The sequence below is a fragment of the Homalodisca vitripennis genome, chromosome 4 (genome assembly GCF_021130785.1).
Source record: "Homalodisca vitripennis isolate AUS2020 chromosome 4, UT_GWSS_2.1, whole genome shotgun sequence".
In the NCBI taxonomy this organism is placed as follows: Eukaryota; Metazoa; Arthropoda; class Insecta; order Hemiptera; family Cicadellidae; genus Homalodisca; species Homalodisca vitripennis.
The window spans coordinates 185507458-186060000 of NC_060210.1; the positions used below are offsets into that span (position 1 = coordinate 185507458).

General features: G+C 36.6%; 2 protein-coding genes across 2 annotated transcripts in view; one reads left to right on the forward strand and one right to left on the reverse strand.

The window, feature by feature from the left end:
- Positions 1–51213: 51213 nt before the first annotated feature.
- On the forward strand, positions 51214–487270 carry LOC124360751 (5'-AMP-activated protein kinase subunit gamma-2). The gene is made up of 14 exons (XM_046814625.1): positions 51214–51904; positions 132419–132500; positions 196004–196272; positions 202251–202469; positions 253394–253427; positions 434297–434433; positions 457843–457891; positions 478368–478505; positions 479589–479741; positions 481527–481705; positions 482472–482675; positions 483777–483923; positions 485521–485614; positions 486108–487270. The coding sequence occupies exons 1-14, from the start codon at positions 51224–51226 to the stop codon at positions 486341–486343; spliced, it is 2622 nt and encodes an 873-aa protein (XP_046670581.1). The 5' UTR covers positions 51214–51223; the 3' UTR covers positions 486344–487270.
- A 7536-nt stretch (positions 487271–494806) lies between these two features.
- The window catches only part of LOC124360750 (E3 ubiquitin-protein ligase UBR4-like), a 124107-nt gene continuing 66370 nt past the window's right edge, over positions 494807–552543 (reverse strand). Inside the window, 51 exon segments of the mRNA XM_046814624.1 lie at positions 494807–495036; positions 495807–495966; positions 496802–497126; positions 497892–498050; positions 498952–499113; positions 500140–500378; positions 501622–501858; positions 502281–502415; positions 503439–503552; positions 504067–504354; positions 504442–504657; positions 505375–505566; positions 505680–505856; positions 506392–506582; positions 507499–507696; positions 508827–509046; positions 509311–509511; positions 510796–510957; positions 511067–511202; positions 511335–511543; positions 512277–512585; positions 513247–513423; positions 513952–514171; positions 514694–514722; positions 514725–514930; positions 515352–515526; positions 515791–515988; positions 516118–516262; positions 517132–517343; positions 518551–518640; positions 519490–519684; positions 520726–520875; positions 521947–522166; positions 523029–523179; positions 525429–525603; positions 526428–526583; positions 529008–529166; positions 530922–531092; positions 531776–531987; positions 535039–535161; positions 536037–536273; positions 536993–537112; positions 541966–542137; positions 543101–543311; positions 546182–546334; positions 547332–547489; positions 547728–547861; positions 548526–548651; positions 549216–549311; positions 549815–550012; positions 552082–552358. Of these exon segments, the coding sequence (XP_046670580.1) occupies positions 494969–495036; positions 495807–495966; positions 496802–497126; positions 497892–498050; positions 498952–499113; positions 500140–500378; positions 501622–501858; positions 502281–502415; positions 503439–503552; positions 504067–504354; positions 504442–504657; positions 505375–505566; positions 505680–505856; positions 506392–506582; positions 507499–507696; positions 508827–509046; positions 509311–509511; positions 510796–510957; positions 511067–511202; positions 511335–511543; positions 512277–512585; positions 513247–513423; positions 513952–514171; positions 514694–514722; positions 514725–514930; positions 515352–515526; positions 515791–515988; positions 516118–516262; positions 517132–517343; positions 518551–518640; positions 519490–519684; positions 520726–520875; positions 521947–522166; positions 523029–523179; positions 525429–525603; positions 526428–526583; positions 529008–529166; positions 530922–531092; positions 531776–531987; positions 535039–535161; positions 536037–536273; positions 536993–537112; positions 541966–542137; positions 543101–543311; positions 546182–546334; positions 547332–547489; positions 547728–547861; positions 548526–548651; positions 549216–549311; positions 549815–550012; positions 552082–552358 (9144 nt within the window). The 3' untranslated portion in view covers positions 494807–494968.

Below are 552543 nucleotides of genomic sequence, written 5' to 3' on the forward strand. Positions count from 1 at the left end.
ATCAAATCGCATCGACTGATGTTTATCACATTGCATTGTCTGGTGTTTATCAAATCGCATCGACTGGTGTTTATCAAATAGCATCGATGGGTGTTTATTAAATCGGATCGACTGATGCTCAGTCGATTTTATAGTGTAGGCTTACAGTTAATTAAAGTGCCAATGGAATGAAGGAGAGTTGCTATATACGGTACATAGATGTAATTTATTTTTTGTAGTGACAACCTACTATCATGTCGCTATTAAAATATTAATAATGCAGTTATTATGTAAAGCGATGTTGCCGTTGTCATTGTTTACGTTGATACATCGTTGTTGTGTTACTTTTTTTAAATTTACTCTTCTAAATAAGCCTTTTTTGTGTTATTTACTTATTGTGTTCGTTCAATAATATTATATTATGTTCATACAAGTTATATTTGTGGTTCATAATACTAAAAACTAGCGTTAAAATTAAACGTTAGCGCCCAGATTTATTAACACAATATTGATTATTTTTCTTACTGTGAGAAAATGTTTTCATAAATAGTAATAAAACTATTCGAGTCTATATATGTTTTAATATTATTGACTACCAATAAAATAATTTAGGAAAGCCATCTGAAATGAAATCAGTTTGAATTTTAATACTGCACAGTTTTAGTAGTTTTTCATAAACGGATTCAACAGGAATTATTTAGAATATCTCAGTTCTAGTTATATTCGGTTTTTATTGTTTTAAACCATACCAAACGTGAGGTAATGGAGATAACGCGGTAAACGTTATCAAAATATGCCAAGGCACGGCAGAGATAAGAGAACCAGTTGTCAAAAGTACATCGCACTATCTGGTAGAAGTAGGCCTACTGCGAGAGGTTAACTAGAAGGTCAAGTTCCCTTGTGGTGAGAGTCGTGTGCTAATAGATTGTCCATCTCCACAGCCCAGCTTCTGCCCGCAGTGAACCGCCTAAATAAAGCAGGGCCACTGCGACCGGCCCTGCCCGGACCAGCCTTTTTGTAAAGTCGAAACACATGCAATCTAATGGTGGCGTCCCACTGCGACCGGCCCAGTCCGGACATTTTAGGATGTCAAAATATATGCAATCAAATGAACTCCCGCCCACTGCGACCGGCCCTGCCCGGACCAGCTGTAAGATATGCGGGTCGTCACTGTACACTATATGGGTCGGGATAAATAATAAGACGTTACATTTTAGAGTACCATTGGTCTAAGACCGCTCATAAAGGAACGGACGGGACACGGAGGTTTACATGACGGTGTCTGGTGGTGGACTCCTCGCTAGCTAGCTTGGATAGTTGGTTGTAGGGTAATGGCGTGATGTGACGTCACAGGAGAGCAGCCTATGAGCATTCTTTATTCGTACGGATTAAATCAGACTACATCGTATGATACATCGCCTGACAATACATACTGCCAACATAACTGGTGCAGACATTAAATATTGCTATGGGTACATTACCAACTTAGTATTTATCACACTAAATACACTACACCAGCCTTTTTGTAAAGTCGAAACGCATGCAATCAAATGGACACCTGCCCACTGCGACCGGCCCTGCCCGGACCAGCCTTTTTGTAAAGTCCAAACGCATGCAATCAAATAGACATCCGCCCACTGCGACCGGCCCGGACCAGCCTTTTTGTAAAGTCGACACATATGCAATCAAATGGACACCCGCCCACTGCGACCGGCCGGATAGACCGGAACGGGCCGGTCGCAATGGATGGGTGTCTATTTGATTGCATGTATGTGTTTTGGCATCTCCAGAAAGGCAAGGAGGATAACGATGATTGGGGGACAAGTACGAAATGTATATTTTTGTATATTCCGATGAAAAATACATTTAGAACATAAGTTAAACACAATTTTCACATCTAGTCAAAGACATCGGATTTAATCATGGCTCCGCAATGAATGGAAGTGACTATTTCAATTTCATGTCTTTTAGTACAAAACATACTTTGCTAAATGCTTAAATGTGAACGTTAATATTAAAAGTTTCGGACTGTTTTATTATTATTTACAACATTTCTTGAGTTTTGTACGGTTATTTTGGTAGTACCTAAAACGATTATTTTATACTAATAAATTACATTATAAATAGATTAGACTGTAGAGATCTGCCCCAGCCAATAAAAATGGGACTTTTATTGTTTTGTTTAAATCACCTACTTACAAAACACGCCTGTTACCCAGACACGTATTCGACTATCAGTATCAGCTGATTGATTACAGCATATTTACTAACCAACTTCGTATCAGCTGATTGATTACAGCATTTACTAACCAACTTGTCACCTTTTTCCTTTATGATAGTTGAGTGTAAAAGTAAAAGTTGTTGAAAATCATAGCACGAAAATGCTATCTTAATACGCCGAAGACAAATATTTGGAATTTCGCGCACAGACAACACATGTGTAAACTTGCTCTGATATAAACCTATAACCACCGTTATAGAATAGCGCGCATAAGACTGTGCCTTTAATGCGACTGTTGTATTTAGCCCCAGTTAATCTTCTTCTTACGCGCAGCATCTGAATTCACCTAGATTGCACTACTTTTTGTAGTCTGGAGGTTCCTGATGTTGAAACGATTCTAGGAGGGGGATGGGTTCGTTTTGAGCTTCTTTCTTCGTCACCGACTATCTTTGGATCCCTTCAGACATAACATGACTCCAGATTTCAGGAGTCAAGTCTGCAACAGCATCAGATTTCAGATGCTGCACGTAAGATGAAGGTGAACTGTAGCTAAACTCAACATTCAAATTGAATCAGCCCTTCCCACCATAGCTGCGTTATATGTACTATGCCTCAGTCTACTATGTTGTTACGAATAACGTAAAAATTGAATGATGAAGTAATCAACCTTATAGGAGCGTGATCCTCTGTGGAAATTACAATCGAAGCGGATTCTCGTTGTAATAAAAATTTTCATACTAGAAAGTATGCAATTAGTGAATCAAAATTTAAAGTAACGTCTGATTCTTACGTATAACAGTATAAGTAAATTTTCTGTATTGATTGAACAAAATATGCGTTGTATACAGAGCGTGATTCAGCACGACATAGCGTGCCACTCACTCCCCTTATCAGTTCTAAAGATAATACACATTTACCGCCACACTCATTGACATGAGCCTCATACACATACATGGGCTGCCCACTCTCTGATTTTAACCCTTTTCTCATTTGAAGCAAAGCATTCTATGGTAACAATAGAATAGAACCCAACAAACTCCTATATTTGTGTACTAACATTTTTATCGTAAACAGATATGGGATCTTATCAAATAGGTGAAATAAAAACTTCGCTGATTTTGCTTAAGAAAATCCATCATTCAGTGCTTGATCACATCCACCGCTGAACCGATCGCAGTTATGTCGGCAGTTTTTAGAATCTCTCAGGATTTGCTTGAAATAGCAATATAAATCTGTCACTATATTTATTATTTTTCTTTTTCTTTGAATTTGGATACTGGAGTAAAGTATCCGTATATCACAGGAATTTCATTATTCATCTCAAACAAATTTGATGAGAGGGGAGACGCCCCCTTAGGCCACTCCCAAGAGTACGACGGCACTGGTCCACCGAACACGGATCGCGCCACTAGGAAGAAGGCAGCAGCGCGAGCGCGATCAGGTGGCGGTGTTAAGCCACTAATTACTGTACTGTTTGAGAACAGAAATAGCGGCTGGGGTAAACACTCCCATGAGTACGGCACCGGTCCACCGAACACGGATCGCGCCACTAGGAAGAAGGCAGCAGCGCGAGCGCGATCAGGTGGCGGTGTTAAGCCACTAATTACTGTACTGTTTGAGAACCGAAATAGCGGCTGGGGTAAACACTCCCATGAGTACGGCACCGGTCCACCGAACACGGATCGCGCCACTAGGAAGAAGGCAGCAGCGCGAGCGCGATCAGGTGGCGGTGTTAAGCCACTAATTACTGTACTGTTTGAGAACCGAAATAGCGGCTGGGTAAACACTCCCATGAGTACGGCACCGGTCCACCGAACACGGATCGCGCCACTAGGAAGAAGGCAGCAGCGCGAGCGCGATCAGGTGGCGGTGTTAAGCCACTAATTACTGTACTGTTTGAGAACCGAAATAGCGGCTGGGGTAAACACTCCCATGAGTACGGCACCGGTCCACCGAACACGGATCGCGCCACTAGGAAGAAGGCAGCAGCGCGAGCGCGATCAGGTGGCGGTGTTAAGCCACTAATTACTGTACTGTTTGAGAACCGAAATAGCGGCTGGGGTAAACACTCCCAAGAGTACGGCACTGGTCCACCGAACACGGATCGCGCCACTAGGAAGAAAGGCAGCAGCGCGAGCGCGATCAGGTGGCGGTGTTAAGCCACTAATTACTGTACTGTTTGAGAACAGAATTATCGGCTGGGGTAAACACTCCCATGAGTACGGCACCGGTCCAACGAACACGGATCGCGCCACTAGGAAGAAGGCAGCAGCGCGAGCGCGATCAGGTGGCGGTGTTAAGCCACTAATTACTGTACTGTTTGAGAACCGAAATAGCGGCTGGGGTAAACACTCCCTTGAGTACGGCACCGGTCCACCGAACACGGATCGCGCCACTAGGAAGAAGGCAGCAGCGCGAGCGCGATCAGGTGGCGGTGTTAAGCCACTAATTACTGTACTGTTTGAGAACCGAAATAGCGGCTGGGGTAAACACTCCCATGAGTACGGCACCGGTCCACCGAACACGGATCGCGCCACTAGGAAGAAGGCAGCAGCGCGAGCGCGATCAGGTGGCGGTGTTAAGCCACTAATTACTGTACTGTTTGAGAACCGAAATAGCGGCTGGGGTAAACACTCCCATGAGTACGGCACCGGTCCACCGAACACGGATCGCGCCACTAGGAAGAAGGCAGCAGCGCGAGCGCGATCAGGTGGCGGTGTTAAGCCACTAATTACTGTACTGTTTGAGAACCGAAATAGCGGCTGGGGTAAACACTCCGAGTAAACAGTAAGCAATAAACCGGCGCGGGCGTCACTTGGCTGTACCGTGTCTGATAGCGCTGAGTTTTTGCTGCATTTCGCTTGAAAATGTGCTTCTGTAGGCGTAAATCGCGACCTTGTGATAAATCTGGATACTTGCTTCAGGCATTATCGAGTAGTAGTTTGGGACTATGGATTTAATCTGTCTGTGTTACCCTTCTGCAGCAATGTATTAAAATATTTTTTATTAAACTTACAATTTATTATGCAAAAGTCACAAAGTTTGGTATATATATTTTAATTGTGTATAATTATACTATATCATAAAATTTTTAATTTTAGCCGTCTTTGAGAAGAAATTTGCATAGTTTTTTTTATATTTTTATCATCATCATATCCCCTTTAAGGAAACAAGATAACAATTAATTAGCACAAACGAAACATGCCTAGTGCTCCCTATTTATGAAAACAAATGTCAACCCCCTCAGTTTATTGGCCGATTAGCGAAGTTATCCATTCATAACTCAAGGATAATTCGTCAGAGGTTTGGTAAGGTAGTGATCATTGTGGTGACTTCATTTCACGTCGGTAACATTTTTATTCAAGATAGTAATGAAATTTAGGGAAAACTGTCAAACGACGCTTGAAAGGTTTTATTGGCATCCCGGGGAATCGAGTCCCTGACATCTCAGCTTGGAAGCAGCTGCTTTACCATTGGGCTACAGTCAAAATCGACAGTTACTAGTCATGGGAAGGTCTTAACAGAACACGAAATAAGAAATTTGAAATATTAATATGTAATAATACGAGTATCGCTATACAGTAATTTAATTTTTTATATTCTCTCGTGCTATTGTTCAAATAGTTGTAATATTATCTTCTTAAAAAATCCATAGTAAACATTTAAAGATTGTGTTCCGTTTTATTCCGTATTTTGTTTATGGTACATTAAAACAAGATATTGCTCAGTGCATAAAAATTAACACATCATTAAACCACAAAGATGCCTGAACTTTGTTAGTATTAATGAGTACATATTAAAAATAAGTACGAGTATAATTGGTTTTTTTACACAAATAGATTGCAAAATGGGAAAACCGAATATGCTAATGATAATCACACGAACTCACATATTACTCATAAGATAACAGAAGCAAATTTCCCCCACATACTCTTGAGGAATTAGTGTACATGTGGCTACACTATTTTCGGCTACCGACTGTTGGAGTTCTCACTGGGTTATTAGCGCTTCAGCGATAACTGGTCAGCAGACCGATTCCTTGGTGTCACCTTATCTGTACAGGGCTTTCACTTGCATATGTACTATATGAGGCCAACGAGATCCCTCTCTGCACCATTTAGTAGACCGTTTCCTCGGTGTCACCTTATCTGTGCTGGGCTTTCACTTGCATATGTACTATATGAGGCCAACGAGATCCCTCTCTGCACCATTTAGTAGACCGTTTCCTCGGTGTCACCTTATCTGTGCTGGGCTTTCACTTGCATATGTACTATATGAGGCCAACGAGATCCCTCTCTGCACCATTTAGTCGACCGATTCCTCGGTGTCACCTTATCTGTGCTGGGCTTTCACTTGCATATGTACTATATGAGGCCAACGAGATCCCTCTCTGCACCATTTAGTCGACCGATTCCTCGGTGTCACCTTATCTGTGCAGGGCTTTCACTTGCATATGTACTATATGAGGCCAACGAGATCCCTCTCTGCACACCATTTAGTCCGTTACCTTTCCTCGTCACCTTATCTGTGCAAGGGGGCTTTCACTTGCACTTGCATATGATACGGGGGAAAAAAATGGGAGTGAGTAAAAAAACCAAAAAACGAGATCCTCTCTGCACCATTTAGTAGACCGTTTCCTCGGTGTCACCTTATCTGTGCTGGGCTTTCACTTGCATATGTACTATATGAGGCCAACGAGATCCCTCTCTGCACCATTTAGTCGACCGATTCCTCGGTGTCACCTTATCTGTGCAGGGCTTTCACTTGCATATGTACTATATGAGGCCAACGAGATCTCTCTCTCTGCACCATTTAGTAGACCGATTCCTCGGTGTCACCTTATCTGTGCAGTGCTTTCACTTGCATATGTACTATATGAGGCCAACGAGATCCCTCTCTGCACCATTTAGTCGACCGATTCCTCGGTGTCACTTCATTTTTACTGGCCTTTCACTAGCATTTTTGCTTTATAAAGTCTATGAGATTACTCTCTGCATGACTTTATAGACCGTTTCCTCGTTGTCATATCATCTGTCCTAGGCTTGTACTAGCATATGTGACATAATTTATGTGATAATTTAGGCTTCACCTCATCACTGCTGGACTGCATTAATTACCAGTAGCTGTGCTAGGTGAGGTCGTTCCAGTGTACTGTAGCACAAAGGGGTGGTAGACTGTAAAGCCAAATCGTCGTGCATTACTTTATGATGTAATTCTGTTAAATTATAGCAAATTCATATAAAGCTCTGATATGTCTAGCACTAAATTTGTTATCCTGAATTCTTTGATATCTTTGGCTGGTTGCTGAAGAGTGGGTGGTCTAATTTGATTATCCTGATCTTTTTTTAAGAACTTTATTAACTAAAAGGGAAGTGAGTAGTTTTTACTGGTTGAGTCGACAATATGCAAACGATTTAGTGAGTAGTCTGTAACTAATGAAACGAACACAAAACTTTTAATTACGGACTAGTGTGCTAAATTTTGTTGATAATTTACTTGTTTGAAATGTTTGGTTCGCTTAGACACAAGTAAGAAGTTTGGGATTGTATCGCTTTGAAATATGCATCGTGTAGCGCGCCATGCTTTTTACGGGTCTTTGAAACGCCGTAGTTAAGTTACAGAGGAATTGCTAGTCCATTGTCAGCCTAAACACGTGACGACTCGGGTGCAGCGTATTCATGACTGTTTAGTTCGACGTGTTTGTGTTGGAAAATGCCGGCGAGGGGAGAATAAATTTAGACCTTGTGTGATATTTATATTTGTGAACTTCAGTTCCTCTCTGATCACATCCGCTGTTGTAAATATCGACTCCTGGAAAACCAAACAGATTCGATTTCTTCTCGTATTGGTTTGTTTTATTCAGACCTTTTTTCAACTTTTCGTCGTAAAATTTACAGAAAGAGCTCGTATTTGTTTTGCGATTTGGTTCGGATAGTTTAAAAATTGCTTCCTCTTTTCGAGGTGGCCAATCAACCCAATAAATGCACTAGAGAGTTCATGCTAGGTAATGTTTCTGGGTACTTATAATATGTACAGTGTAGCCCAATTAAGCCAGAGCAATATTTTAGAGAAAATATTAGACCTAAATCTTTATCCACAGAAAGCTTTGTACAAAATTAAATTTCTAGTTGCTTTGGAGGTTTTTATGGGTCGTAGAGGAATAGCTGGGTTCCATAATCGTTTCTGGGCACATCTAAACTCCTCCCTTCCTTAGAACTATTTATAGACGTCATAATTGCTCGTTAAAGGTTTTCGAAAAGACCTAAAGTTTTTTGTAAATTTTATCCTAGGGTTGTCAAGAAAAGTAAATAAAATAGCACCTACACTGTTTCTTCAAATCTCCAGTAGTACAAAACTCATTTTTGTAAAATTTGTAAAAAAAGTTATTCTTGAAATGGACAATAATTAGTGTTGCCTCTTGAATTTAGGTCCAAGTATAACATGTTTTATGCCGTCAGGTTGTGAATTGAAATACACCTCTTTACTGAGATGAGCTTGAAGGTACAGAGTAGCTTTTTTTATTTCATAGTGAGCTTTTTTTTTGTAACAGCCACAAAATTATTAACTTCCTCTTGAGATAACGTAGTGACTACCTACTGTAAGGTAAAGATAGAAGCCAGTTTTGCAGACAGAAATTCGGAAGACATATTTCATGGAACAACAATGGCTTCAATGGCATCAGGAATACATTCTAGACGTTTTTATGTTTGTTCAGATACATCCCATATTACGTTGTTATTATAGTGATACCCATTATACTTTCATCCAGTGTTTAAAACGCCTATTAAACTCGACGGAATTCCTTGTTATCAAATAATCATATCGAGTTTCCTTAATTGCTGCTGAAAAACATAGTACCAGATACCAGAATCTGGTTTGGTACCTGATACGATGAAGATTTACCACGGCGCCGTAACCGCATGTTCTCGCGGTTGGTGTGAACAGACCACTCGAGGTGTACCTGGATACGACCTCGTGAATTAGTATATTATTTTGGATACCTGTAGTTCCTCTCAATATCACTCCGGATACTCTGCATCCTGGATACGAGAGGTCTCGGAAGGGGGAGAGGGACATTTCCCCATGTTTACAACTAGTTGTCTTTGTCAGGCCAATTTTAAATGTTTGTTGTTATATGCCATGTGTATCTGCTACTTGGTCAGTGTTACCACATTTTACGCAGGGATATATCAAAAAGCTGACTACATGTTGTAAAGAAGCCATATTGATCGTTTCAGCCAAGCACGATGCATAATGCATATCCGCTTTCTTCCATTCGACTGTATAAGCGTATGTTCGTTACAGGCTGTACCAGTTTTGGTTGAAAATTTGATAACTGAAGATGGCTCTTCACACGCCCAACATTTTAGTTGTTTCAGTAATGTTTCGACGTAGTGTGGAACAGGGATACTTTGATAATTGTTACAGTTATAAAATTATCCTTCTTGATAAAGTGTGAAATAAAAATACCATATTTAAGCCCTTAAAGCGCTAGTCTATATTGTGAACAGACCCTAAAGTTGTAAAAAAAACTTTTATTCTATCAATTTGTATTTTAATTTTAGAATTATTAGATATATTACTACAAGAAAATAAGTTAAAATCATTTTTTAAATTCTTATGGTAAAGTTATTAACAACTTAATAATTATGTAAATGTATGCAATGTAGACATAAATACGCAAAAGACAAATTGGTGCTATCTTGTTTAATAACAAAATAATACAATATTACTGTATAACAATTGGGTTATTACATTAGTTTGCCGACAAAATATTACATGTGGGTTTTATGGGAAACCATTGATCATTTTACACAAAAAAATCTACTTTGGAGTGATAAACCTGAAAACATTCATCTGGGTGGAGGATGGGTTTTATCTGGTTTGGTTTGGCTAAATGCGCTATTATTTACAACACACAGAGTAAAACACCAATAATTATAAAATTTAGACTAAAAATTGTCAAATCACAGAAAGTAACTTAAACAGTCAGTTAGTAAACTTACTGGCGTAAATAACCGTATCTGGGTCAGGGGACAACTGAAAATGAACAGCTGTTGCTTTGCATCTTTCTATGGATCAGTAATCATCATAAACAGCAGTGAAGACAGCTTTGTTTAGTCCAAACTGTAGAAATAAACGTCGTAACTGCTCTCTATAGGATATTTTTAATCGCCAAAAATTTCGCTTTTTACCGAGAAAGCGCTATCGCGTTTTAGCGAACAACTTAGCCTCGTTGAAAGGGTTTCCTTCATTTTGCCTAACGATAATAGTAAGGTAAGGTATACGGAGTCGTTGGCCAATGATAATGTCGAGTTACACATCTGGAGTTGACAAAACAGTAACTTTCACCTGACATAACAAATCGTTACACACATGCGACACAGCGTGTTTTGCCGTGGCGTAGTGTCAACTTATCAGCATCGCTTGTCCTAGTATAAACAGCTGATCGTACATTTTCCCTAACGATAATACTAAAAGTAGAGTATACGGAGTAGTTGGCCAGTGACAATGTCGAGTTACACATCTGGAGTTGACAAAACAGTAACTTTCACCTGACATAACAAATAGTTGCACACATGCGACACAGCGTGTTGTGCCGTGGCGTAGTGTCAACTTATCCGCATCGGTAGTGCTAGTAGAAACAGCTGCTCACATAGTCTCCATCAGTGCCAGCTGTGTCTCACATATCTCAAGGGCAGAGATAGCGTCTTCAATCAGAACTGAAGCGTCTTCCGCTTTTAGGTTATGTTCAATGTTCTTTGTTTTTTATCTAAAACCGCTAAGTTACCAAGTTCAGAAAATGTTTTAGCGGTTCAAATGCTAACTTTAATATTATATTTTGGGTTCCTTTTTCAGTTATTAGTGAGGTAAGTGCACAAATATTCCAAAAACGATTGTATTTGTGTCATACGCAAAATTGGAAAATTACTTTAAAACGTCATAACCTTTCTGGTTGTAACAATTATTAATACAATTAGAATATTAAGTTCATTAATACTATAAAAGTGTCCGATTTTCCAACGTCTCATGCAGCACGGATTTTACAAAAATACTGTCAACAATTTACAATTACAATTACAATTTTGTGGTCGCCGTTCTTTGCAATTGAAGACGGGACCGCGGAAATGGCTCAGGTAGTATCTGACGCTGACCTAATTCGATTAGTCGCGATAACAGTCTTGTACAAAGTTAGTTTATTTGTTTACCAGCATCTTTTGGACACAATTTCATCCAAACTGATCGGTAGACAATTTTGTTGGGAGAAGGTTGGCTAAAACCACTTTTTAAAAATACACTTTTTTATTTTTTTACAAAAATAAATTCCTTGTTTCTTTACGAAAACCATGATTTATAACACAATACATAAATATTATCGATTGATTATTAATTAATTTCTTTTTAAAGGCAGTTTGAAGGTAGCCAATAGACTACCGTTGCATCGTGTTTATGTATAGTGTAGAGTAACAGTACTAATATATATTCACACAAACGTTCATCGCCAAAAGCATTAATGCTCCACACAAAATAAATATTCTGAGACCTCTAAAAGAAACTAGTATAACAAAAATGTCTTCATGAATTGACACAAAATGAAAGTATAAATCATGTAGTTTCCAATATTATGAAATGGACGCATTAGACGTAGTATTAACATGGTGCAATAGCCGAGTTAGAAGTTTTTGAGAGAATGGGTGTAGAAGAAGGAAAAAGTACATTGGATTGCGTAAAATTGGCGATAAAGCCTCACAAGAAACTGACAAAGAAGCTAGAGTGAAGGAAAGACAAAGTAAAATGAAGAAAGAAGTACTTTTAATTGTACTTTTCGAAGTGCTCTCTTCTTTCCGAGAGGTTATCAGAAACTTTTTATTTTGAGTTTTAGGTACCTGTATTTCAGCTTTTGAATTTTGTGTGTTACGTATGTTTATAGGTACCAATGTACTAAATAATAGTTAATCTCTATAGTAAATAACTGTCACAAAAATATACTATTAAAACTTCAAATTTATGTCCAAAAATAAATTTTATTTGAATGAAAGTAATTATATATTTACCTCAAAGTATCCTCGAGATGAAGAAAGAATAATCATCTTAACAAGCCTAGTAGTAGGTTTTGCTCTGCAGATAACATGAAATGTGTATTGTTCCCCATTTAAACGCATGTAAAACCGTGTAGAGGCATGCTCCCCTTAAAAGGTTGTGATAAGCAAGCGTACTATTTTTTCATATTGTTTTGTTGTTTTTGGACATCCTTCTGTAATGTAGACTTGTAGAGACCCTTACCGTATGATGCAGCGTAGATTCCGTGTACCAAGTCAGCTCGATGTTGATTGTCGACAACCAGAGGTACTGTGATTCCTTTCCGAGTCTGAAGATCAGTTTTACAACTATTAGAGAAAAAATTACAACTTTGTAAATTACGTTAGTGAGAGGTTTAAATCTTTTCCTCGAAAAAGGTAATCTTTATAATGCAAGAGAGGCCCGTAAGTCAGAATGCTAATACGAGTGTTGGTTTCTGTTAGGTATTTCTTCTAACTTCCTAAAGCTCTTAAATCGTTAGTCAAAATCTGTCGAGTAAAGTGAAGCCTCAATGAGCAATTATTGTATACTTACTCTACGGTAGTTACGACTGAAATATTGAGTCTTACTACTATTTACTTCTGTATTAACATTTTGTGAAGTAAATGAGTTCAACTCAACATTTAAGTGATTTCGAATCAAGTTAGACTCAAGCTAGTTAAAAGTCCACGTCGTTGTATTTGGAATATTCGCGACCTGGCAATGTTGTTGTACGGTACCCACACGGATTATCGGGTCGGATGTCTGCTTGTCGCAAAAATAGCGAACAAACCGTGTTTTGATGGGCGCGTTGCCAGACAGCATGACATTATCTATTTCCATAAATCATGAAAGTGCTCGATAAATAAAAATGCAAACTTATCACGTTTGCGTTTTGCTATCTAAATTAGATAGCATTCAACCGGTGATGACCTGAATTCTCAAAGTTCACACTTGGGTGTCTCGTTTTATTGATGATAGCAATTATTTAAAACCCCAGCCACTCTACCAAAAGAGAGCCCTCACTCAAGGTGTCTCGTACTGTGGATGATAGCAATTTAAGACCCCAGCCACTCTACTGGAAGGCAGCACTCACTCAAGGTGTCTCATGCTGTGGATGATAGCAATTTAAGACCCCAGCCACTCTACTGGAAGGCAGCACTCACTCAAGGTGTCTCGTGCGGTGTATGATAGCAATTTAAGACCCCAGCCACTCTACTGGAAGGCAGCACTCACTCAAGGTGTCTCATGCTGTGGATGATAGCAATTTAAGACCCCAGCCACTCTACTGGAAGGCAGCACTCACTCAAGGTGTCTCATGCTGTGGATGATAGCAATTTAAGACCCCAGCCACTCTACTGGAAGGCAGCACTCACTCAAGGTGCCTCATGCTGTGGATGATAGCAATTTAAGACCCCAGCCACTCTACTGGAAGGCAGCACTCACTCAAGGTGTCTCATGCTGTGGATGATAGCAATTTAAGACCCCAGCCACTCTACCGGAAGAAAGCCCTCACTCAAGGTGTCTCATGCTGTGGATGATAGCAATTTAAGACCCCAGCCACTCTACCGGAAGGCAGCCCTCACTCAAGGTGTCTCATGCTGTGGATGATAGCAATTTAAGACCCCAGCCACTCTACTGGAAGGCAGCACTCACTCAAGGTGTCTCATGCTGTGGATGATAGCAATTTAAGACCCCAGCCACTCTACCGGAAGGCGAGCCCTCACTCAAGTTGTCTCGTGCGGTGGATGATAGCAGTTTAAGACCCCAGCCACTCTACCGGAAAAAAACCCTCACTCAAGGTGTCTCATGCGGTGGATGATAGCAGTTTAAGACCCCAGCCACTCTACCGGAAGACAGACCATACTCAAGGTGTCTTATGCGGTGGATGATTACAGTTTAAGACCCCAGCCACTCTACCGGAAGACAGGCCCTCACAGAAGCCGTTGGCTCTGATTTGATCGTCCGTGCACTTGGAAGCCTTCCCTTGTCGCGGTGCCTATTGGATTAGAAAGGGCTGGTAGAGTGTAATAAGGTGAAGCAGGCAGCACGTGGGCTGAATGTAATCATTTGATAACACAGACACGTTAGGAAATGGACACTTCAGGAAGTCTGGCTGGAAAATATTAAAAACCGAGTGTAGTAAAATGACCTAAACGTTTTCCTCACTAAAACAATGTTAAACATCATGCACTTTACGCCCTTATATTTTTCGTAGCGTTAAGGGATTCGACTCATTTTTTAATATATATTTAATACGCATCCCAAAGCTTTTTTGTTCTTTTTTATGAGATGTATGCTTTTGAATATTTAAACGATTAAATACACACAGCTTGAGATATTTGTTCTGAATAACCTGTAAAAATGTTGAAAAACATCGTTTAGAACGGTTTGATGGTTTGTTGAGTTAGCTTTTAGTAAGCTGGAATTTGCATGTGGAAGGGTACGGTTTTAAGTTCATTTACCTTAATTAATATTTCGATGAAAGTTTATACTTGAGTTTTTAGCAATTATCGTTTAGGAATCAAATATTTGTTCTGAATAACCTGTACCGTTATTATAGTACATATATTAAATTTTATATGGAGCTAATACTTCGTAAATCAAAACAACGTTTCGGAAATACTTGATTTATTCCGAGATTAAAGTTCACTCAAAATTTGACAAAGTTTACAAACTTTAGATTCGATTTTCTTGAAAACTTCACACAATCGAACAAATCTAATTAAGAGTCTGATCAAAAATGAATTAAAATTAAAATGAAACTAAAAATGTATACTTCTCCAAAAATGGTTTAAATTAACAAAATAAAATAAAAAGTTCTCTTTTCAAAATATTCAAAAAATCAATATAACACAAAACTTGATACTAATTTTACAACCAAAATTTAATTCACAATACTTCAAAAAGTGAATTAATTCTCAGACTCTATAAGATGGGAAACTTTAGAAATTTTAATTACAACAGTATAAAAATAAAAGATATTAACTAAACGCTGGTACGGGACTTACTACTTTGAAGATTACGGAGGCTGATAGGGATTTAATACGCACTGAAGAAAAATTAAATACTTGAATTAAAATTTACACGCGATAAAAGAATTACTCTAAATCCCAAACTATAGGGTTAGAGGAAGAGCTGCCGCTTCTCAACAGGACGTCTGCACCTTCTCGTGGAAACTCCAAGACTGGACCCCCTCTCCGGGAACCGGCTCGGAACGTATCACCGTAGATATCTCGATCAGCTGATGTACCGGTCTAACTAAACAAACAATGTCCACTGCACCGCGTCTAGTTAACCAAGAGCCTACTTCCTACCGCGATTCAGCATAAATAATTACAACTATTGTACAAACCTGTAAAAATGTTGAAAAACATCGTTTAGAAGGGTTTGCTGGTTTGTTGAGTTAGCTTTTAGTAAGTTGGAATTTGCATGTGGGAGGGTATGGTTTTAAGTTCATTTACCTTAATTAATATTTCGATGAAAGTTTATACTTGAGTTTTTAGCAATTATCGTTTAGGAAATAAATCTATATCCTTCAAAACGCATTAAGTACTCCAAGTTTCTTCACTTAGTTGATGATATTTAAAACACCACGATTCTAAATTAGATGTTCAATTTTCACTGCCGTATGGAAGACTAATAATGATGGTTGTTTAAAAAAGATGAACAATGCAGCATGATGATACTTCATTCGCTATCTGAGAACCAAGACAAAATAATGGTTGGAATACATGTGTATCCAACAGATGATTTTCCATCCTTTGGCGGTTATCCTCAACCATAAAATATTAAATACGTAAAATCGGTTGTCATGCAGATCAGGAAGCCCAACCGCGGTTGCTGGTTCAGGTAACGCAGTCGCCTGAACGATACTTATGTTTAGACATCGACATTATTATGACAATGTTGAGTTGAGATCAAGGTCGCCTTCCTCTAGTGCAGCGTCTGAAATCTGACGCTGTCACAGACTCGACTGTTGGAAAATAGATGGAGCCATTTGATGAGGTCCAAAAATGTTAGCGGGGAAGAAGCTCAAAATGGACTATTTACATCGTTTCCCAGAGATTCCCAGACTACAGATTATAGTCTAATACAGGTGAAGAGGTATTATTCTCATTGTCTGATCAGGTGCACAGTTGAGTGCACTACGATGTTTTAGATACGACCTTCTAAGCACATTAGAGCAATAGTTTTCTGCACATAAGAGGCAGGCAAGTGAACTGGAGCTTAACTCAACATTCACATTGAATCAACCCTCCACAACATAGCTACGTAAACATTGTAATTGTAATTGTCTTCGTCAATTTTCTTATTAGAAACTCACTTACTATTGGTAAATCCTTTGAAATTTAGGCGTTAGAGATCTTATTTATATGTCCCACAAAATAAATAAATGAGTGTCAAAATTATTCATGTGCATTTTGAACTAATGTATTTTTTATAAAGAAATATATTATATACATGAATTTATGTTCTTTTTAAGGCTTATAAATGTCCAAAACAGACCCCATACAACATTAATAATATATATATATATATATATATAAATATTATAAATAATAATATAATATATGTCATATTGTTTTGCGTTGATAATATTATTGTATAATAGTTAAAAATACGCTTTACGTTGCTGACTGGCCAAACTCTTCTTCCAGACTTATTGAAGACAGAACACATAACACTGTCAGGCCTGGTTAATTTATAGCCGCTTTTATGTCTGGATTAACGTTCCCGCAGCAAGTACACCTATAGATCCATCTATTGATCGGTTTATTGGTTTTAAACCACGCTTAATTTAACCAAACAAATAAATTAGTAAAATATTGAATTTATTCATGCTTATGTAGAGAGACCCCCAAACCCACAAAATCTCTTTGCACATATTTGTTTAAATTAATTTATCTCTACATCTGATTCAACTTTTAAAATGATCTAACAAAGCTTATGGGTGTATACAGATAAGAGAATGGTTTCTAGAATTACTTTAAATAATTGTTTATTGAACCTAGTGATGGGAGAATCGAATAGTATTCGAATACAGCCAGAGTATTCACATATTCGAATACATCAAAATGAATTCGAATACTTTTGAAATGAATACAATTTCTCTGGAAGAATTGAATTCAAACCTGGAGTATTCGTTTATTCTGACAAATAGTATTCAAATAAAATATCCAAGAGCTGTATTCGTATTCATATGAGGTTTAAAATGAATACATATATGGAGACTTTGAAAAGAATAATTTAGGGGAGATTCATAATTTGAATAAATAATTACAAATTTTAATACTTGAAAAAATGTATAATTAATTGTATAATTATTAAATATAAAAATACATATTATTTAAGAGTTACAGTTCTAAGCAATAAAGACAAATATGAATATTTATTTTATATTGTTGTGTAAAAACAAAATATTATTGAGGTTTTCTAGCTTCAGTCTATTTCTACGGTAATTAGTGACAAGACCTGCTGTGGAAAATAGTCTTTCAGATGGAACTGAAGTAGCAGGTAAACAAAGATATTTCTTCTGAAGTTCGTATATCATGGGTATGACTTGTTTATACGAGGCACCAAAAGCCAAAGTATTCGAATACATATTCGAATACAGTGGTGAATTCGTGACAAACAAATGAAATAACCCAGGAACAATAGATTGCGGGAAAGAAGTAAGACAGGTCTAGACCTGTCTGTTAGAAACGCTCAGCTGAGCAAAAGTATTCGAATACAAGGATTCGAATACATATTCGAATACAGGGGTGAATTCGAATTCACTGTATTCGATTCTTTAAAGTATTCGATTCTCCCATCACAACCACAGTTTGCATTCAAGAAAATAGTAATATTCGAAATATTTATATTTTATCTCTAATTACTTACAGGACCATTTGTCTTGTAAATGTGTTCTCAAAAATGTGTGTTTTTTAATAAAATAAATTAGACTAAATTAAAGTTAACTTAAGTTTTTATACCGACCCCTTCGCTAAACAAATCTACCAACTCGCCTACGCCCTTGTTTGGCCTCCGACTCTCCAATCACAAGGTCAAAGAATTTAATTGTCAACTTTTCTACCCCTAATGTAACCCAGTTATAGTAGTCGACTTCCAGTACCAATCATACCTTTCTTGAGAAATTACATTTTTAATTTTGCTTATGTTTTGACATATCTTCTTATTTTCTAAAATATTTTCGCATGTAATCATTTATTAATTAAACTTTAATTTATCTATGTAGCAAAATAATGCTACACTTTTATTGATACCACCTACAAAAGCATTTTTTGAAATGTCTTTATTCAACGCATATAGTCAGTGTATTTCCAAGAGTACATACATATAGAAACCAGGAATTGTATGGTATTATCTTTAAAGATATCATGAAAGCTACCAATTTCAATAATTGTTCAAAATCATTACCTGAAATATCATTGGGAGTATGTTAGATGAGTGCATCATCATATCAAAATGTCCATTGTCTATAAAGGAATCGTGCAAGTTCCATGTTTGCTCTTTCAGTGCATTTCAAAATCTTGACAATGATGGAAAAGTAATTCTTGACGGTAATTGAATTGTAATTCTTGGACCTGATGCAATTGTTATTTCTGCCGACAATTCAATTGTATTTTCTGGTGGTGATGCAATTGTGATTCATGGCGGTGCTGTGACTGTAATTCTTGTGTGTGATTATGTTCCAAATTTCATTAGAAACTATTTTCATTTGTAAGTTAAATGTTTACGTGTCCTAGGAACACATTAAACTTATCTACCGTGTTCAAAAGACAACTGGACTTGGACAACTAAATGAGATAAGTGGTAATAATGAAAATACTACGCGTTACAAAACAATTACTTTTTTAATTACACACAGGTTAAGGTACATTTTGAAACAACCTATGACGATTTTCTGTATTGTTAGGAAGTTCGATTACGATTGCGATTGTGTTGTCGAGTTACACTTCTGACTTTGACAAAAACGTAACCGTAACCTGGCGTAGCCAATTGTACGTGCGTGGCGTAACGCAGCGTAGTGCGCGATCTGTGCGCACCGTTACTTTTAGTAGAAACAGCTGATCAGATAGTCCAGCGTCAGTGCCAGCTGTTTGTCTGATCTTTCAAGGTCAGATATGGGCGTCGTCAATGAATAGCCTACAACTGCTGCCGGTAAGATTTTAGATTTAATAACTCTTGTTCTTGTATGTTTTGTTTTTTGGGCGCTTTGATTAATTAATCAACTGTAGCAGAACAAAGAATTATTCTGTTTTATTAGATGTTGTGTTTATACGTTAATGAATATAGTAGTTAATTGTTTTGGCTAATTTAAAATATGTCGTTAATTTACAAGTGGTCTGGTAATAATTTGGAGATTTATAAGAAATGCTAAATATCCTAAATCTGTGGTCCTTACATTTATTGTCTATACATTACGTAGGCGGTTACCTAACTGGAGCTAAATTAAATAAAGACACTTTTTTATTAAATCGTCTATAAAATGAGTTCTTCTCTAGCTATTACAGTTCATTCATTCCTTTTAATCCTATTTCCTTCACATAATATTACAAATCCATGTCTTCAGCACATTTTTCTTGTGCCTAGATACAAAAAGACGTAAATTAGTACTTTGAAATGCATTTGATTCCTCGTAGACCACTTTGCAATGTGTGTAATTCCTCGTAGACCACTCTGCAATGTGTGTAATTCATCGTAGACCACTCTGCAGTGTGTGTAATTCATAATAAACTACTTGCAATGCGTGTAATTTCTCGTAGATCACTTTGCAATTCGTGTAATTTCTCGTAGATCACTTTGCAATGTGTGTAATATCGCGTAGGTCACTTTGCAATGCGTGTAATTTCGCGTAGATCACTTTGCAATGCGTGTAATTCCTCGTAGATCCATCGATTTTGTTATGTTCCTCCATACTTAATAAATCTGTTTTGAAGGAACTGTGACTAAATACATTTTTTAATCTTTTTTTAAGTTGACCCACCGTAGACTAAACATCATAAAAACGTAGACAATGATTACTTAGATAGTGGAAACATTTTTCTACGTTGTAAAAACTCTAAAATGGTAACGAAAACCCTTTTTTTAATATTCTGAATTTTAATTGTAACAAAGTACACTTTTGTACATAAATGCGAGTCCGAAAGCCGCTAAGAAATAAACAACTGTTGGTATTTTAATGGCGTAAAAGTTAATTTATTCCCGGACACAGTAGTATAACACTAGAAGCCCGAGCATCGCGGTTCCCATACCTTATGCGGTCTTGTACCTCCTGCTTTGCGGTCAGGTGAAAGATATCCTACCGCCACTGGTGTTGGCACCTGCCGTGTGGTTACTGGCGGTATCGTTGAAGTAGGGTATCATTCATTAATATGGTTACAACAAGGTATAACACAACGTTTCGAGGATTTGAATCTATCCTCTTCGTCAGGTAGGGGAGGTATTAGTACATAAAAATAAAGAATACAAAGAAGAAAAGAAGGGAACGGAAAGGGTTCAAACATACCCAAGAGATGCTTGGAGTCTAGTCCAGGCGTTGTCACTGCAGAGAATGCAAGTCCCGACCACAAGTCACGAGTACGAGAAACACAATCACACATCACACCATCACGAATGAATGAAAGTGGGATACTGACTTGTGCTCGGGACTTGCATTCTCTGCAATGACAACGCCTCTACTGGACTCCACGCAGCTTTTGGGTTTGTTTAAACACTTTTCTTCCCCTGTTTTCTTTCTATTCTTTATTTTTGTATGTACTAATACCTCCCCCACCTGACAAAGATGGTAGATTACAACCCTCGAAACGTTGTGTTTTTTATCTTTTGTAACCATAACGATAGCAAATGTCCGAAATCATGTTATCCTGTCAACCTTCCATCGTCAACGGCAAACTTTAAACAAAGAAGTATCGTTGGTATTATTTACTGAGTGTTACCGAACCATATATCTCGAGGGGCGGAAAATTCCGTACCATACCTCGAGAACTAACTGATCTTCCTTAACGGACTTAATGGACCCTCACAGGTAAAAATGCTGTATCTATAAAAAAGACATGTAGAGTTATACAATACATACGACTTAATTCAGAAAAAATGCCTCTTACTAATAGACGTAACTAGAATACAGTATCTGTTCTGTTATTGAAGTTCTTTTTTTGTTTTGAAAATACAGTATACTCGTACATGAAACAAGGGTTAAGTAGAGAAAAACACAGTATAATCAGTTTACCAAATAAAAATTCACTACCTTGTCATCATGTACTGTATTTTTCGTTATTTATAAGCAAATAGAGCATTTTACCTAAGAAATGTGGTAAAACAGCTGATCTGTTTAGTTTGCAGTAGCTAATAATAGTGTAGCAAGCCTTTCTTACTGGTTATGTGAAATGTGTTTATTGTTACGTATTTGAGTACATTCTGTTTTACATTTTCGAAATTTCAACCTTTTGTGGTAAATTTACTTAAATCGGCAGAATCTGTGCACTTTTTCTAAATATGATTATATAGATATGTGAGGGACGCTTTTCAGTAATGCAAAAAATGCTTTATCTTGTTATAAATATAAAAAATTATGATTATTTATTTTTAGATGGTATTAAATACCATCTAAATAGTCCATAAAAAAATAAATTAACATAATATTCTGAGAGTCACAAGAAAGACAGCTCTTCAAAGTTGACCTCATGTTTCTTTTTTGAGGTTGGGTTTTTTTAGATATTGTGATTTTCCTTCTGAGAGCAATTGTCTTGAAAGTTTAGTGCGAAGCTTAATTTCTACATAGCCAATATCAAGTTCGATATTCAATCCTGGATTTGTCTGAACGTTATTCTCATGAACTATTTACATTGGTCTCATGGGGTAACCGTGATGACAACGAAACAATCGTAGAGTATATGAGTTTGTAAACAAACTGAGCACAGTCATTTGATGGTTTAATATGTCACACAGTTACAAATGACTAACCGCAAGATATCTTGAGAAAGTTTTCATGTGTAGACATTAAATTTTGCACGAAACTTAGTTTGAACAAGGATGAGTAATGTTGTATGATGGTGCTCGACCATCCGTGTGATTTGGCTAAGAGTCGTTGAAGTCTATCATGAAGTGGCTGGCACAGTTTCACTGTAGTCTGGTTGGGTACTGCACAAATTTATTTTCTGTATGATTATCTGTCCGCCTGACATCTCAATAATGAAAGGAACTATAGATTAGAAATTTAGTATGCAACTTCAGCTAAACCTTGTTACGGAACATGTGGTCTTTTTAGTTAGAGTTTCAGAGACGGATTATCTTGAAAGTGCACCCTTAATTGCACTAAACATAACACAATCAACATTAACTGACGTATGTTTCGACACTCTCTTTCCAGATATTGTTGGAATGAGTCAATTTCACGTGCTATTTTGGTACTTCAGTGTTGTTGCCGTTCATTCAGAAAATTTTTCAAACTTTGCTTCAATTTTAAGATATATTCGCTTATAATCGAGGACATAGCCAGAAGGGGTTTGGACTCCCCTCACAATTTTTTATTTTTTCGGTTACTTTTTGTAATATTTAATAATTTAAATAATTCAGTATTACTGACATGTACTGCTGAAAGATCGCTCTCAACAAATAACCGGATTAAGAACTTTTTATGGATCAAGATGGTTGACTCTCTGTCCACTGCGGGAAAATATCAGTTGTCTGGACCCCCCCCCCAACACCTTTTTCTGGCTAGGTTCTTGCCCATAATTAATCAAAAAAATTGTTTGATTTTCTGTCACTGTTGTTATGGAGTAAATTCAAAAACTTTCGACCACAGGCGTCTCTTAAGGTACAATCAATCGATGATGATGATGATGATGATGATGATGACATCGATAATGTCTGATACGTGACACCTTTATAGTCGCAATCTTGATCGTTTAAGTATCGCGAAATGACGCAATGCGTTAAACTGCATCACTTAAGTTCGTAAGAAGGAAGAACTAGTGTTGCAATCAATAGAAGACGTAAGGTATATTTTAAGGAATTCTGTAACGCAGTGATAAAAATGTTTATCTGAAGTCATTAAAGTAAAACAAGCTTCGAGTGTCATTCATATTGGATATTCTTATCTGTACTTGATCGACTCCTCCCCTCTTCTACCCCTCCCACCCTCCTGTTCATCCCTCTCTTCACCTGTAGTCCTCTTTTTCCTTATTAACTAAGTGTTAGTGATTGGACGCGTTATTTACTTTAATTGACAGAATACGTAATGGATATTTCTGTCGAAATGTGCAAAAAGTGTAAATAATTATCACTAAAATGTGACGGTATAAATGACGGCATTCGCAATTAGTTAGAAATATAAAATGGTCTTTAGTTTAAGTATAAAAATAGTTAGTTGCGCCTAATAAATTACTTCGAGTAAATAACACCATAGTAACAGGTCAAGTTTTTTACTATCCAATTAATTATTCATAGATGGTGAGTTATTTCAGATAACAGTGTGATGAAATAATTAAGTACTAACTTATTTTGAACTATACATAATATATTTTTCAAAATTTCCTTAATGAGGAAAAACTACTTCAGATGTTTTAATAACCTCAAACAATCTATCTGGTCTTTATCTGATCTTTAAATAAAAACGTTGCTGATTAATGTAATAATCGCATTAGAATTACGTAATGAAGTTTTTTTCTTTAAGTTTAAAGAGAGTGTTGTGGTTATCTCACGTACATTGTATAGATTTTCCTTATTATTTTATCAGCCCCTTTTTATCTAAAGATAACATGTATAAATATGGCTATTTTAGTATGACCACGATAATTGATTTGCGGCTCTTATCTTATCTATAAGATAACGTCCATTTGAACAAAAAAAAAAATGTCGGTAGATTCTATTGCTTACAAAATAAACAAGCACTTTGAGTGGAATCTATTAAAAGTGTTTTTAACGTATGTACAAGTACTTAACAGTTTGATTTAATTATTAATGTCGAAAAAGTTTAGCATACACTACAAAGCCAAACGGTATAAAAACATTTTTTTTAAGTTCGCTTGTGGAAAGGTTAAAGTTTTTAAATAATGATTACAAAGGAATTTACATATACATTTTATAACATATAATTTGGTCTAAATAAGTGGTACAAACTTGTATGCGTATTGTGAAAATAACATTCTTATGTTCAGCAGTTTTTTCTTGGAGCTAATTACAAAATGCCTTTTAATACTGTTACTTGATTACTATAAATCCTCGTGGAATTTTTAATTAAAAGAACAAATTTAAAACATAGTACCTTTTCTTTGTTCAGTAAATTGTCTTAAAAGGGAATAATTCTGAAACAGCGTAGCTATGGCAGGAAGGGTTGATTTAATTTGAATGTTAAATTTAGCTATAGTTCACCTTCCTTTTATTGCATCGTCTGGTATCTAACGCTGTCTCAGACTTGACTCCTACAATCTGGAGTCATGTTTGTCTAAAGAGATCCAATGAAAGTTGGCGACGAAGAAGCTCAAAACGAACCTTTACATCATTTCGACATCAGAGACACCTATAAATAGATGATGTCGCAGTCTCATTGTCTCATCAGGTACACAATTGATTTCAACATTCAATTCAGAAATTTTAAAAATAACCTGGCGAAAAACCGGAACTATCTTAAGTGCTCCTAGAGATTTGGTGCAACTAAACGTAGAAACCCAAGATCTATAACACATAAAATCTGTCATTATAAACATCGATTACATATTGACGTAATTTAATGTCTTCCACACGTATACATAAGTAGGTTGTTATCATCACAGACTGTGGGTCGGGCAACGTAGAACGTCACGCTTCAGCCGATAACTGATAACGTGGTAGAGGTCGCGCCAATTAGAGAGGTGTGTTTGAGTTGATTGTTCAGAGAGACTGACTGGGAGTTTGCCTCTTACTCCATCTCCACTTCCGCGCTGTACTGCTGCAACAGGATTTTTACGACTCAGTCTCTACTGCCGTTTATCAAATATTTAAATTTTATGATGACGGTCGGTAACAATAACTAACTCAGAGTAATAACAGTTATATTACTAACCTGTCAATAATAAGTTATTCAACCTTAAACAACCGCAAACACGACACTACAAATTAATAAATATATGGCTATTTTTCATACCGTTATCAATGAGACTTGAAATTCTCCAGTACTGAATAAATCTAAATCGTTTCGAGCTTAGTGATTTATGATTGATCATCAGTACCGCTTTATTAAAATCTCTCTTTTTCATAAATTTGTGTTGTCCGTCCGTCTGTGCGATAACGCTTGATAGATTAAAAGGTTCTAGAGGTTTGAAACTTGGTAAATGAATTCTTTTTGGTACAAGGAAAAAACTGTGTAGATATGGTTATCACAAGCTAAAATGGCAGTCCGTCTGTCCGATAACGCTTGATAGATTAAAAGGTTTTAGAGATTTGAAACTTGTTAAATTAATTCTTTTTGGTACAAGGAAAAACTGTGTAGATATGGTTATCACAAGCTCAAATGGCAGTCCGTCTGTTTGTCTGTCCGTCTGTCCGATAACGCTTGATAGATTAAAAGGTTCTAGAGATTTGAAACTTGGTAAATAGATTCCTCTTGGTCCAAGAAAGAAATCTACGATTTTAGGGGTTTAAAGTAGAGTATCAGTCCGTCCGTGTGCTTGTTCGTTAGTGCTACTATTTTTCCGTTACTTTCTGTCGGTTATTCGAGACCATCAGACCGGTTTGATATTTTCTTACTTTTTTATGTTTCGAAAATGATATCGAATTGTAATATTATCTTTAAAATGTATGATTCGGTTTAACGGTTCAGTCATACGAGTATATAAGGCTTTTCTAACGTCGACAGAATTTTTGCGCTGAGAGTAATGGCAGGTAACGTATACTGGACTTCCATACATCTGATCTAGAGACAGCTGTCGCTACTCCCAGGCAGCGCAGCGTTGAGAGCTGGCTCGCAGCACATTATGTTACATGAGCGGTAATGTGGAGTCCTGGCATTCTGCAGAATACTTTGGCACTGCAGGCGTTATCTATTAATGTTTGGCAAAGTATGACACGGAGTCATTTATTTACATCTACCCAACGCCTTCGACGCCATTATTTTTTAGTTAAAATCTCCAAGGTGTACTATATCCTAAATTGAAATTGTTGCATAAAATCACTATTAGTTGCAAAAAGTAATTATTTTATAAAATTAAAGTTAATGAAATGGATGTTAGGACACAACTGCCTAAACCATTGACAAGATAAATAAATAAATAAAATATTTTTAATTACTATTTGTTTTAGAAAATGTAAAACCTTATCAACTCACTAAAGTTGTTTTCTGACATGCACACAATTCTGTTCAAAAAAAATCACCTCACCGCACTCATCACCTCACCTATGTAAGTAACTAAGAAGGTTAATTGAAATGAAAACACATTACAAAGTATATCTTTGAAAATTTAATTGTGTTAAAATGTTTCGACGTGGTATCAACTAATTTGTAATACTCATATTTCAAACAACACTAATATAAGCAACAAGAATGTTGCTATTCCTAGTTTATCTTTAAGTATTACATAATAAATTCAAGAAAGAATCATTAACTCTGAATGTCTGAAGAAAGCAATAGACATTATTGAGTATATTCGACTGAAAGATTACAAGAATGCTTCTGTTCGTTGTTTATCTGTACAATTACATTATAAATTTATTAATGAGAGATTAACTCTGAATGTCTGAAGAAAGCAATGAACATTTGAGTATATTCGACTGAAAGATTACAAGAATGCTTCTGTTCGTTGTTTATCTGTACAATTACATTATGAATTCAATAATGAGAGATTAACTCTGAATGTCTGAAGAAAGCAATGAACATTTGAGTATATTCGACTGAAAGATTACAAGAATGCTTCTGTTCGTTGTTTATCTGTACAATTACATTATGAATTTATTAATGAGAGATTAACTCTGAATGTCTGAAGAAAGCAATGAACATTTGAGTATATTCGACTGAAAGATTACAAGAATGCTTCTGTTCGTTGTTTATCTGTACAATTACATTATAAATTTATTAATGAGAGATTAACTCTGAATGTCTGAAGAAAGCAATGAACATTTGAGTATATTCGGCTGAAAGATTACAAGAATGCTTCTGTTCGTTGTTTATCTGTACAATTACATTATAAATTTATTAATGAGAGATTAACTCTGAATGTCTGAAGAAAGCAATGAACATTTGAGTATATTCGACTGAAAGATTACAAGAATGCTTCTGTTCGTTGTTTATCTGTACAATTACATTATAAATTTATTAATGAGAGATTAACTCTGAATGTCTGAAGAAAGCAATGAACATTTGAGTATATTCGACTGAAAGATTACAAGAATGCTTCTGTTCGTTGTTTATCTGTACAATTACATTATAAATTTATTAATGAGAGATTAACTCTGAATGTCTGAAGAAAGCAATGAACATTTGAGTATATTCGACTGAAAGATTACAAGAATGCTTCTGTTCGTTGTTTATCTGTACAATTACATTATAAATTTATTAATGTGAGATTAACTCTGAATGTCTGAAGAAAGCAATGAACATTTGAGTATATTCGACTGAAAGATTACAAGAATGCTTCTGTTCGTTGTTTATCTGTACAATTACATTATAAATTTATTAATGTGAGATTAACTCTGAATGTCTGAAGAAAGCAATGAACATTTGAGTATGTTAGGCTGAAAGATTATAAAATGTTTCTTCCCTCGTTTTTATGTACAAATTACATTATGAGTTTAAGAGTGAATGATTAACACTGATTAAATTAAGAAGGCAGTGAACATTTGATTAGATTAAAAAGAATTCAGAGATTACAAGAATGTATCTGTTCCTCGTTTATCTTTACCAATTATTCTATGAATTCAAGAGTAAGGGATTACCTCTAGATGGCTTAAGAAAGCAGTGAACATTTGAGTCTAGTAGGCTCAAAGATTACGAAATGTTTCTGTTCCTAGTTTATCTTTAAATATTACATAGTGAATTCAAGAATGAATGTCTTAAGAAACCAATGAACATTTAAGTATATTAGGTTGAACTATTACAAGAATGCTTCTGTTTCTTCTTTCCCTTTACAAATTACCTTATGGATTAAAGAATGAATGATTTAAACTGAATGAATGAAGAACATTTGATTAGATTACAAAGAATTCAGAGATCACAAGAATTTATCTATTCCTCGTTTTTACCGATTAATCTATGAATTCAAGAGTGAGTGATTACCTCTAGATGGCTTAAGAAAGCAGTGAACATTTGAGTCTAGTAGGCTCAAAGATTACGAAATGTTTCTGTTCCTAGTTTATCTTTAAATATTACATAGTGAATTCAAGAATGAATGTCTTAAGAAACCAATGAACATTTAAGTATATTAGGTTGAACTATTACAAGAATGCTTCTGTTTCTTCTTTCCCTTTACAAATTACCTTATGGATTAAAGAATGATGAATGATTTAAACGGAATGAATGAAGAACATTTGATTAGATTACAAAGAATTCAGAGATCAAAAGAATTTATCTATTCCTCGTTTTTACCGATTAATCTATGAATTCAAGAGTGAGTGATTACCTTTAAATGTCCCAAGAAAGCAATGAACATTTGGGTATATCAGGCTGAAAGATTACAAGTATGTACTATTCTTATACATTCTTGTAAGTTACCCGACATCTAACAATCTATAAAATAGATTTAAACCATTTTCACCAAATAATTTCTTCACCGTTTGTACAATAAAATGAAAAAGTAAAGATTAAAATGAAAAGTGTGTCGCAAGTTTAGTGTGTAGTTTATTGTTTGGGTTTAGATACTCAATTTAGAGCAATTTTAATTACTTGTGCTTTTTTTCTGTTCAATAGTGAACTCATCAATTTTTCAATATATTCAAGCACGTGTAACGTCAAGATAACCGGCTGTCTATTGCACGCCGCGTAGATTAGGGCTTGTTCACATGAGCGCGACGTGTCGCGCGACTTGTGCCGCGCGACACGTCGCGCGACTAAAACACAACATATAACTATGGCAGCATACACATGGCGCCGCGCCGCTGAACCTGCCGCTAGTTGTGTCGCGCGACTCGTAGTATACGCGTCAACCGCGCGACTTTAGCGCGGCTTCAGCTGCTTGTTTTGTATTGTAGCGTACACACGCCGAGTCCAGTAGTGATATTGGTGAGTGAATATGGAGATGGAGCAAGACCCATTTGACACCGAACGTTTTATTGATGAAATTGAAAAGAGAAGAGCATTGTGGGATCTTGAAAGTCCAGATTACAAGAACAGGGTTTTAAAGAGATCTGCGTGGGAGGAAGTTATAGATATATTTTCTAAAACTGAAAGCACAGTTGAAGAGAAAAAGCAGTTGGGTAAGTGCTAGTTTTATATTTAGAGCAACACAGCAGTACAAAAATATAGAGACATGTTGCCTCTTCACTTCCATACCGGCAGTGCACTAGTTGTCGGCCGCCCGTTCTGCCGCTCATTCGGCCGCCGAATGTGTACGGAGCCATTTTTCTGTCGCGCGGCGTGTCGCGCGACACGTCGCGCTCATGTGAACAAGCCCTTAGATTAGCTGAGCATGGCTGCAGACAAATAGTAGTCTAAAAACAGTTTATAAGTCTTGTTGTCTGCTTGACTTAAGCTGGTTTATACTTTTCAGTTGAACCTTACTGTGTACCATTTTCGTATCAAAAAGTGTAGGTACTCGAATTTGAACGGTAACCACAATCTAAGTAATGGAGCTACAAGGACAGGGAGTTATAGTAAAATTTTGCTCTTTTATGTGTTTAGACATATTGAGACAGTTATTTACAAACAACTTCCAGCTTTTATGTAAGAAATAACGAACAAAGGTACAGGTTTTTGATCCTGGTGATTTTGAACCAAACTGCATTCTTGAAAATCATAACTCAGAAACTTATGAACCAATTAAGGAAAATTGTAGTACAAGATATGTACAAGTGTGATACCTTCGAATATGTAATTTTGGAATTATGTGACAAAGTTGTTAATCTTAACTTTTATTCTTTAAAGGGTGCTTTAAGGGGTTCTTAAAAATTCGGCATTGGTCACTTTATGGTAGTCTTAAAGTCATATTGGGGATGTAGTTTTGTAAAACACTTTTTAAACGTTTAATTTGTAACACAGATGTAATTCTGCAGGATTTGTTTATTTAGCGCGGCCGGCACCTGCTTGTTTGAACAGGGAAACCGGCAAGACTCCCGAAGCAACACCTGTTGGGTGGGAGTAGTGTACTGCAGGAGGGAACCTTTTTTGTCTGGAAAGCCGCTATTTTCAGTCAATTTATCTTATTGGCTAACATTTTATTTGTTCTTAACTTTAATTGTAGAACATTTATATTTTTCTGTATCTAACCATTTCTCCGCCATACATTTCTACTCACACGATACATATTATTACGACTAGATTTTGATTTATGTCCTCTGTGGGGAAAAATTATTAACAGAAATCTCATTGTTGTGAAACGTAATTGTATTAGTCTAATATTGTTTTTGTTTGGCAATCGACATTATACTCGTATGTCGATCAGACACGCATGTGTTTTGACAGTTCATAAATTAAATAAATCAACACTACCACAATTATTATACCATTTCAAACAGAAAGAACTGTTTATTTCAATGGTGATTTTTTTTACTATTTTGGCAACAGTGATGTCATATTGAAGTCATAAAACTTGCCAGAAAGATCGTCTTCATCTTTCCCGTTTAAAAAATTAAAGCTCGTCTTCATCTAAAGCCATTTTGAAAATTAGGATTAGCCTATATCGTGGGTATGGTTTATTATGTTAGTTTATAGCTTTGTTTCAGGCTATATGATGCTAAAGTTTGGTATATTTTGGAAGTATTTAGTATAAAAATGATATATTTTTGTCAATTTTTAAAATTAATCGTATTCATAGTAAAACATTTAGGTATGCCCACCATTAAAAAAAAGAAATTGGTAATTAATTTGTTTATTGTTTTGTTGTGCATATACGTAAGTCACTAAGTGTTGGTATATTTTTAAAACATTCAGTGTAAGAACTAAATTTTGTGAAATTTTTTTACATAATTGTAACCATAGTAACAAATTTTTCATGTACTATTTAAGGTTTTTACAACATATACAATTTTTCTTCAAGAGAATCTGAAGAATCTTATATATTTTCTGAAACTTTATAAAATGAAGAATAAATTAGCCATCTCAGATTCTAATATTTATAATATTATCACACTTTACAAGGGGTAGTCCAGCCATGGTTTTATGGTTTATGCATGATGTTTTTTACTATAATTATCTCCACATTTACCTTGGAAAATAATGTATTACATATACAGGTTTATAGTAAAAATTGTATTTGTTGTAAGATGTTTCAAGTACGGATACAATAACTCCAAAATGGCCTGCCACCTGTGGAAAAAATTACTGCCAGTTCGATGGTTAAACATTTGCTAAATAAGAAAATAAAATACTTGGGCTATGTTTTGAAAAATCTAACGAGTTTCAGCTAAAAGGGAGCTGTATATTGTATACACACAGTTCGCAACAACACATTATTCATTCGAATTTCAAGCAACGCTAAATAAAGCCTATACAACAGCGGGTTTGTAGACCCGACAGAAACGTAATGAATGTCTGCCGAATTAACTTGTTCCCGGATTAGAGGCCTTTGTAACTTTACTGACCTTTGACCTTTCACCCCCAAATCAATAGAGTTCTTCCATGGACGTAGAGGAATCTATGTAGCAAGTTTCAAGTCTCTAAGACTTTTCTATCATGAGTTACCGCTAGACAGACAACGACAGACACGGTGGTAGACAGTCCTATGGTATTCTAAAGTGGAGAAAGTGCTTGGCTTGAACAGAGCGAGATCGCGAAGACTGATCGATCATCGAATGAGTAGTAATTTGTGTAATGCTATCGATGTAGTGAATTAAATCCTTAATTTTCAATTTAATATTTTTAATATGAATTTTATTCCTGTCAAGTAGGCAAATTGCAACAAATTTAAAAAAGTGAAAAAAATAAATAAAAAATAGCAGGTGACCAGAACCAGGTAAACATCAAAAGTAGAACGACAGGACAGAACATGTAAATCCTTGTGTGCTCTTAAGTTTTGATTCAAACTTGTTCCTGAACCGGTAGGTTCATGCTCGAACCCACTCTGTTTGAACAGTTGTATTTAAGAGCCAGTTAGTTCTGATGGCCACAAAACAATTTTAAAATTCATGCACTACTAAGGGTTTATTTGTGCTCGTAACTGAAAGATGTCTCATTTTAAAGTGAAAATTATGCATCCAAGCGATATTTTTAAGACATTTAAATTTTTTGTGGAGTTTACCAAATTAAAATTTTCAATGTTATTGTGATTTACCGTTTAAATACTGAAATAGTTAGTATACACATAACGTTGCTATGTTGGGAAGGGTTGATTTATCTAGGGAAAACTCTGTTGCTCCACCGTGCTTTGGAATCTTGTCAGAAACATCGTAGTGCACTCAATGAGAATGCCTTATCACATAGATTACTCTATTTCGTAGTCTATGTGTCTTTAATGGCGTATCGCTGCAAAGAGTTCGTTTGAAGCTTCTTCGACGCCGACTTGTTTGGATCTCAAATGAACATGACTCCAGATTCCAGGAGTCGAGTCTGTAATAGCGTCAGATTACAGACACTGCACTAAGAGAATGATGGACTGGAGCTAAAGTCAACATTTTAAAGTTATAATTTATTGCGCGTCCAAGCAATATTTTAAGACATTTAGACATCTTTATTGAGTTTTCCATGACAAATTGAGCTTGATCAATTGAATTGGAGCTGAACTCAACATTCACAGTCGGTATTATATTTAACATGAAAAACAAAGGCATTTAATACGTGCATCTATAAAGATGAGATATCTTCCATATTCCTCCGATCAGAAATAAGGGAGTAAAAGTGTATGAGGTTTAAGATCGTTTTTGTGGGGGAAATTCACGATGGTTTTGCTAAAGCCAGCTCTTGAAACATTAATTCATGGTTGATGTGGATACTCACCTGAAAGGACCAATGGCGCACCAAAAAGCAGTTATACATTACAATGCTCATGTTGAAGTTGGTGTTGTCCTCTCTGAGCCATGATGTTTTATTAGAGCCAGAACCAGAAGATAGGAAGAGGTCTTGCGAAAACGTGTGTGACGTGTGAGCAGAGTTTGTAGTATCTCAGTAGATAACCCTTGGCACGCTGCGAGATTACGACGGCAGTAATACCGTTGTCTAGATATCGTCATCATAACATCATACACGGCTCCTATCAGCAGCCTTCTTAATTTCTCGGGTGTACGAACATGTTTTCCAACTTAGCGTCTTATTAGTACAGATGTGTTCAAAATTAATTAAAAAAAGCAAGTAAGTGTTGTGACAATTTTTAATAGCCGTTTTGAAAACATATTATGCATGACATTAACATAAATGGTTCAGAGCTAATATACCCTTCTTTTTATATAACGTGGTAATAAAATATTCAGTAAAATACATTTCTGTAATTAATTTTAATTTGTAATTTACATAATTTAATAGCTTTAAAATTCAAATTACCTTATTTTTTACTTTAAAAATGGTAAGTAGCATATTATTCTGAACGTAATGGGAACAGAAGTAAAAAATAACATAAATACGAATGTAAAAGCTAATTTAGTTATTTTAACACAAATCGCACAAAAAGTAATTATGATGGGTGTTTTTAAACGTCTGGTAATACTTTTGATGTATTACGACATTTCTGTCGCTGCTTCTTTCAGGATATTTGATAATAAAATACATTATTTATTATTTTGTTCAAATACGAATTAGTTCGTTATAAATAGTTCAGGCGCGGAAAGCCAACTTGCTCTGAAAGTCGAATGAAAAGGTAAAAATTATAAAATGGTAATGTTTAAAAATATTGTATTCCTCCTAGCTTGATACAGCTATCGAAAAAAGTAATAGTTATGTCATCGTCAGACAAATGGATAAAGAGACAGAAAATTTCCACCTTAAGGTTCTTTATATTGTTAGCTACAGTGATTAAACATTTATTTACGCGTGGCGGTTAGTTTGAATTGCTTCACGCTAAGAAAGTATGATTTAAGAAGATATTATTATGTCATATCTTTTACCCTTCCCAATGTGACCTCCACCAAAACTAAAGCGGCTGACGAAAATGGGAGATTTCTTTACTAATATCAAGAAAATCCAGGTTTTCAAAATCTTATACAAATTGGCTCTCCTTTCCTCAATTGTAAGAGTCGATTTTTTGGGTGCTATTATTTAATTGAAAGTTGTAGAAAACGTTGATTAAACATTCACAGCTAGGAGTTTTAAAATTTAGCAGTTGTGAAAATGTCTACCTAATATGGGAACAAGTTCTTGTATATTATAATAATTTTATTTTATTAGGTAGTCTAATTTGAGCGAAAAAATAAACAAAATATAGTTTTCTAGATGTCATGACCTTGGCTTCAGATAAGGTGGTGTACTTGCACTTATAGTACACAGGAAGGCACCTCTATTGCCGTTCTTTCACAAAACAAAAAAAGATCTAGTAACGTACACCCTTTAGAAAGCAACGCAGTTAATTTAATAAAAGAGCAAGTTGTGAGCCATGCCAGCTTCCTTAATCCACGTTTAACAATACACCATTAGCAGTAAAATTGTGGGGCAACGAATTTAATCCTGTTATCTTATCGAATCGCGATAAGATAACATTTTGGAATATTTTCTAATCTTGTTCAAACAATCATAAATTGCTTTTCTCTATTTGCATTTCTATTTCAGTACGTAAAGTAACTGAGAAGAAGTTTAATAATTTTTGGACGGAGAAAGAAATTTCCTTGAGTTTCTTTACCCAGTGAGTTGAATACCAAACTAAAGAAAAGAATAAGACCATTAAATTCCAAATTTTAATGGAAATAATACGTTCTACATCATCTGTTCCACAATGTATTGTCGTGTATCAATAAATTAGTCTGTTAGAGTAATCTTTTAAAGCAGTTTAGTTTATAAAGCGTACTGTTATTGATTTATAAATGGTGATCAATAAAATCACATTTATAATTTTTAGAATCACATTAAGAATTTGGAATGAAAAAATCTTAGGATCAAACAATGTTGCATGATATGAAATTGACTTTACGTTATGTAATATACATGTAAAATGAACTATTTAAAATAGGCAAGAGTTTTGAGTGGTGTTTAATATTAAAATTAAATCCTAAAATGTGCTCTATTACTTTTTAGAGTAGATCTGAAGTATTAAAATCCATTAGGAACGTCATCTCCTTAAAACGGTGAAATAAAAAAAAAATCCCGTGAAAATTTGTACCTCCTACCGATGAGCCTGGGATTGTGTAAACATTATTAGCTCAAAGGCATTTGGTACTAGTAGCGTATGAAAAAGAATTGGATCAAAATCGTGTGAATATTTTTGCTATAACTTGCCTTATTGTTAAAAACATGTTTTACTGGTTTATAATTACCAGAGGCTTAAGAGTCTTTTTAGTAAAACTGAACCAATCACAAGTCTGTTGGCATGCAAATACGGATTTGAAATAGAACATATACATGTAAGCGCAATAAGTGAAAAAGTATAAAACGTTTGAGAAGTGTTATTTTGTAATGTAACATGCAGTTTAGTATTAGTTGAAATTTTATTTATCGACAATGTGGAAAAAGTCTAGAACTATATAAAAATTACAATAATAATTTAAAGAATTTAAAAGTTGTAATGTGACTTTTTTACTTGTACCTCATAGAAACACTTTTACGCCCATTCTTTTTATTTTTTTAATGATATTAGATGTATCATTTTTATTGAATACGTACCAAAACTATTTTTAGTTTTCTAAGCAACTTTTTCAATTCCTAAACGATGAAGTACAGAAATGTTTGGGGGTTTTACAAATTAATCAATAGAAATATTGAAAAAAATACAAGCTCTAGGATATGTTAATCATATTTTTAAATGAGACAACTCCCATAATTGTATAAATTAAATAAATTGTAATTTGTATAAATAGTGCCGTAAGTCTTTTTAAGTTTAACATTTATGTTATAGGAGCTCTTAGGAAATAATAACAAAAAAATAATAAGTGAATAGGAATAAATATGATAGGATATGATTAGCACAATGCTACGCGTTTCCATAATATGCTAATCTCTTGTTGTGTACATTCGATCTACACGTGGGAGAGGTGGAAGGAGTACCGAACCCCGCACAATCATACAGGATATGATTAGCACAATGCTACGCGTTTCGATAATATGCTAATCTCTTGTTGTGTACATCCGATCTACACGTGGGAGAGGTGGAAGGAGTACCGAACCCCGCACAATCATACAGGATATGATTAGCACAATGCTACGCGTTTCGATAATATGCTAATCTCTTGTTGTGTACATCCGATCTACACGTGGGAGAGGTGGAAGGAGTACCGAACCCCGCACAATCATACAGGATATGATTAGCACAATGCTACGCGTTTCGATAATATGCTAATCTCTTGTTGTGTACATTCGATCTACACGTGGGAGAGGTGGAAGGAGTACCGAACCCCGCACAATCATACAGGATATGATTAGCACAATGCTACGCGTTTCCATAATATGCTAATCTCTTGTTGTGTACATTCGATCTACACGTGGGAGAGGTGGAAGGAGTACCGAACCCCGCACAATCATACAGGATATGATTAACACAATGCTACGCGTTTCGATAATATGCTAATCTCTTGTTGTGTACATCCGATCTACAAAGTGGGAGAGGTGGAAGGAGAGAGTACCGAAACCCCGCACAATCATACAGGATATGATTAGCACAATGCTACGCGTTTCCATAATATGCTAATCTCTTGTTGTGTACATCGATCTACACGTGGGAGAGGTGGGAAGGAGTACCGAACCCCGCACCACAATCATACAGGATATGATTAACACAATGCTACGCGGTTTCGATTAATATGCTAATCTCTTGTTGGTGTACATCCGATCTAACACAGTGGCGAGAGGGTGGAAGGAGTAACCGAACCCCGCACAATCATACAGGATATGATTAGCACAATGCTACGCGTTTCGATAATATGCTAATCTCTTGTTGTGTACATTCGATCTACACGTGGGAGAGGTGGAAGGTAGAGTACCCGAAACCCCGCACAATCATACAGGATATGATTAGCACAATGCTACGCGTTTCGATAATATGCTAATCTCTTGTTGTGTACATTCCGATCTACCGTGGGATGGGAGAGGTAGGAAGGACAGTACCGAACCCCGCACAATCATTACAGATATGATTAACCACAATGCTACGCGTTTTCCATAATATGCTAATCTCTTGTTGTGTACATTCGATCTACACGTGGGAGAGGTGGAAGGAGTACCGAACCCCGCACAATCATACAGGATATGATTAGCACAATGCTACGCGTTTCGATAATATGCTAATCTCTTGTTGTGTACATCCGATCTACACAGTGGGAGAGGTTTGGAAGGAGGTACACCGAACCCGCACAATCATACAGGATATGATTAACACAATGCTACGCGTTTCCATTAATATGCTAATCTCTTTGTTGTGTACATCCGATCTACACGTGGGAGAGGTGGAAGGAGTTACGAACCCCGCACAATCATACAGGATATGATTAGCTACAATGCTACGCGTTTCCATAATATGCTAATCTCTTGTTGTGTACATTCGATTCTACACGTTGGGAGAGGAGGAATGGAAGGAGTACCGAACCCCGCACAATCATACAGGATATGATTAGCACAATGCTACGCGTTTCGATTAATATGCTAATTACTCTTGTTGTGTACATTCGATCTACACGTGGGAGTGGTGGAAGGAGTACCGAACCCCGCACAATCATACAGGTTTATGATTCACACAATGCTACGCGTGTTCGATAATATGCTAATCTCTTGTGTGTATCCGATCTACACGTGGGAGAGGTGGACGGGAGAGTACCGAAACCCAGCACAATTGCATGTATGTGTACGCGTTTCATCTCTTGATTGTGTAACATCCGATCTACACTTGGAGGAGGTGGGAGATGAGAGGGGACAGAGTAACCCCGCACATTCATCATGATATGATTAACACAATGAGCTACGCGTTTCGACGGTGTACGACGTGGGTGGGAGAGGTTGGGAAGGAGTACGAACCCCGCACATCATAAAAGGATATGATTAACACAATGCTACGCGTTTCGTTAATATGCTAATCTCTTGTTGTGTACATCCGATCTACACGTGGGAGGTGGAAGGAGTTAGCACAGGATTGATTTGATTAAGCACAATGCTACGCGTTTCGATAATATGCTTATTCTTGTGTTGTGGTACATCCGATGCTGGGAGCGAGGTGGAAGGAGTACCGAACCCCGCACAATCATTACAGGATATGATTTCAATGTGTTTCGATAAGTATGCTAATCTCTTGTTGTGTACATCCGATCTACACGTGGGAGAGGTGGAAGGAGTACCGAACCCCGCACAATCATGACGCTTGTCATCGATCAGAAAAAAACCTCAATAACTGGTTGTCTCAGTACCACCTTCGCGGCGTTGAAAACCACTCAACACCACACTCCAGTCTTTCTTGTCACAGTCATGACAATCCGATTAGCTTTGGACTAAGTTACATCCACATCGAGCCAACGTCGTTACCGCGCGTTTGTTTTGACCACCGTTATCTCGTTGGCAGCTCTTTGGCAGCATCTGAAAGGTACTTTTCAAATATCTTATCTCTATTAACGGAGTATTGAGTCCCAGGTATTTCGCGATGCATTTGGAACGTGGGAGTTGAAACCCTTCTGCCTTTCTACACAGATGTGTGCTTTTGCTAATTACTTTAGGAGTGACAATTGTATTGGTTCCTTCTGCCTATTCCAAGATTGGGATGATACCTTACACAGGTCAGTTTCGATAGGGAGCGGCATTTGAAAGTAAATTCAGAGTATTTGAGTAATTATACTCTTAGATCCACTTATTACGTTATACACAATTTTCTTCTTATCATAAATATATACGAATTGTGTACAAAACTCGTATAAAATTATTCGTTAATTTAAATCTTGCATTGGTTTATATTACTGTTGGAATCTAATTTGTAGCCTATTTCCCATAGAAGAACTTCATTTCTTTATGGACAAGCGTGAGTTCGGTGATTTGGCTGAGCGTTATTGAAGCCTCTTTTTCTGCCTGACCGTCCGTCTTTCCGCAGGACATTGCGAGAATGAAGTTAGCTGTAGACTCGAAATTTCCTTGTAACTTCAGCTAAACCTAATAACGGGTCACGTGGTCAGGCGTGCTCCTACCTTCTCTTTAATAACGAAAAAGTCGAATCAATTATCTCCCAACTATCAATACTACGAATATTAAGTGTTTGGTCTCCTTTCCAGATCCAATCCTGGATATGCTGGTGGTGGGAGTGAGCGTTGTCTTGTCAGCTGTGATTTTCCCGCCAAGAGGGAGCATATGTTTCAGTTCCACCATTCCATCAGGCAGAATCACTTGTGGAAGAACGGTTTTGTGGTTTCATGTTACAAGGGGTGTAAAAACCGCTACTGAACTCTCGCTGTAAAAAGTTACAACGTTTTAACTTAATCACTACATTTAGAACACACAAACGAATACTTAAAACTATTATTTTTGTTAGGCCTTTCGATATCAGGGCTATCTTCGTCGGACTCATGACAAAAGTACTGTAAATACAAAAAGTAAATTTGTTTTTAATAATAGTTAGACATGTGATTTTGTTATTGATTTGTCCTGTGTGGCGTAGTGTGTGAAATTACATTTTTACTGGAATTATATATATATATATATATATATATATATATATATATATATATATATATATATATATATATTGAATGTTATTTTTGTAATCTTCGTGAAATAATATTGAATTTTGTATTGGCCCATCTTCTTGGTTTAATAAATCCTCAGTATTTGCTTGATTTATGTAATGGGATTCCCAAGCATTTAAATATATGGTTGTATTTATGTGTTAATAGTTCAAGGTTTTCTTTTGATATAGTGTGTCCAGTATTAATACAGTGGTGTGCGACGGCCGATTTTATTATACTCTGTTGAATTTAATGTGGCAGCGATGTTCTTTATATCTTGTATGAATTTTTCTTTTTGTCTGTCCAATGTATGTCTTTAAGTTAAAACATGTTTACACACCCTTTCGTATCAATGCGCAGTGAGTACTGCACAATAAATTGCCCCATAATGTAAAAAATTTTAAACAATATTATTTCGCTTTTTCCACATCACTTAAGCTACACTTTATCATAGTCCAGGCACAATATCGATTCTAGAAAGTTGAAAAATAAATATAGTTTCAATAAGTATTAAAAGTTTCAGTTTTTGCCATTATGATCTCTATTACTTAAGCACTGTCTCGTAATATTCAATTACCGTGCGTAAGCATAGTTTATACTTACTTAAACTCGTGTTGTAAGTGATTTTTTTACCCACTATAACGGTTGCTCTTACTATTTTTATAGAGTTTGTCTCGGATATACCATAGTCTGTGTGACCTTTCTTCACTACTTTCGAATCATAGTAACATAACGTTGAGTTCTGAATTGCGGATATCCCCTTATTAGAGTTAACACCAACTTGTTTAATTCATGCAAGTATATACTTATCTTAATAAATTGTAAATTTGTATTTAGGTCAAAATTTCTTATTGCGCTTCCATTCTCAGGGTTTTTATATCCCGAAATCTTAATCGAACAAGGTCAAACTTTACCCCCACCGTGAGCATAAATTCTATTTTATTTTGTCTTCCTCCTTAACAAATCTCTCCTGCTGTATTCTGTCGTAACCTTTTTCTATGTTAAAAGTAAAGTAAATATATCCTATTTTACCAAGCGAACTTAGGGCTAAGAAGCCCTCTCTAACACTTAACCAGGAGACCAACGGCTTAAAGGTGACTTCCGAACCACCATCAACGGTCTGGCAGGCGGGCTGCTTGCAAGGACAGGATCGCTCAGCGGTCACCCATCCGAGCAGCAGCCTCGCTCGATGTTTGCTATGGTGGTCGGATACTATTCTACGGCAATGCAAATTAGAGAACCATTTGTTACATCTTGTTTCTCAAAAAAGCGTTTCAAGTAATAAAAAATGTAAAATGATAATTTTAATCATTATATTGCATAAAATAATGTTGTTTTTGGAAATTAAAACTGAAATTTGTCACCTTTGTAGTTGGTTTGTTTTATTGGAATCTATAAAAGTAAATTAAATTATAAGACTTATTGTTAATTATGGATTGAATTTCACCGTTAATAACCACGATTGTCTTGACGTCAACCCGTATAAGCGCACGAAGTTTTATCTTACCGCTCAAGTTGGAACTTCTCGTGTGGAAAAGTTGTGCTCAACTAATTAACTTGAATTCCCGAGGTAAATATTGATGTATTCAACCCATTCAATTTTAGTTCTCCTGAATTAATCAATATAAAACATTAACAAGTTTGCTTTAAAGTGTTGGGTCGCAGAGCTACCATTTGTACAATTAAAATACTTGTTTTTTAATTACACCAAAGAAACGTGGGTATCCATGTTTTATGTTTATGCAATATTTAATCAATCCATCATTGTTACCGCATGCATAGCTTGGAAGTCCCTTCCAGATAGCATTACAGAACTGGAAATCCGGGCACGGTTGAATTCAGCTTTGAAAAAACTCTTGGATCGGATGACCGCGACTGCCGATACCGATGGCCTGGACGTCGTAGGCAATAGAGGCCGAAATGAATGACTGAATGAGTTTTAGTTTTGTTTTATTTTTTTAATGATTAGAATCCGTAGCTTCATTTAAGTTGATTAATTTTTTGACTACGGTAATGTATTTAGTAGTTGGTTTCTTTTTTGAGGTTAACTGTAAGAAAGAGCCATAATATGGCCCTAATTTCGCGTCTATACTTATGTGCAATAATTACTAATAACTTTTATCGTTGTTCTAAAGTTTCACCATTGGCGTTTTACACTCTTGTGGTGGTCTTTATGCTGAAAGAGATTCCTTTTGATTCGAAAGAGCTCATGTAATTAGTATCACATCACTTAAGACCAGAACCGTCTAACTGAATGAAAATAAAACATGGTGACATCAATGGTCAATCTTAAAGATGTGGAGGAGTACAAATAAATGTAATACAATTTAATGCTTGCTAATCAATGTTTTATCCTCCGGCAGGATTCACTTCTGGCTGGTTTATACCTTCTAGTTGAACATACACTGGGTACAGCAAAAACAGATGTGTCACTTAAATGTGGGCAACCTTGTGGATGTCCGGGAGCGGCACATCACTAACCGCAAATGTCGATATTCTGGGGTGCAAAGGTAAATCGATAAATCTAGTCTACTGTGGGAGGTGACTGATGGAGTTGGTGGTGCTCCCTAAGTGTTAAGGGCTGTTGCTAGCCTAGACATAAAGGCGTGCTACCTCCTGTGTGCTTTGGCTGGAGAGGCTGGCACATAGCTGGCTTCCCCTTCTTCTAAGAAGACACGAATGAGATTAATGCCAAAAATCCTTCTTTGTGGATCTTGCCACTAAGCTTACCTACCCATAACGCCCTGAAATGTGAAGATATCTAAAAATCCTCGTAATCGGGAAGCAGTGAAAAGGTCCTTTTGGACTTCGTGCATTTTCTCAGCTTCTTGTCCTAAGAGAACAAAAAAATCAATCATCTACCAGTATATGAAAATTTGTTTGACAGCGTTTTAAATGGAATTCGTTGAACTGTTCTATGGTGAAACATCGTGTTGATGGAATTACACTAAACATCTCTACCATCGTGTTCTTGGGATTACACTAAATATGTCTACCATCGTGTTCTTGGGATTACACTAAATATGTCTACCATCCTGTTCTTGGGATTACACTAAACATCTTTAACATCGTGTTGATGGGATTACACTAAACATGTCTAGTTTATATTTTTTAGATGCAGGTATGAACTTACTGCAAGTTCAATTCAACGTCAACTCATTCTCACAGTAAAGAAATCCTGCAACAACTAATTTACGTTGTGGAGAGAATTATAAAAGTCTCCCATTTGGTAACAACTAATGTTTCAATTGTAATGTCGGAGTCGTCGAGTGTGACTGTAGTAGCACTTAAAAATCAATTTGTGTCCAAGAGCCGACGCCTAGCGTTATGCAATGGCCGCAGCATACTGCTGAGTGTAATTTGCGTTATGATCAGTACAGGCTCCGTTAGCTTTTCAGTAGTATCCAAGTTGCAGAATAGTGGAAATACTATAATGTGCAATACGTATACCAACGTTTATGTAAATAAAATAATTGAAATGTACTTACGAAAAATGTTGTCTACCGTAAATTGAGACTCTGGAAATACTTTAAAATCGGTATTAATTTTACCGATGGGAAAACATTTTCTAAGGTAACTGTACTCAGTTACTAGTAGTCATAAAACTTGTTTTACGGATAGTCTAGTTTAAAATTATGCTTTTAATATTACATTTTATGTCCATGTACATGGACAGTATGTGCCTCTTTGAATATATTATTGTAAATGTATAATTTTTAAATAAGTTAATTCCTGAAAATATAATAAGTAAAATACACTTGATTTTGCGTGGCGTGTATTTAAAAATAAATTTAAAATATGTAACTGAAATGCTTTAAATATTCGAAATTTGATTTCAAACTATGTACAAAATTTGTATTAATTCCATCGTTGTCTCTGTGTAAACTATAGTCAAATAAAAAGTCATGCACTGACTGGTGTTTAAAAATAACATCTCGGTTTTTATTTGGTTTGAAAATGTTTTAGTTATTTATTTGTAATACATATTCAAATGTAGTTTTTGAAAATGGATTTTCTTCTGGGATTTCTCATAGTTGAATTGGAATCTTTTAATCATCCCCGTTTTTAATACGGTAATGTTTTGTACTTGGCTAACTTGACAGTATTGTATTCTATAATTTTAGTCGCACAACAGCATACGGACCACCGGACGCATAGACCTGTTGTTACGTTTAGTTTTTACATTTTTAATAAGGAATGATAGCCCGAAAACAATACCAAGTTTGTAAGGTGGGTTCAGAAACCCTGTTCATTATCACATAAATATATAATTTTAATACATCTAAAATATTACACATTGCAATTCGACTGTTTACTCATCCTTCAAAATAATACTTAACACAGAATAAGACAATCACTTCAAAATCGAACTTTACCGCTTACTAAAATGTGCGCATTGTATTCACATTGCTTTTCATCCTATTCATATCAGAGACTATATAACACTAAACTACAAAAAAGTGTGTTTAGTAATTAATTTCATGAAATAAAAATGTTATCAATGTATAAACGTATACATGTATTTTTGTAAAACAGATACTTCTTACCCTTCAGTTGCACCATCTTATCAAGTTGAGCAATCGACATTCGCTTTTGTGTATTTATTTTATTGTTTCGTTGGAGTATCTTGTAATGAGGTCCATAGAGAACCGCCAAAGATTTAATTCGAAATGTGTTCTTTATAACTGAAAGGATAACGTGTTTTTTTTATTTTAAAACTATTAGTCTTATATTTAAAATAAAATAATTTTTATTTAAAAATGAAATTACGTTACATATAAAAAATATTAAATTTTTACAAAAAATGTGTTTTTGTCTTAATCCGTTTTTCGTTGGCCCTAATTTACAAGTTGCTCACAATTTATTCTTCAAGTATAAACGAGTTTTAATATTTCTTCTGTCTTCACGCTAGCTGCCGTAAAAGGAAATTAAAGAAAACCCAAACCTACTAAAACCGATTCTACCACGTTAGTGGGCAATAGAAAACAATAAGCAAATATTTGTCTTATTCCGAAAGAGTAATAATAATAATAATCTCTTTGTTGCATTCTTTTAAAACAATTTTTACATCGTATCGCAATCGTCAACAGTTTTTATAAGTCCATTTACACGAGATCATCACACATTCACACAACCTCACACTCACAATTCTTGCAATCATTCAGGTCACAATCGCATTGACCTCAGATTCCAGCAATCTTAAATATCCCAGCGGCTTGACATGAATTCATCAACAGAGTAGAAAGCCTTGGACTCAAAAGGAGCTTGAGACGCGTTTTAAATTGATTTTGATTATTGGAAATTTTGATTTCTTCAGGGAGCCTGTTGATTAATCTGACACCAACTTCTTGCGGTAGATTTTGCGCTAATGTCAATCTGTGTTGATGCGTGCGAAAGTTGTCCCTGCCTCTAGTTTTCATATTGATGAACGTCCCCGCCACGAATCAAAGTGCACCTTGATCTGCAGTACACGATCACCTCAAAAATATAGAGGCAAGGCAAAGTCAGCAATCTCAACTCCCCGAAAGATTCCCTACACGACTCTCTATAATTTAAATTTTTAATGATTCTGACAGCTTTTTTCTGGAGTCTAAGACGCGCTCCATTTTGTTTTTTGCACAACTTCCCCAAAGTCTTCTCCCATACGCAAAATGAGCATGGATTAGGCCATAGTAGGCCATTTTTAAAACTTCTGGGGAACAAAATTTTGCTAGATTGCGCAGAGCATATATACCTGAGGTAGCTCTAGCACAGACCCTGTCAACATGATCGCTCCAGGTCAGTCCTTTGTCTAGAATCATTCCCAAAAAGTTTGTGGAGTTATTTTCTTCGAGAAGGTCGTCATCTATAAATACGGCCGGACGCTACCACTCGATCATGCTGACGAAGGCCGAAATTTACTACGATTGTTTTTGACTGATTTGTATTCAGATTCATTTCAGTGAAATACTGAATGCAAGTGTTCAGTTCCATGAATGAGGTGATTTCTAGTTCTTCTATTGATTTACTTTTAAAAACAAAGAGTCGTGTCATCGGCATATTGAACCAGTTTTCCATGCTGGATAACTGAATTCAATCGCCGACATAAAATTAAAAACAGGAGAGGCCCAAGGATAGAACCCTGAGGAACACCGTGGGCTATTTTAATTTTGTTTGAAATGACGCTCGAAATCTCCACGCACTGATGTCGATCCTTAAGGTAAGAACCGATCATAAGTGCGGGACACCCCGAATGCCACATTTCTCCAACTGGTGCAACAGTGTCTCGTGGTCCAACCATCGACAACATTGTCCAAAAGGTTGTTCACAGCGTCAATTGTGGATTTGTTTTTTCTAAATCCAAATTGTTCTGGATTCAGAATTCGAATTCTTCCAGAAAGCTTTCAAGCCTTTCGTAGAAAAGTTTTTCAAAAACTTTACTGAAAAACTGGAAGAATTGATATTGGACGATTAATTGCTTTGTAAGACAAGGATCGTCCTTTTTGAAAATTGGGGTGATCTTGGCCGTCTTTAAAGAGATGGAAAACTTCCAGTCTCCCATGAAAAATTGATCAAATTTTGTTAGAGGACTCAAAATATGCTTGAAGCATCGTTTGAGTAGCCATACTGACATCCCGTTGGCGTCACCGGTCTTTTTTGATTTCAGTCTCTGTATGACACGTGCTACTCCTCTTCACACACAGGAGCCAAAGCCATGGACGCAACTGATCCCCCAGGTCTCTTCTCCGTGAGACTGAGCATTCTTAAATGACGGAATTCGTAAAAGCAACGGTTGAAAAGTATTTGTTTGAAACTCGTTTGCCACTTTTAATTTATCTTCAACAATTTCATTATTAATTTGGATTGCAATAGATTTGGAAACACTTCTTGGAACCTCCATCTCGAGAAAAGTTATTAATTATTTTCCAAGCCGTTTTGGAAAAATTTTCACAGGTACCCAAGGCTCTATTGATTTCATAGGCTTTTGCAGCTCTTATGACCTTCTTATAGATTCTCCCGATACCTTCTAAAAAACATTTTGAAATCATAATTTTGAGTATTGGTGAAGATTTTATAGAAGAATTGGAGCCTTTCTCGAGATATAAGAATTCCTTTAGTTATCCATGAATTTTGCAGCTTTTTACTGTTTTTTTTTTTTCCTGAACGGGCATGCAACATCCAGATAGTGACTGAAGGTGTCACTAAATGACTGATACATGTCATCGACATTTCCACACCCACTTAAAGACTCCCAAGACTCGGTTTTTAAACATCTATTCAGGTGGCAAATGTTTTGGGAAGTAATTGCCCTAGTAATTTTAAATTTTTGGATTTTGATTTTCCAGTTTGCATCCATGAATCACGACTTCCTGCGCAAAGTGATCAGAGATCGCAGAACTTAATACAGAGACTGTTGTGTTAGGAATATTGGTGATAACATTGTCGATGGCAGTACGCGTCGTGGCTGTCACTCGTGTTGGCAAATTCACGGACCAATTTAGATTGAAAGAATTTAGAAGATCGCGAAGCCGTGGGTAAGGGGGGTCGGTGGTGTGATCCAAAACATTAATGTTAAAAATCGCCAATTATTACAAACCTTGTTGATTTAAAGGAGAGACCACTCAGAAGGGTGTTCCAAGCTTTCGAAAAAAAGAATCTCTAGAGCCATTGGGGGGATCTATAAAGCCCAATGATAGTTATTCTTGTGGAAGAGTGGACAAGATTGTGATGCCTTCAGCTTCAAAATTCATGTCCGAACTGTTTTTAATTTTGAAATCTTCAAATTTAGAGGAAATGTTTCATAAAAAATCGCCACACCGCCCCCTTTACAGCTGGTTCGACAAAAATATTTAGCCAATTCAAAATTTTGAATCTTAAAAAGATGTATTGAATCGGATTTGAAACCGTGTTCTGAGACTATAAACACATCAGGTTTAAGCTCTTTCACACATGATCTCTAGCTCTTCAACCTTGTTGGTTGCAATTTGGGCGTTTTGGTGAATCAATTTTATTGTTTCAGTTGCCAATTAAAATTTTTGATGATTTTTAAATGTTGATTTTGAATTTTGTTGCGTTTTGGAGCTGGATCTGAAGTCATCCCTAGGTCGGCTTCACACATGTCTGACCAGAAACAGTTTTTTTGACATAGGAGAGCCTTCTTTTCGAGAGTCTCTGTCCGGTGTAGTTGACGCCCTAGCTGCCTCCGCATATGAGACAAGCTGGAGCCTTGGAGACCGTTGAGAGACAGCAGCCGGCTCCCAGGGGGGGGTTGCAGCAGGTGGCGGCACGACGGCTGGAGGGACGGCGGTCACTAGGAGTGGCTTCTCGGGTTCCGGAGGGGACACGGTCTCAGCAGAGCGAGGCTCTCTCCAACATCATTCCAGCCAGTATCCGCTTTCCCCGCATTGATAGGTGCATACCGTGTCTTGTGAAATGCCTGCGACCGATCCTATTGAAGTTTAGGACCTTCAAAGAATTTTACACTATGTGAAATGTTTGAAATGAAAAACAGATCCATACATTTCGAATAAAGGCTTGTTAAGGGCCACATCAAATCAGTCGATTCCCAGTGAGTGGCTGTTTTATTATAATCGCCCGTTGAAATAAGTCGATTCTCGGTGGCTTGGAGCAATGCGCGAGTCTATCGGTCTTGGAGAAGCCGCTAGCCGCACAAGCTATCGCTGGGAGCTATCAGATCATTACTTTTATTATAATCGCCCGTTGAAATAAGTCGATTCTCGGTGGCTTGGAGCAATGCGCGAGTCTATCGGTCTTGGAGAAGCCGCTAGCCGCACAAGCTATCGCTGGGAGCTATCAGATCATTACTTTTATTATAATCGCCCGTTGAAATAAGTCGATTCTCGGTGGCTTGGAGCAATGCGCGAGTCTATCGGTCTTGGAGAAGCCGCTAGCCGCACAAGCTATCGCTGGGAGCTATCAGATCATTACTTTTATTATAATCGCCCGTTGAAATAAGTCGATTCTCGGTGGCTTGGAGCAATGCGCGAGTCTATCGGTCTTGGAGAAGCCGCTAGCCGCACAAGCTATCGCTGGGAGCTATCAGATCATTACTTTTATTATAATCGCCTGTTGAAATAAGTCGATTCTCGGTGGCTTGGAGCAATGCGCGAGTCTATCGGTCTTGGAGAAGCCGCTAGCCGCACAAGCTATCGCTGGGAGCTATCAGATCATTACTTTTATTATAATCGCCTGTTGAAATAAGTCGATTCTCGGTGGCTTGGAGCAATGCGCGAGTCTATCGGTCTTGGAGAAGCCGCTAGCCGCACAAGCTATCGCTGGGAGCTATCAGATCATTACTTTTATTATAATCGCCCGTTGAAATAAGTCGATTCTCGGTGGCTTGGAGCAATGCGCGAGTCTATCGGTCTTGGAGAAGCCGCTAGCCGCACAATCTATCGCTGGGAGCTATCAGATCATTACTTTTATTATAATCGCCCGTTGAAATAAGTCGATTCTCGGTGGCTTGGAGCAATGCGCGAGTCTATCGGTCTTGGAGAAGCCGCTAGCCGCACAAGCTATCGCTGGGAGCTATCAGATCATTACTTTTATTATAATCGCCCGTTGAAATAAGTCGATTCTCGGTGGCTTGGAGCAATGCGCGAGTCTATCGGTCTTGGAGAAGCCGCTAGCCGCACAAGCTATCGCTGGGAGCTATCAGATCATTACTTTTATTATAATCGCCTGTTGGAATAAGTCGATTCTCGGTGGCTTGGAGCAATGCGCGAGTCTATCGGTCTTGGAGAAGCCGCTAGCCGCACAAGCTATCGCTGGGAGCTATCAGATCATTACTTTTGTATTTGTCATAAAAATTCGTCAATAAATTTCCAGATTCAATTAAAAACACTCCAACGCTCAAGGTGTTAAAAACTCGTTTGAAACGCTTTTTAGTGTCACACAAATTTTATAATGTTGACGAGTTTTTAGCATGTGATTGGGAGACTACCAATTAAAAAGACCTACTGAATTCGTAGCTGGAAGTGGGAATAATTGGTGAATTAATGGATGTAGGTAAGTTTGCAAATTGTATGTTTGAATGAGATTTCTTGTGGTGTGTATGACAAACGTTTTAGTAAGTAAAAATTAAAATTTTGACTTTTGCCATGCGTTGTATAATGTTCCGGCAATAAAAATCTGATTTGATTTGATAATTGCCTGTCGAGATCAGTCGATGCTTAGTGGGTGGGACCGGCGCGCGAACTTGTCGGTCTTGATGAAGCCGCACACGCTATCGCTGGGAGTTATCAGATTGCTGCCTTCTATATAATCGCCTTGCGAAATCAGTTGATTCTCAGCGGCCCGAAGCTGATAAGGCCGCAAGCCTCTCACGCTATCGCTGGGAGTTATCAGGTCATTGCTTTCATTAAAATCGCCTGGGAAGATAAGATGTACTTGCCTGGTGACAGTTATTGCTGAATTGATTAGTGGGGACTTTGTTTGTGCGCTTGCTTCAAGGAAAACCGACACTTCGTTTACAGAAATTGATAATTATAATCGCACGTGGCCGCCAGCAGGTGTTTATCAGCCCTGCATTTCTAAGTAGACGCTACTCACTTGAAAGGTTTAAAAAGTCGTTGTGGTGAAGGTGTATTGGAAGTGCTGACTTGACTTTTTGCCTGCATGACTTGCAAGTTGAATTACAGTAATCCCTGGGTATAGTTCTCTCTGTTATGTAATTTTTGTGGAATCACGTTTCCACTAATTATTGAAATCGTTGTGACTTGCGCATTTTCCACGATCACTTAGAAATTAAATAACAGCGTTATAGGGTTTTATAAACAACTACGTGACCCTTAGTATTAGAGTGATAAATTTGAAGACGGTTGCGAATCGATGATGATTTGATGCTTTCATACCCTGAATATTTTAAATGTAAGTTTATGTATAAATTAGTCTAAAAGATTATTTAAAATTTATTCAGGGATTTGGTGACTTGTTAGAAGGTGTAAGAGGAAAGATGTTTTTTTTTTTTTTTTTTTGCTAACCTCCTCTTTATGGTTGATACAATGACCCCAGCCTTTGATAATTTATGGCAAAAGACTGAGAAGGGCATGTCATGTTGCAGGTGCAGCGATGTCCGGTGACGGTGAGGGGGAGAAGACGCCGCCGCCGGCGGACGAGGACGAGGAGGACGATGACTTCGATGATCTCAGGGATCAGATCAACTATAACACCATCACATCGCTCGCGGCGCTGAAGGAAATTCTGGGTCACGACTCGCGGACCAGTAGCGATGACGTGTCGTGGTTCCAGCACTACTTCCTTCATCACGTGAACAGGTTACCGTCCAGGAGCCAGTATCCGGGACGAAGGCTCAGCGAGTGTCCCGAGGAGGACGAATCGGCGGCGGCTGCGGAGTCCGCGACCTCCGCTACGGAGACGGCTGCGACTGCCGCCGAAGACGATTCCTCCTCTTCGGAAACCTCCAGTTCCTCTTCGACGTCCAGCGACGATGAAGAAGAGGAAGAGGAGGAGGAGTCGAAGGCCGAGTCGAAAGAGTCTAAGGCCGAATCCTCCCCGACATCTTCCGCGCCCCCGACGCCGAAGAGGAACCCCTCTCTGACCCCAGACACCCCGCCACTCTCTCCCCGCACCCTGAGCCGCGGCACCTCCCCGCATTTCGATAAACGCTTTTTCGACTCCAGCATAATCGAGATGAAGAGTCAGGCCAGCTCTACATCCACGCTGGACAACGACTCCACCGAGGAGATCTGGGTGAGGAGGATCGACGCTGACACTGCCAGGCGGAAAAGGGTAAGTGTGTAAAGTTTACTAAGTGTGCTAGAAAATACTAGAAAATATTCGGGGTTGCTTTTGTAAAACGGATATGAATAAGTTTATTTTTTCATTCCAATACCATTATGACAACAGTGGTAAGGCACACTTTTAGTTACGATACTTATGTAATGTTATGTTGAAGTCTCGTTGTTAACGGAACTGAATGTAACAGCTGTGCTGGAAACTGGGGCGGGTCGAAACATGAGATGGTAGCGTGACAGTTTATTGGACAGGCGCTGGCGATACGCGTATGGTATCTCTCCTTTTACTGCAAGACCTTATTTTATTTCCTTTGGGCTAGCATATCTTAAAAAAAGATTTGTTCGGTATTGCAGTGTTCTGTAGGTATTTACAAAATGAATGTTTGTTTGTATGTCCTTTATAGACACAGAAACTGCTTGACCGATCATTATAACAATTTTTACGTATATGTATTACGTATATGTATTTTTTCACGTAGAAGGTTTATATGCCCATGTATGTAACTTATTACCAGGCGGCGCTGGTAATAATCAATATCATAGGTATTCTCAATGAATTGTGTCATGCTTCGCGCTGAGGCTGGATATGCCATCAATATTCTAACATGTTCCATTATGAGCTCCCCTGCTTCAGTTTTATATAAACTTCCATTTCAAACTTATCTAAACTTACACTTCAGTTTTATCTAAAATTTTACTTCATTTTTATCAAAACTTGCATCATATTTGCTTCCAGAAAATAAACATGATGGAATGAAATGGGTCTATACATCGTAGCAATGGTGGGAAGTTGGTCACACTATTATTTTGCAGTGTAGGCGAATCTGACGTCGAAACGATGCAGAATTCGTTTTAAGCTTCTTCGTAGCCTAATTTTGTTGCATCTATTTAGACGAACATGACTCCAGATTCCAGTCTCTAGGTGTCTGTGACAACGTCATATTCCAGGCGTTGAGATCTGATATCCCTAAAATAACGATATGTCACAAAGGTGAATAAAAATACTCATAATTAAATATTACAATACAAGGCAATGGTGAATGGAATTGTTATAGTTCTAAATTACATAATAACATTGCTTGGTAAAGTTATTTTTTTAATTGTAATTTTTATTGTATTTTAATTTCTCTCCTATTTTGAGTATATCATAACGGAGTCAAAGTTCTGATAGTTTGCTACAGGCAAAGCTAGCGATCAGCCTTTGATCTATGGTGGGAAACGTACAGGCCGAGAGATTCCATGTGGTCCTCGAGACGATGCGCAGTAGCCTACTGGTCATGTGGAGTGGAGGGGGAAGTCACGAGCTCAGTCTGTGAGCCGGACTCCCCTCCACCGCCGCTCCCCCTCCTTGCTACCCGCGGTTCCCCTCTCGCGCATCTAGGAGACCACATGGAATCTCTCGACCTGTACTGACGCTTAATAAACAGCCTACACGCATAATTTTATCGGCTTTAGTGATCTGCTCGGAACAGGTTAACTACTTAATCTACTTAACAATCTGACCACTGCATGCCGCTGATTGGTACACACATGGTCCCTAACGCGTAAGACGCTATAGAAGTGTTTGGACGTACTCTTGTTGGTTTTAATAATTTAAAATATACCTAATGATAGCCCAACAGTGTAGTTATATGTAAATCAGAAAATATGTTTCTATTATGTACATTAGAACCCAACTGTTCTTACACCACATGTCAAAGACCACGTTACGTGTAGGTATATATTGTGCCAGTAATACGTTTGCCAGCTAGATACTAGTACAATACAATGTTTTCGTGTTTCGTAAATAACATTGTGTTTCGACATGAAGAGTCAGTCTATAAGTAAGGAAACCTTTGCCCCCCTCCCCCCTCCTCCCTTGCGACAAGTGCTGCAAGGTTGCAAAGTAATACAGTCTTGAACAATTATGAGTTAGCCCTAAAGAAATTGTAGATGTAAATGCTTGGAAGAGTAAAAAATGCGCAAGTAAGGGAGATATGTAAATGCGTGATGGGAAGTCTGCAATGATTAAGGTACATGTCCCATATAATTATGATACGTACAATTCTCTTTTGTATTTTAAGACTACAAAGACTGTTGGATTCAGAAGAACTGCTCCCAAAACCAACAATATATCAAAGTCTACTGTACAAATAAGCATAGAAAAAGTTCGGAATAACGTCTTTGCGGACGATGGGAACCTATGCTCTATAGTATTAACAAATAGGGATTGTGGTTAGGTCAGGGTAGATTCACACCCACACACGCGCAGACCCCACTCACAGAGTGTAAGGGATTGGAACCTGATTAAATATCCGTCTTTAGTCGCCTAGTGCACTTCCCCAATTAAACCAGGATTATTTACGTATTTAATATTATCCTAAAGTGATTAGTATTATGTAGATAGTAAACATTATAATAGAGAAAAATGATACCAGACAACGTATAATTCGTCACAGAGTATTCGTTACTGAATAACACGGGACAGAAAACGGCAAGTGCCGGGCTGGCCCCAACCCTCTGCGCTCGTGAGTGTGTGAGTGCGTGCGACTACCTGGCTCCTCAACCGCAATCCTTATTTGGTCATACTATACAATATATGTTGCCAATGTGGTATGACAAATTCAGCATTTCATCAATAAGGACTAGTACAGAACCCAAGGACGTAGCCAGCGAGGGGGTCCAAGAGGTCCGGACCCCTTCAAATTTTTAATATTTTGAATGAGTTTTTTGTAAACTATTATTATTACTTTAAAAAATCAGTATACTGACATGTAGTGCTTAAAGATCGTTCTCAACAAAGAAACGGTTCAAGAACTTTTTAAGAAACAAAATGGGGCTTTACTCTCTGTCCCCTACGAAAAAATACCAGCTGTCTGGACCCCCCTATATGTTTTCTTTGATAATTGTGGGCAGAACCTTAAAAGAGCTACAACCACCATGGAGTCTAACAAAATGTGGGATATATAAAAAAAAACTAAATTGTAGTTGTCAAATTTAAATGTTAAATTAAGTTTTTATATTTATCTGTAACAGTGATGGTTATGTTTCATTAAGTAAAATATAAGTAAATAAAATATTTCTCCATATTAAGTTTTCCTTTAATAGATTTTTTAAATAATCTCAGAATAATTTTCGACTTCATCTTAGAGTTTAATTAATATTATGAACTAAATTCCTTTAGACGGTTCATTTAACATCTCTTCTTGTGTGATCAGAATTCAATTTATTATTCATTGCCAACAACTACTGTTGTTAAACAGGGTTGGATTATTGGATTTCAGTGTTAACCAATTTTGTGAAAAAAAAGGAATTTTAAATTGGGAAAGGACGATTCAGAGCTGTTCTTTGTTCTCCTGTATTATTCTCTACACCGTTGAATTCAATAGTCAACCAATTAACTGTCACGGCAATGCGCCCTGCCGGCTACCGCCCCTAGCGGAGGGTCAGTCAACTAACGGCCGTCGTAGTTCCGGAGCCCTCCGCCGAGCGCTAGTGTCGCATCGCTGTACACTCACATCGGTCAGTAAGTGTGCCATCGATTCGGTCAATTATTTAAAATCGCCTTACGTTGCGTGAGATCGCGGTCAGGTGAGGAAAGGCCGCGATGACCCGCCAGAGGGTGTTGACATTAGAGCCCAGCCCTCTGACCAGAACGGACTGTACCCGGCCGGGGGTTGGTTGCGGACGTGAGTGTACCGCAGGAACACATGGGGGCTGGGAGCTTGTTCCCGCTGCCCGTCCGTTCCCGCTGTTCCTTGCTTTGTTGTGTTACCAAAGGGAACAGGAACAGAGTGTCCGCCGAGGTTTGTGGAGAGAAACAGGCCTGGGTGAGCGACTCACTTTCACTTTGTATCTAATTTTTTAAGTAATCACATTTTCTTGTTTATAAATATACTATACAATATATTATAATATACAATCTATTGTATTTCACAACCAGTGTTTAATTAATGTTTGAACAGAAAAAAAAACGGAATTGTTACTGTCATAAACAATAACAAGAATGTTTAATACAGTATACTATAATATATGCAATTTTTATCCCATTAAACTTCATATACTCTACAATTTTATCATTGTGTACTGTAATGGATATGAACGAATTACTTTTTCTGTAATTATATGTACCTTTAAAATTTTATGTAGTATTAGCAGTACTTTTATAGGGATACTATATAGTAGTTCTCTACCGTTTTGTAAATACGACAAACGAGATCGTTGTCTTTAGATTATTGGTAAAACGCTAAACCTTGATTTTGTTCAAGTCTAATGTAGTATATAAACAAAACATTGGCTGTAAGAACATAAACTAAGCCCCTCAGTTGCGAAGAAGCCGTGAGTGGGGTTGTGATATAGGTGAGTACTAAAGGTAAAAGAAGTCAATGAAAGCGTAGTAAAAGGGCGAGTAAACCTAACGTAGAGGGGGACGTGTGGGGGGGTGGTTGGGGGTAGGGGTCAGTTGTGGTGATGGTAGCGAAGTGGGGGGGGGGTTATTTTATCATTCTTAGAGAGCTTGTCCGCCATATACCCCTAATGAGATCTGATAATGTTGGTGTTGGTTTATTACACATTTTACATAGACGCCAGCTGTACGATTACCCAGTAAACTAGCGTTTTAGCTTATAAAGGTGGTTTCCACATTTACAACAACTTCTCTATGATTCGACATTGAAAATTTGCTTATGCGTTTAGAATCTAAGGTTATTTTTTATTAATTGTTTCTTATTTCTCTCAGAGTGAGGTATTTATACAAACTCATTTAAGAACTAATCAATTTTATTGGCATGTTCTCGATTAGATAAAGATAGTGGTAATATTATGAGAACTTCGCTTCATCTGAGACGATCCTGAATAAAGTTGTTGCTATGTACAGTAATGATTTTTTTTTTTTTTTTTAGATTAATGGAATTTCACTTGTGTATGTTCTAAACTGAATTATATATTATAGTGATGAACAATTCCAGGTAATTTAAAATTGAGGAAATATTCCAAAAGAATTTTGTCGGCGACATTCCCAAAATTCATCAATTCCCGGGAATTTATATGGTAAAAATAAACCAATTATAATTATAATTAAACGGTAAAATAAATACCGTAAAAAGTAATTACATGGTTAAATTAAACTCAAAAAATTATATACATTATAAAATAAAACTGTAATTATATTTAAAAGCTCCTGGGAATTTATAATTTTTAAAGCGAAATCGCTCATATATTAATAAGCCAATGTGTTAACTGTGCGTTAAAATAAAACATGAACACAAGTATATGTATGAAAACTATTATGAGCCTATGATTGAATGAAAACATCCTTGTTAGAAATAAATAAATTTTTTGTATTCATTGTTAATTCTCCCATTGTTTATAAAAAATAATGTACTAAACGGTATGACAAAATTGGCAATTATTGGCCTAAAAATTACATAAAACATAAAGAAACTGTGAATTTATAAAAATACTTAGGCTAGTTTCTGAATATTTTAGACCTAGAATGTTCGAACATGAATTGCAATGAAACATTACTCGTTCAAAATTCTTGTTTGTTTATGCTTGAGTTTCTAATAATGGTTTAGGAATCGAAATCCATTTTGTTTTACAAATTCCCAGCATATTGGTTATTAAGGAAATATATGCATGGAACGATAATTCTTGGATAAAATATACAAATTTATTTAGTTAATCTAGTTTTAAGATTTTTTAACTGTCAGTGAGTTTATTGTACTATCACTAGTATAAACGAATACATTTTCCAATATAATTTTTATTTTGTGCAAGGCCTTTCTGAATCAAAGATTCCATCATCAAGCACTTCACAAATTATCAAATGTATACATTTTTTAAATAATAATTAATTTTATAATAATATGGTAAACAATTTGGAAGTAGGTTAGCCAGTATAAAATATTTAATCAGAATTACGTTTTAATAAATTGAGATGAGAGTAAAACTGAATTTTGAATTGGTCCGTCTTCATTATTAATAAGTTTTTCTTGATTTGTGTTAATGTAAAATGTTTCCCAAGCATTTAAGTGTATTGTGTTAGTAACTTCTTTTAATAATCGTAAATTTTTATTAGAGATTGTGTGTCCAGATTCAATACAGTGATTCGCCATAGCAGATTTTTCATTTCTTCCATGTTTTATATGTGCAAAGTGTTATTTGAATCGTGTCTTAATGTTCCTTTTAGTTTGGCCAATGTACAATTTATCACAGTCGTTGCATTTAATTTCATAAATTCCTAATATTTGTGATAATTTGTTGTTTGTTTTATAAGTGATAGATTTTGTTGTATGCTTTTTTAAAAATTTTCTGCAATTGATTTGAAATGTTACTGTATGTTGTACAGATGAATTCTTGTTTATTATCTTGAAGTGGTAGTAATGTTGTTCTGGATTTTCTTAATTTTCTTTTGATTGATTTGTGAAGTATGTTGTCAATAAGTTGTGTAACCGTTAAAAATAGTAATATATTTTATGTAGTTTAACTCTTTGTTGTAGCCTAGTTATCGATAGATAGTGGTGTGTATTCAAAAGTGTCAGTAAGTGTTTAAAACATTCAGAATCTAAAAATTTTCACAAATTACAATAGTTTTGGCCCATATTGCTATATATTAAATGAATATTAAACGTAGAATTTCCGTGATTCTTCAAAACCGACTAACAGATCACCAACTGTTAAAATCAATACAAACACGAAGTAATTACATATACCATATTTGTTCAGTGTACGCAGTGTCACGACTTTTAATATAACTAACGTGCGAAAATTGTCATAATGTTTGTCGAGATGACCTCTAGAAGTCTGGAATGACCACTATCTAATTCTGCTAGGTCAGACATACCTGTCACCCGTCCCTCCACTTGGGTGAATGAAAAGACGTCAATAATCTGGGCACCACACCCTTCCATATCATTGTCCACAGCAGATAGCCAATTTGTTTAATTGTGCGTGTGCTTTTTTTTAGTTTGAATTATCAAGGAATCAAATGGGTTAATAACACCCCAAATGTTTAACTTTTTGTAGATGATACTGTTTAGTTTTTATAGACTATAAATATATCTGAACTCCTAAAAAAACTCCTAAACTGCGCCTAAAAATCTATAACTGTGCCAGCAAACGAGGTACGGAGACTAGAAGTCTTAATTTTTTTGCCAAATAAATATTTTTTTTTATTTTATTGGATAACCTAATTTAGATAACCTTGCAAAGTGTTTTGTTTGGATTATTTAGTTTAGTGTTGAAAGTATGTTGCCTTTTATGTTCACTTCCCTTAAGACACCCCCCCCCAAAAGAAAAAAAAACAAATAGTCATTTCCTCGAAAAATTAAGTGTTTAAAAGATGGGAACCAGGCAGTTTTTGTAACAAGTGCAATAAAAAAATGAAAATTTAAAAATGTGGATTTTTTGTACTAATACACATTAATTACTTCTACCGCAAAGATTAGCATGTTTTTTGTATTATTTATGACCTAAGAAAATAAACATTTTATTAAAATATAATTTAGCTCTATATCATATTTTTTTTAGTTAATTATTCTTAAGGAAAGTATACTTTTATAAATTTAAAAACTGCCATTTGCTCCAGCCATCCTTCATATAACTTGTATATCGTTATGTCCAGACGGTTTTCTTCGGTCCTAATCATAAGATTCTCATAAATATTGGTTGAAATAATTACAGCTCTGTTGAATGGTCAAAAAATCCTCTGTTTCAGAAAAGATATCCTAATGAGCTAAGATTTCATTTTATTTAAAAAATTCCATCCAAAAACGGGTTACACTACCGTCATTTTTATTTTTATTTCTAAGAGTAGATAAAAATGGCTCTCGCAATACTTTACGTACAGTATTTTTTAACCATTTTGATACTTCTCGTTCCTTTTTGAAAATATCGGAGTGTAGGAGTGTAACATCCAATGTAATCTGGATGGTGGAATCAGAAAGGTCTGCAAAATTGTTAAAACACAGATCCCGTGAGGGTTCAGTCAGCTGTTTCGCACCTGGACAAATGGAATATATGTGATGAGAAATGTGGGACTTCAGTAGGCTGTCACATCGAACCATACTAAGTATGACTTTGCAACTTCCACAGCAATAATTGGACTTTGAATGGACTACCCAACCAAATATTATAGAAGCTTAGTGGTATTTCAAAACCGACCTGATGGTATCAGCGGAAGTTACCAAAGACCTTTCTTCTACGTCACTACACATTCAATCCATGTAGGGGTACTTTGGTAATATCCGGAGGCCGCTCTGTCCCTATCTACTACTTGTTATTACGCGATATAACTCGGTTTAGATTGGGTTATCATAAATATGCTAGTAGTAGTGCCAAAGTTAGAGTTAACCTTTATGAGCGCTCAAGTGATCTGAGCTTGAATTTAGGTACTTTCTCAAGGGATGTTTTTCTTTTTTCACCAGAACTGCAGGTGCCCCCGACCCCGCACTGTTGGCCAGGAGAATTTTCGAGCGACACTTTTCCGACCTCAGATCACGTGCCAGATCGTTGGACGTTGGACGTCTGGGATGTTATCTTAGGTCTGTAAAGTACCGATTGGGAATTCCCCTGGCTAACGTTGTAGATTCAGTGGCGCCTTTGGCGCAACCCCCCGCTTCTAGCAGAAAAAGAAAATTATCCTCGAGATTGTATCTAAATTCAAGCTCAAATCACCTAAGCGCTCGTAAATTTGTAATTTAATTTTTTATATTTATAATGCGTGCGCATGTAATTTACCTACTTATGTAGCCTAATAACAAATATTAGATAGGGACAGAGTGGCCTCCGGATATTAACAAAGTACCCCTTCCTTCAACGTCACTACAGATTCAGTTAAAGTAGGCTTAGCAGTAATACTAAAAAGGAATAATGCCCTCCTAAGTCATGGACTATGTCTGCCCAAGTCCAACCCAGTAGGCCATTAGAGAGTTCCAACCTTGAGTATATTTTGTATCTCTGCTCATCCAAGTCTTCTATAGAACGTAGTTCGTGTCCCATAGTCAGCTTTAATCGACAGCATATACGAGTCGTATAAACATCAATATTTTGGAGAAAATCGTGTCTATTCTTTGTATATTCGAAAATTCCCACCAACAACTGCAACATTTCCGTTCTTAATTTTTTGAAAAGGAGCGTTACACGCGGAATTATGGCAGAAACCGTATGTATGTCTCAGAAAGGATACCAATACACATCTGTTTTATGTGACTGTAGGTGTGACGTACAGGGGAGGGGGGTTGGATCAATGAATTTGAATCTCTATCTCAAGTGCTTTCTTCAGTAGTAAGCATTGATAGTTATACAGGGTGTTTAGTAAAAGTGTTCCAATACATTGGGATTTTGTTCTACACATAAAAACGAACAAAAGAGTTCATATGAACGTATGTCCTAAAACCTTTAGTTTTCCGTCTATCTGTCTGTATGTATTTTTTTATTTAAAAAAATATATCTTTTGAACCAGTTATGAAGTTATGAATCGTGAGAACTTTATTAACCTTTGGTAGATCCTTTTTAAAATAAAATATTAACAAAATGTTTTTACCCGTTTCTAAATGGCAAGCGTTTAAATTATTCCATCAAAATAACCACTCAAACCCGACTAACGTCCTCCATTTTGAAAGCAATTCTCAAGTTTCATAACTTTATCTTAACTGGTTCAAAAGATATATTTTTGTAAATAAAAAAACACATACAGACAGATAGACGGAAAACTGAAGGTTTAGAACATACCTTTACATGGACTACTTTTTTGCTTATTTTTATGTGTTGAATAAAATCCTAAAATATTGAAACTCTTTTACTGAACACCCTGTAAAACTGTTTTGCGGATGGATAATAGTAAATTTGTTTCAATGTTTTAAACTTTAGGTTCTTAGAAAAGCAATTTAAAACAAATCTTTAATAAACTAAAAATTAGCCCATATACTTTAAAGTAAAGTAAATATGTCTATTTTAAAGATAATGGATAAAAAAATAAAATGTTTACGCTTAAATAAAAAATGGTCTGACCTTTTGATAGCAAAGCGAAAGTTGTTTATTTTGTGTATTGTATGTAAAGTTGATTGTGTGTAGAGTTCGTTGTACATACACATTGTTATTGGATTGATGTGTGCGAAATATGAGAAAGAATAACAAGCGAACGTGTGTACACGCGATGACGCACGCAGAAGACAAATTGGTAGGGTAGGGTTGCACGGCGAGGCGAGGTAGAGCTATTATCTAATTGTTAACCCGCCTACGTGCCGAGTTGCAGAACTACGTACCAGAGCAACTCAATTGTTATAGTCGCCTATCAATGGACAGGTATTTCTAGGTATTGCGCAACAGCTATGAACAAATCTCTTTAATAAACGTTTCTGTAGACAGCTATTCCTAGATATTGCGTCACAGCAATCAACAAATTTCCTATACAAGGTTTCAATGGATAGGTATTCTTAGGAATTGCGTCACAGCGAAGAACGAATTTCCAATACAAGGTTTCAATGGACAGGTATTCCTAGATAGTGCGTCACAGTAATCAACAAATTTCCTATACAAGGTTTCAATGGATATGTATTGTTAGGTATTGCGTCGCAGCGAAGAACGAATTTCCTATACAAGGTTTTAATGGACAGCTATTTCTAGATTTTGCGTCACAATAATTAACAAATTTCCTTTACAAGATTTTATTGGACAGAGCTATTCCTAGATAGTGCGGCACAAAAATTAACAAATTTCCTATACAAGGTTTTAATGGACAGCTATTTCTAGATTTTGCGTCACAACAATTAACAAATTTCAAATTTCCTATACAAGGTTTTAATGGACAGCTATTCCTAGATTTTGGGTCGCAACAATTAACAAATTTCCTTTACAAGGTTTTAATGGACAGCTATTTCTAGATTTTGCATCACAATAATTAACAAATTTTCTTATACAAGGTTTTTTAATGGACAGCTATTCCTAGATTTTGCGTCACAACAATTAACAAATTTCCTATACAAGGTTTTAATGGACAGCTATTTCTAGATTTTGCGTCACAACAATTAACAAATTTCCTATACAAGGTTTTAATGGACAGCTATTCCTAGATTTTGCGTCACAACAATTAACAAATTTCCTATACAAGGTTTTAATGGACAGCTATTTCCTAGATTTTGCGTCACAACAATTAACAAATTTCCTATACAAGGTTTTAATGGACAGCTATTCCTAGATTTTGCGTCACAACAATTAACAAATTTCCTATACAAGGTTTTAATGGACAGCTATTCCTAGATATTGCGTCACAGCAATCAACAATTTTCCTATACAAGGTTTCAATGGACAGGTATTCTTAGGTATTGCGTCACAGGGAAGAACGAATTTCCTATACAAGGTTTTATTGGACAGCTATTCCTAGGGCAATGTGTCACAGCAATGATCAAATTTCATATATAAGGTTTTATTGGATAGCTATCCCTAGGTAATGTGTCACAGCGAAGAACATCGGAAATTATTTACCGCTGCGAAAGGAAGATGTGGCAGCAGTTGAAAGTTATTGTTCTTCACTTTCAAAAATGCTATTTTGTATAAAAATTATTGATCCAAAACGTAAATTTCTCGAAATAATTTTATTTCATTTTGCATTTTTTCAGTTCACTAATTAAATAAGTACGAGTAATTAAGTGTGAGTAATGAAAAATATTAAATAAGTTAATCAAAATCCGTTAGTAGTAATGTCCCACAGTTCTTTCGGTATTAATTGTTACGCAGTGAGTTAAAAAAGTAACAATTAGTGTGAAATTAAAAAGTGTTGCGAGTCAGCTCGAGGCAGTTGGTCATTGTTTACAGCTGCTCGGGCAGGGGCGAGAGGGTTACAAGTGTGGAGGTGTCGCCTCAGGGGTCGATACCTCGCGGCCGGGTGGCCCACTTTACCTCTAACAAAGAAGAACTTTATTAGAGTTCCAATCTATATCCCCTTTCGCTTTTCAGCGTCGACAAAGTTCGTATACGATAGTTTTACATGTCTGGGTACTTTGGTATTGTCCGTAGCCACTCTGACCCTATATACTGTTTGTTATTTGTCTATACAGCGTGTAACATGGTTTGACTTAACAGCTGTACTGTCAAATTATGGGCCGTTTATTTTGCATGTGTAATACAAAACCTTCCATAAAATAGTTTTTTCCTTTACAGATTTAAAAAAATGAGGTATCGTTAGAAAGAAAAAGTTATGTTAACACTTTTTTGTCTCTTGCAACAATTTGATAAAAACAGTGGCTTTGTAGATATCCATGTAAGAAAAATTTAATGGCTAACTAATATTTTTTCAGATATAATACCTTTTGACACGGTGTGTGTCAAGTAAAAATGCAACAAAATACTAAACAGGTGAAAATCGTAACTGATTGATCGCTGTATAGCACAACTTCCCCCACTAATAAAGGCCATTTTGTAACATGTTTCGCAAACATTTGTTATTGTAAGTTAGAAAAAAGGTGTCAGGAACCAGAGGTTCAGGGGTCGCACGGCTATTAGAAATAAGTAGTTCATAATACAAATTCTCTCATACTTTCTATTCTCGATCAACCCATGTTCTATCGCTGTACTAACTATTAAGCCTATTTTCTTTTCGGTAGTAAACCTTGTTTTTTCCCAAATTAATACCTGTAAAGGACAAATTCGACTTCCTTCAAAAGGAGGTCAGCCCTTTGACTGTAGCCTGTAATAGTCGAACCGTGGTGGGAAGGGTGGTCTAGGAAAAGCGGGGAGAGGGGTAAGTGGGTTAAAAGTAGACACGGAGTCGATATTTTCCCTCTCCGTCTTACCTTTATTCCAAAGCACGTTCGCCTCCTCTGTTCCAATTACATTACAATAATTCCTTTTATTCGAACTTTGCTGTTCCCCTGTAATTTACAAGACGAAAAGTCTATCAAAGTTAGAGACGTGGAAAGTTATGAAAGTTCTCAGTTCTGATGTTCAATAACTTTCTGCTTTCATTTCTTTCCCATCTCCGTTTTAAGTGGTCCGCAATGGGGTTTCCTACTTTGGGCCCTAACGGAGAATTTTTTTTAATTTTTAAACGTTTTTTTTCTTCGATTGGAAGAATGTAAATTAACTTTCCAAAACTTGACTTTAATAATTGTATTCAGAAGAAGACTCTGTGTAGTATTAAGGTTATCTAGTTCCCCAACCCTTAGAAATCGATTCAACAGAGTATCAAACATTTCAGAACGTAACGTCTTACAAGTGCATTGGTTCATTGCCAATGGCGCAGTGTAGTGGGTACGGTGGTTATCGCGAGATGACCGAATCAAGCAACGTCGAGCGTGGCTGCTGCTTGGATGGGTGGCCGCTGAGCGATCCTGTCCTTGCAAGCAGTCCACTTGCCCGGCCATTGGTGATGGTTTGGATGTCACCATTAAGTCGTTGGACCCCAGGTGAAGTGTTACTGGAGGGCTTCTTAGCCCTAACTTTGTCTGGTAAAACAACACATTTAAAATGGGGAAATTACTTTACTTTCATTACCCATGTTGTTGACTTACTGAAAATTGTTATATGGTTGTACTCAGTTTGTTTACAAATTTGTTTATTCTGCGATATTCTCGTTACTGTCATGGTTGCCCATTTTAACAATGGGAAATTGTTAGATTTTAATTATTATTACTTTACATTCATCCCAAAATCATTGAATTATTCCTTGGACCTGTGTATCAAGTTTCAAGTCTCTTGAAGCTTTCCTTCAACAGTTATACAGCTGGTCAGACAGACGACTATATGACTTTGAGATGCATTTATCGAGTCTTTATTACTATTATTATGCGTGATAAAATTACGGCTACATAACCCTAACCTTAGTGTTGAATTTGCATTTAGTTTATAATATTTGAAAAATATTAGTAATAGTAGGATCTATCGTATTACATAAAATATAACATTATGCGTTTTGGCTCCATCTAAATCAAATGTTAAATGCGTCACGGGCCTCTAATTCATTTGTTCTCTCCCTTCTAAGTACCCAACTATCAAAGTAAGTAGAAACGTCGCCACGAGCATCCAAATTTTAATTAGTAAATATTAAATATTTGTTTTTTCCTAGATATTGTCTAGGAACTAAATGCCGATTTGGATACAACCTGCACGTAACGTAGCTGTGGTGGGAAGAGTTGATTCTATGTTAATGTTGAGTTTAGCTCCAGTTCACCTTCCTCTTAGCGCTTTTGATGACTCAATGAGAATTACCTAGATTACACTAAATTTTGTAATGTCTCTGAAGTCGAAACGATTCAATTTCAGCTTCTTCGTAGACAACCTTTTTTGGATCTCTTCAAAAGGACATGGCTCCAGATTCCAAGAATGAAGTCAGTGGCAGCGTCCAATTCCAGACCCTGCACTAAGAGGAAGGTGAACTGGAGTTGAACTCAATATTCACATACAGACTGGTTTTTCTTGAAATCGATAAAGGAATGTCTACTAAGAACGAAATCGATCATTAGCCACGCTATTTATGGTGGAGGGCTAAATGGGAAAAGTATCAAAAGGGTTAAAATTTAAAAAGATAATTCTTTTAGAAAAATCGTACATTATTGTTAGTTTGGCACGCTTGATCCAACCGTCAAACGCATACATAAATGTGTCTATGACACATACATACACCAGCGACTATGTGGCGACGTGCAGTCTCCTTATCTAGTTACCTGACTGTGGTATAACTGTTATTTATGTGTCTGACGTCTGTCTTAAGTGTGTCAAGTTGAGAAAAATGTGACATGACGAAAGATTATAGTTGAATATTAAACCCTTTACATAACTCTTTCTTTGCGACCTTCACCAAAACTAGCGTTGTTAACAATAGAATTTATCCCTTCTCTTCAAATTCCTCTAGCAATAAAAAAAAAAAAAAAAAAGTGTATCCTTATACAACTACAACGCAATAGGCGCCGCACATACACGTTCGGAGGTTGCTTACTTATCTTAAAGGCTACAATGTTTTCGTGCGAATTCACTTAAATGAGCTTTGCCATTGAATCAATACAATGCTCAATGGGATTGATATAAAAATTTATTACTTAATTATGGTAGTATGGTACTATACGGAGGCCACTAGGTTCCTATCTCGATATAAGTAAGTTTACTTTGGGTTATCATAAATATGTTGCTAATAGTACCTAAGTTAAAGTTAACCTTTACAAGCGCTCACGTGATCTGAGCTTGGATTTAGGTTTCAATTGTTTTCTTTTCAATATTGTATACTACACAGTAAACCTCATAATTAAGGTTTTAATTATCAAATTTTAGGTTAGATACTCCTATCATTAGGTAAATTTGTTAGAAGAATAAGAAGCTAAATGAAGAGTGAACTTTGGTATTATGGAGACCATTCTTTTTATACTTACTACTTACTCGTTATTACGCAATATAAGTAGGTTTTAGACGGGTTTCTCATGTGTTACTAGTAAAGCCAAAGTTAAAGTAAGCTAAATGAAGAGTGAACTTTGGTATTATGGAGACCATTCTTTTTATACTTATACTTACTCGTTATTACGCAATATAAGTAGGTTTAGACGGGTTTCTCATGTGTTACTAGTAAAGCCAAAGTTAAAGTAAGCTAAATGAAGAGTGAACTTTGGTATTATGGAGACCATTCTTTTTATACTTTACTCGTTTTTACGCAATATAAGTAGGTTTAGACGGGTTTCTCATGTGTTACTGGTAAAGCCAAAGATAAAGTAAGCTAAATGAAGAGTGAACTTTGGTATTATGGAGACCATTCTTTTTATACTTACTACTTACTCGTTATTACGCAATATAAGTAGGTTTAGACGGGTTTCTCATGTGTTACTAGTAAAGCCAAAGTTAAAGTAAGCTAAATGAAGAGTGAACTTTGGTATTATGGAGACCATTCTTTTTATACTTATTACTTACTCGTTATTACGCAATATAAGTAGGTTTAGACGGGTTTCTCATGTGTTACTAGTAAAGCCAAAGTTAAAGTAAGCTAAATGAAGAGTGAACTTTGGTATTATGGAGACCATTCTTTTTATACTTATTACTTACTCGTTATTACGCAATATAAGTAGGTTTAGACGGGTTTCTCATGTGTTACTAGTAAAGCCAAAGTTAAAGTAAGCTAAATATGAAGAGTGAACTTTGGTATTATGGAGACCATTCATTTATATACTTACTCGTTATTACGCAATATAAGTAGGTTTAGACGGGTTTCTCATGTGTTACTAGTAAAGCCAAAGTTAAAGTAAGGTAAATGAAGAGTGAACTTTGGTATTATGGAGACCATTCTTTTTATACTTATTACTAACTCGTTATTACGCAATATAAGTAGGTTTAGACGGGTTTCTCATGTGTTACTAGTAAAGCCAAAGTTAAAGTAACCTTCAGATCTGAGCTTCAATTTAGGTACTATCTCGAGGGATGCTTTTTTCGCCAGAAGTACGGGGTGGCGCCAAAGGCCAGCTTCGCTTTGAACGATCTGGCACGTGATCTGACACGGGAAAGTACCGATCGGAAATGTCCCTGGTCATCAGGCATGTTTTCCGCACGTCTGACGAAAAAAGATAAAACGTCTCTTGAAATTGAAGACTCTTGGAGCAATTGGAAAATGTTTAAATATAACTAAATGTTAATTAAAACAATACTTTTCCAAATTGTTTATTTTTTGGACGAGGTCTTTCTTCTCAATTTATTCAAAAATTAAACTGTAGTCATATTTAATTTTTCATACTGGTTGGAATATTTCCAAACTTTTTGTATTTGCATACTCACACCATATTTTTATTTAATATTGATTGTAACAAACAAATTATGTAAATATTTATATTGTGGAGTCGCTTGATTATGAAACCTTTGGTTTCGAAAGGCCTCGTCCAAAAAATAAACAACTTGGAAAAGTATTGTTTTTATTAACATTCTCTTGAGACAGTACCAAAATTGAAGTTCAGATCACGTGATCGCTTGTAAAGGTTTACTTTAACTTTGGTACTACTAGTGATAAATGATAACTCAATCTAAACCTACTTAGCCTATATCGAATAACAAGTAGATAAGAACGGAATGGTCTCCAAATACCAAAGTACCCATTATTTTTAACTTTTAGCCCTCTTGCAGGTTTACCTAATGATGTGAATAGCTTAAGTCGAGTTTGGCTCTCGATTCGTACACTATTAAGACACCGATTTGCTGTGTTGTTTGTTATACCGTGAACAATGTAAGCACGGGTCCACCGTGTACAGGCCGCTTTCATTGTGCAGGTCACCAACAGTTTCCATTCCTGCGATGAGGTGAGCGGAGTTTCTCGCCGGACAAAAACACACACGGCACAACAAAAAGTGACACGTGACGTGGTCACTCGTTCACAGGCACCCGAGCATATGTCACTTTGCGTTGAGGAAGAGTGATTGTAGTCTTTTGATAGGAAGTGGACGTTACCGAGTACGTTACGTCACGACTGGGCGCCGTTTTCGCAACTGTCATTTCTGAAACGCTGATGCGTTTTTTTCGTGTTTCGAGTTTATGTGTACTGTGTATGAAATATACCTTTTCGCGTATTGTTGGGATGTTTGTGGTTTTGGTATATCCGAGAGAAAAATTACCTTGATGATTATTGTTCATACAGGGTGAGGCAGACCACCGTCATGAAAGGTGACAACCGAGAAACCTTTTTTTTAACGAAAACCCCCATACTTCGATACGAAAGAATTCGGGAATATGATTTGTAATACCCATAAAACCCCCATAATGGCACGTTGGGGGAGGAGGTAGCCGGTATTTTTTTAAAATATTCAAATGTACAGGTATTCCAAGCCGTAGCCCATTTTAAGGGTTCCAATGATCGTTTGAAAAAAAGTCTTAATTTATTTAGCTTGTTGTGTACGTGGTGGTCCAAAATGTCGGAACAAACCTATCGATAGCTCTCTTCTAGGTATTCCAGGAAAAGGTGACAGTCAATTCGGCAAATACTTTCAATCCCATCGGAAACTTTTCACTTGGTACCGTTCGGATATTTCTATCTTTTCCGCACTAATTAACCGGTTTGTTGTGATTTTATGTCATTGGACGTGGACTGCAAGGGTATCGAAATTCGGTATAACCTCGTACGCATTGCAATAAGGTTTAGTCGCAGTTATGAAGTTTAATTGTAACCCGATTAACGATGAAATTTTTACCATTTTAGAGGGATGGTAAATACAAGATAGTTTTGTTTCAAACAAATTTTCGAGGTAATTTAATCGAAAATTCGGTTACTTGTGGAATAATATACGTAATCGTGTACTGTAATTATAGTGATAGCGTGTGTTGAGCATGGGTGCACCACCGAATCCATAATACCACATGGAAATGCAATTCACTTTGTTGTAATGCGTTGCATTTTATCGTACGGTCATTATTGATTTATAATAAGTCTCTGTGAAACAAGTTGTTTTCTACACATAACGTTGCTATGGTGGGAAGGGTTGGGTAGTGGTAGGTTTAGCTCCAATCCACCTATGTGTTCGCGTTATGTGTAGATAACTCGATTGCTCCGCAATAGGATATTACAATATGGGCCACAAATTCCCTCAACAAAAAATATATAGATACCGAGAAATTTTATTTAGTTTTATAAACAAGTAAGTTAATTTTCCTTATTTTGGATTAAGAATTCAGAATCATATAAATAAATAAAAATCCGTCCTTAATAATAATTTTCGTATAACATTTTAGGATGAGACAACGCAATCTCTCCTCGGGGTATGAATTATAAATAAAGTCACCAAGGGTATAATTTCTCTTATTACAAAAACTTCCTTATTATATGTATTTCATGTACCATATAGTAAATTTAATTTAAAATATTACTAATGGAAATTAATAAATGTGTTCAAAAAGACGGGAACTTGAGTGAAGCGGAATAAAGTGAACTAACGATAAGCAATTCAACTATTTCGTCTACAGAAAACTGCAGTTGGTAGCAGAGCAGTAGGTGCCTGCGATTATCAGACAGGCAATAGCCGCCACACATGCACGTTCGGACATTGCTTCCTTTTGATGAAGGCTACAATGTTTTTGTTTGAATTCAGTTAAATGTTCTTGGCAAATGAATGTTTGTTTTCTCTTAGGACAAGAAGTTTATAAATTGCATTTAGTCCTATAAGGACCTTATAGCGCTGCCTTCGGAGTGACAGGATATTCAGGATGGGTAAGGTTGGAGGGTTAGGGCAACGTCCTATAGAGATCCACGAGGAAAATTAGGGCACTAATATTAAAGTCATGTCTCCCCGGAAGAAGGGGAGGCCAGCTCTGAACCAGGCTCTCCAGTCAAAGCAGACAGGGGTTGCACACCCTTATGTTGAGGCTAGCAAAAACCTCTGATACTTATGGAACGAACCCCACCAACTTTATCAGTCATCTCCTGCAGTTGGCTAGACCTATCGAATTACCCTTGCACCACAGAATCTCGACATTTGCGGTTAGTGATGTACCACTTCTGGATATCGATAAGGTTGTCCATATTTGTCCAATTGACACATCGGTTTTTGCTTTGCCCAGTGGTAGGTTCAACTGAAAAGTATAAACCAGCCAGAAGTGATTCCTGCTGGGTAAAATTCATATGTTATAATACTGAATATGAACGATATAAATCTTTATTGTTTTATTATGGTACTTTAGTATTATTAGAAAAAAGCTCTGTTCCTATCTACTACTGCGATATAAGTAGGTAAATAAATACGTACATATTATAAATAGAAAAAGTTTAACCCAACCATTACGAGCGATTATGTAATCTGAGCTTCAATTTAGATGCTAAAAGAGATATTTTCCTTCTTTGGCCAGAAGTGCGGTGTGGCCCCGAAGGCCGGCCTCAGGCGGGCGACATGGCACGTGACTTGAGATAGGACACATTCGACCGGAAATGCCCCTGGCCTTCCATCAGGCGGGATTGGGTGGCGCCTTCGGCGAAAGAAGAAAAGAATCCCTCGAAATAGTACCTAAATTGAAGCTTAGATCTGAAAGGCAGGTCGTTTAGTCAAAGATTATAAGAGCATTGCCCGAAACCTAAATTACATAAACAGACCTCCTCATTTGCTCAACACTTAAGGGACGAGGACCACATAGTAAGCGGAATTAATGAAAATATGGAAGTGTTACATCAGTGTCGCAGAGGCAGCAAAATTAAACACGCTTGAAGAGTATTGAAATTTATAAACATTCTAAAAGGAATTTATTAGGTTACATGAACTCATGTTAAATGAGAAGCTAAAATTCAGTTCCCAGTGTTTGTTTAACACAATACTCCATCGCAACAGCGTCTCGCCAACCGACCGATCAGCTGATAACGTCGATGCACCGGGACGCCAACCGACCGTTCAGCTGATAACGTCGATGCACCGGGACGCCAACCGACCGTTCAGCTGATAACGTCGATGCACCGGGACGCCAACCGACCGTTCAGCTGATAACGTCGATGCACCGGGACGCCAACCGACCGTTCAGCTGATAACGTCGATGCACCGGGACGCCAACCGACCGTTCAGCTGATAACGTCGATGCACCGGGACGCCAACCGACCGTTCAGCTGATAACGTCGATGCACCGGGACGCCAACCGACCGTTCAGCTGATAACGTCGATGCACGACGTCGATGCACGTGACCGACGATACGTTCAGCCGTCGATGACCGACCGCGTCTGCACCGGGACGCCAACCGACCGTTCAGCTGATAACGTCGATGCACCGGGACGCCAACCGACCGTTCAGCTGATAACGTCGATGCACCGGGACGCCAACCGACCGTTCAGCTGATAACGTCGATGCACCGGGACGCCAACCGAGCGATCAGCTGATAACGTCGATGCACCGGGACGCCAACCGACCGATCAGCTGATAACGTCGATGCACCGGGACGCCAACCGACCGATCAGCTGATAACGTCGATGCACCGGGAACTGGAATCACCTAGTGTCAGTTGTCCTGTCTTCTGTTGGCCGTGATGTTATATCATGTTAATATTCGCATGTGATAGGCCTATCAAATGTTGTGTTTCTTGTACTATTTTTTATTTGTTGTGTTTGTACTGTGTTCGTGAATTTTAAACTATGACGAATCCAGATGGATAATCCTCGCTTTTAATATTTATTGACACCTACACCAGAAGATGGCTATTAAAAGTCGACTATTAACTGTAGTAATGTATGACTACAGTTGGAACTGTTTCACGAAGGTACGTAATTTAGCTGATGATAGGAATGTCTGAAATCAAATTTTGCTACTGAACCCTTAATTACGAGATTTACTGTTAAGTACATTATTGAAAACAAATTAATGACCGAATTAGTTAGTTGTATTTCCGCTCCGGCGCAGGTGGTCCACCGGTGGACCACACGGTATTGTTATTCTCAGTAGACAGTGCGCCAGATCGGGCTAATATGATTCATATTGTTTACCGCAGAGTATGTGGGTCAATGCTCCCCCATGTGGCTTTGCCGCTCATACCCCGCTATTGTTGATTGTGACAGGGGAGTATCTGCTCGTTTCTCTTTTGGTCCGATAAGAGAAAATATGTAACGTCAGCTGTCCGGCTACAGATTGTAAAGAAATGAAGCGTATTATTTTAACAGCTCCTTTCATTTTGAAGATTTCATTTCATTTCGTTTCATTTTAACAACTACATGCATTGAAACATTAAAATTTTACTTTAGTGAAACCGGAGAACACAACAAATGACACAAATTTATACTATCACGGTCAGCTGATAGTCTTTCGGCTAAACCTTATATAATTCCAGTAAAGTATGGATTGTTAAAATGCAGCGATGTAGGAATAGGCCACCACGTGTCCCGTACCAGGCTTCGCTAACGTTGCATTCAAAATTTCAAGTCTATAGCTCATTTCATTACACTACATGTTTTGCCAAGTCACATGTTAAAATTTCATTTGGTTGTATTCAGTTTGTTTCTCAATGTTTTATTGTGCGATTTTCTTGTTAACATTGCAGTTAGCCTACCCACAAGACCATTGTAAGAATGTTCGCTAATGGTTAACCAATAAATAGTACATGGAATAACAAAAAACAGATCAAAGACTCCATACTTATCATTATGGGTGGGGGAGGGGGAGGGTGTACACGCAGATAATGTTTGGATCGTGGCCTAGTAGAATTTAAATACCGTTGAGATGGTGTCAGTTTGATATTCTAGTTTATGTGTGACCTCGTAAGAAGTAAGAAAATGAGGAGAATAAACAAAACTTTACAAAAGTTTACAGGTACAATGTTACATATAATACAAGATATTTTTAAACTTACACATTTATCACCAAAAATGGAGTAAATGGTTGCAGCAAATTTCTTATTTAATATCTTTTGCACGTTTAAAAAAAAATAAAGATGCGATTTTTAAAAGGTACCTTAAGTTAATATTTAATATAAATTTTGCTTTTCACCCAAAAGGTTCTTTTTTAGCTCCTGTTATATTTATTCGTTAAATATATTGTTTTTCAATTTGATTTTTTTTATATTCTTATATATGTACTTTTATGTGAATAAAGATGCAATTTTTAAAAGCATCCTGTGTAAGTGTTGTTATTTAAACAGACAGGCATAGAATACACTGAAGACTATAAAACACTATTGACGCACATGGCAGGATTAAGAGCAAGTTATAATATTAACTGTGAGCTACTCTGTTACGCGAATTAAAAATGGCTGCCCGCCAGCGCAGAGAGGGAAGTCCAGATGAACAGTTTAATAATTCCCTTGATCATACCAGATGAGTTGCTGGACGGGCTGCAGCTGCAATGCTCCAGTTCTCCCTGCATTTTAGGGCCTGGCGGAATGTTAAGCAAACAAAATATCAGATGAACCATAATTCTACAAACGTTAATAGTAGAATTTGTTGAACTGTTCACATTTGTTTGTGAGTCATTGTAATTAAATATTTTATTTTAAACTAATTTTTATTGTTTTGAAGCAGGACCTTTGCACTGCTTCCGAAATGAAAAGATATTCTGGATGGGTAAGGTTGGGGGTAGGGACCGCAACCTATCGAGATCCAAGAGGAAAGAAGATTTTGGGCGTTAATCTCAAGTCGTGTTTCCCCGGAAGAAGGGGAAGCCAGCTCTCTAGATCAGCCTTTCCAACCAAAGCAGGTGAAGGAGTGCAAGCCCCTGTACCATTATGTGTAGGCTAGGAACAGCCCTTACCACTTTAGGACCCCAGCCACCTTCAACAGTCATCTCTCACAGTAGATTAGACTTATCGATCTACCCTTACACACCAGAATCACAACATTTGCGGTTAGTGATGTGCTGCTCCTGGATATACATGTGGATGCCTAAATTTATGTGATACATCTGTTTTTGCTGTACCCAGTGTGGGTTTATCTAGAAGATATTAAATACACCTTTAAACCTATTTACTCACTATCTCTTAATATTAATAGTTTACAAAATTGTGGGAATTGAAAAATAAATAACAATGTAAATGTTGAGTTTAGTTCCCAATTCTAAAGCAAATATTGTACAATAAATTTCCAGTAACGTGTAGGAAATTTAACTTTAATTACCTACTCAGTAACTAACTTATGTCTTAAGCCGTCTTTAACACAGTGATTTAACTTAATTTAGTATGGAAATTTAGTTATGGAAAGGGTTCGATTTAAAGCGAATATTGAGTTTAGCTCCTGTTCACCTTCCTCTTAGAGGAGCGTCTGGAATCTGACGCTGTCACTGACTTGACTCCTGAAATCTGGAGTCTTGTTCGTCTGAAGGGATAAAAAAAAGAAGTCGGCAACGAGGAACCTCAAACTAAACTGTAAATTGTTTCTACATCAGAGACACACAGACTATAAAACACAGTGTATGATGTAAAAATGAGAAAATTCCTCTTCGCCTAGATTACACCATAGGTACGTTAAATGGCCAACACCGCTTAAAAGTTAGTAAGTACGCAATCAAAACTAAATTTAGAATTGTTAAATACTCAATGAACTGTGAGTATATGCACCTTAATTCCCCCCCTTGATTTGAGGCACGTAAAATGTGTACATATGACATGAAATGAAAGGTACGATAACATCAATACAGGGTGAGGTAGATCACCTGTCCGTGATGTACGAGTATATAGGCTGAACCGTGAAACCTACCTTCTTCGTGGTAACCCCATATTGCGACCCCAAAGAATTCGGGAAAAAATTATTAACACCAAAAATACCCCAAAATACAACTTGGGAGGGGGAATTTAAAAATATTTTCAAATGTAAAGGTAGGTCAAGCCGCACCTCATTTTAAAGGTCTGTATCCACTGATCATTTTGAAAAGATTTTTAATGTACTTCGCGTCTTGTATGTACAGGGTGGTCCAATATGTCAGTTTTACGGTTTCACAGTTTTTGTTTTGCTGATTTTATCTACGCTTACTACTAAGAAGTACTCTTTCTAAATAAAATTGAAGTTGTGACTTTCCAGCATATATTTATAATTTCTTTTTAAAGTTCAAAGGATATTCTAAACTCGTAAAACGTAAAATAATATTAAACAGCAAGGTATGACTACGATTACACCTATCAATAGCTCTCTTAAAAACTAAATTTGTTTGTATTTAAATTTTGTTTTTATATTGGACGCCAAAAATACTAATTTACAAGGCGCTGTTCCTCGCGGATTGGTGGTTTACTACCCCCTGTTTATAGCTTATGTGCGAACTGGACATCTGCGTTGTTATTCTATGTTTTATACTGAACATGTTATATAGCTTTACTTTGATGTTTTAAAGTGAATTGTACATATAGTTAAAGTCGTACATATAAATCGAGTAGTCTCAGAACTGGTTGTATCAAAGTGGTGAGTTGATCATTCTGAGTTTCAACTATCGAGTCCTTAGGGAAATCACGATTAGGACTCTCAGAGGCAGTGGAATAAACTGCAGGATGAGTCTCTTTATGCGGGAAAGCGGCTCGTCCACATATCCCTGGGAATCGGATGAATACAAACGAGTCAGTATCGTATGTACAAGCGACCTTCCTATCCTTTCTATTTACATAATTTCCATCAGACTCCCACATCGTTTTATTCAGTGTTTCGGTTCTGTTGTACGCAAAACTCTGCTGGGGTTATACCGTATCGATACAGTTTTATTTTTTAATGTTCTAAACTGATACAATGGAGTATCGAAGGATACGACAGAACGTAACTAAAGTACCGAACTGACTGTGGAGTATTGCGAAGACCCGACAGAACGTAACAAAAGTACATAACTAACAGTGGAGTATCGGAGGACCCGTCATAACGTAACAAAAGTACCGAACTGACTGTGGGGTATCGAGGGACCCGACAGAACGTAACAAAAGTACCGAACTGACTGGAGTATCGGAGGACCCGACAGAACATAATAAAGTACCGAAACTGACTGGAGTATCGGAGGACCCGACATAACATAATAAAGTACAGAACTGACTGGGGTATCGGAGGACCCTACAGAACGTAATAAAGTACCGAACTGACTGGAGTATCGGAGGACCTGACAGAACATAATAAAGTACCGAACTGACTGGAGTATCTGAGGACCTGACAGAACATAATAAAGTACCGAACTGACTGGAGTATCTATCGGAGGACCTGACAGAACATAATAAAGTACCGAACTGACTGGAGTATCTATCGGAGGACCTGACAGAAACATAATAAAGTACCGAACTGACTGGAGTATCGGAGGACCTGACAGAACATAACAAAAGTACCGAACTGACTGGAGTATTGCGAGGACCTGACAGAACATAATAAAAGTACCGAACTTAGCGTGGAGTATTGCTTGGACCAAGCAGAACGTAATAAAGTACCTAACTGACTTTGGAGTATCGCGAGGACCCGACAAAACGTAACAAAAGTAACGAACAACTGACTGTAACCCTTTCCTGAATATTATGAGCGCCTTCCGTACGGTACCCGCAACACCACTTACCTGCTGTACTGCGTGAATTGCATACCAACTAGGCGAATAACATTTTCTTTCTTAATGAAAATTTTGATAATCTTTCAACCCCAAAATTCATTAGATTTCATCCTTGGACGAATATAAACCCATGTACCAAGTTTTAAGTTTATAGCACCTCTCTATCAAGACTTATTGCACAGACAGTTAAACAGACAATGACACGATTTTTAGACCTATTTGTTGTATATTTAATACTCATGGATGATGGATTCACCGATTGATATATATTATAAACCCATGTACCAACTTTAAGTTTCTAGGCACCTCTCATCAAGACTTATTGCACAAACAGTTAAACAGACAATGACACGATTTTTAGACTATTTGTTGTATATTTAATACTCATGGATGATGGATTCAACCGATTGATATACATTATAAACCCATGTACCAAGTTTTAAGTTTATAGCACCTCTATATCAAGACTTATTGCACAGACAGTTAAACAGACAATGACACGATTTTTAGACCTATTTGTTGTATATTTAATACTCATGGATGATGGAATTCAACGATTGATATACATTATAAACCCATGTACCAAGTTTTAAGTTTATAGGACCTCTCTATCAAGACTTATTGCACAGACAGTTAAACAGACAATGACACGATTTTTAGACCTATTTGTTGTATATTTAATACTCATGGATGATGGATCCACCGATTAAAATACATTAGAAATCCACAGCAACACGTGTATTATGTCATATAGTTTTGTGTTTATCTGTTATATCGTTTAAGTATTGCATGGCACTTTTTTGAACGCCGCAAAATCAATGTGGCGGACCAATCGGCCATACGTGAACTAAAAAATGATGAAATCTCGTTTTAATTATAGGACTTATGTAGAAAATCAGCTCAGTCTTTTTTTTAATTAAATTAATACTTAATACATTAATTGTTTTTAGAATTTATCACTACTGGGACAATTTTACCACACTTTTACAGTTCTTTTTCAAAAAAACTTTTTGGCTAAAATAAGGGGTTTTAACGTTAAAACTGTTAAAAAAAAATTAAAATGTTTTTAAAATTATTCTCAGATTTAAAATGTTTGCTGACTTTATTGTCAAAAATTGTGCGTGCTATGCCACTTTTTCCAATTGGAATTTATGTTTTTAACAAATTAAAGTTCAATCTTTTATATTTTTTAAACCAATGTTGAGAAAATTTGGGGTTTAAACTTTTATTTTAACATAATTGTCAATATAAAGCGAACATTTATTTGATCACAATAAAAAAAATTGTTTTCAAAATTTTGCTATTATAGTTGTGTCATTTTATAAATTGTAAAAACATTTTTAGAGGTATCAAGCAGCCCGACTACACATTATTTCAAATTTGAGAAAAATCCGTTCGCGGGTGTACGTCCAACCAAGTTTTTTTCCCCACGCATGCAAACAAAACCTGTGTCCTCATATTCTGCGTATAAGGAAACGGTGAGTAGTTAGGGAACGTTTAACCCGGGTGGTGGAAGCCACCGGGGCACCGGATTGAGTTCGCAAATCACAAACCGGTTGAGGATGCGGTGCCGGCGCGGCGGCCTAGGGGAGCCCGGAGGAGGGCGGGAGGGCAGCCACACAAGGAAACATCGATTGACCGAGGCAGGACGTTGCGCAAGCCACGAGTCCGTTCTGGGAGGCGCTCCCTCGGCGCGGTCGCTTTCTTGCAAAAAATGTCGTCGCTAATAGCCGAGTAGTGGACAGCGTGAGGGGAATTGTTATAGCGCGGGAACTCGCCACCGGCATACCCGAGTACGTAGTAGGTCACTTGTAGGTGCCGGAGTCTATAACGATAGAGCCATGTCGGGGAACGTGGATCAACTGTAAACTACCTCGATTATCGATACGTTTCGTCTATTCTCGAACGCGTCATCTACGAAAATGTTCAACCGCGTAATACAAGAAGTGCATACATAGGTATTAGGTTAATCATGAATAACCAATGTATTCATTTGTGGGTGATACTATATCTTAAGCCCACAAGTTGGTTTCCTCGTTCTATGTAGCTAATTTAATAGGCAAATATATAAGTGTCGACCTATCGATGTATCGATGATTTAGTAAAATTGATGTTTTCCAAATTTATGCAGTAAAACAGAACTCCCGATATGAGGAGGATATGAAACTTACAAGACGTCTATGTTTAGGTCGATCCTTAGAGTACGATCTGTAAATACCAATAAAATCACTTAAGCCCATCAGTTGGTTGCCTCGTCCTCTTTAGCTAATTTAATGAGCAAATACATAAGTATCGAAGTATCGATGATTTAGTTACATCGATGTTTTCCAAATTTATGCAGTAAATCAGAACTCCCGATATGAGGAGGATATGGAACTTACAAGACGTCTATGTTTAGGTCGATCCTTTGAGTACGATCTGTAAATGCCAATAGTATCACTTAAGCCCATCAGTCGGTTGCCTCGTTCTCTTTAGCTAATTTAATGGGCATATATATAAGTATCGAAGTATCGATGATTTAGTTACATCGATGTTTTCCAAATTTAATAACTCCCTATATAAGGAGGATCTGAAACTTTCTAAACATTTATGTTTCGGTTGTCCTCAGAGTGATCCTTATTTTTATAAGGGTACTTTGGTATAATCCGGAGGCCACTATTTGTTAATAGCCTGTATGACGCACGTATTATAAATAGAAAAAGATTACGTTATCGTTTAAGAGCGCTCACGTGATCTGAGCTTGAATTGGGTACTATTTCAAGGGATGTTTTTCTTTTTTTCGCCTGAAGTGCGGAGCATTTCCGAGAGGTACTTTCCCGAACTCAGATCACGTTAGACGATCTGACACCTGATATGAGGTCGGGAAATCACCAATAGGAAATGCCCCTGGCCATCAGTGTGGGGTCAGTGGCGCCACCACGAACTTCTGGTAAAAAAAAAGAAAACCCCTTTGGTACTAGTAGTAAAATATTTATGATAACCTAATAACAAGTAGTAGATAGGGACATAGTGGCCTCCAAATAATATCAAAGTACCTGTTTAAGAAATTTTTATTTACATTTTCATTCTTGAAAAGTTTAAATATGTAGACATCCTCTCAGGCAGTTCCCCACTGAGGGAGGAGTAAGGGACCTCCTCACAGAATCGATACTGGATAGTCCTCGACTGAAGTAGCGTAGTCCCCTTGTCCATTGTTTCTGGCTTCAGGTATTAGTGTGACTCTTCTCATTCTTCTTCTTCCCATTGTCATTTCGCCAGTAGCGTCAAACAAAACGGAAAGAGTATGGATGACTCGTTACACCCTTGTTGTCAAATGAATGTTTCGTAATTCTCGCAGACTCTGCTTAAAGACTTGTTTTGATTTTAGACCAGATGAGATCAGTAGTAACGTAACATTGTCTAAGAGGTCAACATTCTCGGATAAATGATATTGATTCTCGGAAATACAGTATATCTGGAGTACAGCGGCGAGATAATCTGAGTGACCTACATTTTCAGGCCAGGATATTGATAGCTTGAAATGTATCTAAGTATTCAGATTTATGTAAAGTTTTAATTTGTATCATTGTATACATGGATAAAGAGCTATTTTAAGTTGGTTGTATTAAACTGTTCTCTTTCAGCTGTAGATTAACTGTTCAAAGTAAAGTTCTCGTTGTAAATCCTCTATTTATTCGTTGGAAATATATTAAATTTTTCACTGGAGTGATTCCATTCATTTCATCACTTACATAAATTATGTACGTGAAATCACTGCAGTGTAAAATGACTGTTTGGACGAGTCCTGGAGCCAGTTTGGAAAGATATCTGGAGCCAGAAAAATGTTTCTGGGTCTAACTTAGAATAAAATTGTTAATTCACAAAGTCAGGAAATGATTTTGGATTCGTCAAGTCGATGATGATTTTCTGGATGCGTTGGACTCAGTAGCAGATTTATAATCTAACAAATCATGAAATACCTGTAGTTGCTGGATCTATTAAGTCAAAAATTGTATTCTGTAGCCGCCGAAACTGTAGAAGGTTTTTTTTGGGTTCATTAAACCATGAGCTGGTTTCTGGAAGGGAAAAGCTTTTAAATTATTAAATATGTACAACATTTTCTGGATATAGTATGCATTAAAAAGGCCTGAAATGTTGTGCTTCGGCCATCAACTAGTGAAATAAGTTTACAGAAAACCATTGTGTACTTTGGTAGACACCGGTATTTGAAAGGTTCAAAAACAGGTATATGTAGTCTACGGTATAATTAACATCGCTTCTAGTAGTCAATAATCCAAGTGATACCTTCAGGCAGTGACTGCGGAAGTTGTGTACTTTGGTAGACACCGGTATTTGAAAGGTTCAAAAACAGGTATATGTAGTCTACGGTAAAATTAACATCGCTTCTAGAAGTCAATAATCCAAGTGATACCTTCAGGCAGTGACTGCGGAAGTTGTGTACTTTGGTAGACACCGGTATTTGAAAGGTTCAAAAACAGGTATATGTAGTCTACGGTATAATTAACATCACTTCTAGTAGTCAATAATCCAAGTGATACCTTCAGGCAGTGACTGCGGAAGTTGTGTACTTTGGTAGACACCGGTATTTGAAAGGTTCAAAAACAGGTATATGTAGTCTACGGTATAATTAACATCGCTTCTAGTAGTCAATAATCCAAGTGATACCTTCAGGCAGTGACTGCGGATAGTTGTGTACTTTGGTAGACACCGGTATTTGAAAGGTTCAAAAACAGGTATATGTAGTCAACGGTATAAATAACATCGCTTCTAGTAGTCAATAATCCAAGTGATACCTTCAGGCAGTGACTGCGGAAGTTGTGTACTTTAGTAGACATCGGTATTTGAAAGGTTCAAAAACAGGTATATGTAGTCTACGGTATAATTAACATCGTTTCTAGTAGTCAATAATCCAAGTGATACCTTCAGGCAGTGACTGCGATAGTTGTGTACTTTGGTAGACACCGGTATTTGAAAGGTTCAAAAACAGGTATATGTAGTCTACGGTATAATTAACATCACTTCTAGGAGTCAATAATCCAAGTGATACCTTCAGGCAGTGACTGCGGAAGTTGTGTACTTTAGTAGACATCGGTATTTGAAAGGTTCAAAAACAGGTATATGTAGTCTGCGGTATAAATTAACATCGCTTCTAGTAGTCAATAATCCAAGTGATACCTTCAGGCAGTGACTGCGGAAGTTGTGTACTTTGGTAGACATCGGTATTTGAAAGGTTCAAAAACAGGTATATGTAGTCTACGGTATAAATTAACATCACTTCTAGTAGTCAATAATCCAAGTGATACCTTCAGGCAGTGACTGCGGATAGTTGTGTACTTTAGTAGACATCGGTATTTGAAAGGTTCAAAAACAGGTATATGTAGTCTACGGTATAATTAACATCGCTTCTAGTAGTCAATAATCCAAGTGATACCTTCAAACAGTGACTGCGGATAGTTGTGTACTTTGGTAGACACCGGTATTTGAAAGGTTCAAAAACAGGTATATGTAGTCTACGGTATAATTAACATCACTTCTAGGAGTCAATAATCCAAGTGATACCTTTCAGGCAGTGACTGCGGAAGTTGTGTACTTTGGTAGACACCGGTATTTGAAAGGTTCAAAAACAGGTATATGTAGTCTGCGGTATAATTAAACATCGCTTCTAGTAGTCAATAATCCAAGTGATACCTTCAGACAGTGACTGCGGAAGTTGTGTACTTTGGTAGACACCGGTATTTGAAAGGTTCAAAAACAGGTATATGTAGTCTACGGTATAATTAACATCGCTTCTAGTAGTCAATAATCCAAGTGATACCTTTAAACAGTGACTGCGGAAGTTGTGTACTTTGGTAGACACCGGTATTTGAAAGGTTCAGGTATATGTAGTCTGCGGTATAATTAACATCGCTTCTAGTAGTCAATAATCCAAGTGATACCTTCAGACAGTGACTGCGGAAGTTGTGTACTTGGTAGACACGGTATTTGAAAGGTTCAAAAACAGGTATATGTAGTCTGCGGTATAATTAACATCGCTTCTAGTAGTCAATAATCCAAGTGATACCTTCAGACAGTGACTGCGGAAGTTGTGATTGTGATGTCGTATACAAGTTCTGATAGCCGAGCTGTAATACTTACTACTTCATAGGGGCTGCAGGCGCCTTGATATGGGCATGTATGTGGTTATCCGGCGTAGATAAGTAATATGTTAGGCGCCTTAAAATCTATTTGAATCGTCCAACACGAAGTTTTCAGATTTACTGGAAAGGAAAGGAATTCCTTTTGGTTGCGTAAGTCGACTTCGCTTAAGTTTAAAGATTGTACAAAGATTGTTTTTCTTTGTTTTTGACGATGCAGGGATTGTGACGGAAACAAGATTTTCCGGACATTTCCCATCGTTCAGTGATACAAGAAAATCAATCGCACTACATTTCGAGATCTGCAATATGAACTCTTCTTCAGGTAAATAAATAACCAAACACATAATTACAAACTAGGTTAAAATAACCTGAAGAAGAGATCAGATTTCAGATCTCGAAACGTCGTGTTATAGATTTTTTGTATCACTGAACAATGGAAAATGTCCGGCAAAACAATTTTGTAGAACTTTTGTTTGACCGCATAAGTCATAATTGACACTTTCCTGCTATTTGTAAAGTATTTTTTTGAAGATAGAAGGTTTGAAAAGATGATGGGATTTCGGAGATTTGTCATCGTTTGGTGTTACAAATTTATAGCACAACGTTTTGAGGATTGAAGTGTATCCTCTTCATCAGGTGGGATTGCAAGAACGTAGTCAGGAAAAAAATTGGGGGACCCAGACAACTGATATTTTCCCGTAGTGGACAGAAAGTAAGGCCCCATTTTGTTCCCTAAAAATTTCTTGACCTGTTTTTTTGTTGAGAACGTTTCAGCAATACATGTCAGTAATACTGAATTATTTAAATAATAATAATATTTTACTAAAAAAGTAATTACTCGTAAAATTTTTGGGTGGGGTCCGGCCCCCTTAAGCTCCCTCGCTGGCTATCCCTCGCTTAGGTGTGAGAGATATTAATATATAACAAAAAAAAAAAAAAAAAAAAAAAAATAGAAAGAAGAAGTTTGATCCCTTTTTTTCATTGATGTATAAATTTCCCTGCCATCTGATGAAGAGGATGGATTTCAATCCTCGAAACGTTGTGTTATACATTTTGTAACATGTAACGGTGTAAGGATCTCACTAGATTCATAACTTGATTAAGAAGAAAATGAGGAAGGATTCTTTTAATTGAGAAGGAAGGTGAACTTTACGTTATAACTGAAAGTATGAGTGAGTATGAACGCCAGTTTAGCCGCGTATATCCCATCCTACCTGGCTGTGATGTAACACCACCACTACTGCCTAGAGGTTGTCAGTGACTTACCAACTGTCCGTTGTCATGAGACTGTGCTATCCACCGCCGCCATGTGGGATCTGTTTTCCGTAAGTTCCATCCACTCCGATTACAAGTTTTAGCAACGGTCTATATTTCTCCTCGATTGATAATTGTCAAAGTCGCTATGGCGAGTTTTTTAATACCTGTATCACTATTTGATGTTAACATACCAATAGTTTGCAAACTGTTAACGACTTATTTGTAAGATCTCGTGCTATAGTAAATTTCTTGTGTGTCAGTATGTTTTATAAGTGTCAAAATCTCTGTGTAGAATATTTGGAGATATTGTATATCTGTTTTGTGTCATGCCAGTAATTTGCAAACTCTGTGTGGCGAGTTTGTAAAATATCGCATTAACATGCTTAAAAATCGCAAAGTATCAATGGCAAGTTTGTAAAATGTCTTCTGGTGCAATATTTGTTATATGTCAATATGCTTTTAAATACGACAATCTTTGTGGAGAATATGTTACATCCTATATATCTGTTTTGTATCATGCCAATAATTTCTAAACTCTGATTGGCGAGTTTGTAAAATGTCGTATTAACATCCTTATAAATCGCAAAGTCTCAATGGCGAGTTTGTAAAATGTCTTTGGGTGTAATATTTGTTGTGTGTCAGTATGTTGTTAAGTAACACAATATCTTTGGAGGCTATGAAAAATTTTGTATATCTGTTTTGTGTTATGCCAATAATACGCAAACTCCGCAAAGCGAGTTTGTAAAATCTCTTCTCGTTCAATATTTGCTGTGTCCATATGCTGTTGACAATCTGGACAATGTGGAAAATATGTCGGATCTTATTTGTTTGCTTTGTGTTATGCCAATAATTCGCAAACTCTGTAAGGGGAGTTTGTAAAATCTCTTCTCGTTCAATATTTGCTGTGTCAATATGCTATTGACAATCTGGACAATGTGGAAAATATGTCAGATCTTATTTATTTATTTTGTGTTATGCCAATAATTTCTAAACTACGTGTGGCGAGTTTTTAAAATTTCGTATAACATGCTTTAAATCGTAAAGTCTCAATTACAAGTTTGTAAAATCCCTTTCTGGTGCAATGTTTGTTGTGTTGGAATATGTCGATAAGTAACACAATATCTTTGAAGACTATGTAAGGATTTTGTACATCTGTTTTGTATCATGCCGATAATTTCCAAACTCTGTTTGGCGAGTTTGTAAAAACTCATATTAACGTGCTTATAAGTCGCAAAGTTTTAATGGCAAGTTTGTAAAATGTCTTCTGATGCGGTATTTTGTGTGTGTAAATATGTCGTTAAGTAACATAATATCTTTGGAGACTATATAAGATTTTGTATATCTGTTTTGTGTCACGCCGATAATTTCCAAACTCTGTTTGGCGAGTTTGTAAAAACTCATATTAACGTACTTATAAGTCGCAAAATTTTAATGGCAAGTTTGTAAAATGTCTTCTGATGCGGTATTTTGTGTGTGTAAATATGTCGTTAAGTAACATAATATCTTTGGAGACTATATAAGATTTTGTATATCTGTTTTGTGTCACGCCAATAATTTCCAAACTCTGTTTGGCGAGTTTGTAAAATCTCATATTAACGTGCTTATAAGTCGCATAGTTTTAATGGCAAGTTTGTAAAATGTCTTCTGATGCGGTATTTTGTGTGTGTAAATATGTCGTTAAGTAACATAATATCTTTGGAGACTATATAAGATTTTGTACATCTGTTTTGTGTCACGCCAATTATTTCCAAACTCTGTTTGGCGAGTTTGTAAAATCTCATATTAACGTGCTTATAAGTCGCAAAGTTTTAATGGCAAGTTTGTAAAATTTCTTTTGATGCAGTATTTTGTGTGTGTAAATATGTCGTGTTTGCTTCGTATCATGAGGAAGCGCCGGCTCAGGTAGAGCTAGCGAACAAGAGTATTTTGCAGGTTTAGCACTAAACGAATTCCCTCTCGTTGAATACGGAAGATCCTAAGGTTATTGAACATTTCTCTATTTTAGTAAACGTCTATAGTTATTTACAAAAATGCCTAAAATATTATAATCACGTTACTGGGATACAATTGATAAAGTTCGACGTTGTTGGTCATACAGCAGGGTCTGATCAATAACCATTGACAAATTTTAAACAGAAAACCTTAATATGACAGACAACAACGAATCATCAAAGTGACACATTCAGCAAGTTCTAACCAAGCAGATGCCAGTATGTGAGTAGGTAAATAACTCATGTCTCTTAAGGCTGGTATTCTTTACAATATGACAAGATCCCTATGCGTGCGTGACAAGATCCTTGTAAATCAAAGATGTAGAATGCCTGACGAACGCTTGAATGCGTTCTCTCTCTGACTCTCCTTTTACTTTGTCTCTCTCTAAGTAATGAATGTTCCAATTTTACGATGTAATTCCCGATCGTTAGATGCTACATTCTCAAAAATTATATTTAGAGTACTGTGATACAGCGTTTATAACGTAGTAGATTCATTGCTAATTAGAAGAGAATAATTATGTATTTGTCTCATAGGTATATCCAACATTACAAAACTAGTGTTTTTATTTAAATCTCTGGGTGGTTTTAACTACCCCTCAGCCTTTTTTTACATTTTTATTTTTTTATTATTATTAAACATTCTTTTCACCCCATGGTCTGTGCTAGGCCAGCGTAAATGGCCACGGTTCTATAAATCAGACCGCGTGCCTTATTACTTTATTAGTTTACGCTTCCGACCATCTAAATGTTATTTATTTTTTGATATACTAAGGATTCCTAGAAAACTGTTTTTGGTTTGTGGCTGAGCCCACTTTGCTTCATTGTTGTCCTGTAGCGAACCTTGGTTAAAATCTATTATACAACATCTTTCCAAAATTAATGTTGTCCCACATTCCAGCACTTAAAGGCGTATAATATATTCATGCTTAACATTTTGTGACAATTTAAGCTCTGCATTCTTGACTCGGACGGCACCACAATGTTATACAATTATTGCCTGTACCAAATTTGAGTGACATTTATGGATTCCTTGGATCCTCAGTTTCTAATAAGAAACTGTTGTGGGAATCTGGTCCCTTAGATTTTAAAAGTGCTCACCAACTGGGTAATCAGGGCTGCATAGATCGATTTTGGGTCAAATCAGGTTGAACTGTTTACTCCTGTCAGCGTAATGAGGTTGAGTTGTCTGCTCCTGTCAGCGCTAGGAGGTTGAGCTGTCTGCTCCTGTCAGCTCCATGAGTTTGAGCTGTGTACTCCTGTCAGCGCTAGGAGGTTGAGCTGTCTGCTCCTGTCAGCTCCATGAGTTTGAGCTGTCTACTCCTGTCAGCGCTAGGAGGTTGAGCTGTCTGCTCCTGTCAGCTCCATGAGTTTGAGCTGTCTACTCCTGTCAGCGCTAGGAGGTTGAGCTGTCTGCTCCTGTCAGCTCCATGAGTTTGAGCTGTCTACTCCTGTCAGCGCTAGGAGGTTGAGCTGTCTGCTCCTGTCAGCTCCATGAGTTTGAGCTGTCTACTCCTGTCAGCGCTAGGAGGTTGGGCTGTCTGCTCCTGTCAGCGCCATGAGGTTGAGCTAACGTTTCTTTATCTTTACGCTTTGCGTTCTGAAAAAACATTATTCAAGCAAGATGATGTTGGATTTGTAACACCTATGCTTTCGCAACTACGAGGAAGCATTACTCCATTTCTTTACGACGTCAATGACTGTCATAGTCACGGCTTAATTTCTGCGTGGAACTGGTTTTTAATTGTGCAAAACAAAACAAAAGACCGGTTTTCCTGATTAACTACCTGCATCCAATCTGGTTTTACATGTATGTACATTTACTGTGTTGTAAAGAAAAACAGCCATTGCGCTGTTATCGAGTGTGGCTACAGAAAACGGTATCATGTATGATCAGTTTGTAAAATCAAGGATTAGCCAAAACCCTGCAAGCTGTGGACGATTGACAGTTTTAAAACATTTAATTTATGCTTACAATTTAAATTTTCATACGATAATTTGGTATTATCATGTTGTAATAGACCGATATAAAATTACTAGGTTCAGCAAAGTTTCAAAACTACATAATTTACCCTTTCCTTGTTTGCCTTTATCAATACTTTTATTGTTTAAACTGTACAATATTCTTTTGTATTTTCGTTTTAAACTCATTCTTTTGCGCATGTGAAAGATTTTCGGTTCCGTTTTAGGTCGTGCAATCGATTTAGAATTTAAAGAATATTTCTTTATTTCGAATTCATAGTTCTTTAAGGTTACTTCCTTAAATACTAACAAATAAGAGAAACTTTTTGATCCTGCCATGTGACAATACAGGCTTTAAAAAGAACGAATTCTGGTAATTTTTTAATTCGGCGCAAATGAAAACGGGTGAAGATTAAAAATATGAAGTTTTTGAGTACGGTATTTATAAATAATTTTTTTCTGTTTTCAGAAATGGTATCTTAATAAAATTATTTCAACCAAAAAACGACATCCAACCATAGTGTATTGATTACATTCAACTCTGGCTTCAAAAATAAAATAAGAAGTAAATTAAGTTAGGGGAATTTAATAAAGTGAGACAAAATGGCGTTTTATAGCTATTTATTAAATTACATGCACTGTATTTTTAAAATTAAAGTCTCAAAGTGTAGAATTCTTTTAATAAAGTCTGGCGGCCTATATATTACATGTCTCAGATAAATGTAATACATTATATATTTCACCATATGACCGCTATTGTAAGCGTCCAAGTCCATTGTTAGCATGTTCCCTTATGGGCACTGCATCACAGCAAGTTGTTTCGCGCTTTGACAGATTAAGACGTATACAAATAATCTGTTATCGTCCTTACATCGTTCTTAATACGTAAATAATTCAACTGTGAAGTCGACATTAGTTAGGGCATCGTAGGAACTATTCCAGAAACCCTTGACCGAGCCGGAGGGTCCCGGGTTCGATCTCTTACTTGGACATTGTGTCCAGTCAGCCAACACTGTCACGGTATCCTCAAGTGTACAAGATTACAGGAAGTGCTGGCCGGTGTGACGCAGCAGAGATCTGTTCCCACAGAATTGCTGAGCCGCAGGTGCTGATACGATCATTGCTGAGTGCTGAGGCAGCTCTGTGTGCCTTGCTGCGCACTAGAAGTGGGACTCAGCATCCTTAGTTTCCTCAGTAACAACGTACTGCTGAGGAAATTTTAACTGCTTCGTCAAGATAATGTGTGAGTTTCCTCACAGTTATGTGTGCGTTTAATCAAGCAAAAATCAAATCAAACATCCCTTTATTACCCGAGCGTTTCTCTGTACAAGCAGCTTCTCAAAACAAATCCAGTCTTCTAAAACTAATGGCAATTAATTAATTTAGACTAACACTACATAAAAATACGAAAACTAGCCTAATTGGCAAAGGCACCTTGACTTTGAAGGCAGCCTCCTTCAGTGAGTTTAGATCACAAGGGGAGGGGCGGTTGTACAACTTGGAGGCAAAGTAAAAAAACCTTCTCCATCATATCGTCCTGTCGGATTCTGCGATCAGCAACATCGCTACGGTACAGGAGTCTCTCTACCAAGTACCGCGGTTCCTGAAGACAGGACGCGGTGGATTAGCAGCCTGCGTACGGTTTCCGTGGGTAACTCTCCTGCTGTCCCTCGATGGGCAGTTCAGTAGTCGTATTTACGTAAATTGTAAATAAAGTAGTAAAAATTGTAAAAGAATTCACGATAACAATCATATTTTGCTGTAAGAAAGAAACTTTGATACATTTATTTGAAAGATGACATCGAATAAAACATATATTGTCACACAGAATCAAAACGAAGTGTGATTTGATATTATAATTACCGCAACGATGACAATTGCTCTTTTACGTTGTAACTAAGTGTACGTTTTTGTTATAATATTGACGAAATCCTCTTCTAATTTAATGCTACCATATTTGAGTTCGAGTTATCGAAGAGTTAACATGTTTTCAGGACGGTTGCTAGCTCGAGGGACAAATACGGGACAACTGGTGCAATAATCCCTTCGTTCCGATTACAGTCAGATTTGTAGTCACTGGGTGGGAATATCCAGTTTATCTCCGCACAGACGCTGCATGGAATAATAATAGATTGAACAGTTGTCAATGAAGGTCGTGCAATCATTTTGGATTTTGTCAATATTTTGTATGTTAAATTTTCAGTTCATTGAGATAACTTCCGTAGTTAAAGAAGAAGTTGAAAGCATTTTTGATCACTTCACGTGAAATTGCAGACATTTAAAGTTGGATATTTAGGTGTTTTTATTCAGACCCAAATATCAACGGCTGAAGATAAAAATGTGAAATGTTTACAGTTCGTAGATCGTTAGCAAAAAAATACTAAAACATATACCATTTTAAACACTATTTTTTTAATAAAGAAGTAATAAATGAATAAAAACGTTTTACTCACTGAGTGTATATACAGGGTGATTCATGAAGTTCTCCCCCCACTTCTACAGCACATTGTACTAGTAAAATAATGAAAAAAAATGTTATATTAACATAGGTCCGAAAACGCTTCGTTAGCGAGTTACAGCTAGCGAAAGATTTCGCCTGAATTCCTGGGTAAAGAGTAAAATAAAGCCATACTGAACTTTTGGAAAGGTTAATTAAGTAAGAAATATCGTGGATTCTTATGTATTTTTACTTGATAAAGCTAATAAAAATAGGTTTCAGAACTGTACCTGTAGTAGTTTTTGAGGGATTCAGGGTTAAATGCAAAAAAATTGGGGCACGAAACAATGTTTTTTTAAGTTTGATGTACAATAACTTTGTTAAATTGGTAATAAATACATAAAATCAACAAACATTAATTGTAGAGAATTTAATTCTGAGAAAATTGATATAATCAAAGTCTAAAATAAAACAAAAATAAGTACCAAAAAATCGATTTTATTCAGTATAATACATTACTAGCTGTAAAGAAATACCGTACGGTATTTAGTTAAAATAAAACAAAAACAAAATGTTTGTTCCTTAATGATGAGATAAATTGAGAAAACAAGATTAACTGTTAAATAAATTTGTTTGTAAATAAAAATATCATGTTATATTACGTTGTATTTTTTTTAAATAAAAATTTACATCAAATGTTCGAAAAATAAATGAAGCAAACATTTTCCCATTATTTGTTTACTAATCATCGAAATGCAGTTTTTTGTTTTATTAATTTCTAAGTTGGTAACGCACGAATAATAGCTGATCAACAATGGTATTCTGTACTGTTACGTTAGAAAACTGTGTATTAGTGGTGTTTTTGCAAGCTACAGCAGGAGATCGGGTTCTGTGAATCGTGTTATTAAATGCAATTTTTCTGTGAGTTATAATTCGATTGTTTATTCAGCGAAAAAATGCCTTACTTATTTACATCAGAGGAATACGCTGATATGGTTTTTATTTTGGGTTACTGTAATGGTAATGCTAGAGCTGCTGTAGAAGAATATGAACTTACGTTACTCTAATAGGAGGATTCCAGATACCAAAAACAATTTCAGGAACTTTTCGTACTCTTCGGGAAACAGGATCACTACCAAGTACTAGAACCAATTATGAACGAGCTGTCCAACTTGATGATGATATTGTTATTAATGCTGTTCTTCGCAGTCCAGGTGTAAGTACACGACGTATTTCTAGGCGGATAGTAGTTTCGCAGTCAACGGTGTGGAGGTCACTTAATCGAAACAAATTATATCCGTTTCATAAAACAAAAGGTTCAACATCTAGAGCTAGGGGATGGTCCGCTTCGCTTGGAGTTTTGCAACTTTTTGAATATTAATAATCAACTCTACAAGCGTATTTTGTTTACGGATGAGGCACAATTCACTCGGGATGGTGTCAATAACTTGCACAATGAACACTCATGGGCAGAAGAAAATCCACATGAGGTAGTGGAACAGAACTTTCAACACCGATTTAGCGTCAATGTCTGGTGTGGCCTGTTGCACAATCGGCTGATTGGACCTTTCATATTACCTGGACGCCTAAATGCTGAGTTCTATTTGCATTTTCCTTCAAGAAGAGTTGCCGCAGCTGTTAGAGAATGTTCCTTTACATCTCAGACAAAATTTGTACTTCCAGCATGACGGAGCACCTCCCCACTTTTCACGTGCCGTTTCTGCTTACTTAAATCATCAATTTCCTGGATACTGGATTGGTCGTGGAGGGCCTCACCCTTGGCCACCAAGATCACCAGATCTATCTCCATTGGATTATTGCATCTGGGGATGGATGAAAAGACATTGTATACAAGACAAAAGTGAATTCTCGTGATGAATTAATTGCCCGTATTATGGATTCGGCTGTGCAGATACAGGGAAGTCCTGAAAAATTAAGAAACACAACAAAAGCAATACACAAACGTGCTGCAAAATGTATTGATAATGATGGCCTCATTTTCGAACATCTATTATAAAAAGGTGCGTACGGTTGGCCCAACCTGATTAATTTTGCTTAAAACTAGTAATGTATTATACTGAATAAAATCGATTTTTTGTTACTTATTTCTGTTTTATTTTAGACTTTGATTATATCAATTTTCTCAGAATTTAAATTCTCTACAATTAATGTTTGTTGATTTTATGTATTTATTACCAATTTAACAAAGTTATTGGTACATCAAACTTAAAAAAACATTGTTTCGTGCCCCAATTTTTTGCATTTAACCCTGAATCCCTCAAAAACTACTACAGGTACAGTTTCTGAAACCTATTTTATTAGCTTTATCAGGTAAAAATACATAAGAATCCACGATATTTCTTACTTAATTAACCTTTCCAAAAGTTCAGTATGGCTTTATTTTACTCTTTACCCAGGAATTCAGGCGAAATCTTTTCGCTAGCTGTAACTCGCTAACGAAGCGTTTTCGGACCTATGTTTATATAACATTTTTTCATTATTTTTTTACTAGTACAATGTGCTGTAGAAGTGGGGGGAGAACTTCATGAATCACCCTGTATATATATATATATATATATATATATATATATATATATATATATATATATATATATATATATAACCAATATAAGTGCAGTAGCGAGAAAAAACAATTAATTTTTTTTATTAAAAATATGAAGATAAGTCATAAATGAATAAAAACGTGTCACTCTCTGAGGGTATATATAATAATGTACGTGCAGTAGCAAAACAAATAAAAAAAAAAAAACATTTTTGCTTAAAAATATAATTTTCTTGTCATAAATGAATAAAATCGTGTCTTTCCCTGAGGGTATATATATATATATATAATCATGTACGTACAGTAGCAAAAAATTATTTTTGCTTATTATCTTGAGTCATAAATGAATAAAAACGCGTCACTCTCTGAGGGTATACATAATCATGTACGTGCTGTAAAAATGTCGCGTTTTTATCTTAAATCGACTATATTTAATTGTCTGATATTTCAAGTGGAGTGATTGTTACAAGTTTCTACTTTGTCTGTTTTTAAGGGAGTTATCTTAAAGGAATATAAACAATATATTCGTAACCGAAAACATATTTCACCATCTTGATTTTATTCGTAATTACATGCTTTCTAATTCTCACACGTATGTTTCGCACTTCGGCGGTTCAAAGTAGAGAGATCTACTCATCAATAGTAAAATGACAGACATAAAACGTGCAGGATTCAAATTGAGGTTTACCGGTATACGTGGTCCTTCGTCAATAAATGAATTTGTATTTATTTTTCTAATCTTTTCAATTTGACCTCCTGATAGACTTAGGTTATTGGTGGTTGGTGGGATACCAAGCACATGCACCATGATGTGGAGTAGGGGACACAGCTGCTTTGTTGTGTGCTGGATGTGGGTCCGTAGGCCCCGGGCACGGCCAGGTGTGTCGCCTACCACCTGGTTCCTGCCGCCGCTGTGACCTTGACTTGGTGACAACAGAGTCTCACGATGGATCATTTGAGACGCCATTACACGATCGGTAATGTTTTGACAGGAAATGTTAGGTGTAGCGAATGTACGCAGTGAGGAATAAGTATCACGTGGACACAACGGGCAGGATGTAGTAAATTAGTATTTTGGCGCCATTTGTCAACAAAAAGTGCATGTTTTAAGAGTTAGTGAAGTTCACATACAACATGGTGGTTGTGATTCCTGAATTACGCGTGTCACAACGCTCTGATATAATTTGTTTATTTTAACCTAGTTTGTAATTTTATGTGTTATGTTAGTTATTTACCTGAAGAAGAGATCAGATCCCAGATCTTGAAACTTAGTGAAAGTGTTACTGCTTTTTTTGTATCACTGATCGATTATGGCAAATGTCCGGAAAAATCCTGATTCCTTCACAATCGTTCCAACGTCAAAATCAAACTTCAAACAAAGAGCTAATGGAGGTTATATCTTGTTATTTTATTTTTGTTTATGTGTTACTTTTATAAACATAATCTTAAATTAAACTATTCAAACAAGTTGGAAATGTGCTGAAAAGTGACGATTGTAACACATTTTTAGAAAGAGTACTTCTTTGGTAACCTAGGACAAAAATTTGGATTTGGTTAAATTTATAACGGAGTAACAGTACACAAAAACAACTGTGAAACCATACTACTTTGACGTTTTGGACCACCCTGTATACAAAAAGTTTTTACATTCTATTTTTTTTTTTTTTTTTTTTTTTTCAAAAATTATCGCCTCGTGGTACCTTGACATTGGAAGATCTTAAAAAAATTCCCCTTACCCCTAACCTCCCAATGTACTATTTTTTGTGTTATTTTCCCAGAATTCTTGGAGTCGAAATATGGGGAGGGGGGTTTCGTTAAAACAAAGAATGTAGAATTCTCGGTTCACCTGGTCTACCTAACCCTGTGCCTATACATATATATGAATTATACAGCCTCATTGTGATTTTTTTCTGCTAACTAATCGTTTGAGATAATACCGTTGCTTCCTTGTGAAGAGTTTTAAAAGTTATTGTAACATATTTTTCGGAATAGATGAAAGATTTGCTTAAATCGGTGTACTATAAAACTATTCTGTCATTATTTACAATGTAAGAATACGTCACACCACAAGTTTATAGCTCATTTCATTCTGATAGTTAAGCTACACCTGTTACTATATCACATGTTGAACTGTCATATCATTTTCATTTTCTTTTTACAAATTTGTTCATTCTGCGATTTTCTCACTGCTATCATGGTTCCCCATAAGACCAATGTAAAAATGTTCCATAACGCTCAGTCACATACAGTGAAGTGACATGCTCCATTATCGAACTCGATTTTCGTTCAAGTCTTGAGATCAATAGATCACTTAGTTCTCGAGATACCGCGCGGACAGATATACATAAATGGAATTTTCCCCCCCCCTCGAGTGATAAGCTTCGTTTACGCTCAGCCAGCAACAAGTCAATGTTATAAAGGTACTATTCGCGCCCGGGTACAAATTTGCGATCCGACAATGTTATTAACAATGGAAGGTTGTCCTCCTCCGTAGACTAATGGTTATAGTCTCGGCTATCTAACCGAGAGATCACGGGTTCAAATCCCGAGGTGGTCTGATCATGTGCAATAAAAAAACAGTGCACTTCGAAGCCGGCATAGCTGACGCTGAGGCTTAAATGGGATTTGCCATTTATGGTTACGTAAGTTATAATAGTACGTTTCGAGGATTTTAATCTACCCTCTTCGTCAGTTGGGGGAGGTAATAGTGCATGCAATAGAGAACAATAAGAAGAAAAGAAGGGAAGGAATAGGGTACAAACAAATCCAAATTGCTGCTTGGAGTTTAGTCAAGGCGTTGTCACTGCAAAGAATGCAAGTCACGATCATAAGTCACGTAATACTGATCCCAGTGCTTCTCGCTCTCTTAACTTGTATGCTATTTTTGTATACGCGTAATACCCTCCCCCCACCTGACGAAGAGGTTAGATTCTAATCCTCGAAACGTAGTGTTGTACCTTCTGTAACCATAACGATGGCAAATGTCCGAAATCCTGTTATCCTGTCGAGCATGTTAGTTGCACGTCACAGGTTCATGTGAAAAGTTTGGCAGTATGGGCGGTATTATGGTAGCGTGCTCATAAAGTAAGTTCGTTAGACGTTCGCGTTCATCTCAGTTTCGTTTCTGGTCACCAAAGGAATGTTCGCGAACATGTTACAAATGAAAAGGTTCGCCGATTTCCCGCGAACATCGCTCGCCGCGAACACGACACGAAGCTATGTTGCGATGTTCGGTTAACCAGTTCGCGCCAGTCTTTAATCTCGTGACGCAACCGAGAACAAACGAAAGCACAGATAATGTACCTCGACTGTCAGTGTTTACGTCAAAACTGGCGTGTGAGCCCTAAAATAAACCGGGTCGGAATATTTCTGTACCGCCCGCCGCCCGCGTATCCCGCGTTTAGTTTCAATTGGTAAATTGCCGCCGTACCCGCAGACGCTGGTAGTGTTTGTATTCTGCGCTGAACAGGCGCCAGATTGGCTTCAATTGGGCTGTATATCATCACACCTCTTCCTCTCACAACTCGTTACTACGCTGTAGTATCTTATCTCGCTGCTTTCGATTTGTAACAACAAGGTGAGAGTAGGCTACACGGCGGGGCGCGCAACAGACCTCCCTGAGGTAACGTGCTAATTTTTCAAACCTATCGCTCGTTTCATTAGACTTACTATGTCGTATGTTAATATTTTGATTGTGCGAAGTTTATTTACTTAATCACACATTTTCTCGTTGCCATCATGGTTACCCATATTGTCGCGTCTGCCACTTTTCTCTTTATTGGCCGGTGTTCGGACAGTAGCTGTGTCGTACCTTTTTTCTATTCTCCGCCACAGCTGGGCTTGTCTTCTGCTAGGTCGCTAATCTCTTTAGTAGTTGCAGCTGTTTTGTTTACTGGCTTTTACGTGTCGCTTTGCAAAGTCGATTCAGATAGAGGCTTAGCGGTCTCTTGTAACCAGCGCCGAAAGAAGACGTCCTGAATTTTCGAGTGACAGAGTTTTCAGAATAGTCTTGGTTCTTCAAAGCTGGCTGCCTCGTTCTCTCTATAGGTCCCGGCAGTGTCAAGTCATTGCCTTAAGGTCCACGTACCTCGCAATTTTATGTTAGGGCCTTGCAAATTTCAGTGAACCAACATAAATCCAATTTAAAATTGTTCACTAACGCTTTGGCCAAATCCTATAGAGTAACATGTACCATCAACAATCTCGTTGTTGTTTATTTCTATGGTTGTCAACCTTTTTGCACCTGCGATCACATTTTTGTGTCCCCGATAATACGCAACGTGAAATGGAAATCACACTCTATTCTTGATCTCTTTGTACAGCCTGCACACGATTGCAACCAGCCTGTGGTACTGCTACATGTGGTAGATGAAATAACGTAGGGATTTGATGAACTACCATGACTGGGTATTATCTCTTTCTGATTTAATTTGTGAGTTTTTACTCTTCACGTTGTAATTTCGCTGTTTTTAGTTTGTAAACATTGTAATGGATAAATGTTCGAAAAAGGTGCTTCCGTGAGTAACGTAGCACAACATACTAAAAAAAAAACAAAAATGCGGTAATACAACAAGTCTTATTTGAAGTTTGGGTTCACGTCCTTGGAAATAAGTGCAGTATGTCATTTGTAGTGAAGTGCTGTGCGCTAAATCATTGAAACCATCGAAAATGTTATGTCATCTGGAAATCAAACATCATGGACACACAAGACTAATCCGGTAAGTTTTCTTAAACAAAAACGTACCTTCTTTTTCTTCCGTGACCCCTATGTGGTTTTTCGCAACTCCCAGGTTGAGAACCTCTGGTTTCGTGTAGTAATGAAGATTCATGCAGAATTTGAAACACAAATAAAATGTTCCAACCTCGCGACGGTAATAGGAAATAATGTAAAATAAGGCTAAGCCAATAAGATTGTGGGATAGATAATGTTTGGATTGATTCCATGTAATTTCTAAGTAAGGTTATGTACGCCCGCGTCAGATATCCAGCGGCCGCTTGGATAATTTAGGCCTAAATCTAGCACCTCTCATCAATAATGGTTGCAGCAATTGCCCGTTCCTGACTACGTAACTATGCTGCCAAATACCGAAGTTGCACATTGTTTACAGTAAGCAACTTTCATTGAAATACAGACTCGGTGTGCAAAGTAATAAACTCCCGGAAAAAGTTATGCAATTATAGTGAGTGCTCACAAGTGTAACCGTTGTAAAGAGGAGGAACTCTTTACCTGGAAATTAAAAGTGTTAGGGATCCAACAAACATCAAAGGAGATTGTATATAGTGATTAAAAGTAGTTTTTAGGTTATAATACATCGTACATTGTTACTTAATACACGTATACCTCTTTGTCCCTATCTACTACGTGTTATTACGCAATATAAGTAGGTAAATACATACGTACGTATTGTAAATGGAAAAAGTACCGTAGTTAAAGTTAACCTTTACGAGCGCTCACGTGATCCGGAGCTTGAATTTAAGTACAATCTCCGGAGATGTTTTTCTTCTTTCACCACTGAAGCCCGCGCTGATTTTTGATCGGTACGTTTACGTCAGGTCCCTGTTGATTTTAGCTCGGAAAAGTACCGATCGGAAATTCCCCAAGGCCATCAGTGCGGGCTTCGGAACTTCTGGCTAGAAAAGAAAAATATCCCTCGAGATAGTACCTAACTTCAAGTTCAAAATTCAGGCCACTCATTTTGTCCCTATCAACTATTATCTCTTATTAGGCTATAAAAATAGATAAATACATACATATTATAAGTAGAGAAAGTTAACATTAATAAACGATCATGTGATCTGTACTTAAGTTCAGGTACTATCTTGACCGTGCCTGAACTTAATATTATTCTTCTTTGGCCAGAAGTGCGAGATCGTCGGGCGACCTGGTACGTGGAGGTCGGGAAAGTTCCGACCGGAAATACCCCTGGGCATCCATCAGGCGGGATTGGGTGCCGCCCTTGGCGCCATTCCGCACTCTGGCGAAAGAAAAAAAAACATCCCTCGAGACAGTACCTAAATTGAAGCTTAGATGAGAAGGTTACCTTTAAAGTTGGTTTTACTAGTTTAACACATGAGACCCCAATCTTAACCTACTTATATCGCGTAATAACAAGTAAGTAGTAGATAGGAAAAGAATGGTCTACCAAAGTACACTCTATATTTAGCTTCTAATCTCTATTACAAATTTACCTAATGATAGGAATATCTGAAGTCAAATTTAGCTACTAAAACTCTTAATTACGAGATTTACTGTTTAGTAAATTATTGAAAACAAATTAATAACCGAATTAGTTAGTTGTATTTCAGCTCCGGCGTGGGTGGTCCACAGGTGGACCACACGGTATTGTTATTCTCAGTAGACAGTGCGCCAGATCGAGGGATGTTTTTCTTTTCCCGCCAGAAGTGCGGGGTACTTCGAATCAGTACTTTCCGACCTCAGATCACGTTGGGCGATCTGGCACCTGATTTGTGGTTGGGAAATTACCCATCGGAAACGCCCCTGGCCATCAGTGTGGGCTTTAGTGGCGCCTTCGGCGCCACCCCGTACTTCTAACAAAGAAAAGGAAAATATCCCTCAAGGTTATACCCATATCCAAGCTCAGACCACGTGAGCGCTCGTAAATGTTATTTTTTTCTTTGGTACTACTAGTAAAAGTATTTATGGTAACCTAATCTAAACCTACTTATATCGCGTAAAGTAAGTATAGTAGTAGATAGAAACATAGTATAGTATTAGCCTTCGGTATAATACCAAAGTACCAAATATATCAACCGACGTTAAATTTGAGTTTAATGCACTAAATAACTTCTATGTGGGACAATATTATCATGGTTTGGCTCGTTGACGGTTAGCATACAGCAGTTAAGTTAATTGCTATAATGCAAACTATTATAGACAATCAAACAAATATTGAATTCAATGTCATAGTAATAAATTATTTTGATAAATCGCTTGTAAATAAAATTTATTTATTACATATTAGCTTACATTTTCAAGACTATACGGGGATTATTTCAAAGGCTTTATTACGAATGTATTACGAATGTTTATAATCTAAAACTCCCCTAACTAAAGAAACGTTATAACAGAAGTATAGGAACAATATCAAAGATCGCTGTTATTGCGTTACCATCAATCATTACGGCAGTCAGAGCTCTGCACAAACATCCCTGTTAAACCCATATACTCGACTGCCTCACCATCAATGGTCGAGAGCTTTTGACATTTGATTTACATAAAGCTTTGAGTCACTAAAACAGCATTCAGGAAGACTGCGATGGAAGCGCTGACTCTAAACGTTTTGCTATTGACATTTGGTTGGTTTCAATTCATTCATATGGACATTGTTTTCTTTTTATATAGTTAGTTCATTTATAATATAAATTTCTCTCTGATCCAGGGCCCTTACGGATGAGTCGATACTGTACATATCTTCACATGACAATCTGTAGCAAAGGCTTATGTTTTGGGTCCGCTGGTTCTGTACGGTATGGACCTGCCGAAGACTGTAGGCCTATCTTGATATCAGTGAGCTTGCAAAGTGTGTATAATATAAAACAGTTGTTCTGAACTTCGATGCATGATCCGAGAAAAACTTAACCCCTTCGACACTTTTTTGGGTGATTTTTCCCATAAATAATAGCTCACTACACACCAGTACCTGTAAAAATACTAAGTAATAATAAAAATATTTGAAATATAAGATCTTGAGCTTTTTAGCAAACAATAAGATTTGCCTTTTAATTGGATATTCAATATGGATATCCATTTCTAACTTTATATACATAGGCACTAGGAGTTCTAACAAAAACTCAGACGTTCTACATGTAGGAAGCCGGTTAAATGGGGAAAACTGACAACGAAAATACTTTATTATAAATTACCATTAAATACTCGTATATTCGGTGAAAATAGATCAAATAAGTCCTCCTCCCTTCAACACATTCGCTATTGTTTAATGAAACCGACATTGTTGAAGTTGAAGCGTCAACCTTATAATGAATAACTACAGGATTACGTTGTCACATGTCGAGAGACCAAACTAATCGTCTGCCTTCACTATATTTTATGGTACTTAGCTGTCAAGGGAGATTGGGGCAGTAAACAACGCCGGTCCATCCACCGTTGTTGTAATTACCGACTAGAAGAAGTGGTATTTGTCACACAGTATCTGTTATACACCTGAATGATTGTGACAATGACAATGTTGGAAGGGGGTAGTGGAAAGTGAATAGTTGGAATTGTGTTACGAATGTTTACCTGTCGCCTAGCAACAACACAACTGTACCCTCTCCTCCCCCTCACGGTATGTTACGGTACTCAGTAGAAAAGGGAGAGTGGGGCAGTAAACAACGCCGGTCCATCCACCGTTGTTGTAATTACCGACTAGAAGAAGTGGTATTTGTCACACAGGTTCTATTGTACAACTGAATGATTGTGACAATGACAAATTTTGGAAGGGGGTAGTGGAAAGTGAATAGTTGGAATTGTGTTACGAATGTTTACCTGTCGCCTAGCAACAAGACAAGTCTGTTCCTCCCCTCTCCAACATGATATGTTACGGTACTCTGCTGACAAGGGAGAGTGGGGCAGTAAACAACGCCGACCCATCCACCGTTGTGGTAATTACCGACTAGAGAAGTGGTATTTGTCACACAGTATCTATTATACACCTGAATAATTGTGACAATGTCCATAGTGGTAGGGGGTAGTATAAAGTGTAAAGTTAGAATTATTGTGTTACGAATGTTTACCTGTCGCCTAGCAACAAGACAAGTCTTCCCTCCCCTCCACCACACTCACCACTTTGTTTATTATGGTGGTTTGTTATTCCTTTTGAGGTCGAGCGTTTTGTATGACTTTGTACACAGTTTAACAAACGTAATTGGCGCACCTCACGTGCTCATTATTCTGGGGAAATTGTGTGAGCAAAACAAATCAGTTGCCAATGTCACCTCTCTATCTAAATTAATAAATGCTGATACTATTTTTAATAACAATAACAGTTTATCGATATTAAATTTTAAACTTATAGAGATATCAAAGTATATACATTTGTACTGCATGCGTGGGTTAAATAATTGAACATTTTAATAATAATTAGTTTTAATAATAATTAGAACAATGTTACTTATAAAGTTTCTGTGAGAGAATAAATTATTTTGTTTGAATACATTAGTACAAACTAACAGCGCGACTTATCTATTGTACAATTAAACTATTTTAGTCCTTCTTTAAATTCTGCCTTTTGACAGAATCGCGTATTAATTAAAGGCTAGCTATTGGTAATACCTGTTTGCCATTCTTATCTAAGCACGTAACATCTACAGTTCCTAGTTGGAAACGGATGGTAATTACGTCAGTCCTATTTATGTAGTCTTTAAGCTTCATGATAGTAAGCAATTAAGTCAGATTCAGAAGACTGAGCAGAAGTGACAGGTGGCCCAAGGCAACCTTTTATTAGTAAACAAGTTATCATCCCGTATGAGAGAAACAATAATGTGGGTGTTCCGTCTCAAGGCTTCGACACCCTACACAAACCGCTGATCTTTCTTCTTTGATCACTCTTACCTCATTCCCTTCATTTTCTTGTAGCTTCTATGGAAACTTATGCATCTGAAGTTCCTAACAAGATCGAGTTCGATGTTCATCGGAGAAGATCATCCGGTTGAAGCGTATCCAGAGATTTTTGCTAAGGAAGATCATAATCTGGATTTCCGAGCATTTGTGTTTGGCAGTAAGTGAGCGTGCAATCGCTCCAGGTGTTCAGTGATTTCTTAAACAGGATCTTGCCGAGATCGTGTCTGGGCGTATCCTTGATGGCCTCAAGAATGTTCGGTGTACTGCGGAGGAGCACAACGATAAGGTTTCTTCACTCAAAACAGGGAAATTCCCTCTGGAAGTGTTATGGTGGTGCTTTTAGTTTCATTTGCTAATTCACACGTCCGGGCAGCAACCCCAGGAAATTCCTTCTGGAAGTGTGCTGGGTGGTGCTTTGAGCTTCATTTGCTAATTCACTCCTTCGGACAGCAACCCCAGGAAATTCCTTCTGGAAGTGTGATGGTGGTGCTTTGAGCTTCATTTTCTGATTCACACGTCCGGGCAGCAACCCCAGGAAACTTCTTTAGGGAGTGTGATGGTGGTGCTTTGACCTTCATTTTCTAATGCACTCGTCCGGGCAGCAACCCCAGGAAATTCATTTAGGAAGTGTGATGATGGTGCTTTGAGCTTCATTTGCTAATTCACTCGTTCGGCAGCAACCCCAGGAAATTCCTTCTGGCAGTGTGATGGTGGTGCTTTGAGCTTCATTTTTATCTTAAAATAGCATCTTAAAACTTCCTATGAAATCCAATGAGTTGAAGGATGTTCCGGCCACCAAGATGTCTCGTCTGTACTTGAACTTGATAGCGCAACGAGGTTCATATTTTGCTTTAGCACCTCTATTCAGGCTAGGTTTCTAAGAGCTTAGTTGTCATGGAACTTCCTACCGGACAAATCTTAAAAATCGTTTGTTTAGTTGGAAAAAAACTAAACCTTGACTATCAGTATTATATTAATGTTTGTCAGGCATCATCGTGGGTCTTCTTTCTCGAGAGGCGAACGTAATCGACTTATGGGAACGTTTTTGTGACAACGGCTTTGCTCAGAAGTAACAGTTTTAAGTAAATCTTGTTGTAAGCTTGAAATTGGATCGGCTTCATGTTGACTCGTATGTCACTAATGCCCCACTAGGACTTTAGGTCCATGCCTAATTATGGCGAGAGTGGCTGACGTCACGTTTCTGTAGGGTAGGACAGACCAAGACACCCGTAGACTACCGATCCTACTTTACAAAACTGACCAGACCGTGCATTAGTTTTTCTACCTGAACTCATTCTAGTGATGATGCCACTACATTTGCACAGCGTGCTGCTAAGTTAGTATATACTCGTATTAACAACAGTTTACTGAAAGCAAAACTAATGTCATCACATATGAAGTGAATTACTTTATTGTGAATATTAAAAAAAATCCTAAACAGCATTATATTACTATTTAAGTAATACGGCAATACACAAATGAATCATATTCATCTACAGTAAATTCGTGTTGATTACTCCCCCGCCTTATCCATCCTTAGTGTAATGCTGTATACGCGAGTAGAGAATGGAAACAACCATTTAGTTCACATCACATTTATATATTTGTACTGAATTACCTTAAATAGTGGCGCTTGGCCTACAAACTAAAACTTCACGAAACTGATCTATCTACAGAGAAATACTCAGCTTGTATAATATGAGTATGAGTATTAAAATATCTCTCAAGGAGTCACATTATATTACAAATTCTGTTTGTAATAGAAATATAATATAATTAGAGAAATTTTATAATTATATTTACTAACAACTATTCCTATGTTTATTGAAATTAAGAACCTACGCTATAAACAATTGTTCAAAGATATATGAACACCAATAATTATCTCATATGAGAAATTCTTATATTTGAATTACAAATGCATGATTAATTATAATTTATTCATTAAAATTGAACTGTATAGTTACACTACATTAACTTAAAATTAAAGTCAACATTCTACTTAAATGTTTGTAAAATTCGGAAGAGAATACACTTTTCCATCAGATATTTTTATTTAACGAAATTGAAGCTTATAAAACTTTGATGAATGTGTATAATTTTGAATTATCACTAATGGTCAAGATAGACCAAGAAAATTAAGGAAACAAAATCACTTAAATATTTATATCCCAACAATTACGCATTTATATTACACCATTTTATATAATAAAATATATAATTTGGTGCTATATTATACTAATATTATAATTTAGTACTGGGGATTTATACGATAGCGCTGCAGTAAATTTCATATTCATATTCAAAGTTGACTGTAATTTAAAATCTTAGAAACCTAGGACATTAGAAAATTGTACAAACACTTTTTGTGACTTGCTATGCACTTTTGATATCCGCGATTTTGCTGTGACAAGTTTAATCCTGTTCTACTGTAAGTGCGAATGTTGAGTTCAGCTCCTTTTCAACTCTCGCCCTATACTAAGGGTCTGAAATCTTGTTTTTGGAGTCTATGTGTCTCAGATGTCAAAACGATGCAAAGATTCCAGGATCTCTTCAGACGGACGTGGACTCCAGATACCAGGAGTCAAGCCTGTGAAAGCGTCATATTTCCGAGGCTGCATAAGAGAAGGTGAAATGGAACTGAACTGAACATTCCTATTGAATCAACCCTTCCCACAATAGCTACGCTAATCGAAGTATTAAACCTTATCAAGTAATAAAAGTTCACGTAAATAAATTATTATAGAAAATGGATTATATGTTTTTTTTATTTATGGTTTAAAATATGTATTATAAGCATGGCCTATTTTACAAACTTGATTACTGGTACTGACGAAATTATTATCAATATATTTTCCGGGTGTACAAGCAGTACAGTTCTAGTTATAATAGTGTAGTCTACCGAACAATTTTTAATTGAAACTTTGATTTATGACAAAGAGGGTTTTATGTATGAAATGTCCAATATTCTTGTACAGTAATAAATACATGCCATTAATATACAGTGTAAATAACATTAAAAAGATAAGTTTGAAGTTAATAACAATTTCACTCACACCTCTAGATTTACAAACACCCGTTCAAGTACTGCAGTATGAGCACGATTCCTTGTGAACCCCTCGTCAAAAGATGTCCGTGGGTCGGACAGTAGGTCACAGGTCGGGACAGTGGACCCAATGTCCGCCCCTTTCCGTTAACCGCGTTTGGCAGTGTAAGCCAATTTGCCCATGGTGGAATTCGAAGTGTCATATGGGGTTTTATGTGAAAAGCATGTAAGTGGGGAGTTCGACGATGTTTGAAGTGACAGGCTAGAAGTCACGGATGTAATTTGTGGCCCTTGGCGTAAGGGAGTGTGAACCATTGTACTCGAAATATTGTATTGTAATCGAATTAGTTCTCCTTGTGGATGTTGTTTTGGGGGTCTGGCACTCATCTTGAGATTGGCTTCATGTGACGTAATTTTATATATATATATATATATATATATATATATATATATATATATATATATATATATATATATATATATGAATATTCGTAAAAATCAAGGCTAATACAAAAATTCGCAGTATCTGGTCAGAATTTTGCCAATTGTTTAGAAAATCTGTCTCCAGAATTATGTCAAGCTCACTCACATAGTCGGTTTGGTACAATATAAAATGATTTATTGTAGAGATACTCCACATAGTATATTCGCGATAATATTCAAATACTTGTAGAATTGTGGGTCATCCCACTTAGCTGAGACCAAGTTTACCCCCACAGCACAAATATTCTAGTGCGACTAATATAAGGTAGGGCAGTCGTGGAGGGGACGGAGGTTCATGACCAAGTCGCTATGTGCTTACCGCCCAGGCAGGCTATGCGTAGTATTACTGCGTAGTGCGTACACTATGATGCGCAATAAAACAATGACTCCGAGGCCTGTGTATAAAAATAAATGTCGTAATCAATTCACAGTACATTCCACTTTCATCTAAAGCCGTCCGGAACTGGAAAACAATCGGTAATAAAACTATAGAAGCGCGATACCACAAATAGAGTAGGAGATTATTCAGACGGCTGACCCAGTTTGCGCCGACGAAACAAAGAAACCGTGGGGATTTTAACTCTGGGCGGTTGGCAGCAGTTGGTGGGGCGATCCCTGCAGTGCATCCCTTGCGCCTGCGCGGGGTCGTAGTCCGTGTCAATTGTTCCCTCTGTCCATTCACGACCCACCGTGCCAGTGCCGTACATAACCTCAATTCGGTAGCGGCCCGTCCTGGTGGTAGCGCGGGTGTCAATGTGTGTGAATTGATTTTGGTGTTCTTTTGTGCTGTGAAATTGTGACACCGTCTTAATAAAAAAAATTATCAATAATTAATGTTTGATGTGTTGCCAATTGTTTAGGAGAGTTTAAATTAGGGATAATACATTGTTTGGCTATTAAAACATGTAAATTTTACGGTGCATATAATCTTATATGGTTATGCAAGAAACGTATATGTTTTAAAGAAATTAATACTTCGTCGAGCGTCAATTCGTGGGGATATGTAGACTGAGGCTTGAAAGCCCCATTTACAGAGAGAATCACCATGTTGTCTAGGGCCAGAGGATTCTTCACGTCAAATACTAAGGTTTGTCTTTTGAACAGAGATATATACATACATATATAGTGTTTACACAGAAGCCTGTGTAACATATATTGAGGGAGAGGATGTTTGGTTTGACACTAGATCGCACACTACACAATACACTGACTGTCAGTGTTGTGAATGACATTATAACTGACAAATCGGCTTCGTAAATCACGCATTATTATCACAAGTTATCTGTCAGTAATAGTTAGCTAATGAGAGTAACTCATGTGGTTTGCACTGTAATGGTCTTAAAGGATCCAACAATTGATCTACGTGACAACATACGATCAGTCTTGTGTCAGTCTACACATAAAATGTGTGTCTAAAACATAAAAAATAGTTGTTCACTTCAATTATTCCATAAACCAGTCTGTATTATTGTCATTGTTTTTAAATAATTACGTGTGACCATGATTGTATTTTACATGAAACTAAATCAAAATCTGTATCTCTTTAGTTTCCCGCAATAAGTGTAAAGAACGTGTTTTAAAGTGATTACATTTTCAGTGTGACATTCATTATTGTTTTTACCAGTATCAAAACATATATTGCTTTCTTTGTTGGTATTTTGACTTATTTTTTTCAATTTAATAAAAAATTATAAGTTGTTATACTTATTACAACCACAGAGGTATACAATATGCATGTAAAATAGGCATAGGTATGAGTTAATGAATATCAGGTCTAATTATGTAAAAAATAGTAGAGCGGGGCAATCAATGTTCGGTTAGAATATCTTTTTAAAGGTTTAGTCACAACTCTAGGACGTTTTCTGAAAAATTTAAAATCTACCAATATGAAACTATAAAAACGGTTTCATTGTTCCATTAGTAGTGATACGCGTTAGAATCAAAATTTGGGGGATATCATATTAGCTGTGTTTGTAAATGGCATTGTTACTTTATATACGTACCTACAAATATTTTTGTCAAATTCCCGGTTTACGCATTTCCAATTACCCAACATAAGGAGAAACGATATCATGAGGTTCATATTATTTAAGTTAAGTGTAGGTATTTTTTACAATGTTCACATGAAAAATGGTTGGAAGGAATTAAAAAGATTTAAATTTATAAAAACCCTTTTCTTCGGAAATAATCCATAATAAAATAAATCAATTGATTTATTTATATTTTAAAAAGTACAATAACCTTTTAAGTCATAAATATTTAAAATACATATCACTGGAAGCTGATTCATGGCAACAGATAGTTATGCCTCTAATTCCTCATGAAGTGACGAAAAACGTTATATATTTTTCGTTTATATTTTTATACTTATAAAATATAAAATACAAACCATAAACCGATTGCACCACCTTACGTTTGTTTCGGTAAGGCGGAAATGGCGAAATTGAGAAACCTCGGTTATCCGACAATGAATTGGACATTATGACGGATAACCGAGGTTCACTCTATCACTTTGTGTCGCCAATCTTGACTTTATGCAGTAACAATAATTAGTGTTAATTTGGCAGTTTCAACTATAAAAATAGCAAATAGTGTTGACCTATACTGAAATCTTTAGATTAGTGTCACAAGGTTTAAAAGCATCTTCGAAACTAATATTCATTAAAAGCTTTCATCAAGAACGAGCAAAACGATAAACGTCACTGATGACCGTTAAACGAGTGTTCTTCTTCAGCCGAACACTTAGTGTCTGTGACATCCAGCGCCGGGCCATTAAACGGTTAACGAAGCGTAATACTCTATGGATAGTTAATATCTCTTTTTGTGTGGAGAGTAACGCTTATAAAGCAGTTCTTGATATGTAGTGGTATTACTGTATGCACATTTGTGTCGGATATGAGTTTATTTGAAAGTATTTGTAATACACATAAACTTTGATGACTGTAATAATTGTAATGTTCAGCATTCATCTATTTCAGTTCATTAATGCATTTTTGTAAAAATGTAAATAAAAACGTCAATGTCGTCGTCCGGATAGACTGTACAGAGCAGAATCTGCACCAGCTTAACCAATTTGGCATTTCATATTTTTATTTGTACACGTTTGTAATATAGCTTTGGCCGCATATACTGACATTTTTAATTTGAATTCCCTTTTTTCCACTCTATAATCGATATACAGGGTATTCAATAACAGTGTTCCAATAATTTGGGCTTTTGTTCTACACGCAAAAATGAGTAAAAACGTTCATATGAAGGAAGGTATATCATAAAAGCTTTAGTTTTCTGCCTATCTGTCCATTCGTGTTTTTTTTTAAGTTATATCTTTTGAACCAGTTAAGATAATGTTACCCATTTTTAAATGGTGGACGTTTAAATTATTCCATAAAAATAACTCAAAATCTACCAACGTTCCCTATTTTGAAACGGGTAAAAAGATTTTGTTACTATGTTATTTTCAAAAAGGTCTACCAAAGGTTAGTACAATTCTCAAGTTAAATAAATTTATCTTAACTGTTATAACTGATATAATTTTTAAATAAAAAAACACATACGGACAGATCGACGGAAACTAAAGGTTTTAGGACATACCTTTATGTGAACTGTTTTACTCATTTTTATGTGTAGAACAAAATCCCAAAGTATTGGAACACTGTTACTGAACACCCTGTATGTGTTAGGACTTAATTGATGGTTTGTTTTAAATATGAAATCACTCAGTAGGCAGACACAGTTTCATGTTTGCCGTTGTCGGAGAGATGTAAAACATTTGTCCTCATAATGATTGCCTATATATCTGTTCGCAGGACATCTAAAACATTGAAATTGCCACATATAGACCTGAAATTGTGCACGTAACCATATCGAAGCCTGTTACGCGATACATGGCGTGGCGTACTACTTTACATAAGCCATCGATATATTGTTTTTATCTATGGTATAAGGAAACAACGTAGTTTTTCGTGAAATCGATTAGGGAAGTTGTCCTTTGAAAGAAATGGACTATCAGCCACGCTAGTCTTTTGCGTAGGCAGCTTTTTCATATTGTATTTGTTATTTCGAAAACTTACATCCGATTATATATTAATTTAAACAAACTCTCCAATAATATAAAGTTTTTATTTTTGTGAGGTCTTTCGTACTCGATGAGAACATCTTCGGACCCACACAACTGAATAAAAGTAATAATAACAATAGTGACATAAACAATTTTGTACTAAATCAAAACATTTATGTCATATGTCTATGCATGTTATTAAAAATGCTAACATTCTATGACAGCACAGTATGTTATATGTATATATAAAAGATAAAGTTGATATTTAGTTAGATCAAATAAAGTAACGGTGAATTTTGAAAAGGCCCAGGTTCGTTGTTTACCAGATTATTTTGGTTCTTTTTTATAAAAATTGTTTCATATGAATATTGTCTCTTTGTATTTTTAATGACATATGTTTTTATTTAGTACAAAATTGTTTATGTTATTATTACTTTTATTCAGTTGTGTGGGTCCGAAGATGTTCTCATTCAGTACGAAAGGCCTCACAAAAATAAAAACTTTATATTATTTGAGAGTTTGTTTAAATTAATATATAATTTCCAATAAGAAAAGAGCTTCAAGAATGTTTTCATCCGATTGTTAGTCGTGTAAATAAAAGTTAAATTGACGTGAGCCAATCTATTTGGCTGTAAGTGGCGACTTTCAGTATCTCTGTTCTTTGGCTAACGGTGAAGATGCGAGAGAGGATCTGTTAGTGCTCATACAGCAATCGCATTTGCAAGCAGAAATTCAAGATTTGTCAGCGGTTTGGAGGGGGAGGGGGAACCAATAACTTGGCAAGTTCAAAGGTAAGCCTGCCAATATCTATTGGCCTTGCGGGATTATGGGTAATTATCGTCTAGTGTGTTGCCAAACAGGAAAACTGCTTTCATTAGCTTCAAACGATCCGTCGTTACCGTCGTTAGTTGATTGGCTTTAAATGTAATGACATCATCTGACAGGTACTCTGTGGTAATACCTTTGGTGGCAGTAATATTAGATACTTGTCCAACTGTTTATTGTACTTACATTTTAGCAGAGATCAGTTCTGCTCATTTATGATGTGACAAATTTTCATTTTTTGGTACTGTAGTATTTTTCTAAGTCGGGTTCTAGATAATAAGTAAATGAAATTGTCGTGTTACCTGGATATTGACAATGCAATTCACCGAGTAGAATATTTATTGATTAGCTGAATAACACAAACTGGCTGAAATGGCATCGTTCTTTGAAACTAAGAACAATAACACAACGTTTCGTGATTTGCGATCTGATCTCTTCCTCAGGTGGATGAATAGTGTGACACAAGAACTAAAAACTAGGTACATGTTGACACATATTTTTGTGACTCGTGAATTCTGGCTGTCATAACGTAAATGTAGGATTCCTTCACTATGGTGTTTTGCAATTCAATTGTCCCTGAAGAAGAGATCAGATTGTGGATTACAAGAGGTAGAGTAATTGAATAATACAAGAGTACATGCTCTGTCTTTAGAAATTATCTTAAAGAGATCTGACCTGGTTTTTCCTTGTAAAAAATAGAACAAAATCATATTGTACTGCAATGTAATACCTTGGCAAGGCCAATAATTCATAAGTTGGGTTTCTTAGAAATTTCAGTCTTACTTGTAAATGGTAAGTATACAAAGGTGCATCGTTTGCAGTTTATTACTAAGCTGGTTTCTTCACTAATCTTTACCCTCCTAATTCACCGGAAACCCATGGCAAAGTCCACAATGATAGGAAGTGATTTCCAAAAAGTCCATGCAATTTACAATGTATTAGTTCTTCATTTTAATATACTTTAATAAGTAAATAAACAACAAAACCTTATCAAACCCAGTGTATTTATTTTCTCTTAGAGGTTATTAAAAAAAATAGGTCTAAGCTATGATTTATTTTGATGATTCAGAGTTAATCTTCCATATTGACTTCTAAAAATGCTTTAACGTGTTTTAATATTACATGTAAAAATGTCCATAACTGCTTCACGAATGGGCTATTATTTAGTAAATTATAAATGAGAAACAATACAAGAAATGAGAAATAAACGGTTATATGAATTATTGAATGTTTATGTACAACTATTATATTTTTGTCCATACAGGTAAGACCCCTTTCTGATGTATTAGTCTGCCAGCGCGTGTGTAGAAAGAGGGGTCTCAATTTGTTAATTGCTTTCCAAAACTAAAAGCTGCTTATACCAGGGGAGTATCCAGAATTTCATTTCGCTGTTTAATAAGAATGATTACATGTGTCAAAATTATTTCTTCTTAGTATTAGTATTGTTTTTATGTTACAATCCAGGTAAATTACAAGCTTTAAAATTGTAATTAAAAGTAAATACTTATCCAAGGACAAAAAATATTATTTATAGTACTAATTTTTCAGCCCTTACATTCCTCCTTGGACACGTCCCTGAATTGTGCTCACCGTAACCTTGACATTGAATGCAGTAATGCCAATCTTACATAGTTTCAATGTCCTGTATTTATTTCATCACGAAATTCGGTTCGATTTTACGAAACTTTATTAAAATCACGTGTATAAGATGTGCTTTATTGAAATAAAATTAATTGAGTGTGTCGCTGTTTAGGCTGGTGTTTTATAAGCAAGGGGAAAACCGGGAATCCTCCACAACAGTTGCAATAGTTCCAGTTGTAGCCAGACAACGGTTACAAAGAACAGTTGCGCCGCAACCACTACAAAAAGCGACGTATCGCAACTGTGGGAAAGGAGCAGTTCTCTGCAGCGGTAAATTTGCATAGTCTCTCAACGTTCCATGATTTATTCAGTTGCAGGAATCGTCTACAAGGAATAGTTTTGTTTTGAAACTGCTCCACAAAAAGTTTCAATAAGTTCCACTGAGCGTTCTGTGTAGTAGTACTCAAAAGTTCCAAAGGCCGGTTACAGTGGTGGGCAAATTAGTTGCTAGTTCCAGTCCAACAAAGTAAGCGTAAAGAAACAAATTACTATAAAATGGCAAATTAATTAGTTTGATATTTTAACTTATTATTATAAAGTTTGTTTTGTAGGCTGATATAGTTTAAATAATAACGCATCGCTGCTTATTTCATTGGTTTTTATGTACTTCGTGTTAGATATAACGATAAATAATGTAAAAAAAGGAATGTATGTAGACAAAAAATTCAAATGATTTATAATGTGTTTTGTGTAATGGGTTGTAATTATTTGGGATTTTTTAAGTAACGCACTCGCAGAATACATAGTCTTAACTAATGTAACTGCCAGTTCAATGTTTTGGCTTGCTTGCCATTGCAATAATATCAGACAACGGTTGCGAGCCGAAAACGTTGTCTGAGCGCAACCGTTCCGAGACAACTTTTCTACGGTATTTTATCAAAGTTACGTGGCGCAGCTCTAGCGTCAGACCTCAGAACTAACTGGAATCATACCTCCCCCCCCCCGGGACTCAGCACACCACGTCCATTTGAATGACATTTCCTTGTGTAACTTACTTTAATAAGTATGGAATTTACTAACAATGGCAAAAGTACAGGGAAAAGTGAAAAAGTGTCTTTACGAATAATGCGTTTAAAATTAGACATCTCGTAAAGTTTAATAAACGTTTTTGCATGACGAAATCCAAAATGGCGGACATTATAAATGACACTTTTAGATCGCTCCAATGTTATTTTAAACTAAATCTCAGAGGCTTTGAGTAATGTTACATAAGCTGGCGGTGTGGTCGTGGCTTCAACTTAATTGAACTTGTGTTGGGTCACGTGCGCCATGTGCCAAGTTGGCGAGTCGTTGGCCCGACCCACATCCAGTGGTAGCGCCGCACGTGGTGGCCATTGACTAATGACTGTTTTTGTCGACCCATTTCCAATATTATGTTTGCCAGTCTTGGTTTCCTTCTAGTTCTCCTGTTCCCGCGTCTAAGAGTGACGGTTCTGTCGCTTCTCCAATGTAACCAGCGTAATGTGCGTTTAACCGTATTGCGTAGATTTTGTGTACATATTCCGCCTACTGTAATTGTCCTTTTAGTTTTATTGACACCTTCAATACTGGTCTCCCCGTTTTATGTATGGTTCTTTGAAGGGAATCTTTATTATATTATTCGAATTTTTGGTAGACCTGACTGATATTTCACTGCACATATCAACATAGATTATTTTATAAGATCATAAAATATATGATACAGTTTGAAACTAACACGCTATTTTGCTAATCAGTCACAGAAATGGCAGTAAGTCATGTTTAGTCCGAGCTTGTCATATAGTTTCTACAGAAATGGCAGTAGGTCATGTTTAGTCCGAGCTTGTCATATAGTTTCTACAGAAATGGCAGTAGGTCATGTTTAGTCCGAGCTTGTCATATAGTTTCTACAGAAATGGCAGTAGGTCATGTTTAGTCCGAGCTTGTCATATAGTTTCTACAGAAATGGCAGTAGCAGTAGGTCATGTTTAGTCCGAGCTTGTCATATAGTTTCTACAGAAATGGCAGTAGGTCATGTTTAGTCCGAGCTTGTCATATAGTTTCTACAGAAATGGCAGGTAGGTCATGTTTAGTCCGAGCTTGTCATATAGTTTCTACAGAAATGGCAGTAGGTCATGTTTAGTCCGAGCTTGTCATATAGTTTCTACGTTAACCTAAACAGCTGATTCTAACAGTATGTGTATCGAAATATCAGTCAGGTTTACCAACCATTCGAATAGTATAATAAAAATTTCCTTCAAAGAAACATACAAAAACGGGCGTTCAAGAAATATTTGAGGAAAACCACAAGACAAGTATAACAAATATGGTATTTTTGAAATAAGTAAAAACTGTACTTTCTTTTTATTAAGGAAATAGGGAGTCGTTGCATTAAAGTTTACTTCTATTCCACAGTTCATTCTTGCTGGTCGTAAAAATGTTTCTTTATAATATTTAATATTCAATTCTACGTGGTTGGTCGGTGAGTGCAGACCTATTCTGACCTGTATTCTGTAGTTCAGTTTTTATAATTAGTGTTTAGTTTTTATTAAGTTCATGTTTTAGAGTCACAACGCTCTGGTATGTTTGTTTACTTTTACCTAGTTTTTAGTCATGCATTAGTTTAGTCATTTACCTGAAGAAGAGATGGGATTGCAGATCTCGAAACGTAGTGTTACTGAATGTATCTGATACGCATTGAAATGTGAGAAATGTCCGTAAAATCTTGTTTCATTCACAATCCTTCCATCGTAAAAAACAAACTTCAAACTAAATGTAGCACAGTATTCCAGTATTATTATGACGAACTTTTCCTACTTATATTAGTATGGAAACTGGCGCAAAACTTTATCTTATAAATATCTCAGGTACGTTCGTTGGTCAGTTTGGTACTCCCATCTCGTACCGTTATGACGATCATTCGAACTTCAAAGTTCACAACTTTGTTATTTATGAAGCTAGAGAAAAAAATAAAAGTTTTCTGGGATGCTTCCGGCATGTTCATTTATAGTTTTTATTTTGTATCTTGAACCATTGTAAATCTCATGAGAATAAATTGACAATATTTCAGTTGCAACAATGTTTTTCGACTGAGTACGCTTACCTATATCCTAGTATTCGTACATGGGTTTATAAGGAACAACTCAAATGACAAATGTTAAATGATAGTGCCATAGTCCTGTACCGTGTACGCCGGTCGCGTTATCACAATAAATTGTACAGTTTGGGTTGCCAAGATGACTAACGGCATGTCACATGCTAGGGAATGGGGACAAAAGAACGGCTCCTTGCCAAGAGTACATCCCAGTTCGTCCCTTGTTTTGTACCTCAGGCCTCTCCTAAAAACTGGCCGAATTACATTTGAAACATTTTCTAACGGAGCCGGTCGTTTGAAGTACGTAATTCTCTTAACAAAAGGGATCTCAGATGGATTTCGTTCTTATTAAGAATCCGATAGATCCTTCTAAAATTCGTGTCGTTGTCTTTCTGTATGATTGTGTGATAACTCTCGATAAAAAGAACCTAGATACTTGAAACTTGGTACTTAGATTTCTGTTAGTACCTTAATTCTTAGATGTACCTTACCTTCGTACTTGGATTTCTGTTGGCACCTTCGTACTTGGTACTTAGATTTCTGTTGGTACCTTATTACTTAGACGTACCTTACCTTCGTACTTGGTACTTAGATTTCTGTTGGTACTTTAGTTCCTAGATGCACCTTACCTTCGTACCTGGATTTCTGTTGGTACCTTCGTACTTGGTACTTAGATTTCTGTTGGTACTTTAGTTCATAGACGCACCTCACCTTCGTACTTGGTACTTAGATTTCTGTTGGTACTTTAGTTCCTAGATATACCTTACCTTCGTACTTGGTACTTAGATTTCTGTTGGTACTTTAGTTCCTAGATGCACCTTAACTTCGTACCTGGATTTCTGTTGGTACCTTCGTACTTGGTACTTAGATTTCTGTTGGTACCTTAGTTCCTAGATGCACCTTACCTTCGTACTTGGTACTTAGATTTCTGTTAGTACCTTATTACTTAGACGTACCTTACCTTCGTACTTGGTACTTAGATTTCTGTTGGTACCTTAGTACTTAGATGTACCTTACCTTCGTACTTGGTACTTAGATTTCCTTGGTACCAAGGAACTATTTTGGGTCCAAAGGTAGGAAAAAGACGTTCAGTAGGGATCTTCTTTACTCCGTTGTCTCGTTTTATTCAGTAAAGCATTCAACGATCGTATGTCAGAAAATGTTTACAAAACGTTTTTTTTAAGATTCCAACAGATTCTTTGTAACACGCACTCACCATAGTAATTTGCTTGCATAACTTGTGCATTGTCATGTCGAACAAAATTAATGTACCTACGGCTTCCTTAAAGCTTCCAAATGAAGTTGTTAGTTGTTATGAATGAGGTAAACTACGTACATATTTATAATCAGTTTAACTGAGTCTGTAGTTTTATGAACTTAACATCTGCACTGTTCTTGGCAGGGAGAAGTGGGTTATTAGATACTGAGATTGGATTGGTTCCCAGATGATATAAGTCATCCACTGATGGACCAGTTACTTCTCTCTCGAATCATGCGAGAGTGACCTAAATATTTGTATTAAGTTTTTAGAGTAATAGGAACTAGTGGACGAAAAATCCTCCCCTCACTTGCACCCATTTTTGACCAGGGAAACCAATATGTATCAGCTCATCGATTGGCATCTTTCTCCTCCTGGAGTTGGTAAAGTTGTATATCCACTCTAGATATTGTAATTTGTTTTCGAGCTTGTTTACGTTCGAATTTAATCGTATTAAGGTGGTGCAATCGATATTTTGTTGAGATAGTCTTTAGAAAGTTTAAACTCATAGATAGACCTTTAAAATAACTTTCCTGAACCCCAAAAAATAGACATGCACTTTTTTTATCATTCCACGAAGAATAATTCGCATTTATGAAAGAAAATTAAGCAGTTTTGTAAAACGGCCAAAAAAATCAAAATAACGGCTAAGATAAAAATGTGAATTTTTGCAGTAATTACATGTTATAATACTTCAGGGAGTGACATTTTTTCTTTCGAATTACGGAAATCATATATTTTATAACAGAATAAGATGTAAGAAAACTACAGGGTTTTTTTAAAATAACGTCTGAAAAAATGTTTGGTGAATAAAAATAGTTTAATTTTCTCTAATCATCATTCTTGTACATACTGTAAACAAATTATATCCTCATCCAAAAATCGTAATTCTCTGGGCGTGCCTATTTATAAGATGGTCCTGAATTCTTCTTCAAATGCTTACCACTCGCTCATGGAGTGATCAAAATTTGTTTATTTTCTGCATTCATTAAAGGCATCTTAAACAGCCTAACGAACAAAGTTTTGTTAAATAATGTATTTAAATCGGCAACCGAATGGAACTTAGTCTTCCAAAGGAACTTACATAAGTTTAGGTTTAACCATCTCTTTCCGATTTACCCTAAAAGATAAAATTGCTCGTTCCAATCATTTGCATTCCACGTACATATCACGTTTGAAGGACCTCGGAATGCAATAACACTTATCAAGAATGGTGTTTATCAACACTCAAACATTTTCCCAATAACCCGTCGCAAATTAACAATTTCCAGCTGTATCCAGAAGCGGAATACCGAGTAGCAGAGTCGAGTCAATCCGGTTTGGTCTGGAAAATTTGTGGGGGTTTTCCTGGAGATACCTGTAAATTATTGATGACGGAGGTTAAGCCGCTTCCATTCCACCATTGTTATCGAGTGTTTTCCACTCGGAACAAATGTCCTGCGGAGGTGACCTCATTTGTGAGTATCTGTTATTGACGTTTATTACCCCCAATGGTGATTTGACGCGGTAAATGCAATAACTTACACCTCGCTTTGTCACTCTTTGCATTTCAAGTAAGAGAAATTATTTCAATTTGAAAATTTGAAAGGTTTTACAGGTTATTGATTTTTTTTTTGTTAAACTATTTGTTCCCAGTTATTCACTTGTTAAAATTTAAGCGTATCCTTTAGTAAAATTTCTTCAAATTATGTAGATTATTGTAATCTTAATGTACTAGAATAAGTAAAACTGCTAAACATATCTTATGTGGCTGTTTTCATAGTGTGGATATTTATTTATAGAATGGTTCTATTATTTTAAATATTACAAATTAGCTTTCACGTGATGTAAAAAAAACCTAATACTATGGCATTTTTCAACTGGCCGATGACGGTTAATGATAAGAATATTGGATAAAAAAGTAAAATTAGATGTTTCATAATTGTGAAAATATTTAAAATCTGATTAGGGAGTACACAAAGCTTATATGTTGTAATTTTGTTTTTTTTTTTATAAACAATAACTCTATATTTTACTGCCAAATAGATATATCTAGTTTTATGTCAAAGCCTTTTTTTGGTGCAGCATAACAAAAGATTGGTCCAGGTTCCAAGTATGTAATTTTGTTACGATAAATTATGAAATAAAAAATCTGTATAATTGTTCACCATGTAAGACAAAATACAGGGAATTTTTGTAATAATTTCCCCGTCAGAATCGCCATTAAAATAATTGAAACCCTTAAGATGCCCGTTATAACACATTATCATTGTCTTGTCAATTCACGAATGCAACAGAATTGATTTTTATAGTATTATTCTTTTAAGTCACATATTTAATTTTGATGTCTAAAATTGTAGGCCTACTCGACGGTTTGTTCAGTATGGAAATAATATTCATTGTAGGGTATTCCATACTACCGCACTTATTCACACTTCTAGTTTCATCTGTGCTGAAGTGCTTGACTTATTGTTTAAAAAAAAGGTTAAAGTTTTCTAAAATGAGGTTTAACGTTGTAGAGAACTCGTTAGAAAAAATGCTAGTAACTGTATTTCTATTTGAATTTTCAACGAATTTCTATTGGATGAAATAATGTCAGATTGTGTTTAGTCAGACTTTTGACGGGAAGTCGCTGCCTCGCGTCAGCAGTGCTTTACGGACTGCTTTAATAAACAACATCCTAACACCGTGCCATTCAAATACGGGCTTCTGTACAGATCTGACATTGTGTAGGTGACCGATCAGGCGGTGTCTAATTGTGGGATTTATTGGCGTGATTGGGCAGTTTAATAGCCTCATCTGTGCTCAGGTAAGTGGTTGGTAAAGATTATTTACAATTTATGAAATGTTCACGAATAACAGAAATAATTAATTTTTGTATTGTTCAGACTTTTTTGTTCTTGTTCTAAGAGGCTTTAACCTTATGACGTTACTGGCGGCAAGTGTACTGTGAAAGCAGTGTAACGTTCTGCGGCAACTTTCAGTTTACATTCCCTTTCATGAAGCGCAGTTGCCGCTGAAGATCGAAGTCCTTCAACGTAAGTGCACTCGGTTCCGCTTTGATAAATTAAGGCGACTGTTAATTAGGAAGTCGGCGTTTGAAGCCCTCTTGTTTTACGCTAGTACTGCAATGCGAGCCTGGTGTAGCGAAGCGACCTTGAATATCGCCTTACAAAAACAGTGCTGAACTTCAAATATCCTTACTTTTCGTCGTAGAATTGTGGAAGATGTGCATTAAATATTAATATCGAAAAATGAAAAAAGAGCCTTTGGATGCGTGTAAATTAAATCTTTGTAGGAGGCGTCTCCCATAGTTTTACGACTAAAAATAAGGGCGTAAACTTTTTAGAAGTTTACAACGGTTCTTATTGGACCAAAATCAAGATGGGCAATAATTATTGGGTAGTGGAGCTAAGGTTTTGTATTGTGGAGCTTCAGTTGAATACGAGCTGAAATTGAATAATTGTGTACGTTCTAAACAATTCTACAGTTAACCTAGCTATGGTAGGAGGGGATGAATTTTGAGTTTAGCTTTAGTTCACCTTCCTTTTATTGCAGCGTCTGGTGTCTGATGATTTGTATATCTGATGAGACAAGGAGGCTACCACTTCACCTATTTATGGGTATCTCTGGTGTCGAAACAATGTAAATGTTTCATTTTGAGCTTCTTCGTCGTTGACTTTCTTTGGATATCTTCAGAAGAACATAACTCCAGGAGCCAAGTCTGAGAAGCGTCAGAAACCAGACGCTGCAATAAAAGGAAGGTGAACTAGAGCTAAACTCAAAATTCAATTGAGTTAACCCCTCCTACCTTAAGCTACGTTAACTGTAGAATTTTTCAGAACGTACACAATTATTCAACTAGAGCTCATATTCAACTGCAAATTAGCTAAAGACGTTGCAGTCAGCAACATGAATTGCTCTACTTGGATTGAATTGCTTCTATTCTCTATTCACTTTTTCGCTTCTTGACCTACTTAGCCTTTTTGACGACTAAAGAATTTGCTCCCATTAACACTGCACTAAAAGTATTTGCACTATATATTCAACTGTACTGTGTATATTTCTTATTATTAATTTGTTGGAGACTTGTTTACTGAAGCTCTCAATAAGTCGAAATGAAAGGATGTTCAAAGTAGGTGCTAGTTGTGTAAAAGCTATGGTGCCAACATTTATTGGAGTGTTGCAGTTCTCTTTAGATTTAGTTCTGATTTAATAATAAACCTTCGATTTTGTTCAGCGTTTCTCAGTATTATTAATACTCTCAGCCCTACGTGAAGATTCTCGCTATTGATATTACTGTATACATGCTGTAACACTTGGGCTGACAATGTTTTGACAGGCCCTTCTTGAAATTGTGTCTTAGTTTGTCCGTCCGGGCAATAAATTTTTCATAGAAAAAGGTCGAAGAATGTCTTATTTAACCAGGAAATGTTAGGGCTGAGAAGCCCTTTCTAACACTTATCCTGAAGACCAACGACTTAATGGTGACTTCCGAACCACCACCACTGGTCAGGCAGGTGGGCTGCTTGCAAGGACAGGATCGCTCAGCGGTCACCCATCCAAGCAGCAGCCACGCTCGACGTTACTTGATTCGGTTATCTTCCGATAACCGTCGTACCCGCTACAACGCGCGATTGGACAGTTAAAAAGAAATATCCTAGAGATTCCTCTTTCTCCAAGGACGAACTCAATTGATTTTGGGTCAAGAGGTATAAATAAATAAAATAAATAAATAAAAATATAAATAAAAGTAAAAATGGAATTCTAACTATTTTATTTTAGTCTCGCCGGCAATCGTGATGGCATCTGTTAACAAACTGAGCACAATCATACTGGCATTTTATCACGTGACATGTGATGAAATTACTTTGTTGGGTCTGAACTTACTCTATTGTATCGGATTTTTTTAAACTTTAAATTAATCTAGTTTTGTAGTACAAATTGACTCCCCTTTCTGTAATTAATGTAATTTTATAGTGGTGTTCCTTCTTTAAACGGGAATTTTAATTGAAATGGAACACAAAATATTAATTCACATACAAAATACATATTTTGTTAGTTTTTAATGATATTTATCTAATAGTTAAACTTATTTTACTAAATACAATAAATCCCTCTCTATGTTAGGGTACTATATAAAACCTCTTATCTGTTGGGGTTCGAAGAATATTTTTAGATTAGTTAGTTACAAAATAGACGGAACCAAGAGAGAATTAGAAACTTTACAATTAGCTTGCAGTGTCCTTCAGGAAAGTGAAGAGTTGTCGAGTCGACCATTCACCCGGATACACAGTCGGGAGTAAGAATGAGGGGGAGTTTGAGGGGGAGGGTGGAGAACCCTTATAGTTCAACCCGGAATTAGAAGAAACCCATAGAAAATCCATGTCGATACATGCAGTTAAGTTTTCAGCGGTTTTACCCTCCTTGTTAATTGCATTATGCAACTAGAATAGCTGTTCATACAGTACATTGGTTGTATAACGCTTTTCCACGTCGATACATACAGTTAAATTTTCAGTGGTTTTGCCTTTATTGTTCATTGCATTATGCAACTAGAATAGCTGTTCATACAGTACATTGGTTGTATAACGCTTTTCCACGTCGATACATACAGTTAAATTTTCAGTGGTTTTTCCTTTATTGTTCATTGCATTAGGCAACTAGAATAGCTGTTCATACAGTACATTGGTTGTATAAAGCTTTTCCACGTCGATACATACAGTTAAATTTTCAGTGGTTTTGCCTTTATTGTTCATTGCATTTATGCAAAATAGCTGTTCATACAGTACATTGGTTGTATAAGCTTTCCACGTCGATACATACAGTTAAATTTTCAGTGGTTTTGTGTTCATTGCATTTCAGTTGCATTATGCAACTAAGCATTATGCAACTAGAATAGCAGTGTACAGGTTGTTGTATAAAGCCCACGTCGATACATACAGTTAAATTTTCAGTGGTTTTGCCTTTATTGTTCATTGCATTATGCAACTAGAATAGCTGTTCATACAGTACATTGGTTGTATAACGCATGTTCCACGTCGATACATACAGTTAAATTTTCAGTGGTTTTGCCTTTATTGTTCATTGCATTATGCAACTAGAATAGCTGTTCATACAGTACATTGGTTGTATAACGCATTTCCATGTCGATACATGCAGTTAAATTTTCAGCGGTTTTGCCTTTATTGTTAATTGCATTATGCAACTAGAATAGCTGTTCATACAGTACATTGGTTGTATAACGCTTTTCCATGTCGATACATGCAGTTAAATTTTCCAGCGGTTTTACCTTTCTTGTTAATTGCATTAGGCAACTAGAATAGCTGTTCATACAGTACATTGGTTGTATAATAACGCTTTTCCATGTCGATACATACAGTTAAAATTTCCAGCGGTTTTACCTTTCTTGTTAATTGCATTATGCAACTAGAATAGCTGTTCATACAGTACATTGGTTGTATAACGCATTTCCATGTCGATACATGCAGTTAAATTTTTCAGCGGTTTTGCCTTTCTTGTTAATTGCATTATGCAACTAGAATAGCTGTTCATACAGTACATTGGTTGTATAAACGCATTTCCACGTCGATACATGCAGTTAAATTTTCAGCGGTTTTACCTTTATTGTTCATTGCATTATGCAACTAGAATAGCTGTTCATTCAGTACATTGGTTGTATAATACGCATTCCATGTTGACATTAGCGTTTTAGTGTTATTGCATTATGCAACTATAATAGCTGTTCGTACAGTACATTGGTTGTATAATGCTTTTCCATGTCGATACATACAGTTCAATTTCCACCGGTTTTGCCTTTCTTGTTCATTGCATTATGTAACGATAATAGCTGTTTATGCATTGCATATTCATCGCATGAATTGAAATCAACCTAGATAATTGTCAACTATAACTTTGTGTATTGTACACAATCGTAGTTTGTAACAATTTACATGTACTCAAGGGATACACACTCAGAGGAGGGGGCGTCATGGCATTTATTATGTAAAACATTTATACAACATAAACATAAATATGGAAATACACACTCGATCAATTAATTATTATTTTTTTATTATATTATTTTTCGATTATATTCGTTTATATGATGGATTTTCCTATGATATATGTGAGGCATTGAGTCTACTAATTGTAATAGTATATCGAATTTTTATACGAGATGGATGTAATTTTTTAAATGTAAGATTAATATCTTTTCTCTCAAGATTGGGACAGTTATTTTTAATACGGCTGTGCTGTAACAAGAGTTTACGTATTTGTACACAGATAACAGGATACAGATAAAATTAAGAAAGAATACCTCTTGGTAACTGACAGAAAATTCATTAATTCCTTAATTCGTTTTCGCCTAACTACCCCCATCATGTCTGTCTTTCAATTTCGCGATTGGCTGTAAAGTAACCTGAATCAAACTGATCTTCTGTAATGCATGTGTTAATATCACACTGTAATATTTGTGTTAATATGATACTGTAATACTTTTTTTGTATGATACTGTAATACTTGTCTCGGTATGATACTGTAAAACTTGTACAAAACATTGTAGTAATAAAGGGTGTTAATATGATATTTTAAAACCCTTGTCGATATGATACTGTAACACTTGTGTTAATATGATACTTTAAAACTTGTGTTGATATGCTACTGTAAACACTTGCGTTGTTATTATACTGTAACACTTTTTTTTATATGATACTGTAATACTCATGTCTCGGATACGATACTGTATGTAACACTCGTGTTGATATGCTACGGTAACACTTGCGTTGTTATTATACTGTAACACTTGTGTTAATAAACCCTTGTTGATATGATACTGTAACACTCGTGTTGATACGATACTGTATGTAACACTCGTGTTGATATGCTACGGTAACACTTGCGTTGTTATTATACTGTAACACTTGTGTTGATATGATACTGTAACACTTGTGTTGATACGATACTGTAACACTCGTGTTGATATGATACCGTAACACGTCTTTGGTTGATATGGTACTGTACCACTCGTGTTGATATGATACCGTAACGCTTTGGTTGATAACGTACTGTACCACTTGGTGTTGATATGATACTGTAATACCTGTGTTGATATGATACTGTAATACCTGTGTTGATATGGTACTGTAACACCTGTGCGGATATGATATTGTAATACATGCCGTGAAAGGTTTTACTACGACAAAGACTGTGCTACAGTTGCCGGCACCAGAATTGGAACACAAACCTGCCCGTCTGTCTGTCTGTCTGCACAGTTTGTGACGTCATATCTGCCTCGTCTTCCCAGCCATCTCCTGGCTCCTGTCAAAAGTTATTTCCGCCGTTGTGGATAGCGTTTCTTCGCCTCTGCGAAACGTTCGGTCTGGAAACATTGATAAAGGAAATAGAATCGTTCTCATCTACAATATATTGGAGATTTTCTTTAAGCCAAGTAAAGCAAACTCTGTTGAATATATTTTCTGATACGTTTCTGTTTATCCTTTGGAGTTTTGAATTTTATTTGTTTAAAGTACAAACATTATTTGCGCCAATAATTTGTAATTTTGTACTATTTATAACTATCGTACTACTTTTTGTGTTTAATGAAATTATAAAAACTTTCTTGGTTGTTAATAAAAACAATATTACGGGACATTTTATAAAACCCATGTTACAGTAAAAAAATTGTTTAAGGTCGCAATATACGAACGTCCAGAAGTGGCGAGTACAAATCGCAGAAAAGTAATGTGAACGAAGAAACATGGGTGGGATAACGATAAGTTTTATTATTTATTCAAGGTAAAGTTAAACATTTAGGTATGCACACCATAATTTTGTGCAAACACTTTTAATACTTTGGACATACTTTCCAAAAGTGTGTCGGAAATGTAATTTCACAACTATGGCGTTATTCATTAATTGGCAAAGATGCATGAATGTTGAATAGTATATTTCAGTGTGATCCTGATATGGGGAGAATAATTTTAGCCCTGAACTTTAATACAGACGTTTGCTATACATGCAAATCATGTCTATGAAATAAAGATTGATTGATTGATTGATTAATGTTTCGGTTAACTCTTATTCGGTTGCTATGTCTCCATTCCTCAATCGCCTTTTTTCAACCGTCAAAAATTCTAGATGGGTTCATATTGAAGTTGTTTCCTGGCAAAGGAAAATATTATTATATATTTGCTTAAAAACGCTGTTATTGTCTTTTCAGGTCTTGGCATGGAGCTATATGGTGCATGAACAATAGGAAACCATTCTTTTGCAAAACTTTTAAACACTGCTCTTGTCTCAGTGCTTTTGAACAACCAATAATCTAACCTACCGGTGATCTAGTCCAGGCATTGAGTTGTAAGCCATGACCTTACTAGCATGTTGTACTATTTGTGTCACAAAAAACTCTTAAGCACAAGTTATCTATCTTAAAATTAAAAGATATTCGTGGCTATCACTAGTGTACTATGTTGCACGCTCCTTTAAATATAAATCGCCACATATATTTTGTCAAACCGTTTTCAACGTGAACGAAGTACAAGGAGGGTTACGTCCTTATATCTATTCCAAATTGAACAACTACTTTTATTAAATTATTTACAATTTCTGCCTATCGGTTTTGGAATGCTCTTCCAGTAAACATCAGAGCCATCGAGAAGTGCGCTCGCTTCGAGGCGGAGCGTAGAGCCTTGATTGCTGGGGGCCAGGTGGCATAGCGGTTGGGGAGTGGTACTTGAGGCATCGTAATGCAAGTTCAGTGAAAGCGAGTGATCTATCTTGTAATAATAGTGGAATATGTGTAAAGTGAAATTAATTATTGTTGAATATATGAAATAAACATATGTTTCCAGTTCTTGGACACAATTGTAATAAGACACAAAGAAAATCTTGTAGTTAACAGATATGGACTGTTGTTAACTCAGGAATCCATTTTGGACTTAAGTGGTGTAATTCCATACTAAACAGTTTAACCAATCATTTAAAATAGCTTAAAAAAGCCACTTTGGTCGAGAGAGCTTTCTATACCCTTCGGGAGGCCCTTGATGAGCTGACGGCCTGAGTCGGCGGGTCTGAAGCCCTTTTAGTACATATGGGCTTTACTAGATATTTTATATAATACTAGATAATTTTTTTCTTTTTTTCCCCACTGTTAGAAATATTATACTTAGTTGTTATTGAACAATCCTGTTTAAGACTGTTCAGAGTTATATTGAGTTAGTAAAATTTTTTAAAGTTTGACGTTTGTTTTAAAACTGATTCATTTCACACGTATTTTGTGTTTCGACAGATGGATTTGTGTTCATTTATCAATGTAAATATGTTAAGTTTAATTTTTCATGATGTTAAGTTGTAGAGAGTCCTAACTTCTCTTCTAATAAAGACATTTTCCATTTTCTTTCACGTGTTGGTAAGTTGTATCAGACAATTTTGAATCATCGGAGAAAGTGAACTGGAAAATACAATCAGTTAAAACTGTGTTATTTGTATATATGATCTCTCTGAAGTTATAGTTATTATATTTTGAACTTGTCTGCAAGGGAGAAGTTGCAGATTTGCGAACGCCTTCATTATCAGATCCGCAATATGGGTACAAGTCCGCGTGACGTATACGTTCAGTCGGACACCAGCTGATACAGCTTGTTGGTCCACAATTAATTTCTGTTTCGACATCCAAAAGTTATATATATACGAATTTGTATATTTTTACCTTGTTTTATCAAGAGAAGACAATTATGTCTTTCCATCCTACAGAATCGTTGCCCTGGGAACCTAGGTGTTACCAACCTATTAGGCCTAGGAGCATAGGTTCATTATATGTCTGAACCTACTTAGCAGGTGTTACACGTAAATATAAATTTAAGACGTTCATATTTCCTGTACATATAAGTGAAATATTATAAATATTTTTCCCCATGGAGGAGTGTATACAATAAATAAAAAGCTATATATGTTTTTATCCAATACATTAAATACAATTCACCATCGGTTGGAGAAACTGGGAGATTTTAATGAAATTAAACAATAGGTCAAACAAGTAATTGAGATTTAATTTAGAATTACATTTATTAGCAAGTCAGTATTGTTGTGAACTTAATAAAAAAACAAGCAAGTCACTAGGAAGTGTTTGGAACGTAGGAATAAATATTCATGCCGTTAATTATATTCACAAGGCAGCAATGGTCGGTATTATTATGTCTTAAGTTTTATGGGTGCTGAAGAAAAAGTTTAACCAAGCCTTGCCATATTCGTGACTTATAAACCAACATATTTTTCACAAGCCTTCGGAAAATCATGATCTCTAAGAGGAACTTGTTTTTTATTTGCGCCTAGTATATCGAAATGCACAGTTTTAATACATAGAATACTAGATTAGATTATGAAATTCGCCAGTGAAACTAAACGTATAATGGCAATTAAATCAATAATCTACCACAAGCCTGCTTTTGTTTTGACCTCACATTCAGGTAGAATCTGTGAAAACCCCTATAATATTGTTGTATCGCTATATCTAATTTTTCAAGAAACCTGTTGAGGAATTTCCTGTAAGGGTATAAAAAGACTATTACTGTACATAATTGTTAACTCGACACAACAACGTTTGAAAACTTACATAATACATATAAATCAACGAGATAAACGTGTTGGAAATGGCCACTTTGTATCGTTATGTCATGGCTGACTTTTATGTCCTCTGTTATTTACGTATTTGACAGTTGGCTTTAGAGGCCAGCTGTATGGTCGGCCATCTTGATTTTATCACTGTAAGAATGTTTAACCTCCAACTCTTTTACGGTCTCAATTTTAGTCGTAGAGGTATATATATGAGATTTTCTATTTTGTTAAGTAACCATTATGGTTTCAGACAAGAAAAGTCAACAAGAGGTGCAGTATTGTTGAGATGATTGTATAAGCCACTGGGAATCAGTTCTAGGTCTCTCCTTGACCTCGCAAAAAAAACGGTTTATTCCGTGTGAATGGTCGCCAATTTGACGCATGAAATTGCGTGCTCTGGAATCAAAGGGTTGCTTTAAACATCGGCCAGGTCTTGCCTTCATGGCAATACGTAGGTTATTCAAATTTTAAATGGTTCGTCATTACGTCTAAAACTGAGATACGGTATTCCTCAGGGATCAGTCGTCAGACCTTTGTTCTTTTATATACAAAAAAAGCACTGATGAGGAAATTAAGTTGCACGGGAAACTCACTCATAACACATATGGCACTTATCTATACTTTAAAACAACCCCAACAGTATATTTTGAAGTCCAAACATTCAAGGAACTTATTACTACATCCAACATTGCAATCAAGTAAAAAAAAACCAAAACTCAAAACGAAGTGTAAGATAAGTAATAGGAATCAAATCAAATCAAATATCCTTTATTTCCATCAGACATATAACATGCATTGGATTGCGTCATAAATATTACAAAAATACAAGTAGGCCTACAGTTTACATCTATACATACAGACTATTTATTTCCAATAAATTCACTGAGGATGTAGAAACATTTTTCTATTAAAAAAGCCTTCAGTGTTCTCTTAAAGACCATTACATTATTTACATTCTTTAGGTCCGCAGGAAGAGAATTATAAAAAATTACGGCATTATAAAAACAGTGATGTTTGAAAAAAGAGGTTGCATGGGGGGGGATATTTAATTTGTTGCTATTTCTGAGATAAGTGTCCGGACTGTGGAATTAGTGACTCGAAAATGCCCTGGTTTTGCTTAAAAAAGACCAATGTGTGGTAATTATTGTGTATTGCAACGTTTAAAGAATAAAAAAGCTCTTGGTGATTTTATTCCAAAAAAACTTTTTTTTATTTAGGTAAGGAATAAACTCTTTTTACCTCTTAAACAAGATATACAACAATGTATGACACATATTGCATCTAACAAAGAATATTAACAATTTATGGTTAACAGAACACTATTTTATATTAAAAGACACAAACAAAGTAGGATTCTTCTAAGGCAAGCGTGATCGGAGTATCTAAAAGAAAATGTTTATCTGAAGTCTCAACGATTTTGGTTTTACCATCATATTTGACACTAGCTTTGGGAAACCAATTCATTCAAGTTCCTTCAATTATGATTTGTTCGAGATTTGAATTTAAATCATAATCATATTTCTCAGGCATCCTTGTCCTGTGAATACTCCACAGATCAGAAACCTTTGTGACGTATTTTGAACACATCATCCCCATCTCGCCTGCGGGAATTGAAGGAATGGTTACGCAGACGCTAACTTTATGTGTTACAAAGCTGATATAATAATTACAAATCTGCAGTTGCCCAATTCAGCTTTCAACAAGTTAGAGGTGTAAAGTCTTCTCTCTGAACTGTAAATTGTTCAGTACAAACAAGCGTAGTTCCACTCTTGGCCGAGGGAAACAAACACACCTGCTATACGTTACAAGAGGCAGAGCCGATCGAAACGGGCAACACCGTTTTGTGCTCACAAGAAGGTACGTTTTTTGTTGAAAAACCTTCCCTTTTGTGATATAAAAAGAGCTCAGCCCTAGGCTCTCGAGGCTCATTTAAAATGTCAATTAGTTTCGACGGCTTTTTTCTCCGAGAGGGGGAGGGGTGGAGAGATTCCTGACCCACAACAACTGGAAGGGCGAGTGAACTTCTTGGTCAGGCACGGGAGGAACTGGTCTAACTTTATGAATGGGTGAGTGATTATAGGATGTGTAAGTCTGAATGATAAATGGGTGGTACGTGCTTTAAATCGATATAACGTATTGTTGTTGGCATATTTTATGCAACGTGTAACAACTAAAAAGTACTATTCACATTTCAAAAAATGTTAGTGAGGGGAGGGGTTTTCGATTTTTGTTAGTTGTTTAGGGAAAAATTCAAAAGTTAAACCGTTTACAAGAAAAATAAAGGTTTAGAATGCGTATTAACACCATAACCGCGACTTAACACGGAGTGCGACTTAGTATTATCGCACTGCCGCTACGCCGTAAACATCTTAATGACTTAAGGGCTACATAGAGGTGTAAAATTGTGTAAAGCTGTGGTAATAATCTAGGTATTGTTACTACAGCCCAGTTTTAAAACATGTAGCCTCTTTAAATATATATTTCTGCAATTTTGACCCTTTTCGCTACCTATTCATTTTGACCCCTTTCACTCCCCTCCCCTCCCGACAAAACGTTGTGGCTGACGGTAGAGTGAAGGACTCAAAGAGAATATGTCCCTAAAGATTCCACGAAATAGTAGGATGTTCTGTTATGGAACGTGTAGTGGTTATCACATTTCTGACTATAATGATAGACCGATTGAGTAACTTATTTAGTTGGTGTGATAAGTTAATGACTCCCTTGACAATGTGTTTTGTCCGCAGGAGCTCGGGTCCCAGCCGCTGCCCACGATCGTTACCGAGGATCACGCTATGGCCGGCTCGGAGCCTCCTAGACAGCGCGCTGGTGAGTACTGAGTATTATCTATACACTATCTAGATAGTGACGCTCAAATGGTTGCCGACAATCACACCATGGCAGGCCCGGATCCTCCTAGACAGCGCGCTGGTGAGTACTGAGTATTATCTATACACTATCTAGATAGTGATGCTCAAGATGATTGCTGAGTATCACAACATAGCCGGCTAGGAGTCTCCTAGACAGCGCCCTTGTGAGTACTGACTACTGAGTACTGAGTATTATCTATACACTATCTAGATAGAGATGCTCAAGATGATTGCTGAGTATCACACCATAGCCGCCTCGGAGCCCCCTAGACATCGCCCTTGTGAATACTTAGTACTGACTGAGTATTATCTATACACTATCTACATAGTTACGCTATCTACTCGACAATTGCCGAACTAAGTATCTTGAAGTTTCCTTATTGTCATTATGCATATCTGAAAGGACTGCAATTACTACTTAATTAGTTCTTTTGCGTGTTAATTAGTAGAAATTGTAGCAAAGATTTGTACCCAGATTGTTTTTACATCTGTAATACTAAAATAGTCAATCAGAAAGATAATAATGTAGTGCTAGAGATAGCGTGTGACATTGAGTGTTATTGAGATATTAAAATGTGTCAGAGTGATTCCTCGGTTTTAAAAAGGGTCGTCCACCACAGAGTAAAAAAGATGATAGAGTGCCATGTCAATGTTGCAGTCGTTGCAAAGATTTATTTCAACACACTCTCGCGTTGTAGTCGAAACCTTAACTTACCTTAGTTTTCGATAGTTTACTCGTGGCGCCAATTTCAAATCTATTTACCACATTGACACTACAAAAATTAGTTATAATTCAGTTGACTACAATTATAAAAGTTTCGCTTACATTGTTTTAGATTGCAATAATCATAAACATATAACATGAAAGGCGTTAAAGTTAAACGAACTAAATAAACTGAGCCTGTGAATATCATAAACAAAGTTTCCAACCAATTCAATCATGAATAACAATGGCAATGTCGATAAATCATTCTAACAGTTTTAACTCAACTACACGAACTTTGGAGAACATAATAATGAATATATTTTTATAGTTTGTATTTTGTTGGTAATGCTGCAGTGTTATATAATCTCTCAGCCAATGACAAGCGAGGTAGCTAACGCTCCTTGCGGAGGAGTACACGACTCTAGTGACTCTAGCAGAAGATGGAAATGGCTTAGCATGGTCCTTATTGAAATCCCCTGAGATTTAAGTTCTGAGAGGAGTTCCCCTTCCTACGAGCAATTTGAAAGACTATTTTGAACTATGACGTCATTATTTTCTGGAAGTCAGTGATTTGGCTTCAACCCATTCTCCTAACAGTTAATTGGTAGTGTAGGCCCACAAAAATATTGTATATAATGTTTTGGGGAAGAGCATATTGGTAAAATGATTCAATTTTTTAACACCAGTAGCAACAAGTTGAGGATTCACAAAACTTTGTAGAATCGGCTGACACAAACTGGGGATTGGCGAAAAAAATGTGCTCCTTGTTGAATACCCTCCGCATCTACCTGGTATGAACCCTAAAAGATTTAGCTTGTTGTTCAAACGACGCAGGATTAATATTGACTTAAAAGATCGTTGTTTTGAAAATTATTCTATTCATCAGTTGTATACCTTATTTGGAACACTTATTTGTCAATGGGATTACATCATAGTACAATACGTTATGTAAACACAATTATATACGGCATCGAGTAATAAGATAAAATTATTCTCGTCGAGCACATCTTCACCTTTATTGTTTTGATAGATCCCATTACATAACTGATTACGTGTGTATTACAACCTAAGACTTGTGTGGAAAGTTATCAAAATTTTCTAAATGTCAATTAAACATAATTGTCATTAATGACTTCAAAAATTTAACGTTTGGCATCAAAGCAATAAAATTCTCCATAGGAGATACCTTTCGTAGAAATCAACCTTCAGGAACAACATACATTGAAATTATTAAAAACTACCGTTACTGAAAATGGGAACGCTTCATTGTGATTGATTATTATTTAATCTCAAAACACTTGCTGGGACAATTCAATATGAACTACGAGTATGCTCTTCTTGGTAGTTCATATTTGTCTGAAATATACTAAGTGGTATTAAATTTGCAATGTTGTTATTTCAATTTGGTACAAACATAGCTATGGTAGGGAGGATTCATTCAATGCAAATGTTAACCTTCCGCTTACCGGCCTGCACGTGGATTGCAGGAGTCAAGTCTGCGACAGCGTCAGATTTCAAGCGCTGCACTAAACGTAAAGTGAAATGGAACATTCATTGTATTATAACATTCTAGTTGATAGTATCTTACGGTTATTTTGTTCGTAATTACACAGATTTCTTCAGAGTCGATGTTTAAAGTGAGGTTCAGATACCAAGGCGCAGTAATGTTCTTTACATACTACGTTTCTAATTGCAGGTTATAACACTGTTTCAGTAAATGTAGATGTACGTACGTACCTTTTACATCAATCATCCCTTGTTTGTTGTTTCGTTTTGGTAACAATGATACATTAAACAATTAATATGAATCCAGTACGGCATTGTGAGGCGAGTAACGGGAAAAGGTTGTTATGAACCTTGGATTGGAATGATTCATGCGAATTTTTACACCAATTATTCCTTGTTTGTTGTTTCGTTTTGGTAACAATGATACATTAAACAATTAATATGGATCCGGTACGGCGTTGTGAGGCGAGTAACGGGAAAAGGGTGTTATGAACCTTGGATTGGAGTGATTCATGCGAATATTTGAAGTGAATGTCTTCAGCGTGGCTTCAGTGCCCTTGCGCCCCAGACCTTGGAATAGACCAGTTCACGTTCGTATCGCCCGAGCCCACACTTTTAGATTAATCTTTTCTCTTCTAGTTAACATTTTAGTATCTGATTTTGCAATTATTCTAACTAAATTGGTTATATCTCATGGACGTAATGTTTTTATGAGCCTTCAGATGACGATTTAAACAGAAAATATAAATCTTTCCCGACAGGTCGGATTGTTGTTTTGATATTGTTTGAGATTGCCTTTAATTGTGTTGTAGTAGGATTCTTGGCAAGCGATCAGGAATAGTAACCGAGGACGTTGTGTTGTTAGCTGTGGAGTTGACTTTATCTTAGAAATATTATAATCTTAGAAATATAATAATATAAATTCAGTCTTCAACCGCAATCCCTATTTGGTAGTACTTTAGGTATCACTCACTGTCACTAATCACTAATCCAATATGTAATATTGAAATGCCTATATTATCACTAATCATTATACATTTTCTCGTATTTATAGTTTAATTGTAAAGTGATTAGTACATATAGGTGGTCAACTCTATAGCAAGAAAAATTAGACAAAACTATGTATAATACACTCAGAGAATCGCTTAGTCATGAGTCTATAGATGTTACTGAAGAACCCGACGTGTTACAAGTAAGACTGGGTAACTGATTGGACGGAAAACGGCAGGTCCCTGGAACCCTACCTTCAACTCTCTGCGCTCGTGTGTGTGGATGCGTGCATACAAGGCGGCTACCTGGCCCTTCAACCGCATTCCCTATTTGTTAAGACTATAGGCATTACTCACTATCGTCTTTGGTTGTTCTCGTGAGTCTTTTGAGGTTCATGTGGGTCTTTGGTGGTTCACACGGGTCTCTGGTGGTTCACGTAGGTCCTTAGTGGTTCACACGGGTCTTTGGTGGTTCACATGGGTCTTTGGTGGTTCATATGGAATTTTTCCTTTCCCTAGCCCATACTTTTCTCTAACACACTTGTATAGAACTTTTTCAATTTACATCTTAAGTCTAAATTCGTTCAAGGTTAGATTAGGTTAGTTTTACCGTATTTTATTTGTAATGTTAATTCAAATCATTCTATTATAAGAGTCTTATACTGTAAAAGTGCAGTGAAATTAGGAGTCCAATCCTTTTCAACGAAGGATCTGAAGATGGAATTTGATTATAACATTGTCGCCGTTTTGGTAGAGTAGGTAAGGAATTTGACGTTGATATGAGTACTCAAATAATATATCCAAGACGCCATATCTAAAAATTATGGTAGAACTATATGATTTCTTTGGTCGGAATTGATGACTGGAATATTGAAGGATACTAGTTGAAACTGCTAGTTTCTGCTAGTATCAAACCCATATGTGACACTTTCACCACTCAAAATTCGCTTTAGAGCTCGTACATACTTGGCATTTCGACGGCTATTGAACTTCACCTGATGACTCCTGATTCATTTCTAAAGGAAACAGTTGATGGCTGGTAAAGAAGCGTAAATGTGAATTTGAGAGGGATCAGATTCGGTTATCCTTTCTTATGGCTTTCCACATAACGGAATGGTGTATTCGGTTTGTAAACGCACATGGGAGCAGACACAACACACTGCGGTGACTCAGGATTCCTGAACCCTGATGCTGACGCGACGTGCTGACGTCATGTTTGTCGCTGATCGTGACAATGACCGCGGCAGCTGCTGTCAGCCTTGGATTGGTCACGGTGATGTAGAACATGCCATCCTGCATTACTGTGAGGTTGTGATGGTCACAAGATACCGTCCGTCACAGTTACTGCAGGCCACTGGAGTCTAGAAGGAAATCGATAGATGTACAATTATGAGCACATAGGTACTGTTGAGATCTTTTAGAGATTCGTGGAAATATGGGGAGGTTTGCAAGTCATGTACGGGCAATCACTTGTTTGGAAAATTTGTAACTGGTTGTTTTTGCAGAATCGGAATAAAACAATTTGTTGTACACAATTATGTTAGATGAAAAGATTTCAGTTTATAAACTTTTAAAAATTGTTTCTTGCTGTACACGGTCTGAAATTTGTAAAAACTAAGATTTGCAAGTGGTTGATGTATTCCTCCCAACAATACAACGCATAAATTTGCAAATGTTGGCTCTGACTTCAAAAGTACAAGAATGGAGGAAAGTAGTAGACGCTTGGGCTTGGCAACAGTGTCAGTCCATTGTTGCCATATAGTGCAGAACGACACGCGATTCTCGACCTTAGCCCGCTTTGCTTGGGCCATATTTGACAACACTGCGTTCACTGTCACCCGCGAAAATTGATGCACGGTGCTGTACTTCGATTATTCCAAGTCCGTAGCCTGTTTTTTGTCTAGCAATAGCTAAAAACGTCTCAATTTGTTCATATGGATTCAGCCATTCATTCTGACAACATATTTGCGACCTAGTATGGGTTTCTAACAAGCGTCAAAACGTTCTGCAAATTCGTCGCATTAGTTTATCAACGTCTCAAAAACTTGTCATCTTCCATCTGAAAAAGATTATGGAACATCGATTCTCGCCTTTGTTTACCTCGTGAGCCTCATTTTTATATTAAAACCCTTTTTGTATATGGACTGCCTGCAGTTTTAACTTGTTTCAATCAGTTCTTGTTTCATTGAAATTTAAAATATTATCATCACACTTCGGGTGAAGTAAGTTGTGAAACGATTGTGGGCCTTGTGTTTATAACCTTGTGAACTGATTCATTGTGAGGAAAAGCGAGTACAACTTAGTGATACCAACATTATAACGATATATGTGGATGAAATAACATCACAGGGTGGATGGGGGGACAGCACAGTGAGGTTGGCTTCTCCCTCCCTCGCAGTAATGCTGGAATATGGTGGTCAAGGAAGTGGAGAAAATCCTAAGGGTGAAAAAGGTTACTCTAGATCGTGAACAACTAATCTAGGCAAAAGGGAAACCAGATGAATAAGGCTCAAACAAAAGGCCTAGCCCGAAGTATTGGGAACGCCATTACCGGCCTGGCCCAAGAAAGGGAGGAGGTGTTTTAGTGGGTATGCATTCAGTAATACACATACAGGAGAGCCCACGCTTGTTCGCTTGACTACGATAAGGCCAAGCGGTCATGTACTTTGTATACCTCCCCCGCCTCTCTGCAAAAAATTGATGGAATAAAAATCGCACTTGATGTTTACGCGGTTTCTTGATGTATATACGAGTATAGGAGTAGATATGTAATTTAACTCAAAACTTGCGTGATTGAATCAGGTAAGGTCATAGACGAGATTACATTTTTACTGATCTCCCATCCACTCGCTTATTCTCCCATATTGAGTTTCTGGAATGAACCAAACGACCATTCCGTAATTACAACAAAGTAATTAATATTAAAATAAATAAAATTATTCGTTTACTTTTCTCCAAACCAAGAGCTTGATTAATTACTTCTCTTTAAAATTTATTAATTTTAAGGAAGTCAAAACTTTATTCGATTTTGTTCAATCTTAACATTTACTCTATTTATAAAATTTTATAAAATGCAGGTTTTAATGATACCTAACTTACCAAAACATTATTCGCTTCTTACATTGCACTTTTAGACTTGTTTTAGACCATTCTAATTTTCATTGTTAAAAATATGACATGGAACATTAACTAATATTATTTTCACACAAAATATTTACAAGAATATTATATTTAAATTCAAACATGAAAAGTTACCTAATAAACAGTACCCGATGGGTCACCGCTGCCTTAATTATGCAAATCTACTTCTGATAACATGTTTTAGAATTAAACTGAATACCATATAGTTTCTTCTTTCATGAAATATATTATTATCATCATCGTCAACATTAATAAATTAAGCGTTCCTTGTAAAAAATGTAAATGATAAAGCCATTTACAAAACAGGAATTAAATCCTGGTTTACAAGTTGTGTGTGTCAATCTTGGTTTGTTACAACACCTTTTCTAAACATGTAGTCCGTTCCACGTGAAACAGTATCAGCAGTTCTCTTGAGTATTAAATTGAAATTTTTCGGCAATAGTTCTAAGGTGCTTCGCTTGGCCCTCAACTAGAATCGACATAAAGAGGATAACAACGGAGAAGAATTCATGAAACTCTGATCCACTAGCGTTAATAAATGTGTGTTGTAATACATCAGAGGAAAATAGGTCGATACAGGACGTTTTGCCAGATATAATTAGTTTAATGGCCAGCCATTTATATTTTTAGTACTGCTGTGGTTTAGTACGAGATGGCCGTATACCGCAGCTTCTTCCGCTCCGACTCTGCCTCTGAATGAAACCATCTTTAAACCATCTTTTATCCTGACACTGGATTAAATTAAATGTCCACAGAACGACGATACAATGATTAATTTCAACACTTGCGTTTTCTTTGGTATAATAGCAACCATAACCTTAGGCCGGAAAATGTTAAAGTTTGTTTATCCAAAGATAAAAAATCATTATGTAATTGAGTAATTACATTAGTACTTTAATTTGGTCGTGGTATTACGTTGCCTTTTAACTACTTTTAGCGTGTAAGCTCATTAGAAACCGAATGGTGATGTAATTACACTGCCGTTAAAATGTCACAAAAAGGAAACTTTTGTCAGTTCTTTTTGTTTGAAGTGTACATGTCTCTTGAGTTTTACTCAAAGACCTAATTATGTGTACTCTTAGTTGTGTGGGCCGGGAATATTCCCAGTGGCAGGGAACTTAAGAAATGGAAATATCGATGAGAATACTTCTTTAGTCCGGCAAGATTCCCGAAAATTGGGAATTTATGAAAATATTTATATACTTACTAGCAGTTGCATAACAACACTCAACACTTGGTTAAGAAAGTAAATTCAAACAATTAGTTCAAGAATTATCATTCCATGCATTAATTTCTTGTATAAACAATATCCTGGGATGTGTACATCCTGGGAATGAATTGCAAAAAAACTATGACTGACAATTAGTGTACACTTCCGAACAAATACTATTAAATTTTGAACAAAGCTATTCTAAAAGAAAAATGTATTACCAACCATTACATTACAATTTTACTTACCAGGTAACTACAATTATTTTATAAAGATACTCAATCATACTGGCTGTTTCAAATAATAACGGAAGGTCCATGACAACAAACTGATGACCTACAATACACAACAATGAATTAGTTTCATAACATTATAACATTAATTAATATCTAATACATTATTAGTCCTGAGTTAAATTTCAGAAAGAAATTAAGATTTTGGAATATTTTAATTATTAATAAATACTTGTGTGGTAAGTAGCTTATCAAAATGCTTAACATATTATTGCTGCTTCAAGGTTTAGAAAATGGAGTTTATTACTATTTACTTTTTTATAGTTTTGTTCTCTTTGCTTTCACTATAATTTTATGATAATTTTAAGAGACCAATAAGTACAAAGTATCAATAAATATTTGACTAGCAAAAGTTGCCTGATGATGAAATCTTTGATTCTGAAAGGCCTTGTAAAAATAAAATAAATATTGGGAAATGTATGAATGATAAATTAAAATCTTTCCAATGCTCCAAGAAATGTCATTTATGTCAATAAATAGTTTCTTTGTAATAGATTAAAAGTTAATTTACATTGTTTTTCTTAATTTTCATGTACAGAATTTTTTAAATTTCTGTGTTAAATTCGTTGTTTAAAGTTTGTTATTAATGATGGAAGGTTTTAAATGGATAATAGAATTTTGGACATTTGCCATTATTACATGTTACTAAATAGTTATTTTTTGTAACATATAATAATTACAAACATGTAGAAAAGTTAATTCAAAACAGCGAACATAAGATTGTTCCAATGAACAATATTGTTGCATTTGTAGCCAGCTGAATGTGACAATATCTGCTGATACCACTACAATTATCCTGTATATAACGATTGCAAGTGTACAAAAACTTAATTCAAAACAGCGAACATAAGATTGTTCCAATGAACAATATTGTTGCATTTGTAGCCAGCTGAATGTGACAATATCTGCTGATACCACTACAATTATCACTGTATATAACGATTGCAAGTGTACAAAAGTTAATTCAAAACAGCAAACATAAGATTGTTCCAATGAACAATATTGTTGCATTTGTAGCCAGCTGAATGTGACAATATCTGCTGATACCCACCTACAATTATCCTGTATATAACGATTGCAAGTGTACAAAAGTTAATTCAAAACAGCAAACATAAGATTGTTCCAATGAACAATATTGTTGCATTTGTTGCCAGCTGAATGTGACAATATCTGCTGATACCACTACAATTATCCTGTATATAACGATTGCAAGTGTACAAAAGTTTAATTCAAAACAGCAAACATAAGATTGTTCCAATGAACAATTATTGTTGCATTTGTAGCCAGCTGAATGTGACAATATCTGCTGATTACCACTACAATTATCCTGTATATAACGATTGCAAGTGTACAAAACTTAATTCAAAACAGCAAACATAAGATTGTTCCAATGAACAATATTGTTGCATTTGTAGCCAGCTGAATGTGACAATATCTGCTGATACCACTACAATTATCCTGTATATAACGATTGCAAGTGTACAAAAGTTAATTCAAAACAGCAAACATAAGATTGTTCCAATGAACAATATTGTTGCGATTGTAGCCAGCTGAATGTGACAATATCTGCTGATACCACTACAATTATCCTGTATATAACGATTGCAAGTGTACAAAGTTAATTCAAAACAGCAAACATAAGATTGTTCCCAATGAACAATATTGTTGCATTTGTAGCCAGCTGAATGTGACAATATCTGCTGATACCACTACAATTATCCTGTATATAACGATTGCAAGTGTACAAAAGTTAATTCCAAAAACAGCAAACATAAGATTGTTCCAATGTACAGATTGTAAATGTATCTGCTGATACATAACTGTTACCCAGTACTTAAAAATCGGTTATATAGTCATGGCAAGTATGCAGGAACTCTTCCTGACGTTTTGGTATCTGTTTAATGCTTGGTATTTATAACTCCTTTTTCAGAATTAGTCTCACATGTCTTTTCTCTGTAGGTAATCACTTCTTCTGGAGACCCATTGTCTCTTTGATTCACAGAGGCCACCATTTCCCTGATAATAATTTAATTCTTCTTCAATATTAAGAACTGGTGTGTATGCAGATGCAATATGCTGAATAGATACAGTGACTCAATGACATCAGGAAGCGTAGCTAAAATTCGCTTGAATCAGGTCCCAATTTTTCAACCAAATGGTCATATTTTTATTTCTGGTTGAACTTCTTTTAAGACGACTGGTGCAGGCTTTGTGAACCAAGTGGTCATAGCATTTCAATTGAATTATTTATGAGGATGAGGGAATATGAGTTTATAAGATGTAGCATTTGCTACAGTACAGATACAAGATTGTATAGAATGTAGGGTAATGTCTAGATCACATTCCCGTTGATTTGAGTCCATATTGTTTGATTTCAGTGCTAGCACTACAGTATTCCATATGATTTTAAATAACCTTTTGCATTGACTCTTTTCTCAATATTTTCTAAGTTCCTGTGGGTGGTTCCAACTGTACCAACACATTTTATGAGAGAAAAAAAATTTGGTTCAAAAGTAAAAAAGATGCATCTTGAGATGTACCAAGAAGGTAGATGTACCAAAGAGTGCAAAGATTCTTGAGATGTCTCTGACTACAGTTTGCGTTGAAGTGTTGGTAAGGGAAAGGTGAAAGCAAAGCAAGAATGCTAATCTACAACAGTGAGAATGTATTTACTTCAGATTTTTATAGGAAGAGGTCTCTTGAAGTGTAAGTTCAACTTGTCAAAAGTGAATGTAGCCTTAACTAAGTAAGTTATCCCTGATGCTTAATAAATCTTGGTTTAAATTCTGAACCCAGAGAACACGTATTGATGATTTGTTGCACTTATTCCTTGTCCAGTAAGTTCTTGGCATGAATTCAATGCATCATGGCAGCTAAACCATTGTTAAAAACTGAACTATTTAAAAACCTAATTTTTAACGAGTAATTTCTCCTTAGAACAAACCTTGTTCAAACTTCCTCAGTCTAAAATATTCAAAAACTCCCCTACTTTTATAAATTTTGTTTATGTTTATTCAGCTTTACAATTTGTAATTGTTTGGCCAGTAATTAGTAATAATTTCATACTATTTAGTATATTAATGTTTTAATGAACAACAGGGGAATTAAATACATTAATTACATAATTCTTGGTTCTTTAAAACGTTGAAAACAATAAACACGTGTATATTTCTAACAAGGAGGTTAATTCCCGATCTAAAAACCTTAACATATACCCAAATGTTTTATTTATAATTTTTTAAAAGGAAATAAGAATTTATAAATTAAATTAGGAATGCTCAAATAAGAAAAGTATATTAAAATAAAAAAATGAACAACAAAGTTGATCATAAACCTTGGTGTAACTCTTAAGGGTAATTTAATTACAATGAACATTAATCGGAAAATATTTTATTGCGAACAAAAGAGGGAGATTTTCTGATCTTTTTATTCAATCAATAATAATATGTTTTAAACATATAAGAGTGTTTCTATTTTATTGTATCGCGCAATTACCACATCCACCTACCAACTTGAGTGATTTCACTTTTAAAATTATAAATTCTCAGGAATTTTATATAATTCTAGTTTTATTTTAAACTATATTTAAGTTTTTTTTTAGTTTGATTTACTCACAGCTTTTACCTATTAATGTAAAGTTTTTTTAATTATCTTGCTAGTTAATCATAAATTTCCGGGAATTTATCAATTTTGGGAATATTGTCCGAAATATTCCCCGGGATCCTGTTCTGATACGTTGTGAACTCCAACACCTTGTATAATTCGCATGGGGTCTTGAAAGACTTTCACAAAAGGATGCACAATGGACGGGAAAAGCCCAAATGTTGTAACTTCACAACTATTGCCATCACCTTGTTCACACTTTCGCGTATTATCTGATGTAAAATTGTAAGACGGCGTCCTACAGGGATCATTCTTGTAAAAATATAAATATATTAAATTAAATAGAATTGAAACAAGTGGAACAGTACTATTTTATTATTGTAGCTTGTTGTAGGCTGCAAGGAAATCTTCGTACGCTGTTTTAATATGTAAAAGTTAGGTTAATGAACAGAAAAGAACATAAATTCGTTCAAATTTAGAGTTGTAATCTATATTTTTTGGATGAACGAGAAGGTTGCAAACAATCTTAGAAGTGTCAAAATCTTCAGTGTACTCAATACTTTTTATCTCCTGATAAGAATATTTATGCTCTCTGAACAATGGTATAGTAGAAGATAACGATGAACATCAAAATTATTGTTTTGCAGCAATTGCGCAGTTAGCGAAGATTGGATGAACATAACCTCAATTCCTGGGCTATCTATACGGTTGCAGCGCGCGTGACGGACCGGCGATTGTTGCTCGGCGTCAGTTCTGCCAACTGTCGCACATGCGCGGGTGTTTTCTGTGTTGCCTTCAGGTTGGTCTCCTGCGCACCACTCCATGTGCTTGGCTGTTTTGCTTGCCTTTTCATAACTTTCCGCGAGCGCGCCAGTCAGTGTTATTTTCGTCTCGGTAACATTACTCAAGTGGTTGTTTACCGCCGTTTTTGTGGACTTATTTTTATTGAGTTTTGCATCTCAGAGGAGTAAAGCGTTGTTCTGTGAGTACGATTGTTTCAATGTAGCTTACGTACCTAATTGTACATTAGAAATAAGACTCTTGGTGAAAATTGTTATATTTTATTTAACTACATATACATTTTTTAAAGGAAAATTGGTCAAGAACGAAAAACGGACGGATTATTTTATTATAGAGAGATTAAAAAACATATTTTCAGTTAGATAAAATAAAATGGTGTCTTTAGTTATAAAAATGTATGAATGATACAATAATGTCTTAATTGTTAGGAAATTTACTTTTTTCCTAATAGAACAATTTTATTAAATTGAAATGTTAGAAATGAATTCTAGTGATCTAATATGTTTTACCATAGACTTTTTTATCGCCATGTCATGATGGAAATTGAAAGTGGAGAAATCTTTTACACAAGGCATGTAAAGAAATTGGATCTTTAGTAACTATTTACAAATTTAACGTGAAAGCAAAGACGCCAACTTTAAATTTTTTCAACAATATCAATTATTAAATATTACTAAATGATAATGAAAACAATAATTTTCCAAATTGTTAATTTTTTGGACGAGGCCTTCCGAAACCAAAAATTTTTGTGGAGTCAGTCGCCTGATGATGAAACCTTTGGTTTCGAAAGGTCTCGTCAAAAAATAAACAATTTGGAAAAGTATTGTTTTGATTAACATTTAGTAATATTGAATTACTTTCTAATAAATTGCTCCAAGAGAGTTATTTTAGGCCTTACAAATGACATGATATCAGTCTAATATTAAATATGCACATAGGAGATTAAATGGATGTTTTTTGCTAAGTTAATTTCTTTGATTAAAAAGTATAATTTCGGAAATAGTTTTTAATATGTAACCCATTTTTATGTACAATTGCAATATATTTTGCCTTATTATGTCATTTAATGTTAAAAACACGAATACAAAATTGTTCTATGTTTTTTTTCTTTTTTATTTTCTTCTAAAAATAAATTTATTTTTTACTCTTGTCAAGTTGGTACTGGATTTGTTTGTGTCTCATTAAAACATTGGCTCGCTCTTGCTGTACTCTTCTACCGCGCGTTGAAGTAACACCTGGATCACATTAAATTAAAGTTCCTACAATATGTTTGTTTACAACGGACGGTAAGGTCAAGGCCTGTGACGTATGTCAGGAACGCTCTGCTCTGTTGCCGCGGCGCGGCGATACTCGACTAGAATAACCAATACTCTCTTGTCTCCTGCGATAAGATCTAATCCTCTTCCTTCTCCTTCGGCCGTCGACGTTATCGCATTTAGAGTTATCGAAATGTCAAATCTCCCTCCACGACAAGTAAACAAATCAATTCACTGCTACTCGTAAATCACTATTGCTTAATCGACTGTGCATTAAACATGTTAGAATGTTCTACCGAATCCAGATAGCCTTCATTGAAATCTTGCACGGTTGAAAAGGTTACACATCAATTTAAAGTACCCAGGATACTCGTGTACTTTGCGGCATCTATTGAACAATAGTTTAGGTATCGGTAAATTTATATATCATTAAATCATTTTAAAAATATATATTGAGCAATTGTTAACAAACTTATAGTTTTTTGTTTTGTATCTTATTCAGTTGTAAAATGATTTTCACAGTGAAATTGAAATTGAACAGTTTGATGTTGTCATTAGTATTTTAATTCATGTTAACACTAATTGTTCGTTTTCTTAGTGTAAAATTACAAATCCTCATTTTGGATCTTTCCATAAGTCGTAAATGATTCCAGAACGCGCACACTAATCAGTAGAACTAAGAGGAGGCTCCTCTACACAGACTCTTGAGGTAATCATTCATGATTTCTCCTTCCCTTATTATTTAAACTAATTTGGTTCTTGTCCAATTTTCTGATTTTTGGTTTTTATAGTAGCAATTATATTTAATCTGATACCGTATATCAACTGTCTGTGCATAATAAAAATCATTGTTATTATAAAAATATCAAAAACTATTTACTGATTGTTTATATATCGTCTATTCCTTGTTTCGTAATTTTACAAGAAGCGTAGGATTGTTTTTAAGAGTAATTTAGAACAGTTGAAGAGCAAATTCAGCATTTGTCGAGCGTCATCAATATTCCACGTCCCTGTTTTCGACTCCAGAATTGAACAGCCGGATTGGGTTTAAGTTTGAAATGCAAATAGTAAGAGAATAAGTTAAAACCCTTAAAGATTCTAGGTAATTCAAGTTTTCAGTTTATACATTTTATTGCTACGTACGTTTATTAAACAAACAGTTGAATTTATATAAATTTACATTATTTAAGAAACTCCAATTGCCTCGCAAATACTTTTTCATCATTCGTAGAAGACAAATTGTATAAATGTAAGTTTTGAAAATATTGAAAAAAATCTAAAATACATTATTTAAACTGTATAACAGAATTCTCGCGTATTTAAATTATGGTCTGTTCGTACTAGTAGCCTACGTTCGTTTACTTAACTCTATAAGATACGACATTGTAACTTTGCAAAGTTGTCTTACATGAACCTAATTTTGTATCTATAACAAAAATAAAAAATTCCAAATTCGTTATTGTTTTAACAATCTACGGTTTGTTGCTAATCAGATGAATAGCGTCATAATACGCAAAATATGGTTAAAAACAAGTAACAAGCAATGCTTTTGGTTCTGTGTTAGTAAGATTGACAAAACAAATGAGGATATATATATATATATATATATATATATATATATATATCTTATCTGAGTATACATAAATTGTATGTAAATTCAGCAACGTCTTCGGCTTTTAGTAGTAAAAGGCGTCGATGCAGTGATGTGTAAAATCGTTCCTGCAATTTTACCATCAACTCTTTGTACCGGCATATTACTACCAGACTTGAATACATTATAGTAAATGAATTTCAGTAACATTATAGTATGTTGGTTGACATTGGTGATTATTTCGGGAAAATAAGGATTTAGCCTCATGATTTTTTTATATCTCGTTTATTGTAAAATTGTGTAAGTTATGCGGCTGCAGTATTGTAAGCGGCCACCGGCACAATCGAATCAGGGTACCAAATTATCGGTTATGAATATCTAAAACTATCGAATACAAAAACATCCCAAGTACAGTTATTTACAATTAATTATTGCCAGCTCTTTTAAATGTATAGAATAACACTATTGTTTCAAATTCATTCGAACACATTAAAAGATAACTATGGTATTTCAGTAATTGTCACAAGTACAATGGCGATAACATGTGTTGCTAACGTCACAAGCTGTCAAACACGTTTATTCTTCAAAATAGTCAAGAGAAACAAAATGTTCACTGTTTTCTGTCTTACACATAACATTAATACGCATACTATAGATGTTGTTCTATTCGTCATTAAATTATTACTTTTTTAAATATAAAAAAACAATTGTAATTTGAAATGCATATAACATCATTTGGATCAACATTTTAGTTTGGATAATGTGAATGTCGGTGATTCGCTTATGGTGGTGGTGGACGCTTATTATACTGCATCCAGTTGGGCTATTTTTTTATTTATTTTTTTTTATTTTTTTTTTACGGAATTATTGCGATTATGCTCGGTGAGGACAATACAGAGTTCAGGACTATCCAAAGGAACGCGCTCGGCTGCAGTTTGTCACAAATTCGCGCAGCGAGTGGAAAAGTACGGATTTTCAACATTTTCTATATTGGCGATACTTCGAGGTTCAATGGGCCATCAATCAAGTCGTCAGCGACACAAACATCTCCATTGACGGGCGAGATAAGGCGGCGATAGGTCACCGATAACGGATGACTTTAATCCCAGACGTCAAGGAAGAAGGTCGAGCGAGATATAACTTGCGGAGGCGGAGCTTGTGCCAGTAGAAGTCACAACACATCAATAAGTAACCTCCAAGCTTCACGCTTGGTGATTTGTGTCACACGAATGTAAACAAATAACTTGTGTTGAGCTTTCTGTTGAAACCCGATTGAAACTTTATGACTTTCAATATATACTGATTGTGAAGTGTGCAATACTTTGAAGTAAAAAGTAAAATAGATATTTTTGTACTACTGTATGCCATCGATCAAATATAAAATAAAGCTTCATCTAGCACTTTACGTTGTAATCTTGTTACATCACTGGTCGTGTAATGAGAAAAACCGAGTTTGGAACGCCAACTTTTTATTCTTCAGTTAAAGATTAATGGCCAAGATCAGTGGCTATTTCAATGTCTTAGATAATCTTATCAGGTGCCAAGTTTAAAACATGTTATAATCTTCTAAGAATCTCAACTTTTGATACTGACTTTGATTTAACTAATTTAATCTAATCGTTTGATGGAAGCGCTAAGTAATAATGTAACGTATTAGTTCGTTACAGCACTAGTGAGGTAATGGTTTCATTACGTGACTTATCGAATATTATTATGTTACACGCATAATCTAGTGAAACAAAAAGTCGGAACGAATTTCGTTACAAAATATATGTTGATAATAGTAAGTAAAAAAAATATTGCTAACAAAAATGTAAAAGAAAAAAAGTAAAGAATGTCTTATTTTACCAGGCGAAGTTAGGGCTAAGAAGCCCTCTCTAACACTTAACCTGGGGACCAACGGCTTAAAGGTGACTTCCGAACCACCACCAATGGCCGGGCAGGCGGCCGCTGTATGATAGTATGAAGATTGTTATTGTGTATCTGTATAAAACAAATGTATCAATAACTTAAATAATTTAGTAGAGACTTGGGGACATAACATAAAATAGTTTTACAAACAATAATTGAACCTTGTTAACATACATAAGTTGACACTTGAGGGAGGAAACTAATGGCGTGTAATAACAGTTATTACAATTTATTGCCAAGTGTTTTCCCTGTCGTATTACTCTACCATAGCTTTTAATACTACAATACATGAAAATGAGAAGAAATTAACTTCAGCAAAGACGTTTTTAACCCCACAATCTCACTGAGTGCAGTAAATAGAACCAATCCACAAAATTCGTTAGTGTCCCTCCAGTAATAGTTTCTACATATGGCGCCATACTCCGCTGTGTGATCACTATTCCATTCACACTTTTTATCCTGTCTTAGTGTGTGCTCTTAATCCACCCAACAACCTCGCTGTATTGTGATTTTTTAATTAGACATTTATGGTGTTTGTTTATTTATTCATTATTGAAACAATTCTTATAATACTGTCTCTAACCACGGTTAACTACAACTGGAAGCACCATACGAAAATATTTTAGAGCGGCCATTACAGACACTGGAAGAATTGAGTGACAAACTAGAGAGGCGAAACGTCATCATCCTTCCGGGCATGCGCAATAGCGGGTTCTTACACGCATCACTTGGGAAACGACCTTGAGTTTTCTCCCATAAGAACAATGTTAAACATTATGGACTTTACGCTCTTAATTTCAAGACTTTACGAATCATATTGAGGGGTATCTCAATTAGAAGATAGAGGTTTTCTTGTAAAACGTATAATGTTTAGTATTTATATATTGAAGTGCAAAAAAGATTTGTGGTTTTTCTGGATAAACACTAAAAGTATCGAAAACGCTAAAAAGCCTTCAGGTGCGTATTCGTTTTATCTCCAAAATGAGATATCTCCTATAATTGTACGACTACAAATAAGGTCGTAAACGTGCATCAGGTTTAACATCTTTCTTATGGGACTAACATCAAAATGGCCGCCACCATATCCGACTATTAAGTTTCTTTACTTACCTCACAAGCGATACTGCCATATTCTGCCGCCAATATACAAAAGTAATGTAATGGAACATTTAGTTCTCCTTACTTGCAAGAATTTTGGATTTAGCTCGAGTTCACCTTCCTCTTAAGTGGAGAATCTGAAATGGGATTCTATTGCAATCTTGACTCCTGAAGAGGCATTCTCATTGTCTCAATTGAGCACCTTTTGAGGCAGTGTCATGGTGTAAACTGATGAAGTGCCTCTTTAGTCTTTACCTAGATTGCGCATGATTTTGCAGTCTAAGTGTCTCTGATGTAGAAACGTTGCAAACAGTTCCTTGAGCTTCTTCTTTGCCGACTATTTTTGGATCCCTTCAGACGAACGTGACTCCAGATTTCAGGAGTCAGACCTGCAACAGAATCTGATTTCAGATAGTGCACTTAAGAGGAAGGTGAACTGGAGCTAAACTCAGCATTCGCTTAGGCGGCATAGTTTTATGCGCGCTATTCCATGGCGGTAGTTATAGGATTGTGTCAGAGCCAGTGTTTACTGAACAAAGCATCAGTTTGCATATGTTGTCTGTGCGCGAAGTTCCAAATTTAGGTCTTGGACGTATTAAGATACCGTTTTCGTGATATGATCTTCAACAAACTTTTACTTTTACACTCAACCATCATAAAGAAATAAGGTGATAAGTTGGTTAATAAATGCTCTAACCAATTTAGCTGATATTAAGTTGATTAAGGAAATAAGAATACGTGACTGAGCAACAGGCGTGTTTCGTAAGTAGGTGATTTAAACGAAACAATAACAATCTATTTTTGATTGACTGGGGCAGATCCGTTCGTAAATGTCATACGAGACATAGGAAACACTTGGCCACAGAACGCATTGATGTTATCTCATACCATTTATAACGACAGGGTGCTTGGCCACAGAACGCATTGATGTTATATCTCATACCATTTATAACGACAGGTTGTTAACGAACTCATCTGTAGGATTCCTCAATAGTAAAAGGTGTTTACACTAAAAGTAAATTCAATACAAATTTCAATCAGTGGTTGTTGTGAGTTCGTCTCGAACTGTACGATGCTTATACTACCCTGCTTAAGGACTATCAGTTCTCCCTAGAAATGACTAGAAATAAAATTAGCATAAAAAGGCCAGCAACCCCCCGTTTCTGGAGTTATCCTCACGTTGAAAGGAATTGTTCAACTATTTCGGTTAATGCGGCTGGAAAGAATTTCAAATAATCTTATACACACGTGAAAGACGTTAATTTCCAGGTGAGAATCCTCTCCAAGATCCAATTGCTTCATGGGAAGAACAAACTAAAATTTCCGAACAACTTGACAGCAACTATACCTTCTGGGTTTCGCTAAAGTTATTCACAGTTAGAGGCAGTTGTTTCTACACCAATAGCATTCTTCTATTGGTAATATCTAAATGTTTTCAGAGGAAAGAGTTAAAATGTATTTTTGGTTTCACATCTAAGATTTTGGATGCTTCCCATAACTTTGTACCTTAGTCGGAAATTGAAATCTGTTGTTTATCCCAAAGCAATGTTAGTACGACTACTTCTCTCATTACAATATGTAATGGAACTTTTGTTTAGTGGATCAGTGTCACATATTACATGGAATACCTATAAATTCGTATGAAATTGAAGATTAGTTGATTTAATTATCTTGAAGATGTATGCCCTGAAAGTTTCTGTGATGCCAACTTGGGGCTACGCAGATTTTGACAGACATGAAGGAAGAGTTCCGAATGCGATGTGGTGTCTGGGTGCCCAAGGTTATACTGGAGACGTTATGGTTTATTTGACCTTGTAAGTTGCTCTACAAAACATTGCCGAAGCAGGCCGCCATCTGTGAACCATCCTGCGGGATTCTGCGCTGCGGTACATTCGCCAGACATCTGTTCAGTTAGGAGCTAAGTGCTCTTTAAATTGAAAAGTTTTTATATTTTAGCCGTACTGAGATTGTTTCTTCAGATGTTGAACTAGTTCTTACTTCAGTATAGCTACTTCTACATCTGAATGGAGACTTAAAGCAGGGAACGTTCTCGGAGGGGGGGGGGGGGCGTTTGAAATTCTCAAGACCTGTATTGATCAACCTGATTTCTTGTCTAGAGACTCACTCATTCTACGAAGATGAAATAGTACATCGTGGACATAAGCTAATAGGATTTCGGACGTTTACTATCTTTATATGTTATAAAAACGTATAACCCTACGTTTCAAGTTTTGAAATCTACCCTCTTCTTCGGGTGAAACTCCCTAAGGAATTAAAACGCTACAGAATCCCTTAAGATGTCTTTCACCTGATGAAGACGGTAAATTTCAATCCTGGAAACGTTGTGTTATCGTTTTTTGGTAACATATAACGATAATACATATCCGAAATCCTGTTATCCATTCAAGACTTTCACCGTCAATAATATATTTTAAACAAAGAATATGCGAATAGCTAATAGTGGTATGAGTTTCAAACCTTTATTTTCCACCAGAACTTGCCCTAACTGCAAGTCCTTTTAGCACTCTGCCGCCAGACCGTAACTCAGATCTTGATAGGCTTATTACCCAAGGCCTTGGCTGGGGCACGGATACTACAGTAGGCTTATACAGTATTGTGATATCCGTGGCCTGAGATACGTCGCTGTGTCCCCACGGTATTCTATGCAGTTTTACTCGTGTAGGCGTACTTAATCAGTTGTAAAACAGTAATGTCGATGAAATTGTTACAGATTTCAGAAATCAGTAGTGGTTAAGCTTTTACTTTCCTTTCACATATTATACGTTCTGCTAGCTATACATGCGACCACATGTGAACACGCGAACCACAACTAACCGCAGTAGGAAACAAAGGGTTATATCACGCACTCACTGCTTCGGATCCCGAACTAGCATACGTTATACAGACAATACCATACGTATGGCACATAAACATCTTGCAACCTTTTCTTCACCCCAGTAGTTTCTCGAGTTATTAAGGACTGTTGGTGGGTAAAACTTTGAGTCACAGGGTAAACTTTGGCTAATATAGGTAATATTCGAAAATATTTGCCCAGCTATTGATCATCGTACAGCAAAAGTTATTGTTTTGTATCTTTCATGTAAAGAGATACAACTTCTACTAGAAAATTATATTGAATTATCTTCCTATTTTACTCGTATCTATCTTTTACTAATCAAAGATTTTTCCGAGGGAAACAGAAAATTCTTCCAGAGGTATCGAATTATCGGTAGTCGATTACATCAAACTCTTTAATCTTTACTTGACGACACAGAATCCGATTATCACAAACAGCCTTTTAGGTTTGAACTAATAAAAAAGGTAGTTTTACGGCAATATCAAACCGCTTAAATCTTTACTTGCCACAGAATCCTATTATCACAAACAGCATTTTTTGTTTAAACTCAGTAAAAAAGATAGTTTTACGGCAGTATCAAACCGCTTAAATCTTTACTTGAAACAGAATCCTATTATCACAAACAGCATTTTTGGTTTGAACTCAATAAAAAAGGTAGTTTTACGGCAGTATCAAACAGCATTTTTGGTTTGAACATAATAGAAAGGTAGTTAGTTTTATAGCAGTATCAAACGCTTAAATCTATACTTGACACAGAATCCTATTATCACAAACTGCATTTTTGGTTTAAACTCAGTAAAAAAGTAGTTTTACGGCAGTATCATACCGCTTAAATCTTTACTTGCCACAGAATCCTATTATCACAAACAGCATTTTTTTTTTTTTTTTTACCTTAATAAAAAAGGTAGTTTTACGGCAGTATCAAACCGTTTAAATCTTTACTTGACACAGAATCCTATTATTACAAACAGCATTTTTGGTTTGAACTCAATAAAAAAGGTAGTTTTACGGCAGTATCATACCGCTTAAATCTTTACTTGCCACAGAATCCTATTATTACAAACAGCATTTTTGGTTTTAACTCAATAAAAAAGTAGTTTTACGGCAGTATCAAACCGTTTAAATCTTTACTTGACACAGAATCCTATTATCACAAACAGCATTTTTGGTTTTAAACTCAATAAAAAAGTAGTTTTACGGCAGTATCATACCGCTTAAATCTTTACTTGCCACAGAATCCTATTATCACAAACAGCATTTTTTTTTTTTACCTTAATAAAAAAGGTAGTTTTACGGCAGTATCAAACCGTTTAAATCTTTACTTGACACAGAATCCTATTATTACAAACAGCATTTTTGGTTTGAACTCAATAAAAAAGGTAGTTTTTACGGCAGTATCAAACGCGTTTAAATCTTTACTTGACACAGAATCCTATTATCACAAACAGCATTTTTGGTTTGAACTTAATAGAAAGGTAGTTAGTTTTATAGCAGTATCAAACGCTTAAATCTTTACTTGACACAGAATCCTATTATCACAACCGGCATTTTTGGTTTGAACTTTTAATAACAAGATTAGTTATATGGCAGTAATATTCCAAAACAACGGTATGAACTGTAGTAGATGAAATAACACCAAAAGAGCTGTACGTGCTGTGTGGAGAATCCACAACTGTGTATCCATTAGGTGTGATGGAGTAGGGTCTTATATATAACCTTACTTCAATTATATTCATCCTTACCTCTCATATGTGTAAAAGATTTTCTTATTTTCGGTTTTCGAATTTATGTTTAGAAATATAAAGGGAGAAATTCGTACTTTTCACCCGTACAAATTATCGATTCTTCTTAATGCGTCCGTATTTACCTAATTCAAGAAATTCGTAATCACGTATTTAGTAAGAAAACAAAAGTCTGGTACAGCGAGCAAAAACTTTCTACCGTAACTAATATAGATGGGTTTAAGTTTCATCCATAAACGGACTGCTTTCTTTCAGTGAAGGGTCGTCAAACTTTGCTGCAAAGGAGCAACAACAACAATTCAAATTGAACAGTTGAAATTAAGTTCACCAGCTCGACGTAAACAGATAAACAAAGTTTTCAAAAACAGTAAACTTTGTCCTTTCATTGCATCTGGGGATATTGTTACCATCAAGTCAATTGAAAACTTTACGTTTAGTTGAGTCTTCCCGGCAGATCTGTTGTGGTTAATTCAAGTAAATCTTTCTAGCCCACTTAAGTTAAGTGGTAGAGTCTTAGGTTTATTGAAACCTTGGCGACATGTGCACGCTAACACAAAATTCGTGTTTTGTGAATTTGAAGCTGTGATCAAACTTCATGAGTTAATTAATGGTATTGTTGTTTGTTGTACCAATTATTTATTGAAACATGTGGGGAATGAAATTACCCCTTATTTTTCTGACCATTAGCCCTTGATAATGCTAATGGGGGGAAATACGACGTTACTGTGGTAATTGGACCATTACCGCAGTCATAGTCTGAACCAAGTCTATGTTTATCAGAGATAGCAAAACACAGCTGTAAACATATCGTCTTGATGTTGCAATGCGCATTAAGTATTATATTTGTTACGTGGAGTAAACAAAACCATGTTCAGTTACTAGCGAGTAAATAATATTAAATGAAGCATGTTGTATAGTCTACTAGCTACCAGTTTTCCCAGTGGGATCATGCCTGTTTTTGTACTTGTTCAGATGAATATAAGGTATGATAAAAAAAACTGCAATTGTCTTTGTAGCTATTCTATGTTAGCAACATCCATAATCACTGTCGATTCCCCTCTAAACCCTCTTGGACGGTTTTCCATTTTCTGTCTATGTTTCTGTATTATATTCGTTGAATGAATGTAGTAGGTTAGCTCGTGACTTCAACGGAAGGATGGGTCGCTAAAACTGGTAGAGCAGCTTTTTTCCAGCATGGCATGATTTGGGAAGCATATAGCTATTGAAAGCCTTCAGCCTTCAAAGGTTGTCCTTTAACCAGCCCAGCTGGATGTGGCAAGTATCAAAGTATTAACTCCTAATTTTTTGTCGGATGAGTTTTTTGAAGCACGATAGGTGAAGCGGAAACTTTTCGTTGATATTATTTATCTAAATCTTCGCCAATTCCATCTTTTTTATCACCAAACGACAGCAAAGTTTTGGATTTTGGAGGCATGGCGAAAAAAACTAGGCAGATCCCAACTTTTTATGCTTTGTATGCTTGATGGAAGTCACCAGGTTTTAATATAAAAGAAATTGTTTAAATAATAAATTAAATTATCGAAGAAATAATATTAAAATATTCTAGTAGATATGAATATGGGATTCCTAGCTCACTTTTGGAGGCAACGCGAATTTACATGCAAAATAACGTTAAATAGAACATAAAACACAAAATTCACCTTCATATTACGTTGTTTCATGTTCTATTTAACGTGATTTTACATGTCAATTCGCGTTGCCTCTAAAGGTGAGCTAGTAACCTCATATTTATATCTACTTATACTATTATATTTTATTATAATTATATTAAAAGATTCTAACTTGACAACAGAACAAGTTGTTCGTTAAAAAATACACAGACTATAAGTCTGGAATGAAACCAAATAATTTAACTGTACAGAACCGAGAGCACTATATACATTTGTCGCACGCACCGGGAAAGATGAGAGACTGGGGAGAGAATCAATATCGGCACTTCCTGCGGTATCGCGGCACGTCATTTGAAAAGGCGACAGAAAAGCAGTAGAGAAGGTTTAACCACCATCGGCGGCAGACGCCTCCGGTTTTACATTTTTGTTTTGAATCAGATGGCCATTGTGTGTGTTTGAATTTTATTGGCTGAGGTTTGTTGTTTGTGTTTTTTATATAGAGAAATAGCCATCTCACATGCCTTATGTGGTAAAAAACAGTTTGTTTACGAGATGGAGAATGAATTTCCTATCCGATGGTTGTGTAAGTCCTACAAAGTAGGCTACGTATCAAGGTATGTTGAGCCTCTCCTAGTGCTCCTTTTGTCCTACCAGTTTTAAAAAATAGTAAAAGTAACGTACGTCTAATATTTTACTCGTAAAACTTTCAAATTATTTAGATTGCATCCTGTCAAAGATCAAAAATACTTTATAGGATTATGGATATTTATGGGTTTGTAAGAAAGACGCTCTAGATAGTACAAACTAGAGGAAGAGACGTAATACCTTTCTGTTTAAACTGCTAATGGATCTCACCAGAGGTTGTCGGTAAACAGCGAGATTGTTTAATATTGTAGTAGAGTAAACCGATCCCTTTAACCTAAATAAAAAGTGTTTCCAGATAAAAGATGCCCAGCGAGACATTTCTTCTCTTCGGAGTTACTTTCCTTATTTGCAACGAAATCTAAGAAAATCTGTTCGTGAATGTTTTCTGAGATACCATTTTTATTCAAATTACTGGTCACGAGATGGTGTCTGTTTTATCAATAAGCTTTCTGTAGGAATAATACATTAGTAATTTCAGGCTAGTCAAGAAAACTTCGATGAAACACCTGAGCAGAATAAAATTATATAAGAAATATACTTCCTTTAACTGAAAGCACGGTTTGATGCGATTTTAAACTAGCTGTAAATATTAATTTTGTTATTCTTTCAATACCACGTGGACTTCAATGGCACATAGTTAATCCAGAAAACGGCCGTGACTGATGTTGTAGAATTTAGTGAAAATTATCTCATTTTCAATAGTTCAAAACCTGGATTTCTATTCAGCTCTATCAAAAACTGTATTTACTATATTGCGATGAAATTTTGTCGTTTTTCAACATTGAACTATTATAATAGCCTTACGATATTTTCTTGTCTTTAATAAATTCGTTGTTTAATTTTCATTTTTGCCCCTTTTAATGCTTTTTTTTGTTTTTATTGCTACTTTTTCAGAGGACAGTTGTTTCTGAAATAATTATTACATTTTCTCTGTTAATTTTTATGTTAAACTAGTTTAATAAGAGCGTTGTATATCTGCAATATAGGTGGTATATTTTAATGATTTGAAGAAATTGCGCTGAAGATAAGATGTGTTGTCAACAATCCAGATGGTACTCGATATGTATTAAGGCATTATCCTTGCTCTTCACAATTTGACTAGTTGATAGAAAGGAATAAAAAAATGTCTATTCGTTTTGTATTTCCCCCCTAAACCGTTGAGGCATTGTAAAAAGCATGCGTATACATGTATATCACACGCAAAACATGTAACGCGTAAACTGGAAAAGCAAACTTTTATTCCTCGTTTAGTTCTGTAATACATGCCAGTTGTTATGTAGATTTAAAGAAACTTGTGGTAAATAAACTGCAAGTACATGTTGTGCTGAAATGTATATTATTGCATACAACTGTGGAGGCGAGTCTTTAATAAATACTACACTAGTGACGTAAACATGTGACTGATTTCCTGTTGTTGTCAGCCTTCAACTCTTCTGTGTAATATTTTTGCAATAATTGTACTGAATCTGACTCAGTCAGTGACGTAGAGGACTGGCAGATCAGTAAGTCCCCAAGTCTCGGAGGCCGGATGTTTACAGCTCCGACTTAGCTGGAATGTGTTTTGCAGATTCACTCTTCTTCGTCGTCCTCCCACGCAGATGTGATAAAAAAGGTGTCATGGTATCTGAAAGTTCATTTTTTAATAATTTCCATTACTCCGAACTCTTTGCTAAGTAAATTACCCACACTGTACCTGAGTGGGAAAATTGTTGATGGCAGTGCCAATTCAATGAATCAATAAATCAAATTACTTTATTTGTATCATATACATAATGTAAAAAGGGCCAATTTAGGGTCATAAGGCCCTGTTTTACAATTAACCCTAATACAATAATACTAATAGCCAAATAAAATTACTATATTTAAAATAAAACGAAATTATATTATGAAATGAAATGAAAAATACCTTTATTAAATGGGCAGAGTTAGGGCTATTAAGCCCTCTCTACCACGCAACTTCATATTGTATACAGAAAATTTACAATAGTTTAATACAATTGTGGTAAATTAATAATTTATTCTTCAAATATAAAAAACAAAAATGCTTAACCTATACAAAATTAAACTATCTTAAAGTAAAAATCTATTTATTTAAACGAATACTTAAAATACAAAAAAAAACAAATAAAAAAATATAAAGATCTATACAAAATTAAAAAAAACAAAAACAAATTTTAAAAATAAATAAAATAAATAACTAATTAATTCATTTTTATTAATAAATTTTAATTTATTTTTTAATATATAAAAATATAAAGGTTATTTATAGTGTGGTATAAGGTAAATACATTCGGTTATAATAAATGTCTCTTTAAGAATTTAATACGAATTCGAAGAACACATACATTCTTACAGTACATTCACACACACATTCATTAGCACCCCATCCGTCCTCCAAGACCTACCCCAACTGAACCATGGCTGACATCGTTTCTAGCAATCGATCTTTCAGTAAGGCTGGAAACCGGTTTCGACTCCCTACTGACAGTATGGTTAGGAAGGGAATTCCATGCTGGGCAAGCAGTAACGACAAATGATTTATTGTAAGTTGAGGTTCGGTGGCGAGGAATAAGAAGCATTGGTGAGGCCATTCTTGTCTCTCTTGCGCTTGTTTCAGAGATCAATTTGAATGTAATAACTACGGTATTGTTTTAGCGAAGGATAAAACACCAAACTAATAACGACTTTTCTAACATTTACGTAGGCTACGTATTTATTGCTAATTCACTTCAAACCTTAGAATATTTTGTTAGACCTTGACCGTAACTTAGGGTAAGATTACGGCTCTCTTATCGAGGGGTCAGGGGTTCGATTCCTGGGAAGGTCGATAGTTATTTGCAACTGTGAAATAGGTTTGGGCCGTTTCCCGCAATAGCCATCTGTGGTGAAAAATGGTGAAAAAACGTGCACTTTTTTCATTTTGATTTTTATAGTTTCGTTTTGGGGATGCATCTTTGTAAAGATGATAATTAACACGCATGCACATGCTCTTGGTATAAAATGGATGCTTTTTATACCAAAAACCTGAAACTGTTGACATTTCCTTGCCTCTACATATTGGAAACCTGCATTTTTTTCAAGTCCAAATGCGAGACCATAAGAGGTAGTGACATACACCCTTATGCAACGAGAGGCAGGGACGACTACCGATCTGTGAGACATACATAGAACGGTAGCTCATGAACGACTGCCTTCTCAGGCAGGAGTTCGATTGGTCAACAAATTGCCAAGCTCGATTAAAAGTGCCCCAATGCTGAAGGCATTTAAGACTCGTCTAAAAACAACACTGACCACTTACGCATTTTACAGTACGGACGAGTTCATGGCACACAACTGGGAGACATAACAATTGGCTTACTGACTGGGGAAAGGGTGGAACAATTCGAATGACTGGGAGAGAGTGAATGTCAAAACTGTATGTTAGAAAGGGATTTTGATGCAAGTATGAGTGAAAAATTTTAGCTTAATTCAGTTATCTGACGATTGCATAACATGTAATATGTTCACGCAATAAAACATTATTATTATTATTATTTAATACGTATTTAAATGGTAAAGTAATAAAGTTAGTTTTTCAGAATAACCTTTAAAAATAGCGATAAACTAAAAAGTGTCTAGCTGCGTGTTAATTATTTTTTTTAAATGAGACATCTCTATAATCTTACGACAAAAGATAAGGTCGTTAAAGTGGATGAAGTCAAACAGCCGGCTTTTAACTGATTAAAATGTCACCGGCGTTTTTAACTTAGCCAACACAGTTTCTACATTAAAAAATACTATTGCACTGTAAAGAAATGAATGTGTACGTTTTGTTCGCAAAAACACATTTGAAATTTAGTCTCAAACATAACAATAAAACACAAAGTAACAATCGATCGTTAAAGGGTAATGGATGACTAGCGATACATCATATGTCGTAAATTCAGATTTATTCTCAGTCCCGTGTTGTTTATTCTTACAGCGACCTTGCCTGAGAAAATGTCACCGCGCGTTTAACATAGCCAACACAGTTTCTACACTAAAAAATACTATTGTACTGTAAGAAGTGAATGTGTACGTTTTGTTCGCAAAAACACTTTTTAAATTTAGTCACAAACATAACAATAAACACAAGTAACAATCGATCGTTTAAAGGGTAATGGATGACTAGCGATACATCATATGTCGTAAATTTCAGATTTATTCTCAGTCCGTGTTGTTTATTCTTACACCGACCTTGCCTGAGAAAATGTCACCGGCGTTTAACATAGCCAACACAGTTTCTACACTAAAAAAATACTATTGTACTGTAAAGAAGTGAATGTGTACGTTTTGTTCGCAAAAAACACATTTGAAATTTAGTCTCAAACATAACAATAAACACAAGTAACAATCGATCGTTAAAGGGTAATGGATGACTAGCGATACATCATATGTCGTAAATTCAGATTTATTCTCAGTCCGTGTTGTTTTATCTTACAGCGACCTTGCCTGAGAAAATGTCACCGGCGTTTAACATAGCCAACACAGTTTCTACACTAAAAAATACTATTGTACTGTAAAGAAGTGAATGTGTACGTTTTGTTCGCAAAAACACTTTTTAAATTTAGTCTCAAACATAACAATAAACACAAAGTAACAATCGATCGTTAAAGGGTAATGGATGACTAGCGATACATCATATGTCGTAAATTCAGATTATTCTCAGTCCGTGTTGTTTATTCTTACACCGACCTTGCCTGAGAAAATGTCACCGGCGTTTAAACATAGCCAACACAGTTTCTACACTAAAAAAAATACTATTGTACTGTAAAGAAGTGAATGTGTACGTTTTTGTTCGCAAAAAACACTTTTTAAATTTAGTCTCAAACATAAACAATAAAACACAAGTAACAATCGATCGTTTAAAGGGTAATGGATGACTAGCGATACATCATATGTCGTAAATTCAGATTTATTCTCAGTCCGTGTTGTTTATTCTTACACCGACCTTGCCTGAGAAAATGTCACCGGGCGTTTAAACATAGCCAACACAGTTTCTACACTAAAAAATACTATTGTACTGTAAAGAAGTGAATGTGTACGTTTTGTTCGCAAAAAACACTTTTTAAATTTAGTCTCAAACATAACAATAAACACAAGTAACAATCGATCGTTAAAGGGTAATGGATGACTAGCGATACATCATATGTCGTAAATTCAGATTTATTCTCAGTCCGTGTTGTTTATTCTTACACCGACCTTGCCTGAGAAAAATGTCACCGGCGTTTAACATAGCCAACACAGTTTCTACACTAAAAAAATACTATTGTACTGTAAAGAAGTGAATGTGTGTACGTTTTGTTCGCAAAAACACTTTTTAAATTTAGTCTCAAACATAACAAATAAACACAAGTAACAATCGATCGTTTAAAGGGTAAAGGATGACTAGCGATACATCATATGTCGTAAATTCAGATTTATTCTCAGTCCGTGTTGTTTATTCTTACACCGACCTTGCCTGAGAAAATGTCACCGGCGTTTAACATAGCCAACACAGTTTCTACACTAAAAAATACTATTGTACTGTAAAGAAGTGAATGTGTACGTTTTGTTCGCAAAAAACACTTTTTAAATTTAGTCTCAAACATAACAATAAACACAAGTAACAATCGATCGTTAAAGGGTAATGGATGACTAGCGATACATCATATGTCGTAAATTCAGATTTATTCTCAGTCCGTGTTGTTTATTCTTACACCGACCTTGCCTGAGAAAATGTCACCGGCGTTTAACATAGCCAACACAGTTTCTACACTAAAAAATACTATTGTACTGTAAAGAAGTGAATGTGTACGTTTTGTTCGCAAAAACACTTTTTAAAATTTAGTCTCAAACATAACAATAAACACAAGTAACAATCGATCGTTAAAGGGTAATGGATGACTAGCGATACATCATATGTCGTAAATTCAGATTTATTCTCAGTCCGTGTTGTTTATTCTTACACCGACCTTGCCTGAGAAAATGTCACCGGCGTTTAACATAGCCAACACAGTTTCTACACTAAAAAATACTATTGTACTGTAAAGAAGTGAATGTGTACGTTTTGTTCGCAAAAAACACTTTTTAAATTTAGTCTCAAACATAACAATAAACACAAGTAACAATCGATCGTTAAAGGGTAATGGATGACTAGCGATACATCATATGTCGTAAATTCAGATTTATTCTCAGTCCGTGTTGTTTATTCTTACACCGACCTTGCCTGAGAAAATGTCACCGGGCGTTTAACATAGCCAACACAGTTTCTACACTAAAAAATACTATTGTACTGTAAAGAAGTGAATGTGTACGTTTTGTTCGCAAAAACACTTTTTAAAATTTAGTCTCAAACATAACAATAAACACAAGTAACAATCGATCGTTAAAGGGTAATGGATGACTAGCGATACATCATATGTCGTAAATTCAGATTTATTCTCAGTCCGTGTTGTTTATTCTTACACCGACCTTGCCTGAGAAAATGTCACCGGCGTTTAACATAGCCAACACAGTTTCTACACTAAAAAAATACTATTGTACTGTAAAGAAGTGAATGTGTACGTTTTGTTTCGCAAAAACACTTTTTAAATTTAGTCTCAAACATAACAATAAACACAAGTAACAATCGATCGTTAAAGGGTAATGGATGACTAGCGATACATCACATATCGTAAATTCAGATTTATTCTCAGTCCGTGTTGTTTATTCTTACAGCGACCTTGCCTGAGAAAATGAAGTCCGGTGTTTTCCTACATTGGGACGATGGAGCAGATCTTTTATTGATATCGACTCGCCGGGCCGGGCCTAGCCAGAGAGCCGAGACGTTATAAATCAACTTCCGCTCCTTCAGCGTGTCCTTCCTTCGCCGTTTGGATCGAAACGATTGATTTTAAGGAGTGTCAACATTGACCATGTTGCTCGTATAAGAAGTTGGCAAGACCATATCATTTCGTTACCGAATTTTATTTCAATAATAAAAACCAACACCGATTCCTAATATGCTGTGTTACTAGCATAACATTTCTTATTTTTCGTGAGATACGAAAAGTATTTTGCAATTATGAGACATACTGTATAGCGTTACTGTGGTAATCATATATAGTTTTGTTACTGAGACTAAAAAGCCAATCAAGCGTTTAGAATGTGCCTTTTGTCTTGCAATTATGAGACATATTGTGTAAATTGACTGTGGTTGTCATATACAGTATTGTTAGTCACGATGTAAAGCCAATCAAGCCTTTAGAATGCGCCTTCTATTTGCAATTATGAGACGAATTGCGTAACATGACTGTGGTTGTTCTATGTAGTGTTGTTATTCACAATATAAAGCCAATAAAGCCTTTAGAATGCGCCCTCTATTTGCAATTATGAGACGAATTGCGTAACATGACTGTGGTTGTTCTATGTAGTGTTGTTATTCACAATATAAAGCCAATAAAGCCTTTAGAATGCGCCCTCTATTTGCATTTCTGAGACGGATTGCGTAAAAAGACCATTTTGATGTCATCACAAGTAACTAGGTAATCTTGATAAAAACAATTTGTATGGCTTTTATGTATGATAAAAAAATGGTAGTTAGAATTATGTCCTTGTGTAGTTGACCGATTTTGGTTGTGGATTTTTAGATTTAACGTTCCTTTAAAATACCTGAAGATATCCTTATTATTATTCAATATTAAAGATATGAATACCTAAAAACAATTTTTTTTTCTAAGATGCCATGCGCCAAGAATTTGTATCATTATCAACCTCAAGTTGTATTTAATTACATTGAACAACATGATACTATAGAGATTTTATAATTTGAATTTGTTCCCACCGGAAATAACTAGATACTTAAATATTCAAATCCATTATTTCCTATTGTCGATTTTCGTCAAATTACTGAATGTTATAGATAAAGAAGATACACCGGTGTCGATAGCCTAGCTGTGATACTCGCTTATAATACACGGTCAGCTGCAGAGATGCTGTGGGCAGGGTGCCAGAGCTCGCCTCTGCCAACTCTGTGTATTCCACGTTTGTAGCCGCTTTGTTGATTGTTGTCTACTAGATTTCTGCCGTGAGCTCATCCTGAGACGCAGTTAGGTGCGTGTAATATACACACCGGTGTTGATAGCCTAGCTGTGATACTCGCTTGTAATACACGGTCAGCTGCAGAGATGCTGTGGGCAGGGTGCCAGAGCTCGCCTCTGCCAACTCTGTGTATTCCACGTTTGTAGCCGCTTTGTTGATTGTTGTCTACTAGATTTCTGCCGTGAGCTCATCCTGAGACGCAGTAAGGTGCGTGTAATATACACACCGGTGTTGATAGCCTAGCTGTGATACTCGCTTGTAATACACGGTCAGCTGCAGAGATGCTGTGGACAGGGTGCCAGAGCTCGCCTCTGCCAACTCTGTGTATTCCACGTTTGTAGCCGCTTTGTTGATTGTTGTCTACTAGATTTCTGCCGTGAGCTCATCCTGAGACGCAGTAAGGTGCGTGTAATATACACACCGGTGTTGATAGCCTAGCTGTGATACTCGCTTATAATACACGGTCAGCTGCAGAGATGCTGTGGGCAGGGTGCCAGAGCTCGCCTCTGCCAACTCTGTGTATTCCACGTTTGTAGCCGCTTTGTTGATTGTTGTCTACTAGATTTCTGCCGTGAGCTCATCCTGAGACGCAGTAAGGTGCGTGTAATATACACACCGGTGTTGATAGCCTAGCTGTGATACTCGCTTATAATACACGGTCAGCTGCAGAGATGCTGTGGGCAGGGTGCCAGAGCTCGTCCGCAGTTAGTCTGCGTGTAATATACACACCGGTGTTGATAGCCATAGCTGTGATACTCAGTTTTGTAATACACGGTCAGCAAGCAGAGAATGCTGTGGGCAGGGTGCCAGAGCTCGCCGTAGTTGCTAAGCTGCGTGTAATATACACACCGGTGGTTGATAGCCTAGCTGTGATACTCGGTTTGTAATACACGGTCCAGCTGCAGAGATGCTGCTGTGGCATGGGGCCAGAGCTCGCCGCAGTTAGCTGCGTGTAATATACACACCCGTTGTTGATAGCCTAGCTGTGATACGTCGGTTTTGTAATACACCGGTCAGCGGCCTCATCAGAGATGCTGTGGGCAGGGTGCCCAGAAACCTCGCCCGCAGTTCACCTACACTGCCGTGTAATATACAACACCGGTGTTGTTGATAAGCCCTAGCTGTGGATACTCCGGTTTGTAATACACGGTCAAGCTGCAGAGATGCTGGTGGGCAGGGTGCCAGAGCTCAGCCTGCAGTTTAGCTGCGTGTAATATACACACACGGTTGTTGCGATTAGCCTAGCTGTGATACTCGGTTTGTAATAGATACACGGTCAGCTGCAGAGATGCTGTGGTGCAGGTGTGCCAGAACTCGCCGGCAGTATGATCGCCTGCGTGTAATATACACACCGGTGATGATAGCCTAGCTGTGATACTCGGTTTGTAATATACACGGTCAGCAAGCAGAGATGCTGTGGGCAGGGTGCCAGAGCTCGCCGCAGTTAGCTGCGTGTAATATTACACACCAGGTGTTGATAGACCTATCTGTTGATACACGGTTTGTAATACAACGGTCAGCTGCAGAGATGGCTGTGGGCAGGGTGCCAGAGCATCCGCTCGCAGTTAGCTGCGTGTAATATACACACCGCGGTGTTGATAGCCTAGCTGTGATACTCGGTTTGTAATACACGGTCAGCTGTAACAGAGATGCTGTTGGGGCAGGGTGCCAGAGCCGCCGCAGTTAGCTGCGTGTAAATATACACAACCCGTGTTGGATAGCCCTACGCTGTGATACCTCGTTTGTAAATACAGCGGTCAGCTGCAGAGATGCTGTGGGCAGGGTGCCAGAGCTCGCCGCAGTTAGCTGCGTGGTAATAGACACACAGCGACCGGTGTTTGATAGCCTAGCATTGTTGATACTCGGTTTGTAATACACGGTCAGCTGCAGTAGATGGCTGTGTGCAGTGGCCAGAGCTCGACCGCAGTTAGCTGCGTGTAATATACACACCGGTGTTTGATAGCCTAGCTGTGAGTACTCGGTTTGTAATACATCACGTCAGCTTGCAGAGATGCTCGTGGGCAAGGTGCCAGAGCTCGCCTCCTGCCAACTCTGTGTATTCCAACGTTTGTAGCAGCTTTGTTGATTGTTGTCTACTAGATTTCCTGCCGTGAGGCTCATCCCTGAGACGCAGTTTAGGTGCTGTAATATACATCCGGTGTTGATATCCTACTGTGATACTTCGCTTGTAATAACACCGGTCAGCTGCTGAGATGCTGTGGCAGGGTGCCAGAGCTTCCGCCTCTGCCAACTCTGTGTAGTTCCCACGTTTGTAAAAAAAAAAAAAAAAAAGCCGCTTTGTTGATTGTTGTTCTACTAAGAATTTCTGGCCGTGAGCTCATCCTGAGACGCAGTAAGGTGCGTGTAATATACACACCGGTTGTTGATAGCCTAGCTGTCATACTCGCTTATAATACACGGTCCAGCTGCAGAGTATGCTAGGTTGACAGGGTGCCGAGAGCTCGCCTCTTCTGCCAACTCTGTGTATTCCACGTATTGTAGCCGCTGTTGTTGATTGATGTCTACTAGATTTCGTGCTGTGAGCTCATCCTGAGGACGCAGTAATGTGCGTGTAAATATACACATACCGGGTGTTGATAGCCTAAGCTGTGATGACTCGCTTATAATACACGGTCAGCATCAGAGATGCTGAGGGCAGGGTGCCAGAGCTCGCCTTCTGCCAACTCTGTGTATTCCACCACGGTTTGTAGCCGCTTTGTTTGATTGTTGTCTACTAGATTTCTGCCGTGAGCTCATCCTGAGGACGCAGTAAGGTGCCGTGTAATATACACACTGGTGTTTTGATAGCCTAGCTGTGATACTTCGGTTTGTAATTACACGGTCAGCAGCAAGAGAATGCTGTGGGCAGGGTGCCAGAGCTTCGCCGGCAAGTTAGCTGCGTGGTATATACACACCGGTGTTTGATGAGCCTAGCTGTTGATACTCGGTTTGTAATACAACGGTCAGCTTGCAGAGATGCTGTGGGCAGGGTGCCAGAGCTCGCCGCAGTTAGCTGCGTGTAAAAATATACACACCGTGTGTTGATAGCCTAGCTGTGATACTCGGTTTGTAATACACGGTCAGCTGCAGAGGATGCTGTTGGGCAGGGTGCCAGAACTCGCCGCAGTTTAGCTGCGTGTAATATACACACCGGTGTTGATAGCCTAGCTGTGATACTTCGGTTTGGTAATACACCGTTCCCAGCTGCAGAGATGCTGTGGGCAGGGTGCCAGAGCTCCGCCGCAGTTTAGGCTGCGTGTAATATACACACCGGTGTTGATTAGCCTAGCTGTGATACTCGTTTTGTAATACACGGTTCAGCTGCAGAGATGCTGTGGGCAGGGTGCCAGAACTCGCCGCAGTTTAGCTTGCGTGTAATATACACACCGTTGTTGATAGCCCTAGCTGTGAATACTCGGTTTGTAATGACAACGGTCCAGCAGCAGAGATGCCTGTGGGCAGGGTGCCAGAGCTCGCGCGCAGTTAGCTGCGTGTAAATATACCAACACCGGTGGTTGATAGCCTAGCTGTGAATACTTGGTTTGTAATACACGTCAGGCTGCAGAGATGCTGTGGGCAGGGTGCCAGAGCTCGCCGCAGTTTAGCTGCGTGTAATATACACACCGGTGTATGATAGCCTAGCTGTGATACTCGGTTTTGTAATACAACGTGTCAGCTGCAGAGATGCTGTATGGCAGGGTGCCTCAGAGCTCTCGCGCAGTTAGCTGCGTGGTAATATACACACCGGTGTTGATGAGCCTAGCTGTGATACTCGGTTTGTAATACACGGTCAGCTGCAGAGATTGCTGTGGGCGAGGGTGCCACAGAAGCTCGCCCGCAGTTTAGCTGCGTGTAATATACACGACCCGGTGAGTTTGAAAGCCTAGCTGTGATACTCGGTTTTGTAATACAACTGTTCAGGCTGGCAGAGATGCTGTGATGGTCAAGGGTGCCAGAGCTCCGGCCTTCTGCCAACTCTGTGTATTTTCCCAATTTTTGTAGCATGCTTTGTTGATTGTTTGTCTACTAGATTTCTGCCGTGAGCTCATCATAGACGCAGTTAGGTGCGTGTAATATACACACCGGTGTTGATAGCCTAGCTGTGATACTCGCTTGTAATACACGGATCAGCTGCTGAGCATGCTGGTGGGCAGGGTGCCAGAGCTCGCCTCTGCCAACTCAGTGTATTCCACGTTGAAGTCCGCTTTGTTGTTTGTTGTCTACTAAGATTTCTGCCGGTGAGCTCATTACCTGAGACGCCAGTAAAGGTGCGTGTAATATAACACACCGTGTCGATAGCCTGGCGTGATACTCGCTATAATACACGTCACAGCAGAGATGCTGTGGACAGGGTGCCCAGAGCTCGCCTCTGCCAACTCTGTGTATTCCACGTTTTGTAGCCGCTTTGTTGATTGTTGTCTACTAGATTTCTGCCGTGAGCTCATCCTGAGACGCAGTAAGGTGCGTGTAATATACACACCGGTGTTGATAGCCTAGCTGTGATACTCGCTTATAATACACGGTCAGCTGCAGAGATGCTGTGGGCAGGGTGCCAGAGCTCGCCTCTGCCAACTCTGTGTATTCCACGTTTGTAGCCGCTTTGTTGATTGTTGTCTACTAGATTTCTGCCGTGAGCTCATCCTGAGACGCAGTAAGGTGCGTGTAATATACACACCGGTGTTGATAGCCTAGCTGTGATACTCGCTTATAATACACGGTCAGCTGCAGAGATGCTGTGGGCAGGGTGCCAGAGCTCGCCTCTGCCAACTCTGTGTATTCCACGTTTGTAGCCGCTTTGTTGATTGTTGTCTACTAGATTTCTGCCGTGAGCTCATCCTGAGACGCAGTAAGGTGCGTGTAATATACACACCGGTGTTGATAGCCTAGCTGTGATACTCGCTTATAATACACGGTCAGCTGCAGAGATGCTGTGGGCAGGGTGCCAGAGCTCGCCTCTGCCAACTCTGTGTATTCCACGTTTGTAGCCGCTTTGTTGATTGTTGTCTACTAGATTTCTGCCGTGAGCTCATCCTGAGACGCAGTAAGGTGCGTGTAATATACACACTGGTGTTGATAGCCTAGCTGTGATACTCGGTTTGTAATACACGGTCAGCAGCAGAGATTGCTGTGGGCAGGGTGCCAGAGCTCGCCGCAGTTAGCTGCGTGTAATATACACACCGGTGTTGATAGCCTAGCTGTGATACTCGCTTGTAATACACGGTCAGGTGCAGAGATGCTGTGGGCAGGGTGCCAGAACTCGCCTCTGCCAACTCTGTGTATTCCACGTTTGTAGCCGCTTTGTTGATTGTTGTCTACTAGATTTCTGCCGTGAGCTCATCCTGAGACGCAGTAAGGTGCGTGTAATATACACACCGGTGTTGATAGCCTAGCTGTGATACTCGGTTTGTAATACACGGTCAGCAGCAGAGATGCTGTGGGCAGGGTGCCAGAGCTCGCCTCGCCGCAGTTAGCTGCGTGTAATATACACACCGGTGTTGATAGCCGCTTTGTGATACTCGGTTTGTAATACACGGTCAGCAGCAGAGATGCTGTGGGCAGGGTGCCAGAGCTCGCCGCAGTTAGCTGCGTGTAATATACACACCGGTGTTGATAGCCTAGCTGTGATACTCGCTTTGTAATACACGGTCAGCTGCAGAGATGCTGTGGGCAGGGTGCCAGAGCTCGCCGCAGTAAGGTGCGTGTATATACACACCGGTGTTGATAGCCTAGCTTTGTGATACTCGGTTTGTAATACACGGTCAGCAGCAGAGATGCTGTGGGCAGGGTGCCAGAGCTCGCCGCAGTTAGCTGCGTGTAATATACACACCGGTGTTGATAGCCTAGCTGTGATACTCGGTTTGTAATACACGGTCAGCAGCAGAGATGCTGTGGGCAGGGTGCCAGAGCTCGCCGCAGTTAGCTGCGTGTAATATACACACCGGTGTTGATAGCCTAGCTGTGATACTCGGTTTGTAATACACGGTCAGCTGCAGAGATGCTGTGGGCAGGGTGCCAGAGCTCGCCGCAGTTAGCTGCGTGTAATATACACACCGGTGTTGATAGCCTAGCTGTGATACTCGGTTTGTAATACACGGTCAGCTGCAGAGATGCTGTGGGCAGGGTGCCAGAACTCGCCGCAGTTAGCTGCGTGTAATATACACACCGGTGTTGATAGCCTAGCTGTGATACTCGGTTTGTAATACACGGTCAGCTGCTGAGATGCTGTGGGCAGGGTGCCAGAGCTCGCCTCTGCCAACTCTGTGTATTCCACGTTTGTAGCCGCTTTGTTGATTGTTGTCTACTAGATTTCTGCCGTGAGCTCATCCTGAGACGCAGTAAGGTGCGTGTAATATACACACCGGTGTTGATAGCCTAGCTGTGATACTCGCTTATAATACACGGTCAGCTGCAGAGATGCTGTGGGCAGGGTGCCAGAGCTCGCCTCTGCCAACTCTGTGTATTCCACGTTTGTAGCCGCTTTGTTGATTGTTGTCTACTAGATTTCTGCCGTGAGCTCATCCTGAGACGCAGTAAGGTGCGTGTAATATACACACCGGTGTTGATAGCCTAGCTGTGATACTCGCTTATAATACACGGTCAGCTGCAGAGATGCTGTGGGCAGGGTGCCAGAGCTCGCCTCTGCCAACTCTGTGTATTCCACGTTTGTAGCCGCTTTGTTGATTGTTGTCTACTAGATTTCTGCCGTGAGCTCATCCTGAGACGCAGTAAGGTGCGTGTAATATACACACCGGTGTTGATAGCCTAGCTGTGATACTCGCTTGTAATACACGTTGGATTCGGTCATTTGTAACGTTCGGTATATGTTACAAAATGTATAACACCTATGTTACAACATTATAATGTTATAAAGTGGTGACATATAAGTTATATGTCACCACTTATATAACGATAGCAATGTCCGAACCTCTATTGTCCTTTCAAACCTTCCATCGTCATTAACAAACTGTAAACAAAGAATTGATTCTCGTTACGGACTCAGAACCAGTAAACAAATCAGTGAACTTGATATCTTACACCTCAAGTCAACTAAGCATTCCAACCATCTGACCTTTATACATAAATTTTGGATCGAACATGTCTAATGTTTAAAGGTTTCTCTATAAAAGCACCATTTAACAGCAATAAAGCCAGCACAGTTATTTCTTTTTTTGGTCTGAATCCCAAAAGAATTACTTATCACCACATAGAAATTACCATCAAACTAGTATTGAATCTAAAAACAAAAACATCACAAATTTATTTGGCAACGAATTCAGTAACGTCCTTTAAGAGGTGTTGTACATTTTGTAACCTATAACGATGGCAAATGTCCGAACTCATATTATCCTTTATAACCTTTCATCAAATTTTAAACAAGAATTCAGATTCAAACGAAGTTCTCCAAAATAACCACTTTTTGTCAATGTAAATATTCGGTCCAATTGATATTTATTACTAATATTTCAGTTTGATAGTTAACTTAAAAAAATACCTGAGGTTTTTGAAAATATCTGTAGACTGCCACAAGCAGAGAAATGACTGTCTCGTTGTCAGGGAGGTGAAAGTACGAGATTTGAATGGACTTTGAAGTCTTGTATGAGTGTAATGAGGAAAATTCCTTTTGCCGTCGATCTTCACAACAACCTCTATTCTGGTCGAGAGGCTTACATTTCTGTTACTGACAAATTTGGACTTGGACGGATACAGTCTGTCGCCAGTCGCCCACGACAAATTGACTTTGTCGACTTTTTATTCTACTTCAAAGGTATCAAGGTCTGCTACCGACAAGGTTGGGCCGTTTATAAGAAACGACCTGCACGTCGCGTCGGTTGCCTCAATATATTTACCTCTTTATCGAGTGGAGAGGAATCAAGGACACTCGTTGTTGTTGTATTTTTAGAATGCAGCTCTGTCTCTCCCGCCTAACATGTATTTGTTACCTCCCCCCCTCCCACACACCGATTTAATGGCCCAGCTGTCAAAGTGTCAATTACGTCATAGATGATATATTTGACTTTGGATAATTTTGGGTCTCGTATTATCTATACATATTACATTGACATAGATTTGTGTGAAGTAGGGCTATGTTCGGCGTTGGATAATGTTGGAGCCTCGTTAGTTCTGTATTTTAATACAAAAGCCGTGTTTTATTCTTCCACATTTAATTGATTTCAAAAGCGCTTTCGCCAGTTAACGCATCATCAGTTAGATCATTAGATGATGCCTTACCGGCAATAGCGCTTTCGTAATAAATTAAATGTGGAAGAATAAAAAGTGTCTTTTATACTAAACCTGCTCACTTCCATCAAGACTACAAAGCAGAAAAAGTTCTGTATTTTTCATACACTTTACATTGACATAGATTTGTGTGAAGTATGGCTATGTTCGGCTATGGATTATTTTGGGCTTCATTAGTACCGTATTACCCATACACTTTAAATGGACATAGACTTGTGTGAAGTAGGACTATGATCGGCTTTTGATTACTTTGGGTTACATTAGTCCCGTATTATCCATACACTTTAAATGGACGATTGTAGGACTGTAGGTCCACGCCTAGTTTGACGAGGGTGGCTGACGTCACTTTTCTGCAGGGTAGGACAGTTAGTCCACGCCGATACCTGTGAACTAACTGTCCTACTTTTCAAAACTGACCTGGCCGTGCATTAGTTTTTCTACCTGCACTTATTCTTTATTTTGGTCAGTGATGCTTCCACTACATTCGCACAGCGTACTGCTAAAGCAGCAAATATTAACAACAGTTTATTCAAGCTATCACATATGAAGTGGATTACTAATAGCGATTATATCCTAACGAATTCCATACAGCATTATATTACGATCTGATTAATTTGGTTGGCATTGTCCTAATGAATCATAAACATCTACAGTAAGTTTGTATTAGTCATTTCTTATATTGGACCATCGTTTATATAATACTGTATATACCAGTAGACACTATAATCGTTACAGACATTCGAAATGGCGTAACTAACCTGACTTTATTTTATGTATAAAATTTCGTTTCATTCTTTTTGCAGCTGTCTTATGTAGTGTACTGAAAATTATTTAGCATATATAGAGTTTAGATCTCGAAACATCCATTCAAGTGCTACAGTGTGAGTACGACGATCCCTTTATCAACCCCTCGTCAAAAGAAACCCGTGAGTCGGACAGTGGGTCAGAGGCCGGGACCGTGGACCTACTGTCCACCCCTTAAGAAGTAGGTAAGAAATGCTTCCGGCAGTTTTATGACGTGGACCTACAGTCCGTTTACCTAAATGGACATATACTTGTATGAAGTAAGGCTATGTTCGGCCTTGGATAATTTTGGGCCTCATTAGTTCCGTATTATCCATACACTTTAAATGGACATAGACTTGTGTGAAGTAGGGCTATGTTCGGCTTTGGATAATTTTGGGCCTTATTAGTCCTGTATTATCCATACACTTTAAATGGACATAGACTTGTGTGAAGTAGGGCTATGTTCGGCTTTGGATAATTTTGGACCTCATTAGTTCCGTATTATCCATACACTTTAAATGGACATAGACTTGTGTGAAGTAGGGCTATGTTCGGCTTTGGATAATTTTGGACCTCATTAGTTCCGTATTATCCATCCATACACTTTAAATGGACATAGACTTGTGTGAAGTAGGGCTATGTTCGTCTTTGGATAATTTTGGGCCTTATTAGTCCTGTATTATCCATACACTTTAAATTGACAGAGATTTGTGTGAAGTCCGGGGACTCCTTTAAGAATTATTTTATTTTAGCGAACAGAAAAAGAGTTCGCTAAGAAGCTCACATAAACAGCTGTTGAAAGTGCTATTAAAAGGACAGGCCTAATACTACATTATAGAGAACCGTACGCAACGCTTTTAAGTATGAATATGTTGATATAAGAAGATATAACCATAAAAGGATGGAATTTCGTACATAAAACATAGCAAAGTACAACGAATTAATAAAGCTTTCATTTAGCCTTTCAACAATATTTTCCTTGCTGACATCAATAAGACTACAAGTTAAAGTTTCCAGAAGTTGTAAAAAGAAAAGATGGTTTTGCCGTAATGGATTTGCTTTTACGACTTCCACATGACGACTAAATATGAATAGCTCGTTTCAGTTTTGATCCGACCATTATCTGATTGTGATTGATAGACAACAATGAATTGGCGCATGATTGCTCAATAAAGACCGATACAATAGCTGATTAGTGCAAACAGTCTTATTAATACCCTATTATAGCATTTATAACTCTATTTTGGGCGGCGTTTAAACCTTCTACAGCTCTCTGTTTCCGCATTACTATTTTAACTGCCTATATTCATTGTGTATTACGCAAAGAATGTTCTGTCTTTAGTGTAAACAACAGAAAATTATTTCAAATAAATACTATAAACAGTTAAGGTTTTTAAATAATTATAAAGTACGCGTTTAAATGTCTTGGGAACTTCTTGCAAACTGTAAAATGTTTTTCTCAACATGCTACTTTTGTCCGAAGTAACTCTTAATTCTGCCATATAAGTTTATATTACGCTTATATAAAAAAGCACAGAGTGAAATTAAGAGTACATTATCAATTAAAATTGTTAGCTGAATATGATTGGCATATTTATGACGCTACGTGAGCAGAAATATTAATGCCACCTTTTTGGATTTTGAGACCCAAGACAATCCACAAGACCCTATACTGCAGATGAAAATCCTGAAGATTACATATATCCTACAAATGTATGCCGTATCCAACTCGAAGCTTATAATACCGTTGTAAACCGCTCTGTGTATCCTGCAAGACAAAATGAGAGAGAGGCCTCACAGTTTATAGTGAAGGTGGCAGAGGCGACTGAAGTAGGAATGTTACCGAGATATACAAAACAACAGATTGTGCGGAACGAGAGTGTTGTAAACATGAGAAACCACTCTGGTGGCTCTCATGTAACCTGTAAGACACTCACACACTCTATGTACCCTAATCTGTAAACATAACGAGACTGGACTGGGGACATTATTCTTCTTATACATAATAAACAGATTGTGCTGAGACGAGAGTGTTGTAAACATGAGAAACCACTCTGGTGGCTCTCATGTAACCTGTAAGACACTCACACACTCTATGTACCCTAATCTGTAAACATAACGAGACTGGACTGGGGACATTATTCTTCTTATACATAATAAACAGATTTTGCTGAGACGAGAGTGTTGTAAACAGAAGAAACCACTCCGGTGACCCTCATGTAACCTGTAAGTCACTCATACACTCTTATGTTCCCTAATCTGTAAACATAACGAGACTGGAGTGGGGACATTATCCTAGAGATACATAACCAACAGATTGTGCGGAGACGAGAGTGTTGTAAACAGAAGAAACCACTCTGGTGACTCTCATGTAACCTGTAAGACACTCACACACTCTATGTACCCTAATCTGTAAACACAACGAGACTGGAGTGGGAACATTATTCTTCTTATACATAACCAACAGATTGTGCGGAGACGAGAGTGTTGTAAACAGAAGAAACCACTCTGGTGACTCTCATGTAACCTGTAAGACACTCACACACTCTATGTACCCTAATCTGTAAACATAACGAGACTGGAGTGGGGACATTAACCTAGAGGTACATAACCAACAGATTGTGCGGAGACGAGAGTGTTGTAAACAGAAGAAACCACTCTGGTGACTCTCATGTAACCTGTAAGACACTCACACACTCTATGTACCCTAATCTGTAAACACAACGAGACTGGAGTGGGAACATTAACCTAGAGATACATAACCAACAGATTGTGCGGAGACGAGAGTGTTGTAAACATGAGAAACCACTCTGGTGGCTCTCATGTAACCTGTAAGACACTCACACACTCTATGTACCCTAATCTGTAAACATAACGAGACTGGACTGGGGACATTATTCTTCTTATACATAATAAACAGATTGTGCTGAGACGAGAGTGTTGTAAACAGAAGAAACCACTCTGGTGACTCTCATGTAACCTGTAAGACACTCACACACTCTATGTACCCTAATCTGTAAACACAACGAGACTGGAGTGGGAACATTAACCTAGAGATACATAACCAACAGATTGTGCTGAGACGAGAGTGTTGTAAACAGAAGAAACCACTCCGGTGGCTCTCATGTAACCTGTAAGACACTCACACACTCTATGTACTCTAATCTGTAAACACAACGAGACTGGAGTGGGAACATTAACCTAGAGATACATAACCAACAGATTGTGCGGAGACGAGAGTGTTGTAAAGAAGAAACCACTCTGGTGACTCTCATGTAACCTGTAAGACACTCACACACTCTATGTACCCTAATCTGTAAACACAACGAGACTGGAGTGGGAACATTAACCTAGAGATACATAACCAACAGATTGTGCGGAGACGAGAGTGTTGTAAACATGAGAAACCACTCTGGTGGCTCTCATGTAACCTGTAAGACACTCACACACTCTATGTACCCTAATCTGTAAACATAACGAGACTGGACTGGGGACATTATTCTTCTTATACATAATAAACAGATTGTGCTGAGACGAGAGTGTTGTAAACAGAAGAAACCACTCCGGTGGCTCTCATGTAACCTGTAAGACACTCACACACTCTATGTACCCTAATCTGTAAACACAACGAGACTGGAGTGGGAACATTAACCTAGAGATACATAACCAACAGATTGTGCGGAGACGAGAGTGTTGTAAACAGAAGAAACCACTCCAATGGCTCTCATGTAACCTGTAAGACACTCACACACTCTATGTACCCTAATCTGTAAACACAACGAGACTGGAGTGGGAACATTAACCTAGAGATACATAACCAACAGATTGTGCGGAGACAAGAGTGTTGTAAACAGAAGAAACCACTCCGGTGGCTCTCATGTAACCGGTAAGACACTCGCACACTCTGTTTCCTAATCTGTAAACAATGCACTCAACTGTTTAGAGGGAAGGTCACTTCGACATCTGACTCAAGCCTTTCTGCCATTTGCGCGTCTTTGAATAGTGTATTCTGTTTTAATTAATAAGTACGAAATACGGGATTATTGTATACAATGTTAGTTTTTTATATTTGGTTGACAACATTTATATTAAATTTATGTCAAGGGGGTTAGTTGGTCTTCTCTCACCGTTCTACCAAGCTTTTTTTATTGATTTGTAGAGTAAACATGATACTTATTTTGTAATAACTTTCATAATAAATCAAGGTTTTCATACAATGAGTCACATATTTACGTACATGTAAATGCTTATAAGCACTAAACATTAAACAAACAAAACAAGTCTGTAAATGGCTGCAAAAATTGATATTTTTTCTCGTAGATTTATATAACTTTATCCATAATCGGAAATAATGCAATTATCGTATTACAATTACGATTCTCAACAATGTATCATCAATGATCAGAGTCTGTATTTCGTTAATATTAAAGGGTTATTGTTACATAATTTCTTCCAAACCCAGTGATGGGTTTTAATAATATCATAAATAAAGATATGGGTAATATGTCGTGCAGAAGACAAAATCATCATTTTGAAAACACGCCTGAAAAGGTAATCATGTTGTATTAATAAAATGAAATATTGCCTAGTGTTGGATTTTGTTAAGTTTACATTCGTTTTTATAATGGGTCACAATTTCGGGTTTACCAATATTCCTATTCTCACAGATCCTAGAGGAAGTAATTGAATGTGAGATACGTATTCAGAGAACAGTTTTAAAAGATTAAAAAAAATAAATTTATAAAAGTTGAAATAATGTTTTTTTAGTCTCATTGTTTACACTTCATGCGGAGAGTGTGACTACGTTATTGATATGAACAACAATGAGAATTTGTATTGCAGTGTTCCCAGTGGTAGCCGTTGAACTGTTGAACACTCCCAGGAGTGTAGACAGGGCAAAGGGCAAGGCCAAGTCTGGCTCTATCTGCAACGGTCGTAAATCCTAATAGAGTTGTCATACCTCAGGGAGTGGGTTTATTTGGTCTGAGTGAAACCGGCATTCAATTAATTGCGGTTTACTCAGTCCGTGTGGACTGAGCTGTATTGTTCTTAGGTGTTTCTCGCAAAATGTTTTGATTTTGGAAATAAAGTATGCAGGATTGTATGTAACAAGTCAATGAGTATAGTAACTGTTCACTGTCCACTGTTTCTTGGAATCAAAAGCCAAATTTTCAATCAGCTCGTAATCCGGTTTTCGTTAAATCGATGAACTGTTTGTTCATTTCGATCATCAGCCGCTATAGTATTGATGATGCTAAAATATGGGACGTATAAAAAGGGCTAAAACTAGTGAACTATTACATTTTTGCAGGTCATATGTGTTAGCATTATAAAACCAAGTAAAAGCTAAATCGGCGTCAACCGATGTCATGAAGACACGGCCAAATTGGCAAACTTTGAGTCTCTTGGCAATTTTTGTTCACTCACTGTCAGTCCATAATTATTTTGTAGGAATGTCAGTTTGAGTGATTGATTGTGTAACTCGAAAGTGCGATTCAGCCTCCCCTTAGTTTTCACCACTGTACGTTTTTACGCGTGTCGGTTCCTGATTTAATATAAAAACAGTGTACGAGTATACGATTTAAAAAGTTAGTTCTGGAAGTTCCAATGGACGAGGTTTTGGTCTGTGTTAGAGATAGTTGTAGTTCTTCAAATTCTGCCTGTGACAGTAGCTCTTTTAATTCAGTGTCATTGACCTTACGCTGTTAACACCACAATTAAAGAAATGTCTCTGAATTCGTATTCAGGTTATTAATATGTGAAACTTAACAATCTGTTTAGTCCATCACAAGGTGTTATTGAAATTATCAAGTCAAATATATCTTCCGTTATTTTGATTGGAGGTAACGAAATATCTGTAAGTTTGTGGTGGACATTGTCGATTGACGAAATCGCAGTTCTTAAATTATATAAAGTAAAGTAAAATGTAATGTCTTATTTTACCACTAGGGCTAAGAAGCCCTTCTGTAACACTTAACCTGGGGACCAACGGCAGGTGACTTCCGACCACCACCAATGGCCGGGCAGGCGGTCTGCTTGCAAGGAGAGGATCTGTATTGTTCAGTTTTATTATAATTGTTAAAGAACGTCCCAAATTTAAATAAAACATTAATTGTTCATTACCAAAAATGCTAGTTACTAAAGGGTAATTTTCGTTCCAACGACATGAATCAATAAGGAAGCAATCTTCAGACGAGCAGAAACTGTGATTAGTGCGCTTTTATCTATGATTGCTCGTTAATAAACGAGCTCATTCCAGTCTATGAACATTGTAAGAATTAAAAGATTTTAATTTAACTTCAAATGCTAATTTAATCAACTGCTACTAACTGTTTCTGCTTGTCTGAAATGTTCGAGAATTAATTTGCTTAAATTGCCCCAACGTGGAAAGTTATGTAGTTTTGCGAAAGTTAAATTTAGTGGAACTATAATCGCAACATTACTTGTTCATCTTACAGTATAGTTATTATAAAAAATTCGATCAACATTCAAGTACATACAATATATTTAATAATGTTATATTATATGTGGACAACCCTGTTGAATCTGAACAGTCACTGACTAACTACCTTATAAATTTATTTCTTAGGTCCAACATGTTTATATACAACATGTTTAACTTTCCAAATTTGAACCAGGAAAAAATATTAAGCAGTCTAAAAAAAGAACGTACGTTGTAACGTTTTTGCAACTGAAAAACCAGCGTCGTTATTAAGGGGTGAACCTTTTAAGGTCGGATTTGAGCCGTTGTGTTTTTAATTTGATATACTGTTTGGCCTATGCTCTCTTTTAAGATTTTTTCTGACCCCTTCCCCCTTGATATGACAGAAAACTTAAAGTGAATTCAAAAAGTAAATGTCCAGCTGGGTACAGTAATGATGTACGAAGTGTTATTACTTTATCTGTAATACTCGTAGTTCAGAAATTATTAAGCTTTGATGGACGTATGAACACCATGTATATTGAATTAGTGTTGATTATTTCAACTTTTTTAATTTGTACACTATTTTGGTGCATATTAGATAGTGTGTTAAAGACGAAATGTCTTAATTTTTATTTAAAAATTGGTTAGATCGACGCAAGTTTTTAAGTCTCTAATTTTTGGAGATTACGAACAGATATATTTGTACAATTGTAATTTAGTTGATTTTTACTTTCTCCCGTTTAATGACAGCTTTTTTATCTCAAAGTCCGGTTTCCTTGCCTGTGTATAGACATCGCCTCCATAAATCCCAAACGTATTTACTACAGCGTGGGTTAAGTAGGTTAACTCTTTTGCGTTATCACAAAGCCGTCAGCCAGACCTTGACTTGACGGCAGGCTGTCGCACTGTGTAGCCGCAGAGAGATAAACCGTCGTGTAAGTAGTGCGGAGTCACGATTATCCGGTGCTCGATAATTCGGACTGATAAACAAAACCTCTCCCTTGTGTTCTCACCAAGGGGGATAAGCCGTCAGCTAGACCTTGACTTGACGGCAGGCTGTCGCACTGTGTAGCCGCAGAGAGATAAACCGTCGTGTAAGTAGTGCGGAGTCACGATTATCCGGTGCTCGATAATTCGGACTGATAAACAAAACCTCTCCCTTATGTTCTCACCAAGGGGGATAAGCCGTCAGCTAGACCTTGACTTGACGGCAGGCTGTCGCACTGTGTGACGTGCGGAGTCACGATTATCCAGTACCCGATAATTCGGACTGCACTGTGTAAGCCGTCAGCTAGACCTTGACTTGATGTTAGGCTGTCGCACTGTGTAGCCGCAGAGAGACCGTCAGTAGTAAAAGTGTGAGTAGTGTCAGCTAGAGTATATGTGCTCGGAGCTCGATAATTCGGACTGATAAACAAAACCTCTCCCTTCTGTTCTCACCAAGGGGGATAAGCCGTCAGCTAGACCTTGACTTGACGGCAGGCTGTCGCACTGTGTAGCCGCAGAGAGATAAACCGTCGTGTAAGTAGTGCGGAGTCACGATTATCCGGTACCCGATAATTCGGACTGATAAACAAACTCTCTCTTGTGTTACCAAGGGAGATAAGCCGTCAGCTAGACCTTGACTTGACGTTAGGCTGTTGCATTGTGTAGCCGCAGAGAGATAAACTGCCGTATAAGTAGTGACGATTATCCGGTGCTCGATAATTCGGACTGATAAACAAAGCCTCTCTCTTGTGTTATTATCGTGTAAGTAGTGCGGAGTTACGATATCCGAGACTCGATAATTCGGACTGATAAACAAAGCCTCTCTCTTGTGTTATCGTGTAACTAGTGCGGAGTTACGATATCCGAGACTCGATAATTCAGACTGATAAACAAAACCGAGTAATCAAAGCCGGCGCGACGTGTCGTGGGGGTGTAGACAGATTTAGATCGTCCCAGGTAACTATTGATTACATCAGAGTCAGTGTCCTGACCCTCTGTGGATTGAATTTCATACGATATAAAATACCGTACGTTTTTAAACGGAATTATTGGATTTTGTAATAAAATAAAGTGTGGATAAGATTGCCTTTGTAATGTTTTCTATTTATTTTTATTCGTGTTGGGATCTCGATTATCCGGACCTTGATTATTTGTATTGTCCTATGGGATTCCACACCCCCTTCAATCATATGACAGAAGATAGCATCAATAGTTATACTTAAGTACAAGTAAATGTTTTAAATAATACAGGAAAATTTTAAAATTCAAATTTTTAAAACCTAAATAAAATTTTTGACAATTATAATAATTCATTGAAGGTGGAGCTCTCCTTATGGAAAAAAACAATTTTCTATAAAAAAACTCACAAGTGTCAAATAATTTAAATTTTTTCACGCGAGGCCTTTCGACATCTAAGATCGGTTAACACACAAACGCGATTATATTTGTATATAATAGTATATATACTTGATATAGTATAAGATTCGTGTGACCACTTTTGAAACCAAGGTGGACACTATGTACAGAGATTGAAATAAACATTACAGTGGATGTCGTTATGTGAGGTTTTGCAAAGGATTAGCTGTAATTCTGTCTATACAATAATAGACTGTAATAATACAGTCCCTCTTTATCTGTACAATAATAAGTTCAACACTTGTTTTCCAGAAAGCAGAAGAAGCCAATGTTATGACATGTCTTTGTGGTAGCCTGGTGACATAGTTCTGTAGTCCAGCTACTCAGGTGCCATAAAAGGCTGGTTTGAAGCTAGGGAGTATTGGATTTGTTCTTCCTGTCACTTGACGTCTATGCTAACAGATGCGATACCCAAAGTCTTCTATGAGTGACAAAGCCATTTTAAAAACAACAAGGCGTAACGAAGCGGAGTCCTGAACCTTCGTGTTCGTTCTTTGTAAAACTGTAGAGCCTCTTTGGTTGGAATTGGTTATTGGGTTATTTATTATTGGTCAGTCTAACAAGTGAAGGTTTGGATTTAGTCAGGTTCAGTGCTACACGGGGAAAAAGTTCTTCTCCAATTGTATAATATATTAGAAATAAGGTGAATAATATTGATACATTGGAAGAAACAAAAATGCCGTACTTTTCAGTGTTGATGGTACACTGAAGAGAATCGAGAAGGCAGCAATAATGGTGCCGGGATACATGTCAGTAGTCACATTCATATTTGTCTCCATCAGTCGTCCTATTGTTCACAAATGATGTGTCATTCAGCGGATTTGTAACGCGCAGTTGTGCTTGTCTACACCGAGTCGTCTTGTCTTGAATGATGAGTACACCATACAGTAGTGTAGCTATTTCACAGGGCTACGTCCCTCCCCCCTCACTTGCTAAGTGTTTCAAGCCTATGTGCAACACCTACGTACTCAAGCAGGCCTGTGCATTTTGAGAGAAATTAGATTTGTTTTACTTTTAGCAAATACCATTCATTAGTGTAATAGTATCTCAATAAAGAAGTGGCAAATACGGTACTATTATAGTTTTACTTAATACCCGAACCATTGGTATTCCAGACTCGGAAATAATAGTAGGCCATTAATATCCAGTTACCAATGTTGACTTCTATCCCCACACCAATCCGAAGGTAGGCTGAACGATTTCACAACCAGTGATACACCAGACGAGAGGAAAACGCAGTTTGGGGATTTCATATTGCCCCAGTGGAAATTCAGCATACATTGTTTTCTGTTGCCACAAGGAACTAAAAAAAATGAACCGAGAGAAAATTAAATGACCCTTCTGATTGTTCTGTCAGTGAGATGATAACACATGAGTGTTTCATCCGGAAAAAGTAGTCTGCAGTTAAGAGACTGCAAACTTCTCTAGCGTCCGACATTGAAGCCTGGAGAGTGAATACTCCGTATACAGAAGAGACATAGTTTAAAAAGGCGTGTGACTCAGTTTCATTCCAACCGAGTGGGTTCGTCTCTTTGAATATAGATCGCGCTGGTGTCGGCAAGTGCTGTGACTTGAAGCCGCTAGAGCTCAGCAGTAGTCAATTTCAGACACAGCGGATGGCATTGCGCCGCATACAAATTTCGCATTTTCGCTAATTTTGTGGTGCCTCTCAACCATTTCCACAGGTCAGACATTTAATCTTGAGAACGAAGCCTGGAGAGTACATACTCCGTATATACACAAGCCATCGTTTAGGGAGGCATGTGTCCTCAGTTCCATTCCAACCAAAAGGGTTCGTCTCTTTGAACCTAGATCGCGCTGGTGTCGGCCAGTGCTGTGACTCGATGCCGCTAGAGTTCAGCAGTAGTCAATTTCCGACACGGCAGATAGCATTGCGCCGCATACAAATTTCGCATTTTCGCAAATTTGATGGTGTCTCCAACCATATCCACAGGTCAGACATTTAATCTTGAGAACGACTCAGAAGGATTGCAACCTTTCAAGAGTTGTTCCCCATAAAACCGATGTTAAACCTCGTGCACTTTTTACGTCCTTGTTCTTGATCATAGCGTTAGGGAAGATGTCTCATTTTGAATATTTTATTTATACGCAAGGATATATGCTACAGACTTGAAATTTGGCATAATTCTACCATAGCGCATGTAACCCCTAGAAAACACCCAATAGTAGAAAATTCTACATTGAAATTACTCTAAGAAATCGTAAGAGCTGATGGGTGCAGTCTTTTCTCCCTAGCACTGTATCGCCTAAACCATAGGACGTAGCTTAAATCTGACAGCAGAATCATCCTTCAATATTAAATTTCCGTCAAGAAAGGTCCAGTCACGTGTTATCTTATCTCTAACGGTTCAGCCACAAAACGCCCTTGTAGTCAAAACTTTGGTTAAATCCGGAACATTCAATAAGAGACTTCTACTTTTAACACCCAGTTCCTAATCTAATTTCCGGACCTAACCTGTTACCAAATTGCGCTTATCCCCGGATTTAGAAATAACCCCATTTAGTAGCGCCTGGGGTTACCCCATTTAGCGCCCCAGCGAGCCGAATTCGAGTTAAATTATATATTTACTGAAGGGTATTAGATTTTTTCGGAATAACTAATATAAATATTGTAAAAACTTAAATACGTATTAATTATATCTTTAAAATGAGATATCTTCTATAGTTTTAAGAGTACGTACAAATAAGAGCGTAAAAGAGCAAATGGTTTACGGTACGAAAATCAAAATTGCCGGCACTACAACCTGCTCTTATGCTCTTCACTTTTTCAAACACTCGTCTTTTCCTAAAGACCCTACAAAAGTCAATGCTATGAGTTAAATTTTGTTAACTTTTGTTTGAATGGAAATAGAATATTCATGATAGTTTACTCATTGGCAAAACGCAAAATACTGTCGTCGATAAATCTCACTTGACAGTCACTCAGATAAACATGACACTATCTTTCGATTTCCAAGTCAAGTGGTGTGTTTTCCCTTTGGTTTTTTTTTTTTTCAGAAATAAAGATTGTATGTTTTAGTTCAACATTACGTAATACCATCGTAGCGAACTTGCTGCCGCTTGTTATAAGAATTACACTTCCGTTGTGCGATTCATCGGAAGCGGTGCTTCGTGCACATTACATTCGAAATGTTCCCGTTTTACGCTCTTTGCGGTTATGTAGTTGTGTAACATCAATTTAAATCTATTTTGGGTTGCTGGGGGTCTAGGGAATAAAGTCGGTAGTCCGAAATACTATTTCCGAATCTCATGTAACGTGCAACAGAAAAGGGAAAAAGGAAAAGTATCAAAGCCACTTACCCCATTCAAATTTTCCGTTACTGACTGTCTTAAAAATATTGGCTATTTATTTTTTCATCAGTGCTACTACTAATTTTTTGTTTAAATTTTGTTTTTTATGATGAAATGATTGTGCATTAAACAGACATTTTCCGCATATTTGCCATTGTTCAGTGATACAAAAAAATCCGTAACACTACGTTTCAAGATCTGCTATTTAATCTCTTCTTCAGGTAACCTGACTAACAGGTAAAACGACAAAATAATTATTAAAACGAACTACGGAATACAGGTCAACACTCGCCGGCCAACCAAATAGAACTGAACCAATCATTTCTGGTATGTTTTGTTTACTTTAGTTTAGTTTAGTAATTTACCTGAAGAAGAGATCAGATTGCAGATCTCGAAACGTAGTGTTAATGATTCTTTTGTATCAATGAACGACGGAAAATGTTTGGACAATTCCTGTTTCGTTCGATTCCATTAAAGTTGTTACACAAAAGTTCGGAACATTTCTTCAAGATCGGTTGTAGGGATTTTTACATAAATTGAGCAATGATGAGAATACACGCAATACTATTCATATATCGTTGTTGTTACTCCCAATCCTCGAAAAATTAAAATAGAAATACACATATAATGAAAAGATTCTAAATTATATTTGCGATTACACACAAATATTATTGGACTCTGGCCTGTTAGACTATACATACAGTAGTAATAACGTAACTTATATTTTTATATTTCTATTTATCCTCATAAGGTAATTCTTGAATAAGGATTGTTCTTACCATGTGAATAGATAATTTAGAGTCCGGTATGAGACATAGAGTTTTTATAAGTGAAACTCCAATGCTGAAAGTAAATAAAAAGAATTTTGTTTTAAAGAAAAAGAGGGCTGTAAAATAATCCCCTCTTCAACTTTACCTCAGTATTTAGTTCTCTGTAAGAACTCTCGTGCCCTCCCCCTCCCCCCCCCCTGTAGTCACGCTACTATCCCATGTGACAGGACGACCACAAAACACTGTTACCAAGGGAAATCACTGTCTGTGACATAAACATCTGGTCGTGCCCCCCCCCCCCCCCAAGATTCGCTACTGTCAGACAGTCCCGTGTGGCAGGTCGACCACAACACACTTTTAGCAAGTGAAATCACTCAGTCTGCGACACAAACATCCTGTCGTGCCCCTCAAGGTCGGGGACTCTATGGTTTATGTAGGCGGCCATTTCTGTAAGAACCCTCGTGCGCCCCTCTAGTCACGTCACTGTCAGACAGTCCCGTGTGGCAGGTCAACCACAACACACTTTTAGCAAGTGAAATCACTCAGTCTGCGACACAAACATCCTGTCGTGCCCCTCAAGGTCGGGGACTCTATGGTTTATGTAGGCGGCCATTTCTGTAAGAACCCTCGTGCGCCCCTCTAGTTACGTCACTGGCAGACAGTCCCGTGTGGCAGGTCGACCACAACACACTTTTTAGCAAGTGAAATCACTCAGTCTGCGACACAAACATCCTGTCGTGCCCCTCAAGGTCGGGGACTCTATGGTTTATGTAGGCAGCCATTTCTTAGTCAGCGAACCTTCAGTTAATCAGTGCGCCGATCGTTTGTTTTATTCACATCGTAAAATCTGAAAATCTTTCGACTCTCCCAAACGCGATCTCAACCAATGGCGTAGCCAGATGTCTTATGACGCAATGCCGATATAAACCAATGCTGGCAGTGAGCTTGCAAATCTTTGAAATGTTAGTGATGGCTGTCCTACGGTATAAGTTATGTTAAATTTATTTGTAAATTTAGAATTCCTAGTAATGTATTTTTAGAAATTGTATTTAGTCTTCAAAAACTCCCATTTTCTTAAGCACATGCCTTTGTTCTAAGCTACTGATTTTCAAAAGATATTTCTAAAAAGTAAGAAACAGTGTTAAAATGTGAAGAATAAGCCAATGTTTTGAACGCTACCTCATGTTAGTCAGTTCAGCCACCGATCATTAATCTTGCCCACGTCTGTTTTCACCTCCAGCTTTGTATTGTTAGCGACTCCTGTACCCCAAGTACTGCTTGGGTCATTTATAAGTCTTTTTATTCAGGTAGAAATATTGATTTTTGTAAAATACAGCAGCTGTTGGGAGTACCACAAGGGTACGATCTCGGCCTTGTCTTATTCATTTTGCCTAATTGATCCAATTGGATGCACCAGCAATGTTTAGCAATTTTAGAGTTTTCTACTAACCCTTTTCTCGTATTGTCTTTATCTTCACATCCAGCTTTGTATTGAGAACGACTCCCTAAGTACTGCTTGGGACATTTATATGTCTTTATATTCAGGTAGAAATTTTGATTTTGTAGAATACAGCAGCTGTTGGGAGTGTCACAAGGGTACGATCTCGGCCTTGTCTTATTTCTTTTGTCTAATGTTGCAATTTTAGAGTTTTCTATTAACCCTTTTCTCGATTTTTCTTTATCTTTGACTCACTTTTAGTGGTCTTTATCACAAGACCATTTTATACTCTTTTTGAGTCCTACCTGCCATTTTTGGATTCATGGATTGGAGCCTTTGGCTGTGTTTTGGGTTTAAAAGCAGTTGTAATATTGTATTTTCTACCTACCCTTCTATATTTTTAATAATACCGTCATCAACGTACATTTTTGTGTGTGTTCGTTTTGGACTGGGATATTTTCTAATATTTCTTTTTCACTTATTTAACTCGACAGAGGGTATCCATTTTCTTATGTGTTATTATAAGATGGAAGTTGGTGCTTTCGTGTTTCTCTTTTCTCTCGGCTGTACAAGCTGTATCAATACTAAAGTAAATCAATACAAAGTGTATTAATACTAAAGTAAATTTATAAAGAATTACAGGTCATGCTAATTTGTATTTTTAAGATTTCAGAAAACCATTTTACTTACGTACTGCACAGTAATAATCATTCCTAAGACTGTTAACGCCAAGAAAAGAATTCAGGACGCCTCTTTGTTCATTACCAGCGAAACAACAGTTCTTTGTCTCAAGATTTTAGCACTGTTTTATCTGTTTGAATGAAGTCCTTTGTGTTACTTCTGACCTTACTGGTTACGAGGTACCGTCCTTAAAACTCGGCGTTAAAGCGGATTTTGCATCACATTCTGATGCCACTGTTGCATCCGTTTTTCTTGAACCTCCTCCTCAAATATTCTACGACTTCTTGACCTCCAATATAAATTTACATTCAACATTAATAGAGTTGGATATAATCCTCTCTGTAGCAGATGTTCACTCAATATACTGTATTGTCGTTTCTCTACAAAATTAAATTCCCAATTACAAGTTTTTTTTTTTTTTTTTAAAATAAAAACTTACTTTAATTTTTTTATATCGGTATATTTGTCCACAGAGCACAAATATATAGTGTAAATATATCCAAGAGTAAAACCCAATTTGTCTTCTATCTAGATCATTTTGAACCTCTCAGAAGGAGGAGGGTTTAAAACACCTCTCGTTTAGGGTGACCAGAAGCCCTCCTTTGTAATGTTTGTCCTCCTTGCTTTTGAAAATTATGTAAAATGTCTGGCTTTTTTGAGAACTCTTAAATGTTCGAAAATTTCAACATCACATTAAAAAATTCTTTAGATTTCCGAAGACCCGAAGATAGACCATGAAAGGTTTTTGCAGTGCACCATTATGCCATGGCATGTGAACTGCTGTTAGATTCAATTGTATGTTGAGTGTTGTCTTTAGTGTCTCTGACTCACTGTTGTTTCTATCCGCTCAGCTGCACTGACGCTACTACCCCTCGATTTTCTATTTAATTTATGTATTATGAATGATAGGTTAATTTTGTTATAACAAATTATATATTTTTCTGTTATAGTGATACTGTCTGATATATGTCTGTTAGTACAGCTTGCTAATAATGCAATGAATTAATTTCAAATCATTAAAAAAACCTTCGTAAGTATAATTCTAAAAATTTGGGTTAAAATCAGTTCTAATGTGTAAAGATAAAATTATAAATATTTCATTCAATCTTACGCGACATACAAATTACGTAACAGTCTCATAAGATAAGACTTATCCATCAATATATTCTTTAATATTAAATGTTTCGATTTTTGTACCAAAATAAATTCAATTTGAGTTTTTTTTTGCATTTTAATATGCTTAAATGCATACAGTTTTTTAATAACGCATAAATGTTTTTTTCGCAAAGTTTATAAGATTATTTAATACTGTCCTCCTTTTTGCTTTAATGCCCTCCTTTTTCACCTCCAAAAGTCCTCCTTTTAGGAATTTCCGTGTTCACCCTGCACACGTCCCCCCATTGTATATAGCTGTTTGTATTGGTTCAAAGAGATGACCAAGTACAAACTCGTGTGCGGTAGTCAAGCACTGTTTGTAGTCTATTGCGTTTTCTGCATAGTTTGGCAGAGTTATCCATGTAGGCTCCTGTCTCACAATGAAAGTGTGGGGCTGGCCAGATGGCAGAAGACAGGGAAGACCGGTGTGGCCGGTGACCGTGACCTTGGGGGCGGGGGCTCGCCGCTTACACAACCGGTCACCGTGGCCTTGACAGACACACCCACTCAGGCGTTTGTAAACATTACCACTCGCCACACCACGCCGCTCAAGCCGATTGTCGGTCAGAAACTGGGGTATTGAAACTAGTTCCACACACACACTGTTTCCCCACCATTAATGAAGGCAACAAAATAACCATATGCCGTCCATGGTTGTAGAACGAAAACCCTATAGCCTACAAGGTGAGGCAGGCCGTCCGAGATGTATCATATCTTCTTCCTTTTAACAACCCCTATATTTCAACCTCAAAAAATTTGGGAAAATAATTTTTAACACCCAAACAACATGCAAGAAATTGATAGATTTAATGAAAGTCATACCTTGCTATTTTAAATTTGTCAAGTTTTACGAGTTCGAATATTTAAAAAATTATAAATGTGCTGAAAAGTGGCAACTGTAACATATTTTAAAAAAAGAGGGTGTCTTTGGTAACCTCGGATAAAATTTAGGATTTTCTAAAAATGTTAACAAGGTAACAGTAAAAAAAGCTGTAAAAGTGTACAACTTTGACCTTTTTGGCCACCCTGTATACAAGATAATTCGTAATACGAAATAATTTTTTTTCTAAACGATTATTGAATACTCTTGTTCTATATTTATTCTCGTATTTGAAAATCTTTCAAAAATGCTCCCTAACCACTAAAAGTGCAATTTTTGGGGTATGATTGAGTGTTAAAAATTATTTTCTTGAATTCTTTGTGGTCGAAGTATGGGGGTTTTCGTGGTTCAGCCGTTGTATCTCACCCTGTAAAAGACTACAGAGGCTTGGAGTGAGAGAAAAAAACGTTAGCACATATTTTAAACTGTAGTGAGAGTGCTCTTGGCGCACTACAAAAATAGCACTCGTAATAATGGCATCAAATTCTATAAAGGCAACAGTCACATAACATTGTCAAAACATTTTGTTAAATAACCGATGCCTTGTCATTGTGCTCAGAAATATCGATGACAATTAGAAATGGAAAATGTGAGCGCCTTCAATTAGTTTGATACCACTTACTCGACGCGACTCTGTGAGTGGAGTAGTACTGTAATGTCGAAGCTAATAGGAGTACTCTATCACTGCATCAACAGCAATCTGCGACACAACATCCTGACCGCCTTCAATTAGTCTGATACCACTTGCTCGACGTGATGCTGTGACAGTACTATTGTCGAAGCTAATAGGGGTGCTCTATCACTGCTGAACAGCCTTCTGCGACACAACATCCTGACCGCCTTCAATTAGTTTGATACCACTTGCTCGACGTGATGCTGTGACAGTACTATTGTCGAAGCTAATAGGGGTGCTCTATCACTGCTGAACAGCCTTCTGCGACACAACATCCTGACCGCCTTCAATTAGTTTGATACCACTTGCTCTACGCGTCGCTGTGAGAGTAGTATTGTCGAAGCTAATAGGGGTGCTCTATCACTGCTGAACAGCCTTCTGCGACACAACATCCTGACCGCCTTCAATTAGTTTGATACCACTTGCTCTACGCGTCGCTGTGAGAGTAGTATTGTCGAAGCTAATAGGGGTGCTCTATCACTGCTGAACAGCCTTCTGCGACACAACATCCTGACCGCCTTCAATTAGTTTGATACAACTTGCTCTACGCGTCGCTGTGAGAGTAGTATTGTCGAAGCTAATAGGGGTGCTCTATCACTGCTGAACAGCCTTCTGCGACACAACATCCTGACCGCCTTCAATTAGTTTGATACCACTTGCTCTACGCGTCGCTGTGACAGTACTATTGTCGAAGCTAATAGGGGTGCTCTATCACTGCTGAACAGCCTTCTGCGACACAACATCCTGACCGCCTTCAATTAGTTTGATACCACTTGCTCTACGCGTCGCTGTGAGAGTAGTATTGTCGAAGCTAATAGGGGTGCTCTATCACTGCTGAACAGCCTTCTGCGACACAACATCCGTACAAGAGCCAATGAAGTAAGAGAGTAGCAGGACCTTGAGGATTTCATAACATGCTGTGGTGCAATTTATAGTCTATTAAATTTGTTTACTTACACTTCTGCATATTCACGTTTCTTAGTAAGGATTTTTTTTAAACAGTAACTGTTCCTATGTTATCGGCAATTTTTGTAACTTATCCTTTTTGCAACACCTCGTTTTCCAACATCTTCTGGTTTTAGGTAGATTTTGTATGCAAAATCAGTCTGTTGCATTCCATCTTCTTGGTAAAGCTTAAGGAATCTGTCTGTATAAAATTACCGAACATAAACCCCTACAGCCTAAAACCACCTCTTGTTCCAAAGTGTGTTATAATGTGGTGTGTAAAAAAACCAAAAGCCAAAACTAGTACAAAACTTTATCTTCTAATATCTCGCCTAAGTTCGTTGCCAATATAACTTAAAGGAAATTCACAACTCCATTTATTTATGGACCTTGGGTAAAAAAGTGGCCTGGAATACTTACAACATTTCTTAAACTGTTTGTGTCTTGAATAGTGCTTGAGATATCGACTACATGTAATCCCATAAGAAATAAATTATTAATACTTAGGCTGTCACAAACTTTACATGCTGCTTCTTACTAAGCCCTGACTATTTTTTATATTTCCAGTTTTTAACTTTAGTGGTCAGGTACTTTATAGTTGAGACTATTTTAATTTTTTTCAGTTTTCAACTTTATTGGTCAGGTACTTTATAGTTGGGACTATTTTTTATGTTTTTAGTTTTAAACTTTAGTGGTCAGCTACTTTATAGTTGGGACTATTTTGATGTTTCCAGTTTTTAACTTTAGTGGTCAGCTACTTTATAGTTGGGACTATTTTGATGTTTCCAGTTTTCAACTTTAGTGGTCAGCTACTTTATAGTTGGGACTATTTTTGATGTTTCCAGTTTTCAACTTTAGTGGTCAGCTACTTTATAGTTGGGACCATTTTGATGTTTCCAGTTTTCAACTTTAGTGGTCAGCTACTTTATAGTTGGGACTATTTTGATGTTTCCAGTTTTCAACTTTAGTGGTCACCTACTTTATAGCTGGGACTATGTTTTACCTGTATGTTTTCAGTTTTCAACTGTAGTGGTCACCTACTTTATAGTTGGGACTATTTTTTATGTATCCAGTTTTCAACTTTAGTGGTCAGAAACCTTTATAGTTCTGAAGTAACCCAATAATAGTGAATTCACAAACGCACAGCTCTTCCTCATAAAATGCAATATTTAATATTTTTCTAATATGGACCTACGTCCAGGTTATTTATTATGCAAATAAGGCATCAAACATAACATAATGAGCATACACATTTGAAATATTGTACTTTATTAAAGACAACATTTAGTTTAATTTTAAAACTTATATTTAATATTTATAAGTACACATACATAAGTATCTTTGAGTTTTGTTTTTCTCCTAAATTGTATTGTCACAGTAATAACATGGAGACAAGCTCTTGTATTCAAGTCAATGATTCATTGTTATAAAGGACAATGGAGACAATTGGTAGTGGCACATAATAATTTACGCTTTGATGGGATATTCTATTTGAATTGTTTTGATTTCTTAAGAATAGGACAGTGGCAGAATATTAATAACGTTATAAATTATTGTATAAGTCTGATTAAAATTATAGTACATAAGCTATGCTACAGACATTACATTGGGGTATTCATGCTAACATGTTAGTAAAATTAATTTTTTGGTGTCTTGTACAATGAGTGTTGTAGCTGGGGTACAAAAATGTAATTTATTACAATGAACCCAACTGAAAAGCATTACACTATCTTATTAACTGATTTTTATTTCTTTTTCCTTGAAGGGTTTCATTAATTAATTCAAATTATTGCTAAATGATCAACTTTAGATTATTGTGAATGTCAATCGGAATGAACTTGTACCATGAATATTGATCTCCTTGTATTTGATGCTAATGAAACTTGAAAACCATAATGTCTACCACTAGCAACCATTTAGTCACAGGTTAAGATTCGAGTACATGTAGAATAAATGTATAATAGAAATATTGTATAAAACAGTTCTAACACAATCAAAATTATGACATACTTCAGCTTCAATGTAAATTGCCATTTTCAGTCAAGAGACGTTAAACTGAAATTAACACGTTAAACGTTAATGAATGTGTAAGCTTGTGTATGAATGTGAATGTTCATGTTATTTAGGGCAAGAAATTAGTTGTCTCCCTGTGGACTTAAATATCTTTTGTGGTGCTGATAGTTCAGTGACATAATGCTCAAGGTGGTATGAGGAAGGTGGCTATTCTTGGTCAAGTTTCTGTAGAACAGACCTTGTTAGTGTTGTGTATCATACTTAATCATTGCCTCCTCCAAAGAAGGAAAATCTAGTACTGCTCCAGCCACTAACTGTCAAAGACAACATATGAACTGTGAAGGAAAGAGGACTTTTCCGGACGTTTGCCATTGCTCAGTGATATGAAAAATCACTGAACGATGGCAAATGCCTTCACAATCCGTCCTTCCTCATAAACAAACTTCGATGAACTTTAATGAACTTTGATTCCTTTAGGTCTAGATGTACTAAAAGTCTTTACTGTAGGAGCCCAATCCTCTAGAATTATCAAACTTTTTCAAGAAATAACAATAGAATTTTGTGTTTAATATTAGATCTCTGATTAGACGTGTTAGAGAACTATGCCAAGAATAATTTAATGTAAGCATTGAGAATTATGATGTTCCAATGTGAGTAAGTGACTTAGACATTACCGTGTGTGCAGGAACGTGGAGTATCTCCCAGACCAGACATTTGCACTTCTCTTCTACTACAAGCAGTGCGAGTGCGGGCAGTACCAACAGCAGCGGCAAGGACCCCACGGAGAGACGGAAGTCCGGGGACGATATCCTCAACCAGGCTCATAGTGTACAGTCTCCGCGCAAGTCTACACCTACCACCATCTTCGATGCGTTCAGACCCCGCTCAAAGTCTGACGCGTCCCGTGCCAAGAAACCCACCACGCTCATAGCTCAGATGAAAAATGTCGTGCAGGTTTGTCTATGGATTTGAAATTAAGAACGGTGAACTTTTTGTCTGTCGTTTAAAATTTTTTGTTGAAATTGCTGCACATATTTTGCAAAGTTTGATGGGGTTCTGTACTTGGATTTTTATACGTAATTTAGCTACGCAGGGAAGTGTTTATTCAATTTAAATTTTGAATTTAGCTCTATTACATCTTCCACTTAGTGCAGCGTCTGATCGTGCTTTTTAGATTATGTCTAAAATATTGTAGTCGGGTATATACTGAACTGTGGATCTGATGAGACAATCAGAACATCTCTTCAGCTAGATTACACTAGATGGCTATTGAGTAAATCAGACAGATCTTTTTTGTAGCCTAGGAGTCTCTAATGTTGAAACGATCCTGCACGAAAACAACCAAGAACTCATTGTGTTACTGAGAGTACGCTTTGAAGTGTTCATCACCAACTGGTTAAGTGGGTGGTCAATCATTGGTTTGTCTCCTATCTTGGTACCCTGGTTGATGCAGGAGTGCTCAAGAACACTTCAATCATGGTAAGAACTAAGTTTCAGTCTTGCTGGATATCTTCAGGTGGACATGAACACTGTCAGATCTTAGACGCTGTACTAAACGGAAGATGAAATAGAGCTAAACTCAACATTCACTTTATCTTTTATCTTCTGGTTTGTTTGTTGTCAAATTATTGTTTGTTGAGACATTGTGTCCTTATTGTGGTTACTAATTCAAAGAATTTGTATACCATGTAAATTTATTTTTTAAGGTCATTCAATAGTAGGTATAAACTGAGAGAGATTGTGCAACAATTAAATCATAATTTCCAGACGAAACAATAATAACGTTTCTCTTATAATAATAGTATGAGTAATATGAAATAAATAAGGTCTTTATTTATGTGACGATTCAATATTACATTACTGTCCATGTTAGTGGTGGGGTGATTGAGTTTTAAAAGTGCTTCTATTCGATTAGATTATTTTAAGAATTGAGTAAAATAATCAAAAAGAGTTGACCCACATCCTCCGTTTTCTGGATTAAAATGAACTGCAACATTCTTTAGAATCGATTTGGTTTTACCAGACATCAAATTAAAAAATAAACAGAAATTTCTGTACCTTGAGTTTGTATATATATATATGTAATATATAGAATAAAAAAGAATTAATTTTATTTGATGTTAAATAGAAAAAAAATCTATTTAAAATAAAAAAATAATTGTATTTTTGGAATTTTTACGAAACCGTTATTTGTATTATCACAAAAGAATGTACAGAATCAGTGATGATGAAATGCAGGTGATTTTTTACAAATTTATTAATATTTGATTAAGAGTTGATGAATTGTGAATCGATTCAAGCTGAAGAATCAATTCTTTTGAACTTGATTCTCCCATCACTAATACATCCCTACATTCTTGAACAAAGAAGATCTAACCGTTAGAAAATTGATGCTTCAGTTGTCTGTAAGGACCAGGAGCCAAATTGAGTTTGTACTATAACTACGTTATTGAAACCAAAACCAAATTTCTCCTTTATGATTCATCACGAAGTTTTGTTGCATGATTTCTTGTTTTAAGGTTTTAACACTACAGTATTGCATTCAAAATTATGTAGTTTTCTCAATACTCATCATTAGTTCTGCCTTGTTATTGCTATTGAAAGTACTGTCTATGTATTTGATTCAGGAAAACACATGTGGTCTCAAAAATTGAAATACGTCTGTAAAGTGTTTAGTAGTGTAGAAGAATGTTTTAAATAATTTTAGAATCATTACATCTAAACGAAAATGCAAAAAATTGTAAACGATATATTTTGTAAAATTCTTGCAATAATGATGTGAGCTGTATGCTGCGGTATTGTTCATAAGCTGTTTAATTTAATTTTTGGTATTAAGTTTTTCCACATGTGCGAACTTCACATTTAAGCGATTATTTTGACGTCTGATAAGCCTTACAAACAGCAAAACAACAGTATAACAGTGGTTACCACGTTGGATTCAATGTGTTTATCGCCAACAATAAACCGGTTGCTTCTAGTCGAGATCAGAAATATCTCAACAACTTTGACCTGACCTATTTCCCCAGATACTGAGTTGTGTATACAATCAAATTATGATTTGTCTTTGCCACCAAACCGTATTGATCTCAGTCTTTAATCTAACTCGTTCAGTTATAGTTGGCAATGGTCTGCAAGGACCTGGTGTATGCATGATTGCAAGTCGTAAAACAACACCTCCATTCATAAACGGTTGTTTGTTGTGGGATTCATCCTCCGGTTGAGAATAGACTTGGTTGGAGTGTACCCAATAGTAACGTTTTGACTTTCGGTAGTGATGCCTGTATTGTTCAGAAGTCTTCTATTCCATGACTCGAAAGTAAGTTTCACTGCAAATTATGTTACATACATGTAGTTTAGGAATGTAGAAAATGCAATCTTTACTGAATGAGCGTTTTATTATGCAATTCAAAATGTCAGCTAGTATAACGTAACTTAGTAGAACTGTGAGGAAAAATATCCTATGGCCGTGTTTAAAAAAAATAATAAAATGGTTTAAATTTGTATGTAATGCATGATGGGTAACATTGGAATAAATGGGTGGCTTTTTATAAATGGGGCATCATTGTTATCTTGGAAACTAGAAGCCTGGCAGCAAACTTTAATTAGAGAGCCTTTTCATGTTTTTAGAGACATTTTTTACATCAAACTTTTAAAAACTGCTGACATTTTCAATGTGGCGGTCAACTTGGTTTCTTCTTATGGAACCCCTGTATTTTATTATTTGTTTCTATTTGAAAAGTAGTTTTAGATTTTTTTATTTATAACACTTTTTTATATTTTTCTTAATAATGTAGTTATGAGAGCTCAAAATCTTGAGATTCCATATGGAATTTGATATTGAGGAAATTTCTTTTTAATCATGCGTTCATTTCAATGCTATAAAGTCTGTAAGTATAACATCTTTAATGGCGATGCACACTTTGAGAAGTACCGCTGTAAACTCATGAAGGAGACAAGGATTTAAAAAATTATTCACTTTTTATTCCACCAGATTAAAAATAATCATTGTTTTGAGGCTTAAGCTTTCTAGTCCACACTACATCAAGACTTTGCTCACACAATTAAATTCTTGAAATATATCACCCTTGCTGTGTAGAAGACCATTTTCATGTAATGTTAACATTTTGTTAACATCACTGTTGACTGAAGATAGCTATCCACAGTGAGGTTGAAATAATTAAAAAAATTTAATTTTGTAATCAATCTTTTGAAGCGGTGTGAACTGAAAAGTTTTACCAGATCTGTCGTGTTTACGATTATCGTATGAAAATACATCCAAAGTGTGATTTGAATAAGAACATTTTAATTTATTAGCTCAAATTTCTACACTGTTAGTCTTTGAGTATTTAAAAGAACTCTGGCAATATGCTACACATTTAACTGTGTCACAACCATAAAACTGTAGTGTTAGCAAGTTACAAGAAACAATAAAGGGTGTCTGAATACTTTTTTATTATAATAAAGTCGTGTATAAAATGTTATTTTGTAGTGTCATAAATATGTGTAAAGTGCTATGTTAATTTATGGTACCAACATATTGTTAATTGTTATTCACTGAACAGATTAAGATGATCAACAGATTTTATTAATTTTATTAAAAAGCATACAAACAAATCTATCACTTATAAAACAAACAACAAATTATCACAAATATTAGGAAATCCCAAGGACAAAACCACATTTGAAAACAAATCAGGAATTTATGAAATTAAATGCAACGACTGTGATAAATTGTACATTGGCCAAACTAAAAGGAACATTAAGACACGATTCAAAGAACACTTTGCACATATAAAATATGGAAGAAATGAAAAATCTGCTGTGGCGAATCACTGTATTGAATCTGGACACACAATCTCTAATAAAAATTTACGATTATTAAAAGAAGTTACAAACACAATACACTTAAATGCTTGGGAAACATTTTACATTAACATAAATCAAGAAAAACTTATCAATAATGAAGACGGACCAATTCAAAATTCAGTTTTACTCTCATCTCAATTTATAAAAAAATTAAAATTAAATTCTGATTAAATATTTTATACTGGCTAACCGTACATCCAAATTGTTTACCATATGTTATTATAAAATTAATTATTATTACAAAAATGTAAACATTTGATAATTTGTGAAGTGCCTGATGATGGAATCTTTGATTCAGAAAGGCCTTGCACAAAATAAAAAAAAATTATATATTGGAAAATAAATGTTGTATTCCTTTATCTAGTGATACTACAATAAACCGTTTTTCCAATGCTCCAAGATTCTACATTCTACAGATTTTATTAACACAATCTAAGACCGTAAAATTCCTAGTTGTGTTTGTTTGGGTGGCTCCAATAGTAGAGCACGTGGCACAGTTGCTTGCTTGCGGTGCATGAACTGTTGTGGCCAATGTGAGACGATTGTTGTTTCTGGCATTTTGTCAAATGTTGCCATCAACCGAGGAAATGACTACTGTGAGCCAAAACCAATACTTAACCTAAATTTTGCTCAGGGATTCCATTCAAAATCAGGGAATTCTCAGTTTAATAAACATAACTGCACAAATGTTACCAACTAACAGATTACGTTTACGTGTGTAATTTACTATTACATTACTTTCACACGTTCGTAAGTTTTTCGTGAAAATATTATATACCACTGATAATTCAACCAGTATGACAAACGCTTTTTTTGCGTTACCCAAAAATTTACTGCCACCTTAAGCCATTTGTAAAATTTCTATAAAACTGGTCTGTACCACTAAAAATTCAAGTTCGATCCAGAGAAAAAAAATATTACTATTTATTAAGGTTTATAATTAATTTTACCACTATTTTCAGTTTGTTTACATTTATAGTCATGAAAATATAGAGTATGTTTGATAGTAACAACACTTCTTATTTCACCCCTTTTTAACAACTACTATTGAACACAAAGTAAGGAAAGTATCCAGCTATAAAAATTAAAAGTTTCAGTAAAAATATACTTTCAACCGTATGTTTTAGCAAAGACCGGTCAGTTCTCTAATACAGATATGAAAGACATTATCTAACTTTTAAGATAAATTTAAGACAGTTATAAAACCGATCTAAGTTGCCTTTTGACAAAAGTAGGCTTCTCAGACCTGTGTATGTATATATATTTTCTTGATTACGAAACAAGGTAAAATCAACTGTGGCACAATGAAAACTAAGACCGGAGTAAATTATAATGATCATAAATATAAATTTTTTTATATATTTTCTTGATTGTGGCAATAAGGCAAACTCAGCATTGGCGGCAGAAATTCAATTCATTCGAACCAGAAGTGCTCACACACACGCAAGCTGCTGTAACTGCAAGTGAATTATAATAATTTATATTTTTGGTTTATCTTGTAGATGTTAACATAGCCCCATTGAAATAAAAATATCTTTTAACACGTTCACGACAACATGTACGCCATCGGGTACACAGTATTTTTCACAACTGCTGCTGTGTAAAGTGTGTTGTGCGCCCAATGGGGTACACGTTGCTATGCGTTTTATTATTGGGTGATTTTTTGGTTGTTTACCTTTCTTGGTATGTTAAATTTGATTTCGCACTTAAATAAATACCTCAGACTATTGTGTTCTCCGTCGGGGGCACGATTGCTTAATTTTTAATGTTAATAGGTTTTTAGGTACCTCTTGGAGTACACGAAGAAAAGTTGAAAAATCATAATACGGTTTTTTGCCATTATTAAAAATTTAAATCGCAAATAAGAAAGTCCAAAAAAACACTAATGTTGTGAATGTATGTGTAAAAATATATCAAATAGTTTGATATTTGTGGTAGATTTCCATTTGATAATCATAGTTGTCATGTATTACGGTAATTCCTATGGTTAGCATTGTAATTATTTTAAGGAATATGTAAATATTTTATTTCCAAGATTTTTCAAAGTGTTCTGTTTTGTGTTCTAGAACTCGCTGATGTCGCCGGGGTCGGGTTCGCGTAGCAGTGCGAGTAACAGTGGCTCGACATCGAGCACGGATGCGGATTCAGGACAAGGCGCGCGACCTCGTGCGGGTAGTGACAGCTCCACACATAGCAGTGCGTCTCGCAATCCCGTCTCTAAGATGATGGACTTGTTCCGGCATCGATCCCACTCCGCAGTGTCCGCCGATGAGAAGAGAAAAGCCGTAAGTTTCTACTTCTTATTTTCTTTTTCTCAGTGCCAGGAATTTTGTAACAGTTTCTGGAGGAAAGGAAACATTCCTGTATATGCTATAAATAGAATAAGTATGATCAGTGTACCCTTGATTAAATCCAAAAATGAGAGAACCCCAGTAATGGGAATTAATCCATGTGTGTAACTAAGAAAACTGTAGATACACAGTTGGTACTCTAATTAGTATCATAATCTTAAACTCGTACAGTTAGAAATTTAAATTTATTTTACTTGTACACAATTTATAAAAATCTGCTCTAACTATGAGTGTTCAAATTTACGCAATAATCAGATACAAAGGAGATGTACTGCCAATCCCATCAGCTCCTCTTATGATAAAACAAAAGGTGAATTTAATTTATTTTTAATATTATTTTATTCAGTCTTTAGAAACAATTTTTTTTCCAAAGATGTGAATAATTTTGGCACATTTTAAATTGAAATAAGTATAAAATATAGTTTGTTTTCTCTTGCCTATATGATGTACAAAATAAAGTGATTTTCAACACTTTTAAACATAATCAGCAATGTTTAAAAGTGTTGAGGAAAAAGCAATCAGGGTTTTATACGTCAACTTGTCCTATGCTTGATTGTTATCAACTTTTGTCAGCTTTTTCATGATTTTGTTTAAAATCGATCAATGTTTGGATTCACTTTACTCCTCGGAAATAATATTTTTAGCAGAAATAAAGTAAACAAAAGCTAAACTTAGAACTAACAATAATAAGATTTTATGAGAAGTAAACAGTACGTGTTTCTACAGCATTGTAGTAGGGCAAACATTAATGCGAGCAGAAAACTGTTTAGTCTGACAGGTATTTACAGAGAAATCAAAGAGAGTGAACATTTCAATTTCTAAGATTTATTTAGCAATGGAACAAGATGAAAGTTATTCAGAAACTATGTAGATGTAAAAGCACATGTTAAAGTAACTTTACCATAACGTTAGGGTAAGGATGCGGCTCTTTAACCCTTTAAAGGAGTATGGACGTCATATGACGTCTTCTTTTGATAGGCTAAAATGAGTAATGGATGAAATCAAAAAAATTAACAAAACGAGTAAAAAATTAAAACTTTTGAAATCTTTTAAAAAATGTTTATTTACATTTGGAAGCTCAATAAAAATAGGACTACGTGTTCTACAAGTCAATTTTTCAGTACTTTTTCAAAATCAAATGTCTTATTTCCTCACTACGGCAGACTCAATTAATGTTGTCTGCCCTTTGGACAACAGTAACAAACTAGATGGTTGCTTAACAAATATGTCACTCTCACAAGATAAATACGGCCACAGTATGCAGTATACAAGGAATGGCCGAATAATGTGGCAGCATACTCTAACAGCAAAGCGATGCGTGTGCGATGTGACCTTGAGTCGTTACTTCTCCCAGGTGGCTACTGCGATCTGGTGGTAAAATCAGATCACAAGTGAATGCGAGCACAAACATGGAAGTTAAGTATGCTGCCGATAGGTGGAACCACTTTACATTCAAATATTCTCTAAGGCAATCAGTAATAGCAATGCATTTACGATAATACAAAAATACAGAGGCTAAACGTCATACAACGTCCGTACTCCTTTGGGCCAGTATAAGAATATACGTCATATGACGTTCTTACTCATTATGTAGAGTTTTCAACACTCCTTAAATGGTTAAATAAGAGGTTACAGGTTTAATTCCTGGGGAGGCTATTAAAACATATGAAAATGGCTTGAATCGTTTCCCCTTAAAAACATTTGTTTTAACTTATTTAGCGAGATCACCAACGCTAATGGTCATCAAAGGTTTATGTCTGTTCATTACACAATCTTAAGTTCATTACAAGGAGGAGACCAGTAGCAACACATCATGCTTGTGCTTCTTGTATGTGTTTCCCATCCTAGCAAAACGAGTTATAAGCAGAAATCTCATAGTGGTTAGTTCGTTATAAAGTAGGTATATAATGTTTACAGACATATAATTATGAAAAGTTAAAATCTTCGACGTCGTCGGTACTACAATTTATGAAAGGAATTTATCACAACAAAAAGAGGTGCCAAAAATTTGCAGATAGTGATGAATATGTTAGTAAAATCTGTAATAAATGTGCAATAACTGGTCTAACAATAAATAAAGAATTTCATTTTTAAATATTGGGTGATTACATAGTTTGAACAGTATGGACACAACAGTACACACGATTAAATGATTAAATAAAATGGATGGGAGAGGAGTGTGGTAAAAATAGAAGAGAGTTTGAAAACAAACTATAGTGGGCGCTGCCTTATGTCTCCATCTGCCATAAGAAGACATAAGGCACTAGGTTCTCATGCAAGTCTGGACAGTTTATTTGGCACTTGATGATAAACATAGTTCTCAAGTAACTTGTATTATATGAAATCACTGTATGCAATGAAAACATGGTTGATTTTGTGCCACCAGAAAACTCAATGGTGAAGATGTTAGGGTTCGTAAGATTGTCATTAGTAAAATTCTTTGTTTGAAGTTTGATGGAAGGATTGTGCACGATTCTGTATCTTAAGTTTCTTGTAAATGTTATTACAATACTCATTGGAAGTAATACTTGAATACTTATTGCCAGAGGCTTATCACTCTAGGTGAATATCAGCTCATACGATCCAGATGTATTAGTCAATTTGGATGGTTAGGACTGATTGCTTTTAAGACTAGCAGAAGAAAACAGGATTTTCCAGAGATTTTCCATTGTTCAGTGAACCATGGCAAATTAATAAAATGTCCATTAACAAACCAATCTGAGAATAGGATAGGAATATCTCTGTTGTAATTCCTGTTTTGATTAGGGATAGGATGTCCAATCAGCATCAGAATACCATAGTTGAACATCATCAGTTCAAATTTTAAAAATACCTGACCTCTGATGGATGACGTTGGACAATCAGATCAATTGAGTGAGGATTTGAAACATTCAGTCAGCTGGTCGACCTGGAGTGGTATAATTGTCACCGAATTAGAGTTATGTCTGTTAAGAAATCTTAAGTTGACAATATTAGTAGAAGAGATCTGTCTAATCAACGCAGCGTTTCGTTACAAATCTCAAAATGTTTTGTTGCATCATTGCAGTTCGAACGTACTTGGAATTTGCAGCATATTTGTCACTCACAATGTTGAGATTGTTTCAGTTGTCCACTTGCTCCACTGCACAGAGTGGGAAACCCTGCTCCACTGCATGTTCCATCAGTTCGAAGTCAAAGATTCCTGGAAATCCCACATATGGTTTTGGGTTTGTGAATAACGATGGTGGCACTTTGATTTGGCAATTCACTGAAGCTTTATTACTTTCAATACTCACATGTTCAGGTACCCAGTAAAGAAATAATTATATTTTAGTAACCTAGCCTTACAGGCAACTATGGAATGTTGAAAATTCTGCCTACATTTGAAACTGTAGGACCATGTCAGTTTCTTTTGCTTAAGGGAGCATTATTAATTGATTAAATAATGATATGTTGGAAACAGTAAATCTTAGCAATGAACGTACTATTTCCATGACACTCATAACACAATTTATGCTTGTTTAAATAAGTATTTAGTATTTCTGTATCTTAAGTAGCTAATATTTGCTATTACAATACTCATTCGAAGTAATATTTAAATACTTATTGCCAGAGGCTTATAACTCTAGGTGAATATCAGCTGATACGATCCACATGTATAAGTCAATTTGGATGATTAGGACTGATATGCTTTTAAGACTAGAATGAAGGATAGATTGCATTATGAGGCTGTTCCTAGATAATTAATTTTTTAAAGAACACAACAGTTTCTTTCTGAGTTTGGGAACTATGAGCTCCACTTTTTTGGTTAAGAAAGCTGTTGCAGTTCATTCACCTTGGTTGTTATATAGACTAATTCGGCTCGTAGGGAACTAAATGATCGTTGTAGACGTAAATCATTTAAATAATAAACTATTTCCACACTCAGAGGGAAGGAAGGATGATTGTTACAAACAATAAGCTAGAAATATGATACTAAGAAGTTTATATATGGCAATTAACTAGTGCAAATATTAAACAAAGAGTGCTGGGTAGGAGGTTACAAAGGGGTAAAATATAGTTATCAAAGACCTATGTCATCAACTTTGCTCTTCGGACTGTAGACTCTCAGTGTGGTCAAAAGCGGCACAGTCATTTTATAATGTCAACGAGTTTTTGGGATAAAAGTGGGAGACTAGCCATTAACTCGCTATTACCACCAGGTAGGCGGCTTTTAATCGTCATGTTATGATTAAGGAATTTTTGGTAGGGTAGAAAGGGGACTCATGTGATCTGAGCTCGAATTTAGGTACTATCTCGAGGATGTTTTTTTTCTTTTTTTGCCAGCACTGCGGGGTGGAGGTGCCGCCGTAGCCTGTACTGCTGGCCAGTGGTCTTTCCTTTATAATTTCTGTTATTATTTAGGCTTTTTTCCCTTTTGATATCTATTGTACTAACATCCTATACATTTATTTTCCAATTTGAAGTTGAAATTTTGACAAATAGTGTAAAGTGGCTAAAGTAAATAATTATGCCTCTCTGCAATCTCATAACAAGTCAGCCCCTCATGACCCAACCACTCATTAGGATAATTCTATTGCAGGTAGACAGTTCTTAGTAATAGAAACAAATCCTTTTTCAATTTCGATTTTGAAGGTACAGCTGCTAAGAGGATTCGGAACTGCTCAACCGTATTTTTTTATTTTTGAAACTTTTCTGTCTTCTATAGAATATAATCCAAACACAAATTTAGAGTGAAAACACATTCACCTGAAAGATGATTGGTTAGGATTCCAGATATCCAATGAGATCAAAGTTTGGACATCTACGCCTTGGTTCGTACACCAGCCTTTTTGTACACATAATGCAGTGCTTCTTGTCAAAACATGGTGCTCAGCTATGACCAGCTAAAACACATCGTGAGACATCTTTGTATACTGTAAATGTCAGATGGCATATATCTGGAATGATTGAATGACCATGATTGAACTGCGTATCTCCGCCTGTAAAGATTCCACCTGTATAGATTAACATGGGGACTAGCATACCATCAGTTGTATACAATTTTTAATTTTGCAATTTTTTAGCCGCTGTGTATATTTTTGAAGATTTATAATTTTAAAGAAATCATTTGGTTCCATGTTTTTATGAAAAATGTCACATTCAACAGTAGTAGCGTACGTTCCCAAGAGATTTTACGTTGGTTAAAAATTTCTCGCCTGTATTGTTAACAAAACAACTCCAAGTGACTTAAACTGTGTTATTGTTGCCTCCAATCTAATCTGTTATGCCTTACGTCATGTACACAATCCAGACTAGTTGCTTCATACTGACGTAATCCAGGTGATAACGTATTTTGTTCAGAGTTATTTGATCCAATGATTGATAAAGGAAACAATTAATCCAACCTGTTAAATTTAGAGTGTAAGTTGTAAAATAAATTCTTTGAATTTTTTTTACAACTGTTATTGCTTAAATTTGCTCACAGAAAATAAAACTAAAAGGTAATAAACTTTTATGTTTAATTGTTTTCCTCAGGAATTAAATCAAAGCTTTGGTTATGGTGGGAAAAGTTACAATGATAGTAAGATAACAGCAAGTTGTATCTTTCAACGCAATATCTGCGTTTCTTTCCAAGTTGTAAGTAGTTTTTTCTATTATAAACGTAACTGAAAGAAGTTACTACATGAACCTGGTAAAATCTAGATCATTAAAGAATGAGTCCTTATGATCTAATAAAAGGGGGCATGATTAGAAATAGATTTTAAAACCTGTTTATACAAGACATATTCTGGAATTAAAAATACAAGATTTGGTAAAAAATTTGGAATTGCAAAAAAACATATAAGGCTTCTACTAAACAGAGTCGATATGCTGTCAAGTTGAGTTATTCACTTTTTTAGCTCCAGCTGAGCAGATCAAGATAGCACCATTGTTGATCATTAGATTATATTTAGAACTACTAATAGGTCACAGTAACTCTAACAAGAAATCAGTAACAGTACACTTTGAGATCTGCAATCCGATCTCTTCCTCAAGGGATAAACGTGTGTCAACTCCACACTCTCTATGTCTAAAACCATGTAATTGATAAAACAAAACAATAATTATTAAAACTGAACTAAAGAGTACAGGTCATAATAGGTCTAAACGGATTGACGAACCACTGACAACTAACCAGAGACCAATAGTAAGTGACAATCGTCATGGCAGAAACAAGATGGCAGCAAATAAGGGAATGGGTGTGGGCCTTTTCTATTGGTTCATTCTAGATTAACTTCTGTCTGTGACTCTGAAGAAATAGCGTACATAATACATCAGGAATGTAATCAAATAAACCTAAAAAACAAACTTTTAATTCATTAGCTGCAACATAAGTCCTCCTCCATTATGTACCCCGATGCCATATATATATGGCAAAATTTAAATGAATTATTTTCATTTGCTTGGCTTTATTTGGTTCATTATGCTATAAAATCATCATATCAGATGGTAAATTTTTACATGCAAGTAATCAACGGGTTTGTCTGGACAATGATTCTGTACATAGCGTATAACCGCGTAACAGCGTAGCACAGCACTGCACTGTGGTGTGTTTATAATACACAAAAAAGCACAAAGACAATTATTCAAACAATACAATATGACAAATAAAATATATTCATTTACAAAGAACATTGTAAGGGTCCATATGTGTATGTGTTTCACTAGCACTGTCCTTACAGTAGTCCTGCATTTGCAGGGCGAACTTAGGTAATACATAGTAGGTATACTTCATATAGAACAAGTTTGAAAAGTTTCAGAGGTCTGTGGCAAGGTTGCAGCACCTGGTAGGTGAAGTAACAGACCACTGCAGCATCGGTAGCGCAATTTTCCAGACAGTAGTCCCCAGTGAAAGTTTTAAACAAAGAAGTAATATACTTCGCGTAAAGCTTTCATGATAATTGATTGCCACGAATAATTGATTTTGATGATTGTTCAAATCCATTAAATGAATATTCACAGTGTCAACTGACGTGTCAGACCTAATTTTCTATGTTATCCGCTATGTCAAAAAACTCACTAGCCTTTTTTTCAGAAGTCTAGCGCATCTAAATTTTTAGGATTTGAGAGCGGTTCAGCTGTTTTAAGAATTTCTGGAATAATAAGTCAACCTAGGATACTTTGGTAGTTCAACATCACAGGACATTGCAGTAGGCATTACAACATAAATAGGCTATAACATAATGTTGTCAGGATAGAGCTAAGATAGGCAGTAATAGGGAGACTTGTCAATATTTTTAACGTAGCTAGTTAGCCATCTTGATATATCTGTGTTATAATATCTTTCCTGCATTTTTTCCCCATGAGAGATAGAATTATCTTCTTAGGTGGTCTTACCCTTTACTGGTCTTACCCTTTACTGGGCATTTTCCTCTTAAGTCCAATCACTTCCGATCGCCACCAATTGTTTTATCATTGCTCTCCATTTTGTGATGCCATCATATACTTTATGGATTATGACAGTATTTACATCCTTGTTCATTGAATGTTTTTATGTCAGAGGATGCTATCTATGAGAAATGTATTAATTGTTTTATCGATCTCTTCATTGACAGTGATAAAGTAATTTTTCATCACAGTTCCTTCCAACCTGTGCTGCTATCTTACAAAAATTATTGGATCTATGTTATAATTTTTACTGACATATTTTTATTCTGTTTTCAAAGTTATGTGTTAGTGTTGGTTAGTAGAGTTCTCCCGTGGCAGAGCAGCCAAATCAGTTCAACCCGGAAGTGCCAGAAGTGCTAATCCGACTGGAAGAGGATTAACAGATATACTTGATACAAGTAATCCAGTGATAATGGTTCTAATAATATAATACACTATATTCATATATAAGAACTCTTAATTACTTATTGATAAGATAGTGACGTTGAGAAGTCTCTCACATCTTTTCTTCGCTTCATTGACACCTTATTGATTTCAAACTTTAAGTTTACTTCCTGGGTTGCATCATGTGTTAAGTACAGGTGGAAAGGCAAGCCAGAAATTGAATGCACTTTGACATTTCTCTGTTGATTAGACTTGGTTTTGATATCAATTGAGCAGTCCAAGTCTCAATGCGTAGATCTACCTATATTTCACCAGTTTTCTAATATTTTTGTTGGTTTTTTGTTCTATTAGGACAAGAAGCTGAAAAATGTCATTTAGTCCTAAAAGGGCCTAAAAGTTGTACTTGCTTTCTGAGTGACAGGATATTCAGTATGGGTAAAGTTGTGTCCATAGGGATTGCCTCAAGGTTGAAATTTGTGAGAATAGATAGCGGGCTATATATCTGTCTTGTCGCATTGGAAAAAGGGGAGGTCAGCTCTGTACCAAGCTCACCAACCAAAGTGGTTATGTTCAGAATAGCAACTGCCTTAACTCTTAGGGAGCCCCACAAACTCCAACAGTAATCCCCGGCAGTAGATTAGACCTATCAATCTACCCTTGCACCCCAATATACATTTACAGTTAGTGATGTGCCACTTCTGGACATCCATAGGGCTTTGCTGTACCCATGTAGGTTAAACTGGAAGGTATAAACCAGAAATGAACTCCCCTGGAGCATGATCTAACACGCAAACCACTCAATGAAAGGGACTCTACTTACTATTTGAGTGACAACGAAAAAGGTTGTCTCTTCTACAGACCATACCCAAGTATGTAGCGCCCTTCAGTATTGGAACAGTTGCTTAAGTGACCATTGGATAGAATCACAGCCACCATGTTGCAAACAGCATCACGATGCAACTACTATGAGTGTGGTGTCAACTCTGCATCATATATGCGGAAGTTTCTGAGATATAGCAACGGGCTCTGTATTATGCATTCATAAGTTCCTTTCTTTTTCTCGTGTATATTTATGTTGAAAATCAATTTAATTCAATCAGGAACAACAAATTTTCAGGATTTCAGACATTTGGATTCTTCCAAGTTCAAAACCATCCATCAAACTGTGAAGTTCTGTAGCCCAATTACTATGGACATACTCTAGGTACTGTAACTATAGCTCAACTTTCAAGAATAAGGAAGGGCATTTGGCCCGGATCCCCCCAAATTTTAAATTAGTTTTTAGTAAACGATTATTAAAATTTAAATAATTCAGTATACTGACATGTAACTACTGAACGATCATCCTCAACAACAAAAAAACGGGTCAAGAACATTTTAAGGAACAAAATGGTGTCTTACTCTTTGTCCACTATGGGAAAATACCAGCTGTCTGGCCCCCCGAACATTTTTTTTCTGGCTATGTTCTTGCAAATCACTGGAAATTAAATCCTCTGGAAATGCCCACCTTAACAACCCAGGATGATGAGTTAGTTTTGCAACCTTCCAAATATCAGAGCAGGTATAATTAATGCTAGACCACCCACCATCACTAGGGCATGGTAACATATCCTTTGGCATTCACATATGAATTGAATCTCATACAGAGCTATACCACGATCTTAACTTTCACAATGTTACTTTACACTGGTCAAAACAGCAATAAAGAATAGGAATATGAAATGAACACACCATTTTAAAGGTTTTTTTATTCATTTGCTATACAAGGAACCTTGCTAGACATTCAAGGTACAAATAAATTTCTCCACCTACCTTATCAGTTCTGATTCAACCTCGAAGTTCACGTTGAGTTAATGCCATTTTCCAAAACCATACACCTGGAGAATTAACACACCTTCTTCTAAGGTAAACATAGCTGTAACTACCTTATTCTTCTTATCTTTATCAGCAGGGACAATAGACAAACATCACGCTTGGTTGAATTGAAGATAAGTCCTATGATGATTCCGTCTGCTTCACCCTATCCATAATGGCCCGAAGACCGTACTTTAACTCAGTAAACAAGAGAAGATCAAAGCGAGCAAATTAATATGCATGATCTCAAATCCAAAATCTCAGGAAAAACAACACCCATTAACTTAAGCCACGTACCCAGCAGGGATCACTTCTGGCTGGTTTATACCTACCAGTTGAACCCACCACTGGGCACAGCAAAAACCGATGTGCCACTTCAATCTGGGCAATCTTATGGATGTCTAGTAGCGGCACATCACTAACCGCAAATGTTGAGATTCTGGGGTTCATGGGCAATTCGATAGGTCTAGTCTACTGTGGAAGATGACTGTTGGAGTTGGTGGGATTTGTTCCCTTACCTCAGAGGTGCTTGTTAACCTCAACAAGGGTGTGCCACCCCCTGCCTACTTTGACTGGAGAGGCTGGTTCAGAGCTGGCCTCCCCTTCTTCCGGGATGACTGAGATGTAGTGCCCTAATTCTTCCTCATGGATCTCGATAGGAGGCGGCCCCTACTCCCTAACCTTACCCATCCTGAATATCCTATCACTCCGGAAGTAGCACAAAGGTTCTTACAGGACTAAGTGTAATTTATAAGCTTCTTGTCCTAAGAGAACAAAAAACAAAAACAAAAACTTAAGCCACGGCTTTTTCACCTGCCCTCTGCAACTTTGTACTCTGTATAGATCTTATCGATGGTCATTGAAACACTTATGGCAGTCTTAACTCTGGCAAAGCATTGTGGCAAACAGTGGCAAAGTAGCATAAAATTCTGAATATTTTTAACTAGCTGTTGTCCACAACTTCACGTACATTCCGCCCCTAAGTACTATTTCGTATTAACATGTGGAAATAAGTACTAAATTGAATGGTGCGTGGTCTGCTAATTCCTATTTCAAACTCAAATACTACTTTTTTAAGCATATCAAGCATGTTACTTTCTTCTTAAGATCAACTTATTCTTTGAAATAGTCTTTATTTTAAAGACCGTAGAATTAGGAACGTTAAAATTAGTGAAATTTGTTCACTCAAATGAACATGTGCATTTATTACGTCATCGGTTATTACGGTATCTAATATCTTGCTTGCACTGAGTTAACTGTTGATTGGCACAATTGAGTACTTGCTGATGGATTACAAACACTTGGTTATTCAATTCGCAAGCCATCGTTGATCCATTTTTGTAACTGTACGTTTTACTACCAGAAAATTCTCAGTCCAAAGTTTACGGCTTTAGTTCATTCATTTGCAATTTAAAAGGCTACAATTGGAATACACTTGCTCTAGTTGGAAATACATGAAACCAATTCTGGGGTTGTCACACTAGCTATGAAATTTACTTTGACCCTACATAACATTGGGGGTGTACCAAAACTAGTTAAACATTACTTTTTTACGTCTTTAATTATCAAAATATATTTAAATTTGACATTTTATGGTTATATTTATTGAAATTACTGTTAACACAGCATTTGTTGTAGTTTAGTTACAAATCTAATATTGAAATGAATGTCCTAAAAATAATCTCCATGGTGCAGATGTGTATGACACTTCAAAATATAAATCTTTTTTTGTCCAGAGGGAAAAGGACGGTTTGTCCCTGTGCTTAGTCGTAAAAGAACCTTTGCACCTCCCTTACTTAAATTTGCGTTCTCAAAGTTCAAGGATTTTGTAGAACCCTATCAGATTTGAGGGCTCCTGTTCTATGATATCCTTGGGGCTGAGGAGATATGTTCCCAGGAATCTTATCCGAATTTTTAAGTTGGCAGGAAAATCTAACCAAATGTGCTTTACTGATTCCTCATCTTCACCACAGAGTCTACATTTGTCAATCTGGCTGAGGCTTACCCCCTCATAAGATGTTTCCTTATGGGACCATGTCCTGTCAACATCCCTAGTATCAGGCTAATATCCTCCTTACTCTGATCCAAGAGAGCTGCCCACCCTTTAGCGTTAGGAGAGCTGCCCACCCTTACTCTCTTGCTTACACCCTTATTACGTTTGATAAAATCCTTGCACAAGCCATTGGCCCATAAAGATGGCCAGAATAAGGCTTAATGAGGATCGGTCTCTACTTAAAAGAATTAAACTTTACAATGAAAATATCAAAACAAGTATGAATTTGTTGGGAAGCAAGCAAGCAAGCATAATGAGCCAATGTTATCGCCTAATTAAAATTTATTTGGTAAAAGTACTTCTAACAGTGAATTATGGTATTGAAATATACTAGATACATCCCTAAAGTATTTCTGTTTATGTTTTTGTGTTGTAACGTTGTGTGTCTGGTCATTAATCTTGACTTATTGTGAAAGAGTTGACGTTGTTTTGACGCTCTTTTATTGTTTTCAAATCGTAGTGCTTATTTGTTATGGGTATGATAAATACTAATCCTGCCATATGTGTGATTAAATCTGTAACTAATTTTCTCAAAGCAAGAATTTTGAACTAGTAGAAATTTATTAATGGAGCTGTGAGATGTAAAAACTAAATTTGTGGAGTGAGCCAATGGTAACAAGATGAGTAAGCCGTTCAATGATAGATATGAAAGTGTTTATAATGACTTACTTAGAATAGTGGTAAATCTTTTTAATGATAAATGAAGACAAAAGCACATGACAAGAATGAACCAATAGAAAAGCTTAGTACCCATTCCCTTATTTGCTGCCATCTTGTTTCTGCCATGTCGACTGTCATTTTCTATTGGCCTCAGGTTAGTTGTCAGTGGTTGGTTATTCAGTTTATACCTATTGTGTCCTGTATTCTTTAGTTCAGTTTTAATAATTATTGTTTTGTTTTATCAAGCCTATACTTTTAGATATAAGAGTGCATGGAGTTGACACATGTTTTTCCCTTGAGGAAGAGTTCGGATTACAGATCTCGAAGCATACTGTTACTGATTTCTTGTTAGAGTTACTGGTGACCTATTAGTAGTTAGTTCTAAATCTAATCTATTGACCAACACTGTTGCGATCATGATCTGCTCAAGTGGAGCTAAAAAAGTGAATCACACTTAACTTAACAGCATGATGACCTTGTATAGTCTCTAACCTTGTATGTTTTTTTTTAATTTTTAATTTTTTTACCAAATCTTGTAGTTTTACTTCCAGAATATGTTTAGTATAAACAGGTTTTAAAACCTATTTCAAATCATACTCCTTTTTATTAGATCACATTCTGCATTAGGACTCTTTCTTTTATGATGTAGATTTTACCAGGTTTATGTAGTAACTTCCTTCAGTTACGTTTAAAATTTTTCTGAAACCACTTACAACTTACAAAGAAACTGAAATTGAGTCGAAAGATACAGCTTGCAGTTATCTGTACTATTATTGTAACTTTCCCCAGAATAGTTAGCATACCCAAATTTTCAGCTTAGCTTTAATTCCTTAGGAAACCAATCTATATATATATATATAAAAAGAAAGTCGTGTTAGTTACACTATTTATAAGTCAAGAACGCCTGATCCGATTTGGCTGAAAATTGGTAGGGAGGTAGCTAAGAACTGGGATAAGAACATAGGATACTTTTTATCCCGTTCCCGATTCAGGATTCCGCCCCACTGGTCTCTAAAAGTTACAGAAATACCCGTAAGAAATGCATTGCAGCAAACATATGTTATTAAGTGAAAGAGCCTTTTCAAATTTAATCAGCTGTTCTTTGTATACATGTATAAATGTGACAAAAGAAACATATGTTTATATCATTTAATTACTATTTTACATTTCTTACACTTATAGTTTGAAAGCATAGAGTAAGCTTAAGAGAAACAGCAAATTTTGTTTCAACTGTTTCTGCAATCACTGTTAAACATAGACTTTACTATCCAGATAATACAATTCAAATTTTAATTTTTTCCAATTGAAAGCAATTATCTCTGCATCTCCAAGTCAGATTACATTATTTTGCTATCATCATTTCGACATGCTTTCCATCGAACCCATCTAACCTATGGCACAAATACAAGGAAAATATGGCAGAAGATATTTTACATCAAATTCGTGTCAATTCAAGAAATCCCAATCTTGAAATGAATTAGGAGATACATAATAGGGCCTTGCTTTTGATTGAAGACATGTGCTATCTCATATGCGGTTAGTTTATTAGTCAGGTTAGGAATGCCAGTGCCAAAATTGTGAAATGAATGACGCATTTAATCGAGAATTGGAACGGAAACGTAAATTGTATGATCACCAGGAATTAGATTTAGAAGTTCAAACGAATGTACCCCTGATGAATCCCCAACAAATGGAAGTTTATGATACATTAATGAAGGCAACTGATGATGGAAATGGTGGTTTCTATTTCCTGGATGCCCCCTGGTGGAACTGGTAAAGACATTCCTCATGTCAGTAGTTTTAGCCATGTTCGTGCAAGATCCAACACTGCGGTTGCAGTTGCTTCTTCTGGAATAACAGCCACATTACTAAAAGGATGTCGTACGACACATTCTGCATTAAAATTGCCGTTTAAATCTGGAATATTTTGAAAAACCAACATGCAATATTGGCACTCCGCTATGGCCAAAGTTTTATCAGAATCGAAGATCATCATCTGGGACGAATGCACAATCGCGCATAAACGTGCATTGGAAGCACTCTACCGAACATTGCAAGATCTACGTAATGACTCGAGATGTTTTGGAGGCTCAATGATTTTACTGCCTGGCGATTTCCGCCAAACATTGCCAGTAATTCCCAGATCGACTGCTGCCGACGAGATAAACGCTGCCTCAAATCATCGAATCTATGTTAAGAAACTTCAGCTGACAACAACAAACATGAGAGTTGCATTGTTGAACGATACATCTGCTGAAGATTTCTCTGAGCAATTGCTGACTATCGGTAATCGTCGAGTACCTGTCGACGAATCGAGCGGATTGATTTCATTTCCTCCGAATTTTTTTAACTTTGTCTCATCGAAAGACGAACTCATTAACAAAGTATTCCCAAACATCATTACTAACCTCAAAATAATGAATGGTTGAGTGAGCGAGCAATTTTGGTAGCTAAGAATAAAGATGTAGATGACTTAAACTACATAATTCAGAATGAGATCATTGGTACACTGCATTCTATCAAATCTATTGACTGTGTAGCAAATGAAGGTGATGCCACCAAACTATCCAATTGAATTTTTAAACTCCTTGGATGTACCTGGCTTACCACAGCACAATTTACAACTAAAGTTTGGTTGTTGTAATCATGCTTAAAAACTTAAACCAGCCAAAACTGTTGCAACGGAACAAATTTGGTGGTAAGTAAATTGATGAACAATTTTATTTACGCCACAATACTCAAAGTAAAATTCAAAGGTGAGGAAGTTGTCATTCCGAGTATCCCGATGATCCCAACCGACATGCCCATTTCAATTTAAACGACTTCAATTTCTGATCCGTCTTGCATTCGCCATGACTGTAAATAAGTCACAAGGCCAATCGTTAAAAGTTTGTGGTCTTAATCTTGAACATCCATGTTTTTCCCATGGTCCATTATATGTGGCATGTTCACAGGTCGGAAGACCTTCCGCGTTATTTTTTTCGCGCCTAATAAAAAAAAACAAAAAATGGTTTATCACAAGGTGCTACAATAAATGGCAAATAAAGAATCATTGAATAATTATATTTTTTTATTTACAATTATCCTAATTTTAAAAAGTACAAAATGTGATCATGTGATATTGCCTTTAAGGCGGAACAAAGTTTGCTGGGTCAGCTAGTTAAACATAAAAGTTTATTACCTCATTTTCTGTGAGCAAATTTAAGCAATAAAAGTTGTGTGTGTTAACAAAATTTAAAGTCCTTACAAACTATTGAAATGTATTAAAACATGGATTATCAAAAATTAAAGTGTTGTTCTCAATTAATTTTTTTTTCTTTCATCAGTGAAATAGGTCTTTCTTTGTAGACTACATACATTTCCTGTGTCAATCTATCAAAGAAATTGATGGAGGTAAAAATCTACCTCTTATCGGACAATCAAGTTACTCTGAGATTTCTCAGCAAATGTATCTTTGTTTTTTAGTTAGTTTAGGACTGTTAATTATTACTTAGAGCCCTGTTTATCCACAACAGTCATTCTGGTGTAGGTGCCAGAGCATGATGGGGTTGTATTCGGGGAATGAGCCAGTAGATATGTTGGTGATTGCTGGAATTATGCCATATCTCATAGGTCTGAAACTGTTTTGTGTCTTAGTTAAATATCAGGTTAAAAGCGCTGTGGCATAATGGATAGCTGTAGAAACTTACCTTTACTGGAAAAGCCTTCCAGGTCTGAGACAAGTAAAATCCGTTTAGATCCCTAAGTGACTAACACTGAAGTAATTTATAGACCTGGAGGGATAGATAACAGATTATTCTCTAATCTGTTGATTTCACATTGGCCACTTAACTATCAACTTTATAAGACTGGTATCTCCCAGTCCAAAATATGTGCATCTGTAGGGAGTTCAAGGAGACTGTCATGAAAACCTTCACAGGACATATCTTAAACCTCAGCATGTGGAGCAGAGGCTGTGTTCCTGTTCTTGCTCCAGTACCAGTACCTCCAGAATTTGTTCCAACAGCAGGCATTTGCGTTGTCCTGACAATCCCAGTTGGACCTTTTACTTTATTGTTTTATCGTTTCATAACTGTTCCAGTTATGGACCGTTTCGATGAGGCAGTACTACTTTCAACCACCCATTTCTAGGAATTTGGCGTTGGAAATATTATTTCATTAGAATACGGTACTATAGTTAAGGGAAAATTCAGTGTGGCTACGATAATCTATTAGTTGCTCTTAATTATAGGTTATTAGTTAATTTCAACTGTCATTAGTTGCTATGAACATGATCTTAGTTAGTAACAATGCTACACTGACCTACATAGTAGATGACTGCATACAAGTACCTACTTCAGTCCTCAATTGACTGAAGTACCAAATTTGTAATTGGTAAGTAATAAAACAAAAGATTAGTATTGTCATACTAATCTTCTGTGCCTGTCATGACGTGTTTTCTGCAATCTCTCTTGCTTGTGTTGGAACTGTACAGTTGGTCTGGTGAGTGTTCCATTGGGCTTGATACTAGAAATTTAACAATAATTCCCAGTACAGTCGCCAGTTAAGGCGCAATTTTGAATTACACGATAGATCATTAGAACTTAGGGGAAAACCAGCATCGTGGTATAGAGGTTACATTTGTCCACATAACAGATAAAATACACTGGAACAGATCATAGTGTAATTGATGGGATAAAATAGTATTACTATGCACAAGATATTGGGCAGCACTGACGAAACCTGATGGCTAGTCCTAGTTTTACTATGCTCAGTAAAACGTAATAGTTTTGGATTGTCTTTCATTGTGTCCATGCTGAGCCTACACATTTATGCATAGGTACACACTTCATGTATTACAATCCAGTGTTTCTAAATGATCCTCGTAATAAACTTCGTAAGCATTACTTTTTGATAAATATAAATTAAGATAATTTGAATTTGGGAATTTCTTAGTGGACTGGTTTTTGAATTTCGGAATTGGTTTGACCAAGCATAAATAACCCAAAGATTTCGAGATATCCAAGAAAATTACAGAGTTTTGTTACTTAAGTGCCTACCATCATCTACTTGAAGCCAATTTAGGTAATGATGGAACATGTCTTGATTGATCTGTTTGGGAATTCTGTCTATTAAATTGTTTGTTTGCTGGGTATCCAAACACAGAAGTCAAATGAGGTGGGGTTTGAGTTGGGTAGTCATTAGCTCTTTAGAATATTCTATGTTTTTTTTCTTACAAAAGATTTCTAATAATTCAGCTTGATTAAGTCTAATTTTGTAGTTTTCTTCTTGTTCACGTTTACTGGAAATTTTATAGAGGATTCTTGATTTTCTAGGATCTTATGAATGTTTTTAACAAATTAATACTTACTTATCAGTTCAAAATCTTGTAAATATCTTAAATTTGTGATTTTCACCCATGGATCTATCATAATTGATTTCTTGTAGGATTTGTAGGACTTTTAATAAGTTCTTAATTTTGAATGAATAAATCTTAACACTAAAAACTTGTGGTTTTTTTCTGAAACGAGATACTCGTATGAGTTCTTTTATATGGATGCAGTTACAGTTTGTGTCACTTTGTTAATCAGGTAATCGGTAAAGATATCATTATAGTAGCTTTTTAGAGTTTTGTTATCTTATTCTATACAAAATTATGTTTTTTGTAATAGGTAATCTAAGCAAAATGAAATTAATTTGGCAAGGGAATGTAATATATTTTATAGAAAATTTAATAACCTTACTGGCATTGAATTACCCCATTCCTTCATCTGTCATCAATGAAGACGTTTAAGGATGATATGAACTACGTGTACATAATTGAAGTAGTGAAAAGGTATCGACCTTCCAGTTCATTCAGAATGGAATAAATTCAAATCTAATTAAGAAATTCATTAAAAATTCAGTCTGGTTCTTTGTGATGCTTACACACTTAACACGAACAGGGAGTACACAAATGTGTACAAAAAGACTTTAACACATTGGTGGATACTTTTGTGAGAACCTCATTCTAGACTGGTATTTTAATGCTTATTTCCTCTGAAAATCAAAACTAATTTTTTCCCCTTACTATACTTTTGCATGTGCTAAATATGGGGGATAAAGTCCTAACCACAGCTCCATGGGTGGAAAGGGTGATATATCAAGTCCTAACTACAGCTTGATGGGTGGAAAGGGTGATATATTAACTCCTTCTAATTACAGCTCCATGAGTGGAAAGAGTGAAATATGAACTCCTAACTACTGCTCCATGGGTGGAAATGGTGATAAATCAACTCCTAACTACTGCTCCATGGGTGGAAGGGGTGATAATATATCAACTCCTTCTAACTACGCTCCATGAGTGGAAAGGGTGATTTATAAAGTCCTAACTACTGCTCCTTGGGTGGAAAGGATGATAAGGGTGAAATGTCAACTCCTTTTAACATGTTTAAATGAATTGAATGAGTCACAGTGGGGTTACAATGACTTATGTGCACTTCAAGAGGGATGACTCCATGTGGCAGTAACAAATTCATTTTATCTACCACATTTCATCTTAACAGTTAATTCTGTATACAAGCAACAGTCCTCCATTCAAATATGTTTTTTGTTACATTCATTATAGACATTAATTAATGGCTAATACAAATAGGCAGATATAATTACCACACATTATCATGTTTTTACAAAACCACTTCTCGAATATTTAACCAACTCTCATATTGTAGCACACTAAACTTTTACTTGTAGTCCAGCAGGTAATGCCAATGCTTTGTATAAGTTGTATAATTTAGTTTAGTTTCATGAAATCGATAAAGGAATTTCCCTTTAGAAAGAAATAGATTCACATTTGCCAGAATTTTTTCGAAATTGTAGTCGTCTTCCTGCAGATTACGTACACTTTCAGGCAAAGTATAGTATTGTTTATCAGGTAACAGTGTTTACAGAGCATTTTCCTTGTAAGGTGTTTAACACATATATGGGATGTAAATCATTATAATTAGTTTTTCACTACAGCTCTGCTATCATCCTTGTCATCATAAGGCAACTCACTTTCCTCCCGTATAATTAATGGTAATGGATGTTGACTCAGGTAAATTCATACTGCGACTTTAATGTGTGTAGCGGAGTAATGTAAACGTGAACTGGCACACATTTTCAGTCGAACATATGAGTCAACAGCAGCGCTACATATTTATCAGCTTCAAGTAACTACACCAGTTTGGTGACCTTGAGCGTTCCTAGATACTATCTGGCAGATCATTTCAAATGCAAAGCCAAGGTGAATCATCATCATGACAATTTGCCTAAATAATCTACGCATCAAACCTGGCTTTGTTAGGATGACAACTTCTGCTAACACATGTATGGTACTGTTATATGGAAAAGTAAATCTTCAGTGTTAGTGATAATTTAATTCTTTTGATACCCAGACACTTTTTTGTTGTCACCTAAACCTTTGGTTGCTGGTAAAAATAACTGGTATATGTAAAAAATACGGTATAAAATAGGAACATTTGCAAATATTCTTTTCAAAGGAGCATGCTGAATAAAGTACTAGTACTAGGGGGGGTAGTAGTTGTTATATGCAGTTTATGGACTTTTTTTAGCAGACTAAGGACTTTTGATTGGAAATTATATGGACAGCAAAAACAAAAAAACCTAATGTAATTGCAAAAAAACATAACATTACACATGTAGGAGAGAAGCTTTCAAAAATATTATAAATCATTATAGGACGATAGTATTTTTTACATAATAGCTAACGTAAGAATTAAGTGTTATAAGGGTTAAAGTGATTTTTTGCTCAAGTGAATTTATCACCTGTTCTAATTTAATTTTAATTACTTTCAAATCCTGTGGTCTTTTGTTTATCTCTTTTTTTTATATACAAAACATAGAGAACATCTAAATGAATAGTGGCCGTTAAATAATAATAAACACCTTCTTTTACCATCAAGGACGGAAGTAAGAAGGAGACTTTTGTAGGCTGACTTTACGTGTATGTAGATCCAGAAAAGTTAGTGTTACTCCTATATGTGTGGGTTACCAGTTGGTGGCAGATTTTGGGGAGTGGACTACTTCAATTGAAAAATAGGTTAGTAAGTGTGGCACACTTGAAGAAAGAAAAACATTGTTTGCTAAACTGGCATTTCAGACTTTTCCGATCAGAGAGACCCTCAAGGCTGGTTACAGTGCCTCGCTCAAATTAGGAGGAAGTCATTAAGAGGATTGGTGTCAAGGTACTGGGTACTGTGATTGATGGTGGGAAAAGATTTGAGGCACACCTTCACTTAAGATGGAGATCCTGCATTTGGTGTATTTACACTTCTTTTTGCTGTCTCATTCCTTGTTTTCCATATACTGAAGAGTAATGCAATGTGGTAGTTCTTAATTCAAATTTTGATTGATGGTGAACATATCCATTTTAAACCCTCCAAGTGACAGACTCAATGATGTTTGATCCAAGTAGTGATGATGTACTTGTTGCTTACTCAGGTCAATTTTAAGAAGTTTTTTCTGAAGTCTGTCTCTTGCAATCGTTCTCAAGACATAGTTTCTGGAAAGTCTTTTGCATTTTCACTAATTGTGTATCCAAACAAAATCTACATTTTAGAAACATTTGATCGAACTGCTTAAATCTTGTAAGGTTCAAAGGTGATGGGGTTTCCTAATTCTTACCAAATTTGGCATACCAACCATTAGAGTCACTATACAATCAGTGGAAATTAACCTTTAAAACTAATACCCCTTCTTTGGTTTGGTATTTCAGGATGACGACATTCATAAAAACTACCTTTCTCCTGTCTGTGCCAGAAGAGATATTTTAAATAAAAACTTTTAGGTTTGTTAAAGATAAAACCATAGTTTTTAATTAATATTTTCAATATAAACACTGATTATCAAATTAAAATTGCATAGTAAATTAACACAAATAGTGTGCCTCTAAAAATATGTAGCTTCTAAAAATGTTCATTCACAAGTAGTGAAAGGTAAAATTTTAATTATGGCTAATGTAAATCATGTCAAAGGCCAAATGGTCAGAGTTTGATAAAATTTGGTACATTGGTACATATTTTTATCATCCTTTTAGTATTTAAGTATTCTTTTCTCTAGATGATTTGTAGATTGACTATATTTTCACTATTTATAGTGTATTAAATAATAAAAATAGAATAAACCTCAGCTGGATAAAAGTTTCGAACATTGACTTAAAGTTAAAAATAGATTGTAATAAGACCATGAAACATGAGATGAAATATGTTTCCCTTTAATTAAACTTTATGTTTATTTAATGTATTTCAAGATATCTTTAATATACAAGTTCAATAAATTTATATTAGTAATAATTTTGCATTTATAAGTCGCAGAAATATTTTGTACAGCAATTGAGCCGATAAGAAACATGGTTGTAGCCAGAATCAAGAGAAATATATCACATTACAGTGATCATAACACCACATTGCCTCATCACATGGCCTGTTTTGTAGAAAATTCATAATATTGTATGTGCAAACTCGATTTAGGGGACAAGTAAATATTTTTATTTATTACACTGCTAGGTAAGATTAGGAAATATTTAATTATTAATTGAAAAAGTCTGGATGGCAAGTATTTACGTGGTATGAGAAAATTTTTTTAGTAAGTTGTTGAAATGGTAGGGTACCAAAAGAGATAAAATAGCATTGTCAAATATGTAAATTTAATATACAGGGTAATTTTACAGGGTGTAAAAAAAATTCCACACTGGCTTTTTAATTCCCGAATGATTACAAGTAAAGCAATAAAACTTGGTACATCATTACTGCACCTATAAATGTACTTTTTGAAGTAACTACGGTATTTTTGTTATATCAGGGTATGGTTCACAAAGAGTCAGAAGGAAATATTAAATGAGAGCATAGGTCGAGTAGTACATCAAATTAAAGGTCTTTATTAGTTATCTGTATTAGTAGAGTACAATGCTGCTAATCCGACCTCAAAGGGTTCACTCTTTAAAAAATTATGCTGGTTTGAAGTTTGAAACATTTAAAATGGAGGTCCTATTCTAGATGGATACATTCTTTTCTTAGTTGTGAAAGTTAAACTTAGTAAATAAATACTGGACTGTAAGATGTACTTCAAGTGAAGTCCAAACCCCAACCTAAAAATAAGAATTTTCTATTATAATAACTGATACCAGGTTTTTCGCTTTAGCAGTTATCTCTGCTAAACAACCCCTTTATAATGATGTACAATCTTAAGCTAAGCTAAGCTTATGGTAAAAACTCCTTGTAGACCATTCTTCATTGGATGTCTACTATTTGTCCAGTATTCATTCCTAAGTTTAACTTCACAACTTGAGCCAAGACAAGAATATTAAACCATTTAGAACAGAACTTGTATTGTAAATGTTTCAAAATTTAAACCTGCGTAATTTTTTATAGAGTGAACCCTTTGAGGTCAGATTTGCAGCATTGTACTCTACTAATACAGATCTTAAATTTGATGTAAGCAACTACTCGACCTATGCTCTCATTTAAGATTTTCTTCTAACTCCTTGTGGGCCAACCCCTTGACATGACAAAAAATTGGTAGTTATTTCAAAAAGTAGATTTATAGGTGCAATAATGATATAATAATAAAAGATTTCTATTTCAGTTATGTGGGTCTGATGATGTGTTTCTTGAACACGAAAGGCCTCACAAAAATAAAAATTTAATAATTATTGGAGTGTTTGTTTGTAAATTACGTATTATATTCCAATAAGAAGAAGCTGGTACAATATAGTACATAAGATGTTTTAAAGAATGTAGTCATATACCTACTTAGATTGTTTATTTTATTTATGGGGTTCCAATTTGGCAAAGTTAGTCTATGAATGTAAAATTTTCATATAATTTAATTATGAAGTAATCAGAAAATCTTTCAAAAATTAATATGAAGGATTGCGATATACTGAAAGTTTTATTGGACTGAATACGGGTTACAAAATTGTTCAAGGCGTTCAAAATACGACCCTTGCTAAATCTATAAATTCACTCATAATGGTCCTATGCTAGTGTATGTTTCATAAAATCTTATTCAGGTGCTGTAGAGAGATCCGAAAAACCCACAAAATCTCCTTACATAATTTTTGATTAGTTTATCTGTGCATTTGTTTTCAGTATTATGTATTCCAGGAGAAAACTTTCTCCAATTACCTACTTTCAAATATGTTTATTAATCAACAGTTCATTAAAACTTCAAAATTAAAATTGGCATTTAATAAAATCATATTTGTATAGTTGTGAATATTTATCTTTAATTACCAATTACTTACAGGACCACTTGTCATGTAAATGTGTGTTTTTTTTTTGTTTTTTTTTTAAGAAAAGGGTTTTCTTGTTCTAAATAAAATAAATTAAACTAAAGTTAACTTCTTGACTCAAATTTAAAATCAAACTAAAAATTAAACTTTCTCATTAATTTCTTTGTACTACGTACACGTGTCTTCTTGTTATTGTTGGCCCAGATTCAAGGTAAAAACTGTCATTAAACCACATTCCTTAAAAAATGATTTATTACAAACTTATATTCTTAACGTATTACATTTATTGTGACAGTTGAATATTAATTTTTTACTGCAAATAACCTTTAACTAATATAAAGTGGAACATTTTCTTTGATCAAATCTTGCTACAACTGATATTCTCTTACAATGTTGCGTTAATAATTTGGTGTTATCCTATTCTTCCTAATTCCTAATCCTCTGTATGAAAATAAGACGGTATACTGCAGAATCCCTTTCAGAATTAGGCATGGAAATAAGAGTAGCCAGGTGCACCACTAATATAATCCGTTGAACACTGGAAAAAACTTCTGAGATTCGCAAGTCACAATATTTATACCGACCTCTTCCCTAACCAAAACTACCTCATCAACGACGACTAGCCTTCGTGTATCCAATCACAAGGCTAGAGAAACTAATTGTCAACTTTATTACCCCTACTGTAAGCAGTGTAGCATAGGAGACACAGGACAGTACAGTATCAGGACAGTGGGCCAGAGTATAGCATAGGAAGAGACTATGCCTAATCAGTGGAGGTGGGAGGAGGAGTAGTGAAGGTCGTGACAGACAGTCAGTCAGTGTGTTAGTGAAGAGACCAAGAGACACAGGACAGTACAGTAACAGAACAGTGGACCAGGGTGTAGCATAGGAGGAGACTATGCCTAATCAGTGGAGGTGGGAGGAGGAGTAGTGAAGGTCGTGACAGACAGTCAGTCAGTGTGTTGGTGAAGAGACCAGGAGACACAGGACAGTACAGTAACACAACAGTGGACCAGGGTATGCCATAGGAGGAGACTATGCCTAATCAGTGGAGGTGGGAGGAGGAGTAGTGAAAGTCGTGACAGACAGTCAGTCAGTGTGTTAGTGAAGAGACCAAGAGACACAGGACAGTACAGTAACAGAACAGTGGACCAGGGTATAGCATAGGAGGAGACTATGCCTAATCAGTGGAGGTGGGAGGAGGAGTAGTGATGGTCGTGACAGACAGTCAGTCAGTGTGTTAGTGAAGAGACCAAGAGACACAGGACAGTACAGTAACAGAACAGTGGACCAGGGTATAGCATAGGAGGAGACTATGCCTAATCAGTGGAGGTGGGAGGAGGAGTAGTGATGGTCGTGACAGACAGTCAGTCAGTGTGTTAGTGAAGAGACCAAGAGACACAGGACAGTACAGTAACAGAACAGTGGACCAGGGTATAGCATAGGAGGAGACTATGCCTAATCAGTGGAGGTGGGAGGAGGAGTAGTGATGGTCGTGACAGACAGTCAGTCAGTGTGTTAGTGAAGAGACCAAGAGACACAGGACAGTACAGTAACAGAACAGTGGACCAGGGTATAGCATAGGAGGAGACTATGCCTAATCAGTGGAGGTGGGAGGAGGAGTAGTGATGGTCGTGACAGACAGTCAGTCAGTGTGTTAGTGAAGAGACCAAGAGACACAGGACAGTACAGTAACAGAACAGTGGACCAGGGTATAGCATAGGAGGAGACTATGCCTAATCAGTGGAGGTGGGAGGTGGAGTAGTGAAGGTCGTGACAGACAGTCAGTCAGTGTGTTAGTGAAGAGACCAAGAGACACAGGACAGTACAGTAACAGAACAGTGGACCAGGGTATAGCATAGGAGGAGACTATGCCTAATCAGTGGAGGTGGGAGGAGGAGTAGTGGAGGTCGTGACAGACAGTCAGTCAGTGTGTTATTGAAGAGACCAAGAGACACAGGACAGTACAGTAACAGAACAGTGGACCAGGGTATAGCATAGGAGGAGACTATGCCTAATCAGTGGAGGTGGGAGGAGGAGTAGTGGAGGTCGTGACAGACAGTCAGTCAGTGTGTTAGTGAAGAGACCAAGAGACACAGGACAGTACAGTAACAGAACAGTGGACCAGGGTATAGCATAGGAGGAGACTATGCCTAATCAGTGGAGGTGGGAGGAGGAGTAGTGAAGGTCGTGACAGACAGTCAGTCAGTGTGTTAGTGCCGGTTGTGTGCTGGTGGTGAAGTGCTCTTCATTTCTTGTTTTTGTTACATTGTTTGTCATCCTTTCCCGAATATAATTGCTGTGTCTTGGTGATTTTATAATTAGTAATAAATATATACAGCTTTTGTTATTATAATTAGGAGACCATCTATTTAGTGACATGATTGTTAGTTTTGACATAATAATTTTAAAATAGTAATGCATTTAAAATGATAGCGATCAGAAATGAATATGCTGGCTAGAGATTTGTTATTATTGTTAGTCAATATTGTATATCAACTATTGTACTGGTTTGGATCCCAAATTAAATTGTAGGTCTTTTAAGGTGATGAAAATCTTTTCAGTTGAAATCATAAAAAAAACAAAATTTGGTTCACAGCCCTTTGAGATTCCTTTTTCTGAAGACAGGTAAAATTTAAAAACATTATGATCATTATACGAGAAGTGGAAGGCATTTAAAACAGAACTTGGAAGCGTACTGTATATGAATGTATGTTTTACAGTGTATACATAAAAGATGACTGGAAGGAATTAGATGTTTTTAATTTATAAAACCATTAATTTTGTTAAGAAATATTTGACTAAAATCATATAATTTTCTTTAATTATATTCTATTAAAACATATAACATTTCCTTGAGTCATAAATCAGTTAAAAGATATGCCACTTTATGAAACTATAACCCATGTACATACTAAAAAAAATATATTTTTATTTTTGGCTAAGTATAAAATTGTATACATTTCCTAGTATACATTCTTTGGAGTGATAAAAACGTTCTCCTTCTTCTGTATTCAGAATAGTTCTCTCGGGGTTATGATTTAAAAAATATCACAACCAAAAATCAATTACACCACCTTAAGCTATATCAAAGATATGCTAATCAGGCAATTAATAATAGTGACTAATTGAGTAAGTGGTGAGTCTGTGGGTCATTTGAAAATTGTCTAGTAATAAACTATAACTAGTCATGTTATTTATAATTAGGACGTGATAGACCCATAATCACATTTGTTAGCGTTAATACTACTGCTTATGTGACTGGTGTCATGGCCTTCTAATTTCACATTGCGTAAAAAAATTGTTGGCACATTTAAAATTTAAAATCCATAACATGATATTTCATTTGTTTTAGTATTGTTTTGGCACATTTTTGGCAATGAATGTGTGCTATAATATTATTACCATAATGGCATTAAATTATATATATATATATATATATATATATATATATATATTTCAATTGTTATTGGTTTTAAATTATTCTTATTACTTAGATTTTGGCACATTATTGCAATGCTAAGTTCAATATTTGATTACAGAATCCAATTTATTTTAATGTAACAACAATTTTTATATAATTTTTTGAAACTTTTCTAGAGAAGATATGGACTCACCTCATTAAATAGAATTTCTTGTAAAATTTCAGTAGAGAAACACTATTTAAACACTTGGTATTGATAAAATATTTAAAATCGATAAATCAATTTCTAAATATTTACTAATTAACTTGTTACAAAGATTTGGATTAGATTTTCGTTCCCTTACAGGTAATAGTATGTTTGATAAACCCTTTAAGTGCAGTAACTAATATTCTGAAAATATAAAATTAATATTTTGTACAGAATATGTAAGTCTTACTCATTGCGTTGTTATATATTTAAATTGTATTTAGCTAACTACAAATCAATTTTATAAACAAAAAAACTATAAAAATTGGTTATTTCCATTCTAATAAAGAACCATATATTAAAATATTGGTAGCATGTACGTACATCTCTTTTGGAATACCATTTTAAATTTTACGATTTTTAGCCTCTTTTTTGAACCAAATTCGGCTTAGTTGCTATTCTATGCAAGGTCAAAGGGAAGATAAGGTGTCAAGGTGTACTGATAAGAATGTGAGAAAAAGTTTCAGAATGCTGTACAATTGAATGTATGAGAAATGCAACAAAAACCCCTATTGAGCTCTGAGAATAAGTAACTATACTTGGTTACATAGGAACTTTCTAATATAATACATACTAAATTGCTGTATTAAAACTTCAGTGTAAATATATTCCTGATAAATGTTATTATTAATCTGCTTAGGTATGAGAGAGTAGAGGTAGTCTAGGTTTAAATAAAGTTAACCATTAAAAATCCCAGTAAAGCCAGAAAACTACGATTTAGGGCTAATCTTAAATAGGGCTATATCTTAAATTAAACAAATTTCATGTTAAAATAAAGCCCTTCATTGCAACAGGGTTGTAGGTATAAAAACATAATTTCAGGTATGAAAATAGAGCTAGTTCAGTTTTAATGGCGATGCTTACTAACTGTGGTTGTACCTTGAGGTGTGGTGATAGCGTTATTAAGCCACTTTGGTTATGTAGCAATTTAGTCCAAAAACAAGCAGTAATTGTGGCTGGTATTGCGTCACATGCTGTAGTTATGAACGCAGAAGTGAGCTAGTTCAGTATTAATGGAAAAGCTTACTGTGGTGATTAGACCACTTTGGTTACGTAGCTTAGTACACAAACAAGCAATAACTGTATCTCTCATTGCGTCACATGCTGTAGTTATGAACGCAGAAGTGAGCTAGTTCAGTATTAATGGAAAAGCTTACTGTGGTGATTAGACCACTTTGGTTACGTAGCTTAGTACACAAACAAGCAATAACTGTATCTCTCATTGCGTCAGGTGCTGTAGTTATGAACGCAGAAGTGAGCTAGTTCAGTTTTTATGGAAAAGCTTACTGTGGTGATTAGACCACTTTGGTTATGTAGCTTAGTACACAAACAAGCAATAACTGTATCTCTCATTGCGTCAGGTGCTGTAGTTATGTACGCAGAAGTGAGCTAGTTCAGTTTAATGGAAAAGCTTACTGTGGTTGATTAGACCACTTTGGTTATGTAGCTTAGTACACAAACAAGCAATAACTGTATCTCTCATTGCGTCAGGTGCTATAGTTATGTACGCAGAAGTGAGCTAGTTCTGTTTTTAATGGAAAAGCTTACTGTGATGATTAGACCACTTTGGTTATGTAGCTTAGTACACAAACAAGCAATAACTGTATCTCTCATTGCGTCGCAGGTGCTGTAGTTATGTACGCAGAAGTGAGCTAGTTTCAGTTTTCAATGGAAAAGCTTACTGTGGTTATTAGACCACTTTGGTTATGTAGCTTAGTACACAAACAAGCAATAACTGTATCTCTCATTGCGTCGCATGCTGAAGTTATGTACGCAGAAGTGAGCTAGTTCTGTTTCAATGGAAAAGCTTACTGTGGTTGATTAGATCACTTTGGTTATGTAGCTTAGTACACAAACAAGCAATAACTGTATCTCTCATTGCGTCAGGTGCTGTAGTTATGTACGCAGAAGTGAGCTAGTTCAGTTTTAATGGAAAAGCTTACTGTGATGATTAGACCACTTTGGTTATGTAGCTTAGTACACAAACAAGCAATAACTGTATCTCTCATTGCGTCAGGTGCTATAGTTATGTACGCAGAAGTGAGCTAGTTCAGTTTCAATGGAAAAGCTTACTGTGGTTATTAGATCACTTTGGTTATGTAGCTTAGTACACAAACAAGCAATAACTGTATCTCTCATTGCGTCAGGTTGCTATAGTTATGTACGCAGAAGTGAGCTAGTTCAGTTTTAATGGAAAAGCTTACTGTGGTTATTAGATCACTTTGGTTATGTAGCTTAGTACACAAACAAGCAATAACTGTATCTCTCATTGCGTCAGGTGCTGTAGTTATGTACGCAGAAGTGAGCTAGTTCAGTTTTAATGGAAAAGCTTACTGTGGTGATTAGATCACTTTGGTTATGTAGCTTAGTACACAAACAAGCAATAACTGTATCTCTCATTGCGTCAGGTGCTATAGTTATGTACGCACGGAAGTGAGCTAGTTCTGTTTTAATTGAAAAGCTTACTGTGGTGATTAGATCACTTTGGTTATGTAGCTTAGTACACAAACAAGCAATAACTGTATCTCTCATTGCGTCAGGTGCTATAGTTATATACGCAGAAGTGAGCTAGTTCAGTTTTAATGGAAAAGCTTACTGTGGTTATTAGATCACTTTGGTTATGTAGCTTAGTACACAAACAAGCAATAACTGTATCTCTCATTGCGTCAGGTGCTATAGTTATATACACGGAAGTGAGCTAGTTCTGTTTTAATGGAAAAGCTTACTGTGGTTATTAGATCACTTTGGTTATGTAGCTTAGTACACAAACAAGCAATAACTGTATCTCTCATTGCGTCAGGTGCTATAGTTATGAACACGGAAGTGAGCTAGTTCTGTTTTTATGGAAAAGCTTACTGTGGTCATTAGACCACTTTGGTTATGTAGCTTAGTACACAAACAAGCAATAACTCTATCTCTCATTGCGTCAGGTGCTGTAGTTATGTACGCAGAAGTGAGCTAGTTCAGTTTCAATGGAAAAGCTTACTGTGGTTATTAGATCACTTTGGTTATGTAGCTTAGTACACAAACAAGCAATAACTGTATCTCTCATTGCGTCAGGTTCTATAGTTATGAACACGGAAGTGAGCTAGTTCTGTTTTTAATTGAAAAGCTTACTGTGGTTATTAGATCACTTTGGTTATGTAGCTTAGTACACAAACAAGCAATAACTGTATCTCTCATTGCGTCAGGTGCTATAGTTATGAACGCAGAAGTGAGCTAGTTCTGTTTTAATGAAAAGCTTACTGTGGTTATTAGATCACTTTGGTTATGTAGCTTAGTACACAAACAAGCAATAACTGTATCTCTCATTGCGTCAGGTGCTATAGTTATGAACACGGAAGTGAGCTAGTTCTGTTTTAATTGAAAAGCTTACTGTGGTTATTAGATCACTTTGGTTATGTAGCTTAGTACACAAACAAGCAATAACTGTATCTCTCATTGCGTCAGGTGCTATAGTTATGTACGCAGAAGTGAGCTAGTTCAGTTTCAATGGAAAAGCTTACTGTGGTTATTAGATCACTTTGGTTATGTAGCTTAGTACACAAACAAGCAATAACTGTATCTCTCATTGCGTCAGGTGCCTATAGTTATGAACACGGAAGTGAGCTAGTTCTGTTTTAATGGAAAAGCTTACTGTGGTTATTAGATCACTTTGGTTATGTAGCTTAGTACACAAACAGGCAATAACTGTATCTCTCATTGCGTCAGGTGCTGTAGTTATGTACGCAGAAGTGAGCTAGTTCTGTTTCAATGGAAATGTTTGCTATGGTTATACATTTTCGTGTCGTGATATGGTTATTAAACCACTTTGGTTATGTAGCAGTTTAGTCCATAAACAAACAATAACTGTAGCTCTCATTGCGTAAGAGTCTCTCGTCGCTAGCTAGGAGAAAATATGTATAATATAAACACATTATGGATAACAACATGTAGATAACACAATATGGATATAATTTTTAAATCCTCCGAGAGTTGTTAAAGTTTATCACACTGAATCCCAACTGGTATGATCCGGATTGTTTTTATTGCAAGATAAGGAATTAAAATTTGAATGTGGCGTAATCGTGAAGGACCCATTCATAGTCTTGGTGTGGGAGTCGTTTGGTATTTTATGAACAGTTTAACGTTTTAAAACTTTTAATCCTGCTTTCAAGAACTATTACTTTTTATTACCAACACCATTTATGAACAGTTATGAACATTTTTTTATAAACTAATTTATTCTGTTGTCGTTTTAGATAAAAAAATAATTTTTAGAAGCGAATGCTTAACCACAATAATTTACAAGTAAGACCAGTAAAATAAAGGCTTAAATTTACTAGCTAGTTATAATAGGCAAAAATCAATAAGTGTACTAGCACTACTTTCATTAGAAAAATTCCTGATATGTCCAACGTGTTCAAAACAAATTTGGTAATAAATGAGTGCCGTTATACAGAATGTAACGAACTTTGTATTCAAAATTTCAAACAAAAAAATTTCATAAACATATGTCGTGCATAACATAGGTCGAGAAAATGCCTTGTTTAGACGCTAGCTGCCATTTTGTATAAACATATTATTATCTCTAAAACTAGTTAAGCTAAAGAACCCAAATTCCGCACATAAGTTTGAATAGATTAGAGGAAAATAAAAAATGTGTTATTTTCTTTAGTATTAACAAATATGGCGTTTGTTGAAATTTTATTTTAAATCAAACAACAAAAAACCAATATAGCCTTTAAATATTTACTACGTACCAACTATTTAAACATGTTTGTTACAATTCTAACGTTACTTATTTCAACGGAATCCGTCAGTGCATAGGCGAGCACGACCACTCTAAAGATACGCTTGCACTGCACAAACCAGGAGCACACAAACATTTTGTCTTTTGACAGGCACTAACTGTATTACATCAGTCATAACATTTTTACAAGATACTAACTATTTTGCAATTTTTATAACAATTCCAACAGTACTTTTCCCAACTTCAATGCACAAGTGAGCACGACCACTTTAAAGGTAGGCTTGCACAAGCCAGGAGCAACAAACAATTAAATGATACATCTCAACTGTGACATGTTTGGTGCTTTGTTTGGTTTTTTTAGCTTACATTGTTTTAGAGATAATAATTTTTTTATAAAAAATACAAAATGGAGGCTAACGACTAAACGAGACATTTCTCGACCTATGTTTATATGGCATATTTTGTTTAATTTAATGAGTACTATCAGCCACAGAATTTTGTGACACGCTTTTGTGAACACCCTGTATATTTGTACAGTGAAGTCCTGGTTTATTTCTTCGTAAGATTAAAATCAATTATCATGCCTTCATTGTATTTAGCAATTGTCTTCACATGTAGTCTATCTATGGTGGCGTATATCTTCAAATGTATCTTCAAATTCACATGTATTTGAAGAAGTTTTATCTTAACCTTCTGAGATGATTTCATACCTGGTTGTTTTTCTCTTCGTCAGGTATATATCCCCGAATTGCGTATTCCATTTATACAATAACTTTTCACTTGGCATGAATAACGAGTGTTGTGGCAAACTGTACTGCCAAACTACCCGATGGATATTTATCGATAAAAGTACAGGCTAGATAAAAACAATCACATTATATTTCACTGTATTTGTCACCAGGTTTTACATTAAGTGCATTAGAGCCTTACATGGATATCACGTGATTCAGCACTTACGGTTGTCATTGAGTCAAAAGAACTGCTAATCTATGATGCAGGTCATTGGTTCCAACCTTTAGCCTGAAAGATAAATTGTTTAATTTCTCTTACATTGTTGTCTAAACAGTTGTTTTCTTTGCAAAGTGTGCAGATTTCGACTTCTTGTACTACTCGTTACAATAAAGGGTTTTGTTAAATTAGATAACAAAGATTTCTTTTGCGGGTTTTTGAGGACGAGGAACTTTAAAATGCGTTAATCTTAAATGCGTATTTTTATTATAAATTCCAAAGACTGGTGTTTTCCATTATATGAATAGTTTAGATAAACGTTGTACATGTCAAAATGCCCAGTAGTAAATGGCGACTCTAAAATTATAACTTAAAAGGAAATATGTTCGCCTTCGCATCAAATATGAATTAGTAGGCAGTGAGAGTTCTGTTGGTATCAAAAGGTCACAGATTTTAAAGGAAATGTGGAATACAAAAGCGCAATCAAGTAAAGGTTTAAGAGCATTCCCAGTGCAGACATTTGCTTGTAAATATGCAAAACATTTAAATGTACTCTCTCTCTCTCTCTCTCTCTCTCTCTCTCTCTCAGCCAATTTGTGTTTATTTATCTGCAAAAGAGACCCCGACACGCTGGGCACACACATTAGCTAATGTAAACCGTTACCACTTAAGTAAAGTAATGGTTTCGTGTGCAGTTTTATTTTTGCCCTTTCATGTTACCTCAGAGCGTACTGCGGTGTTACCTCAGAGACCTAGTGTTTTTGCTACAATTAACAATGGCACATGTCCGAAAAAATCTTATTACTTTCACATACTGGCTTTCGATTTTCTCATTTTATTAATTGTTGTGGGGGGGGAGAGGGACATAATGTTTTAGTGATGTACTTAGCAATTTCATGAGACTACATGGCATAATTAATTAATATCCAGGAAGATATAGTTAAAAAGGGTATTATTGGGATATACATGGAAACGTCCATAGACACTGTATACTGCACTTTTATAATTTAAAAAATATTAACGTTTATTATCCTAAAAAGAAATTGAACTGCTACTAAAGGTTTTATAGTTTTATCACTAGATGAGGAATTACATAAATTTAAATTAGGAAATGTATGCAGTTTTGTAATCATGTATAAATAAAAACGTAAAATTGTTTTACATGTGTGTAAAAATGTATAGTGTGTACAAAAAATAGTCATAGTTTCAGTAAGTGGCATGTTTTTTTAATGAAAAGTAATCTTATTTTGTAATGAAATTATTTTTTTATGAATAAAAATACGTCACTTACCCACAGTCGTCTTTTCTACAAGTACTGTACAAAGTTTATATGGATATCCTCAACCGTCTTTCTTTGGGCTTGAGAACAAGATCTTCAAAAATTCTGTTTTTAATTCCTACAACCGTTTGTGTAATATTTTTGTTTGTTTTTTCCTCTCTTCAGGAAAATTTGTCGAAAAACATTCTTTAAAAATTATTCCAACCGAAACACGATTGCACTACCTTAAGTCTATAAGATTAGTTAGCTGCAAACTACGTACTTAATCGCCAATATTTAAACAGTATTATCGAATATGTTTAAACTTGGTTACAATGATTAGCAATTACGCTTAATTTATAAAAAGCGGTAAAGAGTTAACAAAAGCAAACATAAAACAAAATGTTTCTTAGAAGGAAAAGGGATAAAAATTTAAAATTGTTTTGTTATCTTGCTAAGTAGGGTTATTACTGGATTCTGTGAATGACTGCAACAGTAAAGTTGGTTCGAGTAAAGAACGACCTAGGCATGTCATTCACCTCCTCTCGTGATAAGAGGACAACCTTGGTGAACATCCTGGCTGCCCTTGAGGTACCGTCCTGACACACTTAGACGTGGATAAGACACATCAGGAAACCACCGCAGTTACGTGGCCGGTGTCACTCACCTCCTCTCGTGATAAGAGAAGGACGGCCTTGGTGAACATCCTGGCTGCCCTTGAGGTACCGTCCTGACACACTTAGACGTGGATAAGACACATCAGGAAACCACCGCAGTTACGTGGCCGGTGTCACTCACCTCCTCTCGTGATAAGAGAAGGACGGCCTTGGTGAACATCCTGGCTGCCCTTGAGGTACCGTCCTGACACACTTAGACGTGGATAAGACACATCAGGAAACCACCGCAGTTACGTGGCCGGTGTCACTCACCTCCTCTCGTGATAAGAGAAGGACGGCCTTGGTGAACATCCTGGCTGCCCTTGAGGTACCGTCCTGACACACTTAGACGTGGATAAGACACATCAGGAAACCACCGCAGTTACGTGGCCGGTGTCACTCACCTCCTCTCGTGATAAGAGAAGGACGGCCTTGGTGAACATCCTGGCTGCCCTTGAGGTACCGTCCTGACACACTTAGACGTGGATAAGACACATCAGGAAACCACCGCAGTTACGTGGCCGGTGTCACTCACCTCCTCTCGTGATAAGAGAAGGACGGCCTTGGTGAACATCCTGGCTGCCCTTGAGGTACCGTCCTGACACACTTAGACGTGGATAAGACACATCAGGAAACCACCGCAGTTACGTGGCCGGTGTCACTCACCTCCTCTCGTGATAAGAGAAGGACGGCCTTGGTGAACATCCTGGCTGCCCTTGAGGTACCGTCCTGACACACTTAGACGTGGATAAGACACATCAGGAAACCACCGCAGTTACGTGGCCGGTGTCACTCACCTCCTCTCGTGATAAGAGAAGGACGGCCTTGGTGAACATCCTGGCTGCCCTTGAGGTACCGTCCTGACACACTTAGACGTGGATAAGACACATCAGGAAACCACCGCAGTTACGTGGCCGGTGTCACTCACCTCCTCTCGTGATAAGAGAAGGACGGCCTTGGTGAACATCCTGGCTGCCCTTGAGGTACCGTCCTGACACACTTAGACGTAGATAAGACACATCAGGAAACCACCGCAGTTACGTGGCCGGTGTCACTCACCTCCTCTCGTGATAAGAGAAGGACGGCCTTGGTGAACATCCTGGCTGCCCTTGAGGTACCGTCCTGACACACTTAGACGTAGATAAGACACATCAGGAAACCACCGCAGTTACGTGGCCGGTGTCACTCACCTCCTCTCGTGATAAGAGAAGGACGGCCTTGGTGAACATCCTGGCTGCCCTTGAGGTACCGTCCTGACACACTTAGACGTGGATAAGACACATCAGGAAACCACCGCAGTTACGTGGCCGGTGTCACTCACCTCCTCTCGTGATAAGAGAAGGACGGCCTTGGTGAACATCCTGGCTGCCCTTGAGGTACCGTCCTGACACACTTAGACGTGGATAAGACACATCAGGAAACCACCGCAGTTACGTGGCCGGTGTCACTCACCTCCTCTCGTGATAAGAGAAGGACGGCCTTGGTGAACATCCTGGCTGCCCTTGAGGTACCGTCCTGACACACTTAGACGTGGATAAGACACATCAGGAAACCACCGCAGTTACGTGGCCGGTGTCACTCACCTCCTCTCGTGATAAGAGAAGGACGGCCTTGGTGAACATCCTGGCTGCCCTTGAGGTACCGTCCTGACACACTTAGACGTGGATAAGACACATCAGGAAACCACCGCAGTTACGTGGCCGGTGTCACTCACCTCCTCTCGTGATAAGAGAAGGACGGCCTTGGTGAACATCCTGGCTGCCCTTGAGGTACCGTCCTGACACACTTAGACGTGGATAAGACACATCAGGAAACCACCGCAGTTACGTGGCCGGTGTCACTCACCTCCTCTCGTGATAAGAGAAGGACGGCCTTGGTGAACATCCTGGCTGCCCTTGAGGTACCGTCCTGACACACTTAGACGTAGATAAGACACATCAGGAAACCACCGCAGTTACGTGGCCGGTGTCACTCACCTCCTCTCGTGATAAGAGAAGGACGGCCTTGGTGAACATCCTGGCTGCCCTTGAGGTACCGTCCTGACACACTTAGACGTGGATAAGACACATCAGGAAACCACCGCAGTTACGTGGCCGGTGTCACTCACCTCCTCTCGTGATAAGAGAAGGACGGCCTTGGTGAACATCCTGGCTGCCCTTGAGGTACCGTCCTGACACACTTAGACGTGGATAAGACACATCAGGAAACCACCGCAGTTACGTGGCCGGTGTCACTCACCTCCTCTCGTGATAAGAGAAGGACGGCCTTGGTGAACATCCTGGCTGCCCTTGAGGTACCGTCCTGACACACTTAGACGTGGATAAGACACATCAGGAAACCACCGCAGTTACGTGGCCGGTGTCACTCACCTCCTCTCGTGATAAGAGAAGGACGGCCTTGGTGAACATCCTGGCTGCCCTTGAGGTACCGTCCTGACACACTTAGACGTGGATAAGACACATCAGGAAACCACCGCAGTTACGTGGCCGGTGTCACTCACCTCCTCTCGTGATAAGAGAAGGACGGCCTTGGTGAACATCCTGGCTGCCCTTGAGGTACCGTCCTGACACACTTAGACGTGGATAAGACACATCAGGAAACCACCGCAGTTACGTGGCCGGTGTCACTCACCTCCTCTCGTGATAAGAGAAGGACGTCCTTGGTGAACATCCTGGCTGCCCTTGAGGTACCGTCCTGACACACTTAGACGTGGATAAGTCACATCAGGAAACCACCGCAGTTACGTGGCCGGTGTCACTCACCTCCTCTCGTGATAAGAGAAGGACGGCCTTGGTGAACATCCTGGCTGCCCTTGAGGTACCGTCCTGCCACACTTAGACGTGGATAAGTCACATCAGGAAACCACCGCAGTTACGTGGCCGGTGTCACTCACCTCCTCTCGTGATAAGAGAAGGACGGCCTTGGTGAACATCCTGGCTGCCCTTGAGGTACCGTCCTGCCACACTTAGACGTGGATAAGTCACATCAGGAAACCACCGCAGTTACGTGGCCGGTGTCACTCACCTCCTCTCGTGATAAGAGAAGGACGGCCTTGGTGAACATCCTGGCTGCCCTTGAGGTACCGTCCTGACACACTTAGGAGTAGACGTGGATAAGACACATCAGGAAACCACCGCAGTTACGTGGCCGGTGTCACTCACCTCCTCTCGTGATAAGAGAAGGACGGCCTTGGTGAACATCCTGGCTGCCCTTGAGGTACCGTCCTGACACACTTAGGAGTAGACGTGGATAAGACACATCAGGAAACCACCGCAGTTACGTGGCCGGTGTCACTCACCTCCTCTCGTGATAAGAGAAGGACGTCCTTGGTGAACATCCTGGCTGCCCTTGAGGTGCCGTCCTGACACACTTAGACGTGGATAAGACACATCAGGAAACCACCGCAGTTACATGGCCGGTGTCACTCACCTCCTCTCGTGATAAGAGAAGGACGTCCTTGGTGAACATCCTGGCTGCCCTTGAGGTGCCGTCCTGCCACACTTAGACGTGGATAAGTCACATCAGGAAACCACCGCAGTTACGTGGCCGGTGTCACTCACCTCCTCTCGTGATAAGAGAAGGACGGCCTTGGTGAACATCCTGGCTGCCCTTGAGGTACATTCCTGACACACTTACGAGTAGACGTGGATAAGACACATCAGGAAACCACCGCAGTTACGTGGCCGGTGTCACTCACCTCCTCTCGTGATAAGAGAAGGACGTCCTTGGTGAACATCCTGGCTGCCCTTGAGGTACCGTCCTGCCACATTTAGACGTGGATAAGTCACATCAGGAAACCACCGCAGTTACGTGGCCGGTGTCACTCACCTCCTCTCGTGATAAGAGAAGGACGGCCTTGGTGAACATCCTGGCTGCCCTTGTGGATAAGACACTTCAGGAAACCACCGCAGTTACGTGGCCGGTGTCACTCACATTCTCTCGTGATAAGAGAAGGACAACCTTGGTGACCATCCTGGCTGCCTAGTAAAATCACTTTGAAAGGTCTTATAAATTCTTAGGTACAATTTTTAGTTTACTTTAGCATAAGCCTTGCTTCGGAATAATCTCTTAAATACTTTCTAGTCTGAGTGACTCTAGTGCCGCAGTCCTACTATTCCAGGCCAAGCACGTGCCGTGGCCCACACAAAGATAGAGGGGTGAGTGACAGCGGACTAGGCGGCCCTAGCAACAATGAAGGACTCAGTAATCACTATTAACCGGCTCTAATTGATGACCTGGTATTTGCCTGTCGGTTCCACTGTTTCTCTTGTCTCTCCGGTCCTGTTCCTTCGTTCCGCTGTCAATTATGTCTACAAACGTAACTTCAACGTTTCCTGACGCTGCAGTGCATTTTCAATTGTAATATCTACAGAATAAAATAGTAGCAGTTTACAGTACTTACTATTTTTACAAATTCAATTAGCCGATACGATGGGAGTATCGAAGGATCTGACAGAGGTAGCGCGCATACGGACAGACCGACGGACAGGTTTCCCTTTTACTTTTTTTTTATCTAAAATCAATAGGATTCTTCTATGGAACAAGAGGAAGCTATAGCTCAGTTTTTTCTTGAGATACTCTGCGAACAGGTAGACCTCAGCAAACGCTTAGCTATATCCATTATTTGAAGTTTGTTTTTGACGATGAGAGGATTGTGAAGGAAACACAATTTTTCTGGACATTTGCCTTTGTTCACTGATACAAAAAATCAGTATCACTACGTTTTCGAGATCTGAAATCTGATCTCTTCCTCAGGTAAATAACTAACCTAAGACGTAATTGCAAACTAGGTTAAAATAAACAAACCATACCAGAGCGATGTGACACGCTTAAGTCAGGAATCACAACCACCATGTTTTGTGTCAACTTCACTAACTCTAAAACATGCACTTAATAAAAAAACTAAACACAACACTAATTATAATGATTAGGGTGTTTAGTTAATTTAAGATGCAAGCTCTCAAGGTGTTTGATTTGTTTATTGGTTATTGGTACCGAGAATCAATTCTTTGTTTGAAGTTTGTTTTTGACGATGGAAGGATTGTGATGGAAACAGGATTTTTCCGGACATATCCGGACATCTTGTCTATGTAAAACTGAAATTTCATACATAAAAGTGTATAGATCAATTCGTAATCGACGTATCGTGCGGACAGAGAAAAGATGACATTAATCTGTCCCCTGAAATATAGCAGAAACTGTTATAATACTTTGTATATGTGGACTCTGGTTATACTCGTATATAGGCTTCGCTAATGCTCATCTAATAAATTGACTTTAAACCTCCACTTTTGAGGAGGTGGCGCTGTCAGTGCTAATCACTTTTTTGGTGTTTTTGTAGACAATGCAAGACGTGACAGTGCTGGTTTTGTATATTTGTACATCTGTAAATAATACATTTTAATACATATAAAACTAATAACTGCTATTGATACACCGAACTATCTGTATGAGACTACACAGGGCATTTAACTCATTCTACACGTCCCGTTTACCCTATTAGTTGACCTTGAAGATATTGTATTCCATAGGGAATAACAATTGTCATTGGCAAACATTGCCTTGTTTCACAGTACCTATCTATCACTAGAGATGCGAGAATGAACTTGATCTTTTGACCTTGGATTAAAGCGCTTATCAAGTCGGATATTAACTCATCTCCCGGTCCCCTGCCGTCTCTGTAGTGCATGTCAAACATTGTCTTGTTTCACAGTATCTATCACTAGAGATGCGAGAATGAACTTGATCTTTTGACCTTGGATTAAAGCGCTTATCAAGTCGGATATTAACTCATCTCCCGGTCCCCTGCCGTCTCGGTAGTGCATGGCAAACATTGTCTTGTTTCACAGTATCTATTACTAGAGATGCGAGAATGAACTTGATCTTTTGACCTTGGATTAAAGCGCTTATCAAGTCGGATATTAACTCATCTCCCGGTCCCCTGCCGTCTCGGTAGTGCATGGCAAACATTGCCTTGTTTCCCAGTATCTATTACTAGAGATGTGAGAATGAACTGAACTTGATCCTCTGACCTTGGGTTAACGCGCTGTTAAGTCTTGATAATAACTCGTCTCCCGGTCCCCTGCTATCTCGGTAGTGCATGGCAAACATTGTCTTGTTCCATAGTATGTATCACTAAAAATGTGAGAATGAACTTGATCCTCTGACCTTGGATTAACGCGCTTATCAAGTCGGATATTAACTCATCTCCAGGTCCTCTGCCGTCTCGGTAGTGCATGGCAAACATTGTCTTGTTCCATAGTATCTATCACTAAATATGTGAGAATGAACTTGATCCTCTGACCTTGGATTAACGCGCTTATCAAGTCGGATATTAACTCATCTCCCGGTCCCCTGCCGTCTCGGTAGTGCATGTCAAACATTGTCTTGTTTCACAGTATCTATTACTAGAGATGCGAGAATGAACTTGATCTTTTGACCTTGGATTATATTGCTGTACCAAGTCAGAAATTAACTTGTCTCCAGATCCCCTATCGTTTCGGCAGTATATGCCCAATGATGCCTTGTTTCACGACGTATATCACTAGAAATGCAAAAATGAACTTTATCTTTTGAACTTGGATTATATTGCTGTATTAAGTCAAAAATTGAATCCTCCCCAGGCCCCTTGTCATCTCGGCAGTAAATGGCGAATGTTGCCTTATTTCACGGCAACTGTCACTAGAGATGCAAAAATGAACTCGATCTGTTGTCCTTGGATTATCGCGCTGTATCAAGTCAGATAATAACTCATCTTCCGGCCTCCCAACTTCTCGGCAGTAAATGGAAAATGTTGCCTTGTTTCACGACATATATCTCTAGAAGTTCTAAGATGAACTTGATCTTTTGACCTTGGATTATTGCGCCGTATCAAGTCGGATATTAACTCCTCTCCCGGCCCCCTGCCGTCTCGGTGTACATGACAAACTTGACGTCATCTCGTTCACGAGCCTTGCTTACTGGTGTTCTACAACATGACTTAGAGAGTAATTAATGAGTCTCCAACATATGCAAGCTTCATCTCTAGCCTATTTTAAGTGTATGCTAAACGTAATGGTTTTCGGGCATCTACTTCTATGTAACTTCTCTACAAATTGTATTTTCAAAAATTAAAATTTGAGTTTTAATGAATCTTAGTTTTTAATTTTATTATTTTTCATAATCTGTTTGCTACGGAACATGAAAAATCCAAAAAAAATTGCAGTCTTATTTGCTGTCATCGGATCTTCCTAGTTTCCTGCGCTGGACCTCAAAGAATTTTTATTGACTTTTTGAGCTCTTGTGCAAACATGTCTCTTGTTGTACTGTCTATTTACCATCTCTGCAGTAGTGAATGGTTCTCTCTGTCACTAAAGACTCAGTTGTAAAGAACTGCGCCCACGTTATCATCTGCTACTTCTACATTGCCATCCTTAAGGGTGTTCCTCGATGCCAGTTTTACATCAACTATGTTCTTCGCCACCGCTTCAGGCGATAAGATAACAAGAGTTTCTATCCATCTCTCCGCGGTGCTGCCGAGTTCGACAGTCTCCATCCTTTGACTCGCGAGTTAGTCATTTCACTCAGTAAGCTGGGATAAGGGTTATTAGTGACAATCTCACAGCAGCTGTGAGGGGGAAGCGATTGTGATGGATGGATAAAACGCGGTTTCCTGCTGCGGTAGCGGCGGTAGTACCGGCCTTGGTCCTCCCCACACGCGTCTGCTGCGCACTACCGCCGACCCGCCCACCAGAGCATTATATGGATGTGGTGTTGTGGTACTTAGCCTGCTGTTGATGTTAATCACTTGTTTGCTTTCATTGTTTCTGTTCCATGCCCTGAAACCAGTGCTTCATTCCTTGTAATTTCGCTGTCTCCTAACTACTATATCGTGGTGTTTAGATAGATTTGTACACATTTCGCTGTATTCTTGTAAACAAATCTCCAGTTATTCCAATGATTCATCAAGATTTCGCTCATGATTCGTTTTGGTTTTCAACCAAAATTGGCTAGAAGGTCATGAATTCAAGTTCCTTGTTGATTTCAGTGTTTGGAGTCTCTTGGATTCTCGAGTTAAGAATCAAGGGGTTAAAATAAATAAATACTTTACTTTTACATCTATGACAGCGGACATAAAACAGTGTCTTTGAGTTTGTGGAATTTTACAAAAGTCGATTACACACATTGAATGTGTGTGATAATGCATAGAGGGTAAAGTCTCTGCTCATAAATCATTTTTATATTCATCTAGCCTTCACATCCTACTAAAGCAAAAGTTCTATAACAGTTCGTATTTACATTCAGTGTTAACCCAGGGTAGTTAATGAGTTAATGACCGATCCCAGAGGGAGAATTCTACGATACATTACAGCCATGGCGTGATGCTCCTAAATTTGATCATAGATTCTTGAAATTCTCAGAGGTCTCAAATATCTATGACTTACAAGGGCCATATTTTGTCAGCCGCTCGCTTGGATCGTCGACACGGTTGATGAGGACTGTACGCAGTACAACAGCTGTTAGCACTTCACGCGAGCAGAGTAGCCATGGCGTGATGCACGTGAGTGGTGAGCGAACTGTTGTCACAGTCTCGACAGATAACGAGTCAATTGTGTCAGCCGCTCGATTGGATCGTCGACACGGTTGATGAGGACTGTACGCAGCACAACAGCTGTTAGCACTTCACGTGAGCAGAGTAGCCATGGCGTGATGCACGTGAGTGGTGAGCGGACTGTTGTCACAGTCTCGACAGATAACGAGTCAATTGTGTCAGCCGCTCGCTTGCAGCTGTGGATTAATAAATCGACTACGTTATATAACTGGACCGCAGGCAGTACTGCAATGTATAATAATCCTGTCTGCCAATAATATTAGTAAATGTGGATGGTTTATTGGGATGTTTTTGTAGTATATACTCATAGGATGGAGTATAAAGCTCACCCCCGGTAACTATACATATGGAAAGTCATGATCAAAATCTGATGTAATAGACTCCCTCCCCCATCTGCCATCTTATGGGGCACTAGTCCCGTAAATGCCTTAGTGCGAACATGAGTGATATCGTACCTTCATCGGATGATGTGGTGGGTGTGAAGGGATGATTTATTCTGAAATAACTTTCATAGTTGAGCACGGAAATTATCATTATAACTACACTCTAAAATGACAGACTTTAGAAATTTTAAGATTAGTTCTTGAGGTATCTTCAGAAACCTGTAGCCTTTGCATGAAAATATTGACTAGCTAGTGCGCATGCGCGGCCGAGGCTACATCGCTTTGCCACCTCAGATATAATTTTCAGCTGATGGTTTCATCATTCTGTATTACCAGTTCTGACCATATCCTTTCAGGGTTTCAAACTGTACAACAGTCAGACGATACTTTGAACAGTTAGACTATTTGTAAGTCTATGAGATCGTCTTAGCTAGGAAAGTTTCAGTTATAGAGTTTAGTCCCCTACTGAAGTCGAAGAAAGTGAGAATGCAACATTCTGCTGCACAATCTTCAACGAGTACGCCGTAACACAGTCACAACTGACAACTCTGTCTGAAGAATCCCACGAACTTGTGTCCCATCTGTTACTTTCTCAGCCTTACTTACTAAAGAGTGGAAGCAGTGCCCTGGGTGTGAACCGGAGCATGATGAACAATCTTCTGCTTGTGAGGATTTTTCTGCACAGGATTTTTTGTGACAATTGTGGACTCACACGAGTACATCAGTGTGGTTTGGATTGTCAGCACTTACCGATGCCGCACCAACAACACCCGTAGCTCATGCTACCTGGGGAAGGAAATTTGCCTTGCCTGGTCGTGCTCATGTGGTCTCCTTGCTCACTAGGAGAGGATTTTCTCTATATTCTGAGTTGAGTAGCTCCTCGGAGTTACAACGGATAGCTCCTATTAAAAAAATATGCTCCCCGCTACTTAGTATGGCTATTAAGGCATAGAGGCACCACTTCTGTGCTATGCACCTGGCTTGCTTGAGAAACCAAATTTAAGCAAAGGAGTAGACACTCCGCCTAGTGAAGCTGTTTCGACGTCGTTTCATCTCAGTTGTCACTGAGTTACAGCGTACTCAGATGAAGATTATAACCTTTGCTCTCTCTCTCTTCGAGTACCATCCCGGCCAGTGTAGGAGACTACACTCGTCTACTAGACGATACTGTTACTATCTGAAGAAACAAATCTATCTGTACTTATTAAACTTATTCAAAAAGGAAGTTTTCGCTGAACCAGACGAATTCTCTGAAAATGAATTGCTAGCAATATATTTTTAACTACGCGTTGATTGTAATTGGAGTAGAGGTTAAACGGTTTGTCGACGCGTGATGTCAATTAACAGCAAGGTAGGAGTACGCCACACCACGTGTCGCGTAACAGGCCTCGCTGAGGTCGCGTTCAAAGTGTATATAGGTAATTTCATCGACTACATATGTTACTCTCACTTATTATAACATCATATTATTGTACTCAGTTTGCAAATTTATTTATTTTGTGAAGTTCTCGTTGCCATCATGCTTGTCTATAAGACCAGTGCAAAAAGGTTCGCTAACGCTCAGCCAAATCCCATGGCGTGTCATGCACCATCAGGGAAATGTGTTGCTTGTATAGAAGTGAAGATGCTTCATGCGAGTTCGTTTTCAAGGAATTGTGCAAAAGAAAGTCCCCCGAGTGATAGGCTTCGCTAACGCTCAGCCAATGGTTTAAAGTGCAATTGGTCATTAGGACTATTCCTAATGTTTGGTGTAATTTGGTAATGTCTTGACCGAAAAGGCTCAATAGAATTGTTAGTGTTCTTGCCGTCCTTATTTCTTCAATACAATGGCAATGTTCTTGCCTTCCTCATTTCTTAAAAAAAAAGTTAGGACCGAACAGGCTCAATAGAATTGTCAATATTCTTGCCGTCCTCATTTCTTCAAAAAATGTTATGACCGAAAAGGCTCAATACAATGTCAATGTTCTTGCCTTCCTCATTTCTTAAAAAAAGTTAGGACCGAACAGGCTCAATAGAATTGTCAATATTCTTGCCGTCCTCATTTCTTCAAAAAATGTTATGACCGAAAAGGCTCAATACAATTGTCAATGTTCTTGCCTTCCTCATTTCTTAAAAAAAAGTTAGGACCGAACAGGCTCAATAGAATTGTCAATATTCTTGCCGTCCTCATTTCTTCAAAAAATGTTATGACCGAAAAGGCTCAATACAATGTCAATGTTCTTGCCTTCCTCATTTCTTAAAAAAAGTTAGGACCGAACAGGCTCAATAGAATTGTCAATATTCTTGCCATCCTCATTTCTTAAAAAAATTTATGACCGAAAAGGCTCAATACAATGTCAATGTTCTTGCCGTCCTCATTTCTTAAAAAATGTTAGTTGTGCACACTATGTGATAACAATTAGTTAGGTACTTAAGGTTACAAATATACGTGTTATTTTAAATCGTGAAAATTATAACTAATTTTATAAATGTGTTAAAGGACAAAAAATGATTTGTAGAGAAATGTGGTTTCAAAAAGTCATTATTCAAAATTTTAAACACCGTTCACATTTTATTATTGTAGTAGACTTTTTTTTCTTAAATGAAAGCCGCGCGTGGCACTACAATTTCCACATTTGCCAAAAGTATGTTTTTTAAATTAAGTACTTAACACATTGTTTCCTACGGGAGTACCAACGGTAAGGCACGTGCGGCTCGTGAGCAGGTGGTTCACCTCCGTTTTGCGCAACAAGACCTCTCTCTCCTGTGTGCCGAATTAAAGGTCATGGCGGTCTCGAGGCACGGATGCTATGTGTTTTGATAGTGGGCCAACCCAGATAAATGCGGTATAGCAGTGGTGCGTAGTGGCGTGCGTGAGGAGGAGCACGCACACGCACACGCACTCTGGTCGCGTAGTGTGTGTCGTCTTTGTCCACGAAAGTAAAAGTAGGCCTGCCACATTAGTAGCGACGCCGTACAGCACTTATCGCAGTCCTCCTGTCGAGCCTATGGGTTAAGCAATTCCCTCACTGTCCTTTGCAGTAATTATCCTCGAATTACGAAATCCATATGGTTCTGATTCCACTTAACTGCTTTGTTACCGGTTAGCTATTAGTCAATAGCACTTACTTTACTCAATACTTTATTCAGACTTTGCTTTGGGTCAAAATACACGCACAACCTGGAGTGTAGACATTATCGACATTAGCCTCTTCATAACTCGCTTAGTTTTGTTGCTAGGAACTTTTATAAAAAATAAAGTATGTTTAAAGGGCTTTAAAACAGGTTCTATGAGTTTTCCCCGAATAATGCATCGGTTTTTGGTAATTGTACGTAGAAAGTTTCCATTTTGGCGTTTGAAAATACTAATCAACTTTCAACAACAAATAATTCCGATTGTATTGGGTCTGCATGTATCATAAATACACGATTATTTTCGTTTTCTTGTAAGCTATAATTTTGCCCTCTACAGGTTTTTCGATTAAATGCATATTTTTCCAGTTATTCGCGAACAACCGTCTGAAAAGGGTTTTTTTGCCTGAAAACCGACAATTTCACTCGCTAATAAGTCAAAATGTATTGACTTTCAGAAAAACAACTTCATAGAACACAAGTTTTTTCGCTTATTTTCAATGAAAAATTGTTCACCCCCGGGAGGGAGTACTCCCGGCACAGGGTACATTTTAAAATAGAGGACAAGTAGAACCTAAATCCAAAATTTTTATGAAAATAGGTGCTGTATGGGACAAATACACAGTTTACTCTATTGTTACCGCCATTGACTGAACTAATTCTCAATGGGAGGTTTCTAACCTCCCACTGTCACCACATACTACTATCTGACCCTTTACGATTAAGTTGCAATACATACTGCGGGTGTCTGTTTTAGTGAGTTTCTACGACTAGTTCCTTGTAGCTAGGTGCTCAATAATATAATTTTTTTTATTTACATTGGAGTCATTAGAATTGTCGAGTTCAATTCCGATTTCATTCCTTTTCCAGAATACAATCTCTCCTCTCCTCTCCTTCACCTTAATAATAACAAAACATAACTAGTAAAACTAAAGAATCTTCTTTAAAATAACTTGAACAGTATTCTATCTTTTTCCAATGTACTTTAAGTCAGTTTGTATTCATTCTGAAAAACTAATTGGCTTGTACTCTAAAAGTCAACTTTTTACATTGAATATTTCATTTACATAATAATATTCCGAACTCGACAACCTTTCTTATCGGAACTTATTCTTTTTCAATGGACACTAAATTGCATCATTATCCTAAGTGGTCTGAAGAACTTCCTCCTATTTGTCTGTTTTTGCTTCACCTGTATTCAGACCCGCGTCCTAATTGGTGTTTTCTGTCTGATTCACTTTCTTCTCGCTTTTTCTATACCACGAATGAGCAGCTGTGCAAAATATCAGTGAATGTATCCAGTTAATACAATCAATAATAACTTTCAATATTCCGAGAGCAATATCCAACTTGAGTTTATGTATTATACAGGATGAATAAATATTCACGACTCCCTCTATTTTTGTTTTAAAGTTTATATAAGGAGATATCCTTTCGGTAGTGGTATAATTTGGAAAGGAAGTTTCCTTTGATGAGTCTGATATTTTTTGTGACCCCCAAAAATGCGAGATTTGGGGGGAAAATCCAAAATTTAAATATATACCCCTTTCAAATGACCCTTTTATTTTGAAGAGCATAAACAACTTCAAACAATGGTGAAAACCAGAGATCGCCATATCTTTTCCATTCAAATTAATAGCCAGTGTTACCAGAACAATATTTTTAATTTTTCAAGTCAAATCAAATGTTCAAACTGAAGTACTCCTACTATTTGGCAGTGAGACGAGCGTAGGGTGAGCTCCTCTCTCACGTTTTAAAAAGTCTGAAGTGGTATTTGGTTGCAGGCCCCATCAATCTTGTTCCGTAAATTTTCAACATTTTCTACTGGTGTTTTGTAAAATGTTAGTGTAAAGATTTCATTAAAACAAAATGTTGACGACTTATTGTTTTGGATGGGAAAGAGATAGCGATCTCTGGTTTTCACCATTGTTTAAGTATGTTTATGCTCTTCAAAATGAGGGATCATTTGAGTGCGTTAAAATTTAAAAATTTTAAGCTGTCTCCAAATTCCGCATTTTTGGGGGACACAAAAAACCTTCAAAATGGCGAAATAAAACTTCTTTTTCACATTGCACCACTACTCAAAGTACATCTCCTGGGGTCCTGACTTTTTAGTCACCCTGTATATTTGTAAAAAATGCGCGAGTTGGCAAACAATGTGCAAGGACGAGGAAGAATTGGGGTATTAGTCATGTATTTTTAATTCTGGAAAGAAACGTTCTCAACTTGATGATTAACATCGTAGAAAAGATGTGGAACGAAGTAAAATGGACATACCAATTGAACGCCTGTTGTTTTTAGTTGATTTATTATAAATTAGGGCTTCCGGACGTTAACCGTGTGTGTGTAGTAGAGCTGTCTTTGTAACGTTAGCTCTGACTGTAGTTGTTTCTCCACAGCGAGGGCATAGTATTTCAAGAATTAATTTTTTTCACCAGTTTTTTGACGTAGTTATAACAGGAAAACCTAGATCTAGGAGAGTACAGGTTCTTCGTCGAACCCGAAGGAATCACTCGCTTACAAGATGAACATCGTGTGACAAGATGTAGATGTAAGGCAACGTCTGTCTGTCTGTCTGTGTGTCGACAACGTTGTGCAATGTTGACACATGTTTAGCGGCTTCTGCCACAATACACGGTAGCTGTATCTCGTTATCGTGTCGGCAGCATTGCCAAACCCAGGTCGCTAGTCGAGGATATACACTGATTGCTCACACGGGGAATCGTGACGTTGCTGACACAGCCGCGACTATCAATTAGCGATTAGATGGTCAGATAGAGGTGACATCGGGAGCCTTGGCGGCGGTCACCTGACTGAGGTCAGGGGTCACCAAGGTCGACCGCAGCATCTGCTCACGGTTACAACCGTCACCGGTTCCACCACAACAGAGATAACTCATCTTACAAAACAAATTTAAAAGGGAAATTGTGTAATATTGGTGACGATGTTCACTCTTGACCCTGTTTCCAATCTTATTCTGCTTCTTCATTTCATAATTTTATATAATATTAAAATATATATATATATATATATATATATATATATATATATATATATATATATATATAATTATTAATAATAATTATTTAGATGTATATTGTCTATAATTTAGCGACAGCGATGTGATTTCATTGAATTCCGAAAAATGAAATTATCATTGAGTTCAGAGTTAGGCGTAGTACAATGTGGAACATTTGGAAATATCAAGGGACCTAGTGGTGATCCCTGCGGCACTCCCGATAGACTATGTGGACAAGTGTAGTGCGGTAGTGTACAGTGCAATGGTGCGGTGACTCCACCACTTTTACCATGCTGAGGTGGATGTTCTCTACCGGCAGTCGCCGTGAGCCCAGTCCCCAGAGGAGCAAACCCAGGAGTCGCTCCCTGGACCCCAGCAGCCTGCAGGCCACCTCGCTTCGGACATTCCAGCAGCAACAGCAGCAGATACACCAAGTATGTCCTCTTGTGGTCGTTACGATTTTGCTGTTATACTACTCACTTGATATAACCAGGTCTTTCGGTAATCCACGCTTTTGAAAGTTCAGGGGTTTTACGAACCACAAGATGAAACACGAAAGGATAGCAAACAGCGAGATTCATTCACTAGCACATCGTAAATATAGTAGTTTTTAATGTAGATTAAAATAATAAGTCTTAGATTAATATGTATTTTAATGTATTTTAATCTAAGGATGTTTATCTCCATTTTTACGATCAGGATACTTGATTGTATGTATTACTTTGACGACTCTTAAATTATGTGCAAATCTCACAAATACAAAGGTCTTTTAACGGTATTACATTTTCTTTACTCGGCTGTCTGTATTGTATCGTCTAATAATAATTAAAGAAAAACAAGAGTTTAAATTAGAAATAATATCGAAGAATAAATTATTAATAATATTCGTTTTGTTTCAGAAAGTTGCAGCGTTAAGCCAGCAACAGCAAAAAAGTGAGTAAAAAGTCAATTTTTGGGTTGTTATAATAGATTTTATCTACATGTGTGTGTGTTTTTTAGTTGGATTTATTTTAAAAGCAGCCATCGATGTACTTTTATGTACTACCCTACACACACGCGCGGGCGCGCGCACCTCTTCTACTCCAATCTTGTCGGTTGACACTCGAGAGTAACTTGCCTTTTCCTGTTGTACACTCGAGCAAACTTCTCGACTTGTAATGTTTGCCATCGTGTGACTCTTGAGACTGGGAGTGGTGTGGATTATCTTGTGCTCCGTGTTGTTTTCCATACTGCTGCGTTTTAGTTGGGTGGTCCATGAAAGTCAAATATGTTCCGGACGTTTTAAGGCAAATAAGGTAAACTAGGAAGATGTATATCTGCGTAGAAAACAATTCAATGTCAACTGATGGCTCTTGAGGTCAAGGTAGCCGAGTCAAGGAAGAGCGAGGTTAACGGGTTCTAGGAGGGTGATCCATAAGCGATCTTCTTCTCGGAAGAGTCAGTCTCCCCGATTAATAGTTTTGTACCCTAAAACCCTCTATTTTGAAACTTTGGTTACCCTGTTTTTGGTGGCTCAAATTAGTGTAATGCCTGTCTCATTTTAAATATACGGTGTGTTCCCAAGTTTTGAGGATTGTTTACAGTACTTGCAGTTCTTCATGACTCATTTATGCAATTATAAAACCACTTAGGGTTGTATTGGTAACGGTTATATAATATAACCCTTAGGTTTTCTGTTGTACAATCAGTATTAATACCAGAAATTTTAAAATCATTTGAATGGTTGGTTGTAATTCATACTTTTAATATTGAACATGTTTTTGAGTTCTACGGATCGAGTCAAACAACAATGATATTAAGATTGCACATCTAATGAAATAATTAATTTAATTAAATAAGGATTAACAACACTGGTCAATACACATTGTCTTGCGTAGTGCATATAGTTACATGTGTATATGTGGTGAAATATTAATTGGATTAAGACCTGTAGGGTACGTCCAAGATGCACGCTGGTTTTCTGAGTCAGGCGATCGGCGCCGATCAGCGCCGAGTCGGCGTGCGTAAAATTCCACGTTGTTAAGCAGGAGTGGCCACACTGCACCTGCGCGCTAACTTTCTGCGCACTGGTAGTCTGACTCAGATTTTTACCGGAATGATTTGTTCATTCTGGTTTCAGACGACCTGCTAGTCGGAAAGTGATTTTCATGTGTGTATATTGAGTGTTGTTTGTTTTTTTTTACGATGGATATCGACGATTTAGTATCAAAAGTGAAACTTAATCCTCCGATATGGGATAAGCGCCTTAAAGAACATTCCAATAGGAACATCGTTGATGCCTGTTGGCGGAAGATTTAAAGATATTAAGGATGTTTTAAAGAGGATCACGGATTATAATAAACGGTACCAAGAACTGGCACATACTTTCTCACAATGTTCTAAAACGTGTTTTATAGGCCAGGGTCGATATAGGTAGTTTCATTTGCTGGTGCCCACATAAGGGTTGCTTCAATTACTAGAATTATTAGAAGTTTGTTAGTAAATCAGCTGATCTTTTCAAGTCAGTTTCAATGTTTAGTAAACAACGTATGTTGTAAAAGACATTTTGTAAAACCACTTTTTTGGGTTCAGAGGACCCCAAAACGTAAAGGTCCGTCAAAAAACCAACATCGAATTTGTGCGATCACTATACTTTCTCTATAAATTATAAAAATTGTGTTTACGTACCTTAATGTGACAACCAGTCTCTCTTCCGCTTGAATAGGGGTTGTGTGGTAATTCGCCCAGTTTCTTAGTCAGCCTGTGTTCAATTTTTGACAAAATAAAATAAAAGTTATCCGGGATCATTCTGAAATATTTAAAAAAATGGGTTTTCGTCGGCAAGTAATTGCGGAAATAGGTGTTTGTACTCCCCGTAAACAGATCTTAATTTATTAATTGGATGTATTTCACTTCTCATAGGTTTTAACTTGGCTGCAATAAAGCTGCAGCCTGTTCACACTTGTAAGTTCCATTGTACACTGATATCTTTTTGGTAGCAGCTCTTTCTGCGCTGACAACCTGCTTACATAATGGCTACATCAGCCTCCCGCTCAGAGTCAGACAGTCGGCGCCGAGAAATCTGACTCTGTCTACCTGCTTTTTATCAGCGTGCATCTTGGACGTACCCGTATAAGATCAAGAGTCTGGTAAGACAAATATATGGCAAGAAAAACTGAATGAATGAGTAAACTTATATTCCTTCATAAAGGATCGGAAAACACCGTACGGGCTATAGTTTAACTGTTCGCTCCACAATCATATATAGGGCTGATTTTTGGCGCGGGGCCATTTCAATTTCCAGCAACTCCGTTCGTGGTTAATCAAAGACTATTCTCTGGCGAGGTTCATTCCGTAAGGCCCATTTGTTACGTCATCTGTTGAGATGTTGATTGTCCCTTCTAATACTGTCGCCCAACTGGAAGTGGTAGGAAACCCATCCAACATTTATAATCCAGGAGCCTTGATACAATTTGCAATGCATAAGCACACAACTTAGTTTTCTTGAAATCGCTAGAGGAATTGTTCTATTTTAATTGATTTCTGACGCGCTAGTTTTGGTCGGGTCGAAATGTTGGAGGGGGGGGGGGTGTCAAAAAGGTTAAACATATGGAACGATACATTTTTCTCGGATTACATGTACCCTGACTTGGCACACTCAAATCCAATCTTAAAACACAATGAATATTCATTCCAATAGACTATGGGTAAAGAGTCTGGACGTTGCCGCTTTTAGGGTTTGTATAAGTTTGGACACTTATATAACATTTATTTACGGCGCATTTTAAGTATGGCAAGTTAAGAAAAATATTATCTGAAAAAATGGGCATTTCATAATTTTTAACCCTTTGGGTACCTTCCCATTTCGACCTCCAGCAAGGCTAATGCGATCAATCTATTTTTAAGGAGAATTTTGTCTATCGGTTGTAAAGAAAATGAATTTGAGTGCTTCCACTCTGCAAATTGGCTGACGGCTCATGGACCAGTAAGTAGCTGGGGCGTTGATTTATGAGAGGATTTACGTGCTCTCACCCGGCTTACCGGGGTTGGAGATCTTGAAATATTGAAAGATTGAGGTCGGATAGGATCTCATAAAACTCTTTTATCTTGGCACGCTTACATCCTATATCCGGATAGGGATATCACTTATTCACGGCAGCCGTTGCAGTGAGTTGCCACCACGATAAGGGTGTCAGTTGTCATCTGCGTTAATTATTCTGTTTAGTTGTTCATCTCTCTTGATCTTCTCTCTCATCAACATTGTTTAGCTTATTAGCTAGTAATGTTAGCTGAGTGTCCGGAGCGCAAGATGAAAGGAATGATGTCAGTTTTAAGTTCAATCAGAATTTTGGTCACAATGCTCTTAAGATAGTTGATAAAAAATAATTGAATCTTTTGAACGTTCCACGAGGAATGGTCATGGTCGGCATGTGAAACAGAATTTTGTAGTATATTATAATTAGACAGAAACATTTTTCCATCAAACATAATTGGAGGAAATTACAGGTTTTTATTTATAAACAAAACTCTCTCGAATAAATTTTATTACAAACATGCCATTTTCTTAAATTATATTTCATTATGAAACATATTTCCCTATGCGACAAATCATTAAAACCCTATCACTCCAAAGCTGTATTGCAATTTTTATCTTAGCCGTTTTATTTGGGTCTGGTTACAAAATTGCCTAATTGTCCTAAATTCTACCCCTATTCATCATGGAATAGTAAAAACATTAGTGTTCCACTTTTCTGTATTCTGAAAAGTTATCTTTAAGGACTATGACTTTAAAATAAAAATCATTTATAAAAAAATTCGGTGCCCCTCTAAAATCGTAGGTTTTGCCTTAACTGTCTTTTGAGATGACTCTTGGAAATTATTATCCAGATTTGCCGCTAATTAATGCTGTGGGTACTTGTTTTTTTAGCTGTTTACTATTAAACTATGAGCTAATATTTATAGTTATTCGACATGTTTTGTTATGGAAGCCAGTAAATACTGCGTTATAAGATGAGTGTTGGTTTCAGTTTGGAAAACAACTACAGAATACAAGTTGGTCGGTAGTACGTAGTTTGTCGCATGCACATCCTTTACTGTGTCTGTCTTAACAGCGATATCATTGATATAAGAGTAGAGTAATTTCTAGGCGGTGTTTTAGAAATTTTGACAGTGTAATCCACAACAAATACTAATAAATAATAACATATAAGTGAAACACGGATGGAAGAAATCCAAAGCCCCTGTATACCAAATTTACTACCCGCCTAAAACGCCTGTTCTTGATTTAAATTTATTCAAGTCGTACTAAAGAGTGATACTTTTTTAATCACTCCAAATTCAGAACCACTCAGTAATCCAGGAGAAAGATAAAAACTACACATCTTTCTGTTTGAAATGTAGTAGTATTGATCGCATCTTAAAATATTTCGACACGATCAAATATTACAGGGGATAAAAGAAGCAAGTTGTTGTCATCTGTAGTGCCTGTTAAAAAATAAAGTGTAGGTTATACTTTTCATTCTATTATAGTTCGAGACATATAATTGCAAGCCTGGCCGTTTTGCTTTATTATTAATTAGCAATCTAAAGCGATCTTAATTAATAGTAAATACTATTGTTATCACAAGAAACTAATCTTCTATACTTAAGATAGTTTAATAATATATATCACTACAAGTTTATTCTCATTAATCCATACTTGCAATGGTATGACTGGTACTATATTTACACAGATATAGTAATACAGTCAAGGTTCTATTTTATATACATGTATAAGTTGGGTACAGGATGTTTCGTAACTCTTGTCAAATAATCTTTACCTAAACTTACAATGCACGAACAAATCATGTACATTTGAAAAAGACGCTTAGGTTTTTCATCTTTGTCTTTTACAAAATACGAGAAACTCAGTCGTGATATAATAGGTTATAGCGTACAATGTTGGCATGACCATTTAATAACACTCAACTTTTGGGTTTAAATTACAAAATATATGTGACTTTTTAAAAATGAAAGTCATTTTAAACATTTTATGGCCATTTTACACAAGCTACTACAGCAATAAACATTATTAACAAACAATGTTTGCCTAAAAATACAAAACTTTTGGTATTTTGTTTCTTGAATTGGATGAAAAAGTTTCATGCTTTTTCAACCGACCTTAAATGACGAATATATAATTTGAAGATACTATTTATTTTTGTTCTTTTTGGTATTTAGGTGTTTGCATAATCATATGTAATATACATATATAACATTATACATGTTTTTAATTTTCTGTGTTGATGCTCTATGTTTATTGTATTCTGATAACATTATTTATAATGTTTCATTTTCTGAAGACGGTTTAAGCAGAAATATGGAAAATGTTTATAAATATCTTCATATATATATATATATATATATATATATATAATTTGAAAACGTCCGGCAATTTGATAGTATTAAAAATAGTTGTATAAAGTTTAGATAAGGGCTTTATTAACTAAATGTTATTATTATTAAGGCAAACAATAATAAACCCTGTCAAATTTCAAGTGTGTTATTTTATCCATACGTAAGTTTACGTACTAAATGCTGTATAATTCAACAACATGTAACTTGAGAATAGACCCACATAAATGTAGAGGAATTTGTAAAGTTCTTACTCTTTATCTGTGTAATAAACCCGGTTATGACTCACGTAGTAGAATTTTCTCCGCAGACAAACTGTAATGGCGCAGTTAAATGTCGAGCATATCCACAGTGCCTGCAACTTACCGCTGCATTCTCACAACAGAGATGCTGTGTTTTTGCGGACTGACATGGCAGGCGCTTTAGTGCCATATGAATATTATTGTTGTGGAACATGTTTCTTTTCACAGTAATTGGACAAGAAAAAGTAGACTTGCTTTAAAAATGTGTAAAACCTTGCGTTGTGTAAATTTTTTAAGTATTAAATTTTTTACCTTTAAGATTTGTATAACTTTGTCAATTAAGTGGATGGAACAATGTTATGAATCCAAAATATGACAATATTAAAATTTGTATGTAAAAATAATATTAAATTGTAAATAAACATAGATTGATATATTTGTGTCATTAAATCAGTAATTAATAATGTCGTATAATGAGTTTACTTCTAGTGTAAATCATTAAAATCACCTGACATATTTTTATTAGTATATCTAATTTATGTGTATAAATACATAGGAATAAAAATTAATAATCTTAAGAACAAGTCTTTTGAATGCATAGTTTAAATTCAAACATCTCCACACATACAAGTACTGTGGAGATACTCCACACATAAGATTTTACTGTAATGTCCAGAATACAGTAAAATCTTATTAGACATTACATTTATCTTTATATCTGATTATTAAAATAAAATAAAATAATCACTTTCTTAAAACGTTTATAAAGAAGTAATGCATTATCGATTTATAATCTCTGATAGAAGTAATTAATTTCATCTAATAGTTTTTCGAAATTTTATTACTTTAAATTATCGGGTCCTCTTAGTGAAATAAAATAATACAACTTTCTACTGTTAACCCATGATTGTTCTGTTTAATCACCGACATTGTATACTACTATATTTTTAGTATAGATTGGTGTGTATTTAAGATGATATTTTACTGTATTTTGGTAAACTCAAAGTCGGGATATAAGGAAAAATCATTGTTTTAAACTTCAAACTCATAGTATTTATAACGTATACTTAAAAAGGTTTTATCATTTGTGACTCATTACTCTTCCTTTTATAAGTAAGAATAAGCATAGTGTTAGGTAGGAAGTACCCTGGTGTATGAGTACAGTTCTGGGCGATATCGCTGCGCCTTCAAACTACTGACTGCAATATAGTAACTAGGAAGTTGAGAATGATGCATACCCTATCGAAGGCGCAATGCTAATGTATAAATTATGTTGTTTTGTGAAATATAATTTTAAAAAGTTACATCCGCGATATATGATGAAGTGTTTTAAACGATAATCATATATAATAGTATTATCATAAAATCTCAACTATAAATAACGATCTTTCGTACATTTCTGAAGTAACTCTTAATAAACATAAACATTTTCGCTGACCAAACCCTATACGCTGTTGTTCTGTCGGTAATTAGCGTACCATTACCTGCTCCTCATTAAAGGTCATATGTCAAAGGTCAAGAGTTCAAAGGTCATTACGAAGCCACTGGCCAACCTGACACGTGCCCGATAGTAAGCCAAACCGATATCTCGAAAATCAAATTAATAAAAAATACAATTTATTCAAATTAACAACGATTTGGGATTGTAAACAGTCTTATTGGATTGCGTAAATTGTTACGTTATTTTGTGACAAACTTGAAGAAGAAAAATAAGTTTCCTGGATATGAATATTATCAGTCATATTCCATCATATTTTTCAGATTTCAGAATACGTTCAACGAATTATGCGTTATTATTCAAAAACAACTGGAAAGCATACTTACGGAGTATTTTATGATACGTAACAGTATATTTTCATGATGTTGTTTATTTTATGATATGTAATAGTATATTTTCATGGTGTTGTTTATTTTATGATACGTAACAGTATATTTTCATGATGTTGTTTATTTTATGATATGTAATAGTATATTTTCATGGTGTTGTTTATTTTATGATATATGATACGTAACAGTATATTTTCATGGTGTTGTTATTATTTTATGATACGTAACAGTATATTTTCATGGTGTTGTTTATTTTATGATACGTAACAGTATATTTTCATGGTGTTGTTTCAAGGTTCTATCTTATTTTTACAAGAACTTTAAAGTAGCAAAAACGATGAAAACCGTAAGATTGTTCTAGACATTATACAAGTAAAGATGTACGATTTAAACTATCTCCGATTTTATAATAAACGCATAATACAGCATCTTTAATTGGTGTAAAAAATTAAATATAAGAATATGATATAGTGAAATAAGAGTAATAATGGCGCTGGTTCAGATCCTATCTGTGACCGTACTGTATCGACTCTCCCCCTTATTCTGTTTGATAAGATCCTCGCACAGGCCAGTGGCCCATGAGGACGGGCAGAATAAGGAAACTGCTTCTCCTTTAAATATATATTTTTAATCCAACTCAAATCATACATTCAGGCCAAATATATAAAAGTTTATGACACGACAGGTTAAAATGTATTTTGGCATTGGAACTGTTAAAATCTCCCTTAATTAGTGTTTTGGTATTTTGACACAAGAATCTAACTAAATAAGCTCTAACTGTAGCTTGAGATCTCAATTCTTGTAAATTTGTATAATTGTATTATAAATAACTCGAAATGATTAATTCAATTTATGCTTAGTGTTTTCAAATATTTGATGAAAGGGAAAAAGGACTTGTTAAGTACCAAATTTCTGATATTTATTGGTTTATTATCGTTTGGAAACGCCTACTCGAACAAGCTTTCGAACTTAGAGCTCCGGGGTGAAAAATCACTCAGCTGCCGCCAGTTTAAACTTTCTGTACTTTTCTCTTCGTAAGTGATTTCCTTCAGTCGCAGATCAGTTCTTGCTAGTTAGTACAAAGTTTCTTCAAAGTCGGAGTGCGTGGGCGAGTTTATTTAAAACACCAACGTCTTAGCAGTGCCCAATATTGTAACGAAGTGAGTTCCATTTTGTTTAATATAGACGATTCTCTGGAGTTTTACTGTTGTGAACAAATCTAGTTATCTGATTGCTTCCATATTAAATTTAAACACCCTTCCTTCCACTCTGGTGACATAATTTGTGGCTGTGTAGGATGGTGGTGGGTGAGGAGTGATGGGTGTGGGGTGGGGGTGTCAGGCACGATTTGTACCCACAAAACGTAGTGATGTTGACGTACCAGATTGTGGTATCAGATTATGTGTGGCGGTTCCACGATTATAAATACTGTCTGTACTCGCGGCGACACGTCTGACTACCCCCTCCCCACTGACTACCCTCTCCCCCTCTGACTACCCTCTCCCCTCTGACTACCCTCTCCCCCTCTGACTACCCTCTCCCCTCTGACTACCCTCTCCCCTCTGACTACCCCTCCCCTCTGACTCCCCTCTTCCCCTCTGACTACCCCTCCCCACTGACCACCCTCGTCACTCTGACTACCCCCTACCCTCTGACTACCCCCTCCCCTCTAACTACCCTTTCCTCTCTGACTACCCTCGCCACACTACCCTCTCCCCTCTGACTACCCGCTCCTCTCTGACTACCCTCTCCTCTCTGACTACCCTCTCCCCTCTAACTCCCTCTCCTCTCTGACTACCCTCTCCCCTCTAACTACCCTCTCCCCTCTGACTACCCTCTCCCCTCTAACTACCCTCTCCCCTCTGACTACCCTCTCCCCTCTGACTACCCTCTCCCCTCTGACTACCCTCTCGCCTCTGACTACCCTCTCCCCTCTAACTTCCCTCTCCCCTCTGACTACCCGCTCATCTCACCACCTTTAATACGTGTTACCAACTATAAATACACAAACAAGCTGTTGCTGCCACGCATTTAGATTGTATGTAAGATAGTGCAGTAGGGTTTGGTTTGGAAAATGATTTTTTAATTTTACATTTATAGCCCGTTTTTAAGATTTAACTTCACATAAAAGACTGAAAAGGTAAGAAACAGTTTTAATCACGAGGAATTACAAACATTTAAAGTAGTGGTACATTTAAGGAATTTGCAATCAGGTCCGGATAAAAAACTGTTGGAGATACAGATGAGAAATGTTTACAATATATACGTACATGAGTTTCTGGTGATGGTATAGTTTTTATTCATTTATGGCTCACGTGAAAAATTATATATTTTAAATTAAACTTTAAAAATGTCAATTTAAATAATTATTTACTTGTGTCTTAATTATAAATAAGTGTCTTCTCATGTGATGACAAGAGTCAGTTGTCTTTCATGTACATGTCAAAAAATCATTCCCATATTTTTAATTAAAATAAATTAGTATTATTACTAAAAGATGTCCCATTATTCTATTTTAAATTTTTACCACCTTTTGTTGTCTTTTTTACTTCACTAATAATATCTGTAATGGATGTGATCAAAAATTTCTTTAAAAATGAAAAACAATTATCCCAATTGAAAATCTATTGCGCCACCCCCAGGATGGCCACTACCTCTCTAGTGGCCTCAGACAAATGGAGAAACACAAATCATCTGGGTAGTCGCTGTTTACCTCGCCTTCGTGCCGCCGCCTTATCGCTGGAATGTGTTTTGCAGTTTAACCCATCCACAGTTGTGATATGACGAGACTGTACCTTTCTGCCCTTGAATGTTTATAATTTTCTCTATTCTGAACTGTAAAACAAATTAGGTATATGTCATCTGAATGAGAAAATTGTAATGAAGTGGCTAATGAGATGGATACGGCCTCAAATGAAGATAGTTCTAACATTTATGGACATATAAATTGTTTATTCATTTCAAACCGTAGAGCCTCGTAGATCGCTGCCAGAGCGTGCAGTCTCGATTTCCAGGGAGGTTAATAAATATTTGCAAATGGATATGGACCGTAAGCCGGGTGTAGTAAAACGACCTTGCAGTATCCTCCATAATAACGTTGTTAATCTTTCTTGCTCTTTTACGCTCTCACTTTTTGGAGTAGCGTTGAGGAAGGTGTCTCATTTTAAAGATACAATTTAATACACATCCAAACGAATTTTACTCATTTTTGTCAAGTGTATACTTTTGAATATGTAAACGATAAAGCGCAAACAAGTTTGAAATATTTGTGAATAACTTAAAAAAAAATCTATTGAAATACTGAAAGGAATATGAATGCGGTCTAGTGATATCTTTCAAATAAGATATATCCGTTAATTATACGACTACAAGTAAGGTCATAAAAGAGCATTGAGTAAGTGTGGTTCTTCAGAGAATGGCCGCCAGTATAGCAGACTTATAAAGCCCAAGTAGTTGTATAAAACGGTATCACACTAGATGCCGCTTTATATTGCATTTACTAATTTTTTTTTATTGAAGAAAACTCGGATTTTATAATTTTGATCAACTATTGTTCCCAAAACAAAATCGCTTTTAAGCAGCTGTAAGATTGCAGTCGTTTTCATGTGGTTATTTAAATCTTTTTGTCCTAGCCTTCAGAGCGTACAAATTAAGAACTTAATTATTTAGTTATTGTTATTCTTCATTACTGTTTTTTAGCAATATGAGGAAATTATAGTGTATATTTATCCAAAGTTGCCGTTTTGGTTCTATAGAATTCATATGCTCGTCTTCGACCTGCATGCAAAGTACGACATCGTAGCTATAAAAAAGCCTACCTTACCTATTAGTAGTCTTGTATCTACTCGTCCTAATTTACAAGCAAATACTAATAAGAAACTAGTAAGAAAAGTTTCAATGGCAAATCATTTGTTTCTAAAATTTGCCACTCTCATTTAACTCCTAAAAATTCTTTTCACTAATTCGCGCCCTCCAACAGTTGCCTTTGACAGATGACAGATGTTGATTGTCATGTATTTTTAAGTCTTTCTGTTAATCTGTTACTTCTTAAGTGTTTTAGATTAACCACTTGACACAATACCGGCAAAACGACAGTGCGTAAACCATGATGAGAAACTGCCGGAATAAGCCAGTACGCAGATAATGGCGGGAAACTGTTGGCGGGCTCTCAACGGCTGTTACCCACTTGACACAATACCGGCAAAACGACAGTGCGTAAACCATGATGAGATATTGTCGGAATAGGCCAGTAAGCAGTTAATGGCGGGAAACTGTTGGCGGGCTCTCAATGGCTGTTACCGACTTGACACAATACCGGCAAGACGACAGTGCGTAAACCATGATGAGAAACTGCCGGAATAAGCCAGTACGTAGATAATGGCGGGAAACTGTTGGCGGGCTCTCAACGGCTGTTACCCACTTGACACAATACCGGCAAAACGACAGTGCGTAAACCATGATGAGAAACTGCCGGAATAAGCCAGTACGTAGATAATGGCGGGAAACTGTTGGCGGGCTCTCAACGGCTGTTACCCACTTGACACAATACCGGCAAAACGACAGTGCGTAAACCATGATGAGATATTGTCGGAATAGGCCAGTAAGCAGTTAATGGCGGGAAACTGTTGGCGGGCTCTCAATGGCTGTTACCGACTTGACACAATACCGGCAAGACGACAGTGCGTAAACCACGATGAGAAACTGCCGGAATAAGCCAGTACGCAGATAATGGCGGGAAACTGTTGGCGGGCTCTCAACAGCTGTTACCCACTTGACACAATCAGCTAAACGACTCAGTCAATATCCCGCTCTAGCAGTGTTGACAACATTATAGCATTCTTAACCATTGGCGCTATATTGCAGTTCCTCCTTCTCTGATTTGTCATCTCTTGACCATTGTGCTGCCAATAAGAGCTCGGTCACTCGACGTATAACTAACTGTAGGCATATGCTTGTGCTTTAATCTTGCAAGAAGCCTTTCTATCCGCCAATCGCTGGTTCCTGGCACATGAGCCTCTACTTTGTGTACACAATCTCAGTTTAACTGCGTATATATTATATATATTAGGAATGATACACAGGAGAATACTTTCTGGAATAACTTTAAAAATTGTTTATTATTTGGCAGTTCAGTAATTTCAAATTAGACTGAAAACAACAATCCTTGTACTAGTTAGATAAGATTTAATGCCCAAATGCTTACACGACCACCAAATGATATTAAGACTTTTATTTGCTTATATTCATCAATATTTTCGGATTTGTTGAAAATACGCACTGTAAAACTTAAACATGACGGTTCTAAAGAACATTTCCGTATTTATTGTGGATTCTTCTTTTTATATTTCTTAACCATATCTGGGATATTACTGCTTTGGAAAATCACATTTTATTTCTTGCAAAAGTATCTACATAATCTGACAAATCCTAGTGTATATCGTCAGTTATACAACAATAGAATAGAATAAATAATTTGCTACACATTTTATGATAAAGCTTAAAAACTTTCTAGGTTCGATTAGCTCGATTATTTAAACTAATAATTTCATATTAGGAAAGAAACGCGCGAACACAATTAAGAAAGTCTGAAGATTTAATAAAAGCCCTTTATCTTCTGAATTTAATCAGTGTTAAACAGCTGGGAACCGGCCAACTCGAGGAATTCTAATATTGTCCCTGTGAACTTTGGGTAAATTTAATGGGCTTATACACTTTACTTATATCGCGTCCTTTAAATTCCTCCTTTTTTCAGAAAATGTTGAATTCACTTATTTAAATTCCTTCAATTTCCTGAATTTGTGCTGGCACCATTTTGCACAGGTTAAATACAACCCTTGTTGGAATACTGGGAAGGCAGTATTATTTTATAACACACGAGTTGACACATTCTCCAAAAGTTCTTTCCGATTTTCACTGTGTATATAATTGTATCACATATTTTTATCAATTAAGTTTTCCGTCTACTCTTGTTCAGATAATTGGTAACACAATTTAAATCATGAAATATTTAGGCCACACAGTGCAGAGTTTTTCTCCTGGTTATTTTGTGTCTCAAATTATCGAACCGATCTTCACCCTATAACATGCCTACTTCAAAAACATGAAAAAAAGCTTGTCTGAACCAATAGTCTTTTTAGTAGTTTCTATTAAATTTAATATAACAAATTGATTTTTTCTTTTATGTATCATGGTTTTTTTTCATTGAGGGTGTGATTTGGATAATTTTTCCCCATTAGTTTTTTGGCAATGTGATACTAATATAGACATTGTGGAAATGAACTCCTTACCAGTCAAAGTGGCCACCCTCAAATCAGGCATAGCTGTACGGGAATCGTAGCGGCTTTTTACCTACCACATGTGGGAAGTGAATCGTATTAGTATGTGTCTGTTACAGTTTAAAATCATATTTTCAATGCTTCTACACATGTTAGTGGCAGTCTAAAAAAATATGATTGTTCCAGTTTAAATTAAAGGAACAGAGGCTTCGTTTATTTTAGAAACACTTGTTTCATGTTAGGAACTGTGTAGACATTCGTTAAAAACTCGAAGTTCATGGTGCTTGTGCTTTTGTATCTGGATGAATGCATTACTTTACGCTTTAGAAGCTTCCGAGCGAGTTTTGCTCAATAACGTAACTGAGAAAACTAACGACAAGTGTTATTTTTCTACATTAACGTTAAAAATTACAACTACACTTCGTGTGAAATGTGGAAGGCATCTCGTGATAAAATCATAGTTATTATTTGTACATCGGTCGGTGAAGTAAACTCCTAGTAAGTTTGTATAATAGAAAGTGATTTTTCTGTATAGATTAGAGATTTTTGTTATCTTAGGACAAGAACCTCAGAAATTGCACATAGGCCTAAAAGGACCCTTGCGCTGCTTCCGGAGTGACAGGATATTCTGGTTGGGTAAGGTTCGGGTTAAGGGCCGCCACCTGTAAAACTCCATTAGGGAGAATTTAGGGCATTAAGCTCAGTCATGTCTCCTCGGAAGAAGAGGAAGCCAGCTCTGAACCTGCCTCTCCAGTCAAAGCAGGCAGGGGGTGGCACACCCTTTATGCCTAGGCTAGCAAGAACCTTTGACACTTATGGAACCCCACCAACTCCAGCAGTCATCTCTCACAGTAGGCCAGACCGAGACCTATCGATCTAACCTTGTACCCCAGAATCACGAATTTGCGGCTAGTGATGTGCCACTCCTGGACATCCATAAGGTTTCCCAGATTTAAGTTTAAGTGACATGACAGTTTTTGCTGTACTAGTGTAGATTCAACCTGCTGGGGATGAATGCATTAGAGTCAGTAAATATACTAAACTGCACATGTATATATATAAACAAATAAATATATGTGTAAGTAGAGGTCAATTCGACCGCAGTCCTGTTTTCCCATTCGTCTTGAAAAACAAAAAACAGTGGAGTGGAGTGGACCGGTTTATTGCGATCGGACCCCTACATCTTTTGGCGGGAACCCGCGTTTCGCAACGGACACGAGTTTCTTTATTATCCTTTTCCCGCTGTAAAGTCTTGAACCGTTGCCCAACTTCTCTTGAGTTACGGACGCACGACACAGCGGTCTCGGAACACTTTACAGGTAGAGCGGGTCCAGGATAGAGTGCGTTCGTGCGGACAGGACAAATGAAGGCGGGCGGCTTTTAAGTTCCTAATGCAGGTTACTTTCACGTTGCTTTCACCGACAAGATGTGTTCTTTCCATTAAGAATGAAAGTAGCCGCCGACTGGTCTGCAAAGTTAAAAATGTTTAATGGGATGATAGAAAAAGAGCACTTGGGCGGTAAAAAAGTCACAGGAACTACCATGAGCCAATAGAGCACTCTTAACCCTGGAACTGACAAAGTCGTAATTTGCGACGTATCGTTCCCGCCGTGAACTGACATAGACGTAATTTACGACGCATTTTTCCCGCTGTGAACTGACATAGCCGTTATTTACAATGTATTTTCCCCCGCTATGAACTGACAGAGCCGTAATTTACGACGCATTTTTCCCGTTGTAAACTGACATAGCCGTTATTTACCATGCATTTCCCCCCGCTGTGAACTGACATAGCCGTAATTTACAATGTATTTTCCCCCGCTATGAACTGACAGAGCCGTAATTTACGACGCATTTTTCCCGTTGTAAACTGACAAACCCGTTATTTACGATGCATTTCCCCCCGCTGTGAACTGACATAGCCGTAATTTACAATGTATTTTTCCCGCTATGAACTGACAGAGCCGTAATTTACGACGCATTTTTCCCGTTGTGAACTGACATAGCCGTTATTTACAATGTATTTTCCCCCGCTATGAACTGACAGAGCCGTAATTTACGACGCATTTTTCCCCGTTCTAAACTGACATAGCCGTTATTTACGATGCATTTCCCCCCGCTGTGAACTGACAAAGCCGTAATTTACAATGTATTTTCCCCCGCTATGAACTGACAGAGCCGTAATTTACGACGCATTTTTCCCGTTGTAAACTGACATAGCCGTTATTTACGATGCATTTCCCCCCGCTGTGAACTGACATAGCCGTAATTTACAATGTATTTTTCCCGCTATGAACTGACAGAGCCGTAATTTACGACGCATTTTTTCCCGTTGTGAACTGGCAGAGCCGTTATTTACGTCGCATTTTCCCCCGCTGTAAACTGATATAGCCGTAATGTACGACGCATCTTTACCTGCCGTGAACTGACAGCCATCATTTTTTCTGGCTGGTAACTGACAAAGCCTTAATTTACAACACATTCTCCCGCCGTAAACTGACAGCCGTAATTTGCAGTGCATCAAACATAATCTGCTAATTATGTCATCTTTCGAACAATCTTCCTTTAAATCGTGATATAAGTTATGCCAATGTAATTGCCGCGCTATCTTTTAATGTACTCACTTTTATACATAAAGTGTTTCTTTACAGTTTACTAGCCGCTAAAAGCTAAAGATATCTGACGCGCTATGCAATATGGACAACTGTTCACTATGCGTTGCTGTTAAGTCTGTTTACTTCTCCGCTGTCATTGTTCTGTTATTATAAATAGTCATTTTGTTAATCAGCATAACAACCGGACAATTTTCTATATTTTAGTTTTTTTTATTTATTTACATAGTCTGCACAAAATAAAAAAACTGTCCTAAGAAAATAAAAACTTTAACTTCGGAGCACGATACATCTATACATAAATGTAAAAGAAAATCCAATTTTGTATTTCTTTTGTATAAAAGTGTATTTTATTCTGAATAAAATAATATATAAAACTTATTATTTTGCGTAGTAACATTTTTTTACTCTGGTCATGGGATCAAAAACTATGCCAGTTAAGGCTAAAATGCATGTCAGTCCTAGGGTTAAGTAAAAATAATAGTAAGCCAGTAATTTTGGCTATTACATGTAATAATCTGCTGAAGAATAGTGCTGAAAGTTGAACTAAATTTATTTCATTTAGTAAATTTAGTAATCAACTCAATGAAAGTAATAAAAGGATATAACAAGGATAAAATTGTTCTGTTATATATTAAAAGCGTGGTATTTGGTTACAACACATAAATATCTAAAACCATATTTAAGGACCAATTTGCAAAACAACACGTAACGCATCCAAACTTCGTAACAAGTGTTACAAATGACAGCAATGATTTTATATTTTCAGCTGTTAAATGCAACAATCACTAGTAAAAATATCACTTCCGGCTCAGTCGGTTGATGACATCTTTTTAAAATACGTATTAAACTGAAGATGCGTTATTAGTTTACATGTTTGATTCGCACTCCGATGTGCCAATTACTCTCGATGTTGACAGGTATACATATTATAATCGTAACACTTTTAAAAGTTTAGAAAGCTCATAATCTTGAAACTTGTTAAGACAAAATTTGTTTCTAAACTTCTTTGTAAAACACGTGGAGTTGGTTTAGTTACATGTTCACTTAAAACGGCTCAACTGTATACTCAATAGCTGTAAACAGCTGAAAAGTTATCGAAAATAAGTCAGAATAACTTTTCATTGAAAATCCAATGAAAAGTGACAATTTGATTTATTATGATAACAAATGCGAATGACTGCCATCTTGAAAACTTTTATTGACCAAGTCCGGCTAACGAACTCACGCAAGCAATGTACGTACAAGTACTGTTTGTGTACCAAGTTTGATTTGAATGTACGAGTACTAAGAACTACGGTAGTTATCTTGTTCACAATTATTCCTGCAATGTTGCATACTAGTTAAAACTTTGTACTCCGCTATCTGGAAACCAAACCGTACGTTGGTATACAAAAAAGACTTTGGAACAAACATTATTACTGTAAATGACCTGAAAATTCTAAAACCCCTTTTAATTAGCTATAATGCATAATACTAACTTACATATAACCACTTCTATTCCGAACTTGAATGGCCGCTATCTTGAAACTTCAAGAGATAATGAAAAAAAAGTGAAAGAATCAAAGTTGTTTATAATTATGTATTGGTTTACCTAACAATACCTAACAATGTATTGGTTTAGGGCTATGTTGAAAATCAGTTGAGTTAACATTGTAGTGATATTAACATTAAATTAAATGGCCATTATCTTGAAACTCTTCATTGGTAAGACTGACTAACGAATTCATCCAAGCCCGTGTAATATGGTAACTGTATTTTTTTTATTACAGTATTTATCGTGTTCACAAGCTCGCGTTACATTGCATAAGCCCGTACGTTTACCATTGGAGAAAATACACAAAATCTCACGGAAATTCTGTCATGAGGGCGATGCAATAGGGCAGATTTCTATGAAATGCTAATTATCAATTTTAACCTTTATTTCATATAAAGCTATAATGTTTTTCTAAAAATACTGAAACAGACAGATATCTGTAAACTAAGCAAGAAAGGACAATACTTTTTATAACATGTCTTACTTATTTTGACGTTATAAATCACATTGTAAAATTATGTAAGTTGCGTAAAATATTTACCATTCAAAGAAGTTTTTGTATGTCAATGGAATAGATAAGACTTGCCACTATTAAATATTGGCGCAAGAGCTTTGACGGCGATTGTTTAGTTAAAGGATTATTTTATCAGGACAAAAGAAGTTAAGTCGCATTCCTGAGTTAAATGTTTACCACATAAATTAGCTCCTTTTCCCAGTTATTTCCTTCGGAATCCTCTACTGGCGAAGGAGTTCAGCGCAAACTAAAGCCGGCCTTATCAAGCAAAAACTAGACTTCTTTACAACACAGAGCTACTTGTCAATGCCAGTGATCGGCGGAACGAAGCGTGGCTCATCCTTCGTTCATTGTCCGCGCCTTTGTGATCCTGCCCTTCTCTATTTATCCTTCTGTTCTTTTTTTGCCGTCTCGTACTTTTTAGCCGTCTGCTGTATTTAAATTGCCTGCTGCTAACTGTTTCAGATTGTATGATTTAATTTTATGGTGTTATAACCATCTAAATAATATTTCCTGTATCAGCGGGGTGTTAAACACACATAGTACTAATTCCCGTTTCAGTAATATATTAACTCTATAAGTACTATTTCTGTACTAGTGATCTGTTAACTCTCTCAGTACAACTTCCTGTACTAGTGTTCTGTTAACCCTCTCAGTACTAGTTCTTGTACTAGTGATCTGTTAACTCTCTCAGTACTAGTTTTTTGTACTAGTGTTCTGTTAACCCTCTCAGTACTAGTTCTTGTACTAGTGGTCTGTTAACCCTCTCAGTACTACTTCCTGTACTAGTGGCGTGTTAACTCTCTCAGTATTAGTTCTTGTACTAGTGGTCTGTTAACTCTCTCAGTACTAGTTTCCTGTACTAGTGTTCTGTTAACCCTCTCAGTACTAGTTCTTGTACTAGTGATCTGTTAACTCTCTCAGTACAACTTCCTGTACTAGTGTTCTGTTAACCCTCTCAGTACTAGTTCTTGTACTAGTGATCTGTTAACTCTCTCAGTACTAGTTCTTGTACTAGTGTTCTGTTAACTCTCTCAGTACTAGTTCTTGTACTAGTGTTCTGTTAACCCTCTCAGTACTAGTTCTTGTACTAGTGGTCTGTTAACTCTCTCAGTACTAGTTCTTGTACTAGTGGTCTGATAACCCTCTCAGTACTACTTCCTGTACTAGTGGTCTGTTAACCCTCTCAGTACTAGTTCTTATACTAGTGGTCTGATAACCCTCTCAGTACCACTTCCTGTACTAGTGTTCTGTTAACCCTCTCAGTACTAGTTCTTGTACTAGTGGTCTGTTAACTCTCTCAGTACTAGTTCTTGTACTAGTGGTCTGATAACCCTCTCAGTACTACTTCCTGTACTAGTGGTCTGTTAACTCTCTCAGTACTAGTTCTTGTACTAGTGGTCTGTTAACCCTCTCAGTACTACTTCCTGTACTAGTGGTCTGTTAACCCTCTCAGTACTAGTTGTTGTACTAGTGGCCTGTTATCCCTCTCAGTATTACTTCCTGCACTTGTGGTTTTTTAATTTCCACAGTACTACTTCCTGTACTTGTGGTTTGTTAATCCCTTTCAGTAGTACTTCCTGTACCAGTAGTCTGTTTACCCTTTTAATAATACTTCCTTTAACATTAGTCTGTTAACCCTCTCAGTACTACTTCCTCTACTACTAGTCTGTGCAGAACTCTCTCCTAGTTACGAGCACAAAGGAAGTGGCACTGTAAGGATTAAATGTAATCTATGTTGGCAGAGCTATTCTTATCATTGTGTAATGGTGTTATCTTTTCAAGTTAATGCAGTAAATCGTCTCATGTAAGCTGACTAAAATTAATTATGAACTATTACTTTATACCGGAAGAAGTTGAAATAAACATCTTTTCTCCCTAAATGACAAAATAATACATGACTTAAGCGCTAAATGTATGATTTAATTACTACCATAAAATACAAGGTGTATAAGAACAGTGAGTGGCATAGGTTGGACTCTCAATATGTAAAACTAGCCTTGTACATTATTTTTAAACTTTTAAAACCAAATATTCTGATATAAAAGTACAGTTATTCACTTAAGTAGTGAAAATTATATACAGTAAAATTTTAAATTTTGCCTAAGGTTTAAGTAAAATACTGTACAGGGGCGTTTCATATTTGTATACAGTACTATTTTTACTTCAGATTGAATTATCACATTATTTTTAATGTTTTGGTTGCCAGAATGTTAGGTTTATAATTCAGAATTAAGTATGAAGTAGATTAAAACATAACGAAACTCGGATTGTGACAAACTCAGTTTCCAGATGCACTGTAGAGGTTTATAGTTATAATGTTAGGTTTATAATTACCTTCAGAATTAAGTATGAAGTAGATTAAAACATAACGAAACTCGGATTGTGACAAACTCAGTTTCCAGATGCACTGTAGAGGTTTATAGTTATAATGTTAGGTTTATAATTACCTTCAGAATTAAGTATGAAGTAGATTAAAACATAACGAAACTCGGATTGTGACAAACTCAGTTTCCAGATGCACTGTAGAGGTTTATAGTTATAATGTTAGGTTTATAATTACCTTCAGAATTAAGTATGAAGTAGATTAAAACATAACGAAACTCGGATTGTGACAAACTCAGTTTCCAGATGCACTGTAGAGGTTTATAGTTATAATGTTAGGTTTATAATTACCTTCAGAATTAAGTATGAAGTAGATTAAAACATAACGAAACTCGGATTGTGACAAACTCAGTTTCCAGATGCACTGTAGAGGTTTATAGTTATAATGTTAGGTTTATAATTACCTTCAGAATTAAGTATGAAGTAGATTAAAACATAACGAAACTCGGATTGTGACAACCTCAGTTTCCAGATGCACTGTAGATTAAGATACACAGACATGGTTTCTTGCTCTTGAATAATATAAGAGATATCGGTCAAGTGAATTACCCGTTAACAGGACATAGCGTATAATATACATTCATTATGCAAAAACTTACTTTGTACTCCTTACCTCTCACCATCTCACTCGAACTAAACAATGACTAATAAACAAGACTAGACGTTAATCTTTAGATCTTCCTTGGGTCTCTATACCACAATGAAAAAGTCGGTTCACCACCGAGTCTTGAGAGTGACGTAGTGCTAGGCCGGTTCACATGCGGTCAACTGTAGCCCATTCACCGAGAGTTGAGAGTGATGCGTCGCCTATCACTACTGTGACGTAGTGACAGACAAATTCACATGCGGACAACTGTAGCCCATTCACCGAGAGTTGAGAGTGATGCGTCGCCTATCACTACTGTGACGTAGTGACAGACAAATTCACATGCGGACAACTGTAGCCCATTCACCGAGAGTTGAGAGTGATGCGTCGCCTATCACTACTGTGACGTAGTGACAGGCCGGTTCCATGCGGTCAACTGTAGCCCATTCACCGAGAGTTGAGAGTGATGCGTCGCCTATCACTACTGTGACGTAGTGACAGACAAATTCACATGCGGACAACTGTAGCCCATTCACCGAGAGTTGAGAGTGATGCGTCGCCTATCACTACTGTGACGTAGTGACAGGCCGGTTCACATGCGGTCAACTGTAGCCCATTCACCGAGAGTTGAGAGTGATGCGTCGCCTATCACTACTGTGACGTAGTGACAGACAGATTCACATACGGCCAACTGTAGCCCATTCACCGAGAGTTGAGAGTGATCTGTCTCCTATCACTACTGTGACGTAGTGACAGGCAGATTCACATGCGGTCAACTGTAGCTCATTCACCGAGTGTATAGAGTGATGCGCCGCCCACCACTACTGTGACGTAGTGACAGGCAGATTCACATGCGGTCAACTGTAGCCCATTCTCCAAATGTTGAGAGTGATGCGCCGTCCACCGTTACTGTGACGTAGTGACAGGCCGGTTCACATGCGGTAAACTGTAGCTTATTCCCCGAGTGTTTAGAGTGATGCGCCGCCCACCACTACTGTGACGTAGTGACAGGCCGGTTCACATGCGGTCACCTGTAGTCCATTCACCGAGTGTTTAGAGTGATGCGCCGCCCACCACTACTGTGACGTAGTGACAGGCCGGTTCACATGCGGTAAACTGTAGCTTATTCACCGAGTGTTTAGAGTGATGCGCCGCCCATCACTACTGTGACGTAGTGACAGGCCGGTTCACATGCGGTAAACTGTAGCTTATTCACCGAGTGTTTAGAGTGATGCGCCGCCCATCACTACTGTGACGTAGTGACAGGCCGGTTCACATGCGGTCAACTGTAGCTTATTCACCGAGTGTTTAGAGTGATGCGCCGCCCATCACTACTGTGACGTAGTGACAGGCCGGTTCACATGCGGTAAACTTTAGCTTATTCACCGAGTGTTTAGAGTGATGCGCCGCCCACCACTACTGTGACGTAGTGACAGGCCGGTTCACATGCTGTCACCTGTAGTCCATTCACCGAGTGTTTAGAGTGATGCGCCGCCCACCACTGCCGTGACGTAGTGACAGGGCGGCTTACATGCGGTCACCTGTAGTCCATTCACCGAGTGTTTAGAGTGATGCGCCGCCCACCACTACTGTGACGGAGTGACAGGCCGGTTCACATGCGGTCACCTGTAGTCCATTCACCGAGTGTTTAGAGTGATGCGCCGCCGACCACAGCTGTGACGGAGTGACAGGCCGGTTCACATGCGGTCACCTGTAGTCCATTCATCGAGTGTTTGGAGTGATGCGCCGCCGACCACAGCTGTGACGGAGTGACAGGCCGGTTCACATGCGGTCACCTGTAGTCCATTCACCGAGTGTTTAGAGTGATGCGCCGCCGACCACAGCTGTGACGGAGTGACAGGCTGGGTCATATGTGGTCTACAGCAACACCAACTCCGCTGCTTCTGCCTTTATATTGTTTGCTATTGTTTTATTTACTGGTTTGACCGGTCGATCGTTTGTACCAACCCCCGAATCAAAATCCTGAGCCAACCTCTTCTATCATGGTAGGGATCGATCGTTTTTTTTTAGGGAAATGAGCATGGCGAAAGTGACCGACTGTGGACTTGGCGCGCTGAAATCCTGGGAGCCCTCACTGTCCACATGGACTTTCCTCCTGGCTACAGAGAAATGAAAATAAATGAAACGCGGACTAGTTTAATGACTAGTTTAACTGAATCACTCAACGTGCAGAATTGGCGTGCGTCATGGACAGAAGCAACTCTATAGATATGATGTAATTTTACTTCAGTCGACGACGCCCAAAGATCCTCTCTAGGTCACAGGCCCGCCCTGAGAGTTATGGACGATGTTATGGACCGGTTAAACACGACCTAATGTTCCTTGGCACGGGTTTTTAACTAATTGTAAATGCTCTTGGCTCGTGTGTTCGCCCAGTTCCATCATTTATGATGACCGCTCACCGTCTGTTACCCTTGTTATGGTGCCGTTAAGTTATTGAAAATTGTAATGGCTTTTTTGTATGTTTTTTTCTCTTAACATTATTCATGTGCTGTTTTTCGACGCCTCTTTGTTGGCGAACAACCAAAGGAATTCTTAACCAAAATATGTATTTTTAACTTATATTCGGTATATTCTACTACTTGTAGTTATAAGTTACGATGCTTTAAAGTCCAAAATTTGTTGTAGATCCAAAGCAGAGATACGCAACGTATATGCTTTTCTTAAATATTTTATTTCCCTATTTCCGGAACATGATCCCGAACTCCGTAATATGCCTTTATGGTCAAATCGTGTCCATAAAGTAAAGTGGGTGCCAAATTTGTTTCTCATGTCGTTGTTTTTGACTCACTGATACTTTAAACTGACATACACGTATCCTGAAGCGTATTCATATATTTTTACGGGTTCATTTCATTGAAACATTTCTGATGGCTACCAATTTTAACTAATCGAATTCAGTTGTTCTCATAATATATAGAATAAAATTAAAAAATTTAAAGTTTGCGTCTGAGTAGAAAATACTTTCTAAGTGCGTAAGTGAGCGTGCTGCAATTCGTTCTTTCGGCCTATAAATACACGATGGATATTGTACATTTAAATTTGTACATCAGTCAAATCGTGTGTAGCCGTTGGGGAAGAAATCTCGATTTTCTCTTCGATGAAAAGGATACCAAAGGCCAAACGTATTCCGCGTATTCGTTTTCTGTGTAATAATTTTATATCTCAATCCGTTTAAAATAGATTTATTCGTGACAGTGATGGAGTTTGAATTAGATATTTTCGAATCCAATAATAGACTAGAAGAAAGTTGAAGGAAATGAAATACGATTTTTTTCTAATTTAAGCCTTAGCGTCAGCTGTGCCGGCTTCGAAGTGCACTGTTTTTTTTATTTATTATTATTACATTTTTGGACCTCCACGGGATTTGAACCCGTGATCTCTCGGTTAGAGAGCCGAGACTATAACCATCAGTCTACGGAGGAGGACATGTAATATGATGTTGTCATTGTAAAAAGGAAAATAGTTCCTACAACAAATAATTAAGCTTGTGTGTGAAAACTTGGTTGGTATCTTATGGGTTTGATTGATTGAGTCAAAATCATTTTACTGCCTTTAAAAAGTGTCTTTCTAAAATTGAGAGCGTTTTTCTTTTTATTACTCTTATAATTGAGGATATGTATGATTTGGATCTTAAAAGGTTTTTTCAATTCTTATTTAGTAAAAAAATGTTTTAAAAGACACTGTACAATATGTGTTCAACATTGCCTTAGGTGCAATCATTGTTTATTAGATGGTGTGGATTTCTGGGAGACTACTGGCAAAACATGGAGCCTTAATAACGTAACAACCTTTCCTACTTGGGCAGAAATGGGCTGTTGAAAGACGGCGAACCGGTTACAGCTCTATTAGCTCTGTGCTGGGCGTGTCTTCTTGTATCGGTTCATTAATCCGAACTTAAACGGCGTTCTTGCAGCACGCTCAGTTCAGGTCTGAGTGTTGATTGATGAGGTGTGGATGTTGATGCAGTCTAAATCAGTCCAAACTGTGAGTAACCACGGCAGTTGAATAACATTGGTGCTGAAAAACACTCACTCATCAAGAGAAAATGTAGTACGTTTGCGTAACTTACTGTACGAGCAATAATAATTGTTTTAATGATGTTCAGAGACACTAGTAGAGTCAAAATGGTTATCAGTAAAGAAACAGCTTCTACAATTTTTTCAAGGGGAAACTAAAGAATTAATAATTTTCATTTAAAAATATTGTATAAATTATAAAAAAAACTATTTTTGTAAGCTTATCATTAATTTAAACATGCAGCCTTATTGTATTCTCCATCAACATAAGCAGGTACATCAAAGAATATACAACAAAAGTTTAAATAAAATTGTGTTATATAATAATTGAGTTTTATATTTTGTTACAACTAAATATCGTGTTCCATTGGGTTTTTATAATTAGTTGACTAGAAGTTGGTAAGCTTTAGTCCGAAGATTTTAAATTTTAAAAAAGTAAAGTTTTGTTCAGACATACAGTAGGGTAAAAGTTGGAAATAAATAATGTTTTCCTTAATGAAGAGGGGGGGGGGTCCGTGTGCCTATCTTCGTATCGTTAATTTTATGCAATCTTTATAGAATTTTCTTAAGCCTACACTGATTTTTTTAAAATTTTAATAATCATGTAATACCCTAGTTATTAAAGATCTTTTTATTTTGTATTTTAAAGTTTTCAAAAACTTTGTCTTAATTTTCAGTTTTTTAAATTATACATTTTTATAAGCTAAAATTAATATTTTACAAAAGCCTTATTTTAGTGACTAGTACATACTTACATAAACACAGTGCAAATTTTATAAAGATATTTGTTATGAGTCCTGAGAAAACTTACATAAAAGTTAGGACATACAACTTTCGGAAAAAACGCGATTGAAAAAATTATTTTACAAAAGCATATTATTGACAGTTAATCCTTTCTTCATTTACCGTCAGAGAAGTTGAACAATTTCTTTGTGTAGTATTTCAGTTTAAATTGCTTATAACTATTTTTATTACGTACAATTTTTTCTATTCGCTACAATTAGATATTTTTTACTTCAAAACACCTCTAAATGACTTTCATAATTTTTAACCTCAATTTACCTACAAAGAGTTTGAAGTGCGTAAAACTACGTACCGTAACACTTTCATACGTACACATGTATAATTAAGTACACATTTGGTTGGTAAAGTTATAAATGGGACTTGATTTAAAACACATAAATAGCATATTAATTTATGTGAGCCACGAGTACAAAACTTTCTCAATTATATGTTTGAAGCTTAATTAAGTGTTTAAATTTCAGTGAAACTCGGATACCGGTACTATTACAGTTACTAAATTTAAATGTGCTTTATTTCTACATTTACCTGTAGGTTAAAAATACTTCTTATATTTCTGTTTTAATAATGTGTACTTTTTGTTTCAGGTATGTAAAAATTACACGATTACTGCAATATGTAAGTAATGTTTTAGTCATAGGAAACCTTAAAAATCACTTTAGGATCAAATAAAAAATAATAATAATTTGGATTGGGGAGTTCCACTAGGTTACTTATAAGATATAAATGCAGCATGTCCTAATCCCCTCCGCGCGCGCGCTTGTGTGTGTGTTCAGCATGTGTGTTGGTGTAAAACTACCTGTACCCCAGCCGTAGTCGCGATTTGGTAATACTATAATGTTAGCGACATAGTGATACATCGGTAGTCTGCACGCTTTATTGAGTGAACAATGAGGTGGACATAAAGATACAACGTTTTCTTCGAATAGCAACATACTACGTATTTGGTAATACTATAATGTTATTGATCGCGACATAGTGATACATCGGTAGTCTGCACGCTTTATTGAGTGAACAATGAGGTGGACATAAAGATACAACGTTTTCTTCGAATAGCAACATACTACGTATTTGGTAATACTATAATGTTATTGATCGCGACATAGTGATACATCGGTAGTCTGCACGCTTTATTGAGTGAACAATGAGGTGGACATAAAGATACACCGTTTTCTTCGAATAGCAACATACTACGTATTTGGTAATACTATAATGTTATTGATCGCGACATAGTGATACATCGGTAGTCTGCACGCTTTATTGAGTGAACAATGAGGTGGACATAAAGATACAACGTTTTCTTCGAATAGCAACAGACTACGTATTTGGTAATACTATAATGTTATTGATCGCGACATAGTGATACATCGGTAGTCTGCACGCTTTATTGAGTGAACAATGAGGTGGACATAATGATACAACGTTTTCTTCGAATAGCAACAGACTACGTATTTGGTAATACTATAATGTTATTGATCGCGACATAGTGATACATCGGTAGTCTGCACGCTTTATTGAGTGAACAATGAGGTGGACATAATGATACAACGTTTTCTTCGAATAGCAACAGACTACGTATTTGGTAATACTATAATGTTATTGATCGCGACATAGTGATACATCGGTAGTCTGCACGCTTTATTGAGTGAACAATGAGGTGGACATAATGATACAACGTTTTCTTCGAATAGCAACAGACTACGTATTTGGTAATACTATAATGTTATTGATCGCGACATAGTGATACATCGGTAGTCTGCACGCTTTATTGAGTGAACAATGAGGTGGACATAAAGATACAACGTTTTCTTCGAATAGCAACAGACTACGTATTTGGTAATACTATAATGTTATTGATCGCGACATAGTGATACATCGGTAGTCTGCACGCTTTATTGAGTGAACAATGAGGTGGACATAAAGATACAACGTTTTCTTCGAATAGCAACAGACTACGTATTTGGTAATACTATAATGTTATTGATCGCGACATAGTGATACATCGGTAGTCTGCACGCTTTATTGAGTGAACAATGAGGTGGACATAAAGATACAACGTTTTCTTCGAATAGCAACAGACTACGTATTTGGTAATACTATAATGTTATTGATCGCGACATAGTGATACATCGGTAGTCTGCACGCTTTATTGAGTGAACAATGAGGTGGACATAATGATACAACGTTTTCTTCGAATAGCAACAGACTACGTATTTGGTAATACTATAATGTTATTGATCGCGACATAGTGATACATCGGTAGTCTGCACGCTTTATTGAGTGAACAATGAGGTGGACATAATGATACAACGTTTTCTTCGAATACAACAGACTACGTATTTGGTAATACTATAATGTTATTGATCGCGACATAGTGATACATCGGTAGTCTGCACGCTTTATTGAGTGAACAATGAGGTGGACATAATGATACAACGTTTTCTTCGAATAGCAACAGACTACGTATTTGGTAATACTATAATGTTATTGATCGCGACATAGTGATACATCGGTAGTCTGCACGCTTTATTGAGTGAACAATGAGGTGGACATAATGATACAACGTTTTCTTCGAATAGCAACAGACTACGTATTTGGTAATACTATAATGTTATTGATCGCGATATAGTGATACATCGGTAGTCTGCACGCTTTATTGAGTGAACAATGAGGTGGACATAAAGATACAATGTTTCGTCGAATCGCAACTGACCACAGATTTGCACACACACATTCAAACCTCATTCAGAATCTTACGTCCACTCTTACTGCCACTATAACCACACTCACATGTACATTAGAGCTGTATCGTTATGCTTTAATTTTTGGAAATATTTAAGGATTTCCAACTACCTTCTATGAACCCAGAGTTAATGAAATCAGAGATTTAAGATTTCTTAGTAAATTCTTTAGATCCTCAGGAAGATGGTTTATTGACTTGACACCAACTTTAGCAGGAAGGTATTCAAAGGAAACAGTTCTATGTGGCTACCCCCAATAACTGTTTCTGGCCATATAATCATTCCGCTGGATATATCCCTTCCCTGACCTAACTCGCATTTGAGTCTGCAGTATAGGCAGGACATCATCGAGCATGTAAGCACAGTTATCTAATCCATTACTTACTTAACTATTTGGTCCATGTCCAAAGTCGAAGTAATCGATCATAACATTTGAAAATGGGAATTTTGTCCCCCTTCCCTCTACTTACTTACAATTTTCAAAGTCACCATTGCTGTGTAAAGGTATTTATCATAGCATTTTTATTCTTCTAAGCAGACAAATAAACCAAGTGAAGTTTTTTCCTTCCTCTTCTCTTTTTAAGCTTTAGCTTTAATTTATGCTGGCTTCGATGGAAACTGATACTTATTTCATTACACCGGTATTTATTCGCAAAGTACACTATCAGTCGAATCTATGCCTGATTGGACCTCACCGGGATTTGCACCCGTGATCTCTCAGTTAAAAAGCCGAGACTATACCCAATTAATCTACGGAGGAGGACCAAATGAAGTTGCAGCTCGTACTACAATATTGGAATTAACGTGGATTGTTAAATGCATTTCAAAAGCGATTCCAATAAGATTCATGGGGGTGCATACATACGAAGTTCAAATATAAATCTCAAGTTATAAAAGAACCGTCGTAAATTTAACACACAGCGACTTCAAAGTCGGCGTTAAATCAACGCAATAAAAATAGTGACGACGATCTATCAAGTCGTACCTGTTGAATGCCGGCAAAACGTAAAGGTTAAGTTGGTACAACTTGTGGCGGGTCGCGCGTGTGGTGGCACGCCTGCGTCCATTCACACTTTCCCCGCCCGACCGACAGTCAGTCCGTTGCCGCGCGTCGTCCGGACATACACAGGGTGTTCCGTGCGCATCGTTCCGCGTTGTGAGTGGTGTCAGTGCTGTAGGAGAGTTCATTGTGTTCGGTGTAAGTGATAGATGAGATATCTGTTTCACGAGATGGGAGCTCATAAAATCGATAGCTTGTAGTTTTTACGATTAAATGTACAAAATTCTATTACATCGATACAAGAATTTACTTAATAATACGTTCATAATTTTATGTCTATACCAATATAATATTTCTAACTCGTAAACATATTTAGATTTATTATAAAATAGTGGAAAGTTTCATCAGAAACTCAAACAAAAGTCTTGTTATCCAAAACTGTTTGATTTGTTTCACCCATTTCAAAAATACTTAGTTTAAAAATTTGTCCCGATTCTAAAGATCTGTCTATAGTTTAACATATTTTTCGTTGCAAAAGAATTTTAACAGTTACACACAGCAAGGGTCACTTTTGTTTGACACCGCTGAAGTACCGTGATTTTATTGCTACACCTGGTTCGTTATAGGAACAGATATGTTGCTTACCTTTACGGTAACTTGCAAACGCTATAGTTGTGCTTAAATGGTCGTACGGTGGATTATCTATAGAGATCTACAGGAGATATCGTGCACATACATTCCTGAACACGCATAACTGTCGTAGTGCAGTGTAATGACCAGGATAAGTCAACATTATGGTCCTATAGCGGTGGAGCGGCGAACCGGTTTCGGCTGCGGAAGGTCCTAGCAGACTGATTGTACATGTGAACTACCTTCGTTCGGTCCCATCTGATTATAATAGGGCTGACACAAAACCTGACGGTTCACTCCGCAATTGTGATTGTTCCGATGCTAGTGCAAGCTTAAATCCAATTTTATTTTTACAACACAATTAATTAATTTAATTATCAAAGTGTACAAATTTTTAATCAAAAAAATAATTTTTCGAATTGTCTATGTAAAAGAGTTTGATAAAACCGCATTTCAGGAAGAGAATTACGCAGAATGCCTTGAGAACAGCCGGTCTGACCTAAACTGTTTTACTTTGATTGTGGAAAAACTGGTTCTGGTAAACGAGAAATGGTTTCTGTTGAAGATTCCGTACCAAGCTAGAGTTCCGCGAAAGGCATGGAACACCTGGCTAGAACCTTTTTACTTGATCGCTCATTCTTTCTAATAGATGAAAAATAGTACATGAATTAACAGTATCACGCCAGTATCATCAAAAGTATCAGGTGGTGTTTATTGTTTGCGGTTTTGTATATTCTTAGTACCGTTTAAAAAGTGTACAAGTGACGATTTACGCACTGAGAATGTATTAATATTTTATAAATAATTTGAATTAAAAAAAAAGTAGAAACGTTAGTGGATATACATATATGTATATACTATTTTAGATGGTATTGTCTGGTTACTTGATTGCTCGCTTGTTCTAATAGATGGGAAATAGCGTCCACATGAATCAACAATATCACTGTGGTGTTTATTGTTTACGATTTTGTATATTCTTAGTACCGTTTAAAAAGTGTAGAAGTGACGATTTACTCACTGAGAATGTATTAATTTTTTATAATAGTTGGAATAAAAAAAACACTTTAGTAAAGTAGCACATATATTAATTCAAATGTGCCCATGGTTCCAATACTGTAGTTGCCTATAATTTTATAATTAAAAGATCCGTTACAACGTAAATGGGATGGAAAATAACAGTCACACACATGGATATAAGTAATAGATTTTTTTATCAAATCTAGAATGTACATATTAAAACAATACGAAGTTGCCAAACTTTACGCTTTTTTATTAAATTTGTTACAATTATACAGTATTTTAGATGTAGGCCTACTGAGTACAAGTTGAACCACTTACGATATGAATTTCCTTTTAAATTTGAGTTCCCTAAAAGCTCAAGCAAAAGGCACACGAGAAAAACTATTTGCTACAACTGCATCTTTTAGTAGTTTTGTATTAAAAATTATAAAACCTCGTACTTATATTGACAAACGTGAACAAAACAATCTCATGCGTTTTAAGAGCTACACAAAATGGAAGAAACATTATAAAACTCGTTTTAATTTCTCAAACATGGCAATTGTGATGAAAAACTTATTCCAACAGTTTAAAATAACCATAATGTGGACACTCATAGTTGAATAGTTTTTAACTTTTTCATCTGGTTCTTAATAATTTAAACTCGATTGTAATCACGAGATATTTGTATTTAAAAACTTGAGAACTTTAACAATTTATATAATTGAAAATTACGTATATGAAAACGCAAGTATATATTTATATTTTCATTTAGAACTCTTTAATCTAATTTTAGCTGGTCACTCAGTAAAATATATACTATACATTATTTTGTCGAAGCACTTCCATTTCAACGTGAAGGTCACGATGTTTATAGAAATAATTAGGAAGTTGTGAGATCCTGGAGGTTCAGTTTCCTCGAGGTTGTCCTTGGAGATTGACGTCTGCCAGAAACAGACCGGAGACGGGGACCGAAAATAACCGGAAGGAAGCGGTGACAGATGGGTGTGTAAACAGCAGCAGTGTAAATATCACTCACTCTCTTGGAATGAGTTTTCCAATTAGTTTTGCAGCGGTGAATTACGAAGTAGTTGGAGTCAAACACCTGTTGCTGTCCAGAAAGTGTTGAGAAACGACAGAAACAAATCATCCGAATTTCATACGTGAATTTTGAAATATTAATAGAATTATTTTAATTCAATTGGTGCTCGGAAATTTGCCCAAAATGGATGCTTGCTGTTTGCAAAATCGATAGTAAAGCGCACCAAGTGTATCGGCCGCCCTAAACAGTAGAAGAGGAGGCACGTCTCCCCTTTCGGGGATTCTGTCAAATTACTCCCCATGGAGGCAGTGTGCAAGACACTCTTGTATCGGGAGGAGGTTTCTCAACAAAGCACCCGCCAAGATGAAAGTTTTCACTTTCCAAAAGTGAAGCTGGAAATCGGAAGAAGAGGTCTTCTCTTATTTTGGGCCCAGCATTTGCAATGGCCTCCCCGAACATATTACAAGCGTTGTATCTTGTTCGTCTTCTAAAGATAAGATGGAGGATTTTTTAATTGGTACCACCAAGTAGTGGGTGGGTGAGCTGTCATTAAGATAATTTCATTAGTTTGTAGTGTTGATCTGAGTATATTTGAAAAACAGCTATTTGCTGAAATACGCTCATGAATATAAAGGTATTTCTATTTCTTTATTTCACCAACAAATTTTTTTGAAATGATTTAGAATTAGAATTGAAAATATCCAGTGATCTTAGAGTCCCATTAATATACATGATTATGCCATGCCACATGTGGCTGATTCGACACTGAGGCGTAGTTTATCATCATTCAACAATTCTCGGACTTCCAATCTTTAGTGCGGTGTAATTCCAGTGTGTAATTAATTCTCATTACAGTCTTTTCTGCGAGAAAAATTAATAGGGAAAATCGACTATTTAAAGAATATTGGATACTTTGGTATTGTCCGGAAGCTACTGTGTCCCTATGTGCTATTTTTATTACTCTATATAAGTAGTTAAAGTGAACATTTACGAGTGCTCACGTGATCTGAGCTTGAATTTGGATACTGTTTCGAGGGTTGTTTTTTTTCGTTTTTCGTCAGAAGTGCTGCACTGATGGCCAGGAGCATTTCCGATAGGTAATTTCCCAACTGTAAATCACGTACCAGATCGTCCAACTTTTCCGAGGTCAGATCACGTCGAAGAATCGAAACATCCCTGAGATAGTACTCAAACTCAAGCTCAGATCACGTGAGTGCTCGTAACGGTTAACTTTAACTTTGATGTTACTTGCTAGTAACTTAATTTGTTATGGTGATCAAATCTAAACCTACTTAAATCGTGTAATAACAAGTAGTATTTAGAGACAGAATGGCAATCACGCTAGGCTACTTCTATCCAACACAAGTTATGGTTAACTTGCTACTTTAATAAAAACTAGTAGCAATAGACCAATCGATAGGCCATGTTAAACTTTAAGTCAAAATTCAATGGCACACCATTGGTAAAGGGTACTGATAGGACATCGCAGTAAGGCGTTCCAGTATACGTAAAAATAGATTCAAATAATGTTTACAATCAAAGTTATCTTTGAGTAATAGAAAATTTGAAATTTCATCATGGGGTGTGAAAAACACTCAGCGTGGTGACTTGCAACATTATATCAGTATCGCGTAATGAGTTGCCCGTGATTTTGATACTGAACATGCATTGGCATTTATATATTATGTAATGGTATTTATTACAAATTTCGCCAGTTATCTGTTTCGCGAAACCATGGGAATGAGTTTAAAGTTCCTCTCTGTACTTTGATATTGTGGTATGGAGTTCGACAGGGTTATCCGGTGCAACAATTCATTGGTGTCGTAACGTATTAAGTATTGATATCGGAGGTTGGCCAATGTCTGCTTACACTTTCCACGATTAAATCCTATTTTTAAACACCGTCCAAGTTATCCGGTTCACGCCGGTCTCGCTTTAGATTCACAAACTGTTTATCATGAAAAACACAACTTAAACAGAGAATTCAATCATTATATGTTTTTTTGTTAGCTCGCACCGAACCGCACATGCTTTTTCTGTATGGTAGACATTCTAGAATTTGACAGCCGTTTTTGATAAAACCCTATAGAATTTTATTCAGTTAGGTGATAGGTGTTATCTGTAAGGGAGACAGACATCTTTCTTTACCATCAGTGCAAGACATTCCTCATTGATGGTCAGAGGCATTTGAAGATACGGTAGAAATATTACCCTGACTCCCATTCTTATAAAGCAAGGGAAATTATTTTTCAGCAGAATATAAAACATCATTAATAATCTCAGCCTCACGTTAGCGTAACGTAGACGTCTAGGGCTGAACCTGTTAATAACGATTTTAGTGTATTGTTTCGTAGAAGACTTTACAAGGTTTTGTGTGGACTCCTTGTGTTTATGAAGATGCCATGCTCTCTAGGTTACTAAGTCTTGGATAAGTTAATAATTGGTTTGGTCAGATAGAATTGCAGTAAATAATATGATAATTTGTGTCCTCTAACGGGGAAAAAGACAGTTCGGATTGCCGAAAGACTGTTTCTTCAGAACATACTATTGTCATAGAGCCGTGAAGACAAGGAAAAGTTTGATGGAAAGTTGGTGTTTCGATTGCCAGGCTACACTCGTATGAAGAAACACTACTTCCACTTTCTAAAAACGTTTATCATATCTGTCAAGTCAACCTGGGAGAGAAAAATAAAAGTGTCGCTGGTGTAGGAGAGCTATTTATAGAACGTCCTCGCCAGGCAACAGCGTGTAGGTAGGGCCGGTGTACGGCGAGGAGGTCTTGATGTGATGCAGTGATGTACTTTGACCCCTTTATCGTCTAGGCCGTCCAGTGTGTCTGTAGCCGGAGCAGCTCTTGTAGCGATGTGATAGGCAACAGCGTGTGGGTAGGGCCGGTGTACGGCGAGGAGGTCGAGATGTGATGCAGTGATGTACTTTGACCCCTTTTTCGTCTAGGCCGTCCAGTGTGTCTGTAGCCGCAGCAGCTCTTGTAGCGATGTGACAGGCAAAAGTGTGTAGGTAGGGCCGGTGTACGGCGAGGAGGTCGTGATGTTATGCTGTGATGTACTTTGACCCCTTTATCGTCTAGGCCGTCCAGTGCATCTGCAGCCGCAGCAGCTCTTGTAGCGATGTGACAGACAACTGTGTGTGGGAAGGGCCGGTGTACAGCGAGGAGGTCGTGATGTGATGCAGTGATGTACTTTGACCCCTTTATCGTGTAGGCCGTCCAGTGTATCTGTAGCCGCAGCAGCTCTTGTAGCGATGTGATAGGCAACAGCGTGTGGTTAGGGGCCGGTGTACGGCGAGGAGGTCGTGATGTGATGCAGTGATGTACTTTGACCCCTTTATCGTGTAGGCCGTCCAGTGTATCTGTAGCCGGAGCAGCTCTTGTAGCGATGTGATAGGCAACAGTGTGTGGGTAGGGCCGGTGTACGGCGAGGAGGTCGTGATGTGATGCTGTGATGTACTTTGACCCCTTTATCGTCTAGGCCGTCCAGTGTATCTGTAGCCGGAGCAGCTCTTGTAGCGATGTGATAGGCAACAGCGTGTGGTTAGGGCCGGTGTACGGCGAGGAGGTCGAGATGTTATTCAGTGATGTACTTTGACCCCTTTTTTCGTCTAGGCCGTCCAGTGTGTCTGTAGCCGCAGCAGCTCTTGTAGCGATGTGACAGGCAAAAGTGTGTAGGTAGGGCCGGTGTACGGCGAGGAGGTCGTGATGTTATGCTGTGATGTACTTTGACCCCTTTATCGTCTAGGCCGTCCAGTGCATCTGCAGCCGCAGCAGCTCTTGTAGCGATGTGACAGACAACTGTGTGTGGGAAGGGCCGGTGTACAGCGAGGAGGTCGTGATGTGATGCAGTGATGTACTTTGACCCCTTTATCGTGTAGGCCGTCCAGTGTATCTGTAGCCGGAGCAGCTCTTGTAGCGATGTGATAGGCAACAGCGTGTGGTTAGGGCCGGTGTACGGCGAGGAGGTCGTGATGTGATGCAGTGATGTACTTTGACCCCTTTATCGTGTAGGCCGTCCAGTGTATCTGTAGCCGGAGCAGCTCTTGTAGCGATGTGATAGGCAACAGCGTGTGGTTAGGGCCGGTGTACGGCGAGGAGGTCGTGATGTGATGCAGTGATGTACTTTGACCCCTTTATCGTTTAGGCCGTCCAGTGTGTCTGTAGCCGCAGCAGCTCTTGTAGCGATGTGACAGGCAACAGTGTGTGGGTAGGGCCGGTGTACGGCGAGGAGGTCGAGATGTTATTCAGTGATGTACTTTGACCCCTTTATCGTCTAGGCCGTCCAGTGTATCTGTAGCCGCAGCAGCTCTTGTAGCGATGTGACAGGCAACAGCGTGTGGTTAGGGCCGGTGTACGGCGAGGAGGTCGTGATGTTATTCAGTGATGTACTTTGACCCCTTTATCGTCTAGGCCGTCCAGTGTGTCTGTAGCCGCAGCAGCTCTTGTAGCGATGTGACAGGCAAAAGTGTGTGGGTAGGGCCGGTGTACGGCGAGGAGGTCGTGATGTTATGCTGTGATGTACTTTGACCCCTTTATCGTGTAGGCCGTCCAGTGTATCTGTAGCCGGAGCAGCTCTTGTAGCGATGTGATAGGCAACAGTGTGTGGGTAGGGCCGGTGTACGGCGAGGAGGTCGTGATGTGATGCAGTGATGTACTTTGACCCCTTTATCGTGTAGGCCGTCCAGTGTATCTGTAGCCGGAGCAGCTCTTGTAGCGATGTGATAGGCAACAGTGTGCGGGTAGGGCCGGTGTACGGCGAGGAGGTCGTGATGTGATGCAGAGATGTACTTTGACCCCTTTATCGTGTAGGCCGTCCAGTGTATCTGTAGCCCAAGCAGCTCTTGTAGCGATGTGATAGGCAACAGTGTGTGGGTAGGGCCGGTGTACGGCGAGGAGGTCGTGATGTGATGCAGTGATGTACTTTGACCCCTTTATCGTCTAGGCCGTCCAGTGTGTCTGTAGCCGCAGCAGCTCTTGTAGCGATGTGACAGGCAACAGTGTGTGGGTAGGGCCGGTGTACGGCGAGGAGGTCGTGATGTGATGCAGTGATGTACTTTGACCCCTTTATCGTTTAGGCCGTCCAGTGTATCTGTAGCCGGAGCAGCTCTTGTAGCGATGTGACAGGCAACAGCGTGTGGTTAGGGCCGGTGTACGGCGAGGAGGTCGAGATGTTATTCAGTGATGTACTTTGACCCCTTTTTCGTCTAGGCCGTCCAGTGTGTCTGTAGCCGCAGCAGCTCTTGTAGCGATGTGACAGGCAACAGCGTGTAGGTAGGGCCGGTGTACGGCGAGGAGGTCGAGATGTTATTCAGTGATGTACTTTGACCCCTTTTTTCGTCTAGGCCGTCCAGTGTGTCTGTAGCCGCAGCAGCTCTTGTAGCGATGTGACAGGCAACAGTGTGTGGGTAGGGCCGGTGTACGGCGAGGAGGTCGTGATGTGATGCAGTGATGTACTTTGACCCCTTTATCGTCTAGGCCGTCCAGTGTGTCTGTAGCCGCAGCAGCTCTTGTAGCGATGTGACAGGCAACAGTGTGTGGGTAGGGCCGGTGTACGGCGAGGAGGTCGTGATGTGATGCAGTGATGTACTTTGACCCCTTTATCGTCTAGGCCGTCCAGTGTGTCTGTAGCCGCAGCAGCTCTTGTAGCGATGTGACAGGCAACAGTGTGTGGGTAGGGCCGGTGTACGGCGAGGAGGTCGTGATGTGATGCAGTGATGTACTTTGACCCCTTTATCGTCTAGGCCGTCCAGTGTGTCTGTAGCCGCAGCAGCTCTTGTAGCGATGTGATAGGCAACAGTGTGTGGGTAGGGCCGGTGTACGGCGAGGAGGTCGTGATGTGATGCAGTGATGTACTTTGACCCCTTTATCGTCTAGGCCGTCCAGTGTGTCTGTAGCCGCAGCAGCTCTTGTAGCGATGTGACAGGCAACAGTGTGTGGGTAGGGCCGGTGTACGGCGAGGAGGTCGTGATGTGATGCAGTGATGTACTTTGACCCCTTTATCGCCTAGGCCGTCCAGTGTATCTGTAGCCGGAGCAGCTCTTGTAGCGATGTGACAGGCAACAGCGTGTGGTTAGGGCCGGTGTACGGCGAGGAGGTCGAGATGTTATTCAGTGATGTACTTTGACCCCTTTTTCGTCTAGGCCGTCCAGTGTGTCTGTAGCCGCAGCAGCTCTTGTAGCGATGTGACAGGCAACAGCGTGTAGGTAGGGCCGGTGTACGGCGAGGAGGTCGAGATGTTATTCAGTGATGTACTTTGACCCCTTTTTCGTCTAGGCCGTCCAGTGTGTCTGTAGCCGCAGCAGCTCTTGTAGCGATGTGACAGGCAAAAGTGTGTGGGTAGGGCCGGTGTACGGCGAGGAGGTCGAGATGTTATTCAGTGATGTACTTTGACCCCTTTTTCGTCTAGGCCGTCCAGTGTGTCTGTAGCCGCAGCAGCTCTTGTAGCGATGTGACAGGCAAAAGTGTGTGGGTAGGGCCGGTGTACGGCGAGGAGGTCGTGATGTTATTCAGTGATGTACTTTGACCCCTTTTTCGTCTAGGCCGTCCAGTGTGTCTGTAGCCGCAGCAGCTCTTGTAGCGATGTGACAGGCAAAAGTGTGTGGGTAGGGCCGGTGTACGGCGAGGAGGTCGTGATGTTATGCTGTGATGTACTTTGACCCCTTTATCGTCTAGGCCGTCCAGTGCATCTGCAGCCGCAGCAGCTCTTGTAGCGATGTGACAGGCAAGGGCGTGTGGTTAGGGCCGGTGTACGGCGAGGAGGTCGTGATGTGATGCAGTGATGTACTTTGACCCCTTTATCGTCTAGGCCGTCCAGTGTATCTGTAGCCGCAGCAGCTCTTGTAGCGATGTGACAGGCAACAGTGTGTGGGTAGGGCCGGTGTACGGCGAGGAGGTCGTGATGTGATGCAGTGATGTACTTTGACCCCTTTATCGTCAAGGCCGTCCAGTGTATCTGTAGCCGCAGCAGCTCTTGTAGCGATGTGATAGGCAACAGCGTGTGGGTTAGGGCCGGTGTACGGCGAGGAGGTCGTGATGTTATGCTGTGATGTACTTTGACCCCTTTATCGTCTAGGCCGTCCAGTGTGTCTGTAGCCGCAGCAGCTCTTGTAGCGATGTGATAGGCAACAGTGTGTAGGTAGGGCCGGTGTACGGCGAGGAGGTCTTGATGTGATGCAGTGATGTACTTTGACCCCTTTATCGTCTAGGCCGTCCAGTGTATCTGTAGCCGGAGCAGCTCTTGTAGCGATGTGATAGGCAACAGCGTGTGGTTAGGGCCGGTGTACGGCGAGGAGGTCGTGATGTGATGCAGTGATGTACTTTGACCCCTTTATCGTCTAGGCCGTCCATTGTATCTGTAGCCGCAGCAGCTCTTGTAGCGATGTGATAGGCAACAGCGTGTGGTTAGGGCCGGTGTACGGCGAGGAGGTCGTGATGTGATGCAGTGATGTACTTTGACCCCTTTATCGTCTAGGCCGTCCAGTGTGTCTGTAGCCGCAGCAGCTCTTGTAGCGATGTGATAGGCAACAGCGTGTGGGTAGGGCCGGTGTACGGCGAGGAGGTCGTGATGTGATGCAGTGATGTACTTTGACCCCTTTATCGTCTAGGCCGTCCAGTGTGTCTGTAGCCGCAGCAGCTCTTGTAGCGATGTGACAGGCAACAGTGTGTGGGTAGGGCCGGTGTACGGCGAGGAGGTCGTGATGTGATGCAGTGATGTACTTTGACCCCTTTATCGTCTAGGCCGTCCAGTGTGTCTGTAGCCGCAGCAGCTCTTGTAGCGATGTGACAGGCAACAGTGTGTGGGTAGGGCCGGTGTACGGCGAGGAGGTCGTGATGTGATGCAGTGATGTACTTTGACCCCTTTATCGTCTAGGCCGTCCAGTGTGTCTGTAGCCGCAGCAGCTCTTGTAGCGATGTGACAGGCAACAGTGTGTGGGTAGGGCCGGTGTACGGCGAGGAGGTCGTGATGTGATGCAGTGATGTACTTTGACCCCTTTATCGTCTAGGCCGTCCAGTGTGTCTGTAGCCGCAGCAGCTCTTGTAGCGATGTGACAGGCAACAGTGTGTGGGTAGGGCCGGTGTACGGCGAGGAGGTCGAGATGTTATGCAGTGATGTACTTTGACCCCTTTATCGTCTAGGCCGTCCAGTGTATCTGTAGCCGGAGCAGCTCTTGTAGCGATGTGACAGGCAACAGCGTGTGGTTAGGGCCGGTGTACGGCGAGGAGGTCGAGATGTTATTCAGTGATGTACTTTGACCCCTTTTTCGTCTAGGCCGTCCAGTGTGTCTGTAGCCGCAGCAGCTCTTGTAGCGATGTGACAGGCAACAGTGTGTGGGTAGGGCCGGTGTACGGCGAGGAGGTCGTGATGTGATGCAGTGATGTACTTTGACCCCTTTATCGTCTAGGCCGTCCAGTGTGTCTGTAGCCGCAGCAGCTCTTGTAGCGATGTGACAGGCAAGGGCGTGCTGTTGGCTGCGTGACAACCTCTCCAGCCCGGTAGCTCTCGACCTCCGCGGTCGATCTCTGTGAAGATGAAGAAACAGCTGTCTTGCAATCTTGATCGCTTTCTATACGCATTAACTTTATACATCATCGTTTGGTTAGCAATGTTAAAGGCATTCACTCTTCATGTTACAGCTCGTATTGTCAACCTAACATAGCTCGATTTGTCTTCAATAATTATTATAATTCTTACCTGAATGGTTACTTCGGTATAAATCAAAGTAAAATAAAACGTGTTCTCATGGCCATAATGTCTTTTGAGACAGAAAAATTTTTATTTGCGACTTTGACTTTGTTAAGTTTCAAAGATTGATTCCATTTGGTATTGCTTTTATTAATGTGATTTGTTATTGGTCCCAAAATGCATAATTTTTTTTGTAATATTTTCCTGTAGAACCGATTTATTTCTGTCCAAGTCCGTTTTAAAGATTGTTAAATCAACAAATTATTTTAATATGGTTTATTCCGCCATTTCAACCTTTGACACGGGTGATGGATATTATGTATTAATAAGTCGATTAGTATTGGCTGAATAAAACTCAAATGTCTTTGCTTTCGGTTAATTCTCCAACTTAACAAGCTACTCTCGATTTTCGTTGATTTGTCCTACAATGAATCGCTTTTGTGGTTTAAAAGAATATCCTTCATATTTATTGATGATTGATGATTTAGATGATGATTGACGAATTATGTAAGGTCACAAAGTTAGCAAATCTATCAGAAGATGTTTTAAGTCGGACTCAAACATAAGAGAAGATATATATTGCCTTCATAAAGATGATCCATTAATAAGCATTCCGATGATTGATGAGGTGGTTCCAACGATGATTGAATGACACGCAGTCACGTCTTCCTAGGCTGGAACAGAAATTACCTGTTGTAGCCTAATCTTACTCATAACTAGTTAAAACACTTGGGTGAGCTCATCATACGCATTCTTGCATGACTTCGAGCAGTTATAGTTACGTCATGCTCTATTGTTATATTTCAGCCTTTGAGGATGTTGAGTCGTAAATGAGGGCTGGGCGGAAGTCCTTAGTGAATCACTCAATCACCAAAGGAGCGGTTTAAACTTTGGATTCCTTAATAAACTTAATAATCAATAACAAATTAAAAGGTTTAACACAAACAAATATATCTTTATCAATAGTGCAACAAATAACATCAACAAACAAGTAGCCTACACAAAAATAAATATTATATAATCCATAAATATATTAATAATAAATACAGTACAACAAATCAAACAACAAGGCCAAAGTAAACATGCAAAAAATAAGTAACATATAATTTTGTAACAAATATTGTAAAAAGTGTAAAAAGAACAAGTTTGTTCAAAAAACACCATATTGATATCATGAAATTGTGTTTACTACAAAATATATTACCTAAACAAAAAAAAAGATTAATTTTATTTTACGTAATGATACCTCGGCAGTTGTTAAAAAATTTGAAGCTTTCTTAGTCCCAATGCAAGTATTGCGACTGTAAGCAATGTGTACCCCCCCCCCCCCTATTAAGTAATTCTTTATTGTGTGAATAAATCAGTGTAAAGCAAAGCTAGACTCTGTAGGGTTTGTTATCTTAATTCTCACAGGGTCTCAAATCGGGCTTGATCATTAATGAAGAGAAAAGGAAGAATTATTTATCCCCGCCTCGCCTATTAGGCGTCCTTTCTTTATGATTGGGCTTTACTGAGTTATACATTATTGTGTGAATAAATCAGTGTAAAAACGAAGCTAGACTCTGTAGAGTTTGTTATCTTAATTCTCACCGGGGTCTCAAATCGGGCTTGATCATTAATGAAGAGAAAAGGACGAATTATTTATCCCCGCCTCGCCTATTAGGCGTCCTTTCTTTATGATTGGGCTTTTACTGAGTTATACATTATTGTGTGAATAAATCAGTGTAAAACGAAGCTAGACTCTGTAGAGTTTGTTATCTTAATTCTCACCGGGTCTCAAATCGGGCTTGATCATTAATGAAGAGAAAAGGACGAATTATTTATCCCCGCCTCGCCTATTAGGCGTCCTTTCTTTATGATTGGGCATTGCTGAGTTATACATTATTGTGTGAATAAAATCAGTGTAAAACGAAGCTAGACTTTGTAGAGTTCGTTATCTTAATTCTCACCGGGTCTCAAATCGGGCTTGATCATTAATGAAGAGAAAAGGGACGAATTATTTCATCCGCACCTCGCCTATTAGGCGTCGTTTTTATGATTGGGCATTGCTGAGTTATACATTATGTGTGTGTAAATCAGTGTAAAGCAAAGCTAGACTCTGTAGAGTTCGTTATCTTTAATTCTCACCGGGTCTCAAATCGGGCTTGATCATTAATGATGAGAAAAGGACGAATTATTTCATCCCGCCTCGCCTATTAGGCGGCGTTTTTATGATTGGGCCTTTATTGAGTTATACATTATTGTGTGAATAAAATCAGTGTAAAGCAAAGCTAGACTCTGTAGAGTTCGTTATCTTAATTCTCACCGGGTCTCAAATCGGGCTTGATCATTAATGAAGAGAAAAGGAGGACGAATTATTTATCCCGGCTCGCCTATTAGGCGTCCTTTCTTTATGATTGGGCTTTACTGAGTTATACATTATTGTGTGAATAAATCAGTGTAAAACGAAGCTAGGACTCTGTAGAGTTTGTTATCTTAATTCTCACCGGGTCTCAAATCGGGCTTGATCATTAATGAAGAGAAAAGGACGAATTATTTATCCCCGCCTCGCCTATTAGGCGTCCTTTCTTTATGATTGGGCATTGCTGAGTTATACATTATTGTGTGAATAAATCAGTGTAAAACGAAGCTTGACTTTGTAGAGTTCGTTATCTTAATTCTCACCGGGTCTCAAATCGGGCTTGATCATTAATGAAGAGAAAAGGACGAATTATTTCATCCGCACCTCGCCTATTAGGCGTCGTTTTTATGATTGGGCATTGCTGAGTTATACATTATTGTGTGAATAAATCAGTGTAAAGCAAAGCTAGGACTCTGTAGAGTTCGTTATCTTAATTCTCACCGGGTCTCAAATCGGGTTGATCATTAATGAAGAGAAAAGGACGAATTATTTATCCCCGCCTCGCCTATTAGGCGTCCTTTCTTTATGATTGGGCATTGCTGAGTTATACATTATTGTGTGAATAAATCAGTGTTAAAACGAAGCTAGACTTTGTAGAGTTCGTTATCTTAATTCTCACCGGGTCTCAAATCGGGCTTGATCATTAATGAAGAGAAAAGGACGAATTATTTCATCCGCACCTCGCCTATTAGGCGTCGTTTTTATGATTGGGCATTGCTGAGTTTATACATTATTGTGTGAATAAATCAGTGTAAAGCAAAGCTAGACTCTGTAGAGTTCGTTATCTTAATTCTCACCGGGTCTCAAATCGGGCTTGATCATTAATGATGAGAAAAAGGACGAATTATTTCATCCCCGCCTCGCCTATTAGGCGGCGTTTTTATGATTGGGCTTTATTGAGTTATACATTATTGTGTGAATAAATCAGTGTAAAGCAAAGCTAGACTCTGTAGAGTTCGTTATCTTAATTCTCACCGGGTCTCAAATCGGGCTTGATCATTAATGATGAGAAAAGGACGAATTATTTCATCCCCGCCTCGCCTATTAGGCGTCGTTTTTATGATTGGGCTTTATTGAGTTATACATTATTGTGTGAATAAATCAGTGTAAAGCAAATCTAGAACTGTGTAGAGTTTGTCATCCTAATTTTCACAGGGTCTCAAATCGGGGGTTGATCATTAATGAAGAGGATAAGGACGAATTATTTCATCCCCGCCTCGCCTATTAGGCGTCCTTTTTTTATGATTGGGCTTTATTGAGTTATACATTATTGTGTAAATAAATCAGTGTAAAGCAAAGCTAGACTCTGTAGAGTTTGTCATCCTAATTTTCACAGGGTCTCAAATCGGGGTTGATCATTAATGAAGAGAAAAGGACGAATTATTTCATCCCCGCCTCGCCTATTAGGAGTCCTTTTTATGATTGGGCTTTACTGAGTTATACATTATTTTGTGAATAAATCAGTGTAAAGCAAAGCTAGACTCTGTAGAGTTTGTCATCCTAATTTTCACAGGGTCTCAAATCGGGGTTGATCATTAATGAAGAGAAAAGGACGAATTATTTCATCCCCGCCTCGCCTATTAGGCTTCCTTAATGATTGGGCTTTGTTAGCGAGGATGCTTTTGATTATTAAATCTAGCGTCTCGGATGCATCAAGACATTTCCAAGAAGGTTCTGTGATTGAATTATATTAATACTAAGAAGTAGATAGTAATACCTTATATTAATACATGTACGATATTTTAATTGTTTATATAACTGTTTATAAACTAACTGTTGTTTAACTGTTTATGCGGTTGCCAGATAATACTATATTTTCTTACTCTCGCTTCACAACAGCTTGTATTTAAATTGAAATTGAAATATTCATGCATATTGGTTTTTATTGGGCAAATCTTTGGTGACAAATAGTCATCATTACATCACAATTTAGGTTTGGAAATTTTGGTTTTTAAAGCTTTATTCGTCTATGAGGCATTCCGGGAAGAGGTGTATAAATATGAAATAAGTGTGTACAGAGTGTTCCACGAAGAGGTTTAATCGTCTGATTTTATATTACTTGCCCATTTTGCACCGAAAATTTTCAAACTCTACACAGTTAATAAAGTAGGTTTTAAAAATAATCTGTGAAAATTAAAGCTCCCTAACAATTAGAGGAACAAAACCGGTGACACATTGAAAATTTTACCATTTTGCATTCTATAAGATTCTCTTCTTGAATTATCTGATTTGATTATTGCGTAGCAGTTTTAAAGAACAGCTGTTTAGTAACGCTCATTGTTGAAAACAGCTGTTTGAATGAAGAATATTGCTTGTGCAATAAAAACATAAACTAACCTCCTCCATTGCAGTTTTACTGATATTGAAGTTCGTGAAATGGCTTTTAATGTTGAACAAAAAGTGAAGTGTTGTGCGTGGGCAATTTATATATATATATATACAAATAATGTTATATAAATAATTTGGAATGACAAAGAGCAGCTATTTGTTTTGCAGTGCTCAAGGAACGTAATTAACTAAAATAATTTAGTACGCTAATTGTACGGTATAGTGTTATTAAATTTAAACTTATCTTTGTGATTATCCATATCTAACATTTCAGTAAGTCTTTGTCAGTAAGTACTCGCATTTACAAAAGAAGGCGACGTTTTCAATTCCCAGCGACAATACGTTGGTCCGAGACTCTCGAGACGTTGGAAGCGGCTTCAATTTGTTTAGCTTCATGGTGCTTGGTTTCTATTTGCAGTGAAATCCTGTGATAATTTGAATTAAAACGTTCAGACGTGAGCTGATTTTGTGTGGGGGGGGAGTTGCTTGGGGGGGGGGGGGGTGTCGGTGGGATGTTTGTCTTCCACTTGGAATTAGAAGGATCCGACAATTTTAAACAGTCGAAAATACTTCGCCTGTAACTTATTGTCCATATTACTTTAAACTTCAACTCTTAATCAAGGAGAGCAGAAACCAAAGATTGTGTTTGATGATTTTTGTGGTATATTTATTCATTTAGTATTAAGAGCAAGAACGATCAGTGTATGCTCTCAGAGACTTGGGGCCAAGTAAAAATATGTTTGTAGGCTTGAAATGTTGCTACTAATACAACATAAATCGCCCAGTCTAAATTGAAATTCTTTTATTTAGTTTTATGGTGTGCTAAATATTGGAATACAGTCTTTTGTACTTTATAGTTATTTTCTATGTTCTTGGGAGATTGGGAGAAGGCACTATATACTTTTAAAATAAATATTAAAAAATCGCTACTACGGTACTATTTTACCTTATGAGCATTATTCGTAAAAAATGGTGAGTCAGTATATTAAATAACAGTTTCGTCTTTTGTTCCTTAATAATCATCGATTATTGTTATACTGAAAAAAAATTTTAAAACTCAGTTTACAACAAACGATTGTAATTGAATAAACTACAACTATGAAATTATAAAATTTTGTCCTGTGCAAATTAAATTTTAATTAAGTAATATTACAAATTATAACTAAACCGGTACATTTTACTTAAAACACTATGTTTCCATTTTCCCTCAGACTGCTTCTTTTCAGTGTCCGAAACACAGTATAGAATTAATTTTGGTCACTTGCCATCTTATTAGAACAAGATACTTAATGTTACGTTGATTTCGGTTTAAAGTGGTCGCTAATTTTAAATTGAGAGAATACACATTTGTTTTAGTAGGCTATTTTGAGTTGAAAGTTTTTTTTTAACGGGATCAAGTAAAAAAAAACTTTTTGTCAACAGATGAAAATGTTTCTAACAGTTCTGTTTATTTTCGTCGATATAAGAAATCATGTTTAAAATGTATGTATTCATTTGACCTAAAAAAACAAAACTGTGTGAATCTTGGGAGGAAGTAGAACATGTTTCAGTCGTGGTCAGTGTTTTTTTTTTATTATTGTTATTTATTTATTTAGTTCTTTAACAAGCTTATTGATGGTTGTTTGAATTTTGAGTCTTTGCAAATCCTTTCTTCATTCAGTATTGGGCAGAATACAATGGCACACAAAAATTAGCTTCCACATATTTTAATAAACATTCCTAAACCTTAAGCGTTTGTCGTACAAAAAGTAAAGAAGGGAGGGAATATTCTGTTTGTTTCTTGTGTGATCTAATAGTGTGTTAAGCTTAATCTGAGCTTAATAGTTAAACAATTGAATGTATAGTATCACACGTTCATTAATTCCTTATATTACAGTAATGACAGTACATAGTTAAACCTAATAATATAAAATACAATATTGTGTACGTGTGGATATTAAGCCAGTGTTGTTGATTTGTAATTGCGTAATACATTTGTAAACTCCAAAGGACACTTAATACACACTATGTTAATGTTAATTTAAAATTACAATGCACACCGCTATATAACAATTCCGCTAATGGCATGCTACAGGTGATAATTTATGTATTGATGTAAGCAAATTGGTTTGGAATACAATATGTTAGTATAACAATTGAAAATCAAATACAACTGCGTGGAATAGTCTGTCATGATTGTTTCTTGTGTTTTATAAAACGAGCGTTTAATAAAAGATTATATACAAAAACATTGTATGTATAGAACGTTATTCTTTTTTTGATATAGTTTATTATTTCAAATGTTACAATACACGTCACGGCTACGAATCTTTTTCCGCCGTCAATAGACGTAAAAATATGATTAAAGGTACAATATTCTATTGGTGAAGTATCAATTAAATGTGGTAAGCTCCAAGAATTCCACAGTATAGTATTTTGTAATGGAAAAAAACGCAAAAATATGAAATTCGACCCTAATTATTAACTTGGCTACAAAAACTCTTTCAGTATACTATTCACTATAAAAATTGTGATTATAGTACAAAAAAAGGACTATATGTGCATGCATAGTGGTAAGGAAGAATTTCACAATTTTAGTATTAAATTAAGGTAGTATCTTGCTCTCGCAAGACAATAGGACATTGAAGAATTCAAGTCCAGAAGAGAATAAAATACACGAAGGTAAGGACGCCAATGTTGAAGGGAATTAGGTCAAAATTTGGATTATTAACTTTAAAGAAGTAATCGCGTGGGGTTTTAATTAGGCCGGTAATTAGCAAGTGAATTGCAAATCTATAATGAGTGCAGTTAACCAGTATAAACGATTTCCTTGAAGTGAGTTTCAAGTCTCAGACTCGTGCTGTGAATATATTACAGAACTTGTTCAACACTCCAGACTCGTCAGGTGTTTGGCTGTGGAGTCGCGGTAACAACAAGTAAGTGGTGTGGCCGTGAATCTCTGGAATCGCTCCCCGGGCTGTCGTAAATATTGGGATTCATGGCCTTTATGCGAGAACGTATTCAAAAGTATTTTTTGGAGATGCTTTTATAATGCTCTCTTTATAGTAAGCCTGTAGCATTGGTTTATTATTTGAGGTTGCGTATATTTTGATGTGATATTTTTATTATGAACGATACAGGATTTTGCCGGACATTTGCAATTGTCCATTGATACAAAACATCATTAAAGTTTCGAGATCTGCTATCTGATCTCTTCCTCAGGTGGAATAACTAACCGAACGCATAACTACAATAGTTTAAATTAATTGAATCTTATCGTTGCGTTGTGATTCGCATGAATTAGAAAAAACAATAATAAAATTATTTATTTTATGTGCTTGTAAAAACCATTAATGTTTAATAAAATGCAAGCAATAGCATATTTACTATTTAAATCTGTCCGATGTGCTTGCTATTTCTTAAAAAAGTGTGCGGAATCCTAATAATTATCTTGCGAATTGTGCTAAATGGTATTAATTTGACTTTTTTACTTTGTATTGTAACGAACATTTAAATATGTATTAATAACGAATAGATATATTTTGCTTCAATGCACATAGTATGCTGTTTCAAAAAGAAAGTTGTTTAAATTTCAGCTCAATGTAGGAGCTAAAACCTTACACTGTAATTACATGAGCTGTGTAAGGTGTAGTGGGGCGGCACGCGCCTCAAAAGACCACCTCGACGCCTTGGTAATTGAATGTTACTCCACAAAGGAGCGCATTTGGCCGGAAGGCACGGCTAATATCTGACGTTAACAATAGCTTTTGTTGGTGTTGACGCCAATAATTGGTTACGCAGTTGAAACCGCGCGGCGGCGTCATTGGAAACCGTCCCCTAACAGTGACGTGTCGGTGGTGCAGGCTAATATCTGACGTTCACAATAACTATTGTTGGTGTTGACGCCAATAATTGGTTACGCAGTTGAAACCGCGCGGCGGCGTCATTGGAAACCGTCCCCTAACAGTGACCTGTCGGTGGTGCAGGCTAATATCTGACGTTAACAATAAGCTTTTGTTGGTGTTGACGCCAATAATTGGTTACGCAGTTGAAACCGCGCGGCGGCGTCATTGGAAACCGTCCCCTAACAGTGACCTGTCGGTGGTGCAGGCTAATATCTGACGTTCACAATAGCTTTTGTTGGTGTTGACGCCAATAATTGGTTACGCAGTTGAAACCGCGCGGCGGCGTCATTGGAAACCGTCCCCTAACGGTGACGTGTCGGTGGTGCAGGCTAATATCTGACGTTCACAATAACTATTGTTGGTGTTGACGCCAATAATTGGTTACGCAGTTGAAACCGCGCGGCGGCGTCATTGGAAACCGTCCCCTAACAGTGACGTGTCGGTGGTGCAGGCTAATATCTGACGTTAACAATAGCTTTTGTTGGTGTTGACGCCAATAATTGGTTACGCAGTTGAAACCGCGCGGCGGCGTCATTGGAAACCGTCCCCTAACAGTGAGGTGTCGGTGGTGCAGGCTAATATCTGACGTTCACAATAACTATTGTTGGGTTGACGCCAATAATTGGTTACGCAGTTGAAACCGCGCGGCGGCGTCATTGGAAACCGTCCCCTAACAGTGACGTGTCGGTGGTGCAGGCTAATATCTGACGTTCACAATAACTATTGTTGGTGTTGACGCCAATAATTGGTTACGCAGTTGAAACCGCGCGGCGGCATCATTGGAAACCGTCCCCTAACAGTGACGTGTCGGTGGTGCAGGCTAATATCTGACGTTCACAATAACTATTGTTGGTGTTGACGCCAATAATTGGTTACGCAGTTGAAACCGCGCGGCGGCGTCATTGGAAACCGTCCCCTAACAGTGACCTGTCGGTGGTGCAGGCTAATATCTGACGTTAACAATAACTTTTGTTGGTGTTGACGCCAATAATTGGTTACGCAGTTGAAACCGCGCGGCGGCGTCATTGGAAACCGTCCCCTAACAGTGACGTGTCGGTGGTGCAGGCTAATATCTGACGTTCACAATAACTATTGTTGGTGTTGACGCCAATAATTGGTTACGCAGTTGAAACCGCGCGGCGGCGTCATTGGAAACCGTCCCCTAACAGTGAGGTGTCGGTGGTGCAGGCTAATATCTGACGTTCACAATAACTATTGTTGGTGTTGACGCCAATAATTGGTTACGCAGTTGAAACCGCGCGGCGGCGTCATTGAAAACCGTCCCCTAACAGTGAGGTGTCGGTGATGCAGGCTAATATCTGACGTTAACAATAGCTGTGGAGAGAAAATTCTACACAGTCTAGAATTTATGCAGGTCTGTCAAGTATCACATAATTATTTTAACGTTGAGTGGCAATCCATTGCCTCATTCTTTTTGCTTTTAATGTTTTATGGTCTCTTGTACACTTGAAGAGGAGTGTAGATTTCAATTGTCGAAACATAAGCAGCAGGGATCACTTCTGGCTGGTTTATACCTTCCAGTTGAACCTACCAATGGACACATTAAAAACCGATGTGTCACTTAAATCTGGGCAACCTTATGGATGTCTAGGAGCGGCCCATCACTAACCGCAAATGTCGAGATTCTGGGATACATGGGTAATATGATAGGTCTAGTCTACTGCGGGAGATAACTGTTGGAGTTTGGTGGGGTTCGTTCCCTAAGTATCACAGGTTCTTGCTATCCTCAACAAAGGAGTGCCACCCCCTGCCTTCTTTGACTGGAAATGCTGGTTCAGGGCTCTTCTGCCGGGGTGACATGACTTTGAGATTAGTGTCCTACTTCTTCCTCATGGATCTCGATAAAAGGCGGCCTCTACCCCCTAACCTTACCCATCCTGAATATCCTGTCACTCCGGAAGCAGCGCTATAAGGTCCTTATAGGACTAAGTGCAATTTATAAGCTTCTTGTCCTAAAAGAAACAAGTCGTCTGAACGTAGTGTCATATATTTTTTGTGACATATAAAGAGATCAAATGTGCGAACCCTGTTATCCTTTCAAACCTTCCATCGTCAATAACAAACTTTAAACTAACCTAATTGACTTGAAAGACAGTTACTCGTTGTTGCCGTTCTTGGGTTTACTTGGTATTGTCCTACCAGGAATTTGATCTTGATAATATTCTCGGTACTGAACAGAATACACTATAAGGGCAGCTAATCTTAAGCACACGTTCACGTATATGCGGGTTATATCACTCTGGCAGAAATAACCTACCGCAACTCGCAATCTCCCGGTATGGTATAACAACTTCCCACCCGACACACTCGTCCCGGTCGGTCGCCTTCCCACATGTGGGATTTGGTCCAACAGACCTCCCCCCTCCCCCTCTCCCCCCGACATTAGATTGATTGATCTTTACACGACCCATGTTCTGTTCTTTGCATGAGCTAGAATGCAGAAATTGTACCATGTAGGTTCCGCCTCATGTTCTGGTTTAGAACATTTATCGTGTTTACAGTCATCACGCCTAAAAATAGCGTAACGTTCATGAGCTACCAATTAAAGGATGTTGTGAAACAGGCGTGTTCTGTAAAGCGCCAAGTAGTAATGTGTTTTCCAATTGCACAAGTTCAAAGGATGTATCAGTGCATGTTCTTGAAAAGCATTGTAAATTTTCAAAAAAAGTGAAAAAACTGGTAATTAACACCGTAAATCCCAATATATGTACTTAAAATTTAACAATCCCAAAACAAACATTTAAGTTTTTTTTTATTTGTATTTGAAAATAAATTTTTGACTACTTTTTGTTGTCAAATGAGAAATCTGCGAAGCATTTAGATGTAGTTAATAAATACAGTTAGCCGAGTTAAAAAAATCACTCAATAACAGTTAATTAGTGAAGTATGTTTACAAATTTAAATGTTTGGGTTAGATTTATGCAAACAAACTGCTAATCAATAAGTTTTGAACCATTGTCTGCCATTAGCGCTGAACTTTTATATCCAAACTAACCAGTTTTTAATACTTATGCACATTCTGTATGTTTTACGATTTTTTTAAATGTAAAATACATAACATTTTTTGTTTGTTTACCCGAACCATTTTTTTTTTAATTTTCATGGGATATGAACGTAAAAGGTGCGAAGGAATCTGTAACAATACTTTTTCATAGGAGTGAGATCCTCTTATTAAGGAAGTATTCAAATTCTACTAAAGATTATCCAAATTAAGAATTATATTGTAATAAGATACATAGACATCATTACACCACTCCTTGTACATTAATGGTTCCAATGGTATAATCAATATTGACATCATTACACTACTCCTTGTATATTAATGGTTCCAATGGTATAATCAAATTGACATCATTACTCTAATCCTTGTACATTAATGGTTCCAATGGTATAATCAATATTGACATCATTACACTACTCCTTGTATATTAATGGTTCCAATGGTATAATCAAAATTGACATCATTACACTACTCCTTGTATATTAATGGTTCCAATGCTATAATCAATATTGACATCATTACACTACTCCTTGTATATTAATGGTTCCAATGGTATAATCAATATTGACATCATTACACTACTCCTTGTACATTAATGGTTCCAATGGTATAATCAATATTGACATCATTACACTACTCCTTGTATATTAATGGTTCCAATGCTATAATCAATATTGACATCATTACACTACTCCTTGTATATTAATGGTTCCAATGGTATAATCAATATTGACATCATTACACTACTCCTTGTACATTAATGGTTCCAATGGTATAATCAATATTGACATCATTACACTACTCCTTGTACATTAATGGTTCCAATGGTATAATCAATATTGACATCATTACACTACTCCTTGTATATTAATAGTTCCAATGGTATAATCAATATTGACATCATTACACTACTCCTTGTATATTAATGGTTCCAATGGTATAATCAATATTGACATTTAAATTTTTACTATTGTCACCTTACAACCAGTAAGTGTAATGTAGAAACTAGCCTCAACATTAATTAATAGATTTTCACCAAGGTTCTTCAGTGGAGAACTTTAATTAAATACACAACGAGCTACAAATAATGTAGCTATGGTAGGAAGGGTTGATTTAGTTTAAATCCAATTTAACTCCAGTTCACCTTCCTTTTATTGCAGTGTTTGGTATCTGACTTGACTCCTGGAATCTGGAGTCATGTTCCTCTGAAGAGATCCAGAGAAAGTCGGCAACGATGAAGCTCAAAACGAACCTTTGCATTGTTTTGACATCAGAGACACCAATTGTGCACATATGAGACAGCCACTTTACCTATTTATAGGCGACTTTGATGTAGAAACGATGTAAACGTTCGTCTTAAACTTCATCGTCGCTGAATTTCTTTGGATCTCTTTAGACGAACATGACTCCAGACTCTAGGAGTCAAGTTTGAAACAGTGTCAGATACCAGACGCTGCAATAAAACATAAAGGTGAACTAGAGCTAAACTCAACATTGAAAATGCTACAAATGTAGTTACCGTGTGGCAAGGATCTGGTGGTATTCGTATATAATTGGCAGCGAGTTCTCAAGTTAATCAGTCAGTCTAGGGGAAGCCAATTACACATATTAGTTGATCACAACGAGGAAGACTCGAGCCTCGAGAGACACGTAACGAGACACGAGGAATGCTCTGAGTTGACGACATGTCTCTGTCGCAGTCAAGAGGATGGAGAGATATCGAAGGTTTAACGGATTATGGGAGCCGTTTTAATTTTACAATTAGGAATTTTTTCAATACTTATTTTTATCCCACATGTAGGCTATACAAATAAACTGTATCGCGCCGCGTTAGAAGTAAGGCCGTAAAAAGATTTGGAGATTAATGTCAGTGTGTTTGATAATTAGTTCCTTATTTAAAATCGTATCTGATGGTTGGGTTGTTTTACTTTGATAAACCTGGATGAGAAGTACGAAAGCTTAACTATGCTATCATCTCATTTCGAATTACACTGATAACAGATGAAGTAGGCTATAACAGACATGCGACTACAAACAAAGCGACAGTGTTACCAGGTATAATACTTTTTTTATTGGACGTTTATAAATTACGGTGTTAACTTTTATGGGGTTTATTGGTTAGGATTTGTTTGACAGCAAACAATAATTTTAGCATGTAGAGTTTCCATTTGCAGCTCTTTTACATTAGGGATACTACTTACATTCTGATGTATCACACTTATATCATAAATAAATCTTTCAATTTTATTGTATTGATTGTAGAGTAGTAAAAAATTACCTATTATACTAGCAATATCACGCAACACCTTTACAGTCAAAAGGTGAGTATCAGGAAAATATGGCGGTTGAGTCTTGGCCAAACGGGTTGAAACTATCTTAATAGATGCAATTAAGCACTACACCACAAGTTTATTTGTCAGTAATATAACCTAATTTATGATTTCGATTCCAACGTAAAGTATACTTAAATCACAGATATGTAAAGGACGCGATTCATCAATGAAACGTTTTCAAAGGAAAGCCAAATATATTTTTCGTTATAAGCAATTTGTAATGATCAAGACAGCTAGTTGGTTGTTATATAATTTGTATAATTTTGTATAATTTGGTCTTGCTGGTATGATAACAGTGATAATGATCTGTCCATACCTTTAGAAATCTTTAGTTTTCATCTTTGAGATAGAATATATTTTTCACTATACACTGGATCTACATCTTTACTCGACGAATAGCATATTTAATAATAATTCACGAATTTTTAATTTAATGTTAATGTTATTAAAAATCTTATTACATTGCTGTTGCAAACACGTAAATTAGAGAATTATTATACCGATCTAATACATTCATGTTTTCATGAAGCGTTATGACGTCGACTTGGTGGAATAAGAGGGGAAACTGCCTCCTCATCAATATTCTCTCCAAACAAAGAACAGCCCTTGTCCGTAAAAAGGCAGTTACGAACTGTCAACTTTTTAAATAATCCAGTTGGCGAGCCAACAGCAGCGGGCTTCTAAACTTGAAAAGCACTTTACTGTGGAGTTAGCTAAGGCACTATGAATAGAAAATATAACCATTATTTCTAAAAATAACCACAAAACTTTGATTTTGTTTAAGTCCAACATAAACAACTCTTTTGTTTCTTCATTTTTACGCTTAATATACCCAGTTATAATCATATGGTGCTATAGAAAGATGTGGAAGGGGGCGCAGTCTAGCACACGTTTTTGCCTACAGTCGAGTACGTCTCTACGAACCAAGATTGCGCTAGTGTCGCAGAGTAAGTTATGGCAGTGACTAGTACTGGTTCACAAACTATGTCGCTAGAGTTCGTTAATGTTTGTATTGTCCCGGGGTGGGTATGTCTTCTCTTTGCACGAAATAAATATTCTGAAGGGAATAGACATTCGCTTCCAGAAGTGTTTTCACGATATTTCGAATAAGTAAAATTAACGTAATATAATAATATATTTATTTTCTCAAACAAGCATTACAAGAGTTACATAACAATTACAATAGTACAAACTTAACTTAATCTAAATGCCAAGTCTGACCAGTAGACTACAAAATGCTACCGAATATACTAATGTAACAATGATAGAAAAACACATAACAAATCTTGAAGAGAAAAAAGGTGAACTTCCAAGGCCAAGCCTGTGTGGAGGGGCAATTTTAATTAAAAACAAATTGATTGAAATAGGCTTATACAGTAACATACTTATACTCGTAAAACAATTTTATTATGAAAAGACCAAACTCCCAAACTTTAAACAAGTATATTGAAATGCATATTGTATTCTCATTATTTCATTTGTCATTAACAAGAAGCCACTAGGCGGACATACAAAGTGTCATAACCTGTCACACAAATTTCTTAAAAAAAGAACACAAGAATAGTGCTAGTTAATTCTGTTGCTAATTCGTGTAAATGTTGCTTCCAGGTTAAGCCATTATCCAAGAAATCCCCTAAATACTTTATACAAGTTTCCTGTTTAATTTCTTCACATTCTGATAAACATGCATTTCTAGCAAACACAACAATTTGGCAAAACTCGAGTTGTAAAGAATATAAGAGAATAAAAGGCTCGACTATACACATCATTATTATAATGGGACAAGTACGTATGGAGATGGCCGTACACAACCGGTTAGTATTGTAGGCGACTCTCCAATTTACGAGACATCCATCACAGTCTTGACTTGATAAGAATCGATCAGTTTAATAGGACATAACTTTCTCTTCGTATGACTAAGAGACTGAGTCGGGGAGTCGACTCAATATGAGATGTTTATCAGATCCACATATCTCGTGTTATGTAACTGGCTGCCATTCTGTCTGTCAATCCGACAGTTTGACACGATCAATAATAAGGTACGGAAGATATAATGAAACACAAGGTTTGATTTCATCTGATTGATATTTTAATAATGCGTTACATCTACACTTATTGAAACTGTCATTCCACCAACATTAAAGGTATATTTGCTCTATAGTAGTCGGCAAGATTAATTACAGTTCTTTTATTAACTCTTTAAAGACTAGGAAACTAGTAAAGACGTTTTTACTGTTTCCGATTCAAGTAAAACGACTTCTATAAAATATTGAGCCATAGTTCTTTTTGTTGTTTTTTTACGGCGTTCAGACAGGTCGCTCTCGCCAAGCCAGCGTGACTTCTCGCACAGTATTGGGTCAAGAAGAGTAAAGAGCAGGTCGTTAAAAAGCTCATTACCGCTTTCTTTTCAAGGCTTCTACTTAGCCTGGTCAAGGCTGAGGCTATAAATGTGCATCTAGTAAATAGCCTATAGGAAATTAATCTGGAACACCGTATTGTATTCTAGATTTTAAATAGTGTTTATGATAGTCAGAGAATAAGAACGCAGATTAAATGTTGGTACGTGGATTACCAAAATTCGTACAATCTTTGTTTTACACAAATGTTTGGAAATTTTCCCGGTAAAAAGCGATTTGTAACAGTGTTATTCATAAACATGTGAATCTGCAGAGTTTCCGTACAGAGATGTTCGGTAATCCGACAATCTTGATGGTCCGACACTTGCAATATCCGGACTGTCGGATTAAAGAGATTCCTGTTTTACCAATAGTGAAACAAATATAGGGGGTAGTCCACTAATAAATTACACTGAATATAACGCAACCATTACGGGACGTTTATAAAACGGCCAGATCATTATCGTGAGTAATGGCAGGTGTGAGAGTATGACAAGTCCATCCATCACTTATTGTTCTCGCGCATTTCATCCCAATTTAGCGAACAACCAGTCTTCATTTACACAGCTAAACGGATGGTGACAGGAATCTATGTGGAAGCTTTCAACGTATTAATGTTTTGTATGCATGTACTTGATAATTTCAGTTGTTTTTAAGGGAAGAGATTGGTGGTGTTAGAACTTTCAAATGGAAATGGCAAGTGTTTCTCTATTTTGGCCTTAATTTAAAATACAATATTACAATTTTAAAGTTTGGTTAATCTATAAATTATATTGAATTCTACACATAGATTGAATTAAACTGTGTGATTTATTAGCAATCAGAGCTTCTTTAACATAACCCCCTTGTAAGAACCCCTGTAGAAAGTATATATAGCTTAGCTATAAGACTTCCTTCAGCAATCCTTCAGCCCTTCTGTAAAAATCGTTTAGGATAAATTGATAGTCTCGCGATCAGAGCTTCAATCCTCTGACAACCTTATGGATGTCCAGGAGTACTTTACATCACTAACCGCAAATTTCGAGATTCTGGGGTGCAAGGGTGATTCGATAGGTCTAGTTTACTGCGGGATATGACTGTTGGAGTTGGTGGGATTCGATCCCTAAGTATCAGAGGTTCTTGCTAGCCTCAACAAGGGTGTGCCACCACCTGCCTGCTTTGACTGGAGAGGCTGGTACAGAGCTGGTTCTTCCAAGATGGCATGACTGAGATATATTTCCCAGTCCTTCCTCGTTGATTTCGATAAGCCGCTACCTCCTGACCTTCCCATCTTGAATATCCTCCTACTCTGGAAGCAGGAGTAAATATCCTGACCTTCCCATCCTGAATATCCTATTACTCTGGAAGCAAGAGTAAATATCCTGACCTTCCCATCCTGAATATTCTCTTACTCTGGAAGCAAGAGTAAATATCCTGACCTTCCCATCCTGAATATCCTATTACCCCAATAGCTTTAACCTAACCCCATTGTAACGACCCTTGAAGAAAGTACTATACGAGTAGTTTTGCGATCAGAGCTTCTTTAATCCAACTCCCTTGTGCAATTTCTATAGTAGAAAGAAATTATAGTTTGCCTTTGACTTCCCTCAGTCCAAGCCCTGCGTAACAATCGTTTATGATAAACTGATAATTTGGCGAGCAGAGTTTAATCCAACCTCCAAGCTTCTTTAAAACCAACCCCTTAGTAATGATCCTTAAGGAAAGAAATTATAAATCTAGTAATCAGAGCTACATCAAACCAACCTCATTGTAATAACCCTTGTAGTAAGAATCGACGCCATCAAAGCTTTCGCATTTCGTAGAGCTAGATAAAGAAACTGCAATCGCGAGATCTACTTCAGTATGTAAATAAAGAAATCTATGAAGTGTGTAAGTGTTGTATGTTCGGTACTTGAGGCAGCGGTTGTGTACGGCTATGTAAGGCATCTGTTATGCCTTTGACTAAACTGCGAGCTAAGGCAACTGTTTGTTAAAGCGTGCGTCAGAAATTTGATGCATGTCAGTTGTACCTGAATATTCGTGATACCTTAGTGTTAAAATATGAGAATGGCGATTCAGTTTCGTCTGGAAGTACCTTTGCAATTCATAATGGTGCGTCGTTACCTTGTTACTAGTTGGTGTCAACTATGCACGGATTTAAATCATTGGGAACTATAAATGAAGGAAGGAAGAAATGGGTTAATAAATGGTATTTCTTAGAATGGTTGACTGTTACCTACCAGGAACCGATAGAATCTTGAAATCTTACGATTTTACTATGTTCCTTGACTATACTGGATTAAGACTTGGGTTAAATCGCAGAGGCTGCTGAGATACTGTTTTCAATTCCAAATTCCATCCCTTTACAACCCAAAGGTGACCAACGTAAAGAGTTGTTAAGTATCTCGACTATTCTGGATTAAGGATAGGTTTAAATTGCAGAGGCTGCTGAGATTCTGTTTTCAATTCCAAATTCCATCGCTTTACAACCCAAAGGTGACCAACGTAAAGAGTTGTTAAGTATCTCGACTATTCTGGATTAAGGATAGGTTTAAATTGCAGAGGCTGCTGAGATACTGTTTTCAATTCCAAATTCCATCCCTTTACAACCCAAAGGTGACCAACGTAAAGAGTTGTTAAGTATCTCGACTATTCTGGATTAAGGATAGGTTTAAATTGCAGAGGCTGCTGAGATTCTGTTTTCAATTCCAAATTCCATCGCTTTACAACCCAAAGGTGACCAACGTAAGAGATGTTAAGTATTTCAACTATTCTGGATTAAGGCTTGGGTTAAATCGCAGAGGCTGCTGAGATACTGTTTTCAATTCCAAATTCCATCGCTTTACAACCCAAAGGTGACCAACGTAAGAGATGTTAAGTATTTCAACTATTCTGGATTAAAGCTTGGGTTAAATTGCAGAAGCTGCGAAGTACTGTTTTCAATTCTAATTTCCATATCTTTACAACTTAAACGTGACCAACCTAATGAGCCGTTCTCACGTTGTAATACGTTGTAATTACGTTATCTTGTATTACCTTCTGAACACAGCAATTGCGTCAAACGCCATGATCGTGTACGCGATACGTTTACTGTAAAAGTACTATGCAATGGCTAGTATTACCGTCTTCTTGTTATGCACAATTTCTTGTTGTAAGATCAGACAGTCTCAGATCTGGAAGGTCTTTAGGATTCTGTGACTGACATTTTTTGGTTGGTTTGGGACACCCCGACAAGTGTTCTTGGAGGCAGCCGTGTGACTTCAACAGGTAGTACAAGATGTATAGGGAATAGGTTATTCTCGAAGTACGGATGTACAGTTAGAGGTATAAAACGACGAGCATAAAAGTCCTTTGTCCACCACAAATAATCTTTTGTCTTTCAATTCCTCCACTTGTGGATGTCCGGTGAATTAAAAGGGATTCACACTGTTATTAATTGTGCCCCAAATAATTCTTTTACGATCTTCGTCATCTCGGCATTTGTTGTTAGCAATGTGAGAGATCATGCTCTGAACTACACAGGTACTGATCTGTTGGAATGCACGAGCGATACGGTATAGACAACTCTCAAGTGTTCTTACTGAAGACGAGTTGAGCAGAGTTGATAATGCCCAATGATTAGTTATTTGTAAAGGCAGTTCATTAGTCTTGGCCATTACGAAGTCCACACAAGTTATGCGTTCACCCAGACAAACATCATATAGAACCAGACAACAACAATAGGACGATGCATCATCAGCCAGGTAATTGATGGTGACGCGCCTCTCCCCCCCCCCCATGTAGTGTTTGCCATTTGGTGAATGGTGATCATCTATCTGTTGCAGTGATGAGTCGGGAAGGGGGTTGTTCACCTTCACTCTCCTTTCTATATCGGGAAACCAATATCCTATATCCCACTTTGTACAGTTTATACAAGTTTTCTGTGGAATCAACGATTCAGGAAATAACTTTTCATCCACAATCTTTACTGGCCAGTACAAAAGTGCCTACATCTTCACCTAGAAGCCGTTACTCTTTTAATGGTTTGTGATCTTTTCTTTTCATTAATTATGTTGCAGCATGTACTGACAGGTGAATTCGTAATAAATTTAATTTAAATGTTCGAATGTAGTAGACACATTTTTATATTTTTATAATTATTTATTTAAAATGTCTACATGTTAAGAAGAAGATTTATATGACCGTTTTTTGTTGTACTTAAATTATGGTTAAATAAATGTTTCATAATTATATAGAATCAAAGCAATTTTAGTAAAGTGGTCTTTTTATGTTCAATTCTCAGAACGTAATTTCCTTGCAACATTTTTGAAGCTTTTACTACAAGCGCTTTGCAAAAGGAAGATGTGTCGAGCTAGGTAATTGAAGTCGGGGCTTGAGTACAAGTTCTTGTGCTTAAGACGTCACTGAAAAGGGGACCCACTGAAAGGGGGAATGTTTCAAGACATGTAATAGAAGTCAGAGAGCGACCCCATTCATTTTACTTAAATGCCTCGCACTTAAAACACACCCCGCAACATTTAGTCGCCGCTGTGAATGAAGCGGTTCTTTAACGTAAGCCCATTCAGATATACGTAATAAACACCCTTAACGTGAAACGTTTATTATTTGTTAATTTAACTTTATCCTATAAAAACGTCAACATGTGAAACCATTTTAGGAAACATCTAAAAATAATTTTCTATAAAAGAAATTCATAATTATCCAATAATTTTAGTTTTCTCACACGAGGCCGTTAGACAACTAAGGTTCGATTTAAAAGTTAACTTTAAAGAATTATAAATTACTGAAGTATCCACAGCTGAAGTGTGTGTTGCAGATTGCTATGTCTTTACACTGTATTCATCGTAGTACTGGTCTCAGCTGAAGTTATGTCATACCTACAATTTTACGGGCGTACTCTACTTACTAAACACTGCAAGTTTATAGAGGCCTATTTGGTATGCATAGCTACAGCCAAGAGGTTTACTAAGTAAAGTTAGTACTTCCTGGAAGTTTTATCAAGTTTTCCGTAAGCTGGCGCTAAAATCACACTTCAGCAAATCGTCGTGTTAAGGATAATGTGATCATGCTGATCACAGTTTGAACTGTTCAGTTTGTAGAACTCGGTTATCTTTTTCTGTAGGTATGTCGCTTTTTATTGTCACAGATTATCAATTTAATAAAACGTTCATATACTTACCAACATTAGATTACGGTGTCTTTACACTTGGAGATATTAAACCTTTATTATGAATGAAGTCGTCACGAGAATTTATGTTAGCAACGGACCCTGACTGAGGACGTGGCAGCGATTCTGCGCAGAGCGTTGTGCGCAAGGTTCTTTACTTTCTGGTCGAGCGAGCGTGCTGTGTTATTCACATGATGAAGTAGTGTGATTGATTGTGATCTCTTAAATTGTACTTGTCACTCCCGATCAGCCTGTCTGTAAGAGGATACTGTACACTGTACCATATGCGGGTAACCTCTAGCTTGCACTGTACAGTATATGAGGGCGGGGCGTGTCTACACGGTACTACAGTGTCGCTCCCGTCTTATCTGCGGGAAAAGGTCACCGCGGGCCGTCCTGACTTCTGTTACTGGTATCTGACAAGGGACTGTATTAATGTTACAGCAGCGACCGCTGGAGGTTATCTTTAATCTTAATTGGCTTCACCATGTCGATTGGCTGCTTTCTAATCTCGACGGATTGAAGGCGAGTTTTTCGACCGCACACGGAATTAGGTAGATTTTACTAGAAAAAGTGAAAAAAATATGTAGAACATTTTGAAAGGTTAGATATTCTACGAGTATGTTCTAAATTGAACTGTCAAATTATGTTTTAGCACATCATTAAGTTACAGTCAGTAAATGTAGTCTAAGACACAACAGTAAATTCTCGCTGTTTAAACGCGTTATAAATTTGTTCTCTCAGTTTACAGTGTAGTTCGCAGATGATTGTGTACGTACAATAGTGGTACCAGTGTTGGAACAATGGTCAATCTGCTCCTCTGGCAGTTAACGTCTGACCAGGTTACATCATAACCTCCCTCACATCTGCATTCCTCGCCGCCCAGTTTCGTTGTGCAACGTTGCCGCGCTGGCGCGAACGCACGGCGGAGTTACCGGGTCATTTGTCTCCCGCGGTCGGTTATTTAGTATTCAGCAAGTTATTATTTAGAGTCCGCACCTCCAATTCAGTTGAAGTCCCGTGTACACCGTTGCCAGATCTCTGTCGCTCCAGTCGGTGCTCCACTTTCGTGATCTCTCCGTTTGTGTCACGTGATCGTAGTCACTATGTCCATCATCCGCACTGCACTACCCACGTTGCCCCTCCATATATGTAACTCTAGTGACGGCACTCTCAACTCGGCTATCTGTCGTCTTGTAGACTGCGCGCTGCAGGTAGTAAGTAGCGAGAACAGATAGTGAACTCGCCCAACCAGTTTAATCTACTTCAGTAATCTGAGTCACGATCTAAACGTGGCTCCTTCTGTTCTGGCAAAGGAAGATCTAAATCTCCGCCGTCGTGGTGGTCTAATCAAACAAGTAACGTTCTCTATCTACCGAGAATTACTTCCAACGTTATCGTCGTATGTCGATTATTTTTTGCCGTAGTGAGTTTCATATCAGGGGTTTTATCTGTCTTTAGTGACGTTGTCTTATCTAAACTAGAGATAATGGCATTGAGTTTGATATTTACCTGATCAAAGAAGTCTTCAATTGAAATCAACGAGTGTTTACTGGTGAAATCGTTTTCATAGATTTGTACCCGTCAAGTACTGGCATCTTAAATGAAATACTATGGAACGATAAGAATTTTACTCTTGTTCCATACTGTAAAGGAGCTCAAAATGTACCTTGTGTGTAATTTTAAGCTGGTAGATGTAGATTAAATTAGTTAATTCTGGAATCACTTCCACAATCTAATACATTTTTCTAATTGTATTGATCTCCGTCCTAACTGTACATCCTGAAAACGTTTCCGGAAATACTGCCACTAGTTAGTTCTATCAAGTGTTTGAGTGCACTGACAAAACGTAAACTCGCATTGACGCATGTCACACCCAGTGTAAGGTGGAATCCTGCCAAATGGGTTTACACCCAACTTCTAACAAGGTTTTGGCTAAAAGCGTTCGCTGTTCTAATTGTACAAAGCATGTCTCTCCGTGTTGCGGCCTTACGTGATATGCGAGGTAGTGAGGTGGAAACAGGATTGAGTCGGTGGTTTCAGGAATCTGGATAATTAATTTGCTTTGCTGTTCTTGACATTTCAAGTCATCATTAAAATCTATCTAATAAGTATAGTTTTTTTTTATTGTTCATCAAAAGCAATTTCGTCTAGTCTATCAAACATATATATTTTTAATTGTGAAAGAAGAATATTGGACATTTTTTGTCATGAATCAAGTATTTTTAAAGCTTTATGAATTTAAGGAATGGATAAAGTCTTATTAAGATAATATTTGTTATGTGATAAAAATCAAGGAATATAATGTATTGTGATAAATATTCTGAATACAATAATTGTATTCAGAATATTTATATTTGTATTCAGAACTAATTATTAGTTCTATGCTACGTTTTGATTTTATCAGCTCCCTTCTCTATCAGGGTTTTGTATATTTATACAGGCTATAATACCACGTTAGAAAATTAAAGGATATTAATATTTAATTGTGCGTCCAATTCACTTATTCTCTTGTGGGTGGCGAACGTTATTGGATGGTGAGCTGAAGAGACCGGTGGTATAGAATGATATGAGGTTTATCGAAGAGATCAGTTGACAGCAGCCGTGCAGTGTTGTGAAGATGAGGACAATGGATCCCCCCGTGGTGTACATGGTGACCCCCCCGACAGACGACCCCCCGGCCCGCTCACCACCCCTCGGCAACGCAGCCGATCCCCCAACCCCCGCAGCCGCTCCCCCAGCCCCTCCCCCAAGCTCTCCCGCAGTATCCAAGGATCTGCTGCGGCTGGCGGTCAGGAAAGTGGTCCCCCACGGCAAGAAGAGTCCTCAGACCTCTCGCCGCACCAGTTGTCTGCTCGACGTCCCTCAGGAGAGCGCCTTCAGGACCCGCTCCAAGAGTCTGGACGACGGCACCCGCAAGGGACCCTCCGACTGCGAGACCACCTACCGCATCTACGACTCCATCGTGCAGGAAGGTGAGTTTTGGAGGCGATGGCAACTAAATCTGTTGCCGTTGATGTGTACTTGTACCGCTAGTATTTAAAAATTCAATAGTCGTTAGTGATTTATAATATTGTAGCTTAAAAAAAAACATGATTTTAATATTTATGTTGGGGTTTGATTTCGGTTAAGAGCCTGATTTTCATTGTTATATGTAATTGTCAAAAACTGTGTAAAACTAAAGTGAAAAATTAATAAATAATTAGTGATTAATCAATTAATTAGTTATGTTTAAAAACTAATGTGTGGAAAAAAATGTGAGAAATACTTCCAAGGTCAAACTCGAGTCTATAACTATTTCTTTCGTATTGAATTTTTTAGTCCTAAATATCTGTAACATATGTTTACTAATACTAATTTGAAAACAAATTATTGTTACAAGAAGCTACTGTTACTATCTTTGGGCACGTTTAGCATTGTGTCTGTCGTTTTGCTAATTTACATACATGCTTGATGTTACGTCTTTGTCGCTTGACGAATAAGGTAGCCAAGTTGTCCAATCCTTTGTCATTTCTCGAAAAATGGATGCCAGGATTCTGGTAATGTACAATGATAGTAACAATTGACCAACATACTGTCATCCCTTCAAATACAAAATTACGGTTCATCATACGGTGCTTTAAAAAATCGTTTTCTATATATTTCAATTTTGTATTTTTTCACTATTTGCACTTTTTCAAGACTTTACATTTAAACTTGGATGCGAGGAATGTTCCAATATTCGAAACGGAATTCAGTCAAATCGTCGAGCCAGGGCCGTTATTTCCGACTCCGCTTTCGCATTCAATGTTGAGGTTTCCTTATCTCTTATTGTTACCAGCAAACGTTTAAGTTGCGAAACACTCGCAATGTCAAAGATAAGATTTGAAGGACGTAATTTATTACTGGGTACCGTTCGTATCTCGCGAGTAATAATTGAGATAAAAGTTGTACTATTAATAATGCTTTTTTGCATTACTAGTAGTGAGTGAATAAATATAGTCATCACTGCTGCTAGTAATATGGAGTAGGGGAAAATTGATCGACAAGCACGTGTATTACCTGGGTGATACACGGCAATCTTATCTGTTAACGAACGACAACTTCAATGAGTATTCCATTTAATTTCGGTGTCATTGCTTATTTGTTTTGTTTTTACTTTTATTATAAGTTTTAAATTGTATCAACATGCTGAACACACTGCAGTACTACTATTACTTTAAGAGGTTTGTCAATACGATTCTTATTTATAAATAATAACGTTCATGTATGAAATTGATACGGCTACTTTAACGGAGTTAGAAATATCTAGAAATAACGTTTTAAAACACAATTTCGTAGCGACGAAAATTGCACGTGAAAAAGTAAAATAATAAAACATTTTATTTCTAGTTGGTGATTCATATTATGCGTCATATGAATTCTTCATATGCATCATTATCATCAGCCGATCTTCCTTGCACCTGTTTATGAAAATCGTCAAAGTTCTTTTCAAAGGTTTTCTTTTTCAAAGCTTTTCTCTATTTAAGAAAGGTACATTAAAGGACTGTGACTAATCAATGAATACAACTAAACACAACACTGATCGCATCATTTTAATCAATTAAACATTCGCTATTGAAAATTAGTGCTCTCCTTTTGTTCGATTTTCCCATGTCACAAATTAGGCATATTTTATCTTAAAGTTAGATTCGTTAATGTCAAATTATCTATTTCCACACTTTTCCTTCACTTTAAAAATAATTGATAGAAATTTCACACGACACGGTTTATGTATTAGACGTACCGTATGGCAAGGGTATCCTTTTACTATCATACCCTTGAAACCTCAGCACATCGTAACGTTTATAAGGGGACAGATCGATGTAAAACTCATGTATTTCAGATTTAACCCATCATAAATATTGTATGTGTTATCCATAAATTCGTATGTTCTGAATTGTTATTTCTTTTGCAGGTAAGTCCAGAGAAATGTTTTCACCGGCAAATAAGTGAGTAGTACCCAGATAGTATATAATATATTAACAAAAGCTTAAATTATTTATTAAAATGAGCACATTTCGTGTTACGTAATCGTGGAAAGCTTCATGGGAGAAAAATTTAGTATAAAATACTGTTTCTTAAATTCTCTACCGATTCGATCCTCTTCATTTTAGGTTTAGGATTTTCCTTCCAGAAGTGGTGTTGTAAATGGTTGATTCACAAAATCTTACTTTTACGGACTTAATCCTACTTAAGTGTATGGACGTCTACTTCAAAGAATTTTTTTTTATAGCCATAGCAACCGTTTGTAGACTTTCTGTCAGATTGAGGTCCGTAGTGAAGTTCCGACTTGACATTTTATTGTCGATAAGACATTCTCCTAAATGTGGTTCTTTTTAAGAGAAATGCACAGAATGGACAAACCACACGTAGAAGCAAGTAATTTCTGCACGGGTTCCATTTCCGATTGCTGTACAAAGATTTTTAGACATATTTTGTTATACCAGTTCTTAAATTAGACACAGCTAGGGTTTACACCTGTTATGTAAATCAATCTAAGATCAGATAGTTTAAACAATGACAGCGTAGTGTTACGTGGTAATACCGATAAATAACGCAGTATAAATAACGCAACACAGTGTTTATGAAAACAGTTCAATGTATCTGGGTGGAAATGTTTCATCTGTTTAAGCGCATGAAAAGAAGCAATCGTCTTTTCATAGATATCCACCATTGTGTCTTTCTATCCCAGTGTGCTGTCAGAGATTCCTTAACTTGTCACTTTTTTATGTAGGGACGCGTTTCCGTTTACAGTGATTGCGGGAGAATTGGAAGATTAATGTTTTGAATTATGTTTACCAGGTTTGGATAACCAATTATTGTGAATTTTGTCGAGTATGGGTTTAGTCTAATTTCTTGCAGAAGCTTTGCTTGATTCTGCTCTGATTACATACAAGGCCAAAGGCAACCTATTTCCCGGTATTCTGTCACTTGTCCTCGTACACTGTCTATCGTACAAATCCCAAATGGGTATTGTTCAGTAAATGGGTATTGATAACTGAGTCTTCAAAAACATTTACTTTTGACAAGCTTTCCCTATAGAGTTTTGGCTTTTGTATTCAGTTAAAAATAATTGTATATTGTAGTCGTCTTGTGTAAATCGGACAGATGTTGTTTTTATGTGCCCCACCATACACAAATAAAATGTTCTTTCAGATGCCAGAGTGCTCTAGATTAGCGTATGTCTGTCGTACTGGCAAAGACGACCAGTATCAGCGTATGTCTGCAAATGTCTTGCTTTAAGCTTTAAGGGCTAGTGCAGGCTGAGAAATTCCAAGTGGTTTTTCTAGACGCGCGAGAGGGGAACCGCGGCTGGCAAGGAGGGGTAGGGGATGGTGGAGGGGAGGCGGCTCACAGGCTGAGCTCGCGACTTCCCCCTCCACTCCACATGAGCAGTAGGCTACTGCGCATCCTCGGGCCGAGGACCAAATGGAATCTCTCGAGCTGTACATCAAGTATACCCTCGAGATATCGAAAACTATCAGGAACAAAGGTGCACATAATTTAACACCTATAATAAACTTAATTTGCTACGCGATGTTATGGCTTAGGTATACAATCGTTCCTTTCAATTTTTTATGAAATTAATATTAATTTCTAACTGTATCATTAAGAGTTGTTTTGAAACCTGAAGAGACATCAAAATAAAAACAGGACACATTGTTAAATTATAATATAATGTGTAACATACTCAACGTTCTTAAATCCTTTATGGTTTACCTATACATATATTACTCAATGGCCTACATTTAAAATCACAGGGAAATAAGAAGCCGTCATATTAACATTTAAGGATGGGACCTTCTGAAGAAGCTAACAGATAAGTAAGTGTAAGTATAACTTCTCATGATTTTGTCGGATCAGCAGAGATCTCTGGATAGCCTACTTACTTTTGAATGGAGAGTGATTGTAATCAGATATTATCTTCAAAGAATTTCTGGGAAAAACTGGATTACCGCTAAGCTCAATAAGTAGATTTCTACGAATCACAGTACTGTGCTTTTGTGGTTATTTTGTAATGAAATTCAGTAAATTGCAAGTATTGTATAAGGGTATATGAAACTTAGATCGTTTATTCCACTTAATTTTATTGATTGATCGCTCTTCAGAGAGGTCTGAAAGAAATTCAAGAAGGTCGAGCCATGTATTTTTAAAATTGCGGCAGGTGAGCGATGAGCTGATAAATCACTTAACTCCCTTCTCGCGCATTAAGTGCTAGGGGAGGAACACAACCCCTTACTTTAACATGGAAACGAACGTCTTAATATTACAGTACTTGTACGCAGTTCAATTAATACACAATAGTGCTCTGCCATACTTAATTTCAAATAATATTTTATTGACGAGTCTGTTTCCATAAAGTTAAAAAATTATCCGTTTCGTGGTGGTAAGATTCTAATGGTAAGTACGGATTCCAAACCTAATTCACCTTATCAGCAAACCCTCAAAATAATTACATACATATATTCAACTATTGCGTTACATAATAGCAACATCCATTTTGGAGCAACAATAAATATCTTATAGATCGCGTTTTGAATGTTTCCTATATTATGTGTGCTTGTGTATTTGTGTAATAAGTCTTAATTGCCGCGTTTTAAAATAAATTTATTCAAAATTAGCGCATACATTTCTCTCTAGATTATTTTCGCTAAATTTCTTAACTGGCGAAATTTAATAACGCGAAAGTTGTTTTAAAAATATATGCGAGCATTTAAAACTGTGTTGAGTATTTATTTAAGTTATTTTTTTTCTAATCGTCCGTAATAAGTTTTTCATGTCTAATCACCGTTAGTTAAAAGTATTTGTTTTGATTCCCCTGGGAGGCTTGTGGTTATTCAAAAATACAAAACTGAATTGGTTTTTTTCAACGATTAAATGAATTGTAATCGTAAATGCGCATAACGTACACCACGGTTAACAAAATATTTTTTAAATACAATACTGACAATTTTGAAAGAAATCACACTTTTCTAGCAATTTCGTAACTATTACTCACTCCTGACCTCATAATGTATCAGTTCCAAGATCAGTAAAGCATTAATTTTGAGTGTTATTTTAAAAAATAGTTGGGAATTAAGATTGACAAGCTGTGTATTGAATGCTGGTACAGAACGTTTATTTCCTTAATCTCGCCAGTTAGAATATGATGCTAATTGAAATCACCAGTCATTCGGTCTTGCAAGTGAAAGTACACAATCTACAGAGCAATAACAGTTCATAGTGGTAACAGTCGTCACACGTGCCTTACGATTTCAGGGTCAGTCTCTAGCGTTTAAAATTTACTATCGAAATCTCATAAACTGTTTCAATTGATCACTACCATGAAATGTTGTACATATTTTTCATGGTATGTTGTACATTGCTCTATAAAAAGTACGTTGTAAAAAAGTCGAGCCGTAAATTTTCTCAGGAAAGACGTAAACCCCATTCAGAAAGGTAGATGTACAATACAATATAAGTGTTTTATTGCATTATTGTGACAGTATAAGTTGTGTCCAATCGTGAACATATTTCTTAATTCAGTAGCTTGTCCCCTCATCAATATATGTACACACATTCAGACCTATAATTGTACACTCATGCATTCAAATACAGACGCACTGACAGGTCCAGCACTTTCAAATATCTCAGCGGCTCACCATGAACTCATCATCAGAGATTTGTACTTTCAGGGAGTTTATTGAATTTGTCTGACACCAGCTTGTTGCTGTGGGTGTTGACATAACATCTGTTTATGTTGCCTAAAGTGGTCTCTGCCTCTGGTTTTCATATTGATGAATGTCATCGCCACGAATCAAAGCGTATCTAAATTTGGAGTACACGATCAAGAGTATAGAGGATAGGAAAAGTCAGCAATCCAAACTCCCCGAAACATTAAAGACGTTACCTGTTGTACTGCGAGAAAATTCGTGTGGAGCCGTGGGGAACAGCTAGTAACGTTTGGTAACTCACTCCAATTAACTAGCGTAATTCTAAGCTTCTGAGCTGAGAGGCGCATTTTTTCTGTTTGTGCCCGCCGGAATATATAGGAACAGTGTATGGTTGTAAATATTTAAATTTAATGGCTTTCGTGGACTCACAATCCTGTCAAATACGGTAATTGATTACTCGGCCATTTTGCGTTTAGCTGACCATTATTCTTGGGAGAAATTGAACCTACAAGTTTAGCTTTTAGAACATTAAAGGACATTTTTAAATAAAGACTAAAGGAATAAAGAGAAGTGTTGACTTAACAGATTCTCCCTGCGATTAATGACATCTCTTCAAGGCAATTTGATATCAAATTATTGTCATTAATGGTTCATATAAGGTCATAAAAATCAAAAGTACTCAACAGAATCGTACTATTAAATTAAGAACTTATCGATTGGAAAGCATATTTCACTAGCTAATTCTTATCACTTGCACATAATTTATCTTGGTAATCTCGGACGTTGCGGGATTTTCGCGAGATAACCTAATTAAGCAACATCGAGCGTGGCTACTGCTTTAGTGTGACCGCTGAGCGATCCTGTCCTTGCAAGCAGCCCGCCTGCCTGGCCGATGGTGGTGGTTCGGAAGTCACCTTTAAGCCGTTGGTCCGCAGGTTAGAGAGGGCTTCTTAGCCCCAAATTCGCCTGGTAAAATAAGACACTATTATTTATTTCATGACGTAATATGTTTTGTACAGTAATCACCAAATACCGAATCATTTAAATTGCCAGTAGATATTGGAAGGGACGTTGCTGAATTAATTACACGGCCAGGGTTTGTAACATTGATATCGCCATTGCTATATAAAAAAACATCTCTCTTGCTATACAAATGAGGGGTTGGTGGAAAGTAGAGATACCATATCATAGTATCTGCAAATTACCTAGTAGAGGCGGCCGGTAATTTCCAGCTCATTGGTGTGTCTACAATCGCCTGCTTTTGATGTATCTCTAATAACGCCGTTTGGGGAGATTTGATTGATTTATGAACCAGTATTTATACTGAGCCAGTCGTATGAGGGTAGTTAGTATTTATTTTTAGTACGGTAAAACGCAATTTCCTTTGGATAGTGCTGGAATATATTACATATGGATTTAAACGTGAAGGTTCTCAAAACAAAGATAGGTGAGGACAACGGCGTTGAGTGTACGCTGCAGGGAAAATGTTTTTTATCTAAAAAATCTTTATTTCTTTCAGAAAATATTTAGATTATATATTTAAACTTTTTTTATTAAAACATAGCATTTCCAAAATTATCATTGATGAAAAAAGGAACTCCCTGAAGCTCCATATATGTATTGTAGACAGTTTCCATTGTTTCTTCATCAGTTTTTGTTTGGGCGTGAATACAACATTGGTTTAATATCGTACTTAAAAAATTATGTAAATTCACTTGGACCGATAAAAAATTGCCAGATTTTCTGCATTTAAGGAAGTTAGTTATCTTATAAAACAACGAATTTAACATAAACAAATTTTCCGAATTCAAAATAGAGTGCATTATTAAGCAGTAGTCGTTTCCCATTAGAGCGTAACATAGTCTTGTTTTTTCTGTGAAATATATTTGGTAATTTCCTGTATATGTTCATCGAAATCAAAATTGCACTAAATTTTCGCTAGTTGTAGTCCGTACATTATATTTACAGTAAATTCGCGAGCGAGTTTCTGGAATATTGAATAGTAGGATACCTTTTGTGTCAACTAAAAATATTTTTATTAACTTGTTGAAAGTTGAAACATTTTTCTTTAGTATAACTTTCTAGCCTATCTGTTTGTTTGAGTATGGAGAAAATCATTGTTCCAATGAGTGTGTGCGGCGATTTAGGCAGAGTGTGTGGCTAGCCTTAGTACGTGAAGTGTGTGTACTTCGCGCCCAGGCACATGAATATCTTAATTCTTCTCGATTCTCTGAACAGGGTGATGTCAAAATACGATCCAATTGGTTGTAGCATAAGTACCTTGGCTTTGTCCAGGACTATTCTGCGATATATCATATGAGCAATGGAGAAATGTTTTTCTAATGTGTTAATCATGCAAATGAGTTCTTTGTCTGTTTAACCTTGTGGACACAACAACCAATCCCTTGTTTTATACTATACAATTAATATTGTCTGTTAATTACTTGCACGGTTAGCACGGTTGCACAGTGTTGTGTCAATTCTAATATTAAACAATAATAGGTCAATCTTACCGCACTTACTTTGCTAGTATTATAACCACGCTGTATAATTCACACCTTAGAGCGTAACCTTTCTCGTGGGTAAATTATTCCAAACATCGAGTTTTGTTTGCTTTAGTCCAATTTCAATCGAGAAATAATTAATCCTGAGGTCATACAAGTGCAGAATTATAAGTTTCCATCAGACAGAAACCAATCAGAGGATACAAGATTGTCGATACTCACAAAGGGAAAAGTGTAATTAGCTGCGAGTAGCAATCGATCTTTGATGTCAACTGGACCCCGTTATATCGACTGTGAACGTTTATTAAACGTTTACTGGGCTAAATATTTAATCTCTTCTTTTTATATACTTGGATGTAGGGGTGCTTCACTGTGGCTTCTGGCAGGCCTCGGTTTGAACATTTAAATGTAAGGACCTATTTCTTGGGGACCGCAAATCTTGAGTTCATATTGATTACAAAAAGACTGGTCCATACGAATTGTTTAAAAATATGTTAGTGGTTTCAGTGGATTAAAAGTCCTTCATATCGATGGGTAAGAACATTAATATAGTTTTTGTAACACAATAATTAGTCCACTACGTTTCCAAAACTAGTATCTGATGACTTCTTCACGTGAAAAATCTACAAAGTTAAGAACGATTTTGCAAAAATCTCATACGCTGAAACAACACTGTGATAGAAAAACTAGTCGAGAGTATAGTGAATGCTCTACTGATTTATTGATACGGCGGTGTTGTCTTCAGTTCGCTTTGGGGAGAAAGACGGAAGCCAGGACATCGTCCACGTGGACTTAGAAAGGGTGCACACTTAGGTAGTGAGCCAAGGAAGAGGGTGCAGAGAGTCCTATGACGTATCTCCTCCTCAAGGGGACTAGGATTTACTGACGAAGTAGTACAGTCCGAACAATAAATAATGTTATTGAACTCCTCAACTTAATAAAAATACCTCTAGTTTAGCATCTACACTAATAATATTACGCAAGATTGTAAAAACAATTACATTCAGTGCAATCATTCTTGACTTTTTGATGTTATATGCAAGAAGGACGTTGCTGGGAGGTAGACACGCCCCCACCACCACCCGTAAATAGCCTAACCCTCCACGGCTCAGTTAAGTACAGCCCGCTCCAAAGTGCACGCGCCACTGTCAAAACAAGTCGCCCCCACCCATGACAGCGTGCGTAGTCCACATTCTTTTGGACGATAAGGGTGGCTCGTGCGCATGCTCTGGCTGTGCCTCATGCTACTTGGTCTGGTTTGTACTTGTGGTTGCTTCGGCGTGACCGTTCTCGACGGTGGCGGATGCGTCTCACCTAAGGAGGCTCCGGTGGTCGCACATCCGCTGGGTGAACGTCGGGGCGTGTCCGACGAAGCTCCTTGGCGAGGCCGGTGTTATACAGACTTCACTTCAGAGAACATTCTCGTCTGGAGTTTCATATGCTGGAACTCCATGCGTATGTATATGAAATGTTAGAGGAGTAGACGCCATCCATGCTCCTTGGGGGCAGGGTGACCAGACACAAATTCTTAAAAAGGAGGACATTCGGGAGTAAAAAAGGAAGACATCAAAACAAAAAGGAGGACAGTATTAAATATTTTATCATAAACTTTGCGAAAAGCGTATATTTATGCATTATTAATAACGCACCTTGCTAAATAGTACTTTATTACTTGTAATGGAAATAAAAAAACTCAAATTGGATTTGTTAAAAAAAATTCGAAAAATAAAAGGACTTTCATATTATTATAGTGTTTATTGATATATACAAATATTCTTTGAGACTATTATTGTGTATATCACATAATATTGAATTAATTATTGTTCAATTTTTTTCTTTAAAAATTATAACTAATTTGAACCCAAATATTTAGAATAATATTAAATATAAATTGTTTGTATTTATTAAATTTAATTCATAGCATTGATTCAGTACATCATTAGTAAGATATATATGATATTATAAGTATAACAAAAAATATATAATGTGTTATAACGAAATTAACATATAATTTATACATAAATAGGAAATCAAGGAGTAGTAGCGCCAGTGCAGGCAGCTGAGCGGATAGAAATAGCAGTGTCAGTTACACTTTAGATAACACTCAACAGTTCACATGCCATGGTATTACGTGTGCGCTGCGATGACGTTTCATTGCCTATCTTCGGGAATTTTTAACGTGATGCTACAATTCTTTGAACAGTTAAGAGTTCGCCAAAAATCGGGACATACACATAATTTTAAAAGCTGGGGCCGGAGGACAAACATTAAAAAGAACATGTCCTCATCCTAAAGCCGGACGTCTGGTCACCCTGCTTGGGGGTCAACACAATTGTATAAATAGTCTACAGTGCTACCCGACACCTTGACACGAATCAACATTTTACTAAGACACAATTCAAGTTGATCCACCTTTAGTGCAAAGCCGTGGCTTTCATTTACGACGATAAAGATACCCTCCGGCTATGGGTCGTACAATAACATAAATTAATAAAGCGATAAAATTGTATTGTTAGCTATTTAATATGACATGTACACAGGCTTATCAACTTACTGTTATCAGCAGAGAACAGTCAAATACGGCTGTAAAACATACAAGACAACCTTATATGGCGTGCATATCGTGTTCTCTTGTAGGGATAACTGCTATTTGTGATGTAAGAGTTATGGTAATCTAAGCCTCGAGAATGTAATATTTGCTATAATATATTTGATTTTGCCTTGTTACCTCGATCAAGGAAATATATAACATATATTTTATAAGTCTTTATAGTAAATGTTAGATAATAACTTCGTCTTTGATATCGGTATTACAGTACTGACCAATCACTGCGTACTTAATATTTTATAAAATGTGCAGTATATATATATACAGTAAAAACTTTTATTTTTCTGGGTAATTTCATACTTTGTGCTCAACATTGTTTGCAGAAAAGTTTGAAATGAAATATGGTGTTACTATCAAGCTTATTCTAAGCTTTCAAGGCAATAAAAGTAAAAAAAATTGAAAATAGTGATTAAATTAAAGCATATGGGTTTTCTGTCACAAAACATTGTTTACGAACACAGTTGATTATTCAACACTATCTTTCAATCTATAGTATTATATAAAATCATTTTTATTATTCCATTCACTTGATTTTTTTGGGGGAATTTGTACGATATTTTTATAGTTACTCTGCTCTTCTGATCCAATAAATCAGAGATTATTATAATCTGTACAGCCATTCTCGAGTTATAAATGGTGTAACTAACCCGACTGTGTTTCATGTGCATAGATAAAGGTATTGGCAACTAGGTCCGGTAATAGAATACAGTATTCCGATTTCTTCGCTACCAGTAACTGGGCTCCAGTGTCGAGTCACTAGAGACGGCCAGTTAACGCAATCATCCAATTAAGGTCGGTCCAGTAATTAACTCAATCAATTAATTGCCTCGGTAAGTTAGCGCTCCAGCTACCGAACAATATAAATCTGCCAGTGTTACTTTCACTGTCAGCAAAGATCTAAGCGATCGGAGTTGCAATTGACCCTCCCTGCACAGTCAAGGATAGACAGAAGCACTTGTCAGATTTGAAGTTTATGGACCGCATTAGCTGAAATGGAAGCAAATGTGTTTCGGGTGTCAATACCTTTTTCGCTGTTTCCAGCTCCATGTAGGCCGAGAAGCCTTCTACTGGGGTTTGGAATAAGAATAAGTGAACTCTTGTAACAAACTAAATTATTCCTACTACAAAACTATTGGTCTCGTCAAGAGCCTCGTGGAGACTAGAAAACCTTTCCGATTAAGTAAGTCTTTGAAACTTTTTAAAATTGTACATATGTTTGCATTTGGATTACATTTGGGAGTAATTGTAGAGTTAGGAACAAAACTTGTTTTAATGAGTTTTTGAAAAAGTTTAACCTGAATCGGTCGAAAAGTAGGTTATTACTGAGCCGTTTGTTATGATCATGATTTACGTGTGGAAACAATTTTTGATTTTGAAAAACAAACATTGTTGAATGAAAAATTAGAAGGGAGGCCAAGGTTAGGGGTCTCATTCCTCCAGATGACCCTTAACGCTCACTTTTGAAGAGTGAATACCCAGTTGATGACACTGGAAAATCTTCAAAATATTATTCCGTACACCAACTTTTGACTCAAACAAGGCTAAGTATTTCCGGTGCCTTAACTGTGTTTTTCGTGTTGCCCGATTATCAAAACGTATACAGACGTAAAACTAAGAAAACTACTTTTGTCAAAAAGTATCTGAGTCCGGGCTTTGTGGTCTAGTCAGTGCCATATTTGAGTTTGTCTTGTTGCCCTGATCAAGAAAATACGAGTCTGAGAAGCCCTTTCAGGTTAAAAAGTCTCTGACGTCAGTCTATAATTTTCACTTGTGTGTGTCGATGTATTTATTGTTCAGTGTGCCTGGATGCTATTTGCTCCAATCATCCTGGACTCTCAGTTATATGCTTGAGATTTTAACACACTTTTTCTCACTTTGTGGAGTCGCATGATGAGGAAACCTTCTGTTTCGAAAGGTCTCGCCCGAAAAAATAAATGAGTTGGAAATGTTATGTATTCTTTACATTTAGTAATATTTATAAGTTTTTCCAATTGCTCCAAGAGTCTTCAATACTTTTTTCTGTTTCCATTCTTGACTTGGGCTAGTTCATTACCATATGTATTTTAAATTTTTGAGTACGTAATTTTCTTTATCTTTAACTCATAATTGTAGTAAAACTGTTATCCTTTCAAAACATTCATCATCAGTAATAAACACCAAATAATGAAAACTAATGTGCAACTTCACATGCATAACGAGAGTTTTCTTGCTAAATTTGTCCTTTCATAGACGAGTTATGTATGTGCGTCTGCAGTACAGAGTTTCCATGTTACAATCACCTTATTAGAGTTCCTAACTTCAAGTTGGATTTTCTGTAACGAACCATTCCATAGTTCCGTTCAAGTTGGGTTCTAAGAACCTACAACTGGGTGTGTGTGTGTGTATCAAATTAACTCTACCTGTAGTCAATAAGTTTCTTTACAAAAAGTTTGTGTTGTTTCCATATGTAGGTCACTCGGGTTTTACTGTGGTATAGGCACTAGAATTGCTCAATAAACCTGCCTTTTAATCAAACGCGACACAAACAATACACGTTGCAGGAACATTTCTCGACTGTTTCACAATCATGCACAATGTAGTTTCCAATTGGTTACTGTGTGACCTGACGTTAAATTAAGAATTGAAATTAATCTAGAAATTTCGAATTAGGGCTTACATTGGAGATTGTTCTTGACATGAATCTACTAATACTATAATACCGGTTAATACCGGCATTAAACCGAAATATCAAATTTAAAAACCTAACTTGTCTCTCGTGACAAGTTGGAAATGGGAAAGTCCACGACAGAGAACGCTGCATAGCAGAAAGTATAAGATAACTTGTCACGTAACTGTCAGGTCTTGTCTGGGTTTACACGCAGCTATACACTGGCGACCTTCCGGTCGACCCTCGACATTTAATTTTAGAAACGTTTAGCTTCAAGCTCCATTTGTACTCAAAGGAGTGCCGGCTCTTTAGAATTTTTTGCTCAACCATCTTAAAAGCTCTCGTGTATAAATAAAATGTGTCTTTTGGATGCGCAGTAAAGATTATTTTAATTTTTAGTACTCTTTTCAAACCGCCACTCTGTAAATGATCTTAGATTCATAAAAATGCATTAGTGTGTGTTTTCTCTCAAACACTGTGGTGGGAGTTACCAATGTTTAATAGTCTTACTGCAATATTTATAAAAGTAAATAATATTTTAACGTCGTAACAATCAAAATCAAGTAACATTATCAAAAACGTATTATGGATACTATACGTAATGAATAATTTTGATGTAACTAGCTCGAATAAACTGTAAATGGTTTTTATGTAATTTTATATAAATTTTCATAAAGCGAGTCGTGTTTGAGATGTAGATATACTTTTTTTTAATTAATTTACTTATCACCAAATTAATTTGAATATAATTTCGGTACGTAATGGTGTGACCAAATTCCACTTTGTAATTATTAGACTTCTTGATATAAAATATCCTTGAATATTTCGGATTTGCCGTTTTCAAAAGGTATAATAAAAATTAACAACACACATATAGTAATTTTTTTTACTTTTGTAAATTTTGTTTGCTGTGTTGTTATTTTTTATTATATCTTTTATTATACCTTTAATATATATATATATATATATATATATAATAAATGAATGTTTGTTGTGTTTGTCCTTTATTGAATCGTAAAACTATTTGTCCGATTATTATGACAATTTGTATGTACGTGGTATTTTTCCATGTAGAAGGTTTACATGCTATGCCCATTGATGTAACTCGCCACCAGGAGGCGCTGCAATAGATAAAAGTTTTCAAAGCGCCTGCACATTATAAACTGCAATTACAAGACAGTTACGTATTTTAAATAGCCAAACACTATTTGAAGGCGCTAAATCTATATATATAAAAAAATGAAAATGTTCGTGTGGTAACAGCATCACTCACAAAACGGCTGGACGGATTCGGCCTAATTTTTTTTTAATTTGTTCGTCTTGATCTGTAGAAGGTTATAGGATACTTTTTATCCCTTTCCCGATTCAGGATTCCGCCCCACTGGTTACAGAAATACCCGTAAGAAATGCATTGCAGCAAACATATGTTATTAAGTGAAAGAGTCTTTTCAAATTTTTAATCAGCTGTTCTTTGTAAACATATATAATGCGACAAAAAATATATCTATATATAAATTTCTTTACACTTATAGTTTTAAAGCATAGAGTAAGCTTAAGAGAAACGACAAATTTTGTTTAAACTGTTTCTGCAATCATAATATATAAAAATGAATGTTTGTGTGTTTGTCCTTTATAGACTCAGAGAACTATTGGACCGATCACTATGAAAATTTGTATTTTTCTATGTAGAAGGTTTATACGCAATGCCCATTGATGTAACTAACCACCAGGCTGTACTGCAAGATATAAAAGTTATCAAAGCGCCCTGCACATTATAAACTGCAATTACAACACAGTAGTTACGTATATTAAAATATCCAAACACTATTTGAAGGCAAAGAAATATACGGGCAAAGCTTAAGAGACGCGTGCGAAGCCGCGGGAAACAGCTAGTTATCTATATATTATATAAAAATGAAACTGTTCGTGTGTAACAGCATCACTCACAAACGGCTGGACGGATTCGCCTAAAAAAATTTTTTTTTAATTTGTTCGTTCTTGATCTGTAGAAGGTTATAGGATACTTTTTATCCCTTTCCCGATTCAGGATTCCGCCCCACTGGTTACAGAAATACCCGTAAGAAATACGAGCTCCCCACGTGTTAGAATTTAATGGGGTGATCAACGAGGCGGAGAGAAAGAGTGGGATGGAGGGGCCCCTCCTGCCAACTACAGATAGCCCGTGTGAGGAGCTTGTGTCAGTTTTGGATCCATCAGTATAAACATAAACATAACCTAAATGTGATAGTGACATTTTTTCTAACCACAATTGTTTTAGAGTTTCTTTACTCGTATTCTTTTTACTTACTTCTAAATTTGTTAATCTAGTATCGCCTTTTATACTATTTTCTTCCATAAATAAAGGTAATTCAAAATCCCAGTCATTTTTAAATCCTTCAGTTTCCATGATGTTAGGCATCATTTTCAGTTTACATTATTAAATGACTTTGGTAAATCTTAAGACCAGCGGCACGTAATTTCACCGAAAAAAAACTAGTCCCGATTATCGCCGTAGCCGTTTACTCCCCCCCCAAAAAAATTTTTGAAAAAATAAAATTTGAAAAACCTGACTGACAATGTATTTATTTGTTTTTTTTGGTGTTATTATTTCGTAGGGCAGTAGTCCAGGTACTACTTCTAGTATAAACTCGTCTTATCTTATCAGTCATAAACGCGCGCCGGTTACCTTTTGCCTGTAATGAAACCTGCGTTAGTTTCTGTCTGAGTTTTGTGTGTGTGTAAGCAGTCATGGGCGTGATCTGGGCTTGGACTTTGCAAGCTCGAGTTAATTTTTTTTCTAAAAGAGCAAGCAGCGCAAAGCGCTGCGCAGCGGGCAAGCATCGCGTGATCTGAGTTTTGAATACGCAAGCTAGGGTCTTTTTAGCGTGTGACAAAAACCATCGCACGCCATTTCAATAACTTCACTAATTATTCCTTTCCTTGTCCATGTGGGTTTGTTTGTTTTACGTCTGGCGGTCAATCGAAGCCGTTCCTATAGGTCACGTGACCCTCTCGGCCAATCGGAAACTTTCCCTGTTTGTCACGTGACTACTGTCAAACTCATCAAAACGACCATGGTCGGCCATTGTTTTTAGTTTTGATAGTCGTAAATCTTGTTATTTATGTGTTTTGTATTGCCAACATTTTACTGCTGAAAAACTGGTTGTTATATGTTAAGATTTACCATGACTTTATAAATAAGGGTAACTTTTTGGAGTTATAAAGAAGTTCAATATTAATATAATTAATTCGATATAATTTCTATGTTTTGCAGATATGTTCGTGTAAAAGTGTCTTTGGAGTTTATAAAGAAAGTTCTATATTAATATAATTAATTCGATATAATTTCTATGTTTTGCAGATATGTTCGGATATAAAAACGACTCATTAATTCGGATATTAAAACGACTCATTAATTGGTAAGATAATAGAAAATCAGAACCGTTCCGAACTGAGGTCGCTATTAGCCGCATGTACAGAGTTTGTCAGGAATTTTCGGGATTTATCGGTACTGCTCGGCTCTGCTCGGCTCTGTCCCCACTCTTTTCTCTCCGCCTCGGTTGATCACCCCATTAAATCTAACACGTGAGGAGCTCGTGTAAGAAATGCATTGCAGCAAACATATGTTATTAAGTGAAAGAGTCTTTTCAAATTTTTAATCAGCTGTTCTTTGTAAACATATATAATGCGACAAAAAAATATATTTTATATATAAATTTCTTTACACTTATAGTTTTAAAGCATAGAGTAAGCTTAAGAGAAACGACAAATTTTGTTTAAAAACTGTTTCTGCAATCATAATATATATAAATGAATGTTTGTGTGTTTGTCCTTTATGGAATCGTAAACTATTTGTCCGATCATTATGAAAATTTGTATGTACGTGTATTTTTCCATGTAGAAGGTTTATATGCTATGCCCATTGATGTAACTCGCCACCAGGAGGCGCTGCAATAGATAAATGTTTTCAAAGCGCCTGCACATTATAAACTGCAATTACAAGACAGTTACGTATTTTAAATAGCCAAACACTATTTGAAGGCGCTAAATTATGATGAATATTTGTCTTTAAAATAACTTTCTGGTTGAACTTAAAGCTTGAGGTTTGGACCACTTTATAATAAAGTACATGTACAATGGTACAATGGTTGTAAACATACACGTTTGACAAATTTCCTTGGTCGTGGCAACAAGACAAACTCTACATCGGCATTGGAAATATAATTTACTTGAACCAGAAGTGCTCATATACAGGCAAAGTTTACGAAAAGCGTGCGAAGCCGCAGGAAACAGCTAGTTCCTTATAAAATACTGTTTTATGTAAACGTATTATTAATACAATCGCTCATAAAAAAAAGTATTTTGTGTACAATATTTATTGATTAACAACTAAAAGCATTTATATTCCTCCAAAAATTCCAGATTGCGTCAGTTAATAATTTTTGTTCGATGTATCAAAGGAATGTAATTATTTCCGATTGAAATATTTCGTTAGCGTAACAAAGACATTGAAAACAGAACTTGAGAATCTGAGATTCTTTCTGTCCAAGTGATGAAAGGAATTCTTTATCGCTACGAATCTGTCTAGTTAACCTATTGTTGTCAGTATATGAGACGAGGTAGAGCTCGGAGATACTTTGACGTAGTAAGAAGCAGAAATTGAATGCTGTCGTTGAGTAACTCAATTCTTATCTCCATCTCAGAGGAGTTACGTAGTATTTTTCTTTGTTTAAAGTTTATGATTTATAGTGGATGATTTTAAAGGATTACAAGATTTTTGACATTTTCAATTGCGAATGTTAAAAAAATAACACTGCCTTAACTGGAGTATATCCTCTTCTTCAAGTGAGAAGAAACCTTTGCGGATAAGGATAACATTGTGCTATAATAAAAATAATGGATATGTGGCTCATTTTATGGCCGTGTCATAAACGACCATTTACTGACTGGAAGTAGTAGATAAGAATATTTAATTGAACAAAGCGTCATTTTCTATTCTTACACGATGGAAACGCTAATAACACAAATATGTATCTTTTCCCGTTCAAACATTTCTAAATGCCTTAAAAGCATGTGAAAATTCTCTAATCTCAGATGTAAGGTTTACAGTTAAGAGTATTAAAATAGATCTCTAAAGGGGTTTTGTCAATGATCAAGATAAGAAATCAACACTGCCTTAGAGATAAGAAATCTAAACATTTTGAACTCTCATATCACCGTTATTAAAGAAAATAAAAAAGCCTCACAAATAGACTTTAAATAAATTTTTACATAGAAGATAATATTAATCTACAGTGTGTTCCATAAGGAAAAACTAAGTTGACCGCCATTTCGGAAAATGCCAGCTGTTCTTATAAGTTTGATGTACACATTGTTAAATGCCTGTTAAATCAAGGAAATGTTCCCGTTTAAAGTTAGCTCTCAGATTTTTATTTTCCAAAATCATAATGGTGGCACATATAACAAAGCCACCCTGTAAACTACAGTAACTGTAACATTGAAGCTATGTTAAGAAGTACTGTCAGAGTTAAGATTTCCCAAGTCATGCAGATAATGACAGAGAAAACACATTATTACATGGAATATTATTACGTAATTGTTAAATAATGTTATTCTGATTGGGAAAGTTGGAAGTGGCGCACCAAGGATTTGCCAAAATGGAGTGACTGGTCAACAAGTCAGTTAAGTTTAATTTTATTTTGAAATATGGTAGAAAAATAGTGTGACTGATATTTCTGCAGCGTTGCTAAATACAAGTTATGAGGGACTATAATGTAGAGAGATTTTATGATTTTGTGACAAAAACATAAAAGTGAATTGAGCAATAAATAATGACACAGTTTCTGCTGTTTTCTATTCTAACAGCCTTCAGAAACAATAAATATGACGCATGTAGTGTTAGTGTTGATTTATGTGTCTAGTTACACTCTGAGCATTATGTTATCTAGAGTTAGATATCGATCTTGCAGTGTTGGAGTGTTAGTACGTTACTGCGAATGATTAGTGCGTTACTGAGCATGATTAGTGCGTTACTGAGCATGATTAGTACGTTACTGAGCACGATTAGTGCGTTACTGAGCACGATTAGTGCGTTACTGAGCATGATTAGTGCGTTACTGAGCACGATTAGTGCGTTACTGAGCACGATTAGTGCGTTACTGAGCATGATTAGTACGTTACTGAGCATGATTAGTACGTTACTGAGCACGATTAGTGCGTTACTGAGCACGATTAGTACGTTACTGAGCATGATTAGTACGTTACTGAGCATGATTAGTGCGTTACTGAGCATGATTAGTACGTTACTGAGAATGATTAGTGCGTTACTGAGCATGATTAGTGCGTTACTGAGCATGATTAGTACGTTACTGAGAATGATTAGTGCGTTCCTGAGCATGATTAATGCGTTATTGCCCAATGAGCGACTAGTAGATAACTTCAAATGCGTATTTTGTTGAAAAGGACGACTCTCTCCGGCAGGCGTGTTGTAGAGTACAAAACACAATATTTTGTACTCTGTTGTGCTAATGGACCAATAACCAACTAATTTTAGAGTGTTTTTATTTATTTTCATTTTATTAGTAACTATTTTTATTCTGTTAAATTTTATACAACTTTATAACTGTAGTATATCGCTGATGACTTTCACTTTTACGTAACTGTTGATACGGATAAGTAAATTTTCATATACGTCAAACTGTTAACGGTGTTGGTCGCAGAGTGTGGAGGGGGTGGATTAAAACACAACAGCCACCATCGGCTCCATACGAAAAACTCACAAATGTTTTGCAAATTAGCGTTGGTAAATTTCTCTGAAAATATGTCGACGTATATACAATATTTAATGAAACTCGTTTTCATGTTTAAACGAGCAGCCACGAATGGTGATGAAGTGATGATGATACGTGAAACAATTGGAGGTAACTGTGAAATTGTTACCAGTGGTATTATCGGCTGGTGAAATGTGGCGACAGCTTTCATTCATCAAATTGAATTGCAGTATCTCACTAATATCAACTTATTAATCTACCCTATCTAAATTACAGTTACTGTGGACCCTCTTTGATAACAATATTTTATTGTATGAACTTTTTATAACTCAAATACACTGAATATGAAAATCTCTTATAGGAAGCTAACTACTATTTCACTTGATCTCATTGGTGCTTATTTTATTTATTACTGTTTAGTCTTTTCTAAAGTAATTTCTCGCTCAATTCCACCGCGTCAAAATTTGGATAACAACTAAATTCTTGGAAGTATTCCGACCTCGCTGTGGAGATTCATCTTCCGTCAACAGACGTTAAAAGGACACTTAAATGCTAAATAATGTTATCAGAGCTAGAAGCCTATGTTTAGTGATTAGCTTGAAGAATATTATCAGTTTAGTTTTTACTCAGGTCTGTTTTTAGCAGCAGTAGTGGCAATCTTTTTCAAGGCAAGAATCCTTCAGTTGCTATGTTGAAAAGATCAACCTTTTCCATCCTTTTCCTTTTTCTGATTGGATTTTGCTGTTCGGGCCAGATCACCCCCCCCCCCGATCTGTCAGTTTTGACAGGAAAAGATCCATGATTCTTGGCAGGATGCCGATTCGACCTCTTCTTCGTCCATTATATGCGTGCTCAATTGGACAAGCCTCGCTCATTCATACAAAAGCGTGTATGAGAACATTGGCCAGCCGAAAAAGGTTTCTGCAGACAAGTTAGTATTGTTTTTGCCATGACTGCTTATCCGGAGATTTGCCTAACCCCACCCAGAGTTGTGGTTTAGGGCGGAATAAGATTGTTCTGGGATTAAATCATTGGGATTTGTGATCCTAATACTGCATTCCAACTTAGAAACACTTTTTATGGTCGGTTTCACAGCGTGAATCAAAGAAAATTCTCGCATATCAAAATACCTTTGTCAATCTAGTATGAGTAACTACTACTAAACCTGTGAGCTTGTTCCGAAAGCAGTTAAACACAACGGCGGTAGTGGATATGAACAATATCGTATAAAACGTGTATGGTGACGGAATAACAGTAGAACTATTATTTACGACCACTATATTTTTATAATTTATTGCACGCGAATACCGAGCCGGTACCTGGGCCGTCGAGAAACTCCGTTTTATTAGTGGCAATAAAATCCGTAGACAAGTTTTACAACTCGAGTTTATGCGAGTTCATACTGCGTTTTACACTGGGGAATGCTACGTAATGTTGGACACTGCATTACTTGAGCGGAACAAGTGAATTAATTCTAGTTCTTTGGAATTTTATTGTTCCTTTATCACAAGAACGTGATGTTAAGGCGGTAAAGTGCGCCAGCTCGAATGCTTCGATTCAATAATTTGGTTTTTTGAGATCAACTTATTTGACGAAAGTTTTCCGCAGGTAAAATAGAAATCTAGAAACATTGTATTCGCCCTACAGATTATGTAAGTTGCATTTTATTTATAAATTATGAGAATTTTAATTATGAATATGGAGGACTTTGATAAATGAAGTTGTTAGTGTAACTAGTGAATGAAGAATAGCCTCGTTAGTTCCATGATCGACTTACAGTCTCAACCACTAAAACTGCTAATAATATTATTTTCATATTCTAGGAACTCCTGATAACCCGTCGGGAGGGGGGGGGAAGTGAGTTAGAGCATCAGTTTTCGAAAAACGACGGTTCACCAATTTGACAGAAATATGTTTTATAAAAAATTATCCCGTATTTCTAACTGGTATTAATGTCGGGCTGAGTTTGTGTTGACACATGTAGTGTATTTAGTCGATATATTCTTTGTGATTGTGGTGCCAAAAATTCGTTAGCCTACTCGTTAAAAAGAACTTGTATGTCCGCAAAATATTGTTCCTCTCAGTCAGTTTTACGCGTAGACCGAGAGTTCCGAGAACAGTACACACCAGGGTTAGATCAGTTTCTCTCTTGACGGAGAGTTCCGAGAACAGTACACACCAGGGTTAGATCAGTTTCTCTCTTGACGGAGAGTTCCGAGAACAGTACACACCAGGGTTAGATCAGTTTCTCTCTTGACGGAGAGTTCCGAGAACAGTACACACCAGGGTTAGATCAGTTTCTCTCTTGACGGAGAGTTCCGAGAACAGTACACACCAGGGTTAGATCAGTTTCTCTCTTGACGGAGAGTTCCGAGAACAGTACACACCAGGGTTAGATCAGTTTCTCTCTTGACGGAGAGTTCCGAGAACAGTACACACCAGGGTTAGATCAGTTTCTCTCTTGACGGAGAGTTCCGAGAACAGTACACACCAGGGTTAGATCAGTTTCTCTCTTGACGGAGAGTTCCGAGAACAGTACACACCAGGGTTAGATCAGTTTCTCTCTTGACGGAGAGTTCCGAGAACAGTACACACCAGGGTTAGACCAGTTTCTCTCTTGACGGAGAGTTCCGAGAACAGTACACACCAGGGTTAGATCAGTTTCTCTCTTGACGGAGAGTTCCGAGAACAGTACACACCAGGGTTAGATCAGTTTCTCTCTTGACGGAGAGTTCCGAGAACAGTACACACCAGGGTTAGATCAGTTTCTCTCTTGACGGAGAGTTCCGAGAACAGTACACACCAGGGTTAGATCAGTTTCTCTCTTGACGGAGAGTTCCGAGAACAGTACACACCAGGGTTAGATCAGTTTCTCTCTTGACGGAGAGTTCCGAGAACAGTACACACCAGGGTTAGATCAGTTTCTCTCTTGACGGAGAGTTCCGAGAACAGTACACACCAGGGTTAGATCAGTTTCTCTCTTGACGGAGAGTTCCGAGAACAGTACACACCAGGGTTAGATCAGTTTCTCTCTTGACGGAGAGTTCCGATAACAGTATACACCAGCGATGAATCACTTTGTCCCCTTCAACGAGAATTCCGACAATAGCAGACACCAGCGATGAATCATTTTGTCCCCTTCAACGAGAATTCCGGCAATAGCAGACACCGGCGATGTATCAGATTGTTCCCTTGACCTAGAGTTCCAAGAACAGCAGCCACCAAGGATGGAGGTTGTTCACATTGTAAGGACTGGATCTTGGCCTTACCTCTCTGCCTGGCTGCTTTTCCAAGCTATCTTTTACTCGCTCATAAGCACACGCTTGATTGCCATGCATCTGATGCGTAATACTGTTTTGTTAACATTGTTTTTGTTTTCAAGTAAAATGCTGTATTCAATTCATGCCCATAGTACCGACAAAAATAAATCTATCACTCCTGTGGATGGAAAAATGGCATGTATTCCTCTGTCTGTCCACACGTTATCTCGAAAAAAAAAACTATTAGAAAGAAGCTTTATTTATATATTAACAACAGTAAGTTCGATGATGGTGCATGTCACTCCATGGGATTTTGCTAAGTGAATGAGCAGAATGAATAAATAAATAAATTAGTGAACTCGCTGAGAACAATCATATGACATTTTAGCTTGTGATATATTAACATATGTAGATTATTCACGCAGTAAAAAGACAAAAGTAATAGAGTGGAAGCCATTGTAAGAAGTGGGTGACAAAATCTGCAATGTTGGAAATGTTGCATTCAACCTTAGGAAACCCTGTTTCGTGACACGTGGTGTGGCATACGCTTACCTTATAATAGATACAGAAAATAAGGTAGCAAGCAATGTTGTTCATTTCAAATTTAGACCAAACTAGTTTTACGCGTATATACTCTTTTTACACTTCAGTGTGTAGAATGTAAGTTCAAATGTTGGATAATATAACATACGGACCTGACCGTAGCGTAGGGGTAAGCTTGTGGCTCTCTAACCGAGGTTACGGGTTCGATTTCAGGGAAGCCCAAGAAAAATTTGCTCAAAACATGGATTTGGACAGTTTTTTCTTAAAAGCGTGTGGTGCACTCAATTTAAATTCATAATGGCGTCGAAAGAATTACTGAAACGTTCCTTCATTAAATTGTGTCTGTTTTTGTTCTAATGTGCGTGTAATTGTGCTTTTGGAATTCCAGCTGCGTTTTTGTGCGTGCATTAATTAGTATTACATTAGCATATTTAGCATTTATTAGAATAGCATTAACGTTTCAGCCTTGTTTCAATGGACCTCTTCACGGTTCGTCAATTTTATGTTTTTAAACAAACTTAAAACCTTATGATCGTTTATTTCTTTTGTGGGCCATATGATTTTATTATGCATATAAATTTAGAGAGTTCTTTATTCGGAGTCGTTATCCTAAAAAAAACCCCAAGGGTTTTTAAGGAGGACCTTTTATTGGCCAGGTTGGTCTCTTAGTCGCAGTCAAATTGTGTGTCAAACACAGGTGTCGTTACTTACCATCTCGAATTTCGATTTATTCGGTTTGTTAATTGAAATTTTCCTTTCACTGATGCATTGTCACCTTCACTGGGTAACGTTTTCTTAGAACGTATTTTAATAATTGACGACCCTTAAATTATTTAATTTTTCGGATATTGACAACTTCCTGACCTACGCGTGTCTCATCGCTCTGGTATGATTTAAAACCATGGTTAGGAACGCTGTTAAGTGTCCAACGCTTGTACGAGTTTATGGCGTGTAACTGGGAGACCGCACAATCAGAAGAAGACTTACTCTCGAATTGAGGTGGGAAAAACATTGGCGATGGATGGAGCAGAGTGTGTGTCATAATGTATGTATGAATGAGAGTTCAAGGTAGCATGTGTGTCAACATTATTAGATACTTGACGTTTACTATACAAATGTACTTTTTGTCTCCGCAATAAATACTTGACTATTGACTAAATTTAACCTAGATTGTAGATATGTGTCAGATCAGTTATCCACCTGTCGAAGGGATCGGATCGCACATTTTGAAACGTCGCAACAATATTTTTTTATTATATGCGGTCAAGCATGGCGTGGTTTTTATTACACGTTTTTTCAAGCCAAAGGTTACTTGGCATCAGTATCTTTTGTCTGGTAAAAATCACGCAGTTTTCACTAATCAACCTGCAGGTTCAAAAGCAAAATCGGAAGACTTCAGGTATAAAGTTGGCACTCCTGCGGCAGACAGTGATGATAAGCTGAGAATAACCGCTTATTAAACGATGAGAAGGTTACATAATTCCAGGAAAATACGCTAATAATGGAGCCCGGTTGTATAAGCAGCGGTAAACTACTAACGACCGGTCCACACAATGAGCAGACGACACACCGGGGAGAGAATTAATGATGCGCTCTAGCTCGCCGGTACCACCTGTGGCGCTTTGTTTATCCGCCGTGCTCCACAACACAGGACGTGTTATTTCAGACGTGTAATAATGGACGTCGATAATCCAAATGGAATATCTTGTAAACAGTATATTTTAACTTTGTATACACAAACGTTAGCCAAACAAAGCTGGGGCGTTATTATCTTTGTCATTTTCTCTTCATACAATATTGTTTGAAACGGTATTTATGAATGCTTTTAATGTTACCGAGTTTTTGGAATTTGACTGGGATGTAGGTGGAAAACCGCAAATTTAAGTAAAGTCGCAAGACTGTTTGATTGTAATTTTTGAGTGTGATCCTGATGTGGTGAGAATGCACAAAATTTTAGCTCCGAGACTTTCAAATTGACGGTTGCTATACATTTGAATAATGCCTCTGCAATAAACTCTTTGATTGATTGATTGATTGATTGAATGCGTGAACTATTTTTTTTTTTTTTTATGTTAGCATAATTGATTCCTTTGATTGTTGAGAATTGAAAGATATGAACTCTGATAAATATTAAAAAGAGACAAATTATTGAGGATGTGAGATACACAAGTGGGTTAAAATTGATGCCAACTCAACCGACGTAGTTTTTCTCCTCTCACAAACGTGGCTCCGCACAAGTAGAATAAAACTATCTTGCAAGATGGATAGCCTATCCTGTGATTCAGTTCTGGTGAATTTCTATTCTATCCACTGTATATCTTATAGAAATACCCCTAAACATGTTGAGTGTGTGATGTCCAACTATTAATAACTTGACGCGCTAAGGAAACCAAATTTCCTCGCAAGTGAGCACGAAGAAAGACTTTTAAGGACAGTCTTTTATTATATCATCGTACTTACAAAGTTGGTTAGATACTTGGGAGCTGGTAATTTTACGCAAGCTCTACTCTTATGGACATGATTACTTAGTAATAGATAGCATATAAAATAAATTTTACAAAAAAAAACTTTCAAAGGCAGGACTTAAACCATAAACATTGCCATTTACTTTCATACAATCAACATGATTTCCAATATATTTCTACGAAAGTGACTGGTGTATCCAACTTATTGATTTTACACATCGTGCATTTCAAGAACACAACAGTTGATGATATAATTGTTATTGTTTTTATTGAACTATCTAAGATCATTATTATTATTGACCTTGTTTTTTTCTATTGTAATTTTATAAAATGGCTGGTGTTTTAAATTTAATTTTTCCAAGTGATTAATATCTCGAAAAATATCAAGAAAATTGCATGGATATTAAAGAAACTTTACAAGTAAGCAAGTAAACACAATATTGAGGAAGTAATGCAAATAATTTCATAGTATTCTTGTGTTTTGCATTTACAAACACCGAACTGCAGTTTTAATCGTTAATGAATATGGCAATACTGTAATTTAAATCCTGCCCAAGTGTTTCGCTTCGTAATGTGACCCGATTAAATCTAATGTTATAAATATAACAGCATCAAAATGTATGTATATTATATAACAATAATATATACAAGTAGTCGTATTAAACACACTTATCATCCTGAAACTAAACATTCTCAGACGTTTCTTGAAGTTTCCTTGTTTACGTTTGATTCGAAATGTAGTAAATTACTTTGTTGTAGGTTTACTGTTTAAAATATAATGTGAAATAAAACGAAACGCGTTAAGTTTAACACCACTGTTACGGTCCTATAAGTTTAAAAATTTCAGAGTTCGTGGAAGAATAAGGTCTTACGGCGGAAATCCGTTTGTAAGTGGAGGATTAAAATATCAAAGAAGCCGCGTCCCGCCAGCGACGCCTGCCCGTTTCCGTAGTAACCGCCGCGACAGGCTATCAAACCTTGGAAGATTTACTTTATAATGTTCCGATTGTTAGATTGTCGACTTTATGCCATTGCTGCATCATCTCAATGAATTTCCTTTGTGTGCACACATGTGTATTACTTGATTTGGGTGGTTCGCTCCTTATTATAGTGAATTTCAACGTATTTTGTAAGAAATAAATTGTGCCCAATTAAGAATGTTGAAATACTGTAGTATGTACTCGTATATGTGTGCCCACATTGATTTTCAACAGTCAGTAGTCAAATATTTATTGTGGAGATAAAAAGTACATTTGTATAGGAAATATCAAGTACTTTGACACACATTCCACATCGAACTCTCATTTATACATACATTTTGACACTTCACTCTGCTCCATCGTCAATTTTTTCCCACCTCAATTCGAGAGTAAGTCTTCTAATTATGCGGTCTCCTAGATATACGCCATAAACTCGTTCACGCTATAAAACGCGTTCGACACTAGACAGCGTTTCAAACTGGTTTTAAATGCTTTAAGCGTAGGCGAATTTTTAATTTCATTTGGCAAGTTGTTGATGAGATGAACCCCTGCCTGGTGGACAAACGTTCATGAACTACCACCCTGTGTCTCCTGGTTCGGTAGTTTTTCTACCTCTTGTCTCGTACGAGTGAACATCTCGTCCGTTGGTCAAGGTACATTTAAACATACAATATGACTTTTTTTTAATGTATACATTTGGCAGGGTCAACAGTTGTAATCTTTTGAAAACTGGCTTGCACGACTGTCCTAATATTAATTTGCAAACTGTCAAAATTTTGCATTCTAATTTTAATTAACACCTTACGTTCAGCGAACTATGTATATCAAATTACAGGACATAACAGAAAATACAGAATTACAAATTACAGAAATGCAGTATTGACCATTGGATTTGAATCCATATATAAAACTTTCCCTGATTCGATTAAGAAAAATTGATAAAAACGTTGATTAGCTACCGTTCTGCGCGACTGTCAGCAAATCAACCAGTTGGCAGTTATTGAAGTTCATCCTAAAAAAGTTTAATTAACTGTATTCGTTCGTACGCTGTAAAACAGTGGTTAACTTAACAGTCGGTTGTGCAGACGAAAAAATACAGACTGGTTTCCTGATGATTAATTGCGCGTAGTCGACAGTCGATCAATCAATCCTCAAGTAGTGGTGTACAGCTGATTAGCTACCGTTCTGCGCGACTGTCAGCAAATCAACCAGTTGGCAGTTATTGAAGTTCATCCTAAAAAAAGTTTAATTAACTGTATTCGTTCGTACGCTGTAAAACAGTGGGTAAATTAACAGTCGGTTGTGCAGACGAAAAATACAGACTGGTTTCCTGATGATTAATTACGCGTAGTCGACAGTCGATCAATCAATCCTCAAGTAGCGGTGTACAGCTGATTAGCTACCGTGCTGAAGTTACTCTCCGGAACTCGTCCTCTTGACAGTCATTGAAGTTTGTCCTGAAAGTTCAGTTGACAGTTCCCGTACGTTGTAAAACAGTGGGTAATATTCGAGTCGGTTGATGCTGTCCTGACTGTGCAGACGAGATTCTACAGACTGGTTTCCTCGTGATTAATTACGCGTAGACAGCAGTCGATCAATCAAACCTCAAGTAGTGGCGTACAGCTGATTAGCTACCGTGCTGTTTCGATTCTCTGGAACTCGTTAAGGTGAATCCCCATTGACAGTTCAAGAGATAGCATGACAATCAATGCAGTGCTATATATTATCGCGCTTTTCACTTGGATTCTAGAGCTATTATGCGCCTGGTCGTCTTTCGTTATTCAATTTTCTTTTTACTAATTTCATAAAATGTTTAATTTCTAATAATTGTGTGGTATTACATTTATTATTATAACAACATTAATTCAATGTCTTTGCCATGCGTGAATTATGTACATTTACATTCTAAACTATCTAAATTTCTACATTTTCTCTCAGGTGAGTATTCTCAACATCCGTACCATTTATGGTATTCCTAAATTCCAGCCTGGGGCATTTTGGCATTCTAATTATCTCTCCGGTATTGTAAACTCCAATATTTTAGACTCTTCTATGAAATTACTAAGTCTCATAATCACGGAATTCTTAAGTTTTTAATATCTTTTGAACATTAAAAATCCTTTGAAATTCAAGTTAACCAGATTTATACAGAAATGATTCTTATCAAAATGGTCTACACTGCATGAATACGTTTATATTACATCTCCTTAAATTACTTAAAGATGTGTCTAGTAGCTTTTAATTTACTTTATGTATGAATTAGATACAGAACATTTATTTTCTGTAACTATTTTGTAATAAATATTTTGTAAAGACAAGTGTAGTTATTGCTTTCCAACATCTTTCACACGTTGTAGAAGAAAAGTTAAAACTTCGTAGATCTTGCTGATTCCGTTCAGCAATATATACTACTTTATGAATTATAAGAAAATCCATAAAACTTCGTAGGCACTATAAATTGCCTGGTGTAATGCGGTGGACGTCTGGTTGTTATAGCTTAAGTTAGTGGCACATTAAAAAACACTATTATTACGTATACGACTTTTGCTTTGATTGTTTCATTATTCGATTGCATAAGAATTATAAGTAGGTATACGCTTTATGAAACGCGTTATAAGTTGAACTAACTCCGTTTCAAATCATGCCTTGCTCTTGAAATGAAAAAAATTGGCACTCTTAGGCCCTATTTACTCTATGTTTTATTAAATAAAAGCTCTCTTGACAGTATTGTTGAAAATCGTTTTCAACTTAAGCTCTAATTATTTAATTATCCGTCCTACGATGTGCTGATTGCAGGAAGCTACGACCCCTCTAACTGACGAATGGCCCTCGCAATTGCTTGACAACAGAAGATAATTTACTACTAATTGGTTTTTAACTGGCTAAGCTACGTTTCATTATTATTTTAAAGGTATAATATAGCACCTCTGTTATATATACGAATAAGTACTGTTACAATGTGAACAATTAAATGATTGCAGGAGATATCACTAATAAATTTCGTCTAATTATTTCCCGCGAGGGAAGTTAACGTATTATCTGTAGCTCCCGCTACGGAGCCACGGCACGCACAAGTCGCTGTGTCACAGCAGACTCCGATCTGCTCTAGTTGTCCCAATTATCCCTTTGTTACGTTATCAACAGAAACGTTTGGTAATACAGTTGCAATTCCAACAAATTACAAAACAAAATTATTGGTTACTACGGGTGTTTAATTCTAATTTATGAGCAACCGAGTGTTCTACACATAACGTAGCTATATCCTGCGTAGCATTTGGTTATTTGGTTGTCGCAGACTTGACTACGGATAAACTAGACAGGCGTCTTTTGTAATCTAAATTTCTCCGACTTTATTGGATCTCTTCAGAGGACATGGAAGTTTTGTATGCGGTTGTACGAAGTGGAAGGTGAAGTGGAGCCAGACGCTCAGCATTCCCTATTTATAAGTTATATGTAGAATAATGATGTTGATTATTTTTAAACCACTTAAGTAAAGTAGACTAAATTTCTTTCTTTCGTATAGTACTTTCACCTCTTGATTACTGAGTTAAGGTATTATAATAACATCAGAATGACTTAACAATTGCTAGTGTACTACTTCTAAGCCATATTACAATTATTAAAATACTGGTTTCTATCATAAAAAATTAATTCTGGTGTCCCTTAAAAACAATTAATTTTGTTATAAATAATAATATAAAGCATTTACACATTTATTGTTGTTTTGTACTTTGACACGTGTGTTGTTAAAGGATAAAATAAATTACAGTTAAAATTAATGTGTTTAAATGTAATGCGACACAAACTCTAGATCCCTAGGTTCTTTTAAAGTGCCCAAATTTTGCCTTAATTAAAAAATTTTAAACAACAGCTGACGCTGTGATTTTGCTGTTTTTGGCTTTATTGTTTTTACTAAAATTTGTATTTACTTGTATTGGGAAAACACGACAATATTTTTACAGACCTAACTTGGACGATTATTAAAATTATTAGGCTTTCCAGTATATTTTGCTCACAAATTAATGCACTATTAAAAATAGAATTGTTACTCAATCTTATTTAAAATTGTAATCGGAGTTTTGGAAAGAGCGTTTTCGCGATCGAGTTAGCGACTCTCTGGCGGAATCGCAGCAGCCTCATTAGTGTAGCGTGCCATTAATTAGTGTATCCAATTAGCGTAAATCACCCTTTGTGCGCCGGTGCATGGTGGAACACTCGCCGTGCGTTTCTTTGCTGCAATATGAAGTCCTATTAGTGCTGCTCCGAATGGTTTTCAGTGTTCTTTGTCTCAGATTAAATGCTCGGGTATTTGAAAGATATTGTTTTTAAAACAATTGTTCCAGGTATGCCAGGAACTTGTGTTCCTGTACGTTTGTAATGTAAATGTGGTGTTTAAGAAGATAGCTTAATCCTAATGATGTCTTATGTCCTTTTTTTAGTATTGTCGATGAAGTATTTTAAAGCAGGTTTTCAAAGATCGGACTGACAATCTTACAAAGCACTGACAGTAATACTGATCTTGTAGAGCTTTGAATGAATGAATGAAATCAGATTGATGAACGACCTGAGAGAACACAATTGTTTGGTGTAGGGCACCATTTCATTATTATATTGAAAGAATGGCCCTTTGTTCGATCATTATGGGTATGGTTCAGTCTTTTCTCCAGCCCCCTCCCCCACTTAGTTGCTTACATTCTACGCAGCGCCTTTAACCTGAAAGGTGGGAAGATAATGTAGGATTGGGAGTAATAAAATATTGGAAATTCTGTAAATATTGAGAATTTGCAAACTATAAATGATAGAATTGATGAAACATTGATGTTCTGCTTTTATGAATATGGATATGAAAGGAAGAACGAACTGTTTGTGCATGTAAATTATGGTGTATACAAATCACTGTTCCGAAAGGATTAAATTTTTAAACTTATATAATAATATTTTAATATAGAATAATTAGATATAAATAAATAATATAGAATAAATTTGGTAATCCTAGCCTTGAGTTACCGAAGAAGTGTTTAATTTTCTTATGTATCACAAGAAATACGTAATAGTTGTCAAGATACACTACCTTTATTGAGTAGCCTATATCCTGAATTATAAATATCTCTCTATACAAACATTAAAAGCCTCTCAACTGTAACATACAATATTAACACTTAGTTCAATATAATTAGTATTGATGTTGCTACATAAGTTATTACACCTCCGTCTGTCTCCTTGATCCAGGCTTAAAGGATTACTCCCTCAATGATATTGAACGTCATATATCAGAACGCGTTGAAATATTACTGTAAGGGAATTTCCAGGAATCGTAGTCAACCGTATATGAAACGGAGTCCACTTCCGTTCATCAACTAAATGTCTAAATAATGTGTTAATTGCTGGAATGTCCTTACTTGATGTTCTATTTTTGAAGGAATTTTTTGCCTCGTCATGTAAATTGCGCGCTATTTGTTCGTGGGTTAGTGAAGGGATTCTGGCCCATGTAATTGATCCCAGATTCGAATTTTTTGTTTGCCAGTGGTGTAATGTAATACTACACTTCTTATGTTTCGGTTAACAATTTTCTTCAGGAGATCGACTTTTGTCACCGAGGATGAATTTCCCGTCGGGTGGTCTCGGGGTACTGTTGTCGTTGTAGAGAACGGAAACGTTTCCACTTGCCTGGAAACAAAGTAACCTGTAGGAAGGTACCCCAGGAGGGTTCACTTCTGGCTGATGGATAACTTCCAGTTGGACCTACACTTGGTACATCAAAACCCGATGGATGTCCAGGAGCGGCACATCACCAACCGCAAATGTCGAGATATTGGAGTGCAATGGTAGACCGATAGATCTAGTCTGCTACGGGAGATGATTGTTGGGGTTGGTGGGGCTCCCTAATTGTTAAGGGCTGTTGCTAGCCTAGGCATAAGGGCGTGTCACCTCCTGCTTGCTTTGACTGGACAGGCTGGTTCAGAGCTTGCTTCCCCTTATGCCGAGGGGACATGACTGAGATTAATGTCCAAAATCCTTCCTTCCTCGTGGACCTTGACAGGAATCCAACCTTAGCAATCCTGAAATCCTGTTACTCTGGAAGCAGCGCAAAGGTCCTTTTAGGATTACCTGCAATTTCCCAGCTTCTTGTCTGAAGAGGACAAAAAAACTTTTATGAAACCTATCCTCAGAGATCTGGTTAAAACCAGAGTTGCTGAGAAAATGTTTGAAAGGCAGTACAAAATAAGGCAACGAGGCATCTAATATTGTGGTTTGAAAATAACCTAATAATTGGTACGTACTCCACCATGATTTGATATCGTGTCTATATCATCGTAGTGCACTAAATCGTGCATCTGATGAAACAATGGGATTACCTCTTCACCTAGATAGAACTATATTTTGTAGTCTAAATGTCTCTGATGTAAAAACGATGTAAAGAGTTCATTTCAGGTTTCTTCGTCGACCGACTTTTTCGCAGACGAATATGACTCCAGATTCAAGGAATCAAGTTTGTGACAGCGTCAGATTCCAGACGCTGCACTAAGAGGAAGGTGAACTGGAGCTAAGCTCAACATTCGCAGCCGGAATGTGACTAAGTGACATTTCCACACAGTCCAAGTTTAGATAGAAACCGTGAGTCAGTAAATGGTCTAGTACAAGTTCCATGGAACAAGATACGGGCGTTACACAGAGTGTACGTCATACAGTATGCGGGCATACACGACTGTAAGTTCTGGAACCAGATGTCGGCTTTTATGGGTTGAGGACACATTGGAGGGATTATTTCTTACTTGGTGGCCGTCTACAATTGGGACCCACGATGCCCCCGCCTGTGGGTACGGCACTGCGGGCGTGGCGGCGTCCGGCGCGGGATATCTGACCTCTTGTCATGGGTAAGTGACATTTGATTAATCGAAATATCAATACGTTAGCCGATATCACAGATCTTAATTGCTCGGTTGAGTGGGTACTTTCTAACCTCGGAGTTACTCGTGTATTGAAAGCTGCCTACTACACGTTACGAGCGGAGGTCTGATAGACTGGGTAGGGTCTGAAAGACAGTTACGTTTAGATTACTTTCCCTACCTAGAGGCCGTGCTTCCTTTTGAAGGAATCGTATTAAAGGATAATGCGCCTTCAGTAAGGACAGCGAGCTGGAAGCTAGAGGCTGTCATGACTTGATACCAGGTGACATTGTGGCAACAGAATTTTATTAAGATAATGGCAGTGGATTTATTTGTGGACACAGCAACAAATTGTTTGGTGTTAATTGATTACGCCAGATTTAATAGTTTGTGATTCAATTAACTACGTGATTGTAAGAATTTTTAATATTGTGTTCACCAATAATATAAAAAACAATTGTCCGTTAACTATAAATGATAAGAGTAAATTTAATATGAATTTGCCTACGCCTTATGTTTTAATTGTTAAGGTCCACAGTAGGGATGATTTTTGAAACCTTTATGTGGAATGTTGCATGCATTAGACCAATATATATATATATATATATATATATATATATATATATATATAATTAATGTATTAATTAATTAATAATAAATTAATTATTAAATAAAAAACAACTTATAATTTTTATTTTTTATTATTATTATAAATTATTTATTATTTAATAATTAATTATTATTATTAACTATTAATCAATTAATTAATTATTTTTTTAATTTATTATTAATTTTGCATATAATATACACGATAAATGAAATTTGTTCTATATAATTACTCAGCCATAATTCAAAACCAACCCGACGTAATCAATTTCGTGGAAGGACGTCACAGACTAAGTGAAGACGACAGTCACTTCGACTGGTATTACCGTCACTTCTCTTCTTTGTTCTGTGCAGTATATTGTTATTTACTTTGATGGGCGTTTCTTTTCTTTCGTGAATTATGTTTAAGAGAAATCATTACGGGATCATTTTGTGGGAAGCTGCGAATTATCGTACTACATAAAGTTACTTTCAGTTAGTTCCTGTTCACAACTTGTACAATACTCTATTTAACTAATCAAAGAACTTAATTGAATTCGATTAATTTGAATTATACATCTAAATAAATTTTAAGTGTACCGGATGTGCCGAGATTCCCAATGGTTAAAAATATTAATATTTAATTTGGGGATATGTGATAATACACTGTAACGACGCTTTTGAAGTGGTTTCTAAGTTATCCCACCACTTTCACAAAACATAAGTCGGGTGGAGCTATTAACAAATTTTAAATGGGATGACCCATCAAGGGATACCCCAAGATTAAAACCTTTAATGACTTTTAACAAACTACCCCAAAGAAAACCAATTTGTGACCACTGTTTCCAAAATGAATACCCATTGAAAACATTTTGAATGATTTTAACTTTACTAGCTATGGGGAGAACCGTAACGATCAACTTTCTTCAAAAAAGTTACTATAAATACACAGAGTTCGGCGTAGGTCTTAAGGAAAGTTATATTTTGTGGAATTATTTTGTAATATTTATGTGGTGGGTGGTTCTACGTAGAAAATGATCTTGTTAGTCGTGACAACATTAATTTTGACGCTTTTCTGTCTCCTTTAGATCTTGTTTATACCATTATATCGCATTATATTAATATTATGAAAACACTTGAACTTTGTAACGGTTGGTAAACAGAGTCTTGTTATGTTTTCATTTAGGAGCCTCATAAGAACATTTTGGCACGTTCTACCGTAGTTTTTGTTTAAATATTTAATGTTTTGTGCGTATATTGCATTAAATTTTATTTATTCACTGATAATACCATGTTTAATCCATACAATAGTGTACAGTTCCTGGTTTTGTTTTTTTAACTCATAAGATTTTCACTCTTGTGCTTCCGCGGTATTTTTTATCCAAGATCTCCCGTACTGAAATGTCTCTGCTTGCGGTTAAGATATAAACTCTTAATTATGTATTTCTTCTTTTTTCAGTTTGTTTGAGTCCATCATAACTTACGTAGTAATCATTTCCCTTTAATTGTCTTATTAAAAGATACTGCTCAGTGCTAATATTAAGTTCAGCCTAATTTCACTTTACACTTAATGCAGCATCTGATTTAACACTGATACAGATTGACTCCTGAAATCTGGACGTTCACAATGAACTCCTTGCATCGTTTCGACATCAGAGACACATAAGACACAAGGAGTTGTTTGGTTGTTCAGCAGCTATCCACTGTGTACTAGGTGAAGAGGTATTCTCATTATTTCATCAGGTGCGCAATACACTGGATGGCTCCTGGTAACCAAACAACTCCTTTGTATGTGTCTCTGATGTCGAAACGATGCAAGGAGTTCTTTTTGAACGTCCAGATTTCAGGAATGAATCTGTATCAGTGTTAGATTTCAGACCCTGCACTAACTGGAAAGTAAAACAGGGCAATACTCAGTATTCGCATTGAATCGATCCTTTTCACTACAGCTTTGTTTTGCCCTTAATGTTCAGCCCTTCCTTTTCTCTCAAAAGTATTTATTATAATAGCCAGTTTACTAGGAAATTATATATTATCCCGTCGAAGCAAGTACGTTTTTGATTCAATGTTTATTGTCATATAAATACTATATGTGTGAATTACCTTAATTGATTTCTCAGTATTTCGACCAAAGAAATCAATCACCTTCATGATACATATCAATGTAAGCAATCACATATGGTAATATGTACGGCTGTCGTACACTGTGTGTGCGTTTATGTGTGTTTGAAGAGATGGTGGTGGGGAGGGGAGTGCGTCGTTGATTCAGGTTCTTTCCTCATTGTGAGGTCTCCAGATTATAGCGTATTGACTTCAATAATGACCGGTCATCTTTTGTAAGTTGTACAGCAAAATCTAAAGTGATGGAAATTATTTCTTTCACAACTGTGTACTTTCGCCACTCCTGACACAGAACCTTAAATTTAAATGGACAATTTTAGCGCGTACTTTGCTGTTCTGTAGTGTCAGATTATGTCATAATATCTTGGCCACTTTATAATTATCCCAGGAATACAGTAACAATTATTAGCAAGCAGACTTAATTTTTTTGGCACACGTGTATTGTTTGAATGAAGGACGTGTAGAACGTGTCTTCAAGGTGGTTTTTAGCTGTGTGATTTAGTTGTAAAGTTAACTAGGCATCTAGTTCAATAATTGAAGATGGTGTACTAAAGCAATAAATTTATTAGACAGGCAAACGTGACGGGTTATGTATGATTCGTTAAATCTGTTATCGTGTGATATTGTTAAATGTAGAGATTTTACTTTGAAAGCAGGCAGTCGTGAATTCAGTTGGCAGAACTGATGGATCAGTTGAGTAGAATCGCTGCACAGTTGGCAGCAGTGATTGGAGATGATTCTACAACTGATGCATGTCCTCGGGCTGGTACCAATAAGACGCCGCCCTACTTCCCTTTGCCCGCTCTAGCTCAGAGAAATGATATCGGAAAAGTCCCTTTGCCTTTGGCTCCTAGATCAGTAGACGCTAATCACCATTTCTCGTGTTGAGATAGTATGTGGTGGTAGTAGTAGATTTAAATGGAAGAGCTTTGTAAAGTTTTTTCTTGTTTGGAATATAATATAGATGTTACTGAGAGGCTTGACTTTATTGAAAAGACCAGACAGCTTATTATATTCTTGTATGGAATGTAGAATTGTCGACTTTCAAAACAATCCGTGATGAAATTAATCAAACTCGGATTGCCTGAAAGTTAGTTGATTAATCTTAACTTAACTTCAGAAAATGAAAATCTTCCTTCAGATAAATCAGTTCTTACTCCAACATCTGAAAATTGTTAGTACTTGGAGGATAAGAAATATTAAATTATATACTAATTTATAAATATATGAACATTTTGTTTAATTTCTTAAAGTGTAATTAGAGGACGTTTAAAATTTTTTACTGATAAGTTGAGTTGAGACTTTTGATAAATCACTGGCTGAAGGATCCGACAGAGGAAGAAAACACAATGGATGCATCACTTATATTATTGTGGAAATTATTTCTCGAAGTAAATCCAAACGTTTATATTCTGTAAAGGTGTATTTAATAATTGATTTCGATTTTTAATCAGTTTATTTATACGAATACCTTCGTAAAACGTGATGTGCAATTTCAAGATCAATTTTATGAACGAATACTTCATACTGTTCCTACACATGATAACATCACCTTGGTGTGCGTATTGTATGTTGTATACGTTGCAGATGTGGAAATGTAAAGAAATCACGGCGCAACACCGACGTTCTGTGTCGTATACATTGAACTATCTATGGAACACACTGAAACATCACTAACTACGTCATTAAGTACGATACACGGCGAGTTCCGAGCGACTGGATACTCAGTCAGGCGGAAATGTGAAGAAATCACGGCGCAACACCGACGTTCTGTGTCGTATACATTGAACTATCTATGGAACACACTGAAACATCACTAACTACGTCATTAAGTACGATACACGGCGAGTTCCGAGCGACTGGATACTAAGTCAGGCGGAAATGTGAAGAAATCACGGCGCAACACCGACGTTCTGTGTCGTATACATTGAACTATCTATGGAACACACTGAAACATCACTAACTACGTCATTAAGTACGATACACGGCGAGTTCCGAGCGACTGGACACTAAGTCAGGCAGAAATGTGAAGAAATCACGGCGCAACACCGACGTTCTGTGTCGTATACATTGAACTATCTATGGAACACACTGAAACATCACTAACTACGTCATTAAGTACGAGACACAGTGAGTTCCGAGCGACTGGATACTAAGTCAGGCGGAAATGTGAAGAAATCACGGCGCAACACCGACGTTCTGTGTCGTATACGTTGAATTATCTATGGAACACACTGAAACATCACTAACTACGTCATTAAGTACGATACACGGCGAGTTCCGAGCGACTGGATACTTAGTCAGGCGGAAATGTGAAGAAATCACGGCGCAACACCGACGTTCTGTGTCGTATACATTGAACTATCTATGGAACACACTGAAACATCACTAACTACGTCATTAAGTACGATACACGGCGAGTTCCGAGCGACTGGATACTAAGTCAGGCGGAAATGTGAAGAAATCACGGCGCAACACCGACGTTCTGTGTCGTATACGTTGAATTATCTATGGAACACACTGAAACATCACTAACTACGTCATTAAGTACGATACACGGCGAGTTCCGAGCGACTGGATACTAAGTCAGGCAGAAATGTGAAGAAATCACGGCGCAACACCGACGTTCTGTGTCGTATACATTGAACTATCTATGGAACACACTGAAACATCACTAACTACGGCATTAAGTACGAGACACGGTGAGTTCCGAGCGAGCGACTGGATACTTAGTCAGGCGGAAATGTGAAGAAATCACGGCGCAACACCGACGTTCTGTGTCGTATACGTTGAATTATCTATGGAACACACTGAAACATCACTAACTACGTCATTAAGTACGATACACGGCGAGTTCCGAGCGACTGGATACTAAGTCAGACGGAAATGTGAAGAAATTACGGCGCGCAACACCGACGTTCTGTGTCGTATACGTTGAATTATCTATGGAACACACTGAAACATCACTAACTACGTCATTAAGTACGATACACGGCGAGTTCCGAGCGACTGGATACTAAGTCAGGCAGAAATGTGAAGAAATCACGGCGCAACACCGACGTTCTGTATCGTATACATTGAACTATCTATGGAACACACTGAAACATCACTAACTACGTCATTAAGTACGATACACGGCGAGTTCCGAGCGACTGGATACTCAGTCAGGCGGAAATGTGAAGAAATCACGGCGCAACACCGACGTTCTGTGTCGTATACATTGAACTATCTATGGAACACACTGAAACATCACTAACTACGTCATTAAGTACGATACACGGCGAGTTCCGAGCGACTGGATACTAAGTCAGGCGGAAATGTGAAGAAATCACGGCGCAACACCGACGTTCTGTGTCGTATACATTGAACTATCTATGGAACACACTGAAACATCACTAACTACGTCATTAAGTACGATACACGGCGAGTTCCGAGCGACTGGACACTAAGTCAGGCAGAAATGTGAAGAAATCACGGCGCAACACCGACGTTCTGTGTCGTATACATTGAACTATCTATGGAACACACTGAAACATCACTAACTACGTCATTAAGTACGAGACACAGTGAGTTCCGAGCGACTGGATACTAAGTCAGGCGGAAATGTGAAGAAATCACGGCGCAACACCGACGTTCTGTGTCGTATACGTTGAATTATCTATGGAAACACACTGAAACATCACTAACTACGTCATTAAGTACGATACACGGCGAGTTCCGAGCGACTGGATACTTAGTCAGGCGGAAATGTGAAGAAATCACGGCGCAACACCGACGTTCTGTGTCGTATACATTGAACTATCTATGGAACACACTGAAACATCACTAACTACGGCATTAAGTACGATACACGGCGAGTTCCGAGCGACTGGATACTAAGTCAGGCGGAAATGTGAAGAAATCACGGCGCAACACCGACGTTCTGTGTCGTATACATTGAACTATCTATGGAACACACTGAAACATCACTAACTACGCCATTAAGTACGATACACGGCGAGTTCCGAGCGACTGGATACTAAGTCAGGCGGAAATGTGAAGAAATTACGGCGCAACACCGACGTTCTGTGTCGTATACGTTGAATTATCTATGGAACACACTGAAACATCACTAACTACGTCATTAAGTACGATACACGGCGAGTTCCGAGCGACTGGATACTAAGTCAGGCAGAAATGTGAAGAAATCACGGCGCAACACCGACGTTCTGTGTCGTATACATTGAACTATCTATGGAACACACTGAAACATCACTAACTACGGCATTAAGTACGAGACACGGTGAGTTCCGAGCGACTGGATACTTAGTCAGGCGGAAATGTGAAGAAATCACGGGGCAACACCGACGTTCTGTGTCGTATACGTTGAATTATCTATGGAACACACTGAAACATCACTAACTACGTCATTAAGTACGATACACGGCGAGTTCCGAGCGACTGGATACTCAGTCAGGCGGAAATGTGAAGAAATCACGGGGCAACACCGACGTTCTGTGTCGTATACGTTGAATTATCTATGGAACACACTGAAACATCACTAACTACGTCATTAAGTACGATACACGGCGAGTTCCGAGCGACTGGATACTAAGTCAGGCAGAAATGTGAAGAAATCACGGGCGCAACACCGACGTTCTGTATCGTATACATTGAACTATCTATGGAACACACTGAAACATCACTAACTACGTCATTAAGTACGATACACGGCGAGTTCCGAGCGACTGGATACTAAGTCAGGCGGAAATGTGAAGAAATCACGGCGCAACACCGACGTTCTGTGTCGTATACATTGAACTATCTATGGAACACACTGAAACATCACTAACTACGTCATTAAGTACGATACACGGCGAGTTCCGAGCGACTGGACACTAAGTCAGGCGGAAATGTGAAGAAATCACGGCGCAACACCGACGTTCTGTGTCGTATACATTAAACTATCTATGGAACACACTGAAACATCACTAACTACGTCATTAAGTACGATACACGGCGAGTTCCGAGCGACTGGATACTAAGTCAGGCGGAAATGTGAAGAAATCACGGCGCAACACCGACGTTCTGTGTCGTATACATTGAACTATCTATGGAACACACTGAAACATCACTAACTACGGCATTAAGTACGATACACGGCGAGTTCCGAGCGACTGGATACTAAGTCAGGCGGAAATGTGAAGAAATCACGGGGCAACACCGACGTTCTGTGTCGTATACGTTGAACTATCTATGGAACACACTGAAACATCACTAACTACGTCATTAAGTACGATACACGGCGAGTTCCGAGCGACTGGATACTCAGTCAGGCGGAAATGTGAAGAAATCACGGCGCAACACCGACGTTCTGCCATGTTGCCTCTAACGAGCCTCGTATCTCGCAGCGGCATTGAGCAACTGTGTTGGTAACATTGATTGGGTCTGTAAAAGCTGACGGCAAGTAATAATAGATGTCCTCGTAAGTGTGAAAACGTGAAGTTTTTTCTTGTTTGTCGAGGATATCCTTGACGAAATTTTGGAAATACAAATTAATTGAACACTTTTGGAGGAACTATGTTCTGGTTTATTTTAATCGACTGTTAGTTCTTCTTCAATAATCTTTTAGTCATAATTCAATTATAACCTGTTTTTATAATCTATAGGTATTGGTATTATATTCATAATTTACAAAGTTTTCTTAAACAGGAATCCATTTATCCGTGAACGAGAATCTTGAAGCTGCTTAAAAATTTTGGTGGTATTCAATGAAGTTATCACAATAACATTTGTATGTTCGGCTTTAAATCTTGGTCATTTAATTATTGGATATTTTCACACAAACTTACATTTACGAGATACATAAATGAGATTAACAATTGACCACTGGTCTGCAAAGTGTTGGTAACATTGATTGGGTCTGTAAAAGCGGACGGCAAGTAATAATAGATGTCCTCGTAAGTGTGAAAACGTGAAGTTTTTTCTTGTTTGTCGAGGATATCCTTGACGAAATTTTGGAAATACAAATTAATTGAACACTTTTGGAGGAACTATGTTCTGGTTTATTTTAATCGACTGTTAGTTCTTCTTCAATAATCTTTTAGTCATAATTCAATTATAACCTGTTTTTATAATCTATAGGTATTGGTATTATATTCATAATTTACAAAGTTTTCTTAAACAGGAATCCATTTGTCCGTGAACGAGAATCTTGAAGCTGCTTAAAAATTTTGGTGGTATTCAATGAAGTTATCACAATAACATTTTTATGTTCGGCTTTAAATCTTGGTCATTTAATTATTGGATATTTTCACACAAACTTACATTTACGAGATACATAAATGAGATTAACAATTGACCACTGGTCTGCAAAATCTAAAAAATGGGTGCTCATTGTCCACTTGCAATGTTCATTGTACTCGAATTACATGAAGTTGTCATAAGTGACGATATCGAACGCGATTAAAATAAATATTAACTTATAAAATAATTTTAATACTAATCCTTTAGACGTGCAATGCCCGGTGATTAAAAACTAAATAATTAAGTCTTCCGCCTTTTGTTCTACAAGTCTGGCCTAAGATTCTCAGACGTTGTTAACCATCTTCGTGTCATCGAAGAATTATAAGATATAAGAATTTATTCCTCCTTATGTCCTCCACATTTTTTCTTCTTCTAAATACAGCTATAAATGGGTAAGTTTCGACGTAAATGGATGTTTCAAGTGTCTAGTTTCGTAGTAATTTTCAGTCCATAGTTGAATTTTTTAACATTTATTTTAAAGAAACGTCTTTATAAGGAAACTAAGCCGAAAGCCAGAAAATCATATTTTAGAACTATCTGCTCGTACATTTGACCAGTCAGTTAGGATTTTCATCTCAATGCATAAGGGTTCTCTGTGACAAACGTTGCACATTTATAATGTGGACAAGATAAACTGCTGGGCCAGTAGGCATGAGAGAGCCTGGGTAGTCCGGACACAGCGTGAGAGTTACAATAGTAACAATGGTCACTCAATAGTAGTTACATTTTGTTCGTGTAACTATCATCCACTATCCTGATATACTTTTGGCATGTAATATACTCCAATGTGTTACTTCAATCCTAAATCAATTGCTTTTAATAATTTGCAATTTTTTTGTTTTATTATAATTTCAAAATTAAATAATTAGTTTCACTGTTACAAATTTTTATACACAAAGTGGATTTTTCAAAAGTAATAAATTTTAAGTGTACCGCTCAACGATGTCAACACCTTGGTAATGTCTCTCAAATAATTACTAGTATAAATTATTATTTAAATTATCTGTTAGCTTTAATGTCAGTAAATGTTGAAGTCATTATAGAGATACAGTATATTTATAGAAATATAAAAACCGTATTGAGTGATCCTTAAGGTGTAGTTTACTCAGTTGTATTGCATCCGCTCCTGGGACGAGGAAGTTATGTTTCTTCTTAAAGTTCCACTAACAAGTTCAGAGTATTTGCTATTGTCTGCGATACTTCGTTGTGCTCTTCCCTTGTATATAGACTTAAGTAGTTGGACATGTTAGCGTGTACTCCTGGCGTTGACGTGTAGGTTGGGGAAATCACCTTTTGTTGTCAGTAAGCTATTATACATTTCCTTTTACATTTGGAGCCTAAAATTTCGAATTATGTTTTACCAAGTTGTTACGTTCTGTTGCAGATGAAACACTAGTTGAAAGCAAATTTGATATTAGTAATAACATATTAATATAACATTTGTAGAACCAATTTTGTAAGAACTGCAGCCTCGTGGCAGGGCGTCAAAGTATTAATTTGACCGAATGACCACTACGTGACTCTAATCCTAATGGGAAGGGCATGTTTAGTAATGTCTAAATCGATCTCGGACAATCAGTCCAATATCCACAGTACCACGATTGACTCAGATTCAATCACTGCGTGGATGTAATTAGTTTCTTAGCATTTCTGTGTATGCATAACAATAGAGTCATTATGAAAGTTTTGAGATATATGAAGAGTTTTCGTGCTGGATTTAAGTAAAATGTTAGGCGTGCTCAAAGAAATCCCCTCCAGCGTCAATGCACTTTTGAAATCGGATTTCTACAAGTTGAAAGTACTCAGCCATCCATTTTTTACATGTAGTAAAAATATTTATGAATCTAGTAATCGATTTATAATTCCGAATAAAAGTGACGACTGCGCAAATGATAATTCAGATTGAAAATTATCAGAAGTATGGCGTAGTGGGATCGAGTGAAAAGGAGGGTAGAGCGGGTGCTCCATTGTTTTGATACCATTTTTGGCCAAAACCCTTATTGGTCAAGTCATAATGGACATCTGCTAATCATTGTTCAGTGTCTTCTTTCTATTACTACCAGTATTTTGAAAGAATCTCAGTTGGTTTGTTTTAGCTTGTGGATTGGTAGTGTATACCGACGAAAGTCGGTTGACATTTTTTTGCGTCTTTTCAGTGCATTTTTATTGTTACTCCACCAGATGAATAAAAATGACGATAATTTATTATGAAGAACTTCACTAATTTCGCAGCAATATCTTCTATAATACTAATATCTAGGAAGTTCCAGGAAATATCTAGGAAATATGCGCTGTAAGTTGCCTCGCAATAAGGATTGCTAAGTTCTTATGGCACTCTAGGTTATGTGTTAGAGAGCGATTCTTAGCCTTAACTTCGTCTGGTAAAATAAAACATTCTTTCACTTAGCTAAGGTTAAAAGTTTGAATAATACTAATACTTTGAAACTAATACTTAGTTTTAGAATTATACCTAGTTGAAGAACGAGAAAGTAAAATGCTTTCTGTGACATAATGAGGTTTCAGAGGACGCTACGTTATTATATGAATGTGAGGTTGATAAATTAATTCACCTCATTTTCCCTATAAGTAACATGATACTTTATGTTACTGTATTGCATAAAGATAACGCTCCCCACCCCCTCCCACCCGGTGATTCAGGGACCATTAGTATCTTGTATTCCAGTCCCCCCAGTCCGGGGGCGGCCCGTTTCTTATCAGTTATGGCCGAACATTACCATGTTACTCGAGTAGTACAGCGCATTTCGCCGCGATAAAGAGTTCTTGTTCGATATATGATCCTGTATCCAGTACAACACCATCAGCTATCTGCAGACATTCGTACATTAAGAGGCATGTAACTATTCTGGATCTTTCTTGTTCCTTCAGTTTAGAAATTGGCTCATCGTAGTAAATTTTTCTTACTGTTTAAATGATCTCTTCGGGTTTTACAAGCTTGCCGTTTACGATTTTTAGTTAGTATTGTACAGTTATACCGTGGCTACTCTTTTTGATCTAACCAAGGCTTTTGACTGCGTTCCTAGGCACCTACTGCTCTCTAAATTGTCTCACTATGGTATAATTGGTACTGAATTGGCATTATTTGAGTCATACCTAACGGGACGTGAACAAAGGGTAAGTGTTGGAGGTTCTCTCTCTACTTCGCGTTGTGTTGAGTATGGGGTACCACAGGGATCGGTCCTGGGTCCCTTGCTGTTCTTAGCTGTAATGAATGATCTCCCTCACAATGTTCAAGCTAACGTGATAATGTTTGCAGATGATACCACTTTTTTTAGTTCTAACTCTAATATAAATAGCTTAGCCACTTTTATGGATGAAAATGTTGTGTATGCTAAAAACTGGTCTAATGCCAATCAACTTGTTTTAAATGATCTCAAAACACAAAATATTTGCTTTACACTGAAAAACATGAGTTCCCCCAGTATTTTCTCTGATAGTGTTAAGCTATTGGGCATCTATCTAGATAATAAGCTATCATGGGTAGATCATATTAACTATGTATGTGGAAGGCTTAGTAGAGTGGTTTTTTTGTTGAGGCAACTAAAGAAAAATGTTCCTAAGCAATATCTAAGGAGTGCTTATTTTGCCTTTTTCAACAGTATTTTACTGTATGGGCTCCAACTTTGGGGTAATGGTTCAGAAATACATAGAGTTCTGTTAATCCAAAAGAAAGCTGTACGAGTGCTCACTGACTCAGACCAAAGAACTAGTTGTAAGCCGTTATTCATTAGAGAGTCTATACCCACTGTTGTTTGTTTATACATTTATTTACTTGTTGTCAATGTGAAATCTAATCTAGGTGATTATGTTATAAGAGGTAGTCTTCATTCCTACAATATTAGAAATAGTTATAAAATAAATAAAGATTTTGCTAGACTTAGTAAAACACAGTCAAATGCCAATGCAATGTCAATTACACTTTTTAATAAATTAGGCCATAAAGCCCATACAGTTGATATAAAGAGTTTCAAGAGAAAGCTGATGGACTGGTTAGTAAACCACCCTTTTTATTCTTTAAATGAGTTCATGGACTGTGATATTGCTGACTCTATATTTTGACTTGTTATTGTTGTTTCTTTTATTGTTATTGTTCTGACTTGCTGTTAATCACATGGCTGTTATTATTTTTGAATTTATTTTGTCTTTTTTTGTTACTGTTTATATTCATTTTAGAATTGTTAAGTTTTGCTTTTTGACGCACCTTGCTGGTTTGATGACGTAAGCTCTTGCTTCATTGTTGTGTGACAAGGCTGTTGCTATATATTTGTTATTTTTGCTATTTTTAACTTGTTTTTATTGTTGTTGTTGTTAAAATATTTTTAAACTGTTAAGTTTGTCAATTTCCAGTGCCTGGGCAAACCGTATTTTTTTTTAGTTTTAAGTAAATTAAACACCTGACGATGTCTATTGCTACTATGGCTGAATGGCAAATAAATATTCTTATTCTTATTCTTCTTATGTTAAAGGTAAGGTGTGAGTAATGTTTGTTTAGAGGCAAGTTAAAATTACAGTGTACCTACTACACTCGTATTGGCTTGTGTATTGTAAAATGGATTTAATTTCAGAGATCATACGGCTAGGAAATGGATGAGGAAGAGGTGTAAAATTGTAAATGGAAACTTTGAAACAGAGAAAACTGAACTCACATGAAAACATATGATTATATTTTTTGATTGTGTTAAAGTAATAACAATTAGTATTAAATTAAGTTAATTAAAGTAGTGAATTTAGAATATATAAGGAGAAATCCCTAGTAAATTAGATTTTAGCCTTTTCTGAGGTTACAAAGTAAACTCATATCCTACTGCCATGAATTGACACTGACCTGGCGATTATTTATTACTCTACTTTGCTAACCTTACAGTCTTGGCTCTGACACCTCCCTAATGTTCCCGGTTAACGTTAAATATAAGTACTTCCTTACTGGATATTTCCATCTGTATTTTCGATTTAGTGCGCGGTTTTTCATAGCGGCTATACTGCCAACTAGTATTACAAAAACAAGGTAACAGCAGCAAACAAGATGAAAAACGAATAATCAGTCAACGATTCCGTGAACTGAAGCTAACGTCAACTGCAAGAAACAGACCACATAATAATTAACATTAAGCCGAGACGACCATTATTATTAAATCAAAGATAAGCTTCTTAACCAGAAGGATAAGCACGTGAAAACAGATCTCGGCGTGTTGGGCCTTGCGCGTACAGACCGAACCATTCAGCTTGGTGGTGAAAATGACACGTGACTGCACCTCACGTGATAGCCCAACCCTCCGCTGCTAGACTGAGTATAGCCCTCTCCAAAATCCATGCACCACTGACAATACAAGTCGCCCCCGTCCGTGACCGTGATTCGAGTGGACTGGAGATGATAGGTAACTTATGCGCATGCGCTGACCGCGCTTCATGCTAGTTGGTTCGGTCTGTACACCACTGGGACATAATTACAATCTTTCTTGTGCAGAAAATCCGATTTACCGTGCCGACGCACTTTTGCAGATCGCTACCGTCAATGTATGGTTTAAAATGTAATAAAATTGTAACAAGACTGTTAAACCGGCGTCAATCTGGAAACTGGTATTATAATTCAGTGTTAAAAGAATTTTCTCGAGCGACACTAAAGTTGTTTTAAAACAATAAGAAACAAATGTACGGTATAAGATTAATTTTCAGTTTTTACTTAAAGTAAATGTCTAATGCTCAAAGTTGTTCACTCAGAGCCATGTGGTATTATTTGTTCTATTTAAAAGAACAGTTAACATTTTTTTAGTTTAATGATTATATTAATGTATGTTGCTTGCTAGTTCTTTTCTGCCTCACCTCGTTAAATCTAAACCACGGCCATGATTCAGTACGAAAATTATATTGACAATCATTTGAAAACATGTTTGGAATATGTACCTTAAATTAAATTGGTATTCTTTACACTCATTTAGTTATTTTGTGAAATGTGTATACTGCAGTGAGACATTCTTTCTACCTCTGAAATATTTACCAATGATCCGGACACAGATTAGTTATTGGATTTTTAATTGGTTCCGGTTATGGGCCGGAGCGAGCTAAGCGTTTGTTCATCGAGTCATTCGAAAAGGACTCGGAACGTTGTAAGGAGTAATCGATTCAATACAAACTAGGGTTCACGCCTGTCCGCTTCTCAGGCCAACCTTGGTTCAGTGTGTTGTTGCTTGCCTTCGACTTTGCAAAATACGTTACAGATGCCTGCCGTTAAAGGTCGGTAAACAATGTTTCTTCTGCAACGTCATAAACAACACATACAAGGCGATTATACAGGGTGTAAATTAAGTCCTGATACGCCTGGATTAATTCTTATTCTTTGGAATTAATTAATTCCAAACGAATTGAGATATCGATGTACAATCTTCACCATACCTATTAAAATACTATTTTGGACTCTTCGAAGGATATAAATATCCCCCCCTCTTCCCCAAAGGCGGGTAGTAGGGGGTTACTTTAAATTTTCAAATTACAACCCCTATCCCTGACGTGTCACTCTAAAGGTCTATTCAATATTTACATAATGACACTATGTATTTTAATTCATTTGCGACTAAATTACAAGAATACAAAGTTAAGTTGCTTAGTTATTCGGTCAGCCATGTCATTTGAAAGGTAAATCCAAAAGAAACACAATGGTATGAACAAAACATCTCAACGACAATCGTAGCAATAGTTATGGGCAAACAACCCCCTACATTTAAGGGTGTAAATTAAGCCCTGATACGCCTGGATATATTCCAAACAATTTGAGATGCCAATGTACAATCTTCGCCATACTTATTAAATTACTATTTTTGAGTTTTTGGAGGGTAAACAAGTTACCCCCCTTTGAAAAGGGTGGTGGACGGGGGTCACTTTAATTTTTCAAATAGCAACCTCTATCTTGTGACGTGTCATTCTAAAGGTCTATTCAATAGGAATACAATGACACTAGGTATCAATTGAATTTCTTTGCGACTAAACGACAGAAATGTAAAGTTGGGTTACTGAGTTACTCGGTCAGCAATATCCTTATAACACAACTGTTCTTAAGGAAATCGCTATATGCAAAAAATATTGTTTTCTATATGCCATTGTGGTGTACAGGATGTCAAACTGGTAAAGTCCAACTACAGTAGGGGGTACCCAGCTTCCTACTGTAAGTGTTAACCACATCAGTTACATTAAACGGTTAATTAATTATCAATCCGACTGGCGTAAACCGCAGGGGATTGGCGGAAGCAGCAGGACCGGTTTTTTTTAACTCAAGACGTATTATGACTCAGTAGTCGAGTTATAATGTATGGTCGACATTTGTCTAATTAAATAATATGTATTTATTTCCGCAAGTATCACATTTAATTACATGTATTCAAAGGTTACTTACAAGTCGCTAGTTTGTCTGTAAACACGGTGAGAAGTTTGTCGCCTTATTCAGGCATGTACAGTGTGTGCAGTCATTGCAGCATATGTGGGTTGACGTCAATAACAGTTGTATAACATATTGTAATGTTCTAGCCACCATTACCTTACTCAGCTGTCGAGCGTCTAGGGCATTGCAGCTTAGTATAGATATGACGTCATGGTCACTAGACACGTATGTTTAACTGATCAACACTTACTGGAAACTTCATTGTGAAAAATGTGGGGAAAATGAGTTTAGCAAATAAAAACGAAGTTTAACGTTTTCTAGGAACGAAAGTTATACCTGTAAAGTTGTATATGTCCATAATCTTACCCACTAAGCTAATTTCTCTAAAACTTGTAATAACGTGTAATCTACGATTATCTCCAAGTCACAAGGTAATTAATTCTTGCCGTATTTTATTTCATGTTTCAATTTTCTTATAAAAATCTGTTATAATTGAGGATTGCCTATAGTTTTTGCCGTAACAGTTCATTTCAATGCTTTCTGAAATACCCAAAATACATTTTCCTAAAATAAGTTATTCAAAGTAACAAACAATTTTAGTTTGGTTTGGAATTGCGATTACGAATTGATTGCTTACGGATTACCTAATTGCACAATAGTGCGTTTTATGAACGGTATCGTAAAAATTGTTTTTGAATTCGATTAGTTTTTAAAACATTTTAGCTCAATAAATTGTAATATTTCTTCCAAAATGTAATGTTTTCCATCGTAAAGTTTCTCCAAAAAGGTTTTAAATTTTGAAATAATTTTCATAATTTGTAGTTCCGACTGTGTAAATGAAATTGCGTAAAACATTTCCTCCTTATTATAAACTGGGATATTGCTATGTGGTAATATTAAATTAGAATGACGTTTAAATCATTGTTTTGACATAATAGTACCTCTAGAATTTCCAAAGCTAATTTATAAAGGGGAAATGACTGTAACATTGTGTTAATTAACTTTCATATACATATCAACATTTGGTAGGGACGAGTAATTATATAGAGATACCTCTCACCGCGTTTTACAGCAGAATAAACCGCGTGTTACAGCAGGATCGACCGCGTGTTACAGCTCGGATCGTGTGACAGTTGGAAAACACGAATGTCAACGGCAGACGTGTAGTCAACATCGGGATTCCGTCAACAGCCATTTGATATTTAACCTCTCTCAGAGATATGAGTTGGATGAGCTAAAATTGTATTTGTATGGTCGTTAAATAGGTGATGTAATCTAATAAAGCGTTTAATTACTTGCTACTAGTTTTAACTAACGAGTTTGATAAAAGATTAAATTAGCTTATGAAATTACGTTTATGAAATTCTTATCCTATCGTTCTTATTGTAGCAAGTTTAAAAAAATGTGTAAATCAATTAAAACCAATCTTAAGTGTTCTTTGTTTAAAGTTTGTTACTGAAGATGGAAGGTTTGAAGGGATAATGAGATTTCGGACATTTGCCATCGCTATGTGTTACAAAATGTATAATACAACGTGTCGAGGTTTGAAATCTATCCTCTTCGTCAGGCGATAAGACAATTAGTATTTAGAAACCTGTCTTGAACATTGTCCTGTCTGGAGTCCAAGCAATTTTCAGGTATGGGGGTTTTTAAGTGGCGGTCCATTGCCACACTTGTAACTTCTAAGTACATGTATATATACTAATTGCCTTCTCACCTGACGAAGAGGATATATTTCAAACCTCGAAACGTTGTCTTTTACATTTTATAACGTAGCCTATAAGCGTTCCAAGTGCTTCTAACAACAGATAATTGCAGCCTTCGAACGATTGCTTTCAGAAGTTTGTGTTAAAGTAATCAGTTATCTCCCTGAATGAATACAAAATCAAAATCTGAAGCTTTTCAAACCAAAAAGGTTTTCCAATACCGCTGGGATATTACTAATTAAAACCCACCCCATACTCTAGCGTTAAGAGTGTGAATTGTGGTTAACAAAATGTATACCTTTAATGTGTTTAAATGTAGGTGTGTATGTGGTTAGACTATGTTAATTAGAATGTTATAATAATGATGCTTGCAACACAACTGTAATGGTATTATTATTTTCATTAAAGTTATTATTAATATTTTACCATTAAATTCGTACTTAATACATTTTAGGCTTACACCGATTACGGCAATCATCTGTCTACAGATTTTCAGCATCGCACCACATAACAAAATTGCCAACAATATTAAAAGGATGCCAAGCTATGGAGATCAATATTCAGTCTACTAGTAAAACCGACATTCTCGAGATTTAACAATTTTTTTAAACAATATATTGACTCTGCGTGAACCTAGCAATAGATGGACCGGAAATTTGTTTACAATATTGTATATTTCAGATTGTTTATCTCAGTAATCAAATGCATTTTATATTTTATGATGTCATTAACAAATGTATTTTTTTCAGGTAAGTGCAGGAATGATGTAGAAGGTGTACAAACTCTGTAAGTAAGATCTCGACAGTTTTTTTATTAAGTAAATAATTAATTTCTCTGCGAACAACTCCCAACAGATTGCTTTATCAATCTGTTGTTAGACCATGGGTTAGAATAATAACTAGTTTTTGTTTAAACACGTAAGGTTGTGCAGTTTTAAATAAGTAATAATAATTCAGTGTGTTTCGTAATATAATTTAGTTCTTGCACCCCTTAAGTGGTGCTATAGATTTTCTTTTGGTTAAATATTTTTAATTTTTGATTAAAGACAATTTGGAGTTACAACCATCCAACATACATTTTTTAAGACAAGGGAACTAAAAACGTTATTTATAATTCCAAGAGGAATTGAAGACTTATAGTAGTATTTAGGATATCTTTTAATAAGGCCCAAAGAAAATTCCTTTAAAATAATATTATTTCTACGGTATAAATTGTGTTAAATTTCCTTTACGTTTATCTTATGCACTTGTTATAAACCACTGTTTATTCAAGGTGTGGGTCTTGTTAAAAAATCACAAAAGGATAGTTTTCGGTAGGAAGAACCTACATTTACTTAATTGTTCATGAATAAAAATGAATCTGTTAAGTGGTTCTAACAATGGTCATCAGAACATACGCGTATAATGCGAAGAACCTTCGAAACAAAAGAGAAGGCAAAAATTCAACAATCATAATAAACCACAAACGTGGATGATAATTATTTTTTTTGTAATGTACAAAAACGCCCGTTTTCAATACATTAAGGTTTCTGAATTAGTTTTCGTCCCCACTTGATGTGTAGAACCGCCTGTTTTCCACAGTTTTTTTTAAAATAATCTGTATTTAAAAACTTAGTTTATCAATTGAAGTAAGACACTTTTTTAAACATTCCATGTGCTTCGATAGTTAATCGTGTCTCCAAATTCACTATTACGCATCAAAAACAAAAACTCATTCACCTTAACAAAACACTTCCAGTTGGTCTTATCATTAGGACCCTCTCTCTAGTTATACAGACTAATGATGATATGTTTGATTAAAATAACATTTATTTGTTTTCAAATCGTTTGAATTAAATAATGCCATTCTTGTATACAATAATGGTCGATGGAACCAACATAGATGTTTACGTGTTTGTTATAAATTGGGCCCTGCAAATTTATACGGTATATGTCGATACAATGGATCATCAAAGGACCTATTAGAACATAACAAATCCTCAAATATGGAACTTCGTCATACGTGTTACTTTGTCACGTGATATATTGTTATTTGATTCTTAGGGTTCCAAATGAAAATAATGTAAACATTTTAGAAAAATGTTACGAAAAAACCTCGGATTTTAACCTGTGTCCCAAAATTAATTAGTTGTTCATCGGACTACGAAGCCTATGTTCCCAGTTAAGAACTTCTAGCCCCTTGCCACCAGTAGCTATCGCACGGATACGGACAGACAGACAGACAGACAGACATGATTTTTGGAAGAACCCGTCGGGTTTTTAATAGTACTAGAATCCAAAATGACATACCCTTGACCTTCTTTGTATCTTTTTATAGTAGGAGTAAATATAGTATTTATATCAAGTGTAGCTTTGCTAGCAACCATTCAAAGTATCCTTATTCTTAATTTAGTCTGGCCTTGGTTGCGTCTTAGAATAAAAACAATATAAAAATTATTTAAAGACGGTTCTCAAGGCAGAGGTCTATGGTAGTATAACTTTGTAATCTTTGTATTGTTAGCGACGGTCGATTGTTTGAGACATAATGAAACCTTTTCGCAACAAAGAGATAAATGGTAATTTAATTCTAATTGTAGTGAACGTAAGACGTCAAGAAATTGTGTCTGAAGTAAAAGTCTCAATTGCAATTAGTCAGTCTCTATTGCACGCACTCGTCTCTAAAACGTCGCATCCTAGTTTTTCTTTGCATTTAAAAGTATTATTAGTATTTTTAGGACAGTGATGCTTTACATATTAATAAAATTTGGATTTCTTTAAATTTTATTGTGTTTTGTATCTAAAATTTACGTGAAAGCATTCTTTTACTTCCCCTCCATTTGCAACGGATAATTTCAAATATGAATAGTAGAATGGTTCCTTTACCGATTACTTTAGGAATGATTTATTTAGTAGGAAAATATCGTATGTATAAAGAAATCATTACCGGTGTTTATGTTTTTTTTTTTTTTTTTTTTTTTTTTTTTTTTTTTTTTTTTTTTTTTTTTGTATTAGCGTAATTATTTTGTTTGGTTGGTGGATTTAGGTCAATAATTTATTGTCAAATCAACGTTCGTGAATCGTTTAGCCCATAGTAAACCCACTGTAAAGGACATCATTTACTTGAGTTAATGTGTGAATTGTTAATGATGGTGTTTACCAAACGTCCAGCATTCTCTAAATATTGTTGTTGGTTCTCTCTCAGAAACGCAAATAGCTTTTCAGTGGATGTTCAACCGTCCGAGGAAAGCGCCAATAGCAATGCTTTTCCAAGGGCGAGAGCCGTAAATCTCTCTGCATGGACATTCGGTACACATTGTATCTTTATTGCATGTTCTTTACTCTGAGTGGAGCAATGTGTTCACATTTTAACTTTTACAACCGTAAAATTTTGTTTCATGTTTATTTATATTGTTTTAATCGTGTTCTATCACCGCCAAAGATTTTGTTAAATGTTTTTTAAATTTTTATTTTAGGGGTTTATTTGTATTTTGACCATCGTGTCGTTATTGGCAAATAAGTTTCCATTGAACTGGTCATAGTAATTTTAATGAAATAAAAGTGACTATAGTATTTAACGGGGAAATGGTCTTGCCTACTATCTTCAGAAATATAAATTTAGTGGAAATCATACAACGCTATTAACCGTTACATAGTCGACTAGCGAACTCTAGCGGCAACAGGTCAGAGTCACCGGTAAAGTACAAACAGACACTAGCGAGACCTAGTTGTATCGGGACGAACTAAGGCTGTACCAGGACTGTGAGTCAAACTGCACCCCGTAGCATGTCTTCTCTATGCACTGATTATGAAGTCTAGGTCACTGGGATTTTTTGGGAAGCAAGCGCGGAAATACACGCTAAAATTTGCGGAGTGGTATAGAGCAGTAGTGGTGTATTCTGATCAGTACGTATTAAAACCTAAAAAAATGAATGAAAACGTATACAAGTGGTTCTAGTAATTGGGAACTATTTTTTCCATAATATTTTTAGAACAGTCAAAGTGAACAGTGAATTTATATAACCCCACGAATGATTGAGGTTATGGGTCGATTAGCCGCTTGCGTGCCCCGACTGTGTAATGCAGGGGTGTGTTATTTACCCGCATTGTCCTACTGACGGAGTTATAAATATTCAGGCCATTTGCACATAAAGTGTAATACTCACCTTTTATAGTGCGGAGCATCAGGACAGCACGCGAGTAATGAGTATATTTAACATGAATCAATTGTGACCTTTGTGTTCGAACTTGTTGCTCGATGCTTTGTGCTGAAATTGAATATTCATTACTCCACTTTTTCTTCGGACATATATTGTGCGAAAACAAGCAGTGACTCTTCCATCAAATCTTATCGGTTAAAGTTATCTAGCTGTACGGAATTATCTTTGAACAGACTGCTAAATTTGTAAAAATTATGCTTAAACCTTTTGGAAGAAGGTTATGGAGTAACGACAAGATTTTAAAATTTGAATCCTGTTTATCGTTCACTGGTATTTGTTTCATATGGCAGTTTTACGGTGTAGTTTCATTAGGTTTTTGTTGATATTATTATTCATAACTAAAAAATATACACGGTGAGTATAAAAAATACATTTATCAGTTGGTACGTAATATTCAAATCGAGACATTCGACAAACGATGTGATGTGATGAGGGAATACATCAATGCAAACGCGATTGATGCTATACAAAAATATATATTCAGTACATCCGACTGTTAAAATGAGTCGGTTGGTTGTCATTTGTGTTAATAATTAAAACAATACATAGTAACATCCCTTCCTTTAGTACTACAAGCGCTACAAGTCGTGTCAACAATTATTTGGCATATAAACTTTAAGAAAAAGAGTTGGTTTACACTGTTTAATCTAGTGCTTTATGAAATTAGAAGCACGCGAGAAGATTGATGAATTGAACAGTCTGTTAAATATCTTTTTAAATATTTGACTAATGTGTATATATATATATATATATATATATATATATATATATATATATATATATATAAAATCTTATATGGTGAGAGACCTCAAGTAAACACTAAATTGGAGACAGAATTTACGAGGTAAAATTTAAAAGAACTGGGGGTTATTTGGATTTTATTTTGTAAATCTTTTTATCATGGTACGAACGTTTGGTATATAAATTGTATTTATAGTTAACTTAATTAATACATTTTTGTTTCAATAACGTATTTTACATAGTAAAATTAAGGAACAAATCTTGTGTCGGAAATGTTTGATGAGATCTTCCACAGGCGGTTTATTTGCAGAGGAACGAATCTGTTCACATAAGGAGAAGATTCTGTAGCGTCACAGTTTCCGATTCCATTTGTTCTCGTCGCGGCTCCGGTGAAAGTGTTTACGTATACGACCTGCCTCACCTTCGCACGCCAATTTGAACAATTTCGGCCTCGCTTCCTTCTCGTCACTTACTGGTGATGGAATTGGGCTGCGATTTGTGTATTTCGTTATAGAAGTCGTTACGGACCGTTGAACCCTACAGTGTGACAGTTGTACAACAAGTAGGTATATTACCAGTCAATTTGAAGAAGTCAAAGAACGTCTTATTTTACCAGGTGAAGTTAGGGCTAAGAAACCCTCTCTAACACAACCTGGAGACCAACGGCTTAGAGGTGATTTCCGAACCACCACCAATGGCCGGGCAGGTGGGCTGCTTGCAAGGGCAGGATCGCTCAGCAGTCACCCATCCAAGCAGCAGCCACGCTCGACGTTGCTTGATTCGGTTATCTTGCGATAACCGCTGTACCCGCTACACTGCGCCATTATTACAAATTCAGATAACGGATTACTTGCTTGGGCTCCTGCTGTATACTGAGTAGTCGTGACCGTCTTATCGTATGTGACGCACTTTTTTTGTCACGATGGGGAAAATGCTAATGAACCGTCAGAGTATTCCGCTGGTGAGTATATGGTGTGTATTCCACCAAGAATCCTCTCCCCCACTCCCAATCGGGACTGCTTTCAGGATTACTTCAACAGGGTGCCTACTTAAGCCAACAGAAGTCTCCTACAGTATCAGGCCATCGGTTGGTCAACAACGCGGCTGCATCATCTTTCTTCTAATTTATTTATTGTTATTTAGCACCCTCTGTGCATGCACAGAGAAATTAGTCCAAGTCTGTCTGTCAGATACCATTTTTCGAACAATGGAGTCCGGAAAAGACCGATGCGTCTCCAAGTATCACAAATAATAAGCTTGACGCCCTAATATGTCACCGACCACGCAGTCTTAAAGTAAAGGCTATACGTTCAATAAATGTTTCCGTCACCAGTCATCTGAACCGCTATTTTTGAGTTCAGATTACTTATGGATATTAAAAGCGATCCTTTTTTGTGTCTCCATCTTTGATCAAAAACCTAAATTGTTTGCTCTTGTCTATAACTTTAAAAAAGCAAACCTTATGTTATGCCTTAAATATTTTCATGACTCCTTTCTTGGAAACATACCTTTTGTTTATAACTAAACTTTGTTTAAGAAACACCGTACGTAATGCAGAGGTGTAAAATCTGAGGCAACATAAGTCTTGTTCTTCATGAACGGTAATGACCATCTACCCCTGCGAGTAATTTGTTACCATCTCTTAGAACATTTCTCTTCGAGAATGGATTTAGAAAGTTCTCATACTTTGAAGTCGGTTTTAAGTTTTTCATGTTTATATTAAATATAAAAAACTGAACTGTCTAAACTGTATTACTACAGGAAATTCAAAATTACGAATCTATTTTGCCTATCTTTAGATTTGATTTCGTCTTTTAACAATATTGGTCCGTGTTTCGGACGGATTTTGAAGGATACAATATTGCATCAAAATTCTATAACAACGGTGGAAAGAGAAACGAACGTATCTACCCAAGTCGGCCCAAAGTCTACCACCAAAGAGACTGTAACAAACAAACATTATAGTGGTTGAAATAACTGCTGTGTATCTACCGGTGTTAAAATGATTAAATAAATGTACCAAAAGAACTACAACATGGCTTTTATAACATAAGTAAGATATATCGGAATAACACTTTACAGTGTTACTTTTTAAAATTTAATGGTGCATTTCTAACAACCATACAAATAGTGTCTACTTTTCTTTTGAGAATTACATACTTTCTTAATTATTGTAGGTTTTGTGTTACAGGAAACTAATACAATTTGGCTCCTAATAAGAACGTCCCAATAAATTGTCAAAATTGAGGGACATGTACAAATTCAAAATTGAATATTGTACATGTCTCTGAAGATGTATCAAGAGTAAAAGAAAGGACACTGTGAGTCTGCCAGCCAGTGGTTGCGCAACAATAGATGTGTGGAGTTTCGTAAGACGTGAAGAGGTGAAGCGAGGTCTGTGTGTGACAGATCGCAAGGTGGTTACGTGCTTGTCATTATGCTGAATATTGTACATCTCTCTGAAGATGCATCAAGAGTAAAAGAAAGAACACTTTGTCTCCCAGCCAGTGGTTGCGCAACAATAGATGTGTGGAGTTTCGTAAGACGTGAAGAGGTGAAGCGAGGTCTGTGTGACAGATCGCAAGGCGGTTGCGTACATGTCATTGTGCTGAATATTGTACATCTCTCTGAAGATGTATCAAGAGTAAAAGAAAGAACACTTTGTGTCTCCCAGCCAGTGGTTGCGCAACAATAGATGTGTGGAGTTTCGTAAGACGTGAAGAGGTGAAGCGAGGTCTGTGTGTGACAGATCGCAAGGTGGTTACGTGCTTGTCATTATGCTGAATATTGTACATCTCTCTGAAGATGCATCAAGAGTAAAAGAAAGAACACTTTGTGTCTCCCAGCCAGTGGTTGCGCAACAATAGATGTGTGGAGTTTCGTAAGACGTGAAGAGGTGAAGCGAGGTCTGTGTGTGACAGATCGCAAGGTGGTTACGTGCTTGTCATTGTAGTTGAATGAATTCCTCTCAGTTGGTGAATTGATAAAATATGCTCCACACAATCGTTTAACGTTCCTATGACCGCACCGAACCGAAGTTTTGCTCAAAATTGTAATTAATGAATAACAACACTACATTAGTTGTGTTAATTAGGCTCGAATTCAGGTGTTCTGGGTTCGTGATTTTATACAATATTAATTTAAAATTCAAATTCCGCAACAAACTCAGAAGGCGTACTGACCAGACAGCATGTTTCTTCTGGCTAATTGTAATAGAAGTTTATGTTAAAGATTTCGCCGCAATTGGTGTTCTATTATTGTACTTGAAGGGGTGTACCTATAGGCCTCTAGATCCATATTTAGACCTAGAAAGAACAAAGAGAATATTTGGTTTAGCTTCCAGTCTTGAGTTAATATTGGAGCAATCGCTCTGTCCAATTCTCCGAATCGGAGGAACTTTTGTTCGACAAAAGTTATCGAGGGAACATTCAGCCAAATCATAGCTCTGCTTGTACCAGTTCCGCAGGATATAAATCATTCATACTAATGAGGACGAGGTGTGTTGAGGTACGGGGAATTATTCCAGGTAGTTCTGAGGTCCGACACTAGGGCTGCGCCACGTAACTTCATTCGTTATCGTACTACCTGAGCCTTTAAGTCCACAGGGGGCAGCCCAAGTGCTCATGAGCGCTCATAACTTCCGTATGACAATTTATAGCATTCTATGAGTTTTCTCTTTAACAATATAAACAAAGCTAATATACAGTATACCCGAAATACAGAAAGAGTAAGTTCAGTTTATATTCCACACTATTGTTATTATTAGCGCAATTGTTTCGAGAGAATTCCTTGGACTGAAGAAGTTAAACATTATTGAAAAAGTTATAGAGTAGTCTTCCTACAGAGTAATATTTAGACTAGAATAAACAAAGGGTATGTTCAGTTTTATTCCAAACTATTATTATTGTTGGCGCAATTGCTTCGAGAGAATTCTTTGAACTAGTGAAGTTAAACTTTCTTGACAAATGTTATCGAGTATTCTTCCTACAGACTAATATTTAGACTGCAATGAACAAAGGGAGTGTTTAGTTCAGCTTTTAGGCTAGTGTTATTATTGGCGCAATCGGTCCGACAGACTTCCCCGAAATACGCTCATATTCGTGCACTCCATCACGTTGCCATCGTCCTTCGCCAGCAATTATAAATAAAATACTCTCCTTTGTTTAAAGGTTATTTTTGACGATGGAAGGATTGTGAAGGAAACAGGATTTTTCCGGACATTTGCCATCGTTCAGTGAAACAAGAAAACAGTAACACTACGTTTCGAGATCTGCAATCTGATCTCTTCTTCAGGTAAAGAACTAACCTAATACATAATTACAAACTAGTTAAAAAAACAAATCTTACTAAAGCGTTGTGGCACGCCTAAGTCAGGAATCACAACCTACATGTTGTTGTCAACTTCACTAACACTAAAGACATGCACTTAATACAAAACTATACAAAACACTAATCATTAAAAGTAAACTACGGAATACAGGTCACAATGCGTCTTCACTCGTCTACTGACCACCTACGACTGTCGTAGGCATGTCTTTAGTGTTAGTGAAGTTGACAACAACATGTAGGTTGTGATTCCTGACTTAGGCGTGCCACAACGCTTTAGTAAGATTTGTTTTTTTAACTAGTTTGTAATTATGTATTAGGTTAGTTCTTTACCTAAAATACTCTCTCTCGTCATGGAAACATTGAATCTTTAACGGTGTAGATGTTGTGAGATAACTGTCTTAGTGCACCTTGGTCTCCGAAATAGCTGAATTAACTTGATATTAACATTAACATGTTGTTATTATTATTAGTATATTCGGCAGCGTTGTACTGGCCATTGTACTTGGCATTTAGATTAAGTTAAGTTTGTACTATTATAATTGTTATGTAACTCTTGTAATGCTTGTTTGAGAAAATAAATATATTATTATTATTATTAAAGTCTAGAACACACCATAATGTTATTTCAGCGTTTCCGTAAGTTTCCATATCATTTTATAGGTTTTTACAAGGTTCGTCGTTATTAAGAAATGTACTATATTTTATTTTTGGTTTCTAATCTTTACAAATTCACTAAAGGATACGTGACTTAAGCTGAGTATTTTTGTATCTATTAAAAATGTTGGTTACATAAGATAAATAAATTTGAATTGATGGTCATGCATTACATTTTATGGTTTTTTTTAATCTACTTAAACTTTTTTAAATCTTTCGAACAAGCTTGAGGGTAATATGTATTAAATTATCTTCCAACTCTAGACGTATTTAGCTTGTAGTTTAAGACTATACACAAAATTAAGAAAGGGACATATAATGTGAATTTAGAATTATCTCCATTGGTATTGAATTCTGTAACAGCTGCTATTGAAATCTTACGAGCTAGTCAATCAAATACCGTAGAAATGTTTGATGGTAATTCTACTTATTTTATTGGCGCTCATAGAAACCGATATTATGTTACTTCAGGACTCGGACACTGCCCTTTAACTTAAAGTGTACAATTATTTAAAATTTAATTTGAAGATCTTTTACTTCAAGAGTTCGCGGTATGTCGTAAAAAGGTTCTATTGTAGAATTTCGTAGGAAGATGGGAGTTACGGCTGCTACAATATGCATTTTGTATTTAGATATCACAGGAGCAATCTCATATTATATTACCAGCGCCTTGGTGTCAACGAAGCGAATCAAGAACTGTTCAAATTGGCGGAAGGCGATTAGGCAATTGGAGATGTAAACCTTTCACATTCGTGATGAGAACATCTTGGAATTTAAAACCTTGTCTCTGACGGAATAGTGTATTCTCCTTATTAGAGACAATTCTCGTTGCACTTCTGACCTGAGGGACCTCGTTATATTGTACCATAACAGACATTTTCCGTACGCATTATGCGACAAGTAATCGTACACTACATGAACCGTTAATAAATTATTATATTAGAAAGAATTCTCGATATACATCTGTTCTAAGGAACTTCGTTATATTATACTGTAGCAGACATTTTCTGTACGCACTCCACGTCACGTATCGTACACGACAGGAATCATGAATAAATTGTTTATTAGAAAGAATTCTCGATATACGTCTGTTCTAAGGAACTTCGTTATATTATACTGTAGCAGACATTTTCTGTACGCACTCCACGTCACGTATCGTACACGACAGGAATCATTGAATAAATTGTTTATTAGAAAGAATTCTCGATATATATCTGTTCTAAGGAACTTCGTTATATTATACCGTAGCAGACATTTTCTGTACGCACTCCACGTCACGTATCGTACACGACAGGAATCATGAATAAATTGTTTATTAGAAAGAATTCTCGATATATATCTGTTCTAAGGAACTTCGTTATATTATACCGTAGCAGACATTTTCTGTACGCACTCCACGTCGCGTAATAGTGCAAGTCATGAATCATGATAAATTATTGCGTTAGGGAGAATTATCGATGTACATCTCACCTTACGAGCCTCGTCATTTTGTACCATAGCATACATTTTATGAACAAACATGAACAATCCTGCATAAATTGTTGAAGAACAATTTGTTTCCAGTACAATACAAAGTTGGTTAATAAGTATTTTTAGTAACTCCTACATTATGTAGGGTAAGAATAAAGTAGCTGTCACCCCTCTTAACTTAATTAATGACATGAAATGCCCTCTTCAATTAGTGCACAAAGAGGATCCACTTGGTCGCGATGTCTGGACCGTGGTCCTCTGTGTTTTAGTGGGTCGCAGTCCCATTCGCCGGCGCCTAGTATAAGTTCCTTCAGTGCATTAGCATTTTTATTGTTTCCAGTTCCTTATTTTAAATCACTCCTCAATTTTTATAAAAATAAGATAACGCTGTAATATTCTTTAATTTAATGTCACAAAGTGCGATGTTGAAAAATGTGTTACTGTTCCAATTTCACATAAAAAATTGACAACGTGGAAAATAGTAATATCAACTTCAAATAGTCAGCAGCCCCTAATGATTTTCTAATTATTTTATTTAGTATAGAAGTACATTTTCATCTTGGAGTGAGGTAATTAACAATTTTCATCCTACATGTTGGTAAATTTGAATAACGTAGAGAGATTATTATTTTCATTTTTCCTACGGCTAAATACAATCATTACAATAATACGGGCTCTGAGGAATAATGAATTCCATGGATAATTTATTATTAAAAGTAATATGGCTCCAAAATGAAGTTAAAAAATGTATTAATGAATAGCTAGAATTTAAATGAGTACCGGAAAACAAGTTGAAAATTATATCATCGAATTAAGACACTTTTTGGTTAGGAGATGGGAGTTGTACATAATATGGTGTACAATGGATGACCAGACTTACGGAAGTAGTTTTCGTCTCCCACACAACACAGCACAAGTAAAACAATCATCTCCTCCGCACGGATTGTCACAGGGTCGATATTGTCCATTCCCTGGCATTATTCTAACCTGGCACTAAATCCACACCTCGATGATGAACTAACAATTAATAAATCAATTCCTTGAGTTGGGTGGAGGGGGGCAACGACGTCATGTGTTCGGTGTCGTGAAAAAAGCGCACTGCGTAGAAAACGCTCTTTTAACCCTTTTGTACAAAAGCAATGCAGCCGCTATGTTCTTAAAAATTATGAATGTTATGCACACAGAGCGCTCACGTGATCTGAGCTTTAATTTGGGTACTATCTCGAGGAATGTCCTCCTCATTTCGTCAGAAGTATAGGGTGGGACCGAAGGTGCCACTTATGGCCAGGCGTATTTCCGATCGGTACTCCCCGCCTTTCTTAAACGTGATCTGACGTCGGAAAAGTTTGACGATTTGGGACATGATCTGTGGTCGAGGAGTACCGAGCGGAAATACTCCTGACTATTGTACTACGTGATGACACGCCCCTTGAACTCTTGTAGATGGTCAGGAGAATTGTATCTGAGGTATTGTACTGAGTGATGACTCACCACTAAATAACTCAAAGTATTCATTTCTGGAAACGACCCCTACCCTAAATTGTCACATTGACTTATTTGCGCTTTTTCGCATAAGCTCACCCCAAAACAAGCGACCCACACGACATTAATTCCAGCGCTAACGAAGTGAGAAGAGAAGGACGCTGCAGCGAACATAAAAAACGATATCTTGTATTGCTCGGACCAGTTTGGGACGAGCAATCACAGTTAATACAATCATCCTCTTGTTTTTCTACAACCAGTTGCAGTGTATCTCGTTGAAAAACATATATAAAACTACAAATGAATAACACATTAATCTTGAAGTGAGATTATATTTCATATTACGAAAGAATAACGTTATAAATATTTTACAAATTTAGTTGCACATGATTGTAGGTTGAAGAGATCTATGGACCTGCAAAGTTAAATGAATGAGTTTGAAGAGTGCAACGTAGTAATGGCGTTATATTGAATATTCCGCCACTCTAGACAATCTTGTACTCTAGCCAAGTTCCTGTACTGGCCTTTAGGAGAAGGTCAGGTTTAGAGACAATTTAGATTTTAATCAAAGTTAAGAAAGTCACTGTTTTATTAACCTTTTATAGTACATACATAGAAATTAACGTAAATGTTCAATCACACGTTTTTATTTATTATCGATAAATAAATTTCAGTAGATTAGTATGTAATAGAGAAAAAAGGCATTGTCATAAGTGGCATACTTTCGGAGTTGGGTTGAAGATCTAATTTCTTTATATACTGTTTTAAATATTTAGAAATTGTTGTTTACATTTTTAAAATACATGGATACCATTTTTATAGCATTTGTTAGGTTTAATATACCTTTATATACATACACACACACATATATATATATATATATATATACAAAATCTATGCTTTCACTTTGGATTTCTGTTTAGAAATCTGAGAACGTAATGTTGTTATTGGCTAACACAGAGACTTGCAAACGTGATGCTTTGAATTCATACCAAACCTACTTTGAAATTGGAAATATTGCTCTTGGATTTCTCTCTCTCTGCTTTTCCTTTTATACTCGTCAGCCACTCAAATTCTTGTAACATTCACGCCTACGTATTTTTTTTAAGATTAGTTTACGAAATAGTTTTAGTTTACGTTTGATCGATATTCGATTGAATTACATTGGATTTCCTTTAGTAGGAACACATTCATAAATACGTGGAAATCGTGAGATTTAATTTTACCGTTTTGTTAGGTCTGCATAAAGAGCTTTGTACATAATATGTATAATTTGTTATTGCTATTACAAATAAAGCGTAAAATGATCGTGGACTGAGAAGTATGTTGTCTTCTATCTATTTGATAATCGAAATAACATTTAACGTTAGGCTATAATTTGCTAAGTTTCGAGGATCTTGGTCCATTTCTATCAAAAGTTATCGCATATACGGACGGACTACCCTTTGACATTTAGATAGAGTTCTTCCTTGCAACAAAGTTTCCAGGACCTTCTACCAAAAGTTGTCGTACATACGGTAGGACTACCCTTTGACCTCTTGATAGAGTTCTTCCTTGGAATAAAGTTTCCAGGACCTTCCACCAAAAGTTGTCGTACATACGGTAGGACTACCCTTTGACCTCTTTATAGAGTTCTTCCTTGGAATAAAGTTTCCAGGACCTTCTACCAAAAGTTGTCGTACATACGGTAGGACTACCCTTTGACCTTTTGATAGAGTTCTTCCTTTGAACAAAGTTTCCAGGACCTTTTACCAAAATTTGTCGTAAATAACGGCAGGATATTTAGAAGGACCCGTCGAATTGTGAGGAATAAAACAACCGAAAGCAAACCGGTGGGGGGTGTCCTCTGTCAGGACGGCTCAACATTATTTCATGTACTCCCAGTGTCCGAGACTATGTTTGGAGAACGCTGTTGATGTCTGTCCGATTTACTGCTGCAACTGTTTGTTTATCACCTCTTTCAAGTTTGTTTGTTTGTTACAAACACGTGATCTACTGTAGCAGCAGATTTGTTTGTTTATCTCGGACCCCCTCCAGTCTCCGCCTATCGACTATTGTTTTATCGCAGTTTCAACTCTAAATTTACTGTCGATCACTTCGAAAATAGCTGTAAGAGACTTGACTGTTGGCGTTGTATACTATTTAAGTTACAGTTTATACCGTTAAACTGTTCTGTTTACGTTCCCGTAAATCGGGTTTATCGATCGAGCTTTTTCTAATGCGCGGAAGTTACTGCCATTCTGCTACTGCTAATGTTAGTATTAAATGAAGTCCACATTTAGGCGCCTCACCGAGGTTAGTGAAGTAAATTAAAGATGTCTTATTTTATCAGGCGAACTTAGGGCTAAGAAGCGCTCTCTAACACTTGGAACACTTAAGGACCAACGGCTTAAATGTGACTTCCGAACCACCACTAATGGTTGGGCAGGCGGGCTGCTTGCAAGGACGGGATTGCTCAGCGGTCACCCATCCAAGCAGCAGCTACGCTCGACGTTGCTTGGTCTGGTTATCTTGCGATAACCGTTGTACCCGCTACACTACGCCATTGGTTAGTACCAGGACCAGTCGAAAGAGTTCGCTTGGGTTGCGCTGTAAACTATATGGTAGCTTCTCAGTTTAGCCGTATGATCGCCCTGATGTAAGTGTGAATTCTGCGTTGCGTTTTCTGTGGTATCGACCGTTTTTTTTTCTTATGATGCCCGTGATTCTAAACACAAACCGCCAAATTTGTCAAGGCGCTCAAGTTTTTTTTATTATTTTCAGAATAGGTACAAAATTCGGGATACATAAAAATCAGCAATGCTATCCAGAAGTCTAAAATGTGAATTGTCAACTCTTCCGTATTTTATATATCTTGGATATACCTACCTTGGATCCTAATATAGTTAGTATCTTTTAATAATATTAAATCCAAAATGTTCCTTATGACATTTTATAGTAAAAAAGTTTAGTTGCCATGCTCTAGTTGCTGGAGTGACCACCAAGAAACGCCAGTACTGTACATTTTATTACTGTAAGCGCCAATGTAATCAGATCCAACTTAACTGTTTCAGCACAACAAGACTTGAAGAAGGGTCTGTAGTCGGCCAAGTTGTTCCTCAGCTTCGCTGGCGCTTAGTTAGTAGTGGCTTGGAGTCAGACAATTGCGAAGTTTCTAAACAATTTACTGTCAATTACTCGATACTTGCCGGATTAGTTTAGTTTAGTTTCTGATCATGTTTTGCCACTTCAGAGCCGTGATTAATGCGATATCGCACTGATTAATGTTTTTGTGCAATTTGATTCGGATGGGTCTACTCACTGCGACGTACTCTCCAAATGTTGTAGAGTATTGTCAAATCCACTTATATTCCACGTTCACGTATTTTATCGTCTTAAATTAAAGGAATTGCAGAATCTGGATATAAAACGTATCCGGTAAATCATAATTACAGATAAATATTTTGAAAAAACTAAATAGTTTTTTGCAGTGATCAAGGTAATTAACTTTAAACTTAAAAATGTGATATTTTGAGATTTTTATGAACAACTAAATTTTATTAAAACAAAACTTGTTGATCCTCGCCTTGGAATAATATTCCTCGAAGTGAGAAGAAACTTGATCAACCATCGAGGTTTTTCAGTTGAAATGACGTCGAAAAATTGCTAACCGAATTCTAGTCTGGACATATTTCTGCCTCGCTGTGGGTGGAGATTCGTCTTCAGACCGAAATACGAGGGCTTAAATCGATAAACTTTGATGGCACTCATGACATCGACCGAGTGAACCTAAGAATTAAGAAAGTTAAACATGTTAAAATACAAAAGGTATATTTTACCATCTCAAATTTGTATCGGAGTGACTCACATGGTTTCTGGAGTTTAACATACTTATTTATTTATTTAATTATTTATTTTATTTTCCAACGGCAGCAGCCAATTTACAAATACAAACATAGATAGTAGATACAGCGGAAAATAAAATTAATACGAACAGATGAAAAATCTACATAAAGTATTAAAATAGGTATCATACAAAATTTGATAATAAATAATTAGTGTTCAAAGATGTAACAAGTTATAAATATCCAAAACATAACAAAAAATAAAAATAAAGATTAACAACAACAATAATTATTCAAGTATGGAGCGAACATAAATAAATTGTGCTAATAAATTAAAATATAATATATAACATTTAACAAATAACAGTGAAATTAAATAAATACAACATATAATACAATGAACAACATACTCTACAACATAACAAAAATTATTGAGGAAAATTAAATTTTAAGTTGAATTACCTATCATGGCGGAATGGTGGGTTGTCAGGTAGATTTTTTTATTAGAGAGGCAAATATGATTTCTGGTGTTTCCCATATTCTGCGATATAAAGTTATTGAGGAAATTGAGTTTTGAAGTTGAATTAATTATCTTGGCGGAGTGACAGGTGGATTTTTTATCAGAGAGACATACATGATTTCTGGTGTTTACCGTATTCTGCGACATAAAGTTATTGAGGAAATGGAGCTTTGAAGTTGAATTACTTATCTTGACGGAATGGCGGAGTGACAGGTGGATTTTTTATCAAAGACATAACCATGGTTCCGGGTGTTTACCGTATTCTGCGACATAAAGTTATTGAGGAAATGGAGCTTTGAAGTTGAAACTTATCTTGACGGAATGGCGGAGTGACAGATGGATTTTTTATCAAAGACATAACCATGGTTCCGGGTGTTTACCGTATTCTGCGACATAAAGTTATTGAGGGAATTGAGCTTTGAAGTTGAATTACTTATCTTGACGGAATGGCGGAGTGACAGGTGGATTTTTTATCAAAGACATAACCATGGTCCCGGGTGTTTACCGTATTCTGCGACATAAAGTTATTGAGGAAATGGAGCTTTGAAGTTGAAACTTATCTTGACGGAATGGCGGAGTGACAGATGGATTTTTTATCAAAGACATAACCATGGTTCCGGGTGTTTACCGTATTCTGTCACATAACGTTATTGAGGGAATTGAGCTTTGAAGTTGAATTACTTATCTTGACGGAATGGCGGAGTGACAGGTGGATTTTTTATCAAAGACATAACCATGTTTCCGGGTGTTTACCGTATTCTGTCACATAACGTTATTGAGGGAATTGAGCTTTGAAGTTGAATTACTTATCTTGACGGAACGGCGGAGTGACAGGTGGATTTTTTATCAAAGACATAACCATGGTTCCGGGTGTTTACCGTATTCTGTCACATAACGTTATTGAGGGAATTGAGCTTTGAAGTTGAATTACTTATCTTGACGGAACGGCGGAGTGACATGTAGATGCTGTATCATAGAGACAAACGTGATTTCTGGTGTTTCCCATATTTTTCGACAGTACGTTCTTGAGGAAATTAAGCTTACGTTCTTGAGGAAATTAAGCCTTAAAGTAGAATTACTTATTTTGGCGGAATGGTGGAGTAAGAAGTAGATGTGGGAATCCTGGATTAGCTCACCAGAAAGGATGACGTATTACTGTACGTATCTAGTTCACATGTTATATATTCTGTATGGTCAAAACCTAATTTTTACATGAAAGCAACGTAAAAGTTTTGTACGAAGTTAGTCTATCTACAGTGACTAAACAAATTGGGAGAATACAGAAGTTTATCGAGCCCAACAGTTCTCCGAATGTCTGATAGCCAGAGGATCAGTTCTGGGATCAGTTGTGCAGGCCGCGTGCTGTATTTAGGCCGCTTTGATCAGCTCTTCTGTATACCGTGAAGTCGGAACGTTTGTACTGCTTTTGGACCGTGTTTATCCTGCTTTGATCAGAGTTGCATACCGTTTTAGGAACACAGCAATCCAGACATGTTTGTACACGTTCACGGTCATAGTATAGTGAATTTCTAAACATTTACAACTCATTCCTGTACACGAAACCACAATATTTGATGTTGACAGAGGGTGCAAATAATGAATGAAGGTGCAGGGTAACTGTTAGCACATCTGATCTTCGCAGACCGGGTCAATGGTGCTTAACTATTGACTCCTGTATTGGAGTTGTGTATACTTGTGATAAACTTGTCTTATTCGTATATTCCCTCCCTGCTTCAAGGCGATTTTAAATTTTTCGGAGCAGTGTTTCCAATATATTGTTGAGTGAAAGTTGCTTTTACTGTACGATCCTCTTTAGGCAGTATTATTATAGAATGCATTTTTGTTGATCTTGTATTTTTCAATTAAAAACTCTTATGTGAACAATCCATTCTTAAGAACTTGTCTGTTTGCCGATCGGTTCTTCTATAATCGAATCTTCTTAGAAAATAACTAATTTGTAAGACACTCATTGATGAGAAATTTGATTTCCTTCAATCAAATCCCCATAGGTTGGTAAATGATCCATTTATAAAAGATCCAAAGGTAAAAGAACAACAACAAATTACATGTGCCTGGAAAGTTATTATTAAAAGTAGTTTTTATTTTGAGAAATTACTTATTCGTCAAATATTCGGATCTACGTTAATTCAAAAGAGCTCTACATTATTGATTTATACTAAGAGCAAATTATACAAGGTGGCGCTTAACAGACTGTGCTGAGGGGGCGTGCAAAATCCAAATATATCACTATTTTATTCTTGAGATTTCTTGCGGAAGGACAGACAGACAGACAATCATATAGACAATATATTTTGCGTCTCCTCGGACAGAGAAAAGAAAAATTGTGCCAGTCAAATATTTCTTGAGATATTTTGCGGATAGTTAGGTTACAAGTGTTATTGTGTCACATATTAAAAATGTCACGTGACCATACTCAGTTTTTTCACAAACTTATTTATTCTGCGATTCTCCTCGTTGCTACCATGGTTTACCACCGTACAAATGTTCACTAACGCTCAGCCAAATCCCATGGGGCGATACGATATGATGCACAATCATCGAACTCTATGTTGCCTCTATAGTAATGTAAATTCTATAGGTAAGATCGTTGTAACGATATGGTTGAGAATTGGTTGGTCAAACAGTGTAAATAAAATTTTTCATGCTCCTCAAGTATTGGCTTCGCTAGCGCTCAGCTAAAAGTGTTAATACTTTTGCATGGTTTATTCCTTTTTTTTCAATAAAAAAACAGAAGCATAAAAATAATAAAGCCTAATTATTATTGCAATAAGCGTACAATTATTAGTTCTTACCATAGAGTACATTCTTTGTCTAATTACTTTGAACGAGAAAACTGTCGAGCCCAGCGCGCTGAAAACGTTTACAGCGATAAGAAAGAACCAAATTGTAGAATATTTGTCATTTATGGCTTTACAGAAGGTGAGACTACTGTTTAGTTACAGATAAGGCTGGGTGTCGTGATAAGCGACATAAACCGATACATCATGGTGAGGACAGAAGAGAGCGACTAACTGTGACGTCAGCTTTAACGGTCCGTGACGTCATTGTGTTTGTTTTACATTAACGTCTCCTCTCCTGTCGCGTTTTGTAAAGTAATAATGGTTTGCCAATAAACAAATACGCACGAATAGTGTTGATGTGCATTCGACTTTACAGTGTTAAACAGTGTTTTGTAAAAATATTTGTTTGAAGAATCTACTTTGAATAGTCGAAACCATTAGTTCCAAATGTATTTGAGTGTACTATATTCAAGCTCAGAAAATAATTTATTTTATTATGATTTCTTTGTGTATCTTTGAAACACACGCACACACACACACCCACGCGCCCACACGCACACACACATAAATGAATGTTTGTGCGTTTGTCCTTTATGGAATCGTAAACTATTTGACCGATCATTACGAAAACTTGTATGTATATGTATTTTTCCACGAAGAAGGTTTCTATGCTATGTCTATTTTACTACTGATGGATTGTAGGCCTCCAACAGACACGCTTCTATGCAATTACGAGACAGTTACGAATATTTAATAGCCAAACACTATTTGAAGGCGCTAAGTTATGATGTATATTTGTCTTGAAGATAAATTTCTGGTTGAACTTAAAGCTTGAGTGTTAGACCACTTTATAATAAAACACATGTACGTGTACAATGGCTATAAACATATACAGATTTTCTTGATCGTGGCAACAAAGCAAACTCTACATCGGCGTTGGAAATATAATTTACTTGGGCCAGAAATGCACATACACGGGTAACGCTTACGAAAAGCGTGCGAAGCCGCGGGAAACAGCTAGTCTTGGATAAAACACATTTTTTATAATTTATACAAGGTTTAACTTTTAATAACAAACGTTGTGTTTGACTATGGTTACAAATTTCCACACAAATTACTAATTAGTCCTGTAACTTTTTACGGTTATTTACATTGATCTGCTCTGAAATAGCTTTTTAGTACTGTAACTGTGTATTTTAAAAGCTTCTGAGTATTTTCACAGTATTTTGAGTGGATTCGATATGGACAGATCTTTTGAATTCCATCTCCATAGAGATCTGTGTATATCTTTGGGTACAAAGAGAACGCATACTGAAACAATTTTTATTCTTGTAGCTTTTGTTTCAGTATACCTCAGACATCTTTAGACTATTTTTTTGCAAAGACATCTGTAGACTTTTTGTGTGCAAAGAGAAAACACGAATCCTTACTATAAACATTCTTTGCCGTCTCTGTTCCATTAGATTCCTTAACACAGTAGCCCCGATGGCAATGGAGTCAAAATAAATATTAAGGCCATAAAGAATGTTTTCATAATGAAAAGTATCTTATGTAATTTCACTTCCGTTTCTGTAATTGCGTTTCTACAAGTTAAAAGTGTTATCGGTGAAACATAGTATACTGGTTTTGTAACATATAGTGTAAGATTTAAATAACAAGATTATTGTTCGTAAAATTATCCGTAATGTTATTACTGTCAGACTGTAATTATTTTAGGATTATCATTGGCCTATATCATCATAAACAACGGACGCGGATGGAATAGTAATTAAAACACGTTGTTAATCCTAATTTATATTTTAACTGGGAAAATGCCTTTGTTTGTTTGTTTTGCTTTCAAACGATTTTACATGGTCATTCTTACGGTCCTTAGAATGATAATAGGCCTATTCTTATTTTAAAAAAACCTCTCCTGACTACGCCCCACTGGTTTTTAAAGTAGCGAAAAGTCCCATCTTCGTCTCTAAAGTTGTGAGATATTAATTAAAAAAGTATGTAAAAAGAGAGGGGGGTTGCTTGGTTCAGTATATACATTTTAACGTCCAAGATAGCCTAAAGGTCACAAATTTAGTTTAGTTTCAGAAATTGTAAGTTTTGTATGAATCTTTGGGTGAATTGATTAGTTTTAGCGCATAAACTGAAAGTAGTACAATATGCGTGTTTTTCGTGATCAAAAACGCATAAATTTGTACAAATGTTTACAAATTGTTATAAACTATAACGGACTAAATTGGGTATTTGGTATTATTTAGAATAAACTATAAAACACTAAAATAATTTTTTAAAAAATTGCGAAATTGTAAGGTTTTTATTTTTTAAAGTTAGTAGAAATTAACATTTTTAAATCAAAGACGAAAACATAACTTTGAAAACGAGTGCTGTGTTCAGCAACTCTTCGCCTTTCCAATGGCATATGAATCGCGTTGATACTCCAATGTTTACGTACAAACAAATGACATTAAACGGGCAGTCCAAATCAACCGATATCCGTTGATTGGTGTTTAAGGAACAAAAAAAAATAACGGATATCCGTTGAACGGCAGTCGGAGGGTTAAACGATGAAGTAAAACACATTTTGAGTTTTTTTAATAACCCATAAAAATATCGAAAACGGCAAAAGGCTTAACATTGTTCATATGTGGAGAATTTCAAGGTCATTTTACTACTGCCGGTTTTTAGGCCTACAACAGGTATGCTTCTCTTCTAAGATAAACAATAAGGGCGTAAAACGGCAAAAGGCTAAACATTGTTCTTATGTAGAGAATCTCAAGGTCATTTTACTACTGCCGGTTTTTAGGTTTACAACATGTATGCTTCTCTTCTAGGATTAAAAATAATGGCGTAAAACGGCAAGAGGCTTAACATTGTTCATATGTGGAGAATTTCAAGGTCATTTTACTACTGCCGGTTTTTAGGCTTTCAACAGGTATGCTTCTCTTCTAAGATAAACAATAAGGGCGTAAAACGGCAAAAGGCTAAACATTGTTCTTATGTAGAGAATCTCAAGGTCATTTTACTACTGCCGGTTTTTAGGTTTACAACAGGTATGCTTCTCTTCTAGGATTAAAAATAATGGCGTAAAACGGCAAGAGGCTTAACATTGTTCATATGTGGAGAATTTCAAGGTCATTTTACTACTGCCGGTTTTTAGGCCTTCAACAGGTATGCTTCTCTTCTAGGATAAACAATAAGGGCGTAAAACGGCAAAAGGCTAAACATTGTTCTTATGTAGAGAATCTCAAGGTCATTTTACTACTGCCGGTTTTTAGGTTTACAACAGGTATGCTTCTCTTCTAGGATTAAAAATAATGGCGTAAAACGGTAAGAGGCTTAACATTGTTCTTATGTGGAGAAACTCAAGGTCATTTTACTACTGCCGGTTTTTAGGCCTTCAACAGGTATGCTTCTCTTCTAGGATAAACAATAAGGGCGTAAAACGGCCAAAGGCTAAACATTGTTCTTATGTAGAGAATCTCAAGGTCATTTTACTACTGCCGGTTTTTAGGTTTACAACAGGTATGCTTCTCTTCTAGGATTAAAAATAATGGCGTAAAACGGTAAGAGGCTTAACATTGTTCTTATGTGGAGAAACTCAAGGTCATTTTACTACTGCTGGCTTGTAGGCCTACAACAGGCATGCTTCTCTACTAGGATTAAAAATAGGGGCGTAAAACGGCAAGAGGCTTAACGTTCTGTGCAGAAACTCAAGGCCATTTTACTACTGTCAGCTTATAAGCCTCTGACAGACACCCTTCTAGTCGCTGCACCCAGAGACCGAGTCGCCGACTGCCAACGTAAGCCATTCTTATCTTTCGTTCCGCTCGTGTCGACAGTTGCGCTGTTCATGTCAAGTCACTGTCACGTTGTGGCGAGTACGACAGTTGTACACAGTCTGTGTAAGTAACTGGACTCCACATAACGTACCTATGGTAGGAAGGGTTGATTCAGTTGAATTTTGAGTTTAGCTCCAGTTCACCTTCCTTTTAGTGCAGCGTCTGGTATCTGATATTGTCTCAGGCTTGACTCCTGGAATCTGTGTCACTTCACCTATTTATCAGAGGTGTCCCTGATTTCGAAACTATGTAAATGTGTAGTTTTGAGTTTCTTCTTCGTCTCTTCAGACGAACATGAGTCCAAATTCCAGGAGTCAAGTCTGAGACAGCGTCAGATAACAGACGCTACAGTAAAAGGATGGTGAACTGGAGCTAACTTAAAATTCAATAACCAGACTCACTCACAGATATATATATATATATATATATATATATATATATATATATATATATATATATATATAGATAGATAGAAATTTTAACATCTTTCTATGAAACAAAAATATTTGCTTTTTAACCCCTCAACAAAATTCACAAATTTTCGCTCTATTTTCAACCGTGCAGGCCTTGTTTGGAAGCTCGAAAGGGGAAGAGCCGTTAGAGCTAGCCACAAACCGCCCTTAAAGTAAAATGTTTTGTTAAATCGAGAAACATAAACAAACTACGGTTTACTTTTAATTCCCTGTCAAACTAATCTGTAGACTTGACCTATCACCAAATTCTTCTTACCGCCGAACTTTACTAACTCCGCAGGGACTGAAGGCGAGCATTAATGTACATTGTAAGCAAGTCACATCTACAGGAGACTCTTTCTAGCCCACGTTTCCCCTTTTAGACTATACAGCGTGAGTTAAAAGTATGGATACGCCCTGTTTGGTTTTTGATGGATAAAGATGGAGGGATGGAACTCGGAAAACCTTTCTCATTTGAAAAGTCTTGATAAAAGAAGAAGAAAAAGTAGAGCGTTCTATTTCAACTCAGTACAAAATGGCGACTCATTGAAATTAATTAAACATTAATTAATTAATTACAAAAATTAACAAGTCTTTACATTAAAAACAATTGAGCCGCCCAATTGTTCCCATTCCCCAAAATCCCGTTTTGGAGAAATTGCAAAGTTGTAACAGTGACTAAAAAGTTCACCACTACTTCCTAGAAAGGTGTTCTAAGTTCCATCCCTCCATCTTTATCCATCAAAAACTAAACAGAGTGTATCCATACTTTTAACTCACACATTATATGCTATACAAACAGGTTACAGATACCTTGAAGGAGGTACGGCTGGATCATCTAAGCGTGCAGCTGCACAGAAGCAGATAGGTGATTCGACCTCAAGGTGTACAGAATGTGCCATATCAGCCACGATCTGCAGTGATCGAGCCAGAGTATTTTCGCTCAGAAAAATTAGCATCGCCAGCCGCAGTCGGCCAGTCCCCTTGACCAAGAAGTGTTACAAGAGCAGTAGACCTGCGACCGACTCAAGGCCGGGGGCTGTTGACATTGCGAGAACTGGACCGTTTCCGCCCGACCTGCCCACGCTTTCCTTGCCTGCTCGCCCGTCCGTCGTCCCATTGATTTTAGGCAGTTGAGGTCAATTTTCCGTTCAACTCAAGGTGGAATAATTGGTTTTTGCTCGCATTTTTTAAAATTTCAAGTTCACAATTCTCACAAATTCATTTCTACTTATACAGGGATGCTACAGGTCAGGGAAGTCAGGGAAAAGTCAGGGGAAAAAACAGGACTGGAAATCAGGGAAAAGTCAGGGAATTTCATTATTGGACTCCTGTAGCAACCCTGTTATAACAGTCGGCTGTATTGACTACCATGGGGGGTTCCCCATAAGAATGATGTTAAACCTCTTGTACTTTTACTTCGTAATTTTTTATCGCAGCGTTATGGCAGATGTCTCATTTTTTTAAGATTTATTTATTACCGCTTATTACGCTTTTGAATTTTTAAACAAGTTTGTCCCTTTCAAAATTTAAACGACGGAGTACGAACAGATTTTCTGTATAACCTATAAAAATACAGAAAAAAAACTCAAATAATTCTTGTTGTTAATTAATTATATCTGTAATATGAGATGTATCGTACAACTTTATTCTACGACTACAAATAATATAACAGCCTCTACAGAGACAGCTCTAATGATAATTTGTATGATGACACAAAAATTTTATGTTATCTCCAAGGATAATTATAAGCAATTGAAGTAAAATTTTGTCAATAATTACTGAAAATAAAAATATGAATTTTTATAGCATTTAGATTTAACGTTTTTTATGACCTAAGGATATAATATTTATGTAATGAAATATACTTAAAGACAATTACAAGGTTTTTTTAATAAACTATTCCTTGAGGAAATTACAAATGGTTTAGTGAAGTAAATATTGACTCGTGATCGGAAGTTTGGAAATGCAAGTAAATCGGTGAGCTCTTGAATGATATCTGCAAAATTTCCCCGATCTATACAAGATTTGCGGTGTTGTGCAGTTGTTCATATATCAATGTATCACACATAGATTTATATTTGCGGCATGTACTACATATTTGCCACAGGTCTGCGAATATAACCATCGTCTGTTTCTAGTTGATATTGTTTTACTTCAGTTCCCGATAAATGCGTTGACATTTAACGGCGACATTCATCGCTGAAAGCCTTCAGATGCATTTGGAGAGGTTTATTAAATGCTCGGTCAAACTCGGCCAGTTGAATCAAGTTTTAAATTCCCAATATATAGCACTTTATAACGTTTCTTGTCATCGAAGCTATTATTTGGACGTCAGTTATCACTGGAATTCCAAAACAAAAACCTAAAAAAAATGATTTTTTCAATGCTAGTATCTATCCACCCTGTTATAGTAAGACATTGGAGTTCAACACAGTTATCGTTTCATTCGGTGACTGAAGTTCAACAGACACAGTTATCGTTTCATTCGGTGACTGAAGTTCAACAGACACAGTTATCGTTTCATTCGGTGACTGAAGTTCAACAGACACAGTTATCGTTTCATTCGGTGACTGAAGTTCAACAGACACAGTTATTGTTTCATTCGGTGACTGAAGTTCAACAGACACAGTTATCGTTTCATTCGGTGACTGGAGTTCATCAGACACAGTTATCTTTTCATTCGGTGACTGAAATCCAATAAATTCAGTTTTCGTTTCATTCGATCACTGAAGTCCAACAGACACAATTATCTTTTCATTCGGTCACTGAAGTCCAACAGACACAGTTTTCATTCGGTCATTGTGTTGTCATACCGAATGTAATTGTTTCTCGATGTGACAACAATTTGTAGGTTATAATGTAATTTAAAATTCCAAGCAAAACATTTTCTTTCATATGACTATTTTAAAGTTTTTTATTACTAGTGTTTTGTTAACAAATCGGATTTTTCTCGGCAACTAGAAGACATAATATGTGAATGAATGACACCATTTTTAGATTCTCCGTTGAAATTCCAATCTGGAAAATTGTATTAGTTCAAAGGGTAAGAAAAGAACATTAATCTTCAGGCTGATTCAATGTGAGAACTTGCTAAGTTTGAAGACAACTAAAAGCTCATCGAACCTATTTTTATCATGCCCTGAGAGTACAAGTAGGTGTAAGGTCATATTACAGACTTTGTCATTTTAATAGCTATTAATTGCTATATGATCATGGTTAAGTGCTTGACCGAACTTATAACAGTTTGAGTGACATAAAACAATGAACTAAAAACTTTCAAAAAATCAGTTATAACTGTACTTGACTTTTATGTCTAATGACAATATCGTATAAAACAAGGAATTGACATTTTTAAAAGGCTAGCAGTTTTAAGATTTCTTTACAGCTATGTAAAACTAACATACGGTTGACTAACAAAAATAGTATATGCTTTTGGATATAACACAGATTTACAGAGACTCCGTTAGTACCCACACTTCATGTCGCTGAAATTTAATTACTAGCGTTAGAGTAGAGTTGCATGCACGTAATGTATGTATGCGTGTGTGATTAGTGTGTACGTCACTCAATATAACTACCCTCCAGTATTTCCCAAGTGATTCATAAATTGGAATTATTCACTGCTGAGTCAAATACACTATTATGGGGGTGCACAGTTCAGATGATATCCGTAAAGTACGTTTTGGTTGCAAATGAAACGTCTATTTGGGTGGATTTGTCTATAGTATAATACGAATGTTCTCCAGTACGTATCAGTACCTGGTATTAAGTATAGACTTTGAGTGCAGTCCATACCATGAGCCATATCCGCAGATAATCGGAACTGTAACTATGACTCGCTATCTAATAATTGTTTTGTGGCACCAAATCCATGTACTATGAGTACCAATCAAATGAATGGTTATTTCCTAGTGCCGTAATAGTGATCATTACGGACTTCCACGTCCATGCCGTTGGCCACAATCGCAGATAATTCGAATTGAAGCTATTGCGCTCGCTATCTACTAATTGTTTTGTGGCACCAAATCCATGTACTATGAGTACCAATCAAATTAATGGTTATTCCCAAGTGCCGTAATAAAGTGTGCATTACGGACTTCCACGTCCATGCCGTTGGCCACAATCGCAGATAAATGGAACTGAAGCTATGGCGCTCGCTATCTACTAATTGTTTTGTGGCACCAAATCCATGTACTACGAGTACCAATCAAATTAATGGTTATTTCCGTAGTGCCGTTAATAAAGTGTTCATTACGGACTTCCACGTCCATGCCGTTGGCCACAATCGCTCTGATTAATTGGAACTGAAAGCTATGGCGCTCGCTATCTACTAATTGTTTTGTGGCACAAATCCATGTACTTTGAGTACCAATCAAATGAATGGTTATTTCCTAGTGCCGTAATAGTGATCATTACGGACTTCGCCACGTCGTAAACCTATATCCGCAGATAATTAGAAATTGAAGCTATTGCGCTTGCTATCTACTAATTGTTTTGTGGCACAAATCCATGTATGAAGAGTACCAATCAAAGGAATGGGTTTTCCCAAGTGCCGTAATAAAGTGTTCATTACGGACTTCCACGTCCATGCCGTTGGCCACAATCGCAGATAATTGGAACTTGAAGCTATTGCGCTCGCTATCTACTAATTGTTTTGTTGGCACCAAATCCATGTATGAAGAGTACCAAACAAAGGAATGGGTTTTCCCAAGTGCCGTAATAAAGTGTTCATTACGGGACTTCCACGTCCATTGGCCGTGGCCACAATCGGCAGATAATTGGGAAACTGAAGCTATGGCGCTCGCTATCTAGCTAATTGTTCTTTGTGGCACAAATCCATGTACCTTGATGAGTACCAATCAAATGAATGGTTATTTCCTTAGTGCCGTAATAGTGATCATTACGGGACTTCCAACACGTCGTAACCTATATCCCGCAGATAATATAGAATTGAAGCTATTGCGCTTGCTATCTTACTAATTGTTTTTGTGGCACCAAAATCCATGTATGAAGAGTACCAATCCAAAGGTATGGGTTTTCGCTTCCCAAGTGCCGTAATTAAAAGTGTTCATTACGGACTTCCACGTCCATGCCGTTGGCCACAATCGCAGATAATTGGAACTGAAAAATGCTATTGCGCTCGCTATCTACTTAATTGTTTTGTGGCACCAAATCCATGTATGAAGAGTACCAAACAAAAGGAATGGGTTTTCCAAGTGCCCGTAATAAAGTGTTCATTACGGACTTCCACGGTCCATGCCGTTGGCCACAATCGCAGATAAATTGGAAACTGAAGCTATGCGCGCTCGCTATCTACTAATTTGTTTTGTGGTCACACCAAATCCATGTACTATGAGTACCAATCAAATGAATGGTTATTTCCTAGTGCCGTAATAGTGATCATTACGGACTTCCACGTCGTAACCTATATCCGCAGATAATTAGAATGAAGCTAGTTCGCATGCTTGCCTATCTACTAATTGTTTTGTGGCACCAAATCCATGGTATGAAGAGTACCAATCAAAGGAAATGGGTTTTTCCCAATGTGCCGTAATAAAGTGTTCATTACGGACTTCCACGTCCATTGCCGTTGGCCCACAATCGCAGAGTTAATTGGAACTGAAGCTATATTTGCGCTCGCTATCTACTAATTGTTTTGTGGCTACCAAATCCATGTATGAAGAGTACCAATCAAAGGAATGGGTTTTCCCAAGTGCCGTAATAATGTGTTCATTACGGACTTCACGTCCATGCCGTTGGCCACAATCGCAGATAATTGGAACTGAAGCTATGGGCGCTCGCATATCTACTAATTGTTTTGTGGCAACAATTTCCATGTATGAAGATAAGTACCAATCAAAGGAATGGGTTTTTTTTCCCAAGTGCCGTAATAAAGTGTTCATTACGGACTTCCACGTCCATGAGGCCGTTGGCCACAATCGCAGATAAATTGGAACTGAAGCTATGGCGCTCCGCTATCTACTACTATTGTTTTTGTGGCAACATATTCATGTATGAAGAGTACCAATCGAAAGGAATGGTGTTTTCCCCAACGTGCCGTAATAAAGTGTTCATTACGGACTTCCACGTCCATGCCGTTCGGCCACAATCGCAGATAATTGGAACTGAAGCTATGGCGCTCGCTATCTACTAATTGTTTTGTGGCACCAAATCCATGTACTTATGAGTACCAATCAAATGAGAATGGTTATTTCCTAGTGCCGTAATAGTTGATCATTACGGACTTCAACGTCGTAACACTAAAATCCGCAGATTAATAAGAATTGAAGCTATTGCGTCTTGCTATCTACTAATTGTTTTGTGGCACACAAATCCATGTATGAAGGAGTACCAATCAAAGGAATGGGTTTTCCCAAGTGCCGTAATAAAGTGTTCATTACGGACTTCCACGTCCATGCCGTTGGCCACAATCGGCAGATAATAATGGATAACTGAAGCTATTGCGCTCGCTATACTACTAATTGTTTTGTGGCACCAAATCCATGTATGAAGAGTACCAAACAAAGGAATGGGTTTTCCCAAGTGCCGTAATAAAGTGTTCATTACGGACATTCCACCGTCCATGCCGTTGGCCACAATCGCAGATAATTGGAAAAACTGAAGCTATGGCGCTCGCTATCTATAAATTGTTTTGTGGCACCAAATCCATGTACTAACCTATGAGTACCAATCAAATGAATGGTTATTTCCCTAGTGCCGTAATAGTGATCATTACGGACTTCCACGTCGTAACCTATATCCGCAGATAATTAGAATTGAAGCTATTGCGCTTGCTATCTATAATTGTTTTGTGGCACCAAATCCATGTATGAAGAGTACCAATTCAAAGGAATGGGTTTTCCCATGTGCCGTAATAAAGTGTTCATTACGGACTTCCACGTCCATTGCCGTGTGGCCACAATCGCAGATAATTGGAACTGAAGCTATTGCGCTCGCTATCTACTAATTGTTTTGTGGCACCAAATCCATGTATGAGAGTACCAATCAAAGGAATGGGTTTTCCCCAAGGTGCCGTAATAAAGTGTTCCATTACGGACTTCAGCGTCCGCATGCCGTTGGCCACAATCGCGCAGATAATTGGAATGAAGCTATGGGCGCTCGCTATCTACTAAATTGTTTTGTGGCAACAATTCCATGTATGAAGTGTACCTATCAAAGGAATGGGTTTTCCCAAGTGCCGTAATAAAGTGTTCATTTACGGACTTCCACGTTCCATGCCGTTGGCCACAATTCGGAATAACTTGGAACTGAAGCTATGGCAGCTCGCTATCTACTAATTTGTTTTGTTGGCAACAATTCCCTGTGATGAAGAGTCACCAATTCAAAAGGAATCGGTTTTCCAAGTGCCGTTAATTAAACGTGTTTCATTTACGTGGACTCTCACGTCCATTGCCCGTTGGCCACAATCGCAGATAATTAGTGAACTGAAGCTATGGCGCTCGCTATCTACTAATTGTTTTGTGGCACCAAATCCATATACTACGAGTACCAATCAAATTAATGGTTATTCCCTAGTGCCGTAATAAAGTGTTCATAACGGAACTTCAGTATCAGAATTTCTACAAGAATATTATTTTGTAAAATATGTTTTTCAACTATGCAGAAAAGTAAAAGTTATTTAACCCTAAAAGTACTGTCATTACGTGAGGTCCAAGGAAGCACTATTCATTTCAGATCAAAACGTCAAAGTGCAACAAACTAACAAGTAAAAGTCTAACATTTTTACATTGTACGTATGGATGACATTGTTGGGAACGAAAAAATAGTAGAATAAAAGAATTTTTAAACAATCTGACTGCAACCATAATATAACTTAATATGACATATTGACACATTTAACGAATGACACGAAAGGGTTGATTCAATTGAATTTTGTGTTTGGCCCCAGTTCACCTTCCTTTAATTGCTGCATTTGGTATCCGTACACAATTGTATACCTGATGAGACAATGAGACTACCACTTCACCTATTTATAGGTGTCTCTAATGACGAACGATGAAAATGTTTCTTTTTTAGCTTCTTCTCGTCGTCGAATTTATTTGGATCTCTTCAGACGAACATGACTCCAGATTCCAGGAGTCAAGTGTGAAACAGTGTCAGATACCAGAAGCTGCAATAAAAAGGAAGGTGAACTGGAGCTAAACTCAACATTCAACACATTCAAATTCAATTTCAATCAAAAGGAAAAAAATAAAGTGACGAGTAAGTGCTAAAAATCGGTGACAAGATTTTATGTAATTTCAGCTGTCTTGTGTTATGGCACCCTCCCTACAATGCAGGACTTGTATTTTTTTTAAAGTCATTTTATCGAATTATTTGGCCACAAAATAGTCGAAGGGGGAGTAGTACAGTTAAACCGAGTTTCTATCTTCACTTTTTATATTGACTTTCCACAAAAATGTACCTTTTTGTCAATTTGCGAGGTTAAAGGCAACTCAGTGACGTCATTGGCCTGGATGGATTCAAGAGGAAAGATGCTCAAATAGCGGTTAGGCAAAGTTGCCGCCCGTGGTTGTTTGGGAGTAAGCCAACTCTCAACTGGGTCAATCCGGGGGCTTTGCGTCTCCTGTGCGCTCCACCACCGCTCACCACCGTAAGGCAACTCGTGCTCCTGTCCTAACTACATTTTCATTGAGTAACACAACCTCTCACACAACCAAGTTAACTACGAGTAGTCAAGATTTAATCATGTCTGTAGGAAGTCTTTTGGGTTGCTAGAAGTTTTCTCTACAGTTTAGGAATATCGACGACATGTCAGATGTTGGATAACGGTTTCACATTTCCTCCTATCTGTTTCATTGAATAAGGTACCTTCCCCTGTTTGTCCAACCAGATTCTTGACTAAGGAACTTATTATCTAAGAGAAAAGAGAGGAGTCGGAACTAGTGATGTAAAATTCCCGAGAATTTAAATTCGAGGAAATATTCCCAGGGAATATTCCTGAAATTCAAAAATTTCCGAGGATTTATGATTAATTAGCAATATAGCTAAAAAAAACATTAAATAATTAGGCAAAACAGTAATTACGTGGTTAAATCAAACTCAGAAACTGAAATATATTTCAAAGTAAAATTATAATTAGTTCAAATATCTGGGAATTTATAATTTTATTAGCGAAATCACTCAAATTAATAGGTCAGTGTGGTAACATTGATAAAATACAACACAGTCACTCTTATATGTTTAAAAAAATATTATTGTAGATCAGAAAAATTCTTCTTTTTTCTTGTAAGAAAAGGTTTCGTCATTAATAAAGCTCATTGTATTAAAATTACCCTTAAGAAAGCTAAACCATGGTTTATGGTCAGCTTAATTAGCTTTTTTTATTTGTGCTAATATCCATTTTAAACCATAAATTACAAAAACTACTTGTTATAAATGTTTTGTGTTCAATGTTTTAAAGATCAAAGAATTAAGCATAAAATTATATTAATCTCGTCCCCAATTGTTTTTTTTTAAATGTACTAATTTAATTTGTATGGCAATATTGGAAATTACTGACCTAACAAATGCAAATGTTAAAGCTGGTTAAAACATAAAGACACAGTGAGTTTATATAACATAGGTAGTTTTTGAATATTTTAGACTTAAGATGTTTAAACACGAGTTCCAAGAAGAAATTACTTTTTGAAAAATGCTTGGTTTTCAAATGCTTAACCAAATGGAAATTGATGCATGTAATGACGTATTGGATTAAAATGTATAAATTTGCTTGGTTAACCTAGTTTTAAGGTTCTTTAACTTTAGTAAGTGTTAAATCATTCAAAATCTAAAATGTTTTATAAATTCCCTATTTTCGTGATTCTTCACGGGCCAAAGAAATATTCCCGGCAATATTCCCATTTCATAACTTCCCTCCCACTGGGAATATTCCTGGCCATCATCACTAGTCGGAACTAAACAAAATGGATCGATAGTCAAAAGTTTTAAATAGAAGATGGTTAAGCCCATAGAAGAGTAGTAGAATTTCGGACCACGGTGGCAATAACTGCGGTTATTCAAAATACACGAAGAAAGTAACGAAAACAGAATTCTCAATGAAAAAAACGTATGTACGCAGCGCGACCTGTTGGTCAGACCTAGTAGTTTTGTGGAATCACAATATAGGTGTTTAGTTCCTGACAAGTGTGGAATCACAACGCTCTTGATGATTTGATTACTTTAAAATAGAATTTAGTCGTGTTAGTTTGGTTGTTCACCTGAAGAAGAGATCAGATTGCAGATCTCGAAACGTAGTGTTACTGATGTTTTCCAATGAAAACTCCTGTTTACCTCGCATACCGAGTAAGTTACTTTAATTTACGGCAATAATCGCAACACTACCGAATCCAAATAACTAATTGTAGCGTTCTCAGTGACACGTCTACGAATGAACTGAGTGTGTTTTAAAGGCTGTAGAATGTTGAAATAACCTTTGACCTATGAAGTGAATAGACATCGCGTATGTATGTGGATTGTGTGGCAGAAAAGTCGGTGAAATTAGTTCTGTTCGATGACGCATAGATTGCGCTACCATACTCAATTTTGTTTAGAGTTGTCATTAATTTTGATCTTCTAGTTATGACGTTGTATTTATGTTTACACTTAAAATTTCGGTCTTTTTCTATTATGTTTATTGAGTTTATGCAATGTAACATTTTTAATAGTCTGTAAGATATTTATAATCTCTGATTCTTTCGTTAGCACGCCAGATAAGGTGCAACCACAACGCTTTAAGTGGCAGTGAATTATGCAATATCTTCTTGCAGTCTGCTGCATAATCACAGGTATAAACTAACCGTGCTGCTTTTCAGAAAGAAATAGCGTAAAGAATTCCAAATTATGATAGATATGGCCTAACCATGCCAAGTTGTGGTTTGCCTGAATTCCTAAATATTCGTTCTTCAGTTAGGGAAGGACGTTAAAGTGGTTAACTGTTATGTTTTTAATACAATTTTCATCTAAGCCTACGAAAATGATGCTGATCGCATTTGAAGGGAACAGCCTACATTGATATCCATCACTTAGGCTGTGTTTCCAAAATGTAGTAAAAGTCCGAATCTTATTTTAATTTAAGTAAACTATGTTTTAGACACATCTCGAAGAATATTGTTTCTTTTTAATAATGCGATATTTTACAATTAGTTTTTCAAATTTTCGTGTTAAACGCAACTTTAGAATTTATGTTTATAACTTGAGTCTGAGGGGAATATTTTTCTCATTTTGAAACATTATCTTTTGTTGCCAGGAACGTTAGAAATGTATTTTCAAGTGGTAATTGTTTCGATATAGTATTAAGTGTCCCTGAGTTTAATATAATTTTTGTTTAAGGTGGTGGAATACATTTTTGTAGGAAAAATATTTTTTTAAGTTATAGCCTTAAAACAGCTTCTCTGAAGACAGAAAAAGTAAATTTGTTATTACGTGTAAATAAAACTTGCTGAAAATGAAACCGTGCAATTCTTGAAGTATATACATGGGTATACACAAGTATATAGCTTCATGTTTTTATTCATTTTTGATTTAAGGAAAATAATATTGTAATTCGACTATAGTTTAGGGAATGAACATTGTATTGATCAGTCATCCTTGCATACTTTAAAAAAGTTGATATTCTCATCTTCAACCGTTTCGCTTCGTGACTGGTTGCAACTGGCATAAGATGCTCCTAAATTCTGCTTAAAAAATTATTTTTCCTTTCTCCAGAAGTGGCCTTGACCAAAATTTTCTTTAATTATTTTATATAGGCCTATGCCCTTTATTTTCACCTGTGATTCCTGGAGACGCTTATTAAATAACTGACAGGCAGTGAAACCTCTCACAATTCAATGTAAGGAAGGGACAACTGAGTACGCTGAGGGACGCTGGCTGGCGGCTGGTGACCAGATGGTCTGTCTGTACTCTGCAGTCCGATTTGACCTTTTCCAATCGTGGTCAACTAGGAATCTTGCCGCCTCCTTGCTTGCTGTACTGTATAGCCAATGTCTCCAGATGCAGGCGTACACGGAGTTGCATCACATCATGCCGACGATATACGGTGCCATTCTAATCACGGATTTCAAAGTACAATTTCACGTTAGCAGAATTACCCACTGTGATGTAGAATAACATTTTAACCCGGTTGTTCGGTGACCTGGCTAAATTTTTGAAGGTTTGAAAGTTAGTCAAACTCAATAACTCAACTTTTTTTCCAGTAGCTTAATATGTTGACCCAAATACATTTCTTATTGAATAGTACGGTATAAATATCATAAACTAGTTAAAAGCATGTTTTAAGTATGTGCTTTTAACGAGAAGTTTTACAGCAATGATTATGCCAACTTAAAACAACGTGCAAAATTGAGGATAATTAATAAAATAGTTTAGCTTTTCGCAAGATAGTCTTGTGTTGAGACCCCAAATGAAGACATAAGGCAGTTAGTTATACAAGTTATACATATAATGCGTATGTCGAAAGGCAGTAGGGAAACCTATAAAAATAAGTTCTAAATTTCGTTTTTAAACCCTAAAAACTTTGATTCTAGCGAGTGTGAGATGAGTTATCCCTATATAATATATACAGCCGCATATGTAACTCACTGACTGATAGGGTATATGAAATTCTAACCCACTTCTAGAAGTGCTGGAAACACCAAATTTTGCACGCACGTAGCTTTTACCTTCAAACCACCGGGAAAAAGTCTGAAAACCGGATATTTTTACTTTTAAACCCCTCAAAAAAATTGGCAAACTTTCGCACTTTTCACTCTTGCAGGCTTTTCTTTGAAGCCCGATAGCGGGCGAACCGTTAGAGCTAGCTCGGATCTGAGAGAAAATCGTTAGTCGGGAATGAAGTGATCTACAAAAGAGGTCTAGTGGATTTTTGCTCTATCTCTATTGGTTTGGCCGCAAAATGCAATTATGTGTAAAATTTTCACAATTTTCACTTAATCATTCCTGGTATGACCAAATAACCCCCTGATGTCTTAACCCCTGGTAAAATTAAAAACTCCCCAGGGAATTTCCTGGCATGACCTCATGTCCGAATTTTACCAATCACCAAATCTCTTAACCCCCCCCCCCCTTGGGAAGTTCCTTGTATGACCAGATAACCCCCTGATGTCTTAACCCCTTGTAACATTAAAAAAAACCCCCCAGGGAATTTCTTGACATGACCTCATATCCGAATTTTACTAATCACCAAATCTCTCTTATCCCCGAATCTGCAAACGTACATCATGAGGGCCTGGGGGCGTAGCCCCCAGCGAGCCGAAGGCGTGTAAAATATATACAATCGTTAAAAGTAAAGACTCTGTGGTGTAGTGGTAGCATGCTCGCCCGGCAAGTGGGAGACCCGGGTTTGAGTCACGGTGAAGCAAGTACGTTTTGTAAATAAATCTTTATTGAAATCAAATCAGGTTTTGCCGTTTTTAGAAATTTAATTAATGCAAAAGTCGTTTGATAGGAATTTAGTCTTCGTTCGTATGTAAGTTTGGTTATTTAAAGCACATATGCGACAGAAACGGTCAAATATAAAATAATTGAATTGTAAATAGTAAGGACAGTGTGGTGTAGTGGTAAAATGCTCGCCCGGCAAATGAGACCCGGGTTCGAGTTACGGCGGAGCAAGTACGTTTGTGATTCAATCTTGATTGAAATGTTATAAGTATACATAATCCGTGTACGTTGTCTTATTATAGTACAACAATGATTCATTAATGGTATTAATACAACTTGTAACGTTACCACATAATTGGTAGTGTTGGAGGAGCGTATGGAAGATTATCTAGGGATCTTGAATGTGCCAGGGACACGTTACCCCGCAACCGCCATGGTGACTTGATTAGTTATTGATTGACGTGTACAGTGTTATCTGTTGATGCGACTGCCCTGGCTCGTCTGTACGCAGATCGGGTCTTGTCACTTACCCGTCAGCGTACAGGGATTGTGGGAATTTTACAGTCTTCCAATATTGTCAGCTCTACAATAATAGGAAAACGCCTGTTATGGAGTAATTTTCCCATTTTGTAAAATAATTATTTCATTATTCACGTTCCGTTATGTATGGAGTCTGTGCTTATAACCACTACCTACTCTTAAATAAATTATTAAACTCGGAAAATAGTTTGATTAGTACTTGATGTAATTTGTACATACTATCCGTAAGTAGCAGCTTCAGAGCGTGTTTTATTTTTTATAAAATTTTCTTAAAAAACATGTAATATTAAAATTGCCCTACGTAATACATATATAAAATTATATTAAACCCTAAAGCCCTTAATATACATCCTTTAAAAAGTTAATATTTTTATCTTCAACAGTTTTAATTTGGGCCCGATTACAAATAGCTAAATGTTCGACTTTATATGCTTGTAATATTTTGGCTGTGATACACAAAATATGTATCTATATTTTCTGTCTTAAGAGATGTTATCTTTAAAAGCTATGAATTTAAAATATAGAAAAATTCCAAATCCAAAATCGATTGCACCGCTTTAACGTTGTGTGTATTATAGCATCGTTTTCTCAACACAAATTACGTAGTATTCGGCTTCAAGTGAAATAAACAAATGACAACAAAGAAAAAGACAGTTTTTTATTCACAACTATCTGGAAACAAATATCGTTGCATTTAAAAAGTAACTCTTAAGCTTAATGGAAATGAAGGATTAGGCTACGTTCATTTCATTAAACATAATTATATTGTTTAAGAAAAAAAGGTATTTGCATAAATTGGTTGTTCATACATAATCTAGGTTAGGTGAAACCACAATATTCCCTCTCCTCCCCTAACGAATAGAATTAAGATTTCAATGATAAAAGGACACATCATTTAACAATACTACACGTTATGTTTTTATATTTACAGTCAGGTAAACCAGGTGTTTTGCTTCAAATGCCCTGAAAGTGACTCTAAATATAGACTCCTATTACCTGGGCCACGGTGTTAACGTAAGCCACTGTTGACAGTGACAGGTTGTGCTGGTGACATTGTGGATTGGGGCCGTAGCAGCAGCGTGTTGTGGACGTTTAGCCTTAGCAGCAACACCATGACAGTCTAGCAACAGTCTTGTTACTTAACACAGCAGCAGCGTGTTGTGGACGTTTGACCTGAGCAGCAACAACATGACAATGTAGCAACAGTCCTGTTACTTTACACAGCAGCAGCGTGTTGTGGACGTTTGACCTGAGCAGCAACACCATGACAATGTAGCAACAGTCTTGTTACTTAACACAGCAGCAGCGTGTTGTGGACGTTTAGCGTGAGCAGCAACACCATGACAATCTAGCAACAGTCTTGTTACCTTACACAGCAGCAGCGTGTTGTGGACGTTTAGCCTGAGCAGCAACACCATGACAATCTAGCAACAGTCTTGTTACTTTACACAGCAGCAGCGTGTTGTGGACGTTTAGCGTGAGCAGCAACACCATGACAATCTAGCAACAGTCTTGTTACTTAACACAGCAGCAGCGTGTTGTGGACGTTTAGCGTGAGCAGCAACACCATGACAATGTAGCAACAGTCCTGTTACTTTACACAGCAGCAGCGTGTTGTGGACGTTTGACCTGAGCAGCAACACCATGACAATGTAGCAACAGTCCTGTTACTTTACACAGCAGCAGCGTGTTGTGGACGTTTGACCTGAGCAGCAACACCATGACACAATGTAGCAACAGTCCTGTTACTTAACACAGCAGCAGCGTGTTGTGGACGTTTAGCGTGAGCAGCAACACCATGACAATGTAGCAACAGTCTTGTTACTTAACACAGCAGCAGCGTGATGTGGCCGTTTTGCCTGATCAGCAACACCATGACAATCTAGCAACAGTCTTGTTACCTTACAGAGCAGCAGCGTGTTGTGGACGTTTAGCCTGAGCAGCAACACCATGACAATGTAGCAACAGTCTTGTTACTTTACACAGCAGCAGCGTGTTGTGGACGTTTAGCCTGAGCAGCAACACCATGACAATGTAGCAACAGTCTTGTTACTTTACACAGCAGCAGCGTGTTGTGGACGTTTAGCGTGAGCAGCAACAACATGACAATGTAGCAACAGTCCTGTTACTTAACACAGCAGCAGCGTGTTGTGGACGTTTAGCGTGAGCAGCAACACCATGACAATGTAGCAACAGTCCTGTTACTTTACACAGCAGCAGCGTGTTGTGGACGTTTGACCTGAGCAGCAACACCATGACAATGTAGCAACAGTCCTGTTACTTTACACAGCAACAGTGTGGGATGTGGAATCGAAGTCTGTATAGTGTATAATTTGACTATAATTCTGTCCACCTTGGGTCGGAAACCATGTTAAATTACAGACCCTTTTTTTCGTGCGTGGATGCCGCAAGTACAACGATTAATGATCTTGGACGTTATTGTGATGTCTAAATAATTAATAGACCTTAACTAGTGAGTATATTGTAGAGCGTCCACATTCATTATCGAACACTCGTATTTGCTTGCCAATCAAATGGATGGAATTTTAGGGGTAGAAAGGAAAACAATATCTGTGTACTACAATATTAGTCTACATTCTTTAGTTTTATTCATGGTTTAGGTGAGAAATGGTATTTCACCATATTTCCCTTATGTAAAGAATAGGGATTTTACGGGTTTTTATATTTAAGAAATTGGCACAGTCTAAGTGCCAAAAACTGTAATATACCTCAAAATATTAGTGCCTTTTATTTTGTTTTCAGATTATTTACTGTAAAAATAGTAAATCGTACATCCGGCTCTAATTGTGGTTTAGTTCAAACAAATAATGCATTCTTTTGTTAATTATTATTTTCATATTAATTATTAAATTTACTTTATTTATAAACAAACACTCCAATAATTATAACATTTTATGTTTGTGAGGCCTTTCATGTTCAAGGAACACATCATTAGACTATTTTAGTCACGTGGGTCTAACCTTGTTTGGTAAAAATTTGGGTATTTGATTTGTGTGAACCATATGACATTGAGTTTCAGTAGTACAGGTAAATCGTTTCTAAAATGACGTTTTCTTGAATAAGGGTCAGTCCTGACGGGTGTATTAATATTACGATAGTCTGAAGCTTTGTATCTCGGATTTATCACATCAATTAAGACTAAGCTTATATTATTATTAGTTAGCTGACAAAACTGTGATGCCCGACCCGGGATTCGAACCCGAGTTCCTTGGAGGCCATAAGCCGATGTACTCAGCTACAAGCTTGGCTCGACTAAGTAGTTAGGAGAACTGACTGATTGATCATGAGTCATTCAACAACCAGTCCTTGCATGATCACCTCTACTTCCACTGCAGTATTCCTTGCCGGCCACCACACCCATGAACAGCTTTTAGACATGCAAGAAATGTTTTGATGGAAAGCATTAGTTTAAAACTCGTTACTCGTTAGTGTAAGCTGTCACTTTTTATGAGCGCACTTTTCTTTTGACTTCGGCCAAGTTTAGTAGAAAGTTCTCTTGCTGATTGAAACATCCACTAGAACGTTACATCAGTCAAATGTCTATTCCATACCGTCCAGGACGTTTCTCGTATGTGAGCTACGTAAAAATTAAATATGTTATAACTTCCATCCAGAAGGGATGACTATTCAACACGATTATTTGAAGAATCGCTGAGGCTTTAAGTTATTATTTGTAATTACAGTATACGTACAGACATAAAGCTGTTATGGATATTTTTATTTTGATACTCTTTGTGAGTTTGTAACTATGCTTTTTTTACAGTTATTCAATTAAATAGGTAATAAAACGTGCAGCAAAATTTACTCTCATAAATGTTATAACAATGTAAATAGGGTTTTCTAATCAAATATTTTAAATAGCCGGCTTGTAACGGAAATTAGAATATGTTAGTATTTTTTCATACCAGGTCAGCATATGTACGCGTAACGTACAAAAATTCAACTCAATCGGTGTTAGCATACTAAAGATAAAAATTACTTGGAAAAATAATAAATGATACATGTGGTAAAAGACACATTATATAATCCTTTATAGAAAACATTTTCCTTGTTCTGGTCTACAGTATCACTTCTGGAGGTATGAAGACTCCCTGTATGCAGGAATATTAGTATGCAGTGCCAATTTAATTTGCACTAATCTGTGTTCTGCAGAAGTTACATTATAAGTCACAAAGTTACATGAAGCACATCACACTGATTTACGATGTTCTGCAGAAGTTAGCATTATCAGCCAAAAGTTATTTCTGGCATCACCATGCTGATTTACGATGTTCTGCAGAAGTTACATTATCAGCCCTAAAGTTCCATGAGGCATCATCACACGGATTGGCCATGTTCTGCAGAAGTCACATTAAATATAGAAGGATTAAAAATGTAATGTTTCTTCAAAATCTGAGATGGTGGGTGATATGGCCTGGATGATTTGATGTGGAATAATTTTACATTCAAGAACGCCATCCTGAGGTCGGAAATGAGCACTAAACTAATATTTCCATTAATTTGCTAATTCAGATGTTAAAAAATAAAACCGTTACAAAATTAAAATTAAATAACATTTATTGAAGTCTTAGTTACCGTGGGAAATGTTACAAAGGAGGGTAGGGGGGGGGCTAATAAAATATTTCGGAAATTTCAAGCCGCTCGTTTTAGTGGTAAAATCCCAGGAAGGTTGAGAAAGACTTGAGAAACGAGGAACTTGTTTCGGCTTTAATGGACTAGACAGACCTTAGTGTTTGGTCATTTAGTGATAATAGATAAGAGAAGACGGAACATCACCTCGGTGACAGGTAACAGGTAACAAGGGGGAGCAGACATCGTCAGGTGTTTGATTGTTCCTAGGATAACAAGGTGTTCGACCTTCCTGGCAAGATTTCTTTCTCCTTTTCTGGACGTCTGTTCAGGTGACAAAAACAACACTACATTCGGCACCCAGTGTTGTTGTTATACACGTTACTGATGTCTATTGTGGAAAATAAATAAATTTTATTTCTTGTACGCTCTGTAAGACATATGTAATTATTAGTAAAATAAAATTCATAGAATAGATGTACAGATAGTTGCTGGAAAGGAAGTCTCGTATTGCAATTCGAGACAAACATCCTCCGGATGTAAGTAGATACGCACATCCGCCCAGACGCCGATGGTGAACAAACAGGAAATGCTTATTTGTAAAAACCGTGCGACAATGTAAGGGACAGCCATGCTGATATGGAAAATTGTTACTCACCAATTATGATGGAGAGATTTGGCAGAGGCGTGGTCAATGAGCTGGCGGGAGAAGAACATCAAAACTGAAGAACAAGGAGGAGAGGTGAAAGTGGAGGCCGGGAATTCGAAAAGTGAAGTTCGGGAGTGTTTGTGTTCGTGTGCGGAAAAATATCTCTAGGCGTAATAAGTGTGATGTGAAATAAAATGTAAGTAATTTTAAGAACTTAGTATATTTTAGGGTTCATTAATCATTTTCAATTCCATATCTATTTAAATGTTCACAATTTCGAAAATATAAATTCATGTAAATGTTTAGCTATTTTAAAGAAAGTTTCTCATGTTAGTCCATCAACTCATTATTATTGCAACACTACAAAATTACTAGTAAATGTTATAATGAATTAAATTCAAAATAAATTGTAATGAATAATTTAATATTAAATATGTCTTCAAAGTATTAAGACATTAAGTTTTGTGCTTAATATGTCGATTGACGCAATCAATTAATCAATTTAATGAAATGTTGTCACAAATAAATGTGTTGGTTCATTTGAGGGTATTTGTACTGCCAATCTAACCTATTATTAAATCCTCTCACAGCAACCCTTGTTCAAAATATGTCACAACCTTAATCTTAAACTAAACCAACCCTACAAAACCTTACAGCTCATAACCAATCAGCAGTATCCATAAAGTATTTTTATGCAGTTTTCATAACAAATAATATATTCACTAAAAGGGTCAATATTCAGTATGTAAGGTAACAAAATAATAAATATGCGTGCATAGATCATTACTGTATTTACATTTTATTTGTGAAAGAGCGGGAAATAACAGAGGGATGATACATGGAAAAATCTGGCAAATACCTCAGTCACGTGTAAAGTAAAAGTAAAGATGTCTTATTTTACCAGGCGAAGTTAGGGCTAAGAAGTCCTCTCTAACACTTAACCTGGGTACCAACGGCTTAAAGGTGACTTCCGAACCACCACCAATGGCCGGGCAAGCGGGCTGCTTGCAAGGTCAGGGTCGCTCAGCGGTCACCCATCCAAGCAATAGCCGCGCTCGACGGTGGTCCAGTTATTTTGCGATCACCGTTGTTAACAACATGTTGACAAAATTAACATGTTGATATAGTATCGGTTGTATGACTCAGTATGGTGGGCTTTGTTCTCGATACGACTTACGTGTAGATCTGTGGCACATGAATCTTGGATCTGGTAGAGCAGCGAAGCTACTGAGGGAAATTGGCAACGTCTACAGTCACATGCTGATATAGTCAGTTCTGTGACTCACTGTGCAGAGCTTTGATCTCGATACGACATACGTGTAGATCTGTGGTACATGAATCTTGGATCTGGTAAAGCAGCGAAGCTACTGAGGGAAATTGGCAACGTCTACAGTCACATGCTGATATAGTCAGTTCTGTGACTCACAGTGCAGAGCTTTGATCTCGGTATGATGTGTGTACTGATCTGATGTAAGCGTTGCTTTAGATTTTCTCGTATACATTTTGTCGTCATATCTATATATAGACGGTACATGCAAAAAGTAGTATTGTGTGTCAATATTTTGTTTATTCCAATGGCCTTAATTAATTGTTCTATGATTCACATGCTGAAAATTGCATTTTTTGCTACCGACTGTATGACTTACGCAGAACAGCGTATCAATATGATAATGTTTCTTATAGCTACGCTTTAGTTAATGTGACTTCTGCAGAACATCGTAAATCAGTATGATGATGTCTCTTATAACTTTGTGACTCCTAATGTGGCATCTGCAAAACAGCTTATCAAAATGATGATGGTTCATATAATATTGCGAATGATATTTTTATATCTACAAAACAGCTTATCAGTATGATGATATGTCATATAACTTGCTACTGTTAAGGTAACTTCTGCAGAACATCGTAAGGCAGTGTGATGATGTCTCTTATAGCTTATTGACTAATAATGTGGCATCTGCAAAACAGCTTATCAAAATGATGATGGTTCATATAATATTGCGAATGATATTTTTATATCTACAAAACAGCTTATCAGTATGATGATATGTCATATAACTTGCTACTGTTAAGGTAACTTCTGCAGAACATCGTAAGGCAGTGTGATGATGTCTCATTTATCTTTGCGAATGATATTATGACATCTGAAAACAGCTTATCAGTATGATGATATTTCATATATCTTTGATACTGTTAATGTGACTTATGCAGAACATCGTGTTAGTATGATAATGCCTCATAGAACAGTATCAGGAAGAGTATTTTAAAAGCACCGAAGCTATTAGGAATCGACTGTTACGGTAACCATCGCTTTGGGCCATTCACGATCTCCTGGGGATAGTGCTCTATAATTGTGCAGAAAATTATTGTTCTGTTGAGGAAATCGGCAATAACGGAGTCCAGAATTGGGTACGTGAGGCAGTAGGAATGCAATAGGCCGGGTTACGGTCTATTGCGAGGCAACTGTGGCTTTGTCTAGGCATAAACCTTTACCTTCCTCAGACGTTATGGTGCCATAAAATATTTGTGACTGAGGCTTCTTTGTATAGGCCAGAATGTGGTTTATAGCTGAAAATACTGCCGTCTTTATTGCCGCTGTATCGGTCACATAAAACGTTTCAACAAAGATTTTGCAAAAAATATCCTTTTCTTAATTGTCTATTTTAGAAATTCTACAAATCGAAATTAAAAACTGAGTAAGTACTTACCACGTAATTAACCTTGGTTGTATTCTTGCTAATTTACAATGGATTTTTTTGACATCAGAGACACCTATACATAGGTAAAGTGGCAGTCTCATTGCCCCATCAGGCGTGCACAATTGAGTACACGACGATGTTTTAGAAACGATCTCTAAGCATGGTGGAGCAACCGGGTTTTCTACAAATAACGCAGTATAAATTAGTATTAGTGAAGACAATACACCATACGATTTACAGGATCCTCTCGACAATTCTACCAAATCTTTGATAGTCACATAGTGTGGTGATTTGAGAGATATATCGATATTATTATAGATAAGTTTGATGATGATGATTTTGATTGGGTAGAAACTCCACGTTCACCAGATATAAAACCTTAGAAACACTGTAATAACCTTTTAATAAAGATTATGTCCACAACGGTTAAACAGGAAAAATATTGAAATGAAATCATTATGAATTTAGTTTCTATAGAAACTTTTTAACAATGGAATGCATAGAGTTATTAATCAAAATTTTGAAATTGTTTTGAAACATCCAAGATTGACGGTAAGAGCGGTCTAATATTACAACGTTATTAACCCTAGTGGCAAAAGAGCCTTTACATGTATATTTATTGCTGCTTACTACAGCATTAAATATACGTGTGAATATAGTAGATATTCCACGTAATTTTTAGCTATATCAAACATGCATATTAAATAGATTTTTTATATTTTGTTAAAATTGATTAATTCACCAAATCGAGTATTGATAAAGTTCTTTGGGTATCTGGATCAAAGACAACTGAAAAAAAAAAAAAAAAAAAAAAAAAAAAAAAAAAAAAAAAAAAAAAAAAAAACACGAGTACTCGCAAATGAGGACAATTTCAATAAATTTGAAAAATGGTATCCCGATTTTATTTCAAAGATTATTCACACTACACATGTCGTTAGGATTTAAGTACTCATAAGAAAATCAAAACAGATTAAAAATGCTAGTAATTGTGAGGTGTGAGTTTTGAACCAGTGACTTCCTACGCGGACGTACAGCTAGCAAGTTTTTATTCGGAGGAGTAGTTCAAATTAAACGATGTATCGTTTTAAAAATGAAAAATGCTTGTCTGTGACACATTTTCAACATTAAATAGCAAGTATTTTTTCTGTTACAAAGTTTTTAGACACACTTGTCAACTGTGCTGAGAATTCCTTCAACATTTCAACAAAAGACGGTTTAATAGTCTTTGAGCTATCTATGTAAAAAAATCAAGAGTTTTAAATTTTTTACAAATTTTTATTATAAAGTAAAGATATTCGGACCACAATAAAAGTCCTATTAAGCAACCAAACACGCTTAACCCGTTGTGTTACCACAACTTGAAGTGAAAACACATTAAGTGGAGAAGAATGTTCACAGCCGGGGTCCAGAGCGATATCGTCCATTACAGAACTCTCGGCTGACCCAGTCAGTGTTGCCAACGACTGAAACGTATAACTTCTTCACTGTTTGGCGGCTAAGTGCCTGGCGCCTAAGCTGTCTACCCTGGTGGTGGTGTGGCCATGTCAGCCTCTAGGACGTCGGACTTGGTGTTCTGTTTGAGGCCAGGATCTGTAAAGTCGGCCTCCTTGTGTCAGATTGTCCGCAAAGCCTCTGATTGAACATGTAAAGGTGTTCAGGCGTGAACGGATTGGATTTGATCACACGGTCAATCCGTCTGTGTGTGTCCGCTGCCACACTCAAGGATTGGTGCTCCAGTGGAATGCGCAAACACAATTTTGTTCACTTAGTTTCTATTCTTCTCCGATATCAGCACCACCATCGTTATTTTCAAATAAATGTATCTAATTATTCCTGTAGGTCGAAAGTTTAAAGTATTTTTGCGTGTAAAGTCGCCAGAGTGGTGTGTGAATTATAATTCACACAAATGACAGAATGAACGGAGTCAAAATTGTTTGATCTGGCGTCAAACAAAAGTGTAAACAAACCTTCTGTTTTGTTTTATGCTAAATTTGTGTAAGAAGGTAATGACTTCACTTCTTTAAATATATTTTGCTGTTTTAAGTTTAATAGTAATTTGGACAACAACATTATCTTAAGTTACAGTATCGAACCATTTAATACATAATTATTGGAATTAGTTAGTTTAAAAGACCAATACTGTCTCATTTTATTTATTTTTCATATGTAGACGTATAAAAGGATGGTGCTACCCTGGAAGTCTGAAAATGCATTTCTCACTTGCCAAATAGCGTCCTAACAGGTAGGGTACAGAAATGAAACTTTTTCTTCGTCAGAGTTTAAGGATCAGAAAGGTCCTTCTTAAAATCTTTTCAATGTCTGTTCGTCGATGCAATAGTTCAAGATATAAAAGGTCCTTCAGCGTTCATGCCCGGCACATAGAGTCCTTTTGGTCCAAGAAGAACTCTATTCATATTGAAGTCATAGGACAGTAAAATTTCATTAATCCAGGGAAAAGGTTACAGTTCTATAAAGTCTTTTATTTTATTTCAGGATCTTCCATACTATATTTCGTTGTATAGGTTAATTGTATGTAAAGTAATTTTAATCTTGTATTTATGGTAATTTTCTACATAATGTTCAACTGATGCTACCGAAGAATAAAGATTGACGTGAACCTAATTGTTGTTAACCAATATAACTTCATTAATAAAATAGCAATATCTATAAAAACTATTTAATAACTGTATGAACAAGTCATTTCTGTGGTTTAATTTCAACAATTTTATAACGTTCTGAATAAGGCAATGTAAAATGTTGTTTAATTTCTTCTCATATTACAATCCAAAGTCTAATTATACCTTATTATATTAAACTTTAGAAGTTGCTTGGTAAACAATATCGGTTTCCAGCTTTCTTGTAACCCAATGCCGATAGTTCGCTACAGAAAGTAACGCCAAGTGGTCGGATACTTCTGTAAAGCTCGTTGAACGTTACAGAAGATATCGCCGACTCTGCCTCACTTCACATGTTAGTCCAGTATTTCTGCTCCAGCGGCCGCATTCCGCTCTCTCCTTCGGCTTGCGTGTGTCTTCGCAGTCCACTGCAGATAATTGCAGGCAATAACTTGTGTTTATTGCAGGCAATTTAGTCGTTGAAAACATTGCAGGCTCCGTCCTCTGATGTCTGATGCGAATAGTTTTCGTTTTCGAAACTGGAAGGAGGTGTCCAGTAATCCTGGCACTGTTCCAGGATTTCGTGGAATGTGTTGATTTTAAAAGTTATTTGTTACAGAACTTGTGCTTTCGGAATTCGTAACAGTCGATTGTGCTGGGACCATTTTACTAGGATTTTCGTACTTTTTTCTCAGTAAAAAGTTGAACATGAATTTAAAATTATTAATAAACTAGTTGTAAATTAGTAATAAAACCCTCTTCATTTTTATTTTTGTATAAAACATTAAAATAGTTAAAAATGATCTTCAATTTCCAAAATAGGTTTCAAATTGATTAATACATCAATAAACAGTAACTTGTTTGTATACCTTTAATCGGACTTGGTGAACCGCCAACTCCGCTCACCGAGACTGACGGAGGTCCCAGAGCGACGCCAAGACATCGCTTAGAGCGGATTACCGAGCCCCTGCCTGCCCAAGAGGTGTGTCCGGCCGCCAATACGGAAATGAAGGCAGACGACCCCGCCCAGCGCAACATCTGTCATCCTGGCGGAGACCGCAGCGCAGCTGGCCGCCCTCACTGTGTTCTTCAGTGAGGAAGTCGCCATCTACGGCTTAATTACCAGCTGCTAGCAACCTCAGACGCAAGCGACCTGCCAGGCATTGTGCTTGTAGCAGACGCTATCCAGCAGACCAAGGCAGCTTTAAACCATTCGTATAAAATGCTGGAAGAATTGTGCAGCCGAATTAATTGCAAAAGTGGTCTTGTAATAGCATTTCGTTTTTAAGATTTTGGGGCTAGGTTGACAATTTTACCTGCAGATCCTGTATATAGTTAAACTTCGACGTGACACCGTGTAAAGTTAATTCCTGTAAAATATAAAGATCCGTAAGTTTAGTTGATTACTATTAGGAATTCTCTTTCTGGTTGCAGTTGGTCACAAGGGTATTAATCTTGATGACATTTGCCATGCACGGCGATCTTTGACTTAAATGCCTACACATGCGTCATCTGTTACATCACGCTCATCCTTAATGCATTACACTCATCCTTAATCCATACACGGTTGTATGTACAAGTAGAATATCCAGTAAAATATATTTTGTTATAGGAGTAGCCAAATACCACCATTTCACATTTCATGGAAGGTAGAAATGGTTGATCGACTTCTTCTGCTACTAAAAGTTGCTAGTAAAGGTGTGTTGGGAAGATGTGGACAACAACTTCTAGAAGTGGTTAATAGATCAGATTTAAAATAATCGTTTTCTACCATTCCACGTTGTTTAAATAATAACACAAAATTGTGGGTTTACAATCTTATTATTCTATTTACAAATCTTGTTACATTCTAAGAATATCATAGAATTAGATTCCGAGTGTAATAACAATGTATTAATGGTGTACTGGAAATAATGCCAAAATAGTAGTTGTATTCAATTAAATTGACGATTGCGATACAATGATTGTATTGTTATTTTTGCAATACAGACGTTTATAGTATTTATTAGGGATCTACGAAGATCTTCTTAAAATTGTGCCATAGTCCGCCAGTGATGATTGGGGATGAGCTGAAAAAACGAGATCCTGTGGCGGGCAGTAGTGATATTCTGTCCGCAGCCAGCTTTAATAACTCGGAGGATGAGTGAAATGAGCTGAAAAACGAGATCCTGTGGCGGGCAGTAGTGATATTCTGTCCGCAGCCAGCTTTAATAACTCAGAGGATGAATGGAATGAGTTCAAAAACGAGATCCTGTGGCGGGCAGGAGTGATATTCTGGTCGCAGCCAGCTTTAATAACTCAGAGGATGAGTGGAATGAGCAGAAAAACGAGATCCTGTGGCGGGCAGGAGTGATATTCTGGTCGCAGCCAGCTTTAATAACTCAGAGGATGAGTGGAATGAGCAGAAAAACGAGATCCTGTGGCGGGCAGGAGTGATATTCTGGTCGCAGCCAGCTTTAATAACTCAGAGGATGAGTGGAATGAGCAGAAAAACGAGATCCTGTGGCGGGCAGGAGTGATATTCTGGTCGCAGCCAGCTTTAATAACTCAGAGGATGAGTGGAATGAGCAGAAAAACGAGATCCTGTGGCGGGCAGGAGTGATATTCTGGTCGCAGCCAGCTTTAATAACTCAGAGGATGAGTGGAATGAGCAGAAAAAACGAGATCCTGTGGCGGGCAGTAGTGATATTCTGTCCGCAGCCAGCTTTAATAACTCAGAGGATGAGTGGAATGAGCAGAAAAACGAGATCCTGTGACGGGTATCAGTGATATTCTGGTCGCAGCCAGCTTTAATAACTCAGAGGATGAGTGGAATGAGCAGAAAAACGAGATCCTGTGGCGGGCAGGAGTGATATTCTGGTCGCAGCCAGCTTTAATAACTCAGAGGATGAATGGAATGAGCAGAAAAACGAGATCCTGTGGCGGGCAGTAGTGATATTCTGGTCGCAGCCAGCTTTAATAACTCAGAGGATGAATGGAATGAGTTCAAAAACGAGATCCTGTGGCGGGCAGGAGTGATATTCTGGTCGCAGCCAGCTTTAATAACTCAGAGGATGAGTGGAATGAGTTCAAAAACGAGATCCTGTGGCGGGCAGGAGTGATATTCTGGTCGCAGCCAGCTTTAATAACTCAGAGGATGAGTAGAATGAGCAGAAAAACGAGATCCTGTGGCGGGCAGGAGTGATATTCTGTCCGCAGCGAGCTTTAATAACTCAGAGGATGAATGGAATGAGTTCAAAAACGAGATCCTGTGGCGGGCAGGAGTGATATTCTGTCCGCAGCGAGCTTTAATAACTCAGAGGATGAATGGAATGAGTTCAAAAACGAGATCCTGTGGCGGGCAGGAGTGATATTCTGGTCGCAGCCAGCCAGCTTTAATAACTCAGAGGATGAGTGGAATGAGCGTTGCGGAGGCCGGCTTTGAAGTGTATCTCATATACAGGCATGAGTGCGCGCAGTGTGGCTTAGTCGGGTCTGAGGGAAACTGAATAGAATACCAATCACAAGATTAGTGCGAGTGCCGGGTTTAGTTTCATTAACCATAAACATCGTTCTAGTTAGTTTAATTTCTTTCTTAAAATTGATCAGTTGTTTAAGTCCATAGTGATTTACTTCTAGACGAAAATGCTAAGTGGTTCAACAATTAATATAACTTCTAAGTTGACGCAATATATCTTTTATATTTTTAATTTTTAAGAAGTTTTTTGTTACAGCCCATTGTGACATCATTTCTGAAGACAGAAAAATTATATATTTTTAATTATTCCACGATGAATAGTTGGAATTTAAAGTAAATCTTTTAGGTATCCCACAATGTGCCCCAAGGGAAAACAGTTCCAAGATATTATGTGAACTTTTACAGTATATATATAAAAGATGACCGGAGGGAATGAAATGTTTCTCGTTAACAAATAAAACGTTATTTCCTTATGAAAAATATATAAAGGCATGTAATTTTCTTTAACAGTTTTTAATTAAAAAGTATGATTTCTTGGAGTCAAAAATAAATAAATAAAACACGTCACTCCGTTAAACTATAACTCATGTACTTAATGTGAAAACTTTGAAGGTGTCACAGTGTTGACGAAACGCGTCGTAATGTAGAAAAATTAAGTAATGTCAGAGGGCAAATTTATAATTTATGAATAAAATAATTGTATATTTGTTCTTCTGCCGTTTTTATGCAAAATTGCGTAGATATTCTCTTTTAAGTACTTGTAATTTCTGTCTTTTTCTGTGTGATAATTTTTTAATGTTTTCTGGAAAAATTTTTAAAGTGATTGAAGTGAAAAAAATATTTTCCTGTTAAAAATCGATTCCACTTCCTCAATTTTACCGGAAAATTTATATCCATGGTTGTCTAGCAATTTGCTGTACCCTGCGTAGCATTTGGATATTAGGTTGGAAGAGAAAAGGTATATTTAAGATTTTTCGATTATCAGGAGTCAAGCTTAAAGTCGGGAACTCTTAAAAAGTGAACGCTGAGTTCTTCAATTCATACTTTGCGAAAGTTGAAAAAACTGCACGAACGATTACCTCTACAGAAAAGACCAAGGGTAATACACTGGTGACACCAGCCCTAAAGTTCAAAATTTTAGGAAGGTGTACATGATCGGGAGATTGCATTTTTCACCTAAGTCATATATGACTACGCAGAAAGTATCTAGAACCATAGTTTAAATTCATATTTCAGCACAATTTAGCACAAGACTAACCTTCTCAAAACTTAATTTTGACATTCATAAAATTTCTAGTGGATTTCATTGATCTCGTCACACGACAAGGAAGATAAATCGTTTCGTCCTCCAGAGGCCTGGCAGACAAACTGGTGAAGGGACAACATCAAGTTGGGGATAAAAATAGACATGAGAGACGACGACTCATGAGTGGATGAGACTAGAAGTGGACACAAGTAACACAAACAAATGATGCAAGTCTCTCGCCAGACAGGGCCAGCTGTGGACGACGCGGCGAGGTCTAACAGCGATTCCCCGTTGCGGTGATTGAGGGAACAACTGTTGCTATAAATTGGTTAGCACCACGTCCTTCCAATTGTTTCTTATTGTGTTTACACGTCTTGTGGCTCTCATTGACTCCGAGGAAACGTATGACACAATCAAGCGTTTGTAGAAGTGACGTTCTGTCTGGCAAGAGTATTTCTAGGAACCAACATTTATTAGGCCATGACTGGTCATCTTAAAATCGTTGTCTGGCCGTCTGAGTGATACACCCTTGATAGGAAAGCCCAAGAAACTTGTTACTTGGTACATAGGTTCCACTTAGTCCAAGCAAAACTCTTCATTTTGGGGTGAAAGGGTGAAAAGGTAGTCCATTCGTATGTGTGAATGTGCTTTACCTTTTGATAAAAATAGCCTTATAGAATTGAAACTTGGTTCGAAGAGTTTCAAGATGTTCGATGTTTGGTTCGAAGATGATCGAAGAAAAACGCTTTTGATTTTGGAGTCAAAAGGTCGAATGGCAATTGATTTTGGGATCTAAAGGTTAAAGCATAATCAGTTCGTCTGTCTGAGTGATTTCTTCATTAGAGATTTGATATATAGGTTCCTTTTAGTCCCAGGAATTTATTTTGGGGGTCAAATGGTTAAAGCATAATCAGTTTTCTGTCTGTATGTCTGTGTCATAAGTCTTCATTAGAGACTTTTTACTTGTTACAGTTTCCTCTTTGTTCGAAGGAATAATTCTATTGATTTTTGCGCATGTGCGTTAATTTATGATAAAAAAAGCCTTGTAGAATTGAAACTTGGTTGGTGTATAGGTTTCTCTTTGTCCAAAAGAAGAACGCTTTTGATTTTGGAGTGGAAAAAGTCAAATGGCAATCCATCCGTCTATGCGATAACTCTTTCATTACGTTCTGTCACATCCTTCAGTTTTTTGCATTTATCTTTGTTACAATGGTTCGGTCCAATTTTCGAGTACACATTTGTAGCATCTAAATGCGGATAAATTGCCAGCTTAACAATTGTTGAATTAACAACAATTAGTGCAGAAAGTGGAAGTTGCTGAGGCAGAAGGTGTAGCTGTTTCTTGTATTTAACACGGAGAATGGTCATTTACACGATTCAGATACAGATAGCAGTGTGTTTGAACCAATATGAAACAAGTGTTGAGGAGACTGTGTTGTTCGTGCGAGGCTCTCTGTATATCACCATCAACATCTTGATATCGATCTGTGTGATGCAATCTTCCTCGTTAACACTGATATTATTCCTCTGTTTGAAGTGTTGGCACTTAATTTGTTTTATTAAGTGCATTTTTTAGAGTTAGTGAAGTTGACACACAACATGGTGGTTGTGATTCCCGACTTACGCGTATCACAACGCTCTGGTATGATTTGTATATTTTAACCTAGTTTGTAATTGTGTGTTAGGTTAGTTATTTACCCGAAGAAGAGATCAGATTGCAGATCTCGAAACGTAGTGTCAGTAGATTTTTTGTTTCACTGAACGATGGCAAATGCCCGGGGAAAATCCTGTTCCCTTCACAATCCTTCCATCGTCAAAGATAAACTTCAAACAAAGAAGTGTTAGGTTAGTTATTTACCTGAAGAAGAGATCAGATTGCAGATCTCGAAACGTAGTGTGTTACTGATTTTTGTATCACTGGACAGATATCATCTCTCATGGATTATTAAAGCAGAAGCCGAGACAAATCAATAAATCTTAACTGCACGTATTGGCTGTCAAATTTAATATTTTTTCGCTATGTAAGGACCAGAAAGATACATAATCTCTAGCAAGATGCTCGGTTGTACATAAAGTAAACACGTCAGGGTTGAAAATCATCATCAGAAGTTTAAAACTTACTTGGATTTTGGGGGTGAATGATAGAGAGGTTGAAGAATAGAACATTTACTGAAAGAAGCATAGAACTATCAATGAACTGATTCCGAGGCCAAATTTGAAACCCTTTAAGAATATTTTAGTGAAGGCCTTGAAAGGCCTGATACACCAGAGTTGCAGGAGCTTCTCGAAGACATGATACGTTACATTCATCTGAACACCGTGCATTTGTGTTAATAGGCCGAATGTGACGTTAACATTTTCCCCAAGTACAATTTCCTAATTTGTTTCTAGTGTTCCAGTAAATACCCTTTTGTCATGATTTCCGATTCTTCTTTTGGATTCGTAACAAAAAAAAACTTTGGTTGTAAAAAATAATGTTTTTCTACAACCAACATTTTACGAAACAAAGATTCACTAGATTAAGAGCTGAAAATAAATGGGTTTATATTTGACGAGAACTTAGTTTTAAAAAGACGTGTTTATGTATTTAATAACTACCAGTTAGCCTGTCAGAATAACATTTCAACTAATTAATCCGAACGGTGGTAAACAAATGCGAGCTAGGTAACAAGATTGATCTGGTCTCATTTCCGGTGAAAATGTCAGTGAAAACGTCAATAAATGGAATCCACCACCCGACACGATACTGGATGTATGTGTATACACACAGTTCAGTAGCTGCTATGGTGTAGAGGTGTAAATATAGCTCCAAGACATTAAATCTATGTTTGTTGCTAGTTTATACATACTGTAGTTATATATTTACCTTAGTCTTACAGTTTAATTGTAGTTTTCGCCCATATCGTTCTTAAATTAACACGCACAGTCACTTATCTTTTTATAAAAAGTAAAGTCTCCGTCTTTAAGACAGACTATCCATTGTACGGCTGCCGTGCTTGTAGTTAATTCTCAGTTCGTTAAAGTTACTTACTAAGATACGCCTATCACATAGATTTCCTTCCATTGCACCCAATGTTTGTCAACCTTACTCCACGGTTAAAATCTGAACAATTTAGTACACTTTTTTAGTGTTAGGTTTCTAACCATGTTCAGAGTTGGGAGACTTGTATCCCTTAATCCATTAAGTTATATGATGGATGTTTTTGGCTTAATTAATTACCTACAAACGGTGGGTGGAGAATCGAAATTGTAGGCCTGTAGTATTTTATAAAAGTTGGGTTGTAGAGTTTGATCACGTAGTTATTGTTGAACACTGGTTGGTGTATTTTATCACTTAATTACTCCTATACGAACGAAGGATGAAAATGTTGATTGCGTACTAAAGCTCTTTTACTGTCTGAGATAGTGTGCACTAGTCGTTTTCTCTTATTAAGAAAGCAATTCCCATTGCTGGTTATCTGGGAACTAGGGAAAAGCAGGGTACTGCAACAAGCGAGTGTGTGGTCATCAAATTTTTGGGAAATCGAGTTCAAAGTGGGAAATTTCACTCCTTTTTTGTCTACTCTAGGTACGGCTTTTTTATTAACACTGTAGAATTTACTACACTTGTTTTCACGACATAGTAAAGTCTTCATGGTGTAGAACCGTTGTTTAATGCATGTGCTTGTGTAGTATTACTCATTTTGTTCCATGTTTATGTTGTAGACTGGGTGCGTACTAACTCAATTACTGTACAGTTTTATCCGATGATAACTCAAAATTATCATATGCTAAATTAGTCTGTGTAACTTTTTTTGCCTTCCGTAATTCATAAAACTGAATGGGAATAGTCACACAGCCGTACACACAGTTTAGTTTAGAAAACTCAGGAAACCGAATGAAGCTAAACAAGCATTAACAAAAATTCGGAAAGGTCACATAAATACCAAAGTTCAAACATGGCTGGCGTCAATATTGTGCGCTCAACATCCATAAAATAATTATTTGTAAACATTAAAAGAACATCTTATTCGGTGAAGCATTATAATTGGAGAAGTAGCATGTAACTTAAAATTAGATTCAACAGTAATAACAGTTTCGATACACATAAAATTCCCAAAGTGAAATACATTACAATCCTCTTAAGATATGGCTTAATGTAGGATTTTATTTATTTTTTGCGTTTTGATATTGGCGATGGATGATTTAAAAGAATAATAGGATTTCAGACATTTGCCATCGTCGTATTTTACTACGTTCGAGAATTGAAATCTACCCTATTCCACAAGTTGCCATCATGTTTTTGTTAATGTAAAATTATATTTGTATTGTCATTTTTAAAGTTTTGAAAAAATTTGTTTTACATAATGGTGTCTAAAACAAACATTAAACGACATTATAAATTATAGTATAGGAAAATATTCTCGGACCATACATGTCTAGGACTAAAAAAAGTTTTAATCCTGCCGTTCTTGGACTAAAACGTGTCGAACCAAACTTGATCGGATCTACCTGTTCCTTCGACATGTCCAGTTATTATTATGTACATAAATTAGTGTCAGTGGATTTGTATTTCTACATTAATTATAAATCTTGTGTACAGGGATTTGGATAGCATAGCTTAAATAATTTGATATGCCTACGTTATAATGCGTGGCACTTCTTATTGTGTACTTTGTACAGTTTTTAGTTAAGAATTGACACCTTGAATTAATAAATGTATAATGATTTATGTTTAATTATATGTATCTTGAATATATATATATATATATATATATATATATATATATATATTATTTTGAAAATTAGTCACAAGTACTTCGTTATCCAACAATATTTCAAACAGTGTTGAACGATTATTTTACCCCTTATGTTCAAAAAAATATGCTAGTTCCCATAAATAACGCTTTAATAATTTAATTTCTAATATTATTGTGCCGAGTTCGCATTACGTTTGTTATACATATTGTTAGAAAAAGTGCTCCTGTTTTTATATTCTTGAGAAAATGTTAATAAAAAACCTATAATAAACCGCCTTTATCATGTGCTTAATTTATTAACAAACAGTCCAATAATTGAGAATTTTTATTTTTGTGAGGCCTTTCGTGTTCAATTAATACATCATCTCTCTCATGAAGTCCTCTCAGCTCAAAAAACTACATCAACTGAAACAAAAAGTAAGGTTATCATCTAATGATACACAATTTTTTTTAAGTGTAAGAAAAACAAAATATTTCCTACATTTATTAAAATCGATTCCTATAATGAATTCTGTCACAGAAAAAGTTCTTCATAATGCTAAAGTTAACTGGTTAAATCTTGAAATTAAGTCTTTATATTCAAAACAGTCGAATTTTGCATATACAGTAGACATACTTCCTGGCCTTTAAAATGTTATCTCTTTGTATCTTTAATGACATGTGTTTTTATTTAAGTCTAAATTGTTTGTATTGTTACTTTACTTTTATTTCAGTTGTGTGGGTCTGATGATGTGTTCATTGTACACGAAAGGCCTCACAAAAATAAAAATTTCTCAATTATTGGACTCTTTGTTCATAAATTAAGCATTTGGTTTCCAATAGGAAGAAGCTGGTAAAATGCACCTTCATCATTATAATTATATTTTTTTCTATTGTCATTATAAAAGTGTTAAAGGTCGTTTATGTTTGTTAGTTAACTACTAATATGATAAACTATAATTCTAAATCGAGATCATTGCTAAAGTGAGGTCAAGTTGTCAAAATACCACGTGTCCGTTTTGGGCAAATCCATAAACGATTCGTGATTTATCATTGTATGACACTAACTGCAGCGCTACGCTACTTACAGCGTTGAAAACTGACCTCACGCCATGTCAAATTTCACAAGTCTTAGGGATATTTCGGTCCACTTGTTTGGCAACACTGCCTCGTTGTACTGCGTATAAATTAACTTTGTTGACAGCCCATTAGAGCAGTGGATGGTTATGATTTACAAGCAGTTCCCGTTGTTTCAAAAGCAGAAGGCATTAATCGTTGTTTAGCTGCTATAATTCATCGTAGACGTTATCTGTTGGGCGGGAATTCTCGTTAATCACAAGTGAGTAACAAAAGCGAAATTTCCATTTTTAGGCTAAATAATTGGAGTAATAATAATGTAATACGTTTCGTCTTCCCCGTATGCGTTGTACCTATTTATTATAAAAACAACTATTTTAACATTTTTATACTTTTGCTAACTCACAAACTCCTGGTATGTACAGAGAAAGTTCAAAGTAATGTAAAATCCCAGCCCCTACTAAATGTGAGTGATTGCGGCGGATTGGAGAGAGGAAAAAAAACGTTGAGGTAGTTCTAGATTCAGTAAAACAAATACAGTAAATTATTTTCCCAGGCGAAGTTAGGGCTAGAAGCCCTCTGTAACACTTAACCTGGGAGACGAACGGCTAAAAGGTGACTTCCGAACCACCACCAATGGCCGGGCAGGCGGGCTGCTTGCAAGGACAAGATCGCTCTGCGATCACACATCCAAGCAGCAGTCACGCTCGACGTGGCTTGATTCGGTTATCTCGCGATAACCGCCGTACCCGCTACACTGCGCCATTGGCAAATCAATGATAGGAGCTAATTGTGTGTGGCGCTCCCAGCTATAGATTTTGAAGTGGCTCCCTTTAGTTATACACAATTAGAAATGAAACAAAAAATCGAAAACTTCTCTACTCATGACAAAAGTGGTTTAAATATCTCAAAAATGGAAAAGTATTCGTGATTTGTATTTTTGAGGGCCAACCTTTTATTAGAAACTTATCATAAAACTGTTCCTAAGTTTAAAAATATTGTATCCCAAATTTATCATCTCGTAGTTGAAGTAAGTTTATTATCCAATCTTCATCTGCCTACTAAGAATTCAAGACGCGATATCGCGTACTCGTATCAGGGGTGAATATTGCCGAGTATTCTGGCATTATTGAATACTGTGTGAATATTTATTCAATTGTATGCTTCCATTGTTGTGAACCATGTTGAATAGACGAAGAATTGTATGAAATAAGAGAACGGATTGAACACGTGAACAGTATTGGATAACGATAACGGACGTACAATAACAGTGGGCAACGTCATAACGACATTATCAGCTGGTGCACACAATAGACTCCTGATAGAGGCGTGCCGGCGAGAGAGAACAACTGTTATTCCATTTTATTCGGTCGCACAGCGTGTGAGAACTAAGCGCGATACAGTATGTATGTGTGCTGATATATATATTCATCACCTTTGTGCTCCTGAGGACATGAGAAATATGCTGTGGTGTTCACTTATGTAAATTTCCATTTTAGGATCATATAAACACTCGCATTTTAAAATCTACATTTAAGTAAATGCAAATATATTCAACCGAAATTTAGATTATAGCTACTTTTTGTAGAAGTTGTTTCTTCCATAAGCTGTAGTTTAGATCACCCCATTTTAATGTCATAAAGGTATACAAGTAATATTGTACCTTATATTATCCTTTCAGCTGGCTTTACACAAGCAGTGGATCAGTAAAGGACAGGTGACCTAGTTCACTTTGAATGGCACTAATTATGGATCAGCAGGACTTCGTTCCTGTGAATAGACCTTCATCCAAAGTCCAAAAGAGGTTGTTTCTCTGAATGGCGCTTCAGTAGCGGCCGAGAGACCTTTTTTGGCAATTTCGTTCATTAATAACGTTTGTATGGGATTCAGAGAGATTGGTAACTTGGAAAGCTTGTACTCTCTGAAAAAGTTCTCCTAAAACACACATGAAAGGAAAACCTAGTTCGCGGGATATGGTTGTTCTTTTACATCCGGGCTTAATGACTTCCTGGAGAGCTTGTCACTGTGAACGAAATTCCAGTGATGTGCATGAGAGCTTGTCACTGAATGGACTTTCAATGACGTGCAAGAGAGCTTGTCACTCTGAACGGACTTTCAATGACGTGCAAGAGAGCTTGTCACTCTGAACGGACTTTCAATGACGTGCAAGAGAGCTTGTCACTCTGAACGGACTTTCAATGACGTGCAAGAGAGCTTGTCACTCTGAACGGACTTCCAATAACGTGCAGAAGAGCTTGTCACTCTGAACGGACTTCCAATAACGTCCAGGAGACCTTGTAACGTCAGTTCTCTCTTGAATTTTCTACAACTCCCATAATACCTAGTTCACTCTGAATGATGTGTCTCAGGAGAACCTTTTCACTTTTATCGTTCACCAATTATTATTAGTCGGGCACAGGCAAGATCGTTATTGTGAACAATAAGCAGGCTCGTTCCATTTGTATTGTTCTCTAACAACTCGTGGAAGAGTTCTTTAATGACGACCAGGATTATTGTTCACTTTGAATAGTTCAGTTGTAATATAGAGTACTACAACAGAACTGATTTTCACTCTGTTCAGTTCATCAATACACAGGATCCCGCTTTAAAATTTTCTACACTTATTAACGGTTCGTAAGACCTAGTTCAACCTGCACGAACCTCCGATAACTCCTAGAAGAGCTTTTTTTTATTATGAACAGTTCGCTATTTATTGGCAGATATTGATCGTTAAGTCAGGATTGTTTACGTCTGGTTTGCAATTTTGAAGATTACCCAAACGGACAAGTGCCAAACACGTCCAGAATAGTAGCCGTCCATCTTTCAGTTACCACCTAAATACTGCAAGGAAAAACATCTTCTCTGGTAGGTTTTAAATATCCCAGAATGCCGAAACCCACTTTGAACTGTGTGCTATTCTCGCTAGTTTGTTTGGCAACACTGGGCCCATTATGTCACATATTAGCTCTGTTGACAGTTTATTGCGATAGGTGCTTCTTTGTGTCTCCTTCTCCTGGTAGTACAGTATACTCCTGGTGTGTTAAAGATATGTTAAAAGCAACCACTTTTCGTCGTACACACCAGTCGTAATTAGTAAAACGTCCTGTTTTAATCTAATTTATTTATTCTAGGAAGTCTTTTTGGGTTGGAAACTAATTCTTTCACACTAGGAAACAGAAAATTATTTGGATGCAGACTTTTTCACATAAGTCCTGAAAGCTATAGGAGACTAATGAGCTTTGCAGTAATGGTGAGATTGCTATAGTCTGTTATTGCAAACTGACGAGAGATTCTGTTCCAGGTGCTCTCCTGAGGCGGAGCTCTGTGGACGTAGAGAGGCGGAGGTTGTCGCTTGGGGCGGTCTCCACCCCTCACAGGGCTTCGGACGCCTGCCTGGACCCTCACCACGCTGCCATACTCTTCCGGGACTCCAGAGGGGTGAGTTTGCGCTTTCAGTTTACAATTTTATCTGTGTGAGGAACAGTACACTCCAACCGGTCTGCAAGATGTGGTGTTGGGCCTATAGTACTAGTAAATAGACTCTGCAGCTAGGCCCAGGCAGATCACACCCACACACACAAGTATATAGGATTAGGGCCCGCCGCATTACACAACGTACAATACACTGGCATTGTTACAGATTATTGCTTACTCATGAGTAAGCACCCGAGCTCCCCCCCCACCCTAGATGCTTGGGAGTCTACCTGGCTCTTCAGCCACAATCCATATCTGTTAGTATTGTAATTCAAATTAAAACACCTGTATATTTACAGTTTATCGTGGAGCTAATTTATTCATGATCTTTAACCTGAGCAACCATCGGGTTTGTCGGAGGTCTAGCAGGATCTTTCGACGCAGGTTTCGAAGTAGCATGCTGCAATTATTCCCAAATCAAAGACAAATAAAAATCTGTCATGGCGGAATGGTAGGGTAGCCAAACTCAGGTACATGATTCACCCACCTTGTCTATATTGTACAGCGCTTGTGGCCGTCACGCTGCCAAAATGTCGGACATGAATAGTGTGCCGTGTAATGAGTATTGTGTTCAGAATTGGCTAACAGCTCCTGCTGTACCGTAATGACGTCCGTCACCCAGCCAGTTATTAGCTCCAGCCGTATTGGCTGGATGGTATTGGGGTGGTCATTTCGTGTAACAGCGTTACTGAGGGCAGCACCACCACACTTCCGATTAGTTGTACAACTCAATATTCCAGCTCGGTCAGCCTATAGTGATGCAAGAGTTAGTCTATCACTTCCCGGTGGTTACGAATAATTTCATTAACAAGCTGTATTAGAGTCTCTCCTCTCACAGAGGTGAGAGTTGTTCACTAAATTCCATTTTAGATTAACACCTCGTCTAAGTTAAGCCATCGTGTAACCATACTGTGTCATTCAAAGTGGCATAATTAGAAGACCTAATAGGTCCGCAATCATTGGCTGAGCGTCAGCGAAGTCTAATAATTTAAGGGGTTCAAAAATTACATTTCTGTCTTATGTCGGATACTGATCTATAGACATGAAATGTTCCATGATGCTTAATTTCTATATAAGCAACATCGAATTCAGTATTGTTGCATGTCACTCTTTAGGATTTGACTGAGTGTTAGTGAACATTTTTATATTTTATTGTTGCTCTTGTAGGATAAGAAGCTGAGAAACCTACCATTGCACTTGGTCCTAAAAGGACCTTTGAGCTTGTTACGGGAGTGAAAGGCTAGATTGGTATTAGGGCTGCCTCCTGTCGAGGCTCGTAAAGAGGAATAGCCGTGCTCTAGGTCCTATAACATCTCAGTAGTATGTCATCATCATGTCTTGGAGGAATAGGAGGCCAGCTCTCTTCCAGCCTGTCCAGTCAAAGCAGGCAGAGGTAGCACTCCCTCATGTCGAAGCTATCAACAGCCTTTGTTGACACTAAGGATCTCCGCCCACTCCAACAGTCAGTCATCTTCGGTAATCGAGTAGACATATCGGTCCATTCTTCCATCCCTACACGTATCTCGAAATTAGCAGTTACTGACCCTGGGGGTGCCCAAGTATAAGTAATACGTCGGTGTTTTTTTTCTGTACATACCTTGTTTAGGTTCCAATGGAAGATGTAAAACAGCAAAAAGTGAGCTTCTTCTGAGGCACATTTTTTCATTGGTTTTATGGATAATCGTGATTGCAACGAGGCAATCGTGGAATAAATAATTCCTAAACAAACTGATTACAATCATATGGCTTTTATTATGTGAGATTGCAGCATATGTAACTTTCTGTAGAACTAAAAGTTTTTTTTCATGTACAACAAAAATTGCTATTACGTGACTCAGTGCTGTGGAAATGCTCCTATATCCTACGTCAATTAAACACAGTTAAAAAGGGTTTTTTAATTCAAAGAGTACATTTTATAGCCTCTAGTGTTGACATTAATTGTTTTAGTTTCGGTTATATTGTAAATAAATCACTTTAAAACTTCTATGGGACCACTACGGTATGGTGGTATTTTCAAAGTTTAGTATTCAGTACGCTTTAGTATTCAGAACATTATTAGGAAATGAGTAGCACGTCAGGGATGTATTAAACCACCCCCTTTGTTGTTGGATGACTTGGCATCTTTGCACGTTCGAGCACTTGCTTATCCTTATTGTCTCATGAATGCCTCTTGTGATCTTCAAATTGTTTACCAAATTTTGCAAGATGTCACATGAACAATTTATATGCAAATCATTTAGTAAGATATGTTTTCATATTTTTTTGAACATAAATAGTATGTTTACATATAAGCAACCTTCGGTCCTGCCGCTCTTTTGGAACCGCTTGTTGTTTCCCTCAAGTGCATAATAAACACTAAAACCATTTGTCTTTTTGTCGTGCTCCATTACTTTGGGACAGAATATATATTTTATTTACAATTTGAAGACCTAGCTTGGAACCGTCTACAAAATAATATATACAAGAATTTAACTGTACAGAGACAAGATTTTCACTATGTGTAGATCATCAATAGAAAAAGGTTCTATTTTTTTAGATTTGAAAGTTTCTCCATTAAAAGTGAGGAGATTTTAACGGACTTCCAATGACGTGCAGGAGAGCTTGTCACTGTGAACGGACTTATAATGACGTGCAAGAGAGCTTGTCACTGTGAACGGACTTCCAATGACGTGCAGGAGAGCTTGTCACTCTGAACGGATTTCTAATACAGTAACGTCCAGGTGAGCTTGTCACTGTGAACGGACTTCCAATGACGTGCAGGAGAGCTTTGTCACTGTGAACGGACTTCCAATGACGTCCACATGAGCTTGTCACTCTGAGCGGATTTCTAATAACGTCCAGGAGAGTTTGTCACTTTGAACGGATTTCTAATAACGTCCTGGTGAGCTTGTCACTCTGAACGGATTTCCAATAACGTCCAGGAGAGCTTGTCACTCTGAGCGGACTTCTAATAACGTCCAGGTGAGCTTTGTCACTCTGAACGGATTTCTAATAACGTCCAGGTGCGCTTTTCACTCTGAACGGATTTCTAATACAGTAGCGTCCAGGTGAGCTTGTCACTCTGAACGGATTTCTAATAACGTCCAGGTGAGCTTGTCACTCTGAACGGATTTCTAATAACGTCCAGGTGAGCTTTTTGACTCTGAACGGACTACTAATAACGTCCAGGTGAGCTTGTCACTATCAACAGACTTCCAATAACGTCCAGGAGAGCTTGTCACTTTGAACGGATTTCTAATAACGTCCAGGTGAACTTGTCACTCTGAACGGATTTCTAATAACGTCTGCTTGTCACTACCAACAGACTTCCAATGACGTCCAGAAGAGCTTGTCAATCTGAGCAGTTCGCAAATAATTGGCAGATATTGATCTCAATGTCAAATCTGTCAAAGTTATTTTCGTTTGGTTTGCAGTGTTAAGTATTACTCAAACGGACAAGTGCCAAACACGTCCAGAATAGTAGCCGTCCATCTTTCAGTTGCCACCAAAATACTGCAAGGGAACACGTCTTTTCTTGCAGGTTTTAAATACCTCGGAATGCCGAAACCACGAACTGTGGTGCTATTTTTGCCAGTTTGTTTGGCAACACTGGGCTCATCATGTCGCATATTAGCTCTGTTGACAGTTTATCGCGATAGATTCTTGTTTTTCTATCCCTCTTATTTTACTAGTATTGTTAGAATATCATAATTTTAGAAATAAGAATATACCTACATGTTAACCTGGAACTCTAAGAATGTCCATGTAAAATTCCAGTACAATCGGTTGAATAGTTTACGCTTCAAAGCGTAACAAAGTCGCTTTCGCCTTTATAATATTAGTTACGATGTCAAATCCTGTATACCATAAGAAAGAGATTGATTTTTGAAACTTAAAAAGTAGTGTAAATAGTTTTATGTTATTAATAATTGATCATTGGAGGTGGAAGTAATATATTAATGGATAAAATTATTACTCCAATGCACTTAAGAATTAAAAAGAGGAAGATCGCTTCGAGCAAGACCTTTTGACATGGACAAGGCATATTGAATTGAAGGAACAGGTGAGAACTTGTAAAGTAAAGGCAACTTGTTAAAACAAGTTCCAAACACGTTTAGAACAGTAGCTGTCCATCTTTCGTGTTCTTTGTTATTTTATTGTGTCTGTTACAAATTAAGCAGTATAAGCAACTTTGTTGTACATTTGTACGTACTCTAGGCTATCGTAAATATAGTTCTGAAATAAAATATATACAAATAAACTACTCTACAATAATTACTATAGTATGGTTACTTCCAATGGTATTTTAAATGGCCTCTTACCAGTGTTGCCAATCTGAAGGGAAATGATTTGGCCCTGCATCTGACATGTACATATCGGCACAGGGTGGCCTCCTTGCAATGCCTCCGTAAATAAGTTATATATTTTTTATATAAAATCGTATATTTTCCTTATATATTTACATATTCTTATATTTTCTAATTTAGATTTACTTTAAATTGTAAATTACAGTTGTATTATCCAGGAAGAAATGTTAGATGTAGTCAAACAGTACATGCAATTTGCTAAAAGTACTTCAAGTTTAACTTTAAGTTTAAAGTTACTCATCCTCGAGTTTTCACCTAGGCTCTGTGCTCAACAGTAGTTGCAAAATAGATTGAAATAATAAGTGTTGTTTCGACCAAGCTTACTCTATGCTTTCAAGTATAAAAACGTAAAAAAATAGTGGTTAGATTAATTAAACATGTAGTTGTGCTGTCACAAATTAATGTTTACACAGAACTGTTGGTTATATTGAACAGGCTCTTATAATCATAATATTATATACAAAACATTTTCTATTTACCAGATTTTTTCGGTGAACTTTTACAATGTTTTAATATTTATTCTGCTTTACGGGTCAAACACGAATCTAACAAATCAGATATCATTATAATCAGTGCAGACATTCTTGTGTTACAAATGGTATAACTAACTCAACTTTGCTTTATGTATATAGGTTAAGGCTATGCTCTATTGGCTTACCATACGTAAGTAAACGACGCGAGTTTCAGGATAGAAACTTTGAGATCCTACTGAAGTTCTAGATCATGGAGAAGATAACTCTACGAATCTAACTCTTCTTATACATTAAAGTTATTTTTAATGTCACCGTTTTCCATCAAGTCCATTTTGTATAGATATACTGAATATACTTTCTATGTTTTGCTTTCCAATAGGGTTGTCAAGTTAATATGCGTGTGACACAATCGCTATTAACCGGATAGATGCAACAGCTGTTTACCCGCACCAATTGGCAGCAAACATGTCGCATGACGACGATATTGGCCTGAACTGTAGGGCGGTCGAGTCGGTTAATATGCGTGTGACACAATCGCTATTAACCGGATAGATGCAACAGCTGTTTACCCGCACCAATTGGCAGCAAACATGTCGCATGACGACGATATTGGCCTGAACTGTAGGGCAGTCAAGTCGGTTAATATGCGTGTGACACAATCCCTATTAACCGGATAGATCCAACAGCTGTTTACCCGCACCAATTGGCAGCAAACATGTCGCATGACGACGATATTGGCCTGAACTGTAGGGCGGTCAAGTCGGTTAATATGCGTGTGACACAATCGCTATTAACCGGATAGATGCAACAGCTGTTTACCCGCACCAATTGGCAGCAAACATGTCCAAACATGTCGCATTGCCACGATATTAGCCTGAACGGCAGTACACAACTATATTAAACATCTTTCGTAGTGGATGAAACATCATTATGGCCGTTTGTAAGTCCACTGGCTGCTTTTTGGTTAAAAGCCCCTTGAAATATGACATTTTGTTTTTTAACATCTAAGTAATTCTTTTCTTTTGCTATAGACAAACTGTCATCACCACTCCAAAGAGTAGTTCGCAGTGGAAATAAACAGTTGACTTATGTTCTTGAGCCTTTTGTTGAGGAGTGTGGAAATTAGAAAACTATGTTGAAAATTGAGTGGTTCCTTTGCGTTGTACTTTATCTGGCGTGGGATATCCGGATGTAGTTTTAAATTTATCAACATGAGTCAGAAAAATTTTCCAAAGATTGCCAAAATTTTCAGGTAAGATTTGACTTTTTAGGATTTGATTTTGATGCTGGTATATGCGATATCATTACCTTGACGATTTCATGGTAGAATTAATTGTGGTTTAAATTTTAATTCTATTTTCTGTAGTTTCTGGGGAGAAGCGTGTGCCCAGTGTTCAGCTAAATATCTCAATTCTGATTTTCCATCCATCTTAAAAGGACTGCTTAGGATGTCATTATTTGAAAATGCTGACAAAGGTTTAGAGTTAAACAGCAATGACAACCAGACAAAGCACTGAAGGGAAAACAATTGTTTGTTTACATACCACCAATGTATCAATTGTTCAATGTCGATGGCTGGGGGGGGGGCAGTATAATGTTCACACATGTAGGTGCACGCAGTTTTCTTTTTCTATTTATGTAGTATGTTGCATATCTTCTGAAATCAATATATTTGCCAATCGCTTCTTATCAACTGTGATATTTCACTCTATTAAATCTGATTGAACAGATTTGATAAAGGTACTGATTTTGTATTTAAGTGCATTGATCGATACTGGTGGCATGTCGATATTCTCGATAGTGACTGTTGGACTTTCCGCATGGGTAAGCTAGCAATCCGGCTGAGCATTTGGAAACAGTCAGTAATTAATAAAAAAGTTTTAATTATGTCGATTGACCTAATTCGACTAATTTGCAGTTTGTAACCATCGCATTACGTATTCTTAAATATCAAACCTCAACGGAATATTCAATGTCTAATCGTTTGTCATTACTTGGATGATCATATGATGTCGTTGGTCATACTTATCTACAAACGTTTATCACTTATTGGATGATTAAATATTGAATCCAGCAAGTTAAAGTACACGTAACGCAGCTATGGTGGGAAGGGTTAGTTCAATGCGAATGTTGAGTTAGATCCAGTTCACCTTCCTCTTACGTGCAGCATCTGAAATCTGACGCTGTTGCAGACTTGACTCCTGAAATGTGAAGTCATGTTCGTCTGAAGGAATCCAAAAACAGTCGGTGAATGTTTTCGTTCAGTAGACGACAGATCTTCGACGAAGAGCTTCTTCGTTCTTCGTCGCCGACTGTTTTTGGACGAACATGATTTCAGGAGTCACGTCCGCAACAGCAACAGATTTCGGATACTGCACGTAAGAGGGAGGTGAATTGGAGCTAAACTCAACATTCGCATTAAAGTTAAAGTACTGGAGAATTTATGAATTGAGGAAGTAGTAGGCAGTTTATTTTTAACATTAATATTTTATACAAATGTTGTTTTATTTGTGTTATTGTCAAGTTGAACAACGACAAAAAACGACATGTATCTGTTGTATCAGGGTATAATAAGAATGGTGTTGCTACCAAATTTATTTACCTATTGCAGTCTACAGGACGTTAAATAAGTGGTAGAACATTCACCTGCAGGCCTGGGGAATGTGGCGGCTCCTTAGACGTGATTGAGATCACCAGTTGATCTTAGGCTTGACGTTACCGCGGTTTGACACGGCCAAGTTCCAATCCGCTCAGATCCCGCAGAGTTTGCTTGCCTGACCGCTGACGTGCACGACAAGTAGACGATTATAAATTCACGTCGTATTAGCATAATTTACCCTGCGGGTGGGCCCTACGAGATTTGAATTTTGGATACTCAGAATTGTAGATAAAGACTTGTTCTGACACAGTGATGTGTATACCTATTAGATCTAAACCGGAGGCTATAAATACTTACACTGTCTAAACTCTGTCAGTGATTACTGTCGTAATCATTACATGCTAGGCTGATATCAGCATTGTCACTGATCAACCATTTTGTAGACAAGAGAAACAGGAATGCACGCAAAACAATAGATAATCAGGAGCACAACCAGCCTATACCCAACAAAATCAAGAATGCACTCAAAACAATAGACTATCAAAATCCACAACCATCAAGTAGGCAAGCAAAACAGAAGTGCAGGCAAAGCAATAAATTATCAGGTCCACTTGTGAGACACATAAACAGGTACAATTCTCGGTGTACAAATGCTACAGTGTCACTGTACTCTGATGTCATAATCGATAGAGTGAGCATTTCAACAGTAAAGTTGCTGGTCATTCTCCGATTATATCACGGTGACAAGAGGAACTGGAGGGAGGTTGGCGCGGCAACTGACAGGTAACAATTCTCACTGTCACTCTTGGACACTGTCACTGTCATCTACATTATAGACCGGTTAAAAATGTGAATAGTTCCACCACCACACGAATGCTACAGTGTCACTGTACTCTGATGTAATCGATAGAGTGAGCCTTTCAACAGTAAAGTTGCTGGTCATTCTCCGATTATATCTCGGTGACAAGAGGAACTGGAGGGAAGTTGTCGCGGCAACTGACAGGTAACAGTTCTCACTGTCACTCTTGGACACTGTCACTGTCATCTTCATTATAGACCGGTTAAAATAGAGAATAGTTCCACCACCACATGAATGCTACAGCGTCACTGTACTCTGATGTCGTAATCGATAGAGTGAGCCTTTCAACAGTAAAGCTGCTGGTCATTCTCTGATTATATCTCGGTGACAAGAGGAACTGGAGGGAAGTTGGCGCGGCAACTGACAGGTAACAGTTCTCACTGTCACTTTTGGACACTGTCACTGTCATCTACGTTATAGATCGGTTGAACTGATAGGTCCCCTTAGACACATTCACTGTCATCTCTACATATTGGAACGGTGGTTACAGGATGAATAAGAGAAACATTATGCCGGACGCTCTTTTTGCGATAAATTTAAAATGGAATGATTGTTTTGCCAGTTAAATTCGAAAACTACCGGGTCTAATTTGAGAAAAAAATACAAAATATTGAAAATACGAATTTTAAATAAGTATATATTAAATAATATTGAACATTAGTATTAAATAAGTATGTATGAAATAATACAGAAAATAAGTATACATTAAATCATATTAAAAATAAGTATTGGAAATATCATTCTATTTTCTTATGCTACTTTACTAACCGCTAAAATAACCAAGATAAATTATAGTATACATTTTTAACTTTTATAGTACATGTAGTGTATATCTTAATTTTTTGTCAGTTTTGGTGATTAGGAGGTCGATTAAATGAATAAGACAAACTGTATCAGTCTTAACACACTGTGGATGTTTTTTTTGGAAATTCTGTACATAATTATTACTAATTTAGATTGTGTCAAGAAGATTTTAGCTTATCTGAGAAGCAAGATCACACAAATGCGATGTTTTCACAGGTTTCGGTCACACTACTGACATGACAGATATTCTCTATTGGTGTAGTGGCTTGGGTAATACGTGGTATTTAAATAAATGAATATTTAATAAGAGCGAGAACCCCTTCTCGAGTGGGATTGCCTATGAATAAAATATCGGTTGAATTAAACCGAATTCTTCTTGAGCCACTGTCTGTGTTCGGGAAACATTTCTTGAGCCTTTAAAATTGTTTTGTGTTGAGTTTGAAATATTTTAGCTATTACTGTCAAGTTCAACATTTTACTCGTACACTGTTTTAGATTTTAAGATAGTTCTAGCAATACTTCATTTATTTACAAATTTATTTATTTACGGTTTAATTGTTCAACTAGATAATTTGCAATGTTTGCAACTTTTTACTAGTGAATATTTTCGAAAGTGCTTGTCAAAATATTTTTATCACCAAAACGAATTGTGCTTATCATTAAGAAATATTTAGTTGTGTTACGAAAATTGTTCTTGTAGGTAAATTCTAATTTAGTGAACGTGCTATATCGTAATAAATTAGATTACAAAATAACTCATAGTGGAATCTTAACAACTGTTACGTAACATTTAACAATTTGTTATTAGTGCTGGAAAAAAGAATTATCTGAATTTATGAATATCTCTTAGATTATCTGTAAAATATTACCTCCTCGGGAAGAACCAGAAATTGTAAAAGATTGGATTGAGTGTGGTTGGTGGAATATCTCTTAGATTCTCTTTAAAATATTACCTACTTTAGAAGAGCCAGAAATTGTAAGAGATTGGATTGAGTGTTGGTGATGGAACGGTCAGAAACATATCTGATTCTGGATTATCTTATGGAAAAATATTTCTATTATGGCTAACCTACTTATTCTCTGTAAATATTCATTACTGTATGAGTTTTAGAAGTAGACCGGTCCAGGAAAGAGTTATGGAAATGTTAGCCTACCGGTTGATTAATATGACTTGATAGCGAGTGGATGTGGGGGAAGGGTGGAAGTGGACGTCCTTGACCTAGACAACGCCTAGACACAACAAGACTTTACGTAACTGTAGACATTCCTTTCCTAACCACCAGTTGGATCCGACAAGTGGAAAATCACTTGCCGTTGATTTCAAGTCAAACTTTCTTCTATTTCTCCGCGCATTATTTTATATGAAGTGTCTGCGGACACTCTGGAAAATTGAAAATATTGGACAAAATACTATGACTATTATTTTTAATTATTTTAGGTCACAACTCTGGAAAATTTGAAACATTAAAAATTTATAATAATGTATATGTGATAGGCCAACAGGAAACTTTAAACAAAAGTTTTATGACAAAAAAGTCAAGAATTGATGATAAAGACCGCTTGAACAATGGTGTTTCTCCTTACTAAGAAATTAAGCAAGGAAAACGCACAGTGGAATTTTCCTTTGTGACTGACTCCTTTATCTGTTTGTTTAAATACTTTAATATTTTGTAAAGATATTTTAAGATTAAAAAATAACCACACCTGTTTCTAATATATTTGGGAACCTAGTAGAACCTGATGAACTCGCTTTCTGTAGGTAGAGGGTCTCGACATCCATCTTGACGTAGAGAAGTCCTGAGTATTTTTCAGTGAAGGGAGATTGACCTTGAAACGAAGGTTAAATCAGGAAATATCTAGCCTGGGGGTTGGACTAGATTTCCCAAGTAATCGATACCAGAACGATATCTCGTGTACAATTTCTCTCCCCCTCTCCAATATTTTAAATTGAACTCTTTCAGTTCATGTGGTTCTGAAGAAAACTAAACACCGGTATTTTAGCCCCAATTTGCCTTTAAAACGTTAGGAATTGTTATTTATTTAGGGTTATTCATAATTCCTTGATTCCCGATATTCAGTATATGTATTTCAAAATTAATTAGGCTCTCTAAGGTTTTATTCTGACTACCCCGCTGTCAGAGGTTGTCGCACCAAGTTTTCACCTTAGTTTCGTGACTAATTGCGAGCTTTCATATTTTTTATACTACAATTAACCATGGCTTTTCATCATTTGATTCTGTCGCACTTTTCTCTGTTAGTTTTGAGCAGGTTCGCTTGCATGAGTGAAACCACCTACGAAGGTTCTCCCCAAAGGCGGTTTGAGGTTTAAAAATTTGTAATTTGGAGTTTTCATAACAATCGTGGAAGAAGCAAGAAGCAACTCCACATGTGGCAAATTTGTTGAGCTTCAGTAGCATAGGGACTTATCAGAATCTGCACCATTTGTATTGTACAGTGTGAGTTAAAAGTAAGAATACACTCTGTTTAGTATTTGATGAATTACGATGGAGGAATAGAACTAGGGACACCTTTATAGGAAATATAAGTGAACTTTTTTGTCACTGTTACAATTTTTCCCATTTCCCCAAAATGGAATTGGGGGGCTATTTTTTTTATATTTAAAGAACCCATTAACTTTACTGCTCCCCAAAAGCCCATTTTGGGGGAAATGGTTTTTTTTTTCCTAGAAGGGTGTCATGAGTTTCATTTTTCTATCTTTGTCCATTTATAGTTGAGCAGGATCCATCCATGATTTTAACGTAATTATTTTCAATAAGCTGCTATTTTGTACTGAGTATACAAAACTCTAGTTTCCAATGTCCTTCTTCTTTTATCAAGACCTTTCAAATGAGGTTTTACTTAATTGGTCTTTACATTGAAACATTTTGAGCCGCTCCCCACAAAATTGTAATTTTGGGGAAACGGGAAAAATTGTAACAGTGACTAAAAAGTTCACTTATATTTCCTAGAAAGGTGTCCTGGGCTCCATCAAAAACCGAACAGAGTGTATCCATACTTTTAACTCACACTGTAAATTAATTTAAAGGAGATTTAGGGTCAAATTGACCGTAGCAGGTATTTTAGTTAAGGAAATGTTAGTTTGTTGATCAAATGAAGTTTATAGAATCGTTTAATCACAACAGTCTGTTCTGCTGTTGTAGCATAGAGGAAGGAGAAAAGAACATCCAAGAAGACCTGCGATGTATAAAACACATTTCTTAATATAGTAAAATAAACTTTCAAAAGAATTTACCCTCGGTGGGTTGTAATGGTTGTGCGTAAAATCCAGGTATTGTTGTTGGACAACCTAACCTATTTTATCAACTATTTCTGCACTGCCAGATATCCGATTACCGTAAACGTAAACGGAGCTTATGCTGCGTTGCCACTGTTGCCTAATTGCCTTCAACAATACAAAAAGCAGCACAACACACTGGGCTGCGATCTGTGGAGCGCAGTGGGAACTTTAACACGAACATTCCACACGTATACTGGACCGAGCTGCTACCTATCGGGAGTTAACAGTACTAGGAGTCACTAGCGCGCCCCAGTAGAGAGCCGCGGTACTAACCGCAACCTCCAGCGCTGGAGCAAGTCAATAACTTGTCAGTTGTCCTATCCTGTCCTGTAATCAGCGTATCGGTGCTAGTTTACTCTCGGTAGGTGCTGGTGGTCGTGCGTGCGTACTCCACATCCTTCTCACCTTGCGTACAATACGATACGATTATCGTACTATCGTAATCTGTTTTTGTGCATCGTGAGTGTTGGGACAACCTAACCTAGTTTATCACTTTGTAATGATAGCTTTGACAGTTGTTGATGTTGCGCAATATATTGTTTCTACGAATATACTCGTAAAATTGAGAAAAAATAAATATAATAATATATAATTTATTGTTTTTTATATAGTGATTGTTATAACGAAAAATATTTAGATTATTCAATGAATTTATAATGTATCTTATCATTAATTTATAGCGATCAGTCACATAATAATTGGTCATTAGTTTTACTGACATATATAATAGATTATTTAATTTTTTGCACGAGTGAGGGCATGAGGGCATAGGTCAATGAACGGTGACCACCCCCCTCAACCCTCAAACCTTTCTCATCAGGCCTGGTCACCTTGACTGAGTTTTCTGTTACCTTGTTAACTACTATCCCTGTAGTCATATTGTTTACTGTATCGAATTAGCCAATTATATAATAAATAGTTCGACATTGGCAGTGTTTTGAAAGTAGTATCGAATACCAATAATTATGTTCTAAGACGATAATAATAATGATGTAAGAATATTATATGAGATTTAGTTTTCAACTGTTTTATCAGTATTAACTAATTTGTTCTTTACTCATATACTTATTTGATAAATTTGTATGCGTAGAAAGTATTGCACTGCACATGCAAAGCACAATATTTTTAATTTGGTAGGCCTCAGAACAATAAATAAAATGATTTCAGAAATGCCCAAATAGTTATGGACACAAATTTTGAAAGAAATGTTGATTTTTGCTGAAAAAAATCCCTATTAAATTGAAATATTTACAATTGAGTAAAGGCATATTGTTCTAAATATAAAACGTATGTGAAAAGTACTTAACTAGCCTAAATAAATAAAAACATTATAATATTAGCTATGTTTTTAGAATAGGTAACAAGTAAATTAGTAGAATTGTTTTATCAAGTTTAACACATTGTAATGAATCTACATATCAGAAAAACACAAAATATTACAAATTTATCTGGGAGAAACATAAATTGTTTATATATATATATATATATATATATATATATATATATATATATATATATATATATATATATATATATATATATATATATATTATACTCATTGGTTTAAATATACTGTATATTTAATAACAGTATATTTGAGTTAGTTAATGCACAATTATTCAAAGTATATGACAGTCGTAGGCAATGTGTATTGTACATTCTCCATGTTGCGAATGATACTCTGATTAGTTGTTTACTCATGAGTTGTAGTTCAAAATTTTAATTTTATCTGACTAGACAAATAAATACTTCTGTTGGCTTGCCGTTTGAATTTGTGATCCTGATACTGTTTGGATATGCAATACTTGTCACAGTTTAAAAAAATGTTATGTATACAAGCAATTTAATTAATAAATATGACGTACCGGCTTCAAATTAATACAGAATTGTTTCAGCTTGTAACCATTGTTCTGAAAATCCTTTCCTTCTGTGCTGAATGTCCTTCGTCAGAATTAGAATAGCCCGAGGTACAGCGGGCAGAACAACAGCAGTGGAGATTGCTTGTTGCGGCGATGGTGGTGGTGGTGGTGGTGGTGGTGGCGGGGAGGGGTGGACAATTCTACTGTACTCTAGATACGACAAAAGTTAATCAAGAGCAGCTGTACACACATGGAGTGTGACTCAGGCTGACAGTGTCGCTCATCACTTGTTACATTTGCGCTGAGTCAAACAATTTTGCGCTTTTACCTATTAGCGAAACCTGCTATGTCCCTCTTCTCAATCAAAATTTATATTAATATCTTTTCTCCCTCAAATATTGGAAATTCCAATCCCTGTCTAGTTTTGTACAATCAATAGAATTGTAACACAACAGTTACATTCGGAAGTACATTAATTTTTACCTGTGTTTCTCATTTACAAACGTTCATATATGGGGTGAGCATTAACGTTTCAAAACGATTTATATTGTTTGTTCAGGAAGGTTGAGTGTAGTTTATGTTTATTTACAATCATGTAAATCATGGAGTTCAAGCTGTTAATACTCAAATATTGTTGATTTTGAATATAAGTATTAATATATAATTTAAATTATTGTTTTATACAAAATATTCCCTTCAAACCCGCATCTCTTACATCTTAAATAACAACGTGGGCCATTCGATATTTTATTTTAATTTAATCTTGTACAAAACTATTAATTTTGTGGGAAACAAAACAAAATTATTACCATTTGTTTGGTTAGAGCGCTTAAATTGAGTTGACAATTTCTGTAGTCCATATTAATTTTTATTACATAAATACTCTGAATTGATTTTAGAACCAGTAATGGTGGGCTTATTATTGATATTTGCTTAGTTATGTACTAACCATACTACTGTAGATTGAACTCTTCAAAGTCATCTTTGGTTTCCTTAAATTTTCAAATAGAAAAAAATATATTAAAAAATGTGCTGTACTGTTGTTTTACTTATTCTTTTAAGACCTATTAAGACATTAGAATTTGTATATTTTATATGAAAACTAGATTGATTGTTCAGAAGTTACGATAAAAAGAATAATTTTATTAAAGTATAATATTTTAAACACACTGTCTCTTGTGACGTAATTTGAAGCCTGTATACAAAGTTTTAATTCTGGTGAAAACAAAACCAAATGCATTTACCTTTTTTCACTATGTTTAAAAATGTACAGTGTTGAGCGTTTTTTTTTTCTTTTTTCAAAATCATATTTCAATCTATTACATATTTAAATATCTTTTGTATGTAGGCACATTTACTTATTAATTTTGCTTTGTTATAAGTAGCTAATAGTGGAGCTGTGATTGGTATTTGTTTAATTTTGAGCTTTTCTTGCAAAACTATTTAAAATTTTAACATAAATTTTTATTTTTATCGTAAAAAATAATATTGTATATATTGTAATTTCCCTGCTTACAATTCCTCAAAAAGTGATGAGATTGATGTAAATAAAGAGTAATAGGCATAATGATTGAGAAACCATGATAAAAAGTTATTTTTAACCTATAAAATGTAAATATCCATTAAATGGATGAGTACAGTAATTTATATTTTCGATTAATGCAATTGTATTTATGTATTTAATAATTGTTATTTATAGTAACATTATGTAAATGAGAGTCAAGAATTACAGGTTAGATAACATTTTGTTTATTGATTATTTTCTAAAATGTTTCCAAAATGAGCTTGCCAAATTCAATATAATTTGAATGTACTTTTAGAATGGCAGATCAATCATGAGATTTTAATGAGCTATCTTCAGAAAAATAGATTATTTAAATAATCAAATATGATGATTTTTAAACTCTCAAGATAATTTATTGCTAGTTCGCTGTAACCCCAGATGATCGTTCCGCATACAAAATAAATCTTGCTAAACTTCTTAAGTAATTTTATTAACTTTAGCTTAGAACTGCCTTACACTAATTTTCAGTGATAACATAATCTATTATCCTCACATAATATTCTTTTCTTGAATTTGAAGTTAAGTAGATTAATAATAAATTTATTATTTGGCACACACACACATCTCATGCTCTTACATGCTAGTGGGTTTAGTTTACAAGTTCCCTTAATCCCAGAAAATGTTATAAAGACTTAGAATGTCATTTGGCTTTCTTTTCTTGATTGCATCTATACATGAAATCAAAACCAAATCTCTTCAATGAAAATTTTTAGACACAGTTGACACCATGTTTAACAGTTAAATCTACATTAAATGGTGTACATTAAATAAAATTCACTATACTCTTAGTAATATTTATTTCTACTACAAAAATATGAATTTGTGTAATGTAAATCACAATTTTTATTTTCTTTGATTTACATTTTGTAAAGAGAGAAAGTATCTTTTGGGTGGGTTATTAATTGTACTTAAAGTATAATTTGGACAGAAGACCAACTCTGTTATACAAAATTACTATACACATAAAATTTTAATTGATTAATATTTAGCAGCAGTTTTTATGGGATCAGTTTTAGACATGCAGTTTTATTAAATATGGACAATGTAGGAGAATGGTTTTTTTTATAAAAAATACTTTGAATACTTTAGAATGTGAGTATTTTTACCGAAAAATGGTTTTTTACAGCTGTTACAAGTACACCTATTTACCTATATTTTGTTTCAATCAGTCAGTTTGTTCGGTCCCAATCGTGCTTCTAACATGCATAACACTATTTTTGTAAACCCTTGGAGTGGGAGGTTGAAAAACAGAGATATTTATAGTGAAAGCCAAATTTTGATTGTTTGGAGCGTTATTAAAATATATCCAAATGCACTAAGTTTATGTATAAAAGAGATTCAGTCCCCTATATCGGCCTGGGCCTGCATGCTCAACCCGAGTCCACTCGAGTCTCATGTGATGTAGAAACTATTTCTGGCCTCACATGCCTATTCCTGCTCCCCTCAGATCTCCACAGATGTTTACATTTCCTTGCCAATGATTTGTTGATAAACAGTATTTTCCTTGCGATGCCAATTTATAGACAACCGCAATATGTTGAGTATGTGATGTACCTGCATGCAGTAGGAGGACCTCATTTTCACTCTCTTTCCGCAGTAGCAACTTGATTATCTGAAAAATTCCACTCTTTCAGAGTCATCTGTACTTTTTAATCTTGCCAATCATTCAAGTACAACTGATATGTTCTTCACTCTTAAATGAGAGATCAGTCCACAGTCAGTATAAAAAAGTTCAAACATATCTAGTTTATGTTTATGCCTTTTGGCCTACACTCGGCCCAGGCAACTTTCCAACGACTCTTAAATACAATAATAGAACCCAAATTTGAGTTCAGTGCATTTGCCTACTTAGTTGATGGTTTCCCTCTCTTGTTATGAATAAATAAATGCTAACTAATGTACCATTTGTCTCTTTTTCTTACTTAATTGATTGTAGATTGTACTTCCTTTTTGTAACCATTATAAACATCAAAACATTAGGATGTTTAAAGTGTATCCTTGTTAATATTGAGATATTCAAAATCTAGGTTAAGACGATCTTTTTGAAAAAAAAAACACTGCATGAGAAGAGGGATATATTAAAAGCCATAACTGAAATGTCTAGTGGAGATGATCCTATGACATTTCATGGGGTAAGAATATCCCGTGTTTTATTTTTAACTTCTGATTACTAGGTATATATACAAGGTGTAATAAGTTATCTGCACAAATCGCAGTATTGACTCGGAAATGTACTACGTCAAGTTTGTGATTGTGAGCTGTGACGTGAAACGCCTACTGGACTAGCGAAATGTGTCGTGGTCGGGGTGCAGTGCGACTGTGAGAATGTGAGTTAGCGAAATGTTCTTCGGCATCTGGGGCAGCAGCGCGCTGGCCCCCGACCCAGAGGCCCCGCCGCTATCCCCCACCTGGTACTCTCGGATAGCCAGCAGCGTCATGCGCAAGCCCTCCGCCCTCTTTCGGAAGGTTATGGTGAGTTACCATTTGAGGTCTCTTGTCTTGATGAGCTCCTAGGGCAGTGGCATATTGGAGTAGGATCAGTCACCTTCGCCTATGACAAATTTTTGTAATATACTCGTAAAATTACACCCATAAGTTGTACAGCTACAAACTAAAGAGTTGTGATTGATAATAATTTTGTACTATTAATTGTAAAAGTTGTGACTATTTCACTTGTAGTGCTAAGAGTTTTTTAGCAGTTTTACAAGCATATTTTGAATGTAAATAATAAGTACATACAAATTAACAAAGTGTAACGTATTGTATATCAATTTTTGTTGAGCAAAAGGTACAGAATAAGAAATTAATAATTACAATTACTTAACGTTCGAATTGTTTGAACATGTTTATTACGCTTTCACATTTAGCACACCGTAGTACTTTACGAGACTCTCTCAAACAACAATCCGAAATATACAAATAAAGACCAATTTAATGCAATCAAATATAAACAACTTGGACATTTAATTTTTATAACAAAGCACAGGATTAAAAATGTTACTGTTTTTGCTTACTGAAGAGCCTTAAAAATGTGTCAAAGTCAAACGATTACTTCAACGGATGAATTTAAAATTAAAAAAAAAAAAACTCAGAAGGCATATGGATTAATCAATAGTTGCATTTATATAGTGCGATATCAGCACTTTTAAGGTTACATAAAGAAGTAAATTTTACTACGAAAACCAAATTATTCTATATTTATGTTGGAGTTTAACATTTGTTTGAAATACATTGAAGTTGTATGTATTTTAAACTGTCCATTGTAATTAACTATCATAAGTAATACCAAAGACAGTATTCATATTTTTAACGTATGTGAAAATATGTTGAAGTTCTTTTCATAGCTGTCACCTATGGCTGTACTCAATGTCAATTAATTGGCTGTTCAATCAATTAAATTAGCTTTAGTTTAGTAACATTGCCAGTACGTTGTACGTTGGAACAATTCTAACTGTAGAGTAGACAAAGCATTGATCAGCAAATAATACATATAATTTATAAAGAGAATTAAAATTAACTCACTTCCTTTTAACTGTTTTGTAGCAAATATAATATCAGAAACTATAGAAGATGTTCATTAGAATTCGTGAAGTTTATTTTGAGTATTTCTGTTATTCATCATCTCCTATCCCATGTCTGAATAAAACAAAATCTAAAATACAAATGTAATTGAAATTTTCTAATAGAAGTATGTTTTTTTTTCTATACAGAAACATCAGAATTGTCATAACAACAAAGAAATCTGTCAATAAGCAACTGGGTGAAAATATTTAATAATATTCAGACACACTATATAATCCATAAAATTCACACTTGAAGTATATAAAACAAGTCTTTCAAGAATAAATTTATAAGATTTTTAAAAATTGTGCTTTCAGAAAAAATGCAATTTAAATGTGGTTAGTGATTTTCATTATGTAAAACCTGAAACTGGTGTTAATCTTGAAGTAGCTTATAACAACTTTGGTGTATACTTATTTTGAAGAGAGTTACAAATATAATATTTCTCGAAATTTGGAATGATTTGTAACTAAGGTCAAAATATTTACACGATTACAATAACTGTTTTACTGCATCTAACATTTGTTCTTGAATAAGCAAACTGTTATTTACAGTTTAACGGAGATCAGTGGTGGAAAATGTATGTATCTCAAGGTGAATGTGATTTTATAAAAAAAACATATAATTGACATGTAATTAAGGAGGCCAGTCTGGGTGGGCTGATAGGCTGATATTTACATGTTAGATGCAGGGCCAAATCATTTACCTCCCACCACAGATTGCTACACGGGCAAGGCTAATTAAAATACAGTTTTTTAATTCACCATACTATAGTAATTACGGAAGAGTAACTCATTTGTATATATTTTATTGCAAAACTATATTTATGACAAAGTAGATACAAATGTATAAGAAAGTTGCTCAAACAACACTATTGTCTTAATTTGTTCCTATCAACAAATTCACACCTGTTCCTTCAATTCAATATGCCTTGTCGTTGTCAAAAAATATTGCTCAAAGCTATCTTCGTATTGCTTAATATATGATCAAACACACCAATAAATGACAAATTTTAATTTTTGTGAGGCCTTTCGTGCTCAATGAACACATTCGTCAGACCCACATAACTGAAACTCGTATTTGTATCTTCCTATTTGTAATTTCTGAATTGCATTGGAGAGTAACCAATTTTCTTCCTTCTAAATAAATTAAGTTGTAGTTCACTGATCATTTATCAACATAAAACTGTTTATGTTTATACAACTTTTTTTTAAAGTTACAGTAAAAAGTCGTTCTTTTATAAAGTATAAATGATTTGACGTAAATTATATTTTTCGGTTCTCCATTTTATGATTTTTTCACAGTACAATGGGTTTTCACTATACACATTATAAGCGTTTTATTTAGAATAGAATAGATCTTGCACCGTGGGGTTTGTTATGAAGAAATGTATAGTGAGAGACAATCTGTACTGGTACTTCCATATACTCGTATAGCTAGCAATGCCATGCTAATTCTTGTTCCAGTTGTAAATCCATTATGAATTTTCAGCTGCATGACCTCATTAGAAGAATTGAATTTTAGTAATTTAATTTGTTATGGTCAAAGTCGCTACAATCTTCAGGTGATAACTTACCTGTTGATGAAGCTGCAAGCAGGAAAGATTGTTTTATTGCTGGCGGTAGAGTAGGGAGATGCTCAATGATGTGAAAGATGCAAGGTGACACGGTGACACATGTTGCTAGCCTTTGTCGACAGACTCCTTTGATCTACACTGACAATATGAGGACACCAAAATTTTGTCTAATAATACGGGTTTTTTTTGCTAAACATAGCTTATTGACACAATTATAAAAGTGTTTTTTAAATTGTTTGTTACACAGAGTTGTGGTTAAGTGCAGCTTAAGGCTTATTCTAAACATTCTGAATAAAACTATTGCAGAGACATTTTTATGGCAGGCAGAATAATCTTTCTTGAAAAGAAAAACTACAGGTTGAGGCAGAGGAACTTGCTTATTTGAGTTGGGCATCATGAAGCGACTTTTTTTACGAGGAGGGTAGGGGTCCACTCAGTTGAGTCTGTTTCATGAAGTGGACATAGCTGGAGCAGTTTTCGCTCTTGAAGCATACTTTTTAAACGTATGCTCAATCATCACTGTGCAATGTACATTCCGTACCCGTTTTAATCGCTCCCTGTTGTTGTGTTTCTAACCGACACTTAAATGTTTGTATACCAAGTGTTTTAAAATCGTGTCCATTGTATCTTCATACTAGTCCTCAAATGCCACAATCGCTTCCCATTCATTTTGTTGCATTTATCAATTTCAGATTTTCAAAATGCCAAATTCCCCCTTATCATGAAGAGTTGTTAGTTTTGTTATTAAATTTAATCCCTGAAATTTCACATTTAAATAATGAGTCTTCCTTAATAGTTTAATGATAATCAGTCTCTGCATCCAAATACCTACAAGGCAAAATAGAAAATTATTTTTTGTTTGAATGCTTTACATTGTTTCAAAACGAGCCCCCAGACCAATATAGAGATTATAAATAATAAGTTATCACTGATCAACTTTATGGTAAATAATCAGTAAACTTAAAAATCTATAATTTATAATCTGTCACATGTAAGTGTACAAATTTTCTGGTAGAGCGTTTTTATGCGTAAAAATAATTGATATAATTAAGCCTCATTTTTTGGAGTTTGAAATAGAAAAAAGAAACCTTTTTGTAAGATTGATAAAGATTTAACATTTGATTTCAACAACAATCTTGTTGAACAGATAACGCAATTACATGAGTGTTTATCGAGGATGGTACCAGATCACCAACTTGGGATGTTGGTATATGCAAGGGCATATTTGATGGTGAACATGATTGTAAGAGAAGTAAATTGTAACATTAATATTTTTTACACTTGGCTTTTTCGTAGTAAGTGCCAATGTAACAAAGAGATTCCCACAACTAAATGTTTAGTTTGAACATCAGGGATAGGAAATGTACTATAATGATAGTCTGGTTAAATAAGTTTATAGTACTAAGGGGTGAGGTGGACATGGGTGAAAGTAAGCGTGTCACCCATGAGTTTAGTGCAGACATCAGGTGACATACAAAAATAGATTCCTATACACCTTGGCTTCAAAATTTCCTCAAGTCTGACATTTAAGTAAACAATTACCCTCAATGAGGACATTATCCAGGGCCTGACAGAAAAGGAAATCTTGAAACAAAATAACGTTTCTTTCAGATTTTTTGGGATTTATATTTCAAATATACTCCATGCCCAAAAAACCGTACAAGTATGAAACCTAACATAATCCAGACAACCCTATTTGTATCATTTTAAAGATGATTCATAAAGTTACTATATTTTTTATGAAGATGACCTGTTGCTTTGTGTTCAAAACTCTTGTAACTTGAGAATATAACCAATGCAATGGAGTATTGAATGGCCTGACAAAATTTAACTTTGGACCTTTTAACCCCACAATCAATGAGGGTTCTTCCCTGGACCAAGAAGAACCAAAGTACCAAGTTTCAAGTCTTGGAGCTTATTATCAAGAGCTACCGCATAGACGGACAGACAATTACACGATTTTTAAAGAAGGATCCATTATGTCCTTGGAAGAGCTATGAAGGCACAAAAGGAAAAACAGTTGAAAGGCTCATTAATACCAAATTGGAAAATGTAATTTCAAAACTTAAGATTTCAATATGTCCCATATACTAGAATTAAGAGTAATGTATAACACAGCCTTTTCAAACACTAGTTATGGAATGTGCCGCAGAGTATGGTGACTTGAGTTTACCATCTTCTTGCCAACAATGGGAACCGTATTTAGGTTCACCAGTAAATATTGTTTTCAACATTTAAAGAATATGTGTGTTATTTATTTTATTTTAATAAGGCATCATCAATCTGAGAAATTCTTAATTGTTTCAGGGGACACAGTGTAAGATAATTCTATTTAGAAAATGTTATGACGGAAGTAAAATTTTATCGATGTAAATAATTAATTTTATTATCGTGATCATGTAAAAATATCTAAAACATCGTGTTTCTGTTCCAGTTACCTGTGGCTGACCCCTTCCTCGAGAAAGTCAACATTTCTGATCTTGGTGAGTGCCAACTTGATTTAAGGAAACAACGTTCATCCTACTATTCCTTTTATTTACAGACATAACCTATAATATAGATATTTTTTGGGTTAGGACCTACATCTTGCTGGTTGGGACTATATCATAATGTCGGGGTGAGCAAAGAAGTAATAAAAAATTGTCAAGCATACTAACAATATTTACAATTTACTAAAAAATACCACATTTACTGCAGTTAACAGTGGCATAATTAGGAATTGGCTTTGGGGGATTGAATCTGAAGAGCACATCACACCGGCGTGTGAGTAAAACTGAATGAATCTAAATTTAAATAAATTAGATAAGGTTAATTATTCAAATTCAAACATTTAATAGCTGAATTTTAAACAAGTTGGATGGTTGTCGTATGGATATTTTTAATTTTTAGGGCTTTTGGGAGGAGTTCTATTTCTCTCGTTCCCCCTCCACCTCTGTAAGTTACGCCCTGGCAGTTAATGGTCTTTCAGATTAATGTGGTGTTCTGATTACAATGGTTTTGGATTTCACTTGAATATTCAAATAAGTTACAGGATGGTTCCATACTGTTCAAACTTCGGGAAATAGTAAACACATTTAAATAAGAAGAAAAAGTTCTTAAAAATGTATGTCCTAAAATCCTTGGTTTTCTGTCTATTTATTTATATATTATAGTAGTTTGTGTGAGAAACCATTAAAGCTACTGTATATAGTTGAAATATGGACCATACGTTATACTTATTAAGTCAATTTTGTAAAAGTAATTTTGTACACAGTCTGTGATTGTTGCATGTTACAAAATTTTAATGTTAAATGCCACAAAAACTTCACTCTGTTCACAAATTTACAAAAATGATAAATTTTTTTAAATTTGTTGTAGAACCAATGATATTTATTAATTAAAATTTAAATAAAGGAAAAAAGGAAAAGTTTTGAAATTTTCACCAGTTTTGTACAAAATTATTGGTTACCAATTTAGAATAAGATAATAATTTTTAAAAAAAAAAACACCTTGCAAACTTCGGAACCTGGCTAGTTACACTCAAATAAAGACATTATGTAATATTTTATATGGCCAACAAATCCTTTTTAATTTACATAAACTTCAAAGGATTAGAGAAAATAAATGTGATATTAGTTTCATTCTTTTCAAAATTAAATACATTATCTGTCTATAAAAACATTACTTGCTTGTAAAACATCTGATTGTTGGAAAAAGATGCTATGTCCACAGAAAAATATCACTGCTAATCATTTTTAACAATAAGTTATTATAAAAATCTGCTGATTTCAGATTCACATCCACAGCTAGTTGTGCGCATAACAACTAATCATCTTTAACAATTTCGACTAAAGGTTTTGACATAAACAGTTTCAATAAAAAGGTGATGTTTTAAAAATATATGTTTAGTTACTTTTTCTGTAATATTTATAAATTTATGCAAATTCAAAACATGATTTACTTTATAGTTACACATTTTTCTTTTAGTGTGTTTAATTGTGTCTCAAAATTTGACAGCCTGTTTAAAAAATTATATTTAAACTTGGTTATTGATAATTTTACATTTTTACTAGCTCGAGATAAATTTTAAAACGTTGATTTTTATGCGATTTTAGTACATTTAAATACCATTAGTTAACAATTTAAAATTTACTATCAGCATATGTTTAAAATTTCAATTTTATAGATTTTTTAAAGCTACTTAAATTTTTTTTACACGAACAGACATTGTTGACAGATGTACATAATTTGGATTTGCATTTATATACATTTTTAATTTTATCTTGAAATTTGAAATTATTTTGTATATATTTTCTAAACAGCGCAAGTTACTCTTGGGCATCATTTGCCCATTTAGGCACCAATCATAGTCTAGAATAAAAAAAATTAATTTCTTGAAAGCATTCATGGTAAAAATGTAATTTTATTGCATTACTTATTAGGTGAATTTTGTAATGCTACTCCTAATTTAGTGGTTGGCAAAAATGTTCCATGTCATAATCATACAAACAAAACCAGCACATACATTCCTTACTAGAATTTAAAATAGGATATCCAACATTCAATATTAGTCATTGTACCACTTGGTACTCACAGTATTTTAATGTAATGCTTCATGATTCAATAGGAATTTTAAATGTTAAATGTATGTTCTCCTTGGCATCTTCAAAAAAAATAATTGCGTCTTGATTATGTATGGTTAGTACCAAACTCTAAATTTACCCCAAGCTTGTTTAACAAATACTTGGAACAATCAACCTGGGTTTAACCAGAATTTCCTATTATACTTGGGGAGAGGTGCCAAAAGAGATTTAGGGAACAAAGTCAATCTATCCTCTCAAATCTCCTGTTGTCACCAGACAACTTGGCCATCACATTCTCGGCCGGTGATCCCGGGCTGTTTGTTCTGGCAAAACCCTCTTGACACTTTCATGGCCAATTAATAACTCCTGTGGTGGCTGTGGCAGAGGGCTGCACTCACACTGCGCTCACTCCCCGGAGTGGGAGGTCAGGAGGTGCCAAGTTCCAATTTTAGAGCCCGCAGCGAGTCCACAGTTCGCACACAGTTGTCCGTGGTCCGCGTCGCTCTTCTCACCAATTAGCCTGTTTGACAAGTGAATACGTTGTGCTTATTATACTCTTGTTTACGCGTCCCTACCGCTTCTGACAGTCTGTTTTATTTATTCCAACTCTTTTTTCACTTTTGGCTCCGGATTGATTGTCTTCGAAAATTAATACCGGTTCTGTTTATTTCTCTTGAGTGTGCCAAAGATTCTATTTTAGCATTGTTGTCACCTATTTTTGTACTGTCGGATATTTGTGTTGTCGACTCGTTTTTGTTGTCAGGTCCCGTTGCGTTGACGTTTTTATTTCCACATTTGCTGTAAAATACTACTATTTCTACTAAAATACTACTATTTACCACAATTTTTAATCTAATGTTGTGTGTTTATTTTTCTTCTTAACTGTCTAGAAATTATTAACACAATTTTTTCAATTATTTGCTTTTACTTTTGGGTTTTATTGAGTTCTAAGCACATTTACAAGATTTACTTTTAATTTCACCGTAAAGCTGTTAATTTTAGTGCTCTACTTACCGTATCATCATCTTATTTTTAACTATAACTAATTTTATTTTGGTTTCGCAATTCATCTAGCTGCTAGTGCTCTGATTGATGCGTTGGCATCAAACCTCGATCTTGCTGCCAGGCAGGCAGTACACAGGTATAAGATAGGTTAGATTTTTCTTCACGGTTGCCAAATTATGTGACAAGCCTCTGGTGCCCATTTGTCAGTAGAATAGGTCTGGGCAAGACCAAGCCTTCTTAACCAATTGTTTGAATAGAAATAAAGGAATTTGTAATGTAGGCGAGGGGGATAGGAATTTGTTTGCGATTTTAACAGTTTTTTTTACTCAAACGTGTTTTATTACGTTATTTATTTTTATTTATATAGCTTTTATTTAATGTTTTCATCATCCCATCTTTAAATGTTGTCCAAATGAAATTATTAACCGTTTTCATGAACAATTCACAAGTTTTTTTTTTTCTCCCCGATCAGTAATGGAATGGACCATAGTATTTGCCAAGTAGATTTTCAGTATTTTTATATCAGTGTGCTGCACAACCAAGTATTTTTGTGGTTATGATAGACAGGGTTGATTTTCGTAGTTAATTTGAATTGATTATCAGTATGTTTCAAGATAAATGACAAGGAATAATATGCAACAGTTTCAGTTCAGTTAGAATAAATAAATTAACTCATTGATGGTAATATTGACATCAGTTTTCTTTATGTGTTACTGTTTTTAAAATAATCTTGGAAAAGAGTTTTCTTATGTTAGTGTGTGTGAAAATTTTGTATGTACGTTTTGTAAATTGTTCTTTATTTTAAGTATGAGATCCAAAGATACATCAAATCAGTATCAATTACTTCCAGTGTCTGTCTTTATATTTTTATAAAGTTTACTACATCAGTTAATATGTAGAGCTTTGTTATTGAGTTTGGTTTCAGTATTTTTCTAAAAATGTTGTCCAGTGTTCTTAAACAGAATATTTAATAAAAAATGATGGTTTAAAGTGAATTTTCCAGAAGTCGTTGCTTTCATTTTAACAATCAGTCAGTCCTATCACTATGAGTCAGTTTGTTTTCCTTTGACTGCTAGATGAAGACAAAATTAATAAGTTGGGATTACACTCCACTTTTGCGGACTGGTACTCTGGCGTGAGTTGACTATCGTGAGTTAAGTGAGTGAGACTGGATACCATGAGTACAGACTATGATCCGACTACATTACTACAGCAACAGTGTGGCGCTGCGCCTCCCGTTGATAGAGGAAGAGGAGGAGGTCTACAGGATTGACGAGATAAAGGAGTTCGAAGCTGTCGATACTGCCTGGAAAGAGACGCTCGCGCAGATCCTTCTGCAAGGTCTGTCTGGAATGTTGTCGTGGTGGTGTTTGAAATTTAATTATATTTCAAGTATTTCATTAACGCCTCGAGTTTCTTTTAATGCCAGTGGACTATTTTCGTTTGTTATGATTGCTACACAAGTGACTTGGTAATAAATACTTCTTCTTACATGAAGTGTGAGGTAGCTGCAACAGTACAAATGTTAAATTTCATTTGTTTCTTTCATATGACTTTTATGTTGAAGCACTAGAAATACACGAAGCATAACATAAAGAAAAATTGTTCTCATATTAAAAATATTTTATGAGAATTTTAAAGATGAAGTAGTGAAAGATTGTTTAAAAACCAATTCATGAGATCATTCCATGGTGCCATGTAATAACAATGAACCTAAACTTGTAAGGAAATAACTGGACAAGAAAGATTGAGTATATCGGGTGTCTTAAAAGGTCCCCCCCCCATTAACCCTTATGGATAAAGATGGAGTGATTTACATTAGGGTATGTTTATATGACTAACTGGGGAGTTTTTTTATGTAAAAACATTTTTGACTACCCCTCAAAATGGGGTATTATGGGGGTAAGTCAAAAATTTTAAATAGGAACCCCTAGCAAGTGACAGCTCATTTAAAAAGTATTATAAAAAGAAGAAGAATGGCGCAAACTACAGGTCTTTAATGTTACCCTATCGAATGTGGTGGCCAATTAAAGTTTGAATTGTTTTATAAAATCCCCACAGTTTAAGTTACATTTTAAGTTATTGTAAGGCAGATAAAACTTTCACTCAAAATTATTTTGAGAACTTATGACACGAAATCATAAAACAAGTTATTACAATAATCAACAAACATCAGCAACCATGATTAACTTAGCATTTAATAGGTTTTTTTGTCATTTAATAGGTTTTTTTGTCTGACCAAAGCCCATTATGAAGTCCCGGGAATACCAACAGCTGGTTTCACAATGTCGTCTCTTATTGGTTGCCAGTTAGTATGTGAGACACATTAAGACCACTTTGACACAGTAATTGGTCAAGTAACTAATAAATCATGGTTGTTGATGTTTGTTGTTTCTTGTAATAACTTGTTTTATGATTTTGTGTCGTAAGTCCTCAAGATAACTAGTGAATGAATGTTTGATCTGCCTTACAATAACTGTAAATGTAGCAAAATTGAGGGGTTTTATAAAACAATTCAAACTTTAATTGGCCACCAAATTTGATAAGATAATGTAGAGACCTCTAGTTTCACTATTCTTCTTCCTTTTTATAAAACCTTTAAAATAAGGTGTCATTTGCTAGGAGTTCCTATTTAAAACTTTCATTCATCAAAAAACCTCCTTAGTTGGTCATATAAATATCCCCAAAATTAAATCACTCTATCTCTATTCATAAGAAAGTTAGGGGGGAGGGGGCTTTTAAGACGCCCGGTATATAGATTGTCCATTTTAATTATGCAACCTTTGGTTTCTCAAAAACGACTAAATGTCTGTAAAGTGGAAAATTTGGATAGGAGACATCAGATATTTTTTAGTGTTCATTACAAATATCAATTTCAAATTTCAGATTTTGCCACCATTTTACATGGGACGTGATTTTAAATATCCTGCCTACCATCTATCTATATTTTCTTTCAACTTTGAGTATAAACTAACGTTTTTTATTTCTGATACTTTTCTTTATAACACAATATTGTATATGTTCCATCCCAAAAAAATTCAAACTTAATGCATGAAATTAATTTTTAAAGACCTCATCAGACAATGTATCGTCAGACAATCTATGAATATTTTTTTAAATCAGTGACTAGAGAAAATTCGTAAAGGACTGAAAAAATCAAATTGTCATTAAACTCTGTAACCTGAAAACTATGGCACTGGTCAATTGTGTGTACTTTATTTGTAATTGAATTAGAATCCACTGAGGTGTATCTAATGGATGTCTGTGCTGGGAACGTGTTGAGGGCAGTGTCCGGCCGTGTATATGTCGAAACATGGCTGGCCGTGGCCTAGTTGTGTCCCCTTCACACACACACACACACACAACTGTAACAACACAGCCACACACTCACGTACGCCAGCCTACTGCCTACTGCGGTCCGAGGAAGGTCGCTCTATGGGTCGTTGTCTCTTGGAGTCAGTCGTGTGGCCTTCAGCCAGTCTTCGAGAGTAAGGCCACGTAATCTGATCGTGGACAGGACTATTTCTTTAAATCGATCGACTTTCCAGCAAAAGAAAGTGCCTTTGACGAGTGGTAGTAATATAGGAAAAAAATTGTAGTTGCTTCTTTATAAAAGGAAGTTGTAAGGCACTTAAACAGAATTTAAAAATTTTGAATCTTATTATGGTTCCATTATCGATTTAGAGATGTTTTAATATGTTTGAAAACCTGTTTATATATATTTCAAGGAAGTGCCAGTCTATGATGTTTTGGTACAATAAACTTATATAAACTTGTATAAAGTTTTAAATTATATTACTCAAGAGACAGTGAAATATAGTTTTATACAGGTTTACTTTACAATAACATAAATAACTTATTTTTTAAACAGAGTAAAAAGAAATACAGTAATTATACAATACATACCTGATAAGAATAAATTTGTGTTCTACGCTAATACAATAAATCAATACAACGGAGTATTGAAGGTCCAGACAGAATGCAACATCAGTCTTTCCAACCAATCCAAGAAAGTAATTTCATCACATGTGTTTACTATGCCACATGGTAAAATGCCATATGGTCGTTCTATGTTTGTTTCCAAATTTGTTTGTTCTGCAATTTTGTCGTTGCCATTATCGTTACTCATAAGAGTAATGTAAAAAAGATTAGATTTAATTTGTACCTTTTAACCTGAAAATGAACAGTTATTTTTATCAAGTTTCAAGTCTATAGGACCCATAAACGAGTTGCCACATTGATGAACAGATATCTGCACACTATTTAGGAGGATTTGTCTGGTCCTTAATAAAATATTGGTTGCAAAATTGCGATTGGTTTAACATTGTTTAAAATTTGATTAACTTATGTGGAAAAATTAAACAAAATTCTAAACCTTTGTCAGTGGTAATGGTAAAATGGTAAAATCTCTTACAAAATAAGGACAAGGATTGATTAATCAGAGACCAGTGTTGGGTATAGTATAATTATTTCGATTGGTTTTTTTAAAATATAATAATTATTGTTCTTGTAATTAGTTTACTTTGCCTTGAGTTTGTTCTGAAAAAACAGTTTGTAACTGATAAACACTTTAACATAAAGGCATTTATTTATTATTACTGAAAGTGCACCCCCTTTTTTAAAGCTATTTGAAGTGGTAGTTTTTCATTTTAGATCCATTTTTATGTGGCTCTGCACCTATTTCTACTGTTCCACTTGTTTTAATACAATTGTTTGTTCAAATTAGTACAATTTTTAATATAAATTTTAAGGTAAAATCTATACATATATACATTCAATAAACATTGAATCACAAAAAGTAATTGCTCCCCTGGGACTCGAACCCGGATCTCTCACTTTCCGGGTGAGTATGCTACCACTACACCACAGAGCCCTTACTTTTTACGATTCAATTATATTGTACTTGGTCGTTTCTGTCACATATGCGTTTAAATAACCAAACTTACATATGATTGGAAGACAAAATACCTGTCAAACGACTTTCATTAACATTCACTAATTATGTATGAATGGCAATAACCAAATTTAGTTTTAGTATATATATATATATATATATATATATATATATATATATATATAGGCCCTATATATTTAAAACTATATGGAAAATGTATTAAGATCGACATTTAAAACGTAAAACTACAACACGTATGATGTTGAAGATTTCAATAATTCAGTGTTACAAATCGTAGAATATTCCTTCATGTAGAATGGTCACTGTATTATCTTCAAGTTTAACCCCATTCTGAATCTTTATCTCACTGATAGGTACCTATGTGAACTGATTGTATTCGTGTACAATGGAATTCATTACTATCATTCCTGATTCATTCATTCCTAGCTGTTCCTATCCAGTGAGAGATAATGTGTTGGAAGGTTGTAGTAGAGTGTATTCCTTCTAGGTAGCTACTTTTATTGTTAAACAGGGCAACTTCCTGGATGTAAAAGGTTACAACCATTGGGATACCTTTTGATATTCACATTATTCATGGTATCTGTGCACGGGTCACAGAACTTCTTATTCTTTCTTCTCAGTGGGATACTTTGTCAGTTTATAACTGTGGTGCTATCCTGTTCAGCAGTCCTATGCCTAAGATGAACCTCTTACAGAGCACACAAAGTGTTTTAATTGCTGATATGGTGAATGTTCGCGATGACCAAGAGACTAGTGTTTTTGTGACAGTGTTACTGGGCAAAGTCTTCCATAAACTGTTCAGCATATTAATAGAGCACAAAAGGTAATTAGCTTATTTATGTTTTGTGGTTCACATTGTGTAGTATCATTGCTAACACAATTAAATATTTCAACACAGTATGAACTGGAAAACTTAGATACGAGTTTTCTAGTTCGTACCACCACACCTGTCACATAAGTGAAGAACTAGACCTGTAGGTATTATGGCGCAATTCCATTAGCTAATAAAATTAACGGAAAAGAGGCAAAATGGCCAGACAGATGCCTGAGGTAGCGATTAGGTTTCCATGATTTGTATTATGTTCAGCCATTGTATTATGTCCACCACATTTTTCTCAGTATAGAAACTTATCATGATTGAATAAATGATTTTTCCTTATCAATATACTTTGGCAAAAACTGTGAAATTAAAGAGAAAATTAGAGATTGTCTTCAAACTCAAATAACAACAACAATTTGTTGTAGTATAATGATAGGGTATTTTATGAGTTTCTTCAAATGCTCAGAATAGTCCTAAGAAATATCATGTTTGTGCAATGTCTATCTGTCATAAGACACCAGCACTCTGTGTAGAAGTAAGCCATTCAGTGGGCAAGTAACTGCTGCATTGAAAAGTTCAATTCAGTCTGACATGAGATTGTGTGATTCCATGAGTAATATCAGAAGACATATGTAGAAGTAAGCCATTCAGTGGGCAAGTTACTGCTGCATTGAGAATCTCAATTCAGTCTGACACGAGATTGTGTGATTCCATGAGTAATATCAGAAGGCATATGTAGAAGTAAGCCATTCAGTGCACAAGTGACTGTTGCATTGAGAATCTCAATTCAGTCTGACACGAGATTGTGTGATTCCATGAGTAATATCAGAAGGGACATATGTAGAAGTAAGCCAATTCAGTGCACAAGTTACTGCTGCATTGAAGAATCTCAATTCCAGTCTGACATGAGATTGTGTGATTCCATGAGTAATATCAGAAGACATATGTAGAAGTAAGCCATTCAATGCACAAGTGACTGCTGCATTGAGAATTTCAATTCAGTCTGACACGAGATTGTGTGATTCCATGAGTAATATCAGAAGGCATATGTAGAAGTAAGCCATTCAGTGGGCAAGTTACTGCTGCATTGAGAATCTCAATTCAGTCTGACATGAGATTGTGTGATTTCATGAGTAATATCAGAAGACATATGTAGAAGTAAGCCATTCAGTGCACAAGTGACTGCTGCATTGAGAATTTCAATTCAGTCTGACATGAGATTGTGTGATGCCATGAGTAATATCAGAAGACATAATATGTAGAAGTAAGCAATTCAGTGCACAAGTTACTGCTGCATTGAGAATCTCAATTCAGTCTGACATGAGATTGTGTGATTCCATGAGTAAATATCAGAAGGCATATGTAGAAGTAAGCCATTTCAGTGGGCAAGTTAACTGATACATTGAGAAGTTCAACTCAATCTGACATGAGATTGTGTGATTCCATGAGTAATATCAGAAGACATATGTAGAAGTAATGCATTCAGTGGGGCAAGTTACTGCTGCATTGAGAAGTTCAACTCAATCTGACATGAGATTGTGTGTGATTCCATGAGTAATATCAGAAGACATATGTAGAAGTAAGCCATTCAGTGGGCAAGTTACTGCTGCATTGAGAAGTTTGACTCAGTCTGAGACGAGATTGTGTGATTCAATGAGTAATTATCAGAAGGCATATGTAGAAGTAAGTAAGCCATTCAGTGGGCAAGTTTACTGCTGCATTGAGAAGTTTGACTCAGTCTGGCATGAGATTGTGTGATTCCATGGAGTAATATCAGAAGACATATGTAGAAGTAAGCCATTCAGTGGGCAAGTTACTGCTGCATTGAGAAGTTTGACTCAGTCTGGCATGAGATTGTGTGATTCCATGAGTAATATCAGAAGGGATATGTAGAAGTAAGCCATTCAGTGGGCAAGTTAACTGCTGCATTGGAAGTTTGACTCAGTCTGACACAAGATTGTGTGATTCCATGAGTAATATCAGAAGACATATGTAGAAGTAAGCCATTCAGTGGCAAGTTACTGCGCATTTGAGAAGTTGACTCAGTCTGGCATGAGATTGTGTGATTCCATGAGTTAATATCAGAAGACATATGTAGAAGTAAGCCATTCAGTGGGCAAAGTTACTGCTGCATTGAGAAAGTTTGACTCAGTCTGGCATGAGATTGTGTGATTCATGAGTAATATCAGAAGGCATATGTTAGAAGTAAGCCATTCAATGGACAAGTAACTGCTACATTGAGAAGTTCAAACTCAGTCTGGCATGAGATTGTGTGATTCCATGAGTAATATCAGAAGGCATATGTAGAAGTAAGCCATTCAATGGACAAGTAAACTGCTACATTGAGGAAGTTCAACTCAGTCTGGCATGAGATTGTGTGATTCCATGAGTAATATCAGAAGGCATATGTAGAAGTAAGCCATTCAATGACAAGTAACTGCTAAGTGAGAAGTTCAACTCAGTCTGGCATGAGATTGTGTGATTCCATGAGTAATATTCAGAAGGCTATGTAGAGGTAAGCCATTCAATGGGCAAGTAAGTAACTGCTACATTGAGAAGTTTCAAACTCAGTCTGACACGAGATTGTGTGATTCCATGAGTAATATCAGAAGACATATGTAGAAGTAAGCCATTCAGTGGGCAAGTAACTGCTACATTGAGAAGTTCAACTCAGTCTGGCATGAGATTGTGTGATTCCAATGAGTAATATCAGAAGGCATATGTAGAGGTAAGCCATTCAATGGGGCAAGTAAACTGCTACATTGAGAAGTTCAACTCAGTCTGACACGAGATTGTGTGATTCCATGAGTAATATCCAAAGGCATATGTAGAGGTAAGCCATTCAATAGGCAAGTAACTGCTACATTGAGAAGTTCAAAATCTCAGTCTGACACGAGAATTGTGTGATTCCATGAGTAATATCAGAAGGCATTGTAGAGGTAAGCCATTCAATGGACAGTAACTGCTACATTGAGAAGTTCAACTCACATGGCATGAGATTGTGTGATTTCCATGAGTAATATCAGAAGGCATATGTAGAGGTAAGCCATTCAATGGGCAAGTAACTGCTACATTGAGAAGTTCAACTCAGTCTGACACGAGATTGTGTGATTCCATGAGTAATATCAGAAGGCATATGTAGAGGTAAGCCATTCCAATGGGCAAGTTACTGCTGCATTGAGAAGTTCAACTCAGTCTGACACGAGATTGTGTGATTCCATGAGTAATATCAGAAGGCATATGTAGAAGTAAGCCATTCAGTGGGCAAGTTGACTGTTGCATTGAGAAGTTTGACTCAGTCTGAGACGAGATTGTGTGATTCCATGAGTAATATCAGAAGGCATGGAACAATATTGTGTGGTATTGAAATGCGCAGTTGGTGCAGAGGAATGGCTTGTTGATTCTGGGGGACCTTGGACATGACCTTGAGCTGAGACTTGCTCTCTCTTTCTCTCTCTGTGCGTCTGTCTGGTGACTGAGCCATGCTTACATTGTTGAGGAACGTAAGGGCTTTTCATGCTTGGGATTGGTATTGATCGTCTAAACACGAAATTTAGCGGGTTTAACGTTAAGGTGAATGAAGTACTGATTTAGTCCAGGTTGCCATTTGTTAATTTAAAATTGCCAAAGACTCAAAGAATATTTCAACTCTAATTCTGGTCATTTGTATTGGTTCAGCTTTTATATTCATTGTTCATTTTCAACTGTCAAACTTTGCTGTAAATGGAAATAAAGTTGAACTCACATTTATTTAGGTAATGTCTTAGTGACTCAGACTATATTTCTAATGCTCCATGAAGGGAAATATCTTCTCTGTGGAGTTTCATCTTTTGCTGAGTTCAACCGAACAACCTTGTAAATCGAGTTTGGAATGGATGTTGATTGTAGTAAAATTGTTGTATCAATTATCGAGTATTTATCAATATACAATTAGAGAGCTCTGCAGAAAAAGAGCTAAATGCTTGAATGTTTAACCCTGGAACTGGCAGTTGGTTTGCAGACTTACAAAATGTGTAAAAATATTTGTTTATTATAAACTAGTGAATAGGTGTAATTTTGTTCGCAATGAACTAGATAATAGTATATTGTATAATATAAATTCTTAATGTAAATATTTCAAATTTCTTTTGTCGGTTATAGATTGGTTGTAAAAATAGAAAAGGGTGAGGCATAAATAGGAAAGATAGTTGTATGAATAAATTAATAATTTCAAGAAACCCAAAATGTTCTTAATTTATTATTGTTTTAGAAAATGTATTGTTTTGTATTGTTTTTGTATGTTGTGGATTATTGCAAAATATACCACGTAATACAACACTGAAAACAGCTCCTAAAGATTGTACTTTGTTATCATGAAAACATAAATTGTAACTAATAAAATTATAGCATAAAACACATCAATGGCATCGTAACATACTCTCCACCATCTAATATAAGTATAAGAAGATAAATTATTAAATTCAAATTCAAATTTGTTTAATGTCGTAAGACAACTTCTTTTGTTGTATGACAGAGTCACGTACATGCTGTATATACATAGCTTATAAAGTAAAACAATAAGAATACAATGGTTATACAGCAGTAAATATTATACTAAATATTTTTTTTCATTAGTCTACATAATTATTGTAAAAAAAAACTAAAAATGTAAAACGAGTCACAACTTTACAATTATTAGTTTAAATGCGATATACTAACGTTAAAATAATTACGATAACAAGTCCAAGTGCTGCAGACAAAAATAGCATTAGTTACAATGAACGGACAAACAAACTGATCATCACATGTCTTCAATTACTGTTACTGACGTCACGGTTAACATAAAGGAAGAAATAATTACGTTCATAAAGTTTTCAATCATATATGGTTTATATATGGTCATATATGGACCATATGATTACATTGATGAGAGCGAGCGATGCTAATCAACGGAACACCTGTTACTGCCAGTTGAAACATGCTCCAAACAACAGAAGATATATTGAATGCCAGTTTTAGAGTCGGAATGAACTAGAATTTTTATTCAGTTAGTGTCGTAACGATCAGACACTCGTAAGGTGTTAACTATATAATATCAAAACATTTTTAAAAATTCAACTGATGAATGATTTGATGAGGAAATTTTGAGCCCTTGAGTAGTTCAAAGAAGCGGGAAGGTCGGACAACTGGAATCTCGCTCGAATAAGTGTGGTTGAGGAAGTTATGATTATAGCTTGTGCGGTTGTAGGAATGGCTGAGAGACTAGTTTGCTCCTCCTTGTCAAGGTCAGTTCTTTCCACGAATCATTGATCAGTCAGCTCCAACTGACCATGGCGACTCAGTGCTCTTACACTGCCACTGCTATATATGACTACTTCTGGGGTAAGTCTTCCGTTGATAATTTTCAGACAGAAGGAACCATTCATTCGTGGTTTTCCTCCGACATCGCCCTTAAAATTTAATCTGTGATTTATGTAAATTACCGTGCACATTGTACTTCTTGCATTGTTTCCTGCTATAGCAGTGGTTTTCAATGAACATTTTTGGAATCAATCAAGTTTTTTATCGTAGAGAAAAGTGTATCCCACCAGTTTGTCTTGAACATTGAAAGGTGTAACAGAATTTCACTATTTGAAACTGACATTCTGAAAGCAAAGGATGAGGAGATCTTGCCCACTGTATTGTTTAGCAGACTAAAATTTTAATAATTTAGTGTAATTTTTCCAAAACCATAATTGTATAGTGGACATAATCTTCATTTTGTTTAGAGGATTAAGAATTAATATATCAGTTTTTACAATAACCTTTCATACAAAGAAAATTTCATAATGTAATCAATCCTTTGACGCAATACAGCTGCTATGTTACTTGTGTTTTTAACATAACATGGACAATATACGAAGAAGTAGATTGTTGTGAATTAGATAACATATCAAGTATGTGGAAACCACATTGACCACTATCGTACAATATTAGTGCATAAAAATTAACATTGAAACTTCCTCGTTTTATCAAGCCATTTTATTGTAAGTGTTACAGACATTCAGATCATTGGTTGCAGTAAGTCCTTCCACATAACACGGTTCTCAAAACAGATGTTCTACTTGTAACATGTGTGCATAAGTTCTTAATAGAGTCGAAAATATTCTAATACAGTAATAGAAGTACACAGTTCTGACCAGATCTCAGGAAACCGCCTCCTGCGAGTCTGTAGACGATGGTCGATCAGCCGCCAAAGAGAGCAAGTAGAAAGCCGGACAGACAGGACAAGTTGCAACATTGTTACATCATCCACTTGTCCGACGCGTTATGGACATGTGGATATCTTGTGCCGGTAGCAATGTGTCCTTACATGCCAAAATTGTCAAGTTAAACAATTAATAATTGTATCTATGCTTTTTTATCTGGACCATTTACCATGCCTGTAGATGTTGATGACTATGAAATTTCAATTTTGATTTCAAGTTTAAACCCAGCTGTTTCAAAATGTTTTAAATTTTGTCTATACTGCACAATAACAAAAGTTTCACAGGTATTAAATGTAGATCTATACACTTCATTTAGGGAAGGGTGGGGATAATTTTGAAATCCATAAAAAATGATCTTAGATGACATTGTTACTCGTCAAGGAAATTTTTTAATTCTTAACCGTTCAAAATTTAAAATATGTAGGGGTGAGAAGAGTTTTGGAACATCTGGTATGTTTACTATTATTTTGAAAAACCACACAATTTTTCTGGAGTATCTGTATAATTTCATCACTCTGAGGAAATATAAACAACCATAAAAGCAATGCAGTTCCTAAGAGACTGCCACTAAATAATTTCAAAAATATTCGTGTAGAAGCCACTAGTTGTTATTTTAATCAGTTATATTCAATTTGTATACCTAATACGTGAAAACAAACAGCTGATTCGAGAGTTAAATCTAAGATTAGTCACAGTTGTCATATTCCATCAAACTGAGTGAGTGGGTTGTGTGGAGGTGTGGCAGAGATAGTGACTTAACTGATAACTACTCCACTCCCAAACTACGCAGCAGATAATTAACCAATTAATTAAGAGCTTATGTAGTCTTCATCTTTGTAAAATTTAATTAAACAGTCTTATTGTCTGATTATGTATCCATTTTCATATTGGAAGTACAGAATTCCTACAGCTACCGGTGAGTTGATTCATCAATGTGAAACTTTCTATTTCAATATTTTTTTGCTTAGCTAATTATTGTTTTGAAATGATTTGGAGATATTGGAATGTACAACACGTAAAACCAGCTTTAATACTAGTAGTAACTATAAACTGAACGGATTTATATTTTTGTGTACCTACTGTTAAAGAAAACGAGAAGTGTATAATAGCATGGTGTTTATTACTTTTATGATTCTTATAAAATGCCCTTGTGAAACCTAGGTCCATACAATTTGGATTTAGTAAGAACAATGCCATAATAGATGCAGTTACACAGCTTGTGGACTCTATCGTCAGGACTGGACAGGCGTGAACATGTGCTAAGCTTATTTCTTGACCTGTCTAAAGCTTTCGACTGTGTACATCATTAAAGAGAGTGTTCAGATCACTGATGTCATGTCAAATAACGTTAGTATGCTGTATGCCATCACTCAGGGATCTATCCTTGGGCCAGTCTTGTTTCTAATATGTATGTAAATCATCTAAAATCCTCAGCCCAAAATAGAGAATTAATTCAGTATTCCAATGACATAACTCTCTGCATTTCCTCAAAAACCTCTCAAATCTTTCTTAGATCTGAACTCTTGTGTTCAGTTATTTTCTGAGATAAATTTGAAAACAACGAACGAATCAAAATTATATGTCATTACATTCTTCCTCAGCCAGCATGAAAGCATAGTAGAACCTAGTATATTTATAGACAATGTACTTGTTGAAATGACAGACTCCACTACATTCTTGGGAATGCACCTTGATCGAGGTCTTAGCGGGAATAACCATATTGACAAGGTTTGTTCAAAGCTAAAAATCACTAAAAAACAGGCAGTCACGCATTGTGGAATCTTGAAAAAACATGCTCTTTGGAAATCTTAAGAATGGCCTGTTTTGGCCTTATTTACCCTCAATTGTCATATGGAATATGCATCTGGGGGAGTTGTTCCCAACAACAATAATTAGGAGTGTTAAAGCAAGCGATTACAGTAATTTCTAGATTACATTTTTGAGAGTCGTGTAGAAATGCTTTATGGGAGCTCAAGTTATTGACTTTACCTAGTCTGTATTTTCTCGAGGTGATTCTGTACAGCTTCTCAAAGTATACTTTGGTGAGAGGTATGGAGGTTGACAATCACAAGACAAAGGGTAGGAGCAACTATCAACTACAACATCACAGAACAACAGCTTTGGCTCAGCTCCCAAAACAATTCGGTGTCAGCCTAATCAACGGGTTTCCTGAAACGCTTAAAAAGATTCAAAATTTCACAAAAATAAAAAACTCATTTGAAACGTCTTTTGGTGTCAGGTGTGTTTTATTCTGTTGATGGGTTTCTGATGCACCGCTGGGGAAGTTGGAAGTCTGCATAAAATCTGAATCTGATAATAGTGGATGGGTGATTGAATGGTATTATCATGTATGACTGAATATAACAGGAATTGTTTATTTTTGTATAAAATATATTCTGATATCTATATTATAATGACGCTTGCAAGCAATGTGCATTGTCATGCTGCAATAAAGAATCATTATTAAAACTGTAAAAATGGCCGCTACAGAGGTATTATTCAGAAGCCACTATTTTTTAACTGTTTTTCTTACCAAGGAACAGAAAAAAACTACATTCCAATATGAGGATCGGTTTTTGTTTTCTGCTTCTCGAAAGAAGTGTGAGAGTGATAGTGAAAAGACCATTATGTCCCGATCTACTATTTGCTATTTGTTAACCAGGTTTAAATAGAGTGGTGAATGTAACTGCGAACCTCCATGTACAATCCTAATGCAGGAGGTCACATGGGTGAAACTGGTGTGGTCCAAACATGCCTTACTGCACGACCTTGACTGCTACCACAGTTATAACCAATACCTCATACATCAGTGTATGTTTCTGTATCAGAGAAGGGTGTGCCGTGCACCTTGTTGGGATCTTATCTTAATAGAAAATAAAGTGACATGTAAAATGTCAGAACTGATATATTCCAGACCTTTACCTCTGTTATATATGTCAGTGTATGTCTCTAGTGTAACAGAGAACTGGTGTTGTGGTCCTAACAAGCTTTACATCACGACCTTGACTGTTACTGCAGTTGTAGACTCTGCAGGGTACATCAGTGTATGTATGTCTCTAGTGTAACAGAGAACTGGTGTGGTCCAAACAAGCTTTACATCACAACCTTGACTGTTACTGCAGTTGTAGACTCTGCAGGGTACATCAGTGTATGTCTTTAGTGTAACAGAGAACTGGTGTGGTCCAAACAAGCTTTACATAACAAGCTTTACATCACAACCTTGACTGTTACTGCAGTTGTAGACTCTGCAGGGTACATCAGTGTATGTCTCTAGTGTAACAGAGAACTGGTGTAGTCCTAACAAGCTTTACATCACAACCTTGACTGTTACTGCAGTTGTAGACTCTGCAGGGTACATCAGTGTATGTCTCTAGTGTAACAGAGAACTGGTGTAGTCCTAACAAGCTTTACATCACAACCTTGACTGTTACTGCAGTTGTAGACTCTGCAGGGTACATCAGTGTATGTCTCTAGTGTAACAGAGAACTGGTGTGGTCCAAACAAGCTTTACATCACAACCTTGACTGTTACTGCAGTTGTAGACTCTGCAGGGTACATCAGTGTATGTCTCTAGTGTAACAGAGAACTGGTGTGGTCCAAACAAGCTTTACATCACAACCTTGACTGTTACTGCAGTTGTAGACTCTGCAGGGTACATCAGTGTATGTCTCTAGTGTAACAGAGAACCAACCTTAAACTGCAGTTGTAGTCTGCGGGGTACATCAGTGTATGTCTCTAGTGTAACAGAGAACTGGTGCGGTCCTAACAAGCTTTACATCACAATCTTGACTGTTACTGCAGTTGTAGACTCTGCAGGGTACATCAGTGTATGTCTCTAGTGTAACAGAGAACTGGTGTAGTCCTAACAAGCTTTACATCACAACCTTGACTGTTACTGCAGTTGTAGACTCTGCAGGGTACATCAGTGTATGTCTCTAGTGTAACAGAGAACTGGTGTGGTCCAAACAAGCTTTACATCACAACCTTGACTGTTACTGCAGTTGTAGACTCTGCAGGGTACATCAGTGTATGTCTCTAGTGTAACAGAGAACTGGTGTAGTCCTAACAAGCTTTACATCACAACCTTGACTGTTACTGCAGTTGTAGACTCTGCAGGGTACATCAGTGTATGTCCCTGGTGTAACAGAGAACTGGTGTGGTCCGAACAAGCTTTACATCACGACCTTGACTGTTGCTGTGTCTGTGTCTATTGTTACCACAGTTACTACCACTGCTACATACCTCGACCGCACATTGTGCACTAGCAACCCCACCAACAGTGAACTTCACTAGTCCCTCAGAATGTCTCAACTTTTTCTATATTAGATTTCGAGAATGGATTGAGTCTAGGGTGAATTAAGATTTCTCCTGATGTTTTTGCTCTGATTCTTTGGTATTCCATTTTTTGTAAAGATGTTCAGGTTATCATTTAGGTACTGAAAAATAGGTAATGACATTGAATTTGAATTGGATATTGTATGTCATTAACATACCAATATAGTTAAAGCTGGATCCCTTGATGTAAAGTTCTTATAAAACTGTTAGGACTCCTTTGGTTTCCAATTGTCATTGTGCGTGTGTAAAAATATCACACAAACTCATTGAATCCAAGTTGGCATTGGTGATGTTTCAACAAATTTTGTTAAGGTTAGTCTTCATAGGGCCTTAAAATAGGGGATTTATAATAAAGGTAATTTTCACATTTCACGGGATTCAGTTTTATTCCTATTAATGGTGCACATTATATTGAATAACTAATAGTGAGGCTGAAATTTTACGAACTTGTTTAGAAAGACAAGTGATTCCCTTGTTATAAGAACACTTCTTGTGACAAAGTGAAATCATCACTTAATGGATTCTGAATAACATTTCAACTAAATTAGAATTTGTGACATAAGTTAAAGATAGAGAAAGATTAAAAATAGTCATGTTGATATATATATATATATATATATATATATATATATATATATATATCAAGAGCTGGATACTGAACAAGGAAAGAACGGCTCGTATAGTTGTTTGTTTTTATATTAGCAATATATATATATATATATATATATATATATATATATATGACAGAAATGGCAATTTAAAAACATCTTTTAGGAACAAAAATTGTGTTTAGGAAAATACTTGTCTAGTAAACTGGAACATACATAGATTCTTCTTGTGTTTGGTGCTAGTAAGGTCCCAATATGATATTTTATGGTACTAAAATAAAATCAACATATTATCTCCAGGACAGAGAATCCCTTCAACCTGAATACTCAAAGTCCAAGAGCTGGATACTGAACAAGGAAAGAACGGCTCGTATAGTTGTTTGTTTTTATATTAGCAAATTGTATTTGTGCAGTTTTGTTAGACAGATAATATAATATTTATTGTATTTAAACCTGGTGTTACTAACTAAGCGCTTCTGTGTTTCAGAGGAGGACGAGAGCCAGATCTTTGTTAAGTTCTTCAAGTTCCACAAGTGCTATGACCTGATACCCACAAGTGCAAAGTTAGTTGTATTCGATACGCAGCTATTAGTGAAGAAGGCCTTTTTTGCCCTAGTTTATAATGGTAAGTCTACTTTCATTTGAACTTTATTTCTCTGAAAGTATAGTACCCTTATTTGTTTGCTCGAAAACAGTTTTAAGTGACAAAATCCATACAGCTACTGTAAGTTAAGAGAAATTAACTTATTAATTACTAATAATTAATATAATTAAATAATATTAATAACTTATTAATAATTAACTAATGTTTTAAATTTTAATGTAATTTTTTATGAAAATTCAAGATAGGAAAAAGAAATTAATCAGCTAATTACTGTACAGTTAAATTTAAAACGATGTATAGTTTTGTTTATTCAAGGTTTTACTGAATAAAAAAAGAAAAAATGTATTAATTAAAATTATTCTGACCTTGTTTAACATTAATTCGGTGTTTGTTAGGGCACTTCATTATAAACATAACAAGTTTTTAAAATTCAAAAAAGAGCAATCTAAATTTTTAAAAATTGTGGGTGTTGTAATTACATAGAGAGTAATTTGAGTTTAAAATGTTGGCGTAAAAGAGAGTTATTGTAAAGGATACTCTGGGAAAGGAACTTTTGGGAACAGCTGCTATCTGGTCTATTCTTGCCGGAGTAAGTGGGCAAGTAATCGACAATTACTCTAAATATTCAATCAGTGCCAAAGTGCAGTGAGTTGTGAAATTTTCTGGCTATTGTTCAGTCCGCGTCGAGACATAGTTGCCAGTTTCGTTGTTTGGTCACTGCCACCTAACAAATACAGTGTGGAGCTTTACCATTGATATAATTTTTTTAATATTTTTTCCATCAGGTGCATTGGTTCAGCATATTTGCTGATATGAGTTCAGAATTTGTCAGCATACCTCAAGATGGCAGTAATTACATTTGTAATTCTATGCTTTGATGTTTGTTCAGCTGTCTTGCACCTTTAGTATCGTCTGTAGCACTCAGAGAGTTATCCATTGTTTGTTAATATAAAACTGTATATTAGAGCAAAATGTAAATTCCCTTAATTACAGTGCTAAGTGTAAAAATAACTTTTACCTCCATAACATATATTTGTTGTGTTTCTTGCGTCCTTAGATATTTTATTCAGTCGATTCTAGTTTCTCACCCCCAATCATTTATAGGTGTCAGAGCAGCACCTCTGTGGGACAGTACGCAGCAGAAGTTTGTCGGAATGCTGACCATCACAGACTTCATCAAGATCTTGCAGATGTACTACACCTCACCCACCGTCACTATGGAGGAGCTGGAGGAACACAAGCTCGATACATGGCGAAGTGAGTGGTTCTAGATACTTACCACACTTTTATCTCCATTTAATTACATTTGTTACAAAATCATGAAAAAAGTTAGGCTAAAACTGAAGCTCTTAAGTGCGTTTTGTATTTAAATTTTTACTTTTACAATATTGACTTGCTTTTTTAGAGTGAGCTGGAAATACAAAATTCAGTTTTCTCCAAAAGCTGGCAATACGGATTTGTTGTCATGTGTAAAAACGCAAAAATAATTAGTGTTGCCCGTTATTTTTTTATGGAGTAATATTTTTATTAGAAAAAGAGTGCGTTGTAGGGTGGTATTGTAGTGGGTATTGGGAAGTAGTTGATCTCAAGTTGCAACACAGTAATATATGAAAGAAAATTTATGGTATTTGGCTGAGGTGGGGGTTTCACAAGGGGCGGTGTTGGCGCCGATGATGTTGCCTGAGTGATGCCAATGACATAGTGGCTCTTGGAACTTTGCCATATTTTTAGTTTCTCACCGCTACACGTAGACAGGTGTAAAATGATATTTGAAGTGACAGCGAGTAAGCTTCTACGAGGTTTATTCATGTAGGAGTTGGAGTCCATTTTCTTATTGACAAATCATTTTCGTTATCAACATACGGAGCGAAGTGGCAGCCATACAGTTGTTTGGAGAAAGAAAATGGGGAGCAGCCATGTTAAAGGCTAAAGTTTATGTAAACCTGTTTAGCATTTTGTTGATATTGTGCTATTAACAAATTGTGTTTAACAAATTAACAAACAGGATTGTTGAAGCAAGGTCACCATTTTTTTGTTTTAGATGTACATAATCATTAGTTCTGTAATATAAAATTCTACACAAAAAATAATTTCCATTTCATTAGAAATTAGTCAGTACTAATATCCATGGCATGTCCTTGTTCATTTTTTACAGGTAAAAACCCCACTTTGCCTAAATTTTATTGAAATCCAAAATAACTTAAGCTTGAAATAATTTTTTATTGATTTTTGTACTGTCTTGGTATATTGAATTCAATCATTAAACAAATAGTAGAATGAATAATTCATTAATAGCATGTCACAAGCATAATGTTACCAATACATTACATGGTAACATTAGTTAATGTCCAAAAGCATAATGTCACAAATACTATGTTACCAATACCATGTGATAAGCATAATGAAACCAACACTATGAAAACATAAATTTATTAAATAATATTTTACAATGTTAAAACTAACCTCAATCGTTTTATAGTATTCATATATCTGTACATTAATTTTTATTAAAAGTAACACAATGACAAAATAGCACTAAGAAATTTGTCATATAAACTTTGGTCTTCATGTAATTTTTCTTGCTAAAACCTCCTTTCCTCGGACTTTATAGTTTATTAGGTTAAGCTCTCAGTTTACATGAACTGATGTGAATGTTGAGTTTAGCGCCAGTTCACCTTCGCTTAGTGAAGCTTCAGAAATCTGACACTGTCACAGACTTGACTAGTGGAATCTGGAGTCATGTTTATCTGAAAAAAGTCTTTTTATCACTTCATCTAGATTACACTATATTTTGTAGTCTAGGTGTCACTGATGCTGAAATGATGTGAAGAGTTTTCATTTTGAGCTTCTTCGTCGCCGACTAATTTTGGATCTCTTCAGACGAACATGACTTCAGATTCCAGGAGCTAAGTAAATCTGTTACAGCGTCAGATTCCAGAAGAAGGAAGGTGAATTGAAGCTATTCTGAACATTCACATTGAATCAATCCCTCCTACCATAGTTACATGAACTGTGAATACATGAACTCTGTGACTGCTCCAGATGTACTCCAAGACAACGTGAAGGAGCTGGTCTCGATAGGACCCGATGCTTCCCTGTACGATGCCATCAAGACCCTGATACACAACAGGATACATAGACTCCCTGTCATCGACCCTGAGACTGGCAACGTGCTGTACATACTCACTCACAAACGTATCCTAAGGTTCCTCTTTCTTTATGTGAGTATCCATGTATCCTTATTGTCAATGTATTCTTCTATTAATTTATTTACATATATAATTATAATGTGGTAAATCCTATATATATTATTTTTGTCCTGTTAAAAAATGGTTAATCATGTTTCAACACTTTTTCGATTAAGTGGATTGTTCAACATTGGTTACAAAAAGATCAAATGGATAATCTGTCATCATCTTTTGTGTGTGCTTTCTTTATATCTAACAGATATTTGCTAAATAAATATGTTTATAGATATTTTTAGACTGAAATGATAAACAGTAGGGATATCTGGATAATCAAATACTATTTGTGATAATTGCATATTTATTTCATGCTTTGGACGTCCTCGCTCCAAAAGACTAGAGTGGTTTTGGGAATGTTTTTGAAAAATGTCTGTGATCTACAAAAATCTTCTAGAAGATTGTTATATGCATTCCTATGAACTTTTTAAAGCTACCACAACAAAAGAGAATCATAATTTTTTCCTTTAATCTGCTTTTTGTTTCATATTGTCCGTTAACTTTAGAATACACATTTTTTTTCTTGTATTATCCTCCACTGGCTTTTTGGCATTTAATTGGATTTGACCCAAAAATTATTTTAATTCTGGATCACTTACAACACTTAAGTACGTTTTAGCATTTTAAGAAAATATAAGGCTAAATATACTTTTTTCTAAATTTTAATGGATAAGTATTAACAATAAGAAACAAACTGTTGTGATGAGCGAAATATGTTTTATAATGTACCTCTGGTGTGCTATAGATAAACGACCTGCCCAAGCCGAGTTACATGCACAAGACTCTGGAGGAGCTGAGGATCGGAACATTCAGCAACATTGAGACTGCAGAGCCTGACACCTCCATCATCCTCGCGCTACGCAAGTTCGTGGAGAGGAGAGTGTCTGCGCTGCCCATGGTGGACGAAGAGGGGAGGCTCGTTGACATCTTTGCCAAGTTCGACGTCATTGTAAGAATCACAAATATACAAATATAGACTCTTAGTTAACTACAGTATTCTTCTGGATGGTCATGTGGACTCGCTGCTTTATACTGCAAGTGTGTACTTTTGAAAATTTAAATGAAGTACAAACAAGTTTTAAACGTTTTTTTTTCTCTGAATAACCTATAAAAAATATTGAAATTTAAGAGTTTTGATTTGTCAGTATTAATTATATATATCTTTTTTTAATGAGACATCTCCCATAGTAATTCTACAACTAAAAATGTGATCATAAAAGTGCATGAGATTGAACATTGTTGATGAATCAAGATGGTACAATCAAGATGGCTGCCAATACACCTGGCTCTTAGAAAAGAAACTGGAAGTCAGCCACACTAATTTTGGATGAAAGGGAGTCGAGTCCTTTATTGTGGGGTCTGAGCCAGGTTGCGGGATAGCTTTCTCCTACAGGAAATCTCTTGTAAAAGATTGGGAAAAGAGGAGAAGATACTTTAATTGAAGTAGAGCCTCAGGATTAAGGCAATCAAAAATGTTTATTTCTCCTTATGCTAAAGGGTGGGCATCTCTCCTAGATCAGAGTAAGGAGGATATAAGAATGATAATAAGGATGCTTACAGGACATGGCCTCCTTATAAAACACCTCATGAAGGTGGGCCTTAGCCAGACTGATGAATGCAGACTCTGCAAAGAAGCGAAGGAATCAGCAGAGCATATATGGCTAAATTGTCCTGCCATATCCAAAATTCAGAAAAGATTCCTAGGGGCATATCTCCTCAGCCCCAAGGACATCAGAGAACATGAGCCCTCAAATCTGATCAACTTCTGTAAAAGTCTCAGATTCGGAGGATACAAATATAAGTAAGGGAGGCGCTAAGGTCCTTTTAGGACTAAGTGTGGCGATAATCGTCTCTTTCTCTCAGGAAAAAAATATTGGCATAGTGTTAAATACTGCAATTAACAGAAATATACTTCACAATATTATGAAAAGGAACTATTCAACAGTGCTTTAAAAAATATTTGTATTACTAATAAATTAATATAGCCTAATGGAACTCATTACTTAAAGATACGTAAGATGTTATTTCACACGTGTTATGTTCATAACAGAACTTGGCAGCAGAGAAGACTTACAACAACCTGGACGTATCGTTGAAGACGGCTAATGAGCACAGGAACGAATGGTTCGAGGGGGTTCACAAGTGTAAACCTACAGAGACCCTTTACACCATCATGGAGAGGATAGTCAGAGCTGAGGTAAGTCTGATGTGCTCTATATGTGTGGCAGTGGTAGAGGAAGATCTTTGTTCCATTTGCAAAAAGTCATGGTCATATTGGATAAATAAACTAGCACAAAATAGTCACTAGGTCAAACTTAGCATCAGAAACATCCTACTTAAGAACCGCTGAAGCCTCTTTTATGTGAAAGAATTTTTAATATCTTGACAGTTTGAAGCAGACTACCTGTCTGCAATGTGCAGCGGCTGAACTGAGAAACCTACCTTCTTCGTTTTAATGTTAACCTCCATATTTAGACCAAAGATTCCAAAAGAATTCGGGAAAATAATGTATAACACCCACAAAGATACCCCAAAATGGCACTTTGTGGTGGAGTCAATTTTAAAAGATTTTCAAATATAAAAGTAGGTTTAGCCTTATCTCATTTTAAACGTCTTTCTGTATTCACTGATTATTTATTTAAAAAATATTTGTATAAGAAAAGTTGTGTGGTTTTACAGTTTTTTACTATAACTAACCTCTTTAAGAAATGTTAGCAAATCCAAATTTGCATGGAAGGTTACCAAAGAAGTACTCTTTCTAAACATATGTTACAGTTGTTACTTCTCAACAATTTTCAATTTTAACGGGATGGATGTCTGCCCTGAACCTTTATTTTGTATGTTAAGGATGGGATTTTAAAATAAGTTTTAATGTAAGAAGATTAGACTTTTGTAATTGACAAGATAAATAAAAATGTAAAACTTGTGAATTTATTACACTTACAGATTTAATTTATGATATTTGTATTTTCACCTTGAAACAAAAGAAATCTGTCTTTGTGTAAAATTGTACAAACATTCATACAGAACTGAGTCGTGACACTGTCAGCATAAATAACTAAATCATAAAGAATTTTTTGTAATATCTACATTTTTACAACAAATCAAACAAAACAAAAGATTCAAGTTTTAATTTTATTTGGAATAGTGTTTGTGATTTTAACTCATACACTGTGTATCCACGTGTTTGTATACTGTGTATCCACGTGTTTGTACACTGTGTATCCACGTGTTTGTACGCTGTGTATCCACGTGTTTGTACGCTGTGTATCCACGTGTTTGTACACTGTGTATCCACGTTTTTGTACACTGTGTATCCACGTGTTTGTACACTGTGTATCCACGTGTTTGTACACTGTGTATCCACGTGTTTGTACACTGTGTATCCACGTGTTTGTACACTGTGTATCCACGTGTTTGTACACTGTGTATCCACGTGTTTGTACACTGTGTATCCACCACGTGTTTGTACACTGTGTATCCACGTGTTTGTACACTGTGTATCCACGTGTTTGTACACTGTGTATCCACGTGTTTGTACACTGTGTATCCACGTGTTTGTACACTGTGTATCCACGTGTTTGTACACTGTGTATCCACGTGTTTGTACACTGTGTATCCACGTGTTTGTACACTGTGTATCCACGTGTTTGTACACTGTGTATCCACGTGTTTGTACACTGTGTATCCACGTGTTTGTACACTGTGTATCCACGTGTTTGTACACCAAAGGCGATGATGTTGAGTCAGTAATGCAAATAACAAATGTTAATTGAAACGCTCACATGTTGCAGGTGCACAGGCTGGTGATCACTGATGATGATGATAAAGTGATCGGAATTCTGTCATTATCTGATCTCCTTCTCTACCTCGTTCTCAGGCCATGTGGTAAGTGTGTGCTTTCACCATCATTTAGCTTTACAGCTGGACGCTCTTGACCCTCCTCCCCTTATATACTCCCAAGGTCCAAACAGTTTGACTGCCTATAAACCATTGGTTGTATTCTCGATGTGCATTGACCAAATTCGGTAATTCTTATTTAATCTGCTTAATTTTATGAATAGCTCATGTAATAATAGTATGTATATTGCTATATTAAATGATCATTGAACTATTTTAACATATCATATTTGTGTCACTTTTGAACTCTTTTTTTATTTTGTATTTGCCTTACTTTTAAAACTGTATTTTTATACCAATTGATAACTCACAATAGATAGTAAAGGTTGTATTTGTCACTTGTGCAGAATGCGGGTATCTGTATAGTTTTGGTTCAGTAGTTCTTCAGGGCCCACGACACCACAGATTGTTCTATTTATAGCACAGTTTGCTGTCTCGGATTGTTGCAATTTTGAAGTTGACTTTGGTTTTACTTCCACAGGAGATGATGGCAGCGGCGGCATCGAGTTGCCAAGCAACAGCGTGCGGCTGCAGGATCTCCACAGTCAGCAGCAGTCGGGGGAGACGATCCCGGAGGAGGAGGGTGGCTCCAGCGGCGACGAGCAGGAAACCTCTCCTCCCCCGCCATCACCCCCGCCCACTGCCACACCTTCCCTGACCCCCCCACCAGCCCCCACCCACCCGTGGCGTGAGGTCACGGTGTCGGGTGGCGAGTAACACGGACTCTCGTTAATTTATTTGTAGATACAGAGAAAGTTACCTGCTATTTTTAAACCCGTGTAGATCAGTGTAAACTTGACAACTAACAGTGTACCTTCGTTTAAAATTGTACTTAAGTCGACTGGTTATCACCGTAGAAATTGATTTCCCAAATATTATCATGACTAGAGTTTACGCCAGTCGGAAATATCAGTGACGGGATGGTGTTTTATTTCTTCAATACATAATACTGTGATACTTATGTTCTAGAATTATTTTGACAATAACTAATTGTAATGTACAAACCGGTCAGGACCAATTCACAGTTTAAATTTTGACTGTAATACGTTGTGTACAAACAGTTGACTGTTCTCTCAACAGAAATGCCAAAACGGAATTTTCATGTTTGCATTATGTAATAGAAGTCAAATATCACGAAGCAAATTGGAATCAAAATGAAACTAAACCGATTGTTAGCGAAAGAATTCATAGTCAATTTTATCAATATTTTTATAGACTAGTAATAGGAAGTAGGCTTAATTTATAATTCAATAAGAAATATTGATAAGTTTGTCTCGAGTAAGTTCACCTTCAGTCTCAGCTGACGGTGCCACACTGAGCTATTTTGTAGTAATTTTTCTCTAAAGTGACTTGGTTACTCTTTATTGCTGTGTATTATTATTTATAAGTAGTTTTATTCCAGAATATTTCTTTGGAAATGACGAGTACACAGGTTTTATATGTGTATGAGTTTCGTGTAAACAATGAGAACTGAAATTTCCCCCCAATACTGTATATTATAACAGTCTTTGGTTCCTAACCCTTAGAAATTAATTTGAAAAATGTTTACAAGGAACCCTGTTGTGAAATAAATACTTGATTATTTTGTATTTATTATTGATATTACATCATCGATTGAAAAAAATAAATGAAATATTTTTTGTACGTTATTTTTATTTATTTACCCACTTTACCAAAAGAATTGCATTAGCAATACTGACTGTAACACTTTTGCTTTGGCAAAACTGCTGATTTTAGGATTTGTGTGTGAACTTTTGACTGAAGTATTCTTTAGACTTGCATGTTGTTAAAAAGAAGTTTGCTGTTTTAATGAAACAAATTACATTTAGTGTATTAAGAACAGTTTTTATAATATTATTAATACAAGAAAAACTTGATGTGGCAGTTCTGGCCAGAAGTGTCATGGAAAGTTTTCACAAACAACTATTTAAAACACAAATGTATTGCTGATATAAATACAAGCATCTTACCCCTTCAATCTAGAAAGTCAACTCTAAACAAGAAAATTATAGTTATGTATTAAAGTTCTGTTATAGTACATATATTAAAAGATTTATGCTGTGTTCATATTGTAAGAATTAATTAATAATGAAGCATTACACAAAAACATTTTTTGATAAGGTTATTTTTATTTGTAACATTGAAGCGGATTTGTTTTTTGACAAGTAATAAAGATTCACAATAAATGTCATGTATTAGTTGTAAAGCTGTACTGTTACTTAAAAAAATCATACTAAGCCAAATGTTATGTGTAGTAAGGACTCAGAAGTGATTGTATTGTTAAAAGAATTTCAGCATTAGTAAATGAAACGTATGGCAGAAATTTTAATGTCACACAGAGTGATAAATAGCATGATTGTAATGATTTTAAACTAAATATTATATTATTATCACACTATACAGTTTTCTCATCAAATGCTGGTCAAGTCATGTCAGTCCGGGACCAAACATGCAATGGCATGCACTGGTTTATACATCCATGCTTGCCTGACCTTGTATTTTTTCATTTAGTTTGACAAATTTCCACCAGATATCACTCAAATGTTCTCTCAATGTATTTAGATGCAACAACTAACCAAATAATTTCATTTATTAAGAGTAACTAGCATGGTAGTTCTCTTTTTTTTTTTTGGTTTATTTATTATTTGTTTGAAGCATGTGTTTTTATTCTCTAACAGTTTGTTTTACGCTGCTTTTAGTTTTGAAACATGAAAACTCACGTGATTCTGAAGTTGATGAGATGTTGTATATTGATTGTGAATATAATGCAACTAATAGTGATATGATGAAAGCGTTGGAGATAACTGAATTGAAGGTGAAGTTAGTCTTAATATATGTATTAACCCTTTTGATTCCACTGTATGTATATCAAAAATATGTATAAATCCTACCTTTCTCATATACCGACATCTACAAATGACTTATTACAAAATATAAAATGTAACTGAAACATACTCTTGTGTCAATAAAATGAACAATTATATAAGTAGACTTACCCGGAGGATAGCCCCGCGTTCTGATTGGTTGAGAGCAGGTCACGTGATCCAAGATGGCGGCTAAGCCCCGCCCCCTGACGTCACTCCCCACACGCTGACGGGAAAAATTCCCTCACACGAAGGGAATTACATAGCAAATAAACAAGTTGTTTATTTGCTATGTAAGTAGTTGGTTTTTCAAAGTTCCCGCCATTTTTTTGAGGTTAGGGATTTTTTCCCGCGCATGAGGGATTTTTTCCCGCGCATGAGGGATTTTTTCCCGCGTGTGAGGGAATTTTTCCCGTCAGCGTGTGGGGAGTGACGTCAGGGGGCGGGGCTTAGCCGCCATCTTGGATCACGTGACCTGCTCTCGACCAATCAGAACGCGGGGCTATCCTCCGGGTAAGTCTACTATATATATATATATATATATATATATATGATATTAATAACATAATAATATATGATCTTATATCAGTTTATAAGTAACCTACATTAATGATGTTACAGAACATACAAAATGTTCAATCCCTGTGATGTAGAAACTAGATTGATCTTTCTGTACTAGTCTGATGTACGTAACAACTAATTAAACAGTTTATTTATGAGAAAATATGGTACAGGGTAGGTTTACTCCACACCATGTGTTGCGTGACAGGCTTCGCTGAAGTTGCATGCAAAATTTAAAGCCCATAACATATTTATTCTTGAGATGTCTTGCTGATGGACAGATGAAAATAAAAAGAATTATACAGCCTCCAGACAGACAGAAGAGAAAATCTGCCAGCCTACTCAGTAGTCAGATCGCATGGATAGACATGCAAAATCAAAGACTTCAGATAAGATTGTGAATGGTTAGTTAGGTTACATAAAGACTCAGCCAAATTCCATAGAGAGACATGCCTCATGTATCATCAAATTATGTTGCATGCAGCTATAAAATCTATAGCTCGATTCGTTTTGGAGATATCCAGCGAAAGACAGAGACCCATCTGTGATCATCCATTAATAGACTTCTTTGTGAGATAAAAATATGAGAGAACTAACAAAGTAATTTAAATCAAGATCATTTAGATGGTACTGAGAAGATAAATCAGGTTACATATCTTGAGATATAGTTGTATTTTTCATAACTGATGACAGATAGAATGGGGTTATTTTAAAGATATTTATAGAGGTGAATTTATTTACAGTTTCTAGTTTCCCCCCACCTGCCAGTATGCACTGGAGTCATGGATATATATAAGACGGGAGCTTAAGCCCCCCTCTCCCTGAAATTTTGAAAATACATTTAAAAATTACACCCAGTATTTGTTTTAAGCTGGTACACATTTACAAAATCTTAAGGCTCAACAATTTCCCTGGGAAATATCTCGAAGTCCTTATTTTTGGAGAGTATTTTATACCTTCTAAACCACCCAGTGCGTCAGCTCTCTCCCCCCGAAATAATATTTGATATACGCCACTGCTTAAAATTGTTCTCTAACTAAACTCTAACCTATGAATAGCATAAATTTATGATTAAAGTTCTAATTCAATATTATTTTCAAATTAAATCTTCAAAATATACTAAATATATGTGTACAATACATTTTGAATAACAGAAAGCTAAGAATTTTGCTTTGGCTTTAAAGATATTGTTTAAGGTTATCATACATAATGTACTTAACCATTAAGGATTATAATTTCATCAATGAAGCTGTGTTAATTTGTTAACTTCCAGAGAATTCTTTATTCTGCTAGTATTGTGTATAGCATGAAACTGTTTAACTTCTTTGTTGCTCAATTACATGTGAATGATTTAATAACATTGTACAGCCTATACATGCTCAAATGTCAAAAATGTATTGTATTCGGTTTGAAAACCATTTAAGTTCATTTAGAAAAGAATTCATTTTGAAGTGTATTGCTAGAGATTTTTACTTCATGATTTAAAAAAATGTGTTTTAATAGGAATTTTGCTGCACAATACAACTTTTTTAGAATTTTGCTTTTAAAATTCGATTTGGGAATTCATTATTTAGGCATTTGTAAATCAATGTATAGTTTATTTTAAGGTTTGTATTTAATCCACGTGTAACATTTTATATATACAAATTGTAATAGCTTGATTGTAAATCTATACATAATATGTGGGAATGATGTGCTGTATATTTTTACCAGAACATTGTTTTCATGAGAGGTTAATAATTAATCGTAGACCTATTTTGTTATTTGTAAAATGCTATGAATTGAAGATTGTATAATATGTACTGTTATATAATGCAAAAAGAGTATTGAAAGTATTGAAGATATCAAAGTCATCCCTGTATAAATATATATATTTATATATAATATAAATAGTGTGGTTGTTTTTATTTTATTTTAAACCTGTTAAAAGTATTACCGTTTTGATAATAATATGTTAAGTAATTGAAATAAATTTTGAAAACTTTGACTTCAGGTTCTGTTGTTACAATTCCTTCAACCAGTGAAAGTTACGATTTTCCGTTCACTTTATGGTTCAGTGTACAACACAAATCTAATATTGGATGGATCTTCCTACAAAATGAGTATTCATGTTCAACTAAAGTGGATTCATTATCTTATTGTTACAACTTGGCGTATGAGCTCATGACCTTCACAGAGGGCGTTATTCTGATTAACTGGTGGTGGCTGGCCTTGGGAAAATTGTGTAACGCTCTGAAGCCAAGGCCCTATGTGTTAAAATTTAGTTTTTTATGCTCTTTGGTACATCGGCCTAAGGTCTAAACAGTGATTTTTGTTATTATTTCTCTACTTTTGCTACAAGCTTTATCATTAATCGAACTAAGTTTTGCATTAAAGGTCCATATTAGTTGTTGGATAACTGTTCTCTAATAACACAGACATGTATTACAGATCCACGTTTTGATTCTTTATTGCAAGCCACCGATTTGTTAAAAATATTATTACGCTGCACCAAGCGGAAGGTGAAATGGAACTGGAATCAACATTCACATTTACATTTGTTTATCTTCACCACATTTACAATTTAAATAATATATGTAATAATGTATACCTAATAACCCTCGTTTGATATAAGTAATTTTTGTTATTATTTAATAAATATATTAAATAGTTCTGTAAGGATACGTTACAAAGTACTAACTCAAGTTACTCAAACTCAAGATAAAAACTCGGAAGTTTTTATCGTACTGAACAAACCAAAATATGAGAATGTTCAAGTGTAGAAGTTAGTGAAATCACTTAAAATTTAATATTGGTTGATATACCACCATGTTTAATCGCCGTAAAACTGCCATCTTGATTTCACGTCTATTGTGTGGGGGCTAATGGAATTATTTATATACTGCATAATAAATAATATTAGGTTTTATTATGCATCTAAATGTTGTACCGTAATGCATGAAATCAGACATACCAACCAGCAGCCAACACTGCCATGTTGTGATTTCACAACACTAACATCGAATGTGTTAAAAATAAACATTTAGACCTATTAATTGTTAATTTAGAGTTTCGTCATTATCACAAGAGAAAACGAAATAATAACCAAGGATTGTCGCCAGAGGGAAATGGTTTTTGATGCAATGCAGACAAGTGATAGGTGGATCTTGGTGACTTAAGCTGAGACTTTCGTATTGTTTTTATGTCTCCTTGGTTAGAATTGAACTCAAGTTTGGGGCTGTCATCTGGTGGCCAAAAACGGAGGCCAGGATGGTGGTAATTAGTCTGGCTGACATCCAAAGGATGGCTTGCCTTGCTATCACTGGGGCCTTTCCAAGGGTGCCAGGCGCAGCTCTAGAATGTTGTCTCAATCTCGCCTCCCTTGGACATTGTCATTCACGCTGCCGGGCTTCAGTCAGCCTCAGCCTGCAACAGGGGGCACTGCAAAATTAGCATCCTAATTCAGGGGAATGCTTTGCACATGATCTCTAATCAGATGCCACAAAGATTTTCCTTCAACAAACACTTCAGGATTTTTATACCTTCTAGGGAGAATTGATCGCAGGGAAATAAACCTCTTCCATTAGCAGAGCTGAAAATGGTTCATGAATGTCTTTAAAACAAAAGACATGGCACAGATGCTGGAATTGTAGGAGTGAGACCATGAAGGGAGCTGGTGGTCCCTATTCCACAGTCTTTCAGGAAGAAGTAAGCCATAATAGAATGTTCTCGTGAGAATCCATCTGCGGTATAAGAGTAAGACGATTAGCATATTCACGTATAGCCAAGCACCATTAAAGGTGTTGGACTTTTGTGTGAATTGCTATCAAGTTGTTTTTTACTCTTGGTAGAATCAATAATGTCACTGTTTGTTTGATTCTTGGTCATGAAGATCTGACCCTGGGAACAAAAGATCTGATGTCCTGGCCAACTTGGCCTCAGCGTCTAACATGACGGGACATCAACCGCTCTGTGGTATTTCTAGGTGTAAATCCTTTGGGGCTGCATCCAGGCCTGAGAATGAGCAGAATGGTCTTACAGTTAGTTGCCATCCCCTTAGGATGGCATCTGACTTTCTCTCCTTAAGTAGATTGATGTCTTCTCGAGTTATGGGTCTGATTACAGGACATGGTAATCTGAGGAAGCATCTTCACAGAGTCAACATTCTCCAGGAAGATTCGCTCTACAGAATGTGTATCGAGTAGGAGGAAACTGCTGAACACGTGGTCTTTAACTGTCCTGCAAGGGAGCGTTAAGTCATCTTTGGTAATCTGGACAAGTATGGTGAGTTTCCCCACGAGGTCCTGATCGGTTGTTTTTGGAGGTTTATAGAACTGCATCATGGTATACTTCCGGGATGCACAAAAGGCACTCGAGGCTTAAGGGCATGGCAATAGGCCGTCCCTTAGCAGAAGGAGGGATGCTGTGGACCTCTCTTGTAGAATGTGAGCGGGTCTCATTTTTTCTTCTATCAAGGTGAGGGATATTTTGTAACACCCCTATTCTCCCTCTTTAGAGATCGTAACTTGTTAGCAGTGTACCTTCAGAGTTTTTATGGATATGAAATGGTCCAGGAGCGGTCACTCAACAAAGTCTTGTCCCCTTTGTTTACCCGTTGGTAGTGTGTGATGGTCTCTCGATTGTAAACCATTAGTGTGCAACTGGATGGAATCCCTTGAAACAAGTGTCTCACCCCGATACCAGTGACTGTCTATCTATGAATATCGGTCGATCCCCTGACCAAGCTAGTTGTTCCGCTTGTGAGTTTGATATGAGGCGACATCAACGTTGATGAGTTGGCATCAGTTCTGATTAAAGCATTACCATAAGCATTATCAAACCATAATTTCCATCTGCATGTTTGTGTTAAACTTTAATTATTTATCACTTTCATTCATGCTCATCAGAAACAGGATGAGACTCTTTAGTAACACACAAAACACTACTTGTTTTCTAAACTTCTTAGCTTTTTTGAGCTGCCACCTATTTGTGTCGCTTGACCATAGCCTTTAAAATACTTGAACGATTGATTTGCTATGCACCAAATAAATGTTTTCTCAGTTATGGTAATTTTAAGGCAAATTTAATATCCAGGTATTGATGGTTTCAAATAGTTTTATAACATGAAAAGCTACCTTCCCATTTGTCATGTAAAAATGTTGTACCGTACAGGGATTGCATTGAAGGGTGGTAATTATAACATTGTCATGTTTAATACTTTTAGGACTAGGTACAAAATTCATACCATAGCGTTTTATGCCCCCATTTCTTAACATACTGGAAAACCCGTGCACCTGTAAACCGTGTGTTTTGTAAAAAAATTATTTGGTTCATAATTTTATGTATTCTTTTAATGTTAATGGTACACAAATACGTAATATAAAACGTCATTTCTTCTTATGTGAAGTAACTGAACACTGCTAACAAATGGGAGCCCCATATTCAACAGCAGTATCAACTAGAGACAGTTAATATATTGATGAGTTAAACACTTTGAAGAGTATTGAATAATTTTTAAACAATGAAAAAGTACATAAATTAATTGATGTAATAATATAAAATATAATCACACCATACTTAAACTTTGAATTTGCCCAGTTGATTTGTTCAATAAGTATCGTTTAGGTGGAAAATGAACTGTGAAATTGGTAAAACTTCTTAAATAATTTACTGCATAGCCAAACAAAAATAAATTTTTCTATATGGGTGTCATTGAAATTCAGATTTAGGAATAACAATAATTTGGGAGGTAAACACGAATAAAGCATAACACTTCTCAAAATGTATTCCTCATATTTATTTCAATAGAATCAATTTATGAAGCTGAATACAGAGAATATATGGTGATCAGCCAAACATACCATTTAAAAAAAATAAACTAGTGAAAAAAAGAGTTGAACTTGAAACAAACGAAGTCAGTGCAACATCTACGTCTATTCTAGGAGGTCAGTCCTGTGAGGATGTCCTTGATGTAGGTCGAAGGATCAGTGATCTCGTTCAGGAATCCTATATAACAAAGTACTCCACATTACTAAACAATCAATTCTTGTTTTGAAACAAATGCAAAATAATAACACTCACTCTTTGCACAACACAAAATAGTAAAAAGCAATTACAAATATATTATGCATTTCAACAACCCACAATCCAGGGCATAATTAAATTAAGATACTTAATCACTATTATGATCTGAATTAAAAATAAAATATTAACAAGATCATATTGAAAAATGAAAACTGAAAAATTTTGAAATATTTCTTTCATTTACAACTCGGGAGTATGCTTCTTCCTAGTAAAGCAATGAAAAGAAACTTTAAAGTGGATTGAAACTGTATAAACAAAGACTTTCCTAGTGAAATGTAGATTCTATATGATTAAAAAAGTAGGCTTGTCATTCTTTTTCATTAGGCATGATATCAATTAGTAGTATTTTGTATGAATTAATAAGTTTTCATGATATAAAGTGACTTATTTTAATAATTATAATTTTAGGCTATAAAACAAACATCATATTAAAAATTGTAATCCAGTAATTATTACTGGCTATACACAGATTGTAGTTGCATTATAATAGTCTTTATGAGTGAGTTCCAACATTTGTAATGATTTCTTCATAAATGATTAGAGAGGTTTGACATTACAACTTCAGTTTGTGATTGAGTTTACATGTTTCTGAAATTGCACAATTAACTGAAGTGTCAGAGACAACAGTATTGTTTTAGCAAAGACACGGATTTTGTAAATTTATGGCCTTGGAATATTCAGACTGTTCATACCAAGGACGTCGCATAGTTCCTCGAAGGATGCGGATGGTAGTAGTTCCTCCGTGTAGGCAGCCATCAACCTCTCGGAACACCGAAGCAGAGCCTCGTCGTTGTGGCGGATGTAGTCCGCCAGGCTGGTGGGCCATTGCTCCTCACTGGTCACAGTGATGCCCTGTCGGTCATGGTTCAAAGTTAGAAGATGATTCCAGAACTACTTAGTTCTACCACTGAATTCGTTGGTGAAATCAAATTTGACGAAACAACGCTAGAGAAATAAAACTACTCTTAAATTATAAGTTTCTTTCTAGTTCATAATGAAATGTTTCATGTAGAAGTGATCTCTCTGAGGTCTAACATTGTCATAAGACAAGCTTCATCAAAATTTAAAAAGTTTGTTGTGTTTGTAATATTAATCATTGTTTAAGAATTAAAAAATTTAGACCTATATCCTATTGTTTATTACATGATACTCCTTTGCCATACCATTAGAAATAAAAACTTTTAATATTTAAAATAAAATAATTGATAAGTGCATAAGCAAATGTTGAATAGTACATTTCAATAATAGTCTCGAAAGTTATCTATTGAGGAATGAGATCGGATTTACACACGACACGAAGCTGAGCATGAAAAATGCTATAGATACTTCCAATAGAACTTTCAAGACAAGTATTGAATAATGAAAAAAAGCAAACAAATTCTTTTAAAAGGTTATCTGACATTTCATAATAACTATTCTTTGAACATAGGACCTTCAAAACAAATAAAGGAATCACAATGATATATTTATGCAAGAAAAGAGATTTTTACGTATAGAAAGTAAATGTTTGGGAGAGGAAAAATCTTAACTAAGAGAGAAAACAATGACTTTCGCAGATCTCAGCTGTATTGGAAAGAAGCCCACTAACGTACCGAGCAATGAAACATAAATTTCAGACTTCTTGTCAAGGTGCAAGTTGTTAGCATTTAAGGGATAGTTTAGTTGGACGATTTAAATTTATCGTCACCTTGAAGTACTGCTTGTAGATGGTGTCGATGAGACCAAAGAAGACCAGAGTACTCTTGTAGACACTGTAGTCGGCAGGGGTGGGATCGGAGATGGTGTGAGGGCCAGCAGGTGGTGTGACGTGCCGGGCATGTGCCAAAGTCAGCAGACGACGCAGGTGTCCCAGTCGCGTGACGCGCCATCGCGCAGGTGAGTGCAGGCACAGTGAGAGGGTAGCCCAGTACAGCGGCCCCTCCGCTTCGTAACTGGAGTCCAGCCACCGCTCTCCGCTACCACACTCCAGGTAGCTGGCTAGGTTCTTCTCCTCACGCCCTCCACATCGTGTGCTACATAAGGAAATGCACATGAATATCAAAATTTACATTTTTATACAGAATATACATATTGAAATCTTACATCCGATGCCATCAAAATTTTGTTCAGTTGACACCAAGCAGAAACATTGCTGACACAATTGAGATAGCATGAAACAATCAGAAAACTGGCAGCCTACGATAAAGAAGACATATTAAACAATTACCAATTAATGTTTCTGTTTTCATTCTAAGTTTCAGCCAATCACGATGCAGCTGCCCTCCCTTTATCTCATATGTAAAGCAGATATCTATTATTGGCAGTTTCGGTTTAACATCTGTTGACTTATGATGGCTCTTCATAGTGAAGTTGATATATTTCAAGAATTTAGTTATCTTACCAAAGTATCAACATGCTGTGAACAGGAACTCTTAGGTGATACTGATGATTAGGTGATACATATTGGTTACTGTTGTTTTTTGTTCACAAACTTAAACTCGCAACATATTAACTGTTAAATGAGACCACATGAGTCAGCATACTTATTATAAAAAAATGGTCAAAACAAAAAAAAATATAAAGAAATGAGCACCAAATAATAATATGTAAATTTATACAATTTACATGTTTTTTCATACTATAATAAAAAAATACAAATACGAGGACTGTAATGAAATATTTTCAAATATTTGGTAAATATACATTAAAAAATGTCATCATAATCTTATTAACCTTATATGTTCTGTTAACAAACATAGTCCCCTCTTGACTACACTAAGTAAAATGTGTATACTGACGTGTTAATGACGTAGAGAGCCATGTGGAGTAGGTAGGGGATGAGGTGCATGTTTGACTGGGGACCACCACCTCCTGCATCCTCATGGAAACTCTTCTCTTGGGCAAACCTCAGTAGCAGCAGCTTCAGGTCATGGACAGTCGACACATAGCTGATGTCCCTGTATCGATAACAACACAGCCATAAGGGTCAGATAACAGATAAGATGCATAGGACCTCTCCTGCAACTTGTTGCATTTCTTTTATTTGTAGAACCTCAGCTAGCAGTTGTAGCTTCAGTTTTTAAGGTATTGACACATGATGTTCCTAAATTGACAATAGGCAACATCTAATATCACTACGTTTCGAGGATTGAAATCCACCCTCTTCTCCAGGTGGAAAAAACCTTAAGGCATAAAAAAATAAATGTGGTAAAGGACTGCCACTCAAAGTTAAAGTAATTAAGTTATTTAACACAGTGCATGAAATCCAGACTGGAGAGAATTAACCCAAGCAATTTCTTGCAGTTCGTCAGGTATCACTTTATTATTTAACTTTTGAGTGGCAGTCTCTTGCCACATTTTCATTTTTTTTTAATGCCTTAGGGCTTTTTTCACCTGAAGAGTCTAAATTTCAACCCACGAAACACAGCGTTATACTTTTTTGTAACATATAACGATATCAAATATCCTTTACATTAAAAAAATTAAAAACTTTAAACAAAGAATTTAATACCAGACAAAAATACAGGAAACCAAATGTTTTGAAATTTTGAATGACCGATATTTCTCAGCTTTAAATATAGAGTCTGGAAAAAATAGCACAGGATCTAAAATAGATCCTTGTGGAATACATATTAATCTTGAATTGGTACTCTTGATCTTGAAAGGATTAAATCAGTTACAAAAGAAGAAAATAATGTTTTGATACTGAAATAAATAGTTATTCAGAGATATTTAAGTTAAACTGTGGATATAAACCTAAAAAAAAATTAAAATAACACTTTGTGTAGTAGTATGACAATTTTGCTAAAGCCTTATGATAAAGTTGAGTTCATAATCAACATTAAAACAGAAATTGACCTGTGCCCGGTACACTCCTGCAGGTAGGTGTTGTGCCTAGCCAAACAGCTGGCGAAGGCCGACTCTGGAACCTGGGGGCCCCACAACGGTAGCAGACCATTGCAGCGAGTATTGGCGTTCTGAAGGGCTGCAGATTCCCACTCGTCTCTTGCCCGTGCCAACCTGCAGACCATTACATCAGTGACATAACTCAACTAATCACTATCTCACTGTAGCGATATACAGAGAGATATACCATAAAGAGAAATAATGAGACAAAGAAAGACATTTTGAAATACTAAATAGCAAGAAATATGTATTCACAACTTCGAAACAACAGAATTTGAAATTATATTGTACCCGCATTTTAACATATTGCATTGTTATACGTAATAACAGATGTCAAAATACTCTTATTAAACTACTTGTAGTTTTAAATTTATTATATTGTTTTGAAGAAACTGAACCCTTTAAATTCCTTAATGGTTTTTTTATAATTTGAAAAAGTGATCAAAAGTGTCTTATTTTTTAACACTTTTAACAATACATACTTACTTACTTACTGCCGGGGCGTAACAAATCTCAGTCGATTCTTTGCCTCGACATTATTATTATGTATTATTAACATTATTATTATATATTATTACATCTTATTATGTATTATTAACAATACATAATAAATGAAAAAAAAAAACAACATAATATTTGTTAATTATCGATATAATTATCCATTTTTAAAATCATCCAAATCTATATTAACCCATTATGTTGACGCATAAGTAAACGCATATCTGTATCCCGTGAAATGGCTGAAATTAGAATATTTTACTCAGATTACTGGAATTCTAGATACAATTTATTTCATTGTATACTATGCTGTCAGAATTCCCCAACAACATAAAAAATACATACAAGTATATAAGAAATGTTTTGTACAAATTTAATTATTTTGTATTTGTGGCCTTATGAAATAATCATATAATTTGTACATACGAAAAAAATGGTTTTTATAACTCAAACATTAAAATTACAGTACAGAATGTTTTTATCTGCTTTCAAAAACACTTTTCAATTTATAAAAAAACTACTTCGATCATCCTAGAAATTAACTAACAAATGGTTCCATCTGTCTAGACAAATGGTATAAATTGGCTGGTTAATGTAAGCTAATAGGTTAATATGTCACTGTACTTGACACATTGAACACACCTGACAGCACTCATGTGGCAGTCGATGTGCACAATGTTGAAATGTGTCACGGTGCTGTAGCCCACAGTTTTGCGAGCCTTCGCTTCAAAGTCGTCTACATTACATCGCTTGGTGTAGGTGTAGATCCCCAACACTTTGCCTGGCTGGAACTTGTAGCCTTCACGACAGATGACACATACCAACCCCGTCTCTTCACCCAGGTCCTCAATCTGCTGCAGGATGTTGCTTTCCGCAGTCACCTGCAGTCAATTTGTCACAGTTTACCATAATTCGGAAGTCTATTTCAGAAGAAAATGATAATGAATAAAATTTCCCATTAGGATAATTAAGCATAAATAATTCATCAGTACTTAGTCAGCCTTCTAGCACATTTGGAAAATAAAGAAATTATTAACACATTGTTACACGCATCCATGGCAAAATGTCAAAAAGACACATTTTTATTGTTTGGGAAAAGAAGATGAGGAGCATCTACGTTATCATCCCCTACCACCATTACTACTTGTTTTGGGAAAAAAACCAATCTGCAACAGACTTTGATCTGGTACTGATTGAGTTACTTGTGATAGCGGACTGTTGTGCGCAATTTGCTAATAAGTGTATATTTACTTTATTATTTTTTACTATTCTGTTTGCTCTTCAGTATGTCAGTATCAGTTTGTGTTATAGTGGCAGAAGAATAAGTCAGCTGCAAAGTACAAATGTGTGTAATTACAGTACAGCTTGAAATGTTTAATTTTGCAATGTTGAGGGAAATACATATTTTTTTAATTTAGAAAAATTATTTTATGTTAAATCCCATATGTGTTAAAGACTAACAGAGAAAATTGTTCTCATTACTTACTTATATTGTTTGTATAGCTGTTTACACAAGATGTGAGCAAATTTCCGCAAGGTATGTAAAGACGTGAGCAAATTGCCACAAGGTATGTCAAGATGAGAGCAAATTGCCGTAAGATATGTCAAGATGAGAGCAAATTGCTGCAAGGTATGTCAAGATGTGAGCAAATTGCCGCAAGGTATGTCAAGATGTGAGCAAATTGCCGCAAGGTATGTCAAGATGAGAGCAAATTGCCACAAGGTATGTCAAGATGAGAGCAAATTGCCGTAAGATATGTCAAGATGAGAGCAAATTGCCGTAAGATATGTCAAGATGAGAGCAAATTGCCGCAAGGTATGTCAAGATGTGAGCAAATTGCCGCAAGGTATGTCAAGATGTGAACAAATTGCCGCAAAGTATGTCAAGATGTGAACAAATTGCCACAAGGTATGTCAAGATGTGCACAAATTGCTGCAAGGTACCTACTTGTGCATAAACACCAGGCATGTAATAACATGTTAATGACTCGTTAAATTTATTGTGCTTCCATATTTTTATTTTAATGGAATCAAATCTGGAAATTCAAGCCCAGCTGTGATTTGAGAAAGTGTACAAAATCTACCATTAGTGCTTGTATTCCTGTCACTCAGCGTGAGACTAACCTGTCCCTTATCGTTGGTTCTCATGCCGAGTGCTCCCAGCTGTTTCTCTCGCATGGCCATGGCGAGTCGCTTCTTCTCGGCCCGCGTCTGCTCGCGCACCTCCTGTATCCTTGTGGCCACTGCTGCATTGGTCTTGAGCGCTTCCAGCAGATTCTCTGCCAGTGAGCCTACATGTTCATCCGATGAAACTTGCTCCAGCCTGTGTATTATCGGGATACACTCTGCTGACACTGCCAGCTGCACATACAACAGGATAATATAAGCCACTTTCAGACACAGAGCGTACATATTTATTTACGTCAATTGAATTGAAAGTTGTGACAAATATTTTAAAATGCATAGCACAAATGTAACCATATTAGTATTACAAATTATCACAATTTACAAATCATGTTTTTTATTTCAAAATTAAGTTAATGATTTTAAATATGAGTAGATGGACTCATAGGATATCTTAGCGGCAGATTCCCTAAGGCACAAAAACGTTATTCTGAAATCAATTATTAATCTTGTTTTATATGGAAGATTTACTAAAAATCTTTGAATTCATGGGTAAAATCTGTTTGTGCTATTAAATTAAATAAAAATAGAATTTTAACCACAAAGATTAAAACCTTTTTAAATACAACACAACAAGAATAACTCGACTGAACGCATACCTGGGTAGCTTCATGTTGAGTGGCAAGGCCGGTGAGGAACCTGAGGATGTACTTGAGGGAAGGTCGTGAGATGTACTCCTTCCACTCCTCACTGTCGGCCCTCAGTAGAGTGGGCTTAACCGATGGAGCGTGCATCTGTACATCAGGTCACCACATTACACTCTACTTATCGGTGACAGCAAGCATTTACATCACAGTTGTCACTATTTGAGCATGTAATATTGTTAACTTATTGGTGAGAATTATGATAAATAGAACAGGTAAGAGAAGATCTCTGGGAAAGAAAGGTTAAGTAAGTCAAACTGAAATAGAACTTGCAGGATTCATATATATATATATATATATATATATATATATATATATATATGCACTTCTGGTTTAAGCGATTTATATTTTCAACGCCGATGTAGGGTTTACCTTGTTGCCACAATCAAGAAAATCTGTCAGAAGTGTATGTTTATAGCCACTTTACACGTACATGTACTTTATTATAAAGTGGTCTAACACTCAAGCTTTAAGTTCAGAAATTTATTGTAAAGACAAATAAATTACATCAAAACTTAGCGCCTTCAAATAGTGTTTGGCTATTTAATGTACGTAACTCTCGTAATTGCAGTTTATAATGTGCAGGAACTTTTATATTTTGCAGCACTGCCTGGTGGTGAGTTACATCAATGGTCATAGCATATAAACCTTCTACATGGAAAAATACATATATATATACAAATTTGCATAACGATCGGCCACATAGTTTCTGAGCCTATAAAGGACAAACATTCATTTATATATATATATATATATATATATATATATATATATATATATATATTGTTTTTAAAGGTGAGGCCAATCCCCTTTAAGTTTCACTCTGCCCATCCTCATGGTCCACTGGCCTGTGCAATGATCTTATCAAACAGAATAAGGCGTAGTCGATACAGAACAGGGTCGATGGTACTGATAAAAAGTGCAATGGTCACAAATGGATTCAAACCTGGACTATCTCTAACTCAGACTCAAAGTCCAACGTTTTAGACCACTCGACCACCGGCATTCCCAGTATAGAAGACAGGAGACAGCAGCAAATTAAAGGTACACAATAACCACTGATATCTGCCATCAGTCAAGGGGGTAAACAAACAAAGTATTAAAATAACTCACCGAAATGTACTCCAAAGCCTTCTCCACAATTCCTAGTGACACTATGTAGTCCTTGAGAGTGTTGCCTTGAGGCGTATGATCAATGCCAGCTGTCAGGTTGCAGAACAGCTCCAACTGTAACACAACTAAACTGTAACACAAACTACGCTTGATGGGCAGGATATTGCCCTTAATATATTTTAGGTGTTGAATTCTTTTGGATTTAATTCTTATTCAACCCGTTGACTATTGTATAAAAAGGATAACCAAATGAGTTAGCACATAATTTTCTGTAAGCTAATTGACGTATTATGACAACTGTTGGGAGTTTTTTTGGACATTTTTCAGTTATCTTGATAGTGCCACTCTGCAAATACTATATCTGTAAACCAATGACAGTTATGACAATGTGTAGATCTATTTTCCATGTACAAATTACGTTACTGCCCATCCGTTTGTTACTGATCAAATACACATTAGCATGAGACTATCTTTACGAACAGGATTCTCATACTCACCAAAAGTTATGACAAATGTACTATGTTCCTAAAAATATTATTCACCTTAATGCTGTTATGAATAAATTTGTCATGTTGAAATTTTCAGGACACTTTTTCTTACACTAACAGAGCCGCACAGAAAAACAAACCTTTTGCTCGTTCTCAGGTGTATGCTCGAGATCAAAGCGGTTGAAGTCGAGCGGGTGGGGGCGGAAGTGGTCAATGAGTACCGCCATCTTGTCGTGACTTCCGTAGGTGAGTGCAGCCAGCACTGTAGTGAGGTGGTGAAGCAGTGAGGGGTTACTGCGTACAGTCGCGCACGTCTCTGTCATCTCCAACAGACTACGAACATGTTCTGGTCCGCCCAGCGTTGTTGAAAACCTGCTGAACTCCTCTGGTGACAGGCTTGATGCTCTCGACAACACTGTCTCCATCACCTGTCCACAAACAGTTTGTGTGAATTACTCTTGTAAAAACAATAGATATACAGTAAACAATACGTGTCGGATATGTAGGACACTCACGTCGAGTATTTGCTGGGTGAGAGTAGTCTGGGAGGGGTCGGTGAGGCACAGCTGGAGGATGTTAAGCAGAGAAGACACTGTGGCCAACTCCGGTCGAGTCAACACCTCCACATTGCGTTTCACCTTGACACACAGGCATAACAGCTTGAGAAGCACCTGGAGCAGTGACCTGGACCGGTTGGTATCTCCGATGTTGGCTAGTCGTTTCAACATCACCTGCAACAGTCAACCACATGAATAAGTTTTGAGTACATACAGTGTTTACCCACTTCCTATATTTGGTAAAGGTATTTTTTAATTTTAACAACCATATCCTGCCCTATGGTACAAGGAGTACATTCTGAAATCTGTTACTTCTGGACAACACTCCCTAGCTGAAAAGACAAACTTAAGTTGAAACAAAGATGTCAAAGGCTCATATTAATAATTATGTTTTCAACATTAGTGCTTTCGAAAACATCAGCACTACCCACTGTGAGTGACAGATCCATTATAGTAAACGTTCTCTATGTTTAAGTTCTGAATCTCTTGCGGAAAGTAATTTTATGAAGAACAATTGTCAGGTTGGTGTTGCACGTATCAATATTGACATGTAACTACTATAATCCCTATAATTTCCACGAACAATGATGTTTGATTTGGGATATTTGAGGTAAATTGATATATTGAATATATAGTTCCAACTTCACAAAACGAATACTTTCACTTTCAGTCCCTTCTTCCTCACCCATTCGCTCCTCTTCCTTTTTTTATTAATAAGCCAAATGTGATTTTCTTTGTGAAGCATACAATCCATAATTTGATTAAAGTTTCTTTCTTAATACATTTTCAAATTGTCTACTTTGACAGGGATTATCTAAGAATTCGAAAAGTAACGTCTTATAAAAAATTAAAGGTAGTAACCCTGATACCTTAAATGTCCACACATCTCACCTGCAGACCACCGCAGTCCGCCATGACATTGGCCATCTTGTAGACCTCTTCATTGTCCACCTCCTGTTCACTCTTGGCAGTGAGAGTCTCAACAAACTCCTCCGTGGCGTCTCCCAGCAGCCCTCTCATTCGGTACACAACCCTCATCACACCTCCTTCTCCACCTTCCGCCACCCAGATCTTCTTGTACACCTGCATTGTACAAGTCATGATCATCAGTTACACTCAACGCTACCTGAATTGTACGCTAATAGGTACATTTATAATAACAACTTAAGTAAAGTTATTACAGAATGTGGACAAACCTCTCTGACGGATAGGTCGAGACTGATGATCTTGTTGTTGACAAGCAGTTCCATACCGTTGTCGTCCTCTAGCAGGGCAACCAACTCACAGTCCTGGCAGATCTTGTTTTTCACGTCTCGCATCAGGGGACCAAGACCCGGCTCATTGCTGTTGTAAGGATTCCCTAACATGCGACCCTGCCAAATACAACAAAAAAAACTTAAATTAGTATGAAATTCATTAGAATAATGACTGTAAGTATGTTTTTTGTTCATATTCTGCTTTGAAAGTTCACATATTACAGAGAATAACCTTACAAAATGGAAGAAAGTAGAGCTTGCGCTTGAAGTTTTCAGTTTTGGTTACTACTAATTACAATCTACAATTAATCTCTAAGCTTTTGTATGAACTGATTAGATTCTCGTCAAATGAACTGATTGCTTTTTATCATGAGGCTAAACATTATGTGTACTTTAATATTGTTTATATATATTCTTAAAATTATTAAATGTATTACTTATTAAAATGATTACTTAGTAAAGCCTATTTATAGGTTTTGAGCATATACTATTGAATAATATAATTTTTGTTTTAGTATTGAATAATAATTTTAGTTTCAATTCAATATAAATTCTTGTGCCCATAAATTGATTACAGTTGCCCTAAATAAACATGATTAGAACTCAAAGTTAATGGAGTTATTATAATATTGAAAATGCCTGAAATCATTACTTGTAGGAAGTCCTCCTGTTGCGGGTCCTTCTCTAGAGTGAGATAGAATTCTCCAACGTCGTTCTCCTCGGGGTAGATAATGGAACAGAGTCTCTCAAACACAAATACAGGCGTTCGCACATCGTCCGGGCTGCACTTCTCCACAGTCTCGATACAGATGGCCATGAACGCTTTAGTTTCTGCCTCTGTGCCTACACAAATTGTATATTTGTCATTTATAAGGTCAAGGCATGTCTGACCCCAACATAAAACACAAAATGATGGATCTAATATAGCACTTAAGAAGTATTATCCTCATAACCTAATATGAATAAATTTAGTATTTAATTTTAAATTAGACATTAAAAACATTAACATTGCATTCAGAGCTGGTGCCACGTAATCTGGATTTTGAGAATGATCTGAGTCGTGTGTGTTGGAATCATCTTACTCTGTCACCTGCCATTCAAACTAACCTCTAGGGTGACATAAGCCATACAAAATGGTAAATCAACTTTAGATGGCTGAGTTTGTTTACAGATTTTTAGCTGACATCAATATAGCTAAGAAGTCAAAATCCTTGGTTGGCATTTGTTAACAATTCAGGTTGGTGATTAGTAATAGCTGGCACACACAATAACTTCATGTAATAGTGTCCAACTAAGCAAAGTAAAATTTTTGTTTGATTTCAACATTTCAATCCATTAAGAGAAGCACTCCTCTGTTCTTGCTCTGTAGTTAACATTCTTTTTTTTTTTTTACTTTTAGGACAAGAAGCTTAGAAAATTGCACCTAGTCCTATAAGGACCTTTGCCCAGCTTCAGGAGTGACAGGATATTTTGGATGGGTAAGGTTGGCAGTAGGGGCCTACTCCTTTTGAGATTCATGAGGAAAAGTTTAGGACTAATCTTGTCATGTCCAACTCCAACAGTCATCTCCCACAGTAGACTAGACCTATCGAATTACCCTTGCACCCCAGAATCTCAACATTTATGGTTAGTGATGTGCTGATGTGTGTACATCTATAAGGTTGCCCAGATTTTGCTGTACCCAGTGTGGGTTTCAACTGGAAGGTATAAATCAGCCAGAAGTGAACCCTCCCGGGAGGGAGGGGGTTAACATTGTTACCTGTAGTCATTTCCTCCAGCAACTCCAACAGCTTCTCCTGGGTCTCGTCTATGAGCCGAGTGCGCTGTACCACCAGCCTGCGCAGGGACAGGTAGCCGTTGAGCACTGCCCCTACCAGCCGTCCCTTGTACAGCTGTTTGATACTGTCCTGCTCCAGGAATGAAGCCATCAACTCTGTCAGCATTTTCAGTGCGTAACCTAACACACCAAAATACAGATGGAGTCGTAAGTCCAGTTCTATTTACTTATTACTCATGTTAACTGACTATTTTATTGGGTACTTTGATACAGATTTTGATGGAAATGTTTATTTAAATTTGGTTTTTTCACTACTTTGATTTATGATGATAAGACAAAATTCCAAGTATCAGATGCAATCAGTGTTGCCAACTGTACATACCAGTAGCTTATATGAATAAAGAAGGTGAAATCACACCAGTGAATGCCATTTCTATATGATGAGAATACATAAATTACCAAAAATCACCAACAGTGTGTAATTGAAATTCCAAATTATTTGAGACAAATAGTGATTTACTTTTTCAAGTTATCATGACTTCTGTAAATCAACACATTAGAAAAAGTATTGCAATTTTACAGTTATAATTAGACAAATTTGTGTGGTGATTCTCTCTGTTTATATTGCTATTACAAAGTATATTATATGCCCACATAAGATCAGACAATCCAAAACCAATGATCATTAATTTAAGAGCCCAGCTGTACAGGTTGTCATTTATTTCATCCCTATAAGAGCAATGTTACCACAAACACTTTTAAGCCCTTATTTATAGTTGTAGATTTATGGGAGTTGTCTTAATTTAACGATATTTAAATGTAGATGTTCTTTTTATTTTTAGGATATTTTCATTAGACATTTAGAAATAAGTTTCAAACATTTTAGTATTCCTTCTCATGACCTGTACACCAGTGTTCCTGCTCCCTGGCCGAGGTAGAACACCTTACTACAGACTTAACAAGCACATATGAAGTTTTCATGTGAGGTATCAATTCCAGTTTAAAATTGTTGAATAAAGGTGGCTCTCCACATTGTGGCCAAATTATCTCAAGATTTTCACTCAGCAATGTTTCAAACCATTGTAAACTGGACAACTTAGATGAATTGTCTACTGCCTGACATTCTTATACTTACTTCACATTAAATGAACATTCTGATCTTTAGTAACTGTCTGTACCCGTAGTATTTTACCTTTCGATTAATTGTGCCATTTCACCAGAATGAACAATTGTTTAATTCAGACACAGTTGGAATATTTTAAGTTACAAATTGAAATACAACACGTGATACGAAAATAGAATATTCTGACCTTGAGCAAGGTCTGAGGTGAGGGTGGTCTCCTCTAGACGATGCAGCTCCTGGATCTCCCTGGTGAGAAGATCAGCCAGGTACATTAGCACACCCTTCACTGCCAGATACTGCTTCCATGGGGACTGCTGGACTAGGCTCTGGTACAGAGACAGAAACTCTGCAGCACTCTCCCCTGCTGCTCCCAGTTCGGCCAGGAACCCAGTTAGCAAGTCCAGCATCTGCAACACACGTCACGTCAACAACCCACACAACGCAACTTGAATATATTTAGGTGAAATTTATAAGTCAATGTGAAAAAGAAAGAAATTATAACGAGAAAGATGTTTGAATGGGAGGAGAAAATAAGATAAACCAAGGGAGGAATGAAAAAGAAGAGGTGTGGGAATAAGTACTAAAGAAAGATGTGGAGACAAAGTATGTTGGAGAAAACTGTTTGCAAATCTGTTTCAGAAGAATGATGTAAACATGCCAAGTGACGTTACCTCTTTCTTGCGCACAGGGACCTGACAGATGCTCTCCAGCATGTTGCACGCTACTTGGCGGGCGAGGCGAGAGCTGGTGTTAAACAGCACACTCTTGAGCCAGGCGGAGTCCGTGAGCCTCAGTGGCTGTACAGGACTGATGGTGCGCTCTCTCCACCGCTTGGCGTACTTCTCCATCAGGTAGTGGCTGCGCACCTCCTCCTGCCATCACATCCATCACATTACTCTCAGCCAATAAACGTGAATACTGTATGTAATTTTTAATAATTTACTTAACAAGTGATGTAATGGCTTCTGTTACGACATTAGAGGTCAAGTTCCAATAATGTAGACATGATATGCTTTATGGTTTGACAATCTTCATTTTCAGAGCACTGTAAAAACTAAAGCTGCGTTTCTTTCCCCATTATAGAAACTAATTTCAGTTATAAACCTAGCTCGGTTTTTATCTGAAACAGAACTCATCAGGACGTTATAAACACCTTTTAGTTTCAAGGGGCCTTGTACTGGGCACCTGTTCTGATCAACTAGCTGTATTATTCAGTTATTGTAACGAATGGCCTCATTATTGCTAGTGGGGTTATGAAGATGGTTGCATGTTTGGTTGATGGAATAGGATGATTTAACATGTGGGATTAAGTAAAAATATTAAATGTGTACTGTGGCAATTAGGATGTTACTTGAACAATCTGGTATCATTAGGACTATACAAACTACCAACATCAGAACCCATAAAAGTGAAACCACCTGATATCTAATGAGGGTGATTTCAGACCAAAAATCTGATCAACAGTTTAAAATGATCCATTGACATGTTTTGTAACATACAATGATAGTGAAATCCTTTGGAACACATTACAATGCTATTTTCAATATTTAATCACCATCTGTGGAAAGTCCACATCACTGATTGTAATAAATTAACTGTAAGCTTGTAATTTATTGTAGCTTGCACATATGTCTAATCCATAACAAGAACCTCTAAAAACTAACTAAAAAACAATACCGTTTTGCAGATTGATACTGAGTAACTTTCTTTAGCCAAAACAGCTAAATTAAAAATAATAGATAGATAAAATGTAAACATTCTGTGGTATAAGTGGTCAATATTCTCAGTCAGCAAAGATGAAGTTTCAGTAGGACATATATCAAATAATGTGGTTAGAGCTCGCTTACATTTTCAAAGTGGAAGGTCAGTCCTCTTCTTGACACAGGAATACTAGAATAGAGCATAGATTGAATATTTTTGCTCACTAAACATTTTGTCAATGGAAAAAATGGTACAGTTTTATAAACAAGTGTATTTAGTGAGCAAATATATTCAACCTATTCTTTGTTTGAATTTGATTTTTTACGATAGCAGGATTGAGAAAGAAACAGGATTTCCTCGGACATTAGCCCAAGAAGAGGACTAATGGTAAATGTAAAGGTTCTCTTCCTACCCTCTTCAAACTTCTCTAACAGATAAAACTGGCAGACACTGACCTTGGTAACTGGTTTGACTGGGGGTATCTCTGCATCCTTGGAGTACATCTTGCGTCGCCACGCCTCGAAGGTGTGATTGGGGTCTCTCTCAAGCCACTTGTTGCGGTCCACATGGACCCCTTCAGTGGGTCTCAGGGTGGCCAGTGCGTCCAAAGTCTTGTCCTGAACACAGTCCACATATTAAATTATTATTGGTAGAACAAAACCACTTTACACGTTTGTAAGGTACAGCGCTAAGTGAAAACCGTAGTGAGTGAGTGAGTACACAAACCTTGTTCTTCTTAGAGCCTGGCTGGTCTGGTTTGATGAGACTCTGCAGTATCTTGAGGCAGGGCAGCAGCACAGACTCCATCACAACTGGGGACTTGTTGTCTTTGCTGGCCATCAGGAACAATTGCATCACGGATCTACCACAGATCATCCCGTAAACAATACAATTCAAAGACTTTCTTTACTGTTCCATCACTAATCTTCTAATGTAAAAAGAATGGATAAAATATTAAGAGTTTTTGTGACATTGTTTAACTGACAGTTTATACCTGAGTTTGAGCTCCCAGCAGGAATCCTCTTTCTGTATGAGAGCAGCAAGTAGTGCTATCTCTGGCCGCACCGAGTAGCCCAGGTCCACGGTGCCGTGTCCCCTCATGGTCACAGAGATGCGCTCCATGATTAGCGAGCACAAGGCCTCGGTGGCCTCCGGGTTGTCTCGTGTAACCATACACAACAGTTGACGCACCTCCTCTTGTACCTGTATACACAAACACAACTAAATATGTATATTTTATAATAATTCATAAAAACTACCCGCATTTGGTACAGACAAAACCAGATGCCAGCCGAACCACATGTTCTAGGAGTGACTGATGACAACATGACATGGATATAGCATGCTATAATGTGCAAGAACTAAATACCAGCCTTTAAATCATGAAAGTGAATAAAAAGCCATATTCACAAAAGCATAGATGTCCAAGGAGGAATAAATCACGAGAACCTAAAGTAAATTCTGATTCCATAAAAAAAAAAAAAAAAATATGGATTCTACACTGCCTGGACCTTACGAGTCACCTTCTGCAGATAAGTCTTTGAAGGGCTTGAAAATTAAGACAGTTATTTTCCTTCTACATCCAAAGCTATACTATAGATTAACGGAACGAACCTTCCACGCTTCGCTAACCACCATGACTGCAACCAGTCATGCTCCATCACCACACATTGTTTGAGAAAAAAACTCTCATGTTGGTAAAAATATGTACAGTCTGCAGAATTAAAGATTTTCATTGGAACAAAGTTGAAGGTCTCTGAATAACTGGATGATATCAAGATCTTTTTACTTCTAGAAGACTACGTACACTGGAAAGATATTTGAGAGACATTCTGCATTGGACTAATATACAATTTCAATATCAGCTGTTTGTGCTTTCTAATGTACTTATACATTAAAAATAACTTTATTATATTGATGGCTTATTTAGACTAACCTGAACAGTTCCCTTGCGCAGGTTGAACTCTACAAGCTCCTGTATGAGGCCCTGGGCGCAAAGCACTTTCCGGCTGGAGGGTGTAACGGCCAGGGCTCGGAGTAGTGTAAGACAATGTTCAGTGGCGGCGCTGGCACAACCGTAGCAGCGGCCTGCACTGGGGTGGGAGTTGGCAGCACTGGCCCCCGGCTCCTGCCTACTGCAGCTGGCCGTACCCAGACCTGCAGTGCTGCCACTACGACCGCCCCGTGACTGTTCTAACTGCACCCTGTCGTAAGCCACCAGTTCTCGCCGGCATGCATGTACCCTCTGTAGTAAATAGTTGTAAGAAGCATATTAAATCTGTATTTGGAGCTAAAATTTATAACAATATTGCAAATGAAACGGTAATCTCAAAGACAAACAAGAAGTTATAATAGCTCCGTTTCTTTCTGTTTGTATAACCCACTAAAGCCTGATTATTATTATTATTTTTACTTTATATAATTGTAATCAATCCAAAAATATTATACATAAAGTAAATGATTCTTCTACAACTACTAATGCTTAATGTGACAACATATAGCAAAATGTATTTATATTATACATTTATTAAAAAACCACTGATATTTAAGTTATATTTTGGTATACAACCTAAAATGATCAGAAGGACATTGAATTTTTTCAATCCATCATTACCTGACAAGGAAGAAAAATGTTAATTTTTTAAATTATAACGAATTTTAAAAATATTAATATTTAAATTTCCTTTATGTATAAAATAATTTTTTTCATCAATTACCAACTTAATTGGAGTATTTAGTCTGATTACAAATTTTGAAATTGGAAATTGATTTTTTATTGATCCCTTTATATAAGATAATATCTTCTAATACGACTACTAGAGTATTAAGACAAAATTGATGAGCTTCATTCAACAGGCTTTCTAAAATCTAGTATACATACATCATAGTATACATATATTATGTACCTGTATGATGCGGCTAAGCTCATCGAAGGAGTTCTTGCAGTCGCCACAGTAGCGCTGGGCCAGCAGCTGTATGGCTCTGTTTACCTGATTCACTACCGCAGTGCTGCTGGTGGCCTGTGTGGTCGTCTCCTCACCACTGCGGTCCAGTCTGTGTTCACTGATCTTCACCAGCAACATCTGCCAACATACACTCATCCTAAGTTACTTCTCACACCATTTCTCTACCTCAAAGTATCATTTGTAACTTTGTCCTAGTTGTTGATTTTTTATATAAGATTTATGGATAGAGATTCTCCATTTCGCTTGTTGGTATGTTTTGCTTTAATCTAACCATATTTGCATAAAAGTTAAACTGAAAAGTAAATTAATTTTTTTGAGAGCATAACATTTAACCAAAATATTTTTAATGTATGAGTGAGTGAAGAAGTAGTCGATATATTTACATCTCATAAGGCTTTGTAAATCTAACATAAGTGTTCTAAAAATTAAAAAGTACTCGCACAAGTGTATTATATCTGAAGAAAGAGACAAAAATTATGTTGATGAATAAAGATTAAAAAACCAAAATTTCCATTATTTGATGTACGAAAGAGCACACACTGTTAAAACTAATTAAGTTTATTATTAATTACAATCTAATCAGAGAAATTACAATTTTTAATTCTACAACTCTTTATTTAAGCTAATGCTGATACGATCACGTACCTCGAGAGTAGGCTTGTTGCCGACCAGCTGCTTGTAGACGCGGTCTGCCTTCTCTAGGTGGCTGTTGATGGTTGTGATGGCCTTCTTACGGTCCTCGTCGTTTTCTATCGGGTCCACAGCACAACACGGTCGCCCTGTCAGTGTGTAGTCGAACTTGGCGTACTTGCAGAACCCACACGCGTGGCACAGGAACGGGTCTTTCTCATCGTAATTTATGGCCCTGATAAACAAACCATGACATATATTACACATCTGCTTTGAAACAAATCTAAAATATTCTCATTATTTCTGGCTAACTGAAATCAGCACAAGCCCCGTAATATTTCTGGAAGTGATCTTAGAGAACCCTACACTTTCATTACTCTTTAAAGTATCATTGCTTATTATTGCAATAATAAGACTGAAATTTGTAAGACTAAAAGACACACATACTATCTTGTATTGTATTCACAGCAATGAGACACAACTAGACGAAACTGATGTTTTCAAGACAAATGCTCACTGTTTGAAGTTTTTTAAAATGTATATTTTAGCAGATAATCAGTTTAAGCGTTGTTAAAATGGAGTACAAAGTGGCTTGCAATCAATATTAGTATTGATACTATAATAATACACTTATTATACTATTGAAATATTATGCCATCTACAATATACGTCACCTTGCATACAATCAGTTTATGCCAAAAATATGGCTTCAAGTGTGAATATTTTTCAACTCCCAATGTCAACATTGTGTTTTTACCTGCACTTGTGACACTGGAAGACGTTCTCTCGCCACAGTTTGCACACACGCCAGGGTTGGCCGGGACAGAGCTGCTGCACCGCGGGCACTGCAGGCTCTCTGAGGAGGCTTGGAGGTTCTCGTAGAAGTCTGCATACTCAATCATCAGGTTACAAGCCACAATCGGCAGCGGGAACTCCATCTTGACCTCTGTCTGACTGGAAACCAGACTGACCTTCTTGGCTTTGTGCCACATTGCTGTAACACACCGAAAATATTGTAAACCAGTGACAATTTTATGAAAACTAGTTCAAATAGGCTAAAACACTTGTTTCGGTATTCAATAATTGGTTCAGTTTTGACCCAAATTTCTAAGAAAGTAACTTGTAAAAAAATTTAAAATGGAATAAATATAATAAATGTCGCTAAAAAAACCAAAAGTAATTACGAGAAGTGTGAGCTGGAGAATTAAGCTGAGAGGAAAATTCCCTTACTTTTGTGTATGGCTAGATTAAACTATCAGGGTACAGTATTGAAATAAATTGTAGGTTTAACAAGTCAACTATTTAATTTTCCATGTGCTTGTTTTTTTTTTATGCTACCAGTCAGATTTTACCACAAGGAGCAAGAAGTTAGCCTTTACTCAAACTTCAAAAACCCGAAGACTGTGATAGGTTACCTGGTTTGTTCTTGAGCTCGACGACCGCCTGCACTGTTCTGTTGTTGTAGTAGATGTTAATCGTGCGCACCATCTTGGTCCGCTTCAGGTCTCCGATGCGCAGTGTGATCTTGCTGATTGTGTGACTGCCCACCAGCTTTACTATCTGAGTGGTCGTGGTGAACTTGGAATCAATCTGGTGAAAACATTTCAACGTTTGTTCATGAATACCACTCAAGATCAATACAAATATAAACTTTTCAAGACATTCTTAGACATCAAAGTAAACTATATAAACCATTAATTATAAATTGCACTGAGCTTTAAGATAAAAGAGTTACGGTCACACTGGCGGAAGTGAAAAATCTAGCCCCAACCAGCACTGAGGAAAACCGAACCAAAGATGAAATAGGTCCGTAATTAATCATTTATCGTTTGTTCCCTCACAGTATCTACTGACCTTGATACTGGACAGTTTGATGCTGGCCATGGGAACTTCAGGATTGTTGCACACCAGACAGGGCTCGCTCTCCAGGTAGAAGCCGTCCAGCTCCACGTACTGAGCCAGGTGGGTGTAAAGGTTGGTGTTGGGATGGTGTGACAAGAGCAGGTTTTGTGTGTGAAGCACGTTCACAGCTTGTTCTATGTACTCGTTCATCTGTAACCATTATCATTCAACACACTGTCAAGTAGCCAAATGACTAATAGTGAGAACAGTAAGCTGCAGTAGTGAACATGAACTACTACTACTGGATCAAAAGATTGTGTTAATAGATTCAAGAGTTACCTTGGTAGAGGCACTGTTGCACTTGATGGAAAAGTAGCCTAAGAGATCTACAAACTGCACAGCCTTGCGTCCATACGCTGGCAGATTGGGCCACAACGACCACATCAGGTCCAGAACTGTCTCTTGCTCGCCCTTGTCGGAGTTCCTGTGATCAAGGAAAGATTAAAACTATTTATCTTCATCACAAACATTCAAGAAAACGTTCAATTGGTAAGTATCTCAACATTTGACTTCAATCACAATTATATCCTACAAGCATACTATTATTGAATTTGAATCATTCAATGGTTTCAATTGGAACATTCAAACCAAATAGTATGGCAACATGTTTGGCTGAAACAAAACATATTATAGAAGACCTTACTTCAGTTCAGTCAATCAAGACCCCAACAGCTTAATGATTTATTTTAATGTATTTGGAATATTACTGCATGCCAATTTTGTTTGGATTTCGGGAATCGGATCTGACTTTTCTCTTGCTCAACTTTTCAATATTCAAGACTCATGGTAAGGTAACTATGAAGAGGTAGTTCCAGATACAGCAATACTAATTCCCAGATGGTTGAGCCAGATATAGTGAAACAACCTCGAGTTGTAGTCCACAAAACATTGTTACATCCTAAATATTCTGTCCTTATTCTATCAGTATGAAAGATAATAGAGCAATTTGAAAGATAGTATCATTTTAAAGATATTAATAATAAACATTTAACAGCTACTGAGCTTTTTTATATAAAGTGTATAATAATTAATTTGCATTTTGTGTTTAAACAATGAATTTAAAAAGCTCATGATTGATTTTCTGATTATTCAATGTTCAGACAGAGTTCTTATTTTCCTATCCCTACGAGCATACAAGCTGATAGTGAGGCCTCATGGAATTAGTTTTAGAATTAGGAAATGGAATTTCAATGAGGTCAATTCACGATGATCCAAGACTCAGCAGATCCCTTACAGAACACATCTTTCCTCATATGACCCCTAATTAAACAGATCGCTTCAATGTATTCTTACTTGTAGATGGCCACCACCAGGGCGTGAGCCTGCCAGCGGATGTTGGTGGTGTTGGTATCCAACAGGAAGGTCCGGATGAACCGTGTCAGTAACTCCCTTTCCACACACTTGTTCAGCTGTTTGACCAGTGCCGTGCAGTTGTTGGCCTCCTCACTATCTCCCTCTTTCTCCGGCTTGCTGCTGCTACTGCCGTTCTTGCTCGACTTGTCATTCTATAATTATGCATTTAATAAGTTAGATCTCACAAGAAATCAAAATGAACTAGCTGTAGTTACATATTGCAAACAGCACTCATTCTTGACACGGAAGATTAGTTACAAATAGTACTATATTGATAAAAAACAAATTTAGTTCAAGGACATGTAAATCAAATAAAATTGTCTAGTTACTGTGTGAAAGTGGTCTGAATGTGTCTCACATACTAACAACTGGTAAACAATAAGAAATGACATGTCGAAACCAGCTGTTTGTATCCCCATTTCTCACTAATGAGCTTCAGTCATGACAAAAAAAAGCCTAATAAATGTTATGTTAATAATGATTGTTGATTTTTGTAATAACTTTTATTTTATAATTTTGTGTTTTCGTTTCTCAAAATAAATAGTAAGTAAATGTTTTATCTGCCTTACAATAATTGTAAATGTAATTTAAACCGTGGGGATTTATAAAAAAAATTCAAACTTTAATTGGCCACCAAATTTGATAGAGTAACATTAGCGACCTCTAGTTTGTGCCATTCTTCTTCTTCTTTTCATAATGCCTTTCAAATGAGGTGTCACTTGCTGCTAAGTGTTCCTATTGAAAAATTGTGGCTTATCCCCTAAATGCCTTATTTGGGGGGGGGGGGGGAGTAGTCAAAAATTTTCATACATGAAAAAACTCCTCATTTGGTCATATAAACATCCTCCAAAGTAAATCACTTCATCTCTATTCATAAGAAAGTTAATAGGAAGGGGGACTTTTAAGAAACCCAGGTATTTAGCTGACATGTGCTTCTCTCAAGTAATAATTTGCAGTTATTCTGCTTCATGGTGAGTGTTATGGTCTTTTTCCCTTCCACTGTTGGATTTTTAATTTTAATTAGTACAGCAGAAATCATGTTTTTCAATCAACACTGTGCTTCTTGATGTATCACTAAGAAAAGTGAGTAAATATTTCAATAAAACAAGTAAGTATATTTTATAATAGATCTAAAACTAGTTATATCATTGAAGTGAAGCAATAAATGACTAAACAGTAGGAGAATACGTATGAGTGGAAGGCTTTACTCACCATGCATTTTGACTTGGCACAACGAAACAATAGGGTCCAACTTTGCCAGGAGTGGCCAAGTTATTATGTACAGGACAGAATCAACAACACATTAATTAAAAAAAAAAAACTAAATAGAGTAACAACTCAATTTCATTACTAACTGACCTGGCTAGCCTGGGGTGTCGGTGGGCAGATCGCACACTGCAGCAGTTGTAATATTGTCTGGGCCACCACTTCGTCCAGCAGACAACTCACCTACAGGATATCTATCATATATAACTCACAATCTTCAAGGACTTATAGTTTATTCAGGAAGATATGATAATGATATAGCCAGGTTTATGTAATTAATACTAATGAGTACATTAATTAAGCACATGTTTGATACAAATACGTTCTCTAAACCCATCTTACAATAATTTTAAAGAAATATTCTGAAATAAACATGCATTTTAACAAAATGCGTATGAATCTGTCTGGTCAGCCTGATGTTATGCCTAGCCATTACACAGTTTACACAAACAAGTTATCAATTACATTGGAATTCAAAGAGAAGTTAATTTGAAAACCCATAAAAATAAAGAGAGATAGGCCTACATTTCGCAATGTAAGAACAGAATGCAAAACACTTGTATCATTATAGAGCCATAATGAAACAATTAATATTATCAACCAAAAAAACTATGACTTTAGCAATTTGTAGATATTAATATTATAGATGTGGTCATTAATAGTTGAAATATTTTTTTAATCTATATTACTATCCTTCTATTAGTATCTACTTGGAAACTTTAACCATTACATAGGAAACAAGTGATTAGATTCATTTTCTAAAGAAGTGGTACATTATTTACAAGACAGGTGGATTGCATTTTTAATGAGAGTCCACAAATCTTACATTATAAGGGCATCTACTGAAAGTTCGGCCTTTGTTCTAACGTGATCTCAGTCCATTTGAAGCTTGCTTAAAGAATTTTCTTAATAGTAACTTCTGAAAATATAAATGTATCCTAGACTTCTAAGAAATTAACAATTACGAACTTCAATTCCGAATCACACACGGTTTTGTGTCAGGTGCGTGAGACAGGGATCACAATACGCTACCTGCAGAAGGAACGAGAGGATAGTCTCATGCGTGAGACAGAACATCTGCCAGTTGATGGTCCGAGATGAGGCCACCTCCACACAAGCCTTGAGATGTTCTATCAGCTCCACCAGAGCGTCGTAGGACAAGGAGAGGCTGAAGGGGTTGTTACCTCCGGCCGAGAAGCCTCCGTTGTCACAGCACGCTTGTACTGCCTGCAGTAACACAACTTCCATGACTCTTCAAATACATTTATCACATCTTTTTGTTGCAACAATCAATTTACCACAAAATTGCCTTCAACTTACCTAGTGAATATTTGATATATATATACATCTTATAAAGCAAAAATTATTCTTACAAGAGTAGACCTATGTGTGTTTTATGGAATTACTAAACACCATTGAAATAATTATGACTTTATAACTACAGTGTTGTTATATCCAATCTGAATGTTTTTTATTATCTCTGGTGCCGATTGAAATCCTATCATCATTATTTGAGTTTACTTATAATTATTACAACTTAAACATTGTGTACTACTACTAATCTGTCTACTTTTATATACAGCATTGTAGGCTATGTTAGACATAGTTTTCATTAAAAAATGTTACTGAATCTCAGAACAATCAATATATTATTCTTTAAAGCTGCTTTTCATACTCTTCTGTGAAATTTGTGGTACTCTGACTTTATGAAATTTAAAGAATTTTCAAAAAAATAAATTAAGCACATCAAAACTGTAAAAATTACAAGTGTTAGAATACAAGTAACAAATTTGATGTAACAGTGCATTTTAATTGGCAATAGCTGTGATAACTCACAAATAAATTAAAAAAAAACGTTGTTTTATTTATTATGTTAATACGTGTCATTACGTGTTGATTTTTAAGTCTTTTTTCTACAACCAGCAAAACCAACACAAAATATAAATTTTCACTTTTAATTTTTTACATTTTACTAGTCCATTTATACTCAATATAATGCCTAAGCTAAATCCCTTTAAAATAGAGATAATATTTTTGGATGGTCTAACAGACTATCAGTAGAGGTTTAAGAGAATGGCAGAAAGTACCAGTGTCGCAATGATTTTACTTAAATCAAAGCCAGGCTTAAAAATAACTATTATAATTCAAAATTCCAGAATTGAGAATCACTTTGTAAAAGATTTGGAATTAGTTTGCGATTCAAAACTGTTGGATTTGACCATTACTAGCCTCTGTAGAAGACATAATTGACAAACCACAAGTGCTTACTTTGATGTGGGAGTTGAGAGAGTGCAAGTCCCGCAGCTGCCGATACTTCTCCTTGGTGCCACAGATGAAGAGGAGCAGCTTGCGCACATGTCGCCTGATGAAGGGGGCTTGTTGTGTCATCATATACTCACACAGGAAGAAGAACCAAGCCTGCAACAGAGTATTCACACTTACACAGTTCCATCACAGACAGACGATGATGCTACATTAATGTGCTCTAATTTGCTTCCAGAAATTAATTCTGCTATGATCAACTATATAAAAGACAGGTCTAAACCTCTGGTTTTCCGCTAATGGCTTACAAGTGAATGAAGATAAGAATGTGCATATTATTTTTAGCTTAAGGAATAAGTCTGTAACTAAATCAGCCAAACTACTCGGTATCAACCTGGAAACACCACACAGATGTTCTTTGCACCCAATTATCTAGAGTAATATTTTTGTTAAAAAAACTACAAACTTGTACCAGCTCCACCTTGATAACGAAAGCATATTTTGAGATGTTTCACTCACATCTTTTGTATGGAACTCTTCTTTGGGGTAACTGAAGTGGTGCTAAAGAGGTCTTCCTATGCCAGAAGAAAGCATTACGCACAATGTTCAATGTAAGTACCCCTGACTCATGTAAAACCTTTTTACAGATCATAATATACTTACTGTACCCTATATTTTTATATTTCAAAGTTTAATGTATATTAAAGAAAATTTAGACATACTTTACCTTAGAAACTAAAATCGTGATTACTCCACCAGATATTGAAACCTTATTGACTTAGAATTTGCTAGGCTGACTAAAACCCAGCACTTCTACTCCTATGTTGGTACTAAATTATTCAATAAGCTACCTGTAAATGCCAAAGACGTCTCTTGTAAAACATTTTAAAATGTTCTGCTTAAATGGTAAAAACAAAAAGCTTTTTATAATGTTAACAAAATGCTTAGGTGTAATATAGATAATTTATTCTCTTAAACTTTGCCTTTGAATTGTAGTATTTACCATATGTATGTAGTATATATATATATATATATATATATATATATATATTTTGTACTGTTGGTGTTAAATTGTATATATGTATAACCCTTCTGCTATAAAGACAGTCATTACAATGTATTTGTGGGACGACAATAAACATTCTTAAGTCTTGAGACCACAGTATAATTTGTTTTAATTAGAAAATTCAAATTATAGATGAAACTTCCTCACAGCCGTGGACTGACCTGTTCAAAGGTGATCGGTGCACAGGAGTACCTCTGGACCTGGTAGGGCAGTCTCAGAGCCATCTCTGTAAGCAGGTGTGGGTAGTCCTTGAACACATCATTGCTGTGTCCCTTGACGTACTGCTTCAGGAAGAAAGGGGACATGTCGGGGGGTGAGGAATTCAGATGGGGTTTGAGCAGGACCCCGCCGACACTGCTACCTGCTTCCTCCCCACCGGACCTGAAACAGGGAACAATCATCAGAAAGTAAACCCCAGCTGCCTTTCATATACTTGGTGAAAAAATACTTTACTTCCATTTTCACAGTCTGTTTTTTCCAGGATAATTTACAAAAACCTTATGACACTTTCATCTTATTTTGTATGAAAAAATATCTCATAGATACAAAACACCGTTCTGTCAGAAAGCCTGCAAAAATAAAGTAAGCAATATAAGAAGTTATGTTAAGAATATAGCATGTTTTACTAATGAGCAAGTCTTTTGACTAACAACTAACATTTAGAGCCCTATAATGGAACAAGAATTCCCCCTTTGCCGACTTTACTCTCTGATCATATACTTGTCATAACAAAATCAATAGTTGAACTTTCTGAATATACACATTAGCCACAATCATCAGCCTCTTATATGAGTTATCTAAAATATTTGAAAATAAGGGATCAAACTAGGATTGGCACAAAACTTTTTCGTTGTTAACAGCTAATTATTGATGATGAATGATTTGGAAGGATAACAGAATTACAGATGGTTATTTTTCTACACATAATGTAGCTATGGTGGGAAGAGTTGATTCTGTGAATGTTGAGTTAAGCTCCAGTTCACCTTCCTCTTAGTTCATCTTCACCTAGATTACACTATACTTTGTGTCTCTGATGTTGAAACGATGTAAAAAGTTCATTTTTATCTTCTTCATTGGAGACTTTTTTTGGGTCTCTTCAGACGAACATGACTCCAGATTCCAAGAGCTATGTCTGCGACAGTGTCAGGTCAGATTTCAGATGCTGCACTAAGCGGACGGTGAACTGGAGCTAAACTCAACATTCATACTTCATACTTGTTCCAAGTATATCAGTCAGACTTACCCCTTCCAGTAGGAGAGGAACTGCTTAAGCAGCTGTAGACAGTAGTCTATGACTCCAGCCTGTTGTAACATGGTTGCTGTCACCTGAGAGATGAAGCTGCAGTTGTCTGTGTTGGTCTTGCTGCTGGACTTGGATCTTGACATCATCACACCTATGGAGAACATAGAAAAGTCTTTGTAGTCTTAATGTCACCTCTGACAATTCATTTTTCATTTCATTCCATGATACTATTGGATATTTAATCTATTACAATAGGATTTAAAATAAAAACCAGTGTTTCCAAATCACACCATGCTGAATACCAATCCTAAGTTTACTTACTTAAGCCTTAGAGCTCAGCAGGCCAATACTTATGTCGCCAACTAATATGTTACAGAGCTCACCAGTGCTCACAGATTCACCATCAAGTAGGTCTCAAATATCGTCAAAATGTATGCTTATTTCCATATTTTGAATGTTTAACCCACCTAATACACCATTATTAAAAATATTCTACAGCCACTATGACACTGACACTCGGATAATAAAACAACGGAAAACAATATTTATTACGATATATGCTGCAAATAGTGAAATATCAATTGAATTCCTTCTTAGGCTGAGAGGTTACAGCACTTTCCAGCCACACCTGGGTAGGGATTACAAATCTACTGGTTTACACCTGTATAAGAGAATGTGTGTGTCCCCATTTTATCATTTTGTTTCACAACTGATATGCTTCAGCCACTTAATCCTCCGACTTATAATAAGAAACTCTCAGAATGATACACTGGTTTTTTTGTCTTTGCGCAGCAGATTTTTTGGGTATTTTAAAAAAATATGTGCTAAATGCTAGTTAATAAGTGTTATGTACTACTTTTTGGCAATATGCATCCATATTGGTGTTTGATGAATTCTTTGGGCAAGAGGAACATCAGATAATGATGAATTGTTTTCACTGCCACTATCAATTTTCACAACCCAACTCACATTCCACTGGTTTATAATCATACAGACTACCTGACAACAAATATGACAAAGAAATTTCATCATGCTGATATGCTAAATTGCAGATATGCCACTTTTATTATCAGATTTTTATTTTCCAATTTTATCCTATTATTACTTTTATCATCCAATAGTTCACATATATAATTTGAACAAGGATCGCCCATTTCACAGCATAACAATCAAGTGTAACCAACTAGCCAACATAATAACTAGCAACGGTTGCAACAAAGATCATCAAAGTCGTGCAACGTGTCACCAACTGCATAGTCCGTCAGCTGTTTGCTGTGTGGCATGTGGATCGATATCAGCTGACAATGGGTAATATTATGAATATAAACTATATAAAATGAATTGGTATTTATGAGTAGAGGATTCGACTGGTGCAAGTTATGTCTTTATAACTTAAACGGTTTTCACGTAATAATAACAATGGCTGTGCTGTCTTTATCAGTTCACAAATGATATTGATGAACGTCTGTGCCGTCGGTCATCAGTTGGAGGGTTAACCACAGTTACAATCAATAACTTTGTTACCATTTTTGGTTTAATTTTCAAGGAAGGTCAATGCTGCAGTCAGTCACAGTTTTTTGTGGTATTCTGTTAGGGGAACCTACTAGGCAGACCATGTTTTTTCCTTGCCATTTTATGCAATCAAAATCCATTAAATTTGAGGAAAACGTTCTGAAAGTTCTGTAATTGTAACGAAGTTCACAACCAGTCTCAAGGCTAGGGCTACCACAGTGGCCATCATCCTGAACATTAGTATGGCCATTATGCTATTTTAAAAATTAGTAGATCATACCTTACTTTATTTTCACTTATTATTCTTTATCTGAAAATAACACACAGTTGGCAATAAATTTCAACTGGGTTGTGATTTTAGCTAACAAAAATCTGATCAACGAACACTTTTACAAGTTCGGTATTATCTATTGCAGTACACATTTTAATATGACATGGAGAGCAAAGTAGGAGTACATTGCCGCAGATGTATGTGTAATGCATATAGAAACATTTGACACCAAGATGGTGGATCTAACTTGGTCTACTGCTGCAATAGGCCAAAACGTCTGATACTTTCTGGACAGTTTTGGTACTCAAAAGTACCAAAAGGTATAAGTAGCAAATTTAATATTCAATACTATAAAGAAGTACCTTTTAATAATTAAAATAAGCAGCACTGATTAGAGTGGATAAATCAATGGCTTCTTGAACAAACATTTTATAATCAGAAATTCTGATTTGGGTTAGATCATGGAGCTTGAGTTATTTCACTAACACAAATTACTCTCCGATGAATCCCATGATGATCAGGATTATTTCTTCCTGCACTGTTTGCCTGCAAATGCCAGAGATAACAGGTTGATGCAACAACACTACAATTACTCTACGAGTTTAGAAATAACTCACTGATGAGCCTCATGATGACCAGATGCACTTCACGCTGCGGTGTTCGTTTGCACACATCAGAGATGTCAGGCTGCCGCATGGACAGTTCACCGATCACAGCGGTCAGCAGGTTCTCCAGACAGGCTCGGTCTCGTTCCTCATTACCGTCCAGGTCTGACGTCAGCATCAGAACCACCTATGACAGAATGTTAAATTTTAACTCTTTCTTACTATAATTTTACCAGTTCTAACTAAGCAAATGTTGGTATAATTAAAATTCTTAATACATTTTTATGGACACTTTTCAGAATTCACATTGTGATGTCATAATATTAGCTTAACCAAGAGCCATTTTGCACTGAATACACACACATTGTGGTTTGTCTTGAAGGCGATTGAGGAATTTTGTAGAAGAAAGTGATTGTCAGCCATGCTAATTAAGGTAGAGGTCAAAATAAGATCGCATCAAAAGGTTAAAAAATATGAAACAATAATTTTGTTCGGAGATCACGTTTTTTCTATTTTGATACAAGTAAAACTGACATCAGACATAATTATTAGTTATATCACAAATAGATAAACAGACTGAAAGTCAGCACTTTATGGGTTTGAATTGAGTCAGCTAATTCTGATTTCAAATTTATTTACGTGTCTGAAAGTTAGTCTTGGTGGCTGGCGTGGGCTTTTTGTCTTGTTTCCATTTTGTTTTTGTTGTAAACACAAAACCATTTAGCAAGCTATATGGGACTAATTGTTATCGATGTCTAGGTAATGTACTTGATGTCAATTGAGGTATCTGTACTTTTATATCGAACTGGAAATAATATTGTTAAAATAGCATGTACATTATTTTTATTTAGTATGCGCTTTTGTTTCTGAATGCGTAAAAAAGGACTTAAATTTGATACTTTTACTTCTAATGAAAAAAAATTTAACAAACCTAAGGCTGTAATTAAGTTGTTCCTTCTTTAGTACACGTACAACACAAATATCACATGTGTGACAACTAAGATAACTGACCTGCATGAATGGTATTGCTCGTACTCCCCCGACCTCACTGAGTCGAGGTACAAATTGTATCAGCTTCTCCAAAATGCTGAGTCTGAGGTCGTGGAGTTTGGTACCTCCCTCGTTGTCCACCTCAGCTTCTGCCTCAACACCGTCAGGCTCCTGGTTCTGTAAACCACAAATAGTTCTAAATTGTATACTTTGAAAAGTGCACAAATACTAGTGCACACGAATAAAAAACTATCTAGTTAAATTTCACCACACTTAAATTAGCACTTGCCAAGTGAACAAATGTACAATATACTGGTACAGCCTTACTAATTAATTAGCTTTTTAAATCTTTATGAACACGTTTAACAAAATTATTAGTCTATAACTAAATCAGTTCACAATAGAGTTAAAAGAAAAAATTGTCTGACAAAAAACAAAGAGACACTCTTTTTGAAGTTGTGCAACTTGTAAGATACAACTGCAGCTATAGCTCCAATGGAAAAAATAATATTACTAAAACATTTTTTTAGGTATGCTTACTTATCATTATCGACTGCATAAACTTTGAATTTTTTATAAAATCTCCCTTCTCAATATTTAATAAATATAGCCTAACAAGCCCGAAATGTATCCAAAGTAGGTCTAAAGCTAAATGAACCCAGGGGAAAATGAACAAAAAACTTTGTAACACCTAGCAAATGACTAAAAACATGGACCTAATGGTATTCTAGTGTTTTTTATTATCTGTGTTCATGCAATTTTAGTTTATTACTTTTGGGTGAAATAAAAATTAATAAATTAATATTTTAATTATATATTTAACAAATTAATATTTACAAACATACGTAATACAGTATGTTATAAAATGATGTATAAGCCGTTTTGAAAATATTTGCTTTGTAATGTAAAGAACAAAAATTACATTTCAGAAAAATATTAAAATTTTAAAATAACAGAAAATAAATACTGTATGGGTAATCTTTAAATGACATCTTACAGGGTTAAACTACTGTAAAATACCTTTACAACTTCCTAGTGGCATTCTTCAATTAAAAAATTTTAGGTGTTTTCAAAAAGTATCGCGAATTTTGTGTATTTTCAAAAATTATTTATTTATTTGTGAATATCTATTTTGTCCCCTTCAAAGTAATCCCCCTGGTATATTATACACTTGTGCCAACATTTTTTCCAATCTTCGAAGCACTTCAAAAAATCATTTTTTTGTATCTTGTACAGCTCCTCCTTCGATGCCGTCTCTATCTCGTCAATCGTGGCGTAGCGTCGTCCTTTCATGGGCCTCTTCAGTTTCGGGAACAAGAAAAAGTCACAGAGGGCCAGATCTGGGGAATACGGTGGCTGCGGTACCATTAGTGTGATGTTTTTGGCAAAGAAGTCGCGTACAAGCAGCGATGTGTGAGCAGGGGTGTTATCGTGGTGCAAAAGCCAATTTTTGTTTTTCCACAAATTTGGACATTTCTGGCAGATTGCTTCGCGCAAATTGCGCATAACTTGCAGGTAATATTCCTTATTCACCGTTCTACCTTGTGGCAAGAACTCATGATGCACCACGCCCCTGCAATCGAAGAAAACTGTAAGCAAAACTTTCACATTCGACCGAACTTGGCGTGCTTTCTTCGGTCTTGGTTCGTGCGGCAGCTTCCATTGAGATGATTGAGCTTTGGTTTCCACGTCATAACCATAAACCCACGATTCGTCACCAGTTATGACCCTCTGGAGCAAATTTGTGTCGTCGCGGACAGATTCCAACATCTTATTAGCAATGTTCATGCGATGCCGTTTTTGATCGAAATTGAGCAATTTTGGTATGAATTTTGCGGCGACACGTCTCATGCCCAAATTATCGATTAAAATCAAATGGCACGAGCCAATCAATATGCCTAGGTCCTCGGCAATTTCTCTAACGGTGATTCGACGATTGGCCAATACCATTTTCTTCACTTCATCAATTTTTTCGTCTGTTGTTGAAGTGCTCGGGTGTCAGGCACACTCTTCGTCGTTCACATCTTCTCGGCCTTCTGAAAACATTTTGTACCACCAATAAACATTGCTTTTGTCCAAAGTAGCTTCTCCGTATGCTACAGTCAACATTCAGAATGCATCCGCGCACTTAATTTAGTTTTTCACACAAAATTTGATACAGGTCCTTTGTTCTATTTTTTTGAATAGGTAAAAATCGAAGACATACCAAAACACGTGCAAGCAAAGCAGCTGTCAATAATTAACTGAACATTCAAAATGGGCGAATCGTCAATAGAAGGAAGAGACATATGTACCAACATAATGCCACAAAAAAATCGAAATTCAAATATACGTAACCCGCGAAAATTCAAAATTCGCGATACTTTTTGAACACACCTCGTACAATTACAAGATGCTATGAAATCTTTTCTATCCTGGTGATCTTTTCTAAATAATAATTAAATTTTCTTATAATGATGGTTCATAAAGTGCTGAGAAAAAAATAACAATTTTCAAGGTAACAGTTGGAAACGAACAATCTGTTTCAGTTTACTTAGAGATTACCACAGCGATCTACATGAACACAGCCAGCAAACTTGATGGCCAAAACTAGGAAAGTACCTGGAAGCCGGCGGGGGCCCCCAGGGAGCTTGTCTCACTCCGAGCTCCCACCAAGTTCTCCTGGATGTTATCCCCATAGGCTGAACTACGGCCAGACATGCTGTAGTTGTGTTCTCCAGTGATGCTGTCCACTCCACTGCCTCCGCTCTCGCTACCACCCTGTAACCGCAGATGTTGTTTGTATGTCTTTGGTAAAACCAATTCCTCTTTATTTAGAACAATTAGGAAATCTAGACTGAACTGGTGAAACTGTAACTATTTGTTAACTCGCCTCGAAGGCATTAATTAAGATGATAGGAGAACAAAGAGGATCAACCAAAAAAATATATAAGCTGACAAGTAATTTTTGTAAAAATGATCTTGTGTAGTGATGTATTGATCTTTCTCATAATTTGTAGGTTATCCACCCAAAATGAATGTAGTAAATCACTGGCAGAAAATATTTAAACGGTCTGAAGAGAATGAAGAAACGTTGGGTGTAGAGCAGTCAGTACTTCTGCTTGTTAATATTAGATGTGATTAGAGATAATATACACTTCTGGACAAAAGTTTGGCGCCAATATTGTTTTTGTATAAAAAGTGTATTACAGATTTATTAAGTAATGTTAATATGAATATTTCTCTTTAATTTTGTAGTGAGGAAAAATCATACAATTATAAATTACAAAATCCATTTTATTCCAAATATTTGAAAAACATTATACAGCATCATATATGGTAAATAAGATAAATCTTGTTTTAGTAGGACTACAAATTATTTTGATGATCTGGTTTAATAATTCATTGTTTTTATACACATCTCATGTTTACAAATTTTGTTCTTATTACCACTTGGAGTCATCGTCTCATTACAGTAATAAGATATTGAATATCTTCTTGTGCTAATGCCTTCCACTCATCAACAACTGTGTTTTGTAAGGCAGCAAAGTTGATGGAACGCTGTTTCTGGCTCTTAATTAAAAAAAAAAATGTCTCATATGTGTTCTATAGGAGTTCAGACACTTTGGTGGCCCTTCCATTGTGTCTATAACAACCTCCCAAAGGTGGGAAGATGAGGAAATAAAACATTATCTTTTACTCTGCCTTCTCCAGATGCGCTGACATCTATCTAGAGAAGCTAAACAAATTCTGGTCTCGTCTGAGAACCTTCTTCAAATCATTCATTCCAGTTGACATTTTTAATTGAGCAAATCTATGTCTGGCCATTTAAAGACGAGTGGTGAGGAGAAGACCTGCGGTAGGTCTTATGCTGCTCTAATCATCTTCTCTGAAACATCTACGTACTGTATGATTCGTTATGTACCCTGCAGTTGATTACTGGTCTATGATTCTTGATCTGCCCTCAACTGGCCTTCTGATGTCATGTACTGTTTCTAGAAATCACCTTATAGCTCTCCTAACCGTTGAATGATGTACTCAAAATATCCTACTCTCTTAGCAAGTGTCCCTGTTGATTCAAACATTTTCCTTAGCAGAAGTCAAACGATAATGAACATCAATTTAAGTCTACATACTGAAGAGCTTATTGATTTCAAACACTAATAGCTCCCTACAATTGAAGCTTGTGCACAAGAATAAAAAATGAGTTAAGATGAAAAAACTGCAAGAATTACATTTATTTGGAATTTGGACAGCAGATTATATAACAAATAAAAAATATGATAAGGGAGAACTTTATCAGAAGTTTTAGTTTCTTTAGAGGACACTCTTTGATTAGTGTATTAGCCGTGATAACAGGTCCTGCACAATTGTAATTGTTAATTCTCGGGGTGGTGCGAAACTTTAGTCCAGGAGAGAGTTAATGGATGGTTAATGTCTTTTATTTTGTTTCTGACCGAATATGGATGAAAAGTGTACTACAGACAAAATTAGATGGTCACAACTTCAAGTAAAGTATTTAGGTTATTTTTGTACCTGTTCGGCCGGGGAAGTGCGCAGCGTGCTGCCGTCAGTAGCGGCTGTGGAACCCTCATCATCACTGGCTCCGGCACTGGCCGTCGTGTCTGAGAAGTGACCGGCCTCCTGACTGCCTCCTGCAGGGTTCTGTACTTGCCCCAAACTCTGGGTAGCCAACACCTGTAAATTCTATCATTTGTAACTTTTAGTAATTGAACGATACAAATGAGGGTTTTTTAATGATCACATCTACGTAACCTGAATATAATTTAATTAATTGATACAGTGAATAACGAAATTTGAATCTTTTATGATATCATAATTAAAAATACAATAGACACAATAAAAGTGTCTGGTTTTGACACTCTTTGTCTTAATTGTGTAACACGTTAAACATAAAAACTCTTCTCCACAGCACTCTTTCCTCTCTGCCTTCTCTATTACACAGTAACAAACAACGTAGTTACATTACTACGATGGGTATTTTACAAATCTTAACATACCAGAAGACATTTAACAACCTTCTTTTCACCATTACATTGTTGGTTTCTTATTAGTGCAAATTATTATTATCTATCTATACTTCCACATTGCCGTTCGTTTGTATTATTTTTTAATGGTTTTTGAAACGAATAGCTTTTTACAGAGGAAACATTTTTTAATGCTAATAATTCTAGATAGAGTATTATATATATGTTTTTAATAACAAATTATACTAGTTTGTTACAACCAACGTAAGTCTTTTCAGGAGTTTTTAATGACATTAGCAACTTTATTGACAGGCGAGTGGATACACAATATGCTGGATTTAGAACCTACTCAGGTCATGGCTCTACATCCAACACTAGGTGAAGACTGTAAAAGAGTATTACCTGCAGTGCAGGACCAGCCAGATTGTGCAGGTTGGCCAGACCGTGTGTGATGCTCTGCAGGTTGGCGGCACCCTCATGGTCTTGCAGGCTGAGGGCTATAGCCAGCTCCACCATGGTCTCGTCGTCCGCATCAGGGGGGATGTCCAGTAGTGGGGGGAACCCTCCGGCTCCCAGTAGCACCTCCATGTTCATCGGCACTCCGCTAGCTGCTCCTAGATACAGTATATGTCACTATTAATGTAATTACCTACACAAGTTTACACAATTGTCAACGATGATACATGACCTGACACAGCACTAAGGAGAAAATAAAATGTTTGGGAATTTTAATGTTTCAGTCCTTATACAAAATGGTGTAATGATCAAACTGTGGTTATACAGGGTGTCCTATGAGTAACCTTTGTTAGCGAGCTACGGCTAATGAAAGATTTCACCAAATTTTCTAAAAAAGGATGGAAATTAAAGCGAAACTGGTGTTTTTATGGCGTAAAGATAGTTGTTAAATTTATTGGATATTATGTAAAATGAACTGAAAAATTTGATAAAATACGTCCTGTAAAACCAACCATTTCTGAGATATCAGACAAAATATGCAAACTTCGGTCTCGAAAAGCATGCTTTTTGTTTAGATTTGAAGTACATTAACTTCATTAAATGGGTAATAAACACGCAAACTTTATAACCAAAACTTATAGATTATGTAATTCTGAAGAGAATAATGTAAATTAGGCCAATAATAAAAAAACACAAAGTTTAAAAAATGTTGTTTAATTAAATCAACATATACAACAAATAAGACAGAAAATGCAATGTATATGAAATCTATTACTAGCTGTAGCTCGCTAACTAAGCGTTTCCGGAGATATGTTTATAAGAAATTTTTTCATTATTTTGATGAGAAGAAACCACCTGAGAATTTTGTCGGGTTATTGTGGGAGACCCTGTATTGACAGCAACTCAACTTCTTAACCCCTTGCGGATCGTATTGTTTTGGCACGCGGACACGAATTAATTTACAATCTACGGCCGCACGAACAGCAATGGTGCGCCACAGTATCGCTCGCTATCGTGTACTAGAAAATTCGGCTGTGAAGGTATTTGTTCAGATGGAACATGGGCCTGCTGGGGTATCCGTGATGTAGGAACGATAACACGCGAGCAAGGTTCCAGGGTGACAGGAATGATATCTGAATCATAGTCTAAATAAAGCGGCTCGGGCGAAGCGATTACAACATCCGGGCCATTGTCTAGACTAAACACGTCAACATGTACGTCTGCGTCTTTTTGTTGTGTCACTAACCTCAAAAGTATTATAATAACAACTGAGGAAAACACCCAATCAGAAGCGCTAAAAACCAGAGAGTAAACTCATATGAATGATTTTTCAACTTCGGCATACAACTGCGATCTGTAGGATATTTATAAAACTTTTTAAAACTCTAAACGTAGACCGTTGTTAAATACTCTTAGTTGACAAGTGAAGACGATCGCCCGATCTATCAAACATTAAAAGAACTATTTGGAGGGAAATTTAAAAGCAGACCGCTTTTGCGACCTGAGCTCGTCATCATGCCGTTAGGCCCGGCCGCTGCGTGACGAGCCCAGCTCGTCAGTGCTCCGCAATGGGTTAGTTAATACGTCTAAATTACGCAAATGTCTATTCCAATTTTTTTTAAATCTTTAAATAATAAGTTTTGGGCCACAATCTTGATCTTAATTTCTGCATTCAATTATATAGTACTTGTTATATAATATTTTATTTTTGTATATAAATTGAAATAAAATAATATAATTTAAATTAAAAAATAAGAGGTTTTGTACTTTAAATTCTAAAATAACTTGGTTGTATAAAACATTTCAGAATGTTATATTGCTTATTAATTAGCCGAGGGTAATATAAAAAGATATTTTAACTAGATATATGTACAAGGTACCAAGCTTAGTTGCTCTAATACGTATAAGGTTGAAGAGAGTGGACTATATTAAAAAAAAGCATAGACACTGCTACATGATAAAGAGGGAAAAGCACAAACCCTAGAATAAAATAAGAAACAAGAACATAGCAATGTATTGTTGATAGGTTAAAGGTCACCTGGTTTTGTTACATCAAACCCACCTGGGCCTAGGATGTTTTTTGAGTACAAATCTACTTCAAATACAAAATTAAATCATCAATAATTCTGAACAAATATAGTGTAATAATGTTTTATTAAACAAAATGTTGTGGTGTATTAGGTAAATACATCTAATAGTTATCATTTTGCAAAAATTATTATAATATGTAGTAAAACGTTTTGAAAAAGCCTATTACCATTTTGAAATTATGTCTCTTATTTGTACCACAACTATTTTCACAATTTTTACCTGTTTCATAATTTTTTTTCTTTGAGGCTGGATTCGTCATACAGCATTGGTTTGTGTGTTTGTGCCAATAAATAAACTTACCCCATTTTAAACATAAATAATATGAACGAGCAAATATTGACAAAGTTATATTAACTCAAAGATTCTATAATGTCTACTTCAAAATGTATATAGAATCTTACAAGTTTTAGCTATGGTTCTCCATAAAAAATGAAGAAAACTAAATAGAATTGTTATAATTTCTTTAATACTTGAATGTTGCATCAAAATCAAAACATGGACTTTTGTTTTGTTTTTGATAATATTATATCCAATATAATATTTTATATGTATAATATAATACATATAAAATATTAATATTTTGTATGTATATTATATTTTTTACAAGATTATATCCATAATGTTGTAATTATTTAAAAATAAAAACACACTTATACATTTAAAAGGATTTTACAATAGTGATTTAAAAAAAAGAAAGAAATTCTAAATGTGAAAATAACACATTGGTATTGAATTCTTAGTTTCTTCTTGCACGGTTAGGGATTGCAAATATATATTTGTAAATTTATTCCATGATGACACTGAATAATACTGAGCACATGCCACATACCTGAGCCAATACAAGTAGTTACAGTGTACTAAAATAATCTCAAGGTTTAGACCTACTCTTCACAGTTTTCTAAACATTTATCCAATAAACAACATGAAGTAAAAGTCTACTATGGAAACTAATTAGGAGCTTGAATCAGTCTGCAATTATTTTTCAATGGGTTTTTTGATACAGTGAATAACGAATTTGAATCTTTTATGAGATCATACTTAAAAATACAATAGACGCAATAAAAGTGTCTGGTTTCGACACTCTTTGTCTCCTAATCAGACAATGGTAGAGAACAAACCAGCATCTGGAGCGAGCAGGACCATGGGCTCCACGGCATCCACCTCAAAGTGTGCCTGGTCAGCCTCAGAGGATTCCTGGGATGGCTGGGATACTGGGCCTGCTTTCTCCGATTCTACAGCTCCTTTACAACAAATTATGGTACTTTCAAATAAATTACTTTAAAACAAGTTCAATACCTTATTCGTAATTTTATTGTAAACCAATGACAACATAACCAAACATAGAAAACAATACAATTGAAATAAACATTTTAAACAAGTATTGATTTCAATGGAATACATTATATATTAATAAAGTATTATTGTTATTCCGCACTTTAAGGATTATATATATATATATAATTAGTTTTCTGTCTGAAAAGTTAAGTTTGACCATGAAAACCATTGAATTTTAAGATATTTTACACATGAGAAGAGCTATAAATTGATTATACATGTAATTTTATCTAAATGTAACAAATTTTAAAGCTCTAATATCTCAAATAATAAATCTGTGAATAAATAATCCAATCACGTATATTTGCTAAATCAAAGTTTTTGTCATGATTTAAGCAAAAACCTTGTATCCTACTTAGAAAACAAAGGTAAAATCATACTTGCACGAATATGAGAGTGCCTTTCAGTTGAAATAAACAAGTAAAGGAATACAGTACATATAGAATACAAAAATAATATTGTTGTGACTTGTAAATCATTAATATATATTACGAAAAATTATAAAAGACTGCAGGCAATGGATCACATGGCTGGTCTTTATCGCTAAGTTATGACTGGCGATAAATCACACGGTTGGTCCCAAAAGGGTTAAAACGAATACGGCATAAAACCTGTGGCTTTCCATCACTAAGAACCTGAGAGTTGATGGAATAAATGTTTAACCATATTTTAAGGTACGCTCTTTCACGCGAAGATAAATTGGGTTGAAAGCATACTACTTTCTTTGTGAACACATCTTATACATATCACCAAAGTCAATAGCTTGTTATAGAAAACGTACCTGGCGTACTGCAGTGAGGAGGACTGGGGATGTAGACTCTACGCCGCTTCAGCCTCGGCCTCAACACTCGGATGAATGCCTGCTTGGCACTGAAGCTGACACTGGTGTCCTGACACAGCAGCAGACTCAGGTACAGTCTGACAGCCAGTGAGACGGTACTGTCGCTGCTATCTACCAGAGTGAACGCATGGATGATCTCGACGATACAGTGAGCAGCAGCCTCCACGTGGGTCAGGCCTGACAACATTTATTCATTCAATTTCCCTACTCTGAGATTCTTCCAAATCTAATCGGACTTTAATATTAACTTATGTTATGTGAGTTTCACTTTTCTTCTATGCTTATAAGAGGCTATTTATCGTAATGCAATTAACTAGTAAATAGTATTTTTTTCAGATTGTTTTACCATGACTCCCAGTTTCTAGCAGATATTAATCTTATTAAGACAATCTTTGGAATGAGACACTTCTAAACATTTTTTTAACTACAGAGCACATTCTTCAGATGAAGGGGTATAATGTTATTGTAAGAAATTACATTTCAACAGAAATTATTCTGTATTGTTCTATCTATAGTTATAACTACATATATGTGTGTGTGTGTGTGCGCGCGCGCGCGCGCGCGTTCATTAATGTTATAACTAGCAGAGAACTACCCAGTTTTAAATTACAAGTATATATTTATAAATTTCTATCTTCATTAATGAGCTTATGGTTCTTGGAGTATTATACTAGCTGAGATATTTATTTTTAGTGAGATATTTTTTATGTACTTTTATGCACACAGTTCCCATTAAAACAAAACTTGTACATCAAACTAAAAACCCCTGTTTTCTAATCCGCATTTTATTACATTTTTGTCTTTTCTATACTTTACTAAAATATGCCCTCAAACTTATCCATAACATTACAAAAAATATCTATATTCTCTGTAAAACTAATCTATTAACAGGTTACCTGGAACGCAGACTGAGGCCAGGGCAATGTTGGAGGGCCGAACCGCATGTAGTTTCCACAGTATGTCTGTCAACTGATAGAGAAGTTCCTTTGAGTTTTCTGAGCCCTTGATTTGTGTGTCTGCAACAAGACAATTTAGATTTTAAGAATTACTGCTTTGGAGAATACAATATAATTATTCCAGTGCTGACTTTTTTTATCAATAATACTGGTCACCTACTATTGTCCTTACTTGGTCAACTCTCAGTATCAAAGATTCAAATTTTAAGTACTTTGTACTACTTGATTCGGGGTCTGAGAAAATTTACACCTCTGATCAAGAAAATTGCAAACCTTGAAAAACCTAAACAAACAATGAGTACCAATAGAGATAATGGAAACATATAATAGTCTAGCCATAGTCAACTGCAAGTGCCAAATTCATTTACCATAACAGGGTTGCTACAGGAGTCCAATAATGAAATTCCCTGACTTTTCCCTGATTTCCAGACCAAATTTTTCATTTTTCCCTGACTTTTTTCGACGCAATCCCCAGGGTTTTTGGCAATTAATGGGTGAGCCAGCCGAGCCACCTCGGCTGCCTGCTTCATGCGCCGCGTCGTCTGCAGGCTTGGACTCGGCGCTGCGGCAGTAAGTTTATTTGTGTAAAGGGATTTTATATTTTTCCCTGACCAACGTCGAAATTCCCTGACTTTTCCCTGACTTGAGACCGGATTCCCTGACTTTTCCCTGATTTCCAGTCCTGTTTTTTTTTCCCTGACTTTTCCCTGACTTCCCTGATTTCCCTGACCTGTAGCATCCCTGCATAAACAAATGTACGATCTGAGCCGATATGCGATCAATTGAGTTTTGTGGCTAGAATGTTGTCTATCAAATCAAATCAAATCAAATCAAATCAAAATTTCTTTATTCATTGGCACAACATTGTACACTGAATGGTGTCATCAATAGCATTGTACATCTAAAGTATTATTATTAACTATATAATTTGACATGTTCTGTATTTAAAATTCGTTAAAACTATAAAGAGCCTTGTCAATGAGAAAATATTTTAATTTTGATTTGAAAGTTGATAAAACATTTTCTGACTTTAAATATTGAGGTAATTTATTATAAAATATTGTGCCCATATATTGAGGTTTTTTGCGGAAAAATTCTAAATGATGTGTGGGAATGGCAAGGTCATTTTGATGCCTGGTATTGTATTGGTGAAGTGTACCAAGCTGTGGCAAATTGGAAAATCTGAGCTTTACCGATAATATTGTTTCATAAATATACATACCATACACGGTCATTATACCTAATGAAATAAAATGTTCTTTTGACGATGTGCCTGGTTTAAGTTTAAAAATTGATCTTACTGCTCTCTTTTGGATTTTTAAAATTGAGTCTAAATTTCTAACTGTTGTGGCACCATATATTGAAATCCCAAAGGAAATAACGGAATGAATATAAGAAAAATAGACTGTTCTTAGAGTTTTGACATCACAAAAATTTCTTAATCTATTTAAAGCATAGATGCCTGAAGCTGCCCTTGCAAGAACACTTTCAATGTGAGAGCTCCAGTCCAGGTTCTCGTCAATCGATAATCCTAAAAATTTTGAATTTGCTACTTGGAAAATATGGCTATCTTTATTTATTGTTACTGTCGGCTTGATTATTTTTTTCATTTGTTTGTGGTTAAATACTATAAAGTTTGTCTTATCAACATTCAAAAGTAATTTATTTGCTTCAAAAAATTGAGCCAAAAGTGATAAGTTAGTGCTGGATGACTCCTCCACTCCCTTTATTGAAGGTGCAGAAATTTTTAGGTTTGCGTCGTCTGCATAAAAACAAAGTTTTCCAGGTTGCCTGATTTTAGGTACATCATTTGTATAACAAATGAAAAGTAAAGGTCCCAGTATGGAACCTTGAGGAACCCCATGCTTCACATCTGAAATCGAGGATTTGTAAAGTTGTTTATACATTGTCCCTTTGTTGTGGGAGAAATATTCCAATTCGACAAATTGTTTTCTATTATTCAGATATGAGTTTAACCATTCAAAAGCTTTACCTTCTACGCCAATTTGTTTTAATTTAGACAACAACAAAACATGAGAAATTGAATCAAAAGCTTTGCTCAGATCCATGAAAACTCCAATTACCTTTTCATGATTATCTATGGAGTCAATAACTGATTCAAGAAATTCTGTGGCTGCGGTTAAAACAGATTTTCCCTTTTGGAAACCATGTTGATTGCTGTTAATTATATTGTTTTTTTCCAAATAAATTTTAAATTGATTGTAAAAAGCACGTTCAAAGATTTTGGAGATTGATGGAAGCAAAGCAATGGGACGATAATTTTCTACGTGGGTTCTGTTCCCTTTTTTAAATAGAGGTTTAATCTTTGCAATTTTCAATTTTTCTGGAAATATTCCTGAAATAAAAGAAGAATTTATTAAGTGAGTGATAGGTTTTATTAGCGATTTCCTGGCTTTCTTAATGAGAACAACAGGAATGTCGTCATATCCAGCACTAAGCTTGTTTTTTAGACTGATCATAATTTTCTCTATATTTTCTTCTGTGACTGGCTCTAGTCTAAATCTAGAAAAATTACAAATAGGTTGTTGTTGAACTGAAGGTCCTGTGGAGCTTGACAAATTAGGCAGTATAGATTTATCTACTAGATCTGAGAAATATCTGTTTATAAATTCGCTTAAGTTACCAGGGTCTGTACAAAGTTGATTTCTAACCTTAAGCTCTATATTTTTATTACTATTGTTGTTTACACCAACTTCCCTATTAATCATCCTCCAGACAGTGGCATTAACATTCACAGACTTTTCCAACTGACTATTAAGATATTGTTTCTTTTGATGCAGAATATTTGTCTTAAATAATTTGTTTCTTGATTTTACCTCACTATAAACAAGTGGGCTTTGAAGTTCTCTAGCTAGGCTACTTAATTCAATAATTTCTAGCTTTTCTAATCTGAGCTCATCTGTTAACCACATATTTTTATTCAACTGTTTTCGACTTAAGGTTTTAGGAAAATGGAGGTTAAAGTAGAACAATAAAATACTATGAAAAACATCATATTTTGAAGTAACAGGAGCTAAATATAAGTCTGTCCATGATTCTTGTTGCAATGAATACAAAAATGAATGTGTGTTTAAATCTGAGAACTTTCTAGTATACATTTGAATGGATTCATTGGGATGAACAGTAATTTTACTTTTATGTTTAATAGGGGTATGTAATAATGCTAAGAACTGCCCATCATGGTCTGAGAGTTGAGTATTAATTCCGATTAGTTTGATAAAATTCATATTAATGTTGGTGAAAATGTTGTCTATAGTTGTGGCTGATGACTCCGTAATTCTAGTTGGAAATTTTACTAAAGAGCACATTCCATTAGAAACTAACAAGTTGTTCAGTTTCAATGCACTGTTGGATTGTCCCATCATATCAATGTTTATATCCCCCGCTATTAAAATGTGCTTATATCTTTTGTCTACATGTTCCAATAAAACTTCCATACTTTTTAAGAATTCTGGTTCATTTTTTGTTATGGGATTTCTGTACAAGCCCACCACTAATAATTTAGACTGTTTTTCGAGAAAAATATTTTTTATTTCAACCATGCAACATTCAAATATTTCATCCTTCAATAAATATCCAATGTCTGGAATTTTAATTTCTTTCCAAATCACACTTGTTTTGGATAAAATTACTACACCTCCTCCTCTGCAGCTTTCTCTTGCATAGCTAGAGTTTAAGACATAACCATTAATATTTAACCTTTGAAGCATCATCTTGGTCATTTTATGCTCAGTTAAAATCACTATATTAGGGTTTATTTCACTCAACGTAATTTCTAAAGATTCTAAGGATGATTGTAATCCTCTAATATTTTGATGGAACAACCCAAATGTGCTATTGCTTACAAAGCTTCCAAAGTCACATGGCTTATCTTTAATGACAGTACATGGATTATTGTAAGTACTGTCTGAAACATAATTTAAATTGTAACTACTACCTAGGTGACGCTCCTGTGCACAGGAGGAAGACAGTTTTTTTGAGGTGTAGCATTCAAAGAGCAAACTGAGGCAGGTACTGCCTGATTTAATGATTCACCACAAACACCATTACTCTGCTTTAGCGCCTCAGAAAATGTGAGGTCGCCCGGTGCCACAAACACATCACTAGCCCGATCCTGTGATTCTTGCTGATTCCTGGATAGCGTCACCAAACTCACTGGAGACCTCACTGCTGCTGGTTGATGTGACTCAAGATTGATGATTTCTGATGGGTGGTTAAGAGCTGGTAAGGTGGGAGCAGTCTTTGTTTTCTCCTCAATAAGGTTCTTCTATCTGGTCACGACAACCAGTGTGTTTTGTAGCCACATTCCTAGCCTGTGCAATTAATTATGCAATCTCACAACAATCCAATTAGAATGTGTCAGTACTGAGTACAATTTGGAAGGAGGTACTATAGGCCACAAGTTGTGCCCTCTCCATGAAAATAAAAACATAACCATGGCTTAGGAAGATTGATGAGTATCTACTTCACAGCAACCGGCACTACTTATAATTTTCAGTAGTGTTTTCCAAAGGATATTGACCAACTTCCACATTCCTTAATCAAAATTCCTATTCCTATTTGACTTGTGTCAGGGGTGGAGGTGGGAACGAGAGGCTTCGGCCCCAGCACGTCTCCCTCCTTCTCCCTCCCCTCTCTCCCTCTCCCCTTCCTCTCTCTTCCCTAATCTTGCACATTAGTACATTTCCAGTGACTATTGAGAGTTTGGCTTGTTCTATACTGAGTTTGTGGCTATTAGCCCAACAATATATATGGTGTATATAGTTTATAAAATCTGAAATCATTGCGCTACATTTTTGTTACTGTACGACACTCGACAAATTTTTGAGAGGACGTCTGTATTTAATTGAAATAGCCTTAGGTCATTAGTTCTAATGTTTATTACTGGCTACCTGAGCTAGGATCATGAGTGATGGTCTTGGTCAGGTTCTGGGGCCGAGTGGTGGCGATGGCCCGAGTCATCAGAACCAGACGATAGAACGCCTCAGCGTCCAGGTCCCGAGCGTCTTCCACCTGCTTCAGTCCTGCTAGTGACTTGGAGATGTGGTTCAGCAGCACCTGGTCCTGCACAAATCATCACTAGATTACACAATGTTAGAGAGGTTTAATTACTAAACCATCAACAATTAAAAAGAGCATTGTTACCAAGAATCACTAACTTTATTTGACATAAGCCATTATACAATGTACAAGTGTTAAAATATGTCATTTAATGGTGATTTGAAAAAAACAATATTAACTATCAACACGTAAAAAATAAACTTAATACAGAAAATATATAAAATTTAAATACCATAAGGCAATTTATTACAAGTTCTGTAAGCTGATAAAATTATGGATTAGTTAGAGTTGGAAAAGCATATACAGGGTGTTTCCCGAGAGGTTGGCACAACTTCAGGATATGATAGTAGACACAAAAACAAGCAAAAAACTTCATACGAACATCTGTCATATCTCACTACGTTTAATCCATATGTGTTTTTTATTAAAAACTTCATATCTAGAAGTCATTGGAGCAAATAACATGAAACTTAATATCTTAGCCGATCTAAACAAATTTTGTATTGTAGTTTTGTAACTAAATTTGAAAGAAATAGTTATTCAATCTTTTCGTATGATTAAAACATTTTGGATGTTAAAGTTTGAAAATTTTAAAATGCCACCATTTTGAAATGGAAAGTGATGAGCTATTTAAATTTGTTGCTTTATTAGCTTAACATAACTGCCAAGTTTCATGTTAATTGCTCCAATAACTTCAAAGATATGATTTAAATAATAAAAAACACACAAAATATGGAAGACAGACACCAAACAAAGTGAGATAGGTCATATGTTCATATGAACTTTTTTGCTTGTTTTTGTGTCTACAATCACATCATGGAGTTTTTAACGAGATTGGTTAGTTATTGATTTTAACTACAAATCCTTTTTATAGCTTCCAGGTACATTAGATTATCACTATGCCTGTGCACGGACAGAGCTTGTTATATTCTTAGTTGCAAATAACACAAGTATCTATGTGTTAACCTTGTAATTGTGGTAAGACTGGCGGGTGGGGTGGAGTGCAGCCAGCACGGATTTGACTTGTCGCTGCACGCATGTAGCCGTGGGTAGAATGAGCAGGTAGGAGATGAGAGAAGTGAGGTTTGACACAGGTACCACATGACCCTTGTTTGCCTGGTCACTACTCATCAACAGGATAGTGCTGTCCAGTACCTCCAGAATACCGCAAACCATCCTGCAATAACAATTTACAGTAGTTCACCAGGCCAGATTATGGTTGGTTTATACCCATAAATCAATTTAAATCCAATTCCAATGGAAAGGTACTGTAAGTGTACCGAGTTTGCCAAATTGCTATTTAAGTAAAAAAAAAAGAGTATAACTAAACATACATTTAAACAATTACAGACCAATATCTTCGTTGGAGAAAACCACAAAGCTCATAAACCAAAAATATAAAATCAAAATCATAATATGATAGAGATAGTTAACCATTATATATATACACACACACACACACACACGAGGTGTGTCCAAAAGGTATCCGACCTTGACGTCTGGCATGAACTGACGTTACTCGGCGGCAACGGCAATCTGGTTCCCTTCAAAGTACTCCCCTCCACAAGCCACTACCTTATTCCAACGCTCCTCCCACTTCTGGAAACACTCCTTAAATTCATTTTGCGGAATGGCTAACAGGTCCTTCGTCGCATTTTGTTTTATTTGTTCAACATCGTCAAATCTTTTTCCTTTCAAAGGAATTTTTAATGTCGGAAATAGCCAGAAGTCACAAAGAGCTATGTCAGGACTGTAGGGAGGCTGTCGTAGTTGGTTGATGTCGTGTTTGGCCAAAAATCGCTGAATAAGATTTTAGGAATGAGCTGGCGCGTTGCTATGGTGCAGGATCCAGTCACAGCTTGTAACAGTTCAGGCCGTTTCCTTCGCACTGCATCTCGTAGCCGCCTTAGGACCTCAAGATAATACTCCTTATTCACTATCTGGCCTCTTGGAACATATTCGTGATGAACAACGCCGTCCTGGTAAAAATAAACTGTCAGCATTGTCTTGACATTGCTTCAACTTTGTCTTGCTTTTTTCGGCCGTTGCTCTTCGCGAGTTTTCCACTGTGAAGATTCAGCCTTTGTTTCAGGGTTGTAGCTTATAAACCCATGACTCATCACCAGTAATAACTTTTTTAAATAGCCCTAGGTCACTTTTTATCAAATCCAGATTGTCCTGTGCGATTTCAAGTCGACAGTTCTTTTGGTCTTCTGTCAGCAGACGAGAAACAAATTTTGCCGAAACACGGTTCATTTTTAAATCTTCGTGTAAAATGTTACAACTGATGATTTTGGTATTCCTAAATTTTCTTTCAGCTCTCGGACAGTCAATCGACAGTTTTCATTAATTGCTGCACAAACACGTTCAACATTTTCAGCATTTCTAGCCGTTGAAGGCCTGCCAGATCGGTCATCACTTTCCACTGATATGCGGCCATTTTTTAACCGCCTAAACCACTCTTTTATTTGTGTATCGCCCATAGACATATCACCATAAACTTTCCGTATCATAGTAATCGTCTCTGATGCTGAATGGCCAAATTTTTGGCAAAATTTAATGCAAATGCGCTGCTCAACACGTTCAGTCATATTGAAATGTGACGCACACACACGGCAGTACTGTATGGAACAGAGCACTGTGACTCACTGAGTGACTGGATCGTATTCAATGCCTAATATGGGAAGGAGTAGGCTCGCCCCTCCCCTCCAATAACCGGTTCGAGCCAGTCGGTTACACCGCGGCCGCCTACTGGTCGGCGGTCGGATACTTTTTGGACAGACCTCATGTATATATATATATGGCATATTTTTTATCTTTTAAAGGAATGTAACTATGCAAACCACAAATAAAAATAAGATTCAATAAATCACACTTGTACAACATAAATTTAACTGATTTGTATGAATTCAGTCATATTTCGTGAAAAATAAACTCTTTTACAAAACCAAAATAATGTTTCTTCATACACAAGGGCTATCCAGAAAGTACATTAAAGTTTGATATTAACAAAAAACAAAGTAAAATAAAAACATTTTATTATTTACATTTGAAAGTGACACTAAAATACATTTTTAAACATAGTCACCATACAAATTCAGGCACTTATCATAGCAGTGAGTTTTAAAATTCTAGCGTAAAATTCTGCCTGAGACTTCAACTAGGTAGTCACACGCCATCATCAAAACGCTGCGTCACAAGCCACACTCCATGAAATTTAAGGAAAACTTAGTGAGAGGTCTGTCATTGTGAAGGCCTGCAGGCGGCCTGAAGGCGGTCTTCTTAAATCTTCTCATCGACTTTAGAGACAACTTCATCGGTCACAATGCTTGGCCGCCCACTTCGTACGTCATCATGCATATTAGTTCAGCCATTTTTAAACCTATTGCACCACTGATACACTCCACCTTCAGTAATCACATCGTTCCTATAAACTTCAGAGTTGTCAATAAATTTCAATAGGTTTATTGTGCTTAGACAACAAAAACCGTATTACCGACCGCACTTCACAACTGGTGGGATTTTCAATTGGGTCACACATTTTAAACTGCTATTGCAAAACAACAAGGAGCAACAGTAACCTCTCACTAGCACAGCTGGATAGTCAATGAACGGAGAAATACCCTGACATCAAAATGGCCACGATAGTCCCACCCCTAGCGGCTACAGAGCAAAATGTAATCTACTTTCTGGATAGCCCTGGTATAATCAGCATTTTATGTGACATAAAAAATAAGAAGATATATTGTCGATGCATACCACATTAATAAATAAATTTGTAGCTCACATTATTTGTCTCTGGTTTTGCCCATTAATTTAAAGCTACTTTGAAATAACAATCTATGCTTCATTCAGCATTGGAAGATTTCACTGAATGTAATAAAGCCTAAAAACTGTGAATACTACTTTTTCATGTTTATTAATTTAATCCCAATATATATTTTTACAATACAGACAACCCAGATATCAAATCTTCATCTGCATCTTAACAGAAAGTCTGATAAATTAAGGATTGATCAGATGCTTACGCAGAGGAAAGTCACTTACTTATCCAGTGATGTGATGGGAGGAGGAAAGTTGGTTACACTGTCTGCGGTCTCAGTCGTGTTGCCTGTGGCAGCTGGGGTTGGCACCACTGTGTTACTGGTCACTTCCTCTGTTTCTTCAGGCCACCCAAAACTGTCTTTCGACTTAGCATACCTGCCACAAGATTAGTAAGGAATTGTATAATATTTCAACTTTTATACTTGTATTATCAGTATTAAATTAAACTAGTTCACTCTTATAATAAACTATAATGAACAATTAATAAAATTTCTGCGGGTGTAGTACAGGAAGGATGTGATCTATAGACTATTTTATGTAATTTTATAGAAGAAGCTCTTCTTATTGTAAAAAAAACTATAGCAGTAAAATAAATGCACAACTGTCCAATAATTTTAAATTGTAAATTTCTTTTAATGCAATATTTGATGTCATGTTTCAGTCTTTTATACCACAAAATACAGAAGCAATAAAACATACTAAAGCAATATTACTTTTTAAATTGATTACGTTTAATACGCATTTATTTTACATTTTTCATAATATCCTTCTTGTAAGTGAATTTCAGCTAGTAAATTTGAAAGTATACATCGCTTGAGTCAGATTCCAGATTATGGAATCTGACATAAGAAAATCGGATCATAATTAAGGGAGATAATATGCTTAAAAAAAGAGTCCTAAACTATATCCACTGTTATTACGTGAAAGCATTGTTTGTGAGCCACAACAATCAGCTGTTTTAACTTTAGTTGCTCAAATCAGCTGATTATAACATTCCATTGTTGAACTGTGGTCATAATATCCTAACATATTGCAGAATTTAGTGTTCTTTGATTGAAACATAAGAAAATAATAATGGCAGCTATTCGAGTAATTATGGAGTTTTTTTACAGTTTTAGTAAGATATTTTTCTTTTGGGACACCCTGTACTTAAATTAGGATCAGCCAATTTTCACATATCACTGGGTGTCTGGAAGTATAGGGTTAAAAGTTGAACATTTCAAGACTAGTAGGGTTTATGAGAGAAATTAGACTAGATATGATCAACCAGAATAACTTGCAACCATACACCGTTATGAGCCAGATTTCTCTACCCAAACTCTACTGACTCAAACACTACTGTATCTACAACAGATGATATGTAGATACTAACACTTTAATGGAGTCCACCATAGTGACACCTTCAGGATCCTGGGACGGGCCGAAAGTGACAGTCAGCTTCTTGTCGGCCTGCAAGCTCTCTTCACGAGTGAGGGGCAAGTCGAACCATCGGTTACGAGCCAGGCTGGTCTGTATGCTACGTCCAAATACCTGCAGTCACACAGTGCGTTAATAGTCACCACAGATCATTTATCAGTTTAAAAATCTGAACATAAATTTATTTATGCTTTCTAAAACGCAAAGATACAAAGTTTTAAGCATAGTGCTTCAGGTTCTTTCTTGCCAACCAACCTAACCAACTAAGTGACACAAAATCATTCCCACTTCCAAGTTATGACAAAAATGTTAATAAATTGTAATAAAAGGAGCAGAACTGTAAGAAACACACCTCAATGTATCCTGGCACGCGTTGAGTGTCCTGGTTGCCGAGCAGGATTCTGATGCCTGTGATGACATGAGTGGCATCATTGTTGACGATGTCAATATTGAAGCCTGTCGCTTTTGTTGATACAACATACATGCCTGCAATGGAAAGTCATTATAGTGTACTATACATTGATGGAATAAATTTTCTCGCTATGATGTTTACTATCTATATATATTAATGACCAAAACATAATGTAAAAATTACTAAATTCTGGGTTTGATTGGGGAAGTAATTTGCGCACTGGTGTGAGTGCTCCTAGCCGTAGCTCCTATTTTCTAATACTACACACACACACTAGTCACGTATATAAATAAAATTGTAATGATATTTAAATATAAATGTCAATTTTAGACTTTTATTAATGATCATTTCATGAGAACTTATTAAAAAACTAAACAAGATACAAAAAATAACAACTTTATCAGTAACAATAATAAATATAAACAACAAATAAATAATAATATTTAAAAAAAACAAAATCAATGTACTAGCAGAACAAAAAACATTTTACACGAGATAAATAGATATGTAACACAGGCATATTAAATAATCTTTTAAAATACTAACGATTTCAGAAAAGCCAACTGTAAATTTCATATTTGAAGCATTTTAAAGGAAATTTTCGTATTGGTGCAGGAAGTGAATCATTGTAATCTCAGTCCCATGATCAGACTTTTCTAATATGGCAAAAAGGTATACAATTAAACAACAATTTTGCGTATTTAATGGGAATATCATGAATATGTGCATGATCATTACCTGTAGTATTGAATCTGTTCTTGATCTGTAAAGCATTGTAGATCTGGAGTAGATCATTTCCACCGAACTCCACATCGTTGAGGAGAGTGCTGTGCTCAAAGAAGTCCACTGGGAATGTTACTGTCCCTATAAACAATGGCCTGGTTAGAAAAATTCCTATTTGGCTACAATATTAGTACATAAAAACATTCTATTTTATGAGACTAAAAACATAGTTTACAACACATAGTCCAATACGCATGTTTGTAATGTAACGTTTCTGAGGATTGACTTGAAGAGATAGAATGAACTCAGTAGAGAGAAAGTCGAGGAAGAACTGGTGTAAGGATAAAGAAAGAGGACCTGAGATGATTTGGTCATTCAAGGATGATAGAGATCATAGGTTTTGAAAGAAGGAACATAAGAAGGAATGGAGGAAAAAAAGAATAAATAAATCTAGACACAGTTGATTCAGAGGAGCGAAGTTTGGCTTGTAGTGAATATGGAAAGAACCTCTGAGGGTACTGAAATAGAGAAAACTGGAAGATAGAAAATATTGGGGGGCCACCAAGAAAGGCTAGAATTTATTCAACATTACAACAATAATGAGTATTTATAATTCAAGTAGCATATTCAATAAAAGAAGTTTATAATAGCTGACAAGTAAAAATCTCTACTAATTATACTTTATTTTAAGCAAGTCAAAACTACCTGGTGATTTATTTCCTTTAGGTACTTTCTTCTTCTTAGCAGACTTCAAATTGGACATTGTGCTCACAGCCTGGATAGTGGGAGATAGCCAGAAGCCTGTATAAAACACAAACCACATATATAAGATTTAAATTACATTGTGAAAGTATAAAAAAAGTCTTTAGTATTAAAACCCTGTGACTTCCATCAAAGGTACTATGCAACACATAATTTACTTGGCATACTAAAAAAAAACCATTTTTACTAACTTGAATTTACTTAATACAAAGACGATTTTTGCTAATGCAGAACCTTTTTAAACAAGGAAATTATGTTTACGAGGTAAATTTTTAACACCAATATGGTTAATTTAATTAACAAAATAATCACTCAAATACAGATCTAGTTATGACAATTTGTACCTTCACTAGTCACCGATCACATTCTCATTTAGTGCAAAGCTCTGTTATCTCACTAAACATTTGCAGTAACCTTTTAGAAATTCATGTTACTAATGAGGCCTACCATCTCTTCACAGTGATAAACATTAAATAAGCATGAATAACCTCTTAGAAATAATTTTCTACACTAACCAGATAATTCTAGTGTATAGCACACACCTGTTTGCTCCATGGATGCCATGTAGATGCGCAGGCTGCCATCTTCGCACAGCAATATCAGGGTGGTGCGCTGGTCACTGCTGGAGGATGGGTGTCTGATCGCCACTGTGTCCATGATTTTAGCCTTGGCTGGCACCACTTTGATCTCCTGGACCATCACGCAGTCGGGCTTCACCATCAGGATCACTGGGTTGTTACCTGTCAGGACATGCACGTTTGTCATAAATCAACTCAAGATTTCTTTGTATTTAAATAACAAAAGAGTTACAATAGACATTGTCAAAGCATTGTCATAGTCAAACCACTTTATTCCATAATATGTACAGGGTACAAAGAATAGCGTCACTAAAATAAAACTAAATACTAATATTAACTTTAAAATATAAATAAAAAATGGTAACACTTATATCTTAACAATTTATCTTCGATTCTTCTTCAAATGAATTAATCTGTTTTTATATTGAAATATTCCTCAAAAGAATATAAAGACAAATTAGTTCAATAATCCTTTACTTCTTTTTTTAATTTTAAAAGATCTGTTTCCATTATAAATTTTGTTGGTAAATTATGTGAATATCTAACACCTCTGTAATATTTATTCTTTTTGTAAATTTCGAGATTATGTTGATCGATATGTTTATTAAAACGAGTTTTATATGTATGTTTATTAGTTTTTAGCATAGGATCAAAAAAATTGTTTTACATAAATTACTGAATGAAATATGTATAAACCCTCAGAGTTCCAAGTTCAGAAAAAATATGTTCAAAAGAATCTGTATATCTTAAATGTTTCATGACTCTCTAAGATTTTTGTTTGTAGGACCAATCTAAATATCTAAATTGCTTATCGTTGTTGCTCCATAAATGCTTATACCGTAAGCTAAATGTGAGTGGATCAATGAGAAATATACTAATTTAAGTGTATTTAAATTACCTATTTTTGCCATTTGTTGCAATGCATATAGACCAGTAAACATCTTATTTGTAACATGATCTACATGTTTATCCCAAGCTAAATTTTTGTCTATTATAAGAACTAGAAACTTTGTGTGGTCTACTTGTTTAAGTCTGCCATTGTCTAGAAAAATGTCACAGTTGTAATTTAACTATACCTAGACCAATATATGATAAAATTTCAATATTCTCAAGCTTCTGACCAGAAAACAAAACATTTTAATCATCAGCATACAGACGGCACCATTTAACCCCTTCATCATCCCTGACAAACCTACCATGATAAGAAGTTTTTAACATATCTATGGCTACGGAGAGTGTTCAAGTTACAGTAGAATAATTCAATTTGTCTTTACAAATTATGATAATTTGTGAAGTGCCTGATGATGGAATCTTTGATTCAGAAAGGCCTTGCACAAAATAAAAAATTTGTCTTTGTTAACACAATAGTTCAAATATATTAAAATGATGTAAATTATTTACAACAGTTGCGGTGCTTGATTATCAAGGCGTCCAACTCATTTTCAGTAATAGAACGAGAGTTGAACAAATGGGCAAAAGTGGCGAAGATATATGGTTTAGAGATGAACATACAAAAATGTAAAGTAATGAAAGTAGAGAGAAGGGAAGGAAATAACAAAGACGTGTTAGTTGAAGGAAAAAGACTTGAAAAGGTGAAGGAATTCTGTTATTTAGGAAGTATCATAACAGATAGGGGCACAATAAGAGAAGAGATAGGAAACAGAATATGGAAGAGTGGAAAGTTTTTCAATATGGTAAAGAAGATTGTGTGGAGTTGGAACATTGGGAAAGAATCAAAAGTATTGATGTATAAATCTTATTTCCAACCAATTTTATTATATGGAGCAGAGACGTGGACGTGGACTAAAAATGATTTAAGCAGATTGCAAGCTGCAGAAATGAGATTTTTAAGAGGGATAGAGAAGACTACAAGAAGAGATAGAATAAGGAACGAAATAACCAGAGAAAGATTGAAGGTAGTTTCACTGCAAGAGACAATGGAAGGAAGAAGAATACAGTGGATGGGGCATGTGAAGAGGACGGGAGATAATAGAATGCCTAGAATAGCACTGGAGAAGGAGGAAGGAGGAAGAAGACCAAGAGGAAGACCGAGAGGAAGATGGGAGGACCAAGTGTGGAAAGACATAGAGATAAGGGGACTACAGAAAATACAGGTGGAGGAAGAGGAGACCTGGAATGATAGACAAAAGTGGAGGAGGCTGTGTACGACGACCCGTGATAACGGAAACGTCTGATGATGATGATGAATTTATAAATATGGAAGAACTCACTAGTTTGCATGACTGAGCAGACGAGGCCAGGGTGGTTGGGCACCTCGCTCCATTGGCACAGTGGCTGAGGTTGTTGACTGGTGGCCGTGTTGTTGGCCTTGCTGGTGCTGGGTGGCGGGCGACTCAGCTGTATCTGGAACACGGGTCCGAGCACGCTCTCTTTGCTTTTTACCGGCGCGATGAAGCTGCGGCCTTGCGCGTAGCTGAAGAACAGCAAGCACAGCGTGTGCGAGTAGTATACGGACACACCGCCTGCGCACACCTGCCCGTTCACATCCTGCAACAAATTGAAATGTCTCATTTAGCTTAGTATAATTAGACAGTTACTACTGACTCTAGATCTATCAGAGCCGAAGAATGACTTTGGTTCACAACAAATTGAGGTAAATTTTATGGCTCGAAGGTATGAAGCTTGGTTTCATTTAATTCTATTCATAAATAGCTAATTTTTTCCAGCAAACT

Coding starts and splice junctions, on each gene's coding strand:
- LOC124360751 (XM_046814625.1), top strand. CDS start 51,224: ATGTCCGGTGACGGTGAGGGGGAGAAGACGCCGCCGCCGGCGGACGAG. Junction 478,506..479,588: donor TTTTGCCCTAGTTTATAATG/GTAAGTCTACTT, acceptor AATCATTTATAG/GTGTCAGAGCAGCACCTCTG. Junction 479,742..481,526: donor CAAGCTCGATACATGGCGAA/GTGAGTGGTTCT, acceptor TGACTGCTCCAG/ATGTACTCCAAGACAACGTG.